General features: G+C 41.4%; 10 protein-coding genes, 4 long non-coding RNA genes, 1 other non-coding gene and 3 pseudogenes across 36 annotated transcripts; 7 read left to right on the top strand and 11 right to left on the bottom strand.

Moving 5' to 3' along the window:
- Positions 1-2,280: 2,280 nt before the first annotated feature.
- On the bottom strand, positions 2,281-189,932 carry igf2bp2a (insulin-like growth factor 2 mRNA binding protein 2a). Of its 13 annotated transcripts, none has more exons than XM_084689425.1 (24): positions 121,042-121,069; positions 118,579-119,397; positions 100,631-100,682; positions 94,476-94,539; positions 93,801-94,091; positions 93,371-93,505; positions 91,876-91,998; positions 91,461-91,596; positions 89,066-89,203; positions 88,376-88,444; positions 87,820-87,936; positions 87,332-87,406; positions 87,089-87,220; positions 86,894-87,007; positions 62,013-62,253; positions 48,714-48,815; positions 48,483-48,623; positions 48,210-48,379; positions 47,888-48,024; positions 47,379-47,472; positions 47,108-47,244; positions 5,477-5,538; positions 5,243-5,320; positions 2,281-5,128 (listed from the first exon to the last, which is right to left on the bottom strand). In XM_084689425.1, the coding sequence occupies exons 2-15, from the start codon at positions 119,365-119,367 to the stop codon at positions 62,158-62,160; spliced, it is 2,331 nt and encodes a 776-aa protein (XP_084545551.1). In that variant the 5' UTR covers positions 119,368-119,397; positions 121,042-121,069; the 3' UTR covers positions 2,281-5,128; positions 5,243-5,320; positions 5,477-5,538; positions 47,108-47,244; positions 47,379-47,472; positions 47,888-48,024; positions 48,210-48,379; positions 48,483-48,623; positions 48,714-48,815; positions 62,013-62,157. The 13 variants fall into 13 exon arrangements, with proteins under 13 accessions (XP_084545551.1, XP_084545549.1, XP_084545548.1 ...); XM_084689423.1 differs by having other exon boundaries at positions 48,483-48,576; positions 87,820-87,939; positions 121,042-121,068; XM_084689422.1 differs by having other exon boundaries at positions 48,483-48,599; positions 87,820-87,939; positions 121,042-121,068.
- LOC146234354 (uncharacterized) lies at positions 5,442-10,236 on the top strand. Of its 2 annotated transcripts, XM_084689435.1 has the most exons (8): positions 5,442-5,616; positions 6,187-6,342; positions 6,590-6,732; positions 8,961-9,120; positions 9,220-9,332; positions 9,516-9,726; positions 9,837-9,953; positions 10,163-10,236. In XM_084689435.1, exons 2-6 carry the CDS (start codon positions 6,192-6,194, stop codon positions 9,555-9,557), a joined length of 609 nt encoding a protein of 202 aa, XP_084545561.1. In that variant the 5' UTR covers positions 5,442-5,616; positions 6,187-6,191; the 3' UTR covers positions 9,558-9,726; positions 9,837-9,953; positions 10,163-10,236. The 2 variants fall into 2 exon arrangements, 1 of the variants encoding a protein (XP_084545561.1); XR_014741727.1 differs by lacking the exon at positions 6,590-6,732 and having other exon boundaries at positions 5,446-5,616.
- Positions 78,051-83,389, top strand: LOC146234355 (zinc finger BED domain-containing protein 4-like). 3 transcript variants are annotated; one of them, XM_084689434.1, is made up of 7 exons: positions 78,051-78,504; positions 80,318-80,427; positions 80,568-81,448; positions 81,525-81,917; positions 81,996-82,091; positions 83,002-83,193; positions 83,326-83,389. In XM_084689434.1, the coding sequence occupies exons 1-6, from the start codon at positions 78,413-78,415 to the stop codon at positions 83,026-83,028; spliced, it is 1,599 nt and encodes a 532-aa protein (XP_084545560.1). In that variant the 5' UTR covers positions 78,051-78,412; the 3' UTR covers positions 83,029-83,193; positions 83,326-83,389. The 3 variants fall into 3 exon arrangements, with proteins under 3 accessions (XP_084545560.1, XP_084545558.1, XP_084545559.1); XM_084689432.1 differs by lacking the exons at positions 83,002-83,193; positions 83,326-83,389 and having other exon boundaries at positions 81,996-82,324; XM_084689433.1 differs by lacking the exons at positions 78,051-78,504; positions 83,002-83,193; positions 83,326-83,389 and having other exon boundaries at positions 80,261-80,427; positions 81,996-82,324.
- A 28,011-nt stretch (positions 189,933-217,943) lies between the features above and the next one.
- hce2l1 (high choriolytic enzyme 2-like 1) lies at positions 217,944-219,359 on the bottom strand. Its single transcript, XM_084688511.1, has 6 exons — positions 219,323-219,359; positions 219,083-219,238; positions 218,806-218,923; positions 218,508-218,686; positions 218,217-218,298; positions 217,944-218,112 (listed from the first exon to the last, which is right to left on the bottom strand). The coding sequence occupies exons 1-6, from the start codon at positions 219,357-219,359 to the stop codon at positions 217,944-217,946; spliced, it is 741 nt and encodes a 246-aa protein (XP_084544637.1).
- A 1,034-nt stretch (positions 219,360-220,393) lies between these two features.
- hce2l2 (high choriolytic enzyme 2-like 2) lies at positions 220,394-222,205 on the bottom strand. The gene is given in 6 exon segments (XM_084688621.1): positions 220,394-220,742; positions 220,835-220,916; positions 221,034-221,212; positions 221,520-221,637; positions 221,790-221,945; positions 222,075-222,205. Coding segments are annotated over 6 exon segments (792 nt in total). The 5' UTR covers positions 222,118-222,205; the 3' UTR covers positions 220,394-220,528.
- A 565-nt stretch (positions 222,206-222,770) lies between these two features.
- trnak-uuu (transfer RNA lysine (anticodon UUU)) lies at positions 222,771-222,843 on the bottom strand. Its single transcript has one exon. It is a non-coding gene; the product is annotated as a tRNA-Lys (tRNA).
- Positions 222,844-222,970: 127 nt separating this feature from the next.
- On the top strand, positions 222,971-224,321 carry LOC146234359 (uncharacterized). Its single transcript, XM_084689590.1, has 5 exons — positions 222,971-223,066; positions 223,192-223,289; positions 223,527-223,661; positions 223,756-223,892; positions 224,002-224,321. The coding sequence occupies exons 1-5, from the start codon at positions 223,019-223,021 to the stop codon at positions 224,070-224,072; spliced, it is 489 nt and encodes a 162-aa protein (XP_084545716.1). The 5' UTR covers positions 222,971-223,018; the 3' UTR covers positions 224,073-224,321.
- A 153-nt stretch (positions 224,322-224,474) lies between these two features.
- ankzf1 (ankyrin repeat and zinc finger peptidyl tRNA hydrolase 1) lies at positions 224,475-251,390 on the top strand. 2 transcript variants are annotated; one of them, XM_084689586.1, is made up of 16 exons: positions 224,475-224,640; positions 235,263-235,404; positions 235,515-235,654; positions 235,768-235,870; positions 236,528-236,730; positions 237,510-237,619; positions 238,283-238,436; positions 238,729-238,951; positions 239,081-239,185; positions 239,288-239,458; positions 241,122-241,244; positions 241,445-241,784; positions 242,521-242,632; positions 250,046-250,213; positions 250,308-250,378; positions 250,551-251,390. In XM_084689586.1, exons 1-16 carry the CDS (start codon positions 224,476-224,478, stop codon positions 250,660-250,662), a joined length of 2,442 nt encoding a protein of 813 aa, XP_084545712.1. In that variant the 5' UTR covers position 224,475; the 3' UTR covers positions 250,663-251,390. The 2 variants fall into 2 exon arrangements, with proteins under 2 accessions (XP_084545712.1, XP_084545711.1); XM_084689585.1 differs by having other exon boundaries at positions 250,046-250,185.
- Positions 251,391-251,525: 135 nt separating this feature from the next.
- glb1l (galactosidase, beta 1-like) lies at positions 251,526-270,458 on the bottom strand. Of its 3 annotated transcripts, XM_084689587.1 has the most exons (17): positions 270,180-270,454; positions 269,671-269,840; positions 269,307-269,457; positions 268,819-268,879; positions 268,631-268,725; positions 268,216-268,396; positions 268,007-268,065; positions 264,670-264,791; positions 264,469-264,509; positions 263,173-263,291; positions 262,754-262,828; positions 262,555-262,644; positions 256,875-256,988; positions 256,429-256,560; positions 255,239-255,466; positions 254,516-254,708; positions 251,526-251,778 (listed from the first exon to the last, which is right to left on the bottom strand). In XM_084689587.1, exons 1-17 carry the CDS (start codon positions 270,243-270,245, stop codon positions 251,651-251,653), a joined length of 2,025 nt encoding a protein of 674 aa, XP_084545713.1. In that variant the 5' UTR covers positions 270,246-270,454; the 3' UTR covers positions 251,526-251,650. The 3 variants fall into 3 exon arrangements, with proteins under 3 accessions (XP_084545713.1, XP_084545715.1, XP_084545714.1); XM_084689588.1 differs by lacking the exon at positions 251,526-251,778 and having other exon boundaries at positions 253,140-254,708; positions 270,180-270,458; XM_084689589.1 differs by lacking the exons at positions 268,819-268,879; positions 269,671-269,840; positions 270,180-270,454 and having other exon boundaries at positions 269,307-269,446.
- Positions 270,459-274,852: 4,394 nt separating this feature from the next.
- On the bottom strand, positions 274,853-320,901 carry LOC146234362 (uncharacterized; annotated as a pseudogene).
- A 2,261-nt stretch (positions 320,902-323,162) lies between these two features.
- Positions 323,163-325,453, bottom strand: LOC146234363 (uncharacterized). Its single transcript, XR_014741737.1, has 4 exons — positions 324,643-325,453; positions 324,304-324,484; positions 324,044-324,202; positions 323,163-323,831 (listed from the first exon to the last, which is right to left on the bottom strand). It is a non-coding gene; the product is annotated as an uncharacterized LOC146234363 (long non-coding RNA).
- Positions 325,454-332,779: 7,326 nt separating this feature from the next.
- On the top strand, positions 332,780-346,423 carry LOC146234364 (uncharacterized). 2 transcript variants are annotated; one of them, XR_014741836.1, is made up of 6 exons: positions 332,780-335,692; positions 340,353-340,403; positions 341,019-341,054; positions 345,583-345,726; positions 345,993-346,067; positions 346,266-346,423. It is a non-coding gene; the product is annotated as an uncharacterized LOC146234364 (long non-coding RNA). The 2 variants fall into 2 exon arrangements; XR_014741835.1 differs by lacking the exon at positions 332,780-335,692 and adding an exon at positions 336,236-336,589.
- A 4,124-nt stretch (positions 346,424-350,547) lies between these two features.
- Positions 350,548-356,605, bottom strand: LOC146234365 (uncharacterized; annotated as a pseudogene).
- Positions 356,606-365,830: 9,225 nt separating this feature from the next.
- On the bottom strand, positions 365,831-368,973 carry LOC146234366 (uncharacterized). Of its 2 annotated transcripts, XR_014741547.1 has the most exons (4): positions 368,865-368,973; positions 366,677-366,738; positions 366,287-366,355; positions 365,831-366,195 (listed from the first exon to the last, which is right to left on the bottom strand). It is a non-coding gene; the product is annotated as an uncharacterized LOC146234366 (long non-coding RNA). The 2 variants fall into 2 exon arrangements; XR_014741546.1 differs by lacking the exons at positions 366,677-366,738; positions 368,865-368,973 and having other exon boundaries at positions 366,287-366,666.
- On the top strand, positions 367,488-450,556 carry LOC146234367 (uncharacterized). Of its 2 annotated transcripts, none has more exons than XM_084688132.1 (6): positions 367,488-368,231; positions 373,723-373,834; positions 377,242-377,393; positions 446,171-446,449; positions 447,188-447,288; positions 448,399-450,556. In XM_084688132.1, the coding sequence occupies exons 1-6, from the start codon at positions 368,165-368,167 to the stop codon at positions 448,558-448,560; spliced, it is 873 nt and encodes a 290-aa protein (XP_084544258.1). In that variant the 5' UTR covers positions 367,488-368,164; the 3' UTR covers positions 448,561-450,556. The 2 variants fall into 2 exon arrangements, with proteins under 2 accessions (XP_084544258.1, XP_084544257.1); XM_084688131.1 differs by having other exon boundaries at positions 367,492-368,231; positions 447,131-447,288.
- LOC146234368 (uncharacterized) lies at positions 374,878-391,697 on the bottom strand. Its single transcript, XR_014741548.1, has 2 exons — positions 391,562-391,697; positions 374,878-375,146 (listed from the first exon to the last, which is right to left on the bottom strand). It is a non-coding gene; the product is annotated as an uncharacterized LOC146234368 (long non-coding RNA).
- Positions 450,557-475,064: 24,508 nt separating the features above from the next.
- LOC146234369 (uncharacterized) lies at positions 475,065-475,742 on the bottom strand (annotated as a pseudogene).
- Positions 475,743-519,019: 43,277 nt separating this feature from the next.
- Positions 519,020-520,998, top strand: LOC146234370 (zinc finger MYM-type protein 1-like). Its single transcript, XM_084689440.1, has one exon. It carries the CDS (start codon positions 519,069-519,071, stop codon positions 520,404-520,406), a length of 1,338 nt encoding a protein of 445 aa, XP_084545566.1. The 5' UTR covers positions 519,020-519,068; the 3' UTR covers positions 520,407-520,998.
- Positions 520,999-544,297: the final 23,299 nt, after the last annotated feature.

A 544,297-nucleotide genomic window follows, 5' to 3' on the forward strand; every position in this document is an offset into this window, starting at 1 on the left:
ATGACAAGTTGACAACCAATAATGTGTATACATATAGCACAATCATATACCTACATAGCACACAAAACATCCCTGTTTTGCATCGATGTCTTCTCGATGACATTGGAAATAAGCCCCCATCGTCATAAAACTACAACCCAAAACAGCTGTCTCAAATACATAGTGCTATATTTTCAATCTCTACCTTTACCTCCAACATAAATGTGGAGCATGCGTAGGCTACATGATAAATTGCAGGGTATTGAGGGTACAAAGTGCAGTATTGAGTCTTTTCCACTAAGAGGCGCTATTGTTTTAATCAAAGATGTTTAACCATAAAGCAACAGGATGCGATGACAACCATGGGCCAGTTGTTCAAAAAAATTTATCTGGATCAGAATTATCTGGATTTTGAAATCCATGTTTTGCTATCCAGGATCAGGTAATCTATCTTACATTGTACTAGTTTTTCAAAGCAACATTGGATTGGATCAACCTGATCCAGATACAAACTTTTCAAAATGACCAAATTCGGATTTCCAGTGTGTAAATGGGATATAACAATGTAGGCCAATGTAGTATGCTAACCAAGTAAAGAACAGTTCAATAGCCTGCATGGCATCACTTGTAAGTGTTTTGAAGTCACAGAAAAAGTCTAAATAAAACAATCCAAACAGTCAGAGCCATCATATGACCCACAAACAATTGAAAACAAACAAACATTCTTCACAAATAAATTGAGAACATTTTGAACGTGTTTCAAAATCAGAAAAAAAGCTAAATGTCCAATAGTTAACCAAATTTAAGAACTTTCAAAGTAAGTCTTTGGTTGTGGAGAGACCAGCTTTTTGAAACTTTCCTTTTCGGACCAGGGGCCCGTTGTCCGTACGTCGCTTATTACATCCGAGATCAAATGACACATTCAAGATGACATCATTTTGCTAATCATGATCTGGCTAATTCGGTTCTTTTAACACCCATGTTGTTTATAATTAGTATAGCTGGAATGAGTTATGCGTGATCTAAAAGGGGGTATGTATCGATAGTAGAAACCTTGATCAGCAACACTGCTATTGGCTGCTCACATAAGTCTATGGCTGCTCACCATGGCCAAAATGACCGCCTTGTTTTTTCTGCAACAGAGCCAACAGCGCAACAGCTTGCTCGAAGGTTACTCCAAATTTAAAGATTTAATCAGAACGCCAGGGAACACCTCAAAGTCGGCAAAATCCAAGAAAGAAGGCTGGCAAAAAGTAGCACACCATATTAAATGTAGAGTAGTGACCACGCTTTTTATCGCTATTACAGTAGGCTGGGCCTATGTTTTTTTTTTTTTTTTTCATACTTTTATATTTTCATTTATCATCTTTAAATCATATGATGTGGTTTCAACAAATGTATTATGTAAATGACACCCACACAAAAAAACGATAGGCTATCCTCTCAAAAAGTATAGGCTAGCATATCGCGCTGTGCTTAAGGAGCCTATCTATCACGCAATGAGCAATGAATTCAGTTTCCTGTTAAATTCAGCTAATTATTCTTGCACCTTCTCCAACAGGTTCCTGTCGTAAAAACGGACAAGACACGTCTGTGACAGACTTCCTGTATGTATCACCTTTGCTTGTAAAGCCTCAATCTAATTGTGTTTACATAAAATAAACCTGGTTTAAGCTTGTGGACCTGTTGCTATGACAGCAAGTCCAGGATGAGCTTTGAAGAACCGAACAATCAAAGATAATGACAAATCGTCAACAATCAAATCCAGCTAACTGAGTTAGCGACGTACAGAGAACGGGCCCCAGGTCGTGTAGATTTGTGTAGATTCACCTTCTACAACATCCGGAAGATCAGGAGATACCTGTCAGAGCACTCCACCCAGTTGCTAGTCCAAGCACTTGTCCTCTCCAAGTTGGACTACTGCAACTCGCTGCTTGCCGGTCTCCCAGCATCTCTTCACCCTTGTCAAAAAGTCCATAGGACATAGCAATTTTTCAATAGAGTCCTATAGGATTCTAAAATTCCGATAAGAATTCCTTTCACCTCTATAAGAATCTAATAGAAGTCTTTTTGAAAAACTTGCTTTCACTTCTATAAGAATCCTTAAGGAATCTTACAGGATTGTTTTCTGTATTGGAAATCGAAAGTGATTATGTTGTTAGCTATGGAAATATAAGAATCATATAAAATATTGTTTAAATATATATATCAGAATTCTGTTATAGTTTTTGTTTCTCCCCACTGAACATTGAAACAAATTTGAGCTCATTACAACAACAAAAAATCACAACTATCCGCATGTTAGGCTTGAATAAACTAGTATTTATTTACCACTTGATAAATTATAGCCTAAATGTTTATTCAACTTACACAGTGAGAATGTAATCAAATAAGGCTTCATTACATGACATTTAAATAAATGTGCTTAAAAGTAGTACACACTTTTCAAACAAAGCTTGAATTGTTAGTTAACTTTTTTTTAACCACCATCCCATCTGCAAATTACAATATGACATATTACTCTTTGCAATTTTATAATACACCAATAAAGCAATACGAGTGAAGGCCTACCAAGTATTATTAAGATTGTGGTAATGTCCATACAAAAAAATAAATACTAAACACTCTACTATTTACATATTTTACAAATGTTTGAATGTTTAAGAACTGTATCAAAATCAGATAACATTGGCCTTCATCATGTTTCTCTTAGTCTAGCTCGATGCTATTTGGTTGCAATGACACATAGCACACCTTTTTGTTACATTGTCCTATGAAAACAACCTTACGTACAACATCACTGGGTTTTACAGCTATTCTTGTGGCAGTTGGCACTGCAATCTTCAGATGTGCAACTGATGCCTCAGCAGCTAAATTTGCAACCTCTGTGTGTAAGAGCTGAACTTGAACCAATGTATTGTTTGTGTCATCTTTTGTGATATTAACAATCGATTTTATCACTCCAATACAACCATTTCTCAGCTCCACTGTATAGCTGTTGTGCTTGTGCCCTTTCCCGTAGTTTTCAGTAGTGTACACTTTTCCTTTCACGATTGCTCTCTCATAGAACTCAGCAGTAACATTGTCATCTTCAGATACATTACAAAGAGGAAACAGGATATCTCTTTCATCTGGCTCGAGTGATTTCTGGTGAGGACATCCTATCAACACAATACCATCCACCTCTTTTGCCTTTGCTATCAGGGGGTAGCCACCAATCCAGTCATTAACTAGCCTGTCAACCCTATGTGAGATGTTACCTCTACATGTTGTTTGCGACAGCTTCAAAAACGTAGGTAGGAACTGAAGTGTGCTAAACTGGCGTGCAATTTGTGTCGGTATATAATCAGTCCCATGGCATAACCTTGTCTGTTTACTATTGTGTCCTTCAAAAGAAAATGCAGATGTACTCCAAAGAGGCCCATGCATCCTAACAGAGAAAGGCTAATGGGTCAGTTGGTGAATGTTGAAAGACATGTGGCATAAGCCATAAGTTGCAGGAATCTCATGTACAAACTGTGATCTTTGATGTTGCCTCTGCTAAGTCCCATTGAGAAATGGTCTCTTTCAGAAAAACAAAGATAGCTGCTACTAACAGCAACCAATGCTTTAAGAACTTGGTTGGTAAGATCTTATGCAGCACAGGCCCACTGTAAAAGAGCAACCAACTACGGCACTCTGCAGCTTTCTGCAGCTTTCTGCATCTGAGGGGGGTTTTATGGAGAGCAACCTCTGATCCACCTGATCTTTGGACGTACCTATATACCAATGACTCTTATGGTGCTTACTGTTAAACCACAGGTCCAAGAGCTGCTTTGTCACTCCTAATAGAACACAATGCATGTAGTCAACAGGAAAACTGTTCACCATGTCAAAACCGGTGGAGGGATTCAAAAGGATCAATGGCGACAGTTTTCACTCCAAAGACATGGGTAACCCCATCCTCGATGGCCCTCTCCCCACATTCTACAACATGGTTGTGGGTTCTTCTATCTGCCTCGTTAGGTGGATAGACTCTTGTGTACCCCTTTCCCTTAGCCACTACCTTTCCTTCATTTAGGCAGTGCCCACAGCCATATGCACCATTGAATTGCTGTATTCCTTGAACCATACATCGGGCCACTGCATTACATGTGCAAAGTATGGGGAAGACTTTTGAAACCTTTGTTGTTTTAGTTTTTGGATGCACCCATTTCACCCCATGTGTATTTATATTATCTATGTTGTCTAAAAACTGCTTGAGGTAGATGGACATTGCAGGTTTTCCCTGCCCAAACCAAACACCTGCCAGAAGCATATTTTTGAAACAAACATTGGCTGGCAGTTCATTAATCACAGCTCTGATTGGCCATAGTGAATAGGATGAAGAGGGACTGTGAAGGGACTCCATCACAGTTCCACAGTGGTGATATATCATCTTTTTCCATAGGGAGCGTTTGGTACATTTCTCCCGTGCACACATCACTGAGCTTATCTTCAGTTGGAAGAGCACAAGTTTCCTTTTGTAAAATGTCCCTAATCTGGTCTGCCAGTGAAAGACTTATGAAAAAATTGCCCGCCTTTAAATTTCCTTTTTTCCTCACACTCCTCATTACACTCAAGACAGTGTGTGACTCCTGTTGGAAGATATGCCTCGCACATTTTACAAAAAAAGTGTATGTTGACTGAGTCAGATGGATTTCTAAACATTTTCCGGAAAAGGTGGAGAGACTGTGGCAACAAGTTGTTAGCTGGCAAAATAGCACTCAAGAGTGTTAAATAGTCTTCCATAGCACATGCTGTTAAACTGTGCCTAAGGGAATGGGATAAGATTAGTACTATGCACTGTGCAACAGTTATCTCTGACCCAGGGTAGAGAGGTGCCCCAAAACACTCAAATTCTAAATTAGGAAAGCCATTTTCATCACATTCATTTACTACCATTTCACTGTTACTACGGCTTCCAGTGACCTTCTCACTTACAAACGATTCATGTCTAATGGCCATTCCCTCAATGTCATTTTCCTCATCAGAGTTCTGAAATTGCTCATCTATATTGTCCCTTGATGATTCTTGATTGTCTGGACGGTCACCAGGTAGAACATCTTCAGACTGTTTACGCCACCGACTTGTCTTTGGTAGGGGATATTTAGAATCAGGATCCAAAAACCTGTGGACAAAGGAAAATACATGGGGTTGTTTAGATTTATGTGTTATACATTTGAGAATATTATCAAGCTTATGTCAGGCAGAAGTGGACAAAACTCATGGAGGATTAATATACCTTTTGTAAGAGCCTTTAGGGCATGTACCCATCTTAGCGTCCATAATGTCTTCTCAATTCTGATTCTATTCATGTGCACTAAAAGATAGACAAAAAGCTTAAAATATACACCATGTAGTCTTTGTATGTATGTAAATAAAATATTACTGGAAGTAATTCTGTTATCCTAATAACATAATGTATATTATATCCCATTATCATTACATATTATCATCATTAGTATTAGCAGCCTACCTGTGAATGTGAACCTTCAAGCTGGAGACGGTATCCATTCATCTGTCAAATGCACGCGATTGCTACATAAAAACAAACAACTTTCAACGTCAGCGGTCGGCAGTTGGTAACATTGTGAATACGAAGAAACGGCATCGAAGGTAAGATAGTAGCCTATAATTAGGCTAGTTTCCTTTTACAATACATAAAAATAAATAGCCCTACATTCTTTTGGTACTTTTGCTTTTGGCAGTGTACAGTAGTAGTAGACTTGTTGAGTGTTTTGGACACTAGTTAGCCAAATTGTAACACATTGTCGTTAACGAAATGTAGCAGCCACCTAACCTAACTAGTTAGGCTAAGTTTTAGTTAGTCTAATATTTCTTACCAGCAGACCCGTTTTCACCAGTTGATTAAACATAATATTAACTTTCATCAGCTACGAGTAGACCGAGCACTAGTTAGCCTATTTGAGGAAAGTAACGACTTTAGAACAACCACCGCTTCGATGTCAATGGCACGAGTTGATGCGCGTGTAGGCCTACATAACATGATACTTTTACATCCAAAGGATGTACCAAAAGTTTAATTTAAATAGCCTTTTAAACATCTTTAAAAATCTCAATATAATTTGTTGTAATAGTTTCCTTGTTGTCCTGGGCTATCATATGTCACTATTCTCTTAGGCAATTTTCTTATTCTCTCGTTTGTCTGCGACGTTTCTCCCTAAGACAATATGAAGTACATGCTCATACAGTGGATAGAGGATCCCCCCACCTGGGATGTGCTCCCTGTGAACAAAATCACCAATGGGCACTGCACCATCGGAAACATCTGCGATGTGTCATATGAGCAAGAGAGTAGTCCAGCAAAGATTTTGAACATAGGTGAGTCTAGTTAATTCATATACAGCACACACATGTCCTGCTGTCAAACAGATGGCCCAACTCATACTTGTGTTATAAGATGGACAAAAATTGACATTACAATTATAACAATATGTTATACAAATGTTTTCGACTTAATCAGTTGAGTTAAAACTCATGGATTAGCCTGCAATTTCACTCTACAAGTAGTTGGATGTTGTTTCAAAAAGTGAAGTGATTTTCTTTGTGTGTGCCACTCATACTGCAGGTACTAGGTCAGTAATGATGCATAAATTAGAATTATTAGAGAGGTCTGCCAGAGCCACTAGGGAGGATGAGGATGAACCTGAGAATGAACTTGGCAGAGGAATAGGGATGGGCGTGGTTAATCGAATATCCGGATATCCTAAAGTAAGTTAGTATTCAAATACTTTTTTCGAATACTTATGAGCGTAGTTTGATTTAAAAAAATGTTTTATTGAAAAACCGTCGCGTCGTGAATTCTAATAGTTGTGACGTTAGAAAATGATGAAAACCATCAAAAAAGGTAGGCTACGCCTGTGTTCTGCTGCGAGTCTCCTTTCATTTCATTTGGCGCTACAAGAAGCATAGTGTGCTGGCTAAGTAGTACCTCGCAGCAACCTCAGTTCCTGCAGTCTTTTCTACGCCGGCCTGCTCGTAAATCGACTCCGTACTCGCCTCTCCCCTGAGCATGTTTACATGCTAATTCTCCTGAATAAAAATGCGTATGGCTAATGCAGTTGTGATTTATTTGTTTTCTTACCAGTAGCCATGTAGAGCTAGCGTAATCGGCTGTTTATGTTTGCATTGTGTGGTGGCGCACCGTATCCTAGGATTCCGGTTCCAAGTTAATATCCAAGTTAATATGCAATATTTCTCCGTGTGTCTTTTGTTTTTATGGAGGATAGCCTCCCCAATGTGTTTAATTTAGTCCAATGTAGCCTACTTTTTATTTCACATAGGGCCTAATAATAGGCTAATCGCTTTTCCGCCAAATTAAGAGCCTAAGTCTGAAGACGCAGCGTTTTTTTCAAGTTCATTGTCTTTTCGTCATGTTAATAAATTGATCTTTCATTTGTTTTCTTTATTCAACCCTTATTTAATCTAATAGTTTAACAGTCCCAATTATTGCCAGAATGTGTGGTAGTTCATGTGTTTACTGTATGCTTTGCGTCACGTCAGGCTAATTACATAACGGAACCACATAAACAAAATAGATTATCCGGATATTCGAAAATAATTTCGGATACTATTCGAATAGTGAAATCAGTTCAAATCTCCATCCCTACAGAGGAATGCGTGAGAAACATGCTAAAATGTACACGGACAGTGAAAGTGCTGAAGACAATGAGGTCTGTAATACCACTGTTGGTGGTGGCGGTATTGGTGGTGGCAGGGTAGGAAATTTACATATTTTTGCCCCCACTGACTGAAATCCAGGGGCATTTTTTTTTTTTATACGGGGCACTTTTTTAAACAACATTTGGTCATTTAGCAGACGCTTTTATCCAAAGGGAGTCAGGTGGCTGAGCGGTTTAGAGAATTGGGTTAGTAATCAGAAGGTTGCCAATTCAATTCCCGCCCGTGAAAAATGATGTTGTGTCCTTGGGCAAGGAGTTTCACCCTACTTGCCTCAGGGGCAATAATAAGACATTTTACCTTTGTTCAAGATTATAAATGTGCTTATTTAGGCTTACAGTATGAGCAATTTTCATCAAATGGCAATAATATTACTATTACTGTAAGCAGTATAAGTTACAAATCGGTTTTACAGAGCTCGCTCTCCTGGCACTAATTTCACGCCATAGTAGCCACTCAGAAGCAGAGTAGAGTTGGGTCTTACCCTCAATAGGGGCGGGGACCCGCCTTGATGGGGGAACTGACAGATTGCATTTTCATTTGAATTTTGGAACAAAAAGAGCGTGATGACAAGTAAATGCTAATGCAATAGACTGGGGGCGCTGTTTAGCTACCACATTGAAATCCATTTGAATAAAGAGTCGAAAAGACCGTGTCAATATGAAATGCAATGCAATAAGCGTTCATTCAAATTTTTCTTCAAAATAATACAAACTGAATTGCGGATTGCATTGTCATGTGCACATTGAATTGCCATTTGACAACTGCTTTGCCATTTGATTTGTGGATTGCATTGTCACTTTGCGCATTGAATTGCCATTTGACAAATGCATTTTCATTTGAATAAAGAGTCGAAAAAACCTTGTCAATATGAAATGCAATGCAATAAGCGTTCATTCACATTTTTATTCAAAATAATACAAACTGAATTGCGGATTGCATTGTCATTTGCACATTGAATTGCCATTTGACAACTTATTTTCCATTTGAATTGCGGATTGCATTGTCACTTTGCGCATTGAATTGCCATTTGACAAATGCATTCCCGTTTGAATAAAGTCTAATAAACTTCCATAAAGGACCAGCAATGTAAGAGCCAAATCCTTTCTTCAAAAATACAAAGTGAAGCTCAACCATATGTGTACATATATAAGTTGGATATAAGTTAGAGGGGTGTGTGTGGTGAGACAATGTGTGTGTGGTGAGACAATGTATTGTCAATGCAGATTGTAAAATGTTACTCAAGTGTCACTTTGTAGGATACCTACAGCCAAGATGTCAACAACCATGCAAAAGAGCAGGAAGGGTGGAAGAAAGATCCTGTAGTGAGAATTCAGTCAGAATTAGAAGAACTAAAACATCTTATTCTAGGCCTACAAGCCCAAGTGGCTTGTCTTCAAAAAAGTATTGAAAATAAAGGTAAGAGGTGTTGCTGCATAATGTAAAAGCCCATGTAATGTCATTATCGGTAACACTGTAATAAAGACAGTATTTTTGTTTTACTTTCCTCTCCTGTAGCAACATTTCCTGAGCCCTGCTTGAATGCTACAGTGACCTGTCCTGAAACGGATCATGAGCCTAGGTCAAGAACAGATGTGAGCAGTGATGACTCGCCAAGGGACATTCCAAAGGTAACGATTTTATGCCTCCCATTAGGTTAAACATTGAAATGTAAATCTTATGATGATGTTATCAATTAGCTTAAGTTCTCTAAGTACATAAACATTCATAATAATCTGAGATGGTGGGGGCCATAGCATGTTGATCTGACACCATTTTTTTATTGCTTGTTTTTATGTTTTCATAATTTGAAGGTAAAGATTGGCCCTAATACATTTATCAGTCCCTGCCAATAATCTTTGATTAAATGGGGGGATTCAAAAAAGGCCACCAAAGAACTGTGCATGGCAGTCTTTGGGAGGCAGGTGCTTGCAAGTCACAGTGTGACTGGCAGAAGGTCCAATGCCTTCAAAGAAAAAGAGGCCAAGCCACAACTTGACCCTGCAAAAATAACCGACATACTTGGTAAGCAAAACATTCTTAGAAATTAGCTTCATACAGTAATTTCATTCTCAAATGTTTTTGTAAAAAATATAAAGTATGTTTACCTGTTACTTTTGTGTTATTTTTTACAGAATTCATGAGTGCCAAATCTGGAATCTCCAAAGCAAAAGTGAGAAAACTTTTTGCTCAAAAATGCACAGATGAAGAAAAGTTAGCAAGGAGGAGAAAAGCATCAGCATGAGATGAAGGTATGTTTGAAGTTGTCTCAGTTTTGGCAAAGCCATATCAGCAGCTTGAAAATAGAGACATGCCTCAAATACACAAGTAGATTAATTTGGTCTTTCAGTACTACTGTGCTTGACTCACATGTCATCTAGTATGACAGTAGACTGATCTCTCTCTCTCTTTCTCCCTCTCCCCCTCCCCCTCCCCCTCCCCCTCTCCCTCTCTCTCGTAGGAGGAGGACAAGCCATTAAGGGGATCCACAGTTTATTACTGTTTGTATCAGTAATAAACTAAAGTGTACAATTATTAATGTCATGTTATTCTTCTATTATCCAAGTGATTTAACACAATTCAAGGTAACACTTTTATTTCATGTTTCATAGTGTGGCTAACTTAATTAAGTTACCCCTGTTTTTTCACAAGACAAACTTGCATAGCTGCCTAAATCTTACTGACACATTTTGTACTTCATAACATAGGTAAATATGTATGCAGTATATGATCTTATAAGAAAATGAAAGGATAATATCCCATTTAAAAGATTTTGGAACCAATCCTATTGGATTTAAAGGATTTTTTCTTATAGGATTTATATCCTATAGGAATATATCCAATTGGACTGGTTCCAAAATCTTATAGGATTTTTTAGGGGATTTTTCTATCGGAATCCTATAGGACTTTTTGACTAGGGCAGAGGATTCAGAACGCATCGGCCCGCCTGGTCTACAATCTACCCAGATGCTCCCACGTTACCCCGCTCCTCATCTCCTTCCACTGGCTACCCATCACGGCCCACATCAGATTCAAGACCCTGGTACTGACCTTCCGAGCAGTGAACGGGACTGCACCCAACTACATCAAGTCTCTCTTGCAGCCTTACACCCCCACCCGCCACCTACGGTCTTCTTCAGACAACCGCCTGGTGGTCCCACCGCTCAAGACCGCCCGGTCCCAACACAAGCTCTTCTCCTGTCTGGCGGAATCAACTCCCCACCTCCATCAGAGACACTGACTGTCTCCCCACCTTCAAGAAAAGGCTCAAGACACACTTGTTCCGGGAGTACAACAGTACTTAGGAATGGTTTGCTGGTCCCAATGTAAGTTTCCTCAAGGATAACAATGACTCTTGCTTAGAGACTTGTTGCTCTTGTTGGTTAGTGGTAACTGATTTAAATCGTTGTACTCGCTGTGAAATATTTTTTTTATTGTTGCTTGCTTTTTTACAGGTACACTTGCACTTATAGCGATTGTTAATTGTTTAACTACATGCTCTTTTGATTGGTTTTTAACAATATGTGCTTCATGTTTTGGCAACCCGCAATGTTTTGGGGGCTATCTTGTTGTTATTATCAGTGACTTATGCACTTTGTAAAGTTCTCTCTTGGAAGTCACTTTGGATAAAAGTGTCTGCTAAATGAATAAATGTAGGAGGCGGATCTCAAATCGGGCTTTGGTTTTCTGAAGTTGGGAAAGAGTGATTTGTTCCTCTGCCAGAAGAATCTGTACTTCTGTGCTTACATAGAAATCAATGTATATGAATTACGTGATACAAATACAGTTTTATTTGACCAATTTCAAGTTTTATAACATGTTCCTGAAATCCACCTCGAATCCACCCTTCAGGGGCCAGTTGTTCAGAAGTGATCTGATTACGGCTTTTGGATTGGATCAAATCTTGAAAATGGGTTGTTCAAAAACAAAAAAGGATTCTGAAATTGGTAGTGCTGTTATAAACGGCGTTACCGCAAACCCATTTTAACTGCGTCAATTTTTTTACCGCGCGATTAACGCTTTTTGGCCTCGTAATCGTTTTATTTTCACATGCTGTTGCAAAAACTACTGACGTTAGACAAACTACAACACCACACCGGATCTAGCTAGACTGGAAACAAAACAACAGGCACGCCGCACACACTTGTTTGGGCTTGCGAGCCGGTGTTACATTAGCCTGGTCCTAACCAGACTCTTGTACATTTCATTTGTACAGAGAGTCTGGCCTTGCTCCATTGACAAGCGTTGACTTCCTTGTAGGCGGGTACTCTGTTGAAGTTTAAAACTATTGGATCTGCCCAGAGCCACTCTGATCTGCCATAACCAATCGCTAGCATTCGCCTTAGCCAATTCCTTCACCACTACTGTAACAGAGCTAGCTGCCGTAGCTGGAAAATCAAACTTTTCCCGAACCCCATGGGGAGGAGGGCCACAACATCATGGCAACCAACAAAACTCTGCAAAACTTGTTCTTGCTCCGGCTTTAGCTGTTGGATATTCGGCAGCGTTGCCACAAAGGACTGAATGGCTTCGCTCGCATCTTTCTCCGCCGCCATTACGGAACTACAACACAAACTAGCGCATAACATCAACGTCATTGTTCTCAGCCACTCCCTCTGTTCGCTGATTGGCAGGTTAAAAATTATCCTGCAAAATCTGACTTACGTACTGAATGGCCAGACTGAGTACAGAAGCAAAATCAAAATTGAAAAATATGAAAGTAGGCCTATGGGCTACGTGCGCACCACATTAGACTACCATTCGCGACAAAATAAATGGAGACAATATAAAACATTTGCAGGCTCGCATGAAGTGGGATTTGATCGCACTAGAGCAAAAATATGTGCACACGAAAGTCCGTTGATTTACACCGCAACCTATGCCAGCTCTGAAAAGTTAGCTAAATGGTTACGTATTTGTTAACGACATTGGCCTTCAGGTAACATTTTTATTTGGCTTCTGCTGAATCAACTGGTTCCCATAGACACTACCCGAATGTAGGCTACTAATCACATATTTGGGGTTGTTTGGAGGCAATAGCAGTATTTACCACAATATCAAAGCTCCTTCTGACACCACATATTAAAAATTCATACTAAGAACGTCGCTGCTAAACCAGACAACACGATCAATATACGCGTAACACAACATGGAAACATTCGTTTTTTATTTATTTGTGTAGTATGGCTGAGTATTACTTCGCTATATCTTTTGAAATCAATTTATTTCATAATTGTATCCACAAGTTTCCACCGCCCCATAGTGCTTTGCGCGAATTGTGGGCTTCACTTCCTGTTGCTATGAGACCGACGTAAACAATCGCCTTCTGTCATTAATTAATTCGTTCTACAATGTGGGAACACAACCTCACAGAGTAAAAAAACGGCAATATAAATATACCTTTGCCCTCCGCAGTAACTGGATGGGAGGAAGAAAAAAAAAATGGCCTAGGATAACATACGGACACATTTTTGCGTACTTTGTTGAGTCTGTGTCTTGCGATGGTCAGTCAATGATGAACCTAAAAAGCTCTGAAGCTTACCAGTATTTGCACAGCGAGAAAGTCGGGCGAGTGTGGCTAAAAGAGATCACAGAATACCTAGTCTACTTGAAAGCTGAAATAGAGCCAAGTCAGAGTCATGTCATAAATGAACATTCTCTTTTCTTGCACTAGGGGTCCACTATTGGTTAAATACGTTTCTAATATCACATCAACATACCTTACTTAGCAAATTACTCTAGCTAGCTAGAGAACTGGAGAAGCAGGTGCTCTTGCGTTAGCAAGCTAAACTAGTTTACAGGCTGTACAGTAGCATAGGTAGTAGTTGGTGACGCTGAGGGGCCCCCAAATAAATTCTGCTTAAGGCCCCATAAAGGCTTGGGCCGGCCCTGGCTAGGACGCTCCTGTAGTCATGCAGCAGCTTTACTGTGGAAGGTTAGTAATGAAAGTGCTAACGAGAGTAACATTATAAGTTTAGGTGTTTCAGACAATTTCTTTTAGCCTCGTCGTCGTCACTAGGCAGTGGATGGAAGCTGTACCATTTCGGGCACAAACACTTTTTTTATTCTTTGGTTTGTGGTCAAAACACTCCGTTTTAAGTTTTGTCCGGTTGTAAGTACACCCGCGAACGGCACACGTTGTTCCCGAGATTTTTAAAGACATAATATTAACTAGCAACAAAGAGTATAGAAGAAATATAAGTTCTTTGTTAGCAACAGCAGCGATGGGATTAGCCTCCACCGGAAGTACTCCACCGGAAGTATCTCCCACAAACGTTTACCCAGCAACCACCCCAGGAAACTTGTGGATATTCCGATCAAATGTAGTGAGCACTACATTACAGCCATTCACACCATAATAAATGGAAGCTAAGAAAATAAAAGATTCGAGTGGTTACATCCCACGAGCAAAAACACATGCATTGTTGCAATCCCTTGCATTACACCGCGAGCTACTGAAGCACATAAATGAATCAGTCACGAATTTCTTAACTACTTTGGCATTCAGGCAACATGTTGTTTTGGTTCTTCTGAATCAACTTGTTACCGTAGTCACTACTTGTAAGCCCGATTGTAAGCTACTCATCTCGAAGTTGGAGTTGTCTCAAGGCAATAGCCATATTAACCACGATATCACAGATCCTGTAGTCAAACCTGGGGGGTATTCCTGGTAGCGCGTTTAACAAACTCTGAGATTAACCCTGAACTCTGAGTTGAGTTAGTCTAACATGGAAACCTTCGAAAATTTGGTTCCAGAAAAGCTGATATGAGTTTGTTAACTCAACTCGGAGTACGTCAACTCAGAGTTAAGCGCTGGCATGGGAACTATTAAAAGCCAACATCAATGGAGCTCCGATACTAGGATCCACCATGGCACACGGCGACAAAAAACGTTGCATACTCCAAACTTCAGATAGCCTACAAGTTTTATTTCGTTTTTATGGTCGAGCACATATTCCAGGAAAAAAGCAACACGGCTTTAGCAGCGTATACAAGTGGCGTGGGAGACAATTGCTGCCGAGTCAATGCATAATTTGAAGGCAATAGCCAGTCCATTTATTGAACATTTAACCCCACTGTCTGTTAATATTACAGGAGAAAAAGTGTTCAATGTTTTATTTAATGTAAAAACATACTACGAACAGGTAACGCATATTTTGCTTAGGCTATAGCCTACGCTTGTGATTGTAGCCCCGACGTCACCTTAGTTTTAATCATATTCGACATAATACTAAGTAAAGATCAATTGGTGCCTATTTCAATTTGTAGTAGCAGTTTCCCCCAACAGAATGCTTTTCTTGAAAAGATGATGATGGTGATGACGATGATTAAGATTACAAAGAGACATTGACTGCTGCCGCAGAAATGGATGCAGAGAATTATGAATGGTAGCTACTGGTAGTTCTCTCCCCATCTACTTTTATTTACAAGCTTGTGTGGAATTGTCAATTACACTGACATTGTGAGAATAATTAATATTTAAAAAACGATTTGCACATTCTGATCCTGTTGAACAGAGCATGGATGCTGTATACAGTGAGATTTTCATTTAATGGCAAGTGAATTTTGCATGTGGAACTGTGAAATGTAGCTAATGTAATCTCATGTATACCCAGTTACAAGTAAATGAGTTGTACAAATTGCACCTCGTGAAGAAAGTGCCAAAAACTGACCAAGAGGTGTAGGCCTACTTAAGGTAGAAGAATAAAGGCTAATCTCCAAAAAGATTTACTGGACAGGATGCATGGTCACAGGTGATGTTAATTGTAGGAACAATAACCTACATTAATATTAATTGTTGAATTTGCTGAATTTCTATTTTGACCAAGGGATCTTGTACATAGGGCAGAAGAATAAAGGCTATCCACCTGCCCCCACCTCTCTTATGGTAAAATATGGAATTACTGGATGGAGTCTCAACTGGATTTGCTCTCACATCTTTGTAACTTACTGTAGCATTGCTAGACATGTTGATAAGTAAGGGTCAAGATTCTGGTGTGATAGTAGTTGTTCTTGGGTATAAACGGAATTGTGAAGCATTGTTCTGTGCATTCTTGATCTCCTGAGACCTTCTCCTCAGCTCTGGCTTGTCCTAGGCCTACTCCTTCTTCCTCACCTCATAAGAGTTAAATTCATCGATTGCATTCATTTGCAGTATGATGAAATGATTATATTATTTAACCTTAATTTGACCATTCTTGCTCTGATTTAACCCAAAGAGTCAAATAACTGTAATTCCATTGGTATTGGCATTATTTGGTTAATGTTAATACATTGTTCAGTTTCCCATCTTTCTTCAAACCACAGGGGAATTAGTTTCGGTTGTTTGGGGGTATTGACCCCCAACAATGTTGAAAAAGATTTGCTGAAACAACAGTTACAGGACGGTAGCCTACATCATGTAAATTGTAGGAATCATGTAAATTGTAAGAACAATAGCCGATAGAAATAGGCTACTCATTGTTAGATTTCTATTTGTAGGCAATAAAAAAGACCAAATACAATTTCAATTACTTGTATTTATTTCAGTGCCAAAAGGCATTTGGTAAATTCTGAGTGCAAATCCACGGCGGGTAACACTATCGATGAAGACCCAAGGGCTGAGAATGTTGCTAAAATAAATTACAGATCGTGACAGGAAACGGTAACATTAACTTAGGTATTCATCAGGGAATTAAAGTACATCAAACTGCAATCTTAAAATCGTCTCCCGGCGTATAACTAACAGTGCGTTCACACTGCAGCGATGCGAGCGACAACATGTCACCACTTGCGTGGTGCATTGTGGGTAGCGAGGCGACGCGACAGAGTTGAGATTTTCTCAACTTTATGCAAATGAGAAGCGATTTTCGCTAGCGATGGCCAATCGGAGTGTTTTCTTGTTTCTCGTAACGTAGCAACCATGTCAAAAATTACTAGCTTTCTAGGTTTCAAGGTGGAGGATAAACTAATCGTTTGTGTGGCTGCTTACCCAGTCCTGTAGATACATGGCTGTATTTGTACAGAGATGTAAAAACAAAAAAAACAATGCATGGCGCAAGGTTGCCGAAGTTGTTGGTGATTGTACTTTCTAATTCAGTCTAGTGACATTACGTAACTTTGTTCTGTGGTAACTACTGTAGCTAGCTAGCTAGCCCGGCAGGAACTCCCTATCGTTTCGACAGATTAGCAGAGACTTTGAGTAATATAATAAAATGTTTTATAGGCTACACATGTCAACGTGTATGTCTATTTAACAGTTTTGTATTTTGTATACAAGTTGTATTTTTAACGATGCTGCGAATACGTAAACCCAGTCTGCACACTTGGCCATTACAACTACAACAGTGACTTTAGAGAACTACATTCTAAATGAATCTGTTTGAAACGCCCCCGAGCGTGGTGAACAGTGTGGGAAGGCAAGCAATGGCAAGCGATTCGCGTCGCTGCAGTGTGAACGCACCGTAAGCGAATTTAATTTTGTTCGAGATCGCTCGGCTGAACCAGGAAATGATATGCCGTGTCTGACAACGCTATCAGGCTAAGAAAGTGGGAGGGGATCGGTAGAAACCAAAGTTTGGCATGGAAAGCCTGCTAGCGAGTAGGTTAGTTTCAAGGAGTAAGTTACCATGGAAACTTACCAAAAGGTTTCGTTACCTCTCTTTCTGGAACGTGGAACTTGGAGTATGCCTCTTTTCAGGGTTAAACAACACTACTTGGAAAACCTTCCTGTAGTCTTTTCCACAGATCACATCCTTAGGATGTAAGCTTTCAGAAAATAAATGGTTTAGGTGGTTGAATCTGTTTCCCTAAATGGCACAGCACAAAAAAGTATCATCCATATACTCCATTTACCAATACCAAATGTATTATGCATGGGCAGCATACTATGGAGAGAAGGACGTCTCTCTTGTCTCATTAGATAACATCCTGAGGGTGTAAGCTTTCAGAGGATATATGGTTTTAACAGTGGCGAACCGTGAGTACTACAGCTGGGCCTTCAACTCGGCCATCACCACTGACAAAAAAATCATCGCGGAAAAAAGCAACAATATGATTAATTGAAAGGGTACAAGTGCAATCCTTTAATTAGCTAACGATGACATGGATGTACACAAATAGACCATAACGTCAATAACATCTGTTCAGGCACACCGAGTACAACGCTTGCCTTCTGCGTAGGAGTAACGCGTATCTATTAAGTGATAATACTTGTATCTGAAGTACACTAACTAAACTGGTAAATCAATTATAGAGATGGAGCAGCATATTTCTTTCACCTTCCATGTTCATCTTGACATTAACTATAGCTATAGAGCGCAAGCTAACCCCAGTGTCATGGCATTTGAACGTCATCGTATCTGAAAAGCTCCGTGGACCCCGTCCACACTCCTACGCGAACCCGGCGTTTTCAAAAGTCTCCGGCTAGGGGGAAATTGAAAAAACTCAATTTTCAGTGTCCGAATAAGCCGTATTAGTGTGGACGGGAGGTGCAAACGCAGACATATGTATGCGTTTCTAAATTTACCCGGGCTAGTGTGGACGGGGCCTCTGTCTCTCAACCGCTCTCACCACTCTGCAAGAGATTCGGACTTCATGAAGGCCTATGAACTTTTGTTTTGTTCCCGCTCCCTTGAAATCAAAGTGCGATTAGTCGATTTGCCCGTCACTCTTCACACCAAAACACATAGCTTGGCCTTCCCCAGGATTTGTGAAGTCCTAACCAATGAATGAGCCAACTAACTGGGCCTTAATAGAGACGGACGATTCTGATTGGATAACATGTTTTCAGGACATTAACTTGACAGTAAGCTTAACTGTAGAACATAGATAAGAGAAAATGTATTAAATGTATTGTATTAAATTAAATGAGATATCATTTTTTATATATATACTTTATTATTAGCATTAAATATATTATTATTTGTTATTTTTTAGGCCTTCTCTGAAGGCGTAGGAGGCCCTGACGGTTCCCCACTGGGTTTTAATGGTTGAATCAGTTTTGCCATCATGTTACAAACTAGCATGTAGCAATGAAATTCTGCGAATTGCCAAAATTACAAGTTGAGCAACCTTGTTTAATTTGGAAGACAATTCTGAAATAAAGGGTTTTCTTCTTTTTTTCAGTCGTTAGAAAAACTAGCATGTTAGCTAAGATTTACTCCAAATAAGCTCACGATTGTTATGGCAATAAAAAAAACATGGGTATTCTCCCTTAGCCTGGCTTTGCCCTCCTACGTACTTCCGCTCAATTTGGATTTTGCTTCTGTACTAGGTCTGGGAGTTTGACTCTGAAATCGGTTTTCAGCAACACATTTTTTGTAGGTCAATCAGCGAACAGAGGGAGTGGCTGAGAACGATGACGTTAATGTCGTGCATAGGGATGGGTATCGAGAACCGGTTCTGTAAGAACCCGGTTCCAAATTTCTCAAAACCCGAATATCAATAAGGTCCAAGCTTATTGATACCGCTATCGAGAGCAAGTAATATAATGTAACGTTGGCTTATGTCTCGAGAAATAAGTAATGTTATTTAAATCAAATCGCTGGTGCACAAACATACAACGTATAAAATGATTAAATTCAATTGAGTGGCCTGCCAACCGCCTTTAAACTAAACAAAGAAGAATGTTATTGCCTCAAGCGCTATCTAGGTAGCGAGCTCGCTTCATTTATCATTTTGTTGCTAGCTACAATGGCAGAACGCACGAAACGGTCAAAGGCTTGGCTACATTTTATTAAAGCTAAAGATAAAGACGAAGCAAAGTGTAATATATGTTCTAAAGTAATTTCTTGTAAAGGGGGGGAAACAACTGCAATGAAAAGGCACCTCAACGTTGTGCATCAGATAAAGATAAAAAGCAGTACTTCGACTGTCTCAGAGTCGCAACGGTGCAAACTCCAGCTGCCTTTGCAGGACAATCATCTGGTGAGCGCACCACAACTTCGTAGCGAGTCTCCGTCGTTGACAATAATAAGCCAATTCAGGGCTCAACAGTGCAACTATTTACTACGCGCATATGCCCCTAAAATTTGATGTGTGCGCGAACTGCAAAAATTATTTACGTGCACATTGTGTGAGTATAGACAAGCCTCCCCCCCTCACTATTTATTATTCAAAACATAGCCACCGCAAGCATGGCTCTGTGGGATGCTTAAACATTGTGTTAAACAAAAACAGAGACAGAAGAAAATAGGATAAGATAAGGAAGGTTTGTGTTTGGTTAGCTGGTCATTTAGCTATATCAGGTGCATTTTGTTGAAACGTGTTCAACTTTTCATAAAGTTGATGAGCTTGACAATGTCACTTCGTCAACCAACCAATCACAGTCTAGTTACTCATCCAGGTTGTGGATAGTACATCTGTAGTGGACAGATTTAGATTTAGCCAGATTCAGATCCATTGTGCCTATTTGCTCCTTTTAGCCAGCCTCCTCCTGAGAGCAACACGTTCCCCTTGTTCTATTTTACATCTGTTTTACTTAAGAAATAGAAAAGTATCGATAGTGGTATCGATAAAGACTCGAATAGTTAAGCAGTCTCAAAAATGGATATCGATAAAAATTAACGATACCCATCGCTAGTTGTGCACTAGTTTGAGTAGTTCAGTAATGGCGGCAGAGAAAGATGCGAGCGAAGCTATCTTGCGGTTGTGGCAACGCTGCCAAATATCCATAAGTTAAAGCCGGAGCAAGAACATTCCTTGCTGAGTTTTGTTGGTGGCCATGATGTTGTGGCCCTCCTCCCCACGGGGTTCGGGAAAAGTTAGATTTTCCAGCTACGGCAGCTAGCTCCGTTACAGTAGTGGTGAAGGAGTTGGCTAAGGCAAACGCTTGTGATTGGTAATGGCAGATCAGAGTGGCTCTGGGCAGATCCAATAGTTTTAAACTTCAACAGAGGACCCGCCTTCAAGGAAGTTAACGCTTGTCAATGGAGCGATCCCAGACCCTCTGTACAAATGAAATGTACGAGGGTCTGGTTAGGACTAGGCTAATTCTCCCTACTGATAAAGTGGAACGGATTTGATTTTGACTGGACTAGTAGACCAGTCATGCACTAATATTTTGATCGCAAATGTGGGGGGGTCCAAACAACTTTTTTTTTTAAGTGGGGGGGACTTGACCCCCCCAAGTTACATTGCGGCGACGCCCATGACGTTAATAAATGGAATTTTCAATTCTTGAATGGAACTAATTGTTGTGCACACATTTATATTCCAGTTATAAACAAACATCAAGACAAATTGTACATGGACAAAGTTGCTTCCTAATTGCATTCACTCTTATTTCATAGCTTTTGTGATGTCAAAGTAGAATAACTACATATGTGTCTTACATAAACATACATACTGAATTTTAAATCAATTGTAGTCAGTGTAGTTACATGTGGTAATATGTCCATGTCATTGTTGTGTTGGAAATGTATGTGAATGCTGGGTGGTTGACTATTTCTTATTCTATGATCTGTGTGAGATCTAAGCAAGGTAAATATTCTGTGAGGTGTTAAGATAGATAGCAGTTTTAAGTCAAGTCCTTAGTTTAGATGTGCCAAAGAAGATGATAACATGACCAAGCTGTGTTTGGTTGATTCAACTGTATAGTTCTGAAGAAGAAGACCTTCTGTTTCTTTTAACAGTAGAATTAGCTGTGGCCAAACTAACCACACAATGCCTACTAGTCTAAAATGGCTACTAGACTAAGGAGTGAAGGTGGGAGCTTGCTATTGTTATGATTTTTGAGTCAAACAACTTGCTAAATGATTAAATGTCTGTTAAATCTCAAATCCAACTTTAAATGTATTAAAGAGAGAATTCAACCTAGAGGTTTAAAAGGCTACGTTTGTTTAAACAAACTACAGACAGGATTTGGGGAAAAAGCTCTAGAAATTAGCCAACCATACATATTTTAAATATTCACAATTAATCTACTTTTCATCTTACATTGAACTATTTTTCAGATTTGTGGGGGTGCCGTTATAGGTTTGAGAGGCTTTTTTGCTCCTCATGAGAAATAAGGCATATGTAATGAATTTCAGAATTTTGGGACAAATGGGATGCAAATGGCATCACTTTGAAAATTGACAATTGGGGGGTGGCCGTAGCACCACCTATGGATAATGGTGGGTCATTTGTGGTGTGGTAGTTACTCATGGCCTATACTATCAATGTTTCAGGATTTTGAGAACTTTTTACCATTGCATACAAAATCGGAAATGCAATACCAACAAGATCCACATGGGCTTTTGTTAAAGTGTTTCTTGGCCTATACTGTCTATGTTTCAGGATTTTGAGACCTTTTTAGCATTGCATACAAAATCGGAAATGCAATACCATCAAGATCCACATGGGCCTTTATTTCAAGCCAAGAAGTGAAGGGAGGGGGCTTGGTGAGCCTATCCATTCCAGAAAGTCTTGTATCTTTGTGCTTTAGGGCGTGGCCTGTAGCGCCACCTATGGGTAATGTTGGGCCATTTGTGGTGTGGTAGTTACTTTTGGTCTATATACTATCAATGTTTCAGGATTTATATAACTTTTTACCATTGCATACAAAATCGGAAATGCAATACCAAGAAGATCCACATGGGCTTTTGTTAAAGTTTTTCTCGGCCTATACTATCAATCTTTCAGGATTTGAGACCTTTTTACCATTGCATACAAAATCGGAAATGCAATACCACATATAAGATCCACATGGGCCTTTGCTAAAGACCAAGGAATGAGTGGGGGCTTGGTCAGCCCACACTCTCCTGAAATGTTGCGTGTGCGTCTTGGCCGCGCGTGTGTCAAGGGAAGACTGAGTGTGTGTGAGAATTTGGAGCACGCGCGGGCAGGAGGAGGGGAGAGAGGGTTTTGCAGAATAGCTCTGAAATTAGCCAAGCATGCATGTTTCAAATATTCACCAAAAATATACTTTTCATCTCACATTCAACTTTTTTTCAGATTTGAATACTAAACATTCTCAAGAGTCTTCATATGAACTAGTGATAGTATCAGAGTATCCGTTTTAGACCGGTGGATGTGTAAAGCATTATTTTAGCGTTAGCGATAAATTTGATTTGATTTATGTCAGTCATTTTTTAAGATATTAAGTCAATTTTTCACATGGGAACATGTTGTATTGTCTTCTACCGATATACCAAGTTTGGTGTTGATATCTCAAAGATTTGCTGAGATTTGACCCAACTTCCTGTTTGGTTCCTTTGTTGATGATTTTGATTGGCTGTACTGGACAAACGGTTTTGAAAATCAAAAATCCTATTGATAACTTTTGTGAGGCTCAGTCTGGAGATCCTCTCTGGCAACTTTGAAGAAAATTTTAACCAAAAATGTAGGAGGAGTAGCGAAAAAACGTGTTTCCTCAATCTTTATTGTAAAGAAAAATCCAATATGGCGGCCGTTATAGGTTCTAGAGGCTTTTTTGTTCCTCATGAGAAATAAGGCATCTGTAATAAATTTCAGCATTTTGGGACTTATGGCCTGCAAATGGCATCACTTTAAAAATTGACATATTGGGGCGTGGCCTGTAGCGCCACCTGTTGTCTCACATGGCCCATGTTTGGTATGGTAGTTACTAATGGTCTGCAGTTTCAACATGCCAAATTTCACAACTTTTTACAATTGTGCTCTAGGGGCTGCCATTGACTCCCATGGGTAAAACATAATAATAATAAAACCACCAATAACAATAGGGTTCCCTCCTACCGGAGGAACCCTAAATATAACTGCAAGCAGTAATGGCGGATTCCTCCAAACACTGCGAACCATTGAAAAATGTTTATTCTTGACAAATTGTAACTGTATAGAAAAATGCATGCTGCAGAATTACCAATGGCATACCAAATCTGAAATGCAATACCATCAAGATCCACAAGGGCCTTAATTTCAAGCCAGTAAGTGAAGGAAGGGGGCTTGGTGAGCTTATCCATTCCAGAAAGCCTTGTATCTTTATGCATTAAGGCGTGGCCTGTAGCGCCACCTATGGGTAATGGTGGGCCATTTGTGGTGTGGTAGTTACTCTTGGCCTATACTATTAATGTTTCAGGATTTTAAAAACTTTTTACCATTGCATATAAAATCGGAAATGCAATACCAACAGGATCCACATGGGCTTTGGGTAAAGTGTGGTAGTTACTCTTGGCCTGTACTGTCAATGTGTCAGGATCTGGAGACCTTTTTACTATTTCATACAAAGTAGGAAATGCAATGACACCAAGGTCCTCAAGGGCCTATGCTGATATTCAAGGAATGAGTGGGGGCTTGGTCAGCCCACACAGTCCTGATATATTGCGTGTGTGTCTTGCCAAGCCCGCGCGTGTCAAGGGAAGAATGAGTGTGTGAGAATTTGGAGCATGCGCGGGGAGGAGCGGGGGACACATTTCATTGTAAATTTCCCTAGAAATTAGCCAAGCATGCATGTTTCAAAGATTCACCAAAAATCGACCTTTCATCTTAGAGTCAACTTTTTCTCAGATTTGTGTACTAAACATTCTCAAGAGTCTTCATATGAACTTGTTTGACTGGCTTACGTGTAAAGCATTGCGAACCATTGAAAAATGTATATTCTTGACAAATTGTAACTGTATAGAAAAATCGATGCTGCAGAATTTCTAATGGGATACCAAATCTGAAATGCAATAACATCAAGATCCACAAGGGCCTTTATTTCAAGCCAAGAAGTGAAGTGCTTTAATCTTCACAAGAAGTGAAGTGCTTTGTGCTTTAGGGCGTGGCCTGTAGCGACACCTATTGGTAATGGTGGGCCATTTGTGGTGTGGTAGTTACTCTTGGCCTATACTATCAATGTTTCAGGATGTTTTTAACTTTTTACCATTGCATACAAAATCGGAAATGCAATACCAACAAGATCCACATGGGCTTTTGTTAAAGTGTTGTTGTTACTGTTGGCCTTTACTATCAATGTTTCAGGATTTGGAGAACTTTTTACCATGGCAAACAAAATCTGAAATGCAATACCATCAAGATCCACAAGGCCTTTGCAAAAGACCAAGGAATGAGTGGGGGCTTGGTAAGCCCACACTCTCCTGAAATGTTGCGTGTGCGTCTTGCCAAGCACACTCTGATTCAATCACAAGTTCATATGAAGACTCTTGAGAATGTTCGCGTGTGTCAAGGGAAGACCTATGGGTAATAGTGGGCCATTTGTGGTGTGGTAGTTACTCTTGGTATATACTATCAATGTTTCAGGATTTTTATAACTTTTTACCATTGTATACAAAATCGGAAAAGCAATACCAACAAGATCCACATGGGCTTTTTGTTAAAGTTTTTATTTGCCTATACTATCTATGTTTCAGGATTTTGAGACCTTTTTACCATTGCATACAAAATCGGAAATGCAATACCATCAAGATCCACATGGGCCTTTTTTTCAAGCCAATAAGTGAAGGGAGGGGGCTTGGTGAGCCTATCCATTCCAGAAAGCCTTGTATCTTTGTGCTTTTGGGCGTGGCCTGTAGCGCCACCTATGGGTAATGGTGGGCCATTTGTGGTGTGGTAGTTACTCTTGGTCTATACTATCAATGTTTCAGGATTTTTATAACTTTTTACCATTGCATACAAAATCGGAAATGCAATACCAACAAGATCCACATGGGCTTTTGTTAAAGTGTTTCTCGGCCTACACTATCAATGTTTCAGGATTTGAGACCTTTTTACCATCGCATACAAAATCGTAAATGCAATACCATCAAGAGCCACATGGGCCTTTGCTAAAGACCAAGGAATGAGTGGGGGCTTGGTCAGCCCACACTCTCCTGAAATGTTGCGTGTGCGTCTTGGCCGCGCGTGTGTCAAGGGAAGGCTGAGTGTGTGTGAGATTTTGGAGCACGCGCGGGGAGGAGCAGGGGAGACATTCATTGGAAATTTGCCTAGAAATTAGCCAAGCAAGCATGTTTCAAATATTCACCAAAAATCGACCTTTCATCTTACAGTCAACTTTTTCACAGATTTGTGTTATGAACATTCTCAAGAGTCTTCATATGAACTTGTGATTGAATCAGAGTATCAGTTTTTGACTGGCTGATGTGTAAAGCATTATTTTAGCGTTAGCGATAAGTTCAATTTGCTTTATATCAATCATTTTTTGAGATATGAATTTGCTTTTGCACATGGTAACATGTTGTAGTGTCTTCCTCCGATCTACCAAGTTTAGTGTTGATATCTCAAAGATTTGCTGAGACATGACTTCACATCCTGTTTGGCGGCTTTTCTGATGAATTTGATTGGCTGTACCGGACAGACGGTTATGAGGATCAAAATTCCTTCGATAACTTTTGTGAGGCTTGGTCTGAAGATTATCTCTGGTGATTTTGAAGAAGATATGACAAAAATTGTAGGAGGAGTAGGCTTTCAAAGGTTTTTGATAAAACCGGAAATGGCGGGAAATCTATATAACCGGAAATTAACGCCATGGTGTGCGTTGAACTCGGCTTGATCCAGGGAATCCAATGGTACCTCATTTTTGAAAATGAGTCATACGGTTCAAAAGTTGCGTGTGTAAACACAAGTCCAACTTTGACCCATTGGTGGCGCTAGAGTGGTCTAATGGGAGACATGAAACTTGGTGTAGGTATAGAAGAAACTGTCCTTAATGAGTGTGCCAAATTTCACCAAAAGTTGTCGATGGGGTCTAGGGGCTGCCATTGACTCCCATGGTACAAGAATTACAAATAATAAAACCACCAATAACAATAGGTTTCCTCCTTACGGAGGAATCCTAATAAGAAAAGGTAGAATCACTTATGTGGCTTCGCCGCTTCGCGGCTTGGCCACCAATAAAAAAAGGTAGAATCAATTATGTGGCTTCGCCGCTTCGCGGCTTGGCCACCAAAAAATATTTGCTGGAGTTTCAAAAGGCCTGAAATGTATGTTAGAAAGGACCTGCAGCAAGATGAAGGCAGAAAAGTACAGAAAAGAGGGAAAAAATTCAAAAGTACTGGCAGTTGGAAGATACTGCTGTGAAATGTATTTTTGAAAGGACCTGGAGCAAGATGAAGGCAGAAAACGGAAGAAAAATATAACTGCAAGCAGTAATGGCGGATTCCTCCAAACACTGCGAACCATTGAAAAATGTTTATTTTTGACAAATTGTAACTGTATAGAAAAATGTATGCTGCAGAATTACCAATGGCATACCAAATCTGAAATGCAATACCATCAAGATCCACAAGGGCCTTTATTTCAAGCCAGTAAGTGAAGGAAGGGGGCTTGGTGAGTTTATCCATTCCAGAAAGCCTTGTATCTTTATGCATTAAGGCGTGGCCTGTAGCGCCACCTATGGGTAATGGTGGACCATTTGTGGTGTGGTAGTTACTCTTGGCCTATACTATTAATGTTTCAGGATTTTAAAAACTTTTTACCATTGCATATAAAATCGGAAATGCAATACCAACAGGATCCACATGGGCTTTGGGTAAAGTGTGGTAGTTACTCTTGGCCTGTACTGTCAATGTGTCAGGATTTGGAGACCTTTTTACTATTGCATACAAAGTAGGAAATGCAATGACACCAAGGTCCTCAAGGGCCTATGCTGATATTCAAGGAATGAGTGGGGGCTTGGTCAGCCCACACAGTCCTGATATGTTGCGTGTGTGTCTTGCCAAGCCCGCGCGTGTCAAGGGAAGAATGAGTGTCTGAGAATTTGGAGCATGCGCGGGGAGGAGCAGGGGACACATTTCATTGTAAATTTCCCTAGAAATTAGCCAAGCATGCATGTTTCAAAGATTCACTAAAAATCGACCTTTCATCTTAGAGTCAACTTTTTCTCAGATTTGTGTACTAAACATTCTCAAGAGTCTTCATATGAACTTGTTTGACTGGCTTACGTGTAAAGCATTGCGAACCATTGAAAAATGTATATTCTTGACAAATTGTAACTGTATAGAAAAATCAATGCTGCAGAATTTCCAATGGGATACCAAATCTGAAATGCAATAACATCAACATCCACAAGGACCTTTATTTCAAGCCAAGAAGTGAAGCGCTTTAATCTTCACAAGAAGTGAAGTGCTTTGTGCTTTAGGGCGTGGCCTGTAGCGACACCTATTGGTAATGGTGGGCCATTTGTGGTGTGGTAGTTACTCTTGGCCTATACTATCAATGTTTCAGGATGTTTTTAACTTTTTACCATTGCATACAAAATCGGAAATGCAATACCAACAAGATCCACATGGGCTTTTGTTAAAGTGTTGTTGTTACTCTTGGCCTTTACTATCAATGTTTCAGGATTTGGATAACTTTTTACCATGGCAAACAAAATCTGAAATGCAATACCATCAAGATCCACATGGCCTTTGCAAAAGACCAAGGAACACTCTCCTGAAATGTTGCGTGTGCGTCTTGCCAAGCCTGCGCGTGTGTCAAGGGAAGACCTATGGGTAATAGTGGGCCATTTGTGGTGTGGTAGTTACTCTTGGTCTATACTATCAATGTTTCAGGATTTTTATAACTTTTTACCATTGTATACAAAATTGGAAAAGCAATACCAACAAGATCCACATGGGCTTTTTGTTAAAGTGTTTCTTTGCCTATACTATCTATGTTTCAGGATTTTGAGACCTTTTTACCACTGCATACAAAATCGGAAATGCAATACCATCAAGAGCCACATGGGCCTTTTTTTCAAGCCAATAAGTGAAGGGAGGGGGCTTGGTGAGCCTATCCATTCCAGAAAGCCTTGTATATTTGTGCTTTTTGGCGTGGCCTGTAGCGCCACCTATGGGTAATGGTGGGCCATTTGTGGTGTGGTAGTTACTCTTGGTCTATACTATCAATGTTTCAGGATTTTTATAACTTTTTACCATTGCATACAAAATCGGAAATGCAATACCAACAAGATCCACATGGGCTTTTGTTAAAGTGTTTCTCGGCCTACACTATCAATGTTTCAGGATTTGAGACCTTTTTACCATTGCATACAAAATCGGAAATGCAATACCATCAAGAGCCACATGGGCCTTTGCTAAAGACCAAGGAATGAGTGGGGGCTTGGTCAGCCCACACTCTCCTGAAATGTTGCGTGTGCATCTTGGCCGCGCGTGTGTCAAGGGAAGGCTGAGTGTGTGTGAGATTTTGGAGCACGCGTGGGGAGGAGCAAGGGAGACATTCATTGGAAATTTGCCTAGAAATTAGCCAAGCAAGCATGTTTCAAATATTCACCAAAAATCGACCTTTCATCTTACAGTCAACTTTTTCACAGATTTGAGTTATGAACATTCTCAAGAGTTTTCATATGAACTTGTGATTGAATCAGAGTATCAGTTTTTGAATGGCTGATGTGTAAAGCATAATTTTAGCGTTAGCGATAAGTTCAATTTGCTTTATATCAATCATTTTTTGAGATATGAATTTGCCTTTGCACATGGTAACATGTTGTAGTGTCTTCCTCCGATCTACCAAGTTTAGTGTTGATATCTCAAAGATTTGCTGAGACATGACTTCACATCCTGTTTTGCGGCTTTTCTGATGAATTTGATTGGCTGTACCGGACAGACGGTTATGAGGATCAAAATTCCTTTGATAACTTTTGTGAGGCTTGGTCTGAAGATCATCTCTGGTGATTTTGAAGAAGATATGACAAAAATTGTAGGAGGAGTAGGCTTTCAAAGGTTTTTGATAAAACCGGAAATGGCGGGAAATCTATATAACCGGAAATTAACGCCATGGTGTGCGTTGAACTCGGCTTGATCCAGGGAATCCAATGGTACCTCATTTTTGAAAATGAGTCATACGGTTCAAAAGTTGCGTGTGTAAACACAAGTCCAACTTTGACCCATTGGTGGCGCTAGAGTGGTCTAATGGGAGACATGAAACTTGGTGTAGGTATAGAAGAAACTGTCCTTAATGAGTGTGCCAAATTTCACAAAAAGTTGTCGATGGGGTCTAGGGGCTGCCATTGACTCCCATGGTACAAGAATTACAAATAATAAAACCACCAATAACAATAGGTTTCCTCCTTACGGAGGAATCCTAATAAGAAGAAAAATGCAAAACAAAAAGGGGAACATTTCAGAAAGATGAGCTGCAGGAAACTGTGAAAATTGAGCAGAAAACCAGTTGCTGAAGTCTGGGTTGAACGAATTTGAAGGTAAGAGGACAACACTGGAATGACTGGAACTTGCTGGAAAAATGTAGCAACCGCTGGTCATTGGCAATAGACTGGCAACATTTCTAACCTAGAATCTCAAAACGGAGGAGAAACTAATCATGCGTGCCTGCACACCCAGTCCTGTTCAGACACTTAATTTAAGATTACATCAAAATAATAATTCATAGTACAGGGTCGCTGATGTTGTTTGTCCCTGGTGAGTTTTTTCTGGTAAATAACAAGATCATGCTACATCTAACCAGCGGATCATTTCTTGCAAGTGTGTCTAAGTGGTATCTATTAACACCGTAGGCTTGAATAATAACCGAAGGCGTGAAGCTAGAGAGAGAGGATTTCCAACGTAAGTATATCTACTACTTCAAATTGAAAACGGAGAAGATATTTAGAGTAAAGACAAGTTACTTAACATCTGTGTTCAATATCGTCAATTAAAAGTAAAAGCTTTCCAGTTACGAAGCGTTTGTTCGTAGGATTAACGCCAGCTGCAGCAAATACTTACCCCAGCCCTGGTTTCGCTGTTTGTGACGGTTAGCTATGACAGTTTTGAGCCTCGATTTTTGCAGATTTCTGTGAAACTTGCTCAAATAAAAACGATCTAGCTAGATTATGTACACTTTAAGCTCAATGTACATACCTTGTTTGGCCAATTTGGTCTATACTGTAGTTGAAGAAAAAGTCGAATGGAGAGCCATATCGCGCTAGCTCGATTATAAGAGAAAAACAAACATTTACCTAGCATCAACACCTCAAAACAAGTTAACCTAGACGCAAAACTGTACGTCCAATCCCAAAAATAAGGATCTATTCCGAGACCCAAGACTCTGCCGAAACCAGAGGATGTCCTTTACATGTCTCTGCGGTCAGAAATACGACTCTACCTGCAGTTTCCAAAACGTTACCCAATTCTGCTTTCATGGTGCTTTTTTGTTTGGTTGCCACGGTGATAGTGCAGCTATGTTTGCTAACACGCTGAGGGCAGAAAATAACCAACATTTACCTAGCATCCACACCTCAAACAAGTTAACCTAGAAATACGACTCTACCGGCAGTTTAAAAACACGTCTACTTTCGAAATTCTCTGACGAATTTTACCCACCTCTCCATTGAAGTTAGTGAGAGAATTTGAAAGGCTCTCGCTTCAAGGCTCAAAGCTGAAAATCTGTAAATGTCAGCTCTTTAGTAGTTACATTGGCTGAAAGAGGAGAAGTGTGTCACTCTGCTGGCTGCTCAACCATAAAAATTAAGAGACAAAAATACATCATGCACTAAAATAAAGGCCCCTAAATTTCGCTCGCGCGCATTGCGCGCTTGCATTAACTCCGTAACCAGCATCATATCAAACACAGAACGTGGATGCATTGACAGGGCAGCTGTGGTGGTGGGGGGGGAAGGGGGGGGGGTTACTTCACGTTATGTTCCAATTATTACGTCTATTTTACCGATTTTATTTGACCGAATTCTGCATTAGCAAAACACAAAATAAGTGGCTTCGTCCCAAGATCTCTACAGACCGTGCAGCTAATTTAATGCTAAACACTTAAACGGTGGACTATTACTTGAAAGAGGAATTATGTTCAGCATTCTCACAATTGTTTTTCGAACTTCTCAGTTCTTCCGCCGTTTTTTGGCCTTTAACTAGTCCTGCATACTTTCACCGATTCCTACAATTTTGGAATCAAAACGTTCAGCTCCTTCAGGAGATGATGGCTATGACTTGTGGTATTTCTCACTTGTACACTTTTAAAGAATTAAGGTTTTTGTGCAAATTATTCTCCCATTAAAAGTAATGGTAAATCCTTTCAAATCATTAAAAAGCTTCCTCCTCTTTCAAACTTAACTGCTTCAGCATACTTTCAGCTAGAGCAGGGGTAGGCAACCCTGGTCCTAGAGAGCCGCTGTCCTGCGTGTTTTAGATGTTTCCCTGCTCCAGCACACCTGATTCAAATGAATGGGTCGTTATCAAGCTCTGTGGAAGCAGGGTAATGACCATTCACTTGAATCAGGTGTGCTGGAGCAGGGAAACATCTAAAGCATTCAGGACAGCGGCTCTCTAGGACCAGGGTTGCCTACCCCTGAGCTAGAGACACCATTCAACTTTTAAAATGTTCACAAGACATTCAGCTATTCCCAAATGATTCAGCTTTTTCAAATATATTCAGCCAATTTTGAATTGTGACAGTTTGAAATACATGAAAATGTAGCTCCTTCTTGATTTTTATGATTTTTATGATATGATTTATGATTGCTCTTTTTCTGATATTCAACTAAATTGTCAAACAAATTCCTCTGAAGTTCATATAGTTTAACTTACAGAAACAAGTTATACCTTAAAATGTAGGAAAACGTGTCCTCTTTCAGCCAATATAACTACTAAAGAGCTCACATTTACAGATTTTCAGCTTTGAGCCTTGAAGCAAGAGCAGCCTTTCAAATTCTCTCACTAACTTCAATGGAGAGGTGGGTAAAATTCGTCAGAGAATTTCGAAAGTAGACGTGTTTTTAAACTGCCGGTAGAGTCGTATTTCTGACCGTACAGACATATAAAGGACATGTCTGGTTTTCGGGAGAGTCTTGGGTCTCGGAAAATATCCAATTTTTTTGGATTGGACGTATAGTTTTGCGTCTAGGTTAACTTGTTTGAGGTGTGGATTCCAGCTAAATTTGTGCTTCTCTCTGCCCAGCTCGTTAGCAATCACAGCTGCGCCATCACCGTGGCAACCAAATAGACACGCACCATGAAAGCAGAATTGGGTGACGTTTTGGAAACTTCCAAAAGAGTTGTATTTCTGACCGCACAGACACAAAGGATATCAATGGTTTCGGCAGAGTCTTGGGCCTCGGAAAATATCCTTATTTTTTTGGGATTGGAGGTACAGTTTTGCATCTAGGTTAACTTGTTTGAGGTGTGGATTCTAGCTTAAATTTCTCACAATCGTGCTAGCGCGATGGCTCTCCATAACTAAAAACGGTTCGACTTTTTCCCCACAATCGACCAAATTGGCCAAACAAGGTATGTAGTTACATTGAGCTTAAAGTGTACATAATCTAGCTAGATCGTTTTTATTTTAGCAAGTTTTAGAGAAATCTGCAAAAATCGAGGCGCGTCTGTCATAGCTGACCGTCACGAACAGCCAAACCAGGTCTGGGGTAAGTGTTTGCTGCAGCTGGCGTTAATCCTACGAACAAACGCTTCGTAACTGGAAAGCTTTTACTTTTAATTGACGATATTGAACACAGATGTTAAGTAACTTGTCTTTACAGTAAATATCTTGTCCGTTTTCAATTTGAAGTAGTAGATCTACATACCACTTTGACACACTTGCAAGAAATGATCCGCTGGTTAGATGTAGCATGATCTTGTCATTTACGTTTAAAAAACTCACAAGGGACAACGACAATATCGGCAACCCTGAATTACCCTAAATTAAGTGTCTGAACAGGACTGGGTGTGCAGGCACGCACGATTAGTTTCTCCTCTGTCTTGAGATTCTAAGTTAGAAATGTTGCTAGTCTGTTGCCAATCACCAACGGTTGCTACGTTTTTCCAGCAAGTTCAAATAATTCCAGTGTCGTCCTTTTACCTTCAAATTCGTTCAACCCAGACTTCAGCAACTGGTTTTCTACTCAATTTTCACATTTTCCTGCAGCTCATCTTTCTGAATGATTCCCCTTTTTGTTTTGCATTGTTCTTCTTTTTTCTTCTGCTTTCTGCCTTCATCTTGCACCAGGGGTCTCATTTATGAAACTGTGCGTAGGATTCTTACTAAAAGTGTACGTACGCCCAAAAGACTAAAATGGCGTACGCACACAAAAATTCAGATTTATAAAACCGTGCGTACGCACACCTGTACGCAATGTTCCCTTTATAAATCACAGATTACCCACAATTGTGAGTACGTGAATCAGCATGGTACCCCGCCCTGAACACGCCCATTTTTAACCATAAAAAGTCAATGCAAAGCACCTCATGAATGCTAATCTAGTATCTCATCATGACCCTGGCATACGATTGTTCTTTACGGTGAATCATAGCGCATGACAACTTCTCAGACACTGTTAGCCTATTGATGGAGCCCGAAAATTCCGAAAATGTGGTGGCCGTTAGATCACCAATTTAAAAAAAACTGTGCGAGTGGCGTCAACTGTGGCAGTGATACTGCGAGTCGAGATACAATTTGAAAACAAAAGCGTTTTGTTATGAACAGTAATCTATTAAAGGTGACATGACATGCTGTTTTTGGATGCTTTTATGTAGGCCTTAGTGGTCCCCTTATACTGTATCTGAAGTCTCTTTCCCGAAATTCAGCTATGGTACAGAATTATAGCCACTACAAGTAGTCCCACAATCAGCTTTCATCAGAACGCGCTGTTTCTGTGCCTGTAGCTTTAAATGCTAATGAGGAGGAGAGGGGCGGCAACATATGCTAATGTTTACAACGGATGTATCGATGGCTCGTAGCCCCCGTTGCTGTAAAATGCCTTGAATTTAGCCATTCTCCTCTGATCACCCTGGTTCGCAGAGGTGCACACTCAGTCATTTCAATGTAGAGAAAGGATATCGCGCACGCCATAACACTAACAGCATAACGGTTATCTAAATGACAAAGAAGTGTACAACACTGGCTTTACAGCGTTTGTATTCACAAACACACTTGATGCCATTTATCTTTACGTTAGCAACAGTAACTGAGCTGTTAGCTGCAGAGCTAATGTTACAGCCAAATTCTAAGGGTAGCAAGCTAGGTAACCATATACAGTAAAGCAACAAAATGATATAGCTTTAGTTAACTTACTTGTCCAAGGTTTGTAGCTTGACCACGGAGATTTAGTAATGATCCAGAATTTAATTGCATTAAGGCCAGCTTTGTGTTGGTTCAAGTTGAGGAAACAGTAGCCTAGTGGCTGAAATGTTTGGCGCAGACATGCACAACTTTGGGAAGTTGTGTCGGCGCATTTCCAGCGAAAATTGAGATATTGGTTGTGCAGAGGCTCGGATGAAGGAATTAAATAAAGACTTGTACTTGCATTTGTACATCCAAGCACTAAGCAACTGTTGTGCTTCGTTTGTTTGCTCGCCACGATGTCTCTCAAGGAAAAAACGATATTGCACTTGCCATTGCACGGTGGTAGCTCAGTTTCTCATGGGCGGGCCAGATGATCTGGGCGGGCAAAGCAGAGAGAGGGGAGGTAACCTTTCTCGTATCTACGTCACTTGGAGGAAATTTTCAAACAGAGCGTATGAGCCTTCAATTTGTCAAAGGCGGTGAAGAACACCCAGGGCTTTGTTTAGACTTATTGAAAATTCTAGCCACTGGGGGACCAAAGGCAGGCTAGGGGAACTCATATTAATGTTAAATAACCTCATAAAATTAAGTTTTCATGTCATGTCACCTGCGTCGCCAATTCCAACTGTTTTCAAAATGTGCGTAGGCCTACGGGAGGGTCAGAGTTTGCGTGGAGGACCGCACATTCTCCCGTCAAGTTTGTTTTTTATAAATCACAACCTTTGCTTGGAAAGTGGCGTACGCACATTTCAGCCCTGTTTTGTGCCTACGCAAGCTTTATAAATGAGACCCCAGGTCCTTTCAAAAATACCTTTCACAGCGGTACCTTCTAACTGCCAGTACTTTTGCATTTTTCTTCTCTTTTCTGTACTTTTCTGCCTTCATCTTGCTGCAGGTCCTTTCTAACATACATTTCAGCATTTTTGAAACACCAGCAAATAATTTTCTGCTAAATGTTCACATTGTTATGCATTGTTCCTATTCTTTCAGATTTTTTTCACTTTTTGTTTAGCATGTTTCTTCTCTTCTGTAGTTTTATGCCTTCGTCCAGCTCCAGCCCCTATTTAAAATACCTTTCGGTTGCTTTGAAGCTTCAGCTTATAACTTTCTGAAAATGTTCACAATGTTCAGCTTTTTAGCATGGTCAGCTATCCCCATTCAGGTTTTCAGCATTCTCTACTTCGGTAGGCTATCCTCAGTATTTGCAAGCTATCTAAACTTATACTGTATCTAAAATAGGAGAAATAGCCCCGAGACGAGCTTTCACGTGTCTTCGCGTCGGACCTGCACCTCGTCCATTACTGTTTACAACGTTAGCAGGTCTACTTGGTTGGCGGTGCCTTCTCTGCGTGAGAAGTACAAGGTTTGGTGTGAGAGCGTCTGACCAGGGGCGATTCAAGGATCAGACCTCTAGGGGTGCTTAGCCCCCAATTAGAATGTGACATGTGCCTTGCAAAAGTGCTAAACCCCCTTGCTAATATAAATCCTTAATTTCACTTGATAACAATTAATAGATTTATGTATTATTATGCAAAATATTGAATGAAAGAAAAAACTAAGGATGTCCCTTTCTTCATTAACTACCAGCATCAAATGATAATAAAGAATAATATAAAAAATGTTTAATTATTTTTTTAGGGGTGCTTGAGCACCCCTAAAAAGGGTCTAAAATCACCAATGGTGTATAGCCTACTTTACAGTTAAATATTAGCTGATATTCAACTACATACATTTAACCGATACAAATGCTGCTAAAGCTTGCTAGGTACACCACTGCTGACGCTAGCAAACAAGAAACACCATACACAAGTGACTTTTGTGTATGGACAAGTGAAACGTTAATGTACTTGTCCAAAGGACAAGTGCCTCAAAAAGTTAATGTCGAGCCCTGCCTGTGCCCAAAAAGCCAAGGCCAACAGGACTTAATGACTACAGACCCGTCGCCCTGACCTCTGTGGTAATGAAGTCTTTTGAGCGCCTGGTGCTGGCACACCTTAAATCCATCACAGACCCACTACTGGACCCCCTGCAGTTTGCCTACAGAGCCAACAGGTCTGTGGACGATGCAGTTAACATGGCCCTCCACTTCACCCTACAGCACCTGGACTCCCAAGCATCCTACGCCAGGATCCTGTTTGTGGACTTCAGCTCTGCCTTCAATACCATCATCCCCGCCCTGCTTCAGGACAAGCTCTCCCAGCTGAACGTGCCTGATTCCACCTGCGGAATTAGTGCGTTAAGCTGGGAACACAAGTCTCTGACTCCCAGTCCATCATCACCCGATCTCCTTAGGGCTGCGTCCTTTCTCCTCTGCTTTTCTCCCTGTACACCAACAGCTGCAACTCCAGTCATCCGTCCGTCAAACTCCTCAAGTTTGCGGACGACACCACCCTCATTGGGCTCATCTCTGGTGGAGATGAGTCTGATTATAGGTGGGAAGCGGACAACCTGGTGACCTGGTGCAGCCAGAACAACCTAGAGCTCAATGCTCTCAAGACAGTGGAGATGGTTGTGAACTTCAGGAAGAACACAGTCCCACTCACCCCCGTCACCATGTGTGACTCCCCAGTCAACACTGTGGAGTCCTTCCGCTTCCTGGGCACTATCCTCTCCCAGGACCTCAAGTGGGAACTGAACATCAGCTCACTCACCAAGAAAGCACAACAGAGGATGTACTTCCTGCAGCAGCTGAAGAAATTCAACCTGCCAAAGACAATGATGGTGCACTTCTACACAGCCATCATTGAGTCCATCCTCACCTCCTCCATCACCATCTGGTACGCTGCTGCCACTGCCAAGGACAAGAGCAGGCTGCAGCATATCATCCGCACTGCGGAGATGGTGATTGGCTGCAATCTGCCTTCCCTCGAGGACCTGCACACCTTGAGGACCCTGAGCCGACCGAAGAAGATTGTGGCCGACTCCTCCCACCCTGGACACTCCCTGTTTCAGTCACTCCCCTCCGACAGAAGGCTGCGGTCCATCAGGACCAAAACCTCACTCCACAAAAACAGTTTCTTCCCTTCTGCTGTTGGCCTCCTCAACAAGGCCAGGAGTTCACACTGACTTTAATGACTTAATGTCTGAAAACAATTTGTATTTTGCACAACATAACAATACCGTATCTGTACCATTTGTACCTCCTGCAACTTATATTTTATTTTATTGTATATATTTTTTTTATTCTATTTCACTTATTATTGCTAGTTTATGTACCTTTAGTGTAGTTAGACCACATTTAAATTTAAGATTCCTATATGTTCATTGTATGCACCTTCCTGCCAAAGCAAATTCCTTGTCTGTGCAAACTTTCATGGCGAATAAATCCCTTTCTGATTCTGATTAGGTTAGTATAGGTTTTTAAGTAAGTAAGACTTTATTTATATAGCACATTTCATACATGAATTGTAGCTCAAGATGCTTTACATGAAATCAATAAAAACAATAATACAAGTTATAAAAGTAATAATTAAAATAGCAACAATAATATAACTAATAAAAGTAGAAAAACCCTTCTGAGATAAAAATTACTTAAATGCTTCTTTAAAAAATGTCTAGCGTGTTCCTTACCCTAATATTTATGGGTAATTTGTTCCATAGTTTTGGGGCATAATTAGTAAAGGCCGAATCACCAATATTCTTATGACTGCTTCTGGTGACCTCTAATAGGCCTGCATTTGATGATCGCGGTGTTCTAGCTGGTGTGTAGTTTATGAGAGAGTTAGCAATGTAGCTAGGTCCTTGTCCGTGTAGCGCTTTTGTATGTGAGGAATAGTACTTTAAAGTCAATTCTGAAGGTAGCAGGGAGCCAGTGTAAAGTAGCTAGGACAGGACTAATGTGTTCTCTCCTTTTAGTTTTGGTTAATAATCTAGCTGCAGAATTTTGAATGAGCTGTAGTCTTTCAGTGGTTTTCTTGGGAAGACCAGTGAAAAGTGCGTTACAGTAGTCCAGCCAGCTGGATATAAAAGCATAAATTAACTTCTCTGCATAATTTTGGTTCATGAATGGTCGTACCTTTGCTATATTCCTCAGGTGAAAGAAAGCTGTTTTGGTCACTTTATTTATGTGAGTGTTGAAATTCAAATCTGAGTCCAGGATTACACCGAGACTCGTCACCACTGGTTTAAGACAGAGGGTTAAGCCTCCTAGATTCTTAGTAAGCATCTCTCTTTTGGATTTTGAGCCACATAGTAGGACTTCGGCTTTGTCTTCATTTAATTTAAGAAAATTATCATTCATCCATTTGTTTATTGCCAACAGGCAGTTGGTAATGGAATTGATGGCCGTTGCATCATTGGCTTCAGTGGATATATATAGTTGTGTGTCATCCGCATAGCTATGGAAATCTATGTTATGTTGTCTGATTATGTCGCCGAGTGGTAACATATAAAGAGAAAAAAGTAATGGACCTAAGCAACTTCCTTGAGCAACCCCATAGCAGTTCTCATGTTTCTTGGACCTATGGTCTCCTAAACCAACATAAAACTTCCTTCCTGTGATATATGATTTTATCCAGTTCAATACACTATCCGTGAACCCAATGAGCTTTTCCAGTCTTTCAGAGTTTAGTCTGAGGTCGCTAATTATTTTGGTGAGAGCAGTTTCAGTACTGTGATATTTTCTGAAACCTGACTGCGAGACTTCCAGGATGTTATTTTCTTCAAGAAAATAATTTAATTGGACTAAAACTATGTTTTCCAGTACTTTACTAATAAATGGAAGGTTTGATATTGGTCTGTAATTTGCAAGTAGACTGTTATCAAATTTGGGTTTCTTTAATAGGGGCTTTACAACAGCTGTTTTGAAGGCATCTGGGAAGACGCCAGTTCTAAGGGATGTGTTTATAATCTCTAGCACCGGACCTGAGACACTATCAAACACTCGCTTAAAGAATGTTGGTGGGTTGGTGGGAATGTGGGTTTAGGATCAATATCTGAGGTTGTGGAGTTAGATTCGCTGACAATTTTGGAAAGTTCACAAAGTGTGATACAGGTAAATCTGCTCATGGTTATGTTGCAGAATCTACTGATGTCAGTTTCGACCCCACTATTAATAATACTAGCTTGGATCAAAGTTATTTTGTTCTTGAAGAACAAAGCAAGCTCTTCACATTTAACTGCTGAGGTGGGGGTGGGACAGGGACAATGTTTAACAGCTGGTCAATGGTGGAGAAAAGAACTCTGGAATTTCGGGCATTTTCTGTAATAATGTTGGAGAAATATTCTCTCCTTGCTAGACGGATGGTTTGTTATAGGTGGTTAGTGTATCTCCATTTGCTGCACAGCATTTTCTTTTCATTTCACTAACATGTTTATTTCTCAGCCATGGGGAGGTTCTGCTTGTGCACTTCTTTTTGGTTTTCAGTGGTGCAACAGAGTCTAACACAGATAATAGTGCATCATTGAGGTTCTCTACCATTTCATTCAGAGAGCAATCATGATTAGTTGGCTAATATAGAGCGAATTGTTCAGAACATTTAATCATAGCTGTATCGTCTAAATTTCTTCTTTGGACTAAGAAATCTTTTGTGTTTTTTGTTAGGATAATTTCCACATTAAAAAGTATATAATGATGGTCTGAGAGGGGTAGATCAGTTATCGAAATATTATTGATATTTAGTCCAGTTGTTATCACTAGATCTAGTGTGTTTCCGTGCTGGTGTGTTGGGTCTGTTATGTGTTGAGTTAGATTGAAACTGTCGAGGAGATTTAAGAGCTCAATAGTTCTTGGGTCTGCTTTTTTATTTACTTGGATATTTAAGTCTCTGTTTAAAACTACTTTGTCATATCTAGTGACGCATAGTGATAATAGTTCAGAGAATTCTTGTATGAAAATTGGCGAGTGCTTGGGTGGCCGATATATCATAACAAAAAGTATTGATTCGGTTTTGAGCTCTATAGCAAGATATTCATATGATGTGAATTCACCTAGCTCAGTAATTTTAAACAACAGTTTAGAGGAGAAAATAGCTGCGACTCCTCCACCTTTTTTTGATTTCCTAGAAACTTGGTGAAAGCTGTAATCAGGCGGACACGCTTCTATCAGAGTTGCTGTTGCCGTGTCATTGTTTGGCCAGGTTTCTGTTAGACAGATGCAATCTAAGTTGTTTTCTTTGATCAGATCATTAACTAGAAAATGTTTTGTTATTTAGTGATCTAACATTTAGATTGGCCAGTTTCATCTGTGGGGTAATAATTTAAGGTTAGTATAGGTTATTATGTGTATTTAGAGGTTTAGTATAGTGTATAGAATATTGTATATTGTTTGTATAATAGGAGGTTTACTATATTTCATCTTATTATAGATGATTTAAGTTCTGTGTACTTGTGTATGTTATGTTATGCCAGGTTGCTTTGCGTTGTCTTGTCCTACGAATGTCAGTGCCCGGTGTGACCCTGTGTTATTCTGTGCCTCTGACAATAAAAGACTTGAACTTTCAGTGTGTGCACATCCAGGCAAAAATACACTGGACAGACAAATAATACTAAACTTCAGGGACTATTGCTATTTGACACCAATGAAATAGTTTGTTTCTCATTACAAAGCAATGTTTTGGTCTGCTTGAAGAAGACCTTGCTGATCGAGACTAATTATGTGTGGATTATTTTTGGAGACTTGACTCTTTGTAATTATTAAAGTATTCCCTAAAATAAATAAATATATAAATTAGTGCTGTCAGTTTAACGCGTTATTAACGGCGTTAACGCAAACCCAAATTAACGGCGTCAATTATTTTATCGCGCGATTAACGCTCTTTTTGGCCTAGCAAACTTTGTAGTTTTTTTTCACATGCTGTTGCAACAACTACCGACGTTAGAAAAACTACAACACCACACCGGATCTAGCTAGACCGGAAACAAAACAACAGGCACGCCAAACACTCGTTTGGCTTGCGAGCTGGCTAAAGAGTAGTAGCAGAGCCCGTTTACGGATATTAGACATTCTCTGGTAGTAGGCTAACGTTACGTTTTGAGTGGATGACGAGCGCGAGATGCCGAAATGGATGCCAATAAGATTCTGAATGGAAAGTTTGCTTTTAAAAAGTTGCCAAATGGTTCTATTGACAAGACCAATGATCTGTGTGTTTTGTCGTTGTAAACTGAGCTATCATCGCAGCACGTCCAGTCTGAAATACCACTTGATGGCCAAGCACACAGCTGATGCGAATTCTCTGCCCCCTCGTCAAAGCCAGGCGATTGCAATGTTGTTTTCAATAAAAAAAATATTTGCACAAAGCAATCCGAACCACTTTTCTATGTTGATAAGAGCATTAAAATTTGAAAAAAGATTGGGACAAAAAGAAATCAGGGACATTTAGAATAGATAAAAATGTGCGATTAATTGCGATTTATCGCGAGTTAACTATGACATTAATGCGATTAATCGCGATTACATATTTTAATCGTTTGACAGCACTAATATAAATAAATATTCCCTAAAATTATGCATATGCCTTTTTTGAATAGTAAGTGCTGCAGTACAACCAGCAGAAGACTAGTTATATTTGAGGAAAGTTTCGAGACACAACTCTATTTAATTATGAAACTTTTAAACGTTTTTGGCAAAAATATTGCCCAAATTTAGGATTATGCTTATTTTTAAAATGTAAGTACTGTAGCACAACCAACAGAAGAGTAGTTATGTGTGAGGAAAGTTTAAAGACACAACTGTATTTAATGATAAAACTATTAAACATTTTTGGCAAAAAATATTGCCCAAATTTAGGATTATGCTTATTTTTGAAATGTAAGTGCTGTAGTACAACCAACAGAAGAGTAGTTATGTGTAAGGAAAGTTTAAAGACACAACTGTATTTAATGATAAAACTATTAAACGTTTTTGGCAAAAGATATTCCCCAAAAATAGGATTATGCCTATTTTTGAAATGTAAATGGTGTAGCACAACCAGTAGAAGAGTAGTTATGTGTGAGGAAAGTTAAAAGACACAACTGTATTTAATGAGAAAACTATTAAACGTTTTTGGCAAAAAATATTCTCCAAAATTGGGATTATGCTTATTTTTGAAAAGTAAGTGCTGTAGTACAACCAGCAGGAGACAAGTTATAATTAAAGAACGTTTGGAAATACTACCTTCTTTAAACATTAAATTAATAAATAGTTTTGTTGTATCTCTTTTCGCTGTTGTCGTTTGTAGACGGTCCCTAAGCGCTCGTCTTACTGCCAGCTGCTCGTAGAGACCAATGTTATTTCTTGCGGGACGGCTCGTTTTGATGAAAATGACTTTGTAGCTCGTTATTTACCTTACTACAGTACGAAATAGGCGTTATTTGTGATTTTATAAAATGTTGCTATAGAGTAATTGATCCCGGAAGTTTGAATCTGTGAATGTCATGCCAACTTTACCGAACTTTGAAAGTGTTGCTGAGAAGAGGTGCGTTCCAACCATAGAGTTAATATATCCAGAGTAAGCTACTTTTGTCTTCCAAGATGGCGTCCCTATTCAAAAAGTGCTCAGTGGCGCAGTGAGGCAAGCGAGAGCGCGAGACCGGACGCGGCCATCTTTCCACTTCCGTGTTTTCCGGTCTAGCTTTAAACAGTAGGTGCGTTCGACTTCATGCAGCGCCGGCGTCGCCAGCAGCCGCCTGCAGCCCGGCTGACTTGAAGCAGCCAATGGCATTCTCAGCTTCAAGGCAGCCGACAGCAGACGGCTGTCGGCGCCACCGGTGCTGCATGAAGTCGAACTCACCTATTGCCTCTTTTTTTCCCTATCTCCGAGACCTCGTGCACGCTTGCAACTAGCTGTACACGTCATACTTTGCGACAACCAGTCGCAAGCATAGATTTATATGGTTACGAGCGTGTGGGAATTGCAGTTGCAGAATCTATGGGCAGAATTATGGAGGACCAAACCTGCCATATTTAAAAATGAATGAATGTCCACATCCATGCATTTAGACATAAATAAATGAATACATGTACTAATTAATGCACAATTGTCAATCAATATTACCTTATAATTTACATGTATTTATGTATTTATTTGTGTATTCATTTATTTATTCATTTATTTATTAATTCATGTATTCATTCATGTATTAATTCATGTGTTCATTCATTTATTCATTCATTCATTCCTGTATTTCTTCTTCTCAATATGTTAATGAGATGTGTCAATCAAAATAGGTAGGCGGTATTCGACACACCATTGGCTAATCGTTTTCCACGCTTTGTATTCGATTATGTAGCCTTAAGGCCGATTTATACTTCTGCGTTTTTACGCACACGCACACGAGGAACGCCCCCTCCGTCAAAAAATGGCCTCTGCGTGTCCACGCAGAGCCCTCGCAGAGCTCTGCGTGCGCCTTCTGATTTTCCTGACTGTCCGTCTGTCCGTGCGTCTTTTTACGGATACCCCTTGGCTATGATTGGTCCGTATTAAGAACCGTTTGCGTCAGGGGTGGGGGCGGGGTTGCCGTGACCAACAAGAGAACAGAATCCTTTGACAGCCATTGTTGTAAGTTTTTACAACTCTTATTTCAGCTAAACAGTACATGTAAATCAGCATCTGAATTAAAATGTGACGAGAAATGGGCAGTGTAGTTGCTGAAAATGTGCTTATTTTATTAATGAAATGGTTCATTTGTTCATCGACCTTTCGATAACCTAGCCAGCATCGCAGTGCAGCGTCATCTACTGTTCTGGCGGTGAATTGTTTTCAACACGCAGAGCCAACGGAGTAGTATAAATTCAACCAGTCCGTCCGACTCCGTGCGTGCATCTGTCCGTTAACGGAGACGCAGAAGTATAAATCGGCCTTTACATCCATCCTTGCTGTCATGGACAACATAGCCTACATGGACAGGCTGGCCGACCTTGTTGAAAACAAAGATTTAATTAACCAAATATGATATTTGGATAAAAAAAACATGTTATAAAGATTTTGCTACGTTAGTTGTGGGCTATCACTTAACACCCAACTTCACTACGCTGACCGGCCAACCATGTGTTTACCCCGATAAAAACGTAAACATTTTAAAATAAAAAATCCTGATTGTTGATTGTCAAACCAACATATTTGTCCTGTGTGTAAGAGCGAGATAGACAATCTGGCATATAGCCCCCAATCAAGCAGAAGAGAAATTTGTGAAGATTGACGACACAAAGTTAATCATCGAAGATGAAAAGTAGCTTAGTCCTAAATGGAGTTGTATGCCCCATAGCACATATTTTACAAAGACTACGGCAACAAAAGCCAAACGTTGCCACGCTATGTTGGGAATGGGATGCCGTTGCGACGGTTATTGTTGGAGCAACAAGTTGCCTAAATAGCCTGTAGCCTATGCCATGTTTATTAGGGATGTGCATCTCCATCACTGATGACGATGCGATACACATCTCGATGCACTGCCAACGATCCGATACATTAAAGATACATAAAAGCAACTACTAATGCGATACGATACGATTCACCCCTATTGCGATGCAGTGCGATTCGACACGATGCGATTCAATGAGATGCGATGGAAAGGGAATATGATGCCATGCAATTTAATATGGTACATATTGATTTACATTTATGCTATGATTTATTTCTTTGTCAGACTGCAAATCATCAATTAACTAAACAAGTGAAAGTTTTATTTCACATATTAAAAGTCTCTGACAAAAGATAAAATCACATCAGGCCTGGACCTTGCCTTAAACCAGTCCTTCTTTCCTGTTGTATGTGTTCTCTGAATGTAAAAAAACTATTACACGCAGTCACAAGCTGCTGTAAACACTGTCCTAATACAACACACTAAATTGAACTCATACGTCCTACTTTTTCCCTAAACATTTTCTCAATGACTCAGCTATCTCTCGTCTTACTTTGTCGTACACAACAGGGATTTGTTTTGTCGGAAAATAGCTTCCTATTCTTGCTTAGGGTACCGATGGAGCTAGCCACTGACTGTAGCCATAGCTGAATCCGAGGGGGAGGCAGACGTCTCCACACAAATACCATGTAGCCTCTTCAAGTGACAACCTAAATGAGCCGTGCTGCCTGTGTACTTTATAGCAGTCCGATATATCTTGCCAATTGCATGGGTCTTGTCAAATTGCCCAGCTTTCTTGTAAAATCCGAAGTGTTGCCAAACCTTGGATTTATTGCAATTTGTAGTAACATGTAACTCTTCCTCCGCCATGATATCACTCGCCCGAACACGCCTCCAACTCGCGCGAAACAAATCATTAGTCAAATTTCTAAATACTAAAGGTGTTCGCATACACATCATTCTATATAAATACATCGGATTATACCGATGCAAAGATGTTAGAAACGATGCATCGCGATTTCATCCCACATTGTATCCGGTGCACACTTTTTTGATCCGGGCCATCGCATCGTGAACTTTTAATGCCGATGCACCGATGCGAATCGGTGAATCTTCCCATCCCTAATGTTTATGTACATGTCAGCTTTACATGTAGAAAAGAAAATCTCAGAGAAGGTGAAAGGCTTGGTAACAGGTGTTGTATCACCCGATGCATGACTCTCTGGATTGGCACCCCCTCGCGGGAGCGCGCGCGATTCAAAGAGTGAAAGATTTCGTCTTGATATTGCATCCAAAAGAAGGGGAGACAGAAGTCTCACATTATACCGTCTTTGTTGTTGAATTCAAGAGAAGGATGTCTGTTATCTGTGTAAATATCAGATGCTATTTTCAACACAAAATCCTTAAAATTCGTCATTCAAACGGTATACGCGAACCAACATTCTTGCTCCACGACATCGCATTCTGAGGAAATATACCCCAGTATGATCATGATTATTGCTACACAAAATGTATTTTGTGTTGCAGGTTCAAAGTATTTCACATGGCATAGCTCTTCATACTAATGTATAGGTTCAAAGGCATGCGATTTTAATGCAGTTAGCCTGTGCGTAGGCTGGGTTACTCAGACAGGTCGAAAACAACAGCCTTCTGATGCAGAATCAGCTGTCCTGAAAATGGACCAAAGGTTCACATGCCTAGCCTACAAAAGACAAGTACTAAAAACAATGTATCAACCATGTATCAGCATCAAAAGAACCATCAAATCCTTTTTTAAGATAGGAAATATTATTCTTATTGTTTAAGTCAATGAAATAAATGAAAAAAAATAAAACATAATAATCCCTCATCTTCCATGGACTATTCTGTTTTCAGACCTGTCCACCCTATACATACACATGTATTGGTATTCAATTTATGCTATTAAATGTACATAATGCTGGCGTAGAAGGATAGAAACGTATGTGGGGGGAGAGCATTTCATTGCAGGTTTTCCATGGGATGTAAGTGCAATGCACCCCCTGTTAACCCTGACTAGGACAGTGTGACATGCTTGAAACTTACTGTGCTTACTCATACTAGTGCCCTCAGTGTACAGTAAGAATCATTTGATGCTGGGATATACAGAACAGACAATAGAGGGGGGGGTGCATCTCACGACAGGCTTGTTTCATTCCTTCTTGTCACGAAATGCACCCCCCGCTAACCCTGACTAGGAAAGTGTCACATGCCTGAAACTTACTGTGCTTACTCATACTAGTGCCCTTAGTGTACAGTAAGAATCATTTGATGCTGGGATAGTAGAGCAGAGTTGCGCTGCACAGTCTTCAGCCTCCATGCCAGGTAACCAGAACCACTCTGGTGATCATAGAAATGCTCCTGTAGATTACATAGCAAAAAAATAATCCATTACCTGGTTTAGAACAAGGAATGATCCTGAACAGAGCTGTCATGCGTGTAATTCAATGCACTGAAACACTGCAGCATGGATGTATATTTATATCAATACTTACATAACCATTCTTTGAATCCGGGTCCTTCAAATTTGGGAACAAGGTTGTAATGCCAAGTGCATACGTACTGCGGATATTTACTGGAGGGATCCTCCTGCAAAAAGATAGATGAATTACTAAAGTGATACTTCACCCATAAATCAAGTGACTGAAAAAAGGTTTAATTGCAGGCTGTGATAGATTTTTTTTTTGTTTAAAAAAAAAAAGGAGACTTTTCAGGTAATAGTTTATTTTGAAATATAAAAAAAACATTAAGGGAAAACAGTGTAAAACATGTAAGGGACATATTGAAACTATGGCTGCATATCTAAGACTTGGATTATGCAGCACAAAGGCTGAGAATTTGCTGTGTACATTTTACTTTTGTTGTGCTGTTGTCAATATTATTCATTATTACTGTAATCATGATAGAACAATATATATTTGAATTGAACACAGAAATAATTGTTAAATATTATATTATGAACATTGGTCAAATCAATATGTGTTTATAAGTGTGCAATACTTACCCATGGCTCTCTACCATGTCAGCCACAAGCATGTTGATCATCCTTCTTCTTGTACCATCCGACAGACTCTTTGTTTTCTCGTATTCTTTGATTATTTGGTCACCGTCCGGCTTTGAATGCAGGGCTGCATTGACAATCTGAAACAACAATTGCCTAGCATTCAGACATTTAAAGTAGACGGCAAAAACATATTTGAATGGGGTTAGACCAATACATTTCCTCTCTGGAGTGTTGCCCCTTTCGCATGTTTTTTTTCTTCTTTTTTTAAACCAATAATAATTTATTATCTGCAGCTTGAGACCTTAGTTTAAAGATTACTTACATCGCGAGCACTGCTGCTGTCAGGGGGTCCTTCAATCAGCCGTTTTCTTCGAGCTTTGGTGGATTCTAGTATAATTGTTGAGTCTGAGCTTGGAGACGACCCATGGGATGCACGTGATGGTGACCAATCAGTTAAGGATGAGCCCTCTGAAGAATCTCCAAAACTGTTGTCTACACACACACACAAAATCATATTTTTTGTATAGAACTAACTTTGGATATAAATTATTACATTTAAAATAGTTAAGAGAAATACTAAGTTGCATTTTCTTACCATTGCAATCTTCAGTGAAGGCCTTGAAGGACACCTGAGATGACTTCAGAAGCTCATCAAAGATGTCAGAATCCACTTCAACTCCTGCAGAATCCTTGAGCATCAAAGCAGTAAAACCTGACAAATTGAATTTTGCCAGCACTAAAACAAAAGACTATTTGGATTATAGCATAACTTCCAAGTAAGTTACACAAAACAGAAGACATGGATAAAGTTTGACACTTTAGTTACCTCCTTGTAAAAATTCAGAGAAATTGAAGACCTCCTCCACCTTTGGTACCCTGACCCATTTGCTCACCCCCTTATATTCGACAGGAACCAGCATGTCTTCACCTTCAAAGGAAAGAATGGCATTTATATATAAATAAATAAAACACATTTTAAAAGGTATAAAACAACATGCACATGATTAAACAAGACAACATAGTTGGTTTTAAAAGGGGGGACTGAGGTTAAGAATGAAGAACATGATTATTCCTCCTCTCCTCTTATCTGTCCTCCTGTGCTGCTGATGTGAGCCTGTCTGTGCTGCTGCTAAAGGGAGGGGGGCTGATATCAGATCAACAGCGCTATACAGGCAAACTAAGCTAAACAGAAGGGACATACAGACAGCTTTCTGTTAAGCTTGTTTGTAAGAGTTAGCTAACAAGCTGTTAGCTGCTGCTGAGATAGCGAGCTACAGAGCATATTAAAAAATATCTGTGCTCGCAAGGGTTTTATTCCGGCATTGAGATAACTACCGGAGTTTGTTGCGGCTATGACTAAACATAAATATATCTACATTTACTACTCCCTCAACAAGATATTTATACCTCTGTTCTACCTGAAAATCTAGCAATATCTATCTTGATGACTGCTAGCAGGCGGCAGTCTGTACCGAACCACTCGTGACGTCACAGACATGACGATTCAAAGATGGCCAACATTTTGCTCTTTTAGTTTCACAGTTTTGTGATTTTATTTTTATAATTATATGAGCCGTACTTCATAAACCAGTTCAGTTCCATAATCGTTTAAATTAAGTTTTTGTGGCGAACAGCATGGCCGCGGGAACTAGGGGTGCTGAGCGAGCTGCAACAGCCCTGACAGCATGAGAATTAAAAACGATATGACTTAAATATCCACCACCACGGCACAGTAGCGGACTGGCCATCGGGAGCACCGGGAGAAGAATAACGATGGAAAACCAGGCTAAGAAATGTAAGGGTGGGGCTGAAAAATCAAGAGACAAAAAGACATAACCTTCACTATACAAGGTTTTACCAATAAAAAACAGCTATGTTTATTTTTACATAAAGCTCAACTATTTTGCCCTCAAATAAAGGCCCAAAAATGTGGCTTGTGCGCTATATTCGCCTTGGCATTAAGTATCAAACTCCCAAACTAGCGTCACATCAAACACAGAATGTGCATGCATTAGCAGGGCAGCTGTGGTGGTGGTATATACGGGGGCCGGTTCGGGTGGGCCGGTCTGGATCAAAGTCCAGGGCCTATTTTTACTCCCAGTCGGTCCCTGCCGCGCCCCCCCCCCCCCCCCCCCCAAAACAAAATATGTTCCCTATGGCGAAAAGTGAACCTAACGGTGGCTAACTTGCTAGCCACTTTCACTAAGGTCATTAAGGTCACTAACGCGTGACTACCTGTACGTACAACATAGTACAGTACAGTTTAGCAACTCGTTAACTTCTGGGAGATGTGGATTGCAATGTGGATAGCCGGTCACATGAGAGCCGAGTCTTCAGACAAAGGATGTTGTAACTGTAAAGTATCGCTTCTAGTAAACTTTTTTCCCAAAATAAATTTCAAGCTTATTTACGTTTTTGGAGGCATATTTGCAGTTTGCAGGTGGTATTGTTTGGATTGCGATTCCATCTGAAATACTGCCGGTGACAACGTTGTTAGAATAAGTGTGTTTCAAAGGGGGTTCTTTATTAATGAATGAATGCAATATGAGCAGGCTAAATGCTTGAATATATCACTAGAAGGAAAAACGGATTGCCCAATTGCTTCGTTTTGATACAACTTTTCAACTATGAGGCTGCTGTAGCCTATCACCATTCCCACTTGCCAGGGAAATGACATGACAACCGTTTCATCCTACACTTCACTCTTACCCCCCTATTTTGACGATCTGAAACGCAAGTATCAAAACGCAAAGCGCAAGTAACTTTGTGGGCGTGACTTCAGCTTGGTTGTTATTTTGCCGGCGGGATAAATGACTTTGCGCCTGGCGCAAGTCTAAAAAGGGTTGGTCTGAAGTAGCTACATTACTAATGGGTGTGGTTTGGGCGTAACGTGCAATAAACCAATCAGAGCATCATCTCACATTCCCTTTAAGAGCAGCGTTTGTTCCAAGGCAAATTGCTATTATAACGGCAGATTTGCCAGGCGCACGCCAGGAGCGGTTCACAGGAGGAGACCGACGTTCTCGTCAGAGCCGTAAAAGATAGAGAAATGACATTGTATAGGAAAGGCAGAGCAGTTTTCTAATTGCACTAAATTGCCCGCTCATGCTGTTCATTGGTGGCCAAGCCGCGAAGCCACATAAGTGATTCTACCTTTTCTTATTATTATTGGTGGCCAAGCCGCGAAGCGGCGAAGCCACTTAAGTGTTTCTACCTTTTCTTATTAGGGGCCAAGCAGCGAAGCTGCGAGGCACCTATTGTAATTAGGATTCCTCCGTAAGGAGGAAACCTATTCTTATTGGTGGTTTTATTATTTGTAATTCTTGTACCATGGGAGTCAATGGCAGCCCCTAGACCCCATCGACAACTTTTTGTGAAATTTGGCACACTCATTAAGGACAGTTTCTTCTATACCTACACCAAGTTTCATGTCTCCCATTAACTCTAGCGCCACCAATGGGTCAAAGTTGGACACGCAACTTTTGAACCGTATGACTCATTTTCAAAAATGAGGTGCAATTGGATTCCCTGGATCAAGCCGAGTTCAACGCATACCATGGCGTTAATTTCCAGTTATATAGATTTCCCGCCATTTCCGGTTTTATCAAAAACCTTTGAAAGCCTACTCCTCCTACAATTTTTGTCATATCTTCTTCAAAATCACCAGAGATGATCTTCAGACCAAGCCTCACAAAAGTTATCAAAGGAATTTTGATCCTCATAACCGTCTTTCCGGTACAGCCAATCAAATTCATCAGAAAAGCCGCCAAACAGGATGTGAAGTCATGTCTCAGCAAATCTTTGAGATATCAACACTAAACTTGGTAGATCGGAGGAAGACACTACAACATGTTACCATGTGCAAAGGCAAATTCATATCTCTAAAAATGATTGATATAAAGCAAATTGAACTTATCGCTAACGCTAAAATAATGCTTTACACATCAGCCAGTCAAAAACTGATACTCTGATTCAATCACAAGTTCATGTGAAGACTCTTGAGAATGTTCATAACACAAATCTGTGAAAAAGTTGACTGCAAGATGAAAGGTCGATTTTTGGTGAATATTTGAAACATGCTTGCTTGGCTAATTTCTAGGCAAATTTCCAATGAATGTCTCCCCTGCTCCTCCCCGCGCGTGCTCCAAAATCTCACACACACTCAGCCTTCCCTTGACACACGCGCGGCCAAGACGCACACGCAACATTTCAGGAGAGTGTGGGCTGACCAAGCCCCCACTCATTCCTTGGTCTTTAGCAAAGGCCCATGTGGATCTTGATGGTATTGCATTTCCGATTTTGTATGCAATGGTAAAAAGGTCTCAAAATCCTGAAACATAGATAGTATAGGCAAAGAAACACTTTAACAAAAAGCCCATGTGGATCTTGTTGGTATTGCTTTTCCGATTTTGTATACAATGGTAAAAAGTTATAAAAATCCTGAAACATTGATAGTATAGACCAAGAGTAACTACCACACCACAAATGGCCCACTATTACCCATAGGTCTTCCCTTGACACACGCAAGACGCACACGCAACATTTCAGGAGAGTGTAGGCTTACCAAGCCCCCACTCATTCCTTGGTCTTTTGCAAAGGCTTGGTGGATCTTGATGGTATTGCATTTCAGATTTTGTTTGCCATGGTAAAAAGTTCTCCAAATCCTGAAACATTGATAGTAAAGGCCAACAGTAACAACAACACTTTAACAAAAGCCCATGTGGATCTTGTTGGTATTGCATTTCCGATTTTGTATGCAATGGTAAAAAGTTAAAAACATCCTGAAACATTGATAGTATAGGCCAAGAGGGTTACATATGTGCAGACTCCAGCCTGGATAGCCAAACCCTCTGTAATTTTACTATATTGTTTTAAGGTAAACTGCAGCATGTCACAGTACGAGACACCTTAAACTAATGACTGAACAGTGACCTCTTTTAAGACGCAAGCTTACACTTGATGGTTTTTAATTTTGAGGACCAGGACAACGACAAGTTGCTGGGCTGATGTTCCGTCCTCACAATTTGTGTGTGTGTATCTGTGTTTCTCTTAGGGCTGATCCCATACAACTTCATCTGTGTGCAGATGGGTGCCATGCTGTCGGAGGTGTCCTCCCTGGATGACCTGTTCTCCTGGGCCAGGCTTCTGCAGCTGCTGGCTATAGCCTGTGTGGTGCTGGTACCTGGGGCTCTGATCCAACACTACCACCATCACCGCCTTAATCTGGACGGGAGCCAGCACAATGGTACTGCCATGGACAAGCTGAAGACCCAGTGAGGGTGTGAGGGGTTCTTTCTGGTTTGTGGCCTGGTCTTTATGACTGCTGTTTATGTCAGAGTTCTTTATGGCTGGTGTGTCTGTCAGATGACTTTCTGACTGGTGTGTATGTAAGAGAGCTGTATGTCTTTGAGAACATGGTCAGCAATGGTTGTGGATTTAAGAGTGTTTCGGAATAATTGCAGAATCACTCATCAAAAGTATAAAATGCCTGTTGAATATGTATTCAACAGTACCAGTCGACTTTTGACTGGTACTGTATACATTTGCGAAGAGGATCAAAGTTTAACAAGGATTTCCTGATAATCAAGAGACATTCAAATGTCAGCTGTGATGAGGACAGAAAGTCGTGTTTTAAAGAGCTTTAATGGAACAATGAAGAGAAACCAGCACGTGCAGAATGATTACTGTAATTGAAGTTCTGCTGTAATTAGGTTTGTAAGTGCCTCACAAAGAACCATATGCAAATTGTTATTACTCTCAATTAACTACCTCTCAACATTCAAAATGAATGTACATTTCCTAAATACGATTTATTTTATCTAGTATTTTGGCAGGCCAGGCGAATAAGTGAGTTGAAATATTTGACAATTGAGGACTCAGTCTTGCATTACACCTAGTACACTTGTGGTTTAAAATAAAAACTTGTAGAACTATTTGTAGAATTTTCTTGGCAATACCTGTTTGAGTTCTTACATTTATCCAAATCCATTTGTTCTGACATGCGATTTTGTACTTGTCAACACAGTCATGCATTTTCTACATATATTCTTTAATCAGTTTTATATTGATTGCAATGAGCTTTTATAACATTTAAGTACTGCTGAGGACAGTATTCAAGACATTTACTTTAATACAGAATATTTGATGGTGTAATAGTGTTGAGGAATTGCATTGGAGAGATTTAGGGCCCTATCTTGCACCCAGCGCAATTGAGTTAATCAACGACGAAGTGTCATTCGTAGTTTGCACTCGACGCAAAGGCAACTTTTCCCTCCACAGACGCACATCAAAATGACTTTGCGCTCCCGTGGGCGGTTCAGCGAAAAAGGAGGCGTGTTCTGGCGCAAACGTTCCCTGGTGCTATCTTGCAGTTTCCAAAAACAATTCCGCTACTGACCAGGAAAAACGTGGTCTAAAGTCAATGGCGCATTATTCAGATGCTATTTTAAGGGCGCAAGCTTGGTCCGTGCGCACTACTGGCGAAGCCAGGGTTTCTGCGAAGCTACGTTACATTGTTTTGATTTATGGCGTGTTACATTTCTTCAATGATTATAAAAAGATTTTCATAAGAAATTTCTATGTATGTGAACTTTATTTGTAACAACTGTGGCAATTTCCTCCCATGACTGTTTAACCGAAGCTAATTTGGTTAGGTTTCTTCTCCCATCCCCATCAGAATCAGAATTCGGTTTATTCGCCATGAAGCTTATGTTACACAAATATGCGATTTACTGTGGCAGGAAGGTGCAAACAATAAACAGGTATAAATTAAGAACAAAAGTACATTCATTAAACTAATTCTAAGAACTAAACAATTCAAAAATATAACAATTAAAACAATAAAATATATGTAAAAATAAGAATAATAATTTGAATGAACAGCATGAGCAGGCAATTTAGTGCCATGAGAAAACTGCTCTGCCTTTCCCATACTATGTCATTTCTCTATCTTTTACGGCTCTGACGAGAACGTCGGTGATGATGCTCTGATTGGTTTATTGCACGCTACGCCCAAACCCCACCCATTAGTAATGTAGCTACTTCAGACCAACCCTTTTTAGATTTGCGCCAGGCGCAAAGTGCAAAATAACAACCAAGCTGAAGTCACGCCCACAAAGTTACTTGTGCTTTGCGTTTTGATACTTGCGTTTCAGATCGTCAAAATAGGGGGGTTAATCTCTTGGAATTAAGATGTATTGAGCTGGACATCATATTTTATTAGTACATTTTTAAAACCTCTTCCCGTTCCTTGGCTCGCCGGCGAGCCAGCAACGCTGCGCCCCCTCCCCCAGTGAAAACGCACTCAATTTGAAGATTTTTTTTTTTTTAGACGTCTAAACATATTATACCTCGTTGGAAAGCTACGATTCTTGGGCTTTCATTGAAATAAACCAATTCAAGCTCAATTCGCAACAGTAAGTACTGTCAACGTCTTTGTCCGGTGACCGTTCCTTCAACAATGCCAGAGAAAAAAGTTTGACTTACCTACGATTACTTCGGAATGTTCCAGGTATGCACACAACTCATCAAAACCTCATCTGCTCACACTCCCAAAGGTCCAAAGCATCAAACCATGTCGAGTAGTTGTCCAAACAATGAATTATATCCACACATAGCCACGATCTTGTTGCTTCATTCTGCCTTCGTCAAAAAATTGTTTTGATTTGCGTCTCAAACAATTGCTCATAGCAAGAGATCTGGGGTCTCATTTATAAAGCTTGCGTACGCACAAAACGGGACTGAAAATGTGCGTACGCCACTTTCCACGCAAAGGTTGTGATTTATAAAAAACAAACTTGACAGGAGAATGTGCGGTCCTCCACGCAAACTCTGACCCTCTCGTAGGCCTATGCACATTTTGAAAATAGTTGGAATTGGCGACGCAGATGACCGTACTGTAGTCAGACTGCAGAAATTGAATGTGGGAAGAACATTACTCGTAATTTATATATTTTGTTTTCCTCACACACGTTTTTTTCATTCAATTTCATGATTTTCATGAAGATTACATCCAGCAGTGTTATTTGCACTTGAACTGAGTGATTCTTGTTCCATAAACACCTTGTACAATCCAACTCAAATTTTTTTAAAAAATTCAGTGCTTCCTCACCATCAGATTGTCCAATACGGCAGTTCAGGAGGGGCAGATTCCCTGACTGCATGGAATACAGGATAACATCACATATCCTACCTTTAGATAACTGCAGAACACAGGGTTTAACTAAATATATTTATTTAATACTGTGCAAATGTCCTCATGTCAAAAACTGGAAATACAGTCGTTAAGCTCCCGCAATCGCTACACTCTACGTCCTTGTTATCAGTCCAGACTTTAATAGATTACTGTTCATAACAAAACGCTTTTGTTTTCAAATTGTATGTCGACTCGCAGTATCACTGGCACAGTTGACGCCACTCGCACAGTTTTTTTAAATTGGTGATCTACCGGCCACCACATTTTTTGAGTTTTCAGGCTCCACCAATAGGCTAACAGTGTCTGAGAAGTTGTCATGCGCTATGATTCACCGTAAAGAACAATCGTATGCCAGGGTCATGATGAGACACTAGATTAGCATTCATGAGGTGCTTTGCATTGACTATATATGGTTAAAAATGGGCGTGTTCAGGGCGGGGTACAATGCTGATTCACGTACGCACACTTGTGGGTAATCTGTGATTTATAAAGGGAACATTGCGTACAGGTGTGCGTACGCACGGTTTTATTAATCTGAATTTTTGTGTGCGTACGCCATTTTAGGCTTTTGGGCGTACGTACACTTTTAGTAAGAATCCTACGCACAGTTTCATAAATGAGACCCCTGAGCAGTAAACAAAGACGAGGATAATCTTAAAATGGCCGCTACACCCTAAGCTTTTGATTGACACCTCATTTGACCCAATAGGAGCTCCATGCCCCGGTGACAGCCCTCTAAAGCCAACTAGGTCTGTGTGTCCCGCCGCCCCCTGCCCCCCCACCCCCTCTACACGATTTTTTCTAACTGGCTTCGTCTGGCTATGAAATGAGCTAGCTATCCTTGTAGTTTAGAGCAAGCTGTAAATGGCGATACCCCATATGCTAGGTGTTTTGGAGTCTTCAAAATAAAAGTCGATATGCGCAATATGTCAGTGTTCTGAGTGCCAATCCCGGGAATCAGATAAAGCACTCTAATGTGTTCATGCTTCAGTTTTTGTGTTTCAGTAATACTAATGAGGGATTTATTAGTTTATTAGTGTTATATATGATAGTTCTAAGTACCACCTTTCATTATAGATAACAATTATACCTTTTTATACTAGGAATTTGACCTTGGTTACAAGGGTCATTCTGGAGTCTCCAAAAGAAAACGCCTGGATGTGCTTTTATAAAAACCTTTTGTCAAATCTGAAAATATTGTGGTATTATGTTTGACTTTTGATTTGAATTGGGTAAGGCTTCAACCTGTGGTCCAATGCTGTCTTCCAGCTAATACCTACCACCGCTAGGCCTCTTCAGGCCTCTGTTTTCAACACAAACTCTAGGCGGAAATAGAAACTTTCCCTTTCTTTGTGTTCAAGCTTCTATTAGTCAACACCAGTAGGACTGACAGGGGTCCTGACAACAAGAAACATAACTTCAGAGTGTCAGCTTTCAAAACAGTCAATTTACATGCATGTACTCCAATTGGTTCAAGAACAGCAGTCAATTTACTTTGGGTATGCTGTTTAGGCGTTTTTGGGAACATTTAACAGGATCCAGAAGGGGTTAAAAACTCAAGAGGACACCACATTTTTAAAAGGCTCTTTATTGCTCAGATCCAAGTTGTTCAGCAATACAGTTCACTCACAATTCAAAACAACACCATGGCTGTCACCGTGAAGTTATGGATACTGCACGTGGTTCACCTCGGTCCAGCATACCGTCCCCAGGCACTGTGAGGCTGCTAAGCCCAGCTGGCTTGTGGGTAATGTAGGACTGAGAGGTTTTGACCCACTAAAGATGTGGTGAAATGCTGTTTAGTAATAGCTTCACCTGAACCAGTGGGGCTGGAGGTAAAATGGGAGACTCAGGACAGCTGTCACACAGTGCTTTTGCATTTTCTCTTTCGAGGTAGACAAAAACACTGCAGCGGTTCAGAGTTTAACTGACATTTGAAAAGCTTGGTTCTATCAGCAGCGAACCCACACAAGAATGGCTGAGGTGGCGTTGAAAGTCCTGTGCTGTTTTTCCCTGCCAAGATGGAAACTTGCAAGGAGGCTGCATGTCTGCCTGAGATTTGAGACCCCACCCAGTTGCATTATTGTCATCAGCTACCTTCTCTGAATCTCGTGGCCATACTGTTGTAAGACCCTGTACAGTATGGACCATATCCTCCAGCACAACAAAACAACTAGGACCGATGGTCTAAAAGGAATGAATTAAAAAAGTTAAGAAACTCAGCTACTCCTCAACACTATTTCTCATCCGTGTAGATGACGAGGGCTCATCAGAAAAAAAACAACAAACTAACCATAACCACATATCAGTTTTGGGTATGTCAGGCATGGTTATCTGGTATTGATTACTAACAAAAAGTTCTGAATCGCAATGTAAAGTATCATCCCAAATAACTCACGGAACTATCATCCTCTTAATGTTGTAGTTTTGCTGCCAGACTGCAGACTGTCCCACTGCTCCATTCTGTAGGATTATCACACTGCAGTGCAACCAAACAACATGTTTCTGTGTAGAGTGAGCCCTATACAAACCTTAGATTAAGGAGGAAACCATTCACAAAGGAACTACATGTGTCAACCAAAGAGAGAGACATTGCAGGTTGAGATTTGAAGGAAGTGGTTAAGAGGTGGCTCTTACTGCCTGGGGAGTCAAAGATGGGAGACAATATAATCTACTGTATAAACAATTAATTTACTCTCCAAATGGTCAAGAGGCATGGGGGTGTGCCCGATGCAGTTGTTGTAACTATTTCAACACATGACTGCGAAGGTCAAATGGCCAATCAGAGTCTCATATGTTCTAAGGGTTGGTACACTACTGCCTATGACCAGTAGCCCAAGTGTTGAATAAAACAGATCTGGATATACTGAAGTCATTGCTTTACAGTCACAAAATAACAGTCTCCTTTACAAAACACATTTTTACAGTAAAAACTCCAAAGACAAACTTTCTCTAGCTTTCTTTTATTTAATTGTCATCTTTGCCCTACATTAGTTTTAGTAACTAAAGTCAGCCTTGGATTCTGAGAGGTAACTTCGTACAGCATGTACAGCACAACAGAAATATAATGGTAGGGGGATGAGAAAACCTTTTAGAGTTCATGTGGAGCAAAGCCAGACACTATGTACCTCACGTATCTCACCACAATGCAGGTGTGGACTGGTATTTGGTGATAGAAACAAATACAAACAAATGCATTTGTGTGTCTATTGAACATATTCACAGATATACAGCAATTTCCCCCTACACAGTGGCAGTTCAACAACTAGTCTAGAGGTGGTCTACATTCTACAGAAAAGACTAGATTGTTACACCTTTTTCAAGAGTCCTGTCAGAGTACAGAGATTCTGCAGCTTCTAACTTCAAATAATCCCCAGAGTAATTTATCTGAGCTGGTAAAATCTTGTTGAGTCATTATGAAATTATGTAAATTATTTTGGACAACAAACTTCATTTGCAGAACACCAGTGGAGGTACAATTGTTATCTGTGTGACTATAGTAATGGGATTTTTCAGAATTGGATCCTGGAATCTGTACAATGTACAGTTCCAGTCAAAAGTTTGGACAGATTTTCCCAATTGAATGGGAAAATGTGTCCAAACTTTTGACTGATACTGTATATCCTCATTAAAACACTTTAGTCATGGATCCAATCCAATACTTAATTAATTTAATTTCTAATAAGTGTATCAATAAGAGGTTGAGTAGTATCCAGTCAATTACAGTCTAAAAGACTTGACTACAGTTTCTAGTTTACAGACTCTTTTTCCCTTCAATAATCGGCTGGACCTGAAGAGTTTTGAAACTTTTTTCTTTCCCCATGATCTTTTTCTATAAAAAAGAAAAATTCTCAAAATAACCAGTTAGAAAGGCATATAAACAAATGAAAGATTAGACTGAGGAACCCTGAGCCTGAGGTAGATGACAATACTGACACACAAACTGGTCACTTCCTGCTGTCCTGAAGTTCTGCAGTGGTTCACTCTTTTCTACTATTGTTTCAGATTTGTGTATTATATTATTATTCATAGTCTGGTTTTCAAGAAAATAAAACACTTCACTTAAAAGTAATATGGCAGTGTCCCACAGAGGAAGAAAAAGAAAAGAGAATTGTGTTTATTTTGTTTCTTATTAATAGCTCTCATCACAAAATAGGAAAAAAGAGTCATAAATATCTGTTATCTATACACACGCACATGCTCACACACTGATTAAGCTGTGCGTATTGGCAATAACCTTGTGTCTGGAAGATGAAGCTGATTGGCTCACAGGGTGAAGGGGTCGATGTATGAATGGTGACAAATAAGGCCACAAGCTTCCATGGTCTCCAAAATAAAGCACAAAGGGATATCAAATCCTGCATGTCCAGCAGACTGGTAAAACATTCCATCAGCTTGTTCAAACAACACACAAAAAAACAAAACAATATATATATATTAAAAAATAACAGCCTAAGAGACCATGTGTGTGTGAGCGGCTGGTTTGCTGGACACGGCAGGGGTGGTATTTCTAAAAGGCTGCATATCATACATTCACAGCTGTCATGCCAGTTGATCAATCTCCCTGATAGAGAGCGTTAAAGCCAAACGCGGGCGTTGTGGTATGCATACTACAGGTCATAGTGCCTCCCCACAAAACCTCACCCCTCACATACACCTCACACTCGTCACACTACAGGATTGCACCTGAACATAATTAGGGCCGCCTGCAATGTTGTTGCCCCCATGCCTCCTCATCTCATCCTGGAAGGCAGAAGGTGTGGTGGTACACATCCCAATCCAACCTGACAAGCACAGGTGCACCATTTTAAGACATCAATAGTTTGCTCAGATAACCTCCAAGAACAGTGGGTTGGTTAAAGACATCCACGTGTGTTTCCTTCCCCCTCCCTCCCTCATTCTCTCTCTCCCTCCTTTCCCCACCCACGGGACAACAAGCATGCATGTAGTACAGAGTATACAGGAGTAACCCCCATTATACTCTCAGAGGTGAACTCTACTGAGCTAAGCGGGGGGAACCGCTGTCAGTTAACTGTTTTCAAAAGGCTACAGAAACTGAAGATTTCTTATTGAAAAACAAAAACTATCATGTAGAAAATCAGAACACCAGATGTGAGAAATTAGGGAATTAAATTAGAGAAAGAAAAATGAAGTAGTAGAGCCAATATTAAATTAAACGAAAGGGAAGAAAAAATGGAGCATCAGGTATGAAGGGTAGGAACGTTTTCAAAGGGACACTATCCCTTGTGTTGGCACACACACAGACTAGTCACCAAGACTCAGAACAATCCTCAAGGTTCCCTCAGGGTCTTATCTTTATCCTTTTTTTTTACCTGAAATGCAAAATAATGAAAGGATACGAGTATATAAGGCTCTCTGTGTCAAGGCTAAAAAACATGACACCCCTTTTTGGAGAAAGCCCATCTCAGAAACATCTACTGTTTGATACAAAGCTGTCCTGTAATGTGATGGACCACCATGTGTGCTTCCATGTGTAAGTGTATCTTCTCTACTCATGTTAATACTGCTAAGAATTCTTACTCTTGCAATCAGAAAATCACAACCCGTTGTGAGAGAAAGTGTAATTTATCTGCCACCCCCATCCTACCAAATATCACAATGCCTCAAATGTGCACATTTGCTAATACAGATGTCTGAACTGTATGTTAGGCCTATGTTAGTCCAACTAAAAGGATAACGTTTGCAGGGCGACATCATATTTCCTGTTTTCTTAAAACTGTGAAAGACAACAGATGCCCAATTCTCAGACATTTTCCATCCCCCTGATTTGCATTTGTTGTCCTTTTGTGTGTGTGTGTGTGTGTGTAGGTATATGTGTATATAAATTTCAGTTGAGATATCTCCTTCCTTTCTCCTCCTCTGGCGCAGGGCTGGCAGTGAATAGAAAGCCCTCAAGCCTTTGGCTCTCACATGTCCTCCAATGAAGTTCTTTGGTTTGTTCCCGTTGCTGCTGGTTTGCCTAGCCTGTCCCGTTGGCCTCGTCTGGTTAGGTCTTCTTCCAGTTGGGAGGACTACATTCATTGGCTGGTGCCCGCCTAAGCCGCCCCCGCGGTGGTCATTTGGAGTGGTGCAGTACAGGGGTCCCCTGCTGGTGCCTCTGCTCCTGCTGTTTGACCTGCAGGATGATCTCCCTGATCTTCCTTTGTGCAGTCTGGGACAACACACAAACACCAGTCACTCACACAGCAAGGACCTCACACCGTGGTCACATGTCAAAAATATAATTTTCTAATAATTAAAACTAGAGAGGGTACAATTTCTGTGTAAATTGTGCGGCGTGCTTGCGTCGTTTGCAGATGGGTCTGTTTTTTAACAAAAAAAAACTGTTTTTTTGGGGTCTTCATATTTTACATAAAAATGCATACTTATTATTTATGAAGATTGCATAGATTTAAAAGCATACATTGGTTGTTGCTCATTTTCAACTAAAAATACTATGGGCCCTATCTTGCTCCCAGCGGAATTGACTTAGTCAACGACGCAAGTGTCATTCCTAGTTTGCACTCGACGCAAAGCCGACTTTTCCCTCCACAGACGCACATCGAAATGACTTTGCGCTCCCGTGAGGGGTTCAGCGAAAAAGGAGGCGTGTTCGGGCGCAAACGTTCCCTATCTTACTATCTTGCAGTTTCCAAAAAACAATTCCGCTACTGACCAGGAAAAACGTGGTTTAAAGTCAATGGCGCATTATTCAGATGCTATTTTAAGGGCGCCAACTTGGTCCGTGCGAACTGCTCGCGACGCCAGGGTCTTCTTTCTGCGAAGCTACATTACATTGTTTTGATTTATGGCGTGTTACATTTCTTCAATGATTATAAAAAGATTTTCATAAGAAATTTCTATGTATGTGAACTTTATTTGTAACAACTGTGGCAATTTCCTCCCATGACTGTTTAACCGAAGCTAATTTGGTTAGGTTTCTTCTCCCATGCCCATCAGAATCAGAATTCAGTTTAGTCGCCTTGAAGCTTATGTTACACAAATACGCGATTTACTGTGGCAAGAAGGTGCAAACAATAAATCCTAAATCGTAAAGAAAAAACGTTTTTCAATTAATTCAAAATGGCGGCCGGATCAATTCGGCTATTATCAAAAGTTATCATGTATCACATAGTGGATGTCCCAACATATCATGAGACAAAGGAATCACTTAATAAAAGCAAACAAATCAACAGTTATTGGCCAAAACACATTTTTGCTTCCTGCGGCCACGCCCAGTGATCACATGACACCAAATGAATTGGACAGCCTCAGAAGAGGGTTCCGAGTCATCATATTAAGTTTGGTGTTGATTTCTCAAAGATTTGCTGAGATATGACCCAACTTCCTGTTTGGTTGCTTTGTTGCCGATTTTGATTGGCTGTACCGGACAAACGGTTTTGAAAATCGAATATCCTTTGATAACTTCTGTGAGGGTTGGTCTGATGATAATGTGTGCCAATTCTGGGGAAGATTTGAAAAAAATAAAAGTAGTTGAAGCGAAAAAACGTGTTTCCTTAAAATTCAAAATGGTGGAAAATCTATATAACCGGAAATTGACGTCATAGGGTGTGTTGAACTCATCTTGATCCAGGGAATCCAATGGTACCTCATTTTTGAAAATCGGTTCATACGGTTCAAAAGTTACGTGTGTAAACACAAGTCCAACTTTGACCAGTTGGTGGCGCTAGAGTGCTCCAATGAGAGACATGAAACTTGGTGAATATAAAGAGGGGACTGTGCTTAATAAGTGTGCCAAATTTCACAACTTTTTACCATACGGTTCTAGGGGCTGCCATAGACTCCAATGACAGAAGAAGTGTAATAATAATAATAATAAGAAGAAAAGGTAGAATCACTTATGTGGCTTCGCCGCTTCGCGGCTTGGCCACCAATAATAAGAAAAGGTAGAATCACTTATGTGGCTTCGCCGCTTCGCGGCTTGGCCACCAATAATAATAAATATAGCTGCAAGCAGCAATGGAGGGGCCAAGCAGTCCAGAGCAGGACAAGGCCTCCATAGCACATGCGCAACAATGAAGTCACAGCAACCTGTTGCACTCATGCAACACACCAAGTTTGGTTGAAATATCTGTTTGCGTTCAAGAGTACTGAGTGTTCAAATTTTAATTTTTTTCTGGTATAACACCACAGGCCTCCTCTGCTCCTCATGGGAACGAAGGAACCGAAGTTTGGTGATGATCAGACACATTTTTGCTGAGTTATGCTCTCACGTGTCTTTTGCAGCTTCGCTGCCGCCTTTGATCAGCTCTAACGAACACCTTTGTGAAGCTTGGTCTGAAGATCATCTGTGCCAAATTTAGTCAACATTGGACAACATTTGGGGCGTGCAAAAGGTTTTTACACTTTCCATGAAATCCAAAATGACGGCCGCGTCAATTCGGTTATTATGAAATATTATCAATGGCCAGGCTTGATATCTCACAAGACATCAAGAGACAAAGAAATTACTTTATTAAGGTAAACACTTCCATAGTTATAAGCCAAAACACGTTTATGCTTCCGGCCACGCCCCATTTTAGTCACATGACACCATTTTTGGAGGACATCCTTAGAATAAAGTTCCGAGTAGGCCTACCAACTTTGGTGTCACTGCTTCAAAGAACTGCTGAGATATGGCTTCACTTCCTGTTTGGCGGCTTTTCTGCAGAATTTGATTGGCTGTACTGGACAAACGGTTTGGTAAATCAAATATCCTTCGATAACTTTTGTGAGGCTTGGTCTGAAGATCATCTGTGGCAATTTTGAAGAAGATTCGACAGGAATTGTAGGAGAAGTAGGCTTTCAAAGGTTTTTGATAAAACCGGAAATAGCGGAAAATCTGTATACCGGAAATTGACGCCATGGTGTGCATTGAACTCGGCGTGATCCAGGGAATCCAGTGGTACCTCCTTTTTGAAAATGGGTCATACAGTTCAAGAGTTGCGTGTGTAAACACAACTCAAACTTTGACCCGTTGGTGGCGCTAGAGTGCCAAAGCATGGGACATGAAACTTTGTGAATTGGACCAGGGGACTGTCCCCAATGAGTGTGCCAAATTTCAAAACTTTCGACCAAGCGCTTATGGGCGTAGCCATAGACACCCATGGCGGAAGAATAATAATAAATATAACTGCAAGCAGTAATGGCGGATTCCTCCAAACACTGCGAACCATTGAAAAATGTTTATTTTTGACAAATTGTAACTGTATAGAAAAATGTATGCTGCAGAATTACCAATGGCATACCAAATCTGAAATGCAATACCATCAAGATCCACAAGGGCCTTTATTTCAAGCCAGTAAGTGAAGGAAGGGGGCTTGGTGAGCTTATCCATTCCAGAAAGCCTTGTATCTTTATGCATTAAGGCGTGGCCTGTAGCGCCACCTATGGGTAATGGTGGGCCATTTGTGGTGTGGTAGTTACTCTTGGCCTATACTATTAATGTTTCAGGATTTTAAAAACTTTTTACCATTGCATATAAAATCGGAAATGCAATACCAACAGGATCCACATGGGCTTTGGGTAAAGTGTGGTAGTTACTCTTGGCCTGTACTGTCAATGTGTCAGCGACCTGACCTTTTTACTATTGCATACAAAGTAGGAAATGCAATGACACCAAGGTCCTCAAGGGCCTATGCTGATATTCAAGGAATGAGTGGGGGCTTGGTCAGCCCACACAGTCCTGATATGTTGCGTGTGTGTCTTGCCAAGCCCGCGCGTGTCAAGGGAAGAATGAGTGTCTGAGAATTTGGAGCATGCGCGGGGAGGAGCAGGGGACACATTTCATTGTAAATTTCCCTAGAAATTAGCCAAGCATGCATGTTTCAAAGATTCACCAAAAATCGACCTTTCATCTTAGAGTCAACTTTTTCTCAGATTTGTGTACTAAACATTCTCAAGAGTCTTCATATGAACTTGTTTGACTGGCTTACGTGTAAAGCATTGCGAACCATTGAAAAATGTATATTCTTGACAAATTGTAACTGTATAGAAAAATCAATGCTGCAGAATTTCCAATGGGATACCAAATCTGAAATGCAATAACATCAAGATCCACAAGGGCCTTTATTTCAAGCCAAGAAGTGAAGCGCTTTAATCTTCACAAGAAGTGAAGTGCTTTGTGCTTTAGGGCGTGGCCTGTAGCGACACCTATTGGTAATGGTGGGCCATTTGTGGTGTGGTAGTTACTCTTGGCCTATACTATCAATGTTTCAGGATGTTTTTAACTTTTTACCATTGCATACAAAATCGGAAATGCAATACCAACAAGATCCACATGGGCTTTTGTTAAAGTGTTGTTGTTACTCTTGGCCTTTACTATCAATGTTTCAGGATTTGGAGAACTTTTTACCATGGCAAACAAAATCTGAAATGCAATACCATCAAGATCCACATGGCCTTTGCAAAAGACCAAGGAACACTCTCCTGAAATGTTGCGTGTGCGTCTTGCCAAGCCCGCGCGTGTGTCAAGGGAAGACCTATGGGTAATAGTGGGCCATTTGTGGTGTGGTAGTTACTCTTGGTCTATACTATCAATGTTTCAGGATTTTTATAACTTTTTACCATTGTATACAAAATCGGAAAAGCAATACCAACAAGATCCACATGGGCTTTTTGTTAAAGTGTTTCTTTGCCTATACTATCTATGTTTCAGGATTTTGAGACCTTTTTACCATTGCATACAAAATCGGAAATGCAATACCATCAAGAGCCACATGGGCCTTTTTTTCAAGCCAATAAGTGAAGGGAGGGGGCTTGGTGAGCCTATCCATTCCAGAAAGCCTTGTATATTTGTGCTTTTTGGCGTGGCCTGTAGCGCCACCTATGGGTAATGGTGGGCCATTTGTGGTGTGGTAGTTACTCTTGGTCTATACTATCAATGTTTCAGGATTTTTATAACTTTTTACCATTGCATACAAAATCGGAAATGCAATACGAACAAGATCCACATGGGCTTTTGTTAAAGTGTTTCTCGGCCTACACTATCAATGTTTCAGGATTTGAGACCTTTTTACCATTGCATACAAAATCGGAAATGCAATACCATCAAGAGCCACATGGGCCTTTGCTAAAGACCAAGGAATGAGTGGGGGCTTGGTCAGCCCACACTCTCCTGAAATGTTGCGTGTGCGTCTTGGCCGCGCGTGTGTCAAGGGAAGGCTGAGTGTGTGTGAGATTTTGGAGCACGCGCGGGGAGGAGCAGGGGAGACATTCATTGGAAATTTGCCTAGAAATTAGCCAAGCAAGCATGTTTCAAATATTCACCAAAAATCGACCTTTCATCTTACAGTCAACTTTTTCACAGATTTGTGTTATGAACATTCTCAAGAGTTTTCATATGAACTTGTGATTGAATCAGAGTATCAGTTTTTGAATGGCTGATGTGTAAAGCATAATTTTAGCGTTAGCGATAAGTTCAATTTGCTTTATATCAATCATTTTTTGAGATATGAATTTGCCTTTGCACATGGTAACATGTTGTAGTGTCTTCCTCCAATCTACCAAGTTTAGTGTTGATATCTCAAAGATTTGCTGAGACATGACTTCACATCCTGTTTGGCGGCTTTTCTGATGAATTTGATTGGCTGTACCGGACAGACGGTTATGAGGATCAAAATTCCTTTGATAACTTTTGTGAGGCTTGGTCTGAAGATCATCTCTGGTGATTTTGAAGAAGATATGACAAAAATTGTAGGAGGAGTAGGCTTTCAAAGGTTTTTGATAAAACCGGAAATGGCGGGAAATCTATATAACCGGAAATTAACGCCATGGTGTGCGTTGAACTCGGCTTGATCCAGGGAATCCAATGGTACCTCATTTTTGAAAATGAGTCATACGGTTCAAAAGTTGCGTGTGTAAACACAAGTCCAACTTTGACCCATTGGTGGCGCTAGAGTGGTCTAATGGGAGACATGAAACTTGGTGTAGGTATAGAAGAAACTGTCCTTAATGAGTGTGCCAAATTTCACAAAAAGTTGTCGATGGGGTCTAGGGGCTGCCATTGACTCCCATGGTACAAGAATTACAAATAATAAAACCACCAATAACAATAGGTTTCCTCCTTACGGAGGAATCCTAATAATACTACCAATTACAATAGGTGCCTCGCAGCTTCGCTGCTTGGCCCCTAATAAATATAGCTGCAAGCAGCAATGAAGGGGCCAAGCAGCATTCGATATGGAAATTCAGTAGCTAAAGAAACAAATCATAAAACACAGTCATGTCATTTTGAGACAAAATTCACTGGCTAGATGTAGCTGCCTTGTATCTACAAAGAACAATAAATCCACTTTTTCTTGACTATAAATCCCATGACAATGAAACGTTATTGTTACTATTACGATTATGCTGCTGGACAGCTACTGTGGCGTCGCTAAACAGATTATCCAGTGTCACGACATGCTCGATGACTGTGGCTGGATTCGATCTTAAGACCTCGCAATTCAAAATAGCACGTCTTATCCCAATGAGCTATTCAGGCTGCTGGGAAATGCTGTGTTTGGTTACTTTATAAAAAAAGGGAAGCTGTTTCTCCCGTGGCGAGCTTTGTCAGATTTGACCTAAGAATAAACAGCTGTAATTCAGTCATATTTTGACATATCAAGGTGATTGTGGTAGGAAGACGATTACATGACATGCTTGTGATGACATTTTCAAAGTTTCGTCTCCATACGGTAAACCGTCGCAGAGTCAAGGCCTCACGTCCGCTTTGGCGTCCTCTTTGTCAAAATCGTTGGCGCGTTACTCGTGAACGGTTTGACTTATCGATAAACTTTTGATAACTTTTTGTCGGCATGGTCTGAATATGATCTGTTGCAATTTTCATGAAAATCGGAGCAACGGCCTAGGACGAGTTCGAAAAAGTAGCAATTTCTTAAAATACAAATGACGTAAAAACCATCATGACGACAATGACGTCACAGGGTTCAATCGAATCGTCTGCATCCAAGGAATCCAATGATACCTCAATTAAGAAAAACGGTCTCACAGTTCAAAAGTTGTGGGCGTAAACGCAACTCCAACTTTCACGCCTTGGTGGCGCTATAGTGCTTCAGGGATCGACATGAAACTTGGTGACGATAATCAGGAGACCGTTCCAAATCAGTGTGCCAAATTTCAAAACTTCGCACCAATCGGTTCTATGGGCTGCCATAGACTCCTAGTCCTACGTATAATAATAATAATAATAATAATAAAACTAACAGTTACAATAGGTGCCACAGCAGCTTCGCTGCTGCTTGGCCCCTAATAATAAAACTAACAATAACAATAGGTGCCTCGCAGCTTCGCTGCTTGGCCCCTAAATATAACTGCAAGCAGTAATGGCGGATTCCTCCAAACACTGCGAACCATTGAAAAATGTTTACTATTGCATCTAAAGTAGGAAATGCAATGACACCAAGGTCCTCAAGGGCCTATGCTGATATTCAAGGAATGAGTGGAGGCTTGGTCAGCCCACACAGTCCTGATATGTTGCGTGTGTGTCTTGCCAAGCCCGCGCGTGTCAAGGGAAGAATGAGTGTGTGAGAATTTGGAGCATGCGCGGGGAGGAGCAGGGGACACATTTCATTGTAAATTTCCCTAGAAATTAGCCAAGCATGCATGTTTCAAAGATTCACCAAAAATCGACCTTTCATCTTAGAGTCAACTTTTTCTCAGATTTGTGTACTAAACATTCTCAAGAGTCTTCATATGAACTTGTTTGACTGGCTTACGTGTAAAGCATTGCGAACCATTGAAAAATGTATATTCTTGAGAAATTGTAACTGTATAGAAAAATCAATGCTGCAGAATTTCCAATGGGATACCAAATCTGAAATGCAATAACATCAAGATCCACAAGGGCCTTAATTTCAAGCCAAGAAGTGAAGTGCTTTAATCTTCACAAGAAGTGAAGTGCTTTAATCTTCACAAGAAGTGAAGTGCTTTAATCTTCACAAGAAGTGAAGTGCTTTAATCTTCACAAGAAGTGAAGTGCTTTGTGCTTTAGGGCGTGGCCTGTAGCGACACCTATTGGTAATGGTGGGCCATTTGTGGTGTGGTAGTTACTCTTGGCCTATACTATCAATGTTTCAGGATGTTTTTAACTTTTTACCATTGCATACAAAATCGGAAATGCAATACCAACAAGATCCACATGGGCGTTTGTTAAAGTGTTGTTGTTACTGTTGGCCTTTACTATCAATGTTTCAGGATTTGGAGAACTTTTTACCATGGCAAACAAAATCTGAAATGCAATACCATCAAGATCCACCAAGCCTTTGCAAAAGACCAAGGAATGAGTGGGGGCTTGGTAAGCCTACACTCTCCTGAAATGTTGCGTGTGCATCTTGCGTGTGTCAAGGGAAGACCTATGGGTAATAGTGGGCCATTTGTGGTGTGGTAGTTACTCTTGGTCTATACTATCAATGTTTCAGGATTTTTATAACTTTTTACCATTGTATACAAAATCGGAAAAGCAATACCAACAAGATCCACATGGGCTTTTTGTTAAAGTGTTTCTTTGCCTATACTATCTATGTTTCAGGATTTTGAGACCTTTTTACCATTGCATACAAAATCGGAAATGCAATACCATCAAGATCCACATGGGCCTTTTTTTCAAGCCAATAAGTGAAGGGAGGGGGCTTGGTGAGCCTATCCATTCCAGAAAGCCTCGTATCTTTGTGCTTTTGGGCGTGGCCTGTAGCGCCACCTATGGGTAATGGTGGGCCATTTGTGGTGTGGTAGTTACTCTTGGTCTATACTATCAATGTTTCAGGATTTTTATAACTTTTTACCATTGCATACAAAATCGGAAATGCAATACCAACAAGATCCACATGGGCTTTTTGTTAAAGTGTTTCTTTGCCTATACTATCTATGTTTCAGGATTTTGAGACCTTTTTACCATTGCATACAAAATCGGAAATGCAATACCATCAAGATCCACATGGGCCTTTTTTTCAAGCCAATAAGTGAAGGGAGGGGGCTTGGTGAGCCTATCCATTCCAGAAAGCCTCGTATCTTTGTGCTTTTGGGCGTGGCCTGTAGCGCCACCTATGGGTAATGGTGGGCCATTTGTGGTGTGGTAGTTACTCTTGGTCTATACTATCAATGTTTCAGGATTTTTATAACTTTTTACCATTGCATACAAAATCGGAAATGCAATACCAACAAGATCCACATGGGCTTTTGTTAAAGTGTTTCTCGGCCTACACTATCAATGTTTCAGGATTTGAGACCTTTTTACCATTGCATACAAAATCGGAAATGCAATACCATCAAGAGCCACATGGGCCTTTGCTAAAGACCAAGGAATGAGTGGGGGCTTGGTCAGCCCACACTCTCCTGAAATGTTGCGTGTGCGTCTTGGCCGCGCGTGTGTCAAGGGAAGGCTGAGTGTGTGTGAGATTTTGGAGCACGCGCGGGGAGGAGCAGGGGAGACATTCATTGGAAATTTGCCTAGAAATTAGCCAAGCAAGCATGTTTCAAATATTCACCAAAAATCGACCTTTCATCTTGCAGTCAACTTTTTCACAGATTTGTGTTATGAACATTCTCAAGAGTCTTCACATGAACTTGTGATTGAATCAGAGTATCAGTTTTTGACTGGCTGATGTGTAAAGCATAATTTTAGCGTTAGCGATAAGTTCAATTTGCTTTATATCAATCATTTTTAGAGATATGAATTTGCCTTTGCACATGGTAACATGTTGTAGTGTCTTCCTCCGATCTACCAAGTTTAGTGTTGATATCTCAAAGATTTGCTGAGACATGACTTCACATCCTGTTTGGCGGCTTTTCTGATGAATTTGATTGGCGGTACCGGAAAGACGGTTATGAGGATCAAAATTCCTTTGATAACTTTTGTGAGGCTTGGTCTGAAGATCATCTCTGGTGATTTTGAAGAAGATATGACAAAAATTGTAGGAGGAGTAGGCTTTCAAAGGTTTTTGATAAAACCGGAAATGGCGGGAAATCTATATAACTGGAAATTAACGCCATGGTATGCGTTGAACTCGGCTTGATCCAGGGAATCCAATTGCACCTCATTTTTGAAAATGAGTCATACGGTTCAAAAGTTGCGTGTGTAAACACAAGTCCAACTTTGACCCATTGGTGGCGCTAGAGTTAATGGGAGACATGAAACTTGGTGTAGGTATAGAAGAAACTGTCCTTAATGAGTGTGCCAAATTTCACAAAAAGTTGTCGATGGGGTCTAGGGGCTGCCATTGACTCCCATGGTACAAGAATTACAAATAATAAAACCACCAATAAGAATAGGTTTCCTCCTTACGGAGGAATCCTAATTACCTTGCAGCTTCGCTGCTTGGCCCCTAATAAGAAAAGGTAGAATCACTTATGTGGCTTCGCCGCTTCGCGGCTTGGCCACCAATAAGAAAAGGTAGAAACACTTAAGTGGCTTCGCCGCTTCGCGGCTTGGCCACCAATAATAATAAGAAAAGGTAGAATCACTTATGTGGCTTCGCGGCTTGGCCACCAATGAACAGCATGAGCGGGCAATTTAGTGCAATTAGAAAACTGCTCTGCCTTTCCTATACAATGTCATTTCTCTATCTTTTACGGCTCTGACGAGAACGTCGGTCTCCTCCTGTGAACCGCTCCTGGCGTGCGCCTGGCAAATCTGCCGTTATAATAGCAATTTGCCTTGGAACAAACGCTGCTCTTAAAGGGAATGTGAGATGATGCTCTGATTGGTTTATTGCACGTTACGCCCAAACCACACCCATTAGTAATGTAGCTACTTCAGACCAACCCTTTTTAGACTTGCGCCAGGCGCAAAGTCATTTATCCCGCCGGCAAAATAACAACCAAGCTGAAGTCACGCCCACAAAGTTACTTGCGCTTTGCGTTTTGATACTTGCGTTTCAGATCGTCAAAATAGGGGGGTAAGAGTGAAGTGTAGGATGAAACGGTTGTCATGTCATTTCCCTTGCAAGTGGGAATGGTGATAGGCTACAGCAGCCTCATAGTTGAAAAGTTGCATCAAAACGAAGCAATTGGGCAATCCGTTGTAAAAATTATCCTAACCTCTATGACTTAAATGTCCCTTAAGTTTTTCCTTCTAGTGATATATTCAAGCATTTAGCCTGCTCATATTGCATTCATTCATTAATAAAGAACCCCCTTTGAAACACACTTATTCTAACAACGTTGTCACCGGCAGTATTTCAGATGGAATCGCAATCCAAACAATACCACCTGCAAACTGCAAATATGCCTCCAAAAACGTAAATAAGCTTGAAATTTATTTTTTGAAAAAAGTTTACTAGAAGCGATACTTTACAGTTACAACATCCTTTGTCTGAAGACTCGGCTCTCATGTGACCGGCTATCCACATTGCAATCCACATCTCCCAGAAGTTAACGAGTTGCTAAACTGTACTGTACTATGTTGTACGTACAGGTAGTCACGCGTTAGTGACCTTAATGACCTTAGTGAAATTGGCTAGCAAGTTAGCCACCGTTAGGTTCACTTTTCGCCATAGGGAACATATTTTGTTTTGGGGGGGGGGGGGGGGGGCACGGCAGGGACCGACTGGGAGTAAAAATAGGCCCTGGACTTTGATCCAGACCGGCCCACCCGAACCGGCCCCCGTATATACCACCACCACAGCTGCCCTGCTAATGCATGCACATTCTGTGTTTGATGTGACGCTAGTTTGGGAGTTTGATACTTAATGCCAAGGCGAATATAGCGCACAAGCCACATTTTTGGGCCTTTATTTGAGGGCAAAATAGTTGAGCTTTATGTAAAAATAAACATAGCTGTTTTTTATTGGTAAAACCTTGTATAGTGAAGGTTATGTCTTTTTGTCTCTTGATTTTTCAGCCCCACCCTTACATTTCTTAGCCTGGTTTTCCATTGTTATTCTTCTCCCGGTGCTCCCGATGGCCAGTCCGCTACTGTGCCGTGGTGGTGGATATTTAAGTCATATCGTTTTTAATTCTCATGCTGTCAGGGCTGTTGCAGCTCGCTCAGCACCCCTAGTTCCCGCGGCCATGCTGTTCGCCACAAAAACTTAATTTAAACGATTATGGAACTGAACTGGTTTATGAAGTACGGCTCATATAATTATAAAAATAAAATCACAAAACTGTGAAACTAAAAGAGCAAAATGTTGGCCATCTTTGAATCGTCATGTCTGTGACGTCACGAGTGGTTCGGTACAGACTGCCGGCTGCTAGCAGTCATCAAGATAGATATTGCTAGATTTTCAGGTAGAACAGAGGTATAAATGTAGGGAGGACAGACCAAAAATTTCCAATCAGTTTTGCTCCGTTTTTCTTTCAATTCCGTATGTAACCTAACGTAACTTAAACTAATCCGAAGTCAGATTTCAGTTACCTCTATTAGTTTTCTCATAAATCCAGTTTTTAGGCGTGATTTTAGGTAATTTTTTGAAACGTTCCACCGCTTTAAGCCTTGAGTTTTGTGGCACCGAGAAGCTGTCAAGCTCCCTTTAAGAACGCCATTGTTCTACGTCACAGAGCTCTGCTTCCAGCCAAGGCGGGAAATATGACTTACATTTGTCATTTAGCAGATGCTCTTATCAGATTCTCTGCTCTTATCCAGACTTACATTCTTTGTACATTGCGAGCTAATGCGGTGTCCAGTACTTCGCTATAAATAATTATGTTAAATCGAGACCACAAATATGCAAATGTTTGTCACGTTTAGCACTACTGCTGTAATGTAAAATTTTGGCCACTTGGGGGTGTATTTAACGTTGAACAGGGTGTTTGTGTGTGCTTGTTGTGACATTGCCCATTATTTTCAAATACTTTGATTTGAACACGTCTGTTTATGATGGACAAAAAGTATACACTAATCGTATTATAAATAATATACTTTATTTATAGGGATATGAAACCTATGGTCCAAAATGTAGTAATTGCCTGTGAAAAAAACCTACAGGTTGATAGCTCTCAGAGGACAATTGGGCACCTCTGCATCAATGGTGAAGGTTCAGGGGAGCAACTTTTATCTATTACTTCTATACTAACTATGACAGTTTGTCTTAACAGGGAGTCACCCCATTACAGGGCCCCCTGTCTCATATCACCAAACTGTACTTCTTCTAATCCTACCTGTATCTACTTTTATAGACATTGTCTGTTTTAATATTGCAAAGCCAAGTCTGTCCGTGCCGCACAGGCCCACTTGATCAGACAACCCAATGCTAAAACCAAACAAATACTACTACTACTTACCCAATGCAGCTATCAGATATTATGGCAGACCATTTGGCTTAACAGGGAGTCACCCCCTTCTGTCTCATATCTCAAAATGGTCCATTATGAATATCCTCAAGCTACCACAAAGCCTGAATATTACATACCGATAGCTAAATGACACACTGCAAAGCTAAGTCTGTCAGTGCCGCACAGGCCCACTTGATCAGACAACCCAATGCTAAAACCAAACAAATGACTACTAACCCAATACAGTCTGAATATTACATACCCATTGCAAGACTACAAACCTAAATAGGTTCCTTTCACAGATGTCCGAGCTGAGGCGAGAACTTCAGCTCTTCTATCTGGATCTAACCCTGACAACCATTTCCAGGACCTATTCTGCTTAAACATGACCATACCCTCTAATGCTATTTTACTTGCCCTGAACTTTGATCTAATCAAATAATCAAATATCCCAAAATCCCTCTCGCATGAAACATTTGTTTTGGGCACTGATCTGAGGACATGATACTGATCTTCAGACACATCATCATACCGTCCATGTTCCAAGTGGTCCGCTACCAACCTACAGCAAACTTTCACTAAACCAGCAAATACAAGTTTTAGAACTTGTTGAGTCATAGCATCAAACTCCAACGACGTCGACTCCAACAACTTATCTAAGATGGGTCCTCTGTGGATGTCTACATCCTCAAACAGAGTGACCTCACCCTTCATAAACTGCCTGCTGTCTGCCTGCCACTCTCTAAGCTTTATAACAGGCGTTCTATACCTATCATTCATTGCTAATACATGTTCAGTAGGCAGGGCCTCCCATATATGGGAACACTTTCTGGGGCCCTGCCGTGGTGAGGCCCAGCCGCGATGCCAGCAATAATCATGTTCGTCCTAAATATTTTAAGAAATTATAACCAATTTTATTTTGAACTGAAATACTCACGATTAGGGCCTACTTAAAAAAAGCAAACATAAACATTGTATTGTTGGCTTAACCGGTGAAGACCTCACCCTTTGTAACGAGTGGTGCGAACGCAGGGTTGACCAAGTGTTGATTATTAAACAGAGTCAGGGTACAGGACAGACTACACAACATAACGCTAGACCAAGTTAGCCGGTGACAATGCTAGACAATGGTTGTTGTTGCTTGCTTTCCAGTCAACTTCGAAAGATGCTCCCAGCCAGGCTGCAGAGACCATCGATATATCTATGGCAGAGACGAGCAGCAGTAGCCACGATGCTAGCCAAGAGGAAGCTAGTTAGAGCAAAGCTGACACTGAGAAAGTGCATGTTCTGCATTGCTCATTGCTCTGAGGATATTCTGCACTTTACCATAACCACTTAACTGTGGCAGGAGGAGAAAGGTCCTTAAGTAAACTCAAAATCATAAAAATTACTTGTGCTCCACAATGAGCCAGGAGAGGCTGAATCACAATACTTGCCATTGCGTGTGAAATGGCTAAACAAGTTGACTTCAAATACATTATAAAAGACTGCATCCAGAAAGACAAGGAAGATAGCTGTATAATAGGCAAAGATGAAGACAGGTAAATTGCATTTTATACTAGAAAATGTGGTGTGAGTGTAGCAGATCTCGGTGTGTCAAATTGTTATTTTTATGTGTGTGTGTGTCTGGCCCGGCGCCACACAAGTTGTTAAGGCCTCTCAGTTATATTTATTAAACTTTATGTTTAAGTTTTATGTATAAAGATGTATTTGTTTTTCTATAATGTAGCTCCCATCACTGAGTAAGTCTCTCTCAGTTAACATATGTTTTATGTAGAGAGAGAGAGAGCACACATGTACATGCGTTAATAAGTAGCCTAAAGACCTATTAGGGGGGCCCATTCACTGAACCTTTTCAGGGGCCCAGCCATTTCCATGGGCGGCCCTGCCAGTAGGCCTACAGTGTTTGGTCATTTAAATTCTCTCTCTGTTTTGAGCTCTGCATTTACCTGCTCGAACACTTGCAAATTCCCTTTACATCCAACTTCAAGGTGATCTATGTGCAGTAGCTCAAACACCACACCGAGACACGATTCTTTATCACTAACTTTGACTAAATGATTGAATCGTTTCATCAGTTTACTTACAGCAGTATGTACTCTGTTCCATATTTTATCATCAAAGTAATGTTCGTGGAGTTTAAAGTTATTTGTAATTATATTAAACGTTACAAGGTGCACTGGCATTTGAAAAACTAGGTTACGCTACGCGTGATAATGTCGATCATGATCCCATTTGTTAAGGTTTCTAATGGTAATTTACCACAATATGATACCTAAACTTTTGCAAGTGGCTATGTGTTGCTCCCCCTCACCTATGAATGCAATTTCAGTAGTTCTTGTTTTTTTATCTGCCATAGAATTTCTTTTCCATTGATTGCCAGAAAGAAAGAATATTCGCGCTTTTTAAAAAATAGTTTTGCATTTCCTGACAGACAAAAAAGGTAATGATTGGTTCCGATTTGTGCTATGTGACAACAGCATTTGCATATCACAACCATGAATCATTTCGGTAGAAACATGTATTTAAAAAGTCACCAAGAGTGGGTTTTATATTACCAACGTTTGTTTTTTGATCTGCATACTGTAAATATACATGTAAAGTGTCTAAAATATATATGTTTTAAACCAGTAACCATGACCGATACTTGCATCCACATACGGGTATATATAATAAGGCTAGTAGCACATTCTATGATGTGAATCAGTTGATTGAGCATTGGAAGCAGGCTAGCATGAATCAAGCGCGGGAGTTACAGGGGCTCAAAACGTCTGACGTCACAGGTTTCTGAAAGACTCATTCAGGGAGCCAAAACATAAAATGTATGTCTTTCGATTTTCTTTAAAATTTGACTGATGACGTCTTTATACGTAACCTTGCTTTCCAGGAAGTGTCAGGGTGGTGCCGACATGCGGGAAAAAGTTACAAGGGAAAAACCAACATTTTTCTCAATAGAACGTTCAGATTTCAATGCATTCCTATGGGATTTTCATCAACATGTCTTCAACTTGATTTTTCTCAAAATGTATATGTTTTAAAATTGACTAAATATACCTTATTTTGAAGAAAACAACCTACTCTTTCATTTAAGATATGTCTCCCGGTGGTGCCGACCTTCTATGAAAGGTAGCCAAAGCAGCAAAAACTATAAACATTATTTTCATATACTTTCTCAATGTGCATTGCAACCAACATTTGATAGCATTAAGGGGTAAGTGTCTACATGTTAACTGGCATGTTTGTTTTTAATATCTCGCTAGTAGTCGCTAGTTATAGAGCTAAGAAAAGGACGTGGACCTTAAAATTCCGGTGCCAGATTTCTCAGTGGCGTTCTTAGCTACATTCAGGCTAACTTAGCATTCGATTCAATGCGTCTTCTACCGGCGTTCCACAGTATTTGACAGTTGGTTAGCTTTGGCCAAAAATGACGCGTTCTATTGTCCTCCCTAGACAAACAGCGTTTTATTCAAACGCTTAAAAGACATCAGAAATCACTAATATTATTAGGTTATAGAGAGGAGACATAGGCCTATTTACGGACGCTATAGAGTACATTCATTGACAGAGCCAGAGATACAGATAGATTGCCAGAGCTAGATAGACAGATAGCCTAGATACAGATATGAGATCGTACACAAGCACATAGCCTACATATTTCTCTAGTTTTACCATCCTTCAAATGTGGCCACCCCTTTCCCGGTTGCAAAAGCATGTTAAAACCTTAACCGCTAGCTTACATAATAATGTAGGCTATTAATTTAGCATTTACTTCCACTAAAACGCGGTGAGCGGATGCGATCCCACTTTGTCGGAGGGAGGGGCTGCACTCTTACCACGAAAGCCATACTCAGTTGAGCGCGTTGCACAACAACTGTTATAAGAACCTAAAAATAAATGTTATAAACGTAAAGTATCAAAGACGTTACGTTGTTTATAACACAACAAGATATGATAACATATTTTTGACACTTGCAAATCGAAACATTTGTCACATAACCTTTATTTATCAAGTTGCCAACCATGATTGTGAGACTGACGTCTCGAGGACTTGACGTCCCTTGATTCCTTCCTTCGCTCCATACAGTCGCCATACCATAAACTGACCAGCAGATGTCCCTATGGAGAAGATGTATCGAACGAGACAATTGTGTCAAAACAATTGTGTCAAAAAGCTTGTTGCTTCGGAAAGCTTTGTTTCCCCCATTACTAGTGTTAACTAGTGATGGGCTGCTTGGTACTACGGTGTCGATACTGTCCCGACACTTTCAACACACACTGCTTCGGAACAACGTTTCGAGACAGGTTTTAAAAACACTTCCGGTCACGTGGCAAAGTGTTTCAAAACGTTTTGTGACGTGATCTTCAACGAAACCTGTGTCGCACTTGCCAAAAGACTGATGTGTCGGGGTATAAAATGAGGCGGCAAAGCCAAAGGTTTTGAATGCGTGAGACCTTGGTTGAGAGATTTGTGAGAGTTTGAGAGAATTTGAGAGAGATAAAGAGTTTGAGACAGTTTGAGAGAGATTGAGAAAGTTTGAGACAGTTTGAGAGAGTTTGAGACAGTTTGAGAGAGATTGAGAGAGATTGAGTTTGAGACAGTTAGAGAACGTTAGAGATAGTTACTTGTGTGCCATTAGCGAAATCCTGTTTGTTCATTTGTCTGTTTGTGTGCTGTTGTGTGTATAAACAAAATATATATATATTTAAACATATATATATAGATATTATCAGTATTAGCTTCAGTGTAGTTATTCATAGTTTAGTGCTGCCTTAGTTCGTTCATTGTGTGTTATCATAGTTTGTTCATATTCAGTATTAGTTGATAGTTTGATAGATAGTTTAGATAAATAGTTTAGATAGTTTGTAGTAGGCCTAGTGTTAGCTTGAGAAATGGAGAATAGAGCCAACAAGAGACAAAGGTCCCATGTGTGGGAGCACTTTGATCTGGTCTCCCCTAACAAGGTGCAGTGTTTGCAATGCCCTATGAATTTGTCATACTGTAACAACACATCTTCAATGTTAAGGTATCTGCGTGCTAAGCACCCAGCGCTAGCAAACCCACCTGCACCCAATGTAGAGGATGCTGTTGCAGGTGCTGCTGTTGCTGCTGGGAGGCCTGCAGTCCTACCACACGGTATGATTGCTTTCACAATATCATGTAATGGTCAGCGGTTGTAGGCTACATAAGTTATACAGTATATGTATGAAAGTTACAATACAATTAATTAAAATGAAAATTATAATACATATTCAAACGATTTGTTGTCTTGACAGCAAGGAAACAAGCACTTGATGATGCACTGGTGGAGATGGTGGTGAAGGACCTACAGCCGTTTTTTGTGGTGGAGGATGAGGGCTTCAGAGAATTTGTGGGGAAGCTGGATCCAGCCTACACTCTTCCAACAAGAAGAGCTTTAAAGATCATGGTGTGTGATAAATACCACACAACCAAGGAGAAGGTGAAGGCCGAGTTGAGGGATGCACCAGTTTGTGTCAGGCTGACGTCTGACATGTGGACCTCCAATAACATGGATACATACCTGGGCGTGACATGCCACTTCACCAAAGAAGATACATTTTGTTCAAGACTGCTGGGTGTTGCTAAGTTCACTGGAACACACACAGCAGGGCATATTAAGGATGCAAAGGATTTGCTCATAGCAGACTGGGGTCTACAAGGCAGCGTCAGGTGTTTTGTTACTGACAATGCAGCAAATATGGTTCTCTGTGCCTCACTGATGAAAATCAGTCATGTTTCATGTTTTGCCCATACACTGAACTTAGTGGTGAAGAAGGGCCTTGATGATACTGCTAATCTGACAGCGATCCGCTCAAAAGCAAGGAGGATTGTGACATTATTTAGAAGTAGTTGTACAGCCAAGGACAGGTTAACAGATGTCCAGAGACAAATTGGAAGGCCACAACTGAAGCTGATCCAGGAAGTGGAAACACGATGGAACAGCACCTTCTCCATGTTCGAGCGTCTGCACGACCAGAGGGAGCCAGTAGGAGCTGCTCTCTCTAGTCTGAGGACGGAAGTGACAGCAATGTCAAGTGCAGAAAATGACACCATCTGCCAGTCACTTTCCATCCTTGCCCCCTTCAACCACGCAACTGTGGAATTGTCAGCTGAGAGCAATGTGTCAGCCTCCAAGGTCAGCTTAGTATCTATCAGTCCAACAGCACTTACAATGCAACACGTAACATTTAAATATCTGTCTTATATTCCAGGTTATTCCAATGGTGAGGATGATACAGCACAGCATTGCATTGAAGCTGACTGTGACAAGCGACCCCACAGCAGCAGATTTGGGCAACAAGCTGCTGCGATGTTTGAGTGCCAGGCAATGTCCAGAGATGGTTCATTGCCTGCAGGCTGCAACCATTTTAGATCCAAGATTCAAAACGATTGCATTTGGCAACCCGGATAAAGCAAAGGATGCACTCAGATATGTCACAGCAGAGTGCGCAAAACTCATCAAGGCAACAGCTCCAGCTCCCACGCCACCTCCCACTCCACCTCCACCAGCTCCCACGCCACCTACACCAGCTCCCACGCCACCTCCACCAGCTTCCACGCCTGGCACCAGCCATCAGAGACAATCTGGACCAACAACATCACAGGTGTTATTATTGGATATGTACTTGTATCTTTAACATTCCTTAGAAATGATTTATACTAATGATTTATTTCCTTGAAAGGGGAGTGTCAACGACATCAACCTGTGGTCACTCCTTGATGACCGAGTGAGTGCCACCAGGAGAGTGCAGAGCACCACTGCCAGTGCTACAATTGAGGTAAAGAGGTACCTGGCAGATGCCTACCTGGACAGAGTGGAAGACCCCTTGGTTTACTGGGCCAGAAATGCAGGGGTATTCCCTCACCTTTTTAAATTGGCAATAGTCCATCTGGCCATCCCTGCAACCTCGGTGCCATGTGAGCGCATTTTCGCGAAGGCTGGCCAGGTGGTTGATAAAAAACGTAACCACTGAGCCCAGGCAATGTTGATAAGATCCTATTTCTGAATAAAAACCTGTAAATGTACCTTTTCCCTTACAAGTCTTATTGCACAAGCACTACTTCATGACACACATCCACCCAAAATCCATGTACTCGACTAACACTGAGAAAATACATTTTTGGCCTTCAGTTTGGTTTGGAAACAATGCAAAAGATGTATAAATATATGAAAAGGTAAACATTTTAAACTGAGTTTATCTTCTCAAAACGTTCGTAAATGAAGTTTTGGCTTAATCATATTTGTTGATGAAAGACATGGCTCCCATATTGGATATCACGCTATCTGCGTTGCAGAACGGCAGTAATTCCACTCAACCTGTTGGTTATGGCATACTCGTAGCTGCCAGCAGATGTCGCTGCTGAGTAAAGGTTTCAAGCGTTTCAAAGGCCCAGACTCAAATGTTTCAATTGTCTCTGTGTTTCGAAAAGCCTCGATTTGCCCATCACTAGTGTTAACTATATTTATATCTTCCGACAAAAACACATATTCTGTATCATATGGTATCAACCTATTCATAATTAGATTATATTCTACCTAGAACTTATTCATAGCTAGCATGTGTTTCCTTAGTATTCCTGTTCATTACACTACCCGTAGACGTAGATATGTCACAAAGTATATTCGGTCAACTTCTAACCTTCACTACCTATCCAGTTCTTCTCCACCTGACCTTTCTCTTTCTTTAGGGCTCTGGAACTGCCAGTCTGCTGTGAACAAGGCAGACTTCATCCCGGCGTTTGCATCCCAGGCGTTTTTTCATGCCGTTGCGCTGACAGAGACGTGGATCCGCCCAGAGAACACTGCAACTCCAGCTGCTCTCTCCGTCAACCACTCCTTCTCTCACTCTTCCCGCTCAACCGGGCGGGGTGGTGGGACAGGTTTGCTTCTTTCCTCACATATTAAATACACATCCACACCACTCTCTGTTACTGCCAAATCATTTGAACATCATTATGTTATGCTAACTGATCCTATCAAAGCATGCTTAATTGTTCTTTATCGCCCACCAGGACCGCTAGCTGACTTTGTGGAGGAGCTGGACATGCTCCTCAGCGTCCTCCCAGATAATGGAACCCCCTTGATAGTCCTTGGGGACTTCAACATCCACCTCCAAGGAACGCAGGCTGTCAACTTCTTGTCTCTCCTGACCTCCTTCGACCTGACGCTGCTGAGCACACCGGCGACCCACAAGGCAGGCAAACAGCTAGACCTCGTCCTGACACGTAACTGTATCACTGACGTAACCTCTGTAACCCCACTGCAAATTTCTGATCACTACTTTATCCAATACTCTGTCTCTCTCTCTCCAACCCCTCCCACCTCCCCTCCCCTCGTAACTTTCCGGCGCAACCTCCGCTCCCTATCCCCCTCCCATTTCTCCTCTATTGTAACATCTTCCCTCCCTTCCATTGACGAGTTCTCGTCCCACCCCACTAACACTGCCACTGACACCTTGTTAACCACTTTAACTGCATCACTTGACTCTCTCTGTCCCCTGTCAACCAGGCCTGCACAATCTTCTCCCTCCTGCCCGTGGCTTACGGATGTTATTCGTGAAGAACGGTCCACCTTTCGAGCAGCTGAGAGTAGATGGCGCAAGTCCAAAGACGGTCTGGACCTTGATAAGTATCACTCCCTCCTTAAAACCTTCTCTTCTCACATAACTAGTGCTAAAACCCTCTACTTTCTTAACAAAATTAATTCTGCTTCTAACCCCCACAAACTTTTCTCTACCTTCTCCACCCTTCTCAACCCACCTCCCCCACCACCCCTCCACCCTGACAGCAGACGACTTCTCCTCCTTCTTTGAGAAAAAAGTCGCCGACATTAGCAGTCGGTTCCCTAAACCCACCTTTCCTACCCCCCTCACCCTCCATGACTGACCCAACTAAATGTCTAAACTCTTTCTCTCCCCTGTCCGAGGCAGAGCTCTCTGACCTAATTTTCTCTCATCGCCCCACCTCCTGTCCCCTTGATCCTGTCCCCTCCCCTCTCTTTCAAACCATCTCCCCCTCTATCATAACTTTTCTGCTCCATGTTCTAAACTCCTCTCTTACCTCTGGCACCTTCCCCTCTGCCTTCAAACAGGCCAGAGTTACCCCTCTACTCATAAACCCTCCCTTAACCCTGCCATCCTCCAGAACTACAGACCGGTATCACTGTTACCCTTCTTCTCTAAAACAATTGAAAATGCTGTATCTAACCAACTGTCTAACTTTCTTTCTCAGAACAACCTGCTTGACCCCAACCAATCGGGCTTCAAGACCGGCCTATCCACAGAGACTGCCCTCTTTTGAGTCACCACTGCCCTCCAGTCTGCCAGAGCGGCTTCGAGGTCATCCGTCGTCATTCTCCTGGACCTTTCTGCAGCGTTTGATACGGTTAACCACCAGATCCTGCTCTTCAGACTTTCTGAGATGGGCATCACTGGCACTGCACTCCAGTGGATCTCATCCTACCTGTCGGGAAGATCCTACCAGGTCTCCTGGGGAGGCAAACTGTCTGACCCTCACCAGCTCTCCACTGGTGTCCCACAGGGCTCCGTCCCTGGACCCCTCCTCTTACACCACCTCACTTGGACCAATCATCACCTCCCATGGCTTCTCCTACCACTGCTACGCTGACGACACGCAGCTGTACCTGTCGTTCCCCCGACCGATCCAGGGATCTCAGCTAGGATTGAGGCCAGCCTCGCAGACATCTCCACCTGGATGACCGAGCACCATCTCCTGCTAAACCTCGCCAAAACAGAACTTATCATCCCGGCCAAACCCTCCATCTCCCACGACCTCTCAATCACCCTGGGATCTACGACGGTGACCCCCTCATCCTCTGCCAGGAACCTTGGGGTTACCATGGATGACGAGCTCTCCCTCACGGCCCACATTGCTGCGGTCTCCCGGTCGTGTAGGTTCACCCTCTACAACATCCGGAAGATCAGGAGATACCTGTGTGAGCACTCCACCCAGCTGCTTGTCCAAGCACTTGTCCCCTCCAAGTTGGACTACTGCAACTCGCTGCTCGTCGGTCTCCCAGCATGCGCAACCCGCCCTCTTCAGAGGATTCAGAACGCGGCGGCCCGCCTGGTCTACAATCTACCCAGACGCTCCCACGTTACCCCGCTCCTCATCTCCCTCCACTGGCTACCCATAACGGCCCGCATCAGATTCAAGACCCTGGTACTGACCTTCCGAGCAGTGAACGGGACTGCGCCGACTACATCAAGTCTCTCCTGCAGCCTTACACCCCCACCCGCCACCTACAGTCTTCTTCAGACAACCGCCTGGTGGTCCCACCGCTCAAGACCGCCCGATCCCAACACAAGCTCTTCTCCTGCCTGGCCCCCCAGTGGTGGAATCAACTCCCCACCTCCATCAGAGACACAGACTGTCTCTCCACCTTCAAGAGAAGGCTCAAGAAGCACTTGTTCCGGGAGTACAACGGTACTTAGGAATGGTTTGCTGAACCCAACGCTGGTTTCCTCAAGGATCACAATGACTCTTGCTTAGACTGTTGCTCTTGTTTGTTAGTGGTAGCTGATTTAAACTGTTTTCTATTTTAGTTAATCCTATTTTTTTATGTTTTTATTTTTATTGCTTTCCTACAGGTACACTTGCACTTAGAGTTTCACGTTGTTTAATTGTAACTTGTTTAACTACATGCTCTTATGGTTTCCTCCCTTTAGCACTTATTTTTTGGTTGTTCACAATGTGTACTTCTTGTTTTGGCTACCCGCAATGCTTTGGGGTTATCTTGTTGTTATTATCAGTGACCTATGCACTTTGTAAAGCTCTCTCTTGGAAGTCGCTTTGAATAAAAGCGTCTGCTAAATGAATAAATGTAAATATGGGACAACTGCGGTCCTGCGGGTACATAATTACGTATTGGTTCGAAAGCATACGCCATAGGATTAACAGGGATAGGTATGATGGGTCGATTTTCTTCAATTTTTAATGCAGTTTGACAGGTTGAAATTGAGAGCAACCATTTTCGCGACGTCAGATGTGTACGTCATTTAAACATGGCGGCGCCCAGTTCTATTTTAAGTACATAATTTACACACTAGAGATTTCGATTATTTATAGAATATGGCATACAGTTGTATGTTATATATTTTTAAAGTCATTAAATGTATATACTATTATAATATCACTGTGTCTAATCGCAGTTCAGTTCCACTTTAAGCCTAAACCGTGCAATGGAACATAAATCCCAATATAAGCAACGCAATTGTGACCAAGACGAACATTTTGACACTAACGTTGTCTATGTAATCCAAATATTGAGGGACCCTTAGGGGTGGGAAAATAATAATAATAATATATGTGAGCGAACAAAGGTTGTTCCTTGCCGAAGGCAAACACACCCAATAAGTTTCCTTATTGCTGATTGTTTTACCAATATTGAATTTTGTACTATACGTAATCAACTACATGTGTTTTTATGTGTGTGTTTGTTAGCAGTGTAAAGTACTTTGAAATTCAGTTTAACATACAAGTGACATTCATATTATTATTATTATATCAACACTTTTATAACCCAATTCATAAGACATCATGACCTCAGGATGCCACACACCTGGCTGGCAAAGAAGTGCCCACTTATTTTAACAAAGACCTCGTCGTTCTCATCTGGAGTTTGGTCACGTGGCACAATGACCTCAGCACTAGTGAGGTTCTGCAGCTCATTCACCTGCATAGGTCAAACACAAACAGAGGTCATGACCTTTTGACCGTAGAACCATTGTATCCCTTCCCTCGGTTGACTGCTTACCGTTTTTCCGCCTTTGCCGATGACTCGGCCAGCTGCGGTTGAGGGAACTTTGATATGCGTCTCCAACTTGACCTCTTCCTTCGCAGTGAAGAAATTCTCCTCTTTCAGCTTTCCAAATATCCTGCCCTGGGCCTAGGACAGAATAGAGGGGACAGTGTTAGGATCCTGCCCTGGGCCTGGGCTGAGCATGGGACAGTGTTAGGCAGAAGCCTCCCTGAGCAGCCCAGTGTGGAGCTCCTGTACCTTGAACTGAGCCTCCGGAGGACCAGTAATGATCACCATCCTCTCTGTCACATCGGGGTTCTCTGCTGGAGCAATCTGGAGGAAGTAGAGGGAGGAGAGAGAAAGATAGAAAGTGAGAGAGAGGGGAAAGAAAGAGACAGAGACGAGAGACAGAGAGAAGGGAGAAAGATAACTTTTAGAGGTGCAATCTTCACAAATGACAGCTTAATTGCATCAAGCTGAGAACTTGAAAACAGTTAACAGGCTCCTTTAGTTAAGGAGACAAATGGAAATGTATGCCTAGACTATGAGTCAATTGTCAACAGATACAGATGAACATCTCAGCTGTGGTCTGGAAAGTACCCATGACTCAACAAGCACAGACTGGAAACAGTCCAGTAAACTTGATTCAAGGTAATTAAACAGACTCAGTTCAAACGCTGAGAGGGTCATAGGGTTAGGAGGTGGGGGAAGGCCTGGGAGTCAGAGTTAGACAGGGTGGTACCCACCTTGATTGAGGCCCCGGCAAAGCGGGCAAGCTGTTTGATATGTTGGCCCTTCTTGCCAATCAGGGCCCCAACTGCCTGAGTCGGAATAAAGAGGTAGACCACTTCCTGTTCAGGAGCCTGCTGGGGGACAAATACACATAAAAGAACAGTTTATTCTCTGTATGGACATCTTCATTTTCTATTTAGTTTTAAGTGGATTGGAAAACAGAAAAATACATCTGCTACCATAGACACACAAGTTTGTATTGCTATTCTTGAGAGAACTGGCAATTCAGTCCCATCTCTTTTTCTCTCCATCTCTCTCCATTTCCCCCTTTCCCTCTCAGCTGGTAGGCCATTCAGCCCTACAAAGACAGCCCTCTCTCTGACATGGTGATTCCACACACATCATCTCAACCATTTTCTCTGCTGAGGGCAGAGAACACACAGGAGAGCCTCTTTTGCTAGAGTTCGGACTCTGGAGAACGTCCTGCAGTGATGTGCAATCACAGACAAACTCGAGCTGGAGTGAGGCTGTGTGTCACAGGCCAGGGACGGAGGTCGGGAGGGAACTTACTGAGTGCTGGTGGGGGATGGCACTGGCTGGAGGAACACCGTACAGACCACCCACATGCGAAGAGTGACTCTAGAAAAAAAAGAGATTACTCACACATACAAGCACACATAAATAGCCAAGAGTACATTTTTGCACATAAATACCCACACATATTCATGCATAAAAATACGCACACATGCTCATACACACATTCATGCATTAACACACACACACAAATTGTTCTTCAGGGGAATTACCCTAGTATGAATCATTAACTCTCTAGTTCTCAGACACAGACACATTCTCTCTCAGTCACTCACTGTAACATAGACCACCTAATCTGGATGGGAGAAACACTTTGTGATTACTAGTCACACTGACTCATCCCTGGAGAAGAATGGGGAAGTCTGCTGTTAAAAACTGTGGGCTCCAGCACGGCTTGTATTTCAAAACAATTCAAATCACTGAGTCAAACCAATACTTATTCTGTCTTAAATATGCAAGGTGCATTTGAATTGGCAAGACTGCCAACCCAGGTGAAATTAGGAGTTTACTCAATTGATATCAATACAACAGGTAAGTTAACTCCAAAATGCATACATCATCTATATTACAATAAAAATACAACAGCTTAAAAATAAAAGATTTACCATGTATACACTTTCGTTAAACCTCCTATGAACTGAGAGCAGTGTCAAATGCTGTACTCACTAAGAACGGGTTGTACCCTGCTGGTGCCACTGGGGGCACTCCTCCTCGATGGCTTGCTGCAGGAGGCAGCACAGACAGACCAGTGGAGAAGATGCCCAGGGCATTCAGGTTCAGACCTGGGATAAGGTTGGTTTGTTGCTGTGGGAGGAGAAGGGGGGGGGGGGGGTGGCATTCTCAAACTCATAGAACTCTGTCATAGAAGTCTTGGTTGTTGTCTAGTCTATTATCTGTCCTGTTGGAGTAACAAAATTCCCACCAAGAAAGGGGAAACTTTCTCATCCACCCAAACTCTCTCCTCATTCTCTACATCCATGTATCCTCTCCTCTCTCTAACCCTGAGCTGTAATACCCCTGCTGTCAAGGTAGATGGCGCTAGCTGCTCTCTTCAGCGGCTCAGCACAGGGCAAGCTTCTGTGACCATCCGCTTGCCCAGAAACACGGTATGGAACTCACACTCACCAAACACCCAGAACCTTTATTACACTCAAAATACTATAAGCTGTTCAGTGAAGACCATTGAGCTGTTGAGTGACCCATATCTGAAAAACACCTCACTCACTGACAATACCGTAGACTGGACAATGGAAGCATGCATTGAACGCTATTATCCTAAAATAGCCAATTTGACCATAGTGTAGACAACACTGTTTCTAAAGATGACTACAGTAGAATCATATGTCTCCCAGCCGTCACGCTCTCTCTCTCCCTCACTCTCTATCCACTCCCTCAACCCTGATCTAATTTTCTCTCTCCCTCCCTTTCTAGCCCTCCCAGCCCTCCCAGCCCTCCCTCCCTCCCTCCCTCCCTCCCTCCCTCCCTCCCTCCCTCCCTCCCTCCCTCCCTCCCTCCCTCCCTCCCTCCCTCCCTCCCTCCCTCCCTCCCTCCCTCCCTCCCTCCCATACTATCACTTTATCTCTCTATCTCCTTTCCTATCTCTCTCTCCCTTTCCCTAGGTTCCCTTCTCTTTCCCCCTTCTTCTCTTCCTTAGCCTGCAGCCTGACCCCCTGGCCAGCCTACTGTGGGTGATGTCATAGAGGCTGTGTTGAAAGCAGAGCCGGGTGAGAGCAGCCTGCAGATATCAGATGGATGCTGGGAAGCGCAGTGTACATGCACAGCGGGGAGAAGGGTGAGTCACTGGCTAACAGGCAGACAGACAGACAGGCATACAGACACCAGCCCTGGATCCTATACCAGGCACCGGTAATGTGTCAGAGGATCTGTTACCCCTACATCCATTTCCCTGCAGACAGGGCCGTTTCTAGGAATCCCGGGCCCCATGACAAAATATATGCCCCCGCACCTATTATCAGTGTGTAGATTTTTACAGTTCATAGAAGTCAGACATATTAATGTTCTGACAAATGCCTTGGCCAACATTGTCGGGCAATGTCAGATAACTAGCTGAGTTTCAGGAAATGTGAGAAGTGCTAACTAACGTGCATGCCCGGCTGCCACTAGGCCTACCGTAATTTTCTGACTATAAGGCGCACCGTTATATAAGCCGCAGCAGCTAAATTGAATGATGTGTACATATATAAGATGGACTATAAACCGCAGGTGTTTTAATGTTTAATTACCAGCCGAGATTATCATGTAATTAGTTGTTGGGAAAGAGATGGCTGCTTGAGAAAGCTCCCATGTATTAACTGTTAGCTGTAAAAATCCATAGATTAGCTGCACCATTATATAAGCCGCAGGGTCGAAAAATGCGTCAAAAGGCGTGGTTTATAGTCCGAAAATTAAGGTACATCATGATAACTAGCTACTAATGTACTGCTGCGGCTCAACTCTCAAATATTTTGCTGTTTCGGTGACAACATTTGTTAAGAGCAATTTCAAAGTATCAACTCTGTTGCAATGACATTTTCCTGTCACCCATTGCTGAAGCAATCCAACTGTCACATTGAGTTGCACAGTACAATACTTGGTAATTGGGAACATACAGCTGGAGCAGAATATTTATTAGAGCGGGGAAGTTTCTAACTATTTAGAGATTTCTAACTATTTAATTTTGAAAATGTGAATTCTATATTTTTCCATGTTTATTATTTTGGCTTGAAATATTGATTTGATTAACAAATAATTACTGCAAACATGAAAACCCACAACAACAAAAAAAAACACAAGCCATGGGCCCCGTGAATCATATCCACCTTTCCAAGCGTAGCGACGGCAGGAGTGACACCATTGTTGCTTGTAGGGAGAGGGAATCATGCTATGTTACAAACGTACAGACAGACTTCTCTTTCACTATTGACTTCTTTGTGTTGGCTTCTCTCTGGTTCACTCTCTATCTCTGTCTCACTCTCTCTCTCTCTCTCTCTGACCAGATCACATTTGAGCCAGACTCTATGAGTCAGGGTGGAGTTCAAGAGCGCTACAGTGATCAGCTTACATTTATAGCAGCAGTGTCGTTCTCATAGGCTTCCCTCAGCTTCCTCATCACCTCCCCCTCAGCCTTACAGCACGCCTCCATGCTGCCCTTCACCATGATGGTCCGCTCTGGGTTGTAAATGGTCAAGTCCTGTAAACTGCAGGGATATGGGCCACACACACAAGCACACACACAGGCAAGCACACGCACACACACACAAACACACACATACTGGTTAGGTGGTACGGGTTGACTGGTTAGGTAGTGCTGGCTAACTGGTTAGGTAGAACTAGTTGGCTGGTTAAGAGGTGCTGGCTGACTGGTAATGTGGTGCTGGCTGACTGGTTGGGTGGTGCTGGCTGAATGGTTAGGTGCTGCTGTTGGACAGGAAGCAGGCGACTAGAGAGGCTATAGAAAGGGGGTAGGGGACACTCACGAGGAGATGGTTATCTTGGTCCCTGTCTCCTCTTCAATCTTCTTCAGGTTGCGGCCCTCCTTCCCAATCAACCTGCCAACCAGACTGTTGTGGGCGAGGATCTTCAAAGGGATCTCCTCCGTCCTGCAGGACACACACACACACCCACCACACACATAAACACATAGATTTAAATACACACACACATACCCGCAACACATATACACACATGCACATCCACCATACACACAGACACAGGTTGAATCTGTCTTGACATTTGGCATTGTGGTGTGGTACAGTGGTCTTCCAATGATCAGCAAGCATAAGCTTACAAAGCTGGTTAATGTAGCATCTAAGGTGGTTGGGGTACAGTTAGCCCAGTTGCAAGAAATATACGATAAACAAGTTATGGGTAAGGCTAAACACATTTTGAACTGCCCTGACCACCCACTTTTCGGAGAGTTTGATTTGCTCCCTCCTGGTTGTCGCTTTAGGCTACCTAGGTTAAGAACTGGTCGTGCCAGAGATTCTTTCATTTCTGTGGCTATTAGGAACCTAAATTCACTTGGCCGACATCATTAGTTTTAAAAAAAATGTAATTAATTATTTATTTCCTGCCAATGGCCATTACTGTCCCAATTGGACCCTGTCATGGGGTTTGGGGGAAGGTGTGTCTCTATTGTGTGTTCTGTGTTTGTGTATGTGTTTCTGACCCCTGCTGCACACTAATTTCCTTTTGAAGGATAAATAAAGTTGAAAGTTGAGACACACACACCCACACCCAGATAAACCCCCCCCCACACAGATACATACACAGACATACGCATCATCAACATATTGTCATGGAAAGGGATGAGGGAGGTGTAGTCAGTATGGTCTGCAGGAAGTCTACTGATGTGGCATGAGGAACGTTGTGGTGGGGTGGGAAGAGCTGGATCACACTGACCACTCAGAGGGTAGTGTAGGAGGACCCTTCTGTGGTGGGCTGAGAAGAGAGATTTCATAATGTGTGTGTGTTTGATTGTGTGTGGTGTGTGTGTGGTTACACGGGGCCTGTCAGTAACTGCTAGGGGGGGGGGTGCATTGTGGGATAGGCTTTGTGATGTGAAGGGGTAGCATTGGTTTCAAATGGAGTATGAGATGAGAACAAAGGTTTGTTGTGAGCTTAGAGCTGGTAAGAGGTGTGTGGTGATCTTTGATGGTGCAGAGATTAAGGACCGAAGTAAAGTGAGTAAGGGACTTGGTGTGGCTTAGGGGGTGGATTTGGAGTGGATTTCGTTACAGTATGCTGTGGGGTTAGTGATAGTACAGGTAGGGGTTGGTAATAGTACACATGTGGGGTTTGTGATATTATAGGTGTGGGGTTAGTGATTGTACAAGTGTGGGGTTAGTGATAGAACAAGTGTGGGGTTAATGATAGTACAGGCAGGTACAGGTGTGGGGTTAGTGATAGTACAGGCAGGTACAGGTGTGGGGTTAGTGACTGTACAGATATGGAGTTAGTGAGTAAACTCACATCTTAGTCTCGCAGGCTTCCTTCTGCATAATGTCCAGGATCATCCTGCAGGCGGAGGAGCATCCCTCAGGGGTGGAGTGGATGGTGATGGGCTTCTCTGCCGCACCGGCATTCTCCTTACGATGGATGTCCACCCTGTGAGAGGGAAAGAGAGGGAGGGAGAGAAGGAGAGAGGAGAAGAGAGAGCGGAAGGGAGGAAGGGAGGAAGAGAGGGGGGGAGATGTGGAGAGAAATAGAGAGGGTAGAAGACGGGGAGAGAGGAAGGTAGGGAGAGAGAGACACAGATGGAGAGAGAAGGAGAAAAGAGGGGAAAGGATAGATAAAGAGGGAGCGAGAGAGAGCAGGGGAAAGGAAATAGAGAAATAACAGTCAGAGTGGTGAAAATAGATCTTAAAAGACACAGACAGCTGTCTCCCGCCTCCATCCTTACTTGGACTGTGTCTGTTTGGTAACATTCTTGATAGTGAGGCCCTCCTTGCCAATGATGGCACCCACAAACTGAGTTGGCACCAGCATGCGCAGGGGGAAGTCGTGTTGTTTGTGGCGAGGTCCTCCGAGGCCTCCTGAGGCCCCCGGGTTGGGTGTGTCCTGCTCCCGAGACGCCCGGCCCCCGCGGCGCATGCGGAGCGCCTGGGGAGGCGAAGCAGCATCCATGTCCAGGATATATGAGACTTGGAGGGAGTAATCCTCAAACTGGTGCCCTGTCAACTGTTCAATAGCTCTGATTGGATAGGGGAGATATATAGGGGAGTGAGGAGGAGAGGAGACAGGGAGGGTTAGACTATCTCAGGACTGGGGGACACAAAATAAAGGTGACATTTCAATCTGGCACAGGTGCCTGTGTGAAGGCAGGCTTATTTACAGGGGTGCAACTCAGTTGGAAAGCTTACTAACAATGCTACAGAAGGCATTCTAGACTGCTGGAACACGAAATCCTCTAAGAGGAGCAAATAAACACTGAGACGAAGGAGATACAGGAGAAATTGAAGGTAGATAATGAGATGCAATGGAGATACAGGAGACACAAGAAGATACAGGAGAGATAAGAAAAAACTGTAGAGATAAGGAGATACAGGAGAGATAAGGAGATGCAGGTGCTTCTTACAGTTTTGCTTCCTCCCTGTTAGAGTATGTGACATTCACCACAGCTGTTTCTGTATCAGTGTTAACTGAAGACCAGGAGAGAAAGAGGGGGGCAGAGAGAGAATGAGTGGATAGGGGGAAAGAAAGAGAGAGGGCATAGGGAGGGGAAGGGAAAGCAACAGGTTATAAAATGGTAACAAGAGGTAAAACATAAACAGATGCAGTCATTTCCATAAACACATTGGACATCTTTGTAGTTGAGTCACACACCCAGCCCTGTTTCTATGGTGACCTGGAGGACCACTTCCCAGCGTGCATCTATTATGACCATCATCACAACCTGCTCCGCCCCCAGAAGGGACTCACAGGAAGTACAATAGCCTTTGTCAGACATCAAAGTCCTGCACCCTCTAGGAAGGCATACATAACCTACAATCAAGGATGGACACTCACTCGGTAGGGGGGAAGGTCAGAGTACTAGTTATGTTCAAGTGTATACATTGTGTAAAAGTGTGACTGGAACAGAGAGGAAGAGTGTTTGAGTGACAGATGGAGAGAGAATGGAGAAAGAGAGTCAGAAAAATAGAGAAAAAGAGAGATAAAGAGAGTGAGATAGAGGGAGAGAGACAGGTGAAGGAAGAAGGAAGAGAAAGTAAATGAGTGAGAGGGAAAATTATCTAGTTGCTTGAAACTGAGTGGGTCATGAATGTGCCTACTAGTGAGTGACCTTAGGGAAGGGTTTAGTACACCGGGATACTACAGCTGGCCAGTGTTGGGGGAAGTTACTCAAAAAAGTAATATATTAAAATCAGGCTTCTGAAGTTGGGAAAGAGTGATTTGTTCCTCTGCCAGAAGAATCTGTACTTCTGCGCTTACATATAAATCAATTAATATGAATTACGTGATACAAATACAGTTTTATTTGACCAATTTCAAGTTCATGTTCCTGAAATCGAATCGATGTTCCCTCGAATCCACCCTTCAGGGGCCAGTTCAGAAGTGATCTGATTGGATTACGGCTTTTGGATTGGATCAAATCTTGAAAAAGGGGTTGTTCAAAAACAAAAAAAGATTCTGAAATTGGTAGTGCTGTCAGTTTAATGCGTTATTAACGGCGTTAACGCAAACCCAAATTAACGGCGTCAAATTTTTCATTGCGCGATTAACATTCTTTTTGGCCTAGAAAACTGTAGTTTTTTTCACATGCTGTTGCAACAACAACTGACGTTAGAAAAACTACAATACCACACCAGATCTAGCTAGACCGGAACAAAAACAACAGGCACGCCACACACACTTGTTTGGGCTTGCAACCGGCTAAATAGTAGTAGGCTTACTTTATGTTTTGAGTGGATGGCGAACGCAAGATGCCGAAATGGATGCCAATAAGATTCTGAATGGAAGGATTTACTTTAAAAAAGTTGATCTCCTCTCCGACCCTGAGATGGCACTCCACCCTTTTCCGGTCGATAACCATGGCCTCAGATTTGGAGGTACTGATTCGCATCCCAGCCGCTTAACATTCAGTTGCGAAACACTCCAATGAGAGCTGAAGATCGCGGCCCGATGAAGCCAGCAGGACCACATCATCTGCAAAAAGCAGCAATCCGATCCTGAGGTCACCAAACCGGACCCCCTCAACGCCCTGGCTGCGCCTAGAAATTCTGTCCATATAAGTAATGAACAGAATCGGTGACAAAGGGCAGCCCTGGCAGAGTCCAACCCTCACCGGAAACAAGTTTGACTTACTACCGGCAATGCGGACCAAACTCTGGCACCGGTGGTACAGGGACCAGCCTCAGTTTGATATTATTATATTACTTTACTATTATATTATATTACTTTTACTATTATTTTAAATAGTAGCGAGTTGTGGAAACTGGTCACCATCTCTCTTAAGGTTTAAAGTGGAATTTTCGCTAGCTTCCAGCTTCGTTTCTCTGTGGACACTTTCGAGAAGTTTGAAGTGCTGTTTTCGGCAGTAGATAGTATTTTGTTGGGGCACAGTTTGCAGTTCACTTTAATGTTTTTCCTATCTCTTCAATGAAAGCGAAATAGTGTGAATATATCCATCCCGAAAACATTAGCCTAGTCTACACGTTCTGATGCCAAAAACGTTACACATTCTGCTGCTAACTGTCTCTGCTGTTGTGTTTGTCTGCAGTGTGAATCAAACACTGCGCCCAGGAAGTGTCGTTTAGGCAACTTTTTGACAAGCAATGTCAAAAAGTAACACGTTATATTACTTAGTTACTCACTTAAGTAATAATATTAGGTAACGTGTTACACTGCAGCTGGCATAGAGGGTGAGTGGGCATAGTCAGGCACTGTTCCCGACAATCTCAAAAAACAGCCAAGCCTAACCCCTGTCCCAGACCAGACTAGCCCCAGCCAAGCCCGGCTTCGCTGGCCAGGTCCTCCTGGAGAACAGCTTCACCACCAGGTGGACTTTTAGCACCTGTCATTATCAATCAATCAGTAAAAATGTATTTGTACGGCGCATTTCATACACAGAGGTAACACAATGTGCCTCACAGTAAGAAGGACAAAAAAGGGGAAGGGGGGGTTGAAAACACAAATAAATAAATGTTCCATACATGTTAAACAAATACATTTTACAGTGAGTGACAAGCAAGATCGAAGAGGTATGTCTTAAGTGTATGTTTAAAAGTTTCAATCGTTTCAGCAATTCTAAGGTATTCTGGCAGAGTGTTCCAAAGGCTGGGAGCATAGAAACTAAAAGCTGCTTCCCCATGTCTCTTTGTCCTGGCTTTTGGAACTGTTAGGAGTTCAGTACCGGAGGACCTCAGACATCTACTGGGTGTGTACCTTCAGAGCATGTCTGTAATATATTCAGGTGCATGATTATGGAGTGATTTATAGACTAGAAAGATAATCTTGTACTCTATTCTAGAGCTAACAGGTAACCAGTGCAACTTTTTTGAACTGTGGTCTCCGAGGTCGACAAAGTATTCTCGGCCAGTTACATAAGTACTAAACCAGTTTAGGACCGGGCCAGCGAGGCCAACCCAATTTTCAAGTCTATCCATAAGGATATCGTGAGCAACAGTATCAAAGGCTGTGCTCAGATTCAGAAGGGCCAGGACAGATAGTTTTTTGGAATCAGCATTAATCCGGAGATCATTTACAACCTTGACTAATGCTGTTTCAGTGCTATGATTGGAACGAAAGCCAGATTGGAGTGTCAAATGCACAGTTAACATCTAGGAAACCATTTAACTGTTTAAAGACAACTTTTTCCAGGATTTTGCTTAGGAAGGGAAGGTTGGAGATGGGTCAAAAATGGTTTAGAACTGAAGAGTTTAAATGTATTTTCTTCAGGAGGGGTCTCACCAGGGCCATTTTAAGATCAGATGGGAAAATACCTGTGAGCAGGGAACAGTTCATAATGGCTAGAATGTCCTTAGACACAGAGTCAAAGATGGTCTTAAAAAATGTGGTTGGTATGGGATCAAGAGGGTATGTAGATGGCTTCAGTTGTGACACTACCCTGCTCAGCATTTCTATATCAGCCATTGCAAAAAAGCTCATACTGTTACAGCATGGTGGAAGGGGATCAGAGAACAAGACATTTAGAATTTCTCAAGCAATATTCATCCTAATGTTTGTTATCTTATCTCTGAAGAATGCTGCAAATTCCTCACTTTCGGAGGTGGAAAAGAGACAATCATCTACTTTAGGTGCAGGATTTATTAGGCTGTCTATAGTTGAAAAAAGGACCCTGGAATTGTTAGAATTTGTAGATATTAAATTAGAGAAATGATTGTTCCTAGCATTTCTTATTGCTTTATTAAAGACTGAAACTTGATCCTTAAAGATAACAAGGTGGACCAGTAGCTTGGTCTTTCTCCATGTATGCTCAGACCTTCTGCAGGATCTCTTAAGTTTAATAATTTCCTAATTTCTCCATGGAGATTTTTGTTTGACTAAAACCTTTTTTTGTTTAAATGGTGCTACAGAGTCAAGTGCTGTCCTTAATTTTGTATTTAGAGTAGTTACTAAATCATTAACACATGATGGCCAGTGCTGTAAAGAAAATACAAAAGTGGTCAGAAAGAGCAAGGTCACAGATAGAAGATATAACAGTTGTAAGACCCTTTGTAATTACTAGATCAAGGGTGTGGCCACGATTGTGAGTGGGTTCAGTGATGTGTTGTGTAAAGTCCATAGAATTTAAGAGATAGATTTAAGAGACAAAATCCCTGGCTCTTGAGTCGTTCCCATTATCCACATGTATGTTAAAATCACCAGTGATAATAATCTTATTGTAGTTTGTGTGGATAATGGAGAGTAGTTCTGAAAAGTCTGTGAGAAAAGTGGGACATTTATTGGGTGGCCTATACACAGTTACAGTCAGAACAGGAGGCTGGCACTTTAGAACAATGGCATGATATTCAAATGAGGCAAAATCATCGAAGGAGATACTCCTGCAGCACAGGGCATCTGTGGATATAGTGGCTGTCCCGCCCCCTTTTTTTTACCAGTTCTAAGGACTGAAAAAAGCTATATTTGGGAGGGGACGCTTCAATAAGAGTAGTAGACCCATTTTTGTTTAGCCAGATTTCTGTTAAAAACATACAGTCTAATTTACGTTCACATATAAGATCGTTAATGAGAAATGTTTTGCCTGAGAGTGACCTAATATTTAGTATTGCCATTGAAATATTTTCTGGATATAGTGGCTCACAGGAAGGAGGAATATGCCAAGGTATAGATAGAATATTTGCTGGGCTTCTATTGTTACTATTGTATCTATGGCCTTTGTTTTTAAAAATGCGTTGGGTAGAGATTAAAACTGGAATAAGATTATAGGCGCATGCCATAATATTATCTGAGGCAGCCTGTTCTGAGGTAGTGGTGTCATGTATTGCTATGTAGAAAACATTGACAGATTCAGATTATGCTCCTGTAGGTATATGGTCTTGGTCTTGGCTGGACTGAAGAGAAGTATGTGTGTGTGGACTTTAGCAAACGTTCCTAATCAAGCTCAGGGAGCTTTGGCTCTGGGCAACCTCCCATACCACACATACACAAACACACATGCTGTGAGAGAAAAGACTCACCCCAGGCATCTACATTGACCTCTCTACTACCACTCTGCACCTCCCAGAGAAAGACTCTCTATCTCTCTCTCAGGACACACACACACGCTTTCACACACACCCACACCCTCTCATACGCACAAACACTCACACACGCAAACGCAAAAACAAACATTTACTCGACACCAAGTTGAAGGGTGAGGATCAAGATGTGATGTATATGCACGCAATGAGTGTATTCTGAGATAATGAGGATGTTGGATGGGTTCAATCAGAAAGTCACACTCACATGGGGAAACCTGCCTAACTGGGAGGTCTAGGGTAGTGCTGTCAAACGATTAAAATATTTAATCGCGATTAATCGCATTAATGTCATAGTTAACTCGCGATTAATCACAATTAATCGCACATTTTTATCTATTCTAAATGTCCCTGATTTCTTTTTGTCCCAATCTTTTTTCAAATTTTAATGCTCTTATCAACATAGAAAAGTGGTTCGGATTGCTTTGTGCAAATATTTTTTTTATTGAAAACAACATTGCAATCGCCTGGCTTTGACGAGGGGGCAGAGAATTCGCATCAGCTGTGTGCTTGGCCATCAAGTGGTATTTCAGACTGGACGTGCTTCGATGATAGCTCAGTTTACAACGACAAAACACACAGATCACTGGTCTTGTCAATAAAACCATTTGGCAACTTTTTAAAAGCAAACTTTCCATTCAGAATCTTATTGGCATCCATTTCGGCATCTCGCGCTCGTCATCCACTCAAAACGTAACGTTAGCCTACTACCAGAGAATGTCTAATATCCGTAAACGGGCTCTGCTACTACTCTTTAGCCAGCTCGCCAGCCAAACGAGTGTTTGGCGTGCCTGTTGTTTTGTTTCCGGTCTAGCCAGATCCGGTGTGGTGTTGTAGTTTTCCTAACGTCGGTAGTTGTTGCAACAGCATGTGAAAAAAAACTACAAAGTTTGCTAGGCCAAAAAGAGCGTTAATCGCGCGATAAAATAATTGACGCCGTTAATTTGGGTTTGCGTTAACACCGTTAATAACGCGTTAAACTGACAGCACTAGTCCAGGGCTTTAGTAAGAGGGTGTTTGCAGCACGTCTTACCCTGTTCCACATTTTCTACAGTACCATACTGGGCTAATAGGCTGTCCAAAACCTGAGGGAGAAAGGAAACAGGGAGTTAGACACATGTACACACACACACACGCAAACATATACACACATGCTGTGACACCCCCAGTGAGGGAGGAAGAAGAGAGATCAAGGGAGGCAGAGGATGAACCTGGGGAAGGTCATCAATGGTACCTACTTCCACCTGCTAACCCTTGCCCCGTGGCCGGCACCCACCTGCAGCCAAATGGTGACCTAATTGGACGGCCGACCAAAAAAGCCACAGATTGTTTCACAGGAGATAGAGGCTATAGGGCAGTAGGACTGAGCACCCTGCAGCACTGACCGGTGATTTAAGATCTAACCCTTTTTTTCAATCTGTGTTTGTACTTAGTTTTGTGTTGTAGGAGTCACGGCAGTAAGGAGGTAGAGTGGTCCTCTTCTTCCAGGACTCCCCCAAACCAGGAAGCAAAGTTTTGGGGGGGTTTCTTTTCCCCTGCAAGTTCAATTTCACGTCTTTTATTGTCAAATGCACAGAACAACACAGGGTCAGACTGGGCACTGAAATTCTTAGGACAAGACAACGCAAAGCAACCTGGCATAACAACATATAAGTATATAGAACATAGATGACAACTATGATAAGCTAAAATATAGTAAACCTCATAATATACAAATAATATACAATATTCAATACAGTATACTAAACCTCTAAATACACATAATAACCTATACTAACCTTATAAACCTATGTTAACCTAAGAAAAGTGAAGTACAATAGTGCAATAATGCTGATAGTGCAACCAGTAGTTGAGAGTGACAGTGTGTAAAGTGACTAGTGAGAATGTATCAGTGTCCATATCAATGTCCATTCAGAAGCTCTTAGAAAGAATCTGTTGTCCAGTCTGCGTGTGCGAGACCGAATGCTTCAGTATTGCCTGCCAGAAGGCAACGGGGTAAAAAGACTGAAGGATGGGTGGTAACAGTCTCTTAGAATCCTGACAGATGTCTTAAGGCATCGTGTGTGGTAGGTGTCCTGTGGGGCTGGGAGCTTCCTGCCGATGATGAACTCAGCAGACCGAACCACAATACGTAGGGCCTTGCGGTCCCTGTCTGTGCAGCTACCATACCACACTGTGATGGTAGGGGTGCATGCACCTCCTCCTGCCGCCTCCTATAATCCACAATCATCTCCTTAGTCTTGCTGACATTGAGAGAGAGGTTATTGTCCTGACACCATGATGTCAGGGTATCAACCTCCTCTCGGTAGGCCAGGGGTCACTAATTGGCGGACCGCGGTCCGGGGCCAGACCCAAGCGGTTCCCTATCCGGACCTATAACTGATATATTATTATGAAATGAATTCATTGGTGGCCAAGCCGCGAAGCGGCGAAGCCACATAAGTGATTCTACCTTTTCTTATTGGTGGCCAAGCAGCGAAGCGGCGAAGCCACATAAGTGATTCTACCTTTTCTTATTATTGGTGGCCAAGCGGCGAAGACACATAAGTGATTCTACCTTTTCTTATTGGTTGCCAAGCCGCGAAGCGGCGAAGACACATAAGTGATTCTACCTTTTCTTCTTCTTATTAGGATTCCTCCGTAAGGAGGAAACCTATTGTTATTGGTGGTTTTATTATTTGTAATTCTTGTACCATGGGAGTCAATGGCAGCCCCTAGACCCCATCGACAACTTTTGGTGAAATTTGGCACACTCATTAAGGACAGTTTCTTCTATACCTACACCAAGTTTCATGTCTCCCATTAGACCACTCTAGCGCCACCAATGGGTCAAAGTTGGACTTGTGTTTACACACGCAACTTTTGAACCGTATGACTCATTTTCAAAAATGAGGTACCATTGGATTCCCTGGATCAAGCCGAGTTCAACGCACACCATGGCGTTAATTTCCGGTTATATAGATTTCCCGCCATTTCCGGTTTTATCAAAAACCTTTGAAAGCCTACTCCTCCTACAATTTTTGTCATATCTTCTTCAAAATCACCAGAGATGATCTTCAGACCAAGCCTCACAAAAGTTATCAAAGGAATTTTGATCCTCATAACCGTCTGTCCGGTACAGCCAATCAAATTCATCAGAAAAGCCGCAAAACAGGATGTGAAGTCATGTCTCAGCAAATCTTTGAGATATCAACACTAAACTTGGTAGATCGGAGGAAGACACTACAACATGTTACCATGTGCAAAGGCAAATTCATATCTCAAAAAATGATTGATATAAAGCAAATTGAACTTATCGCTAACGCTAAAATTATGCTTTACACATCAGCCATTCAAAAACTGATACTCTGATTCAATCACAAGTTCATATGAAAACTCTTGAGAATGTTCATAACACAAATCTGTGAAAAAGTTGACTGTAAGATGAAAGGTCGATTTTTGGTGAATATTTGAAACATGCTTGCTTGGCTAATTTCTAGGCAAATTTCCAATGAATGTCTCCCTTGCTCCTCCCCGCGCGTGCTCCAAAATCTCACACACACTCAGCCTTCCCTTGACACACGCGCGGCCAAGACGCACACGCAACATTTCAGGAGAGTGTGGGCTGACCAAGCCCCCACTCATTCCTTGGTCTTTAGCAAAGGCCCATGTGGCTCTTGATGGTATTGCATTTCCGATTTTGTATGCAATGGTAAAAAGGTCTCAAATCCTGAAACATTGATAGTGTAGGCCGAGAAACACTTTAACAAAAGCCCATGTGGATCTTGTTGGTATTGCATTTCCGATTTTGTATGCAATGGTAAAAAGTTATAAAAATCCTGAAACATTGATAGTATAGACCAAGAGTAACTACCACACCACAAATGGCCCACCATTACCCATAGGTGGCGCTACAGGCCACGCCAAAAAGCACAAATATACAAGGCTTTCTGGAATGGATAGGCTCACCAAGCCCCCTCCCTTCACTTATTGGCTTGAAAAAAAGGCCCATGTGGCTCTTGATGGTATTGCATTTCCGATTTTGTATGCAATGGTAAAAAGGTCTCAAAATCCTGAAACATAGATAGTATAGGCAAAGAAACACTTTAACAAAAAGCCCATGTGGATCTTGTTGGTATTGCTTTTCCGATTTTGTATACAATGGTAAAAAGTTATAAAAATCCTGAAACATTGATAGTATAGACCAAGAGTAACTACCACACCACAAATGGCCCACTATTACCCATAGGTCTTCCCTTGACACACGCGCGGGCTTGGCAAGACGCACACGCAACATTTCAGGAGAGTGTTCCTTGGTCTTTTGCAAAGGCCATGTGGATCTTGATGGTATTGCATTTCAGATTTTGTTTGCCATGGTAAAAAGTTATCCAAATCCTGAAACATTGATAGTAAAGGCCAACAGTAACAACAACACTTTAACAAAAGCCCATGTGGATCTTGTTGGTATTGCATTTCCGATTTTGTATGCAATGGTAAAAAGTTAAAAACATCCTGAAACATTGATAGTATAGGCCAAGAGTAACTACCACACCACAAATGGCCCACCATTACCAATAGGTGTCGCTACAGGCCACGCCCTAAAGCACAAAGCACTTCACTTCTTGTGAAGATTAAAGCGCTTCACTTCTTGGCTTGAAATAAAGGCCCTTGTGGATGTTGATGTTATTGCATTTCAGATTTGGTATCCCATTGGAAATTCTGCAGCATTGATTTTTCTATACAGTTACAATTTGTCAAGAATATACATTTTTCAATGGTTCGCAATGCTTTACACGTAAGCCAGTCAAACAAGTTCATATGAAGACTCTTGAGAATGTTTAGTACACAAATCTGAGAAAAAGTTGACTCTAAGATGAAAGGTCGATTTTTGGTGAATCTTTGAAACATGCATGCTTGGCTAATTTCTAGGGAAATTTACAATGAAATGTGTCCCCCGCTCCTCCCCGCGCATGCTCCAAATTCTCACACACTCACTCTTCCCTTGACACGCGCGGGCTTGGCAAGACACACACGCAATATATCAGGACTGTGTGGGCTGACCAAGCCCCCACTCATTCCTTGAATATCAGCATAGGCCCTTGAGGACCTTGGTGTCATTGCATTTCCTACTTTGTATGAAATAGTAAAAAGGTCTCCAGATCCTGACACATTGACAGTACAGGCCAAGAGTAACTACCACACTTTACCCAAAGCCCATGTGGATCCTGTTGGTATTGCATTTCCGATTTTATATGCAATGGTAAAAAGTTTTTAAAATCCTGAAACATTAATAGTATAGGCCAACAGTAACTACCACACCACAAATGGCCCACCATTACCCATAGGTGGCGCTACAGGCCACGCCTTAATGCATAAAGATACAAGGCTTTCTGGAATGGATAAGCTCACCAAGCCCCCTTCCTTCACTTACTGGCTTGAAATTAAGGCCCTTGTGGATCTTGATGGTATTGCATTTCAGATTTGGTATGCCATTGGTAATTCTGCAGCATACATTTTTCTATACAGTTACAATTTGTCAAGAATAAACATTTTTCAATGGTTCGCAGTGTTTGGAGGAATCCGCCATTACTGCTTGCAGTTATATTTAGGATTCCTCCGTAAGGAGGAAACCTATTGTTATTGGTGGTTTTATTATTTGTAATTCTTGTACCATGGGAGTCAATGGCAGCCCCTAGACCCCATCGACAACTTTTTGTGAAATTTGGCACACTCATTAAGGACAGTTTCTTCTATACCTACACCAAGTTTCATGTCTCCCATTAGACCACTCTAGCGCCACCAATGGGTCAAAGTTGGACTTGTGTTTACACACGCAACTTTTGAACCGTATGACTCATTTTCAAAAATGAGGTACCATTGGATTCCCTGGATCAAGCCGAGTTCAACGCACACCATGGCGTTAATTTCCGGTTATATAGATTTCCCGCCATTTCCGGTTTTATCAAAAACCTTTGAAAGCCTACTCCTCCTACAATTTTTGTCATATCTTCTTCAAAATCACCAGAGATGATCTTCAGACCAAGCCTCACAAAAGTTATCAAAGGAATTTTGATCCTCATAACCGTCTGTCCGGTACAGCCAATCAAATTCATCAGAAAAGCCGCAAAACAGGATGTGAAGTCATGTCTCAGCAAATCTTTGAGATATCAACACTAAACTTGGTAGATCGGAGGAAGACACTACAACATGTTACCATGTGCAAAGGCAAATTCATATCTCAAAAAATGATTGATATAAAGCAAATTGAACTTATCGCTAACGCTAAAATTATGCTTTACACATCAGCCATTCAAAAACTGATACTCTGATTCAATCACAAGTTCATATGAAAACTCTTGAGAATGTTCATAACACAAATCTGTGAAAAAGTTGACTGTAAGATGAAAGGTCGATTTTTGGTGAATATTTGAAACATGCTTGCTTGGCTAATTTCTAGGCAAATTTCCAATGAATGTCTCCCTTGCTCCTCCCCGCGCGTGCTCCAAAATCTCACACACACTCAGCCTTCCCTTGACACACGCGCGGCCAAGACGCACACGCAACATTTCAGGAGAGTGTGGGCTGACCAAGCCCCCACTCATTCCTTGGTCTTTAGCAAAGGCCCATGTGGCTCTTGATGGTATTGCATTTCCGATTTTGTATGCAATGGTAAAAAGGTCTCAAATCCTGAAACATTGATAGTGTAGGCCGAGAAACACTTTAACAAAAGCCCATGTGGATCTTGTTGGTATTGCATTTCCGATTTTGTATGCAATGGTAAAAAGTTATAAAAATCCTGAAACATTGATAGTATAGACCAAGAGTAACTACCACACCACAAATGGCCCACCATTACCCATAGGTGGCGCTACAGGCCACGCCAAAAAGCACAAATATACAAGGCTTTCTGGAATGGATAGGCTCACCAAGCCCCCTCCCTTCACTTATTGGCTTGAAAAAAAGGCCCATGTGGCTCTTGATGGTATTGCATTTCCGATTTTGTATGCAATGGTAAAAAGGTCTCAAAATCCTGAAACATAGATAGTATAGGCAAAGAAACACTTTAACAAAAAGCCCATGTGGATCTTGTTGGTATTGCTTTTCCGATTTTGTATACAATGGTAAAAAGTTATAAAAATCCTGAAACATTGATAGTATAGACCAAGAGTAACTACCACACCACAAATGGCCCACTATTACCCATAGGTCTTCCCTTGACACACGCGCGGGCTTGGCAAGACGCACACGCAACATTTCAGGAGAGTGTTCCTTGGTCTTTTGCAAAGGCCATGTGGATCTTGATGGTATTGCATTTCAGATTTTGTTTGCCATGGTAAAAAGTTATCCAAATCCTGAAACATTGATAGTAAAGGCCAACAGTAACAACAACACTTTAACAAAAGCCCATGTGGATCTTGTTGGTATTGCATTTCCGATTTTGTATGCAATGGTAAAAAGTTAAAAACATCCTGAAACATTGATAGTATAGGCCAAGAGTAACTACCACACCACAAATGGCCCACCATTACCAATAGGTGTCGCTACAGGCCACGCCCTAAAGCACAAAGCACTTCACTTCTTGTGAAGATTAAAGCGCTTCACTTCTTGGCTTGAAATAAAGGCCCTTGTGGATGTTGATGTTATTGCATTTCAGATTTGGTATCCCATTGGAAATTCTGCAGCATTGATTTTTCTATACAGTTACAATTTGTCAAGAATATACATTTTTCAATGGTTCGCAATGCTTTACACGTAAGCCAGTCAAACAAGTTCATATGAAGACTCTTGAGAATGTTTAGTACACAAATCTGAGAAAAAGTTGACTCTAAGATGAAAGGTCGATTTTTGGTGAATCTTTGAAACATGCATGCTTGGCTAATTTCTAGGGAAATTTACAATGAAATGTGTCCCCCGCTCCTCCCCGCGCATGCTCCAAATTCTCACACACTCACTCTTCCCTTGACACGCGCGGGCTTGGCAAGACACACACGCAATATATCAGGACTGTGTGGGCTGACCAAGCCCCCACTCATTCCTTGAATATCAGCATAGGCCCTTGAGGACCTTGGTGTCATTGCATTTCCTACTTTGTATGAAATAGTAAAAAGGTCTCCAGATCCTGACACATTGACAGTACAGGCCAAGAGTAACTACCACACTTTACCCAAAGCCCATGTGGATCCTGTTGGTATTGCATTTCCGATTTTATATGCAATGGTAAAAAGTTTTTAAAATCCTGAAACATTAATAGTATAGGCCAACAGTAACTACCACACCACAAATGGCCCACCATTACCCATAGGTGGCGCTACAGGCCACGCCTTAATGCATAAAGATACAAGGCTTTCTGGAATGGATAAGCTCACCAAGCCCCCTTCCTTCACTTACTGGCTTGAAATTAAGGCCCTTGTGGATCTTGATGGTATTGCATTTCAGATTTGGTATGCCATTGGTAATTCTGCAGCATACATTTTTCTATACAGTTACAATTTGTCAAGAATAAACATTTTTCAATGGTTCGCAGTGTTTGGAGGAATCCGCCATTACTGCTTGCAGTTATATTTAGGATTCCTCCGTAAGGAGGAAACCTATTGTTATTGGTGGTTTTATTATTTGTAATTCTTGTACCATGGGAGTCAATGGCAGCCCCTAGACCCCATCGACAACTTTTTGTGAAATTTGGCACACTCATTAAGGACAGTTTCTTCTATACCTACACCAAGTTTCATGTCTCCCATTAGACCACTCTAGCGCCACCAATGGGTCAAAGTTGGACTTGTGTTTACACACGCAACTTTTGAACCGTATGACTCATTTTCAAAAATGAGGTACCATTGGATTCCCTGGATCAAGCCGAGTTCAACGCACACCATGGCGTTAATTTCCGGTTATATAGATTTCCCGCCATTTCCGGTTTTATCAAAAACCTTTGAAAGCCTACTCCTCCTACAATTTTTGTCATATCTTCTTCAAAATCACCAGAGATGATCTTCAGACCAAGCCTCACAAAAGTTATCAAAGGAATTTTGATCCTCATAACCGTCTGTCCGGTACAGCCAATCAAATTCATCAGAAAAGCCGCAAAACAGGATGTGAAGTCATGTCTCAGCAAATCTTTGAGATATCAACACTAAACTTGGTAGATCGGAGGAAGACACTACAACATGTTACCATGTGCAAAGGCAAATTCATATCTCAAAAAATGATTGATATAAAGCAAATTGAACTTATCGCTAACGCTAAAATTATGCTTTACACATCAGCCATTCAAAAACTGATACTCTGATTCAATCACAAGTTCATATGAAAACTCTTGAGAATGTTCATAACACAAATCTGTGAAAAAGTTGACTGTAAGATGAAAGGTCGATTTTTGGTGAATATTTGAAACATGCTTGCTTGGCTAATTTCTAGGCAAATTTCCAATGAATGTCTCCCTTGCTCCTCCCCGCGCGTGCTCCAAAATCTCACACACACTCAGCCTTCCCTTGACACACGCGCGGCCAAGACGCACACGCAACATTTCAGGAGAGTGTGGGCTGACCAAGCCCCCACTCATTCCTTGGTCTTTAGCAAAGGCCCATGTGGCTCTTGATGGTATTGCATTTCCGATTTTGTATGCAATGGTAAAAAGGTCTCAAATCCTGAAACATTGATAGTGTAGGCCGAGAAACACTTTAACAAAAGCCCATGTGGATCTTGTTGGTATTGCATTTCCGATTTTGTATGCAATGGTAAAAAGTTATAAAAATCCTGAAACATTGATAGTATAGACCAAGAGTAACTACCACACCACAAATGGCCCACCATTACCCATAGGTGGCGCTACAGGCCACGCCAAAAAGCACAAATATACAAGGCTTTCTGGAATGGATAGGCTCACCAAGCCCCCTCCCTTCACTTATTGGCTTGAAAAAAAGGCCCATGTGGCTCTTGATGGTATTGCATTTCCGATTTTGTATGCAATGGTAAAAAGGTCTCAAAATCCTGAAACATAGATAGTATAGGCAAAGAAACACTTTAACAAAAAGCCCATGTGGATCTTGTTGGTATTGCTTTTCCGATTTTGTATACAATGGTAAAAAGTTATAAAAATCCTGAAACATTGATAGTATAGACCAAGAGTAACTACCACACCACAAATGGCCCACTATTACCCATAGGTCTTCCCTTGACACACGCGCGGGCTTGGCAAGACGCACACGCAACATTTCAGGAGAGTGTTCCTTGGTCTTTTGCAAAGGCCATGTGGATCTTGATGGTATTGCATTTCAGATTTTGTTTGCCATGGTAAAAAGTTATCCAAATCCTGAAACATTGATAGTATAGGCCAAGAGTAACTACCACACCACAAATGGCCCACCATTACCAATAGGTGTCGCTACAGGCCACGCCCTAAAGCACAAAGCACTTCACTTCTTGTGAAGATTAAAGCGCTTCACTTCTTGGCTTGAAATAAAGGCCCTTGTGGATGTTGATGTTATTGCATTTCAGATTTGGTATCCCATTGGAAATTCTGCAGCATTGATTTTTCTATACAGTTACAATTTGTCAAGAATATACATTTTTCAATGGTTCGCAATGCTTTACACGTAAGCCAGTCAAACAAGTTCATATGAAGACTCTTGAGAATGTTTAGTACACAAATCTGAGAAAAAGTTGACTCTAAGATGAAAGGTCGATTTTTGGTGAATCTTTGAAACATGCATGCTTGGCTAATTTCTAGGGAAATTTACAATGAAATGTGTCCCCTGCTCCTCCCCGCGCATGCTCCAAATTCTCAGACACTCATTCTTCCCTTGACACGCGCGGGCTTGGCAAGACACACACGCAACATATCAGGACTGTGTGGGCTGACCAAGCCCCCACTCATTCCTTGAATATCAGCATAGGCCCTTGAGGACCTTGGTGTCATTGCATTTCCTACTTTGTATGCAATAGTAAAAAGGTCTCCAAATCCTGACACATTGACAGTACAGGCCAAGAGTAACTACCACACTTTACCCAAAGCCCATGTGGATCCTGTTGGTATTGCATTTCCGATTTTATATGCAATGGTAAAAAGTTTTTAAAATCCTGAAACATTAATAGTATAGGCCAAGAGTAACTACCACACCACAAATGGTCCACCATTACCCATAGGTGGCGCTACAAGCCACGCCTTAATGCATAAAGATACAAGGCTTTCTGGAATGGATAAGCTCACCAAGCCCCCTTCCTTCACTTACTGGCTTGAAATAAAGGCCCTTGTGGATCTTGATGGTATTGCATTTCAGATTTGGTATGCCATTGGTAATTCTGCAGCATACATTTTTCTATACAGTTACAATTTGTCAAAAATAAACATTTTTCAATGGTTCGCAGTGTTTGGAGGAATCCGCCATTACTGCTTGCAGTTATATTTAGGATTCCTCCGTAAGGAGGAAACCTATTGTTATTGGTGGTTTTATTATTTGTAATTCTTGTACCATGGGAGTCAATGGCAGCCCCTAGACCCCATCGACAACTTTTTGTGAAATTTGGCACACTCATTAAGGACAGTTTCTTCTATACCTACACCAAGTTTCATGTCTCCCATTAGACCACTCTAGCGCCACCAATGGGTCAAAGTTGGACTTGTGTTTACACACGCAACTTTTGAACCGTATGACTCATTTTCAAAAATGAGGTACCATTGGATTCCGTGGATCAAGCCGAGTTCAACGCACACCATGGCGTTAATTTCCGGTTATATAGATTTCCCGCCATTTCCGGTTTTATCAAAAACCTTTGAAAGCCTACTCCTCCTACAATTTTTGTCATATCTTCTTCAAAATCACCAGAGATGATCTTCAGACCAAGCCTCACAAAAGTTATCGAAGGAATTTTGATCCTCATAACCGTCTGTCCGGTACAGCCAATCAAATTCATCAGAAAAGCCGCCAAACAGGACGTGAAGTCATGTCTCAGCAAATCTTTGAGATATCAACACTAAACTTGGTAGATCGGAGGAAGACACTACAACATGTTACCATGTGCAAAAGCAAATTCATATCTCAAAAAATGATTGATATAAAGCAAATTGAACTTATCGCTAACGCTAAAATAATGCTTTACACATCAGCCAGTCAAAAACTGATACTCTGATTCAATCACAAGTTCATATGAATACTCTTGAGAATGTTCATAACACAAATCTGTGAAAAAGTTGACTGTAAGATGAAAGGTCGATTTTTGGTGAATATTTGAAACATGCTTGCTTGGCTAATTTCTAGGCAAATTTCCAATGAATGTCTCCCCTGCTCCTCCCCGCGCGTGCTCCAAAATCTCACACACACTCAGCCTTCCCTTGACACACGCGCGGCCAAGACGCACACGCAACATTTCAGGAGAGTGTGGGCTGACCAAGCCCCCACTCATTCCTTGGTCTTTAGCAAAGGCCCATGTGGCTCTTGATGGTATTGCATTTCCGATTTTGTATGCAATGGTAAAAAGGTCTCAAATCCTGAAACATTGATAGTGTAGGCCGAGAAACACTTTAACAAAAGCCCATGTGGATCTTGTTGGTATTGCATTTCCGATTTTGTATGCAATGGTAAAAAGTTATAAAAATCCTGAAACATTGATAGTATAGACCAAGAGTAACTACCACACCACAAATGGCCCACCATTACCCATAGGTGGCGCTACAGGCCACGCCAAAAAGCACAAATATACAAGGCTTTCTGGAATGGATAGGCTCACCAAGCCCCCTCCCTTCACTTATTGGCTTGAAAAAAAGGCCCATGTGGCTCTTGATGGTATTGCATTTCCGATTTTGTATGCAATGGTAAAAAGGTCTCAAAATCCTGAAACATAGATAGTATAGGCAAAGAAACACTTTAACAAAAAGCCCATGTGGATCTTGTTGGTATTGCTTTTCCGATTTTGTATACAATGGTAAAAAGTTATAAAAATCCTGAAACATTGATAGTATAGACCAAGAGTAACTACCACACCACAAATGGCCCACTATTACCCATAGGTCTTCCCTTGACACACGCGCGGGCTTGGCAAGACGCACACGCAACATTTCAGGAGAGTGTTCCTTGGTCTTTTGCAAAGGCCATGTGGATCTTGATGGTATTGCATTTCAGATTTTGTTTGCCATGGTAAAAAGTTCTCCAAATCCTGAAACATTGATAGTAAAGGCCAAGAGTAACAACAACACTTTAACAAAAGCCCATGTGGATCTTGTTGGTATTGCATTTCCGATTTTGTATGCAATGGTAAAAAGTTAAAAACATCCTGAAACATTGATAGTATAGGCCAAGAGTAACTACCACACCACAAATGGCCCACCATTACCAATAGGTGTCGCTACAGGCCACGCCCTAAAGCACCAAGCACTTCACTTCTTGTGAAGATTAAAGCGCTTCACTTCTTGGCTTGAAATAAAGGCCCTTGTGGATCTTGATGTTATTGCATTTCAGATTTGGTATCCCATTGGAAATTCTGCAGCATTGATTTTTCTATACAGTTACAATTTGTCAAGAATATACATTTTTCAATGGTTCGCAATGCTTTACACGTAAGCCAGTCAAACAAGTTCATATGAAGACTCTTGAGAATGTTTAGTACACAAATCTGAGAAAAAGTTGACTCTAAGATGAAAGGTCAATTTTTGGTGAATCTTTGAAACATGCATGCTTGGCTAATTTCTAGGGAAATTTAAAATGAAATGTGTCCCCTGCTCCTCCCCGCGCATGCTCCAAATTCTCAGACACTCATTCTTCCCTTGACACGCGCGGGCTTGGCAAGACACACACGCAACATATCAGGACTGTGTGGGCTGACCAAGCCCCCACTCATTCCTTGAATATCAGCATAGGCCCTTGAGGACCTTGGTGTCATTGCATTTCCTACTTTGTATGCAATAGTAAAAAGGTCTCCAAATCCTGACACATTGACAGTACAGGCCAAGAGTAACTACCACACTTTACCCAAAGCCCATGTGGATCCTGTTGGTATTGCATTTTCGATTTTATATGCAGTGGTAAAAAGTTTTTAAAATCCTGAAACATTAATAGTATAGGCCAAGAGTAACTACCACACCACAAATGGCCCACCATTACCCATAGGTGGCGCTACAGGCCACGCCTTAATGCATAAAGATACAAGGCTTTCTGGAATGGATAAGCTCACCAAGCCCCCTTCCTTCACTTACTGGCTTGAAATAAAGGCCCTTGTGGATCTTGATGGTATTGCATTTCAGATTTGGTATGCCATTGGTAATTCTGCAGCATACATTCTTCTATACAGTTACAATTTGTCAAGAATAAACATTGTTCAATGGTTTGCAGTGTTTGGAGGAATCCGCCATTACTGCTTGCAGTTATATTTTTTTTTATTCTAGCGCCATGGGAGTCAATGGCAGGCCCTTGACCCCTTCGACAACTTTTTGTAAAATTTGGCACACTCATTAAGGACAGTTCATTCTATACCTACACCAAGTTTCAGGTCTCCCATTAGACCACTCTAGCGCCACCAACGGGTCAAAGTTGGACTAGTGTTTACACACGCAACTTTTGAACCGTATGACCAATTTTCAAAAATGAGGTACCATTGGATTCCCTGGATCAAGCCGAGTTCAACGCACACCATGGCGTCAATTTCCGGTTATATAGATTTTCCGCTATTTCCGGTTTTATCAAAAACCTTTGAAAGCCTACTCCTCCTACAATTCTTGTCAAATCTTCTTCAAAGTTACCAGAGATGACCTTCAGACCGAGCCTCACAAAAGTTATCGAAAATAATTTTGATCCTCACAACCGTTTGTCCGGTACAGCCAATCAAATTCATCAGAAAAGCCGCCAAACAGGATGTGAAGTCATGTCTCAGCAAATCTTTGAGATATCAACACTAAACTTGGTAGATCGGAGGAAGACACTACAACATATTACCATGTGCAAAGGCAAATTCATATCTCTAAAAATGATTGATATAAATCAAATTGAACTTATCGCTAACGCTAAAATAATGCTTTGCACATCAGCCAGTCAAAAACTGATACTCTGATTCAATCACAAGTTCATATGAAGACTCTTGAGAATGTTCATAACACAAATCTGTGAAAAAGTTGACTGTAAGATGAAAGGTCGATTTTTGGTGAATATTTGAAACATGCTTGCTTGGCTAATTTCTAGGCAAATTTCCAATGAATGTCTCCCCTGCTCCTCCCCGCGCGTGCTCCAAAATCTCACACACACTCAGCCTTCCCTTGACACACGCGCGGCCAAGACGCACACGCAACATTTCAGGAGAGTGTGGGCTGACCAAGCCCCCACTCATTCCTTGGTCTTTAGCAAAGGCCCATGTGGCTCTTGATGGTATTGCATTTCCGATTTTGTATGCAATGGTAAAAAGGTCTCAAATCCTGAAACATTGATAGTATAGACCAAGAGTAAATACCACACCTCAAATGGCCCACCATTACCCATAGGTGGCGCTATAGGCCACGCCCAAAAGCACAAAGATACAAGGCTTTCTGGAATGGATAGGTTCACCAAGCCCCCTCCCTTCACGTATTGGCTTGAAAAAAGGCCCATGTGGATCTTGATGGTATTGCATTTCCGATTTTGTATGCAATGGTAAAAAGGTCTCAAAATCCTGAAACATAGATAGTATAGGCAAAGAAACAGTTTAACAAAAAGCCCATGTGGATCTTGTTGGTATTGCTTTTCCGATTTTGTATACAATGGTAAAAAGTTATAAAAATCCTGAAACATTGATAGTATAGACCAAGAGTAACTACCACACCACAAATGGCCCACTATTACCCATAGGTCTTCCCTTGACACACGCGCGGGCTTGGCAAGACGCACACGCAACATTTCAGGAGAGTGTGGGCTTACCAAGCCCCCACTCATTCCTTGGTCTTTTGCAAAGGCCTTGTGGATCTTGATGGTATTGCATTTCAGATTTTGTTTGCCATGGTAAAAAGTTCTCCAAATCCTGAAACATTGATAGTAAAGGCCAACAGTAACAACAACACTTTAACAAAAGCCCATGTGGATATTGTTGGTATATTTTTCCGATTTTGTATGCAATGGTAAAAAGTTAAAAACATCCTGAAACATTGATAGTATAGGCCAAGAGTAACTACCACACCACAAATGGCCCACCATTACCAATAGGTGTCGCTACAGGCCACGCCTTAAAGCACAAAGCACTTCACTTCTTGTGAAGATTAAAGCACTTCACTTCTTGGCTTGAAATAAAGGCCCTTGTGGATCTTGATGTTATTGCATTTCAGATTTGGTATCCCATTGGAAATTCTGCAGCATTGATTTTTCTATACAGTTACAATTTGTCAAGAATATACATTTTTCAATGGTTCGCAATGCTTTACATGTAAGCCAGTCAAACAAGTTCATATGAAGACTCTTGAGAATGTTTAGTACACAAATCTGAGAAAAAGTTGACTCTAAGATAAAAGGTCGATTTTTGGTGAATCTTTGAAACATGCATGCTTGGCTAATTTCTAGGGAAATTTACAATGAAATGTGTCCCCTGCTCCTCCCCGCGCATGCTCCAAATTCTCACACACTCATTCTTCCCTTGACAGCGCGGCAAGACATACACGCAACATATCAGGACTGTGTGGGCTGACCAAGCCCCCACTCATTCCTTGAATATCAGCATAGGCCCTTGAGGACCTTGGTGTCATTGCATTTCCTACTTTGTATGCAATAGTAAAAAGGTCTCCAAATCCTGACACATTGACAGTACAGGCCAAGAGTAACTACACACTTTACCCAAAGCCCATGTGGATCCTGTTGGTATTGCATTTTCGATTTTATATGCAGTGGTAAAAAGTTTTTAAAATCCTGAAACATTAATAGTATAGGCCAAGAGTAACTACCACACCACAAATGGCCCACCATTACCCATAGGTGGCGCTACAGGCCACGCCTTAATGCATAAAGATACAAGGCTTTCTGGAATGGATAAGCTCACCAAGCCCCCTTCCTTCACTTACTGGCTTGAAATAAAGGCCCTTGTGGATCTTGATGGTATTGCATTTCAGATTTGGTATGCCATTGGTAATTCTGCAGCATACATTCTTCTATACAGTTACAATTTGTCAAGAATTAACATTGTTCAATGGTTTGCAGTGTTTGGAGGAATCCGCCATTACTGCTTGCAGTTATATTTATTATTATTATTACACTTCTTCTGTCATTGGAGTCTATGGCAGCCCCTAGAACCGTATGGTAAAAAGTTGTGAAATTTGGCACACTCATTAAGCACAGTCCCCTCTTTATATTCACCAAGTTTCATGTCTCTCATTGGAGCACTCTAGCGCCACCAACTGGTCAAAATTGGACTTGTGTTTACACATGTAACTTTTGAACCGTATGACCGATTTTCATAAATGAGGTACTGTTGGATTCCCTGGATCAAGACGAGTTCAACACACCCTATGACGTCAATTTCCGGTTATAAAGATTTTCCACCATTTTGAATTTTAAGGAAACACGTTTTTTCGCTTCAACTACTTCTATTTTTGTCAAATCTTCCCCAGAATTGGCACACATTATCATCAGACCAATCCTCACAGAAGTTATCAAAGGATCTTTGATTTTCAAAACCGTTTGTCCGGTACAGCCAATCAAAATCGGCAACAAAGCAACCAAACAGGAAATTGGGTCATATCTCAGCTAATCTTTGAGAAATCAACACAAAACTTAATATGATGACTCGGAACCCTCTTCTGAGGCTGTCCAATTAATTTGGTGTCATGTGATTACTGGGCGTGGCCGCAGGAAGTAAAAATGTGTTTTGGCCAATAACTGTTGATTTGTTTGCTTTTATGAAGGGATTCCTTTGTCTCATGATATGTTGGGACATCCCGTGTGTGATACATGATAACTTGTGATAATAGCCGAATTGATCCGGCCGCCATTTTGAATCAATTGAAAAACGTTTTTTCTTCACTCCTCTTACACATGTTGTCCAATCTTCACCAAATTTGGCAGAGAGTATCTTCAGACCAAGCCTCACAAAGAGCTTCACATGATTTTTTGATTTTCAGGACCGTTTGCCCGGTACAGGCAGTCAAAATGTGCAATTAAGCCAGCAAACAGGAAGTTGGGTCGTATCTCAGAAAATCTTTGATGGATTCACACCAAACTTGCTGCATGCCCTCGGAACCCTGTTCTGAGGATTTCTTAAGTGTTTTATGGGTCATTTGACTGCTTGGCCACCACATTGCTGCTTGCAGCTATATTTTTGATGTAACGTTTCCATTTTAACCGGCACTTCTTTTTGTTCCTACTAGATTTGTGGTTTTTATCAGAGCCTGTCTAAAGGATATTAGACATTCTCTGTTTCTATCTTCCGTGACCAGTCCAAAGGTCCAATCAGGAGCTGTAATACTGTAATCACCATGACAACTCAATGTTGGGCGCAGCCTGTGGGTCACAAAGGTTGTGTGTGTCATTTGCAACAACGCAGGCTAATCGATTTGCTAACGGTACCTGTTTCTTCCTCAGCAAAAGACATGGAGTGCTTTTAACCTGACAAAAAGCGAAATGTTGATAAAAAAAATCGCTAATTTCAGACAAGTATGCATTTGTGCTGCCGGTGGGGAGCACAAAACCGATGTGTTTAATCTGCAATGAGACGGTTGCCCGCCTTGTCAATAGTGATAATGTGAAACGTCACTATGACACAAAGCATGGACACTACAAAATTACCCCCAGAACTCCAGAAAAATAAACCATCACTGTTGTGGACCCTGGACTGAAAGGACATTTGGTGAGTGGACCTTTTGGGTTTCTAATTGAGTATTGACACGTCACTGTCAGAGATGAGGCCCACGATGGTTGTGTCGTCAGCATACTTAACAAGGAGGTTGGAGCTGTGCATTGCTGCACTTTTGTGAGTGAACAAGGAGAACAGGAGAGGGCTGAGCACGCAGCCCTGGGGGGTGCCTGTGTTGGTGATCAGTGTGGATGAGGTGCGGTCATCGATTCTCACCTGTGGCCTTCCCGTCAGGAAGTGGAAGATCCACCTGCATAGGGAGGTTCTTAGTCCCAGGTCCACAAGCTTGGAGACCAGTCTGGAGGGGATGATGGTGTTGAATGCTGAGCTGTAGTCAATGAACAGCATCCTCGCATACATATTCCCTTTGTCCAGGTGGGAGAGAGCGGTGTGCATGGTCAGGGCGATGGCATTGTCTGTAGACCTGTTGGACCAGTATGCAAACTGCATAGGGTCCAGGGTGGGAGGCAGCGAGGAGCAGATGAATGATTTGACTAGCCACTCGAAGTACTTCAGGATGACAGATGTCAGTGCTATCGGGCGATAGTCGTTCATGCAGGTGACCTTGGAGTTCTTGGGCACAGGGACAATGGTGGTCCTCTTGAGGCAGGTGGGGAGTACAGACATGCTGAGGGAGAGGTTGAAGATTTCACTGAAGACCCCTGCTAGCTGGTCAGCGCAGCCCCTGAGGGCCCTACCTGATATGTCGTCTGGGCCAGGTGCCTTGCGAGGGTTGATCTTTTTGAAGCAATGCTTCACCTCAGATACAGTTAGTGTAGGCACACCACTGGCTAGGCCTTCAGGTAGCTCCACTGCAGGGGGGTCACTGTCCCTCTCAAAGCGAGTGTAGAAGGCATTCAATTCGTCTGGCAATAGGATAGAGGACTGGGTCTCACTGTAGTCTCTCCCTTTGTAGCTGTCCCTTTTTAGCCTGTCCCTTTGTCCCTGGTAGCTTCCTGGGTTTTTTGTGTTGTAATACAGTTTTTCACAATTGCTAAAACACATTTCTTGAAACAGTCGACCATTTTCTCAAAACTGTAAACACAAAACCAAATATTCAAACTCAATTTCTAAAACCTCTGACTCTTCTGGCAAAATCAAACACTCGCCCCTAAACCATGTAACCTGTGCTAAAAAATCAAACAATGCTGTCAGATCATAAACACAGCAAATCAATATATAAACACCATGGAGCAATCATTAGACAAAACACATAAAAATGGAGAACACAACATCCAGGCCATGTAGTTCCATGTAAAGACAAATTTGTTTATGTGTACACAGTAAATGCATTTACGTAGCAATAAAGAAAATTGTTTTGGGATTTTGAAACACTGGATTTTGATGTTTCAACACCCATTGACACTTTCCTGATGTATGACTATGTTTAGCTTGTGTTCTGCACCTCTGTTTTGCCAACCGTCACTGGAGGAGGGGATCCCTAACTGAATTGCTCCTCCCAAGGTTTCTTCAATTTTTTCTCCTCTAGTTAGTTTTTCTGGGAGTTTTTCCCTGTCTTCCTTGAGGGTTGAGGTCGGCTGGGTGGCAGTTCTATCAGTGTATGTGAAGCCCTCTGTGACACTGCTTGTACTGTAAAAAGGGCTATACAAATACTGTGCATTGGATTTGGTTTGAAAATATTACAGTAACCATCACAACTTACAGTAGTACTGTCAATAAAGAACAAAGAATAACGGTGTGCTGGAACCAGCCTTGAAAACACTCCACACCTATGTCACCAAATGCCAATTCCATTGCCTGTAGGATGATTTACCCTGGTATATGGGTTTCGGTCATAGACCTTTCACCGCCACACAGAGAAAAAATCTTCAATTGGGTTGAGAAAAGGGCTGTATGGTGGAAGGTAAACATTTACGTAAAGTAAAAAATGCTATTCTTGTATATAGACACCACGGTGAAAGCTGACATTGTCCCAAACCAGCAATAGAAACAAGTGTGAACAATTTTGAGTCATTGTGTTTTACAGATGACAACTGTGTTGTAGTTGTGTTTACTGTTCGCCCCCTTTGTTTACCATTTTGCAGCACAAGTGCATCACAGTGCAAAATGTGTTTAGTGAATGAGAATGTGTTTAGAGTTTTGCCAAAAGAGTGTCTGATTTGACAAATTGGTTTAGTTCACTGACCATTTGATTCAGGGAATGGGGTTTAGTGTTTTAGCAATCGTGAAAAACTGTAAAATGATTTTTGTTGTATTTGCAAATTTCTAATGCGCCTCCTACCTTGGGCGTGCCACAATGCAGACACAAAGACACACACACACACGTATTCAGACACACAGACACTTCAGGGGAGCATGCAGACAAACAGAGCTGCAGCTGAATTAAGTTGTGTTCACACACATCCCCCTAACCTTAAGAGTCTGGCTAACTGACAAACTGACTGACTGGCTGGCGAACTGGATAACTGACTGACTGGACAATTGGATGACTGAGTGACGGACTGACTGACCAGAAGATTTGTAAGCCTCTAGGAGTGGTGGTAACACCTCACCTGCCAACAGTATCAAGTATCTCTCTCTCACTCACAGAGACAGAGTAAGACATTGTGAGCTCAAGTGGTTCAAGGCAGGGTTAGCGGCTGTGACCTCACTTCCTGGTGCTGGTCTAACGCTCATGCCATGACATCACACCTAGAGGGCAAAGCAGACAGAACTCACCTCCCACTGTAGATGAGGGGGAATGTTCCGGACCTGAATCTTCCTGTTCCTGGAGAGAGAGAGAGCGAGAGCGAGAGAGAGATTAACAGAGCTGAACCGATTCTTTCACAGAAGTTACTGTTGTCTGACAGTCCAGGAGTCACTGACACAGGCTAGTCACCACCACCATTACAACACCCTCCAACACACACACACACAAAGTCTCACAGATCACAACACAGTTCATGTATTAAGTCTCATTTGCTAACACAAGGTTCACTGTTAGACATAAAACATAACCCAGACTGAAATGGTGTTTCTGATTCTGAGTGGCTCAGAGGTTTGAGGTATCAGAGGTGTGGAGGGGAAAGAAAGCGTTGACAGAAGAAGGAAAGTAGAGAAGAGCCGCATCAGGTGTGTTTCTGTTTGGCCAATAATAATGGTTCTTTCTGTAAGTACTTAAGCAGGGCAGTGGTCTAATAGCACGTGCCCGATAGAAGTGTGTTTGTCTGTGTATGTATGTGTGTGTGTGACTGAAGGTATTGTGTGTTACAGAGCCCTGGGCCGGACTGACAAGAAGTACACAGTGGACCTTCTCAGGTCAGGGCCATGAAAAAGCAATTTCCCTCTATTGAGCGCACTTGGAGAGTGCAGCCACACAAACCACTGAGTGACCGCAAGCTGTTAACAACTACATTAATGGGAGAGAGACAGGATCCACCAGCTAGGACAGACTGTGGGACTCTAGACCAACTCATTAGAGAAGCAAGTGCTCCCAAGGAAAACAATGTGAGAGAATGAAGAGGGGATCCACTCAGACAAAAGATGAGAAAGGAACAGGGGGATGGAGAGGAGGCAGGGAGGGGAGGAGTAGAAGCACCATTGAGTACCATTGAGGTTGGTACTCACACAGAGATGCATAGTTTGCAAGCACATACACACAGACACACTCACACATACAAACAAGGAATTCACATACACATGCAGCACATTGCACACCCTCACACACAATCTCTTATTCTCTCTTTCAGGAATGCTGTATTTCTCTGTCTCCTTCTCTCTTTTTGGCCTTTCCCTCCATCCTCCTCTCCTCCTCCAGAATGGGCAGCAGCCTGGCTGTTGGGATCACAGGTCAGTTTCCTGTTCGTGGGGCAGGGACTTGCAGTGGGACTTGAATGAAAGAGTCTTTCTAATTGTGCTGGACTCAGGATGGAGAGGAGAAAAACAGTGTGGCACACATCTAGGACACCCACTCCCTTCCCTCCTTCCACACTCCCAGGCCTTGTAGCTCTACAACGAGAACACAGGCTTCACCACAGACACAAAATGTTCCTCTCCATCAACAACCTTTAGCGTTTCAGCAATGTTTAATTGTCTCCGACATGATAAGGAAAGATATATAAAGACATATAACAGTTATTGCACCAATTACCACTGAAGAACAAGGAATGCAATATTTTGAGCTATTCAAAGATACATCAAATAATATTGTATTTCGGTGTATTTTGCACAAACATCCTTGATAATGGAAGGATTCCTGAAAAGCCAAGTATGGCGAGTAATGCCTCTACTGACTCTAGATAATCTATCTGACTAGACAGCTCACAGAAAACAGATTTCAGCCAGGGCCATGTTCTCTATTGTGCACCTGCTAATCAATTTAGCTCTCGAGTGTTAATTAAAGAAGAAAGGTGAGGAGAGAGGTTGGAGGAGAGTAAAATAGAGGAGAGAAGACATAACTTCATCCTCTGAAAACTGAACAAATCTGCAGAAAAGTATAGAATCTGTTTGATTGGTTGCCACATCCCTATCTCTCTCATCTCCCAAGGAACAAGGAATAAAAAGTAGGGATGGTGAAAATGAAAGAGTATCCGACCTCCACCACTCCATCTTCCCCTTTATTTATTTACCTCACGTCCCTGTCTTTGTATCTCCTACACCTACTACCTATCTCTGTCCCCTCCTCTCTTCCTGGATGAAATTGACAGCTGTCCTCCCCACATGTATCTCTCACAATAGTGTGCTTGAAATAAATTGGGTACAACCCCCTGCTTTAGCAGAGTACACCAGTGCAAATATCTTGTAAATATGAAGTCGGGGTAAACCTAATGCCCTTAGTCAGCAGCCCCCTTCTCCTACAATCACCACCACCTACTTGCCAAAAGCCCAAAATGTACTCCAGTTGAAGATGCAGAATAAACCCGCTGGTTGGCTAATGTTTGTTGAAAGAAAACCATGCTTTCTGCTTCTGGTTTGGGGCGGGGTGCAAAAAAGAAGAAAAAAAAGAAAGCCTCTCAATTTTGTCCTTTTAATATCCAAAAGTGTCCGTGTTCATTTGAAAAGCTAATATTTACTGCTCCCTGTTGCACTGCATAGGGTAGAAAACACACGTGTGTAAGCACACACGCGTGCATACTAATATGCACATGTTAGTGCTGCCAGAGGAATGTGAACCTCTAGGAGGGTGGAGCTGAGAAGGGGGGAGAAAGGAGATATTCACCCGTCGCCAACACCTTGCCATCCTCCTAATGCACATCATCTGATCTTCGCTGTCAAAACTCACAAATTAAATTCACCATTCATAAATCACAGCACTATATGGGGACGGCCTAATTGAATAAGGAGTATTTGCCTGCCAATAGGTATGGGGGGAGGCAGAGAAAAACACGTCTCTCCTGGGGGGATATAGGGGAGAGTTGGAGGAGAGGTAGATGAAAGATGGGGGAGAGATGGGGACAGAGGGAGGAGAGAAGGATAAGAAATGGGGAAGAGATGTAGGGGAGATAGAGTAGACAGAGGAGAGGTAAGGATGGAGGAGCGATAGAGGAGAGATGGAGGAGACAGAGTAGAGATGAAGGAGAGATAGAGGAGAGATGGGAGACTGAGGAGAGATTGGTGGGTTTCAAGCCTAGCCAAGTTTCATTTCTAAAAGGAAATACCAGAGACAACTGGACCTGCTGTTTATTAAAGATTCTTTATAGGATCTGTGGTTTGAAAAGCTCTAGAGACCACAAGTCTTTAACAACGATAGAGATTTTTCTTTTATGGATATTTGCAATCATACTTTCTTTAATCCCTTCTACCATTAAATGAATGTGTGCTGATATGCCTTGCTTGCCTTGTCCATATAAATCCAGGGCAAAAACATATTTTAGAGAAACTGTGTTTTATGAAACATTGTTTACCTTTTCCTCTTTCCTGTTCCCTCTTTCACTCTCTGAACCTAAACTTTCTCTACTGTTTCCTCCTCACCCTCTCTCATTGCCTCTCTCACTCTACATATATTTTCAGTCTTGTGACTCTCATCCTTTCTGTCACTTTCTGTTTTCTTTCTTTCACTCTCTCTCTCTCACTCTCTCCCAACAGGGTTTCCAGCACCCCTCATCCTCTCACTCAGACTCCATAGAGCACAACACACAATAATCTGTCAAATCACATTGAAAAGAGAATACATACGTGCTTCAGGTAGCAACAAATTAAATCAGGTCTGTGGACATTGGCCATGTCTGAGGACTGGGTGTATTGAGTGCAGAGCGGGTCTAGTGACAGACTTCATCCGCTCAGAAGTCTAATGTTCGCTCCTCGTCCACGGAGGTATCTCACCCTGACCCTCTCCCAGCAAGCAGAACACAGTTTACTTCTAGAACCCATTGTGGAGATAAGATGAATACCCTGACCGTGCCCTTTAGTAAAGGCCTTGAAGCGCTGCAGCTCAGTAGATGCTCACCAAAGAAAAACATAGGCTGCCCTTTAGATAGAATGATTACATTGTATGTGTGTGCTATTACATAAACAAGATAGATCGCAGATAACACCATCTTCCTAGTTTTGAGACAGAAAAAAACACATTCAGAACCTTGATGTCCTTTTTCTCTGGATACAAAACTCGAAAGTCATTACTTGTAACACTTGTAAGACTTATTCAAAGCAAGGAATTGTATGTTCATATCTTTAGACACTGCGCATGCAGAATCATTAGTTCAAATAAATAATATCATGAAATACCATAGGAACTTTCACTTAGATCATCCACACACAAGATACCCTTAGTTTCACCATTGTTTGTACAATCATTACATATTGTACTACAAAATATGTGATACGTTTCATAAGATAGTACATCACCATAAATGGACTGAGAGAATACTATAGACAATGGAATCATTGAGCAAAATCTGAAATGTATTGATGAAATACAATCAAATTACATTTCTTTTGTCAAAGCAAACATAATTATCTACAAAAGAAAACTATTCTACAGTACGTAAAACATGTACTGCTGTGTTCACCTGGCTAAAAAAACAAACAAAGCTAAATAAAGGATTGATTACTCTCCTACCTTTCCCTCAACCCTATCTTGTGGATTTGTCTTTTCATCCACATAGCAATAGATGTTGTCAATACTTCAATACAAGTGCACTGATTTTCTGTTGTCTTTGATGAGACATGTTTGGTGAAAAGATAAATAAGAAAATAAGACAGTACCATTCCCCAAACTATTTCAATTGTAATAGAAACTAGAGAGGGTACAATTTCTGGGGAAATTGTAGGGTGTGCTTGTTTGCGTCGGTTGCAGGTGGGTCCGTTTTCCCTTCTAGTGATATTTTCAAGCATTTAGCCTACTCATATTGCATGATTCATACAACGTTGTCACTGGCAGAATTTCAGATTGATTGCAATTCAAACAGTACCGTCTGCTAACTGAAAATAAGCCCCCAAAAACGTAAATAAGTTTGATATTAATTTAGGGGGACATGGCTAATTCAAAAGCAGTTTGCTAAAGCCAAGCTAGCTGCTGTTGCTAGCCACACTTCACTGATTGTTTGAAAGCGCCGGAAATGAGAACGTTTCTTTTTACATAATAATAGCTGTGGCATTGAAGACAGTACTGTAGCCTACTACTACACACTGCAGGGGGCGAGCCGAGTCTGTGACTCTGAGGCTAACGTCAAAACAAGATGCGGTCTCACTCAAATTCCAAGTTTTACACAAATCACAAAAATATGCTGACCCGCTGGCTGTCTTTGCAATCGCCATATCTTTAAAACACTGCTCTCCATTTTGATGTAGAATTGACCCTGGTACGAAATTAAGAAAATACTCATCAGACGCAGATCGACAACAGCTGCCGCAATCGTCCATGGAGGCTGACGGGGCTCTCACGTAGAAAACAACTCAAAGTTTTTACAGCAACCTACATTAAAATCTCACCACCTGCCTGTCTTCACAATAGTCATATCGTCATAACATTTCCCTCTTTCTGGTTTTTCGTGTAAAATTGAACTATAAAATTACGAAAATACTACTATGACGCTTTCTAGCATGGCTGCCTCCTAAAAGACTAGGCGGTCTCACGGGCAACACGCACTTGTTCAATTTACAAAGACTTTCACAACCTAAATAAAAAATCCAAGATTGCAGTTCCACTCGAAATCGCTTTCTCAACAAAGTCCAATGGTTGGGAATTTTTGGGGGTGGTATTTTTCATTCATAATCCAAGCTCCAACTTGCCTGCTAAAACGTCTCTATCACCTTGTATCCATACCTCGTTGCTAACGTGTGCTGAAGTAGTGACGTAGGTTAATGAGTACCCTTCGTTGACAGAATGCACTTTTTTGCCACAAAAACGTTGTAACCTCCTAAACTGTGCAACAGAACGTAAATCCGAATAGAAGCAACGCAATCGTGACCACGACTAACCTTTTGACGTTGTCTATGTAGTCCAAATATTGACTGAGCCTTAGGGGCGCAAAAATAAACAATAATAATAAATATATATGTGAGATAACAAGGGTTTGTGCTCGCCGAAGGCAAGCACACCCCAACTAGAGAGGGTGTAGGGTGTGCTTACTTGCATCGGTTGCACAGGGGTCCGTTTTTTAATGAAATTTTTACAACTGATATTTCTGTAGGCTATATTTTATATCAAAAATGCATAGCCTACTTATTATTTATTAAGATTACATACATTTAAAAGCATAATTTTTTTCTGCTTACAACTCAAAATACTAAGAGTGAAGAGAAGAATGAAATAGCTGTCTTCTCATTTCCCCTGCAAGAGGGAACAGCCTCATAGTTGAATCAAAACGAATACATTTGGCAGACCAGTGTAAAACTGGACCTAATCTCTATGACTTAAACGTAATTTTAAGTTTTCCCTTCTCGTGATATTTTCAGGCATTTAGCCTACTCATATTGCATTCATTTATTCATAAAGAACCCCCTTTGAAGCTTATTCTAACAACGACGTTACCGGGCATATAGCTATCTCAAATTGGATCGCGATTCAAATTGTACCATCTGCTAACTGAAAAATATGCCCCCATAAACGTAAATAAGCTTGACATTTATTTAGGGGAAAATCCCTCATTCATAAAAAGCTCAGTGGTAGCAATCATTGTCAGTAACAACGCAAAATAGCCCTGTGTGGAGAAGCTTCCCCGGTAAATTGTACTACTACAGTATAGTACTAGACTGTGTTCGTCTTGGTAGCGATTGCGTTGGTTGAATTCGATTTAACGTTCCGTTGTACTGTTTAGGCTGAAATGAATTATTTTCATGAACAGATTGGCAAATTTAGACTCTGGCAATGGAGTTTAGGTTAGAAGACACTAGTCAGATAGTTTCACCTATTGAAAGACTTATTTAAGTAAGGGTAGTGCCAATTATGTGCCGCCGTTTGACTTCCTGTAAACAGCTGTGCCTGTACTGTAGAGATGTTTTTGTTAGCTACTAGACTAGGCTACAGCGTTGCAGTGAGATACACTGGTTTGAAACCACAGGTAATGATAATTTCACCCACAAATCTTTTACTTGTAATCTAATGTCATAATAAATCCAACAACGAAAATGTATTTGTGAGTAATGTTTATTTTAACGATTGAAAACAGATGCATCATAGACGGTTGTAGTATGTGTTTCCCGGGCAACAGAGGCTAATTTCATGATGCTAATGCTTCAGTGAAATAGTAGACTACTGTTTCCGCAAGTACATGTACTTCCTTAATAATATTAGCTTATATTGTACATTACACATTACAATTGTGTGTCATATCACAAAGTAAAGTGAGCAAACAGTTATCACCCTTTCACTCTTTGCTTGTGGCGTTTCTGCAGCTGCCTTGCAGTAAATTAGCCTAACCATCTCTCAAAAGTTAATGAGCTGCTAAACCAGAGCCTGTTCAACCCGTTAATTAGTAGCGTCACGTATATGTGATCGTTCGAAAGCGGGCCCCACAGAGTACCGTCACATATATGTGATTCTGAACATTCCAACCGACTATTTTCCGATAGACAAAAACTATATGACAAACACTATAGTATGGTTTCAAAATTTACAATTAGGAGGCTAACAAGTAACACTAGCAGGTAGTTGCATTGCTACGAGTATTACGCTAGGTTGCTAGGTAACGGAAGCTAACTAATGCTAGCTAGCTTTCGTTTTGAAAAAATAACTCCCTCTGGTGGCAGCGTCGGTAATATTTAGAACTCACTCACTCCCTATTAATCCCCATTGTACCAAATTTTGTTGCAGTTCCACCAGAGTTCCACTGGGAGTGATCGCGGTTGAGTGCAAAATGAATGGGAGTCTATGGAGCTAAACGGCTAAATTTGTCTCTTTCGCCTGATTGTTGTTGAGAAATCTCAGATTTGATTGTAGTTTTTGCATGCTCAACATGGATTACAGGTCAAAAGTTGAATGAACGAATACTTATGTCCTTTCGATTTCTTACAGGGTAAGTCGTTGTTGCCCATAACACGCTAGCATTCTGCTAACAAATGCTGATTGGTTAGTGAAAGACTACGACCAGAGATCCCGCTTGATGGCATCCAAAGCAGAACCAGAATGTCAGAGCATTAGCAACATTAGCAACAACATAAGCAAGCCAAAACTCTTTCTAGCATGTGTATTGACAGGGAGAGCCTAACCTGTCAGCTGTGTTGTCGATGCCTCGAGAGAAAAGTGTAAGTAACCAAAGCTTGCCGACAAGCAGTAGCTCTGGTCGTACGATGTGTATGACGTCAATGACATTTTCAAAGGCTTTTTAGAACAGAAAGGCGACTTTAAAAAAAGCGAACATTAGACTTCTGAGCGGATGAAGTCTGTCACTAGACCCACTCTGCACTCAATACACCCATTTCTCAGACATGGCCAATGTCCACAGACCTGATTTAATTTGTTGCTACCTGAGGCACGTATGTATTCTCTTTTAAATGTGATTTGACAGATTGTGTGTTGTGAGTTTTGTGTATTGACTGAGTTTTAGGGGTGGGAAAATAAATAAATAAATAATAAATATATATGTGAGAGAACAAAGGTTGTGCCTTTACCGAAGGCAAAGCACACCCAATTAGAATATATTATTTGGTCAGCTCAGCAGTGGTTGTTTTATCATCAGCTGTTGTTTTCAGAACAAAAAAATGATGTTAAGGAAGAGTGGCTGGCAGAACTAGTATTATCCTTGTGCTGTTGTGTAGTGCAGGCTTTGTTTGGCTGTCAATCATATATCCATGCCCCTCTGAGTTGTAGCCATGCCCCCTTTGCAAAATCAGGGCCAAAAATCAAAAAAAAAAAAAAACTAATCTGAAACTGAAAAAAGATCGGAAACTGAAAAAAAAAGATTTGAAGCGGTAAAAAAAAGGTTTTGAATCTGAAAACATAAAATGTGAAACTGAAAACAAATAATAAAGTGAAAAATGAAAAATGTATTCTAAATCATTCCAGAATCTAATAACATTTGTATTCAAACTGAAAGCTTAGCTTGAATACATGGTTTTATTTTTTCATGTGACATCATACAGTGGTTGTGTCGCCATCTTAAGGACTGAATTGCAACGCCGTCTATCTGCTGTGCTCTGGGCTGTGATAATAGCAAATCTCAAATACATAAATGTACCTTTTACAATGTCCCAAAAAAACCCCTAGCGTCGTTAGAAATGGATTGCTGCTATCGAGACGGATCACTGGACTCCTACAGAACAGAATAAACAATTTGAGCATGTATGATGTTATTCTGACCAGCTAGCTAGCATTATGCTAGCATTAGCTATATCTAATGCTAGCTGTCCAATATAACGTTAATTTTAATGTACTAGTAACGTTAGTTATGTGAGGTATTTTATTATAAGCTTTCATTGTGACAAGGGGAGTCATTGGGCCTCAGTCACCAAATGTTTTTACGAACAAATTTGTTCTCAAACCCCACTTATGCAGTTTTCACGAAGATTCTGGCATTCACCAATGTTTTCTTATTTGGGATTTGTTCTTAGGTAAGAACAGAATTTACGCACACCCAAGAGCACTCTTACGCACAATTGAGAGCTGACATGTTTGCGCAAAATAAGTAGTTATACTTTTTTTAAATTGAATATTTCTCTCCTTTATAATTTTCCAACTAATAATTTTCAGAATCTTACACATATTTGTTTGCTTTGTTTTAATAAATACTAGTGGCGGGCATAGATTTTTTTTTCATCCACATTACATTTACATTTAGTCATTTAGCAGACGAGAGCGACTTACAGTAAGTACAGGGACATTCCCCCCGAGGCAAGTAGGGTGAAGTTCCACACCGTCATTTGGCATGGCTGGGAATGGATCCGGCAACCTTCTGATTCCTTCTGATACTATCCCGACTCCCTCACCGCTCAGCCACCTGACTCATTAATCTGAGATTAATCTAGATTAATCTCACTGTAATATTGGCGTTAATCTAGATTAATCTAGATTAAAATGGCTCATTTGAATTCCGCCCAAGGCATTCAGAACATGTGTGCTACCCAAATAATGACTAAAAGTAAGTCTTTGAGAACGGGTTTCTCAAGCAAGGTGGCGCATTAGACCAGGGGCTCATCTCCTGTTTCCAAAATGCATCACAAACTGCTTGAGAAAGCTGTTCGACAATTATAATTGGTGATGAAAATAAATTATGTTCAATAAGATGTACTTGTGTTTATTAATTGTTTATTAGATTAGTTAGCTTGGCTGATAGAGCTGTGCTGACGGGCAGTGCCGCCGCTCCCATAACGCGCACTACGCGCTGTGCGTAGGGCACCAAGACCTGAGGGGGCACCAAAAATTTGCCAACTGAAAAATCATCATGGTTGTTATAATGACGATATTATTTCAGTAGACCTATATAAATATTACGCACCTTTCAGGCAAAAAACTTTACGATGGTGCCCCCCCCCCCCCCCCCCCCACCCCACAAAAAACAAATACACACTCAACTTTCCAAGCTCGCCATGGGTGCCCTTTCCTATCTCAGTGGCCTGACGAACTTTGACAGTAGGCTAGGTAAACTTTTCGAAAATGGCCTCAAAAAGACAACAGGAGACAGGGGCAGAAAAAGAAATAAACTGCAAGATGATGCCCGTGCATCACTTTCAGGTAAGTACATGTTTAATTATTGTTAAATACGGGAAATATGCTGCTAACTTATAGTTAGCCTATGCATACACCTCGAACTAGCTGACGTTATTGCTAATTTTAGCACACTCAAATATGTTAGGTGCAAACTAAATTTAGATTTTACTGTTAAATATTATCTATGCATTTGAAATAACTGATGCCAGCTAGATGTTACTTTACTGTACATTCTATTATGCTTTTATATTCGATTGATCAAATAGTTTTTAAATTAGTAATAAAGGTGGAGAGCTCCTTGGCTGCATGCTTTCAGTTTTAAATGTTTATAATTTATTTGGAAAAACATGCTGAGAAACGTAAGAGTGGGGCTGATAAATTAAGAGACAAAAATACATCATGCACTCAAATAAAGCCCCCAAATTTTTTTGCCCCCAAAATGTTTTGCGCGCTCGCATTAACTCCGTAACCAGCATCATATCAAACACAGAATGTGGATGCATTGACAGGGCAGCTGTGGTGGTGGTGGCGGGGGCATCATAAAGGAATTATGCGTAGGGCACCCAAATGGCTAGCGGCGGCACTGCTGACGGGCTTGCCTCGGTTGAACTCAAACATCGTAGTTTGACAACGACTCTTCCCCTGCGCTACATCAGTGCTTGGCCCGGCATCTTCCGCATTAGCTAAGGGATGCTTTGCGTTTAGGTGGTATTTGAGACTGGAAGAACTCCTACAGTAAACTAATTCCGCATAATTGCCGAAGTATTGTGAGTATGGAGCTCACTTAGATGAAGTTTTAAGAGATCGTCTGGTGAGTGGATTGGCCTCCGAGTCGATTCAAAGAAAATTACTAGCAGAGAAAGAGCTAACATTTGCACGTGCATGTGAGATAGCGTTGGCAATGGAAATGGCATCCAAGAATTCCCTTGAAATATTGGGAAAGTCGGAGAATGCAGCTGTAAATGAAATTTCTAAATCAAAGTTTGGAAGCAAAGAAAAATGGCAGTTTAGACATGGACAAGGAAGTCCAGATTGGAAATGTGACCAGAAACTGGACGATGAGCAGAGATGCTACCGTTGTGGGGGAGGGAGACACTCACCCCAGGAGTGCCGATTCAAAAATGAGAAATGTCATGCTTGTTCCAAGACACGGCATATTTCCAGAGTACATCGGAATAAAAGACGGACCACCAGGCCCCAGTATGTGTACACTGAGGATCTGAGTATGGATGGAGAAGGTGACCCTTTTGGAGTCTTTACAGTCTACATGGCATCCAGTGGGGATGGAGGCATTAAAGTGAATGTGAAAGTGGGTGTTGAGGTCATTAGCATGCAGTTTGATACAGATGTCCATCGCATCAAAATAAATTCCCACATTTACCCATTAAAAAGTCCAACATCAGATTAAAAGCGTACTTGGGAGAAACAATTCCCCTTCTTGGCTATGATTAGGCACCAGTGCAGTATGGTGACCAGAAAGCAACGCTGCCTCTCATCATAGTGAAAGGCAATGGCCTGCTCTTTTTGTCCGAAATTGGCTGGAGAAGCTGAAGCTAGACTGGAAAAATATATTTGCACTAGGACAAGATACCAAGCATGGCGACCCAGAATTACAAGCAGTGCTTCAGCGCCACTCAGGGGTGTTTTCTGAGGAGGTCAGTGCCATAGAAGATTTCATGGCAACCATAATAATGCAACCTGGGACACAGCCAGTCTATTGCAAAGCCCGCCCTGTAACAAATTCACTGAAGGAGGCTGTGGAAAAGAGCTGGATAGGCTGGAAAAAGAGGGAATTGTTTCCAAAGTGGATCGAAGTCAATAGGGGGCCCCGATCGTGGTGGTACCAAAGGCCGATAAATCTATCCGCATCTGTGGGGATTACAAGGTGACAATAAATAGCCAACTGGATGTAAAGACTTACCCGCGGCCCAACACTGAGGATTTATTTGCGACCCTAGCGGGGGACAAATGGTTTTCAAAGTTAGATCTCTCTCATGCTTACCAGCAATTGAGATTAGACAAGGACTCTGAACAGAACTTAACCATTAATACCCACAGTGGACTGTACCGATACCATAGCCTCAGCTACATGGTTGCCACCGCACCGTCAATTTTTCAATCAGTGATGGATCAGATTCTACAGGGACAAGAAGGAGTGACTTGTGTTTTGGATTACATTTGAATCACAGCCAACACGAAGGCCCTGCACTTGAAAAGACTGGATGCAGTGTTAGGCTGTCTGGCACGTTATGGCTTGAGAGCAAAGTTGGCCAAATACATATTTTTGCTCTATAAGTGTAGAGTACTTGGGGCATTGGATAGACCATGAAGGCCTGCACCCCACACAGGTGGAGGCAATTGTGAATGCCCCAAAGCCCACAAATGTCTCAGAGTTGCGGTTTATTGCTTATTTATTGCTTATTTGGGTTTGTGGCCGTTTTGAGGGCGATTTGTCTGAGAATGACAGCGTTTGGTTTGAGAGCGTTTCGTCTGAGAATTACAGTTTTTTTCTGACTCTGAAGCCGTTTCGCCTGAGTTTGATGACTTTTGGTCTGAGACTTGACGCCTTTTCGTCTTAAGTCTGACACTTGAGTCTGAGATCTGAGGATGTCCTAAAATGAACGCCCTACGCAAGCCATTGCTAATAAACAAGCCAGTCTAGAAGAAATGTCCAGTTGTCCACTTGCCAGATGGCGAGACAAGCTGAATGAAGAACAGCGGCAAGCTCTGTTCAATATTTTTCTCCTCGCCTTCCATTAAGCTAAACACGCACGTCCCATGTCTTCCTATTCTGAAGATATTGAAGTGGCCAGGAGTAAATATTGGAGTGTGTACCAAACAAAAATGTGAGTACCAAACACCATCTCCTGGTACTCACCTGACTAACTCTCTGAGAAAGTTACGTGCACCCCTGCGCATATCTACAGGTGCTGCTGGTTTTCAAATCTGAAAACATGATGGTTAGTCCAATTTGTTCATGTTTCATCGTAATTGGTGCCAATGGGGATGTTCATACATCTCAACTAGGGCGCCGAATATGCTAGGACTGGCACTGGTCAATGGATATCGTTATACTGAAACTTTCATGTTCTAAACTTGGAATATTGTGTGTCAGTTTCTATTAATCTATGCATTAAGAGTAATGCAACAGTTTTCTTGCTTTTCATTTTGAGCAGTAGTATCAATTGACAGTTAGATCATTGTAATGTAAGGAAATAGATCCCGACCGATTTATTGGCGGGCATTTTCCTAACTATCAGTATATGCATTTATAATAGCATATACATTTTTTTATGTATGATTTTTTAAATGTATTTTTTATTGCAAGAACAAAAGTGAACAAACATTCAAGTACAGTGTTTCCTCTATGTTGATTTCTGCTGCCACGGTATCAGAAGTAGGTCTGTACAAAAGGCCGTCTAGTAGTGATTGTTATAATGCATGTCGGAGAATAGCACAGACACACGCTTCACACCGCAATTGAGTTGCGTGTGTGCGTCCTTGAGAACTGTAAGTTGTATAACTTATATTGTCAGTTCATTTAACAGTTCTTGCTAATTTAAATTAAGTTAACTTGTGATTTTCATTGTTTGTATTCTTCACCTGCTTCCTAAATTGCGCATGTCTGTTGATTTGATAGCGATTGCTGCCCTTGCTCACGTTTGTATTTTAGGTGCATTATTATGCTGAAGTAGTTTTAATTGATAAATAGTGGGTTTATTGTCATTATTTGCTACAGAATGCTTAGCCTATCAATATTAAATGAAGCAGACAGTGTACATGCTTTTGAGTGGCCTTCCTATAGTTGTTCGGACCGACCTGCCCCCACTGCTAAAAAAAATCCTAAAGGAAACACTGAAGTGTGAACATAAGATATTGTATGTGTATTGTATCCAAGCAATTAAATATCATGTTGCGTTTTCAAAAATGTGCATTTTGATAATCCGTTGTGAGTTTTGTGTCTACAGTATTGAAAAAGGACATCAAGGTTCTGAAATGAGTGTCGAAGTGATTGTAAAAAAAACTAGATACTGCATGTGTGTGCAGTTGCATGTGTTACTGTAGATGTGTGTCTGTGTGTTTTGACACCGTGGTGGTACCATACTCAGGGCTGCAGACTAACGTTTTTCACTAGGAGCACTGTAGCCACTAACTGAAAATGTTAGGGGCACAGGCAGAACATTTTGTGGGCGCACACTTTAAGTTGACCTGCAACAGAATTTTCCCAATTTACTGATAATGTGCTGTTTTATTTTAGTACACAGTAGGGCTGTGCGATATGACCAAAATCTCAGATCCTGATATAGATCCTTTCATATCCCAATAACAATATACATCACGATGTGGCACATTTTCATTAAATTCAATGAATAAATAGTTTATATAAAATGACCACATGGAGAGGCAAATTTCGTATAAAATATTGTATTATGTACTTACCAAATAAAAAGTAAGTACTCACATTAGATTTTTCTAATTTTTTAAAGCTCACAATTGTGGCCATTTTGGTTGCATATGCTCCTGAAATGTTATCTGTACAACCTCAAAACATATTATTTGGAGTGTAGCCGACTACTTGTACACTGGACAGGTTCTAGTGGCTACTGAACTTTTAAGAGGGCAGTGAAGTCTGGGCTTGCTGCTTGTAGTTTTCCATCGAGGCCAATGATGACGTCCACCTCTGTATTTCATTGGTGAGTTTTCTGGTGGCTGTATAGTCCTATCCTGAATCCACAGGTCTTGTTACAGGTGGTACATGTGTATGTAATAGTGGTGGTACTGGCAACCTTGGTTGTGTTTCTTTAATGCCTTCTTTCTTGCCTTTCCTGTCTCCTAATAATAATAATAATAAATTGTATTTATATTTTACTTACTGTATTTAAGCAATCGCCGAGTGCTACAAAGCATAATACAAATTAAAAAGAAACTAAGTTTAATAATTACAATTTAAAAAAGATCAAGGTTAATAAATAATTAAAAGCAAAACCTGGTCCTGAAATGAATGCAATTTTTTTTTTGCCATGCGCACTTGCATTACTGTGAAGTTCTGATTTCAAATAACATCAACTGCACCTAGGTCCTAGGTTCGGGTTAAGCCCCGAATGTTCAACATATGGCTCGGCCCCTGGGGGGGTGGGCTGGTTTGGGCCATTACACTCCTGTGCTGAAAATTGGTCTTGTTTTTGTTTTGTTAAAGCCATTCACATATAGGGATTCCCACGTACCGTTCACCCATGCCACCTTGCCAAGACCTCTTGCCCCCCCATTGCCACCCCATGTTAATGGGGTAAAGTTTTAGATCCGCCACTGCTGGGGGGTGAGGAGTTCCTGTAGGTAAATGGGGGCATGTCTGTGAAGGTACTGGTGGGTGAGGAGGGAGACCTTATATTGGACTCTGAATGGAACAGGGAGCCAGTGAAGAGTTTTGCAGATGAGGGTGATATGATCATATTTGCGCACCCTCATCAGGATCCTGGCAGCGCTGCTTTGAATGTATTGCAGTCTCTGGATGCTCTTGCCAGAGATCCCGATGAGGAGTGCATTACAATAGTCCAGCCTGGAGGAGACAAAGGTGTGGACAAGCTTCTCTGCATCTGCCAGGGTGAGTGTTGGACGGAGTTGGCGATGTTCTTGAGGTGGTAGAATGATGTCTTACAGGGATGTCTGATGTTGGTGTCAAAGGTGAGCTAAGGGCCCATTTTAACACCCAGATTGGTGAAAGAAGCAGAAAGGGGGATGTTTTGGCCGGAGAAGGCTGGCTGTCCTATCCTCCAGTGCTTTGGTCCCATCTTGGCACATCTGATGCCAGGTGTTACGGTCAGCAGCCAAGCCTTCCAGGTCCCCAGGTCTGATTTTACACTTCTTTAGCGCTGTTTTTATTTGGTCTGTAGCGCTTCTCCTGCCCTCCAGCAGAGGAGAGGATACTCCCCAGGTATTTGAATGATGGTACTACGGACAGATGTTTATCAGCGAGGCTGAAGATGGGTGGAGTGGATGGGATGTTGATACTCCACTGACAGACTACCTCTGTCTTGGTGATGTTGATGGTCAGCCCCATCTTGCTGTAAGCCTTCACAGCTGCATCCAGGACAGCCTGGAGGTCTTGTGGAGTGTGAGCCACAAGAGCGCAGTCATCTGCATACTGCAGCTCAAGGACCCTCACTCGGTGCAGCTTGGTGGTTGGTTGCAGCCTCCCGATGTTCAAGAGATTGCCATCTAGCCTACTGTCACCCCGCTGTTGTCCTAAATTTCCTTATGGAAAAGCTGGGTGACGCATAGGAGGAAGATGTTACAGAGCACTGGTGCTAGTACACACCCGCGCCTGACCCTTGTGCACACAGGGATGGAGGCAGACTCTTGTCATCCTATTGACACCCTAGCATTCATACCATCATGAAACTGTCGGAGGATGTAGTCAAACTTGCTAGGGCATCCAAACCGGGACATCCAAACCTACTTGTATATAACACACTGGACAGGTTCAAGTGGCCACTGCACTTTTAAAGGGCAGTGAAGTCTGGGCTACATTGTGGATAGCTAACTACGTTTTCTGTTCAAAAAGTATTGTCTTTGAAGGCCTACTTAAATAAATGATGCGCAAACCTGTGTGTGCCAAAAGAGAGAAGTTTGCCGACCTCAAGGCTAGGTCACTATGACGTGTGCCATCAAAGTACTGTGAGATCAATGCAAGAACTGCCGGCTGTGTAGCCGAGCGCATTTTCTCGAGAAGAACTACAACGGGTTCTAATGACAACACTATTTCATGATTGGACACTCACACACGACAACTTTTAATTTTTTTACACACGACAACTTTGATGTGTGTTTTTGTATTTATTCAGACACCTTCAATTTAGCCAATGCTCAAATCAAGCAGAAACAATACAATGGAATTCAATATTTGCCTTTATTGACAGACTGCTATAGCCTACTTTTGTTGAAGAAAGTGTTTTAGTCCAACTCTTCACTAACGGAAAGACTAAGTTTAGTTGAGTTCAATCTGTATTATCTTATACAACTTGTCCTTATTATAAGGACAAGTTGTATTATCAATCTGCAGATTGGAGAGAGAGTTTAACTTAGCCCAATACAGAAAGTGACAAATTTCAGTGCACTGGTTCGAGCAAGTTCTAATGCGAAAACAATAAAATCTGCGACCATGCAGTTTGTCAGCAATAGAGTAGCAAACATCGCTTGATCAGCCACGAATGACGTCAACGCAGCCAGAGCCATAGACAAACAGATTTGCAACACTTCCATTGTAATCGAAGAATGCGGAATTAAAGTGTGTCATGTGCGACCTGTAGTTTCAAACCAGACCCCCACCCCTCGCCCCTCGGCTTGAAGCAACGGCCCCGGTGGATGTAGGTGGTATTGCATTTACGGTTAGGTTCCTGACTCTTCCGGTCGTTTTTATTCTATTAACTCCAGTCAACATTTACAAAACTATCTCCCCCAATAATTTGTTTTTGATTCTCGAACCTGGCTCATACTACTAGCTGATTCATTGAATATTTTTTTTTCCTTTTATTTGCCAACGTCAATAAAAGTTGCCTGCAAATGTGCTCGCGGATACTAACAGGGCACAAGCACAAAAGTTCACATTGGCCAATAGCCGATTTACATTGAGCTGAATGAGCCATAGACTTATATTGAATGAGCACAGGGAGAAATGGCTTGAGTTGCCTGCCTTGTTGTAGCAAGTTTAGCAAATGGTTGTCACACATACATGAAATGTTGTTAATATAGTTTATTCCCGTTATTTTAAAACAGATTTGATTTTTTGTAAAAACGTTCATGACATGATGGCAAATATATTATGTTAAGCGCGAGCATAGATTGTTGCCATGTCTATCTGGAGCAAAGACGAAGATTAATACTTTAACTGTTAACCACAATAGGAAATATATATATTTAAATAATAGTAAATTATAAAAAATAAATAAAGTCTTGCCTTCAGAAGCTTTTGTTAAACACACCCATTATTCTTTTTTTGATCGTGTCATCAAGCCAGACTGCTTTAGTGGGACAATGAAGGTCCTCGGTGACAATGTTTCACCCCCACTTACATCTGATGGAAACGTCTTGTAGCCTCTATGGTTCTGTGAATATGCCCCTTTCTAAGGCAAATGTTCAATAAAGTATATTTTAGACACAGTTCTCAAGCTTTTATTTATTACATTATTTCCAAGTCTTGTTAGATCACGTAATATCTATCAATAGGCATTTGGTTTTGTAGGATGAACATATAAAACACAGGCCACATTTCTACACTGATGATAAATTGAAGGCAGTGTGAATTTCGTGGCATTTCGTTTGAATATAAAGTTGACAGTAAGCTATGGTAAGTCTGCATTATGGAAGATTTTGGTTACCAAAATAACTATTAAGCTTTCTTTGCCTGGCGAGAACAACGACGGAGCTGTTCATGTCTACAGTTTATTTCATCTGATACAATGCGTTGGAAATCATACTCATATCACGAAGAAAAAAAGCAACATATGTGATAAGTTCCATCTAGAATAGCCCTATATTTAGCCCTATAGCCTATGTCTAAAAAATAAGTGAAAGGAATACTATACAGTGACAGAATACATTTCCGTTAAGTTTGCATCATGTCTCTGATTCTTCTCGGACTTGTACCCCATTCTGCCCATAGATTCTGCCACTGCAATGCCTTAGCTCACACGCTTGTAACCATATAAATCTATGCTCGCGACTGGTTGTCGCAAAGTATGACGTGTACAGCTAGTTGCAAGCGAGCACAAGGTCTCGGAGCTAGGGAAAAAAAGAGCCACTGTTTAAAGCTAGACCCGAAGAGTCGGAAGTGGAAAGATGGCCGCGTCCAGTCTTGCGCTCTCGCTTGCCTAACTGCGCCACTGAGCACTTATCAAATGAATGGGGACGCCATCTTGGAAGACAAAAGTAGCTTACTCTAGTTCTATTAACTCTGTTTCAAACGTTGGAAATATACAACAGATGGACAAGCAGATTTTAACCCCATTCATTTTCAGTGTTTTCCAAAGCAAGTTAGCTGGTAAATTGATCAAATTACTGCATGTATTCATATTTCAACACATAAGTGGACCTCTTATCAATTGTTATTAGTAGTATTTTATATAGCCAGCTTTAGTTCAAGTTTATATGTAAGATAATAGCTTGTTAGATTCTAAATGCAGTTAGAGCTAGACTGTAGGTCTAGTATCTAACGTAAGTAACACTTTTACCGTAGCTAGCTAGAGAGCACGTGTATCATAATCAGAAGTCAGTTTGTTAAATTAGTTCTAGTTATTGGTGTTTGTTGGCATACAAAGTATTCTCTTATCAGCCTAGTCCATGTGATTAGAGCTAGCAACAATAAATTGCAGATTAAGGGGTCCCCTTTCGTCCAGCTAGCTCTCAACACTCGTCAGGAATTTCAGGTCCACTCACTATAGCTAGCTCCGTTAGATAACATGGCTAGTTTGCATCTAGCAAAGTTGTTCCTTACAAACAAACTTGACCCTCTCACTGGACATATTGTATAATAAAATGTTTTATTGAATGAAATTGGTTGCCTTGTACATTCTGTTCTATTTACCAAACTCCTTTCTTGTCTTAAATTGAGAAGTTGCTGGTGTAATTGCTATCTAAAATGTCAGTAAATCGAGATGGTGCTGCTGTCTGTCCCAACGAAAACCATTCCTACAGGTTAACAGCAGTGGGTTTATTGGAACTACAGCGAGCTACTTGAATCACGTGTCAGCGAGATCAAAGAGTGTCGTATCTCTCTTTTTCTATGACTCTGAACGCAGCAAACCATGAGAAGCAGGAATGTCCGACTTTACAGAGCCATTTTTAACTCCTCCCCAACCGCAAGCGGCAACTCTCGCTGGTCGTTTCATGCAGCCGCAGCCAATGTCGCACACACCAAATGACAGTATTCAAGTGCCTGACGGGGGAAGCACAGGAACCTTGTACGTTTCTAAATAATTCAAAGATTTCCTTCCTTTTTCTTTAAGTGCAACAGACTACAGAACTAGAATTTCTTTAAAAACTGGTCCTGAAGCAGCGTTGAATCCGACTCTGAGGTGCTCTGTTACAAAGCTACTGTCCATTATTGAGTGTGAGGCTCTGCAGGAAACCTTTAAGAACTCTGCACCTCTCCAACTCTGGTCACTAACTATGCCTCCAGTAAACTGGGCTGTGGCTGAAAAGAGCAGAGTGACAAATGAGTAGAGTGAACAAACAGTGTTATTCCCAACACTATCTGAAGTGGGTAAAAATATATTGCAACATTCGTCAGGTTTTTGTAGACAGTGCCAAAAGTCTTCAGCCTTAACATAGATTGTATTCATAACAATTCAGGCCCTATTGTGAACTAAGACAGAATCCCTTCTGTTACAAGACTGTGTGTTTTACACAGGAATCACACTAATAGCAAATACAAATATATAGCTTTCTTCTCTCCGAGGTAAACACCAGGCCTGGACTGGTAAACTGCCACAGACAGCTTAAAGAACAAGTATCACAGTGAAAGGTAAGACCAGTTTCAACTTCACATAGATATCAATGAAAGGAAATGAAGTCAATTATTAATATTGTTCTTGACCAAATAAGCTTACAGAGAAAAGTTTCAGAACTACAATCCGCAGTCACATCCTCCACATAGCAAATATAGGAAGCACAAGCAGGCTAGCTAGCGCCTTAAACTATCATTAAAGGAGGCGTGTATTATATTATAAATGGATCAGTTTTGTAGAGGACATCTTCCTATAGCTCCCAGCTAGCTTGCCGAGCACCAGAAAGCTGCTACAGGTTGGTCCAGGTTAACATCTCATCCGCAGGTAGGTGTGTTAACATATGAGGTGTGTATTTCCATGACATTGTGTAAATTGATGTCTGGGGGGGGGGGGGTTATAGCAGTGAGCTAGAATGGATTTGTCCAAGGACTGGGGTGGTCTCACTCAACATCTACAGACTAGTCTAATCTGAATTAACCCCATTTCCAGCTTGGTCCCTTAAGCTCTTAAGCGTATAAGTGTCCTGAAATCTCGAGAGGAGAAGCCCGGTCCTCAATATTGAGAAGACCCTTTTATGTGTGTCAGAAGGGATCTTGCTCACTCCCACAGGTGGCTTGCTTTCTGCAGCCTGTTGCTGTACTGTAACATATGAACAGGCCTATTGGCCAGCACATGCTGTACAAACCGCTAAGACCAAACAACAGTGTAATTAACTCTTGTACACTCAAAGAAATTAAATGTTGGGTTTACTTAAAAACAGCAGTTAAGTAATTCAAAAATACTTGTTTATGGTACTTTATATGGTATGGTAAATAACTTGTGTATTTTAACTTAACACTGCTGCTTGGAATCACTTGATTTCATGTTTTTCGTGATATATTTTTAAATTTCTCTTTACAAACAATGTCCAACCACATTTGTAGCACTCTGTCACAATGCAAACTTGTGAGTCAATGCGTTGAGATGGCCAAGTGAAAGCTGATTGTCTGTGAGCTCAATCTTAGCATAGCCCTGTTCGCAGCCTTACAGCATTAGAATAAGCCTTCTAGAAGGTGAGCTCAAAACTAAGATCATTATCGATAGACTGTGTCCATTTTAGAGATAAACTCTAATTAACCTGTTAGGCTTTCATTCACCACAGGACATCTTTCTACAGAAGATAAAAATGTGCTATTGAACTGTTCATTATGAGTGACTGTGGCGTAAAGCGCCATGGTGGATCTCTCTCCACAATCTGACCAAAAGGGTGGTAGTTCAGATAATGAACTCTCACAGTGTCCAAATAAATACATTCTAGATGCTCTGATGGTCTTATGATTGACGTACGGTGATTGTGATACGAATGTAAAACACAGTTCTCTTCCTACCTGGTTCATGTGAGCAACTCTCAAAGATTTTTATGCCATGAAAGGGTCCGTCGCCCACAGCCATGTAAACCACAGAGGGAGAGCACCCTCCTGACATTTAACTTGATTTCCCATCCGAGAGGAATTACATGGGCTATTTGCATACATTTATACCCACGTAAATTAATTAATTAAAATTGTTACATCTAATAAGTCTATGTTTCTGGCGTGTCTATGTTTATGGTGTGTCATTGGACCAAACAATGACACACTCAATACAAACACACCCTTCAGCCTATATAACGACATCTGTATTTAATAAGAAAAGATTGTGTGTATGTATGTGGCTATGATTATGGCACAGCAATAGAGCTGGATTTAAATAACAGCTGTTGTGTGGCCAAGAATCCAGAAAGGAGTTCCAAGTGAATCACTCCAAACAAATCCATGAAGGAGTAAAACCTGAGATGAATCAATCCACAGAAATCTCAGAAGAACAAATCAACAAATACAACAAATCCTTGTAGAAGTGAAACCTTCTTGAATGAAAGAATTACAAGGCACCAAACTTCCCTCGGGAATGCAGGTAACTTTTAAGACAGCTCAGGTTATGACTTTGCATGTCAGCCAATCAATTATTTGTATGGGCTTTAGTAACAGGTGATAATTTCTCTTTGAAACAGTTGCTCGCTTGCTGGAGAAGAGAACATGAATATTCATGATAAGAACCCTCAGTCAGTACATCTCCATGATGGTATCAATTTGAATCTAGCTTTATTTAGATAATGCGAATTTTTGGGGCAACTGCTATTATCCTAATATATGGCAGTGAATAAACCGAATCATTGGCCGAAAGCATGTCATATCCCAGTACGATACGTGGCGCTGTTTTCATTACAACTAGTGGTGATACAGCCCTTTCCGCTTGACCTCTTCACCACTACCAACAACAACAACATCAACATTTGGAGAAAGACAGCGAACGGAGAGCAAGGTGAAGCTACGTCCCTCTACATTTCGTGCATGATGACAATAGGAGTACTGCAAATACAAACGGCGCTGTTGGCAATTTTGGCTCGTGTTGTTTGTTTCTGCCGGGCCGGCTCCAGGCAGCGACAACTTATTGTCTTTTTCGACTTCCACGTCACAACCTGGGAGGGAGGGCGGCGGGATCTCAAGTATGCGCAAAAACGCAGAGTCCAGTTCATGGTCCAATTCACCGTTTACATGCATGCGAATTATCAACCGACTCGGATCGAGATATCTCAGGGTGTCTCTGGGGTGTCGATTGGATCGTAGTTGGACCGCAATTATTCGAACAAATGTGTTTACAAGAAAGGGATCATTCTATTTCAGCCCAAATAAGCCAGTAATTTGAATCCATGTAACCACGGTGTATGTTCCCTTACAAAAAATACGTATATTAAAGTAAACTATAAGTATACTAAAATATGGATAGTACACTTTTAGTTCACTTTTGATAAACTTTTAAGAAGTATGCTTAAAAAATAGTTCACTTTTGATATACTTTAAAGAAGTATACATAGAAAAAAGTTAACTTTTGATGTACTTTTAAGTGTGCTTTGAAAATAGTTCACTTTTGATATACTTTGAAGACGTATGCTTAGAAACTTGTATACATTTCTTCTGGATTAGGATGTACGTTTTCTATTATTAAACAGTCAAAATAATACAATAACATTGTATTATCAATAACATTACGAGTTACATTTTTTAGATCCATCTCATTCTAATTATGCATGTCTATGAAAATATATTATGCATTGCACATTGCATCTTTTTTGTTACTGAAGCTGTAACCTTAATTACTGCCAAAACATTCTGAAGCCCTATACTCTTATACTAATAATTATCAATTGGAGTATTACTGGAAAAAAATGAAAAAGCTACTTGAGAATTTGAAGGTTATACTGTCAAACTGACTGAAGAACGAAATAACGACGTGAAAAAATGAAGATAGCGTGGCTCATTGGCTGGTCAACTCCCATGATGCAAGGCGGTAAATAGTGTTCAAATATGCTGATAAGTTTGCCGTTTGTTTGAAATACAAATGTAACTTCATGAATTTCAGTTTTTTAAATGTGTCTGCTTAGAATGTAGAGTTTTGTTGCGTGGTAATTGTCATTGTTGTGCTGGTTTACCATTGTAACCATGAGTTAAATGACGTTTCATGAGAAGAGCTGGATTTGTTAAAAAACGTTAAAGCTTATGCAGTTAGTAGCTTCTTTCAGAATCTGCAGTGTAACTCTGTGAGGGCCCCCGTTCTCGCCATGTGACGCGAGTTCTGAGGCGTCTGAGGGGCCCCTAAACATTTTAATTTATTAGTAAGTCATAGTAAAGTTATATTTATTAAGTTTACTTCTTGAGGTACTTACATTAATTGAAAGTGAACTTGAAAGTATTGCAAAGTATATTTTGAGGCTCTTTCGGAAGTATACTTCATGAACTGAAAGTGCACTACGCAGGTTACTTTAGAGCAGGGGTTTTCAATCCTGGTCCTCGAGAAAGGCCCCTGTCCTGCATGTTTTAGATGTTTCCCTGCTCCAGCACACCTGATTCAAATGAATGGGTTGTTATCAAGCTCTGTGGAAGCCGGGTAATGACCATTCATTTGAATCAGGTGTGCTGGAGCAGGGAAACATCTAAGGGTGCTTTCACACCTGACATGTTTGGTCCGTTTCAATCGGACCATGGTCCGTTTTCTCTGAAAGTACTGTTCGTTTGGAGAGGTGAGAACACGCATTCGAACTCTAGTGCGGATCAAACAACCAAACCATGGTCCCCCTAAAAAGATGGGACTCGGTCCGCTTCCAAGTGAACCATGGTTCGGTTCGCTTCAGGTCTGAACGTAATTGGACTTAATATTGACCTATTCCAGGAAGCAAACCAAAATGTAGTGCATTGTGGGTTGAAAAATACATTTACACTTGGCGGAGACAGCCGTGCCACTCATTAGCAGCGAAATTAGTTGAGGGAAAGCGTGGGGGAATGATGCAGTGAAGGAACGGCAAATATGGGCTGATGATCATATTGTAGTGATGGGGGAAACAAAGCTTTTAGAAGCAACAAGCTATTTGACACAATTGTCTTGAAAAACTATCGCTTTTTCGAAGCGTTCGATACATCTTCTCCATAGGGACATCTGCTGGTCAGTTTATGGTATGGCGACTGTATCGAGCGATGGAAGGAATCAAGTGACGTCAAGTCCTCGAGACGTCAGTCTCATAATCGTCATTGACAACTTGATAAATAAAGGTTATGTGACAAATGTTTTGATTTGCAAGTGTCAAAAATATGTTATCATACATCTTGTTGTATTATAAACAACGTAACGTATTTGCTCCTTTACGTTTATGATATTTATTTTTAGGTTCTTATAACATTAATTACACATTAAGTTCAACCGGGTATGGCGTCGTGATAAGAGCGCAACCCCTCACTCAGACGTAGTGAGATCGCATCCCCTCACCATATGCTAAAAGAATATATTACTATATGATAATGTAAGCTAGAGGTTAAGATTTTGGAACATGCTTTTGCAACCGGGAAAGGGATGGCCACATTTGAAGGCTGGTAAAACTAGAGAAAGATGTAGGCTGTGCTTGTGTACACCTACTATCTCATATCTGTATCTATCTCTGTCTATCTAGCTCTGGCAATCCATCTGTATCTCTGGTTCTGTCAATGAATGTAGTGTCCGTAAATAGGCCTATGTCTCCTCTTTATAACCTACGAATATTAGTGATGTCTGATGTTTGTAAGCGTTTGAATAAAACGCTGTTTGTCTCAACCGCTCGTGTGACGTCCAATGCTTCGGACGTCACTTCGACACTTCGACTGATCACGTGGTTTTTGCCCATTTGAAGCCACGCTCGACACATTTGTATCGGTACAAATTGTTTCGAAAGGTCGATAACGCTTCGTGAGAACGGTATCGAGTGTAACATCACTATCATATTGCAGAGATACTTGTGGAGACACATTAGAGTAACGAGGTATTTAAATTATTTAGTGATACTGACATTATTTAGTGATACTGAAATAAAGCGTCATTATTGCACAGTGGATGTTGGTTGAAAGTTAAAAACTTAGACAACTGAAAGTGCGTGATGTTCTATGGAAAAGCGGTAGCTCGTCAGACGAAAACATATAATTACCATGGTTTGATAACCTGGATATAATCCTGAGTAAAAGACCAACGAGCAACCCAAAAAACGTGGTCATGCAACACCAAATCATAACAATTAAAGATAGTATTGCGATCGCAATACGCTGCTGTTGCTCCATTGTTGTTCGTGACAAGGAAGTGATTTTCCCTCACACATTTTCTGTCCAATAGATTAACAACCTGTATGACCGCGTGTCATAGTTTTTAAAAATTTCATTGTTTTTTTCAAAAGTTGGTTCGCTTAAAACGGGACCGTGTGAACACTAACCGGACAGAATGAAAAATGAAACAAAGTCGCAACTCATCCACTGATTCGGACCAAGCAAACGGACTAATAGGTGTGAAAACACCCTAAAACATGCAGGACAGAGGCTCTCGAGGACCAGGATTGAACACCCCTGATTTAGAGTATTCCAAGGTATACTTTTAAGTACTTTAGGAAGTATACTTTGTGAACTGAAAGTGCACTACACAGGCTACTTTACAGTATTCAAAAGTAAACCTTGAAATACACTATAAGTGTACTTTTAAGTGTACTAAATGACCTAAAAAGTGGGCCAATTCAGTTTATTTAGTACAAAAATGGTATATAAATAAGTACACTGCTAGTATACTTTAAGTAACATGATAATGGTATACCTTTTATACTAAGTATACTTACAAAATAAACTCGAAGTATACTTCTTTTTTGTAAGGGTTCCACTGGTGTGCTGCAGGAGCTCCCTTGCGGACCAAGCCAGGAGGCTCATGACAGACACTGGCTGGTATTAAGGGTGGCAGGAGAATTCAATGCAGAGTAAATATCTATTATTCATTTTCTCTTTTCCTCATAATTCTTTACACAGGCAGAGCAGTCAGCACCAGGGGAAGGGACCACAGGGTTTCCCGCAGCACTTTACAGTTAAGGCGGCCGCCTAAGCAACACACGCCTGCCGCCTTAACTACGTTGTAAATATATATATATTTTTTTTAATAGCAATATCCGCCGTGTTACTCTGTCCTGTTTTCTCCCTTCCATTCCAAAACGCCAGTCTCCCTTCAGTAGGCTATTGCACCCGGTTTGACGGCGGCACCCCACCTTACCACCTTAACTAACACATTTTCGGCGGGAAACCCTGAGGGACCACATCATTGTCCAGCCTTGTAGATCCACAACGTTGTATTTTCCAGCCAATAAGAGTGAGAAGCAGAGCGATACAAAAAGTGTAAATGGAGAAATCTTCAACACTGTGATGCACCATGATTCATGACGAGGATCCAAAACTCCAAAACAGGTCAACTGATGAATCTACCTCTCAGACAAAGAGCCAACACAACAGAAAGGGACACGGGCAATGCTCCAACCCACATATGGCATTGGGCAAGTGTAAGCACAGACTGAAAAAAAGAAGAATGTATAAAACAAGAAGAAGTGTAGGAAAAGAGAAAGTATTCTCCAAAGCCTGGTGCTGGCCTCTTGGCTGCCAGTCCAGTCCAGTGCCCACCCGAGGCTTGTTTCCTGCTCAAGCCAGCTCCAGAAGCTCTCTGTCACAAAGCCCACAGTCAGCACTCTGCTCTCTCAATGGCAAACACTCAGCTAAGAGTCACACTGAGCTGGATGCAAACACTGTCACACACACTGTCAAACGCACACACGCCAACACTAACAAAAACATGCACGTAAAGACATAAGCAAAGAGTATGCGGCACATAGACAGGTTGTAGGAATGCTGGGAACGTACACACACACACACACAGACATACACACACAAACACCCCAAAATATAAACCACAATACTAAGACTAGCTCTGGGCTACAGCCAAGTACCAGCTCATCGTGCAGAGGGGTCCAGTGTTAGGAGCTTCTCATGGTGCCTCTGCAGTCGGTGTGGCTGTGTGTGTGGAGTGGTACATGCTGTTCCTCTCATCCCTTAATCTGCCAGCCATGCGTATTATGTCCTGGAGGCTGAGCCTGCTAGGTACAGAGGTCTTCGAGGGTTAACCTGGATCAATACCACACGTTCACTGCCATACGTTACGCAATATATGCCTCTGTCTTTCCCCTCTCTGACTCCCTTCTCACCTCCCTCTCATCCTATCCTTATTGCTCATTCTATATATTTATCCCCTGCTTCCTCTCATACTCTTTTCTTCTCTCTTTCTTCCTGCTTTTATCTCTCTCCCTTGCTGTCCATGAACGTGTGCACACACATACACACACTCACAGTGCCAGTGAGCTCAAATTGTATAACCAGCAGGGGGTTAGAGAAGGGCTCTCCCCTGAAAACATTCACTGGCAAGTCTAGAAGCGGCATGAGCTGCTCAATCCCAGCTTGTCACTGAGGCTTTCCACCAATCACAGCTACTGTTGCTAAGGTTCTCCTCCAATCACATTTACTGTGGCTAAATCCATCTAACATTCAGTACTGTAGACAGCATAGCCGTGCTTACACAGTACATACTACAGCTGGCTGTATGCATGAAGTACAGCCTGTTTGGGACATGATTACCACTTCATCATGTTATTTCAGACAGGTTTGTAACAGTCCCCTGAGCCGAGGGCTTTGGGTCCGATTAACCAGACTGGATTGCATACTGCACTAGTGGTTTGTAGTATGTAATAGTATGTAGTATGTAGCAGTAGTAGAAGTATGTAGTGGTGTGTAGTAGTATGTATTTAGCATGACATCCTGTCCTTTCTGTTATACTATAGCAGATACTGTGTCTGAAAACAAACAATAGTATCCCAGCTGACACAGGGAAGGCTTTCTCCAAATACATCCTCCACAGTGACTCTTCTGCAACAGAAGCAGCAGAACAGTCCGACTCAGAAGCCCTGAAGCCTAACTTTTCCTGTTGACATTGCAGGTGTAGCGGCTAGACAGATCGGAAACAGATCATGTGACATAAGACGCCGTGATTGGACAGAACATTAGCTGCGTTCGACATGGACTGACTTCATGCAGCGCTGCAGCCAAAAAGTCTAACCAGAATTCACTGTTTCAAGCAGACGGCTGACTTGAAACAGTGAATTCTGGTTAGACTTTTTGTCCGACTTGAGATGGCGCCGAGGATAGGTCACCGTGACGTCACCATCAAATAAGGGGGGATGGAGTGGGGGGGCTGGGGAGGTGGAGGGTGTGGGCAACAAGGGATTTGGAAGGGTTAGGGATAGGGGGGGGGCAGATTTTTCGATTATGAAGAAGAGAATCATGGTAGTTATCTCGCCAACCATCCAACCATCCAGTCAGCGAAGAAGCCTGCAAACCTCAGACAGATCGCAAGTGGCTGCTGGGTAAATGTGGAGTGGGTGGAGCCTGAGCAAGAAGCTTATACAGTAAATGCATTATGCTGCTCCTCCTAAAACCTTAGATCATCTCATGTCACGTGACACTCAAGTGGCTGAAGTGGCATTACCCCAATCAGGTTTTAATCCCTGATCTTAACTAGACTAAATTCCTGAATGAGACTTCTTTAATATGCACAATTCCAAATCATTCCTTGATTGATACTTTTTTGTTCAAACATCATCCACGTTGGATTCCTGCTCTGATGGTCAGGATTCAGGAAGAGAGAGATCCAGTATAGGAAGGCATAGAGAGCTGTGGACGAGAACATATCGCGTCGCACTGGGCTTCCCACACCAGATGCAAGAAGAGGAATGAAAATACCATTATTTTCTGTCCATCTGCTCAATAGTCACTCTGAAAGGGCCATATCTGATCTAAAAGAGTCCATACAGGAGAGTTACAAGGGATAAATAAAGGAGCAATCCACTACTTAAATGGCTTTTCTCTCTTTTAAAAATAGGCCATTAGCAAGGAGCATTCTCCCGAGATAACGCATGCTCTGGGACATCTGTGATAAACAGGCGCTTTCAACACCAACTGAGCCAATTTCCTGAAGACACCAAAATCTATCGAGGACTTCTTGAACACACTCAAGCAATACAAACCGGATCTCTACCCTCGAAGCTGGCTTGTAAACAAATACTACTATGAGCTGCAGAGCGCTGGAAATTACAGCCAATAACGAAGAGTTCAACCAGGAAGTCATGTGCGTCCTGAACAACCAACATCCTGAACAACTTATGCCATTGTCATAAGAAGTCACCACTCCCAAGGCTTGTCTTGTGTCTCGCTGTGAGGGACCTGGATCCTGTCCAGTCAAAACCAGACTGGTTGGAAGAGTCATGCAGGCAGAACTACAATAGCTGTAGAACTGAGGAACTGTGTGTGTGGTGGGGGGGGGGGGTGGAGATAAATCTGCATCCTCCAGGAATGCCTGTGAAGTGAGCAACACCAGCACACATCATACCATCCAACATAGAGGAAACAATTGCTCTGGGTGTGGGTGCGAGGGGGGAAGAGGATGCCACACGCCAGGCCCAGTGAATCAGAGACCGTTCTTGAAATGTTGCACGTTCGATGCTGGCGGCTGCGTGAAGCCGTTTCTCAGATCCACAACCACAGCCCATAATATCAAATCCAGCTTTGATGCCTCTCTACTGCAGGTCTCCGCCTGTCATTTATTCCCATCCAACCCGAATCTCGGCTCACTGGAGACACTTCTGATGGCCAATAAACCAAATCAGGCCACCAACTGACCCCACGCTTGTTCACGCAAGGCCTGACAGGAACTTTGCTAACCAATTAGACAGCTTATTAACATGGAGTCTGGAGTAAGCTGTCAAAATGTTCCAAGAGTGCCGGGCAGAGTAGTTGGTGTATTCTGAAGTGGAGGACTTGAACAATGGGGTGCCTCACAATAATGGTATATTTGTTTTCATTTCACATCCAAACACCCATAATTCCATTCTTGCTTTGCATTTTTATCGTTCTGAAGGCTCACTCAACATTGTTGGTGTTGGTGATGCTACTGTAAGTAATAGGGGTGCAAAACCGAACCGAAAATAAAAATCACCGTTCAACACACTACCCACGGTTCGGTTTTACATGTAACCGCGGTTATTCGGATTTACGAGAAAACCTTTTATTGGTGGCCAAGCCGCGAAGCCACATAAGTGATTCTACCTTTTCTTATTATTGGTGGCCAAGCCGCGAAGCCACATAAGTGATTCTACCTTTTCTTATTATTATTGGTGGCCAAGCCGCGAAGCGGCGAAGCCACATAAGTGATTCTACCTTTTCTTATTATTATTATTACACTTCTTCTGTCATTGGAGTCTATGGCAGCCCCTAGAACCGTATGGTAAAAAGTTGTGAAATTTGGCACACTTATTAAGCACAGTCCCCTCTTTATATTCACCAAGTTTCATGTCTCTCATTGGAGCACTCTAGCGCCACCAACTGGTCAAAGTTGGACTTGTGTTTACACACGTAACTTTTGAACCGTATGGCCGATTTTCAAAAATGAGCCATTGGATTCCCTGGATCAAGACGAGTTCAACACACCCTATGACGTCAATTTCCGGCTATATAGATTTTCCACCATTTTGAATTTTAAGGAAACACGTTTTTTCGCTTCAACTACTTCAATTTTTTTCAAATCTTCCCCAGAATTGGCACACATTATCATCAGACCAACCCTCACAGAATTTATCAAAGGATATTTGATTTTCAAAACCGTTTGTCCGGTACAGCCAATCAAAATCGTCAACAAAGCAACCAAACAGGAAGTTGGGTCATATCTCAGCTAATCTTTGAGAAATCAACACCAAACTTACTATGATGACTCTGAACCCTCTTCTGAGGCTGTCCAATTAATTTGGTGTCATGTGATCACTGGGCGTGGCCGCAGGAAGCAAAAATGTGTTTTGGCCAATAACTGTTGATTTGTTTGCTTTTATTAAGTGATTCCTTTGTCTCATGATATGTTGGGACATCCCGTATGTGATACATGATAACTTGTGATAATAGCCGAATTGATCCGTCGCCATTTTGAATTCATTGAAAAACGTTTTTTCTTTACTTCTCCTACACATGTTGTCCAATCTTCACCAAATTTGGCAGACAGTATTTTCAGACCAAGCCTCACAAAGGGCTTCACACGATTTTTTGATTTTCAGAACCGTTTGCCTGGTACAGGCAGTCAAAATGTGCCATTAATCCAGCCAACAGGAAATTGGGTCGTATCTCGGCAAATCTTTGATGGATTCACACCAAACTTGCTGCATGCACTCGGAACCCTGTTCTGAGGATTTCTAAAGTGTTTTACGGGTCATTTGACTGCTTGGCCACCACGTTGCTGCTTGCAGCTATATTTAGGATTCCTCCGTAAGGAGGAAACCTATTGTTATTGGTGGTTTTATTATTTGTAATTCTTGTACCATGGGAGTCAATGGCAGCCCCTAGACCCCATCGACAACTTTTTGTGAAATTTGGCACACTCATTAAGGACAGTTTCTTCTATACCTACACCAAGTTTCATGTCTCTCATTAGACCACTCTAGCGCCACCAATGGGTCAAAGTTGGACTTGTGTTTACACACGCAACTTTTGAACTGTATGACTCATTTTCAAAAATGAGGTACCATTGGATTCCCTGGATCAAGCCGAGTTCAACGCACACCATGGCGTTAATTTCCGGTTATATAGACTTCCCGCCATTTCCGTTTTTATCAAAAACCTTTGAAAGCCTACTCCTCCTACAATTTTTGTCATATCTTCTTCAAAATCACCAGAGATGATCTTCAGACCAAGCCTCACAAAAGTTATCAAAGGAATTTTGATCCTCATAACCGTCTGTCCGGTACAGCCAATCAAATTAATCAGAAAAGCCGCCAAACAGGATGTGAAGTCATGTCTCAGCAAATCTTTGAGATATCAACACTAAACTTGGTAGATCGGAGGAAGACACTACAACATGTTACCATGTGCAAAGGCAAATTCATATCTCTAAAAATGATTGATATAAAGCAAATTGAACTTATCGCTACCGCTAAAATAATGCTATACACATCAGCCTGTCAAAAACTGATACTCTGATTCAATCACAAGTTCATATGAAGACTCTTGAGAATGTTCATAACACAAATCTGCGAAAAAGTTGACTGTAAGATGAAAGGTCGATTTTTGGTGAATATTTGAAGCATGCTTGCTTGGCTAATTTCTAGGCAAATTTCCAATGAATGTCTCCCCTGCTCCTCCCCGCGCGTGCTCCAAAATCTCACACACACTCAGCCTTCCCTTGACACACGCGCGGCCAAGACGCACACGCAACATTTCAGGAGAGTGTGGGCTGACCAAGCCCCCACTCATTCCTTGGTCTTTAGCAAAGGCCCATGTGGCTCTTGATGGTATTGCATTTCCGATTTTGTATGCAATGGTAAAAAGGTCTCAAATCCTGAAACATTGATAGTGTAGGCCAAGAAACACTTTAACAAAAGCCCATGTGGATCTTGTTGGTATTGCATTTCCGATTTTGTATGCAATGGTAAAAAGTTATAAAAATCCTGAAACATTGATAGTATACACCAAGAGTAACTACCACACCACAAATGGCCCACCAATACCCATACGTGGCGCTACAGGCCACGCCCAAAAGCACAAAGATACAAGGCTTTCTGGAATGGATAGGCTCACCAAGCCCCCTCCCTTCACTTATTGGCTTGAAAAAAAGGCCCATGTGGATCTTGATGGTATTGCATTTCCGATTTTGTATGCAATGGTAAAGAGGTCTCAAAATCCTGAAACATAGATAGTATAGGCAAAGAAACACTTTAACAAAAAGCCCATGTGGATCTTGTTGGTATTGCTTTTCCGATTTTGTATACAATGGTAAAAAGTTATAAAAATCCTGAAACATTGATAGTATAGACCAAGAGTAACTACCACACCACAAATGGCCCACTATTACCCATAGGTCTTCCCTTGACACACGCGCGGACTTGGCAAGACGCACACGCAACATTTCAGGAGAGTGTGGGCTTACCAAGCCCCCACTCATTCCTTGGTCTTTTGCAAAGGCCTTGTGGATCTTGATGGTATTGCATTTCAGATTTTGTTTGCCATGGTAAAAAGTTCTCCAAATCCTGAAACATTGATAGTAAAGGCCAACAGTAACAACAACACTTTAACAAAAGCCCATGTGGATCTTGTTGGTATTGCATTTCCGATTTTGTATGCAATGGTAAAAAGTTAAAAACATCCTGAAACATTGATAGTATAGGCCAAGAGTAACTACCACACCACAAATGGCCCACCATTACCCATAGGTGGCGCTACAGGCCACGCCCTAAAACACAAAGCACTTCACTTCTTGTGAAGATTAAAGCACTTAACTTCTTGGCTTGAAATAAAGGCCCTTGTGGATCTTGATGTTATTGCATTTCAGATTTGGTATCCCATTGGAAATTCTGCAGCATTTATTTTTTTATACAGTTACAATTTGTCAAGAATATACATTTTTGAATGGTTCGCAATGCTTTACACGTAAGCCAGTCAAACAAGTTCATATGAAGACTCTTGAGAATGTTTAGTACACAAATCTGAGAAAAAGTTGACTCTAAGATAAAAGGTAGATTTTTGGTGAATCTTTGAAACATGCATGCTTGGCTAATTTCTAAGGAAATTTACAATGAAATGTGTCCCCTGCTCCTCCCCGCGCATGCTCCAAATTCTCACACACTCATTCTTCCCTTGACACGCGCGGGCTTGGCAAGACACACACGTAACATATCAGGACTGTGTGGGCTTACCAAGCCCACACTCATTCCTTGAATATCAGCATAGGCCCTTGAGGACCTTGGTGTCATTGCATTTCCTACTTTGTATGCAATAGTAAAAAGGTCTCTAAATCCTGACACATTGACAGTACAGGCCAAGAGTAACTACCACACTTTACCCAAAGCCCATGTGGATTCTGTTGGTATTGCATTTCCGATTTTATATGCAATGGTAAAAAGTTTTTAAAATCCTGAAATATTAATAGTATAGGCCAAGAGTAACTACCACACCACAAATGGCCCACCATTACCCATAGGTGGCGCTACAGGCCATGCCTTAATGCATAAAGATATAAGGCTTTCTGGAATGGATAAGCTCACCAAGCCCCCTTCCTACACTTACTGGCTTGAAATAAAGGCCCTTGTGGATCTTGATGGTATTGCATTTCAGATTTGGTATGCAATTCTGCAGCATACATTTTTCTATACAGTTAAAATTAGTCAAGAATAAACATTTTTCAATGATTCGCAGTGTTTGGAGGAATCCGCCATTACTGCTTGCAGTTATATTTATTATTATTACACTTCTTCTGTCATTGGAGTCTATGGCAGCCCCTAGAACCGTATGGTAAAAAGTTGTGAAATTTGGCACACTTATTAAGCACAGTCCCCTCTTTATATTCACCAAGTTTCATGTCTCTCATTGGAGCACTCTAGCGCCACCAACTGGTCAAAGTTGGACTTGTGTTTACACACGTAACTTTTGAACCGTATGACCGATTTTCAAAAATGAGGTACCATTGGATTCCCTGGATCAAGACGAGTTCAACACACCCTATGACGTCAATTTCCGGTTATATAGATTTTCCACCATTTTGAATTTTAAGGAAACACGTTTTTTCGCTTCAACTACTTTTAATTTTTTCAAATCTTCCCCAGAATTGGCACACATTATCATCAGACCAACCCTCACAGAAGTTATCAAAGGATATTCGATTTTCAAAACCGTTTGTCCGGTACAGCCAATCAAAATTGGCAACAAAGCAACCAAACAGGAAGTTGGGTCATATCTCAGCTAATCTTTGAGAAATCAACACCAAACTTAATATGATGACTCGGAACCCTCTTCTGAGGCTGTCCAATTAATTTGGTGTCATGTGATCACTGGGCGTGGCCGCAGGAAGCAAAAATGTGTTTTGGCCAATAACTGTTGATTTGTTTGCTTTTATGAAGGGATTCCTTTGTCTCATGATATGTTGGGACATCCCGTGTGTGATACATGATAACTTGTGATAATAGCCGAATTGATCCGGCCGCCATTTTGAATTAATTGAAAAACGTTTTTTCTTTACTCCTCCTACACATGTTGTCCAATCTTCACCAAATTTCGCAGACAGTATCTTCAGACCAAGCCTCACAAAGGGCTTCACACGATTTCTTGATTTTCAGAACCGTTTGCCCGGTACAGGCAGTCAAAATTTGCCATTAAGCCAGCCAACAGGAAGTTGGGTCGTATCTCGGCAAATCTTTGATGGATTCACACCAAACTTGCTGCATGCACTCGGAACCCTGTTCTGAGGATTTCTAAAGTGTTTTATAGGTCATTTGACTGCTTGGCCACCACATTGCTGCTTGCAGCTATATTTGGTGGCCAAGCCGCGAAGCGGCGAAGCCACATAAGTGATTCTACCTTTTCTTATTATTATTATTGGTGGCCAAGCCGCGAAGCCGCGAAGCCACATAAGTGATTCTACCTTTTCTTATTATTATTATTACACTTCTTCTGTCATTGGAGTCTATGGCAGCCCCTAGAACCGTATGGTAAAAAGTTGTGAAATTTGGCACACTCATTAAGCACAGTCCCCTCTTTATATTCACCAAGTTTCATGTCTCTCATTGGAGCACTCTAGCGCCACCAACTGGTCAAAGTTGGACTTGTGTTTACACACGTAACTTTTGAACCGTATGACCGATTTTCAAAAATGAGGTACCATAGGATTCCCTGGATCAAGACGAGTTCAACACACCCTATGACGTCAATTTCCGGTTATATAGATTTTCCACCATTTTGAATTTTAAGGAAACACTTTTTTTCGCTTCAACTACTTCTATTTTTTTCAAATCTTCCCCAGAATTGGCACACATCATCATCAGACCAACCCTCACAGAAGTTATCAAAGGATATTCGATTTTTTAGAACCGTTTGCCCGGTACAGGCAGTCAAAATGTGCCATTAAGCCAGCCAACAGGAAGTTGGGTCGTATCTCAGCAAATCTTTGATGGATTCACACCAAACTTGCTGCATGCACTCGGAACCCTGTTCTGAGGATTTCTAAAGTGTTTCATGGGTCATTTGACTGCTTGGCCACCACATTGCTGCTTGCAGCTATATTTTATATATTTTTTAACACAACCGAACACACACAGAGCAGTGTGGCCAACTTAGCGACTTTCTTGCTACATCTGGCGATCTTTCCAAAACCCTCCTGGTGACTTTTATGTTGTTAGAGACTTGCTGGTGTTTTAGAAACTCTGACATGAAAACACGGATCGCCTCGTTTTGAGGTGAATTTTCAGGTAAAAACAGAGGGGGAGGCACTTCAAGTAACACTTGCGCTTGTGCTGGTTGAGGAGGTCTTGTTTCCTTTGGGGGGAAAAATGTCAAAAAGACTAAATGTGCTTACCTTTTTCAATTAAGTCCCACAAGTAGCCTGTGCTGTTTACATGGTCATGGTCACATGATGGACTGTTTGTCTCATCCAGTGCGTTTTTTGGTTAATTTAATCCGATAGATAATTGCTGCTTGTAAAAACGATTGTTGCAGTGTTTATTTTTAACGTTTCACACCCATGCAGTGCATGATCTGAAATTAAAATATACATTGCCCTGATGTACAAGCAGGTTTTTTTAGTCTGAGAAGCTATGTAGGCAGTGTATTTTTTTGTGTTAGGTTATTTGGTTTCCTCCAACCCCCTTTTTGAGTCACCGGATCCACCCCCCTTCTGCGCTTCGGGACCTCCCACTTTGCCGGATATCTAGAAAATACACAGAAAATACAGAGAGAACACTGAAATGGTAATGTTTTTTTCTTCCCGCTAATTTGCTAAACAAACCAATCCAAAACCGAATCTGTGACCCGAAAAAACGAACCGAACCGTGGGCTCGTTGAATTGTTGCACCTCTAGTAAGTAACCAAGGCTGACCCTGTGGAGAAATCAGCTGAAGTAAGGGTTGAGATAGAACCCCTCTGATTTCTCCATTATGCTTCCTACAAGCATGTAGAAATAAAAGCACATTCTCAGAGGTTGCGCCCATTGTTACGGCTCTCCATTTGTCCTGCCTGGCTGTATCAGGGGGAGAGGAGACACAGAGAACTGGTAGAGAGAACACACGCAATCCACGCTCATCCATACATAAGGGGGTTGGGGGGGAAGGAGAGAGGAGAGGAGGGGGGGGGCACAAAATAGTCTCAGAACGCGAGTCAGGACCTCCCTGGGGAGTCTTACCATCTCACACACTTCAGCCTTGCACTACCTCAGCTGAAATCTACACCCCACCTTCGAAATCTCCAAACAGCCATCCTTCCTCCCCCTCTTCCTTTGACTGGAGAAAACTCACTGAGCTAATGGGGTGATGATGAAAGGATTGTTCTTCTGGTTTAGATATGATGTTATACGGGGCTTTATGTGAGATAGGGGAAGGAAGAAAAAGGTTTGAAGGGTTGGTCTATACTGTATGTGGGGCAAAAGCTATACCACCTGAAAACACTGTAACACCTCCCCCCAGGCACACCCACATAGCTGCCAAAACAACAAGTATTTCCAAAGCAGGAGAGAGACCGTTCAAGTTGTTTAAATGCTGCAATGTTTTTATTCTCACAGAAGCCAAACTGTTGTAAGGCAGGGTTTCCCGCAGTACTTTGCAGTTAAAGCGGCCGCCTTAACAACACACGCCTGCCCCCTTGACTACGTTGTCAGTTTTCTCCACCAGTTTTCTCCCTTTCATTCAGATGGCTGTCTCCCTTCCCTAGAGAACTTCGTTTTTGGAGGAGAACCCCCCCCCCCCTCCCCCCGGCCCATCAGCAAATCTCACCCCACCACCTTGACAAACACATTTTCTTCGGGAAACCCTGTAAGGTATAGAATATTTCCTTGGGGAAATCAATAAAAAGGTAGCTAGATTACAATGGAATGTATACAACCTGCTCCTTTAAATGTACACAATGATCACTAGCTTTTGGAGCCATTTGGTCTCCTAGCGACTTACAAAATCTCATATCCTGATATACATCCTTTCACATCCCGATAACTATACATACATCACACTATACTAGGGATGTCCCCACTCAGTCAACAAGCTGATTTCTGGTCGATATGCTCTTGGTCGACTAAGATTTTTTTAGACGAGCTGCCGTATGGCAGTGTGAGATCTGATTCCCGCCTGTGTCATCATTGCTGAATTATGCTGAATAATGTTCTACAGAAATTGTAGATTATATTTTTTAAGACAAATAAAGCAACTCTAAAAATAAATAATAATAAAAGAAAGGTGTTACTATTTTCCTTTTCGTTAATCTGCGCTTTGTTTTGGTATTTTGCACACGTCACGAGCACAATTGGCTGCAGAACTACAAACTCTGCCATAGCCTTTGTTGGTGTTATTAGTCTAAATGGCAAATAAATCTGTGGTATGGCAGCATTTCATTAAAGTACATTTACATTTACAAAGTACCGGGTGACTGGAAAAACGTTGCATGCAAACTCTGCCAACAACGGTTTATTTTTCATAGTTCGATGTCGAATAATATGTAGCCTACCACCTGAAAAACATAAGTTGGCCTAGCCCTACTTCGCTCATGCTAACGCGCTGGGTTGAAAAATGAACATGCCTATTATAAGAATCACATCCAAATCAAATGACATTATCTTCTCCGGCAAACACAACAAAATCTTTATCTGTTGCACCGTTCCCCACTCAGCTTCTACGTAAGTTTGCATGCTGCAAGTTCAGGCAGTGATAAGCGCTCTGATGATTCTGAATATTTTTTATTTGTAGTACATTGTAAGAAATACTAAATACCATCGGCATTCGGTTACAACAAGACTGGTGGTACGAGTCTTATTATTAGTAGGCTATTAGCGGCTGAATCTTCAATGTCCTGCAGCCATTGAGTCAGATCGCGAAATCTTTTACGTTTTTTGAAGAAAAAAAAAAGAAAAAAAAAAAGACAATTAAACGTGCTGTATCTAACCAACTGTCAAACTTTCTCTCTCAGAACAACCTGCTTAACCCCAACCAATCGGGCTTCAAGACTGCCCACTCCACAGAGACTGCCCTCCTTTCAGTCACCACTGCCCTCCAGTCTGCCAGAGCGGCTTCCAGGGCATCCGTCATCATTCTGCTGGACCTTTCTGCAGCGTTTGATACGGTTAACCACCAGACCCTGCTCTCCAGACTTTCTGAGATGGGCATCACTGGCACTGCACTCCAGTGGATCTCATCCTACCAGTGCACAAGGGACTGCACCCAACTACATCAAGTCTCTCCTGCAGCCTTACACCCCCACCCGTCACCTACGGTCTTCTTCAGACAACCGCCTGGTGGTCCCACCGCTCAAGACCGCCCGGTCCCAACACAAGCTCTTCTCCTCCCGAGCCCCGCAATGGTGGAACCAGCTCCCCACCTCCATCAGCGACACTGACTATTTCCCCACCTTCAAGAAAAGGCTCAAGACACACTTGTTCCGGGAGTATAACATTGTATGTATGCAAGTATGCAACCATTTTCCTAATTTAAACGTTTCTAGTTTGGTACGCTAATGTTACAGTGCTGAATTGCACAACAGTCCCACATTTCTTTTACTAGCATGTCTACAGTTTTAAGTAAACTCCATTAGCAGCGCATTTCGTTTAATATCAGTGCATAACACTAATTGCTTTGAAGATACCTATATGTGCTAGATGTCGTACCGGTAACCAAGTGGCGTCCCATTTCTTAGGGATATGTAGCCCTTACCCCTCAGTTTCAAGGGCTAAGGGCTCGGGGGAAGGGGTAAGGGGGAGTATTGGGATTCGACCTTAGTTTCCTCCAGGATCACAATGACTCTTATTGAGAGACTTGTTGCTCTTGTAGGTTAGTTATAACGACGTTAACTCTTGAACTCTTGAACTTGCTGTGAAATATTTTACTGTTGATTGTTCTTCTACAGGAACAGTCTTGCACTTTTTGGGGCTCATGTTGTTTTAATTTGTAACTTGTATAACTGCATGCTCTTATGGGTCTTCCCTTTGACACTTGTTTAGTTTTTCACAATGTATGCTTCATGTTTTGGCTGCTTGCAATGTTTGGGACTACCTTGTTGTTATGATCAGTGACCTATGCTCTTTTCTAAAGCTCTCTCTTGGAAGTTGCTTTGGATGAAAGCGTCTGCTAAATGCATAAATGTAAATGTTTCAAATTTCGATTTGTCGATTTTCAGACGTTTTAGTCGAGTCTTGGTCGACCAAAGAAAATCTTAGTCGGGGACAGCCTTACACTATACATCACAATATGGCACATTTTCTTTACATTTAATGAATAAATAGTTTATATAAAATGACCACATGGAGAGGCCAATTTTGTGTGAAAATTATTATGGACTCGACAAAAAAAAGTACTTATATAAACTATTTTTGTATAGGACTCCCCGTGTTTCCCACGGTCGGTGCGGTGGCGGTGCACCACAGAATCAACACCGGACGCAACATATTGCGTTTCGTTATTCTTTTTCACATCTTGTTGATGCTATTTCAAACACGCAATGTATTCGTTCCATAGAGTTAATATTACTAGACGAAGCAACTTTTGTCTTCCAAGATGGCGTCCCCATTCATTCTTATGAAAAGTGTTCAGTGGTGCAGTGAGGCAAGCGAGAGCACGAAACCGGACTGCGCCATCTTTCCACTTCCAACTCTTCGGTCTAGGGTTAAACGGTGGCTCACTTTTTCCCTAGCTCCGAGACTCGTCATGCACGCTTGCAACTAGCTGTACACGTCATACTTTGCGACAACCAGTCGCGAGCATAGATTTATATGCTCGCCAGCCTGTGAGCTAAGGCATTGCAGTGGCAGAATGGGGTACAAGTCCGATAAGAATCAGAGACATGATGCAAACTTTACGGAAATGTATGCTGTTACTGTATAGTATTCCTTTCACCTGGTTTTTAGAAATAGGCTATAGGGCTAAATATAGGGCAATTCTAGATGGAACTCATCATGTTGCTTTTTTTCTTTGTGATATGAGTATGTATTGGATAATGCATAGTATTGGATTAAATAAACTGTTAACATGAACAGCTCCTTCGTTGTTCTCGCCAGGCAAAGAAAGCTTAATAGTTATTTTGGTATACTATTTGGCTTCCATAATGCAGACCTACCATAGCTTACTGTCACTCAAATGAAATGCCACAAAATTCACACTGCCTTCAATTTAACATCTGTGTAGAAATGTGGCCTGTGTTTTATATGTTCATCCTTCAAAACCAAACACCTATTAATGGATATAACGTGATCTAACAAGACTTGGTAATAATGTAATAAATAAAAGCCTGAGAAGAGTGTATTTATTGAACATTTGCCTTTGAAAGGGGCATATTAACAGAACTATATAGGCTACAAGACGTTTCCATCAGATATAAGTAGGGGTGAAACAGAGTCACTGAGGACCTTCATTGTCCCACAAAAGCAGTCTGGCTTGATGACACAATCAAAAAAAGAATAATGGGTGTGTTTAACAAAAGCTTCTGAAGGCAATACTAATAGGCTATTATTAAAATATATATAATTTCCTATTGTGGTTATCAGTTAAAGTATTAATCTTCGTCTTTGCTCCAGATAGACATGTCAACAATCTATGCTCGAGCTTAACAGAATATATTTGCCACCATGTCATGAACATTTGAACACCCCCCCCACACACACACACCACCACCACCACATTTTGCTTTCTAATCTGTGGGAAACATTGAGGACCTATAGCGGGACAAGTTATCCCTTACTTCTCAGCATAAGAAATTGTTGGAATGAGAAGCGTGAGACTTGAGAACCCTGAAGTTGGGGAATAACCCCCCTCAAACACGTTGGCCAACTCTTTCAGACTCGCTCCATCCTCGTTTTTCAACAAGAAAAAAAAAAGTACATTGAGGTTAATATTAACTACTCCACTCGAGGTGCGCAGTGTATTTTAGTGGGCGTATACCATTTCTCCGCAACTTCCTGCTGCATCACAAAAATGTAATGGATTGCTGTTCCTAATTATTCTCAATCGACATTATTGGAAAATGAATTAATGTTACGATATCTTTATTGAGGGAAGTTATTACTTCAATAATATTTTTTATCGATTTACCGCTCATCCACACACAGGAGGCATGTTTCTTAATTTTGAGTTTTACATCGGACCATTTTTTCCTAATTTCTGCCACGGTCCTGTTGTTACAACTTCAATCTCACAGTCTGTGAAATTCTTATTTTTTGTGTGTTTAGCCGTTTTAATTCAGACAAAGAAATTACCTCAGGGGCGCATTTATAGGCCATCTGCATATTCATTTATGAGGGTCAGTGGCTCATTCACGGGCGGGCAATCTCATGTTGATTGTGATTCTTAAAGGAAAGGTGCCCAGGACCTGGTGTATGACCGGTTTTATACATGTGAATATTTCTGTGCGTAGGTACTTTTCAAGTTTTGGCCGTACGCCATCTTCTGGTATGTAAGCTGCGCAATCTTTTATACATGAGGCCCCTGACCTTTATGTTGGCTGCAGATTGCTGCGGAAGTGTGTGTAAAGTAGAAGAGCGTGTCTGCAGGGAAGACAAACACACATCTAATTTGTTTTGAACTTTACTCGGTTCTACTGTACTGTATTTGTGTGAATAGAAGCATAATCCCATGTTGTTATACTGTATAACAGTAGGGCATTACGTTGGACTCATTTTTCATCACCGACACATTTTTTCAAATAGCCGTTAACATCCCACCAGGAGAGCACGTTGGTCTCGTCACTCACAAGGAGCCAACAGGATGGATGCTCCAAGATGACGCAGATGAAGGCTGCCTCGGTTGCTAGATGCTCTCTTTTTTGTCTGTTAATTCAGTGTTCTGCCAAGATTTCCGTGGTTTTCTAACAAGAGAAGTACTTCTAAACATCAGGACTACAACTCCAGTGGATTTATTTCCCACTTTTCTGCTTCCAGCGGCAGAATTAATGGGAATTATAGTCAAAGCCACCCTCGGCTTTGTCCTAGCAGCGAAGCGCCGTAGGAGAGGCAAACGAGCCGTTGCACTGGTGCGACTCCGTCGGCGTGGGGCACGCACAGTGTTACCGGGGATATTTCTCTTCAACGTGCGTTCACTGAGCGACAAACTGGATGAACTTCAGCTACTGGTAAAACAGAGACTTTCATTCATCTTCCGTTTTGTGCTTTACGGAGACATGGCTGAGTGAACTGATCCCAGACTCAGCTACAGCTAGCAGGTTTCAAACTGCTGAGAGCGGATTGTGACCCTGTGCTCTCTGGCAAAACAAAATCTGGTGGTATTTGTTTTTACATTAACAGTGCAGCACTGTTCTCCTGATCTGGAATCATTTTTTTTAACTGCAGGGCTCTAGAGTGCGACCAATTTAGTCGCATATGCGACCAAAATTTGTACGGGTGCGACAAAAATTTTTCCAAGGTTGCACCGGTGCACCTAACCTCGCATCCGCTGCCTCTCCAGGAACAAAGCGTTTGTTTCTTCTTTGACGGAACTCACACTCATGGTTGGATCATATCATGGTCTAAAACTAATCAGAGACAGAGATGAGGCGGGTCTTTGCCTCTGATTGGCTGTGGTCCAGATATTCCAGAAGGCCTACACTGCTCCGTGCTGTGTGATTGAAATTACGACCTGAGCACAAGAGAATCAGTTATGGCAGACCTGGACATTTTACGCCCTGCGGGCCACAACCGGCCCACAGGCTGTCCCAATCCGGCCCGCATGAGGTAAATCAAAAATTAAAAATAAATAAATGTGTTAAGCGCAGTGGCGGCTGGTGAAAATTATTCTAGGTGGGCCTGTAAAATCTTCAGTCAATTCGGTAACCATACTAATACAATTGAACACAAACTGCATGATAAGAGTTCTCTGTGAAATAGTCATTTTTTAATTAATGCACACATATAGGCAAATGTCCACATTTGTGGACTATAAATATCATTACACTCAGTTCAAACCACGGACATCTGGGCAATTGAGCCACTCTCCCTGGTAATATTAGGAAATACAAAACAACTATTACTGTAAAACTAAATATTAAGGATTTATAAATGAATTTAACACAATCAATTATCTTTGATAGAGCGTGCCTGTTCTTATCCACTTCTACTAAAATATACTAAAATACTACTAATTTACTACAAAAATATGGATAGTACACTTTTAATTCACTTTTGATATACTTATAAGAAGTATACTTAGAAAATAGTTCACTTTGGATGTACTTTTAAGAAGTATACTTAGAAAATAGTTCACTTTGGATGTACTTTTAAGTATGCTTTGAAAATAGTTCACTTTTAATATACTTTTAAGAAGTATACTTAGAAAATAGTTCACTTTTAATATACTTTTAAGTATGCTTGGAAAATAGTTAACTTTTGTAAGAAGTATACTTACAAAAAAGTTCACTTTTGATATACTTTTAAGAAGTATGCTAAGAAACAGAAAATGGTATACATTTCTTCTGGAGTAGGATGTACGTTTTCTATTATTATACAGCAAAAACAGTCCAAATAATTTAAAAGTACATTACAGGTTACATTTTTTAGACCCATCTCCTTCTAATTATTCATGTCTATGAAAATCTATTATGCATTGCACATTGAATCTTTTTTTGGTACTGAAGCTGTAACCTTAATTACTGCCAAAACATTCTGAAGCCCTATACTCTTATACTAATAATGATCAATTGGAGTATTAATGGAAAAAAAACTACTTGAGAATTTGAAGGTTATACTGTCAAACTGACTGAAGAACGAAATAACAACGTAAAAAAATGAAGATAGCGTGGCTCATTGGCTGGTCAATTCCCATGATACAAGGCAGTAAATATTGTTAAAATTTGCTGATAAGTTTGCCGTTTGTTCGAAATACAAATGTAACTTCATGAATTTCAGTTTTTTAAATGTGTCTGCTTAGAATGTAGTGTTTTGTTGCGTGGTAATTGTCATTGTTGTGCTGGTTTACCATTGTAACCATGAGTTAAATGACTGTTACGTTTCATCAGAAGAGCTGGATTCGTCAGATGGAATTGGTTTCACAGCAAGGAGCGTCTATCAGCATCTGCAGTGTAACTTTGTGAGGGCCCCCGTTCTCGCCATGTGATGCAAAATCTGAGGCGTTTGAGGGGCTCCTAAACATTTTAATTTACTAGTAAGTCATAGTAAAATTACATGTATTAAGTTTACTTCTTGAGGTACTTACATTAATTGAAAGTGTACTTGAAAGTATTGCAAAGTATACTTTGAGGCTCTTTAGGAAGTATACTTCATAAACTGAAAGTGAACTACACAGGTTACTTTAGAGTATTCCAAGGTATACTTTCAAGTACTTTAGGAAGTTTACTTTACGAACTGAAAGTGCACTTCACAGGTTACTTTAGAGTATTCCAAAATATACTTTGAAGTACTTTAGGAAGCATACTTGATGAACTGAAAGTGCACTACACAGGTTACTTTACAGTATTCAAAAGTAAACCTTAAAATACACTATAAGTGTACTTTAAAGTGTACTAAATGACCTAAATAGTGGGCCAATTCAGTTTACTTAGTACAAAAATAGTATATAAATAAGTACACTGATAGTATACTTTAAGTAACATGATCATAGTATACTTTTTTATACTAAGTATACTTACAAAATAAACTTGAAGTATACTTCTTTTTGTAAGGGTAGCTTGATTGTATTCTCCATGTGTGCCTTTGTGCACTTGTTTTGTTTTCTCAGATAAATGGTTAATGTCCTTAACTCCTGTAACAGTCCATGCTGTATCTGTTCCGAATGTTATAAAAAGCAAGCACGGGAAGCAAAATAAGGCATTGACATGACTGCATCCAGCTCGCCAGGCTTTTCTGTTGTTGCTTACCAATCGTGGGAGAAACCTCTGTGTATGATTTACCTCTACCCTTTTCGCTCACCTGTAATGTAATTTTGATGTCAGGTTGGGCCAAACTCTTTTATTTGTATTTTCTCCACTAAAGTCCTCCTCTCAAAAGATTTTAGGAGTTTTTAACAAGACATGGACTTCCAAGTATATGTTTACTGAGGTCAAAGTCAAAGCTGTGTTATTAGTTTTGGAGAACAGGTCGCGGTGTTGAAGGATTACAATTTGACTCGGCACTAAAGAAAAAAACGAATGCGGACATAATAAGAACTTGACTGATTCAGTGGGCGCGGGCTGATGGTTTGCTAGTTAAACTGCAGACCCGGATCGTCAGCTGTCCTTCGCATATCCACCTCAGACATTCAGCCAGATTTTGATGCACTTGTTCAAGCCCTCTCACAGAACAAAATGAACTGAAAAAAACGTATTGCTTTTTGTATAGAGTTGATCAATTGCATATATTTAACATACTGCAAAACAACTTTTCAGTGTTTGTGAAGGTTAACTAGTTACAAATAAAATGAAAACCTGATGTAATGATTATTTTAGTTTTTACAGTTACTTCGATAGTCTTTTCCTAGTTGACCAACATGTAAAATATTTTTATAAATATTTACAGAATATTCGTATTCTTCTGATAACCAGTAGCAGCTAATCAAAATATATACTTTGCTGCTTTTTACAATGGGGGAAAATGAATAGTGAGCAGAATTAAGTTCAAGTTATTGTTGATGCGGCCCTCCAACACATTTCAGGTTTCTCATGTGGCAAAATGAATTGCCCACCACTGAGTTACGGAACTGGGCCATGGAGCTAGGATTTTGATGCTAGGGAGAGTGTGGCAAGCTGGTTTAGCCAAGGCTAAAGGGCAAGAATGCCAAATTACAGGTGTTGGCCATCTGAAGGGCATGCGACAGCAAGGGGGGACCTGCTATAAGACTTTGAGCGAAGAAATGGTAGGTCTCAGTTCAGGGAAGCACTTTTAAACAGAAGCACTTTCTATTTTTAAATGTTTTATTTTGCCTGCAATGTTTTAGTTTGGCAGCTCTGTGAAGCACTTAAAAGATTTTTATATACACTTTAATTGGGGTGTGCTTGCCTTCGGCGAGCACAAACCATTGTTATCGCACATATATATTATTATTATTCTTTTTGCCCCCCTAAAACTTTGTCAATATTTGGACTATATAGACAAACTAGGTGTCAAACGTTTCGTCTTGGTAGCGATTGAGTTGCTTGTATTTGGATTTACGTTCTGTTGCACAGTTTAGGAGGTTACAACGTTTTTGTGGCGACAAAGTGGCTTTTGTCGACGAAGGGTAATCTGTGCAAGCTACGTCACCACGTCAACACACGTTAGCAACGACGCATGGATACAACGTGATAGAGACTTTCTAGCTCGCAAATTGGAGCTTGGATTACGAGTGAAAAATACCACCCACAAAAAATCACAACCATTTGGCTTTGTAGAGAAAGCGATTTCGAGTGGAACTGCGATCTCGCATTTTTGATTTAGGTTGTGACAGTCTGTGAAATTTGAGCGAGTGCAGGTGGCCCGTGAGACTGCCTCGTCTTTTACGGTGGGTTCACACTGCAGCGACGCGAATCGCTTGCCATCGCTCGCCTTCCCACAGTGCACCACGCTCGGGGGCGTTTCAAACAGATTCATGTAGAATGTAGCTCTCTTAAGTCACTGTTGTAGTTGTCATGGCCAAGTGTGCAGACTTGGGTTTACGTACTCGCAACATCGATCAAAATACCAAACTGTTTAATAGACATAAACGTTGACATGTGTAAAAAACGTTTTATTATATTACTCAGTCTCTGCTAATCTGTCGATATGATAGGGAGTTCCAGCCGGGCTAGCTAGCTAGCTAGTTACTACAGAACAAAGTTACGTAATGTCACTAAACTGAATTAGAAAGTACAAGCACCAACAACTTCAGCAACCTTGCGCCATGCTTCGGTTTTTTTAAATTAACATCTCTGTACGAATACAGCCATATATCTACAGGACTGGGTAAGCAGCCACACAAACGATCAGTTTCTCCTCCACCTTGAAACCTAGAAAGCTAGAAATGTTTGCATGGTTGCTACGTTACGAGAAAAGAGAAAACACTCCGATTGGCCATCGCTAGCGAAAATCGCTCCTCATTTGCATAAAGTTGAGAAAATCTCAACCAGAGCCTGTTTAAGGAGAGCTTTGCCACTCCCTATTATGCCCCATTGTACCGAATGTGGCTGCAGTTCCACCAGAGCTAAATTTGTCTCTTTCGCCTGATTGTTGTTGAAAAATCTCAGATTTGATTGTAGTTTGTGCATGTTCAACATGGATTATAGGTCGAAAGTTGAATGAACGAGTACTTGTGTCCTTTTGATTTCTTACATGGTGAGTCGTTGTTGCCCATAACACGCTAGCATTCTGCTAATGAATGCCGATTGGTTAGTGAAGGACTGATACGACCAGAGCTCCAGCTTAATGGCATCCAAAGAAGAATCAGAATGTCGGAGCATTAGCAACATTAGCAACAACATTTGCAAGCCAAAACTCTTTCTAGCATGTGTATTGACAGGGAGAGCCTAACCTGTCAGCTGTTTTGTCGATGCCCTGAGAGAAAAAAGTAAGTGACCAGAGCTTGCCGTCAAGCAGTAGCTCTGGTCGTACGATGTGTATGACATTTTCAAAAGCTTTTTAGAACAGAAAGGTGACTTTAAAACAATCTAACAGCCAGCAGTGTGTATTTTTTTTTGCCTCCCCTTTCGAATTCAGAATTCTAATTTCTAGACAAAAATTATATCCTGAGAAAAGTGGATTTTGAGGGGTACCGCTCCATAGACCTCCATTCATTCTGCACTCGCTCGTTAGCGCCCTCACATGGAACTTCAACCAGTTCAGAACCCGGAAGTTTTCCGAGAGTGGCAGTTCTCTCTATATTAGACCAGAGAATGTCTAATATCAGAGAATGTCTAATATAGAGAGAACTGCCACTCTCGGGAAACTTCCGGGGACTCTGCTTCTGTCTGGAGAGGGCTCAGGCAGATCACCAACTACAAGCCCAGAGCCCCCCACTCCACTAATGACTCGTCTGGCCAAAGACCTGAACGAGTTCTACTGTCGTTTTGAAAGACAATTGGATTGCCCTGAACTATCCTTTCCCTTCTCCCCAGCTTCCCACCAACTCAGTGACGACACTCTCCATTCAGGAGAGTGAAGTTAACAGATTTTAAGAGGCAGAACCCACGCAAAGCAGCTGGGCCAGACGCTGTCTCCCCTGCCACCCTCAAGAACTGTGCTGACCAGCTGTCTCCGGTGTTCACCTACATCTTTAACACCTCTCTGGAGACATGCCATGTGCCAGCCTGTCTCAAGTCCTCCACTATCATCCCTGTGCCCAAAAAGCCCAGGCCAACTGGACATAATGACTACAGACCCGTCGCCCTGACTTCTGTAGTAATGAAGTCTTTTGAGCGCCTGGTGCTTGCACACCTTAAATCCATCACAGACCCTCTACTGGACCCCCTGCAGTTTGCCTACAGAGCCAACAGGTCTGTGGACGATTCACTTAATATGGACCTCCACTTCACTCTACAGCACCTGGACTCCCCAGCATCCTATGCCAGGATCCTGTTTGTGGACTCCAGCTCTGCCTTCAATACCATCATCCCAGCCCTGCTTCAGGACAAGCTCTCCCAGCTGAACATGCCTGATTCCACCTGCAGGTGGATCACAGACTTTCTGTCTGACAGGAAGCAGTGCGTTAAGCTGGGAACACAAGTTTCTGACTCCCGGTCCATCAGCACTGGATCACCTCAGGGCTGCGTTCTTTCTCCTCTGCTCTTCTCCCTGTACACCAACAGCTCCACCTCCAGTCATCTGTCCATCAAACTCCTGAAGTTTGCGGACGACACCACCCTTATTGGGCTCATCTCTGGTGGAGACAAGTCTAATTATAGGTGGGAAGCGGCCAACCTGGTGACCTGATGCAGCCAGAACAACCTAGAGCTCAATGCTCTTAAGACAGTGGAGATGGTTGTGGACTTCAGGAAGAGCACAGCCCCACTCACCCCCATCACCCTGAGTGACTCCCCAGTCAACACTGTGGAGTCCTTCCGCTTCCTGGGCACTATCCTCTCCCAGGACCTCAAGTGGGAAACGAACATCGGCTCCCTCATCAAGAAAGCACAACAGAGGATGTACTTCCTTTGGCAGCTGAAGAAATTCAATCTGCCAAAGACAATGATGGTGCACTTCTATTCAGCCATCATTGAGTCCATCCTCACCTCCTCCATCACCAATCCCAACTGTTACGCTGCTGCCACTGCCAAGGACAAGAGCAGGCTGCAGCGTATTATCCGCACTGCTGACAAGGTGATTGGCTGCAATCTGCCTTCCCTCGAGGACCTGCACACCTCAAGGACCCTGAGGCGAGCGAGGAAGAATGTGACCAACTCCTCCCACCCTGGACACTCCCTGTTTCAGTCACTCCCCTCCACACGTACTCTAATAACTACTTAAAACGCATTACATTTACACAATTGTATCTTGTACATTTGTATTTTTTATAATATTTGCATTTTTTGTATTTTTATATTGAAAGTGGTAAATTATATTTTATGACAACTTATACTTTAACATACTTTATTTTATTGTATTATTGTATTTTATTTAATTCTAATTCTACTTAGTACTGCTAGTTTATGTAGCCTATGAACCCTTAGTATAGATAGTCCACATATTAAAATTTTAGGTTCCTATAAGTTTATTGTATGCACCTTTCTGCCAAAGTAAATTCCTTGTCTGTGCAAACTTTCATGGCGAATAAATCCCATTCTGATTCAGGAAGTTGCCAGTACAGTATCTCCAGGGTTTCTGGCCAGCGGCCGGGAGTCTGGTTGGACCACAGATTGATTGCTTTGTCAAGTAGGGATCAATAGAGAACCCCTCTCCCAGGCACAGGGGAGCAGTGGTTTAACATTCTGTTCACATCTGCCCAGATGGTCTCAAAATCTCTCTCTCTGTGTGTCTCTCACCCTATTTCTCTCTTCCAGGGAACACTGGCACACCAGCTTGTCCTACACTGTGGGTGGAGTTAGAGGGTGGGAGGGTTAGCTAACCATATTATGGGTGTGTAATTTGGGTCTGTGGGTGAGAATGAGTGAGATAGAGAATGTGTGTGTGTTGTGGAGTCACTGTGTGGATAGACTCTTTCTAATGCAGAGAGTTTCTGTTTGAAAATAGAACAAAATATTTCCTTGTCACTGAGACAACTGTACTAGATACTTAGCCATTCCAGGCCAAGCCTCACAAACAACACTATATACACTTTCAGTTTCTGTTTTCGAAGGTGCGTCAAATTGCCATAATTTCAGAAATAATACCACTGTGATTACACAGATGTATACAAGATGCAGTGACAAATCCATAGCGTGCAGACAAAATGACGGGTTTACTGTAGTTCATTTCTGTCTCTGTATTGTGGTTCATTTTTTGGTAGTTTCTCTTTCACACTCATAGCTAAAGCTAGATCTACAGCTTTGTCTACCTGTGATATTATTATTGAATGTCCTCATTTTACCTATAGCCAAAAAGAGACACAGAGGGCCTCATGTACGTACATTTGCAAATGTAGCATTATTAGCGCCATGGCCAACCCGCAGATTGCGCACGCTGTGATACTTCAGTTTACGTCGTATTTACGAAACATGCAAGTCATCGGGTGATCAGCGCCTTTCTCCGCCCACTATACCGTACATTGCAAGCATTTACACGCGCAATTGAATGGGCCTCCTTCTCTCTTTCTATCATGGATCAGCCACCAAAGTCGAAACAGCGATCACTGTTTGAAATGATCCTGATGCCAATATTTGTAATGTAGCGAGGAGTTTAACAACTGCTGGAATGGAATGTGAATGCTGAGTCGGAGATTCGATGTAATCTCAGAATCAGAATCAGAAATTGATTTATTTGCCATGAAAGTTTGCACAGACAAGGAATTTGCTTTGGCAGGAATGGTGTATACATTAAGAATATAGGAATCTTAAATTTAAATATGTGGTCTAACTACACTAAGGATACATAAACTAGCAATACTAAGTGGAATAAAATTTATATAAAATACAACATAAAATACAAATATTACAGGACTTGAAAGTAGTGCAAAATGCAAATAGTTTTAAGACATGAAGTCATTAAAGTCAGTGTGAACTCTTGGCCTTTTGTGTTCACTCAATTCAGTGTGATCCTTGTGGCAAAAATCCTTTGGCCTTTGTCTTCGTCTTGCTCGGCTGCCATTTCACCAGGAAGCATATGCGCATCCTGGTTTACGCCTGCTTTTAAAAAGCGTAGAATTTTCTACGCAAAATAGAGGTGCGCTTTCACAGGCGTTTTTTGTACATACCGCGGAATACATAATTAGGTGCACTTAACGCATCCCCTCCCATCTTTTTATGGGAAACTCCCACTTTCCCCCTTGACCCTCCCGTGAATGCATATGCATGACAAAAAAAGCGCAATTTGTCATTTTCTGTTCCCGCGACAGGCAGTCTGCGCTTTTACCTCAGTGCGCCATGTTTGTACATACCTCGCCATGCTTTTACCTGCAAATTGCAAAACAAATATGCCTGAAGTGGGCGCAAAAGCGTTAGTACATGAGGCCCAGAGAGAGAGACAGATATAGAGAGATCAAAAGAAAGACAAAGCTCAGGTTAAAGTCAGTGAACTAAAATGATTCTGTGTGTGTGTAAGTGTGTATCTGTGCACAGTGAAATTATAACTTGACTAGCATGTACATCAGGGCTAACATTACGTTTTTTTCAAATGAAAGCTGTTATTTGTGTTACTAAACACACCATGCTTTTAGCACACTGCATTTAAGTTCTCAAACCACTCACATCCAGGTTTCCCTAGAAACATGAAGAATCCTTGCCCCAATGTGTGTGATGGGATGAATACTTGGACATATGTGGGTGCATGAATGCACAAACACACATATACAGGTACTGGCAAGTTTGAATGGTGCCATGTTGACAGTACATTTTGAAATTCATACTACTGCAGAGGATAGTGTGTGACAAGATCCCAAAAGAGTGCTAACTGCATTGGAGAACAATCTCACACTTTCTATTTCATAGAGAGACTGAGAGAGTCGTTTGGGTTTACGGCAGGGTCGGACTGGCCGTCGAGAGAGTCGGGAGATTTCCCGAACGGCAAAATGCAAAAAATAATTCCCCCCCCCCCCCGAAAATCAAAGTGAAAAAATGTTGTGGCAGGCTAGTCCATGTTGCCAAAATTCAATTCCTGCAACTCAAAATACTTTTCAATATCTCGTGTAGCCCCCACATGCTTTTGTGCATGCTTGACAACATTGTGGCATGCTCCTAATGAGACGATGGATGGTGTCTTGTGGGATGTCCTCCCAGATCTGTCAAAAGGCGTCAGTGAGCTCCTGTAAAGTCTGAGGAGCAATCTGGTGGCATCTGATGAACCGAAACATAATGTCCCAGAGGTGTTCTATCGGGTTTAGGTCAGGTGGTCGTGAGGTACTGCCTGCATACTCTTGCCACATGAGGCCGGGCATTGTCGTGCATAAGGAGGAACCCAGGACCTACTGCACCAGCATAGGGTCTGACCATGGGTCCAAGGATTTCATCCGGATACCTAATGGCAGTAATACTGCCGTTCTCTAGCCTGTAGAGATCTGTGCGTCCCTCCATGGATATGCCTCCCCAGACCATCATTGACCCACCACCAAACCCGTCATGCCCAACGATGTTGCAGGCAGATGTTGCAAGTGCTCAGGGTGAACCTGCTCTCATCTGTGAAAAGCACAGGACGACGAGGGGCTGACAAGCCGTTCTGGTGTTCCATAGCAAATGCCAAACGAACGTCACGGTGCTGGGCAGTGAGCACAGGGCACACTACAGGACGTTGCGCCCTGAGGCCACCCTCATGAAGTCTGTTTCTGATTGTTTGGGCAGAGACATTCACACCAGTGGCCTGCTGGAGGTCATTCTGTAGGGCTTGGGCAGTGCTCAACCTGTTTGTGTTGCACAAAGCAGCAGATATTGGTCCTGCTGATGGGTTGAGGACCTTATCCAGCTAGAGTAACTGCCTGTTTCCTGGAATCTCCTCCATGTTCTGGTGATTGTGCTGGGAGACACATCAAAACTCAAATGTTTACGTCAGGGTTAGTTGCTCCTTTCATGCATGCTTGTTTGTTTACCTTCTTTATTGTCTTATGAGGCGGGTTTGCCCATTTTTGCTACATTTGAAACCAATCTAAAATGGGTAAACTAGCACTCCATTTATTTGCTTACGTCAAGAAAAGTTGCCTGGAACTGTGCTCGCGGGTACTAACTATGGAGGACCAAACTGGCCATATTTAGAAATAAATGAATGAATAAATAAATGTCTACATCCATGCATTTAGACAGAAATAAATGAATTAATGTATTAATGAATGCACAATAGTCAATCAATAGTGACTTATAATTTACATGTATTTATTTATCTGTGTATTAATCAATTAATGTATTCATTTATGTATTCATTGATGTATTCATTGATGTATTCATTTATGTATTCATTCATTCATTGTTCCCAATATGATAGTGAGAGGAGGCCAGTAGATGTGGAAACTGACATTGAATTGCAATCAATCCAGAGCAATTGCCGCGAACGCCTGGGACACACTGACGCCCTGAAGCGCCGCGAAGTGCCACAATGTTGTAATGCTGTTCACACTAGATGCGCATTTCTCCATGCCGGTCACCAAGCCTTTTTACCTTCTCTGAGCTTTCTTTTTTCACATGTAAAGCTGACATGGTACATAAACCTGGCATAGGCTATATATACGCAACTTGTTGCTCCAACAACCTTTGCAACAGCATCCTAACATAACGTGACAACATTTGGCTTTTTGTTGAAGTAGTCTTTGTAAAATATGTGCTTTGGGGCATACAACTTCATGTAGGCTAGGCCTACTTCTCAACTTCTAGGATTAACTGTGTCGTCAATCTTCCCAAATTTCTCAGTTGGTTTGTGATGTAGCCTATGTGTTTCAATGTCTCTTCTGCTTTATTGGGGGCTATGAAAGATCGTCTATCTCTTTAACACACTGTTTAGAAACAACAGACAAATATGTTGGCTTGACAATCAACAATCAGGATTTTAATTTTAAATGTTTAAATTGTGAGAATTTATTGGATATCGTTTTTATCAGGGTTAACACACGGTTGGCCGTTTGTTACCAGCGTACCGCTTGCCTTCCCACAGTTCACCACGCTCGGGGGTGTGTCCGACAGGTTAATACAGAGTTGTAGTTCTCTCAGGTCACTGTTGTAGTGTAATGGCAATTTTTGACATAGTTACAATATCTATGTTTCTTTAAGCAGTAAAAAGTAAGTTCCTTTGTCATAGACAGAAACTGAGGTTCTGTGATGTGGTTTTCTCCATAAAGGGGACACTCAGATTGTCTTTAGGTATTTATGGTGTTGTTTTAAGATGCCTAACTAAGATCCAGAGGGTCTTAGTTGGGTCCGGGGAAGGGTGCTTTAGATAGAAGGTCTGTGTCCTGATTTATTACGTTAATGGAATTCTTGTTTGTAGATGGTCACACAAAGGACAGTTGACCATCTGACTGGTCAACTCCCGTGGTTTTATTATCTATTGGTTTGGGGAGATATGCTACATCAAAGAACTTTGCGACACTTGGTATGGAGATGTATTGTTTCAAACTGTCACTAAGTTGAGTTAGCCAATCACAGAGTTTGCTACATTGATTGATTGATTGACCTTATAGAATGCCATTTGATCTAAAGTTTAGATAAGGCAGTGCATGTGTGATAGTTCGCTATCACTCTTGCGAACGATTTGTGACTAGCGCACCCTTCATAATGACTGATCAGCAAAGCTTTGTTTAATCATATGTAATTGTATAGTCTAAATAAATTGTATTGAAACCACATCCCTTGACTATTCGGATCTACACAGTGCCACTCAAATTATTCCATAACAGTAGTCATGGCCAAGCGTGCAGACTGGGGTTCATGTACTCACAATATCAATCAAAACACCACTTTTACAAAACATTTGTGTAAAAATACACAATATTTTACTAGTGCAAGATTACAGTACGTTACGCGACCACTCACTCAACCAGTTGTGTGTCGGCTGGACTAACGAGCTAGCAGTGGCACAGAACAGAGACGTAGCTAAGCTAATGTGACGAGACTGAATAAAACACAAGTATAAAAACACACCAGGGACACTAACAACATCAGCAACCCTGCACCATGCATTATTATTTTAATGTAATCTTTAAATTCAGGCTTGTCTCATACTTAACTTTGTTCTAAACAGGACCGGGTGTGCAGCCACACACGATAAGTTTCTCCTCCATCTTGAAACTGTGAAACCTAGAAATGTTTACCATGACCAACGGTTGCTACGTTACAATAAACCAATCAGATTGGCCAATGCTAGCGTTTAATGCTACTCATTTACACAAAGTTGAGAAATTTCTACTCGCAACGGTCCGCTGCCCTCTGCTTGCCTTCCCACAATGCCCTACACAAGCGTCAACGCCGGGTTTCATTGAAAATGAATTGGAAGGTGACGCCGACGTGCCAGCTAATCGCGGCGCTTCACAACCAGTGTGTCCCAGGCATCACTCTGTTTCAATTTCAGCAGCTACAAGTCCTATATTTGCCATTATAGCCTCTACATGGAACAGTAGGAAGTCGGGACATAAATCTTTGTTTTCAACGAGGTTGGCCAGCCTGGCCAAGTCTCTGGCAATTGCTCTATTTATGTTGTCCATGACAGCAAGGATGGATGCAAGGCTAGCATAATCAGCAGCAGTGCACTGAAATTGCTCATTTTGTGTATTGGGCTCTCTCCACTGCAGATTGATAATACAACCAGAACGCAACTAAATGTAATTTTTCTGTTAGTGAAGAGGCGGACTAAAACACTTCAACAATGGTAGGCTATAGCAGTCTGTTGATAAAGGCTAATATTTAATTCAATTGCATGGTTTGGTCCGGATTTTACCATTAGCGGAACTGATGGTGTCAGAATAAACACACTACACACTTGATGGTTGTGTGAGTCTGGCCAATCATGAAATCGCTGTGTCGTCATTAGAACCCGTGCAGTTGCTCTCGAGAAAATGCGCTCGGCTACACAGCCGTAACTCAAATCGATCTCACGGTACTTTGATGGCATACGTCACAGTGACCTAGCCTCGTGCCCCAGTATAAATCTGCTGTGACCCAGTAAAATGTAAAGTTTGAGGTTTAACAATTGACTTTATTAGTCAGTGCATTCAGTTTGATTGAAAAATCCCATAAATAAATCAACGCAGTATCCCAATCAACGCTTGTACAATCAAAGCAGTTTAACCGAAAACACAAACCAATGCCCGCAGAATTCCATGTCAGCGCGCTCTTCTGAGCTTGCCAAAGAGCCACTGCAGAGCGTACACAGAAGTCCAGGTGTCAGACTCGGCACACGAGTCAGAATTGAGGTAGTCATTACAAAACTAAAGAAAGTTCCTAAATGATAGGCCTACAGATTATCTTATTTTGACTAATAAGATCTTATTTTGACTAAAACATAAAAACAATATTACATGAAGCTCAAAAAAATGTATTTGCACTCAAATGAATGCAAACATTTTTTGCACGCTCGCATTAACTATTGATGTCCTTGCCGAAGCTGATATCAAACTTGCATCCCTGAACTGTTGTATAGTGGGTTAAGCAAGGGTAGTTGCTATCGCCGAGTGCATTGTGCGCAGGAAGCTTGAAAGAAAAAAAAGGGATATGAATAAGGGCCTGTTTCGGCACATAAAAGTACCGGGTTTTCTTAATGCCAGTATTGTACTGTTCCTAAAAAGCCAGTACCTCAGTACGTTACCAGTACTGGTATACTGTGCAACACTACTACCCAGTAGCACAGACTTATGAGGTGGAGAGAGTACTAGCCAGGGTCTGACAGTCCTTGTGAGGGACAGCACCCTCTGGGTCTACCCAGCAGACTAGCCCTCCTCCCCCCAGACACACGCTGCTGCACCAACGGTGCCATGTATGGTTTTGAGTAGGGATGCACCGATCCGACTTTTTCAGTCCCGATACCGATACCGATGCCTGGGCTTTGTGTATCTGTCGATACCCGATACCGATCCGATACCGTTGTTGAATTAATAATAAACTGTATACCTCCCACCTTATACCTTCCTTCTACCATGTGGAAAATACTAAAGGCACCAGACTTTCCTATAAGACAAAATAACAGATGTAATCTACTGCATTTGTATTGATTTGTTATTTAAAAAACAATTGTGCATTCAAAATGTGAAAATAGAATGTAATCAAACATAGGGCCTATTTAAATAAATAAAATGTAGCAGTAGAAACAAAATAGTGTATTGGTCAAACATACAATAGTAATCAGACAGCTTCCAAACATTGTAAACATGTAAAAAATATTTGAATTTTTATTTATTTGTTGTCGCTGGTGTGTGAACCATGGAAGTTTTTAGCTTGAAGCATTGCACCATGCGGTTTACAGCTTGTGTCCAACCAGTAGACAGAAACTTAAAAGCAACATGGAGCGAGCCAAAGAGTTGGCTGTGTGGAGATATTTCACGCTTGCAACGCCAACTAGTTCGTCGGCTGTTTGCAATGTCTGCAAAGTAAATGTTTTGAGGAATGGTGGTAGTACTACAAAGTACAATAGTACCAATTTGATCAAGCACAATGCTAGGAGCACGCCAAATTCCTGCAGCTCAACGACTCTACTATACTGTAGAATCTACAGTGTAGAACGAGTAGCGTTGCACATATGTGATCGTTCGAATGCAGGTCTCACAGCTTGCATATGCGATTTAGAAAATTCCAGGCTAGGAAGGCTAACAGGTAACACTAGTATGCAAGTAGCATTGCTTCGAGTATTATGCTTGCTGTGGGCACCGTTGGAAATATTTAAAACTCAAGCATCTAAAGGTTTGGTTAACTCATGCTGCTGAAAAATGACATAGAATATACTGTGAAAAAAAGGATGGATTGGCCAGTGGATCGGCTAAATTTTCCGATCCCCGATCCAGCTATTTTGTCAATATCGGGGCCGATATCCGATCTTAGTATCGAATCGGTGCAGCCCTAGTTTTGAGGGGGGTCAGACACCAGACCCCACATCAGGACTTGCCTGCATCTTCAGCTATGCCTCTGACAATGCCACTCCCTCCCTGTGGACTCCGTCAGATGACTGAAACACATACCACACACGCAGACGTATGCACAGACGCACACATGCACAAAAACATACATTGATGCACAGACACACATAATAAGAATGCAATGTATTCATTTATAATATTATAATAATGTATTCATTTAGCAGTTGCTTTTATCCAAAGTGACAGAGCACAAGGAAATTTGAACCTGCTTTTTTTCCCTCTGCAGTCAAATGCTCTATCACACATACATGCACAAGTGCACACACACAGAGACAACTTGCTACATTTCTCAGCATTGCAAAAAAAGCTTTAACACTCACTTTCCACATTATAAAAATAACACTGATAATAATAATAACACAAACAAAATAGCTCTCCAACCAACCATGAACAACAAGCCTCACACCTTCAGCACAGAAAAACACTCCTATTAAATTTCAGCTGGTAGCTGGTGAACAGTGAGCACAAAATAATCGAGGCTCCTCATCTGAAGGGGGCGCTCCTGACGAGTATGCATGCGTTAAACACGGGGTTCAAAGAAAATATCAACCGCAGACTAAAGAAATTAATAAAAAAGAGATGGAAGATGCTTGCAACAGAGAACTAAAAGTATGAAGGGCATGCTTTGGAATGGAAGTTTTTTTCAAATGGCAATTCAATGTGCAAAGTGGAAATGCAATCTGCATTTCACTTTGAATTATTTTGAATACGATTTAAAATGAAAGCTTATTACATATCCTCATAGGTTTTTTCGACTGTTTACTTAAATGTAATGCATTTTTCAAATGACACTTCAATGTGCAAAGTGGCAACGCAATCAGCAATTCAAATGGGAAAGTAAAAAATAACTATTCAATGTCAAAATGACAATGTAATCCTCGATTAATTCAATGTGGCAGCGAGAAAGTGCCCCCATTCTATTGCCTTAACATTTACTTGTCACCACAAACTTTTAGCAATAAAATTCAAATGGCAATGCAATCTGTCAGTGACTCGTCAAGGCGGGTCTTCAGTTAGGACGTCACTTCCTCGTTTCGACATTGGCTGTGGCTGGCTGCGGCTGGATCATTACCTCTATGGGCTGGATGCACCGATCTGCAAGAGTTTCCACTTGCAGTTGGGGGAGGAGTTGAAAACGGGCCGTCAATCGGAGGTGTTCTGCTTCCCGTGGTTTGCTGCTTTAACATCAGGCATATGAGTTTAGATAAAATGTCCTACTTATATAATGTCTTTAAATGATTTAGTGTGCTTGGAATCAATCAATCACATTGTAGGCTACCTTTTTGAAATTAGGCTAACTAATGTGCTTTTGTATTAATATAAGATGTATTGTTTTTTAGGGTGACTTTTTGAAATTATGTCAAGGGTCTACATATGAAAAATTGCAATATTGGCTAATTATGGCACATCTACAGTCATGTTCATTGATGTGCACTGCCCATGTAAATAAATTAAATTTGATTAAATAAATACAATAATACGATTTCAGTGCACTGAAATTGGTCATTTTATATCTTGGGCTGTGTTAAACTCTCTCTCCAATCTGCAGATTGATAATACAACCAAAATTCAACTCAACATAGTCTTTCCGTTCGTGAACTGACGGACTTAAACACTCTCTTCCACAATGGTATTGCAGTCGATAAAGGCAAAATTAAATTCAATTGTAGGCCTACTGTTTGGTCCGAATTTGAGCTTTAGCAAAACTGAAGGTGTCAGAATAAAACACGCAATACACGTGATGGTTGGTTGACTCCGGACAATCATGAATACGCTGTGTCATCATGCAGTTGCTCTGGAGAAGATGCGCTGGCTGACCCAGCCGGCTGCTCTCGAATAGCTCTCGCTGTACTTTGATGACACACGTCACAGTGACATGACGTTGGCGCCGTCTCAAGTTGGACAAAAATTTGAACCGGCATGCAAGTCACCCGCTTATCGGCGCCACCGGCGCTTCATGAAGTTGAGCACACCTATTAACAAAATCGTTGTGGCCAAAGTGGTGTCGACTGTTCAATGTTATCAAAGTCACTAAGTGAGGAAGTGACTTAAATGAATTTAGGATTGCATTGTTATTTGCCACATTGTCACATTTAATTCTTATTTGCACATTTAATTGCCATTTGAAAAATGCATTTTAATTTGAATAGAGTCAAAAAAACTATATGATACGTGTATAAATTCACACTGCATTACCATAGGGATGCAACTGGTTTTAGCCTGTTTTCCCTGCCAAACCGACATTCCATAAACCCTTATAAAACTGTAATGTATGAGGCAGAAGAAAAACACCTTCATTATATTGAGTATGAGGCAGAATACTCTGCATCTGCAATTCTCTCACATCTAATGTTCCCCTTCACAAGGCTGTGGAAACATGTGTGCTGGTAAATGTGATGTATTACTGCTTGAAGAAAGAAACACAAACCAACAAGCTCTCTGTGTTCATTTTCTTTTAGGAGAATGGGGGGGGCGCAAACCCTTACATGCGCAGTATTTAAGACAAACACAGTTTGGACATAAGCTCCTGGATATCTTCAGTCTGCCACAGTCAAGTAAATATAGCTAGCAAGCAAGATCATTAACACCTCAGAGAATGTGTCAACGTTGAACACCTCAGTGATTCTTTTTACCATAGCTCTGTGGAACGGTTTTGATTCATCTCTTCGCTGGAAAGAGATGTGCCGGCATGCAGACTGATTCTGAACGGCAGAGCTTATGCTCTCCTCGTCCGTTTCATGCTGTGTTTGGCCAGCATCACCAGGCCACTCCCCCTCCCACTCATTCTAGTCTGAGCCATACTGGACCAGGTGCTGGGACAGGAGGGGAAGAGGAGAGGGAAACAGGAGGAGGAGAGGAGAAGGAGAGGATGGGAGGAGTTTATTAGTAGGTGAACAGGAAGAGTTGACGGTGGCACAGGAGGAGGTGAGTGGGAGAAAAAGGAGTAGAATGGAAGGAGTGGAGGAGGAGCAGAGGAGAAGCTGGTTGGACAAGGGGGGGACTGGAGGAGGGGAGGAAAAGGCAGGCAGAGAGGATGGTAGGGCAGGAGGAGGAGAGGAAGATGAGAGGATGGTAGGACAAAAGGAGGGGAATAGGATAGGAAGAGGTGAGGAGAAAGGGAGTAGAGGATGCTGTCAAGACAGGAGGAGGATAGACAGAGGGGAGGAGAAGGGGAGGAGAAGAAGAGGAAAAGAGGATGGTAGGACAGGAGGATAGGAGGAGGGGAGAAGGTATGCCTGAGAGGATTGTGTCCTGGTTCTGTCGAGCAGAGGCTGCAGTACAGACAACTCCCTTGCCACCATCACGGGACCATTAATGGATTCAGAATGGATCAACTGATGATCAGATTTCGCTCTACCAACTCACACCAACAAACATCTGCAAGCATGCAGCAGTTCCACAGAGGTTTACATACACACTGCTGATACATCCTACCAGGAGTAAAGCTTATGTAGTCAGAATTACAGTCCTGTTTTCACACTCGGCATCAGACCATAGATAGCGGAGATCATTTCAATGATGATGAGAGCTCTTAAGACAGGTGCTGTATATCTGTAGCCTTTGTGCTTAGGTTTCTCTTTGTTCATGTCTTCGAAAATACATTATTACAAATGGGTCATAACTAATCATATGTCTGCTATCGATTGTTTACATACCTGATAAGCACTTCTTTCAGGAACACGTAGACATTTACCGCATATCAAGTGTTTGAAACTGACCTCTACAATCCTTAAACAATCCTTTAGAATAAAACATCCCCTTCTGTAACTGCCTATTTAATGTACTCCAAAGTCACTCCACAGCCAAAAGACTTAATATACAAAAACATCAATCACACAGCATGGACTCTGTCCTGAAGTCTTGCAGGTGGTCTGGACAACCCCTCAGCCACACACAGTGCTAACCCTCCAGCTGCACAGTACAGTACACATGCATGCCTCCAAAGCTTCAACTTGCATGTCAACATCGTTGACCTTGCTCCCACCTTCAGCCTTTTTATACATCGCTGCACATGCAGTTGTCACATACAGTACTGCATCAATAAAAGCTTTCAGAAACCCTGAATTCTTTTTAAAACTCTCTTTTGGGGGGGCGTTTTTGTGAGATTTGATTTATATTGAAAAACATAAAAAAAGACTTTGGATTGTTGATCAAAAAAGTATATATAATATTACCCATCTAATATAGATGTTTTTTTTTTTTACAGTATACATATATATATATATACTCGAGAACATAAACTAATACTTCTTTAGTTTATGAGTGTAAGAACATGAAACCCATTCATCCGGTCAAACCTTCAGAGACTAACCAAAAATTATAATTCTAGTAACAGAGCAGTTTTTCAGTAGCATTGTTCTTTAAAGTAAACACTTCATAAAAATGTAATTATTTAAACAATTTATTTCTATCAAAATGGACTGTAATGGTTATGTATCTCATATTTAGTTTAAATGATTATTATACAACAAACTGTTAACATTAAAAACAAACACATAATTAGTCCCTTTATCATAAAGTTGTGGAGATGCACTAACAGTACGAATCTATTTAAATCCGATTTTAATAAATAAAATCGTTACTATAATCCCTCAATGGAAAATCTTGCGTTTCAATCTTGCCTTGAATTAGTATAAACTAAAAACAAATTAGAGAAACGATCTAGGCCTTAGTGAATTGAAATGTGTTTAATAAACATGCACATTTACATCTTCACTGTACTATGAATAATTAACTGAAACTCTACTTCAGAATTGCATTTCAGAATTTTAAATACTTGTTTTATAAGTGTGATAAGGTGATAAAATAATTATCCTTAACCGTGTTAATAATCAAGCATATATAAAGGAAAGCACCACACATTTAAGGTAATCGTTCAAAAACTATTTAATCTCCAATGCAAATGATTCAAAAAACTTTTGGAATGTTTTAGAAACCAATGATGATTCAAAACATATTAATCTTTTTGAGACTGGAACAATGTTAAAAACAATAATTTAATTCAATAAAATATTAGAAACAATTAGAATTTAAATAACTCTTAATGAGCTGACACTTAAAATAAAATCTATATCAATAAGGGGATCAAATGACTTGTTGAATGAACATGTTCTAATAAATGTAATAATGTTTTATTACAATGCTTTGACTAAGACGGAAGTCCATTAGCAACATTTATCAAATTACTTTAAATGCAGTCAATTGTGCAGTGCACGCTATGAACATTTTAATCTAAGAGACAGATCTGATTTGGGGTGGTGTATTGATTAATAAAAGACAAGTATTTAACAATAAATTACACTGAAAACAAGTTAGACAAAACTGCCCAATAGTCACAAAACTTGCCAATTACAATGCTGGAACGCAGCTTTATTGCAGTTGGCAATATAGAATATCAATGTGCTATGCGTAAATCCATAAATGTAGGTTTACAATCTATTATATTTCAATTAAATAAGTATCCCAGCAAACAGTTCCAAACATCCTGCATATTGACAGGGTGCAACTCACCACTAACACACATATCTAAATTAGCCAACCATTTGACGTAGTATGTTGATGTTATAAACTGATATTGTGACTTCTATCTATCCATATGTCATGTATGTGCGAGTTACGTAAATTTAAACCCCGAGAGGCCTCTCAACTGCGTTTTCTCTTTGCTATATAATGATAATATTTTCTCCTTTCAACTTAAGGCATGTGTCACGATGCCGGTTTTTCCTTACACGCTATGAAAGCGCTAGTGCTGCAGGTCGCAACCATGTGTGTCAGGCCCTGCATCATGGCAGCCTCTCCAATCAGAACTGTGACCACTTCCATGTCACGCACATGCCGAGCTTTCATGGAGAGCAGCGTGGGGCCTTTGTTATACACGTACATACTGTAAGTATTAATCTGATCTATTATATTTCAAGATATCAATTTAAATGTCAAACATTTTATTCTCTCAAGTTCACCCACGGACAAGGTCACAAAAGAAGGTAAATTCCACACTAATTAAATTCTCATAGACCTATTATTAAGGACATTCTACCCAAAGTTTACACGAGGGGGAAAGTTGGCGAGTAAATACGTTAAGCCTGGGTCATGTGTTAACCTTCCATAAGGGTCTTGTTTGTTTACCTTTATGTTACGCCAAAGGCTATTTGGTACTGCACTAAATCTCTGAGCATTGAACGGCATAGTTATTTTGTGTGCCATACTAATTATTTAATGGTTCATCTGTGTATGTCTTATTTTTCATTCTGATAAAAGTACAGGCAGTAAGACTATGTTTGATATAGCATTTAGGCTGCTTTCACGTGGATGGATAAACGAAGGAGGCTAGTCTTGTGTAACACACTGCTATTGGGCACTTAAAGGAACAATCACTTACAGTTTACACACACACGTGCACGCACACACAGATCTCTATCACACACACGTGGTCTTTTGTGATCGGTATGCAACACATAATACATTGCAGTGTTTCTACCAATTACTGAATAAATCGAAGGCCTATATCACCATGACACTTTATAAAAACACAACTTACTGCGCTGTCGTCCAGTGGATTAAGACTATAAAATAGATGTAAGATGTGACTAACTAATCAATACATATATATGTTTGCTAGGTTAAGTAGTGGCAAGCAACTTGTAAAGACTTCCTTCACAAAATAGTAATATGAAGAGGACTTACACAATGCACCAAAACAGGAAGTGTTTAGCTTCAAATTGCTCACCCATTTTTTAAACGCAGGCCAACATGACATAATTGTAGAGAAATGTTTCAGTGCAGTTAGGCTAACTTTAACTTACACTTTTAATATATTTGTTTAACAAAATACTGTCATAAAGTCTGTATATCAATAAACACAACGTGCCCAATGCAACAACAAAAGCATGTTCCCTTTCTCCATCGCATGTATCAACTTTTAACGACAATATTTGTAAAGATGGGTTCAAAAACAGATGGACAGCATCATTACCTTAGTTTTTTGGGAACAGAGTAGTCTACCTCAATCACCTTTCCATGTAATTCAACTTTACCTGTAAGGGAGGAATGCACAGATCAGCGTTATAGTAAAAGTAATGTTGGAATTGTGAGATTTTTGTTTTTTAACTCATTGACTGAAGTGTTACAGTAACCATTTAACTAGTTAACTAACGGTTCATCATTCTTAATGCATTTAATTTGGGTCAAACTGACCCTTTGCATGATCGTTGTACACTTCTTGGTTACTATCAAATAAAAATATTATTTATGTGCAACTTAATCTATTACATTTCAGAAAATCGGCGCCAAAAGCTTCACGAGCTAACATATAAAAAGCTTACGATGGCGAATGGGCAGCCATGCTTTCCACTCCCATCACAAGCCTCATTGCAATGAGAATTAGTTTTTCATTTAAGAATGCCAGATGAAAGAGGTGAGCGTTCAAAAGAGGAATTACTTTGTCTCCTATAGGTAGGCGTACGTCTTATGGATAAAGTTGTTATGATTTGTTGTACTGCGAGGTTTCACCGACAGCGTGTGTTCCTTTTTCGTTACGATGATAAGTAGCCTGGCGCAGCTCGGAATTGAAGTCTTACCTCGTCCCCCCAGCTACCTGTTTATGATCTCGTTCCTCCGGACCCTCATCACCTACCCTCAAGACACCTCGTAAAAACATACACAGACATCATAGGAACATGGCTTTGACACGTTTTCTCCGGTTACTTTGGTTGGTTCTTTTCAATAAAATCAAGATAAAAAATAACTGAAAAATAATTATGCCTACCCGAACATCAGACCATCCCATACATTCCAATGGGTGACTGCAAAGTAGCGCCCCTTAACTATATCCGAGTCTACCAATACAGGCATTAAGAGTTAATTAGCCTACATTGCAATTAGCCTGTTTTCCTTTGTCATGTAAAGAGTACTTATTCGTCTATGATTTTTATATGACCATGACTGAGTGATAATCTAAACTCTGGCACTGATCTGAGAGCGCAATAGCCAACCGAATCCCGAGCGAAATGCTGGTAAGGTGATGATAATGAGCCTATTTCATTTTTTTTTTTTGCCTATTAGCCTAATAGTTTTGAACTCGGACCGCCTTGTGTCTGTCTTAAGTGCATCATTCCTTTTGTGTAGTAAGTGTGCACTTACCGGAGAGAGTCTCAATTGCTTTTATAGCCCAGTTCTGGTCGGGGAAGTCCACAAAAGCATAACCGGATTTAAGCAGAACCTGCTCGGCCACTGGTAGCTTCCTCTCGCCAAAGAGCTGCTTCAAGTCCTCGACAGTGACCGACGGACTCAAATTCCCGACATATAGTTTGTTCATGATCTAAAGGAAGATCTCGATATGGACTCAAGTCTAGGAGAAACGAAACCAAGTAGCCTATAGTAGAAAAAAATACAAGAAAATAAAAAAATAAAAATCTGCTGAAAAACAGCAATCACCCCCCAAATGTAGACGACCCCCAGCTCCAACTCCGCTCCTGGTCAAACTCTGTTAACTGGGATTGAAAAAAAGTGTCGTTACGACGTTACTCTGGAGCCAACAAGCACCGCCTCTAAATAAAATCTCCCTTAAAATATATACTTTTTGTGTGTGTGTGTGGGGGGGTTATTGTGGACTCACACGAGGGGATAGAAGTGACATCAAGATCATTGGAGAATTTAATCATCAAGGGTTTGGCCAGAGACCTGCTAAGGGTTGTACTAATTAATCTTTCTACTGCACAAATCAGAAAGGGTGCCAATTGATCGGTGTAGGCCTATAGGATTCAAATTAAACGTGGCTGGTAGGCTACTGTAAAATCGTTGATAAGAACGTGTTGTCACAGTTCAATATTTACTGATCATTGCTTTGAGACTATGTGGCACTTTCGCATGGTCGCCTGAAAGTGACAAGAAAGCGTGGGCTAAATTATAGTAGGCCTACTCATAAACATTCTGTCCACAACATTACAGTGGTATTACATGTTCATTCTTTCACCTGTCATATTAGCTGCAAGACGGGCCGTTGCAATCTGTCAACTGTCAAGTGGTGATGATGACTGAACCCCTCGCTCATCCACTCCGGTTCTTGAACCAGCTCCGAACTGGCTCTAGCACCAGCTCCGAACTAGCTCCCAGTTCACTTTGGTGGAAAGGGGGTATCAAAGACCATCCTCCATCTGGGTTCAAAACTATAAAATCAGGGTAGAAATAATTAACGTCAAGGACCGGTTCAGTTGTCAAGGGACCATGATGTAAAACGTAATTTATTTTGAGGGGTGTAATGTTAACACATTATGAATTTTATAAAATTCTAGACAGACAAACTAATTAACTACCTTTACGAGAGTCATTTGCTTATTTCTTTGAAACATTTAACAACGCTTAATTGATCAAATTGGACACTGTTTCAGTCTTCAGCTAGTATCCACGAGGCAGACGAAGTTTATTGTAAATATTTTAGTTCTGCCACTTTAATTTAATTATAGGCTCGAGTCACTTAATGGTGCAAAATCTATGATTTTTTAGGAGAGAAACATTTGTAGTGGCCTTTCCTAACCATGCCTTTAGGGAAGATTGCAACCATGTCAGAATAACATATTTACAACTTTTAATCGGTATCTACGGTAAAGTCGATCACAACCCGTGGTGGGCATAGCATAGTTAACGTAGGGGTTGTTTGTGTTGTGTTAGGGTGACACTTTTGAACAAGAACGTGGGTAGTGTGTCATTGAGGGTTGTACCATGTGGGAGGAGCGTTTGTGACTGTTTCTTCATATGGCTTGTGGCTGGCTGGCTGGCTGCCTCGGAACGTCACTGCCACCCAACCGTTGTGGAGGGAACGACGATAGCAGTTCTCAGTGCCACTGACTCTTTCCACATAGTTCTTCCAGAGGCTTCTGACCTGGTTTGCTTTATTTATATGTAATTAATTGCGGTGCACTGACACATTTAGGTCATGTTTTACATAGTACAATCACTACCACACAACACAAAGATACAAAGATACTGCCCATATTGTCAAAAATGTTTATTTCAATTATTTTGATGAAAAACGCATTATGCATTTTTATAACCAACTAATTCTTACAGCTGTTTCAAAATCAGTGGAAGAGTTTCATTTATTAAATTAATTATGCATTTCTTCATGAAGAAGGTAGAAGATACAGTAACAACTCCCCTCATTTGAGGGTCTGACATTGGAGGTTAGGATCAGTTAGATTGGAGAGGGTTATATGACCAGTGGGGGGAGATGTTTTCCTTCCATTGGTACCATACCCAAATGCTACAAGCAATTACTTTTTTCAAAGCTTAATGACAACATTTTCACAAACAAGTTTGGTGTTCTCTCACTAGCACAAAAGCAAGACACAGCAAATGATATCTGAAATCAGAGTTTATTGCGCGGACTAAAATGTAAGCACAAGAGGGAAAATAGTAGTAGAATCTATTCTACACAACACACTTGAACCTTCTGTACAAAACAGTAAATGCACCACACGTCTGTGTATACAAATTAAATTGCAATTGAGAAAATAAAGGACACCTGGTCAAATGTTACAAAACCATTTTCATCACCCAAAGGGGGGGGGGGGGGTGACACTTCAATATTCAGTACCAACCTGCAAAAAGAAAAGACTGTTAGCAACAATGAAAGAGCCATGAAGGCTGCTGTTCAATAACCTCGCTTCTCCATTGAGAGAGAATATTAGATTATTAAAAAAAGATTTTAGATATCAAAAGAAAATTCCTAAACATGTTTTGGGATGGGCAGTAGAGACAGTTCCTAAAGATATTGTGTTGTATGGAAATGTTATAATGATGATATAATAATGATGTTATAATGAAGAGAAACACTTTTTTGTCTTCTGCTAGTTTTCTACACAGGGTGACCAGTGGCTAAGAAGTTGTGAATGACGAGTCATGTTCCGCAATAAATGTGCACAAATGTATTTTTAAGTCACAGACATGGTCAGTCATAGACAACGGTGTGTCAACAGTTGCTCCCGGCAACGTAGTGGTAAGTTTGAGTGCACGGGCAGCGGCTCTATGACATGGCGAGCAAGCACTTTCTTACTGCTGATGGCATTGGTAGCTTCCTCGAGCAAAACGCCAGGCTCTCTTAGTTTCTTGCACCAACTGCCAAAAGGCTCACCGTCTCTACCTTCTTCTATCCACGCCCAGCGCCATTTATTTTTTAGTAATTTATTTACATTACATTGACATTTAGTCATTTAGCAGACGCTCTTATCCAGAGCGACTTACAGTAATTACAGGGACATTCCCCCGAGACAAATTGGCAGTGCCCCCCCCCCCCCCCCCCCCCCCCCCTCACAAAAAAACAAATATACACACAACTTTCCGAAGCTCGCCGTGGGTGCCCTTTCCTATCTCAGTGGCCAGACGAACTTTTAACAGTAGGCTAGGTAAACTTTTCGAAAATGGCCTCAAAAAGACAACAGGAGTCAGGGGCAGAAAAAGAAATAAACTGCGAGATGCCCGTGCATCACTTTCAGGTAAGTCCATGTTTAATTATTGTTAAATACGGGAAATGTGCTGCTGACTTAGCCTATGCATACACCTCGAACTAGCTGAAGTTATTGCTAATTTTAGCACACTCAAATTTAGGTGCAAACTAAATTTTGATTTTACTGTTAAACATTATCTATGCATTTGAAATAACTGACGCCAGCTAGATGTTACTTTACTGTACATTCTATGATGCTTTTATATTCGATTGATCAAATAGTTTTTAAATGAGTAATAAAGGTGGAGAGCTCCTTGGCTGCATGCTTTCAGTTTTAAATGTTTATAATTAATTTGGAAAACCATGCTAAGAAACGTAACGGTGGGGCTGAAAATTTAAGAGACAAAAATACATCACCTTCACTAGACAAGGTTTTACCAATTGAAAAACGGCTGTTTATTTTACATATTTTGTTTATGCTCCAAAAACTATTATGCACGCAAATAAAGGCCCCAAAATTTCGCTCGCGCGCATTGAGCGCTCGCATTAACCCCTGTAACTAGCATCATATCAAACACAGAATGTGGATGCATTGACAGGGCAGCTGTGGTGGTGGTGGTGGTGGTGGTGGGGGGGGGGGGGGGGAGCATCATAAAGGAATTATGCGTAGGGCATCAAAATGGCTAGCACAATAGATTTATTTGTACGTTTTTATTTCAAGTCGCCACCTTCGATGTTTCAGTGAGTAATGTTGGCCATGTTGCATTTTGCTCAGCAACTTCACTCGTTGTAAACCAAACAATCAGCGTGCAGCTCAAATATATATTCATGAGCATACCATAGAAAGAAGAAACCCTCTTGTTTTATTCCAGGGCCATTTCACAGGGTGCATTAGGGCGCATAGAACAGCAACATTTTCAGCCCAACCAATGTTACATAACCTATTCAGAGACCTTAAGGAACAGCGTGAAATACCCCCCCAAAAATAATTCTATGACCACGTTAAAATGGGGGAGGCCCCGGTGACTTGATGTTCTCTCAAGGGAGGCTCACTGTCTTACACTTTGAAAACCCCTGCTATAGACAAATGTCTGGGCCGTCACAAATCAGAGCCCAAAATCGACATGGACCTGTGTCCACTGCAGTGGTGGTCAACAAGAGAAGGAGCACATTTTCTGATGGCACGCCTTGCACGCAAGAACTTGTCAACACCTGCAACCACAGTGTCTTGTGAGACACGGTTCTCAGTCTCAGGCAACATTATCCAGAAAAATAGCTTCTTTGTCTCCTAATAATGTAAACAGACTGGTCTGTCTCAGTTGCTGACTTAATGTAAAGGAGGAGTAGGCAAAAGTTAAATTTCTTTCTTCAACATGTTCTTTTTGTTATTGGGGTGTGCTTGCCTTTGGCTAGCACAAACCATTGTTATCTCACATATATATTATTGTAAGCATCAGACGATATATTTGTCGCATCAGACATTTGATTTGGGTCACGAAAGTCTTGAAATTTGAGTGATAATGTCGCCGGTACAGACGCATAGTCGAGCGGAAACCATGTCTTTACGTCGTGTCACAAAGTTCATAATTTTACAGTTTTACATTCAATCAACAAGAACTCCACATTTGCAGTTTCTCGTATTACCAGATTTGGTAACCACCTGTTTGTTTACTACACCAATTTGCACCAAACATTGCCTGCTCTTTGTTGGATTTCAAAAAGCCAAACAACTTTCAAATTACTGAACAAGACTAACCCTTTTTATCAACAATTTCTTCATTGGAAGTTGCTCCCTCGCCATGGCTATCGCTGCCACTGTTTTCGGCAATAAGACGAATTTTCCGCGGTTTGCATTAGCTACTCCACTCGCTACTTCCTCCTATCGAGGGAAGTCATTACTTCGATAGTTATTTTTATCGATTTATCGCCCAGCCCTACAGGCACGCATGATTAGTTTCTCCGAATTGAACCTGAAACCTAGATTGTAGGTTAGAAATGTTGCCAATGACCAACGGTTGCTACATTTTTCCAGCAAGTTCAAGTCTTTCCAGTGTTGTCCTTTTACCTTCAAATTCGTTCAACCCAGACTTCAGAAACTGGTTTTATGCTAAATTTTCAAATTTTACTGCAGCTCATCTTTCTGAAATGTTCCCCTTTTTGTTTAGCATTTTTCTTTTCTGTACTTTTCTGCCTTCATCTTGCTGCAGGTCCTTTCTAACATACATTTCAGGCTTTTTAAAACTCCAGCAAATAATTTTCTGCTAAATCTTCACATTTGTATGCATCGTTTCTCTTCTTTCTGATTTTTTTCACTTTTTCTTCTCTTTTCTGTAGTTGTATGTCTTCGTCCAGCTCGAGCCCCTATTTAAAATACCTTTCGGGAGCTTTGAAGCTTCAGCTTATAACTTTCTAAATATTTTCACAATTTTCAGCTTTTTTAGCATGGTCAGCTATCCCCATTCAGGTTTTCAACATTCTCACTGCTGTTTCGCAGGAACAGCCTTTTCTAGTTATTATTCTTTTTGCCCCCCTAAAACTTTGTCAATATTTGGACTACATAGACAACATTTACATTTAGTCATTTAGCAGACGCTCTTATCCAGAGCGACTTACAGTAAGTACAGGGACATTCCCCCCGAGGCAAGTAGGGTGAAGTGCCTTGCCCAAGGACACAACGTCATTTGGCACGGCGGGGAATCGATCTGGCAACCTTCTGATTACTAGCCCGACTCCCTCACCGCTCAGCCATCTGAACATAGGTGTCAAATGTTTGTCTTGGTAGCAATTGAGTTGCTTGTATTTGGATTTACGTTCCGTTGCTCAGTTTAGGAGGTTACAACGTTTTTGTGGGGACAAAGTGCCTTTCGTCGACGAAGGGTAACCTGTACTAGCTACGTCACCACGTCAACACACGTTTGCAACGACGCACGGATACAACGTGATAAAGACTTTCTAGCTCGCAAATTGGAGCTTGGATTACGAGTGAAAAATACCACCCCCAAAAAATCAAAACCATTTGGCTTTGTAGAGGAAGCGATTTTGAGTGGAACTGCAATCTCGTATTTTTGATTTAGGTCGTAGATTTTAATATAGGTTGCTGTAAAAACGTTGATTTGTTTGCTACATGAGAGCCTGTCAGCCTCCATTGATGATTGCGGCAGCAACAAGTCAACAGTGTTGACATTCAGTCAACTGTCGATCTGCGTCTGGTGAGTATATTCTTAATTTCGTACCAGGGTCAATTCTACATCTAAATGGACAGCAGTGTTTTAAAGATATGGCGATTGCGAAGACAGCCAGCGAGTCTGCATAATTTGTTATTTGTGTAAAACTTCGAATTTGAGTGGGACTGCGTCTTGTTTTGACGTCAGCCACAGAGTCACAGACTCTGCTCGCCCACTGGCAGTGTAGTAGGCTACAGTAATGTCTTCAATGCCACAGCTATGGCTAAACTTTATTATGTCTTATTACACGGCTGTTCTTAATGCCGTAGAATGCTCCATTCACTTGAATGGGGCTTCCCAACGTTCTGCGGTGAACATTTTTCTCATATTTGACCGTTGCTATGCATATTTGACCGCTGTCAAGAGAAGCGAACTATTTCTCTGCTGATCAACAATACGAATGGTAACGAATACATTGTAAAAAGTAAATTTATTTTTGTTGGCAAGTAGCCGTGTAAGAAGCGGGATAATGTATAGAACGCCGGTCATTATCGGGGAAATAAGCCCCTTCATGGCGAAACAAAACTGGCAAAAACTCTGCTTCGCGTCGTGCGTAACAACTCCCATTACCTGTTCTAAAATCAGCGCAAACCACGGCCTCTTGGGGCTTATTGCTTAATTATCCCTTACAAAAGAAACGTTCTAATTTCCTGCGCTTTCAAACAATCAGTGGAGTGTGGATACCAACGGCAGCTAGCTTGCCTCTAGCAAACTGCCTTTGAATTAGCCATGTCCCCCTAAATTAAAATTAAACTTATTTACGTTTTGGGGGACTTTTTTTCAGTTAGCAGACGGTACTATTTGAATCGCAATTCCATCTGAAATACTGCCAGTGACTCGTGTCCACTACAGCGTTTTTTAACGCTCTGCACTGCTTGCCTTCCCACAGTGCTCCACTTTCGGGGGCGTGTTAGATACAGAGAAGTGATACAGAGTTGTACTTCTCTAAGGTCACTGTTGTAGTTTATGTAAAACGGTGTCATGGACAAGTGTGCAGACTTGGGTTCATGTACTTACAATATCGATCATTATTGATATAAATATAGGTGCTCCTGTCTCGATCAAAATACAGCTTTTACACTGCATGATGCAAGGAATCAGATACGCTGACTAGATGTTGCATGATCTTGTCAACTAGGCTATGGGTACAGTACTGAACAGCACTTCAGTAACATTCGCTCGGTTATGGCCACTACACATTTACTGTATTGCTAGCGAGTAACTGCCAAGCAGCATTTCAACGTTGAATGTCAATCGTGTGCCGGGTAAACTAGACTACTGTAGCTAGACGAGTACAGTATGCAGCTAGCACAGAAGAACGTTAGAGCTAGGTTGCGTACTGTAGCTAGCTAAAGTGACAAGACTGAATTTAACACCAGGGACACCGACAACCACGGCAACCCTGCGCCAGGTATACATTTTTTGTTAACGTCTATAACGTTAACGTTCTATAATATACTTAATTGTGTTAATTGATTTAATTAATTAATTTAATGTAAAAAAAATTATAGATTCCCAGCTCTACTTGTTACATATACTGCTGTAACACTGGTGTTTGTTTTGCAAAAAGGAGGACAAAGGGTCAAAAAGGAGGACATTCCCCAAAACGTTGTGGGGGACACGACTATTTCAATTGTAATAGAAATTAAAATATATAATTTGTTCAGCTCAGCAGCAATTGTTTTATCATCCACTGTTGTTGTGTTCGGAAAACAAAATTATGTTAAGGAAGAGTGCCTGGCAGAACTAGCATTATCCTTGTGCTGTTACCTAGCGCAAGCATGCCGCTCTAAAGCCCCTTTCCCCTACTCTATATCAATATCCCCTACTCTATATCAATGCGACAGAGCTTACAGAAGGCACAATATTGATCTTTGCTGCTCTTAGCGGCAAAGTGGACTCCACGTAGGTTTGAAGGAGGTCTTTCTTTTTGGCATCTGAAAGCCTACACGAGTGGTAAATTGTGACGGTGGGCAGGAAGGGTCAAGAAGGAGGACAAAAGGGCGAAAAGGAGGACATGCAACAGCGGTCCGGACAAAGGGCTGGAAAACCGGACTGTCCGGACGTCTAACCATAGCTTTTCTCTTTCTATTTTCAATTTCCCAAACATTATCAAATGCAGATGAATCCATGTTCCTTCATTTTCCCATTTCAAAACCAAATTGGAAAAACGAAAACTGTTTTCTGTTTCAAAACCAAAAGGGGAAAGGGAAAACAGAAAATCAAGGAATATAAATTCACTTCAAGTTTGGTTTTCCCCATAAATGCAATGCGTGGAACTTTTTCCGCCAAATCACCTAAGTCCTATACTATTCACGACTACATGCTGCTGAAAACGACATGTAAGCAGCCTAACTTTGGCAAATAAATGTTCATTTTTTGTTATTAAAATTGTGTCATTACATAGGCCAATGCATGCACTGAAGGACTGACAAATCAGCGTTAAGCATATTCCTCTTCTATTTAAAAAGGGTGTCGTAATCTAAATCCCATCCCCTACCATGTTGTATACATGGGCCATATGAAACACATGGACCAAAAGGAAAAAATGTGCATGTTTGGGGCCACCCATGTGGCCAGAATTGTGGCTAAAAAAATATATTTTAAAAATATAGCTGCAAGCAGCGATGCGGGTTCCTCCTCAAAATTGCAAAATATTAAAAAAATGTACAATGTAGAAGCAAAACGACTTCATGTTTGGCCAACAACAATAGGCTAAATGGGGATTTGAACTCATGAGCGTAAGGTTACAAGTCAGTCTCTTTATCCTCTCTGCTACACACCAACTGTTGAGATTTTATGAATAAAAAGGGCAGAGTATTACCTTTGGTCAGCTTTCGGACAAAGGTTAAGCAGCTGTCTACATTTCAATGTCAAATGGCATGAAATTGCACATGGTACTACTTCAGAATGATGTCATATCAAAGCCAATAAGGTTTGAAAAACCATCAGTCAAAATTATATTAGGTTTATTGACACAAAGATATTGAGGCAATGTGTACATTTACATAAATACAACCCTTTCAGCCATTTTGTATTGCATTTCTTATTCCATTTCACCCTATATAAAGACACATCTGCCCACACAACCTCCATCCATGCTGTTTCCCTTCTCCCAGCACAGGTCATGCCAAAGGAGAAATGCTGCGGCGGCCACATGAGGTTTAGGGGTGGTCCAAAAACATGCCTCCCACAATTGACACATTTTCCCCAAGATGGCTGAAAAACAGCAGATATTGTAACTCTTTATGAGTTGATCTCTTTCCAGAATCTCAGTCAATGCACAATAGTCATGTGGGCAACCAGGCTTCGGCAGAGCTCATGCTCAGCTCCTTGTGAGAATAGCCTGTCTGTACAGCAGCTGACTCTTTGGTCCTTTTAAAATACACAACATGCACATCAAGTGCACATCAGGGTGACCAACAAGATTATATTAACTGATAAACAATAATATTACAAACATCTAACTGAACAAACACAACAACTGAAATCCCTCGCACGGCTGTTGTAACCGCACTATTTTCCACAAGTCTTTGCCTATTTGACATACCGCACTGCATGCTGGGTACCCAAGGGGCACTGATGCTGATTATCTAGCTGTGCTCCAACTGTGATTTGATTATTAGCTTTGGTCAGCTTTGGGACAAAAGTTAAGAAACAGTTGACATTTCAAGGTGAAATTGAACATGGTATATCAGAATTATGTCATCCTGTTTAACTAAACAGATTATCAAAATTATGACTGGCCAAAAGACTGCAGCTGGATTTGAACCTGTGACCTTGCTCCTTGCAGTAGACTGTCTTAGCCTACTGAGCTATTCTCAGTGTAGAGAACCATTGTGGTCAGTTACTGTACAGAAAAGTAAGCCATTTGTTCTGTGGCAAGCTTAATACGATTCGGCTGAAGTTTAAACAGCTGTAATTCTGTTATCTTCTGAGATATCAAGGCAGGGGCAGGCAAGCAGGGCAGGCCAGCTGGATGAAGCTATCTTGGGGGCAGGGCAGAAGAGAAGCTATCCAGCAAGGGGTCTGTGTTGCCCTCAGCATTCTCTATTGCGTCCTCTGTTACACTCAGCATCCTCTCGTTGCTCTCATTATTCTTTGTTGCACTCTGTTGAGCAGGCCTCTGGATGACCTGTAAAAGTGAAAAAAGGGTCCATGTCAGTGGTGAAAATGAAAGCTTTTCCCATGTACACATGACACAGACTTCAGTTTTGACTGTGAAATGCAGTGGCAATACTTGAACTTGAATCCAAATATGTTGGAAACCCATGCAAAGTCACTCAAAACACAGGCTCTAGCAAGAGTATTTATCTCTAAACTGGTTAATATATACACATCTGACCAAAGACCAGCTCGACCTTTGCCTGTAAACAGTGATTCTGACTGTCAGAGACCTTTAAATAGGCTGACCGAGTGAAACTAGCCTGGCTAATGTAGGTCGCTTTCTCAGGAAAATGACAAATGATATAGGCTTGTTTTCAAGGATACTATATACTGGCTATCTTCAGTAGACTCTTGTCTTCAAAAAAGCAGCCCTCCCTGACGTTTTAGGACTAGAATTTAGTGAATTACGATATTGTTTACACACTGCCAGTGAGTGAGCGAGCCGAGTCTGTCACTGAGGCTAAGTCAAAACAATGTATCCCCGGGACGCAGTCTCACTCCACTTGCAAGTTTTCCACAAATCACAAAAATAATCGGAGCATCTGGCTAAAAGCACAATTCCCACATCTCCTAAAGGCTGAAGTGGTGAACTTATGAACATGACGCAACCAAAACATGGCTGCCGTCTAAGCCTATGCAATCTCCCTGGCGCATAGGCTAATTACAAAGACTTTCTCGAACCAAATGAAAATTCTGAGCCAACAGGTCTGTGGGGAATTGCTTGTTCTCCTAAAAGCTGCCCTCCTCTACCTTTTTGATGAATTCGCCGAGATGCTAACCTACATGATTCAGTAATTACAAAAAGGGAAAAAGCTAGCTACTTTTCGAGTTCGGTTTTCCGTCACTTCAAACGCACGATTTAAAGGTCTCAAAGTGCTCAAACCTTCACCATCATTCAAGAGTAGTGTACTTTCACGAACCCAATCATTGATTCTAGCGTAAAATGTGTAAAAATAGGACTTACCAAACGTGGCTGCCTCCAACACGGCTTTTAGGTGATTCCAGTTGAAAACTAGCCTGATGTTGTCATACTCATAATTCTAGTCAGAATATGAGTCTGAAAACTCTCCGTTGGGCTGTAACCACGTGGCGTGTTTCAACCGAACTCGTAAAACAAATGCCTCTTGCTCAATTGGATAGACCTACAACCAATCAGAGCAACGTAATATGTTGTTTGTTGAAAACAAATTCAACCCAAGGGCTCTTTCGTGACGTTGTTGATTACGTCACTTTTGATCATCTGTCCATCATCGTATAAAGCCCGCCCTGGCAATTTCATTGGTCCGTCCAGATCCTGGTTTAATGTAGTTGTTCCCAATACGAGACCTTCCAGACCCAACTTCCCAACCACATTTTTTAGTGGGCGGGGAGAAGTTGGGCTGGCAGCCAGGCTAGTTGAAAAGAACAATGGCCGCCAAAAAATAATTTATATTCGTAACGGCGAGCTGCGATTGGAAGCGAAAAGAGGGTGAGGGCGGGGCTGGGCTTGGTCAGCACACCATTTCCAGGAAGGATGTGTGTGCGTCTCGCCAAGCTTGCGCGTGTCAGTAGGGTAACCACCTGTTCCTCTATGCGCTGTAAAGCACAGCATTTTCAATATGCGACGTGCGGAACAAGGGTTGAAAATGCTGTGCGACACAACGCAAAGCGGGACAGGTGGTCACCCTAGTGTCAAGGGGCAGGATAAGTCTGTGAGAATTTGGAGCGCGCGCACTGTGGAGCAATTCAATTGAATTCAATCATATATTGACATACCAAGGTGAAATTGTTTATGGTACTTCAGAGTAATGTCGTCTTGAACCCTATTAGGTTTGAAAAACAATCAGTCAAAATTATATTTGATTTATTAACACAAAGATATTGAGGCAATGTGGACATTTACATAAATACACTTCTTTCAGCCATTTTGTATTGCATTTCTTATTCCATGTCACCCTATGTAAAGACATGCATTCTACACATCTGTAACTAATTTCAAGTCGATTGGGTCTATGGTTTATGAGTAGAAGGGTTTTGAAGGTTGTACCAAATTTGGACAGTACAGCAAAATCTATCATGACGGACCTTATGGGTCCTTGAGGCTTTTTTGTTCCCCATGAAAAATAAGGCATTTATACCAATTTTCAGGCATTTTGGAGTAATGGGGCGCTGGGGAAATCACGTAGACTTTGGGCGTGTTTTATAGCGCCACCTATGGGCGTACATGGCCCACTAGCCGTCTGGGAGTAATGAGTGACCTGTTGAATAATTGGGCCAAATTGGAAAAAATCGGGTCCAGGACTTTTTGAGCTATTGGGCCATTTAGCGGAGAAATATAATAATAAGAATACTAACAAAAACAATAGGTTTCCTCCTACCGGAGGAATGTACCTTACTTAGTAAGGTCGACGAGCTACAACTTTTCCATGGAACATCACGCACTTTTAGCTGTCTAAGTTTTTAACTTTCAACCAACATTGGTCCACTGTGCAATAATGACGCTTTATTTCAGTTTATCACTAAAACAATTAAATACCTCGCTACTCTAATGTGTCTCCACAAGTATCTCTGCAATATGATCATCAGCCCATATTTGCCGTTCCTTCACTTCATCATTCCCCCACGTTTTCCCTCAACTAATTTCGCTGCTAATGAGTGGCACGGCTGTCTCCCCAAAGTGTAAATTCCTTTTTCAACCCACAATGCACTACATTTTGGTTTGCTTCCTGGAATAGGTCAATAGTAAGTCCAATTACGTTCAGACCTAAAGCGAACCGAACCATGGTTCACTTGGAACCGGACCGAGTCCCATCTTTTTAGGGGGACCATGGTTCGGTTGTTTGATCCGCACTAGAGTTCGAATGCGTGTTCTCACCTCTCCACACGAACCGTACTTTCAGAGAAAACGGACCATGGTCCAATTGAAACGGACCAAACATGTCTGGTGTGAAAGCACCCTAAATGTTCTGGCTCTTCTGAGCGCACCTCTCACTATCCGCGCACCAAACTGCACAGGATCTACTATGAACAGTGACGACATTATCATCAAGAATGAGTTAATGGGCGGGGTTTTTATACCAGTTGATCTCTGATCTCCAACTTAACCTGCTCCTGACCAGGTTAGCCGTTCAGCATGTGTTACCATGGCAACTACCCCGGTAACAAGTGATCCACCTGGGTTGAACCTGAAGTTACCTCGCTTACGCCAAATCTTGATTCGTAGTACAGGCCCCTGGTGCAACAGGCTGCTGTTTGTTTACTAGTACTACACCAATTTGCACCAAACATTGCTCTGCTCTTTGTCGGATTTCAAAAAGCCAAACAACTTCCAAATAACTGAAGAAGACCAACCCTTTTTATCAATAATTTCTTCATTGGAAGTTGCTCCCTCTCCATGGTTATCGCTGCCACTGTTTTCGGCAATAAGACTAATTTTCTGCGGTTAAGATTAACTACTCCGCTAGAGGTGCTCAATGTATTTAAGTGAGCGTAGGCCACCATTTCTCCGCAACTTCCTGCTGCATCACAGAAATCACCCCCTGAGCTGACTGAAGAAAAAAAAAAATGTTGTTTTTTTTTACACGTTTTTCTTCATCCAGTAGTCATCATAAACCGAGGAAGGAACATTACAGCCTTTTTTGCCCTAGTAAACAAAGAAGTTAGAGAAACATATCAAGGTATTGAGAGAGTTGAGGAGCTGGAAGAGGGAGAGCCAGAGCATTTTGTATGATTTTAATGTAAAGCAAATTTAAGTTTTTAATGTTTAAATATCATTTGTTTTCGTTTTTTATGTGACCCTCTGATTAAAAACTGGCCCCCCCTTGGCCCTCCCAGTAAAATTAGTCTAGAACCGCCACTGATTGGTAATGAGGGACGCAAAACGTGATGGAAGAAAAGCACTGAATATTCTTCGCGAGCACTATGCGGGAAAGGACAAACCCCGCGTTGTGAGTTTGTATTGTGAACTTTCCTCGCTCCATAAGGCTAGCAATGAAACGGTCACTGACTATATTATTCGAGCAGAGACTATATTCACGTCTTTGAGAAGAGCAGACGAGCATATGAGTGATGGGCTAGGGATAGCTATGGTAGTAAAAGGATAACCTGATTCATACAAGCCATTCGTCGTGTACATCACTCAGACAAGTGATGCTGTAACGTTCGGCGAGTTTAAAACAAAACTGCGAAGTTACAAGAGTACTGAAAAATATGGCAAAAGTGACGTGAATGTTGAAGAAGACAACGTGATGAAGACTAGCGGGGCAACAAGGTCACGAGGAAGAGGAAAGAAAATGGACCTGGCTGATATCGAGTGTTACACGTGCGGTAAAAAGGGGCACATGGCCAGGGCATGTCCTGACGGATACCAGGTGAGAAGAGAGGAACGAAAATGGGACACATCACAGCGAGAATAGGGTTTTAGCCGATGACGAGGCCATGACCATGTGAAGAAAGCTGATGGAGAGACGGAGGCAGAGCCTACATCTTTCTGTTTCAGGATGAGTGACTGTCCTACACAAAGAGGAAACAAGAAGGGTCTCATGGTCGACTGTGGTGCTACAACACACATGATCAACGACACCACAAAGTTCAAAACGGATGACAAGAGCTTCAGACCCGAGGACAACATGATCGAGCTTGCTGATGGATCCAAGGTGAGCGGGATGGCAAAGATGAGGGGAGACGCCGATGTTTACTTGCTGGACAGCGAGGGACAACAGGTGAAAACGAGGCTGAAGCAAGCACTATACATCCCATCGTTCCACAAAACATCTTTTCAGTCAAAGCAGCAACAGCCAGCGGAGCTGAGGTCCGCTTCAAGGACGGTAATGACTGGCTGGTCCACAAGGATGGGACCATGTTCAAAATGGACGTGTATGGTAAGCTGTATTACCTTAGCACTGTAGAGGATGAAAATGTTGATGAAGTGTATGGTTGTCATGACATTCAAACGTGGCATAGGATACTTGGTCATTGCAATTTTGATGATGTTGCAAAGTTAGAAAAGGTGGTTGAAGGGATGTCTATAAAATGGAAACATGACAAGTCCAATCAAGACTGTGAAATATGCACACGGAAAGTTTACACAAAGCAGAAACAGACAGGCAGACGCTAAAGCTACAACTGTATTAGAGCTAATTCACACAGACGTATGCGGTCCTATTGAACTGGCAGATAAAGATGGACAGAGATATGCAATGGCATTTACTGACGATTACAGTGGGATGATTTTTCCATACTTTATTAAAGCAAAGAGTGACACAACAAAAGCAACTGAAAAATGTATAGCAGATGTAGCTCCATATGGAAAGATTAAGTGTATACGGTCTGATAACGGCACAGAGTTTACCGGGCAGAAGTTCCAGTCTTAACTTGGGAGTAACTTGATAAGGTATGAGAAGAGTGCACCCTACTCACCTCATCAGAATGGAACTGCCGAAAGAGGTTGGAGAACCTTATTTGAGATGTCTCGATGCATGCTATTGGAGAGTAACCTCCCAAAGCAATTATGGACATATGCTACAGACAGCAGCTCAAATCCGCAACAGGGGCTACAGTAAGCGGCTAGAGCAGACACCTTACCGTGTTTTCACAGGAAAAACACCTAACCTATCTAACATGAAGATATTTGGCTCTGAATGCTACATATATCAGCAGGATAAGAAAAGGCTGGATGCAAAAAGGGGATCCTTGTAGGCTATGATAAATATAGTCCAGCTTATAACGTATATTATACCGAGACAGGAAAAGTCCTAAAACATAGGCTGGTGAAATTAATCACCAAAGGTAGCACAGATAGCCAGACTCAGACAGATTGTGACATGGGGGAAGACATTCAGAGTTATGGAGATACACCACTGAAGAGAGTAAACCAGGGACAGCCTAAGGAGAATAAAGAGTCCGATGTTGAGGAAACTGCTGAGGCAGGTCCGAGCCTGACAGATAGTACTCAGAGAGAAGAGGGAGAAAAGAGATACCCTACGAGACAGAGAAAGGTCCCAGAATACTTGCCAGAGTAAGGCTGAGTGTAATGACCAATGAAAATGTAGATTCTTTCTACAGAGTGACTTATGATGTACCTAGAACACTTAAAGAGGCAATGGACTCTAAGAGGTCAAAAATGTGGGCTGACGCGATGAAAGAGGAGATGAACTCTTTGACAGAGAATGAGACTTTCACTCTGACCCCACTGCCAAGAGGCAAACAAGCAGTGGGAGGTCGCTGGGTATATGCAGTGAAAGAGAGCCCAGATGGATCTGAGACTTATAAAGCCAGATACGTCGCTAAGGGGTATAGTCAAGTGGAAGGGATCGATTATAAAGAGACCTTTTCACTGAGAGCCAACATGACCTCTGTACGAGCATTAATGCAGGTGGCTGTACAGGAGGATCTTACCCTAAACCAAATGGATGTGAAGACTGATTACCTCCATGCTCCAACAGACTGTGAGATATATATGGAGCAACCAGAAGGTTTTGAGACCAAGTCAAAAACAGGGGAACACTAAGTGTGTAAACTCAACAAGTCATTGGATGGTTTGTAACAGTCCGGGCGTAACTGGAACATGTTACTGCATGATCACCTTACAGAGAATGGTTTTGTGCAAAATGATGCTGATCATTGTGTCTACAGCAAAGAATCTGAGAACGAGAAAGTGATTCTGTTAGTATGGGTAGATGACTTAATCATAGCAGGGAGTAACAACACCTTACTCAGAGATGTAAAAGAAATGTTGAAGAGAAGGTTTAAGATGAAAGATCTGGGTCCACTTAAACACTTCCTGGGTATCGATTTCAGACAGAGTGGGGGAGAGATCTAAATGACTCAAAAGAGGCACGTAGAGAAGATATTAGCTAAATTTGGAATGTCCGAATACAAACTGAGATCCACCCCATGTGAGCAAAAGTTAAACTTTGACAGTGAGGGTGAAGTTATTGATTCAACAGGATACAGAGAGATAGTAGGTGGCTTAATATACATTATGACATGTACCAGACCTGACCTGAGCTGGGTTGTTAGTAAACTATCTCAATATCTAGCAGAACCAAAGCAGCAGCATTGGGCTACAGCAAAACACATACTGAGGTACTTAAAGGGTAACATTGATCAAAAACTACACTACCAGAAATGTGAGGAAAGTCTACTACAGCTAGAGGGGTATAGTGATGCTGACTGGGCAGCCGACAGGGATGATAGAGGGAGCACAAGTGGATACTGTTTCAGTTTAACTAAGAATGGTCTAGTTATATCGTAGAAGAGTAGGAAACATCCAACGGTGGCATTATCCACCTGTGAAGCTGAGTATATGGCACTAGCAACCACTACTCAAGAGAGTATGTACCTTGTACAACTACTTAGAGGAATTGATAGTAGTAACCAGCATGTACCAGTCAAGATATGAGGACAACCAAGGGGCGATAGCTTTATCAAAGAACCCAGTATGCAGGCAGAGAAGCAAACACATAGATATAAAGTATCACTTTGTACGGTCTGCACACGCGGATGTGAAAATCTCTATAGAATATTGTCCTTGGCCGCGTTTCCCAGATTCGATTGTTCTTAAGGATTTAAGAAGGCTCTTAAGAAGGGTTCGGCTAACAAGGAGTGCTAAGATAGGGGTTTTTCCCAGACACGTTCTTAACTGCCTTCTCAAGATCCCGCCAAAGAAGCCTCTTAAGAAGCTCTTAGTGGGAGCTGTCCACCGCCGTGGTGTTGAAACTAAATCAATCGATGCCAGGAAAATCGATCACCCACCACTTTATCAGCGCACGAATCACACACAACACCGTGTAAGGCCGTAATCATAATACATATTGGGGGGACACATCCCCCCAGTATTCAAATCTGGTCAAAAGTCACCCCCAATATATTGATATAAAAATATAAATGTGCTACGCTACGACAGGCAACCACGCACGCTGTCCGAAATTGTCATAAAAAATGTAATTCGTACCCCCCAATGTTGACTCCATGGCTACGGCCTTGAGCACTATACATGATAGTTGATGTGTGATGGTAGTGGTAGTGGGTTTATTGTTGGGAGTAGTGGATTGGGGTCAGTGTGCCATCCACGACACCGACTACCCGGGGGATCCCAGCCATGGCATGAAATCCACTGTGGACCTGACGGACCTCGTCCCGTGTGGTGGGCATTTGCCTGGGCATCCGGGCATGGTGCAGGATGTCACGGCTGCCACACCCCGTGAAACCGATGCCTTGCTGAGGATGGTGCCGTCCCCCACCACATCCAGGAAGCTCCCCACTGCGTAAAAACGCAACAAGGCCAGGAGCTGCACCTCCAGGTTGAGGGCAACATTGCAGCGGGTTGCCCTCCGGATGTGTGGTGACACTAACGTGACGAGGCGTTGGATCTCCATACGGGGAAGCCGGTACTTGGACTGGACAGCCCGGTCCGACAGCACATTCAGTGGGGAGAAGTGCTAACGCACACAGCAATGGTGTCTCACTCGTGTGGACTTCAGCAACGCCTTTATATATAGACTGAGGTGGAGCCTCGATCTCTTGATGAGGTTCCAGCCGAGTTCAATTACACCAGTCAGTTTCCCTGATTTCTGTGAAATACCACAGGGTTGTTGATGTTTTTATATCTAATGTCAACTCATGCAGATGCCGAATGTTTGTGAAAACGTAATGAGTGATAGTAATGATGATTCATTTATGTAGCTACAGGAACACGAGCAATTTTTTTTTATATATCGTTATTTTTCTTATTATGCAATTATTTTTCTTGCGTCAGTGTTCTGCAGCTGTGGGCGCACATTTATCATCACGCATGGTTTTAGTATTCCTTTGAGTGTCAGATATAACTTTCCCTGACGCGGCTGCAGTGAGCGTTTGGTCGCTAAGAAGGCTGTTAAGAGTGGGTCAGGCTGATCTAACATTCCCTTCTTAGTGAAAAATCTTCTTAAGCTAAGAACGACTGAGAAACACGTCCTTCTTTCTCAGCGCTCTTAAGAGCACTCCTAAGAAGGTTTCAGCGCTTCTTAAGGAATCTGGGAAACGCGGCCCTTGTCAGGATGTGAGGTGGGGTTGGACCCAAATGCACAAGAGTACCGAGGCATACGGAAAAGAAAGGGTTTTATTCTCGAAAATGGGGGGACACAGAAAGGTACTCACACGACAGGTAGTAGTAACCACAACAAGGACAAGACAAAGACTGTACACAAAACAGGAACCTAAATACACAGAACCAAACGACACAAAGGTGGACACAATGAAGCTAACGAGACGGTGAAGACAATGACAGGGAACACTAGGACAGGGCAAAACCAAAAAACAATGGGGGCACGGCTGTGGCCGTGATAGTCCTACTGCAAACATGGTCGCTGATGCACTTACCAAGCCAGTGACAAAGGCTATGTTTGAGAGTTTCAAGGGATATTTGTTCGGAGAGTAATGTGAACTGTCAGATGTTAAAGGTGACATGACATGAAAACTTCATTTTATGAGGTTATTTAACATTAATATGAGTTCCCCTAGCCTGCCTTTGGTCCCCCAGTGGCTAGAATTTTCGATAAGTGTAAACCAAGCCCTGCGTGTTCTTCTCCGCCTTTGACAAAATGAAGGCTCAATTGCGCTGTTTGAAAATCTCCCCCTAGTGACGTAGATAGGGGGAAGGTTACCTCCCCTCTCTCTGCTTTGCCCGACCAGATCATCTGGCCCGCCCATGAGAAACTGAGCTACCACCGTGCAAGGGCGAGTGCGATATCGGTTTTTCCTGGAGAGACATCATGGCGAGCAAACAAACGAAGCATAACAGTTGCTCAGTGCTTGGATATACAAATGCAAGCACACATCTTTTTTTTTTGTTCCTTCATCCGAGCCTCAGCACAACCCGTATCTTAATTGTATTTTCGCTGGAAATGCGCCTACACAACTTCCCAAAGTGTTGTATGTCTGCGCCAAACATTTCCTCAACTTGAGCCAACTCAAAGCTGGCCTTGCTGAAATTAAATTCTGGATCATTACTAAATCTCCTTGGTCAAGCTACAAACCTTGGACAAGTAAGTAACTAACGCGACCATTTCGTTGCTTTACTGTATATGGTTACCTAGCTTGCTACCCTTAGAATGTGGCTGTAACATTAGCTCTGCAGCTAACAGCTGAGTTACTGTTCCTAACGTAAAGATAAATGGCATCAAGTGTGTGTGTGAATACAAACGCTGTAACGCGAGTGTTGTACACTTCTTTGTTATTTGGATAACCGTTCTACTGTTGGTGTTATGGCGCGCGATATCCGCTTTGCTCCACATTGAAATGACTGAGTGTGCACCTCTGCAAACCAGAGTGATCAGATGAGAAGAGATAAATTCGAGGCATCTTACGGCAACGGGGGCAACGAGCCATTGCGATACATCCTGTAAACATTAGCGCATGTTGCCGCCACTCTCCTCCTTATTAGCATTTAAAGCTACAGACACAGAAACAGCGCATTCTGAGGAAAGCTGATTGTGGGACTACTTGTAGTGGCTATAATTCTGCACCATGGCTGAATTTCGGGAAAGAGACTTCAGATACAGTATTAGGGGACAACTAAGGCCTATATTAAAGCATCCAAAAAACAGCATGTCATGTCACCTTTAATGTTTTGTAGTCTTTAGAAAATTGCCAGTACGCCTAATGTTTTATTTTGGAGATATGTATTTTTGGTTGTTATGTACCACTATAGAAAGCTATACACATGTCTTTGAGTGGGAGTGTTGAGCATATTTGATAATATAGCAAAGCCATGTTAAAGTGTCTACGCAGTGATGTCATAATTGGAACATGTGTACCTGCGTGATTGAGGATGTTGTTGATAGCATGCACAAAATAAACGGTCAGTGTGTGAGTTCCCAGACCAAAGAGAGATGGTAGTCTGTACTCTTTTCTCCCGTGAATATTAAATACTGGTAGATATAGCTAACCACATTGGTGACTGAAATGATAGACTGCTGCAGAATGTCTAACGCTACAAAACCATTCAAACAGGTTGCCAACAGTGTTTTTTTTTGCCAACTACTTGAACCAAGTGATCACGTGTTGGCGAGATCAAAGAGTGTCGTAACTCTCTTTTTATATGGCTCTGGCCCATTGGTTGCGAATCGTTGCTCGCCAGGGGCGGTTCTACACGGGGGCCAACAGGGGCCAGTGCCCCTGTAAAAATGTCCCTGGCCCCCCCTGTGGTCCCCCTGAGCTGACTGTTTTTTGGTATGTTTTTTTCACGTTGTTTTTCTTGTTAGTCATCATGAAACGAGGAATGGACATTGCAGCCTTTTTTGCCCCAGTAAATAAAAGTTAGAGAAACATATCAAGGTATTGAGAGAGCTGAGGAGCTGGAAGAGGGAGAGCCAGAGCAGTTTGTATGATTTTTATGTAAAGCAAAATGAAAGTATTTAATGTTTAAATATAATTTGTTCGCGTTTTTTAATGTGGCCCTCTGATTAAACACTGGCACCCTTTTGGCCCCCCCAGTAAAATTTGTCTAGAACCGCCACTGGGAAAAAAGCAACAAGGCTGTAGCCGCTTATACAAGTGGCGTGGGAGACAGTTGCTGACGAGTCATTTGAAGGCAATAGCCAGTCCATACATTGAACATTTAACCCCAATGTCCATTAATATTAAAACAGTTGGTGGACTTAATAAAATAGCATGTTCAATGTTTTATTAAATTTAAAAACATACTTCGAACATGTACTATTGCATATTTTGCTTAGGATATACGCTTGTGATTGTAGCCTCGATGTCACCATGGTTTTAATCATATTTGACATGATGCAAAGTCTGAATATTAATTGGTGCCTATTTCAACTTGAAGTAGCAGTTTCCCCCAACAGAATGTTTTTCATCAAAAGGATGATGATGATGATGATTAAGATGACGAAGGGACATTAATGACTGCTGCTGCAGAAATGGATGCAGAGAATTATGTATGGTAGCTACTGGTAGTTCTTTCTCCATGTACTTTTATTTACAGACTTGTGTGGAACTGTCAGTTACACTGACATTATGAGAATAATGAATATAAAAACGATTGGCACATTCTGACAACAGAGCATGGATGCTGTATATAGTGAGATGTTCATTTACAATCTATTTACTGGGAGTCAGGTGGCTGAGCGGTTATGGAATCGGGCTAGTAATCAGAAAGTTGCTGGTTTGATTCCTGGCTGTGACGTTGTGTCCTTAGGCAAGGCACTTCACCCTACTTGCCTCGGGGGGAATGTCCCTGTACTTACTGTAAGTCGCTCTGGATAAGAGCGTCTGCTAAATGACTAAAATGTAAATGTAGGGGGTTTTCGGTACACTCCGCTTCGCGTCATGCCTAACAACTCCCCTTACCTGTTCTAAAATCAGCGCAAAACACGGCCTCTTGGGGCTTATTGCTTAATTGTCATATAGCCTGCAATTGCTTTGTTTGTGGTTGCATCAGAGACACTAATCTACTTTAAGCCTATTAAAAAGGAGCAAGAGCGGGATGCAGTGAGTGGAGCAGTGCGATTGGATTACTACCTGTATGTATGCTAGTTAGACCAGTTCAAATTCACAGGTTGCAAAAAAGGAGTTTCTTTGTCAATAGAGCAGATTTTCATGCATGTATGATGATGAAAATTGTCAAGATGGATGACAATGCAAGCATGCCTCTCTCATGAGAAAAAGGACTTCTTTACAATGTTTCTGAGGGAATCCATTTACCCATTTAACGGATACACTACAGAACCCTCAAAATCTCAGTGATTTACCTTTGAAGATGCGTCACCCTTTGTTTGTGGATGCCTTGTGGACATGTGCAGTGTCTGTCATGTGTACATTGTTTGAGGATTTACTACTACCTTATAATTGATTTTGTCTCGCCATAATGGTCATACTGTTGTCCTGCTACATTTTCCTCACCTATTTGTCCCTTTACCTGTCCTTCAACTTCCTTCGCAGCTTACTCACCTTAGACAGTGAGAAACAGAAAGTTACAGCAAGGATCCGCAGGAAGAGGCGACGCAGAGGAAGGGCGCGGCTGTCCACTCGAATGACCTTCCAGCGCAAAAGTACACACTAACAGCTGCCCATACAGGACTGGGAACGGTCAAGAGAAGGCCACAGATCAAGAGACTTGTCAGAATTGGTCAATGAAAGCCTAGAGAGTTGGATAACCAGTTATTGTTTCTTTGACATGCTGCTATTTAAAGTTCTCATTCTTTCCAGGAGAATCATAATATAACTAATTATATGTTTGAAAAGACATATTTGACATTAAGAAATACGAGTGTCGGAGTATAGGTATGTTATGGACTTTAAATTAAGACAACTGTGACAAAAATTAGAGACAAATGCATTTTATTCTGATGTGTGCCTTCATTTTCAACAAGGCAGATAGGTGAATAGGATAAGTTATCTGTGCTTAACCTTCCCAGTCTAGCACAGGGGAGCTGTCAGGGATGATAAGATTGTCCTAGATGGAGAGGATCACTCTGCCTGCACAGAGTAGATCCAGTGTACTGATCCTTTCAGTATAGTTCTACTGCTGTCGTTAAGTTATGGTTGAAGTATCCTGTCAGGACGCACGTCTTTTGTTTGGCCTATGAATCTGAATGTGATGCAGCATTACAACAGTCAGTCCCGCCGCTAGCCATTTTGGTGCCCTACGCATAATTCCTTTATGATGACCCCCCCACCACCACCACCACAGCTGCCCTGTCAATGCATCCACATTCTGTGTTTGATATGATGCTAGTTACAGAGTTAATGCGAGCGCGCAATGATTTCTTAGCATGGTTTTCCAAATTAATTATAAACATTTAAAACTGAAAGCATGCAGCCAAGGAGCTCTCCACCTTTATTACTCATTTAAAAACTATTTGATCAATTGAATATAAAAGCATCATAGAATGTACAGTAAAGTAACATCTAGCTGGCGTCAGTTATTTCAAATGCATAGATAATGTTTAACAGTAAAATCTAAATTTAGTTTGCACCTAACATATTTGAGTGCGCTAAAATTAGCAATAATGTCAGCTAGTCCCGTTTCCCGTATTTAACAATAATTAAACATGGACTTACCTGAAAGTGATGCACGGGCATCTCGCAGTTTATTTCTTTTTCTGGCCCTGACTCCTGTTGTCTTTTTGAGGCCATTTTCGAAAAGTTTACCTAGCCTACTGTCAAAGTTCGTCAGGCCACTGAGATAGGAAAGGGCACCCACGGCGAGCTTCGGAAAGTTGTGTGTATATTTGTTTTTTTGTGGGGGGGGGGCACCATCGTAACGTTTTTTGAGCAATTAAATATATCTCTTGTTTTGCCTGTTTTGTGATATACATGCCTAAAAGGTGCGTAATATTTATATAGACCTACTGAAATAATATCGGTATTATAATAACTATGATGATTTTTCAGTTGACAATTTTTTGGTGCCCCCTCAGGACTTGGTGCCCTACGCACAGCACGTAGTGCGCGTTATGGGAGCGGCGGCACTGACAACAGTCATGTCTTGTGTGGAGAGATTCATGTTTAAAGTATGTATTTTTGTTGTTGCTCATAGACTAATTTTGTTCTTTGGGTACAGCATTTTGGTTAACACTGGTATTTGTAACCGTGCTTTTTTGTATAAAGGTGATTTTACCAACAGAATATATTCCCCAACAGCCTAGCACCGCAAGTACAGACTTTCACACCGTCTGCTCATCTCATCACTTTAACTGACCATGCTTCCTATCAATACACACCTTTAATTTCCATAATCACATGATCTCATCTTTCAGTGCACATTAGATAAACCTGGATCCTTCATTACTTTAAACATGGATTGTTGAGCTTGTGTTGATCTTCATCAGACTTGGCCACCTAGTGGACAATAAAAAATAATGAACATACTTAAAGGTGACATGACATAAAAACTTCATTTTATGAGGTTATTTAACATTAATATTCCCCTAGCCTGCCTCTGGTCCTCCAGTGGCTAAAATTTTCAATAAGTAACAAACGAAGCATAACAGTTACTCAGTGCTTGGATGTACAAATGCAAGCACAAATCTTTTTTTAGTTCCTTCATCCGAGCCTCTGCACAACCCGTATCTTAATTGTATTTTCGCTGGAAATGCGCCGACACAACTTCCCAAAGTGTTGTATGTCTGCGCCAAACATTTCAGCCACTACTGTTTCCAGTAGGAGCTAAATCTCTGAGAGCGTCATGGACGGCGTCATAGCCGTCCATATGGACGTCCATAGACTGACGGCGATGGCTGCTGATCTTTGCATGGATGGACGGACGGCGATGCTGTTCATAATCAGCAGTATAATCTCATGACAATATAGACTTGAAAAACAATATGTTATGGTTTGGGTTTGCCTAGATATAGGCTACATATATTTTAATTATTTCGAGAATTAAAAAAAAGACTAATTTAAGATTTTAACATTGTGTTATGACCCTATGAAATACATCGCCCTTTAGGTCTTTTAAACCGTCAGTTTAAAGTGTTTTATGGGTGGATTTGGAGCCACCAGTCAGTAGCTCCAATGTTGCGCACGAACCACTTTGAGCGGAGACAAAGGCAATAGGCCTACCATGCTTTGCGACTATGGAAGCAAATTGTGACCAAAATTCTAATGAAAATGCATTTCCAGAAACGCATTTTGATTTTAAGAATGTGGCTGCATTATTGGACTCAAATTTGAAAATGAAAATTCATTTCCATAAATGCATTTTCATTTTAAGAATGTGGCTGCATTATTTGACTCATAAATGAAATTAGTAATCAATCATCCTATTTGCATTTGCATTTTCTTCTTCAGACTGCACATTTTATGCCATAATCTAAAAGAAAACAGAGCGGACATTGCATTTTCATTGTCATGTTCTGCCTGCAAAGAACTGCCCACAATTTGAAAATGAAAATGCAGTCTGAGCGGCGCAGCAGAGTGACGTCAGTAGCCGCTCTTCTTCAGCTACCTGCTGACCGAGCTACCCATCTTGTTCGGTAGGGGGCGGTGTGCACATCGGCATTGCATTACATCAGAATCAAAAAGGGTTTTATTCGCCATGAAAGTTTGCTCAGACAAGGAATTTACTCAAGTCAAATAATGCAGCCACATTCTTAAAATCAAAATGAATTTCTGGAAATGCATTTTCATTTGAATTTTGGTCACGATTTGCTTCCATAGTCGCAAAGCATGGTAGGCCTATTGCCTTTGTCTCCGCTCAAAGTGGTTTGTGCGCAACATTGGAGCTACTGACTGGTGGCTCCAAATCCACCCATAAAACACTTTAAACTGACGGCTTAAAAGACCTAAAGGGCGATGTATTTCATAGGGTCATAACACAATGTTAAAATCTTAAATGAGTCTTTATTAACAATTCTCGAAATTATTAAAATATATGTAGCCTATATCTAGGCAAACCCAAACCATAACATATTGTTTTTCAAGTCTATATTGTCATGAGATTATACTGCTGATTATGTAAAAAAATAAAAAATAAGGCGTAAATATATGGCCTACACTAACATGCAATTCATACAAATTAACTTGACAAAAGATTGAGTCATCCGAAGTTAATGTAGCTAGCTACATGCTATGGTAGCCTTCGGCAGTTCTGTTAGCTCAACAGCCTGCTAAACATGGCCGTCGTTAAATCCATCGCCGTCCCTGTTAATCCATCGCCGTCCAAAATATATGCTCCCTCTATCGACGGACATCCCTGCTAATCAGGGACGGCACTCTGAACAGCATCGCCGTCCGTCCATCCATTCAAAGATCAGCAGCCATCGCCGTCAGTCTATGGACGTCCATATGGACGGCTATGACGCCGTCCATGATCTATGCTCCCCCTAGCGACGGACGTCCCTGCTAATCCATCGCCGTCCAAAATATATGCTCTCTCTATGGATGGCACTCTGAACAGCATCACCGTCCATCCATGCAAAGATCAGCAGCCATCGCCGTCAGTCTGGACGTCCATATGGACGTCCATGACGCAAAAAAAGATTTAGCTGCCTCTCACTGTTTCCTCAACTTTAGCCAACACAAAGCTGGCCTTGCTGAAACTAAATTCTGGATCATTACTAAACCTCCTTGGTCAAGCTACAAACCTTGGACAAGTAAGTAACTAAAACGACCATTTCGTTGCTTTACTGTATATGGTTACCTAGCTTGCTACCCTTAGAATGTGGCTGTAACATTAGCTCTGCAGCTAACAGCTGAGTTACTGTTGCTAACGTAAAGATAAATGGCATCAAGTGTGTGTGTGAATACAAACGCTGTAACGCGAGTGTTGTACACTTCTTTGTTATTTGGATAACCGTTCTACTGTTGGTGTTATGGCGCGCGATATCCGCCTTGCTCCACATTGAAATGACTGAGTGTGCACCTCTGCAAACCAGGGTGATCAGATGAGAATGGCTAAATTCGAGGCATCTTACAGCAACGGGGGCTACGAGCCATTGCGATACATCCGTTGTAAACATTAGCGCATGTTGCCGCCCCTCTCCTCCTCATTAGCATTTAAAGCTACAGACACAGAAACAGCGCGTTCTGAGGAAAGCTGATTGTGGGACTACTTGTAATGGCTATAATTCTGCACCATGGCTGAATTTCGGGAAAGAGACTTCAGATACAGTATAAGGGGACCACTAAGGCCTATATAAAAGCATCCAAAAACAGCATGTCATGTCACCTTTAAAAAGGTTTTTGTAAATAATTACTGGAGCTGCAGACACAATGAGACGTTGAGAGTTAACCTACCGCAGTCATACAAGATGTTTATTTTGTGTATGTCCAAGGGGCTGGGTCCATCTCTCTGGCCAATAGGAGTCTGAGAGTCAGGTTTCGGTATAATTGTTGGCTCACCGTTCTCTGAGAATGCGTACCTGCCCCACAAAACACATACAGCTTGGGTACTCCACCCACGTTCACACAAGTCAAAACCAATGCCAACCAGTAAACTTGTTTAATTGAAGGTAGAATCTCTTACCTTCCATAATGCATGACGGAGCCATAGTCATATGCTGTATTGAGGTTGTTTGTGTCATACTTCTTAAAGTTGTGGGCCTGACCTGAGAAAACACCACAGGACCAAGCTTAGCATTTCCTCCAAATGTGATGTCCTTTTAGCCAAACGGGAGACATCTACATACTGTATGTGAATTTGATCCATATATTATATATTTACAAATATATATAAAACATTTAACAATGATAATTAAACAATTAATATAGTAGATGTGTGTGTAGTATAAATATATCAGATGCACAGGACCCTGACCTTGCAGGATGTTTTCCCACAGGATGGTGACATGACGATCACGGTCAGAGCGGGACTGCTCATGCACGAAGCCCAGGGCGTGCATGAGTTCGTGGGAGGCCACGCCGGACCACATGCAGAATGGAGACTGCAGGGAGAGGACCTGGCAGCCCCCGGTCTGCCCCAAGTATGACCAGCAACTTAACGGAACATGTGGGGGAGACTCCTTGATTAGAAACACACTAGTTCTTAATCGGTCTGCCTAAACACCTGAAAATGAAGGAGGCTTTGGGTTTATGTGACACCAACACTCACTCACCCAAATCTGGACTGAATATCAAGATAACTCTGCTGGTGGGTACGTGGAACGAACTTCACACATGTTTTAGAGGAGATATCCTGCATCCCTGTCTCTATGGTTATTCTATCCATATCATCTGTAACATGAAAACATGTTAGTTTGAGCAATGCCTTGAGCAATGCTTGAGTTCAGTGTTATGATTGACCATCAAGGCTAGTCAGCCTTACTAAGCTTGAAGCTTCAAACAAAGATAATGTGTGTGTTCATCAAATTTTGACAAAAGTGAGATACTTGCCGTATTGGTGAGAGATGATGTAGGGAATATAGACAAATCCGTCAACTGATTTTGGCCACAAGCAGGTGTTTTCACGGCATGATAGGGCACTGCGTAATGTGAAAGTTTTTGCAATATCTCCTTCCTTGAAAAACATCCCTCTGGGGTGGCCCAGTCCTGGCCGGATGAAACATTCAGGGGTTTTTAAACATGAATTCCAAACATAGAAGCTACCTCAAGCCAACACTAGAAAGTTCTTACTTCTATTGGTTGCCAAGATCTTGTCCATTGCATTCATGTCCTCGTGACCTATCTCCTCTGATCCAGACAAAAGGAAACACCATTAGTGATCAAGTCTCTGAGATGGGTAAAAAATACAGTGTTTCTCCAAAAGAATTACCAGAATGTCTTCTCAGAAACCACATTTTCCCTCTGATAGTAAGAAAGGAATCTGCATGGCTCAGCAACCCAACAAGGATGCCCAGCAATATCACCGTGGAGATCATCTCTCTGGTTCACAACAGGAATCAATCAAGGATGAGATTCTGACCTGTGACCTGACACGGCACCCAAACACCCATCTCATCCTCCTCTCTGTCCTTCAGCTATATACCTCCCTCCACTAATGTGCCTTACCCGGATTGGATGCGTTTACGAAGGTGAATCACTGAACAGAACCTTGTCTCTGATAGTTCTGTAGCTGCTTCTTTAAACACCTGTAATGTTCAGCACTTTGAGGGATGACACATCCATCCTGAGGTGTTAGTCAGTCTAGGTTGCAGCCAAACTCAGCAGATACTATTTTGAGATCTGCTGATCATCAGGCAAGACACTGTTTTGGATGATGAAGGGTAACCAATCATTTTGTCAGAAAAGTATTGAAGTCAGAATCAGCATCTTCAGCAGTCTATACCATGGATTATTACAGGATTCCAAACACAAACTGGTTTTTATCTTTTAATATTTTTAATTGGATAGCATTATAATGTCACATAATCATGCACTCATGATCAGTGTTGGAGATAAGGATATAAGACAGGATGACAACACTTTTCCATAGTGGCCCCCTCTCTCCAACCCTCTTTCATTATTAGCAAAGCAAATACAAATATTCACCAGGAAAGTGCAGTGTTAAAATCTTTTTATTGACAGTTTTCAAATACTAATACAGTACTCAAAGACAGTTTTTTTCATAATTTAGGATCCTTACATATAATTTACTTAATTGTGGAATGTGTGTGTGTGGGTGGGGGGGGGGGGCTGAAAGGTTTGCCTGGTGGATGTTTCCTCCTTTACTTAGTAGGCCTTTTAGACATCTGAGAGAGTGGGAGAGAGTGGGAGAGAATGAGAGAGAGAGAAATTCAGAGAAAGATCGATGGAGACAGAGAGAATGAGAGCACACAGTAATGACACCCTTGAGATTTAATACCAGCCTTCAATACAATGCTGGGTGTAGAACTGTTAAAACTACTGTAGTAAAACTACTGATACAGCAAATAGTAAATTACAGTGTGTCCTGACAGTAATCATAAAGGACAGATATGTTTGACACCAACCACAATTGTAGAGCTTGTTAATTTTTAACTTGTCTAGGTGACTGGGACTAGTTCTCTGTCCCAGCTGAACATTCCTGCTCCTCTTGGGAATTATGGTTGGATCTCTATCCTCAGAATAAGCATACCTTCAGGAAAGTAAAACAGATGACAAAGTTTGATTAGATTGGCGATGGCAACAGTGTCTCACATTGATTCCACCCATGGAAGTTCCACTCACATTCCAAAGTGCATGATAGATGTGTAGTCATAGGGAAGGTCCGAATTGTTCGTTTTAAATTTCTCAAAGTTCCTCACACTATCTGTGAGAAAGCAACAGAAACGTAGACCTTAACAGAAGGGTGAGTCCCACAACAACAGCTGCACCTAACATCCCAGTATGTGCTTAGTTGACACTGTCCCCAGCCTCTCAGCCCTACCCCTCAAGATGTTGGACCACATGATGGTGACATAGTAGTCTCTGTCCGCACGGGACTGCTCATGCACGAAGCCCAGAGCATGCATGAACTCATGGGAAGCGACCCCAGAAAACATGCAATCTGGGTCCTGCAGAGATATGGTTTGTCTTCCACCTCTCTGGCCCAGGTATGACCAACACCTGTATAACAACACACATACAGCACCTGTTCATTTTCTATGGAATACAATTGTGAGGTTAGCAAATGTGCAACATGATGTCGCTTTATAGACAGAGACCAGCAGGACACTGATTATAAGAACCAATGTCCTAAATAGATCAATTTGTGGGTTTCAAACTGCACATTTACACGCTTCTGTACAGCGCAATCCATTTCCAACCAAGATGAAGGGAATAGATATGTATACATTTGTATAGTACCTGAGCATCCTTGGCACAAATGGTCCAACTCAGCATGTTTTGTTTCTGAAAGTGTAAATTATCTCACCCTGACTTGGGCTGAATGTCAAGGTAGTCCTACTGGTGTGTCCAGGGAACAAATCGAATGCAGGTACCGTCCTCCAAGTTCTCCATCCCTCTTTTGATCACAAGTTGGTCCATTTCATCTGGGAGGAACCATGCACAAGTTTGACAGAGAACAAAAGTAAACTGACAAACTGAGTTCACATCAGGAGCCCAACTGTATTTAACTCATTTGAAGGCTAAGTTTTTACAGCTTTTGCTTGAAGGGTATTGGGATTGAATGACAGTCTCTCACGGTAGTCAGAGGAGAGCCTGTATGGTACGTAAACGTGTCCGTCCACCGACTTGTTCCACAAGCAGCTCCTAGCGAAGCAAGCCCTAGAACGCCTCCCGGTGGAGACGGCGATATCCCCATCCCGAAGACTGATGCTGTCATCTATGACCTGAACAGCTTGGAAAAGAATAGTATAAATTAAAAGGAAAAATAGATTAAAGTCAAGATATAGTCAAGATAATAATATAGAATTATAAGAAATTGAATAGAATTGTCTTTAAAAGAGAAGAGCAAATGCCACGTTACCTTGGTACTCGTTTGCCCGAATGATTTCATCCATTGCTGTCATCTTGCTCCACTTGCGGTGATCATCTTAGGAACAGACATCATCAGTTAGAAGACTAGTTCACTCAAACAATGACTGCATGACTGATGTGTATGCAGTGTGTGCATTGCTCATACCAGAATAACTTCTGGGGAGCCTGTTTGCGTTTACTACAGCACTCTACAAAAGCAAAGAAAGTGTTTATGAGATTTAATAACATATTGTTGATGGAACAGCTAATTAACAGCGTATGGTTGCTCCAACATTTACCTGAGAGAGTCCGGCCCATGTGCTGGTTTAAACCACCATGAACAACAGAAACGCCAGGTTCTTCATTGTAGTTGGGAATTTCCTATTCTCTGCCATCTGGCTGGCACCCAGTTTATATACTGTTCATACAGCAAGCATATCATTATTCTTGGCAAAATACAGGTTATTAACCTGTCTGTTGTTTACATCCTGTTAACAGCATAGTTAGAGTGGCAGGCCGCATAAACAAAAGACCTGTTCAAAACAGGAGCCGGTTTCTCCTCCAGCTAACAGGTAATACTTGGGTCAGGGTTAATTCTAATGTGCTTTTGTTGTTTTATGGTTCATTCATCACCTAAACCTACAGCTTTTGCTTGTTGTTTTATAATGTGGGGTTCATGAAGTTCGCTTCACTTCAAAATGAAAGACGCCCGAACAGGGACTTGAACCCTGGACCCTCAGATTAAAAGTCTGATGCTCTACCGACTGAGCTATCCGGGCTCTGATATGGTTGATCATAAAATGTATTTATTTTTAGATAAAAAAAGACTTGCTGACCAATTTCGTGACGACGGTTAAGTTCACATTTAAAACAACGCATTCGTTGCGACAAGCACTAAAAGAAGGCTCTCAGTCTTAGTAGGATAGCCCCCCCCCCCAAAAAAAAATAAATGTAATGGCCGACCAGACGCACGTTCTTAGAGATATCGAAGATGGTCTTGAGGTGGACTATTAATTCAATTGACTTTCCATAGACAAACTTAATTAAGTTTTCTCGTGTATGTGTTTCCATTTACATTGAAATTCCTGTTTTGTATAATTTAAAAACATTTACACATGTGCATGAAGGAGTCAACCAAACTTCAGCACAGAATTCTTAATGCCAATGATCATTTGGAGAAGGCAAAATCGGAGAGAGAACTTGCGGACAAAGACGTCAGTAAATGGTAGGCTATTTTCTCGTGCTCTCTTTTTGAATAGGCTACCATTCATGTATATTTTTTTAAACGTTTATAGGCGAAATTTGTTTACATTTGACAAAACGAGCATACCCTACTTTGTGTCCGGTTCAAAACTTCAATAACGTGTAGGCAGCAAAAATGCCCCTTCTCCTGGGTTTCCCAGTTATCTTGTATATCAGATGGTGTTGATCATGTTTGACAAATTTGACTTAAAAAATGTAGCACTGAAGAGTTGGGCCGCAGATTGCTCTTCTTGATGCAGACCGGTATAGTTGGTGAGGCCCTGGTTGAACTGGATCAGATGCGCAAATGCAAAACTCAGGTTTCTCATCGACTGGAACTTGTAGCATTGAATAAGTAAGTTAATTGTTTAATTACGATATTTTGTCTGATCTTTATTTGTAGGGTGTCTGTCTGTCAGTGCACATGGCTAAATCAACTGTCGTTACAGACACCAGGAGATGAGAAAAAGGTCTCGGTATTTGCTTGAAATGGATGTGTCGTATACAGAGAAGGAGAAAAGTTTGACCATTCAGTATCTGAACATGAAAAAAACATTGAAAGAGGCCCAGACTTGTTGTGAGACAGGTAGAATGGATAGTTTAATATTAAAGACGGATGGTGTAATTGTAAAGCGGGACTGTTAAGCTGTCAACTTTGAATAAGCCGGACTGATTTCTCTTTACTTGACCTCTAGCTAGAACAGAACTGCAGGCGTTGAAGCAGCAGGCCTCCATGGAGAAGCCAAAACCACGACAGTGCTACTAAGCAAGCGACGTCGATGGACAAAAGAACAAGGAATCGGAAAAAATAAGTAAATTGTACCTGATTATTTGGTTACTAAAGACGTTGTGATCAAGATTTTTGATGGTTGACCCGTGTCCGTTTTGCTGGAGTTATGTGGGCCTAACTCAGAGAATGAATCCTCTATTTGACTTTTTTGTTTGTGAATGCACATTGTCAAAATGTTTGTGTGTAGTTGCCAAAATAATTAAAAGCATTAACTTAAAGCTTGAATTTGACGGCATTCTGGCCCGAGAGTTGTTCAATCTTTGAAAGAACCCCTTTTGACTTTGACACTTCTCGGTGTCCGTAGAGAAAGTATTATTAGGTGTGTTCGACTTCATGCGGCGCCGACAGTCGGCTGCAGCCGGCTGCCTTGAAGCTGAGAATGCCATTGGGTGCTTCAATCAGCCTGGCTGCAGGCGGCTGCAGACGACGCCGGCGCTGCATGAAGTCGAACCACCTATTGCCTCAGCATAGCAGTCTTTGGACTGGACTCGAGGGCAGTCGAGGCTGTTCGGTGTTTAGAAAATTAGAATATTTCAGATTACTGGTGAGTTTAATATATCAGAGATATAACATTCCTTTTGTTTTTGAGTGAAATTGTAGGCTATTGATTACTGTATCCGTAGGCTAGGCTATAACGTAGCTAAACCGTGCGACGTTAGCTTTATCTCGCTATATAGCCACCATTTTACACAACAAAGTACAGCTGTTCACCAGAAATCATTAAACATCTTTATTGAGACACGTAGACGAGTTCATGTCACAATCTGCTTTAGCTATGATGGTGTTGTACTAGGCTATTTAACATACTACAACTACGTAACAAATAAACTGCTTGTAATAATGCTAACTCAGCACTGGTGACTACTAAAATATATGCTGCATAGATAGAACTTCATTGTCTTCTCTACTAGGTAGGAGGTATAGGCTTTGTTAACCGCTACTTCGTCATCTTTTTCGTTATGGAGCAGCAGCAGCAAAACTAGAGAGGGTAGAATTTGGGGGAAAATTGTAGGGTGTGCTTGCTTGCATCGGGTTCAGATGGGTCCGTTTATTAACTGATATTTTTACAACTGACATTTCTGTATATTTTATATAAAAATACCTACTTATTATTTATGAAGATTGCATAGATTTAAAATCATACATTAGTTGCTGCTCATGTAGGCTACAATTCAAAATACAAAAAGTGAGGTGTAGCTTAGCCTACTGTAAGTGAAAGTCGCTCTGGATACGGGCGTCTGCTAAATGACTAAATGTAAATGCAGAATTAACCTAACCTATATGACCTAAATGTCACCTTATTTTTTCCCTTCTACAGTAGTGATATTTTCAAGCATTTAGCCCACTCTTAGTGCATTCATTCATTAAGAACCACCTTTGAAATAAGCTGAACCCCCTTGACACGATAATACTGCCCGTGACAGAAGCTATTCTAAGCAACGTTGTTACTTAAAATAGCTTCTGTCAAAGGCAGCATTATTAGCTAGTTGGAATCGCGAAACAGTTCCATCTGCTAACTGAAAATATGCCCCCCCAAAACTGTCAGTAACAATGCCAAATACTACCATTTGATGTTAGACTAGAGTAGACCCCGAAGCCGCTGCCAAGCGGCGTCATTTGAGTTTCATCCAAAGCCAGCTAATAATTTTGTCAGCCAAATTGAGCTGCCATCTGATATTTTTTGGCTGATGCAGCTGAAATAATTTGCATCCAACAATAATTCTATCTATCACAGAGACATACACACGCAAAAAATAAATGATTAACTAAATCAATTTTGCACACTGGATTGCCACCGTATTGTGCTCGTTGCTATAATACACAGGACTCACAGCGAATTGATGACCAATTGCACGTTTTCCAATAGTGATGATCATAGACCTTGACAGTAAAAGAAGGAATGCATTTTTCTGTCCCGCTGAGCTGAAATGGCGGAAACAACTAGAAAAAGTAATTGTGTTGTAGGCTACTCACATCTTTCCTAATTTCTACGTTGGATAGGGATACTCAGACTTAAGTTAGATATTCGGTTTATTAAAGTAAGAATGCCGTTTTGTCAGGACTACAATGCCGTTTGTCGTTGTCAGGACTACTAGTAGTGTTTTATCGATATTTTTTTACTCTTTCCTCTATGTTGATTTTGCCGTGGCGGCCCGCCACTGCAAAATTTCTGCCACGGTATCAGAAATAGGGCTGTACAAAATGTTAGGCCCTCTATCAGCAGTGATTGTTCAGTGCATGTCGGAGAATAGCACGGACACGCGCTTCACACCGCAGTTGAGATCGCGTGTGTGCGTCCTTGAGAACTGTAAAGCGTATAACCCATGTTGTTAGTTCATTTAAGCCTGTTATTGTATTAGTCTATAGTTCTTGTTAATTTAAATTAAGTTAACTGGTGATTTTCGATGTTTGTATTCTTCCCTGCTAGCTACAGTAAATTGCATGTCTCAGGGCCGGCCCGAAGCCTTTATGGAGCCTTAAGCAAAATGTATTTGGGGGCCCCTCAGCGTCGCCAATTTTTCTCTTTCTCAATTATCGGAATTCTTCAATTAAATTTATTACACTTCATTTTTCCATCGTTTTTGGTGCGGCGCTTAATCGAAGAAATACGATATTCTAGGCTAACTGAGCGTGTTTGTTCGCTACATGAAATGTTCTCTGATAGTTTAAACAGTACGGTCTTCTAAATCACCCATCAAGCAATGAGCAAATGTCATTGTTAGTTAGACTAGCTAGCTCTCTCATCTGCTTTTTATTAATGCTGATTTGCAAGGAATGCAAGAACAGCTAGATAACGAAAACACCTAGACTACCTAAGCTACTGTACAGCCTGTAAACTAGTTTAGTTTGCTAACGCAAGAGCACCTGTTCTTTCAATAAATAATCGAGACAGGCATTAGCAATAGTCTAGACTGCTATTTGTTTTCTGGCCATTTTTCGTAAGCTTCCCTTCTAATGCAGCCTAACAGCTAGCCTCTAGCTAGCTAGAGTAATTTGTAAGGTATGTTGATGTGATATTAGAAACGCATTTAGCCAACAGTGGACCCGTAGTGCAAGAAAAGAGAATGTTCATTAATGACATGCTTGCACTGGGTATTTCAGGACATGCTACTCCTACCGTGTTTTTGGGGCGGCATTTATTAAACAATGTTCATTTTTGGTGTGGCATTTAATCGAGAGCATCGTTTAATTGCAGAAACACGGTACATTAAACTTTAATTTCATGTATATTGGGGGCCCTCTGGCAGCTACGGGGCCCTAAGCAGCAGCTTAGTTCGCTTATGCCTTGGGCCAGCCCTGGCACGTCTGTTGATAAGATAGCGATTGCTGACTTTGCTCACGTTTGTATTTTAGGTACAATAAGCAGAGTTCCCATATCTCTCGAAAGCTTAACTGCACAACTTTTTTTGGTGTAGATTTGACTGTAAAACTGTAAAATTATGAACTTTGTGACATGACATGCTGCCGCCTAATACCATGCGGTCTACCGGGTGACATTCTCACTCAAATGTCAAGACTTTCGTGCCTCAAAATAAAAATTCGGATGTGACAAATCAATGGGGAATTGCTTTCTCTCTTAAAGTCTGTCCTCCTCGACCTTTTTGGTCTTAAAGTCGAACTATTTGTATAATCCGTGTAATTCTCGAGCCGTTGTAAAGGCTATATTTTACCGGTTTTCTGCCACCATGCTGCGCGCGCATCTCGAATGTTTACAAACAAATAATTGGTCCTTTTACATAAATTTGTTACGTTGATTATTAATTGGCAGCATTTAGAACAGGGGTAGGCAACCCTGGTCCTAGAGAGCCGCTGTCCTGCATGTTTTAGATGTTTCCCTGCTCCAGCACACCTGATTCAAATGAATGGGTGGTTATCAAGCTCTGTGGAAGCCGGGTAATGACCATTTATTTGAATCAGGTGTGCTGGAGCAGGGAAACACCTAAAACATGCAGGACAGCGGCTCTCTAGGACCAGGGTTGCCTACCCCTGATTTAGAACATACTTTGAGTATCTTAGTACGAGTAGCTTAGCTAATAGCTATTAACATTTTGGCGGCTGCAGCAGCCATTTAGGTTTTGGCTGAGCTGGCTAGCCAGCCAATAACTTCCTCAGCTAGCCATTATTCTCAAAAAAATGGCTTCAGGGTCTAGACGAGAGCTCTGCACAGTGGAGAAGCTGACCTCCGTAAATTGTGCTACGAGCAATTAGCCTAGCTGCTGTTGCTAGCCAAACGGGGATTGTTTGAATGCGCCGGAAATTGAAAACTTTTCTTTTGACATCAAGTTTAGGCTGTGGCATTGAAGACAGCGATACGCCACACAAGTTTGCGTTTTTAATACATTATTTAATGTGCAATTACTTACTGTACATGCAAGTCTTGAATTACTTAAATGTATGATGCTGCCAGTACAATATTGTGCGCAACAGTCTTACTACATCTATGCACGTCGTATTTCAGAATCAGAAAGGGATTTATTTGCCATGAAAGTTTGCACAGACAAGGAATTTGCTTTGGCAGGAAGGTGCATACAATAAACATATAGGAATCTTAAATTTAAATATGTGGTCTAACTATACTAAGGATACATAAACTAGCAATACTAAGTGGAATACAATTAAAATAAAATATACAATAAAATAAAATATAAGTTGCCAGTTTACAATATAAAATACAAATATTACAGGAATTGTAATGTAGTGCAAAATGCAAATTGTTTTAAGACATGAAGTCATTAAAGTCAGTGTGAACTCTTGGCCTTGTTGAGGAGGCCAACAGCGGAAGAGAAGAAACTGTTTGTGTGGCGTGAGGTTTTGGACCTGATGGACCGCAGCCTTCTGCCGGATGGTAGTGACTGAAACAGGGAGTGTCCAGGGTGGGAGGAGTCGGCCACAATCTTCTTCGCTCGCCTCAGGGTCCTCGAGGTGTGCAGGTCCTCGAGGGAAGGCAGATTGCCGCCAATCACCTTCTCTGCTGTGCGGATGATGCGTTGCAGCCTGCTCTTGTCCTTGGCAGTGGCAGCAGCAGCAGCGTACCAGATGGTGATGGAGGAGGTGAGGATGGACTCAATGATGGCTGTGTAGAAGTGCACCATCATTGTCTTTGGCAGGTTGAATTTCTTCAGTTGCCGCAGGAAACATCCTGTGTTGTGCTTTCTTGCTAAGGGAGCTGATGTTCAGTTCCCACTTGGAGGTCTTGGGAGAGGATAGTGCCCAGGAAGCGGAAGGACTCCACAGTGTTGACTGGGGAGTCACACAGGGTGATGGGGGTGAGTGGGGCTGTGTTCTTCCTGAAGTCCACAACCATTTCCACTGTCTAGAGAGCATTGAGCTCTAGGTTGTTCTGGCTGCACCAGGTCACCAGGTTGTCCGCTTCCCACCTATAATCAGACTCATCTCCACCAGAGATGAGCCCAATGAGGTTGGTGTCGTCCGCAAACTTCAGGAGTTTGACGGAGGGATGACTGGAGGTGCAGCCGTTGGTGTACAGGGAGCAGAGCAGAGGAGAAAGGACGCAGCCCTGGGGAGATCCGGTGCTGATGGTCCGGGAATCAGAGACTTGTGTTCCCAGCATAACGCACTGCTTCCTGTCAGACAGGAAGTCTGTGATCCACCTGCAGGTGGAATCAGGCACGTTCAGCTGGGAGAGCTTGTCCTGAAGCAGAGCGGGGATGATGGTATTAAAGGCAGAGCTGAAGTCCACAAACAGGATCCTAGCATAGGATGCTGGGGAGTCCAGGTGCTGTAGGGTGAAGTGGAGGCCCATGTTAACTGCATCGTCCACAGACCTGTTGGCTCTGTCGGCAAACTGCAGGGGGTCCAGTAGAGGGTCTGTGATGGATTTAAGGTGTGCCAGCACCAGGCGCTCAAAAGACTTCATTACCACAGAGGTCAGGGCGACGGGTTTCAAATCAAATTTATTTGTATAGCCCTTTTTACACGCAAGCATGTCACAGAGGGCTTCACATACGCCCATAGAACTGCCCCTCAACCAACCTAAACCCTCAAGGAAGACAAGGAAAAACTCCCAGAAAAACTCCCAACGGGAGAAAAAATGGAAGAAACCTTGGGAGGAGCAATTCAGAGAGGGATCCCCTCCTCCAGAGACGGTTGGCAAGAGAGAAGAGCAGAACACAAGCTAAACATAGTCATACAGCGTCAATGGGTTTTGAAACACCAAAAATCCATTGTTCGGCTTTATAGACGTTGGATGGGACCTGGAAACTCGCTGTTGGCCGTCATCTGGGTCTGTAGTCATTATGTCCAGTTGGCCTGGGCTTTTGGGCACAGGGATGATGGTGGAGGACTTGAGACAGGCTGGCACATGGCATGTCTCCAGGGAGGTGTTGAAGATATAGGTAAACATCGGAGACAGCTGGTCAGCGCAGTTCTTGAGGGTGGCTGGATAGACAGAGTCCGGCCCAGCTGCTTTGCGGGGGTTCTGTCTCCTGAACAGTTTTCTCACTTCTCTTTCCTGAATGGAGAGGGTCGTCACTGTGTAGAGGGGGTAGGCCCCATGGATGGAAAGGGGTTGTTTAAGACTGTCCAATTGTCTTTCAAATCTAAAGTAGGACTCATTCAGGTCGTTGGCCAGGTGAGAGTCGTTAGTGGAGTGGGCTTGAAGTTGGTGATCTGCCTAAGCCCTCTCCAGACAGAAGCAGAGTCATTAGCAGAGAATTGATGTTCTAGTCTCTCCGAGTACAGTTGTTTAGCCTCTCTCACCACCTTTCTAAACCTGTTATTCGACTCCTTGAATCTGTCCCTGTCCCCACTCCTAAACGCGGCCTCTTTGTCCAGCCTCGGCCTTCTGAGTTTAGCTGTAAACCAGGGTTTGTCATTGTTGTAGCTCACCCTGGTGCGTGTTGGTTGGTATACAGCAGTCCTCACATTTATCGGCTAACGTTGCTAACGTGTGCTGACGTTGTGACATTAGGCTTGCACTGATTCCCTTTGGCGACAAAAGGCATTTTTTGCCACAAAAACTAGGGATGCATGATAATATCTGCACGTCATTGGTATCGGCAGATAAAGCTTCAAAACCTAATTATCGGCATCTGCAGATATGAAACTTTCTGCCGATGTACCTGGCCGATAAGGTGACGTGCAAATTATGCACACGCAAAGCAAATGTTTAATTAAGCAATAAGCCCGTCGCGTTGTGCCTAACAACTCCCCTTACCTGTTTTCTAAAATCAGCGCAAAACACGGACTTGCGGGCCTTATTGCTTTTCTAAAACTGTTACTACAAATATTTGATATGGTTTAAAATATCATAAATAAAGACAATCAAATTTAAGAAACAAAATAGTTTAATAATAAACCGTAATTCTTCCGCCACTACAAAGTATAGTTCCTATATCGTTGCAACGCAACAGATTGAAAACAGTGGACGGCCCATATCGTCTTTATAGTGCCGGCTTCATTCCTTGCCTTTGCTAACGCTTTCAGCCTCTGTCTTCTCTGCATGCCTAGTCTTTTTAAACTCTTTCTCCTCCATTCTGTTAATAGTCTCCCACGACTCGTCAAACATCAGCCCACCCAGCAAATTAAAATTCACAACAAATGTTGCCATTCTCTTACGACTAGGTTGCTTGCTACCGTGTAACTTTGTAACGTCTTTTTTAAATTTGAAATATTTGATGCGCAGTTATATGGAATGTTATGTTATGAGGACAACTTGAAAGGTTATGCTGGATTTTACAACGGCATGGAACGCGATATAGCCAATCAGAATCAAGGATTGGAACAACAAGTTTTAGAAGTTACTATGAGCGCCAACAACATGATTCAACATGTCGGCTGTGTGGCAGGACTTCACAGTATCAAAGGATGATGACAAAATGGCTATTTGCGGAGTTTGTAAAGTATCAGTGATGCGATACATTTTAAGTTTACAGAGTTACAGCTACATTTCTGTGCATGTGTCAAGAATGTGTCATTGTCAACAACACAGTTTTAAGGAAACTGTAATTGTTCAAGTTCTAGGAGGTACTGTTCAAGTATAAAAATTGTGATGTGAAAATATAAATAAATCTGCCATATTTGTAATAATTTAAATAGTTTTCATGAGTGAATGTCTATTTCTAAAATGATACAAATCAAGTTTTTTATGTCCCGTTCCTACAGCAAGTACCCCATCATAATAACAGATTAATTCTAGTATAGGAGAGACTTTTCAATAAATAAAAAGCAGAGGTGTATATATCGGTATCGGCATTGGCAATCAGCCAAAATGAGCTTGTAAATATCGGCATATCGAATATCGGCTAAATTTCAATATCGTGCATCCCTAACAAAAACGTAATTTCAACATAAACCGTGCAACGGAACGTAAATAAAAATAGCAGCAACTCAATCTCTACCAAGACGCAACTTTTGACACCGACGTTGTCTATGTAGTCCAAATATTGACGGATCCTTAGGGGGGTGTAGTGACAATTTCGGGTTTACATTTTAGTTGTTAATTTTGACACTTATTCATGTGTGCTGGATGAAAGGTTGTTCTGACTTATATCTGTGGCTAGCTTGCAATTTCTATAGTGGCTCTTGATCCACAGTTCCTACTCACAAGACCCAGATGACTGACTTTTGATTGTCTTTTATTGTCTTCTTCTTCATCATAGAACAGAATCACAATGTCAAACTAAAATAATAATTGCAAACTTCAATATTCGTTGACGGATGATGGTCAAAAGCTGTATGTTTCCACAGCTACACACGTCTCTGTAGTCATATATTCTCAATTCACTTGCGTCACATGTGCAGCACAGGATCTACATTATCCAATAGCAATTTACCATCAACATTTACCATTAATTACAGACTTTACATCACTAACTGTCTGATATTCAGAATAAATTCTTAACCAAAATATAGCTGCAAGCAGCAATGTGGTGGCCAAGCAGTCAAATGACCCATAAAACACTTAAGAAATCCTCAGAACAGGGTTCCGAGTGCATGCAGCAAGTTTGGTGTGAATCCATCAAAGATTTGCTGAGATATGACCCAACTTCCTGTTGGCTGGCTTAATGGCACATTTTGACTGCCTGTACCGGGCAAATGGTTCTGAAAATCAAAAAATCATGTGAAACCCTATGTGAGGCTTGGTCTGAAGATACTCTCTGCCAAATTTGGTGAAGATTGGACAACATGTGTAGGAGGAGTAAAGAAAAAACGTTTTTCAATTAATTCAAAATGGCGGCCGGATCAATTCGGCTATTATCACAAGTTATCATGTATCACATACGGGATGTCCCAACATATCATGAGACAAAGGAATCACTTAATAAAAGCAAACAAATCAACAGTTATTGGCCAAAACAAATTTTTGCTTCCTGCGGCCACGCCCAGGGATCACATGACACCAAATTAATTGGACAGCCTCAGAAGAAGGTTCCGAGTCATCATATTAAGTTTGGTGTTGATTTCTCAAAGATTAGCTGAGATATGACCCAACTTCCTGTTTGGTTGCTTTGTTGCCGATTTTGATTGGCTGTACCGGACAAACGGTTTTGAAAATCGAATATCCTTTGATAACTTCTGTGAAGGTTGGTCTGATGATAATGTGTGCCAATTCTGGGGAAGATTTAAAATAAAATAGAAGTAGTTGAAGCGAAAAAACGTGTTTCCTTAAAATTCAAAATGGTGGAAAATCTATATAACCGGAAATTGACGTCATAGGGTGTGTTGAACTCGTCTTGATCCAGGGAATCCAATGGTACGTCATTTTAGAAAATCGGTCATACGGTTCAAAAGTTACGTGTGTAAACACAAGTCCAACTTTGACCAGTTGGTGGCGCTAGAGTGCTCCCATGAGAGACATGAAACTTGGTGAATATAAAGAGGGGACTGTGTTTAATAAGTGTGCCAAATTTCACAACTTTTTACCATACGGTTCTAGGGGCTGCCATAGACTCCAATGACAGAAGAAGTGTAATAATAATAATAAGAAAAGGTAGAATCACTTATGTGGCTTGGCCGCTTCGCGGCTTGGCCACCAATAAGAAAAGGTAGAATCACTTATGTGGCTTCGCCGCTTCGCGGCTTGGCCACCAATAATAAGAAAAGGTAGAATCACTTATGTGGCTTCGCCGCTTCGCGGCTTGGCCACCAATTAAACATTGTAAATTAAATATTCAAATGCAAAATATTAACAAAGCATTTTCCTGTAATTTGGCTCCTACAGGGGAAAAAAAATAAATACAAATAATAATAATATATATATGTGTGAGAGAACAATGGTTGTGTAATACAGTTATTGTGTTGTCATAGCCGACATCATGTAAATTCGCACTCGGAATGTGTATGAGGGGGCACAATTTGGTTTGGATGTACGTCATACAGCTGTATACGTCATACAGCCTAGATTTATCAATAGTTGCTAAATACATTTTTTTGGCCCCCAGGGACAAAGTCGCCAAACTGGCAACACAGTATTATAGACGTTACCACTGACTAGTGATGGGAAGTTTGGATCATTTTACTGATTCGGTTCTTTGAATCTCGTTCAGTAAAATGGGGGGGGGGGGGGCTATCCGTCCACTTCAATCACGTATCATATTCTCATGTAGGTTAGTGCATGACGTGCACCAGCAGATACTATTTTTAAAGAAATTCCTGCATTAAAATAATGTATAATGACAGTTTGTATGATTTGGTCATTTATTATCACACTAGCATTTAATTATCTCGGCAAACAATTACACTGCACTAAACTGTAAGTGTAAATGTAAAGTGAAAATAAAAAAAACTGTCAGTAGGATGACTTGAGCGAATATCATTCACATCCTACTAAAACAGCGGCCACGCGAAAGGGAATGAGGAAACTGTTTCCTCTACTAAAAAATACAATGCGGGTCACGTGAAAAATGATCCAAAGACTCGTATAAAGACCGAGTTGGGAAATGAATGAATAGTTTGTTTCCTCTAGCTACCAGTACAGAGCCTGTGCAGGTCATGTGAAAAAAGATCCAAAGACTCGTAGAAAGACCAAGTCGGGAAATGAACAAATAATTTCTGTTTACTTGAACGAGCCTATGCAACAGTCCCGATGCGCGGCCTTGAGAAAAGGAACAAATCACTCTTTGAGAGGACTCGTTACTCCCGAGTCCTTGTAAGGATTCGTTCAAAATGAACAAATCGTTAACGACACATCACTACCACTGACAGGTCATGATGTCAGCCGGGGTGGAGTACAGCTCGATTTTTGATTACTGCCAAGTGGACGGGGTACTAAACGGGCTACGAGATGTGACCGACGTCAAGGAACAACCTTCTCTCTCCAACAGCGTTTTATCTTCAGTTAGTCAAGGTGGGTACTAGACTAGCTAATTAACAAGTAAACGTTGTAAGAAGCTTAATGTCTTAGCTCTAACCCCACATTCGTTGTTTCACCAATAAACTCCTTCCGACTGATTTCAGTGACAGTCAAAGCTTCCCTCCCGCCCTGCTGCTTCCGAGGAGCAGAACTGTGCCCAAATGAGGGTAGTCTTGCAAGGGAGGGGGCAGACAGGATGGCCTGCTCAGCTTGCCAGTGTCACTTTGACTGCCGCGATGAGCAGGTAAAACAAATAAGGAACTACCAATCCAATAAACAAGAAATGATTGCAAAACAAGATTGATCCTATCATTAGGATCAGAAGGATAGTTTAAAAATGTGTAATTCCACTTTCAGATGGAGCATTACAAACTTGACTGGCACAGATTCAACCTGAGGCAAAGGATTGTGGGGCTTCCACCTGTCACAGTGGAGGAGTTTGAGAGGAAGATGGGTACTGGTGAGTTGTAAGAATTAAAATCTAGCCTAAACTGAATCAATAAAGGGGAACAATTTGTAGGCTAGAGTAGGTGTCAGAAAAATTGAAGATGTAACACTTTTATCCTGTATAAAATGACACTGTGTTTAGTTTTGTGTGCAAAGAGAGGCCTACCCCCAAATCTGAACTCTGGGTAAACATACAAGACCCTTATCTTGGGGCTAAGGACTAAGAAGAGGGGGGGGTTGTTTCTTTATTTAAAGGAGATACTGTTTGACAGAGCTAAAAAGAAGACTTGAGGTCTGGTGACCATTAGCTTGTCACCTAGTGGCGGTAGGGTTGATGTAGTAAATGTCCATTGCAAGGGACGCACACACGTAAACATGCACGCACACGCGCGCCAGGTCTATGCAAGGGAGCCACTGAAAGAAGAGCCATGGGACATTTGCATGCCTTCGTTTTAGCCAATGTTTGTGAAGAGCGGTTTCTGTTTAAATAGGTTGCTAGCACAACATGCTAGCGGACAAACTTTGTGGCACAATGGCGTGTGTTTTGTCTCCTTGTGGGATGGCCGCAAGCAATAAAGCTTTCTTAACTTTTTTACCGTCTGATTGTGCAATGTTAGATTAATATTTCTGACAGTAGGCTAATGTCTTTTCCTGGTTTTCCACCTGTCAGAGGACATGTCCAGTATCTCAGGTACAGACTCTGACTCTGAGGACTCATCCAGTGACTGGGCTGTGGATGACCCTGAGGTTATCCCAACTGAGAGTGATGGCTATCTGGCGGCAGAGTCTTCCAGCCGGCTGTCAAACAAGGCAGTGTTCCAGAACACCCAGGGACAGTATCTGGCTGTGTTCCGCTGCATGCTCCAGGCAAAGGTGTGCTGAGGCTCTCATTCCTTATGGACTGATTTTGTGTCTAATGAACCTGGAACAATGTTTGAGTTTGAATAGGGGTTAGAGTTCCACTTCATTCATTTAGTCCAGGGGTTTTCCACTGGTTTTGTCCCAGGGACCACCATTCTTACTAGAAAGTAGTCCGCGGCCCACTGATGTGCCTGCGCGCGTGCCTACGTGTCTGTGTGCGTGTGTGCATATGGATAGAAGGAAGTTTTAACATTTGGTTTTCCATGTTGCTTTCATTTAAAAACCTCAAACAAATCTATATATATCTACTTAACCTCAAACAACATAGAATCAGAAAAAATTAAATATGTGTGAGATTCTGAACACTAATAAAATATAAATAAATGAAAAAATTCAATGGTGGACTGATCAACATAGGCTCGTGTCGCGGACCCCCTGCAATGCAGCTGCGGACCACCAGGGGGCCTCAGACCCCCGGTTGAAAACCCCTGATTTAGTCATTCATTTAGCTTGGGCAGTAGATTGCTCATACAAAGCTGTTTTCATCAAAAAGTTGTTAGGTTGTTGTTTCTTAACATAAACATGCTTCCTTCACTTCAACCAAATTGCGTATAAACCCTAGGATGAAGTCAGGGTTTCCCACAGTCCTTTTCAATTGAGGCAGCTAAGCAACACACGCCTGCCGCCTTAACTACACCCCCCCCCCCCCCTTAAAAAAAAAAAACTGTGAAACCCTGGAAGTATATATGTATTCATTTCATTCTGTTGTCTCTCTCCTCTCTGTGTTCCAGTCCAATGTAGAGGTGGACTTGGTGCCTACTCTCCAGAGTGTCGGCAGCAAGGCTGTGTGGATCATTCTCATGACAGGTGGAGGCCACTTTGCTGGGGCTGTCTTTCAAGGGTTGGTCTTTCTGTATCCTTCCACTCCACACCATAGGCGCCGATTTATCTTGTCCTCCGTGGATGCTCATGGGCGCCTGCCCTTAAAAAAAAAATGAATGTAGCCTACTGGCAGTCTGGCACACGTTGGGTGCATTGTAATTTCCATGGGTGTTCGAGCCCCGGAGCACCCACGGTATCGGCGCCTATGTTTCAAAAGTAGATTTCAGTCAATTGCTGTCAACATATTCTTCAATTTTTTGTAAAACTTCGACACTGTAAATTTGTGTCTGAATTTGATGAGGATAGGCAAGTTTTGCAAACCTAATAATTTTTGCTTGAGTTTGAAAGGATTCAAACCAAAATATCCCCCCTTCCCCCTTAAAGACACTCCTCCAAAACACATGAATGCACTTGCCTGACTACTGCCGGGAGGCATTGAGACAAGTAGTTTCAATCATTGCATTCGGCGCAAATGCCGTCTAATCATCAGTGCTGGTCCGACCTTAAGGATTGGTTGTGTTTATTACAGCCCTGTGACACCAACATATATTGGACTGTCAAACCATTTTACATTACATTTATTTGTTGCTATTAGGATGTCAAGTGTATTTCAGCAAATTCGCAAAAAGTACTGGTCAACATTGCCTACCCTGCCTTTAACTCTATTTAATCTCGTTTAAAGGAGAGATGTTTTGCAACATAAGACGTTCCACCGCTACACGGTGCGCGCCAAGCGTGGAACCGCCCAGGGTCTCCGCGACGCCAAGGACCGTAGCCACACCCCCAAATCAGCCGGCGCCGCCTTAAGGCGCTACAACGAGGCTGCACTCGTTAAGGTGAAGAGACAGACTTCCTGGAAGAGACCAACTTCCCGGGCTTGTACTCAGAAATACGACACTTTTCAATACGTTTCTGCACGCGCAAATATATTTGAAAAGTATAGTAAGTTTGTCCAATTGGTTTGATAAAACCGGGACAACATCCCTGGCTTGAAACGACACAAGACCTCTGGTCGCACGCACAGATTGATTAACAGTTTAGTTTTGTGCTCATCCATAGATGTGAGTATTTGACTTGTCTTACGTCTCAGCTGATGTTCCATCTGTCTATTTTCCGTCTGGGTTGCAGGAGATCAAGGACCTGCTGGAGGGCTGGGCTGAGCACCTGACAGAAGCCAGCCTGATATTCCTCCGAGCTCCCAGTTACAACAAAAACATCTTCTTTGGTGGGCGTACAGCTCCTTTGGACAAGAAAGACGTCCGCATCCGCACACTGCCCTTCGCCACACGCAGACCCACCTTCCGAGAGATCAAGAGAGTACACGAGATGCTGTCCACTATTCATGTTTACGGTGTGACTTACCTACTTCCTTACTAACTTACTCTGAGGCTGTTAGGACCAAGTGTGCGTGTGTGTCTGTAAATAAGATTAAGATAAGGTAATGACAAAGAATGTGTTTGTGTAAAAATTCAAATCACAGGTAAAGAAACAGACATCTATGACATCCTCAATCCTTCTAAGAAGGTTTGGAGGAAGAAGGCAGCCAAGCCGAGACCTCGTCCAGACCCGGATCAAGACCACACCGGTGAGTCATTAAGACCTTCATACACAGGTAATTCAACAGCCAACCATTTGACAGTAGTCAGTGTTTGACCTGCATGTCTGCTTGTGTTGCGGTGTGTCTCAGCCCTCCTTGCAGAAAGGGAGGGAAACAACAAGGAGGGAGAGGTTGTGGAGCTGGAGGTGGTGGAGGTGACACTGAGCATGCTGGATCTGCGGGAGGACGAGCTCCAGCCCTCCAGACCTAGGAAGAGCAGGAGGAGGAGGAGGATGAAGGGGTGCAGGGGAGAGGCAGAAGGTGAGTGTGGGTAACCTATAGAGATCCGGATCGGATGCCGATCCTAACGTCATTCACTCGTCAGATTGAATGACGGCGACAATTCAACATCTGATCCAACAGGTCCTTGCGAAAACGGGAACTGTTGAATGTTGGATTGGATGTTAGACAGCCTACAACTGAATGAGCTACCGTTACCAACATTGGAAATTGGCTAACAGGGCTCTCAAGTCTTTGGCCAAATCCCAATACTCCCCCTTACCCCTAGTTTTGCGCGTTCCCGTGAGAGCTAGTGGTGTCACAATACTCTTTTGGAGCTAGGGGTCGGGCTAAGACGAAGGGGTATACACCCCTTAAAACCAAGTAAGATCGGGAGCTTACTTAAAACCTAGGGCTATGTGAATATTGCGCGACCGGCAACAATGGTGGCCAGATCATCCAGAGAGTCCGATAAAATATTTTCGTCTTAATTAATTGATAAAAAAGATTATGACAGTCTTGTTTTGTGGTATACACAGTCCTGTACATATATATTTGCAACCATTTTCCTAATTGAAACTTTTAAAAAAAATCACTAGTTTGGTACGCTAATGTTACAGTGCTGATTTGCACAACAGTCCCGCATTTCTCTGACTAGCATGTCTACAGTTTTAAGTTAAATCCATTAGCAGCGAATTTGGTTTGATATCAGTGCATAACACTACTTGCTTTGGAGATATCAACATGTGCTAGATGACATACCTGTAACCAAGTGGCGTCCCATTTCTTAGGGATATGTAGCCCTTACCCCTCAGTTTCGAGGGCCAAGGGCTAGGGGTAAACTAAGGACTTGGGTAAGGGGGAGTATTGGGATTGGGCCTTACTTATTCGCCGTTAGACTCACGCATTTCAACCATTTCTCACGCTCTCATGCAACACCTTGTATTTCTCACACTGAGCAGTAAGGGATAACTTTTCCTGCTATGTACAATTAATGGACGAGGTTTTTAGTACCCAAACTTTGACGGTATAGTAGTCTCACGCCAAACATTTGATAAAACTTGAGCCAACATGTCCTTAGTTTTGAGATATTTAAGTCTCGAAACAGGTAAGCAAGACGGCAACTTGCAATGTGTGTAAAGCCAGCGTTCCGAGGGGTGGAATTACGTTAGCGTCGTACAATACCACCATTTAATCAAGCACCTGCAAAGCTTAGCCAAAAACCAAAGCAAGCCTAACTCCAGCCAGCAGCAGACGCTCAATGAGGTATTCAAAAGACGCAATAAACTTTCAGGAGAAAATATGAATCTTTTAGATTCACGTTTAGTGTAGATTTAGTGTAGATATATTTATCTGCGGTTTTACACTTTGATTTTAATATTACATTTGAAATGTTGGAGTTGTTGCTGCTACCTGTTTGTATGTGAAGCCAAACATACAGTTCAAATAAATAACTTTGGAATACATTTAAATGGAATGTATTTTGGTGTATTTTTTACTCTTTAATAAGTGCTGTGTGGTTGATATAAAAAAAGAGCTCTATCGGAATCGGAATCTAATTAGCCTCTGTATATGCAGGTGTGAATTGGATCAGAATAACAAAAATATGGATTGATGCATCTCTAGTAACCTATCATATTATATGTAGATATGATGTAGAACGGCGAACTCTGAGCATTGGTGGTGTGCTCCCTTGTCACCACAGGCAGCAGGGCAGAAGAGGAGAAGGAAGAGGAGTCGGAGACGGTAGGGGTGGAGGAAAACCAGGAGAAACCATGGAAGAACAGAGACAGGTGGAAACCAAACGAAAAGACACAACTTGAGGAAGGTGAGATGCTAACACATATTGGGAAAATTAGTGAAGTTGTGGGTTGGTGGGTAGGTAGTCAGGTGGGTGGATAATTAAGTGGGTAGGCAGATGGGTAGGACGAAACTGATCACTGAGCCACCCTGTGGTCTGATATTTTCTACCAAGCGTTGACCTCCAGGGTATGAGTAGCTAAAGGCTTGTTTTGTGTCTTTTAACAGAGGAGATGAATGAGTCCTGGGAGTATGGCCTCAGGGATGCCCTCTACACAGCCTGTAAGGTCGGGAATGTTGACGCCCTGCTCTGCCTTCTGCAGCTGCATCCAGAAACAGGCGACCATGGAGAAGAGAGGAAGGAGGCCCAGGGGGGACAGAGGACAGAGAACCAGGATCCTCAGAATGATGGCTCCCCCTCAGAGAGTCCTGGCGTCCGGAGCCCCCTCACCCTCCTCAACAGGCCCATCGACTCGTCGGGCTTCACCTTGCTGCACGTGGCTTCGTCTGCAGCCCAGAGAGCTGTGGTCAGGCTGCTGATGGAGGCTGGAGGAGATCCTGCCTGCAGGTAGGGGAGAATGAAGATGGCCGTCTCCAACAACTGTGTCCTCCCAACCATCTGGTTTTGATTGTTTGATTGATACCCAATCTACTGCCACACAGTTATAGACCAAAGCCGAATCCCAATTTTCTGTCTTACCCCTACCCCTAAATTTACCCCTAGCCCTCGTCCCTCGAAACTGAGGGGTAAGGGCTAGGGCTGAAAACATACCCCTATGAAATGAGACACCACTTGATTACGGTTACGTACATCGATGTCTCCAAAGCAAGTAGTGTTATGCAAGACTATTGTGCAAATCAGCAATGTAACATTAGCGTAGCAAACTCACAATTTTTTTAAAACGTTTCAATTAAGAACATGGTTGCAAATATATATGTACAGGACTGTGTAGAGCACAAAACAAGACAGTCGTAACTTTAATGAATTATTTAAGCCAAAGTATTACATTTATTGGATTCTGGATGATCTGGCCACCATTGTTGCTGTTTGCGCAGTATTCACATACCCCTTGGTTTCAAGTAAGATTCCGAAAAAAAGTGGTTTTAAGGGATATGTACCCCTACCCCTTAGCCAAGTAGTCAGATAAGACAGAGAATTGGCATTCGGCCTAAGTTATGGTCAGTGTGTGGTCTAGTATAAATTCTTATTTCTTTCTCTATACTACAGACAATTTTACACAAGTTATAATCTAAAGGAGGATCATTTAAAGGGCTGTATTTATTGTATCTTTGTTTTGGTGCAGGGATAACAAGGGCCAGACTCCATATTTGGTAGCACCTGGGAAGGACACCAGGAATGTGTTTCGCAAATACATGGCCGAGAACCCTGACAAGTATGATTACAGGCGAGCACAGGTGAGAGGTCCCTTAGCAACACCTGGTCAGGTACACACTGAACCAGTTATTCACCTGCTAAGTCCCCATGAGCCTAAGTGATTCATTTTCTACACCAGCATTAGTTTAAGGGATTCAACTCCTACACAATTTGTTCAAGTGATTCATTTTTCTACACCAGCTTTAGGCAGAATCACAATACTCTGTCTTACCCCTACCCCTTAGTTTACCCCTAAACCTTGTCCCTCGAAACTGAAGGGTAAGAGCTACATAACCCTATGAAATGAGACACCACTTGGTTACAGTTACGTATATATCGATGTCTCCAAAGCAAGTAGTGTTATGCACTGATATCAAACGAAATTCGCTGCTAATGGAGTTTAGTTAAAACTGTAGACATGCATGGAGTAATGCATTTAAAATGGGGAAAATGCATTTTTTTTTGTTGGTCGATTTTAAGGTGTGCGCCCCTAACTTTTCTGCCTATGCCCCTAACATTTTCAGTTTGGGGCTACTAGTAAAAATAGTTAGTCTGGAGCCCTGATTTAAGACAACCGGCTCAACCATTGTGCATGTAATGACTTCTATTCATGAACTAAATGTCGAGATGTTTGTGGTCGTAAGAATGTTTAACAGAGAACCAATATTATACATTTTGATCAACATAACATAAGCAATTGATAACGTAGGAAACAGCAGACAAATGAAGGCTACATAATCATTTGCATGAATGTACTAGAGCATTTGTTAAAAATTGTTAGAATTTGCTTTCATGATGTGCATAAGTGACTAGAATAGATGTGGAGGTTGAACAACTTCAGAGATGACAAAGAATTTCAATTGTGATCTGAGAAATATAGGTACCAAAACTGAGAAGAACCGTCATCACTATCTATCTCTACTTCCAGAAATGTGTGTGTGTGTGTCACCGACATCATCACAGGCACTGTGCCCCATCAATAGTTCAAGTAATCTGTATTTGTGTTTTACTGACATCTTAACCACCGACTGCATCACGGGAACTGTGCACAAGTTCATGTTAATGATTATTTAGCCTATAGTCTGCTGTTTTCGACTTTATCAATTGGTAATGTCATGCTGATCAAAATATATTATATTGGTTCTCAGTTAAATTGTCTTACCCCCACAAACATCTACCCGTTTATTACAGTCATATATAACATACACAATGGTTGAGCCAGTCGTCATAATTGTAGACCTAATTCACCTATGTTTACCTTAACATTTGTATTTTTTTCCTTTGTTCTGTGCAATGCTGTAAAACAGTCTTGTATGTTCTGTATCGTGTTCATATAAATAAGACACGATGAGTTGCTACTTTGTTGCATTTTTCATTAGGTCCGGTTACTGTTCACACGGTCCTGTGTTAAGCGAACCAACGTTTGTAAAATTAAAAAGAACATTGACTCGCGGTCGTACAGGTCGTTTATCTATTGGAAAGAAAATCTGTGAGGAAATATCACTTCCTGTCAATCACATTGTCATGAACGACAATCAAAAATCTTATATTGACAAGAAGTGAAAGCTAATAGAACGCTCCATTGCAACACCAGTAGCAGTGCTACGTTTCCGCCATTTTGGAGTGAAAGCAACCTGGCAGTCCACTAGCTTGCTGTCGCTTTTGGCAATATCAGCATGCTTTGTTAATGGGGTCATATACGGGGTCAAGATGTTGTCGCTAACAGTTGTTAGCAATGCTAACGTATCCTGCCTGTATCTTGTAGGCCTATCAGTAGAATGTGTGATTATTTCGTTTATTGGCGATGGGGCTAACGTTATTTTATGTTCCTGACTGTGTTTCATTCAAATAAATAACCCACGCTGTCATCTCAATCTACAATTCAAGATGCATGTTTGTCCAGATCTATTTTTCAGCAAGATAGCTAGAGCTAACTGAAGCTGAGTTGAATCATGATAGTTTGTTTGCTAAGCTGCAGTGCTAATGTTACCCACCTAAGTCGATCCTGTTTGCTTCAACAACTGAAGTGGAAACAACTAACGTTATAATTTCAAATTGTCTAGTCATCTGTTGAAAACAGTGTTGTGTTTTTATTTAATGTCTCCACCTTCGTTGTTTCAGTTAGTGCTGTTGGCCGTGTTGCGTCTTTGCTCCGCAGCTTCAGTCATTGTAAACCAACCAATCAGCGCGCAGCTCATCTATATATTCATGAGTATACCATAAAAGGAGAAAACCTAGTGTTTATTCCCGGGACAAATTCAGAGGACGCATAAAACAGCACCCGGGCCATTTTCAGCCCAACCAATATTACATACCCTATTCGGAGACCTTAAGGGACAGTGTGAAATAATCAAAAAACCCAGTCAATCCCCCCTTTAAAGAAAACTGAATGATGACAACACAGAATAACGTAATCACTAGTAGGGTGACCAGAAGCATGACCCTGAAAAGGAGGACACTGGACACTTCAATAAAAATGCACTGTTTATCTGTTGTCTTAGGTGAGACAAGTTTAGTCAAAACATAAATAAATGTTTTGTCATCCGCTGTTGTGTTCAGAGCAAAAAAATGATGTTAAGGAAGAGTGCCCGGCAGAACTAGCATTATCTTTGTGCAGTTGCGTAGCGCAGGCATGCCGCTCTAAAGCCCCATTCCCCCTACTACTCACGTCTATATCAATGCGACAGAGTTTACAGAAGGTTTGATATTGATCTTTGCTGCTCTTATGGCAAAGTGGAGTTCTGAACTCCACGTAGGTTTGAAGGAGGTCTTTCTTTTTGGCATCTGAAAGCCCACCCGAGTGGTAAATTGCGACGGTGGGCAGGAAAGGTCAAAAAGGAGGACAAATGGGCGAAAAGGAGGACATGCAACAGCGGTCTGGACAAAGGGCTGGAAAACCGAACTGTCCGGACGGTAATCTGGACGTCTGGTCACCCTAATCACTGGACTAGTGATCATCAAGTCCCTTTTAACATTTTATTTCAGACTTACAGACATTTTCTATTGCGCTGAATTTAGGGTTGCCACCTTCAATACTGAAAAATAAGGGGCACCTGCCGCAGCGGGGGCCACACCCCTCGGGGCCACAATGACGTGCCAGTGGTGGTACATCACAACTTTAAAAAAATTGTTTATAAAAATGGATTGATACATGGACATTATAAAACATAGCATTCAGCTATGACGATAATAAACATATGCCAACGAAGTTTGACAGTGAGACCACAAAAAATAGGCTTTTGGAAGAACTTGTGAGAACTATATTTTAATAACTTATTAAATTAACAGATCCATAACTTATTCACTTTAAATTAAACAAATGCTTTGATACTCAAAAAAGTATATTGGGAAAAAAAAATGATATAGTAGCTATATAGGACACTTTCAAATGATCTTCCATGAACATGATAACATCAGTGGACCAGAAGTAGTAGTGTGCAGTATTGGGACATTAAAGCCTACTTCCTTTATAAGTATACTTCTTATTACGTGGGGGGTATCTGGACCTGCCTCCGCCATTCTTTCAAATCGACTCGACGCCAAGAGAACCGCCTTCCTCTGCCTCTGGTCGTGAACCTGATCAAACCAACAATGGCAGCGAGTACATTTACATTGTCATTTTAGCAGACGCGAGTATTACCCGATCAGGGACAGAATAGGACGAGTCTTCACAGAATGCGGGTGGGATGATTTGCATGCTGCATTGAAGACGACTCTGAAAATACGGGACAAACCCCGTCCCGTATTGATTCAAAACGAGACACGCTATTTTATTCTCAAATACGGGATGATTCCGGGACGGGTGGCAACCCTAGCTGAATTGGCTGTTAGATACACTGATTTTGGGTGTCCAAGATATGATGGATTCTGATCTGTATCAAGAGTCTAGCCATGTACTGGGCTCGACATTAGCTTGTCCGGGACAAGTGGATTTTTTTGTAGGGCAAGTATGGAAGAGAAATGTACTTGACCCACTGGACAAGTTAAAACTCAAACAAAACTAGAGAGGGTACATTTTTCTGGGGAAATTGTAGGGTGTGCTTGCTTGCGTTGGTTGCAGGGGTCCCTATCTAAATTACAGTGCGTTCACACTGCAGCGACGCGATGCAAGCGATAACATGTTTTCCATTAATTTTCTATGGAGCCAGGCGAATCGCTTGCGTGGTGCATTGTGGGTAGCGACGCGACAGAGTTGAGATTTTCTCAACGTTATGCAAATGAGGAGCGATTTTCGCTAGCGATGGCCAGTCGCAGTGTTTTCTTGTTTCTCGTAACGTAGCAACCATGGTAAACATTTCTAGCTTTCAGTTTTTAACATGGAGAAGCTAATCGCCTGTGTGGCTACATATCCAGTCCTGTATGATACGTCCCTGTATTTGTACAAAGACATTAATAAAAAGAATGAGGCCTGGCGCAGGTTTGCCGACGTTGTTGGTGCTCCTGGTGGGTTTTCTGTACTTTCAAATTCAGTCTCTCGTCACAGTACGTAACTTGTTCTAGCTAGTTACTGTACAGTAGTAGCCCGGCTGGAACTCCCTGGTCGTATCGACAGATTAGCAGAGACTTTGAGTAATATAATAAAACGTTTTTACACATGTCAACGTGTATGTTTATGAAACAGTTTTGTATTTTGAGAATAAGTTGTACTTTGATCGATGTTGCGAGTACGTAAACCCAAGTCTGCACAATTGGCCATGACAACTACAACAGTGTGATGAACTGTGGGAAGGCGAGCGATGGCAAGCGATTCGCGTCGCTGCAGTGTGAACGCGGGGTTTACAACTGATATTTCTGTATATTTAATATAAAAATGCATAGCCTACTTATTTATAAAGATTACATCTATTTAAAAGCATTTTTTTTTTCTGCTCATTTACATCTCAAAATACGAAGAGTGAAGAGTAGAATGAAGTAGTTGTCTTTTCATTTCCCCTGCAAAAGGGAATGGTGATCAGCAACCTCATAGTTGAATCAAAACTAATACATTTGGCAGACCGGTGAGAAAATTGACCTAATCTCTATGACTTAAACGTCATTGTAAGTTTTTCCCTTCTCGTGATATTTTCAGGCATTTAGCCTACTCATATTGCATTCATTCATGAATAAAAAAAAAAACCTTTTGAAGCTTATTTTAACAAACACGTTACCAGCAGTAGCTATCTTAGATTGAATCGCGATTCTAATAGTACTAGGCTAACTGAAAAAAATGCCCCCAAAAAACGTAAATTGGCCTAAGCTTGACATTTATTTAGGGGAAAACCACTCATTCATAAACATGTCAGTGGTAACAATCATTGTCAGTAACAAGGCAAAATGCGATATAGCCCTGCTGTATGGAGACGGTGCCCCGGTAAATTGTAGGCTACTACTACTACTAGACTGTCTCGGTAGCAATTGCGTTGGTTGAATTCAATTTAACGTTACTTCCGTTGTACGGTCTAGGCTGAAATGAATTATTTTCATGAACAGATTGACAAAGTTTAGGCTGTGGCAATGGAGTTCAGGTTAGTAGTCACTCGTACTGTAAACCGCTGTGGAGATGTTTTTGTTAGCTACTAGACTAGGCTACAGCGTTGCAGTGAGCTACACTGGTTTGAAACCACAGGTAATGATAATTTCACCCACAAATCGTTTACTTGTAATCTAATGTCATAATAAATCCTACAACGAAAATTTTGTTTGTGAGGAATATTAATTTTAACGATTGAAAACAGATGCATCATAGACCACTGTAGTATGTGTTGCCCGGGCAACAGAGGCTAATGTCATGATGCTATTGCTTCAGTGAAATTGTAGACTACTGTTTCCGAAAGTAGATGTACTTCCTTAATAATATTAGCTTATATTGTACATTACACATTACAATTGTGTGGCGTTTCTGAAGCCGCCTTGTAGTAAAGCAGTTATCTCCCAGAAGTTAACGAGCTGCAAAACTAATGTTCTGCTAGAGATAGTCACGCGAGTTTTCGTGACGTTAGTGGCGTCAGTGACTGTGGCTAGCAAGTTAGCCACCGTTAGCTTCACTTTTCGCCACAAAAACTTAATTTCTACTTAAACCGCGCAACGGAACGTAAATCCCAATACAAGCAACTCAATCGCTACCAAGACGAAACGTTTGACACCTAGATTGTCTATGTTGTCCAAATATTAACAAAGTTTTAGGGGGGCAAAAAGAATAATAATAATAATAATAATATATATGTGAGATAACAATGGTTGTGCCCTTGCCAAAGGCAAAGCACACCCAATAAAATGCCATGATACTTCACGTTATGTGCCACTCATTAAGTATATTTTACCGATTTTATTTGACCGAATTCTGCATTAGCAAAACACAAAAGTGGCTTTGTCCCAAGACGCTTAAGCTCAACACTTAAACGGGGGCTAATTACTTGAAATTATTTACTGTGTTGTCTCACTTACACTATCAGGGCTTGGAAATACAGTGACTTGCTAAAGTAGGCAAATGGCTAGTAGAACATAACATTTCATAATAATTCCAGTAAATCAAACAGCTGCAAGACCCAGTGAAATGTTATATACAGCTAGCAAACTAAGCTAGCATCACTAACGACATTGGCTTATTCAACTTTGGTAGGCTATCCTCAGGATTTGAAAGCTAGCTAAACTTATATCTAAAATAATTTTGAAGACAACAATGGATTTTGCCACTAAATGAGTGACTTTGCTTTATTTCTGGACATACTATCCACAACCGAAGTGTGTTAAACAATGCTGTAAGATCGCCTATACTCGTTTATTGCTTGGTATCATTGTTAGGCATATTCCAGTGCGGCTCCCATTCTGGTGGGGTGCGGTTTATAGAAAATGCGGCTTATTTTTCGAAAAATACGGTATACCCAGGTCATCAAACCATGGGAATTTTTTTTCTTCAGCCCCCGAGCAACCACTTTTCCGTAGAACATAACGCACTTTTATGTATTGCTGCCTACATTTTTTTTAACTTTCAATCGACATTGGTCCACTTTTCGCTCAACTACCCTTTTTTCAGTTTATCACTCAGGAATTTGAATACCTCGCTATTCTTGTGTGTTTCCACAAGCATCTCTGCAATATAATCATCAGCCCATATTTGAATAAGAGCTTTCATTTCATCATTCCCCCATGTATTTCCTCGACTAATTTTTCTGCTAATGAGCAGCGCGGCTGTCTACCAAGTGTCAACATCCTTCCTCAACCCACAATGCACTCCATTTTGGTTTGCTTCCTATAATAGGTCATATATTAAATCCGATTACGCTCACACCTTAAGCGAAGCGACCATGGTTCACTTGCAACCGGACCGAGTCCCGTCTTTTTAGGAGGACCATGCTTCGGTTGTTTGGTCCTCACCAGAGGTCGAATATGTGTTCTGCCACATCCTTAGTTAAACAACTGTCCTTTATTAGCAGAGTAAGTTATCCAGCGTTGGGGGAACTTTTGTTGTGTTCTAGGTTCCAGGGCCGCTCACAGTAGAACTGGAGTCAAAACAGACGGAGAAGAAAAAGGCACAGAAAGCTGCAAAGAAACAGAGAGAGAAAGAGCAGAAGGAGGAGAGAAGGAAACAGGAGTTGGAGGTGGAGGAGAAGAAAAGGTTTGCAGCTCTCAGCGATCGAGAAAAGGTATCAAAAACATGAGATCATGTCTGGAAGTTGTCTGTCATACAATGTTTTTTTTATTTTCTTCTTCTAATGTCTCTTCTCCTTGGGGGTGTAGAGAGCCTTGGCAGCAGAGAAAAGGCTGGCAGAACAGAGCGCTTCAACAGGGGCCAACTGCTCCAACACCAGGTCAGACTACCAGATGATTCTTGAATTCACCTTACATGTGTGTTTAACTCCCATTTTAGTAATTTGTTTGGTGATTTGTCTTGTTTATAGTTTTTGATGCAGTTTATAGTTTTTGATGAAGTGTAGAAGACATCTCGTTCATTCTGTGTGTGTGTCCGTGTCCGTTCACTAGACGGTGTTGGCAGTGTGGAGAATCTCTCCTGGACAAGGTCCCATTCCAGTATCTGGACTTCACCTTCTGCACGCCTCACTGTGTCCAGATTCACCGCAAGGCCAAGACCTGACATGTCACTCGGCCCTAGCCTCAGGCCCTCAGACTGCTCAACCAGCAGTGGGTGCCAACGGCAAAGCACTGTCCACTTCAGCAGATCTGTTTCACAGTGCTTTCATGGTCTGAGTAGTCTAATATACCAGAATGCATGTTGGAGTTGTCAGTTGGTAACTAAACAATATAATACTGTGTCAGGAATGAATTGACAGTGAAGACATTGTAATAAGTGCAAAAACATATTTTATTTACGGTAATAAGTCAAAGGCATTCAAGGCACAGCAACTTTAATAAAATCAAGGCAATGAAAATGAACTCGACACTCTCGTAGTTCTTCATACATCTTGACTTCCAGCTGAAAACCATACCGTGTTCATGTTTGGGTTTTAGGTTTGACTAAAAGCTACTGTGTTGCAAGAGATTCAGAAACCTGAGTCTGGGTGCTACGTTAAATAGACAGAATGCACAGACTGATTTAATTGATAGTTTGTGATGAACAGATTGGATTGATCACCTGGCTCATCTGTCTGTCAAAGGCAAAACTCCCTGGACTAAGGAGCAGGTCTCCAAGTGACAAGTATACCAGCAGCGTCTCCAGACTTTTTTGACAGGGCTGCAGCCCCCGAACATTTTGAGCTTAGCCCCGAATATAATTTTTATACCTCAACAACAAAAAAGTGTGATGTGAGTTTTTGTAACATGCTGTAACAGTCTGTCAAAATAAATAGTGTCTCTTTCATGTCAGTGATTGTCTCGAGCTTCGAGTGACACTCGTAAGTGACAGTGGAAAGAGGCCAGGGGAGAAATAGCAGAACGTAGGCAAAAACAACTGGGTATTTTTGGATTCCAGTAAAGATAAGAATCGAGCTTATAAAGACATTTTTGAAATTGCTTGTTGAGTTATGATATTGAATTTACATTACAAACATTTACATTTAGTCATTTAGCAGACACTCTTATCCAGAGCAACTTACAGTGAGTACAGGGACATTCCCCCCCCCTAGTTAAGTAGGGTGAAGTGCCTTGCCCAAGGACACAACGTCATTTGGCACGGCGGGGAATCGATCCAGCTGATTCCTGATTACTAGCCCGACTCCCTCACCGTTCAGCCATCTGACTCCCAATTTGGCACCTACAGTCATGATAATGAGTCTAATATAATGTTAATATTACATAACTCAAACTGTACTGCCGTGCAAAGGCAAAAGATCGTAACTTCGATTTTGTCAAATGATTTTTTTAAATTTTTGGAACAGTTACAGTGCCTTGCGAAAGTATTTGCCCCCCTTGAACTTTTTGACCTTTTGCCACATTTCAGGCTTCAAACATAAAGATATAAAACAATTTTTTTTGTTGAAAAAATCAACAAGTGTGACACAATCATGAAGTGGAACGAAATGTATTGGATATTTCAAACTTTTTTAACAAATCAAAAACTGAAAAATTGGGCGTGCAAAAGTATTTGGCCCCCTTAACTTAATACTTTGTAGCGCCACCTTTTGCTGCGATTACAGCTGTAAGTCGCTTGGGGTATGTCTCCATCTGTTGTGCACATCGAGAGACTGACATTTTTGCCCATTCCTCCTTGCAAAACAGCTCAAGCTCAGTGAGGTTGGATGGAGAGCGTTTGTGAACAGCAGTTTACAGTTCTTTCCACAGATTCTTGATTGGATTCAGGTCTGGACTTTGACTTGGCCATTCTAACACCTGAATATGTTTATTTGTGAACCATTCCATGGTAGATTTTGCTTTATGTTTTGGATCATTGTCTTGTTGGAAGACAAATCTCCGTCCCGGTCTCAGGTCTTTTGCAGACTCGATCAGGTTTTCTTCCAGAATGGTCCTGTATTTGGCTCCATCCATCTTCCCATCAATTTTAACCATCTTCCCTGTCCCTGCTTAAGAAAAGCAGGCCCAAACCATGATGCTGCCACCACCATGTTTGACAATGGGGATGGTGTGTTCAGGGTGATGAGCTGTGTTGCTTTTACGCCAAACATAACGTTTTGCATTGTTGCCAAAAAGTTCGATTTTGGATTCATCTGACCAGAGCACCTTCTTCCATATGTTTGGTGTCTCCCAGGTGGCTTGTTTACTTTAAACGACACTTTTTACGGATATCTTTAAGAAATGTCTTTTCTTGCCACTCTTCCATAAAGGCCATATTTGTGCAGTATACGACTGATTGTTGTCCTATGGATAGAGTCTCCTACCTCAGCTGTAGATCTCTGCAGTTCATCCAGAGTGATCATGGGCCTCTTGGCTGCATCTCTGATCAGTTTTTTCCTTGTATGAGCTGAAAGTTTAGAGGGACGGCCAGGTTTTCGTAGATTTGCAGTGGTCTGATACTCCTTGCATTTCAATATTATCACTTGCACAGTGCTCCTTGGGATGTTTGAAGCTTGGGAAATCTTTTTGTATCCAAATCCGGCTTTAAACTTCTCCACAACAGTATCTCGGACCTGCCTGGTGTGTTCCTTGTTCTTCATGATGCTCTCTGCGCTTTAAACGGACCTCTGAGACTATCACAGAGCAGGTGCATTTATACGGAGACTTGATTACACAGAGGTGGATTCTATTTATCATCATTAGTCATTTAGGTCAACATTGGATCATTCAGAGATTCTCACTGAACTTCTGGAGAGTGTTTGCTGCACTGAAAGTAAAAGGGCCAAATACTTTTGCACGCCCAATTTTTCAGTTTTTGATTTGTTAAAGTTTGAAATATCCAATAAATTTCGTTCCACTTCATGATTGTGTCACACTTTATTTATGTTTGAAGCCTGAAATGTGGCAAATAGTCAAAAAGTTCAAGGGGGGCCAATACTTTCGCAAGGCACTGTAAGGTCTGCTTTATCATGTGGCCAAATATCTTAAATTAACTCGACTGTTTTTCAGAGAAAATAGGTTTTTGTCTTAACCGTAACTTCCAAAAGCCTGCTTTGGCATTAGAAAGCCAATGCAGAATGCCGTAACATCAGTTAAGGTTCTTTGCCTTTGTTTTGCGGCACTCAAAAACGTTCAAATGGAGTTACGGTTTCACTTTAACTAATACGTAACCTAGCAACAACAAACACATCTAGCATTAGCCTAGCCTACTCGCTGGCATTCAACACAAAACATCACAAACATGAGTCGTTTGTAAGTATCCTACCCTGGCAGTTCAATCAAAAACACTCTTGTCTTGTGAGTCTTGTGACAGGTATCCACGTGTATGTTACATTGGCTTATAATATACAGAGTTTATATCGTGATAAGCAACTAAGTGAGTGAAGAAACGGAAGTTACTGTATTTTGCCTTCGCATGACCACTTACTATAGACTATAGTATACTACTGTAACTTCAAAATAGGGGTCAAAAGTGCAGTTTAAGATCAAACATTTTTACAATTTCTAATTTAGATAATGTGTAATCATGAAAACATCAAACTGCTAGATTTCCAGTGTCCTACCTAAAATACATTTGGCAGGACAACTACTTTGAAAGTGCAAAAACTCTGAAGTCGTTTTTCTCAGTTCTACACTTTTTCTCAGTTCTACACAAGTTACGGTCCTTTGCCTTTGTAGGGCAGTGTACACATCATTTTGGCGTGCGCTCACATTATCTGTTGATGTCCCTAGCTGAGGTCAAATAAAGCCTAGTCCGGGTCCTATGTTAGGTTAAGGCTAAGCCCTGAATGTTAATGTCTGTCTACGCCCCTGGTGTAAATATCACAGGTAGAATCTGGACCTGTGTGCTACTGAAAAATAATCTGCAAAGTGTTCTTTACAATCTGTCTAGCCAGCCAGAGGCAATATCATCCTGAATGCAGACACCCATGTATTCTGAGGCACAGTGGTGTATTTGTGTGTATTCTTTCATGACTTGCCCACAGTGCTGTTGAGCAGAGGATGGTCCATGAAGAGAACCTGTGTGTGTGCAGGGGCCTGCTCCAGCTCCAGGACTGTGATGTTGTTGGGCTGGCTGGGGCTGAGGAGGGGCCCGGGGACGTACAGGGTCTGCTGGGGGCCTCTGGCGGGCCAGTACCGGCCCAGATTCACCCCGTTGATCCATACCTGGCCCTAGGAAGAAGCACACACACGTTAAGTCATTACGGGTGACACTACCTGGATATATTTATGACTAAATATGGGAATAGGACAGGATGAAAACTCATCTGGTCAGGTTAGCTGTACAAATGTAACTAGTCCTAGATAACATGCTCTGCAAACCTAATAAAAAAATACCTCACCCCAGAAGAAGACTTCTGTCTCACCTGTCATGACTCTGAGAAACATCTAAGTTTCTCTGTCTACGTGTGCCCGGTTTAAACAAGGTCCACAATCACCAGGTGGTCTATAGCCATAGATTTAGGGGTGGACGGTAGGGTCATGTCCCTTCCAGTGTCAAGAAGTCATTGAAACCTCCACCAATAATTAGCGGTAGAGTTTGAATTATAGTAGTTAGAGCATTTGAATGCAGATCAAGAGGTTGCAGGTTCAATGCTTTGGATAAAACAATGTGCTAAATTAATAAAAACATTACATACAGGGAAATTCCTGTTTTGCCCTCACCCAAACCTATGCCCTCAGGTCTGTGAGCATGCTCTCACCTTGGTCCATTCATTCAGCTTGAGGAAGGTGTCCCAGGATAGGCCGTTGGGCTGCAGGGTGCCGGAGTAGAAAACCGGCCCCACCAAGGACTCTGTCTTGGGGCCTGTGTGGGGGCGTTGCTGGCCCACAGGAGGCCAGCCTCCAACTATGACTTCATCGATGTTGAGAGGATAGATTTCCCAGTCCGCCAGCACATCCCTGCCAAGAATCAGGTTGCTCAACAGCCCCTATAAAAAAAGATATTCACGTTTGGCAATGTATTGATTTTGCAAACACTTATCCAAAGTGATATACAAATAGTGCATAATAGAAAGTACATCAGATTGATGTGAAAATTGACACCATACTGTTGAATTGATTAAGATTGATTATTATTGATTAATAATATCAATAATTTATCACTCCTTTTAGTATTATTTTCATGGAAAACATATATTAAACTGTTGACTGATTATTAATAGCACTGAAGGATACAAGATATTGAGCCTGTGTGTGTGATCTGTGTGACAGTGGTTGAGGAGCGAGGGAGGGGGGCTACCCGGACACAGCTATCTTCCTACGTAGGCAGAGGCATTAGCTAGAAGTCAAGATTTACAGTTTTATTTGGCCCTACGCCCAGGATCTTATCTTAAGTCACGCGTTGGAAGGCCAGCATTAATTGGAATGATTGACAGCTGAGCACCATCTCTTTGTAGGTTGCATCAAGTGTCTTGATCAAGACGCCAGCCACTGTCGCCCAGCATCACAACACATGAATCAAAAGGTGAGCAAGGTAACAGGCATCATATCTAACATGCGAATGAAACCTGAAACTTCCAGGAATTTGACCAATTGAGTCATATGTAATGAACTCATGAGAATGGTGACATTAAACAGTATATAATTGGATGCCCAGGGGGGTAAAGATCAGTTGGTCCCGGGACCTGTATACGTTTATTGGAATTTTTGTTTTTCTTGAAGACCAATAAACATTTTGCATAATTCTCCGGATTCTAGTGACATTTTTTGAACTTTGAAGATTGATTGAAGAATGATTACACAACAATATCGTTGAGGAAGTGGATAACTCGAACAGTGCATTGCAGAGATCTGCTGTGTAAAACTATTTATGTAATACCTGCACAAAAAGAAAACCTGTATACTGTGACTATTATTAGCTGAACCTTCTGAGCTGGACCCAGCACCTGACCTTGTAGTCATTGATCTTGCTGCCGAAGTTGACCCTGCCCATGTTCTCCACCAGGACGTCCATGGTGTCCCTCTCACGGCCCGTCACATTCATCACCAGAGTGGTGTCTCTCTCCAGCAGGCCCTGGAACACCTGTGCACACATCCAAGGACATACAGAGATATCCCATCTTTTAAACATAGCCATTTGATTACAGTCTTATATAATAATGTAATTTAAATTAAATAATATTATACTGATTTAGCAGTCAAAGCCATAACGAATAGGTATACAGTAAATATATTGAAAATATTGGATAGTAAGCCACAGTCAGCGACAATAAACCACTGGCTTGTTTGACCAGTGGTCAGTGTTTAGCTCCTAAACTCTGTGTCAGTGTTGGGAGAGGCAGCCGTGCAGCAGGCTGGACGGGAACAAAGCCCTGAAGGCGACTGCTGTGCACCCACCCCAGCGACGGACACATAGGCCCGGTCATGCACCCCATTCAGAGGAGAGATGAGAGGTGTGCTCTCTGGGAGATCCCGAGGCAGCTTGGTCCGGTACAGCATGTAGCCATAGTACTGAAACACAGTGGAGGCATGGAATGAGTCCTGGAGTTTACAATGGAACCCTGGGCCAGGATGTCATCTCTTCCAGACCCCAGCTGCAACTCTGGAGTCTGCAATCATATGTTTACTTATTGTTTTTGTGTGTCTCAAGTGGCCTACCTTCCATACATTCAGCATTCGATCCTTTCAGTAATTTAGCAGACGCTCTTAACCAGAGTGACTTACAGTAAGTACAGGGACATTTAGCCCAAGGCAAGTAGGGTGAAGTGCCCAAGGACGTAGGATGTAATTTTTCTTGGCCGGGAATCGAACCGGCAACCTTCCGATTGTAGCAGAGTCAGACCGCCAACACAACCATTTCTGATCCACTCAGTAAGACACATTATTAAATGGCAACAACGGTACAAGCTTTCTGATTGGCTTATGGGTAGTCATGCCAGACGCGTATTGCCCTCCTCAGCGGTCAATACGGCTCCGTATTGCCCTCTGACTTCATCTTCAAAATGAGCGACGAGTCAGCTGCTGAGTTTTACTATACAGATGATGCTGAAAAGATTTGTCGTCGAAAGTGAGGATTAAGACTAGACTCTTTTAATCACTTGTGTCGTTATTTTGAGTTGAAATTAAAGCCATTTTAGCAGAACCATGTTGTCCGCTTTCTATCAAAAGTAATGAGTTGCTAGGCAACACATAAAACACAGCGTGAGAAGACTTGAGAGCTAGCTACAATGAGCCTAGAGGTACCATTTATTTTCGTTTACAAAATGAAAAGAAGCTAAAAATGCCATATAATAAACTACTTACTAACCTCGACCATTCGGTCATGCGGGGAAATATCAAACCTCGGCTTTGCCGTTCCAGCCTCAGTTTGATATTTCCCGGCATGACCTCACTCTCGGTTAGTAAGTAGTTAGTACTGATCACCAGGACGACTGATTGCATTATATGACGTCTCCCACCTTTCTCAACCTCCGTTACTCCAGAACAGGGGCGGATCTACCGGGGTGACTAACCCTAACCCCAGCTGCCACCCCAGTCGGCAGCTTTGAAAACAAAGAAAAGTTGTGGCTCATCTGACATTTGCGAGAGCGAATTTCTAATATCCGACTGCAAGCGAACGCAGCATGAGACGACTCCACCCCCGCTCCCCACTCCGCCAAGTTGGACATTTGCCACAGCAAATTTCTAATATCCCACTGCAAGTGAATGCAGCACTACACGACTCAAACCCCCCTACCCACTCGTACATTTGCGAGAGCGAATTTCTATACAAGCCCCAAAAAATCTGCAGATTTTTTTTACATGTTCTGCATGTTACATGTTATTCAGATTAAAAAACTGCGGAATTACGACAGCCTTCCTGTTCTTTTGTCGGAGCAACCGAAGATGTTCCACAACAGTTTGACGCGGAATAAGATATGGTCAATTGAATGTTGACAGACTTTGCAGAAAAGTATTGATCCATTCGCATAAAGATCGCCTGAACACTCACTGTCCCTGTCTATTCCTGTAATTTTGGTTGATAAGTGTTTCCGTGTCAATTATTCAGGGCTGAATCTGAGCATTTTTTATATTATATTTTTTATAACGTTTTAATATTGGCTATAGTCTAACGTAAACGTTAGCTACTGTATCAGTTTTAGGGTTGACAGACTTCCTTTTATTGTTATCACAGACCTAGGCTACTACCTACACTGGTGGAAATGGTCTCTGTTTACAGGTTAAACATTTCGAAAAGAAAACAGACATAAGGAGTTGACAAGCTTATTTAAATGTTGCCTCAGACCAATGCATACTATTTGAAATTCCACGGGTTTTCGTAAAACGTAATTCGCTCGCGAATTTTGGGCCTGCTAATATTCCACTGTAAGTGAATGCAGGACTAGACGACTCCAACCACCCTCCCCACTGCACCGAGGTGAAATCAGTTTTGTATTCGAGATTCAACAGACATTCATAGCCTATTTGTTCCTCTGTTCAGGCTCCGTGTCATATTTAGGCCAAGCCTTTATGGGGCCTTAAGCAGAATTTATTTGGGGGCCCCTCAGCGTCACCAATTTTTTTCTTTCTTAATTATCGTAATTCTTCAATTACAATTTACTACACATTCTTCGATTAAACGTTTAAACGATTAAACGTTTGCGTCGTTTAATCGAAGAAATACGATATTCTAGGCGAACTGAGCGTGTTTGTTCGCTACATTATATGTTTTTTGATAGTTTAAACAGTACATGTACTGACTGCAGTCTTCTAAATCACCCATCAAGCAACGAGCAAATGTCATTGTTAGTTAGACTAGCTAGCTCTATCTCATCTGCTTTTTATTAATGCTGATTTGTAAGGAATGCAAGAACAGCTAGATAATGAAAACACCTAGACTACCTAAGCTACTGTACCGCCTGTAAACTAGTTTAGCTTGCTAACGCAAGAGCACCTGTTCTTTCAATAAATAATCGAGACAGGCATTAGCAATAGTCTAGACTGCTATTTGTTTTCTGGCCATTTTTCGTAAGCTTCCCTTCTAAAGCAGCCTAACAGCTAGCCTCTAGCTAGCTAGAGTAATTTGTAAGGTATGTTGATGTGATATTAGAAACATATTTAGCCAACAGAGGACCCGTAGTGCAAGAAAAGATAATGTTCATCAATGACATGCTGCTACTGGGTATTTCATGACATGCTACTCCTACCGTATTTTTGGGGCAGCGTTTATTAAACAATGTTCACTTTTGGTGCGGCGTTTAATCAAGAGCATCGTTTAATTGCAGAAACACGGTACATTAAACTGTAATTTCATTTCTAAAACTGGTTGTTGCCATCCTTGATTGTGATTGGCTATATCGCGTTCCATGCCGTTGTAAAATCCAGCATAACCTCACAGGTTGTCCTCATAACATTCTTTAACATTCCATATTACTGTGCATCGAATATTTCAAATTGAAAAAGACGGCAAAGAAAACATCTGGCTGTTGCGTGGCAACGACTTATGTAGGAACTATACTTCGTAGTAGCGGAAGAATGAATACTTGTGGACACTAGAAGAACTATTGGAGTCTGTGTGACAATTTATGCTTTACCTTTAAATGCTGTGTTGATGTAATTTGATTACATCAACGCGTTAATAGCGCGTTCACGCAATCTCACTTTAACGCAACATAAAAAAAAATTGTCGCCTGTCGTCACATGACTTTGACTGCTGACGGTAGCTGAATGATGGAGAAAGGGCTTTTAGATGGGAAGTTCCATTTCAGGAAGTTGCAAGACGGCTCGGTTGACAAAACTTAGACTGTGTGTACTGATTGTCAGGCTGAGTTTAGTTATCACCGGAGTACTTCCAGCCTAAACTATCGCATGCAAGCAAAGCACACAGCTAGCAGCAGCAGCGTTAGCACTGTAGCAGTAGCAGTAGCAGCAGCAGCGTTCGCTCCTGTAACGAATGGCAGACAACACTCACAAAAGAGTTCAACAAAATAGAAACTGTCTTGTTCAATATTAATGTCAATCTGTGGTTGCTTCAGTATCTGAAATATGTTTGAGTGAGATTTGAATATTATGGAGCAGGATATCGTAGTAGGCTATGAGACAACATGTCTTAAATATATTTTATTTTCCACATTAAGTTAAATGTTGTGGATGTTTATTATACAGCAGTATAGTTTGTGAGTGAATAAAAATCCCTCACAATTTAAGTTGTGTTCCATTTGAACTTGTTATATGGAAATTATCATCCAGTTAGGCCTGTCTGAAGTTAAGTACACCCTTTTAATGTTATTACCACAAAAAAATCACATTCGATTCCTGGCCGTGCCAAATGACATTGTGTCCTTGGGCAAGGCACTTCACCCTACTTGCCTCAGGGAGAATGTCCCTACACTTACTGTAAGTCGCTCTGGATAAGAGCGTCTGCTAAATGACTAAATGTAATGTAAAATGTAAATTATCCAGACTTTGGACAAAAGTGTGTGAAACCACTCATTCCTAAATTATGGACATTAATACAGAGCTGAAGTGAAAAAAACATTACTGGCCTGCACAGAGCCCCAACCTCAACATCACAACCTTTGGGATGAATACTAGCTGATAGGTCTCATCAGTGCACGACTACACTAATGCTGTTCTGGCTGAATGAAAGCAAATCCCATATAAATGTCCCAAGATCTTTTGGAAAGCCTTACCAGTGCAGTAGAGGGAGTAAAGGCTGATTTATACTTCTGCGTTTTTACGCACACGGGGAACGCCTTCTCCGTCAAGAAACGCCCTCTTCGTGTCCTCTCCGACCCTCTCGTAGAGCTCTGCGTGTACCTCCTGATTTTCCTGACTATTACTTATATTTTATATTTTATTTTATTCCCCTTAGTATTAACTAGACCCCCCTTAGTATTAGCTAGACTTTGCTAATTTTGTATAGTTAGTCCACATATTTAAGTCTCAATATTCCTATATGTTTAATGTATGCACCTCCCTGCCAAAGTAAATTCCTTGTTTGTGCAAACATTCATGGCGAATAAAATCCCTTCTGATTCTGATGATTCTGATTCTGAAAAGTTCACCCGCAAAAAGGGATACCCTGCATTTCATGGATTATAATAACCCAAGATGAACAATCACTCCCTGCTTGTTTGTAGGAATTAAACGGAAGTGAACGCGTCATTTCTAAACATGTCATTTTTGCCCTAAGTACCCTATTTGTATCTTTGTATTTATAGTGTACATTATAGCTATTTTATACTTTATATTTAGTTTATTTTACATACCTGTCGCCTTAGTATTAGTTAATTAGACTCTGCACTTTGTATAGTATAGTTAGAATTGTTTATTCACTCCTGTCAGCTAAGAACAGGAAACTGAGGCTACAATTCGCACAGGCTCACCAAAATTGTACATTAGAAGATTGGAAAAACGTTCCCTAGTCTGATGAATGTCGATTTCAGCTACGACATTCAGATGGTAGGGTCAGAATTTGGTGTAAACAACATGAAAGCATGGATCCATCCTGCCTTGTATCAACGTTTCAGGCTGGTGGTGTAATGGTGTGGGGGATATTTTCTTGGCACACTTTGGGCCCCTTAGTACCAATTGAGCATCGTTTAATTGCAACAGCCTACCTGAGTATTGTTGCTGACCATGTCCATCCCCTTTTGACCACATCTTCTGATAGCTACTTCCAGCAGGATAATGCACCATGTTACAAAGCTCAAATTATCTCAAACTGGTTTCTTGAACATGACAATAAGTTCACTATACTCCCATGGCCTCCACAGTCACCAGATCTTAATCAAATAGAGCACCTTTGGGGTGTGGTGGAACGGGAGATTCGCATCATGGATGTGCAGTCGACAAATCTTCAGCAACTGCATGATGCTATCATGTCAATATGGACCAATATCTCTGAGAAATGTTTCCAACACCTTATTGAAAGTATGCCACAGTATGCCAAGAATTAAGGCAGTTCTGGAGGCAAAAGGGGGTCCAACCCGGTACTAGCGAAGTGTACCTCATAAAGTGGCCGGAGAGTGTATGTTGCCTTACTGAGGATGTTCATTTTCCTAAGGCGGAAGGTTATGGCAGAAGCCTCTCTTACCTGTTTCGTCTCTTCAAAGGTCAAAGGGTGCTTTGATTTGATTGGTCCCTGGGGTGACAGGATGCTAAGGAGACTGCTGATGTTGCCCACCTGTGACCACGGGTTGTCACATGAATCACATCACAGTGACATTTCTATGTTGTGTTGTCTGCATTCTGTACAGTACAGTATCTGTGGAAGTGTGTTTTTTTTTACCTACCTTTGTCAGAGTCACAAAGCCATAGGCAAATTTAGGAGATGCTGGGGGCATGGGGCCGACCGGGATATCTCTAAACTGTACACAGCAAAGGAGATGCAAAAATCGTCAATATAAAACCCAATCTGGGGTTCATACCCTGGACCCAGACCTGTGTGTGGTCTGACAGGGGAGCTACATTTAGTAGACGCTCTTATCCAGAGCGACTTACAATAAGTACAGGAACATTCCCCTGAGGCAAGTAGGGTGAAGTGCCTTGCCCAAGGATACGACAACGACAACATTTATCCCGCCCGGGAATCAAACCGGTAACCTTCTGATTAATAGCCCAATTCCCTAACCGCTCAGCCATCTGACCCCCGAGCTGGGTTAATCCCATGCTAGTTTGGGACCTGTCTTTACTCTGGGTAGAGCTGTGCTACCTTCCTGATGACGTCTCTGATGGCCAGTAGCTTCTCTGTGGGGTCCCCAGCTTCGGTCAGAGGGCCGTTGTAGTCATAACTGGTCACAACCGACCGGAATCGGTTATCATGGTCAGCTCCTGCAGAAAAGACAGGATTAACAACATGTTACACCAGGTCCAGCCAAGCCACAGGACAACACACCACCAGTGTTAACCATTCATTGATTTATTTATGGCGCCCGCCACAATTATTATTATAATAGTTTTTTACTGTTTAACATGGCAAAAAAATTATCATGTAGAACTGCGCGCAGCGCATTGATTCGCTTAGCCCCTTTTTGCCCCGCTTGCATTCTCTCTCTCACTACAACAGACCCGTCAGTGAATATCCCCCTCTGCGCGCACGCTCTGAATCAATGGGGAGAACAGATTTTTCCCCTTAGAGAAGACGGCAAGAGAATCAATACGGAGTTTACAAACGGTTAAGCCCGATCCCAATGTCCAACCTCACAGACTCGCAGACTTTGAGGCGCGTTCTCGCCAAATCTCTGAGAGTTTAGGGCTGTCAAATTGTCAAGTCCCGGCAACCCCTCCCCCCTTCATAAAAGGAAGAACGGTAAACAAACAAGTATGGAAGGAGTAACCAACCCTGACGTAAACCTAGTTAAAAATAAAAGTTTACATGTAAGTCTAAACACAAAATTATATGGTTAATATAGCCAGAACTGTGTGTAGTTTGTCCTTTTATGATAAATTCCAAATATGCTTTCAACAGATTTGATCCAACAACATTACTATTTTGCCGATAATGCAGCAAAGTGCGGTCCCATTCCATTTTATTGCACTTACTTGGCGACATCAAGTAAGTCTGTGATGGTTCAGGGCTTAGGGTTTAGGGGGGGGATTTGGCCATAGTATCATAATTCTCTGGACAAATGTGTCCAAAACTGATACATTCAAGTTCATATAATAATATTCACAGTTAAATACATTGTTTAGATTACATAAAGCTCAAAAAACTATTCTGCCCTCAAATTAATGCAAACGCTCACACAGTCTGCATGCTTGCATTACTTGTTGAAGTCTCTATGTATACTCAAATCAAACCGATTTTAGGACCTATGTTTGGGCTAAGCCCATAATGTTTACGACGTCTGGCTCCGCCCCTGCCTACCACCACAAATTTGATCTAATTCTGTGCGAAACACTGCACCACGCAACTCAAGACAGAGTAAAACAACCCAACATTTTGTAATGAGGAGTTGAATCATTCTGTGCTAAATTACCCTTTGTGATGATACATATAGTTCCATACCATTCCAGTAGCCAAAGTTGGTTCCTCCTTCAAACATGTACCTGTGATATAAATTTATAGAAATGTAACTGCTCTCAATACTTTACACCTCCATCAATACACCTTTGGTGTGTGTGCAGAACCGTGAACAGGGTTAAGGTATGTTATGGATAATGCATGTAGGTGTAAGGGATCATACATGTGGGGGTTAGGGGTACATACATGTTGACGCTGGCGCCCATAGACAGCATCTCCCCCAGCATTTTGCTGACCTTCTGGCTGTCTACTTGGGCGTGCTGATCGCCCCAGTGATCCAGCCAACCTGTGTAGAACTCAGAGTTCACCTGCAACGACAACCTCATGTGATGTAACAATTGCTAACAACAACCTCGGGTGATGCAACAATTGCTAAAGACAACCTCAGTTGATGTAACAATGGCCTGATATGAAACCCACAACTAGAGAGATCCAGAAAAAAACATTAAGTTAAATGTCGGTGTGTGTGTAATATTTTAAAGTGCCCACGATGATGTCAGTGACACACAGATTTCTGGAATTATAGATAGTGCAGTGCCATGATGCAGCTGGTGATGACATTTATTCTCAATGGTTTTTGTACCTATATTTCTCAGATCACAATTGAAATGCTCTGTCATCTCTGAAGTACTTGTTCAACCTCCACATCAATTCTCGTCAAATTGCCAATGCTGTGGTAGCCTACATTCATGCAAATGAATATCAGAATCAGAAGGGATTTTATTCGCCATGAATGTTTGCACAAACAAGGAATTTACTTTGGCAGGAAGGTGCATACATTAAACATATAGGAATCTTGAAACTTAAATATGTGGTCTAACCATTCAAAATGAGCAAAGTCTAGCTAATACTAAAGGAGTCTGCTCTTGTCCTTGGCAGTGGCAGCAGCATACCAGATGGTGATAGAAGAGGTAAGGATAGACTCAATGATAGCTGTGTAGAAGTGCACCATCATTGTCTTTGGCAGGTTGAATTTCTTCAGCTGCCGTAGGAAGTACATCCTCTGTTGTGCTTTTTTGGTGAGGGAGCTGATGTTCAGTTCCTACTTGAGGTCCTGGGAGGATGGTGCCCAGGAAGCGGAAGGACTCCACAGTATTGACTGGACAGTCACACAGGGTGATGGGGGTGAGAGGGGCTGTGTTCTTCCTGAAGTCCACAACCATCTCCACTGTCTTAAGAGCATTGAGCTCTAAGTTTCTCTGGCTACACCAGGTCACCAGGTTGTCAGCCTCCCACCTGTAGTCAGACTCATCCCCGTCAGAGATGAGCCCAATGAGGGTGGTGTTGTCCGCAAACTTCAAGAGTTTGACAGACGGATGGCTCGAGGTGCAGCTGTTGGTGTGCAGGTAGAAGAGCAGAAGAGAAAGGACGCAGCCCTGAGGAGATCCGGTGCTGATATGTAGCCTTAATTTGTCTGCTGTTTCCTACTTTATACATTGCTTATGTTATGTTAAGCAAAATGTATTATATTGGTTCTGTTATATTTAGTGCTGTCAAACGATTAAAATATTTAATCGCGATTAATCGCATTAATGTCATAGTTGTGTCCCTGATTTCTTTTTGTCCCAATCTTTTTTCAAATTTTAATGCTCTTATCAACATAGAAAAGTGGTTCGGATTGCTTTGTGCAAATATTTTTTTTATTGAAAACAACATTGCAATCGCCTGGCTTTGACGAGGGGGCAGAGAATTCGCATCAGCTGTGTGCTTGGCCATCAAGTGGTATTTCAGACTGGATGTGCGTTTGTGAGTTTACAACGACAAAACACACAGATCACTGGTCTTGTCAATAGAATCATTTGGCAACTTTTTAAAAGCAAACTTTCCATTCAGAATCTTATTGGCATCCATTTCGGCATCTCGCGCTCGTCATCCACTCAAAACTTAACGTTAGCCTACTACCAGAGAATGTCTAATATCCGTAAACGGGCTCTGCTACTACTCTTTAGCCAGCTCGCAAGCCAAACGAGTGTTTGGCGTGCCTGTTGTTTTGTTTCCGGTCTAGCTAGATCCGGTGTGGTGTTGTAGTTTTTCTAACGTCGGTAGTTGTTGCAACAGCATGTGAAAAAAACTACAAAGTTTGCTAGGCCAAAAAGAGCGTTAATCGCGCGATAAAATAATTGACGCCGTTAATTTGGGTTTGCGTTAACGCCGTTAATAACGCGTTAAACTGACAGCACTAGTTATATTGTCTTACCAGCACAAACATCTACACCCCCCCCCCCCCCCCCCCGATTTCTCATGCTGAAGTGTCAACCCAGTCGGTCAAATGCCTGAAAGATGAGTTTGTCTATGGATTTACCTGTTGAGCCACTCGTGATCGACTAGTTATGCTTTCAGTAATGGGGAGTGGTTCAAGAAGGGGATTCTGTCTGGAATTTTCTAAATGTTCTCACATTTGCGATGCTACTTCACAAGCCATCCCAGGTGCATTTCCCCCCGCATTTCCCTGGTGGTTGTCATTCTTTCGAATTTCAGTGGTCCTAGTAGATCCCTTTGGTAGACCAATGTTAATTGGGTGTGCTCACGCCTTTGGCTTGAATGAGGTTTTTGTGGCAACAAGTGCCTTTTGTGGCTAGCCTAACGTCACAACGTCATCAGACGTAAGCAACAACGCATAGATACGATGTTCTAGTAAGACACACAGTGATGTCAGCGAGCCCTCAGCATTAGTACTGTAGTTAAAAGTCTAGGAAAGTTGAGGCTACTTGGTTCCCCTTCGTTCTTTTTGTGAGCAGTCTCACAAGCTATACATACCCGGCGTCATGGAGCCGACAGCTAAATACTTATTTAGCACTAGCGTTGCTACCAGCATATACAGCTGGCAGTTGTGCTCTGTTTTGCTCCTCGATTCAGACCTAGCCCCGTTAAATTGTACAGCTAGCTAACTACTACCCTTCTGCTGTGTGGGAATTGCAGGAGCTAACCAGTCAAGGGGCATATAAAAATACAGGAGCACACCTCACAACTTTTTGCTGTAAGGTAATGATGCTGAATGAGCCAAAAACAAATAGCTTTGTATGTGGCAACATTTTGGAGTGAGATTTAGTCCAAGGTTTTTTGTTGGCAGCCCTGCAGTTGTCATTATTGTAGGCCTAATTCACCATACAGCACTTGTACATTTGCAATGTGCTGGCCATTAGGCCAATTTATGTAACAATTAACTGATCTATATATCTGAAAGTATATCCACTTTATTATTCATATAGTCATTCTGTTCGCTAGCCAGCCCTTTTGAAAGCAGCAGAATATCGGTTGTAAAGGCGAATTCGCTCCTAAATAACTAAACAGAATTGCCATCTTTTCCTTACTATGTTTAGTTTAATTTCATTTTGAGTGCCTTTGTTAATCGCATTAGTTCAAATGCGGTAACCTACTGCACTCCGTTGGATGATAAAAAGGACACCAGTTTTCTAGCGTGGGAAACTAAACCCATTCTAATTTGTAGGCTACACACACACACAGCTTTCTGTCATTATTAGAGAGATAACACATAAATAACTAGTTAATAGCTAAGACTCACCAGAGGGCCCCTGGGCTCGAATCTCCTTTGTCGTTTGAAGGCAGCGAGTATGTTAGTGTCTGAGTGGAGTGGGAAAGGTAGATTTAGTTTCATACAGCACATAAACACATAAATCACCAGACATGATAAGAGGTTCCTAGCATTTACATTCTTATGAATATTCGTATCACATTCATAATGGTTCCAACAGGGTTGGTTTGATATCCCACCCGTGCCGAAGTCTATGGTGGCATACAGTCCCTCCAGTGTCCCACACGTCATCTCTCGGTCAGTGTTCCCGTCGGTCGTGAAGAAAACCGTGTTTTCTCCCAGGAAGAGCCGGAACAATGTTAGCAGGTGGCGCATGTAGTTGTAGTCACATGCATAGTAGCTACCGTACTCATTCTCTACCTGGGTCACCGTCAAGATCCAAATGAAAGTTTGTTTAAAACCATTTTTAAATTTATTTTTTATTACATATTTAAAACATTTGATAACATAAATGATAAATAAAACCTAAATGAAAAAGTTCCTATATGTGTGTTGTGAATGGCTGACAAAGGATTAAGAAGCCATGTCTTCACATTCTGATTATATCACTGTCTTCGCAAACCAGCGTGGCCTCCTCAGTGACCCATACAGTACCTGCACACTGATGACATTCCCTCCGTTGCTGTAGAGCCACGGCTTCATCTTGGGAAGCAGCACGGACAGCCACATGCTCACAGCCTGCAGGTAGTCTGCAACAATAAGAGGGCAGCAGGATCAGACGGTGATCTGGAACGTACAGCAGCTGGTGGCCAGGTTGTCTTGTCCATAAACGGGAGTGGAACCTTTATCTGCTGAGCGAAGGATGATATTGGGCTTTCGGAGCAGCCACGCAGGTAGTCCACCCTTGAAGGTGAGGAGAACACAATTAACAGGTGCTGCTTGATGGGTTCATCAGTGGACACTTCCACTTCCTGTCGAGCAGTGTTCAAACTGTGTCAAAAGGTCCCTTTTATGTGTGTGTGTGTGGAGGGGGTCCCTGAACTCTTATGGGAGGTCTGGACCCCATCCTCTACTTAACCACATCAATAGCAAAGTTTCCCATTGTTCAGGTAACACCATGTGAACTGACACCTCTGTGACAGTTAGATGTAGCGATCTCGCAGAGATCTCACAGCTGAGAGACGGACAAAGTCTGTCTCTCAGCCTTTCTCTCCACTGCTGTGAGAAAACAGACCTTCCAGTGTTTAGGTTACACCATGTGACTGTTCAGTCATGTTACTGGCTTCAGCCAGGCTGCTGACTGTAGAGAGGTCAGTGGAGATGTGCTCACCATCTCCCACTCTGCACAGATGTATGGCCCGGGGCGCAGAATCACCAGGAGGCCCGTCTGATTGGCTACATCCAGGAAATGCTCCAGATCTCTATCTCCTGCAAAGTTGTACACCCCCTCCATGGACTCGTGGAAATTCCACGGAACATATCTGTAAACAAAAACAGAATGTATTCATTATTTATTTACAGATAACTTAGTTGGGTCACTGCATATGCTACCGACTTTGGGGCTGTGGGGAGGGATTGGCAAATTGCCAGTGTGCCCTGTACTTCATACTAGACTATATAACATTGCGAGATTGCAACCTTACAACACAATACAGTGTTTCTATTTGTAAAATACTTTTCTGCTCTGTACACACATCTGTACTGCATTGAGTCCTGCCATGTACATCTTGAGGAGCCTGTCCTTCCAGTAGTAGCGAGGGATTCTGGAGTAGTGAATACTTCCTGAAACATACTGGAACGGCCTTCCGTCTTTCAGGAAGCAGTTCCTGTTGTAGTCTATGGAGAAGCTAGGTGCTCCGGTAGCCTGTAACAAAGTTGTCTTCGTGACTCTTTATGAACGGCTCGTGCGTGACTACTCCGAAAAAGAGGCAAATGATATCGTAAATTTTAATGTATGAATACCAGATCTTAACTTAGCATTTATATACCAGACATTGATCTCTACATTTCAAACTTTTAATAAGTTATTTAACGATGAAAAAGTATAGTAAAGTTCAATCATGAAACGAATCTTTCTACGCATGAATAAGATACACTACAATTGAGATACATACTATACATCCGATCAAAATATAAGGTGTTGTAGAGGACATACAGTCCTTAATTCACGCAATTTGGTTACAGTTTAAGCTAGCCTACTTACCAAGTTTCCATTTGCTGCTAGAAAAGTAAACCCCAATATAACGGTGAGAACAATATACGCCATCATGTCTGCTCGCTACGTGTGTTGATTCCCAAGTGATTCAACTTGCCATTACACTGATTTAGTTAAATAAATGTTTCCATTTTTGGTTTTATGCCTTCACGTCGATGTCTATTGCCCATTTATTTTGTATATGTGTATGACAGAAACGGCGTGGAACGTCCCCACTCAAACAATAAGGCATGTGATAGGCCTTCCCATTTCCCGTCTTCTTCGGGGTCCTAAACATCAGCCCGCTGTGTGAGTGGATTCTCATCAAATACCCAGAACTAGAGAATCATAGAACAAACCAACAAAACAAATACATATTATATACACATTAATAATGTATTATTATATAATCCTTAATTACGTTGTAATTAGTGACATTACAATTATTAGGCTAAAATACAAATTACAACACTTCCCTACTCCCATGACGATCCTCACTTGTCTCATTGCCAACAGACGTTTGTCACTGACAATGCGTTGCAAATGAACAATCATTATTTGCGGTTGGCGTGGTCCGTAAACAAAGCAGCCAGTTCAGGAATAGTTTGCTTTATTGCTGGATGGGCCTGTGCACCAGACGGTATGTTACGCTCCAGTGTTCTATGTGTACAAGTAAGAATGATGGAGGGCTTTGGAAGCTAACGAGGAGGCTCTCTGATAACCAGCCAGTCAATGATCAGGGATGCAAACACATCAAAAAGAGAGAGGTAATTGAATCCCTCGATCCGTGGCAAATATCCATATACATTGCCACCAACCCCCTGACATCCCTGGCACACCCCTATATGCACATAGAGTAAAATTACATTCTGAAGATCAAAATACACCGACACTAATTTTGTAATATTCCATTTTATTTTTTATTCTGAGACATGAACTCTTATTAAACTATCTAGCACTTTTTCTGGTTTTACTCCTTCTTCCTCTTCTTTCTGGCCACCTCTAAGGGCACTAAATGTTGATGATCCTAGCCAACTCCTTCAGCTGAGTAACAGCCAGGGAATGGGCACACACCTCAAGATCAATGGAGGACAAGGCCTATGTTGTTACTTTTGAGAGGTAGTTTGTTCTACTTGTCACAAGCTGTGTATGCGGCTTGGTCACCTACCTTATAAAATCCATGACACTAGGAGATTTCTTTAAGACTTGCAAGGGAAGCTCGGCTTCCCCTAAAACAGGGGTACTCAATTAGAAACTCAAAAGGTCCACTCACCAAATTTCCATTCAGTCCAGGGTCCGGAACGGACCATGGTTTATTTTTCTGGCCCTTACCTCTCCCCTTGACTCCCATTCAAAATTGATTTCGGTTTAGGAGAGCACAGTGCCCGTACCCCTGGGCATCTTTCTCCCATAGTCCAGAGTTCTGGGGGTAATTTTGTTCAAAGTGTCTATGCTTTGTGTCATAGTGACATTTCACGTTAGCTCTAGCGTAAAAAAAAAGAAATGGTTTTCTCTTATCTATCACAGAGCCACAGAAAAAGAGAGTTGCGACACTTCCATAGACTCCCATTGTTATCGAAGAATGCAGAAGTAAAGCGTGTCTCATGCGACCTATAGTTCCAAACATTGTATTTTCCACCGTTGAACCCCATTCATTTTGAGTGTCTCCAAAGCAAGTTAGCTGGTAAACAGGCGCGTTTCTACACTGGGGCCTACAGGGGCCAGTGCCCCTGTAAAAATGTCCCTGGCCCCCCCTGTGGCCCCCCTGAGCTGACTGAAAAAAAAAAGAACGTTTTTTGTTGTTGTTTTTAACACGTTTTTCTTCTTCCAGTAGTCATAATAAACCGAGGAAGGGACATTGCAGCCTTTTTTGCCCCAGTAAACAAAGAAGTTAGAGAAACATATCAAGGTATTGAGAGAGTTGAGGAGCTGGAAGAGGGAGAGCCAGAGCATTTTGTATGATTTTAATGTGAAGCAAATTTAAGTATTTAATGTTTAAATATCATTTGTTTCCGTTTTTTATGTGACCCTCTGATTAAACACCGGCCCCCCCTTGGCCCCCCCAGTAAAATTAGTCTAGAACCGCCACTGCTGGTAAATTCATATTAATATACATTCATATTTTAACCACCACATATCAATTGTTATTAGTAGTATTTCATGTAGCAAACTTTAGTAACTTTCGTAAGATTGGCTTGTTAGATTCTAAATGCAGTTAGAGCTAGACTGTAAGTCTAGTGTCTAACGTACAGCTAAGCAACACTTTTACTGTAGCTAGTTAGAGAGCACGTGTATCATAACCAAAAGTCCGTTGGTTTATAGTATGTTGAATTTGTTCTAATTATTGGTGTTCGTTTGAGCTAGCAACAGTGAATTGCAGATTAGCATTGGGTCCCCTATCGTCCAGCAACGCTCAGCAGGAATATCAAGTCCACTCATTAGCTAGTTTGCTTAACTAGATGCATCTACTAGTAGTACTACTGCGGTCTAAGGTTTGTGAAAAGCAGACATTTAGATCACCTGCTCACTACAACAAAAGGAGTGGAAGATTGGTTGGTTGCAGTTGGTTGTCTTGTATATTCTGTTCTATTTTTTTCTATTGAACAGTTGCTGGTGATAATGGTTCGATACAACTTGCATCAAGTAGCCTACTACTAATATAAGTATTGTTAATGTGGTAAATTGTAAGTGGGCAGGTGAATAAAAACACGTTTAACAAGTCCCATTTACTTCAACAGTCGATGGTTAAACGTTAAGTGTAACAATATAGTCCTCATTAGGCTACTGTTTGTTATGTACAGTTGGTACAGTATGGTAGCTAGCATAGCCATTTCTAGCTCTGCTTCACAATATTGCGTTATGTATTACATTTACATAAAAAAATTGTCATTTAGCAGATGCTCTTATCCAGAGCAACTTACAGTAAGTACAGGGACATTCCCCCCGAGGCAAGTAGGGTGAAGTGCCTTGCCTAAGGACACAGCGTCATTTGGCTCGGCCAGGAATCGATCTGGCAACCTTCAGATTACAATCCCAATTCCCACATCGCTCAGCCAATTGACTCCCGTATTACAAGTTAACGTAATACATAAATGTTAATAAAGTATCAGACATGATACAACACACCAGTAACCTAGTAAGTAGACAAGGGGCCCTATCTTGCACCCAGCGCAATTGACTTAGTCAACGACGCAGGTGTCATTCCTAGTTTGCACTCGACGCAAAGCCGACTTTTCCCTCCACAGACGCACGTCGAAATGACTTTGCGCTCCCGTGGGCGGTTCAGCGAAAAAGGAGGCGTGTTCCGGCACAAACGTTCCCTGGTGCTATTTAGAAGTTTCCTAAAAACAATTCCGCCACTGACCGGGAAAAACGTGGTTTAAAATGAATGACGTAATATTCAGATGCTATTTTAAGGGCGCAAGCTTGGTCCGTGCGCACTGCTGGCGAGGCCAGGGTCTTCTTTCTGCGAAGCTAAGTTACATTGTTTTGATTTATGGCGTGTTACATTTCTTCAATGATTATAAAAAGATTTTCATAAGAAATTTCTATGCATGTGAACTTCATTTGTAACAACTGTGGCAATTTCCTCCCATGACTGTTTAACCGAAGCTAATTTGGTTTGTTCTTCCATGCCCATCAGAATTCAGAATTTGGTTTATTCGCCATGAAGCTTATGTTACACAAATACGCAATTTACTGTGGCAGGAAGGTGCAAACAATAAATGGGTATACATTAAGTACAAAAGTACATTAGTTAAACTAATTCTAAGAACTAAAAAATAAAATATATGTGAAAATAAGAATAAGAATCTGAATAAACAGCATGAGCGGGCAATTTAGTGCAATGAGAAAACTGCTCTGCCTTTCCCTTACAAATGTCTCTATCTTTTACGGCTCTGACGAGAACGTCGGTCTCCTCCTGTGAACCGCTACTGGCGTGCGCCTGGCAAATCCGCCGTTATAATAGCAATTCGCCATGGAACAAGCGCTGCTCTTAAAGGGAATGTGAGATGATGCTCTGATTGGTTTATTGCACGTTACGCCCAAACCACACCCATAAGTAATGTAGCTACTTCAGACCAACCCTTTTTAGATTTGCGCCAGGCGTAAAGTCATTTATCCCGCCGGCAAAATAACAACCAAGCTGAAGTCACGCCCACAAAGTTACTTGCGCTTTGCGTTTTGATACTTGCGTTTCAGATCGTCAAAATAGGGGGGATTTTTGTGTTGATATACCGAAAGTATATCCGTGAATCGAGATGGTGCTGCTGTCTGTCCAGCTGAAAACCATTCAAACAGGCTGACAGCAGTGGAGTTTTTTTACTAGAGCGAGCTACCGGAACCACGTGATAAAAAGCTCTAGCTTTTTCCCTGTGTTTCACTGGCAGTGAGTTTTCACAATGTTGTATTTCACTCCATTCTACACCAAACACGTCAGGGAGGACTGCCTTTTGTAGATACGAGTCAGCTGAAGATAGCCAGAATATAGGATTGCTTTAACCAAGCCTGTTTCATTCGTCATTTGCCTGAGAAAGCGATTTCCGTTAGCCAGCTTCATTGAAAACCATTCAAACCGGTTGACAGTAGTGGGGTTTTTGGAACTACAGCGAGCTACAATAACCACGTGATCAAGTGTTGGCGAGATCAAAGCGTGTCACAACTCTCTTTTTCTCTGGCTCTTATCTATCATTGCAGTTTGTGGTAAATTGGCATATTGGCGCCCCCTTCAAACAGCTGCAGGCACCACCTGCTTGCTGAGACGGTGCAGTGCAGCATTTTCCTTCGTTTGTCGCCGCCAGGTGGTAGCGGTGCTCGTTCCGTGGGTTGTCGGGGGGCGGCCGACGGGGTAGGGGGCGGCACAAGATTTCTTCCTCCGGTGGGGTGGGGGTACCTATGATACGGCAAAAGTATACGTATGATACACGGTATGATACGTGTCCACTGCAGACACGTATTATATTCTCATGTAGGTAAGTACATGACATGTGCACCAGTAGATACTATTTCAAAAGAAATTCCTGCATTAAAATAATGTATCATGACAGTTTGTATGATTTGGTCATTTAATATCACACTAGCATCACGGAAAACAATTACACTGCACTAAACTGTAAGTGTAAATGTAAAGTGAAAATAACAAAACCAGTCAGTATGATGACTTGAGCGAATATCATTCACGTCCTACTAAAACAGCGGCCACGCGAAAGGGAATGAGGAAACTGTTTCCTCTACTAAAAAATAAAATTTGGGTCCAGTGAAAAAAGGATCCAAAGACTCGTAGAAAGACCGAGTTGGGAAATGAACAAATTGTTCGTTTCCTCTAACTACAGAGCCTATGCAGGTCACGTGAAAAATTATCCAAACACTCGTAGAAAGACCGAGTTGGGAAATGAACAAATCGTTTGTTTCTTCTAGCTACAGAGCCTGTGCAGGTCACGTGAAAAATTATCCAAAGACTCGTAGAAAGACCGAGTTGGGAAATGAACTAATCGTTCGTTTCCTCTAGCTACCAGTACAGAGCCTATGCAATTCAAGTGAAAAATGATCCAAAGACTCGTAGAAAGACCGAGTCGGGAAAGGAACAAATCATTTCTGTTTACTTGGACAAGCCTATGCAACAGTCCCGATGCGCGGCCATGAGAAAATGAACAAATCACTCTTTGAGAGGACTCGTTACTCCCGAGTCCTTGGAAGGATTTGTTCAAAATGAACGAATCGTTCACGAACGACACATCACTGACACACATAACTTGCGTTACTCACAGAGGTTGCGGCCAACGTGAAGTGAGTGAGTTGTCCTGGTGATTACAGTTATTACAACTCCCGATTGGAGCTTTAGATTGGACACGGAAGATATAAAGCACATCTAGTAGGAAAAAAATATAGGCTATAGCACAAACTCATGCACCAATGAATTGCGTCTAGGTATTGCAGTCCGGATCTGGACCAGAGTCCGTTTATTGAGTACCCACCGCAGACAGTAAAAGATACGCAGCAAGAAAAAACACTAGTAGTTCACGCTTGCGCGCATAGGCTACTGCTGATTTGCTTATTTCCTATTTATTTGTTTGGTGGAGGCAATCCAGAATTACCGTTGGTGCAATTATAATCAGCCACCCCCCCCCTTGAAAAAAATTATTCGGATCTGCACGATTCACGCAAGTCACCCAAACTGACGTGAAAAAAGCGGGAGGCGCCGAAAAAGGCGCTGTTTGCATCCCTGGGGGTTAACATGGATGACGAGCTCTCCCTCACGGCCCACATTGCTACAGTCTCCCGGTCGTGTAGATTCACCCTCTACAACATCCGGAAGATCAGGAGATACCTGTTTAACCACTCCACCCAGCTGCTAGTCCAAGCACTGGTCCTCTCCAAGTTGAACTACTGCAACTCGCTGCTCACTGGTCTCCCAGCATGTGCAACCCGCTCGCTTCAGAGGATTCAGAACGCAACGGCCCGCCTGGTCTACAATCTACACAGACGCTCCCATGTTTCCCGGCTCCTCATCTCTCTCCACTGGCTTCCCATTAACGCCCGTATCAGATTCAAGACCCTGGTACTGACCTTCCGAGCAGTGAACGGGACTGCACCCGACTACATCAAGTCTCTCCTGCAGCCTTACACCCCCACCAGTCACCTACAGTCTTCTTCAGACAACCGCCTGGTGGTCCCACCGCTCAAGACCGCCTGGTCCCAACACAAGCTCTTCTCCTGCATCCATCCCAATGGTGGAACTAGCTCCCCACCTCCATCAAGGACACTGACTGTCTCCCCACCTTCAAGAAAAGGCTCAAGACGCACTTGTTCCGGGAGTACAACGGCACTTAGGAATGCTTGATTGGACCTGACTTGTTGCTCTTGTAGGTTAGTTATAACGAAGTTAACTCTTGAACTCTAGTACTCGCTGTGAAATATTTTACTGTTGATTGTTCCTCTACAGGTACAGTCTTGCACTTTTTGGGGTTCATGTTGTTTTAATTTGTAACTTGTATAACTGCATGCTCTTCTGGGTCTTCCCGTTGGCACTTGTTTGGTTTTTCACAATGTATGCTTCATGTTTTGGCTGCTTGCAATGTTTGGGACTACCTCATTGTTATGATCAGTGACCTATGCTCTTTTGTAAAGTTCTCTCTTGGAAGTCGCTTTGGATAAAGTGTCTGCTAAATGCATAAATGTAAAATAGGCACATAATTGGACAATGCCATGGATACCCCCACGCTCTACTTAAACTGGTGATTGAACCAAGATTAGTTTGAGGCAATGGTATTGTTGTTGTGATTAATTGTGTAGTATTGGGTACTGGTAGTAAGGAGGATGGCAAACACCTTATGTCTTTTCTAGGAGACAGACTGTGAGTCAGTGAGGGTGGTGAAAGGGAAAGAGCCAGGGAGAGACTTCAGATGATTGTGTCACAGCCATGGCAGGACCGGGGGTCAACCTTTTTGCCAGCAGCACCAGTATAGGAGACAGTGGCACAGCACTGTCTAGTCACCTCAGTGGTGGCACAGAACCATATCAGCCACACCTACAATTTATAGAACTGCATACTCTTGCCAACAAAGTGTTGACACTTCAAGAGAAATGATTTTGCGATTTTCCCAGACTTTATGATGGTTCAATTGAGATTATTTTAGATGAGACTGCACCATGCCCATTGTAATTACATAAACTGCACCCATACAGTGTACAGTACATACTGGCCTTTCTTGGTATTGCTGGTTGTAAATACTGTACACCTGCATTCATACTTGACTGATAAGAAACACTACTATAACTAAATTTGAACAAGTTGAGACAACCCTTCAGTTACTAACTATAAATTATCCAGGAGTATTAAAGGGGCGATTGATTGCAAAACTGATTTTACCTTGTCATAGTTGAATAACGACAGTTCGGTGGGTAAAATGAACATACAGTGAATATCAAAGTCCATTGACACCTCTTTCCTATGCAAATCTCAAAAAGAAAACATTTGGCTGTAAAACGCTAGCTTTTCAACAAAGCCACCGGTGTGACGTAGGACGGGGGACCGCTCTTTTTGGCTCTGGTCTGTATCTTTGTCACGCCCCAAAATTTACATCCAGACCAGCCCGAGGTAGCGTCTATCTCCAATACTAGTTTAACTGCGCGCTGCTCTGTGTAGGCTACTTATAAGGAATTACAAAGAAGAACGTTTTGAATTATAACAAGGATATTGAAAATGGACCACGGTCGTAAATGCTGTGTTCCAGGCTGTACAGGAAACACTCACAGTCTTCCCAAGGAGCCAAACATTCGACAGGCATGGCTGCTGTTGTCTATGAGAAGATCCCGGCGAAGTTCGACACTCAATCATTCATTTGCTCTGAACATTTCACCCAAGACAGTTTTGACAACCCTGGACATTTTTTTTTTCCTAGCAGGATTTGCTAGGAAGCTGAACCTGGAAAGAGGTGCTGTTCCGACCGTATGCTGTAAGGACAGTATGATGTTGTGCTAACAGATATTAGCAATGCTAACGTGTCCTTTATATAGCATAGGTAGAATGCTAAATATGTTTCTACACACATCAAATGACTCTAGCTAGACTAGCTGTAGTCGGCATTCGAAGGGAAGCTTCCAAAAAAATAGCCAGAAAACGAACAGCAGTCTGGCTTATTGCTAACACCTGTCTAGATAATCTATTTGAAAGAACTGGAGAAAGACAGGTGCAAGATACAGGATAAGTTAGCATTGCTAGTAACTGTTACTAGTAACACCTAGACTGTAGTAGGCATGTAAACTAGTTTCGCTTGCTAACGCAAGAGCATAGGTAGAATATGTGATAATTTAGCCTAGTTTATTGGCAATGGGGCTGATATGCAGATTTTCTGTGTACAGAGAAGCTTGAGTCACTTGCTGTGGTCAAGAGGTCACGCAGCAGGTCTTGGACAATACACATATATAGATAGAGAATGTGCTAATTTCACCTTTGGAAAGAGCAACATGCAGAAAATAGTACAAACGATGAGTGATGAACAAACCACCTGTGTGTTGTTCTCCCTGTGCATTAAGTTGTGGAATGTGTACCGTTTAAGGACATGTTTTGGTGGTTACCATATTTGTATGGTCCAGCTCATGTATATAATGTCTACCTGAGAGACATGTTTCTCACTCATGCCTATTACTCTGTTGTGGACTGATGGTATGATCCGAGCTTGATAGCTAATAAACAAAGTCAACTCTTTTTCATTGTGGTGCGTTCCTTAGCCCATCCTCCGACAGAATATCATCTAACAGGGGCTAATGTTGTTTCATGTTCCTGACTGTGTTTCATTCAAATAAATAACCCACAAATAAATAACCCACAAACCATGTTTGTCCAGATCTTTGTCAGGTTATTTTTCAGCAAGATATCTAGAGCTAGCTAACTGAAGCCGAGTTGAATCACAATATGGTTTGGTTGCTAAGCCTAACGTTCTACCCACCCAAGTCAATCCAGTTTGCTTCAACAACAGAAGTGGAAACAAGTAATGTTATCATTTCAAATGATATGTAGTCAATCTGTTGACAACAGTGTTGTGTAGATTTATTTGCGTGTTTTTATTTCAAGTCTCCACCTTCGGTGTTTCAGTGAGTGCTGCTTTTGGCTGTGTTGCGTTTTTGCTCCCCAGCTTCACTCGTTGAAAACCAACCAATCAGTGTGCAGCTTATCTAAATATTAACGAGCATACCATAAAAGGAGAAAAGCTAGTGTTTTTTCCTGGGAACATTTCAGAAGATCTATCAGGGGGCATAGAAGAGCACCCGGGCCATTTTCAACCCAACCAATGTTACATACCCCCCCAAAAAACATGTTGGTGTCCCCCTCAGAAATTGACCTTGAGAAAAGATAATTGTCCCCCCAAAGTTGATAGCAGATTTTCGCCACTGATGCTACTGTCTGTCCCATTGAAAACCTGTTGAGCATATTTGATAATATAGCAAAGCCATGTTAAAGTGTCTATGCAGTGACGTCATAATTGGGGTGTGCTTGCCTTCGGTGAGCACAAACCATTGTTATCTCACATATATATTATTTATTATTTATTGTTTCTTTTCGCCCCCCTAAGGATGCCTCAATATTTGGACTACATAGACAACGGCGATGTCAAAAGGTTCGTCTCGGTAGCGATTGCGTTGGTTGTATTGGGATTTATGTTCCATTGCACGGTTTAAGTAGAAATTACGTTTTTGTGGCAAAAAGTGAAGCTAACGGTGGCTAACTTGCTAGCCACAGTCACTGACGCCACTAACGTCACCAACGTCACGAAAACTCGCGTGACTATCTCTAGCAGAACATTAGTTTCCCATCTGTTAACTTGGGGGATACTAATCTGCAAGGCAGCTGCAGAAACGCCACAAGCAAAGAGGCCAGGGTGATATTTAATCATTTTACTTTGTGGTGTGAAACATAATTGTGAAATGTAATGTACAATATTAGCTGATATTATTAAGTAAGTAGGCCCACATCTACTTTCGGAAACGGTAGTCTACTATTTCACTGAAGCATTAGCATCATGACATTAGCCTCTGTTGCTTGGGCAACACATACTACAGTGGTCATGATGCATCTGTTTTCAATCGTTAAAATAAACATTCCTCACAAATACGTTTTTGTTGTAGGATTTATTTTGACATTAATAAACGATTTGTTGGTGAAATGACCATTACCTGTGGTTTCAAATCAGTGTGGCGGCTCACTGCAACGCTGTAGCCTACCCGAGACACTAATGAGTAGCTAACAAAAACATCTCTTTAGAGATGTTTAGAAAGTCAAACGGCGACGGAACATGTTTGGCTTTCCCCTTACTCAAAAGTTTTTCAATAGGTGAAAGTATCTGACTACTAACCTGAACTTCATTGCCACAGCCTAAACTTTGTCAATGTCAAAACTTTGTCTGTTCATGAAAATAATTAATGTCAGCCTGCTTCAGCCTTGCTTAGCTGTAGGATATACATTTTACTGGGTCTTGCTGCGCTGCTTGATTTATTGAAATTATTATGAAATGTTATGTTTTACTAGCCATTTGCCTTCTTAAGCAAATCACAGTATTTCCCACCCCTCATGGTGTAACTGAGACGACCGTAAATAGCCTAATTCATCTTTCAAGTAATAAGCCCCCGTTGAAGTGTTGAGCAGGAAATTAGCTGGTCTGTAGAGATCTTGGGTTGGTGGTTTTACTGATGCAGAATTCGCTCAAATAAAATCGATAGACGTAACGAGTGGCACATAACGTGAAGTAGGCCTAACATTGCATTTGATTTTGTTTGAGTTTTAATAACTTGTCCAGTGCATCGGGGCAAGTAGCACTAGCCTAAATTGATCTTCCAGACTTGCCGTTAAAAAAAAAAGTACTCTTCCCGGACAAGCCTTAGCTACATGGCTAGACTGTTGATCCAGATCAGAATCCATCATATCTTGGACACTCAAAATCAGCGAATCTTGCAGCCAAATCAAGTAGCCTATATTTATAGGCCTTTATATGGCTACAAACTTCTGCTCGGTTTCTAGCTGGCTACTTGTTACCAAGTTACAACTTTGTTGCAGGGGCATTCTTTGTCTACATTGCGAGCTAACAGTGTCCGGTAATTATGTTGCTATAAATAATGATGTTAAACCGAGACCACTAAGCCCTCAAAGAAAATGTAAGGTCAAAGAAACAAAAGAAAGGTTTGAGGTTACTCTGAAAATTATTAATAAAATAGGCTTCTAATATTAAACTGCTAAATCCTTCTCTAACTAGGCTCCTCTATGATGCATAATGAAACTTAACGTTTTTTAAGTAATCAATAAGCCTACGCTTGCCCTCATTACTCAAATGATGCCGTTCAGGGCGTTCAAATTACATAATAGGGCGATGATAGGAGGATAATAGGACATAATAGGGCAACCAACAAGTTGTTTATATCTGATTACAATTTAATAAGTTATCTAGCGCTGCATCTTCATGAGCTACATTTGGCCTCCTTCTCTTCCAACCAACCAGTATCACCTCTCCTCCATCTGAGTGATGCATGTCATTTTTACAAACTTATTATCAAGGGAACACAATGGTCAGAACTGTAGTCATACACTTAAATGCTTTTTGAAATATGTAAACACCAGGAGTGTATGGAAAGCGGGGGCAGCCACAAGCACACCCTCACAATTTCCCCAGAAATTGTATGCTCTCTAGTTGGAACGTGTACCTGCGTGATCAAGGATGTTGTTGAGAGCATGCACAAAATAAACGGTCAGTGTGTGAGTTCCTAGACCAAAGAGAGATGGTAGTCTGTACTCTTTTCTCCCGTGAATATTTAATACTAGTAGATAGCTAACCACACTGGTGACTGTGAAACGATAGACTGCTGCAGAATGTCTAACGCAACAGATTATGGGCCCAGCCATGCAGGCCAAAGGTGGTTCAGACTTTTATTCGACGGTGAAGAGAAAAGTTATGAGCTCTGGGAGACAAGGTTCCTCGCGCACATGGAGTTATGTCGGCTCAGAGAAGTTATCTTGGAAGACCAGGAGATACATGAGGACGACGAAGAAGCTCTTGCGGAAGACGAGGCAAAGAACAGTGAGGCATATGCAGAGCAAGTGCAATGTCTAGACAACAAGAGCTTGTCATTGGTAACAGGGGCGTTTTGTACATGGGGGCCTACAGGGGCCAGTGCCCTTGTAAAAATGTCCCTGGCCCACCCTGTGGCCCCCCTGAGCTGACTGAAAAGAAAAAAAAAAGTTGTTTTTTTTAACACGTTTTTCTTCTTCCAGTAGTCATCATAAACCGAGGAAGGGACATTGCAGCCTTTTTTGCCGAAGTAAACAAAGAAGTTAGAGAAACATATCAAGGTATTGAGAGAGTTGAGGAGCTGGAAGAGGGAGAGCCAGAACATTTTGTATGATTTTAATGTAAAGCTAATTTAAGTATTTAATGTTTAAATATCATTTGTTTCCGTTTTTAATGTGACCCTCTGATTAAACACTGCCCCCCCTGGCCCCCCCCAGTAAAATTAGTCTAGAACCGCCACTGGGTGGGTCACAATGACTGATGGGTCAGAATGACCCGAAGAGAACACAAGGGTTAACGTAGATTGGTAAATTGGTATAGGTTTAGAAGCCTAATAATGATGTAGGCTACATACAAAATTAGCATCTCCCTAAAGCATGACTGGACAGTTCAGAAATGGTCAAATGTGTGTTCAAACCTCTAGTCTTTTCCACAGATCACATCCTTAGGATGTAAGCTTTCAGAAAATAAATGGTTTAGGTGGTTGAATCAGTTTCCCTAAATGGCACAGCCCAAAAAAGTATCAGCCATATACTCCATTTACCAATACCAAATTTATTATGCATGGGCAGCATACTAATATGGAGAGAAGGAAATCTCTCTTGTCTCATTAGATAACATCCTGAGGGTATAAGCTTTCAGAGGATATATGGTTTTAATGGTTGAATCAGTTTTGCCTTCATGTTACAGACTAACATGTAGCAATTGCGAATTGCCAAAATTATAAGTTGAGCAACCTTGGGTATTTTGGAAGACAATTCTGAAATAAAGGGTTTTTCTTCTTTTTTTCAGTCGTTAGAAAAACTAGCATGTTAGCTAATAGTCAGAGAGCTGTGCATGCTTGTCGGCTAAGTTATTACCTTTGGCAATTTCAGAATCTGCCTTTGAATGACCTGCACATTTTATTATAGCAATGTTAGTTGGTAACATTATAGCATCCAATAATCCTCTTACTAAATCCGCATGTTGTATAGGCCTACATGCAGTGGTTACAAAACCTAAATTTTCCCAAATCTTACTGAAATCATGTACCACTGAAAATGCATATTTGGAGTCTGTATATAGGGTAACTGATTTATCTTTGGCGTATATACAAGCTCTGGTCAACGCTACTAATTTGGCAGCTTGAGCAGAAGACACAGGTAATCTATGTGCTTTGATACAGTTCCCTAAATTATCCACTATGGAATATCCCAAAAGAATAGTTCTATCATCTGGGTGCATTGCTGAACCATCACAAAATAGAGTAAAATCACTATGTTCCAAAGCTGTTTGTTGTAAGTCTGTCCTAGTAGTCTAGTATGTTTGATTAAATCTTGTATCTAGTTAGGTGCATGTGGACATAAATATTAACCTGGCAACAAAGAGGTGAGTCCATCACCCTGGTCTGGTCTGGAGAGTGTGGCTGCTGGTTTACTCTTTTCTATTACAGAAAACACAATGTTATTCTCAACATCTAACATTGTAGCTCACGCAAAACACAACATATTCTTTGTAGTATGTTTTTAAATTGCAAGAGATTCAGATGTAGTCCTAGGAACATGATCATTTTACCTTGAGCAGTGCTGGGGTCCAGTCTGTCACCAGACGGTTTAGACTGAGCAGCAGATGGCTTCTTACATCCTGAAAGACAAGACAAAAAGTTAGTCACTGTGTAAAAGTTATATTTCAGACTGACAGAGGCAAATTGCATGTGTGCTTTGTTTGCATGTAAGAACGTCTCTCAACTGGATCTGTCAGCAACAATCAAACAGCTTTGATTTTAAATAAATCATTTTGTTCAAAAACCTGTTAAGCAAACAATGCAAACAGTGGCATGCACATTCATGCAGTCATCATGCAGAGTATAAGACAAATAACACTTACCATCAATGATGGAGAGGATGTAAATTCATGATCAGAGTTTTGAACAGCAGAACACCATAAACATTGAACAAGGCCAGGAACGTGGCATGAACATGGAATAAGGCCAGGAACGTGGCATGAACATTTACCAAGAGTCATGTCTTGGTCCCAAAAACTGATATGCAAAGAGACCTCGGCCTGCTGGTCTCTTATTCCTGGGAGACGAAGATGCACTGAAGACAGGGCAGCAGCTAGTGACAAAGCAGAGATGAAGAGATGTACAACATGCTGTCAAGTAGCAGTTCAAAAGCATATTGCTTTAAATGTGTCCTCAGTCACACACAACTAGGCCCACAAAAGAACATTCACTTACAGCCCTGTTTGATCTTCCATCTTGGAGGGGGAGATGTTCAGCATGGCTTGCTCCAGGTCTTCATCTTCATCCATGACTGTGGTGCAAACAGGAAAGAAACAGAATGTATTCCTTTCACTGTACAATAGTTACATTTATATCCTATCTGTTACATGCTTCAAATGAATGTTAACCATGATCACTAGCATTAAATGACTTAGTATATTTAATTAATACTGATGACCTACCCATGGCTTGGCTGGAGGCGAGCAGAGGAGAGGACATGGATTCGTCCTGGGTCTTCTTGGTTAGGTACAGCTTCAGTTTGTCCATGCTAGTCCCTGGAGTGGTGGTCCGGGACAAATGCTGCAAAGCCATCTGCCCGACACTCCCAGATGTCACCCCAGGTCCTTGTTGGCATGCGGCCAAAGCCAACCTGTCGGTCCTCCTCCACTCAGCTGACAGCCACCGTCCTCCTGGCCTCGTACTCCAGCACTTTCCTTGAAGGAATTGGCATACCCAACAAAGGACCGCAGGCTGTCTTTGCTGGGCCCATCCAAAGGCACGCCAGCTGTTTGCTCCTTTTCAAATTGTTTAATGAGGTACAGAGTGTACCCCACACCATTCTCAAGGATCCATCTGAACAATTTCCCCTTAAACTTTCCAAACTGTAAAGTATACTCCCCCAACACCTCAGTTTGGTCAGACACATCCCCCCCTCTGTCACGGACTACCCTTGCCCTCATCTGTTCCTTCTTTATGGGTGCTGACTTGTCCTTCAGAGAGACAGAGGGGTCCTTCCAACGCTTGGCTTCCTCATCTTGCATCCCTGCATCTTGGAGAAGGTAGCCATGTGACCCCTCCCGAAAGACCACCACCACTCTCCCGGGATAAAAACTAAAAACTTGCTTGGACATCTGTATTTAAAAGAAATAACACATTCAATAATTACAGCAGATTACATTTCAAGAGGGGGTGGTAGTCAGAGTATTTTCAAACAACACTGCCCCTAGATCTGTATCTATTCGGTGAGTGTGCTTACATGGTGAGTGTGCCTCATCTCAACTCCCCCATCCCCCACCCATCCCCCTCAATGTCCTTTGTCTTGGAATGTGTCTTAGCTGGTAACAGCTCTCTTATAACATGACTTTTATTCATGATTCACTGTTAATTTTACATAACATGCTGGCAAACCATTGTCGGTATATTGTTAGTAACTAACGTAACTTTGGGAAGTTATAGTAGTACCAACGTAATATTGTATTAGTGGCTACTGTACTAGTACATACAGTTAAATTCATTCATACTGTTAAGGTGCCAGTATGGTACTCCGACTCCGTTACGGATGGGCGGGGCGCCGGATAGGACGGATAAAGGTGCTTGTATGGTACTCCGACTCCGTTACGGATGGGCGGGCTGCCGGATAGGACGGATTAATTAGCATTTCTGTTGCCTTTATGGTTCTCCGAAGGCTGGGGGTGCTGAAAACAATTCACCGCCAGAACAGTAGGTGGAGAAGCGTTTTTTTGTCGAAAACACGTTGCTTTGTTGCGTCTTTGTAAGTTAGAAATCGTCGTTGTTTATCTCCCACCTCTCATCACATGTGTGACACTCTTAGCTGTCACTAGTCAGACGATGAGTGCAGCAGGTGCAGTCACATAATATTATATTAAAGACAAACTCAAGGCCCGCCGCGTCATTTTATGTGGCCCACGGAAGATTAATGGGCTATTGAAATAAGTCTACGCTGCTTTAGAGCGTGCATTGACCATAAACGACATCTCTCACCATGCATTTCAATTGTGTTACGGCAAAGTGACGACATCCCGCCTCTAGAAAGCAGTGTATGCACATCAGTGTTAAACGCAAAGTTTAACTGGGTGAAGGCGAGCATGGTTTGAATGACAGCACTCCAATGCAGCCGGTTCTGCGTATGGAGGACCAAACCTGCCATATTTAAAAATGAATGAATGAATGAATAAATAAATGTCCACATCCATGCATTTAGACATAAATAAATGAATACATGTACTAATTAATGCACAATTGTCAATCAATATTACCTTATAATTTACATGTATTTATGTATTTATTTGTGTATTCATTTATCTATTCATTTATTTATTCATTCATTTATTCATTCATTTATTCATTCATTTATTCATTCATTCATTCCTGTATTTCTTCTTCTCAATATGTTAATGAGATGTGTCAATCAAAATAGGTAGGCGGTATTTGACACACCATTGGCTAATCGTTTTCCACGCTTTGTATTCGATTATGTAGCCTTACATCCATCCTTGCTGTCATGGACAACATAGCCTACATGGACAGGCTGGCCGACCTTGTTGAAAACAAAGATTTAATTCACCATATATGATATTTGGATAAACAAACATGTTATAAAGATTTTAATACGTTAGTTGTGGGCTATCACTTAACACCCAACTTCACTACGCTGACCGGCCAACCATGTGTTTACCCCGATAAAAACGTAAACATTTTAAAATAAAAAATCCTGATTGTTGATTGTCAAACCAACATATTTGTCCTGTGTGTAAGAGCGAGATAGACAATCTGGCATATAGCCCCCAATCAAGCAGAAGAGAAATTTGTGAAGATTGACGACACAAAGTTAATCATCGAAGATGAAAAGTAGCTTAGTCCTAAATGGAGTTGTATGCCCCATAGCACATATTTTACAAAGACTACGGCAACAAAAGCCAAACGTTGCCACGTTATATTGGGAATGGGATGCCGTTGCGACGGTTATTGTTGGAGCAACAAGTTGCCTTGGGCGCTTCGCAGCCAGTGTGTCCCAGGCGTTAGCTAGATTGAATCTATGGCTCTGGATTGATTGCAATGTCTGAACATCAGTTTCCACGCCTACTGGCCTCCTCTCATTATCATATTGGGAACAATGAATGAATGAATGAACGAATGAATGAATGAATAAATGAATAAATAAATGAATATATAAATGAATGAATAAATCAATCAATCAATAAATCAATACATAAATGAATACAAAATAAATAAATAAATAAATGTAAAATATATGTAACTATTGATTGACAAATGTGCATTAATTAATATATATATTCGTTTATTTCTGTCTAAATGCATGGATGTGGACATTTATTTATTCATTCATTCATTTGTAAATATGGCAGGTTTGGTCCTCCATATCTGCGAACGTACCCCATGTGCATTTTCAGCCAAGGTCCTCGGGCATTCAACCCAAGTTGGTATCGCTCTCGAACTTGGTTAGAGTACTCAGCCAAGCTAGCATGTTTCTGCTTCCCTTATCGACAATTTAGAGCCAGCAATGATGAAGACATCACCTTCATTAGACAAGGTTTTACCTAGGCTATTGGAAAACGGCATTGTTTATTTTACATAAAGCTCAAAAAGCTATTCTGCGTTCAGATGAAGGGCAAAACAAGTTTTGCTCTTGCGCTATGCGCGCTTGCATTTTGTCACCAAACACTGAGAAAAATTTGCAAATGTATCCTCCAAGAAAAAAAGCAGATTGTCCAAGAATTAAAAGGCGGACTTAAATTGCAGCATAATATGCCCTATGTTCAAAAAAAGCTACAACAAAAACACCATGTTTTTACATCGTTACTGACGTTACATCGTAGTTACAACTGGCCCTTTGACGGCAACCATGCTGATGTGGCCCTCGGTGAAAATGGGTTTGACACCCCTGCGATATAGACAAGGCTCTGGTTTTGTGAATTAATTTCTCCACCAAGTGTATAATCCACTGTGAAAAATGATAAACAAAAAGACTGATATAATTGGAAACAAAAAGATCCATACAAACTGTATGTAGGCTACAGTCAAAACTACAATGTACTACTCTAGGTCACTAAACTGTGGCAGTCAGTGCACAGACAACAAACTCACGTTTCTGAATTCGCTAGAGTAGAGCATAAACTAGCTCACAATAAAATTTCTCTCCAAGAAGTTCTCATCACAGACGTCTTTCAAAAAGACGACCTTAGAGAAAACGGCTTCCTGTCGAAGTCGGAAATGATGTAGTTTGGAAATGATGTCGTAGCGGACCAATCACGGCCAAGGGGTATCCGTCGCGTACAGCACGGCACGACAGGAATTTAAACGGTGCACGGGAAAGGTCTCCCTCGGCCCCGCAGACGACGGAGAGGGCGTTTCAGGGCGTTCCAACTATGCGTAGGCCCTTCCCATTTGTCCGTAATCGTATAGTACGGAGTAGCATATAACGGCCTTTAGAAAACCGCAAAACAGCGCCCCCTAAACCCCCCATAATGGCCACAAATGGTAGTATTCGACATGGTTAAGGATAGCCATAGAGAATGAATGGGAAAAGTTAAGGAAGTTAAGAATATTCATAGCAGCCTGCCGCGCGGTCGGGCTCCTTTGAAATGCAAGGTGGTAGGATCGAATCCAGCCACGGTCGTCAAGCATGTCGTGACACTGGATTATCTGATTAGCAAGGTATGCCAAAGTACCTGTCTAGCAGTATAATCATAATGGTAATGATAACATTTCATTGTCAGGGGATTTATAGTCAAGAAAAAGCGGATTTATTGTGCTTTGTAGATATAACGCTGCTACATCTAGCCAGCGCATTTTGTCTCAAAATGACATATTTACCAAACACATCGGCTCATCGTTACAAAAGTCGGTATACGTCTTTTGCGCAACGCTGTGAGGGTAATCGAAAGATTCGGGGTAGCCCCACTGCGTTGCCGAAAAGTATAATGCAATTTTTAAAAAGAGAAGGTTTTTTATTAAAAGTTTTGCTTTGCTTCTTTAGCGACTGAATTTCCATATCAAATGCTGCTTGGCCCCTTCATTGCTGCTTGCAGCTATATTTAGGGTTCCTCTGGTAGGAGGAAACCTATTGTTATAAGGATTCCTCCGTCAGGAGGAAACCTATTGTTAGGGTTCCTCCGGTAGGAGGGAACCCTATTGTTATTGGTGGTATTATTAGGATTCCTCCGTAAGGAGGAAACCTATTGTTATTGGTGGTTTTATTGTTATTGGTGGTTTTATTAGGGGCCAAGCAGCGAAGCTGCGAGGCACCTATTGTTATTGTTAGTTTTATTATTATTAGGGGCCAAGCAGCGAAGCTGCTTAGTTTTATTATAATTAGGGGCCAAGCAGCGAAGCTGCGAGGCACCTATTGTAATTGGTAGTATTATTATTATTAGGGGCCAAGCAGCGAAGCTGCGAGGCACCTATTGTAATTGGTAGTATTATTATTATTATTATTCTTAAGACTGGGTGTCTATGGCAGGCCCTAGAAGCGCTTGGTCGAAAGTTGTGAAATTTGGCACACTCATTAGGGACAGTCCCCTGGTCCAAGTCACAAAGTTTCATGTCCCATACTTTGGCACTCTAGCGCCACCAACGGGTCAAAGTTGGAGTTGTGTTTACACACGCAACTTTTGAACCGTATGTCCCATTTTCAAAAATGAGGTACCATTGGATTCCCTGGATCAAGCCGAGTGCAATGCACACCATGGCGTCAATTTCCGGTTATATAGATTTTCCGCTATTTCCGGTTTTATCAAAAACCTTTAAAAGCCTACTCCTCCTACCAATTTTGTCAAATCTTCTTCAAAATTACCAGATATGATCTTCAGACCAAGCTTCACAAAAGTTATCGAAGGATATTTGATTTTCAAAACCGTTTGTCCGGTATAGCCAATCAAATTCTGCAGAAAAGCCGCCAAACAGGAAGTGAAGCCATATCTCAGAAGTTCTTTGAAGCAGTGACACCAAAGTTGGTACGCCTACTCGGAACTTTATTCTAAGGATGTTCTCCAAAAATGGTGTCATGTGACTAAAAGGGGGCGTGGCCGGAAGCATAAACGTGTTTTGGCTAATAACTGTTGAAGTGTTTACCTTAATAAAGTAATTTTTTGTCTCTTGATGTCTTGTGAGATATCAAGCCTGGCCATTGATAACTTTTCATAATAACCGAATTGACGCGGCCGCCATTTTGGATTTCATGGAAAATATCAATATTCATCATATTTTTAACATGGTTTTTTTTTCTCAAATCCTCTCAATCCTCTTAAACTTCTTCAACGTTCTTCTTCCTCAATCTTTCAGCTACAGCCACCATTTAAACTTTAAAATGTTGACAAAACCCTAAACAATTTTTTCTGTAATTCAGCCTTTTGATATATTTTCAACTTTTTTTAATATCACTGATTATGTTTCATTAGTTTTTCAAACCGTTTCTGAGATTTACATGGGTGTCTATGTGAGAGTCTAGACTGCTGACTGAAACGCTTAGAGTGGAGGGGAGCTTCGAAATCAGTTTCAAAAAGTATTTCTAGTTTGCCAGCATTGCCACAATTTTCACTCTTCATGCTTCATTTTTGGATCAATAGATAGCTAATTATGTGTTGGTCGTAGACAGTTGTCTGTGGAATCCAACAGACTTACACATTTTTTCAGAGCCCCACAAAAGCGAGACAAAGTCCAACTCTCGCCCCATAGAGCCCAATGCAAATCTAGTGACACATTTCTCAGACAAAGCACAAGGACGACGATTTCTAAACTGCCAGTAGAGTCGTATTTCTTTCCGCACAGACATATAAAGGACATCTCTGGTTTCGGCAGAGTCTTGGGTCTCGGAAAATATCCTCATTTTTTTTATCGGACTTATAGTTTTGCGTCTAGGTTCACTTGTTTGAGGTGTGGATGCTAGGTAAATGTATATTATTCTCTCTGCCAAGCTTGTTAGCAATCATAGCTGCACCATCACCGTGGCAACCAAACAAACACGTTTGAGACCAATGTAAAATCTAGGGACACATTTCTCAGAAAAAGCACAAGGAAGACGATTTCTAAACTGCCAGTAGAGTCGTATTTCTGACCGCACAGACATATAAAGGACATCTCTGGTTTCGGCAGAGTCTTGGGTCTCGGAAAATATCCTAATTTTTTTGATTGGACTTATAGTTTTGCGTCTAGGTTAACTTGTTTGAGGTGTGGATGCTAGGTAAATGTATATTATTCTGTCTGCCCAGCTTGTTAGCAATCCTAGCTGCACAATCACCGTGGCAACCAAACAAACACGTTTTTGAAACTGCTGGTAGAGTCCTATTTCTGACCGTACAGACATATAAAGGATATCTATGGTATGGTATAAGATCACCGCAAGAGTTGGATTTACTGCTTCATTTTGAAAACTGAGTCGATCATACGAGGTAAGACAAGTTTCTTTACATGTGTTATCAATATTGTCAACATTGTTCAAATTAAAAGTCAAATGTTTTAGTTACGAAGCATTTATTTGTAGAACTAGGACTGGAGTGACGTGAGCAAAAAGAAGAACGATTTAGCTAATTTTGGGAAACCTGGATAATAAACATTAGCTAGGACCACCATGTACACTTTAAGCTAAATATTTATAACTTTTTGGGCAATTTAGCCGATTGTGGAATATAGTAAAACCTTGATAGTTACGCGGAGGAGTAACTACGCTGCTAGTTAGTTTTTCGACTTCACCCAATCGGTGCTTGTTGACAGGCAAGCAGCAAATCTCTTCTTATATCAACTTTTTGTGTGTGTGTGTGAAGTAAATAGTTACTAGCAATACTATGTCATATTTTAGCTAAAGATCAATAACTTTTTGGGCCAATGTTGTTGCTTCCGTACATTTGCCTGAGGTTGGGATAGGTAGGTTCAGAACTGCCTGGAAACTGGTTTGCTACTGCAGTTGGATAAGTTTAGCTTGTTAATTTTCTCATGTCATGAAACATCCTTCTATATTTTTGCAGATAGCTATACCCATCCATCATACAGACGTGATTTTAGGATGTTTGTATCTTACTATTCGCAAGGAAGGTGTGAAAGGGCTGTCCACAGTTCAACGTTATGGTTTATCGGATTTGGGAAGAACACACTGCAGGCTACTAATTTGATTTTTTTTCTGTTGTAGAGGTGAAGGAAGACTATCCCTGCAAGAGGAGGAGGCAGCTGACTGTTGATTACCACACAGGAGGAGGACCTCCTGAACCAGGAACTGCTGGAGGAAGACCAGGACGAGTAGGAGATGGAAAAATGAGATTGAACCTGATACCCAGCCAGGAACATCATCTGGGTATGTATCAATGTATATTATTTGTTTCTGTTTCCCATAAGACTAATACTCATAATAATCAGATTATTATGCTAAAACCTGTAGTCCCTCCTTTGTCGTCACTTCACACAACCCATATTCCCTAGAATGGAAAAAAATCCTGTAACACAGTGGTTCTCAAATCGGTCCTCAGGTACCACCTGTCCTGCATATGAGATGTTTTCCTGCTCCAACACACCTGATTGAAATAAATGGGTCGTTATCTAGCTCTGTAGAAGCCTGGTAACAAACATGCATTTGAATCAGGTGTGTTGGAGCAGGGAAACATCTAAAACATGCAGAACAGGTGGTATTTGAGGACAGATTTGAGAACCACTGCCTGGCTATGCTATGGCTATGATCGTAAAAATAGGACTGAAAATAAAACAAATGTAGTTTCTTGCGCGCCGAAATGTAATGGCAAACGACTTTGCTTGCTTTGCAATAGGAACTGTTTTCAGTTTTGGCAGTCATCTGAGTGTGACCAGTATCGCGACAAGGCGTAGATGAAAAAGGATGTGTTTATTGGTGTTGTCTTCCCCCTGCCTTTTTATCTCCCTGTCTTCTCCCTCTCTTCTCTCAACAGGGATTGCAGTTGAGTTTATGCATTTAAATATATATTCTGCTTCGCAGTTATTTATAAAAAAAATGATTTACAGTAGATAGTTAGAAAGTTTGCTGTTGTATGTTTTGCTGAGATATCATTCCCCTCACAGTTTAATGTTCAAAACAAATAAAGTGTGTGTTTTATTGAACACATAAAATGCATATTTCAGTGGTGGTGTCCGTTATTTTCAGGTGCAATTTATTGTATGCAAAGGTATTTGAGAAGTGGTCATGTGAAATGAATCTTGACATTCTAAATGCTTTAGCCTGTTTTCTCATTTATCACTAGAATGGTCATAACTTTTAAACAATACATTTATATCTGTCTGCTATTCTATATTGCCCACACAATTATGTAAGTGTCATACACTCAGGCAGCGGGGAAGCCGCCAAACGAGACGCAAGAGCCTATCTCAGCAACCATTTGTGCGATTGTCACCAAACTTGGGTTCCATCGTTCCCACGAGGAGCAGAGGAGGCCTGCAGTGTTATACCAGAAAAATAACTTTGAACTCTCAGTACTCTTGAACGCAAACATATATTTCAACCAAACTTGGTGTGTTGCATGAGTGCAACAGGAATTGTGACTTAATTGTTGCGCAAGTGCTATGGAGGCCTTGTCCTGCTCTGGACTGCTTGGCCCCTCCATTGCTGCTTGCAGCTATATTTATTAGGGGCCAAGCAGTGAAGCTGCGAGGCACCTATTGTAATTGGTAGTATTATTATTATTATTATTCTTAAGACTGGGTGTCTATGGCAGGCCCTAGAAGCGCTTGGTCGAAAGTTGTGAAATTTGGCACACTCATTAGGGACAGTCCCCTGGTCCAAGTCACAAAGTTTCATGTCCCATACTTTGGCACTCTAGCGCCACCAACGGGTCAAAGTTGGAGTTGTGTTTACACACGCAACTTTTGAACCGTATGTCCCATTTTCAAAAATGAGGTACCATTGGATTCCCTGGATCAAGCCGAGTGCAATGCACACCATGGCGTCAATTTCCGGTTATATAGATTTTCCGCTATTTCCGGTTTTATCAAAAACCTTTAAAAGCCTACTCCTCCTACAAATTTTGTCAAATCTTCTTCAAAATTACCAGATATGATCTTCAGACCAAGCCTCACAAAAGTTATCGAAGGATATTTGATTTTCAAAACCGTTTGTCCGGTACAGCCAATCAAATTCTGCAGAAAAGCCGCCAAACAGGAAGTGAAGCCATATCTCAGCAGTTCTTTGAAGCAGTGACACCAAAGTTGGTACGCCTACTCGGAACTTTATTCTAAGGATGTTCTCCAAAAATGGTGTCATGTGACTAAAAGGGGGCGTGGCCGGAAGCATAAACGTGTTTTGGCTAATAACTGTTGAAGTGTTTACCTTAATAAAGTAATTTTTTGTCTCTTGATGTCTTGTGAGGTATCAAGCCTGGCCATTGATAACTTTTCATAATAACCGAATTGACGCGGCCGCCATTTTGGATTTCATGGAAAATATCAATATTCATCATATTTTTAACATGGTTTTTTTTTCTCAAATCCTCTCAATCCTCTTAAACTTCTTCAACGTTCTTCTTCCTCAATCTTTCAGCTACAGCCACCATTTAAACTTTAAAATGATGAGAAAACACTAAACTATTGTTTCTGTAATTCAGCCTTTTGATATCTTTTCAACTTTTTTTAATATCACTGATTATGTTTCATTAGTTTTTCAAACCGTTTCTGAGATTTACATGGGTGTCTATGTGAGAGTCTAGAGTGCTGACTGAAACGCTTAGAGTGGAGGGGAGCTTCGAAATCAGTTTCAAAAAGTATTTCTAGTTTGCCAGCATTGCCACAATTTTCACTCTTCATGCTTCATTTTTGGATCAATAGATAGCTAATTATGTGTTGGTCGTAGACAGTTGTCTGTGGAATCCAACAAACTTACACATTTTTTCAGAGCCCCACGAAAGCGAGACAAAGTCCAACTCTCGCCCCATAGAGCCCAATGCAAATCTAGTGACACATTTCTCAGACAAAGCACAAGGACGACGATTTCTAAACTGCCAGTAGAGTCGTATTTCTTTCCGCAAAGACATATAAAGGACATCTCTGGTTTCGGCAGAGTCTTGGGTCTCGGAAAATATCCTCATTTTTTTTATCGGACTTATAGTTTTGCGTCTAGGTTCACTTGTTTGAGGTGTGGATGCTAGGTAAATGTATATTATTCTCTCTGCCAAGCTTGTTAGCAATCATAGCTGCACCATCACCGTGGCAACCAAACAAACACGTTTGAGACCAATGTAAAATCTAGGGACACATTTCTCAGAAAAAGCACAAGGAAGACGATTTCTAAACTGCCAGTAGAGTCGTATTTCTGACCGCACAGACATATAAAGGACATCTCTGGTTTCGGCAGAGTCTTGGGTCTCGGAAAATATCCTCATTTTTTTTATACGACTTATAGTTTTGCGTCTAGGTTAACTTGTTTGAGGTGTGGATGCTAGGTAAATGTATATTATTCTGTCTGCCCAGCTTGTTAGCAATCCTAGCTGCACCATCACCGTGGCAACAAAACAAACACGTTTTTGAAACTGCTGGTAGAGTCCTATTTCTGACCGCACAGACATATAAAGGATATCTATGGTATGGTGTAAGATCACCGCAAGAGTTGGATTTACTGCTTCATTTTGAAAACTGAGTCGATCATACGAGGTAAGACAAGTTTCTTTACATGTGTTATCAATATTGTCAACATTGTTCAAATTAAAAGTCAAATGTTTTAGTTACGAAGCATTTATTTGTAGAACTAGGACTGGAGTGACGTGAGCAAAAAGAAGAACGATTTAGCTAATTTTGGGAAACCTGGATAACAAACATTAGCTAGGACCACCATGTACACTTTAAGCTAAATATTTATAACTTTTTGGGCAATTTAGCCGATTGTGGAATATAGTAAAACCTTGATAGTTACGCGGAGGAGTAACTATGCTGCTAGTTAGTTTTTCGACTTCACCCAATCGGTGCTTGTTGACAGGCAAGCAGCAAATCTCTTCTTATATCAACTTTTTTGTGTGTGTGAAGTAAATAGTTACTAGCAATACTATGTCATATTTTAGCTAAAGATCAATAACTTTTTGGGCCAATGTTGTTGCTTCCGTACATTTGCCTGAGGTTGGGATAGGTAGGTTCAGAACTGCCTGGAAACTGGTGTGCTACTGCAGTTGGATAAGTTTAGCTTGTTGATTTTCTCATGTCATGAAACATCCTTCTATATTTTTGCAGATAGCTATACCCATCCATCATACAGACGTGATTTTAGGATGTTTGTATCTTACTATTCGCAAGGAAGGTGTGAAAGGGCTGTCCACAGTTCAACGTTATGGTTTATCGGATTTGGGAAGAACACACTGCAGGCTACTAATTTTTTTTTTCTGTTGTAGAGGTGAAGGAAGACTATCCCTGCAAGAGGAGGAGGCAGCTGACTGTTGATTACCACACAGGAGGAGGACCTACTGAACCAGGAACTGCTGGAGGAAGACCAGGACGAGGAGGAGATGGAAAAATGAGATTGAACCTGATACCCAGCCAGGAACATCATCTGGGTATGTATCAATGTATATTATTTGTTTCTGTTTCCCATAAGACTAATACTCATAATAATCGGATTATTATGCTAAAACCTGTAGTCCCTCCTTTGTCGTCACTTCACACAACCCATATTCCCTAGAATGGAAAAAATCCTGTAACACAGTGGTTCTCAAATCGGTCCTCAGGTACCACCTGTCCTGCATATGAGATGTTTTCCTGCTCCAACACACCTGATGAAATAAATGGGTCGTTATCTAGCTCTGTAGAAGCCTGGTAACAAACATGCATTTGAATCAGGTGTGTTGGAGCAGGGAAACATCTAAAACATGCAGAACAGGTGGTATTTGAGGACAGATTTGAGAACCACTGCCTGGCTATGCTATGGCTATGATCGTAAAAATAGGACTGAAAATAAAACAAATGTAGTTTCTTGCGCGCCGAAATGTAATGGCAAACGACTTTGCTTGCTTTGCAATAGGAACTGTTTTCCGTTTTGGCAGTCATCTGAGTGTGACCAGTATCGCGACAAGGCGTAGATGGAAAAGGATGTGTTTATTGGTGTTGTCTTCCCCCTGCCTCTTTATCTCCCTGTCTTCTCCCTCTCCTTTCTCAACAGGGATTGCAGTTGAGTTTATGCATTTATATATCTTCTGCTTTGCAGTTATTTATTAAAAAAAATATTTACAGTAGAAAGTTTGTTGTTTTGCTGAGATATCATTCCCCTCACAGTTTAATGTTCAAAACAAATAAAGTGTGTGTTTTATTGAACACATAAAATGCATATTTCAGTGGTGGTGTCCGTTATTTTCAGATGCAATTTATTGAATGCAAAGGTATTTGAGAAGTGGTGATGTGAAATGAATCTTGACATTCTAAATGCTTTAGCCTGTTTTCTCATTCATCACTAGAATGGTCATAACTTTTAAACAATACATTTATATCTGTCTGCTATTCTATATTAACCACACAATTATGTAAGTGTCATACACTCAGGCAGCGGCGAAGCCGCCAAACGAGACGCAAGAGCCTATCTCAGCAACCATTTGTGCGATTGTCACCAAACTTGGGTTCCATCGTTCCCACGAGGAGCAGAGGAGGCCTGTGGTGTTATACCAGAAAAAAACACTTTGAACACTCAGTACTTTGGAACGCAAACAGATATTTCAACCAAACTAGGTGTGTTGCATGAGTGCAACAGGTTATTGTGACTTAATTGTTGTGCAAGTGCTATGGAGGCCATGTCCTGCTCTGGACTGCTTGGCCCCTCCATTGCTGCTTGCAGCTATATTTATTATTATTATTATTCTTAAGACTGGGTGTCTATGGCAGGCCCTAGAAGCGCTTGGTCGAAAGTTGTGAAATTTGGCACACTCATTAGGGACAGTCCCCCGGTCCAAGTCACAAAGTTTCATGTCCCATACTTTGGCACTCTAGCGCCACCAACGGGTCAAAGTTGGAGTTGTGTTTACACACGCAACTTTTGAACCGTATGTCCCATTTTCAAAAATGAGGTACCATTGGATTCCCTGGATCAAGCCGAGTGCAATGCACACCATGGCGTCAATTTCCGGTTATATAGATTTTCCGCTATTTCCGGTTTTATCAAAAACCTTTAAAAGCCTACTCCTCCTACAAATTTTGTCAAATCTTCTTCAAAATTACCAGATATGATCTTCAGACCAAGCCTCACAAAAGTTATCGAAGGATATTTGATTTTCAAAACCGTTTGTCCGGTACAGCCAATCAAATTCTGCAGAAAAGCCGCCAAACAGGAAGTGAAGCCATATCTCAGCAGTTCTTTGAAGCAGTGACACCAAAGTTGGTACGCCTACTCGGAACTTTATTCTAAGGATGTTCTCCAAAAATGGTGTCATGTGACTAAAAGGGGGCGTGGCCGGAAGCATAAACGTGTTTTGGCTAATAACTGTTGAAGTGTTTACCTTAATAAAGTAATTTTTTGTCTCTTGATGTCTTGTGAGATATCAAGCCTGGCCATTGATAACTTTTCATAATAACCGAATTGACGCGGCCGCCATTTTGGATTTCATGGAAAATATCAATATTCATCATATTTTTAACATGGTTTTTTTTTCTCAAATCCTCTCAATCCTCTTAAACTTCTTCAACGTTCTTCTTCCTCAATCTTTCAGCTACAGCCACCATTTAAACTTTAAAATGATGAGAAAACACTAAACTATTGTTTCTGTAATTCAGCCTTTTGATATCTTTTCAACTTTTTTTAATATCACTGATTATGTTTCATTAGTTTTTCAAACCGTTTCTGAGATTTACATGGGTGTCTATGTGAGAGTCTAGAGTGCTGACTGAAACGCTTAGAGTGGAGGGGAGCTTCGAAATCAGTTTCAAAAAGTATTTCTAGTTTGCCAGCATTGCCACAATTTTCACTCTTCATGCTTCATTTTTGGATCAATAGATAGCTAATTATGTGTTGGTCGTAGACAGTTGTCTGTGGAATCCAACAAACTTACACATTTTTTCAGAGCCCCACGAAAGCGAGACAAAGTCCAACTCTCGCCCCATAGAGCCCAATGCAAATCTAGTGACACATTTCTCAGACAAAGCACAAGGACGACGATTTCTAAACTGCCAGTAGAGTCGTATTTCTTTCCGCACAGACATATAAAGGACATCTCTGGTTTCGGCAGAGTCTTGGGTCTCGGAAAATATCCTCATTTTTTTTATCGGACTTATAGTTTTGCGTCTAGGTTCACTTGTTTGAGGTGTGGATGCTAGGTAAATGTATATTATTCTCTCTGCCAAGCTTGTTAGCAATCATAGCTGCACCATCACCGTGGCAACCAAACAAACACGTTTGAGACCAATGTAAAATCTAGGGACACATTTCTCAGAAAAAGCACAAGGAAGACGATTTCTAAACTGCCAGTAGAGTCGTATTTCTGACCGCACAGACATATAAAGGACATCTCTGGTTTCGGCAGAGTCTTGGGTCTCGGAAAATATCCTAATTTTTTTGATTGGACTTATAGTTTTGCGTCTAGGTTAACTTGTTTGAGGTGTGGATGCTAGGTAAATGTATATTATTCTGTCTGCCCAGCTTGTTAGCAATCCTAGCTGCACAATCACCGTGGCAACCAAACAAACACGTTTTTGAAACTGCTGGTAGAGTCCTATTTCTGACCGTACAGACATATAAAGGATATCTATGGTATGGTATAAGATCACCGCAAGAGTTGGATTTACTGCTTCATTTTGAAAACTGAGTCGATCATACGAGGTAAGACAAGTTTCTTTACATGTGTTATCAATATTGTCAACATTGTTCAAATTAAAAGTCAAATGTTTTAGTTACGAAGCATTTATTTGTAGAACTAGGACTGGAGTGACGTGAGCAAAAAGAAGAACGATTTAGCTAATTTTGGGAAACCTGGATAATAAACATTAGCTAGGACCACCATGTACACTTTAAGCTAAATATTTATAACTTTTTGGGCAATTTAGCCGATTGTGGAATATAGTAAAACCTTGATAGTTACGCGGAGGAGTAACTACGCTGCTAGTTAGTTTTTCGACTTCACCCAATCGGTGCTTGTTGACAGGCAAGCAGCAAATCTCTTCTTATATCAACTTTTTGTGTGTGTGTGTGAAGTAAATAGTTACTAGCAATACTATGTCATATTTTAGCTAAAGATCAATAACTTTTTGGGCCAATGTTGTTGCTTCCGTACATTTGCCTGAGGTTGGGATAGGTAGGTTCAGAACTGCCTGGAAACTGGTTTGCTACTGCAGTTGGATAAGTTTAGCTTGTTAATTTTCTCATGTCATGAAACATCCTTCTATATTTTTGCAGATAGCTATACCCATCCATCATACAGACGTGATTTTAGGATGTTTGTATCTTACTATTCGCAAGGAAGGTGTGAAAGGGCTGTCCACAGTTCAACGTTATGGTTTATCGGATTTGGGAAGAACACACTGCAGGCTACTAATTTGATTTTTTTTCTGTTGTAGAGGTGAAGGAAGACTATCCCTGCAAGAGGAGGAGGCAGCTGACTGTTGATTACCACACAGGAGGAGGACCTCCTGAACCAGGAACTGCTGGAGGAAGACCAGGACGAGTAGGAGATGGAAAAATGAGATTGAACCTGATACCCAGCCAGGAACATCATCTGGGTATGTATCAATGTATATTATTTGTTTCTGTTTCCCATAAGACTAATACTCATAATAATCAGATTATTATGCTAAAACCTGTAGTCCCTCCTTTGTCGTCACTTCACACAACCCATATTCCCTAGAATGGAAAAAAATCCTGTAACACAGTGGTTCTCAAATCGGTCCTCAGGTACCACCTGTCCTGCATATGAGATGTTTTCCTGCTCCAACACACCTGATTGAAATAAATGGGTCGTTATCTAGCTCTGTAGAAGCCTGGTAACAAACATGCATTTGAATCAGGTGTGTTGGAGCAGGGAAACATCTAAAACATGCAGAACAGGTGGTATTTGAGGACAGATTTGAGAACCACTGCCTGGCTATGCTATGGCTATGATCGTAAAAATAGGACTGAAAATAAAACAAATGTAGTTTCTTGCGCGCCGAAATGTAATGGCAAACGACTTTGCTTGCTTTGCAATAGGAACTGTTTTCAGTTTTGGCAGTCATCTGAGTGTGACCAGTATCGCGACAAGGCGTAGATGAAAAAGGATGTGTTTATTGGTGTTGTCTTCCCCCTGCCTTTTTATCTCCCTGTCTTCTCCCTCTCTTCTCTCAACAGGGATTGCAGTTGAGTTTATGCATTTAAATATATATTCTGCTTCGCAGTTATTTATAAAAAAAATGATTTACAGTAGATAGTTAGAAAGTTTGCTGTTGTATGTTTTGCTGAGATATCATTCCCCTCACAGTTTAATGTTCAAAACAAATAAAGTGTGTGTTTTATTGAACACATAAAATGCATATTTCAGTGGTGGTGTCCGTTATTTTCAGGTGCAATTTATTGTATGCAAAGGTATTTGAGAAGTGGTCATGTGAAATGAATCTTGACATTCTAAATGCTTTAGCCTGTTTTCTCATTTATCACTAGAATGGTCATAACTTTTAAACAATACATTTATATCTGTCTGCTATTCTATATTGCCCACACAATTATGTAAGTGTCATACACTCAGGCAGCGGGGAAGCCGCCAAACGAGACGCAAGAGCCTATCTCAGCAACCATTTGTGCGATTGTCACCAAACTTGGGTTCCATCGTTCCCACGAGGAGCAGAGGAGGCCTGCAGTGTTATACCAGAAAAATAACTTTGAACTCTCAGTACTCTTGAACGCAAACATATATTTCAACCAAACTTGGTGTGTTGCATGAGTGCAACAGGAATTGTGACTTAATTGTTGCGCAAGTGCTATGGAGGCCTTGTCCTGCTCTGGACTGCTTGGCCCCTCCATTGCTGCTTGCAGCTATATTTATTATTATTATTATTATTCTTAAGACTGGGTGTCTATGGCAGGCCCTAGAAGCGCTTGGTCGAAAGTTGTGAAATTTGGCACACTCATTAGGGACAGTCCCCCGGTCCAAGTCACAAAGTTTCATGTCCCATACTTTGGCACTCTAGCGCCACCAACGGGTCAAAGTTGGAGTTGTGTTTACACACGCAACTTTTGAACCGTATGTCCCATTTTCAAAAATGAGGTACCATTGGATTCCCTGGATCAAGCCGAGTGCAATGCACACCATGGCGTCAATTTCCGGTTATATAGATTTTCCGCTATTTCCGGTTTTATCAAAAACCTTTAAAAGCCTACTCCTCCTACAAATTTTGTCAAATCTTCTTCAAAATTACCAGATATGATCTTCAGACCAAGCCTCACAAAAGTTATCGAAGGATATTTGATTTTCAAAACCGTTTGTCCGGTACAGCCAATCAAATTCTGCAGAAAAGCCGCCAAACAGGAAGTGAAGCCATATCTCAGCAGTTCTTTGAAGCAGTGACACCAAAGTTGGTACGCCTACTCGGAACTTTATTCTAAGGATGTTCTCCAAAAATGGTGTCATGTGACTAAAAGGGGGCGTGGCCGGAAGCATAAACGTGTTTTGGCTAATAACTGTTGAAGTGTTTACCTTAATAAAGTAATTTTTTGTCTCTTGATGTCTTGTGAGATATCAAGCCTGGCCATTGATAACTTTTCATAATAACCGAATTGACGCGGCCGCCATTTTGGATTTCATGGAAAATATCAATATTCATCATATTTTTAACATGGTTTTTTTTTCTCAAATCCTCTCAATCCTCTTAAACTTCTTCAACGTTCTTCTTCCTCAATCTTTCAGCTACAGCCACCATTTAAACTTTAAAATGATGAGAAAACACTAAACTATTGTTTCTGTAATTCAGCCTTTTGATATCTTTTCAACTTTTTTTAATATCACTGATTATGTTTCATTAGTTTTTCAAACCGTTTCTGAGATTTACATGGGTGTCTATGTGAGAGTCTAGAGTGCTGACTGAAACGCTTAGAGTGGAGGGGAGCTTCGAAATCAGTTTCAAAAAGTATTTCTAGTTTGCCAGCATTGCCACAATTTTCACTCTTCATGCTTCATTTTTGGATCAATAGATAGCTAATTATGTGTTGGTCGTAGACAGTTGTCTGTGGAATCCAACAAACTTACACATTTTTTCAGAGCCCCACGAAAGCGAGACAAAGTCCAACTCTCGCCCCATAGAGCCCAATGCAAATCTAGTGACACATTTCTCAGACAAAGCACAAGGACGACGATTTCTAAACTGCCAGTAGAGTCGTATTTCTTTCCGCACAGACATATAAAGGACATCTCTGGTTTCGGCAGAGTCTTGGGTCTCGGAAAATATCCTCATTTTTTTTATCGGACTTATAGTTTTGCGTCTAGGTTCACTTGTTTGAGGTGTGGATGCTAGGTAAATGTATATTATTCTCTCTGCCAAGCTTGTTAGCAATCATAGCTGCACCATCACCGTGGCAACCAAACAAACACGTTTGAGACCAATGTAAAATCTAGGGACACATTTCTCAGAAAAAGCACAAGGAAGACGATTTCTAAACTGCCAGTAGAGTCGTATTTCTGACCGCACAGACATATAAAGGACATCTCTGGTTTCGGCAGAGTCTTGGGTCTCGGAAAATATCCTCATTTTTTTTATACGACTTATAGTTTTGCGTCTAGGTTAACTTGTTTGAGGTGTGGATGCTAGGTAAATGTATATTATTCTGTCTGCCCAGCTTGTTAGCAATCCTAGCTGCACAATCACCGTGGCAACCAAACAAACACGTTTTTGAAACTGCTGGTAGAGTCCTATTTCTGACCGTACAGACATATAAAGGATATCTATGGTATGGTATAAGATCACCGCAAGAGTTGGATTTACTGCTTCATTTTGAAAACTGAGTCGATCATACGAGGTAAGACAAGTTTCTTTACATGTGTTATCAATATTGTCAACATTGTTCAAATTAAAAGTCAAATGTTTTAGTTACGAAGCATTTATTTGTAGAACTAGGACTGGAGTGACGTGAGCAAAAAGAAGAACGATTTAGCTAATTTTGGGAAACCTGGATAATAAACATTAGCTAGGACCACCATGTACACTTTAAGCTAAATATTTATAACTTTTTGGGCAATTTAGCCGATTGTGGAATATAGTAAAACCTTGATAGTTACGCGGAGGAGTAACTACGCTGCTAGTTAGTTTTTCGACTTCACCCAATCGGTGCTTGTTGACAGGCAAGCAGCAAATCTCTTCTTATATCAACTTTTTTGTGTGTGTGAAGTAAATAGTTACTAGCAATACTATGTCATATTTTAGCTAAAGATCAATAACTTTTTGGGCCAATGTTGTTGCTTCCGTACATTTGCCTGAGGTTGGGATAGGTAGGTTCAGAACTGCCTGGAAACTGGTTTGCTACTGCAGTTGGATAAGTTTAGCTTGTTAATTTTCTCATGTCATGAAACATCCTTCTATATTTTTGCAGATAGCTATACCCATCCATCATACAGACGTGATTTTAGGATGTTTGTATCTTACTATTCGCAAGGAAGGTGTGAAAGGGCTGTCCACAGTTCAACGTTATGGTTTATCGGATTTGGGAAGAACACACTGCAGGCTACTAATTTGATTTTTTTTCTGTTGTAGAGGTGAAGGAAGACTATCCCTGCAAGAGGAGGAGGCAGCTGACTGTTGATTACCACACAGGAGGAGGACCTCCTGAACCAGGAACTGCTGGAGGAAGACCAGGACGAGTAGGAGATGGAAAAATTAGATTGAACCTGATACCCAGCCAGGAACATCATCTGGGTATGTATCAATGTATATTATTTGTTTCTGTTTCCCATAAGACTAATACTCATAATAATCAGATTATTATGCTAAAACCTGTAGTCCCTCCTTTGTCGTCACTTCACACAACCCATATTCCCTAGAATGGAAAAAAATCCTGTAACACAGTGGTTCTCAAATCGGTCCTCAGGTACCACCTGTCCTGCATATGAGATGTTTTCCTGCTCCAACACACCTGATTGAAATAAATGGGTCGTTATCTAGCTCTGTAGAAGCCTGGTAACAAACATGCATTTGAATCAGGTGTGTTGGAGCAGGGAAACATCTAAAACATGCAGAACAGGTGGTATTTGAGGACAGATTTGAGAACCACTGCCTGGCTATGCTATGGCTATGATCGTAAAAATAGGACTGAAAATAAAACAAATGTAGTTTCTTGCGCGCCGAAATGTAATGGCAAACGACTTTGCTTGCTTTGCAATAGGAACTGTTTTCCGTTTTGGCAGTCATCTGAGTGTGACCAGTATCGCGACAAGGCGTAGATGGAAAAGGATGTGTTTATTGGTGTTGTCTTCCCCCTGCCTCTTTATCTCCCTGTCTTCTCCCTCTCCTTTCTCAACAGGGATTGCAGTTGAGTTTATGCATTTATATATCTTCTGCTTTGCAGTTATTTATAAAAAAAAATATTTACAGTAGAAAGTTTGTTGTTTTGCTGAGATATCATTCCCCTCACAGTTTAATGTTCAAAACAAATAAAGTGTGTGTTTTATTGAACACATAAAATGCATATTTCAGTGGTGGTGTCCGTTATTTTCAGATGCAATTTATTGAATGCAAAGGTATTTGAGAAGTGGTGATGTGAAATTAATCTTGACATTCTAAATGCTTTAGCCTGTTTTCTCATTCATCACTAGAATGGTCTTAACTTTTAAACAATACATTTATATCTGTCTGCTATTCTATATTAACCACACAATTATGTAAGTGTCATACACTCAGGCAGCGGCGAAGCCGCCAAACGAGACGCAAGAGCCTATCTCAGCAACCATTTGTGCGATTGTCACCAAACTTGGGTTCCATCGTTCCCACGAGGAGCAGAGGAGGCCTGTGGTGTTATACCAGAAAAAAACACTTTGAACACACAGTACTTTGGAACGCAAACAGATATTTCAACCAAACTATGTGTGTTGCATGAGTGCAACAGGTTATTGTGACTTAATTGTTGCGCAAGTGCTATGGAGGCCATGTCCTGCTCTGGACTGCTTGGCCCCTCCATTGCTGCTTGCAGCTATATTTATTATTATTATTATTATTCCGCCATGGGTGTCTATGGCAGCCCCCATTAGCGCTTGGTTGAAAGTTTTGAAATTTGGCACACTCATTGGGGACAGTCCCCTGGTCCAATTCACAAAGTTTCATGTCCCATGCTTTGGCACTCTAGCGCCACCAACGGGTCAAAGTTTGAGTTGTGTTTACACACGCAACTCTTGAACCGTATGACTCATTTTCAAAAATGAGGTACCATTGGATTCCCTGGATCAAGCCGAGTTCAACGCACACCATGGCGTTAATTTCCGGTTATATAGATTTCCCGCCATTTCCGGTTTTATCAAAAACCTTTGAAAGCCTACTCCTCCTACAATTTTTGTCATATCTTCTTCAAAATCACCAGAGATGATCTTCAGACCAAGCCTCACAAAAGTATCAAAGGAATTTTGATCCTCATAACCGTCTGTCCGGTACAGCCAATCAAATTCATCAGAAAAGCCGCCAAACAGGATGTGAAGTCATGTCTCAGCAAATCTTTGAGATATCAACACTAAACTTGGTAGATCGGAGGAAGACACTACAACATGTTACCATGTGCAAAGGCAAATTCATATCTCAAAAAATGATTGATATAAAGCAAATTGAACTTATTGCTAACGCTAAAATAATGCTTTACACATCAGCCAGTCAAAAACTGATACTCTGATTCAATCACAAGTTCATATGAAGACTCTTGAGAATGTTCATAACACAAATCTGTGAAAAAGTTGACTGCAAGATGAAAGGTCGATTTTTGGTGAATATTTGAAACATGCTTGCTTGGCTAATTTCTAGGCAAATTTCCAATGAATGTCTCCCCTGCTCCTCCCCGCGCGTGCTCCAAAATCTCACACACACTCAGCCTTCCCTTGACACACGCGTGGCCAAGACGCACACGCAACATTTCAGGAGAGTGTGGGCTGACCAAGCCCCCACTCATTCCTTGGTCTTTAGCAAAGGCCCATGTGGCTCTTGATGGTATTGCATTTCCGATTTTGTATGCAATGGTAAAAAGGTCTCAAATCCTGAAACATTGATAGTGTAGGCCGAGAAACACTTTAACAAAAGCCCATGTGGATCTTGTTGGTATTGCATTTCCGATTTTGTATGCAATGGTAAAAAGTTATAAAAATCCTGAAACATTGATAGTATAGACCAAGAGTAACCACCACACCACAAATGGCCCACCATTACCCATAGGTGGCGCTACAGGCCACGCCCAAAAGCACAAAGATACAAGGCTTTCTGGAATGGATAGGCTCACCAAGCCCCCTCCCTTCACTTATTGGCTTGAAAAAAAGGCACATGTGGATCTTGATGGTATTGCATTTCCGATTTTGTATGCAATGGTAAAAAGGTCTCAAAATCCTGAAACATAGATAGTGTAGGCAAAGAAACACTTTAACAAAAAGCCCATGTGGATCTTGTTGGTATTGCTTTTCCGATTTTGTATACAATGGTAAAAAGTTATAAAAATCCTGAAACATTGATAGTATAGACCAAGAGTAACTACCACACCACAAATGGCCCACTATTACCCATAGGTCTTCCCTTGACACACGCGCGGGCTTGGCAAGACGCACATGCAACATTTCAGGAGAGTGTGGGCTTACCAAGCCCCCACTCATTCCTTGGTCTTTTGCAAAGGCCTCGTGGATCTTGATGGTATTGCATTTCAGATTTTGTTTGCCATGGTAAAAAGTTAAAAACATCCTGAAACATTGATAGTATAGGCCAAGAGTAACTACCACACCACAAATGGCCCACCATTACCAATAGGTGTCGCTACAGGCCACGCCCTAAAGCACAAAGCACTTCACTTCTTGTGAAGATTAAAGCACTTCACTTCTTGGCTTGACATAAAGGCCCTTGTGGATCTTGATGTTATTGCATTTCAGATTTGGTATCCCATTGGAAATTCTGCAGCATAGATTTTTCTATACAGTTACAATTTGTCAAGAATATACATTTTTCAATGGTTCGCAATGCTTTACACGTAAGCCAGTCAAACAAGTTCATATGAAGACTCTTGAGAATGTTTAGTACACAAATCTGAGAAAAAGTTGACTCTAAGATGAAAGGTCGATTTTTGGTGAATCTTTGAAACATGCATGCTTGGCTAATTTCTAGGGAAATTTACAATGAAATGTGTCCCCTGCTCCTCCCCGCGCATGCTCCAAATTCTCACACACTCATTCTTCCCTTGACACGCGCGGGCTTGGCAAGACACACACGCAACATATCAGGACTGTGTGGGCTGACCAAGCCCCCACTCATTCCTTGAATATCAGCATAGGCCCTTGAGGACCTTGGTGTCATTGCATTTCCTACTTTGTATGCAATAGTAAAAAGGTCTCCAAATCCTGACACATTGACAGTACAGGCCAAGAGTAACTACCACACTTTACCCAAAGCCCATGTGGATCCTGTTGGTATTGCATTTCCGATTTTATATGCAATGGTAAAAAGTTTTTAAAATCCTGAAACATTAATAGTATAGGCCAAGAGTAACTACCACACCACAAATGGCCCACTATTACCCATAGGTGGCGCTACAGGCCACGCCTTAATGCATAAAGATACAAGGCTTTCTGGAATGGATAAGCTCACCAAGCCCCCTTCCTACACTTACTGGCTTGAAATAAAGGCCCTTGTGGATCTTGATGGTATTGCATTTCAGATTTGGTATGCCATTGGTAATTCTGCAGCATACATTTTTCTATACAGTTACAATTTGTCAAGAATAAACATTTTTCAATGGTTCGCAGTGTTTGGAGGAATCCGCCATTACTGCTTGCAGTTATATTTGGTGGTATTATTATTATATTTTACCCATGGGAGTCAATGGCAGCCCCTAGAGCACAATGGTAAAAAGTTGTGAAATTTGGCATGTTGAAACTGCAGACCATTAGTAACTACCATACCAAACATCGGCCATGTGAGACAATAGGTGGCGCTACAGGCCACGCTCCAATATGTCAACTTTCAAAGTGATGCCATTTGCAGGCCATAAGACCCGACATTTTGAAATGTATTACATATCCCTTATTTCTCATGAGGAACAAAAAAACCTCTAGAACCTATTACGGCCGCCATATTGGATTTTTCTGTACAATAAATATTGAGGAAACATGTTTTTTCGCTACTCCTCCTACATTTTTGGTCGAATTTTTTTCAAAGTTGCCACAGAGGATCTCCCGACTGAGCCTCACAAAAGTTATCAATAGGATTTTTATTTTCAAAACCGTTTGTCCGGTACAGCCAATCAAAATCATCAACAAAGGAACCAAACAGGAAGTTGGGTCAAATCTCAGCAAATCTTTGAGACATCAACACCAAACTTGGTATATCGGTGGAAGACACTACAACATGTTCCCATGTGAAAAATTGACTTAATATCTAAAAAAATGACTGATATTAAGGAAATCGAATTTATCGCTAACGCTAAAATAATGCTTTACACATCCACCGGTCTGAAACGGCAACTCTGATACTATCACTAGTTCATATGAAGACTCTTGAGAATGTTTAGTATTCAAATCTGAGTTGAAAAAGTTGAATGTAAGATGAAAAGCAGATTTTTAGTGAATATTTTAAATATACATGCTAGGCTAATTTCAGAGCTTTTTTGCTAAATCCTCTCTCCCCTCCTCCTGCCCGCGTGCTCCAAATCCTCACACACTCAGCCTTCCCTTGACACACGCGCGGGCTTGACAAGATGCACACGCAACCTTTCAGGACAGTGTGGGCTGACCAAGCCCCCATTCATTCCTTACGGTGCGTTCACACTGCAGACTTTTTTACCGCTCAGCACCACCGGCCTTCCCACAGTGCACCAAGCTCGGTGGCGTGCCAGACAGATTCATTCAGAGCTGTAGTTCTCTTAAATCACTGTTGTAGTTCTATAATGTCATGGCAAATGTGCAGACAAAATACAACTTTTACACACATTAAGCAAGAATCCGACACGCTTTCTAGATCTGACATGATCTTATCTTCAGCACACAATAGGTTATCTTTTTCCACACTTTTTTTAGGCCGAGTGAAAGATTAAATGCCACCCGCACTCTATGTAACGGGTCTTTTTCCGTCTGGAAAAAAAGATGCATCAGACATAAACGTTGACATGTCTAACCTTTTATTATATTACTCGAAATCTGTGCAAATCATTCGCTAGATTATGACTTGCCTCGACACATTCACTGTATGGATAGTGAGTGGCTGCCAGCCAGCATTTCAGCGTTGTATGTTAATCGTGTGCCGGGTGAGCTAGCTAGACTATGCAGCTAGCACAGAAGAAAGTTACGTAATGTGAAGAAACTGAACTAAAGTACAAAATACAACACACCAAGGACGCCGACAACCTCAGCAACCCTGCGCCAGGCATAATTTTTTTTGTTTACGTCTCTGTAATCGAACATAGACGTATCATACAATACTGGGTATGAAGACACACATACGATGAGTTGCTCTTCCATCTTGAAAATTGTCAAACCTAGAAATGTTTACCATTACCAACAGCTGCTACGTTACAAGAAACAAGAAACCAACCCGATTGGCCATCGCTGGCGTTTTCACGCTCCTCATTTACATAAAATTCTGAAAATCCAACTTTCGCCGCCCCGCTCGCCTTCCCACAATGCCCTACGCGAGCGTCGCCGCCCCGCTCACCTTCCCACAATGCCCTACACGGGCGTCAACGCCTGGTTTCATTGAAAATGAATGGGAAGCCGACGCCCCGCTCTGCCCGCCCCGCTGCAGTGTGAACGGACCGTTAGTCTCTAGCAAAGGCCTTGTGGATCTTGATGGTATTGCATTTCCGATTTTGTATGCAATGGTAAAAAGTTCTCAAAATCCTGAAACATTGATAGTATAGGCCATGAGTAACTACCACACCACAAATGACCCACCATTATCCATAGGTGGCGCTACGGCCACCCACCAATTGTCAATTTTCAAAGTGATGCCATTTGCATCCCATTTGTCCCAAAATTCTGAAATGTATTACATATGCCTTATTTCTCATGAGGAACAAAAAAGCCTCCGAACCTATAACGAGCACCCCCACAAATCTGAAAAATAGTTCAATGTAAGATGAAAAGTAGATTCATTTTAATTCATATTTAAAATATGTATGCTTGGCTAATTTCTAGAGCTTTTTCCCCAAATCCTGTCTGTAATTTGTTTAGCCTTTTAAACCTCTAGATTTAATTCTCTCTTTTCACCATTTAAAGTTGGATTTGACATTTAACAAACATTTAATCATTTAGCAAGTTGTTTGACTCAAAAAACATAACAGTACATGCCCCCAACAGTACTAAGCTCCCACCTTCACTCCTTAGTCTAGCAGCCATTTTAGACTAGTAGGCATTCTGTGGTTAGTTTGGCCACATCTAATTCTACTGTTAAAAGAAACAGAAGGTCTTCTTCTTCAGAACTATACAGTTGAATCAACCAAACACAGCTTGGTCATGTTATCATCTTCTTTGGCAAATCTAGACTAAGGACTAGACTTTTAAGAAAGCATGACCAAAGCAATTTGTTGAGGGATGGTTCCTCCATAAACAGTTGCTGACAAAGAATTTCAGACAATAACTTAAACATAGTCTTGCATTAAGAGTAGAGTCAACAAATTGAATAACTGTGCTAATGGTTGTTGAAACTCATTGCTCTGAGTTGGTGCATGTCAATTTAGGCAGAAGTCCATGTCTGGTGATATTTGACAACCTCAAACAGCATGAGTCTGCTCGACATACGTTCTCTTACTTATCTTCATTTTACTTATTCATTTCCCTTTAACTTGTATATTTTGTTAATTGCTAATAAAGTATTTGTTTATCATAAAACTGCTATCTATCTTAACACCTCACAGAATATTTACCTTCCTTACATCTCACACATGATCATACAATAAGAAATAGTCAACCATCCAGCATTCACATACATTTCCAACACAACAATGACATGGACATATTACCACATGTAACTACACTGACTACAATTGATTTAAAATTCAGTATGTATGTTTATGTAAGACACATATGTATTTATTCTACTTTGACATCACAAAAACTATGAAATAAGAGTGAATGCAATTTAGGAAGCAACTTTGTCCATGTACAATATGGTTGATGTTTGTTTATAACTGGAATATAAACGTGTGCACAATTAGTTCCATTCAAGTAAGTCTATTTTATTGGACAAGAAGCATTCCATGAGTGGTGACATTTGACAACCCCAGACAGTCTGCCACTGGGCCAAATGAAAAGCTCTATTTTTGATTTGCAATGCAGCTAGGGGAAGTCCTAGACCATTAGGGGCAAAGCTGCGGCCACTTGTGATGTTAGAACGGCCAGTTACATTAAAAAAAAATATTGCTCTCATATACCATATTTCTTTGAATAAACGCTGCAGACAAACAACTAGACAAGGAGGTCAAACAAAAGCTGAGTGTAAAATTGAAGCTGCGCATGTCTCTACTTTGTGTAGAAATCTGAAGTAGCATGCCAAAACATTCTTATACTTTAGCTTTCAAACAGAAAGCTGTGCAGAAAGCACTCACAAGCAGCAACAGACCTGTAGCACGCAAACTTGGGGTTGATGAAAGGCAAATTCAGGAGTGGTGAAGTCAGCTACCTCGCTATATTGTATAAAATATATATAAATATATATATATAAATAACTATTCCTATAGGCCTTAATGTAATTGTCGTCCTTACATTATATACACGTCCTTTACTTAAGTGTATCTTCCCATTCATAAAGTTATTGTTGCAATCAAAGCTTTGAAAGAATGGATCTCTGCATAATGGGCCTGCCCAGAGCACAGGTGGCCTGACAGAACACGCTTCAAAGTTGTCACTTTCAAAAAGGTGGCATTTTAACCCTGGAGGGTACATGGGAGTTCGTCCAACCAGTCTACACATGTTTTGTGGATTCGGAAAAGCCGTTCCACCATGTCCCTCGGGGGCTCATGTGGGGGTCTTCCGAGAGTACGGGGTACCAGATTCCCTGATCGGGGCTGTCCGGTCCCTGTACGACCGGTGCCAGAGTTTGGTCCGCATTGCCGGTAGCAAGTCGAACTTGTTTCCGGTGAGGGTTGGACTCCGCCAGGGCTGCCCTTTGTCACCGATTCTGTTCATTACTTATATGGACAGAATTTCTAGGCGGAGCCAGTGCATTGAGGGGGTCCGGTTTGGTGGCCTCAGGATTGGGTCACTGCTTTTTGCAGATGATGTGGTCCTGTTGGCTTCATCGGGCCGTGACCTTCAGCTCTCACTGGAGCGGTTTGCAACCGAATGTGAAGCGGCTGGGATGCAAATCAGCACCCCCAAATCTGAGGCCATGGTTATTGACCGGAAAAGGGTGGAGTGCCATCTCCGGGTCGGGAAGAAGATCTTGAGCCAAGCGGAGGAGTTCAAGTATCTCGGGGTCTTGTTCACGAGTGAGGGAAAAAGTGTGCGGCGTTCGCAGTGATGCAGGCTCTGCATCGGTCCGTCGTGGTGAAGGGGCTGAGTCGAAAGGCGAAGCTCTCTATTTACCAGTCGATCTACGTTCCTACCCTCACCTATGGTCTTGAACTATGGGTGGTGACCGAAAGAACGAGATCGCAAATACAAGAGGCCGAAATGAGCTTTGTGTCCGGGCTCTCCCTTAGAGATACGGTGAGAAGCTCAGTCTTCCGGGAGGGGCTCAGAGTAGAACCGCTGCTCCTCCGCATCGAGAGGAGCCAGCTGAGATGGCATCCTTATCAGATGCCTCCTGGACGCCTCCCTGGTGAGGTGTTTTGGGCACATCCCACTGAGAAGAGGCCCCGGGGAAGACCCAGGACACGCTGTAGCGACTGAGTCTCTTGGCTGGCCTGAGAACGCCTCGGGGTCCCCCAGGAAGAGCTGGTGGAATAGCTGGGGAGAGGGAAGTCTGGGCCTCCTTGCTTAGGTTGCTGCCCCCGCGACCCGACCCACGGACAAGCGGTAGATGACGACGACGGCATTTTAACCCTGTTTGTCCAAAATTTCTAAAAGTTGGTACGCATGCCTTATATTGCTCATGGGGAACAAAAGTGTATCAAGAACCCATAATGTCGGCAGCATGGATATTTCTCTACATTGACAATTTGTGAAGAATTTTAGAAAATTACTTAAAATCAGCCATTGATCCAATTGTCTTGAAATGTTGTGTACATGTGTGAAATACATGTCTGTGTCATGTCAATTTGGTAATGGTTTGCAATGTTAAGGAGGAACCCGCCATTGCTGCCTGCAGCTATATTTAGGGGCCAAGCAGCGAAGCACAAACCATTGTTATCTCACATATATATTATTGGGTGTGCTTTGCCTTCGGCAAGGGCACAACCATTGTTATCTCACATATATATTATTGTGAGAATGCTGTTAAGCATTCTCACTATTGTTTTTCTGTTTCTCTTTATTATTATTATTGTGAGAATGCTGTTAAGCATTCTCACTATTGTTTTTCTGTTTCTCTTTATTGTGAGAATGCTGTTAAGCATTCTCACTATTGTTTTTCTGTTTCTCTTTATTATTATTATTATTATTATTATTATTCCAACTTCTTAGTTCTTCCGTAGGTTTTTTGGCCTTTAACTAGTCCTGCATACTTTCACCGATTCCTAATTTCCGATTTTGGTATCAAAACGTTCAGCTCCTTCAGGAGATGATGGCTATGACTTTTGGTATTTCTCACTTTTATACTTTTTAGACAATTGAGGTTTTTGTGCAAATTATTCTCCCATTAAAAGTAATGGTAAGCTCCTTCTTGGTTGAGCAGCCAGCAGAGTGGCACACTCTGCTGGCTGCTCTTTTTCTGGTATTCAACTAAATTGTCAAACAAATTCCTCTGACGTTCATATAGTTTAACTTACAGAAACAAGTTATACCTTAAAATGTAGGAAAACTTGTCCTCTTTCAGCCAATGTAACTACTAAAGAGCTCACATTTACAGATTTTCAGCTTTGAGTCTTTAAGCGAGAGCAGCCTTTCAAATTCTCTCACTAACTTCAATGGAGAGGTGGGTAAAATTCGTCAGAGAATTTCGAAAGTAGACATGTTTTTAAACTGCCGGTAGAGTCGTATTTCTGACCGCACAGAAATCTAAAGGACATGTCTGGTTTCGGGAGAGTCTTGGGTCTCGGAAAATATCCTCATTTTTTGGATTGGACGTATAGTTTTGCATCTAGGTTAACTTGTTTGAGGTGTGGATGCTAGGTAAATGTTGGTTATTCTCTGCCCTCAGCTCGTTAGCGAGCACAGCTGCGCCATCACCGTCCAACCAAACAGACACGCACCATAAAGGAGAATTGGGTGACGTTTTGGAAACTGCCTAAAGAGTTGTATTTCTGACCGCACAGACACATAAAGGATATCAATGGTTTCGGCAGAGTCTTGGGTCTCGGAAAATATCCGTATTTTTGGGATTGGACGTACAGTTTTGCGTCTAGGTTAACTTGTTTGAGGTGTGGATTCTAGCTACATTTCTCATAATCGAGCTAGCGTGATGCCTCTCCATAACTAGGCTAATAACGGTTCGACTTTTTTTCCACAATCGACCAAATTGGCCAAACAAGCTATGTACATTCAGCTTAAAGTGTACATAATCTAGCTAGATCGTTTTCATTTTAGCAAGTTTCACAGAAATCTGCAAAAATCGAGGCTCAAGACAGTCATAGCTGACCGTCACGAACAGCCAAACCAGGGCTGGGGTAAGTGTTTGCTGCAGCTGGCGTTAATCCTACCAACAAATGCTTCGTAACTGAAGTATTTACTTTTTATTGGCAATATTGACAACAGAGGTTAAGGAACTTGTCCTTAATCCAAAGATGGTCTCCGTTTTCAATTTGAAGCAGTAGATGTAGCTTATGTAGGAAATCTTCCATTGCATCCTCTCTCTACCGGTTATGCCTACAGTACGGTGTTAATAAAAACCACTTTGACACACTTGCAAGAAATGATCCGCTGGTTAGATGTAGCATGATCTTGTTATTTACCAGAAAAAAACTCACCAGGGACAGACAACATCAGCGACCCTGTACTATGAATTATTATTTTGATGTAATCTTAAATTAAGTGTCTGAACAGGACTGGTGTGCAGGCACGCATGATTAGTTTCTCCTCCGTTTTGTGATTCTAGGTTAGAAATGTTGCCAGTCTATTGCCAATGACCAGCGGTTGATACATTTTTCCAGCAAATTCCAGTCATTCCAGTGTTGTCCTCTTACCTTCAAATTCGTTCAACCCAGACTTCAGCAACTGGTTTTCTGCTCAATTTTCACAGTTTCCTGCAGCTCATCTTTCTGAAATGTTCCCCTTTTTGTTTTGCATTTTTCTTCTTATTTTCTTCCGTTTTATGCCTTCATCTTGCTCCAGGTCCTTTCAAAAATACATTTCACAGCAGTATCTTCCAACTGCCAGAACTTTTGCATTTTTTCCCTCTTTTCTGTACTTTTCTGCCTTCATCTTGCTGCAGGTCCTTCTTAACATACATTTTAGGCCTTTTGAAACTCCAGCAATTTTTTTTTGCTAAATGTTCACATTTCTATGCGTTGTTTCTCTTCTTTCTGATTTGTTTCACTTTGTTTAGCATTTTTCTTCTCTTTTCTATAGTTTTATGCCTTCGTCCAGCTCCAGCCTCTGTTTAAAATACCTTTCGGTCGCTTTGAAGCTTCAGCTTTTAACTTTCAGAAAACTTTCAACATTTTCAGCTTTTTTAGCATGGTCAGCTATCCCCATTCAGGTTTTCAGCATTCTCACTGCTGTTTCGCAGGAACAGCCTTTTCTAGTTATTATTATTATTCCAACTTCTTAGTTCTTCCGTAGGTTTTTTGGCCTTTAAATAGTCCTGCATACTTTCACCGATTCCTACAATTTTGGTATCAAAACGTTCAGCTCCTTCAGGAGATGATGGCTATGACTTTTGGTATTTCTCACTTTTATACTTTTTAGACAATTGAGGTTTTTGTGCAAATTATTCTCCCATTAAAAGTAATGGTAAGCTCCTTCTTGGTTGAGCAGCCAGCAGAGTGGCACACTCTGCTGGCTGCTCTTTTTCTGGTATTCAACTAAATTGTCAAACAAATTCCTCTGACGTTCATATAGTTTAACTTACAGAAACAAGTTATACCTTAAAATGTAGGAAAACTTGTCCTCTTTCAGCCAATGTAACTACTAAAGAGCTCACATTTACAGATTTTCAGCTTTGAGGCTTGAAGCGAGAGCAGCCTTTCAAATTCTCTCACTAACTTCAATGGAGAGGTGGGTAAAATTCGTCAGATAATTTCGAAAGTAGACGTATTTTTAAACTGCCGGTAGAGTCGTATTTCTGACCGCACAGACAAAGGACATGTCTGGTTTCGGGAGAGTCTTGGGTCTCGGAAAATATCCTCATTTTTTGGATTGGACGTATAGTTTTGCGTCTAGGTTAACTTGTTTGAGGTGTGGAATCCAGCTAAATTCGTGTTTCTCTGCCCAGCTCGTTAGCGAGCACAGCTGCTCCATTGCCGTGGCAACCAAACAAACACACACCAGGAAACCAAAAGGAACACGTTTTCAAGACTGCAGGTAGAGTCTATTTCTGACTGTACAGACATATAAAGAATATCTCTGGTTTCGGCAGAGTCTTGGCTCTCGGAAAATATCAGAATTTTTTGGGATTGGACGTACAGTTTTGCGTCTAGGTTAACTTGTTTGAGGTGTGGATTCTAGCTAAATGTGTCGTTCTCTCTGCTCAGCTCGTTAGCGAGTACAGCTGCTCCATTGCAGTGGCAACCAAACAGACACGCACCATGAAAGCAGAATTGGGTAACGTTTTGGAAACTGCAAAAAGAGTTGTATTTCTTACCGCACAGACACATAAAGGATATCAATGGTTTCGGCAGAGTCTTGGGTCTCGGAAAATATTAGTTTTTTAGGGGATTGGACGTGTAGTTTTGCGTGTAGTTTAACTTGTTTGAGGTATGGATGCAAGGCAAATTTCTGTTATTCTCGACGAACCAATAAAGTTCATCATTCATCAAACCCGATTATTAGCAATTGTCGGTTCATGCCAATAATACAATTACTCCGTTTACATGTGTAATTAGTTATGCGATTACTCAATAAACACGTCTACATGATTCTTTTTTTATTAATCGTTGTATGCTTTACGGACGAAACTTGCACCATCATCCTTCTGCAACAAAGTGTCGCCATGTCTTCTTGTATCGGCCCTACTGCTGTATGTTTGAATCCTACTAAGAAAGCCGAGTAAATGCACTCAATGTTAGGCTACATCTGCTACTTACTATCTCAACTATATTTTCAGCTGTTAAAACGATAATATTCTTGTTGTGACTAGCTAGCCTACTTCTTCTCTGTTTAACAGTTGAGCTTTCAGCTTCTCCCTCATTGTAGGCTATTTTAGCTCTTAGCTTTGTTAGATCATGCAGTTCAGCTTCCACACTGCCTCTTTTGTGTGACTCAAACATTTTTGAAATTCATTTCAGCTTTCTGGTATTTTCTCATTTCAGTATTTTCAGCAATAAAAAAAAAATATGTATAATAAAACAAACGTTCAGCTCCTTCAGGAGATGTGTGCTGTGTTTTGGTATTTCTCCCTTTTATACTTAAAAAAGTGTTAAGGTTATTGTGCAAATTATTCTCCCTTTAAAAGTAATGGTAAATCCTTTCAAATCATTAAAAAAGCTTCCTCTTTCAAACTTAACTTCTTCAGCATACTTTCAGTCCTCCTCTTTCAAACTTAACTACTTCAGCATACTTTCAGATAGAGACACCATTCAACCTTTAAAATGTTCACAAGACATTCAGCTTATAACTTTCTACTAAATGTTCACTGTTTTCAGCTTTTTTAGCATGGTCAGCTATCCCCATTCAGGTTTTCAGCATTCTCACTGCTGTTTCGCAGGAACAGCCTTTTCTAGTTATTATTTATTTTCCCACCCCTAAAACTTTGTCAATATTTGGACTACATAGGCAACCTCGGTGTCAAAAGTTTCGTCTTGGTAGCGATTGAGTTGCTTGTATCGGGATTTACGTTCCGTTGCACGGTGTAAGTAGAAATTACGTTTTTGTGACGAAAAGTGAAGCTAACGGTGGCTAACTTGCTAGCCACAGTCACTGACGTTGCTAACGTCACGAAAACAAGCGTGACTACCTGTTGCAGAACATTAGTTTAGCAGCTTGTTAACTTCTGGGAGATGATAGGCTAACTAGAAACGCTAGTACAAGCAAAGAGACCAGGGTGAACTATTTACTCATTTAACATTGTCATAAAACAAAATGATGAAATGTAGTGTATAATATGATGTACGCATTGTTATTAAGCTAGTACATCTATTTTCGGAAATAGTGGTCTGCGGCTGATGCATTAGCATCATGAGTCATCATGACATAGCCTCTGTTGCCCCGGCGACACAGGGCATACATACAACATAATGCTACATCTGTTTTCAATCGTTAATTAAACATTCCTCACCAATACATTTTCGTTTTTGGATTTATTATTTTATTAGATTACAAGTAAACGATTTGACTAGCCATGGTGATAACCATTTACTAATTTAAAATTGTGATACGAAACACTTGTGAAATATGTATGCTGATGATTATAGCTACTGTAGAGCTAGCTAGCTAGTCTAGCTCTAGGACAGACCAAAAATTTCCAATCAGTTTTGCTCCGTTTTTCTTTCAATTCCGTATGTAACCTAACGTAACTTAAACTAATCCGAAGTCAGATTTCAGTTACCTCTATTAGTTTTCTCATAAATCCAGTTTTTAGGCGTGATTTTAGGTAATTTTTTGAAACGTTCCACCGCTTTAAGCCTTGAGTTTTGTGGCACCGAGAAGCTGTGAAGCTCCCTTTAAGAACGCCATTGTTCTACGTCACAGAGCTCTGCTTCCAGCCAGGGCGGGAAATATGACTTACATTTGTCATTTAGCAGATGCTCTTATCAGATTTTCTGCTCTTATCCAGACTTACATTCTTTGTACATTGCGAGCTAATGCGGTGTCCAGTACTTCGCTATAAATAATTATGTTAAATCGAGACCACAAATATGCAAATGTTTGTCACGTTTAGCACTACTGCTGTAATGTAAAATTTTGGCCACTTGGGGGTGTATTTAACGTTGAACAGGGTGTTTGTGTGTGCTTGTTGTGACATTGCCCATTATTTTCAAATACTTTGATTTGAACACGTCTGTTTGTTTATGATGGACAAAAAGTATACACTAATCGTATTATAAATAATATACTTTATTTATAGGGATATGAAACCTATGGTCCAAAATCAGATGAGTCAGATGGCTGAACGGTGAGGGAGTCGGGCTAGTAATCAGAAGGTTGCTGGATCGATTCCCCACCGTGCCAAATGACGTTGTGTCCTTGGGCAAGGCACTTCACCCTACTTGCCTTGGGGGGGAATGTCCCTGTACTTACTGTAAGTCGCTCTGGATGGTGAAGGTTCAGGGGAGCAACTTTTATCTATTACTTCTATACTAACTATGACAGTTTGTCTTAACAGGGAGTCACCCCATTACAGGGCCCCCTGTCTCATATCACCAAACTGTACTTCTTCTAATCCTACCTGTATCTACTTTTATAGACATTGTCTGTTTTAATATTGCAAAGCCAAGTCTGTCCGTGCCGCACAGGCCCACTTGATCAGACAACCCAATGCTAAAACCAAACAAATACTACTACTACTTACCCAATGCAGCTATCAGATATTATGGCAGACCATTTGGCTTAACAGGGAGTCACCCCCTTCTGTCTCATATCTCAAAATGGTCCATTATGAATATCCTCAAGCTACCACAAATATTACATACCCATTGCAAGACTACAAACCTAAATAGGTTCCTTTCACAGATGTCCGAGCTGAGGCGAGAACTTCAGCTCTTCTATCTGGATCTAACCCTGACAACCATTCCCAGGACCTATTCTGCTTAAACATGACCATACCCTCTAATGCTATTTTACTTGCCCTGAACTTTGATCTAATCAAATAATCAAATATCCCAAAATCCCTCTCGCATGAAACATTTGTTTTGGGCACTGATCTGAGGACATGATACTGATCTTCAGACACATCATCATACCGTCCATGTTCCAAGTGGTCCGCTACCAACCTACAGCAAACTTTCACTAAACCAGCAAATACAAGTTTTAGAACTTGTTGAGTCATAGCATCAAACTCTTCTGACGTCGACTCCAACAACTTATCTAAGATGGGTCCTCTGTGGATGTCTACATCCTCAAACAGAGTGACCTCACCCTTCATAAACTGCCTGCTGTCTGCCTGCCACTCTCTAAGCTTTATAACAGGCGTTCTATACCTATCATTCATTGCTAATACATGTTCAGTAGGCAGGGCCTCCCATATATGGGAACACTTTCTGGGGCCCTGCCGTGGTGAGGCCCAGCCGCGATGCCAGCAATAATCATGTTCGTCCTAAATATTTTAAGAAATTATAACCAATTTTATTTTGAACTGAAATACTCACGATTAGGGCCTACTTAAAAAAAGCAAACATAAACATTGTATTGTTGGCTTAACCGGTGAAGACCTCACCCTTTGTAACGAGTGGTGCGAACGCAGGGTTGGACCAAGTGTTGATTATTAAACAGAGTCAGGGTACAGGACAGACTACACAACATAACGCTAGACCAAGTTAGCCGGTGACAATGCTACACTGTCAGAAATAATGTGCAAAATTTGTACCTTAAGGGGTCCAACAGCTTGTCACTGGGGCAGTACCCTCGAAGGTACACCAATTGTACCCCTTTACAAGGGTACATACTTGTTCTCTTACAGTTTGTACCTTTTGGGAACAAATGTGTACCCCTGGGGACAATAACGGACCTAAATGCTCTAGGACTAAAATGTATCCTTGGAAATGGTACACATTAGGCCTTTAGAGGGTACTGCCCCAGTGACAAGCACTTTGTACCTTGTGATGGCAAATTTGTACTCAGTACAACATGAGAAACAGTCAAAAATAATTTTTTTAAAACTTTATTAATCTTTTTTTTTTTTACATTCATCAATTACTTTTGTTACAGTTTTAACATTAACTCATACAATTGTAAATTACTATACAATTGTGTCAGTATCACATTACAATTTATATGAAAATATCACAGCAAAAACACATTTTGTATCAGAATGTCAAAATTACATTTTTTTTAATGTAAAATACATAAATGCAACACAATACATTTACCAATATATATTTTAACTTGGTAACCTTTCAAGTCACACATTAAATGTATAACAATGGATTCCTAATAATGTAAAATAGATCAATGCAAAAGAACATTCCACTGAACAACAGCTTTTTACCCTTTTCCCGTTTTAAGACAATCATTTTAAGACTTTCAAATGTTTCTAAGGCTAACATACAACTTATCATCACTATTGTACATGTCCAAGGACTGAAAGTCAATTTCTTGTCCCGGTCTTATTACACTCCATTGAGGATCAACTTTGACTGTATATGCATGCAGGTGTGAATCATAACACATTGGGACAAGAAGCTTACCACAAAGAAGCCACAGTGTGTCAATATTGAAAATGTATTTGATTAAGAAAAAAAGAGGAATATTCTCTGCATGCACATAATCAACAATGAATACATCTTTACATGCATATTTTACACTGTTAATAATGACCCCTGAAACACGCTGCATGCTATGAAATGTGCCTTCACTTCCATATACACTAACAATACATCTCTGTAGCGCTAATGGTAGTGATGAAAATGGGATGTTGTTGGGATACCTGTAAGAAAGACTAAATTAATGAAATAAAGCCATTTATACTCTATCAACACACTGCCATTTGAAGCACACATTTGGCCCGCATCTTAACTGATTTACATTTTCTCACCTCATAATACCTATCTAGTTGATATTACTTTTATGCAATGATAGTGACGACAACAAACATGGGTTTTCTAACATGTTACATAAATAAAAGACATACTGACTTACATTGTGTGTTCTATAACTGCTTCATACAGAACACGAATGATTGTATGTCGATCTTTGCTGGACTTCTGACATGCTTCCCTTTTGTCAAGTCTGGTCTGAAGATCTCTCGGGAAAGGAGGAATAAGAAAACCAAGAGGCAGTCTTCCACTTGCCTCATTTCTTATAAGGGATGGGGAAGGGAGGGATGAAAAACACAATTCTAATTAGCAACCAAGGCAATAATACATTCATTGTCATACTTTAAAGTATAAAAAACCTACCTGTCTGTTGTCAAAGGTTGCTCAGTGTTAACATCTGGCACTGGTACTAAAGTAAGTGTTACATGCTGTAGCTCCTGTACAAATGTGTTGAATTTAAGTTGCTTTTTAAATGACCCAGAAAAAAGAAATGCCACCATATGTTCGGTCAAGCAGCAGACTGTCTCTCCATCCACTTCATTGTCTGAAAAGAATAACCAAAATAGGCATGCACAGAATCATTTTTCAGAAGAAATTAAGGTTAGAAATTAAAGAAAATAAATATACACATCCTGTAGAAAAAGCAAGGTTACTTTAACATGCAACATATAACGCACTATATCAACTTAACATCAACGTTACCTTTGAATCTTTGTGTTTCTTCTTCAGTCAGAATAAAACCGGCATCCTTCAACTTCTGGAGCAGCTCCTCCGTTGAAAACTCCATTGTTCTCTACTTTTCGCGCCAGAGACCGTTGGGAGAGGCAAAGTGCTACAACCACTGCGCATGTGTGAACTCCCTCATTCAAAAGTCAACATTCAATGTTGCCTCGGAGATAAATATTTTTTACTGTCCAATTCTTATATCGCTATTCATTGTTGATTTCACAGAGTGATTTTAATTCAATGTATTGTTTTCTAATAGCCTAGGTAATGAATTTGATAACTGCGTTATTTCCTTGACAGCCCTGAGGCACAAGCCATCCCATCCCCCAACATAATTTTGGTCACACCATGGGTCACACTCTGACATCTTTCTTATTGTACCCTAAATGTTCGAAAAACGTTACAGGCATGAACCCTTTCTCACGTTTGTACCCTTTCAACCTAGAAAAAGTACAAATGTGTACCTTATGGATCAACTATGACCCTTTAGGGGTACAACACCAGCAGTTGTACCACACAGAACATAAATGGACCTCAACCGTACCTTTATTTCTGACAGTGTAGACAATGGTTGTTGTTGCTTGCTTTCCAGTCAACTTCGAAAGATGCTCCCAACCAGGCTGCAGAGACCATCGATATATCTATGGCAGAGACGAGCAGCAGTAGCCACGATGCTAGCCAAGAGGAAGCTAGTTAGAGCAAAGCTGACACTGAGAAAGTGCATGTTCTGCATTGCTCATTGCTCTGAGGATATTCTGCACTTTACCATAACCACTTAACTGTGGCAGGAGGAGAAAGGTCCTTAAGTAAACTCAAAATCATAAAAATTACTTGTGCTCCACAATGAGCCAGGAGAGGCTCAATCATAATATTTGCCATTGCGTGTGAAATGGCTAAACAAGTTGACTTCAAATACATTATAAAAGACTGCATCCAGAAAGACAAGGAAGATAGCTGTATAATAGGCAAAGATGAAGACAGGTAAATTGCATTTTATACTAGAAAATGTGGTGTGAGTGTGGCTGATCTCGGTGTGTCAAATTGTTATTTTTATGTGTGTGTGTGTCTGGCCCGGCGCCACACAAGTTGTTAAGGCCTCTCAGTTATATTTATTAAACTTTATGTTTAAGTTTTATGTATAAAGATGTATTTGTTTTTCTATAATGTAGCTCCCATCACTGAGTAAGTCTCTCTCAGTTAACATATGTTTTATGTAGAGAGAGAGAGAGCACACACGTACATGCGTTAATAAGTAGCCTAAAGACCTATTAGTGGGGCCCATTCACTGAACCTTTTCAGGGGCCCAGCCATTTCCATGGGCGGCCCTGCCAGTAGGCCTACAGTGTTTGGTCATTTAAATTCTCTCTCTGTTTTGAGCTCTGCATTTAGCTGCTCGAACACTTGCAAATTCCCTTTACATCCAACTTCAAGGTGATCTATGTGCAGTAGCTCAAACACCACACCGAGACACGATTATTTATCACTAACTCTGACTAAATGATTGAATCGTTTCATCAGTTTACTTACAGCAGTATGTACTCTGTTCCATATTTTATCATCAAAGTAATGTTCGTGGAGTTTAAAGTTATTTGTAATTATATTAAACGTTACAAGGTGCACTGGCATTTGAAATACTAGGTTACGCTACGCGTGATAATGTCGATCATGATCCCATTTGTTAAGGTTTCTAATGGTAATTTACCACAAAATGATACCTAAACTTTTGCAAGTGGCTATGTGTTGCTCCCCCTCACCTATGAATGCAATTTCAGTAGTTCTTGTTTTTTTTTATCTGCCATAGAATTTCTTTTCCATTGATTGCCAGAAAGAAAGAATATTCGCGCTTTAAAAAAAATAGTTTTTCATTTCCTGACAGACAAAAAAGGTAATGATTGGTTCCGATTTGTGCTACGTGACAACAACATTTGCATATCACAACCATGAATCATTTCGGTAGAAACATGTATTTAAAAAGTCACCAAGAGAGTGGGTTTTATATTACCAACGTTTGTTTTTTGATCTGCACACTGTAAATATACATGTAAAGTGTCTAAAATATATATGTTTTAAACCAGTAACCATGACCGATACTTGCATCCACATACGGGTATATATAGTACGGCTAAAAGCACCACGTATAATGTGAATCAGTTGATTGAGCATTGAAAGCAGGCTAGCATGAATCAAGCGCGGGAGTTACAGAGGCTCATAACGTCTGACGTCACAGGTTTCTGAAAGACTCATTCAGGGAGCCAAAACATAAAATGTATGTCTTTCGATTTTCTTTAAAATTTGACTGAAGACGTCTTTATACGTAACCTAGCATGTCAGGAAGTGTCAATGTTGTGCCGACATGCTGAAAAAAGTTACATGGGAAAAACCAACCTTTTTCTCAATAGAACGTTCAGATTTCAATGCATTCCTATGGGATTTTCATCAACATGACTTCAACTTGATTTTTCTCAAAATGTAGCGTTATATGTTTTAATATTGACTAAACATACCTTATTTTGAAGAAAACAACCTAAACTTTCGTTTAAGATATGTCTCCCGGTTGTGCCGACCTTCTATGAAAGGTAGCCAAAGCAACAAAAACTATAAACATTATTTTCATATACTTTCTCAATGTGCATTGCAACCAACATTTAATAGCATTAAGGGGTAAGTGTCTACATGTTAACTGGCATGTTTGTTTTTAATATCTCGCTAGTAGTCGCTAGTTATAGAGCTAAGAAAAGGACGTGGACCTTAAAATTCCGGTGCCAGATTTCTCAGTGGCGTTCTTAGCTACATTCAGGCTAACTTAGCATTCGATTCAATGCGTTTGCTACCGGCATTCCACAGTATTTGACAGTTGGTTAGCCTTGGCCAAAAATGAAGCGTTCTATTGTCCTCCCTACTCATGGTCAAGTGAACGCACTCAGTGGTGTAGTAGAACAAAACAGTAGCATTAGCATAGTAGTTAGCAAGAGATATTAGATATTATTATTATTATTTCTACTAGCCGCTGCATAACCCCAAACACAGCTATGGAACTGGCTAATATTCTACCTGCTGCACTAGAAGCACTGGACGTCCCAAATAAATCATTAAATGTAGGGAGGACAATAGAACGCGTCATTTTTGGCCAAAGCTAACCAACTGTCAAATACTGTGGAACGCCGGTAGAAGACGCATTGAATCGAATGCTAAGTTAGCCTGAATGTAGCTAAGAACGCCACTGAGAAATCTGGCACCGGAATTTTAAGGTCCACGTCCTTTTCTTAGCTCTATAACTAGCGACTACTAGCGAGATATTAAAAACAAACATGCCAGTTAACATGTAGACACTTACCCCTTAATGCTATCAAATGTTGGTTGCAATGCACATTGAGAAAGTATATGAAAATAATGTTTATAGTTTTTGCTGCTTTGGCTACCTTTCATAGAAGGTCGGCACCACCGGGAGACATATCTTAAATGAAAGAGTAGGTTGTTTTCTTCAAAATAAGGTATATTTAGTCAATTTTAAAACATATACATTTTGAGAAAAATCAAGTTGAAGACATGTTGATGAAAATCCCATAGGAATGCATTGAAATCTGAACGTTCTATTGAGAAAAATGTTGGTTTTTCCCTTGTAACTTTTTCCCGCATGTCGGCACCACCCTGACACTTCCTGGAAAGCAAGGTTACGTATAAAGACGTCATCAGTCAAATTTTAAAGAAAATCGAAAGACATACATGTTATGTTTTGGCTCCCTGAATGAGTCTTTCAGAAACCTGTGACGTCAGACGTTTTGAGCCCCTGTAACTCCCGCGCTTGATTCATGCTAGCCTGCTTCCAATGCTCAATCAACTGATTCACATCATAGAATGTGCTACTAGCCTTATTATATATACCCGTATGTGGATGCAAGTATCGGTCATGGTTACTGGTTTAAAACATATATATTTTAGACACTTTACATGTATATTTACAGTATGCAGATCAAAAAACAAACGTTGGTAATATAAAACCCACTCTTGGTGACTTTTTAAATACATGTTTCTACCGAAATGATTCATGGTTGTGATATGCAAATGCTGTTGTCACGTAGCACAAATCGGAACCAATCATTACCTTTTTTGTCTGTCAGGAAATGCAAAACTATTTTTAAAAAAGCGCGAATATTCTTTCTTTCTGGCAATCAATGGAAAAGAAATTCTATGGCAGATAAAAAAACAAGAACTACTGAAATTGCATTCATAGGTGAGGGGGAGCAACACATAGCCACTTGCAAAAGTTTAGGTATCATTTTGTGGTAAATTACCATTAGAAACCTTAACAAATGGGATCATGATCGACATTATCACGCGTAGCGTAACCTAGTATTTCAAATGCCAGTGCACCTTGTAACGTTTAATATAATTACAAATAACTTTAAACTCCACGAACATTACTTTGATGATAAAATATGGAACAGAGTACATACTGCTGTAAGTAAACTGATGAAACGATTCAATCATTTAGTCAGAGTTAGTGATAAAGAATCGTGTCTCGGTGGGGTGTTTGAGCTACTGCACATAGATCACCTTGAAGTTGGATGTAAAGGGAATTTGCAAGTGTTCGAGCAGGTAAATGCAGAGCTCAAAACAGAGAGAGAATTTAAATGACCAAACACTGTAGGCCTACTGGCAGGGCCGCCCATGGAAATGGCTGGGCCCCTGAAAAGGTTCAGTGAATGGGCCCCCCTAATAGGTCTTTAGGCTACTTATTAACGCATGTACGTGTGCTCTCTCTCTCTCTACATAAAACATATGTTAACTGAGAGAGACTTACTCAGTGATGGGAGCTACATTATAGAAAAACAAATACATCTTTATACATAAAACTTAAACATAAAGTTTAATAAATATAACTGAGAGGCCTTAACAACTTGTGTGGCGCCGGGCCAGACACACACACACATAAAAATAACAATTTGACACACCGAGATCTGCTACACTCACACCACATTTTCTAGTATAAAATGCAATTTACCTGTCTTCATCTTTGCCTATTATACAGCTATCTTCCTTGTCTTTCTGGATGCAGTCTTTTATAATGTATTTGAAGTCAACTTGTTTAGCCATTTCACACGCAATGGCAAGTATTGTGATTCAGCCTCTCCTGGCTCATTGTGGAGCACAAGTAATTTTTATGATTTTGAGTTTACTTAAGGACCTTTCTCCTCCTGCCACAGTTAAGTGGTTATGGTAAAGTGCAGAATATCCTCAGAGCAATGAGCAATGCAGAACATGCACTTTCTCAGTGTCAGCTTTGCTCTAACTAGCTTCCTCTTGGCTAGCATCGTGGCTACTGCTGCTCGTCTCTGCCATAGATATATTGATGGTCTCTGCAGCCTGGCTGGGAGCATCTTTCGAAGTTGACTGGAAAGCAAGCAACAACAACCATTGTCTAGCATTGTCACCGGCTAACTTGGTCTAGCGTTATGTTGTGTAGTCTGTCCTGTACCCTGACTCTGTTTAATAATCAACACTTGGTCCAACCCTGCGTTCGCACCACTCGTTACAAAGGGTGAGGTCTTCACCGGTTAAGCCAACAATACAATGTTTATGTTTGCTTTTTTTAAGTAGGCCCTAATCGTGAGTATTTCAGTTCAAAATAAAATTGGTTATAATTTCTTAAAATATTTAGGACGAACATGATTATTGCTGGCATCGCGGCTGGGCCTCACCACGGCAGGGCCCCAGAAAGTGTTCCCATATATGGGAGGCCCTGCCTACTGAACATGTATTAGCAATGAATGATAGGTATAGAACGCCTGTTATAAAGCTTAGAGAGTGGCAGGCAGACAGCAGGCAGTTTATGAAGGGTGAGGTCACTCTGTTTGAGGATGTAGACATCCACAGAGGACCCATCTTAGATAAGTTGTTGGAGTCGACGTCAGAAGAGTTTGATGCTATGACTCAACAAGTTCTAAAACTTGTATTTGCTGGTTTAGTGAAAGTTTGCTGTAGGTTGGTAGCGGACCACTTGGAACATGGACGGTATGATGATGTGTCTGAAGATCAGTATCATGTCCTCAGATCAGTGCCCAAAACAAATGTTTCATGCGAGAGGGATTTTGGGATATTTGATTATTTGATTAGATCAAAGTTCAGGGCAAGTAAAATAGCATTAGAGGGTATGGTCATGTTTAAGCAGAATAGGTCCTGGAAATGGTTGTCAGGGTTAGATCCAGATAGAAGAGCTGAAGTTCTCGCCTCAGCTCGGACATCTGTGAAAGGAACCTATTTAGGTTTGTAGTCTTGCAATGGGTATGTAATATTCAGACTGTATTGGGTTAGTAGTCATTTGTTTGGTTTTAGCATTGGGTTGTCTGATCAAGTGGGCCTGTGCGGCACTGACAGACTTAGCTTTGCAGTGTGTCATTTAGCTATCGGTATGTAATATTCAGGCTTTGTGGTAGCTTGAGGATATTCATAATGGACCATTTTGAGATATGAGACAGAAGGGGGTGACTCCCTGTTAAGCCAAATGGTCTGCCATAATATCTGATAGCTGCATTGGGTAAGTAGTACTAGTATTTGTTTGGTTTTAGCATTGGGTTGTCTGATCAAGTGGGCCTGTGCGGCAAGGACAGACTTGGCTTTGCAATATTAAAACAGACAATGTCTATAAAAGTAGATACAGGTAGGATTAGAAGAAGTACAGTTTGGTGATATGAGACAGGGGGCCCTGTAATGGGGTGACTCCCTGTTAAGACAAACTGTCATAGTTAGTATAGAAGTAATAGATAAAAGTTGCTCCCCTGAACCTTCACCATTGATGCAGAGGTGCCCAATTGTCCTCTGAGAGCTATCAACCTGTAGGTTTTTTTCACAGGCAATGACTACATTTTGGACCATAGGTTTCATATCCCTATAAATAAAGTATATTATTTATAATACGATTAGTGTATACTTTTTGTCCATCATACACAAACAGACGTGTTCAAATCAAGGTATTTGAAAATAATGGGCAATGTCACAACAAGCACACACAAACACCCTGTTCAACGTTAAATACACCCTCAAGTGGCCAAAAAATTACATTACAGCAGTAATGCTAAACGTGACAAACATTCGCATATTTGTGGTCTCGATTTAACATAATTATTTATAGCGAAGTACTGGACACCGCATTAGCTCGCAATGTACAAAGAATGTAAGTCTGGATAAGAGCAGAGAATCTAATAAGAGCATCTGCTAAATGACAAATGTAAGTCATATTTCCCGCCCTGGCTAGAAGCAGAGCTCTATGACGTAGAACAATGGCGTTCTTAAAGGGAGCTTGACAGCTTCTCGGTGCCACAAAACTCAAGGTTTAAAGCGGTGGAACGTTTCAAAAAATGACCTAAAATCACGCCTAAAAACTGGATTTGTGAGAAAACTAAAAGAGGTAACTGAAATCTGACTTCGGATTAGTTTAAGTTACGTTAGGTTACATACGGAATTGAAAGAAAAACGGAGCAAAACTGATAGGAAATTTTTGGTCTGTCCTCCCTATTAAATGCTAAAACAAGGGATCTGAATTTGGTTCTTCAGTTATCCCTAGATTCTGTTGCCCCACTCAAACCAAGGAAAAGAAAAGACAAGAAAATGGCTCCATGGTATTCAGAGGAAAGCCGCACTCTCAAGAGGTCCACTCGAAAATTAGAGCATAAGTGGCGTACCACTAAATTGGAGGTTTTCCGCCTGGCCTGGAAGGACAGCCAAATTGAGTAAAAGCAAGTCCTCATCAGGTCCAGATCAGAATATTTCTCGAAATTGATTAGTAAGAACAAACACAACACAAAGTTCCTATTTGATACTGTTGCAAAACTCACTAAGAAAAGTACACTCTGTGTTAGTTCAGATCTCTCTCCCAATGATTTCTTAGGGTGCTTTCACACCTGACATGTTTGGTCCGTTTCAATCGGACCATGGTCCGTTTTCTCTGAAAGTACGGTTCGTTTGGAGAGGTGAGAACACGCATTCGAACTCTAGTGCGGACCAAACAACCGAACCATGGTCCCCTTAAAAAGATGGGACTCGGTCCGGTTCCAAGTGAACCATGGTTCGGTTCGCTTTAGGTGTGAACGTAATTGGACTCAATATTGACCTATTCCAGGAAGCAAACCAAAATGTAGTGCATTGTGGGTTGAAAAAGGAATTTACACTTGGCGGAGACAGCCGTTCATTAGCAGCGAAATTATTGAGGGAAAGCGTGGGGCAATGATGAAGTGAAGGAACGGCAAATATGGTCTGATGATCATATTGCAGAGATACTTGTGGAGACAGAGTAGCGAGGTATTTAAATGATTTAGTGATATAGGCCTAGGTACTGAAATAAAGCGTCAATATTGCACAGTGGACCAATGTTGGTTGAAAGTTACAAACTTAGACAGCTAAAAGTGCGTGATGTTCTATGGAAAAGTGGTAGCTCGTCAGACGAAAACATATCATTCCCATGGTTTGATAACCTGGATATAATCCTGAGTAAAAGACCAACGAGCAACCCAAAAAACGTGGTCGTGCAACACCAAATAACAATTAAAGATAGTATTGCGATCGCAATACGCTGCTGTTGCTCCATTGTTGTTTGTGACAAGGAAGTGATTTTCCCTCACACATTTTCTGGCCAATAGATTAACAACCTGTATGACCGCGTGTCATAGTTTTTTTTTATGTCAGTTTTTTTTCAAACGTTGGTTCGCTTAAAACAGGACCGTGTGAACACTAACCGGACCTAATGAAAAATGCAACAAAGTAGCAACTCATCCACTGATTCGGACCAAGCAAACGGACTAATAGGTGTGAAAGATTTCTTTGACCAAAAAATCTATGCAATAAGGGACAAACTACAGACTAGGCCTGGAGGAGTGGCCATCAACACAGAATTTGACTCTATACCCAGCATGCTGCATGTTGAGGCTCTTACCCACTTTAACCCTATTTCTATGGAAGCGTTCATCGAGCTGGTAGATTCCTCGAAACCCATCAGCTGCCTTCTTGATCCCCTCCCTGCCAAACTTTGTAGGGAACTTCTCCCTATTATTGGACCTTCCATGCTTAGTATTATTAATGAATCTATTGTAACTGGACAAGTCCCTGACAATTTCAAACAAGCTATTATTAAGCCCCTTCTTAAAAAACCAAACCTGGATCCAGGTTGTATTAGCAACTATAGGCCAATTTCAAATTTGCCATTTCTCTCCAAAATTTTAGAAAAAGCTGTGGCACAACAGCTAACTGAGCACCTCTCCTCAAATCAGCTTTATGAACCTCTCCAGTCTGGATTTCGTCTTCACCACAGCACTGAAACTGCATTAGCTAAGGTAGTCAATGATCTATTATTAGCCTCTGACGCGGGCTCTATCTCTGTTCTGGTTCTTCTAGACCTTAGTGCAGCATTTGACACTGTGGATCATGAGATTCTCCTGGAGCGTATGGAGAACTATGTTGGGATCTCTGGTACTTCACTTCAGTGGTTTAGATCGTATCTATCTGATAGATCACAATATGTCCACTATGATGGTTGCTCATCCAGGAGCACTACTGTAAAATACGGAGTACCACAGGGTTCAGTTCTAGGCCCTCTGTTATTTTCACTCTATATGTTGCCTTTAGGAAACATAATTAGAAGCTCTGGGGTAAATTTTCACTGTTATGCAGATGATACTCAACTATACATGTCCATAAAGCCTGGAGAATTTCCACATGCTATGGAAAAATGTGTTTCCGGGTTGAGAACTTGGATGACAGCAAATTTCCTTCTTCTTAATTCGGATAAAACCGAGGTTCAAATTTTTGGCCCTAAAAAATACAGAAATAATTTATCCAATCTGACCTTCAACTTAGATGGTGTCAAAGTATCTCAAAGCCAGTTGGTAAAAAATTTAGGAGTCACATTGGACCCAGACCTTTCGTTTGAGTACCATATTAAACAAATCACCAGAACTGCATTTTTCCATCTACGCAATATTGCCAAAATACGAAAATTCCTCTCAAAGGATGATGCTGAAAAACTAATACATGCTTTTGTTACGTCCCGATTGGACTACTGCAGTGTGTTGTTCTCTGGCCTCCCAATTACCTACTTGAAAAATTTACAGCGGGTACAAAATGCTGCTGCTAGACTATTGACAAAAACAAGAAAGTTTGATCATATAACATCTACTCTTATCTCTTTACACTGGCTCCCTATCCAAGCCAGAGCTGATTTCAAAGTTTTACTACTAACTTACAAATCTCTACATGGATTGGCATCACTGTACCTCTCCGGTCTCCTTGCACCCTATTGCCCCGCAAGGACTCTAAGATCTCAAGATGCCGGCTATCTGGTAATACCCAAAATTAAGAAAAAAACTGCTGGAGGTAGGGCGTTCTCATATAGAGCACCTCTTCTCTGGAACAAATTACCTGTCTCAATTAGGGAGGCTGATACTGTTTCGACATTTAAAACTAGATTAAAAACGTTCCTGTTTAGTCAATCCTATGATTGTTAAATGTGTGTACTTTCTATGTAAACCTGGGGTGTGCGTTTGCCTATGTGTGTATCACATGTAACTTTTAAATTTTAATTTTAGCTTGTGTTCACACTGCCCATTTAAATGTTACAAATAAAGTAAACCTGTTATTGTATATTGTTACTGTAATAGTTCCGTTGCTGTATATTTTAATTGTTATAGTTTACTTGTTGGAGTTTACTAGTTGTTTCCCCTGGAACAGATTTCATGTTCCAACCAAGGGGGGCTGTCGCTGTCTTGGTGTGTGGGGCTGCATCAAATACCCTCTTAGCTTTGTTAAATTGCTGCACAAGTCCACACTTGACCGGTGGGGATCTCATTCTATTACGACTGAAACTGTTAGCTGCTCCTGGTATTCTCTAATCCCTGTTCTCCTCTCTGTCCCCCCCACACATCCCTTGTGGTGTGGGGGGTCTGAGCTGTCAGGACCTGCCTGGTCGTCGGTCTACCAACGCTGGACCAGGTCGTCAACCGGAAACCAGCCTCCATGACGGCCAACAGCGAGTTTCCAGGTCCCATCCAACGTCTATAAAGCCGAACAATGGATTTTTGGTGTTTCAAAACCCAGTGACACTGTATGACTATGTTTAGCTTGTGTTCTGCTCCTCTCTCTTGCCAACCGTCTCTGGAGGAGGGGATCCCTCTCTGAATTGCTCCTCCCAAGGTTTCTTCAATTTTTTCTCCCGTTGGGAGTTTTTCTGGGAGTTTTTCCTTGTCTTCCTTGAGGGTTTAGGTTGGTTGAGGGGCAGTTCTATGGGCGTATGTGAAGCCCTCTGTGACATGCTTGCGTGTAAAAAGGGCTATACAAATACATTTGATTTGATTTGATTAGCAGCAACTTCAGAATTAGTAGTTCGTAGTGTGGCATAAGATATAGCAGTATCAGTAGTGGTAGTAGTTGTGTTGTGGTGCTCTTAGTCTTTTAATGAGACGAGTTGACTGAATCGCTTGTCTTGTCTCCACTAATCAGCTAATACCAATCACCTGTGTAAGAGACTGGCGCTTGTTTGTGTGGTTGCCACGGTGATGGTGCAGCTATGGCTGCTAATGCGCTGAGGGCAGAGAATACCAGAAATTTAGCAAGAATCCACACCTCAAACAAGTTAACCTACACGCAAAACTATACGTCCAATCCAAAAAATGAGGATATTTTCCGAGACCCAAGACTCTCCCGAAACCAGACATGTCCTTTTTAAATTCTGTGCGGTCAGAAATACGACTCTACCGGCAGTTTAAAAACACGTCTACTTTCGAAATTCTCTGACGAATTTTATCCACCTCTCCATTGAAGTTAGTGAGAGAATTTGAAAGGCTGCTCTCGCTTCAAGGCTCAAAGCTGAAAATCTGTCAATGTGAGCTGTTTAGTAGTTACATTGGCTGAATGAGGACAAGTTTTCCTACATTTTAAGGTATAACTTGTTTCTGTAAGTTAAACTATGTGAACGTCTGAGGAATTTGTTTGACAATTTAGTTGAATATCAGAAAAAGAGCAGCTGGCTGCTCAATCATAAAAATCAAGAAGGAGCTACATTTTTTATTTGCACAAAAACCTTAATTCTTTAAAAAGTATAAAAGTGAGAAATACCAGAAGTCATAGCCATCATCTCCTGAAGGAGCTGAACGTTTTGATACAAAAATTGTAGGAATCGGTGAAAGTGTGCAGGACTAGTTAAAGGCCAAAAAACGGCGGAAGAACTGAGAAGTTGAAAAGCAATAGTGAGAATGCTTAACAGCATTCTCACAATAATAATAATAATATATATGTGATATGTGCTGCTCTGTCAACACTGTATACGGTGGGGACGGTGCGCTGCTGACTTCGACGGGGGACGTCCTGGATCGGTGGAAGGAATACTTTGAAGACCTCCTTAATTCCACCAACACGTTTTCCGACGTGGAGGCAGAGTCTGGGGACATCGGGGGGGGCCCTCCTATCTCTGGGGCCGAGGTCGCCGAGGTGGTTGAAAAGCTCCGCGGTGGCAGGGCCCCTGGGGTGGACGAGGTCCGCCCGGAGTTCCTTAAGGCTCTGGATGTTGTAGGGCTGTCTTGGTTGACACGACTCTGCAACATCGCGTGGACATCGGGGACAGTGCCTCTGGACTGGCAGACCGGGGTGGTGGTTCCCCTCTTTAAAAAGGGGGACCGGAGGGTGTGCTCCAACTTTAGGGGGATCACACTCCTCAGCCTCCCTGGGAAAGTCTATTCGGGGGTCCTGGAGAGGAGGGTCCGCCGGATTGTCGAACCTCGGATTCAGGAGGAGCAATGTGGTTTTCGTCCTGGCCGTGGAACAGTGGACCAGCTCTATACCCTCCGCGGAGTCCTGGAGGGTACATGGGAGTTCGCCCAACCAGTCTACACATGTTTTGTGGATTTGGAAAAGGCGTTCGACCGTGTCCCTCGGGGGCTCATGTGGGGGGTGCTCCAAGAGTACGGGGTACCGGATTCCCTGATCGGGGCTGTCCGGTCTCTGTACGACCGGTGCCAGAGTTTGGTCCGCATTGCCGGTAGTAAGTCGAACTTGTTTCCGGTGAGGGTTGGACTCCGCCAGGGCTGCCCTATGTCACCGATTCTGTTCATTACCTATATGGACAGGATTTCTAGGCGCAGCCAGGGTGTTGAGGGGGTCCGGTTTGGTGACCTCAGGATCGGGTCGCTGCTTTTTGCAGATGATGTGGTCCTGTTGGCTTCATCGGGCCGTGACCTTCAGCTCTCACTGGAGCGGTTCGCAACCGAATGTGAAGCGGCTGGGATGCGAATCAGCACCTCCAAATCTGAGGCCATGGTTATCGACCGGAAAAGGGTGGAGTGCCATCTCCGGGTCGGGGAGGAGATCCTGAACCAAGTGGAGGAGTTCAAGTATCTCGGGGTCTTGTTCACGAGTGAGGGAAGAATGGAGCGCGAGGTCGACAGGCGGATCGGTGCGGCGTCCGCAGTGATGCGGGCTCTGCATCGGTCCGTCGTGGTGAAGAAGGAGCTGAGTCGAAAGGCGAAGCTCTCTATTTACCAGTCGATCTACGGTCTCTATGGTCACGAACTATGGGTAGTGACCGAAAGAACGAGATCGCGAATACAAGCGGCCGAAATGAGCTTTCTCCGCAGGGTGTCCGGGCTCTCCCTTAGAGATAGGGTGAGAAGCTCGGTCATCCGGGAGGGGCTCAGAGTAGAACCGCTGCTCCTCCGCGTCGAGAGGAGCCAGCTGAGGTGGCTCGGGCATCTGATTAGGATGCCTCCTGGACGCCTCCCTGGTGAGGTGTTCCGGGCACGTCCCACTGGGAAGAGGCCCCGGGGAAGACCCAGGACACGCTGGAGGGACTATGTCACTCGGCTGGCCTGGGAACGCCTCGGGGTCCCCCAGGAAGAGGTGGTGGAAGTGGCCGGGGAGAGGGAAGCCTGGGCCTCCCTGCTTAGGTCGTTGCCCCCGCGACCCGATCCCCGGACAAGCGGAAGATGACGAGACGAGAGACGAGATATATGTGAGATAACAATGGTTGTGCCCTTGCCGAAGGCAAAGCACACCCAATTAGTGAAGAGTTAACATGTTTGTCACTTTAAAATAATGGTCCACATCACAAGTAATTCCTACAGGATGACAATGTAACACTTGAGTAATTAGTGAGGAGTTAACATGTTTGTCACTTTAAAATAATGGTCCTCATCACAAGTAGTTCCTGCAGGATGACAATGTAACACTTGAGTAATTAGTGAGGAGTTAACATGTTTGTCACTTTAAAATAATGGTCCACATCACAAGTATTTCCTGCAGGATGACAATGTAACACTTGAGTACTTATTGAGGAGTTAACATGTTTGTCACTTTAAAATAATGGTCCACATCACAAGTAGTTCCTGCAGGATAACAAGGTAACGCTCGAGTAACTAGAGAGGAGTTAACATGTTTTTCACTTTAAAATAATGGTCCACATCACAAGTAGTTCCTGCAGGATGACAAGGTAATGCTTGAGTAATTAGTGAGGAGTTATACTGGTTTTCACAAGTAATAGGCCTATAATAAGTTTAATTTTATATTTGACACATACCGTACAGGCATACATTTCTGTGAGGCACTAGTGATATTCTAACACACATTGTAATCTGAAAGATTTGGTTTTGCGCTTATCGCAACATAAATGCAGGATGCAAATTGTTTTTGACAAGAGAATATCAATGTTTATATTCATATCCTTAAGAGAAGTCCTCCTCAGGCGGCTACTGTAACATGAATGTAGGTCTTTGGAGTCTGAGACATTTAACTGACACTCAAGCTCATACTTGTAAACTAATTCAATCATGAGAGTGTCAGCATAATTTCCTAATTATAAAAAATGTTAAACAAATTATCATTATTTGTATTACACTTTGTTAGTAAGTTTGAAATAAACAGAGAACATCCGTCCATCCTTTGGTAAGAGTAATGGGGGGATATAATATTCATAAACTGGTTTCCACAAAGAACCCATTTGAGGCACAAGCTTCTGAAAAGTTATGACCATGTTGAGAGTAAAACAACAAAATTTTTCACTTTTTAGACATGTTACTTTTGTGATCAGTAATTAATTGGTTATTCTTTCTTAATTGGTGATAGTTCACAAGTAGTTCTCAGGAGGATACATTTATTTAGTAATAACCAAATACCTACCAAGGAACTACCTTTGTTGTAAATTAGCTATTACTTACTGCTTAGTTAATCTTGGTTCAATATTAGTTAATAGTATTAAATTTGGTGTTAATGTAGAACTACCTATTACTTCCTGCATAGCTACTTGTTAACAATGGACCATTATTCTAAAGTGTTACCAATAAAAACGTTGATAACACTTTAGATGAGCTCACCAAATTCATAATTTATTAACCAATTTGCTATTAGTTAAGGGTTTGTTCACTATTAGTTATTTATTGTTCATACAAAATGTATCATTAGTAAAGCATTAGTAAAGCATTAGTAAAGCATAACCCTAAACCTTAACCCTAAACCTGAACCCTAACCCTAACTGTGTGAACAAATGCTTTACTAATGATACATTTTGTATGAACAATAAATAACTAATGGTGAACAATCCGTTAACTAATAGGTAACGAATTGGTTGATAAATTATGAATTTGGTGAGCTCATCTAAAGTGTTACCAAAACGTTGTGTATTCGTGTGTAGTTTAATAGTTACATTTTAAATTTAGACACCTGGGCAACAAGAAAACACAGCAGCAGGCATCTCAGTGGCAGCTATGGTAGGTGGTCAATTTCTTTGTTTTTGATGGATTATTCTTTTGAAACTAATCTGAGCTGTGTTTCCCGACAACGATGGATCGTAGCAACGATCGAGCAAAAAACTAAACCATCGATATTTGTTACGTGCGTTTCCCAAATATGCTCGTAAGGAGTAGGGTAACCTATGCGCTTTAAAGAATTACAAATTTTCAAGAGACACTTTAGCTACGATGTCTTTGGGAACGGCCCGTAAAACTAAAATTCGTCCTACAATGGATTCTACGATCAATTTAGGCTTACAACGCTTTCGGGAAACGCAGCCCTGGACTACTTTTCAATCCCAAAAAGATGTACATTTATGCAGATTTTTGCAGGCACAGGACATACCTATGTCAGACAAGGCAGCCAAGTCAGCAACGTGTTTTTAGATTCATGTTATTTAATGGTTCTTTTACGATTCATTTTGGATTAATTGATGCCCATACATCTCAAGTAAATTCTTAAGATAGTGTTAACCACAACTCCTTGATGCCTTAGTATTTTAATGTTGATACTGAAATTAAGGGATAGTCCTGCATTTCTTCTATGCCCACAGAGGAAATTAATATATACCTAATTTTTTAATCACTTTTCAGATACCTGAACAGAGCCAGCCTTCTGAGCCAGCGCAAGTAAGTTGTAGCTTGTAGAATTCCACAACTTCACTCATTGGGCACTTTATGTACACTTAGTGAAAACTAATTGTAGTACACCACTCCTGTATAAACCTTAGCTTCAGGAATGTTAGAATATTCAGTATTTGTTAAAAACTAGTTTAAAAAGATGTTGATTCAACTGTGTGGTAATTTTGGATGCTCCAGTTTGTGGTGCTGTTGGATTAACACGTTTATATTACTTTGACCACCCCGTTTCAGTCAATGAAAGGGACATATTGCTGGACTGGTGTATTACACTGCATTCATTTTTGCTAGTACCTTATAAAGTGGCCGGTGAGTGTACATACACAAAACAGTATGCCCATAATAATAATTCAGCAAAAAATCACTGTCTCAGATGGCGTACTTCTGTCAGTACACTTTCATGCAGTGCACTGTGTGCTTGCTTGTAAGGTGTGTACATTTCAACCAGGGATGGAAATGAGCACCCGCCACCAGCCAAATGCGGTTGATTTTGTGTTGTGGCGGGTAAACTCGCTTCACTTACCGGCCACCGTGGCGGGTAAATAAAATGATTACACGGCTGTTCTTAATGCTGTAGAATAGGGATGGAGATTTGAACTGATTTCACTATTCGAATAGTATCCGAAATTATTTTCGAATATCCGTATAATCTATTTTATTAATGTGGTTCCATTATGTAATTAGCCTGATGTGACGCAAAGCATACAGTAAACACATGAACCCCCACACATTCTGGCAATAATTGGGAATGTTAAACTATTAGATTAAATAAGGGTTGAATAAAGAAAACAAATGAAAGATCAATTTATTAACATGACGAAAAGACAATGAACTTGAAAAAACGCTGCGTCTTCAGACCTATAGGCTCTTAATTTGGCGGATAAGCGATTAGCCTATTATTATGTGAAATAAAAAGTAGGCTACATTGGACTAAATTAAACACATTGGGTAGGCTATCCTCCATAAAAACGAAAGACACACGGAGAAATATTGCATATTAACTTGGATATTAACTTGGAACCGGAATCCTATAGGATACGGTGCGCCACCACACATTGCGAACATAAACAGCCGATTACGCTAGCTCTACATGGCTACTGGTAAGAAAATAAATAAGCCACAACTGCATTAGCCATACGCATTTTTATTTAGGAGAATTAGCATGTAAACATGCTCAGGGGAGAGGGTAGTACGGAGTCGATTTACGAGCAGGCCGGCGTAGAAAAGACTGCAGGAACTGAGGTTGTTGCGTGGTACTGCTTAGCCAGGACACTATGCTTCTTGTAGCGCCAAATGACATGAAAGGAGACTCGCAGCAGAACGCAGGCGTAGCCTACCTTTTTTGATGGTTTTCATCATTTTCTAACGTCACAACTATTAGAATTCACAACATGATGCAACAGTTTTTCAATAAAAACAATTTTTTAAATCAAACTACGCTCATAAGTATTCGAAAAAAGTATTCGAATACTAACTTACTTTAGGATATCCGGATATTCGATTAACCCCGCCCATCCCTACTGTAGAATGCCCCTTCACTTGAATGGGGCTTCCCAACGTTCTGCGGTCAATTATTTTTCGATAACTGACCGTTGCTATGTATAACTGACCGCTGTCAAGAGAAGTGGCCTTTTTGCCTCGGATTCACGTCTTTCGTAGCACTCCGCAATTAGTCCAGTAACTTTTCAACCCCAGCGTACTCCGTTGCTTAGCGACGTCAGCTGATTTCAAGCCTAAAGAATGTTCAACGTCTATAAAGTTCAACGTCTTTGGCGAACTATTTCCCTGCTGATCAACACAACGAATGGTAACATATAAATTGTAATAAGACACACTGTGTTAAGTTATTTTTTGGGCAAGTAGCCGTGTAATAAGCAAGATAATGTACAGAACGCCGTTGTCATTATCGGGAAAATAAGCCCCTTCAGAGCGAAGCTACTACGCTCAGGAAAGCACCTCTGAAACTTCAGAATCTGATTCTGATGAGCAAGAGTAAATTATACTGGGAGTGGGGAGGATGGGTGGAGGAATGTTAGTTTGTTGTTTAATCTGCCCTACTCATTTAATTAAATGTATATCAGTTTGTGGTTTGTGTATGTATAACAGAGAAAGAGAAAGTGTCAGTGTTTCATTGAGACCTGAGATTAAATAAACTACTCTTGTAGTATTAATTTTCACATGCAGTTACACATTGTCGGTTAAAAACAAGAAAGTGGCTGGTAAAAACATTGAGTGGCTTGGAGATTTTGAAATTACATTTTTGTCCACCGGCCACTGTGGCTGGTGGACCAAAAATGTAATTTCTATCCCTGATTTCGACATAATAGTGTCGTCTCATATCGAACATCAAATCAGTGCACTTAACGGAAATGACGATTGGAACATTTAAATGTAACTTTTAGTGCTGTCAGTTTAACGCGTTATTAACGGTGTTAACGCAAACCCAAATTAACGGCATTGTAGCAGAGAGTCCACAGACAAAGCATGGTACCATCCACACCTTTCCCCTACCCCCCGACGAGGAAAGGGTCTTTCCCCCTTTGTCCTTATCTCCCAGAGCAGGAGCTTCAAAGCCCTGACCCAGCATGGGATCAGGAACAGAGACCACATGGTCTCACAGTATCAGACAAAGGATTATAAGGAGGAACTTTCTTGTGTGGATTTACAAACATATTCTCAAGGACTACATGGCTCATGGACACTTATTCAATGACAATAGTCGATGTGTTGTAATGTGTGTTTTTCTCATTTACCTAGAACGTTGTTTAATTGATGTTTGATTATAACTCCCCTTCTGGTATAGTTAAATCAGTCAATCTTGGTATCAAAATAATTGTATCATACTAACAAAACCAGTTATGAACGTTGTTTTGTTATATTCTGAAGTTTTAAGCATTCCATGGACATTTGAGATAACGGAACTCAAAGCTTTCAGCCTCTTCACACCTCTGGGCAAGTCCCAGGACGACGCCCAGGTGGAAGTAACTGACCAATGAGAGAGGTCACCTTCACATGGATAAGCCCCGTTCTTTGGAGTATAAAACCCCCAAAAGTACAATCACCCCCGCTTGTTCGTAGGATTAACCTGAGGTGAACGCGTCACTCTCTAAACTATTCCTCTTAACTTGCACATTCACTGAGCGCCCGGAACTTTGACGAGAGATTCCGTTTTCTATTCGTTGGACATAACGAACCATTGACTCCGTTCTTCAAACCGACAAAAGTAACTGCGATTTGCAATATTTCTTACTTGTGACATATTGGCATGTTGTGATTGAATTGTTGATGTTTGATTGTATTTCACAAATGATTTAACTTAATCATCGTTAGGTCAGTTTCCATTGATCGTCCATTGTTACTCTAGAAGCCTCTTCCTCTCTACCTCTTCCTCAACTTCTCCCCCTCCCCCTCCACACGCGCGCTACGCAACCATTTTGTAGTGCGTTCTCATTAGAATTTAGGCCTACTGTACTGCTTTAGCCCAACTTACCCATAAGTCATCTGGTATGTGTTCACTATAATTACATTCTCTTAAATAAATCATTGTGTATAATACTCGCTTATCTCTCACGTAATATGATCTGCTCTACTTTCATAGAATTCCCTACTTAAGATTAGACTTACTATTACGAGTGCTATTATTCAATATTATTAAATAAGGTTCCTCTGCTCCTTTCACAAATCAGAGGTGGTGCCCCCAAGAACTACTATACTTTAGTATAAACTAAGTATTGCTAGTCTTAAATGTGCAAACCAAGCTACATCGTTAATTTTTTTATTGCGCGATTAACGCTCTTTTTGGCCTAGCAAACTTTGTAGTTTTTTTCACATGCTGTTGCAACAACTACCGATGTTAGAAAAACTACAACACCACACTGGATCTAGCTAGACCGGAAACAAAACAACAGGCACACCACACACACTTGTTTGGCTTGCGAGCCGGTTAAAGAGTAGTAGCAAAGCCGGTTACGGATATTAGACATTCTCTGGTAGTAGGCTAACGTTACGTTTTGAGTGGATGGCGAGCGTGAGACGCCGAAATGGATGCCAAAAAGATTCTGAATGGAAAGTTTACTTTTAAAAAGTTGCCAAATGGTTCCATTGAAAAGACCAAAGTGATCTGTGTGTTTTGTTGTTGTAAACTGAGCTATCATGGCAGCATGTCCAGTCTGAAATACCACTTGATGGCCAAGCACACAGCTGATGCGAATTCTCCACCCCCTCGTCAAAGCCAGGCGATTGCAGTGTTGTTTAAAAATATATATATATTTGCACGACGCAATCCGAACCACTTTTCCAAAAAGAAAAAAAGAAATTGAAGGACAAAAAGAAATCAAGGGACATTTAGAATAGATAAAAATGTGCGATTAATTGTGATTAATCGCGAGTTAACTGACATTAATGCGATTAATCGCGATTAAATATTTTAATCGTTTGACAGCACTAGTAACTTTGTTACTGTCCCTATTCAACAGACATGGTCGATTTATGACTGAGTTAGTGTTTATTTCCACTTTAGTTGAAATTGGGAAGAACACGCATATACTATGCAACAAAAATGCCTGGAAGGCAGCAGTCCATGCATCAACTGCAACAGCTATGGTCCGGACTCTGCTGCTAGGGGTGTTTCCAGTGGACGTCCTCCTTCAAAGTAACCTCAAAGGTATTGTTTCCTTTGTTCATATAGGCTTCATATAGGCTGCATTAATAAAATAAAATGTATTTATGTCAAAAGATGAAGGGTGGGGGAGGGGTTGGGCTTAGACCTTCACCGAGGCCATATGCTGTTTAGTGCAGTATTGAGGTCCTTGAAAATTGGCCTGTAGTTGTTACGTATTCCTGCACACAGACAGACAAACAAATAACTACACCAAAAACAACCCTAATGAAATCTCAGAAATATTCTGTACTATTTATACTTTGTCTTAGGTGGAAAATCCAGAAGGGATGAGACTGATCTGCAGCAGGAAGCACTGGACTCCAACACCCTCAATGTTATTTTTGGTGAGATGGCAATTGATTTAATTAACATTCAGTCAGGTGGTGATAATGTTACAATGTGAAATGTGATGTTAACACAGTTACACACTCAGTTGCCAGTTTCTTAAATATACTGAAACAAATGCAGTTGCTAACTATGCTGAAACACTGATCTCATCTAATAGCTAAACCTAAACAAAGTGTTTATCCTTCTACCCCCAGACGCATTGTTGAAGAAATTTCCACAGGCCACCAAGGGACAACTGGGTCAACTCAAAAATAGCTGAGCTCAGATAAAAAAAGAAATAAATTAAAATAAAAATGTTTTAAAAATTTAAAATGTGTTTAAATAAATGTAAAATTTTTAAAACTTATATGAACATGTTGTTAGTAGTAAATATATTGACATATAAATTCACATTTTTTATTAAAATATATTTTCAAAAATATATATTTTGATATATTTAATTAAAATATATTTATTGGGGCAATTTCGAATATTTGCATGTATTCCAAAAAACATATATATATATAAAAAAATATGTATTTACATATATTTAACTAAAATATATTTATTGGGCCAATTTCGAATATTTCCATATATTCCAAAAATATATTTCGAAATATAATTCAAAAATGTATTCTGAAAATATGTTTCAAATATATTTATTTTGTGTATGGGCTATCCCCGGTAAAGCGGAAGTGCAAATACAATGGAAGTGCAAAAAGATGAAAAAAGTGGGCTGGGCGGAATAAGCTGAAGGGAGAACCAGAGAATGTCTTAGTGGAACTGAACTGCGATTAGACACAGTGATATTATAATAGTATATACGTTTAATGACATAAAAAAATATATAACATACAACTATATGCCATATTCTATTAATAATCGAAATCTCTAGTGTGTAAAGTATATACTTAAAAAGAACTGGGCGCCGCCATGTTTAAATGACGTATACATCTGACGTCACAAGAATGGTTGGGCTCAATTTCAACCCACGAAACTGCATTGAAAATTGAAAAAAACGTCCCATCATACCAATTCCTATTCATCCTGTGGCGTATGCTTTCTAACCAATACGTAATTATGTACCCGCAGGACTGCAGTTGTTCCATATGATGCAGAATATGTGGTTTTGTCGGAAGATATAAATATAGTTAACACTGACAGACTGTTGAACAACACCGAGTGGTGTCTTGTAGCTAGCTACTTCGATCTGATTAAAGAGGCAGACCTGCATGACCTGGATGTTGGTGGTCCACCAAAATGATCGTTCATCATTGAGCACATGCTCTTTCCCAAGCTGTGTGAGGAGAAAGACCTTTTATGTTAGCTTATCATAGGTATAACCTATGAATTATAGTATGATCTGAGGATACCCTTACAAAAAAGAAGTATACTTCAAGTTTATTTTGTAAGTATACTTAGTATAAAAAGTATACTATTATCATGTTACTTAAAGTATACTAGCAGTGTACTTATTTATATACTTTTTTTGTACTAAGTAAACTGAATTGGCCCACTTTTTAGGTCATTTAGTACACTTTAAAGTACACTTGTAGTGTATTTCAAGGTTTACTTTTGAATACTGCAAAGTAGCCTGTGTAGTGCACTTTCAGTTCATCAAGTATAATAAAGAACCTCAAAGTATACTTTGCAATACTTTCAACTGCACTTTCATTTAATGTAAGTACGTCATCAAGTAAACTTCTAAATGTAATTTTACTATTATTTACTAATGTATTAAAATGTTTATGGGCCCCTCAAACGCCTCAGATCTTGAGTCACTTGGCAAGAACGGGACCCTCATAATAGTTTACTGCAGAATCGTAGCTTTTCACTGCGTACTCAATAATGTTCCAAGAATCCAGCTGTTCTTATCAAATGTAACTCATTTAACTTATGGTTACAATGGTAAACCAGCACAACAATGACAATTACCACGCAACAAAACTCTACATTCTAAGCAGACACATTTAAAAAACGAAATTCATGAAGTTACATTTGTATTTCGAAAAAACTGCAAACTTATCAGCAAATGTTAACACTATTTACCGCCTTGCATCATGGGAATTGACTAGCCAATGAGCCACACTATCTTCATTATTTCACGTCGTTATTTCGTTCTTCAGTCAGTTTGACAGTATAACCTTCAAATTCTCAAGTAGCATTTTCGTTTTTTTCCATTAATACTCCAATTGATAATTATTAGTATAAGAGTATAGGGTTTCAGAATGTTTTAGCAGTAATTAAGGTTACAGCTTCAGTAACAAAAAAAGATTCAATGTGCAATGCATTAGATTTTCATAGACATGAATAATTAGAATGAGATGGATCTAAAAAATGTAACCTGTAATGTACTTTAAAAAAAATGTGACTGTTTTTGCTGTATAATAATAGAAAACATACATCCTACTCCAGAAAAATGTATACCATTTTCTGTTTCTAAGCATACTTCCTAAAAGTACGTTATTGACTACGTAGTGAAGAGCTACGAATCTGCAGTAAACTATTATGAGGGCCCCGTTCTCACCAAGTGACTCAAGATCTAAGGCGTTTGAGGGGCCCATAAACATTTTAATACATTAGTAAATAATAGTAAAATTACATTTAGAAGTTTACTTGTTGACGTACCTACATTAAATGAAAGTGCACTTGAAAGTATTGCAAAGTATACTTTGAGGTTCTCTAGGAAGTATAATTCATGAACTCAAAGTGCACAACACAGGCTACTTTAGAGTATTCCAAAGTATACTTTGAAGTAGTTGAGGAAGTATACTTGATGAACTGAAAGTACACTACACAGGCTACTTTGCAGTATTCAAAAGTGAACTAGTTTCAAAGCATACTTAAAAGTATATTAAAAGTAAACTATGTTCTAAGTATACTTCTTAAAAGTATATTAAAAGTGAACTATTTTCTAAACATACTTCTTAAAAGTATATCAAAAGTGAACTAAAAGTGTACTATCCATATTTTAGTATACTTATAGTATACTTTAGTATACTTCTTTTTTGTAGGGGTACTTATATGTCATGCTATGCCAGGTTGCCTTGCGTTTTCCTGTCTGTCCTAAGAATATCAGTGCTCGGTCTGACCCTGTGTTGTTCTGTGCATCTGACAATAAAAGACTTGAACTTGAAAGTTTGGAGCGCCCTATACATAGGTGGTAAGTTTCAGTTACTAGTAGCCCCTTCAAGTTGTGTGAAACATGCTCACTGGTCGAGTTTGCTCCTACTTTGTACCTTGTTTTAGCTGGTTCATTTAAAGCTATTTCTACCTCTTATCTCCCTGACAATCTATCAATAGGTGCGTTCGACTTCAAAGAAGTCAAACCCGCCTAATGTCAATCTTGATGACTGCTAGCAGGCGGCAGTCACAGTACCTAACCATTCTCGTGACGTCACAGACATGAAAATTCAAAGATGGCCGCGCCCAGTAGTTAAATATTACATTTTAAAACGTTTTTATTAACAAATGGAACATTTTGCCCTTTTAGTTGTCAGATAAAGTTTTGTGATCTCATTGAGCCATACTTCATAAATCAATTCAGTTCCACAGGCTCACGGGAGAACAAGCCTGGTCCTAACCAGATCCTCGTACATTACATTTGTGCAGAGGGTCTGGGATCTCTCCATTTACAAACGTTAACTTCCTAGAAGGCGGGTCCTCTGTTTAAAACTATTGGATCCGCCCAGAGCCACTCTGATTTGCCATAACCAATCGCAAGCTTTCGCCTTAGCCAACTCCTTCACCACTACGGTAACGGAGCTAGCTGCCGTAGCTGGAAAATCAAACTTTTCCCGAACCCCGTGGGGAGGAGGGCCACAACATCATGGCCACCAACAAAACTCAGCAAGGAATGTTCTTGCTCTGGCTTTAACCTATGGATATTCGGCAGCGTTGCTGCCACAACCGCAGAATAGTTTCGCTCGCATCTTTCTCCACCGCCATTACTGAACTACTCAAACTAGTGCACGACATTAACGTCATCGTTCTCAGCCACTCCCTCTGTTCGCTGATTGGACCTACAATTTTTTTTTCTTCTAGAAACCGACTTCAGAGCCTAGCTCCCAGACCTACTACTGAAGCGAAATCCAAATTGGAAGTACGTAGGAGGGCAGAGCCAGGCTATGTGAGAACTGCCACAGAGCCTGAAGAGCCACTGCACTCGCCCGTTAGCGCCCTCATATGGATATAGAGTGGAACTGCAACTAGTTCAGAACCCGGAAGTTTCCCGAAAGTGGCAGTTCTCTGGGAGAGTGCTAACAGAGAATGGCCATTTATCAATCCACGTTTTTTTCCGTTCTTGTGTTCTTGCGAACTCGTTTGACGTCATCTTTTATTGCCCAAGTACGGTGATGAAGAAAGTGTTTTGTCCGTCTCTTCATAAACGGAGTGACTAAGTTCAGTTGAGTTCTGGATTTTAATAAGTATTTATCAATCTGCAGATTGGGAGAGAAAACCAGACCTCTGACAATAAATGACAACACAACACCAGGCTTAGGTCTCAATCAAGTCTCTCCTCGCTCTGAAGGCTGGAGGACCATCTTTTATAGGGCACAAGAATGTAAACATAGATAGTGACAGTCAGGCAGTAATGACGTTACAACAGTCTCAGAGAAAGAGATTAACAGCTCCCAACACATGACCACTCAAACTACAGAGTTCATAGTTGGAGCTCTCCTTGTAGTCATGACAAGGACCATTTAGCCAGTACTTTCTCCTGATCTCAAACATCTATTAACCCTGACACATAGACACAATCTACTCTTATTAATAGCAAGCTTACATGAGAACATACTAACTAGTATCCAATGACTAGTTCTCTTGATTAGTGAATAATGTAAGCACACAGGAAATCTAAATTTCTTCCACAGTCCCCCCTTTTGACGTTTAACGTCAACACAAAAATCATTCATCAACTGTTTACCTGGGGCCTGCTGTAGTGCCTTACATTTCACAAGTTCTTAACATTTCAATACCTTAACAATCAAACAATACAGTATCTGTTACTACTCAGTACAGCATACATGATTATAGGATTTGAAGAAGTATTAGGTAGTACCCAATCAGGTGAAAAAGTACAAAGTCAATGAAGTGAATAGCTTTTGTTTAGTTCTCTAGATAGGGCTCCCAGAAATGACCTTAACCCTCCTTCTATTTTCCTTGTTCAAAGTTGCATGGCATAATACACTTTGGTGATATTGTAACCTCTGATTCATCCTAGTAACACAGGCATTCCCTAGGACCTTACAAAAGAACCAGCTTACAGCTATTCACTTCATAAGCAAACAGCATAATGACAGTTTATCAACGATTCTAGAAACATAGGCATATTTCTCTCCTGGACATAACCAAGGGTTGTGCTCTCGTGAGCTCAACACAGCAGGGTATAGACCAAACATTGTTCATTACATGTAAATTCAGAGCATTTCAAACAGTATACAAGCAATAAAGTAACCATTATCTTTAATTATTGTTAACTGATCTATGGTTAAAGACAGATCTCTTCAGATTGCATACAATATTGTATATCAATTGGAAAATAGAAGGAGGCAAATGGCCATCTTTATTACATTGGCAAAGTAGTCACGTGGTACTTGAGATTACATATCAGACAAGTCCATCATACTCAGGGCAATAAAGTAATCATCAGTTTTGCTTGCTTTTGTCTGTGGCTTGATTTGGGCTACCATAATTTTACTGGCATGCCTCCGATAGCCTACTGCACAGCACTGTACACAGCAGAAAGTACACATCTTCCAAGCACAAACCACAATCAGCACAACAACGATTAACTCGCCCAATCCAGTGATTCCCATTTGAAATATAGTCGAAAAAGAAACCCCACCCGAGGAGGTCAGTCCGCACAATTCCAAGCTTCAAGTTCCCCCAAAGCTGAAATTATCTCTTTAATGTGAGCATATTTGTGATATTAGCAGATTCATCTGGGATAAAAGTACATCAGTCATGACCTATCACAGAGCTGACAACAGATAATCCAATGCCATAGGGTTCTGTAGCACTACCTGCCTCATGGCCTTCATCTCAGAAGCAACCGCAGTTAAGGCGTTGGCTGTCTCATTACCAATAGCCTCCAACCCTAGTGCTATGCTCCTAATATCTGTAAAGGCAGCGATAACACCATACACAGGGAAAATAGCAGCTGAAAACATGACAAGTGACTGAGGTACTATTGAATCCACGTGATGTGATCCCAGATTCTTAGCATCTGCTTTAATAATACTTCTTTTGTGGCGGTGCCACCAATGTTTGAGCAAGGGGTGCAGGGGCAACCCATCTATAGGTCTGAGGGCTCCTACAATAAACCCAAGGTAACCCGTTCCCGACCAGTTGGCCGGCAGGAAATAATAAGCACTCTTACCACATCCCCACATGGTGCCCTTGTTAGCTACATGAGGAAGCCAACATGGTGATGTCCTTATACAGTACTTACAGGTCCATCTGCAACAGGCAATCATGCAACAGGCTGTTAGCATACCTAAACACAGTGTGGTTAAATGTATTTTTTTCAACTAACTTCCCATAATTATTTGAACATTCAATCAACCATATACTACATCTTCTGTAGTATGCTAAAGGTGTATGAATAGCATAGTCAGCAACATCAGGAATTAATGTCACCCATCCAAATGGTATACAAGACAAGTAACATTGAACTCAGATACAATGGAACTTTCAAATCATCCAGTAGAGGGTGAGCATACACAGAAACCGTATCCTTACATGTATTATTCCCCAACACTCTCACTGTACCACTCTGCCATACACCATAACCATGCAGATGGGGAATATTCAAGAGATGACTGATTCGTTCCAAAGAACAGTCACATTTGTTACATCCAACCTTACACAAAACCACTTCTTAACCTTACACATATCAGCCATTGACAGAGGGACAGATATCCCTGGATAACTTCCAGGGTGCTTGGGACTCTAACCACAAACTCTGCAAGGTCTGTCCCCTCTAATGCTGGTCCAGTCATTTTTTTCGTCCACGGTAAGGTGTTGTTATACAGATTGTTCTTCATGTGTGCTTTATGATGAATCTCAATGTCACATCAGTATAATTGGGAGCGTGCAATAGTGACTCTCGGTGTGGCTCATGTATGCGATGTCTGTGGACTCGTGCGTCCAGTATCAGTAAAAGTCTGTCAGGTGTGTGCGTCAGTATGTCTGGATCTCATCTTGCATCGTAGCTCAGGCAGCGGCCTCGGTTTCCTTGAAACAACCGAGGGCCTCTCATCCCCGTTCTGGGTTCTGTCATCTGCTTCATGTAGAGGCCGGAGGAAGACTGAAAGTGTCTTCCCCTCTCCAGGCTCCTCTCTCTGGTTTCCCGTCTGGGTGCTGTCATCTGCTTAATGAATCACATATGGGGGAGAGAGGCATGGTAGCAACAGCAGCCCCTCTCTGGCTTTCTCCACATGTGACTCACCTTTCGACGTCTTCAACACCTCCGGGTGGGTGCTCTTTGGGACCTCCTTCTCAGCACCCCTGGATTGGAGAGCTGATTGGCGAGGTCCTGGTTCTGGCTCAAATCGGTCCGCTGGACTGGAACTTGCTCCCGGATCAGCTGCTGCAAACGGGTCTCCACCCTCCTTGGTGTACTCCTGGAAGAGTAACCCGGTGGGGATGAGACAAATGACAAGTTGGAGCAGGCACCATTTGGAGGTGCACCAGCTCCTCCACCGGCCCCTGACTCTCCGTTTGAACCCTCCACCGTGTTGTTCGGTGGCGGGGCTGTTTTGCAGTGTGTCGCATGGCTCCATGTTGGACGACCCTCCACTTTCACAGCTGTGTGAGTCACCAAGATAAACAGCTATGGACAGCTCCATCTCGGTGAGAGGCAGTCTTCCATTTGTGCACTTTCACGTGCACGTAGTCTCCCGGTTGATAGGGATGACATGGCTCCCCAGGCAGGGCAGCTTTCACCTGTGAATGCACAACCCTGGCTGCTCTAGTTAGGGCGTAACAAAAGTTTAACATTGTATCATCCATTTGGTGGATATCCATCTGTGTCAATGATAATGGGAGAGACAGGCAATCTCATTGGTCTCCCTACAACTATCTTGTGTGGGGAAAGTACATTTCTCCTCTGGGGAGTGGACCTCATGGCTATAAGAGCTAGTGGAAGTGCATCAGGCCACTTCAGGCCTGTCTCCACATATCTTGGCTAGTTTTTTTTTTTCAAAGTTCCATGTTGCCTTTCCACTGTCCCCGCAGACCTTGGGTGGTAGGGACAGTGGAAATGATGGTTGATCTGGAGCGCTTATCAAAGTTCCTGAACAATTTTTACCTGTGAAATGTGAACCTCTATCACTGGACAGTCTTGTGAGGATCCCATATCTACAGATCACACCTCTTATAATAAAATCTTGGCTACCGTGGTAGCATCAACTTTCCGACATGGGTAGGCTTCTACCCATTTAGAGAACATGACAACAATTACAAGTACACACTCAAAATTACAACACTTGTTCATCTGCATAAAATCAATTTGTAAATTAATAAAAGGACCACTTGGTGGTGGGTGGGCTGGGTCTCTGGCTCTTTGGTCCCTTTCCGGGATTATGCTGCTGGTAAATATGACACTGAGCACAATGTTGCTCAGCCTTTGTGGAAAAACCAGGTGCAAAACCAATCTGTATTTACTATTGAGACCATACCCCCCTTGCTCGTATGGGCACATCCGTGCGCCATGCGAGCCAACCAAGGGAACAATGCACGTGGAATCTTTCACACAGCCAACAGATAACCAACCATCCCTCTCAGTGTTATCAGCAGCGACTTGAAGGTCCACAACAACATGAAGAGAGGGAATGCGCGTTTCTGGTTGCAGAGACAAAAAAAAAACAAATACAGACCTGGGACACATCAAAGGGCCGCAGCCTTTGCTGCAACATCAGCTCTAGTATTTCCTCTTGAAACATGTTTTCTGCTATTGTTAGTATGAGCTTCACACTTAACAATAGTTGGCTTTCTCGGTAATAGCATTAAATTATGAAATCATCTTTCCATTCTTAATTGCTCCACCTAAGGAGTTAATGAAACCTCTTTCTGGCCATATGGCACCAAAATTGTGAGTAACTCCAAATCCATACCTCGAGTCAGTGTGAATATTTACGACCTTGCCTTCTCTGACAAACAACATGCCCTTGTCAAAGCAAAACTCTTCCTGCTGTGCAGACACTTTACCAGATTCGAATGTCTCACTGTCCGTGCAGACCGCTTATCCGGAGTTTAGAGAGCCATCCCATGCTCAGGACGAAGATCCATCTACGTTCAACACAAGTTCAGCATTATCCCTAAGTTTGTCACAACATAAGAGGTCTGGGTGTTAGCACTTTATCGACAACCATCTCACAGTCATGTGGTTCACCATCATCAGGGGTGGGCAACAATGAAACTGGATTCAATGTGGGGCATCTATGGAATGTAATGTTACTTTGAGTCAAGAATTACAGTTCATACTTTGTAGCTCTAGTGGCTGACAGGTGTTGAGTTTTGGTGCGTAACAGAAAAACACTTACTGCATGAGGAACCATCACTGCCAAGGGCGACCCCAGCACTATATCTGAAGTTGCTTCCACACATGTTGCCGCAGCACAGACTGCTCGTAAGCACAGGGGGAAACCTGCTGCCACAGTATTTAAAGAAGAAACTCACATAGGCGATAGGCCTCTTAAGATTACCATGCTGCAGGGTCAGTACACCCTGGTGTATTCTGGCAGACCGAGAGCTGGCGCTTTGGCCAAGGCCTGCTTAAGAGATACAAATGATTTATCAGCTTCAGCTTTCCACAACAAATGAGTATCAGTCTCCTTCCTTTTATCAAGGACAGGTCTAGCCAACACAGCATAATCAGGGATCTACTAACGACAATACCCGACTGAACCTAGAGTTGTTTTGGTGTTCTAGGCTTCGGTATCCATCGGATGGCCTCCACTCTATCAGGCGTCAATAGACGCTCTGTACCTTTGAGTGTATGGCCCAGATACTTGACCTCCTAAGACCATAACTGCAGTTTTGCCTTTTAGGCCTTGTGGCCCTTCTCAACCAGTGCCTGTAGCACAACAATAGTGTCCTGTTGGCAGGAGGCAAGATTCTTAGAACATATCAAAAAGGTCATAAATATACTGCACCAGAGTAGAGCCGGCTACTAAGGTGACATCCTGGAGCTCCTCTCGTAATGCTTGACTAAACAACGTAGGTGATTCAGTGTACTCCTGCGGTACAACTGAAATGTATAGTAGACCTGGCGAAACGTGAATGCCAACAGTTACTGGCTCTCTTCTGCAATGGGAACAAAGAAGAAAAGCAACCAATAGTCATTTACAGAGCTAGAAAGTAACAGGGTTACTTGCTAAGTATCGTAACAGAGTTAGGCACAACAGGATGTATAACACAGGCATCACCAGCTTATAAACCCATAATAAACTTCCAAGTATTTGATTAGCCTTAAGGGATCAAATTGACCTAAGTCTACCTATGACTCCTTGTTTCAACAAAGCATCAATAACTGGGACAATACCTTTACCTACTTCTCTATCACTAGCATACTGAGTTCCGGTTCTCAAGAATCGTACTACAAACAATGATAACAATATGATTAGCTTGTGTGGACCACAGGAGCTCAGGCCCAGCTTCTAGCAAGGCCACATCTGCGGTCGCTAAAATCTCTGCTTTCCACTGCTGGGGGATGTGTATGGAATTGCTAGGCCAAGTGTTCTTTATCCTAAGGAATAGACAAGAAACATCAGTAGTGCATATCATTTCGGTTTAGTTTGCACAACAAATTCCTTTCGAACAGATTTATTTGACACCCCATAGTTGAAAGAAATAGAACTCTAACCTCAAGGATTTCAACCAATTTTTTTCTTTACTTTAGAGGATTCTAACCTCAGGGCCTCTAACCCTATTTTTTAGAGGACTCTAACCTCAGGGACTCCAACCCTATTTTTTAGAGGACGCTAACCTCAGGGATTCCAACCCTATTTTTAATTTTTTTTTACATATTATTTTCTTTCCGTAAGAAACTCATTTGCAATGTCATTAATTTCTCAACTTTCTTTCCTGCATTCTCCTGCATCAATGTACAATTATGTTTGACATAATCCATAACCATATCAACAGTTTTTGTTCTCCCAATGTAGAACCTGTTTCTTAACTTCTACCTGGAGTTCAGGAAACAATCCACATATGAACACTTGACAAAGTAGCACGGGGATGCAGCTGCTGTAATATCAGAAAGTTTTTTTTTCTTTCTTTTTTTTTTACATTCTAGTAAGTCTTTCCAGATAATCTTTAGGATCCTCATATTTTCTCTGTTTGCGATCATACACTTTGCTCCAGTCAAGCAACACTTCTCCAGTATTACTACCATTAAACACCAACAGAAATGTATGCTTTGTTTTCTCAACATACCAGGCTGGAGTTCACCCTATAACCCCTGATTCAAATCAATAAAAGTAGGTATGTTAGCATTGATAGCTATTTGCAAATCTCTTAGAAAATGTTGCTGAGTCCTCTCATGTCAGGAAATCCCTTTCCTAGCTCCCTCAGCTCAGTCACTGACCATGGGTGATAAAGGTACAGAAGCTGTCATACATCAGGGCCTGGATGAACCATAGGGTTCATTGATACCTGGGGGTTCAATTGATAGTTACAGGCCTTCCTGAATAACCTCACCAATCATATTTGTTATGATATGAACCTCGACCTTCTCTTGTAAGTACTGTTCTGGCTGTACCTGACCCGCTGCTTCCCCTAATAATGCATTTTCCCTGTCTCTGGCTCTCCTCTGTATAGCCACAGCTATAGCAACAGCATCATCTTCATTGTCGGTAAATAGGCTACAAATCTTAGGCAGACTCTTGTTTCACTTGAGAATTAAGCTACCTTCAGCCTGTTTCACAACTACTGACTTCTCACAATTAGTTTTGGCCCTGTTCGTCTGTTCAAGCAACTTCATGCTAACATGTTCAAGCAATGTCTTGAATTCCCTCACTCTATGACTTTGTTCAGTCTGATCACCTTTTAATAATGACTTTTCTGTTCATCTCGTCTCTGTCTGAATAGACTAGCATTCTATCAGAATCAGTTTTAGCTTGATCTTACCTTACTTTCTCAAGAAAATGCCACATTGTCTCTTAGATTCAGTTAACCATATCAACATTTGCCAGCTTTAATATTGTTTACACGTCCGACTTGTTTCCTTGTCTTTCAGAATGGCCTTTTAAACTCCAATATCTTTACATCAAACGTTTCCTCCAGCGGAAAACAATGTCTCGAGTCATGATTAATCCACGCATGCAATCTCTCAATACTTAAAACAGCTTGAATTCCATGTAAATCACACATATATCGGGCTGGACTAACAACGTCTCTATCGCTCCCATACTGGAAGCTAGATTACCCATACTGAATTACAATGTATCTGAATACAAAGTATCTGTAACAAATCTCATAACTGTAGGCTATGTCACCAACTTTTATGATTTACTGCAACAAGAATCACACAGCACTTTAGAATAGTCGCACAATCTGGTAGCACTGTAAAACGGTCACAATATTAAAGAATAAGAGAACTACAACATCATGTGGTTGTGAACTACAAATATGGCCCTTTTCAAGCCAAGCTATCCTCGCCCTCTGGGCGCTCCATCATGGGATGCGCCTACAAAGACCCAACTCTTTGGGAACGCGCATACAATAATTTCCACAACTCCGTTACCTCATAAGTAACAAAAAAAACACAATTCGTGCTTAAAAGAGATGAGTTAATTCATAAACTGCCAGTCTGTCTTTCCCTTAGTATTTGATTGTGTCCCTCGCTGATCATTAAATGCCAAGCTTGTCAGTTAAAAGCCTAACTGTCCCTTTACATTGTCAAAGTATCCCTAACTTGTATAAAACCACTTTACCCTTAAAGTTGGTCTCTTGCATAAAGCCTTTGACCCTAATACATTATGACCGCCCACCTACTGTGCTTGGTCTTAAGAATAGCCCAAAACAAAACTTAATACAGTTACAATATAAACAAAAATAAAAGTCCCAATAAGATCTCTGTTCAAAAGAGAAAAGCCCAACACAAAAAGTTATACAATCCAGTTCAACTTAATACAATTCAAACAAACATAATATCTCTGTTCAACTAAAATGTTCAGCTGTAAACATGCATAAAAACATAACACATACCTTTCCTTGTTTGGTTCACCCCTGGTCTGTATCTGTAAAACCATAACTCTCTGTTAACAGATCCTTTACCTCAGATCAAGAGTATATGGTCCGTATTCTCTGTTAACAGATCCTTTACCTCAGATCAAGAATACAGATTCTGTTACATACTTTTTCAATACTTCCCGCGACCAGGGTTCTTGTACGCTATCAGAGTTTGTCAACTCTGACCTAGACAAAGTAAAAATAGTAAGTCAACATAATGACCCAAATTTACTAAACCAAAACTCTACCTAAACTAAACCTAATATTATCTTCCTCCTGTTGAGGCCTAGCAGACTCTGGTCTGCTAAGACCAGGCTCCCAACTGAACGTCACAATAAAAGGTTCTTAAATTGTTTACGTTACCAGCATCGCAGAGGGACAGCAGGCGCACCAAGCATAAAGCAGTCCATGAATGGGGTTTTGGAAAATAATCCCCTTACCATTTTGTTTTGTGCACCACGGGTTCTGCTTTATACTGGTGCCGCCGTGGGTCTCTCCTGGATCTGGTTCTGCAATCCTGCTGCTCGACAACGCCAATTGATGAAGAAAGTGTTTTGTCCGTCTCTTCATAAACGGAGTGACTAAGTTCAGTTGAGTTCTGGATTTTAATAAGTATTTATCAATCTGCAGATTGGGAGAGAAAACCAGACCTCTGACAATAAATGACAACACAACACCAGGCTTAGGTCTCAATCAAGTCTCTCCTCGCTCTGAAGGCTGGAGGACCATCTTTTATAGGGCACAAGAATGTAAACATAGATAGTGACAGTCAGGCAGTAATGACGTTACAACAGTCTCAGAGAAAGAGATTAACAGCTCCCAACACATGACCACTCAAACTACAGAGTTCATAGTTGGAGCTCTCCTTGTAGTCATGACAAGGACCATTTAGCCAGTACTTTCTCCTGATCTCAAACATCTATTAACCCTGACACATAGACACAATCTACTCTTATTAATAGCAAGCTTACATGAGAACATACTAACTAGTATCCAATGACTAGTTCTCTTGATTAGTGAATAATGTAAGCACACAGGAAATCTAAATTTCTTCCACAACGGTTCCAATCCAAAGAACACAAGTCACCAAGAACGCCTAAAATACCTGGAAATGTTCCTGATCCGCCACCATAATCTAGGATGCATCGGATGGTGACTTGACCAGCGAGAACGCTTCTGATTTCCCATAAGTCCTTGCGGACTTGCAAGACCATTCTCGCAAGGACGCTTGCAAGAACGTTCTTCAAAAGAATGTACTTGCGTTCTCAGCGTTCTTCGGATTGATAAACAGCCAATGTCTAATATAGGGAGAACTGCCACTCTCGAGAAACTTCCGGGTTCTGAACTGGTTGCAGTTCCACTCAAGTTCCATATGAGGGTGCTAACGGTCGAGTACAGAATGAATGGAGGTGTATGGAGCTATACCACTCAAAATCCACTTTTCTCAGGATATAATTTGTGTAATGTTCCAAAACCTTAACTGCTACATTATATTATAATAATGTATTCATTTAGCATATACTTCCACTAAAACGGGGTGAGCGGATACGATCTCACTTTGTCTGAGTGAGGGGCTGCGCTCTTACCACGCAGCCGTACTCAGTTGGGCACTTGTGTAATTAATGTTATAAGAACCTAAAAATAAATGTTATAAACGTAAAGTAGCAAAGTCGTTACGTTGTTTATAATACAAAAAGATATGTGATAACACATTTTTGACACTTGCAAATGGAAAAACATTTGTCACACAACCTTTATTTATCAAATTGTCAATGACGATTGTGAGACTGACGTCTCGAGGACTTGACGTCACTTGATTCCTTCCTTCGCTCGATACAGTCGCCATACCATAAACAGACCAGCAGATGATACAGCAGATGTATCGAACGCTTCGAAAAGCGATACTTTTTCGAGACAATTGTGTCAAATAGCTCGTTGCTTCGGAAAGCTTTGTTTCCCCCATCACTACTGTCAATACACATGCAAGAAAGAGTTTTGGCTTGCTAATGTTGTTGCTAATGTTGCTAATGCTCTGATATTCTGGTTCTGCTTCGGATGCCATCAAGCGGGATCTCTGGTCGTAGTCAGTCCTTCACTAACCAATCAGCATTCGTTAGCAGAATGCTAGCGTGTTATGGGCAACAACGACTTACCCTGTAAGAAATTGAAAGGACATAAGTACTCTTTCATTCAACTTTTGATCTGTAATCCATGTTGAGCATGCAAAAACTACAATCAAATCTGAGATTTCTCAGCGACAATCAGGCAAAAGAGACAAATGTAGCCGTTTAGCTCCATAGACTCCCATTCATTTTGCACTCGACCGCGATCACTCCCAGTGGAACTCTGGTGGAACTGCAACAGCATTCGGTACAATGGGGCTTAATAGGGAATGGCAAGGCTATCCTTAAAGTCCATATGGCAGATTAACCACCACTGTTGATTAATGGGTACATAAAGCACTCAAGATATGTATTTTATTCAAGAAATCTCAAAATGGTGTCTCAAAATGGTGTTTAAGACCCATTTTTGACGTTTTTTGTGTTAGCATTAGCATATTAGCGCAATTCGGCGATGACGTCACGTTGGGGAGTCGTGGAGGAGAGTAGCCTCAGTCTAGTACTAGAACTATGGCGATCTACTGGGATGAAGAAGAGGTGGCAAGAACGACTAATGTATATGATGGCCCGCAGCCGTATAATTTTGAACCAAGTCGACCTTATGGCCGTCAAAGCCAATTAAATGGATTGTTCATTGTACCGAGGAGAATGAGTGGAGAGTTGATAAAGTGTCCTGGTGAGTTGCTATCATTTAGCAACGCAGCATCGACACCTGGAGCTCGTCTATGAACAGCAGTGCACATATACTATTTATTTTGACTGTCAGTGAATAGCACCGAGTGGAAGTCAACGTTTTCTTTATATCTAGTGATCATTCAGGGCCTGACATTAACTTTTTGAGGCACTACACTAAGTAGCCTACATAAGTTCCACTTTTTCATGCACAGGTCACGTCCGGGTAAAGATTGTGCCTTTGACCAACGAAGATGAGCTGTAATAATATACAAATGATAACAATTGAGGTGTTATAAAAATCGTATTTGTTACATTAAACATTTACACAATTTCTGCAGAATAAACACGTTCTGTTACGTACTGTATTGCATCTTCGTCCCAATATCTCTAGCTACAGACCGTGCAGCTAATTTGATGCCTAACACTTGAACAGGGACTTATTACTTGAAAGAGGAATTATTTACTGCGTCTTCTCAGTTACATTATATGTGCTTTGAAATAATGTGACTTGCTAAAGTAGGCAAATGGCTAGAACATAACATTTTATAATAATTTCAGTCAATCAAACAGACCCAGTGAAATGTTAGAATCAATGTCTATAGCATCGCTAAAGAGGAGAGAGGGTATAATTTCTGGGGAAATTGTAGTGTGTGCTTGCTTGCGTCGGTTGCAAATGGGTCAGTTTATTATGAAACAAGCCGAACCCCCTTTGATACATACAAGCTATTCTAACAACGTTGTTACCGGCAGTATTTTTCAGATGGAATCGCGTATAGTGTACCAACTACTAACTGAAAATATGCCCGCAAACACGTAAATAAGATGGACATTTATTTAGGGGGAAATGGCAAATTCAAAACAAGTTTGCTGGAAGCGATCATTATCAGTAAATAAGCCAAAAGTGACCATTTCTGTCGGTCTCAGTCGAGCAAGCTAGCCTAGCTGCTTTTGCTAGCCAAACTTCACTGAATGTGCTGGAAATGAAAACGTTTCTTTTGACAGAAAAGCTTGTGGCATTGAACAGTGACACACCACACTAGCTTGAGTTTAAATACATTATTTAATGTGACATTACTTACTGTACATGCAAGTCTTGAATTTCTTAAATGTATGATGCTGCCACTACAAGGCAAGATACGATACTACCATTGTAGAACTACTTACTGTGCAACAGTCTATCCAGCCTAGCACATCCAAGAAAGTCGTATCTACTACGTTGTCTCAGTTACACTATCAGGGCTTGTAAACACTGTGACTTGCTAAACAAACAGCTGCAAGAACCAGTGAAATGTTATATATTGCCACTGCTAGCAAACTAACGTTAGCCAGCATCGCTAACGACATTGGCTAACTTAACTTCGGTAGGCTATCCTCAGTCTTTGCAAGTTGGCCAGTGCAAGTAACATAGCTTTTTTTTTTTTTTTTTTTACTTGTCCAGTGGGGCAAGTACATTTCTCTTCCACTTGCCCTACAAAAAAATCCACTTAGTTACCTCAAGTAGTACTAGTAGTACAGCAGAAAACATCATGCTAGCTATGGGCTAGCTATTTTTTTTACTTGCCAGTCCCACCTGTAAAATCCCCCCAAGATCATCGCTAATTAAATATTTTCCCCGACGTTGTTAAACACATTTCCGATATGTCCCAAGTTTTGATGGTACTAGCAGAGCCCATATTAGACATTCTCTGGTACTAGCCTAGTAGTGTTTATTTCCAATGGATTTCAATGGTCTTAAAGCAGACATTTGTCTGTTGTCTCCCCAACGTGACGTCATGCAAAGCATTGTGGGGGAAAGCAGAATGATTGCAAAAAGTTGCAACTTTTTTGTATTATATTACATTTTATGACACCCAACAACATGAAATACAATGGATAACAGTTTAAATGTTTATTACCAACAACCAAATTGCGCAAATTCGTTGGAAAAATCAACCTGCCATATGGCCTTTAAACAGGCTCTGGTGCTAACATTAAGCCTCCTATCACAGGCAGTCTTGCATTAAGTCAGTTTGTTATTACATCGTGCTAGAGTTCCAAGAAGAATATTGGTTGTCAGTGTGGACCAAAGTTGTTACATTTTGGGATTAGGTATTGACCTTATTCCGGAAGTCACAATGGGCACGGCCATCGGCGTATTATCAATTTCCGGTTTAGATACTTTCCACTTTACAACGGTGCTAAAAGACAGTGTCTTAAACAGGCTCTGGTACTCATTTATGGCTAATAGAGATGTCCAGCGTCAACTGCAGTTTGTGGCTGCCATAACAGGTGGAGAAGACGGAATCAGACCCTGTATGATCATTGTTTTGACCATGGAAAAAAGAGGTCCGAGTGTTGTGGGCCGACATAATTTGCATCGACCTCCAACCAAAGTTGAGGATCTGCGTCCCTGGCTGAAGGCGCTGAATTAAAAAAAACACCGAAGTTTCCTTTTGTCTGCTCGTATCAATAAAGGGTGTAAAGTAACTATATTTTAGTATGTTTTAGTGTTCTCAATTCATGAAATAGATACATGATTATAACCAAATGTATGGGCATGGCTGTGAGCAAAACAATTGCTGCAGTGCATCTAAGTTTAATATAAAGCTTTTGAAACAACGCAGCAATCTAATTATTTCATGCGTCTTTACAATTGCCAGTAGATAGGAGGGAAGATACATATTTTGTAAGTTTTAACACGTTGCATATCGCTTGTACCAAAGCCCCTCGATGAAAAAGTTGTTACTATTTATTATTACAGCACAATTTGTCACTCATAAATTTGCAGTTTATGGCTAATAGCAGAGACCTGGGGCCTGTACTACGAATCAAGATTTGGCGTTAGCTAGGTAACTTCAGGTTCAACCCAGGGTTTTCTGTACTACGACGGTGGATTACTTGTTACCGGGGTAGATCGCCATGGTAACATATGCTGAACGGCTAACCTGGTCGGGAGCAGGATAAGTTGGAGATCAGAGATCAACCGGTATGAAAACCCCGCCCATTAACTAATTCTTGACGATAATGTCGTCACCGTTCATAGTAGATCCTGTGCAGCTTGGTGCGCTGATACTGTAGTGAGAGGTGCGTTCAGAAGAGCCAGAACATTTAGAGACCGACAAAACCCTTTTGCATTCCCTCATGAGTATCTTTCTGAAATATATAGATTCTTAGCAGAGGGAATTACGTATATTGCCAGTTTCTTGAGCCCTATGTTGCCAATGCGACGCATTGAAGCTGTGCACTCAGTCCCACAGACTGAATGCATAGCGTTTCGTTATTTCGCTATGGGTAGCTAGTTTTATAGTGTGGGTGATGCGGAGAACCTGAGCATGAACACGGGCTGCCGCGCAATTTTGAACGGATTTTATGATGAAAAATATATATCCAAAGTGCCCTTTGTAAAAACTTTGGACTCCTAATATGTTGACAAAATGAAAGGAGGTTTTTCACTCAATGTTCTGATTTCTGTTCTGGAAATGTACGCAAAGAATATCATATTTTACAACGTCATCATTTGCTCATTTAAACATAGTCCTACATTTACAGGAAACTAGTAATGAAAACATTATTTGACCTACTATTAGTTATCAACTTGGGAGGTTTCATGTTGATATGTTATCCCTATTCACTGTGTATCCCCTTAACCCCTTTGTCCTTGGGTTGCTTTGACCCATTTTCAAATCATTTCCACTTCAAACCAAAAAGAACAATGGGTATCTGTACAAAGCTCTTCACAAGTGATACATAAATGATCATTTCACTACTTTCATTGATTTTTGATGTTTCATTCACTTTTATAGCATTTTTCAAAAATAATAAATAGGACATTGAAAGAGAGAAGTGGTGAAAACCCCCACAAAAGATTCAAAAGGCACAACAAAAAAGCCACAAAAAGGTATAAAAATATCAAAACGTAGACAAAAGTTTAACAAATACATCCTCATGTGTTCTCCCTCCCCTAGGAACAGGAAAAATATGTCAGTGTAACTAAGTTTAGTGTCGTTCAGTCATGTACGATCTCTTCTCATATTCCAGTTTTTCTGTCTCCAGCCTTGTTTTTTTAATTAAAAACCTTATAATAGAGCTCCAGGGTTCTTTTATACAGGGCCCTCACACTGTCTGCTCCAACCTGAAACAAATGAAGAACATTGTCCCTTTGCAAGGCACACTTGGAGAAAGTTGAAGGTGTCCATTTGACTACTGTGGTTTTTTGCTTATACCTTGTGTCTTTGTCTTGGCCTTGAAGTGGAGGCCCTAGGCTCAGGGGGAGGAAGAAGTTCCTCTTCCTGCTGAGTTCAACACCATAGAAATGTAATCAATTGAGTCATATTTGAAATGAGCACTTTAAGGACTTGTGTCTTATGTTGAGACCACCACAATTAGTAAGTCATTACAGACACTTCAATCACAGTCACAGTTTCACACACTCTCACCATCTGTGTTGCAAGTGGTAAATAAAACTCAAAGGTGTACCCCCAAAATGAGCAGGCAGACACAGTTTCCTGATCATCTAGGACCTCCACTTGAGAAAGTAAATGGTATATTTGATCCATATTCAGCAACCACATATGGCATACATACTGGCGTATGACTATTAGTTTCACTGTTACCTCTGTATGCCACAGTGGGACGACAGTGGGTGGTGGCAGCAACACCACTGTATTTCCTGTCACTGCAGAGAACAGTAATACATTTCACTCCTACAATATTCATAAATAATTGTTGAATGAACATGGTCACATAGATTACTTGAAACATACATATGCCTGGGCTTCCAACCTGCTGCCACCAGTTGCCTAATTTTTCTTCCTGTTGGCTGCAGGCAATTTCATTGTTCTATAGGCCTTTTGTAGCTATACAATATCCTACAAAAGGGACTGATTCAGGCAATTCAGCCTTGTACTTGTTGGCCTTAAAATATGTGCAAGTATTGCCTACTGCTACTTACCGTTTTGAATTATGGTTTTATATTTATTTAGCATTTGCTCCCACGATCGTTTGGCACTGCAGGGTTGCAACTAAAATAATACAGCAACAAAAGTTTAACGTTGTGGAATGCACCCGTGTAATTATGGTCACATCTTCAATAAGTCATGTAACTTACGCATTTACAGCGTATGCTATTTTTTTTCCAGCTTGGCAGCAGCGACTTTGTTGAAATTTGCCTGTATTATGTCTGTATTCCTGATATGCTTGTATTACGATATTTCACGCAGGAGGAGTAGACAAAGTTGGTAAGATTGTCTGCTCCTCCTCCGTGAAATATGCGGCTCATGTTTGCGATTGGACATACGGTTCAAACACCGCCCCTTTATGTGAACGCGCACGTTTCTAGATTGGAAAGATCTGGGTTGAGTTAGAGGATTGATAACCGCCGTCGTAGTACCGTTTATCGTGACAGCGATTGTTAGACTTCGCGTAGCCGGGTAATTGAAAGTAATCCAGAGCATGTTGATCTTGATTCGTAGTACAGGCCCCTGATGTAAAAACAAGAGCCTCAAGTAGATAAACAAGAAGCTAGCTAACGTTCTACTGCTCGCAGTGCTAGCTGGTCGGTTTTGAGGGGAAGTCTCAAATACATGTACTGACTGTAAAATGTATCACACGAGTGAATCCTAGAGGACCTAAGCTTTCAAACAAAGTATAGCAAATGCATATGCCCTGCAGTGAAATCGTTAGAATATCTTATGTTTGTGGCTAATGTGATGCCTGCATATCGCAGCAGAGTGCAGGGCAGCGATCTGACCGGCAAATGAATTATATCAACAAAAAGTCGTTTTCAAGCCATCCAGTGAAAGGGTGTACGTGTTGACTTGTTGTAGCACACGAACATAGCACATCTTGCACAAATCCACCAAATAATTTAATATTTTAGCAGTGGGACTTCTCAACAGTTCTCCATTGAATTGAATGATGTCCCCGGTAAAGCGGAAGTGCAAATACAACGGAAGTGCAAAAAGATGAAAAACGTGGGCGGGGCGGAATAAGGTGAATAGGAAGGTAGTGGGACGACGGAGTTTGTTAGTGCTTTCGAGTTTATGAAGTTTGCTGGGAGAAATTTGGCTAGTTAACTGATGACGTTTGACTGATCTACAGGAATGAAATTAAGGTTGCTTTATCCAAGTGGCCTTTCACTGACGATGATTGTCATGTCCATCAGCCAAGGTAACGTTACAGATCTTACAGTTTTAGCTGGCTACTTCTGGACATCTAGTACTGTACGGCTAGAGCTACTACACTGAGCACAAAATGTTGCTAGCTCGTAGCTGTGGCTGACGTCCTGTCACACAGCTACTGATTTAGGATGGCTAAAGTTATCCTTGCGGTTTTTGACGCATTTTTCTCCGACTTTAGCTAGTAAATTAACAAACTGGTAAATGTTATCGCTAAACATCTAGTCAGCTATTAGAATCTTGTAGTCTATGAGTCTGAAGTTGGTTCCATAGTAAGAGAATTTTCCACCGTGGCTTTAATTTCAACACTGCCACTGGAACTAGTTCGAACCTGACCCAAGATGATTTAGCAGATTTTTGTTAAAATACATGTTAGGGTAGCTAGCTAACTCAATCTTGTCTATTTCTGCCGTAGCTAGACTTAATATTAATATTCAGCAGAACTGAGTTTTGCTTTGGGAGTTGCAGGTGCAGTTTGAAGGGTGGACACCATTACAATACCTATGAATTGTGTTGCCTTTTCGGTCATATGACCGAATATAAGTCTAATATTAATTCAATCGTTAATTTAACAATTTAGCTACTATTCTGAAGTCAGAATTTCTTTGTCTCGCCAGTTACTCACAAAGCTTGACTTTTGGGGAGATCCATTTTCACCAAGTTCCACTGTTTTAATGTCACCTTGTAAACAAGACTTCTAGATTAGGCAATGTGGGGGTACACATCAATGTTTTGTGGAATCTGACGTAATGTGTGTCAATGAAGTGTGTCCTCAACCTCAGACATGCAATAATTCCACTATTTCTTCATATCTCACAGGTTCAGTTCATTCTTTTTGGAATTACACATTATAGTTTGAGCTATTCAAATGACACCTGATGTAAGATGTATGGGACATGTACAACTAGGGGTGGGAAACTTTTGGTACCTCACGATTTGATAAAGAATTGATTAAAAAAAATTCCAGATTTTTTGTAAAAAAATCCACAAAAAATAATATATAAAAAAATAACATCAAAATAACAAATTGATTCACATAAATTTGTGAATCTATCTGAATCACTAGCAGACAATCCCGATTCAAATGTTAATCGAAATTCCCCCCATCCCTATGTATAACGCAGTCTTTTTGCCCCAAAGGTGGTGTTTCCACCTCTAACATGCTATAACATTTACTTAATGCATTTAAAAGTTTAAAAACATTACATGACACCTAGTACACAAGGGGGGACTAGAAATATGAATAACGTCAGGCCGTAAATGCACCTATAGTCAACACTGACTCTCTTCAACTGTGGCTCACTTGGGGTTTTTTTTTGCATTTTTTTTACACCCATTGGGCTTGACTAAAACACATTGACATGGAATAGATCTATAATTTACATGTATTCATTTAGCAGACGCTTTTATCCAAAGCGACTTCCAAGAGAGAGCTTTACAAAGTGCATAGGTCACTGATAATAACAACAACATAGCCCCAAAACATTGCGCGTAGCCAAAACATGAAGCACATATTGTGAACAACCTAAAATAAGTGCCAAAGGGAAGAACCATAAGAGCATGTAGTTAAGCAAGTTACAATTAAACAACATGAATCACTATAAGTGCAAGTGTACCTGTAGAAAAGCAAGCAAGAGTAAAAAAATAAGATAAAATAAAATATTTTGCAGCGAGTACAACAGTTTAAATCAGTTACCACTTACCAACAAGAGCAACAAGTCTCTAAGCAAGAGTCATTGTGATCCTTGAGGAAACTAGCATTGGGTCCAGCTAACCACTCCTAAGTACCGTTGTACTTAGGAATGGTCACCCAGTGACAGCAGATCAAGAAGTCTGTTGCTTATGCTGGGGACACACCACAGGATAATCGGGCCGATTTCGTCTCTTCCGACAATCCTGGGTAATGTCCCTATTATCTTGATGGTTCCGCAGATTATTTTATCAGATGTTCCCTAAGGTGTGAGGTGTGTTAAGAGTGACCACACACTGTCGGAGCAAAACGGCTAAATCTAGGATTTTTTGTCCTTATGTTTGTGGTCTCTCACAGTTTGAAAATCTTATAAGATTAAAAAAATCGTATAGTGTGTCCCCAGCATGAGATTACAGTGTCACATATCAGGTGTCATTTGAGTGGTGTGATTTAACCGATTAACTGATATTGCCTAGGGCAGTGTTTCTCAACCCTGGTCCTCAAGTACCCCCTTTCCTGCATGGTTTATATGTTTTCTACCATTTATTTGAATCTGGTGTATTGGATCAGGAAACATCTAAAACATGCAGGACAGGGGGTACTTGAGACTGTTCCATAAAGGACGCTCAAAAAAGTTAGACTTAAAGTCCCAAACGGACCTAAAGCGGTTTCATAAAGGCCAATTTCAGCTCACGCAGCCTTACTAATTCAAGTCAGATTTGAGTAGTCAAGCTAATTGTGCTGCACCCTATTCTTAAGCAGCCCGAGAAGTAAAACATGGATCATACAATCCACCACGGCAAAAGCAATGCACACAGCCACGTGACTTCTTTCAGAAAGAAAGTTCCTTTAAATCGTGTACAATCACAGCTCCCTCATCCACCGCTTGATCAAAATGAAACGACACGCCATGATTGACGTGAACAATAGGCTACGTAGGCCAAGGACCTTTTTAGACCTTTACTTTGTTGATTAAAAAACAGACACCCTCTAAACACAACTAACTTGACTTTTTTGACATCGGTTAAAATAAATTGCCTACTATTAATCAATACATTATCCAGTAGCCTAACTTTTTGACATGGTTTTTGTGTCGGGGAAATGGAGGGTATGGATTTAGATTTGTTTTGCAATTGTAGGCTACTGTTAACAATTATATAGCTATTATAATTATACTCGGATAATTTAGATTGAGATATAGGCCTATGCCTGATGCCTAAATATTTGAAATCACAAACTACCATAGTCATACATTTAATGGCTATGTTGTGTTGCCTATATCAAAGCATTGTTCATCATTGTTTAATGCATTAGGCTAAATGTTGTAGCCTATGTCTGGTATTTAAGTTGATTTTCTATAAATTTAGCCTACATATTGAACTGATGAGAATAAGAAAATGAGAATGTCCATGGTAAATCATCGTTTTCCTGTTGGCTCAGTGTTACAGGATTGTCTGGTTAAGCAAGAACACAGTCTAAGCCTGACAATCAGGGCTCAAAATTAACTTTTTGGTTTACCAGCCAGAATGGCTGGTAGATGAAAAGAATTACCAGCCAATAATATTTTTTACCGGCCAAAATTAAACCTGGCATTTCAGACGTACTCTGAAATTGTTTGACACAAACAACCTTTAACTATGATTTTAATATAATTGTAAATCACTCTCAGAATGCAGGGTTTTTCCTGGGTCAAAATGGGTCTTTGGTAGCCTGGCTGCCAGCCCAACTTCTCCCCGCCCACAAAATAATTTGGTCGGGAAGTTGGGTCTGGAGGGTCTCGTATTGGGAACAACTACATAAAACCAGGATCGGGACGGACCAATGAAATTGTCAGGGCGGGCTTTATACGATGATGGACAGATGATCAACAGTAACGTAATCAACAACGTCACGAAAGAGCCCTTGGGTTGAATTTGTTTTCAACAAACAACATATTACGTTGCTCTGATTGGTTGTAGGTCTATCCAATTGAGCGAAGAGGCATTTGTTTTACGAGTTTGGTTGAAACACCCCGTAGTCACAGCCCAACGGAGAGTTTTCAGACTCATATTCTGACTAGAATTATGAGTATGACAACGTCAGGCTAGGTCTTTGGTGCTCAAAAAATAATAATATATATATTTAAATCAATGTATTTATTCCCAGGTCTTATATTTACTTCGTGCCTGCTCTATCATTCCAGGTTAAGAATATCAATGGAGGCTGTGTTGGAAACATTAATCAAATTTTTGTCAGCATTTTGACTGGAAATGTATTTGCATTTGTACAGGTGTATTTGTGCACGTCCGGCTGGCACTTGCAGCGGAACAACAGTTTATTGGCCGCTCTGTCCATTTGCGCACCTCACAGTTGCGTATTGATCAGACAAGAAGACACGCTTATCAACTTGATTACTATTGATTCAAACAGAACAAGGGTTTGGCTGCAGCCTACTTGAAACATACTATTGAGAACATATTCGCTGACATTTTTCATAGGCGCCATTTTTCATTCGCTCAAGATTTTTCATTAGCCTGGTCCTAACCAGACCGTCGTACATTTCATTTGTACAGAGGGTCTGGGATCGCTCCATTGACAAGCGTTAATTTCCTTGAAGGTGGGTCTTCTGCCCAGAGCCACTCTGATCTGCCATAACCAATTGCAAGCGTTCGTCTTAGCCAACTCCTTCACCACTACTGTAACAGAACTAGCTGCCGTAGCTGGAAAATCAAACTTTTTCTGAACCCCGTGGGGAGGAGGGCTACAACATCATGGCCACCTACAAAACTCAGCAAGGAATGTTCTTGCTCCGGCTTTAACTTATGGATATTTGGCAGCATTGCCACAACCACAGAATAACTTGGCTTGCATCTTTCTCCGCCGCCATTACTGAACTACTCAAACTAGTGCACGACATTAACGTCATCGTTCTCAGCCACTCCCTCTGTTCGCTGATTAGACCTAAAAAAAATTGTTTCTGAAAACCGACTTCAAAGTCAAACTCCTAGACCTAGTACAGAAGCAAAAGCCAAATTGAGCGGAAGTACGTAAGAGGGCAAAGCCAGGCAAATATTTCATAGGCGCCCGGGAAAATGGCTTAGGCACGCTCAAATATTCTCAATTCAAGAAAAACCCTGCTTTCGTGACCCAAATCTGATGTGACAGATCAATGGGGAATTGCTTTCTCTCTTAAATGCTGTCATCCTCAACCTTTTTTGTATTTTTAAATCTAACTATTTGTATTGTCCGTGTCATTCTCTATCTGTTATAAAAGCGATTTTCCCGGTTTTCTGCCACCTAGATGCGCGCACAACTTTTCTTGTTGGCAACGTTGCACGCTTTGTTTTTAACCATAACGGGCGCGGTAGTCGGGAGCTGTACTCCACAATTTCAATCGCCAAATGGTGGAGCACCGGACACAATTTAGTCGCCAGCCCAATTATCTACACGCCATTGGCGCTTGGCGGGTGCCAATTTTGAGCCCTGCTGACAATTAGCCTGACCTGGACCAGGCTAGTTTCTAAGCATAAGTTACCATCGTAACCAAGTTCAAACTATGTTGAGCTAGCTTTATGGAACGAAGGAACAAGAAATGAGTCAGACTAACTGACATAAGTCTGGCTTATTCGGTAAACTCGCTTTATAGAACAGGCCTCAGGGTTGAGAACCACTGGCCTAGGTCTGTAGGGCCCACTTACCCAAATGTAACTGCCGTCTTAGATATAGATCAACGCCGCATTATGTAGAGTCAGACTGGGCATGTGATGAGCTTTTAAAAACTTTCCAAAGTATTAATTTCTTTCTTTGTCCTCAGTAATGTCAGATGAACTTGCACCACCACAAGATGTTCATGTGGATTCAGCGCTACGTTGGAGACGAGGCAATGAGCACCTACATCATGTCAAGTACACAGCTATGTACCTTATGTGAGTTGTCTTCTACTATGTAGCTGTCTGCTACAGTATCATACCTGGGCTAATTGAGTCTGTTGAGTTCAGTGGAATTGCAGTGAAATAATGACCCTCACTGAAAAATTATTTTTGTTTGTAGAAACAAATTTCAAATGTCGAAGGCTTGACTACAATATAGTTTTTTCTGTAATTTTTCAAGATGTAAACTTTTGGGGAAATAACTGACATTTCCTGAAATTATGATATTGTTTTTTTAAGATACATTTCAGGAATTAATTCTGTCTTTTTTCAAACATAAATATTTATTATAGTTTGATAAAACAAGGTTTTTCCATTATGAACACCTCCTCAAAGAGCATTCTAAACCAAGCTAAAACCTTTATTCTAGTACTACACGAAAAAACTAGCTGAGTAGGCTGAGTTTGGCACTAGCTCGCTAGCAAGACATAAACTAGAGCATTTATCTTTTTAGTAATTGCTAATTTTACTCTACTTAATGTGGTCAATTATTAACCTCTGTCAAAATAATCAAAATTTAACACATCCTCGAGCTAAAGGCTGTATTGTTTGGGCTTGAAAATAAAAGCAGTGTTGGGATATAGTTCCACCTACTATACTATATCTACTATACCCCGGCCAAAAATCTATTGAACTCCTGCTTCAGATGTAGTACTTAAAAAAAAAATACAGGTATCTTTGGGGTGGGGCTTACAACGCTGAACATCTCTGACACATTAAACTTGGAGAACAGTTGAGCTGTACAGACAATGAAGTTCAGGTCTTGGTGACAAGAAATCTAATCTAGCTAGAAAATCTAGCGACTTTTAGTGACTTTTCAGAGAGCCACTAGCGACTTCTGGTGAGACTTTTTGGACAACTCTGTGCTTGTTTGCAACCTGGTACTTCAGGAATTCTGGTATTGTACTGTTTATTTTGTATTACTGACTTGGTACTGTGGTATGAAGGATGTAGATTGTCTGTGTCTATTCCAATATGTAATGATGGTATTCAATGACACAAATATGTGTTCTAGAAAGAGTGGTCTGGAGTCGCAGAGGTCCGATAATATCAGCTTTAATGCAGCAGTTGGAAATCAACAAGTACAGAGCTCTGGGGCTGTCTACGTTTCCCTACCCGCAACAGAGTTTGGGCTGGTTCACGAAGTCCAACTGGCTATCTGTCCCTGCCCCAGCATATATTATACAGTGCAATTGAAACAGTAATATCAAAAAAGGGTTGTGCTTGGTCTTTTGTGTATCAGGGAGTTGTTCTTCCCTACGCATCCCACCTGCTCGGGTGCTCTCTCAGCCCGGTTTCAAGGTTGCTTCTGAAATGGAGAGATAACAACACAAAATACAGCCTGTTTCCCACACCCTGTGTGAGACACAATGTTTTAAGCCTGAGCACAGTTCTAAGTTCATAAGACATACATTTAATAAGCACAATACATAACTTTAATACATGCATCCTTTATAAAGAGTCTTGTTCCTGTTGCTATATAGTGCACAGTGCCCATGATGCATTTGGTGATTAAGTTGCCACAAATATTAATAGCTGGAATTATAGATAATGCCATGCCCGTGATACAGCTAATGATTATAGTTCTAGAATTGTATTGTAATGTATTATAAATTCTTTAGGTACCAGTTTTGTGACTGTGTGATACTAACATACATACGTATTTGTATTAATAAGCAACATAAAAACAACATGAAATTCAGCTCAAGAAGCTATATTTAGCTTCTTGAGTTAATCAGGGTTAGTACAAGGTGTACAAAGTGCTTGAAGTACTTGAATTTGACTTTTTGAAATTTAAGTCCTGGAAAACCTTTAAAGTCATATTATTGACGAGGTACTTGAAAAGTGATCAAATTATCTTATTTTTTCATGTGACTAATCGCAAAATTATTCAATCTTTTTAATCTGTTAATCTTAAAAACTTCACAAGCCCAACTGGATGATAATGTCCATAAAACAAGTTCAGATGGAAAACAACTTAAATTGTGAGGGAGTTTTATTCACTCAAACTGTACTGCTGTATAAAAAACATTGACAAAATTAGACTTCTGGAATATAAAATATATTTAAGACATGTTGTCTCATAGCCTACTACTATATCCTGCTCCATAATATTCAAATCTCACTCAAACATACTTCAGATACTTAAGCAACCACAGATTGACCTTAATATCGAACAAAACAGTTTCTATTTTGTTGAACCCAGTCAGCTGCTCGCTTCTTTTGCGAGTGTTGTCTGCCATATATTACCGGATCGAACGCTGCTACCACTAACGCTGGCGCTGCTAGCTTTGTGCTTTGCTTGCATATGATAGTTTAGGCTGGAAGTACTCCGGTGATACCTAAACTCAGCCTGACAATCTGTATACACAGCCTTAGTTTTGTCAACCGAGCCATCTCACAACTTTTTGAAATGGAACTTCCCATGTAAAAGCCCTTTCTCCATCATTATCATCCATCATCTTTCTCCATAATTAAATTAGCAGGAGGGGGGAATATATAGAAGGGGGGAATATATATATATATATATATATATATATATATATATATATATATATATATATATACATACACACATACATATATATATATATATATATATATATCTTGAAGAAGCGCTGTCTGAAGCGGCATTCTTTGCACACACACGACTCACACACACCGAGAGAAAAGCCGCTTCTTCTCAGACAGTGCGCACCAGTACCGTATGGATTAGGCCTACTTGAGGACGAAACAGAAAATTGACAAAATGACTATTTTTGTCCAGTATCCTCGTTTGTCTTAAATGAGTTTCAAAGTCTTAAATAAAGGTGAAGAGCTGGAAGAAAACTGGATTTGTGTCAGATCCGCGACATGTGCGTCAGGTCAGGACAACCGTCTAATAAACCCACTGCTGTCCGTCTCATTAATGTTAATCAAAGAACAAAAGAAAAGAGAAAATCACTGCTGCTCTTGATTGAATAACATTTGTAGATTTGATAAGGATTAATTTAAAGTATATGTTTGATAAATCAGATCTCTGAATGTAGTCCTTGAAAACCCCCAAAATATTGCTCAAAGTCCTTAAGTTCTGGAATTTCATTATACAGTATCTGTACGAACCCTGGTTAATGTACAATATCATAATTAAATAAAAACTAAAGTTTTTGAAGGAACATTTTGCAAATGAAAATTCCCATGGACATTTTTCAAAGAATTCTCATTGAAACTGTCCTGAAAATTCCCCTTTAACCCCTTTGCAACTTTAACAATACCCCTTTTACTACACCTACTGCTATGAGTGTGTATTGAATGAAATAAAGAAAAGAGAGTTTTGCAATTGAAACTTTTCCAGCCATTTGTAACCCTACTGTTGACACATTTATCCCTCCCCCCCTCCCACATGTACTCTACCCCACACATAGCGAGGACTGGCAAGAAGTACCAGGCTGTGTGCAGACAGAGCTCACGTTCTGCAATATCACCTCAGTTTTGAAGTTGAGTGACTGTGTGATGCTGCGTGTCTATGCATTGGATGGATGGAGAAAGTCTGCTGCAGTCCAGGCCTACAGCTATGGTAATGTAACTAAAATATCTACTGAAAGTAATGTTAACCCTTTTACGCATAGTGGTCACTACACTGGACTATTCAAAACTCACTTTCTTGTATATGCATGGGTTTTGGTTGTCTAGTTGCACATAAGCTACTCCAGTGGACACTTTTGCTTCATCCCATACATTTCCAGCCATTGGTCAAACAACATTTTGAAAATCCAAGATGGCCTATGGGATGTCAAAAATGCCGGCTAAGTAATACCATTGTAATAAAAAAATTAATACAAATTGTATTGCTTTTATTTAGTGAGGAAATGACCATCTGTCCACTTATGTCAACTACAATTCATTCTATTACAGCTACTTTGTTGTTCTTAAAAATACTTAATCTGCAGTAACCTTTTGGGCTGTTATCAATTGTTCTATGTTTTTAGAATGTGAGTACAGTTTGTGAAAAAAAGATTGGGGGGAGATTAGTTCCATTATGTGAGTAACAGTATCTTTATATTTTGTAGATCTCAAGGGCAGTTCAAGATAAAAAATGAGAAGGAATGAGGAGGAAGAAGTAGAATCAGGGTGGGAGGGAGGAAAAAGGAGTGAGGAATAGAATTAGGGTGGGAGGGAGGATAAAGGAGTGAGGAGTAGTGAGTAAGTAAGTACACTTTATTTATAACGCACACTCACAACACAGCAAGGCTGACCCTGGCGCAGAACAAAAGCACCAAAACAGTAATCCAAATACATATTTAAAAAACACTATAAAATACACAGTAAAAACAAAATACAAAACGTAAAGAAAACGGAAGGAAAGAGAGAGAAAAGAGAGTAGAAGCAAGGACCAGAGAGGAAAGGATACAAAGATAAAACAAGGATGGAAAGGAAGGCCAAACAATTACAATCTGTGGAAAGAGGAGAGGATGAAGGGGGCCTTAGATGAATACATGGAGGGAGAGAAGAAAGGAATTACAGTGAGTGTGCACCTCTTATCAAGAGCATGGGGTGTGCCGCATGGGGTGTGCCGCAATCAACACTGCAAAGACGCATCAGTGGAAAGGTGACTGGCAGTGAACATGTGTCAGGGCAGAAGCCGTCGACGAACCGATATTTGCGGTTCTCAGTTAGCTCGATAATGTTAACGGGCTAAAGGGACAGTGGATTAGTTTAGCTTCAACCCTTACGACGAACGAGCCCCTGAACTGCGATTAGACACAGTGATATTAAAATAGTTAGGGGTGGGCGATATGGCCAAAATCTTCTAGTAATTTTATAGTAATCTTTGAGTGATTTTATATCACAGTTACGATATATATCACGGTATAGTAATTGTTCTGTTAATTCAATTAATAAATGGTACAAAATAACCATACCGTACTTCATCATCGCACTCGATTATTTATTACAAACAAAAACAACTGCCTCACATGAGACAACACTTGAGTTAAAAACAAAAGACTCAGAGTTACGAGTACGAGCGCTACGATTGGCTGATGCGCAGTCATGCCATCCGCGTGGTGACCTACTCATAGCTCAATGCGGATCCGTTAATGCCCTCCGACGAAAATTTCAAAATGAGCAAAAGCGATCAGTATGAGTTTTACTCTCCATATAACTTGGATTTTGGCGTATTCACCTCGTTAAAGCTCGGTCGATACGTTAAAGCCTCAGTTTGATATTTCCCGGCATGACTTCACTCTCAGTTAGTAAGTAGTTAGCCTTCACTAGTCATCCTAGATCAAGAATGCTAGCAACGCCACCAGTATAATTTTACAACAATAATTTTACAGCACGAGACTTGAACAACAAATCGAATTGGTTACCTGCAGAATGGCTCCTCAAATATATAATTAATTAGCATCGGCATGAATGTGGTCCGCTGAGACAAAACACACTCCACATCGAAAATTCCGTCAGACCAACGCAAATGTGCTTCAAGGTCAAACGAAAATAGAAAATCCAATAAAAGTTCAACTACAATTCTAAATATTGCAAGAATGCGATTTATATGATGGCTTATATACAATACAACAACCAGACATTTAATTGACACGTGTAATACAAAAATATAGTATGAGAGTACACCGCGGTTGAAACGGTATAGCCAAATCTCTCCCGGTAGACACATTTCTACCGTTGCACGGTATATACCGTCATACCGCCCAGCCCTAATAATAGTATATACATTTAATGGCATAAAAAAATATATAACATACAACTGTATGCCATATTCTATTAATAATCAAAATCTCCAGTGTGTAATTGATGTACTTAACTGGGCGCCGCCATGTTTAAATTACGTATACATCTGACGTCACAAGAATGGTTGGGCTCAATTTCAACCTGCCAAACTGCATTAAAAACTAGAACATGCATTTCCTGCTGAAAATGCGTTGGAATGCTGAAATCTGATTATTTATTTTTTTAATGGCTGAAAATACAGAAATGAGAAAATACCCTCAAGCTGAAATTAATTTAACAAATGTATGACTTACACAAAAGAGGCAGTGTGGAAGCTGAACTGCATCATCTAACGAAGCTCAGTGCTTAAAACTATGCGGGAGAATACGTTTGAACATTGTGAAGCAATTGAAGAAATAGTTGAATTTCAAGAGGCAGTGTGAAAGCTGAACTGCATCAACAAAGCTGAGCTTAAATTGCCTACAATGCGGGAGAAGCTGAAAGTTGAACTGTTAAACAGGCTTAAAGAAGTAGGCTATAGTTGTAACAAGAATATTATAGTTTTAACAGCTGAAATTATAGTTGGGATAGTAATATCAGATGCAGATGTAGCCTATCATTGAGTGCGTTTACTCGTCTTTCTTAGTAGGATTCAATGTTTTGATTGAATGAAACATACAGCAGTAGTACTAGGGCTGATACAGGTAGACACGGCGACACTTTGTTGCAGAAGGATGGTGCACGTTTTGTCCGTGGACCATACAGGGATTAATAAAAAGAATCATGTAGACGTGTTTGAGTAATCACATTACTAATTATACATGTAAACGGAGTAATTGTATTATTGGCATAAACTGACAATTGCTATCGGGTTTCTCATGGTCAAGTGAACGCACTCAGTGGCGTAGTAGAACAAAACAGTAGCATTAGCATAGTAGTTAGCAAAAAAGATATTAGCAACATCTTCAGAATTAGTAGTTGTAGTGTGGCATAAGATATAGCAGTATCAGTAGTGGTAGTAGTTGTGTTGTGGTGCTCTTAGTCTTTTAATGAGACGAGTTGACTGAATCGCTTGACTTCTGTCTCCACTAATCAGCTAATACCAATCACCTGTGTAAGAGACTGGCGCTTGTTTGTGTGGTTGCCACGGTGATGGTGCAGCTATGGCTGCTAACGCGCTGAGGGCAGAGAATACCAGAAATTTAGCAAGAATCCACACCTCAAACAAGTTAACGTAGACGCAAAACTATACGTCCAATCCAAAAAATAAAGATATTTTCCGAGACCCAAGACTCTGCCGAAACTAGAGATGTCATTTTTATATCTGTGCGTTCAGGAATATGACTATAACAGCAGTTTATAAATCTTGTTATTTTTTGTTTTCTGTGACAAATTTATCACATTTGCATTGGACTCTATGGGGCGAGAGTTGGACTTTGTCTCGCTTTCGTGGGGCTCTGATCAAATGTGTAGGTCTTTTAGATTCCACAGACAACTGTCTACAACCAGCACAAAATTAGCTATCTATTGATCCAAAAACGAAGCATGAAGAGCGAAAATTGTGGCAATGGTGGCAAACTAGAAATATGTTTTCAACGACATCCGAAGCTCCCCTCCGCTCTAAGTGATTCAGTCTGCACTCTGGGCTTTCTCGTAAACACCCATGTAAATCTCAGAAACGGTTTGAAAAAGCCATGAAACATAATCAGTGATATAAAAAAAAGTTGGATATCAAAAAGCTGAATTATTTAAAAATAGTTTAGGGTTTTGTCAACGTTTTAAAGTTTAAATGGTGGCTCTAGCTGAAAGATTGAGGAAGGAATTGAGGAGGATTTGAGGATTTAGAAGTTGAAGAAGTTTTAAGAAGTTTGAAAGGATTTGAAAGAAAACTCCATTGGAAACCCATGTTAAAAATATTATGAATATTGATTTATATTAATTCAACCATAAGAGGTACAAAGCTGAAAAGTCATAGCGCCCATGGCCTGAAACTGCTGAATTTTTAAATAGCTGAACGGTTTTAATAGCTGAAGATTTGAAGGCGCTGAAAGGTTGCGCGGAAGAAATAGAAGAAGTTGAATAAAGATTCAAAGAACAATAGTTGGAATGCTTGAAGCAGCATTCCAACAATGAAAGAAAATCGACCCATCATACCTATCCCTGTTCATCCTATGGCATATGCTTTCGAACTAATACGTAATTATGTACCCGCAGGACAGCATTTGTTCCATATGATGCAGAATATGTGGTTTTGTCGGAAGATTTAAATATAGTTAACACTGACAGGTTGAACAACACCGAGTGGTGTGCTTGTAGCTAGCTACTTGCCAACAGACATAATCGATCTGATCAACGAGGCAGACCTGCATGACCTGGGTGTTGGTGGTCCACCAAAATGATCGTTCATCATTGAGCACAGGCTCTTTCCCATGCTGTGTGAGGAGAAATACCTTTTATGTTAGCTTATCATAGGTATAACCTATGAATCATAGTATGATCTGAGTAGGCTACTTATATGTCATGCTATGCCAGGTTGCGTTGTCTTGTCTGTCCTAAGAATATCAGTGCTCGGTCTGACCCTGTGTTGTTCTGTGCATCTGACAATAAAAGACTTGAACTTGAAAGTTTGGAGTGCCCCAGCTGGTAAGTTTCAGTTACTAGAAGCCCCTTCAAGTTGTGTGAAAAATGCTCACTGGTTGAGTTGATAACTTGTTCGCTGCTAAGTTAAACAAACTACAGTGTAGGAAACGTTACGTAACGGAGCTAGCTTTGGCTACAATCAGATGTGAATTTAGGAGCTAGAGCTAGCTAGCGTAGCTATGTCAAAAACGCCAGTGTGTGTATGTAACGTTAACATATTTAAAAGGTTTATAAATATGATCCCTGCATACTCTGAATCCGGGGGCAACTGGCGGACTTGTATAGATACAAGCCATTTTCGTAAAACCGGTTGCCGCTTGGGTAGGACATGATAGTGAATGCCTTCTGTTTTGTAAAATGTGTTTGTACAACCTGCCAATAAGATCCTACTTTGCACCTTGTTTTAGCTGGTTTGTTTAAAGCCATTTCTACCTCTTATCTCCCTGACAATCTATCCATGTCAATCTTGATGACTGCTAGCAGGCGGCATTCACAGTACCTAACCCTTCTCGTGACGTCACAGACATGACGATTCAAACATGGTAGTTAAGTAGTAAAGTTTAAAACGTTTATATTAACAAATGGAACATTTTGCTCTTTTAGTTGTCAGATTGTGATCTTATTTTAATAATTATATGAGCCGTACTTCATAAATCAGTTCAGTTGCACTTTAAGGTAGCCAATATTTTTAAAAAATCACAGATGTTTTATTGCTCAATTGTTAGTCAGATGAATGCTAATTCTAGCTTTTGCCGTTTCAGTATCTGTAACACAGCTAATGCAGGGCTGTGAAGTCTCACGCATTCGCTATGAGTCTCACGCATTTCAACCAGTTCACATGCTCTCCTGCAAAACCTTGCATTTCTCAAGTAAGGGATAACTTGTCCCGCTATATTCTATTAATGGACGAGGCGCAGGCATACAGAGGTAAGTTTTCTCCCCCGATATTATGTATAACAAGTTAAATTTGGTTTGGTGTTTCAAAACCCATTGACATTGTATGACTGTGTTTAGCTTGTGTTCTGCTCCTCTCTCTTACCAACCGTCTCTGGAGGAGGGGATCCCTCTCTGAATTGCTCCTCCCAAGGTTTCTTCCATTTTTTCTCCCGTTGGGAGTTTTTCTGGGAGTTTTTCCTTGTCTTCCTTGAGGGTTTAGGTTGGTTGAGGGGCAGTTCTATGGACGTATGTGAAGCCCTCTGTGACATGCTTGCGTGTAAAAAGGGCTATACAAATACATTTGATTTGATTTAAATCTTTACCACAGTTTCTAACAGAGCACAGAGGGAACAGGGGTCCTATCATCTGGGGAACCATTTTATTTATACTTACATTTCTATAGCCATTGTAATTGTTCCATTGAAAACAAAAGACCAAACAATTGTCAAATTACTCCATTTCGATTCAATCATTAGGAACGTTTCAGTATTGAGAACCGCAATACTACACTTGGTATCAGTATCAAAGTCCAAATTTAGGTATTGTGACACAGCGGGACAAGTTATCCCTTACTTCTCAGTGTTGGAAATACAAGGTGTTGTGTGCGTGAGAAATGGTTGAAATGCGTTTGCCTCATGGTGAATGCATGAGACTTGAGAGCCCTGTGTTTAGTTAGCCAACTGCTAACATTAGTAATGGTAGGGTAGCTCACTCAGTTGCATACTGTCCAACATCTGATCCAACATCCAACGGGTCGTGTTTTTGCTGGGACCTGTTGGATTGGTACAGTCAGTCCGATCTCTGACGAGTGAAGGATGTTAAAATTGGCATCCGATCAGTTATTGGATCTGCTTGGTCCCATCTCTACATGGAAACTCCAATGTTAACACAATGTCTTTTAAAGGGGTCATTGACTGCAGAACCAAATTTACCTTGTCACTGTTGAATAACGACAGTTCAGTGGGTAAAATGGACATACAGTGAACCCCAAATTCCATTGACACCTCTTTCCTATGCAAATCTATCAGACCGCGGACCGGCGATGTACCAGCCATGTATTGACCTCATTGCCGGTCCGCGGTCTGATATGGATTATAATTGCCCTCCTCTGACGTCATCTTCATAATGAGCAATATCGAGGAGTCAGCTGAGTTTTACTATCCAGACAAAACTGAAGACATCAAACAGCGACAAAGAAATTGTTAACTTTCTAAAAGTTGTTATTTCTGTTGGAATTTAAGCCATTTTAGCAGAACTGTGTTGCCCACTTTCTATCAAAAGTAATTGGTTGCTAGGCAACACCTGAAACAGCTTGCTACAATTAGCCTACCATATGATATATTTGTTTTTCTTAAAACGTAATGACAATGCAATCCGCACCACTGCGACTAATCTTGCACCTTCTGCAGGATTTGGATGGGGTATGGCAGGTGTGTGTCGCATGATTTGAATGTGTCCAGATTTTGTAGTGCTTTGGCGGGAAAGAAGAGATAATATATGTAGTTTTCAACAGTACGTTTATGGGATCACAAGAAAACGTAGGTAAATATCTAGCTATAGGAAATTATTACATGGCTGAATACTCGATTTTGTGGGCCTACAATAAACATTTCACAATTCTAACCACTGACATCAATGCTTGCATGAGTAGTCTTCAATGCTGCATTTTTGATGTTTAACACTAGAAGCGCTCATTTGACCCCAGTGAAGAGAAAATAAATTGTATCTTTCGCACTCTATCAAATTCCAGGACCCTGATTTCTTGACGTTTCTTAGATATGTGTGCTTTATCACCCTTATTTTAAAGTTTTCAAGATAACACCGGGGAAAGCTAATTTAAGGCTCAGGGCTCTACAGTGCATGTATTTCACTCGCATTTGCTCCTAAAAATTGTTATTTACAAACTGGAAAAATGATTTACAAGCACAGTGTGCGACTAAAGATTTCAAACTACCGTAATCTATTCACCCCCCGTTTAAAAACAAAGTCCCCAGGATTTTTCCTGTCTCAAAAATAGGCTTACGTGGTTAGTCCCCCTTTGTCGGTTGACCTAACTACGCACAGTTCTTTTAGGGGGCACTCACAAACACCATGCTTATGATAATCAGATACATATCAGGGCTGTTTTCCTCTTCAGACCAGGTACGACAGGCAAAAACCCAGATTTTTCTTCAGTTTGTCAATTTAGATATTTTTTTATATTTTGGTTCTATAACTAGTAAACTTTCATAACATGCCACAAATATTGCCCAAAAATGTAAAATAAATAAATGATTTTATACCGCCTTCGCCGAGTAAACAAAACCTTAAATCATGGTCTGTTACCATCTTTTATTGAAATTTGTCTCAGCAAGTTAAGAAATAGCATAAACTAGAGAGGGTACAATTTCTGGGGAAATTTAAGGGTGTGCTTGCTTGCTTCAGATGCAGGTGGGTCCGTTTTCCCTTCTAGTAATATTTTCAAGCATTTAGCCTACTCATTGCATAATTCATTAAGAACACCCTTTGAAACAAGGAACCCCCTTTGAAACAAGCTACTGTAACAACGTTGTCCTGGCAGTATTTCAGATGGAATTGCGGAGGTGGGAGTCAGGTGGCTGAACGGTGAGGGAGTCGGGCTAGTAATCAGAAGGTCGCCAGTTCGATTCCCGGCTGTGCCACATGACGTTGTGTCCTTGGGCAAGGCACTTCACCCTACTTGCCTCAGGGGGACTGTCCCTGTACTTACTGTAAGTCGCTCTGGATAAGAGCGTCTGCTAAATGACTAAATGTAAATGTAAATGTAAATTGCGATTCAAATAGTACCGTCTGCTAACTGAAAAAAAGCCCCCCAAAACGTAAATAAGTTCGATATAGGACATTTCAGCCTGACGTCACAACAACAAATATCTTACTTCAGGGTGGATAACGTCGATCTTGGCTAGAGATAGTTAACCTTAACAAGCCATTGAAGCCAACAGGATTTTCCATGTCATTTAACCACAAACACGTTTTATGATTATTATGATTATAACACGTTTCATGATTATGCTTGTGAACTGAAGAACGAGACGTTACCGATGTCGTTGCTGTTGATATTGTTAGCGAATAACGGTATATTGTAACGGTGTATCGAGATCGCTAGCTACTGCTGTAGCTACAATATCCAACTTAACGATTAAAGATTTTCTGGACTGCGTGAGCTTTCTAGCTATCTGTCTGGACACAATAATTTTCCTTAGGGGGTTAATTGAGTACCTATCTATCTTATTGGCTATGGAAACTTTATCATTGTAATTATGAGCAGTTTTGAGGATTTGTGGATCAATGAGCAAGCAGAGTTGACAGTAGAAAGGTAAATGTTGGATAAAGCAAACATTAAGATTTCTTATCAGTTAAATACTGAGTGTTTCATATAGTAGATATATGTCTGTATATAGCATATATATATTGTTTTCATATAGTTATAAGTATAAGTCTTTTATTGTCCGATGCACATTCTTAAGACAACGCAAGCACCTGGCATTTACATAGGCCTAACATAAGTACACAGAACATAAATTACATCTATACTAAGCTTAAATAAGTAAACCTCCTAAATATACATATATCTATAAATAATACAATACAAATTACTGTAAATAATGTGTTTACTGTAAATACTGTGTGTACTGTACTTACTGTAAATACTGTGTGTGTGTGTACTGTACAAATTACTGTAAATAATGAAATATTTGTATTTTGCTTTCATGGCCATTTTATAATAGTGTTTGGCCTAGCTAAATTTTAGCTGCTTTCTCCCCTTGAGGAATGAAGGCATGACCAGTGTGGCACCACATTTAGCCAGTTCTTCAACAATCAAAAAAAACATGTCTGCCATAACCTGATCTCCTGAATTGATGTAAGTCAGACTGTGCACTGATCTCCTTGTCTGATATTCTTCCTCCCCACATCTTGGAAACAAATGGTATTGAGCCATAGGGCTTGATACCATTAGAGCCTTGAGTGTGTTATGATGTTTGTAGTTTGACCTGAGGTCTAGGCTCTAGGCCTGAAATTGAATGGCCTGTAAATGAAAAACTCCAGCCAGATCACGCCACTGTGTGTGGTTTGTTTATTTACATCAACTGGACTAGTAACTCTCACGCTAGCAAGCTTGCACAATATGCTACCCAACGTTATGCTACCCAACAGCAACCCAACAAAAACGTTTTATAAATGATCTGTGAGGAAATGTCTTCCTTAAATCCGTTCATGAGTGGTTGGTTGCCAGCCTGTCCATTGGTACCGTTAGATGCAGCGAGACCGCCCGGTAAACATATAGACTAGGCTATTATAGCTGGATCTGTGCTAACGTTATCCACAGGTTCCGTTGGGTCGATTGCGATTTAACCGTGGCAAAACGGAAAAAGCCTTATCCTTTACATGCCTCTGTACATTTGACATTACAACCCCAAACACAACAAGATTTCGGGATGACGTTTATCTTTTCGATCTAATCTTTTAAATGAACTACAATGAACTACTATGCTATGCCACCATACTAACTGCTGTTGACAGGATGACAGTTATCCACCCGGGGGGTATTCGTTGTAGCTCGCTAAGCAGTTTAGCGAGCTAATTTTCAGGCTAAGATAAAACACGCCCCTATTTTTGGTTCGTGGAAGCAAGTTTAGATAAATCACCATAGTAACATATCAATTAGCACTAACCTGCTCGAGAGCAGGCTAACGTAAGTGTAGCTGGATAAGCTTGCCACACCCCCGGAAAATAATTGGCAGCTCCCTTTTTGAGAGACCCAGCTGACCAAGGAGATATAGTTCGATTAACTTTCCATACCAATAGAGTTCTTCACGATCGCCAAGATCCTTTATTTCACACGGATGAGTTCTTGTTTGAGCGATATCGATTCAGCTGACAAGGACTCATTTATTTGCAAGACCTTCTCGGGCCGTACATTGCAAATATCACACGCCGCAGCAAGCTATGCTTTATGAGCTTATGCTGCTGTATGTGAATATGTAACGCTATGTTCTAAGAAATGTCTTATCTGTTGTGCCTGTGCTTTTTATGTTTCACTGTGGTAGAGTGGGAAACGTCATATAGATTCCTTTTTATGTCTTGACGTGAAGAAATGGACAATAAAGCTACTTGAAACTTTTACTGTGCTTCAGACTCTCTGCATAGCCTTCAGGTTTTTCGCGTCAGGTAGGCTACATTTTCATACAGTATAGGCGATGCAGAAAACATTGGCAAAGCCACAGCATGCGTTGGTGTAAGAAAAGTGTACTTGGCGCTTAACCAGCTGATCAATCAATTGATCATATTCCTGGCCATGCCCCAGTCAATGAAATCAAAGAGGGATTTACACATAGGCCTACATGCATATACACATATATAGGGTGATATCAGGTAAAATGGGCCATTTAAGGTTTGGGGATCCCAGCCCTGACAAGTAACAGGGGATTTGATTGCTTTATGGTTGCTATGGTGGGCGGGCCAATAATTCAAACAATACTGCACCAGAAAGCTGCATGGTAAGTAGCCTGGCATACCAAATCTAATTAAACTATTATAAGGATGATAAATCTTTTTTTTTTTTTACATGCACATAAAAAACTGCATATCTGTCTTGATGGCATCAATCACAAATAATGTTGTTAGTTTGGTATATGAACATATTTTTTGAAAAAGTTATGTTTTTATTGGTGGTCCAATTTACCTTAACCCACTGAGGTAAAATGGGCAACATGGTTTCAGATAAAATGGGCCATCATCTGTGTCACTCACAAACACACATACACGTGTTGGAGTGTGTGTGTGTGTGTCACACCATGACCCCCCCAACAGTAATAATGGTAGTAGATATTTTATGTACAGTGAGTATGGCGAAGGAGAAGGAAGCGAGAGGAGAGGAGAAAGGGAGAAGGAAAGAGAGAGAAAAGAGAGTAGGAGCAAGGACCAGAGAGGAAAGGATACAATGATAAAACAGGGATGGAAAGGAAGGCCAAACAATTACAATCTGTGGAAAGAGGAGAGGATGAAGGGGGCCTTAGATTAATACATGGAGGGAGAGAAGAAAGGAATTACAGTGAGTGTGCACCTCTTATCAAGAGCATGGGGTGTGCCGCAATCAACACTGCAAAGACGCATCAGTGGAAAGGTGACTGGCAGTGATCATGTGTCAGGGCAGAAGCCCTACTTTCCACAGGAGGCGGAAAGGGAGCTTGCTGCCACCCTCAACACATTGTCGCAGAGGGGGTTTCCCTTCACAAAACGTGATGTCCGGCAAGTGGCCTTTGATTTTGCAGCCAAGAACAACATATCTGGTTTCTTCAAGACAGCAGGGAGAGCCGGATATTACTGGTTTAAGAACTTTCTAAAGCACAACCCAGAGCTTGGGATGCGCAAGCCAGAGGTCCTGTCTGCAGCACGGGCTGCTGGACTCAACAAAGCGGTGGTTAGCCAGTGGTTTAACCAGTATGAGAGCCTTTTGGTTGAGCTGGGTATTGAGGGCACACCGTCACATGTATATGGAACTGTGACGAGTCTGGGCTTCAGGATAATTTTTTTTAATTATGGCAAATATGGATATGTTTGTTTAATGCAGTTTAAATGTTTTGTGGCTGTATAAGCAACTGTGTTTTAAAAGTAAATTTGATGATAAATTACTATTTCCCTTTGCAGTTTCACTGGCCCATTTTACCTGAACAGCTGGTCCATTTTACCTGAAAATGCTTGTGCCAAAAAAGTTGGCACAGCTGATGTTTCAAGAACTGTAGGGCCTAAATAATTATATTTTATTACATCATTAAAAAAAAGAGATCAAAAACAGTCATTAGTAATCATAAAAATACATGCAAAAGGCATATATGGTATTGTATTATTGTCCCAAACGATTTACCAGAAAGTGGCCCATTTTACCTGATATCACCCTAGTACATGCGCTTTCAGTAGGCCTACATATATCCTCATAAGTGTCTATGAATTCGTATCAATTATACTCTTTGGCCTTCTTTTTATACTTATTTTGAAAAAGTTGATATCATAATTTTCGCTAGCAAGATCTCATTCGATGATTAATTTCCATTAAGCCTACTGCCAGCAGGCACATTTAAAGAAATGTGATCTGATTGATCGGGTTAATAAGGTACTCATTTGAGCCATTTTACCAAAATACGCATTTAGTTTATCGGCAATTTTTTTGCCAAGATGCCTGTCTTGCTCTGGCAGCGGTGGCGGTGTTTGACTTAGCCATGATAATATGCTTATTGTCTTCGTAGAGACTCATTATAATAGTTTTCTCAGATGGCGAGAATATCACCATTCTCTCTTCCGTCTTTTCCGCCATCATACCGTTAGAAAATCACGGTTTTGGTGATCGACCTTTCCTGCCTTTTGAAGTAGGACGTGCTCGTGCACTTGCCCTGTTAAGTTTAGCCTGATTGAAATTAACCACATGATTTGAATGCGGATCAGCCGTCGACGAACCGATATTTGCGGTTCTCAGTTAGCTCGATAATGTTAACGGGCTAAAGGGACAATGGATTAGCTTAGCTTCAACTCTTACGACGAACGGGCCCCAGGAAGTGTCTTGGCAACCTTTGTTTACAAACATTCTGATTAGGTCTATTAATTTAGGGGGACATGGCTAATTCAAAAGCAGTTTGCTAGAGGCAAGCTAGATGCCGTTGCTATCCACACCACTGATTGTTTGAAAGCACAGGAAATTAGAACGTTTCTTTTGTAAGGGATAATGAGACGCGAAGCTGAAGGGGCTTATTTAACCAATAATGACCGGCGTTGTATACATATCCCGCTTATTACACGGCTACTTGCCAACAAAAATAACTTAACACAGTGTGTCTTTTTACAATGTATTTGTTACCATTCGTATTGCTGATCAGCAGATAAATAGTTCGCCAAAGACGTTGAACTTCTTCATAGACTGAGCATTATTTAGGCTTTAAATCAGCTGACGTCGCTAAGCAACAGAGTACGCTGGGGTTGAAAAGTTACCGGACTACTTGCGGAGTGCTACGAAAGACGTGAATCCGAGGCAAAAAGGCCACTTCCCTTGACAGCGGTCAAATATGCATAGCAACGGTCAAATATGAGAAAATTGTTCATCGCAGAACGTTGGGAAGCCCCATTCAAGTGAATGGAGCATTCTACAGCATTAAGAACAGCCGTGTAATAAGACATAATAAAGTTTAGCTAGCTGTGGCATTGAACTTGAAGACAGTACTGTAGCCTACTACACTGCCAGTGTAGCGAGCCGAGTCTGTGACTCTGTGGCTAACGTCAAAACAAAACGCAGTCTCACTCAAATTCCAAGTTTTACACAAATAACAAACTATACTGACCCGCTGGCTGTCTTCGCAATCGCCATATCTTTAAAACACTGCTGTCCATTTAGATGTAGAATTGACCCCAGTACGAAATTAAGAAAATACTCACCAGACGCAGATCGACAGTTGACTGAGTATCAACACTGTTGACAACATTCCACAATCGTCAATGGAGGCTGACAGGCTCTCACGTAGCAAACAAATCAACGTTTTTACAGCAACCTATATTAAAATCTCACCACCCTGCTGTTTTCACAATAGTCATATCGTCATAACATTTCCCTCTTTCAGTTTTTTTCGTGTAAAATTTAACTATAAAATTAGCTACTACTAGGACGAGTTCTAGCATGGCTGCCGCCTAAAAGACTAGGCGGTCTCACGGGCGACCTACACTCGCTCAAATTTCAAAGACTATCACGACCTAAATAAAAAATCCGAGATCGCTGTTCCACTCAAAATCGCTTTCTCTACAAAGCCAAATGGTTTTGATTTTTTGTGGGTGGTATTTTTCACTCGTAATCCAATCTCCAATTTGCGAGCTAGAAAGTATCACGTTGTATCCATGCGTCGTTGCTAGAGGCGGTCTCACGGGCGACCTGCACTTGCTCAAATTTCAAAGACTGTCACGACCTAAATCAAAAATGCGAGATTGCAGTTCCACTCGAAATCGATTTCTCTACAAAGCCAAATGGTTGTGATTTTTTGGGGGTGGTATTTTTCGCTCGTTATCCAAGCTCCAATTTGCGAGCTAGAAAGTCTATCACGTTGTATCCATGCGTCGTTGCTAACGTGTGTTGACGTGGTGACGTGCTAGCACAGATTACCCTTCGTCGACAAAAGGCACTTTGTCCCCACAAAAACGTTGTAACCTCCTAAACGGTGCAACGGAACGTAAATCCAAATACAAGCAACTCAATCTATATCAAGACGAAACTTTTGACACCTAGGTTGTCTATGTAGTCCAAATATTGACAACGTTTTAGGGGGGCAAAAAGAACTAGAAAAGGCTGTTCCTGCGAAACAGCAGTGAGAATGCTGAACCTGAATGGGGATAGCTGACCATGCTAAAAAAGCTGAAAATAGTGAAAATTTAGTAGAAAGTTATAAGCTGAATGTCTTGTGAACATTTTAAAGGTTGAATGGTGTCTCTATCTGAAAGTATGCTGAAGTAGTTAAGTTTGAAAGAGGAGGACTGAAAATATGCTGAAGAAGTTAAGTTTGAAAGAGGAAGCTTTTTTAATGATTTGAAAGGATTTACCATGACTATTAAAGGGAAAATAATTTGCACAAAAACCTTAACATTTTTTTTAGTATAAAAGGGAGAAATACCAAAACACAGCACATCTCCTGAAGGAGCTGAACGTTTAAAAAAAATATATATATACATATTTTTGTTGTTGCTGAAAATACAGAAATGAGAAAATACCCGAAAGCTGAAATGAATTTCAAAAATGTGTGAGTCACACAAAAGAGGCAGTGTGGAAGCTGAACTGCATGATCTAACAAAGCTAAGAGCTAAAATAGCCTACAATGCGGGAGAAGCTAGTCATAACAAGAATATTATCGTTTCAACAGCTGAAATTATAGTTGGGATAGTAATAGCAGTAGCAGATGTAGCCTACCATTGAGTGCATTTACTCGGCTTTCTTAGTAGGATTCAAACATACAGTAGGGCCGATACAAGAAGACACGGCGCCACTTTGTTGCAGAAGGATGATGGTGCAAGTTTCGTCCGTGAAGCATACAACGATTAATAAAAAAGAATAATGTAGACGTGTTTATTGAGTAATCGCATAACTAATTACACATGTAAACGGAGTAATTGTATTATTGGCATAAACCGACAATTGCTAGTAATCGGGTTTGATGAATGATGAACTTTATTGGTTCGTCGAGAATAACACAAATTTGCCTAGCATCCATACCTCAAACAAGTTAACCCAGACGCAAAACTACACGTCCAATCCCAAAAATACAGATATTTTCCGAGACCCAAGACTCTGCCAAAACCATTGATCTCCTTTATATGTCTCTGCGGTCAGAAATACGACTCTACATGCAGTTTCCAAAACGTGACCCAATTCTGCTTTCATGGTGCTTGTTTGTTTGGTTGCCACGGTGATGGTGCAGCTATGATTGCTAACACGCTGAGGGCAGAGAATAACCAACATTTACCTACCATCCACACCTCAAACAAGTTAACCTAGACGCAAAACTATACGTCCAATCCAAAAAATTAGGACATTTTCCGAGACCCAAGACTCTCCCGAAACCAGACATGTCCGTTATATGTCTGTGCGGCCAGAAATACGACTCTACCGGCAGTTTAAAAACACGTCTACTTTCGAAATTCTCTGACAAAATTTTCCCACCTCTCCATTGAAGTTAGTGAGAGAATTTGAAAGGCTGCTCTCGCTTCAAGGCTCAAAGCTGAAAATCTGTAAATGTGAGCTTTTTAATAGTTACATTGCCTGAAAGAGGACAAGTTTTCCTACATTTTAAGGTATAACTTGTTTCTGTAAGTTAAACTATATGAACGTCAGAGAAATTTGTTTGACAATTTAGTTGAATATCAGAAAAAGAGCAGCCAGCAGTGTGCCACTCTGCTGGCTGCTCAACCAAGAAGGAGCTAAATGTTTCATGTATTTAAAACTGTCACGATTGAAAATTGGCTGAATATTTGAAAAAGCTGAATCATTTGGGGATAGCTGAATGTCTTGTGAACATTTTAAAGTTTGAATGGTGTCTCTAGCTGAAAGTATGCTGAACTGGTTAAGTTTGAAAGAGGAGGAATCTTTTTAATGATTTGAAAGGATTTACCATTACTTTTAATGGGAGAATAATTTGCACAAAAACCTTAATTGTCTAAAAAGTATAAAAGTGAGAAATACCAAAAGTCATAGCCATCATCTCCTGAAGGAGCTGAACGTTTTGATACCAAAGTTGTAGGAATCGGTGAAAGTATGCAGGACTAGTTAAAGGCTAAAAAACGGCGGAAGAACTAAGAAGTTGATATAATAATAACTAGAAAAGGCTGTTCCTGCGAAACAGCAGTGAGAATGCTGAAAACCTGAATGGGGATAGCTGACCATGCTAAAAAAGCTGAAAATAGTGAAAATTTAGTAGAAAGTTATAAGCTGAATGTCTTGTGAACATTTTAAAGGTTGAATGGTGTCTCTATCTGAAAGTATGCTGAAGTAGTTAAGTTTGAAAGAGGAGGACTGAAAGTATGCTGAAGAAGTTAAGTTTGAAAGAGGAAGCTTTTTTAATGATTTGAAAAGATTTACCATTACTTTTAAAGGGAGAATAATTTGCACAATAACCTTAACATTTTTTTAAGTATAAAAGGGAGAAATACCAAAACACAGCACACATCTCCTGAAGGAGCTGAACGTTTGTTTTATTATACATATTTTTTTTTTATTGCTGAAAATACTGAAATGAGAAAATACCAGCAAGCTGAAAGCTGAAATGAATTTCAAAAATGTTTGAGTCACACAAAAGAGGCAGTGTGGAAGCTGAACTGCATGATCTAACAAAGCTAAGAGCTAAAATAGCCTACAATGAGGGAGAAGCTGAAAGCTCAACTGTTAAACAGAGAAGAAGTAGGCTAGCTAGTCACAACAAGAATATTATCGTTTTAACAGCTGAAAATATAGTTGAGATAGTAAGTAGCAGATGTAGCCTAACATTGAGTGCATTTACTCGGCTTTCTTAGTAGGATTCAAACATACAGCAGTAGGGCCGATACAAGAAGACATGGCGACACTTTGTTACAGAAGGATGATGGTGCAAGTTTCGTCCGTGAAGCATACAACGATTAATAAAAAAAGAATCATGTAGACGTGTTTATTGAGTAATCGCATAACTAATTACACATGTAAACGGAGTAATTGTATTATTGGCATGAACCGACAATTGCTAATAATCGGGTTTGATGAATGATTAACTTTATTGGTTCGTCGAGAATAACAGAAATTTGCCTTGCATCCATACCTCAAACAAGTTAAACTAGACGCAAAACTACACGTCCAATCCCCTAAAAAACGAATATTTTCCGAGACCCAAGACTCTGCCGAAACCATTGATATCCTTTATGTGTCTGTGCGGTAAGAAATACAACTCTTTTTGCAGTTTCCAAAACGTTACCCAATTCTGCTTTCATGGTGCGTGTCTGTTTGGTTGCCACTGCAATGGAGCAGCTGTACTCGCTAACGAGCTGAGCAGAGAGAACGACACATTTAGCTAGAATCCACACCTCAAACAAGTTAACCTAGACGCAAAACTGTACGTCCAATCCCAAAAAATTAGGATATTTTCCGAGACCCAAGACTCTGCCGAAACCAGAGATATTCTTTATATGTCTGTACAGTCAGAAATAGACTCTACCTGCAGTCTTGAAAACGTGTTCCTTTTGGTTTCCTGGTGTGTGTTTGTTTGGTTGCCACGGCAATGGAGCAGCTGTGCTCGCTAACGAGCTGGGCAGAGAAACACGAATTTAGCTGGATTCCACACCTCAAACAAGTTAACCTAGACGCAAAACTATACGTCCAATCCAAAAAATGAGGATATTTTCCGAGACCCAAGACTCTCCCGAAACCAGACATGTCCTTTATATGTCTGTGCGGTCAGAAATACGACTCTACCGGCAGTTTAAAAATACGTCTACTTTCGAAATTATCTGACGAATTTTACCCACCTCTCCATTGAAGTTAGTGAGAGAATTTGAAAGGCTGCTCTGGCTTCAAGCCTCAAAGCTGAAAATCTGTAAATGTGAGCTCTTTAGTAGTTACATTGGCTGAAAGAGGACAAATTTTCCTACATTTTAAGGTATAACTTGTTTCTGTAAGTTAAACTATATGAACGTCAGAGGAATTTGTTTGACAATTTAGTTGAATACCAGAAAAAGAGCAGCCAGCAGAGTGTGCCACTCTGCTGGCTGCTCAACCAAGAAGGAGCTTACCATTACTTTTAATGGGAGAATAATTTGCACAAAAACCTCAATTGTCTAAAAAGTATAAAAGTGAGAAATACCAAAAGTCATAGCCATCATCTCCTGAAGGAGCTGAACGTTTTGATACCAAAATTGTAGGAATCGGTGAAAGTATGCAGGACTAGTTAAAGGCCAAAAAACGGCGGAAGAACTGAGAAGTTGAAAAGCAATAGTGAGAATGCTGAACAGCATTCTCACAATAAAGAGAAACAGAAAAACAATAGTGAGAATGCTTAACAGCATTCTCACAATAATAATATATATGTGAGATTACAATGGTTTGTGCTAGCCGAAGGCAAGCACACCCCAATGAATTATATATTGTTGGAAAGCCCTATTCTCTCAAGCATATGGCTAGTCAAATCATATATTGCTATTAACTATTTTTTCATGGCAGTAAGGGGGGGAACACAGAGCGATAGAGAGAACCCGTTCTAACACTTCTAAATGTTTAACAGCAATTTTCTCAAAATGGCATCTAGCACACATGTCAAGCTAGACAACTCTTGGCTCATAATAGGTAAAGCTACACAATTTTACATACTGCTTTGTAATTGCAATATCTAGACATCTTCAGAGGGATTTTCAATTTGTTTATGTCAATCGCATTTTATGTGGTATTATATACCGAAAAAGAGTCGAAAACGTTGTTTTTTAGCACTTGTCAAGTGCATTTCAACATAATTAACTGAGAAAACATTTTGACAAAAGCCTCTGAACAATTCTAACCAATTAGTTATTGATCCCATTAAAATAAACCACAAATTTCTGATAATTAGGGATGGGTATCGTTAATTTTTATCGATATCGATACCATTTTTGAGACTGCTTAACGATTCGAGTCTTTATCGATACCACTATCGATACTTTTCTATTTCTTAAGACTAATACCAGTCATAATAAACCTAATCCGTTTTTTCTTAGACGTCTCTTTGTCCTCTCGCTTTCTCGTGAGTGAGCAGAATCACCCGTTTTTCTCCGTTTCATTTTTGGACAAAAAACGATGAAAATATTCAAATAAACGCAACGAGCGCATAAAAGAGCGCTTTTTTTAACGCACTTTTTTCATGGAATTGAAAAAATCGTAAGTTAAGTTTTACTTGGCCTATTTACACAACTCAAACACTCAAATGTAGCTTCAGGTCTGCACTATCGCATGAAATCGACGGCAGCCCTCTTAGTGTCTTTGTTTACATGCTTCGTGGTCCGAAAGCTGACCAGCGCTCTGATCACGCCGGCGTGATCGTCGACTCGGAAGAGTTAAGTAAAACAGATTTAAAATAGAACAAGGGGAACGTGTTGCTCTCAGGAAGAGACTGGCTAAAAGGAACAAATAGGCACAATGGATCCTGACTCTGGCTATATCTAAATCTGTCCACAACTTGGATGAGTAACTAGACTATGAGTAATTGGTTGGTTGACGAAGTGACATTGTCAAGCTCATCGACTTTATGAAAAGTTGAACACGTTTCAACAAAATGCACCTGATATAGCTAAATGACCAGCTAGCCACACCCAAACCTTCCTTATCTTATCCCTATTTTTTTCTGTCTCTGTTTTTGTTTAACACGATGTTTAAGCATCCCACAGAGCCATGCTTGCGTTGGCTATGTTTTGAATGATCAACAGTGAGGGGGGGCTTGTCTATACTCACACACTGTGCTCGTAAATAATTTTTGCAGTTCGCGCACACATCAAATTTTAGGGGCATATGCTAAATAGTTGCACTGTTGAGCCCTGAATTGGCTTATTATTGTCAACGACGGAGACTCGCTACGAAGTTGTGGTGCGCTCAGCAGAGGATTGTCCTGCAAAGGCAGCTGGAGTTTGCACCGTTGCGACTCGTAGACAGTCGAAGTACTGCTTTTTATCTTTATCTCTGATGCACAACGTTGAGGTGCTTTTTCATCGCAGTTGTTTCCCCCCTTTACAAGAAATTAATTTAGAACATATATTGCACTTTGCTTCGTCTTTATCTTTGGCTTGAATAAAATGTAGCCAAGCCTTTGACCGTTTCCTGCGTTCTGCTATCGTAGCTAGCAACAAAATGATAAATGAAGCCAGCTCGCTACTAAGTAGGTAGCGCTTGAGGCAATAACATTCTTCTTTGTTTAGTTTAAAGGCGGTTGGCAGGCTATTCAATTGTATTTAGTCATTTTATTAGTTTATACGTTGTTTGTGCAGCAGCGATTTGATTTAAATAACATTACTTATTTCTCGAGACATAAGTCAATGTTACATTATATTACTTGGTCTCGATAGCGGTATCGATAAGCTTGGACCTTATTGATATTCGGGTTTTGAGAAATTTGGAACCGGGTCCTTACAGAACCGGTTCTCGATACCCATCCCTACTGATAATATCTATGAGGTAGTTGCCGTGTTCTACATTGTATGCAAATTAGCGCATATTTAATGAGAAAACACCTTATTTGTAGGGCTGTTCCCGACTAAGATTTTCTTTGGTCGAACAAGACTCGACTAAATCGACTAATCGAACTTTGAAACACTTTTTGAAACACATTTTCACACACAAAAAAAACGTACAAACATTTTCGCGATCTGACTCAATGGCTGCTGGACATTGCAGATTCAGCCGCTAATAGCCTACTACTAATAAGACTCGTACCACCAGTCCTGTTGTAACCGAATTTAACAAAATATTGTTTGTTTAACATGCAAATCATCAGAGCGCTATAAAAATTGCAGCATGCGAACTTACGTAGAAGCTGAGTGGGGAACGGTGCAACAGAGAAAGATTTTGTTGTCTTGGCCGGAGAAGAGGATGTCATTCAATTTGGATGTGATTCTTATAATAGGCATATTCATTTTTCAACCCAGCGCGTTAGCATGAGCGAAGTAGGGCTAGGCCAACTTACGTTTTTCAGGTGGTAGGCTACGTCATATTCAAAGTTGAACTATGAAAAATAAACCGTTGTTGGCAGAGTTTGAATTCAAGGTTTTTTGAGTCACCCGGTACTTTGTAAATGTACTTTAATGCTGCCATACCACAGGTTTCTTTGCCATTTTGACTAATAACACCGACAAAGTAGGCTATGGCAAAGTTTGTAGTTCTGCAGCCAATTGTGCTCGTGCCTTTTGCAAAATACCAAAACAAAACAAAGCACAGATTAACGAAAGGGAAAACGGTAACACCTTTTCTTTTAAATTCAATATTTTTAGAGTTGCTTTATTTGTCTTAAATAATATAATCTACAATTTTGGTTGAACAGTTCGTTAATTCAGCAATGATGACACAAGCTGGAATCAGATCTCAAACTGCCCATATGGAAGCTCGACTAAAAAAATCTTAATCGACCAAGAGCTTATCGACCACAAAATTGACTAGTCGACTGAGTGGGGACAGCCCTAGTCATTTGCATAATTTATTGGGGGGAAACTAAAAGTCACAATACAAATATATCTTATATTTTGGGGTATATTCATGTGGTAAAGTTTCATTCTGATAGAACAGGATTTTTTTTTCCTATTCACCTGTAATACCTCCCCTTAAACAAACAACTTTTTTAATGCAATTTACTGTTGTGAAAATGTATATTTGAATGACGTTTCACTCGCACTGTCGTAAAGTGTTCACCTTGTTACTTTGTGTCAGGCTCGTTTTGTGAAGAAGTAATTTTCATGAACTGTGAACAACAAGAACAATGAATCACCTCAAACAATCTTTTGGTGGCTAAAAGTTTAATTATTATTTTATTATTATTATTATCAAGGGCGTAACCACGCATTCTTTGGGGGGGTCGTGTCCCCCCCAATATTGAGCAAATACCAATCTGTCCCCCCCAATATACAACAGAAAATATGTAAAATATATGTTCTGTTTTAATGAACCCAGTCAATGGATTGATCTTATGTCTTATTTATTTTCAATGTATTTCCGTTTGTTAAGAAAAACATAAGTATGTGAATCCCCCCTCCTAATTGTACACTTCTGTGATCCAAAAAACATTTTCATCAGTCAGTTGAGCGCAAAGAAAGTAACGTTAGCTAACTTGTTGGAGAGGAGTAGGCTAATGGAGGATTTGAGGTTACCTAAAAAGCAAGAACTTGACCAGCAGCCAAGCATATGCGTTTTTTTCCAGACAGTAAGTAACTTGATACCTAGCTAAATGCGTAAACAAGTAAAACCAGTAGCCTCATAAAAGCATGAGTCGCTGTTTTTCTGATAAAATGACGTGGTAACAATGCAGGCACTGCAATGCACTGTCTCTGAGAAATGTCACTATTCCTTTAGACGTGAATTCAAATGGTCAATGTAGTCCTTAAAACTATGTTCTAAATGTGCATATTTTCATAGGCCTATATAAATTGTAGGCAATGCACGTAACAACAAAACGTGTGCACTGCAAACTCGTCGCCTTTCGGCGAAATTCGAAGTTTTTGTTTTTTTCATCATTTGTGTGATTCGTGTAGATCTGCAATAAAAAAAGGGGGTTCCTCCAAGTAGCCTAGTCTGCGAACGCAAACTTTCATGAATATTTTTTTCAAGCTTGTTGTTTGGCCAACCAATCAGGGGTGCAACTACCCAGTGTCAAAGGGGTATTCAGCAACAATTTTGGCGCCCCCCCCCCACCCCCCCAAAAAAATAAATGTGTGCCGGACATCATCATGTATAGGCTTTAAATAATAAAGGTTTATTTTAAAGTATATCAGCCACTGTAGGCCTACCATAATTATAAATAATTATATATGTATATATAGCATAGGTATATTCAGGGCTCGACAAATTGTGGCAACCATATTGTGACAAGTGGTAACCCAATCATCACCCCTGGCAACCACATTATTGTAGCCTATTTTTTTCATGTACTTTATTTTCATTACAAATAAATCATCATTGTTGGCATTCGAGCATATGCTTTGCGGATGTTTAAATTTGCGTTCTGATTTGTTTACTACGTCCCCACTGTCAGACATAGGCTAATTGTTATATTTCCCACATGCAGGGTTTTGATACAGAAATGCATTTTTCATTTGCAATGGCAAGATTAGCTTAGTCTATAACAAAACATGTTAAATTATTTCGATTTGGCATTAGAACTAATCAGACTTCATCTGTAAGCAACCCCACTTTAGCTCACTTTAGCAAACACTAGCTAGTCTGAAAACAGTCTGTTAACATGAATATTTGCAAGTCTCCAAGTTTGGTAGAAAATCTATGCATGATTGCACACTGTGCATGATTGATGTAAACCAGAGTTATTGCATTATGTTTTCCAGATTCTTGTAATTTATTGTACATGCCACCTTATATTTTCCGGTTTTCAGCTCAGCAACCTCGGTTTAGCATATTCTAAACTAGCCTTAAACCCAAATTTGGCTGCTACATTCCCAGTGTTAGCAAACGCTAGCTAGTCTGTTAATATGAATATTTGCAAGCCTCCAAGCACAAACGTCACACTTTAAATCCTACCTGTTGCCTTTAACCATCCACTTATTTACTACTACTGTTGCATCCCTTGACATGTCATCTCCTTTTCCCTCTTTCTTTTTCAATGTTTAGCCCTAGACAACTGTTTTGATTTGTCCATCATTTTCCATAGACAACAACTCAATACTCGTAACTGCTCGCTCAGCGCTCACGGCGCCCCCGCTCCCTCAGCGCTCACGGCGCCCCCGCTCCCTCAGCGCTCACGGCGCCCCCGCTCCCTCTAGATGTCAAAATTCTATCTTATGAGATAGGGCGCCTACCCGAGCAGTTCTAAAATGTTTTATAACATTGAGGAAATGCAGAAAGCACAACAGCAGCTATAAATAGAAAATACCCCAAAAGATTTAATATTTTTAAATTTATTAATTTTTACCATTGCTTTGGCGCCCCCATGGTGCGGCGCCCCTATGCGCCGCATAAAGCGCATACCCACTTTTTGCACCCCTGCAACCAATGTCAACGTGACACGCACGCTTTTCATTTAGAGTCTTCGGGTCTGTAACTCCCTGAGCCCCAGACATGACTTCCAAAATTTGTGGTCACAAATTATAATTCGTGGCCACAAAATGCTATTTTGGGAATAACGACATAGCCTAACTATATTTCGGGCAGTTCTGCTATACCTGTGTGGGGCTACCCATAGCAAGCTACAGGTGCAGTCATGGACAGAGATGATTGTATTGTATTTTAGGCTGGTGAATGACCGTGGTAAAGTTGGTTTGAAGTTGGATTTCAACAGATATTTGGACGCCCAGTATTTTGTTATTTTAACCAGTGTTAGCACCGCTACCACCAGCCGCTAAGCCAATGCCTAAACAACGCGTATGTTTAGAGACCATCAACAAATTACACGTTTCAAAAGTCAATAGCTTCTCAACAACATGAACTAGGAGCGTCAAAATAATGTTAAACTGTTGAAGATGTATGCATTCATGCTGCAAAGCCTTTATTTTTTTCATTTTCATCTCAAGTTATTAAAAATTAATTCTTTATTCAAAATAAACCTTCAAACTTCAATAGCTTTTTGGTCATGTGACCTATAATCCTCAAATTCATTTGTGTTCACTGACTATGCATATATATATATATTATGTATATATTTTTTTATATATTCCCCGAGGAGTATGCCCCGGACCCCCGAGGGGGTTTGGATCCTTGTCACCTTTTTCACCCCTGATGAGTTTGCACCCCTGAAAAAATATGGGGAAGGATATTCATTTGGACCCCCCCAATGTCTAAACCATGGTTACGCCCTTGATTATTATAATTCAATCATTATTATTGTTTAGGGGTGGGAATCGTTTGGTACCTCACAATTCGATTCTTGGGGTCACAATCGATTATGAATCGATTCACGATTTATTTATTTTTTTATCAAATAAATGAATAAATTACATTACAGGAAAAAAAAAAGTTGACATTTGTCAATTGGTGTGAATCGCTAGAAGACAGAATCGCGATTCAAATGTGAATCGATTGTTTTCCCCCACCTCTATTATTGTTGTGGCGGTAAACGGCTTACTGAATTCCCTTGATTGACGGGTCCTTTTTCTCCGTCTCTCCAGACTAGACTATAGTTCAGGCAGGTGTGCAGTCTCTGAAAGAGTACCTTGGTTGGTCTTATTCATCTTACAAGGATACTGAATATAACCTAACTAGCGCCTCAGGCTTGTGGAGTTGGCAGTGTAAGAAAAGCCTTAGGCAGGCTGCCTTACGGTGCGTGTCCACTACAGCGGAGCGGGCGGTGCGTTGGCGTCGGATTCCAATTCATTGTCAATGAAACCGGGCGTTCAAGCTCGCGTACGCACCCACAATGCCCTACACGAGCGTCAACGCCTGGTTTCATTGAAAATGAATTGGAATCCGACGCCCACTCGCCGCCCGCTCCGCTGTAGTGGACACGCACCGTTAGGCAGGCTGCCTTAGCCTTTTCAGTGCAGGAAAAAAACCTGGTCTCATATTTTACAAGTGCCATGCCCCAACACAGAATAGTTTTCTGTGATGATTCACTCCAGTCAGAGAGAGAAACGTGAACAACACTGGAAAAAAAGTAACAGTATCGGCCATGGGCGGGGGTGGCTTCTGGGGCTTGAGCCCTGAATGTTTTTTCAAAAGCCCCGAATTTGTTAGGTTAAACTTTGGGTTGTCATTTTCGGCTAACTTTTTAATTATTTTTCTCAACATTGCAAAACAATTCACAATTTATGAAACAGAGTGGGCTATCGCAACAGCAGTGACGTGTGCAGTCAGAATCGACACAGGAAAGCAACAGGAACGCAAGTTATGTCCAAGCAAAAAGCAACCGGTGCACAGGTGTGCAACATCATACCAGTAAAATGAGCAGTGGAATTGTTCTCCACTGGATCTAACAGTGTGCACACTAAGCAAGGTTAATTATTATAATTATTTAAATCCGATGATGTCTTATGGCAAGCCGTTTTATCATTTAACCAATGAATTCTTGATATCAAAAATTCAAATTCTTGATATCAAAAATACAATTCTAAGCTTTTTTAGTAAGTATGACAAGCCATTTTATCATTTAACCAATGAATTCTTGATATCCAAAATTTGAATTCTTGATATCAAGAATTGCATTTTGGATATCAAGGTTAAATGATAAAACGGCTTGCCATAGTCTGTAGAGTTGAACGCAATCACCAATGATTTCTAATAACTTCATTAACACTTCAAACACAGAAAAACACAATTTTTTTAAGGAATCGCATTTGAAATAACTCTGAACTATTTACGACTGCTATTTCGAGTTCAGAAAGTCTTCTGAAGTTCAGAACAAATCCCAGATGAGAACTTTCATCAATGCGAAATATTGTCCTGAATCCAATTCAGAAGAAATTCCTTCTTAAATTCTTCTTAACTGCGTTCGAGAATGAGGCCCAATGAGTCCAATGTAATGTTAATGTTACATAAAGCTCAAAAAACAGTATTGCCCTAAAATTATTGCAAACAAAAATTCCAAAGTAGGCATGGGTCAATGGGATTTTGGTGGTGTATTATGTGCTGTTCCACTATGGAAAGCCATATGTGCCAAAACCACTAATTTTGCATTTAAATTACACCTTTGGCCATCAGGGGAGTCAGATGGCTGAGCGGTGAGGGAGTCAGGCTAGTGTTCAGAAGGTTGCCGGATCGATTCCCCGCCGTGCCAAATAACGTTGTGTCCTTGGGCAAGGCACTTCACCCTACTTGCCTCGGGGGGAATGTCCCTGTACTTACTGTAAGTCGCTCTGGATAAGAGCGTCTGCTAAATGTAAATGTGTTGCAACTATCTTAAGATTACATAAATTGCCGTCTAAAACCTGGCCATTTCAAACCTCTTAAGATGATAACAATCATTGCAAGAGAGAACAATTCCCCACTTAACCCATCTTGTTTTAATTAAGAAATAATATTAATTGGCAGTGACATTATCAATAACTGTATTTTTAAAGCTAGTGGTAAATTATCGAGAAAACAATTAAGCTTGAATACAATATCATATTCACATTCAATAAAGATTTAAATGTAAGATTGTTATGGATTAATGTGCATGTGTATGTAAGAAACATAAGTAAGTAAGAGCCCAGAGGATGACATCAGCGTGAAAATAAGTACTTAATTACTTAATACTTCATAATCTTTGGAAAAAAGTATTTTGACGTAGATTTTTGGGTTCGTTTCATGTCCCATCCTCTAAAATGGAGGGGGTGGGACTTATTACCGATACTGCAGCCAGCCACCAGTGGACGATCGAGATTTTTTTAGTTCACTTTTGGGGAGCTGTGATGCCGTCCATCTTTATACAGTCTATGGTTTAATTACTGCCAGCTGTGCATTTGGCAATTTTTTTCCCCTGTCTTTCAAAGCTGCGATTTACTTTTTTACCCCTTTTCTATGTCACAAGGGTTCCCATTCACAAGTCTGTCATTCAGACAGGTTATACAGCCTAAATAAGATTTATGTCTAGCAAAATATGTATAGTTTATGTATATGTAGCCCATAATTATGTGCAAAATTATGAGAGCAATGTAACTGAATTCTATGAAGGACATTAGCTTCACTATATGGGCGTTAGCATGTAGACTGGTAAGCGCAATTCTTATGTCATAACATAGCGGAAACAAATATTTTAATGGTAAAATACAAATATGTTTTGTAAAGTAGATAAACAACTAATAAATGCATTTAGCATATATTCAGACATGGGCGCAGTGCCGCCGCTCCCATAACGCACACTACGCGCTGTGCGTAGGGCACCAAGTCCTGAGGGGGCACCAAAAAATTGCCAACTGAAAAATCATAAGTTATTATAATTATAATGCCGATATTATTTCAGTAGGTCTATATAAATATTACGCACCTTTTAGGCATGTATATCACAAAACAGGCAAAAAAAGAGATATATTTAATTGCTCAACAAACGTTACGATGGTGCCCCCCCCCCCCCCACAAAAAAACCCCCAAATATACACACAACTTTCCGAAGCTCGCCGTGGGTGCCCTTTCCTATCTCAGTGGCCTGACGAACTGTGTCAATGATGCCCGTGCATCACTTTCAGGTAAGTCCATGTTTAATTAGGCTATTGTTAAATACGGGAAATGTGCTGCTAACTTAGCTATGCATACACCTTGAACTAGCTGACGTTATTGCTAATTTTAGCACACTCAAATATGTTAGGTGCAAACTAAATTTAGATTTTACTGTTAAACATTATCTATGCATTTGAAATAACTGGGGGGGGGGGGTCATCATAAAGGAATTATGCGTAGGGCACCAAAATGGCTAGCGGCGGGACTGCATGGGCGAAATGTATCATATTACTTTTTGATAGTTTGCAACAATTTTGCAAATGGTAGGCTAAACCATCCATCCATCGTCAACCGCTTATCCGGAGTCTGGCAGGAGGCCAACCCCCACACGGAACAAACTCGACTTTGTGCCGAGGACCTGAACACAGCTCTCGCTTTGGGTGTACAGGGATTGGATCGCTCTCAGAAGGGACCCCCTCACCCCGTGCTCCTGCAGCATAGCACCACAGCACCTCCCACAGTGTCTCCCGGGGGACCCGGTCATACAGACCGTGCAGCTAATTTAATTTAATGCTCAACACTTGAACGGGGGCTTATTACTTGAAAGTGTAACTGAAACAGTAGAAATAATTCCTCTATCAGGGCTTAGAAATACAGTGATTTGCAAATGGCTGGTAGAACAAAACATTTCGTAATTATTTCAGGAAATCAAACCGCTGCAAGTCCCAGTGAAATGTTATATACAGCTAGCAAACTAACGCTAACAGTGCTAATTCAACTGCGGTAGTGTAACCAAGCTCTTTGTAGGCTCGTTTTAGATATAATTGTATATGGTCGTGTGGACAATAAGACACTGACGCTGTCTCTTTTCACAACTTTTATTTTCCCACTGCTCTTCTTGACATCGCCATTCGAACCACCCTCACTAACTTCACGTAATGCTTACGTCAGCATCATGCCTACGGCAACTCCCGAGGGACAAAACACCCTTGTCCGTTGAACATACAAAGGTCTGCTACAGAAGGCTATCCTCAGAATTTGCAAGCTAGCTAACTTTATACTATATCTAAAACATTTTTTTTGACATAATGGATTTTGCCACTAAATGAGTGACGTGGCATTATTTCTGGACATACTATCCACAACCAAAGTGTGTTACACAAAGCTGTAAGATCGCCTATACTTGCTTATACATAGCTTGGTATTGTAGCAACAATAGGTGCGTTCGACATGGACTGCGGCTGCATGAAATGACCGGCGAGAGTTGCCGCTTGCAGTCGGGGAGGAGTTAAAAATGCATCCTTAAACTCGGACATTCCAGCTTCTCGTGGCTTGCTGCGTTGACGACAGTCGTGGGTGATCAACACAAGACCCCATCTATATGTAAAGATAACATCCAAGCTAACAATTTCGCTAAATCTGACTGCAGCTTTGTATACTATATGTACTGTGTTATGGTTGTTTGAGTTAAACAATTTGCTAAATTAATTTAACAACTTGCTAAATGAATTAAATATCTTTTAAATGTCAAATCCAACTATAAATGTATATAAGAGTTCCAATCCAATCAGACTTTTTTCTTCTTTTTTTTACCAAGAGGTTTAAAAGGCTACCTTTGTCTAAACCAGGGGTGGGGAATGTCTGGCCCGCGGGCCGCATATCGCCATGGCACTGCAGGAACCATATGGTGCATCATTTGTTGGAAGCAGCACTATTTTCATATGTGGAAGAGGACCGTGGAGGCGCGCAGCGTTGCGTACCAATGTACCAAAAAATGTTGCTCGCTCGTGTGCTCGCTCAAGTCTGGAATTCCTTTCTAGCAAATCAAACCCAGAATACGTTGTTGGTTTGGTCTAAGCCCTGAATGTTTACAACGTCTGGCTCCGCGCCTGACTAACACTCGGATCGATAAGCAGTCTCAAAAATGGTAGCAATATAAAAAATAATACGATCCCTTTCCGTAATCATGATACCCCCCCCAGAAATGTTCACTGCACCCCCAGTCAAAGAAGGCTGCATCCGTGCCAGCTAACATCACAAAGAGAAGCAGTTCCAGCCATCACATTAGGGGTGAGTTAATTAAATGTTTGACCAAATATAGCAAATTTTTTAGTTGATAGTTCTGTACGGCCCCGAATGATTTTATAAATATCCAAATGGCCCTTTGCAGAAAAAAGGTTCCCCACTCCTGGTCTAAACTGACATGCACCAACTCAGAGCACTGAGTTTCAAAATCCATTTACACATTAAGTCTCTAATTTCTACTCTACTCTTAACACATGACTATGTTTAACTAAATGTCTGCACCTCTCTGTCACCAACTGTCTTTGGAGTGAGGGGTGGGGGCTTTATATCCAACAAATTACACCCCTGAACTTTTAAAACAAATCTAATGGCCTACTACAATTGTAAATATCCTATGGCTTTTTCAATTGGGCCTAGATACAGTGCCATCTAATAGTTTCTGCCCATTCTATATGTATTTATATATTTATTTTTATATATATATATATATATATATATATATATATATATATATATATATATATATATATATATATATATATATATATATATAAATAAATAAACATAGAATGGGCATATATATATATACATATATTAGGGTGGTGAAATGATGAAAAAAAAAAAAACACAGGTTTCTCTGGATTAATCATGATTAATCATGATTAATTACTAGTGCTGTCAGTTTAACGCGTTATTAACGGCGTTAACGCAAACCCAAATGAACGGCGTCAATTATTTTATCGCGCGATTAACGCTCTTTTTGGCCTAGCAAACTTTGTAGTTTTTTTCACATGCTGTTGCAACAACTACCGACGTTAGAAAAACTACAACACCACACCGGATCTAGCTAGACCGGAAACAAAACAACAGGCACGCCAAACACTCGTTTGGCTTGCGAGCTGGCTAAAGAGTAGTAGCAGAGCTCGTTTACGGATATTAGACATTCTCTGGTAGTAGGCTAACGTTACGTTTTGAGTGGATGACGAGCGCGAGATGCCGAAATGGATGCCAATAAGATTCTGAATGGAAAGTTTGCTTTTAAAAAGTTGCCAAATGGTTCTGTTGACAAGACCAGTGATCTGTGTGTTTTGTCGTTGTAAACTGAGCTATCATCGCAGCACGTCCAGTCTGAAATACCACTTGATGGCCAAGCACACAGCTGATGCGAATTCTCTGCCCCCTCGTCAAAGCCAGGCGATTGCAATGTTGTTTTCAATAAAAAAAATATTTGCACAAAGCAATCTATGTTGATAAGAGCATTAAAATTTGAAAAAAGATTGGGACAAAAAGAAATCAGGGACATTTAGAATAGATAAAAATGTGCGATTAATTGTGATTAATCGTGAGTTAACTATGACATTAATGCGATTAATCGCGATTAAATATTTTAATCGTTTGACAGCACTATTAATTACATATTACCGATTTTCCGAATTTTTGTCATTAGTGTGCATCTTTGATTTTGCGGTACCTTGATGTTCGAGTCACCCGTTGCCACTCGCAAAACTTTGGTGAACCCCTCGTCCTCAACAATATCAATCAGTCTACAGCTTTTTGCAATACATTTGGCAACTGTGCTAGTCACCTTGTCACAGGCAGACTTAGTGAGGGTGGTTTGGCGCATTCTACTTGAACGCCCCTCGCCGACCAACGCATGCTTCACGGTGAGGTGGTATAGGTTACTTTAGGCTGGTATTGCTTCGGTGAAACGATAACATTCAGTCATTTAGCATTCAGTCATTTAGCAGACGCTCTTATCCAGAGCGATAACGTCTTCCCGCAGAGCAGGGCTCCAGACTAACTTTTTTTACTAGGAGCACAGTAGCCCCTGACTGAACATTTTAGGAGCGCAAGCAGAAAATTAAGGGGCACACCTTATATTGACCTGCAACGCATTTATTATGGTAACTGGAGAGGGTACAATTCAGTGGCAATTTTAGATCCTTTTTAGGAGTGCTCAAGCACTCCTAATATTTTTAATAATAATTTAATATTTTCTTAAATATATTGTTTATCATTTGATGCTGGTAGTTCATGAAGAAATGGACATCCTGAGTTTTTTCAATCAATATTTTGCATAATAATATATAAATGTATTAATTGTTATCCAGTGAAATTAGGGATTTATATTAGCAAGGGGGTTTACGTTTAGCACTTTTGCAAGGCACTGTATTCATGTCACATTCTCATTGGGGGCTGAGCACCCCTAAAGGTCTGATCCTAGAATCGCCCTTGCAACGCACCATATAAGCTTGAGTTTAAATACATTATTTAATGTGACATTACGTACTGTACATGCAAGTCTTAGCTAAATGACTTAAATGTATGATGCACTTTTCGATCAGTCCTCCGACACCACAACACGATTCTTGCCGAGTATAACAGCGCAACAGCTCAAACACAGGCAGGGATACAGTAGTAACGCTAGTGCTAAATAAGTATTTAGCTGCTAGGCTCCATGACGCCGAGTATGAAGGGCTCGTGAAACTGCTCACCAAAAGAAGGAAGGGGCACCCACTTGTCTGGCAGATTAAGACATGTTCGTAGGAACCTAGCAAAAAATAGCCTAAACTTTCCGAGACTTTAAGGTACGGTACTAATGCAGAAGGAAAGCTGATATCGCTGTCTTACTAGAACGTCGCATCTATGCGTTGTTGCTAACGTGTGCTGACATTGTGCACACCCAATGAATTCAAAATATGTAGGTCGCACGTGCGCGAGTGCTTGTAAAAAATGCTCGCACTGTCTCAAAAACTGTTTGCAAAATGCGACCATTTGGTCGCAGTCTGGAGCCCTGCCGCAGAGTGTGCATATCATTTTGGTTTTATTGGATGTTCCATCTTAGTTTTTTTGGAACAGAAGTTGCAGATTGGGTGGAATTGTGGTTATATTACGTTAAATGCGTTAAACAAAAATAACGAATTAATCCTGTAATTTAATCATAACACGTTAACGCGTTATTTTTCACAGCCCTAATAAATATATATATATATATATATATATATATATAATACATAAATACTATTAAGATTACTAGAAGCAGTACTTCTCTTGAGTGGTTTTTATTCAGATGAATAATTAGATTCGGTTCGATTCCAGGCTCTGGCAAGCTGGCACTAGCTCTAAACTGGTCAATATATACACATCTGACCAAAGACCAGCTCGACCTTTGCCTGTAATCAGTGATTGTGACTGTCAGAGACCTTTAAATAGGCTGACCCAGTGAAACTAGCCTGGCTAACGTTGGTCGCTTTCTCAAGCAAATGACGAAGGAAACAGGCTTGCTTTGAAAAATCCTACATACCGACTATCTTCAGCAGGCTCTTGTCTACAAAAAGCAGTCCTCCATGACGTTTTTGGAGTATGAGTGAAATACAAATTGTTCACACACTGCCATGGCTAAGCCTATGTGGTCTCCCTTGCATCCAAACTCACTCCAATTACAAAGAGTTTCACCACCCAAATCAAATTCTGAGCCAACAGGTCTGTGGGGAATTGCTTTTTCTCCAAAAGGCTGCCCCCCTCCACCTTCTTGGTAATGAATTCACCGAGATGCAAAATGATTCACAAATTATAAACACAGAGGGGGAAAGCTAGCTTCTTTTCGAGTTTGGTTTTATGTCACTTCAGACTCACCATCTAAATGTCTAAAAGTGCTCAAACCTTCACCATAATTTAAGAGCAGTGTACTTTAACAAACCCAATCATTGATTCTATCTTAAAGTGTGTAAAAGTAGGTGACATGACTTACCGAATGTGGCTGCCTCCAACACGGCAATTAGGTGATGATTCCAGTTGAAAACAACAATGGCCGCCGAAAAATTATTCATTTTGGTAACGGCGAGCTGTGATTGGAAGCAAAATGAAACAGGAGCTCAAAATTGAGGGTGGGGGCTTGGTCAGCACACAATTTCCAGAAAGTATATGTGTGCGTTTTGCCACGCTTGCGTGTGTCAAGTAGGGTGACCACATGTCCCTTTTTGCGCTGTATCGCACAGCATTTTCAATATGCGACGTGCAGTACAAGGGGTGAAATTGCTGTGTGACACAACGCAAAGTGGGACAGGTAGTCACCCTAGTGTCAAGGGGCAGGATGAGTCTGTGAGAATTTGGAGCACGCGTGCTGTGGATCAACAATTGAATTCAATTATATTTTGACATACCGAGGTGAAATTGTTCATGGTTCTTCAGAGTGATGTCATCTTGAACTCAATTAGGTTTGAAAAACCATCAGTCAAAATTATATTCACATTAGAAACTGCAAGTGGCAGCTCGGATCTAAGATGGATTTGAGAGACCGCAGATAGTGCAGCTAGTTGATCAACACTTGTATTATTGTTTTTGTTGATTTTATGTAAAGCACTTTGAGCTGCAATTCTTGTATGAAAAGTGCTATATAAATAAAGTCTTACTTACTTACTTTACATTTATTCATTCAGGTCATTGATAATAACAACAAGATAGCCCCAAATCATTGCAGGCAGCCAAAACATGAAGTACAGATTGTGAACAACCAAAAAATAAGTGCCAAAGGGAAGAACTATAAGAGCATGTAGTTAAACAAGTTACAATTAAACAACATGAATCACTAAGTGCAAGTGTACCTTTAGAAAAGCAAGTACCAGTAACTAAAATAGAATATTTCGCAGCAATACAACAGTTTATATCAGTTACCACTAACCAACAAGAGCAACAAGTCTCTAAGCAAGCGTCATTGTGATCCTTGAGGAAACTAGCATTGGGTTCAACAAACCATTCCTAAGTACCATTGTACTCCCGGAACAAGTGCGTCTTGAGCCTTCTCTTGAAGGTGGAGAGGCAGCCGTTGTCTCTGATGGAGGTGGGGAGTTGATTCCACCACTGGGGGACCAGGCAGGAGAAGAGCTTGTGTTGGGATATTTGATTTATTGACACAAAGATATTGAGGCATGTGGACATTTACATAAACACACCCCTATCAGAATCACAAGGGATTTTATTCGCCATGAATGTTTGCACAAACAAGGAATTTACTTTGGCAGGGAGGTGCATACATTAAACATATAGGAATATTGAAACTTAAATATGTGGACTAACTATACAAAAGGAGCAAAGTCTAGCTAATACTAAGGGGGGGTCTAGCTAATACTAAGGGGAATAAAATAAAGTATAAGTAGCCATAATTTACAATCTAACCTAAAAAAAAACAGATAGTGCAAGAGAACGATACAATAGTGCAAATTGCAATGTGCAGGGTGTCATTGTGCAGCTTGTGATTTAAAGTCAGTGAGAGTCCTTGGCCTTGTTAAAGTGGCCAACAGCGGATTGGAAGAAACTGTTCTTGTGGCGTGAGGTTTTGGTCTTGATGGACTGCATCCTTCTGCCGGAGGGGAGTAGTTGGAACAGGGAGTGTCCAGGGTGGGAGGGGTCGGCCACAATCTTCCTCGCTCGCCTCAGAGACCTCGAGGTGTGCAGATCCTCGAGGGAAGACAGATTGCAGCCGATCACCTTCTCAGCAGTGCGGATGATACGCTGCAGTCTGCTCTTGTCCTTGGCAGTGGCAGCAGCGTACCAGATGGGGATAGAAGAAGTGAGGATGGACTCAATGATGGCTGTGTAGAAGTGCACCATCATTGTCTTTGGCAGGTTGAATTTCTTAAGCTGCTGTAGGAAGTACATCCTCTGTTGTGCTTTTTTGGTGAGGGAGCTGATGTTTAGTTCCCACTTGAGGTCCTGGGAGAGGATGGTGCCCAGGAAGCGGAAGGACTCCACAGTGCTGACTGGGGAGTCACTCAGGGTGATGGGGGTGAGTGTGGCTGTGTACTTCCTGAAGTCCACAACCATCTCCACTGTCTTAAAAGCATTGAGCTCTAGGTTGTTCTGGCTGCACCAGGTCACCAGGTTGTCAGCTTCCCACCTGTAGTCAGACTCGTCCCCGTCAGAGATGAGCCCAATGAGGGTGGTGTCGTCCGCAAATTTCAAGAGTTTGACAGACGGATAACTCGAAGTGCAGCTGTTGGTGTACAGGGAGAAGAGCAGAGGAGAAAGGACGCAGCCCTGAGGAGATCCGGTGCTGATGGACGTCAGAGACTTGTGTTCCCAGCTTAACGCACTGCTTCCTGTCAGACAGGAAGTCTTTGATCCACCTGCAGGTGGAGTCGGGCCCGTTCAGCTGGGAGAGCTTGTCCTGTAGCAGGACGGGGATGATGGTGTTGAAGGCAGAGCTGAAGTCCACAAACAGGATCCTGGCGTAGGATGCTGGGGAGTCCAGATGCTGTAGGGTGAAGTGGAGGGCCATGTTAACGGCATCATCCACAGACCTGTTGGCTCTGTAGGCAAACTGCAGTGGGTCCAGGAAGGGGTCTGTGATGGATTTGAGGTGTGCCAGCACAAGGTGCTCAAAAGACTTCATTACCACAGAGGTCAGGGCGACGGGTCTGTAGTCATTAAGTCCTGTTGGCCTTGGCTTTTCGGGCACAGGGATGATGGTGGAGGACTTGAGACAGGCTGGCACATGGCATGTCTCCAGGGAGGTGTTAAAGATGTTTGTAAACACAGGAGACAGCTGGTCAGCGCAGTGCTTGAGGGTGGCAGGAGAGACAGAGTCCGGCCCAGCTGCTTTGCGGGAGTTCTGCCTCTTGAAAAGTCTGCCATTTTGTATTGCATTTCTTATTCCATGTCACCCTATATAAAGACATGTATTCTACAAATATGTAACAAATTTGAAGTCGATAGGATCTATGGTTCATGAGGAGAAGGGTTTTGAAGGTTGTACCAAATTTGGACAGTACAACTAAATTGATCATGGTGGACTTTATGGGTTCTTGAGGCTTTTTTGTTCCCCATGAGAAATAAGGCATGTATATCAATTTTTTCAGGCATTTTGGAGTATTGGGGCGCTGGGGAAATCACGTAGACTTTGGGCATGGCTTATAGCGCCACCTATGGGTGCACATGGGCCACTAGTTGTCTGGGAGTAGTGAGTCAGCTGGGGTCAAGGACTTTTTTAGCTATTGAGCCATTTCACAGAGAAGAAGAGGTGGCCAAGCCAGTAAAGCAGGTAAAATTAACGAAAAACATTTTAGACATCCTCAGAACAAGGTTCTGAATAAATGCAACTTTGACTCCATAAAACCCAACTTCCTATTTGGCGGCTTTGCTGCAGATTTGTATTGGCTATACCAATCAAACCCTTTCGAAAATCTAAAATAGTTTTGATAGTTTGTGTGAGGATTGCCATGACTATATACAGCTAGACCACAGGTAGTTAGTGACTGCGTTGTACCTGGCTTCCTTTGCAGTGGCTTACAGTCTCGCTAAACAGAACCAGTGACATGGCAGGCTCGTTGGCTTTAAACCTCTTACGTTGCCCTTGCCAGGATACCAATTTATCCTTGTGAGTTACTATTACTTTGTTCAGTTACTGTATAAAAAATATTTTTTTGAAGTTTTTCAACTGGCAAGCGGTTGTCTGATTTGGTCCAGGTTTAAACAGCTGTAATTCAGTCCTATTTTGACATGTCAAGGTGATTGTGGTCTGAAGATAAACTCACGAACACCCACATTTGGTGAATATTGGATACATTTTGTTGGAGGAATAGGGAAAAAACATTTTAGAAAACGTGAAATGGCGGCGGCATCAATTCATCTGGTATCATAAGTTAACATGTGTCAGACAAGGGATCGCCCCACACCTTTTGTGGTCCTCTTTGGAACAGGGTCCCGAGCACCTGTACCAAGTTTGATGTCAATTCAGCAAATATTTCCTGAGATATGATTTAACTTCCGGTTTTGGAGGCTTCATCGCCGACTTTGATCAGCTTTACGGGAAAAACATTTTGAAAATCAAAAACCATGTGAAAACGTGAGGCTTGTACTGAAGATAATTGGCGCCACATTTTTGCTTATTGCAGCGCCACCTAGAGGTGAAATGGTATGACCCATTGGACCTCTTTAGAACAGTGTCCCAAGTCCTTATACCAAATTTGGTGTCAATGCAGTAAAGAGGTGCTGAGATATTACCGAATTTATTTTATGTTGGCTTGGTTGATGACTTTGATTGGCTGTTCCAGTCAAAAGGTTTAGAAAATCAAATAAATATGTGATTGGTCTGAAGATGATCTGTGCCAAATTTGGTGAAGTTTGGACAACTTTATAGGGGAGTTAGCGAAAAAACGTTATATTCATTCAATCAAAATGGCGGCCACATCAATTCGGCCACATCAATTTGATTGGCTGTAACTAACAAACGATTTTGAAAATCAAAAATCGATATGATAACTGTTGTGAGGCTTGGTCTAAAGATCATCTGTGGCAATTTTGAAGAAGATTCGACAAAAATTGTAGGAGGAGTGGTGAAAAAACGCTTTTCCTTTACATTCAAAGTGGCGGAAAATCTCTATAACTGGGTATGACGTCATAGAGTGTGTTGGACTCTTCTTGATCCAGGGAATACAACAATACCTCATTTTTGAAAATGAGGCTTGTGGTTCAAAAGTAACGTGTGTAAACACACCTTCAAATTTTACCCATTGGTGGCGCTAGAGGGTTTGAAATGGAGACATGAAACTTGACGAGGGGACTGGCCCCAAAGAGTGTGCCAAATTTTACAACTTCTGGCAATACGGTTCTAGGGGCTGCCATAGACTCCCATGGCAGAAGATGATGTATAATATTATAAAACAATTGTTTTTTTTTTCGACTTTTCCGAATAGCTGTTTCTGATTGGACGAGAGTTGAATTATCCCACAACAACCCACTCTGACTTTTCACTCCAATAATAAATCACTCCGCGATGAAACATTCGCGTTGATACAAATAAGTAACCATAACAACGGGGACAAGTCAAGGCCTCCATTTACAATTTTGAAAGACTTTAACAAGCTAACTTGAATTTACAACAATAAGTGACTTCAATATTTATTATAACGTATTTAAAAAATGTTTCTTTTCAGAATGTACTGTGTCAGTGTCACGTAACCGCTCATCTCGCATCCCATTCTCTATTCACCTCGCTAGTCTAGTCAGTCTACTATAGATGGGCTGCGGCCAACACGACAGCAGTACAGTAGCAGCAACTCTACACATGGCCAATAATTTTCTTCTTAAAAATCTTGATTTTATTTAGGGACAATGACATGGCTCAATAGCTGGCTAGTCTTGTCGTTAAACATACTGTCAAATTATAATCACAGTTTGGAGAAAATGTCAATGCGGTCATCTTTGATGCGGTCATCTCACATCCATTTGCTATTCAACTCGCCCCACAGGCTGCGGCCGTACTGTAGCCTAGTACTTGACTAGCCTGTACTAGTACTTGACTTGGTAGCCTATGGCCGATACTTTGTTTGTGAAAATCTTGATATTGATTTTTGGATAGTGACATGGCTGGTTAGCTAGCAAATATTCTTGTCAAACATACTGTAAAATTATATTTACTGTTTGTCAACCGTAAAAAATGTTATTGCCTTTGAATCTTGCTAGCAAAACGTTAGCTTTCGGGCTAATAGCTCAGCTGACGTTGACACCGTAACTATTTTTTTCGTTGGGGAGTAACAATGGAAAAATAAATCAATTTTTTTAATCGATAGTTCTATTGAAATTTTAATTGGTGGACTATAAAATTGTTTTATAAAAGCAATGTTTTTGCCTACGCTAATCGGCCTACGGCCTCGTGGCTAGGGCCGAACACCACCCGTGGTATATTCTTCAACAACCCCACTCGCACTCGTACTATATTGCTTTAATAACTAGAGCGGGTACAGTTTCTGGGGAAATTGTACGGTGTGCTTGCTTGCGTTGGTTGCAGGGGTCCGTATTTAAATTTTACAACTGATATTTCTGTATATTTTATAAAAACTTATTTATAAAGATTACATATATTTAAAAGCATATTTTTTCTGCTCATTTACAACTCAAAATACTAAGAGCGAAGAGTAGAATGAAATAGTTGTCTTCTCATATCCCCTGCAAGAGGGAATGGTGATCAGCAACCTCATAGTTGAATCAAAACTAATACATTTGGCAGACCGGTGTAAAAATGTACCTAATCTCTATGACTTAAACGTCATTGTTAATTTTTCCCTTCTTTTGATATTATCAGGCATTTAGCCCACTCCTATTGCATTCATTAATTAATAAAGAACCAAATAGTACCATATGCTAATTCAAATAGTACCATATGCTAACTGAAAATATGCCCCCAAAAACGTAAATAAGCTTGACATTTATTTAGGGGAAAATCACTCCTTCATAAACATGTCAGTGGTAGCGATCATTGTCAGTAACAAGGCAAAATGCGATATAGCCCTGCTGTGTGGAGAAGCTGCCCCGGTAAATTGTAGGCTACTATTACTACTAGACTGTCTTGGTAGCGATTGGGTTGGTTGAATTCAATTTAACGTTACTTCCGTTGTACGGTCTAGGCTGAAATGAATTACTTTCATGAACAGATTGACAAAGTTTAGGCTGTGGCAATGGAGTTCAGGTTAGTAGTCACTAGTCAGATAGTTTCACCTATTGAAAGACTTTTGATTTAAGTAAGGGTAGTGCCGAACATGTGCCGCCATTTGACTTCCTCCTAGTACTGTAAACAGCTGTGGAGATGTTTTTGTAGCTACTAGACTAGGCTACAGCGTTGCAGTGAGCTACACTGGTTTGAAACCACAGGGAATGATAATTTCACCCACAAATCGTTTATATGTAATCTAAAGTCAAAATGAATCCTACAATGAAAATATTTGTGAGGAATGTTAATTTTAATGATTGAAAACAGATGCATCATAGACCACTGTAGTATGTGTTGCCCGGGCAACAGAGGCTAATGTCATGATGCTAATGCTTAAGTTAAATAGTAGACTACTGTTTCCGAAGTAGATGTACTTCCTTAATAATATTAGCTTATATTGTACATTACACATTACAATTGTTTGTCATATCACTAAGTAAAATGAGCAAATAGTTATCACCCAGGCTTCTTTACTTGTGGCGTTTCTGCAGCTGCCTTGCAGTAAAGTAGTTAGCCTAGCCATCTCCCAGAAGTTAACAAGCTGCTAAACTAATTCTAATTCTAAACTAGTTCTGCTAGAGATAGTTTCGCGAGTTTTCATGACGTTAGTGACGTTAGTGACGTTAGTGACGTTAGTGACGTTAGTGGCGTTAGTGGCGTCAGTGACTGTGGCTAGCAAGTTAGCCACCGTTAGCTTCACTTTTTGCCACAAAAACTTAATTTCTACTTAAACCGTGCCAAGGAACGTAAATCCCAATATAAGCAACTCAATGGCTACCAAGACGAAACGTTTGACACCTAGGTTGTCTATGTAATCCAAATATTAACAAAGTTTTAGGGGGGCAAAAAGAAATAATAATAATAATATATATGTGAGATAACAATGGTTGTGCCCTTGCCGAAGGCAAAGCACACCCAATGAGAAGAATAGGTAGAAATATGTATTTTCGGCATGTACACTGAAAATACATATATTTAGAATATATTCTACCATATATGAAGCATACATGTGACACTATATCTTTACATATATTACCCATACACTTTCCCATATAAAGCGGCATACATTATGGTGGTTATTTATGAATACATAATTGCATTTATTCACACGTAGTTGGCACCTTTTCAGCACAAGCTTTTTCGTCTCGTCTCGTCATCTTCCGCTTGTCCGGGGATCGGGTCGCGGGGGCAACGACCTAAGCAGGGAGGCCCAGGCTTCCCTCTCCCCGGCCACTTCCACCACCTCTTCCTGGGGGACCCCGAGGCGTTCCCAGGCCAGCCGAGTGACATAGTCCCTCCAGCGTGTCCTGGGTCTTCCCCGGGGCCTCTTCCCAGTGGGACGTGCCCGGAACACCTCACCAGGGAGGCGTCCAGGAGGCATCCTAATCAGATGCCCGAGCCACCTCAGCTGGCTCCTCTCGACGCGGAGGAGCAGCGGTTCTACTCTGAGCCCCTCCCGGATGACCGAGCTTCTCACCCTATCTCTAAGGGAGAGCCCGGACACCCTGCGGAGAAAGCTCATTTCGGCCGCTTGTATTCGCGATCTCGTTCTTTCGGTCACTACCCATAGTTCGTGACCATAGGTGAGGGAAGGGAACGTAGATCGACTGGTAAATAGAGAGCTTCGCCTTTCGACTCAGCTCCTTCTTCACCACGACGGACCGATGCAGAGCCCGCATCACTGCGGACGCCGCACCGATCCGCCTGTCGACCTCGCGCTCCATTCTTCCCTCACTCTTGAACAAGACCCCGAGATACTTGAACTCCTCCACTTGGTTCAGGATCTCCTCCCCGACCCGGAGATGGCACTCCACCCTTTTCCGGTCGATAACCATGGCCTCAGATTTGGAGGTGCTGATTCGCATCCCAGCCGCTTCACATTCGGTTGCGAACCGCTCCAGTGAGAGCTGAAGGTCACGGCCCGATGAAGCCAACAGGACCACATCATCTGCAAAAAGCAGCGACCCGATCCTGAGGTCACCAAACCGGACCCCCTCAACACCCTGGCTGCGCCTAGAAATCCTGTCCATATAGGTAATGAACAGAATCGGTGACATAGGGCAGCCCTGGCGGAGTCCAACCCTCACCGGAAACAAGTTTGACTTACTACCGGCAATGCGGACCAAACTCTGGCACCGGTCGTACAGGGACCGGACAGCCCCGATCAGGGAATCCGGTACCCCGTACTCTTGGAGCACCCCCCACATGAGCCCCCGAGGGACACGGTCGAACGCCTTTTCCAAATCCACAAAACATGTGTAGACTGGTTGGGCGAACTCCCATGTACCCTCCAGGACTCCGCGGAGGGTATAGAGCTGGTCCACTGTTCCACGGCCAGGACGAAAACCACATTGCTCCTCCTGAATCCGAGGTTCGACAATCCGGCGGACCCTCCTCTCCAGGACCCCCGAATAGACTTTCCCAGTGAGGCTGAGGAGTGTGATCCCCCTAAAGTTGGAGCACACCCTCCGGTCCCCCTTTTTAAAGAGGGGAACCACCACCCCGGTCTGCCAGTCCAGAGGCACTGTCCCCGATGTCCACGCGATGTTGCAGAGTCGTGTCAACCAAGACAGCCCTACAACATCCAGAGCCTTAAGGAACTCCGGGCGGACCTCGTCCACCCCAGGGGCCCTGCCACCGCAGAGCTTTTCAACCACCTCGGCGACCTCGGCCCCAGAGATAGGAGGGCCCCCCCCGATGTCCCCAGACTCTGCCTCCACGTCGGAAAACGTGTTGGTGGAATTAAGGAGGTCTTCAAAGTATTCCTTCCACCGATCCAGGACGTCCCCCGTCGAAGTCAGCAGCGCACCGTCCCCACCGTATACAGTGTTGACAGAGCACTGCTTCCCCCTCCTGAGTCGCCGGATGGTGGTCCAGAACCTTTTGAAGCCGTTCGGAAGTCATTCTCCATGGCCTCGCCGAACTCCTCCCATGCCCGGGTTTTTGCCTCCGCGACCGCCAGAGCCGCGTTCCGCTTGGCCTGCTGGTACACATCAGCTGCCTCAGGAGTCCTACCAGCCAATAAAGCCCGATAGGCCTCCTTCTTCAGCTTGACGGCATCCCTCACCTCCGGAGTCCACCACCGGGTCCGAGGGTTACCGCCGCGACATGCACCGACCGCCTTGCGGCCGCAGCTCCGGTCAGCCGCTTCAACAATGGAGGCCCGGAACATGGCCCATTCGGACTCAATGTCCCCGGCCCCCCCCGAGACATGATCGAAGCTCTCCCGGAGGTGGGAGTTGAAGCTCCTTCTGACAGAGGGTTCCACCAGCTGTTCCCAGCAGACCCTCACATTACGTTTGGGCCTGCCAGGCCTGACCGGCGTCCTCCCCCACCATCGGAGCCAACTCACCACCAGGTGGTGATCAGTTGACAGCTCCGCCCCTCTCCTCACCCGAGTGTCCAAGACATGCGGCCTCAAGTCCGACGACACGACTACGAAGTCGATCATCGAACTGAGACCTCGGGTGTCCTGGTGCCAGGTGCACATATGGACACCCTTATGCTTGAACATGGTGTTCGTTATGGACAAGCCGTGTTTAGCACAGAAGTCCAACAACAGAACACCACTCGGGTTCAGATCGGGGGGGCCGTTCCTCCCAATCACGCCCCTCCAGGTCTCACTGTCATTGCCCACATGAGCATTGAAGTCCCCCAGGAGGACGAGGGAATCCCCGGGAGGAGCGCTTTCCAGCACCCCCTCCAGAGACTCCAAAAAGGGTGGGTACTCTGAGCTGCCGTTTGGTGCATAAGCACAAACGACAGTGAGGACCCGTCCCCCCACCCGAAGGCGGAGGGAGGCTACCCTCTCATCCACCGGGGTGAACCCCAATGTACAGGCACCGAACCGAGGGGAAACAAGTATTTCCACCCCAGCTCGACGCCTCTCACCAAGGGCAACTCCAGAGTGGAAGAGAGTCCAGCCCCTCTCAAGGAGACTGGTTCCGGAGCCCGTGCTGTGCGTCGAGGCGAGGCCGACTATATCTAGCCGGAAACTCTCTACCTCGCGCACCAGCTCAGGCTCCTTTCCCGCCAGCGAGGTGACGTTCCACGTCCCTAAAGCTAGCTTCTGCAGCCGAGGATCAGACCGCCAAGGCCCCCGCCCTGGTCCGCCGCCCGTCTCACACTGCACCCGACCCCCATGACCCCTCCTGCGGATGGTGAGCCCACTGGAAGAGGGTCCCACGTTGTCTCTTCGGGCTGTGCCTGACCGGGCCCCATGGGAAAAGGCCCGGCCACCAGGCGCTCGCCATCGAGCCCCACCCCCGGGCCTGGCTCCAGGGGGGGGCCCCGGTGACCCGCTTCCGGGCAGGGGCAACTGGGAACCATTGTTGTGTTTCTTCATGGTTGGTTTTTTGAGCCACGCTTTGTCTGGTCTTTCACCTGGAACCTGTTTGCCTTTGGAGACCCTACCAGGGGCATAAAGCCCCCGACAACATAGCTTCCAGGATCACTAGGACACGCAAACCCCTCCACCGCGGTAAGGTGGTGACTCACGGAGGGGCACAAGCTTTTTATTAACATTAAATGTGTAGTTAACTTAAGATTGTGAAAGTCACACCAGAAACCCATGTCTTTTTCTAAAATGGATCTCAGATCTACAGATTAGTGCCGAGAGGGGTCATTTTATAGCCTGGCTGCAAGCCCAATTTAGAAGTTGGGTCTGGGGAACCTCAATTCGGCAAGAACTATGTCCGAACAGGAGGTGTTCAAACCAATCAAATTGTCAGGGCGGGCTTTATACGAGGATGGACAGATGATCAACAGTAACGTAATCAACCATGTCACCAAAGAGCGCTTAGATTGAATTTGTTTTCAACAAACAACATATTACGTTGCTCTGATTGGTTGTACGTCTATCCAATTGAGCGAAGAGGTATTTGTTTTACGAGTTCGGTTGAAACACGCCCCATACTCACAGCCAAACGGAGAGTTCTCAGACTCATATTCTGACTAGAATTATGAGTATGACACCGTCAGGCTAGGCTATCGGTATAAATAGTCACAACTTTTCCTTTTGCAAGTTTGCATGCTTCTGTGAGGGCGATCAATTCTGCAGCTTTTGCTGAATAGTTCCTAGGAAGTGGTTTAGCTTGCAAAACTTTCGTTTTAGTGTCTACAGCATACCCAGTAGCATTTGTTCCATCAGGATTCTTTCTACTTGACCCATCAGCATACATTGTGATTTCACTATCAATATAGGGCATGTCTTTCAAGTCAGCTCTTGGCAGCAGCATCTCAGAAATATCTGCGAGGCAATCATGCGAATCTCCATCTGTGGCCATGGGCATTAAAGTGGAGGGATTAAGTGTGTTACACCTCTCAATTGTCAAATGTGGTTAAGACAATAATACCGTCATACAAGATGAATGTCTAAATGGCGATAGATAGGAAATCTTATTTTGTAATAGGATCACTGAAACAGCATTAGGTACTCTTAGAGTGAGTGGATGAAATATTACTATGGTCGCACTACTTTGAACCACCATAGAGGCCGCCACAACTGCTTGTACCACGGGGGCAGTGCTCTTGCTACAGAATAACATTTTACCAAAAAGTAATCTACATAAAGTAAAATCTGACTATCCCTTTGTGGTGTAAATTTGGCCAAAGCAGACATGGCTTGAGAGAAAATAGTAGGAGATTCACAATAACCCTTCGGAATTCTTGTAGAGGTTCAGCGTTTCTGTATATATGTGAACGCAAACCAAAATTGACTATTAGGATGTACAGGTGTTGAAAAGAATGCATTACCGATGTCAACCACAGAGAATATTATACTAGTTAGTCTCAAATCATTCAATAAAGTGTGTGGGTCTGGCACTGTGGGGGCCCTCGGTATCACTGCTTTGTTGACAGCCTGTAAATCCTGTGCCATCCTCCACCCGGAAGAGGGAGTTGAGTTTTTAAAGGAAAAGGAAAGAGCGTGGTATTGCGTGGTGAATTTAAACACGGAATCATAACACCCGCCAGTGTTACCTCTAGGATTTTTTTTTTGCAGTTGGGGCAGGTAAGCCCCCCCCCCCCCCCGGCCGAAACAAAGTGCTAACCCTATATTTTTGAGCAGGTTAATTTAATAGTCTAATAGCTAATGTAATATTGCACATAGTTTGGTCCTATTTCCCCTAAAGAAATAAAGTTAGGCTACTTAATGACACCTTACAGTCATAAAGTATGTTCTAAATGGCATAAATTCTGCCAATTAATAATTGACGTAACAACTTATTGTAAATGGTCAGTAGCCTAGTGTGACGGGGTATGTAACAGCTGTAGCAACGCTCCATCACGACAAGGCTCGCTCGCCACTTACTGGGCTCGAACGCACAACCTCCGACTTGCCAAACGTGACCATTACCAGCTACGCTAAAGAAAAGCTAGCTCTTCGTTGACGCTGGTGCCCTGTTACATACCTGAGGAGCGAGTTTCACGGTTCTAACTCCGTTACACTTGCCTATCAATTAAGGGGCCACTCGGAAGCATGTACAATGACTGCTTCATTTGATCTTGATAGGCTAAGCATTCTGTAGCTAATAATAACAATATAACCACAGTTTATTAATTAAAACTACTTCAGCATAATAATGCACTTAAAATACAAACGTGAGCAAAGGCAGCAATCGCTATCGAATCGACATGTGCAATTTCGCCAGCAGGGGAAGAATAGCCTACAAACAACGAAAATTACCAGTTAACTTAATTTAAATGAGCAAGAACTATAGACTAATACAATAACAGTCTTAAATTAACTGACAACACAAGTTATACAACTTAGCTCTACAATTCTCAAGGACGCACACGCAATCTCAACTGCGCTGTGAAGCTATCCTATGATATGCTTTCTAACAATCACTGCTGATAGACGGCCTAAAATTTTGTACAGCCCTATTTCTGATACCGTGGCGGCAGAAATGTAGCCATGGCGGGACGCCACGTAAAAATCAACATAGCGGAAACACTGCCCGCTTTTAAAGATCGTTAATGATTGGATCTATGCCTTCCTCTGCTTCTGGTTTTAATGGGTATTGTCTGATGTGGTCTAAAAGTTGGATTTTGCTGTTATATCGATTGTTTGAAAACAAATTACATGGGCAACACAAATTGGCATTGCACACTTTTTCCTGTCTCCAGGTCCTCTACAGACATGAAAATCCCTCACCTTTCAGCGTTTCCCCTAGGATTTTTTTTAGCAGTGGGGGCAGGTCTGTCCGACCCCCCCTCGGCCGAAATAAAGTTCTAACCCTATATTTTGGAGTAGGGTAATGTAATAGTCTAATAACAAATGTAATATTGCATATATTTTTGTCCTATTTTCCGTAAAGCAATACAGTACATACTACTTAAAGTATGTTCTAAATGGCAGAAACATGCTGCCAACTAATAATTGACGTAACAACATGTAAATGGTCAGTAGCCTAGCCTATCGAGGTACTCGAAAGCATGTACACTGAAAATACATATATTTAGAATATATTCTACCATATATGAAGCATACATGTGACACTATATCTTTACATATATTACCCATACATTTTCCCATATAAAGCGGCATACATTATGGTGGTTATTTATGAATACATAATTGCATATATTTTGGGATATATAACCACATATATTATATATTCATGTTCCATATATTGCAATATATGGAAAACGGCAATCATTGCTGTATTCTGCAATATATTGCAATAAATTACATGAATATATATTATAGTTTATAATATATTAGTAACATATTTATCATCAATATATTATCCCATGTATTTCCATATAAAATATATTGGTCAATGTAATGGAAATTAATAATTACAATATCTTAAAATGTATTTCAAATCATATATTGGTAAATATATTTTCTTTGCGTAAGGGCTTTTTGTATCAGCCCGCTAGCTGATCGCACATAAACACAGGAATTAGTTTTCAAAACTCCAGGGACGTCACTTGGGTGAATTAAACTTCTAGCCGCTCCAGAATCACACAAAAACTTTAATTCTGTTCCTTTCACCATTTTACCACAATGCCAGCATTCCACTTCTCTTTTGTCCATATTTCATCTCCCCCTGCCTCTTCCTCTAGCTCTTCCTCAGCCTATATTACTGTCAAACACAAATATGCCTGTCCTGTTTTCATCTAGTGAAAACACTGCTGTTCTGTTTTTTTCCTTTTTCTTTTCTTGAAAAAAGTTTTTCAGCATGACGGGCATATTCCTGGGTAGTATTTAAACGAGAAATACAATGATCTACCATATGTTTAGTAACAAAGCTTGAGATTTGAGCCAGACATCCTTTTAGGAACGCAGTTTTTAACTGCTGTTCATAAGGCGAGTCATTTTTCATATCTTGAGGGGGTGGTACACCACTATGATTGTCAAAGACATATTTTAATCAATGATAGTATTGATCTACATCCTCGTCGTCTTTCTGAACACACCTATTAACTTCCGTCCAATCGGGTCTAGCCCAATAACGTCCTTGTATACGGTCTAAAAGCGGTCGCGTTCAGGCGGTAAATCTGCATTCCCTGGGGCGAGAGCATGTCCATCAGCATCAGTCCCCCTCCAATCTCCACATATCATACACCAGTCTGGGCCGAGCATCTGTCTAACTGCTCTCTCTACTTCCAGTCCATTAAGTCGATAGCTTTCAATTAAGCCATTGACCCCGGCAACAAATTCAGGTGCTTTGACTTTTGGATGGGGAATTCCTTCTACGGTTCTCCGTACATCATCGGCTGGCTATGGTCAAAAAAACATACATAGTTGCATCGCCGTCATCCCTAGGGTTTGGATTTGGGACTTGGATCATAGGGAAGGTGTCTAAATTCTCCCCTGCTTCTTCTCTGTCTAATAGCAACAGTTTTGGCGCTACCCCATACCTGTGTTTTGAACCACTTCTAGTAGTAATGGTACCTGTCACAAGACATAGTGGCAAGGCTTGCATTAACATTCGCCACCAGGCTCCTGTATGGTCATTGACATAGTCACTGATCTGCAATTTTGCACTATTGTACTGTACTCCACTTAGGTTAGTATAGGTTATAGGGTTGAAATAGGTTTTATGTGTATTTAGGGTTAGTATAGTGTATTATTTATTGTTATCTGTCATTTAGGAAGTTTTAGTATTAGGGTTAGTATAGTCAATATTTATTGCTATCTGTATATTTAGGAAGTTTCACTTATTTAAGCTCAGCATAGATGTAAATTATGTTCTGTGTACTTATATGCAGTGTTGGGGTAGTTACTCAGAAAAAGTAACTAGTTACTAGTTACTTCTGAAAATTGTAACTAGATTACTTTACTAGTTACTGCATTTGAAAAGTAACTTCACTACTAGTTACTTTTAAATGTTTTAAGCAAATGTCCAAATTTACCGCAAAGATACATGGACAAACATCATGGCCCTTTCCTCACTTTATTTTTAAATTTTCAATAAAGGGCATCTCTTAGCCTTTCCACATAGTGTATTGTAATTGTAAATTTGTAAAACAAAATGGCATATAAAACTCAGCCATTCACTTGAACGAATATTAAGCCTGTCCACACTATATGACCAAAGAAATATGCCTCACTTTAAAATCTCATTGAGTTGACAGCAGTTGAAAGACACCTCTAGCCTGGACATAAAGTGCATTTTACTGTAATATTTTTGTCCTTTCTAACAACAAAGTTAAAATAATGAGAATATTACCACTGGCTGAACCCTCCTGTCTCCGTCTCATCCATTTTCCCGCTTCCCTCCTTCTACGCCAACCTAGCATCATGTGATACTGGGTTGTCAATAGGTGCGTTCGACTTCATGCAGCGCCGGCGTCGTCTGCAGCCCGGCTGACTTGAAGCAGCCAATCGTATTCTCAGATTCAAGGCAGCCGCCTGCAGCCGGCTGCGGCGCTGCATGAAGTCAGCCCATGTCGAACGCGCCTAATGTCTACGCACCAGCAGCTACGTCACTCAAATCAATCAAATCGGTCTCTGTGGCAACGGTGCCCAGACAAGCAAGCACACAAGCAAGCATGCAAGCACCACTAAAAGAGAACTTTTCGGACCGGCAAAAATGGCTTGGGTAGCGCAGGAAAGCGCGTTCCTGAGGTCTAGTAAAGTAGTGTAGTTACCAATATTTTGAGTGTAATGCGTTACTTGACTTTGTTACCTATAATAGTAATATCGTTACTGTAATCCGTTACTTTGTAAATCGTTACCCCCAACACTGCTTATATGTTATGTTATGACAGGTGCTTGCGTTGTCTTGTCTTAAGAATTTCAGTGCCCAGTCTGACCTTGTGTTGTTCTGTGTACCTGACAAATAAAAGACTTGAACTTGAACATATGACCGAAAGGACTAGTATGTTGCAAGTCTGGGTATACCACGTTGGGTGCTGGGGTAGTCGGGACGTTATCAACCCCCTGGTTATAAGCTGGGGGTTGAAATGGGCACTGCTGCGGAGGCACAAGTTCTGCTCCGAGATTCCTATCTTGTCTAGAGGTTACTGCATTTATATTCTCGGAATCCTCTAAAGCCAATGTGTTTCTTTCTTTCTCTGGCTTTCTGTTATGTGCTTCCTGTAACGTCTTGCCTGTTCTAAGCCATGTTTTTTATCAGTTTTCTGATTTCCTCTTCTTTTCGCTCGGATATCTCTAACTAATGCGGAACAGCTATCCACAGTCAGTTTACCATTAAATCCGAATTTGGTTCTCCATTCTTTCAGATATTTCAAATTTGTTGTCCTCGAAATTGCATAAATTCATTTAAATAAGTAAATATGAATACCACAAACCCAACACATTTCAACAAATCATTTCAGCAGCAACAAACACACATATGCAGCGCCTTTGCCCTTAAAGGGGCAATTGACTGGGTTTTTGGGGTATTTCACACTGTTCCTTAAGGTCTTCGAATAGGGTATGTACATTGGTTGGGTTGAAAATGGCCCGGGTGCTGTTCTATGCCCACTGACAGATCCTCTGAAATGTTCCCGGGAAAAAACACAAGCTTTTCTCCTTTTATGGTATGCTCATTATTATTTAGATAAGCTGTGGGCTGATTGGTTGGTTTTCAACGAGTGAAGCTGGGGAGCAAAAACGCAACACGGCTAACAGCAGCACTCGCTGAAACACCGAAGTTGGAGACTTGAAATGAAAACGCGCAAATAAATCTATTGTGTCGACACAACACTGTTTTCAACAGATTGACTATATATCATTTGAAATGATAACATTACTTGTTTCCACTTCTGTTGTTGAAGCAAACTGGATTGACTTGGGTGGGTAGAACGTTAGGCTACAGCTTAGCAACCACACTATTATCCTGATTCTACTCGGCTTCAGTTAGCTAGCTAGCTCTAAATAACTTGCTGAAAAATAACCTGACCAAGATCTGGACAAACATGCATCGTGAATTGTAGATTTACATTACACAGGTTATGTATTTGAATGAAACACAGTCAGGAACATGAATCAATGTTAGCTCCATTGCCAATAAACTAGGCTAAATTATCACACATTCTACCTATGCTCTTGCGTTAGCAAGCTAAACTTGGTTACATGCCTACAGTCTAGGTGTTACTAGTAACAGTTACTAGCAATGCTAACATATCCTGTATCAAGAACCTGCCTTTCTCCAGTTCTTTCAAATAGATTATCTAGACAGGCGTTAGCAATAAGCCAGACTGCTGTTCGTTTTCTGGCTATTTTTCGGAAGCTTCCCTTCTAATGCCGACTACAGCTAGTCTAGCTAGAGTCATTTGATGTGTGTAGAAACTTATTTAGCATTCTACCTGGTATGCAATATTATACAGGAAACGTTAGCATTGCTAATAACTGCTAGCACAACATCATACTGTCCTTATAGCTTACGGTTGCAATGAGCATACGGTCGGAACAGCACCTCTTTCCAGGTTCAGCTTCCTAGCAAATCCTGCTTGCAATTGTCCAAGGTTGTCAAAACTGTCTTGGGTGAAATGTTCAGAGCAAATTAATGATTGAGTGTCGAACTTCACCGGGATCTTCTCATAAGACAACAGCAGCCATGCCTGTTGAATGTTTGGCTCCTTGGGAAGACTGTGAGTGTTAGCCTTCCCTGTACAGCCTGGAACACAGCATTTACGACCGTGGTCCATTTTCAATATCCTTGTTATAATTCAAAACATTCTTCTTTGTAATTCCTCGTAAGTAGCTTACACAGAGCAGCGCGCAGCTAAACTAGTATCAGAGATAGACGCTATTTCGGGCTGGTCTGGATGTAAATTCGGGGGTGTGACAAAGATACAGACCAGAGCCAAAAAGGGCAAAAAGTAGCTTTGTTGAAAAGATAGCGTTTTACAGCCACATTTTTTCTTTTTGAAATTTGAATAGGCAAGGGGTGTCAATGGACTTTGTTATTCACGGTATGTTCATTTTACCCACCAAACTGTCATTATTCAACTATGACAAGGTAAAATCGGTTTTGCAGTCAATTGCCCCTTTAAGAACAATCACACTTCAGTCTGTCAGACTGGTTCAAGTAATTGTAGTTCAGTCTCTCGGACTGGTTCATCGTTTTACGTGCTGCACGGAGTATATTCTTTACCGTAGCCTTCCTCAATATTGGCTATGAGCTTTTACAGGTTATATTTACTTCAATGGCATTCTCACAGATATTAGTAAAACCATGATTATAACTAACACTTTTTAAGCAGATCTCCCGTCACGACATGCTTAGTAACTATAACCCCGCCTATTTACGTCACCAGTATTTCTCCTGCATCAGTTTTCAAAACATTTCGCTTCACCAATATTATGCACATACACTTTCTCTTCAAATATTAGTTTTTAGCTAAATTACTTAGTTCACTGATACGCCACCAATACCGATCTCAGTAAAATATGACGCCCTATACTAGCTGCACTGGATTCTCATCAGATTTGAGCAGATATAGGACCAGAGTGCATCTTTACCGACTACATTGTAAGTAAGTAAGTAAGTAATACTTTATTTATATAGCACATTTCATACAAGAATTGTAGCTCAAAGTGCTTTACATAAAATCAATAAAAACAATAATACAAGTGATAAAAGTCATAATTAAAATAGCAACAATAATATAACTAATAAAAGTAGTAAAACCCTTTTGAGATAAAATTACTTTAATGCTTCGATAAAAAGGTAGGTTTTAAGCTGTCTTTTAAAAATGTCTAGCGTGTTTGCTTCCCTAATATTTATGGATAATTTGTTCCATAGTTTTGGGGCGTAATTAGCAAAGGCCGAATGACCACAGTGTTTCCCCTAGGATTTTTTTTTGCAGTGGGGGCAGGTCAGGTGTACCCCCCCCCCCCCCCCCCCCTATTTCTGAGCAGCTTAATGTAATAGTCTAATAGCTAATGTAATATTGCACGTATGTTCGTATAATTTCCCTTAAATAAATAAAATGAGCATACTTAAAGACACCTTACAGTATGTTCTAAATGGCATAAATGCTGCCAATTAATAATTGATGTAACAACTTATTGTAAATGCAGTGGCCTAGCCTACAGATTAAGGCCGAATCCCAATACTCCCCCTTACCCCTTCCCCTTACCCCTTCCCCTTCGTTTTGCGCGTTCCCGTGAGAGCTAGTGGTGTCCCAATACTCTTTTTGAGCTAGGGGAAGGGCTAAGACTACACCCCTTAAAACCAAGTGAGGTCGGGAGCTTACTTGAAACCGAGGGCTATGTGAAAACTGCGCGACCGGCAACAATGGCGGCCAGATCATCCAGAGAGTCCGCTAAATATAATATTTTCGGCTTAATTAATTGATAAAAAAATTATAACAGTCTTGTTTTGTGTTATATGCGGTCATGAACATATATATTTGCAACCATTTTCCTAATTGAAACGTTTCTAAAAATCGCTAGTTTGGTACGCTAATATTACAGTGCTGAATTGCACAACAGTCCCGCATTTCTTTGACTAGCATGTCTACAGTTTAAAGTAAACTCCATTAGCAGCGAATTTCGTTTAAATCAGTGCATAACACTACTTGCTTTGGAGATATCGATACGTGCTAGATGACGTACCTGTAACCAAGTGGTGTCCCATTTCTTAGGGCTATGTAGCCCTTACCCCTTAGTTTCGAGGGCCAAGGGCTAGGGGTAAATTAAGGGGAAGGGGTTAGGGGAAGGGGTAAGGGGGAGTATTGGGATTCGGCCTAAGGTAGGCCACTCGGAAGCATGTAGGGTGGATTGCCCTAATGTGGCACAATTTTTGCTTTTCGGACTTCTGTAGTATATTACGATGTGAAGGCAACACGTTAAATCCACACCCAATACCATTTTGAAACCCTCAGGGAGTGTCATGCTCAAATAAAAAGAGAACATTTAGATAACATATTCATAAAAGACATTATACAGATAATGTACTTCTTGTTTGATGGTTACCCCGCCCTAATCTATGACTGGACAGGTCAAATGTCATGTGATTTTGATCACATGACATTACAGCTTTACTTTCCCTTTTCACTAACATTCATTAGTTTGGGGGAGAGCCACACTCACTGGAGCTTAGGTGTCCCACATTAGGCAGTGTCCCACATTAGGGCATTCCACCCTACACTGTCTGCTTCATCTGATCTTGATAGGCTAAGCATTCTGTAGAAAATAATAACAATATACCCATTTATTCATTAAAACTAGGCTACTTAAGCATAATAATGCACCTAAAATACAAACGTGAGCAAGGGCAGCAATCGCTATAGAATCAACAGACATGCAATTTCGCTAGCAGGGGGAGAATACAAACAACGAAAATGACCAGTTAACTTAATTTAAATTTGCAAGAACTATAGACTAATACAATAACAGGCTTAAATGAACTGACAACATAAGTTATACGACTTTCAGTTCTCAAGGACGCACACGCGCAATCTCAACTGTGCTGTGAAGCGCGTCTGTGCTATTCTCCGACATGCGCTCTAACAATCACGGCTGATAGACGGCCTAACAAATTGTACAGCTCTAATTCTGATACGGTGGCGGCAGAAATGTAACCTTGGCGGGCCGCATGGTAAAATCAACATAGGGGAAACACTGGACCAATCTTCTTATGACTGCTTCTGGTGACCTCTAATAGGCCTGCATTTGATGATCACAGTGTTCGAGCTGGTGTGTAGTTTATCAGTGTTGTAGGCTATTGTACTTAAGAAGTTTGTTTTTATATCTGTACTTTAGTTTAGTACTTATATTTCTGTTTACTTTTACTTCGCTACATTTTGCAAGGGAAATTGATACTTTTACTCCGATACATTTCCCCTGAAACCTTCGTTACTCGTTACAAAATCAAATCATGTTTAGAAAAATGTGTTATCATGAGAGTGATAAGACCAAACGTCGAGGACTGTGGTAGAACACAGACTGCAAGCAGGTTTGGCGAATCAGTGGTCCAAGCGCGCTATGACCGTTTGCAAAAGCCCCACGCCCTTAGTTACTGTTGCTATGTCTTATGAACTCGTTCATGCACAACACTGTCGGTCAGTGTCAGTGATTCTTTTTGGAGTAATATCTTTGCGATATCCGCCAGATCAAGGCAAAATGGACTGCAATATGCAGTGGAAGGACATATCCAAAACATTAAGACCAACAACGAAGGGGAGACAACAATCAAAGCAAAAGCATACGTCTCAATCAAAAAATAAGAAACCCCACGATATCTTGATTTAATGCCACCAGCACAACCTTGTAGACTGTAGTCATTTTCTTTCACCGCTGGGTAAGATCTGTATATAATATTTCAAGCTAGCTAATAACTTACAAAGATTATTATTATTCTTTATTCCATCTCTGGCGAGGTATCTAGCTAGCTAGCACTAGTTGGAATGGTGACAATCTAAAGTAGAGTTACGTAGCAGTGTCGAGTAAGATAGCTGCTAGTAACCATATTGTTCATGGGATGCGTGTGCATGTTGCTGAAAGTATTTCACTGTACTGATAACTTGCTTGTTAAACTGAGGATCCTGATGTAATGCTATGGCTTTGAATCAGATTGCCAGGTTATTGCTCTCAGGTTGTGCCTTATACTTATACATACCTTCTTTAGAAGATGAACAAAACATTTTTCAGTTCTAATGACTGGGTTGTTACCTTCGGTGCTGCTTTAGTATTGCCTATTGTGTTAAAATTGTGTTCAAATAAGGCCCAGTTTATAGGTATGCTCATTCTCGTCGGAATAAATTTCATAATTCTCAAAATTCTGAACCTTTGCTTTTTTATTAACAGCATTTACTTGTACTTTTACTTTCAATACTTAAGTACATTTAATATCAGAAAGTTACTTTCGATACTTAAGTACAGTAAAGATCAGATTCTTTAAGACTTTCACTCAAGTAGTACTCTAAAATGTTACTTTTACTTTTACTTGAGTCATTTTCAAGTATGGATTTTGGGTACTTTATACACCACTGTAGTTTATAAGGGAGTTAGCAATGTAGCTGGGTCTAGCTCTGTGTAGAGCTTTGTATGTGAGGAAAAGGACCTTAAAGTCAATTCTGAAAGTGACAGGTAGCCAGTGTAAAGTAGCTGGGACAGGACTAATGTGTTCTCGCCTTTAAGTTTTGGTTAATAATCTAGCTGCAGAATTTTGAATGAGCTGTAGCCTTTCAGTGGTTTTCTTGGGAAGACCAGTGAAAAGTGCATTACAGTAGTCCAGCCGGCTGGATATAAAAGCATGAATTAACTTCTCTGCATCATTTTGGTTTATGAATGGTCATACCTTTGCTATATTCCTCAGGTAAAAGAAAGCTGTTTTGGTCACTTTATTTATGTGAGAGTTGAAATTCAAATCTGAGTCCAGGATTACACCAAGACTCGTCATTGTGGAGTTTTTCTCAATTTAAAACATATTCGTAAAAAAATATAACACAAATCTTGTTCTTACCTTGAAATCCAACGAAACTGTTCCTCAGGCTATTATTTTAATCTCATCACTTATTTACCAACTTCCAGTAGGACCGGCCTTTGAGAAACAGCAATTAGCTGCATGGTCTTTTATATCAGGAGTTACCTCTGCCGTGTACGGATTCGGTCCCGACCCTGGACGGCGGAAAAAAGCTGTTGAGATCTGGCTCGGAAGGACCAATATGTTAGGATAATTTCTCTATCAAGTTATGCACAGAGTCGTCGGATTCAAAAAAAGTACAATAGTTTAATGCTTGCCAGCAAGGAGACAAAGTCTGATCACAATACAAAGTTTGTCTGGTTCACAAATTGTTCACTTTATTGCTGTGGAGGTAGCTACTGATAAGACTCAGAGCTTTTCAGGTTATTCATCGCTTCACCGTCCGTAGCAACAGAGTTAATAAAGTAGCTAAATATGCTAGTATACGTTATTTGAGGCCACTTTTTCAGGTCGGCCTCCCATCCCTCGATAGTAGAAGGCAGAGGTATGATCAATTTGTCCCGTTTCAGGTGTAACAGGCTGTGCATTCCCACATGTTTTATTTCACATCAGAATTAGCTTACCGCAATGACAATGTTTCAGGTCGGGCCGGCCCATAAAGAACTGACAGCGGCCCGTTGGTTAATTTTCTTTATTGGCACTGGCCTGACACAATCAAATCCAGGAACCCCCTTCCCCACTCCCGGACCCAAATTTAGCATGGCCATAGTGGGATTCATAATATCGCCTCCCGCCGGCCATGAGACACAAGCTGTAGTAGGTTAATGCTGGAAGTTTAGCATCGTTAAAATGGAATAACGATCACCGAAGCACACGGGATGTGCGGAAAAATTACGGGAGAAAAATATTAAAAATCTACCTGGGTAGAGGAACAAGGAGAGGTGGCTGGCTCAGAGAAAAGGAAACAACATACTGATCAGGGAAGGGAAGAAGCCGAGAAGGAGAAGAGTAAGCATGACAGGGCCATGGGAGCCAGTGAGGAAAAAATGGAAGAGATAGTAGTTGACGACGTGGTAAGGAGTAGGCAAAATTAACAGGGACTCTCAGAAAGGTAGGGAGGCTGTGTGTGCACGCGTGTGTGTATGTTATGTGTGCCTAACGTCAAAACTGCAAATATTTTAAAAGTTGCTAAGCCAATATTAAGCAAAATAGTAATAATAACAATAATGGCAATACAATATCAAATAGGCCTATCAATAATAACAAATAAAATACCATAAATATACAAATCATAATTCTAAGAATTAATTAATTATTGAAGTGTAAGATCAACAGATAAGTCTTGAAACCCCTCTTGAAGGATCAAAAACTATCACATGAACGTGGAACACTTCTCATATAATGCACGCATATTTTAAGAGGACTCTGACCAATCACGCGGGGTGTGGTCCGCCTGGCCCAAAAATGCCAGGGCAGATTTTTGGACCCAGTCCAGCCCTGCTAGGCAGCAATATTGTAAAGCAAAGCTAGAAATGGCAATGTTAGCTACCATATACTGTAGCTCACACCAGCTCAATTTAAGACAAGAAAGGAGTTTGGTAAATAGAACAGAATATACAAGGCAACCAATTGCATTCCATAAAACATTTTATATACAATATGTCCAGACTGATTTTTTAGTGAGGCGACTGTTTTTTAGTGTGTGGACCTGAAATTCCTGCCGAGCGTCAACAGCTAGCTGGACGATAGGGGACCCCATCTGCAATTCATTGTTGTTAGCTCAAATCAGATAACTAGAACTAATTTGACAGACTATAAACCAACAAACTTATGATACACGTGATCTAGTTACCTACAGTAAAAGTGTTGCTTACGTTAGATACTAGACCTACAGTCTAGTTCTAACTGCATTTAGAATCTAACAAGCTATATCTTACAATAAACTTTAGTTAAAGCTGTCTATATAAAAATTGGGTGACCTGACGTCCTCTTTTAACCAGACATGTCCTCTATTCAAGACCTAAAAAATGCGTCCGGCAGGGATCCAAAATTGTCAGGGATTTTGCCTTGTCGGATAGTTGTGTTTCTCTGGGTCTAATCAGAAGGTTGTAATCAGATGGTTGCCGGATCGATTCCCTGCTGTGTCAAATGTTGTTGTGTCCTTGGGCAAGGCACTTCACCCTACTTGCCTCGGGGGCATGTCCCTGTACTTACTGTAAGTCGCTCTGGATAAGAGCGTCTGCTAAATGACTAAATGTAAAATGTAAATGTATTACGCCCTTACAAGTTTTGAAAATAGTTTTAAAATAATGCAGTAATTTCATCAATTTACCAGCTAACTTGCTTCGGAACACTGAACTTGAATGGGTTTGAACTTTTGAAAATACAATGTTTTGGACTATAGGTCGCAAATGACACGCTTTACTTCCACCTTCTTTGATTACAATGGAAGTCTATGGAAGTGTCCCAACTCTCTTTTTATATGTCTCTGGGTCTACCTAGCTTTGACTACCAAGCATTTAATCCATGGCGTGCTTACAGAGTTTTTAATGTCCCAGTATTTTAAGAACATATTATGAGCTATATACATGTTTCTTAAAGTATTTGTTCTTGTTCTATCAGAGTGAAAGTCGCTAGTTGTCTAACAGCATTAACTGTTAAGTCAGTGGCTTTGTTACACAGAGCCTATTCATATCCCTTCTTCCAAGCGTGTTGCCCACAATGCACTATTAGGCTATAGACCAATTATTTATTTGTAAACATTCAGGATGCGTGCGTAAGGTGGTTGCAGAAAACCGGGAAAGGATAGCATTTTAAATGGCAAAAGGACGACACGGATAATACAAATAGTTAGATTTAAAAAGACCAAAAAGGTCGAGGAGGACAGCCTATAAGAGAGAAAGCGATTACTCATTGATCTGTCGCATCAGAATTTCGATTGGGGTCACGAAAGTCTTGAAATTTGAGTGAGAATGTCGCCCAGTACACACCGCATAGTCGAGCAGCAACCATGTCTTCATGTCATGTCACAAAGTTCATAATTTTACAGTTTTACAGTCAATTCTACATGTAAAAAGTTGAGCAGGGCAGCTTTCAAGAGATATGGGAATTCTGCTTTTAGCCAGCTGGTCCAATTATTTTTCTGATTTGTTTAAACTGGCAATCTGAGTGAGACTGCTTCCCGTTACACTGTTTTGACGTTAGCCTCAGTCAGACTCGCTCACTGGCAGTGCGCACAATGTTGTATTTCACTCCATTCTACACCAGAAACGTCAGGGAGGACTCCCTAATGTAGATACGAGCCTAATGAAGATAGCCAGCATCTCGGATTTCTTTCACCGAGCCTGTTTCATTCGTCAATTGCCTGAGAAAGCGACCTCTGTTAGCCTGGCTAGTTTTGGCCGATCACTTTGTCAGGCTATTTAAGGGTATCGGGGTCAAGTGACTTTTGTGCATAGACAAGTGAAATGTAAATGTATTTGTCCAAAGGCCAAGAGCCTCAACAGGTTAATATCAAGTTCTGCAATCCAGTGGCCAGAGATATATGATGACCTGATTGACACTCCAAGTGTAATAGACCGGGGAGAAGTTGGTCTTTTGCAACCGACATGCGCAGTTGAGCCTGCTTGACAGTTGTGTGACGTAGGGTGATAATTGGTCTATAGAAACTCCCCTTGCTTAACCCACCATATAACAGTTCAGGGACGCAAGTTTGATATCAGCTTTGGCAGGGACATCTATAGTTAATGCAAGCTACATTTTTTTTTTGCTTCATTGGTGGCCAAACGGCGAAGCCACCTTAAGTGTTTCTACGTATTCTTCTTCTTATTATTATTATACATCTTCTTCTGCCATGGGAGTCTATGGCAACCCCTAGAACCAATTGGTCAGAAGTTGTGAATTTGGGACCAGTACCCTCATCAATTTCACAAAGTTTCATGTCTCCCATTCCAACCATCTAGCGCCACCAATGGGTCAAAGTTGAAGGTGTGTTTACACATGTTACTTCTGAACCATATGCCCCATTGTCCAAAATGAGGTATCGTTGGATTCCCTGGATCAAGACGAGTTCAACGCACTCTATGACTTCATACCCAGTTCTATAGATTCTCCGCCATTTTGAATGTTAAGGAAAAGCGTTTTTTTTTTTTACTCCTCCTACAATTCTTGGCGAATCTTCTTCAAAATTGCCACAGATGATCTTCAGACCAAGCCTCACAAAAAATATTTCCTGGGGCTTTGATTTTCGCAACCGTTTGTTATTTACAGCCACATCAAATTTATGTGGCTGAATTGATGTGCCCGCCATTTTGAATATAACGTTTTTTTGCTACCTCTCCTATAAGGTTTGTCCAATCTTCACCAAATTTGGCACAGATTATCTTCAGACCAAGCCACACAAAAGACATCACATGTTTTTTTGATTATCTAAACCTTTTGACTGGAACAGCCAAACAAAGTCGTCAACCAAGCCACCATAAAAGTAGTGAGGTCATATCTCAGCACCTCTTTACTGTATTGACACCAAATTTGGTATAGGGACTAGGGACACTGTTCTAAAGAGGTCCAAAATAGGTCATGCCATTTCACCTCTAGGTGACGCTGCAATCAGCAAATTTGGCACCATTTATCTTCAGATCAAGCCTCACAAAAGACATCACGTTTTTTGATTTTCTACACTTTTCGACTGGAACAGTCAATCAAAGTCATCAGCCAATCAAAGTCGTCAACCAAGCCACCATAAAAGTGAGGTCATATCTCAGCACCTCTTTACTGCATTGACAACACATTTTGTATAGGGACTAGGGACCCTGTTCTAAAGAAGTCCAAAATAGGTCATGCCATTTCAGCTCTAGATAATTGGTGCCAAATTTTTGCTTTTTGCAGCGCTGCAAAAAGCAAAAATTTGGCACCAATTACCTTCAGATCAAGCCTCACAAACGTTTTCACATGGTTTTTGATTTTCAAAACTGTTTTACCGGTAAAGCTGATCAAAGTCGGCGATGAAGCCGACATCGCAACAAGCCGCGATGAAGCCAAATATTTGCTGAATTGACATCGAACTTGGTACAGGTGTTCGGGACCCTGATCCAAAGAGGTCCACAAAAGGTTGTGTCATCTAACCGCTAGGGGACGATCCTGTGTCTGACATGTTAAATAGTGATACCAGCTGAATTGATGTGGCCACCATTCTGAACGAATGAATAAAATGTTTTTTTTGTGAATATCAGAAATGCACCTAATTTGGCACAGATTATCTTCAGACCACAATCACTGTGACATGTCAAAATATAACTGAATTACAGCTGTTTAAACTTGGGCCAAATCTGACCATGCTTGCCACAGGAAAAACTGCTAATATTTTTACCCAGTAACTGAAATCTGTGATTTCCTGCACTGAGAATAGCTCACTAGGATAAATTGGTGTCCTGGAAACGTCAACGTCAGAGGTTCGAATCCAGCCAAAGCTGACAAGCTTGTCATGTCTCTGATTCTCTGTTTAACGAGACTGTAAGCCACTGCAATGGAAGCCAGGTACACCGCAGTCACTAGATGTCGAAAGTTTCTTCTGGGTCATCTGACCTGCTTGGCCACCATATTGCTGCTTGCAGCTATATTGTAATATTGTTTTTATGTTTTAGTAAAAAATAAGATGATCGGTAGGCCTATCATTTTGAGTGTTTTCTAAGCCTACCTCAATTCTAACTTCTGGACTTCTGTGTGCATGCTGCAGTGGCTATTTCGCAAGCTGCTTTCCCTGCTGCACACTTATTTCCTTTTGAAGGATAAATAAAGTTGAAAGTTGAAGTTGAAGCTCAGAAGAGCGCGCTGACATGCATCGGTTTGTGTTTTCAGTTAAACTGCTTTGTTGTCCTTTGACGGAACTCACACTCATGGTTGTATTGTATTGTAGTCTAAACCAATCAGAGACAGAAATTAGGAAGGTCTTTGCCTCTGATTGACTGTGGTCCAGATATTCTTGTAGGCCTACAATGCTCCGTGCTGTGTGATTGAAATTACGACCTGAGCACCAGAGAATCAGTTATGGCAGACAGCGGGCCACAACTGGCCCACGGGCTGTCCCAATCCTGCCAGCGTGAGGTAAATCAAAAATGTAAAATAAATAAATGTGTTGAGTCGTAGTAAATATGAAAGACTACAGTGATCAGGTGATTTACATATGTGCGCAACCTCACCGACAGGAGAGTTAACTTTTGGTTAGCCCTCGAAAATGAAAAACGGAAGGTTGATACAGAATGTAGAGTTTTTTTTGACAAGACATGGACTTCTAAGTATCTGTACCGAGGTGAAAGTCAAAGCTGTGTTCTTAGATTGTGGAGAAGAGGTCGCTGTGTTGAAGGATTACAATTTGAATCGGCACTAAGGGACTAAAGAAAAAAAATAACGCGGACATAATAAGAACTTCACTGATTCAGTGGGCGCGGGGCGCTGATGGTGCTCGTCTGCAGACCCTGATCATCACCTGTCAGCTGTCCTTCGCATATCCACCTCAGGCATTCAGCCAGATTTCGATGCACTTGTTCAAGCCCACTGGATTTCTCTCACAGAACAAAATGAACTGAAAAAAAGTATTGCTTTTTGTATAAAGTTGACCAATTGCAATTAATCAATCTTTAACATACTGCAAAACAACTTTTCAGTCTTTGTGAAGATTAAATAGTTACAAATAAAATGAAACACTGATGTAATGATTGTTTTTGTTTTTACTGTTCATTACTTCTATAGTCTTTTCCTATTTGACCTACACCAACATTTTACATAAATATTTATATACAGAATATCTTTATTATTCTGATAACCAGTACTAGATAATCAAAATATATACAATACTGCTTTTTACAATGGGAGAAAATGAATAGTGAGCAGAATTAAGTTCAACTTATTGTTGATGCGGCCTTCCAACACATTTCAGGTTTCTCATGTGGCCCCTTGTAAAAATTAATTGCCCACCCCTGAGTTACAGAGCTGGGCTATGGAGCTTACCCATTGAGCTAGGATTTTGATGCTAGGGAGAGTGTGGCAAGCTGGTTTAGCCAAGGCCAAAGGGCAAGAAGGCCAAATCACAGGTGTTGGCCATCTGAAGGACATGTGACAGCAAGGGGGGACCCGCTATAAGACTTTGAGCCATGAAATGTTAGGTCTCAGTTCAGAGAAGCACTTTTAAACGGAAGCATTTCTAGTTGGAAATGTTTTATTTTTATTAAAATGTTTTCGTTTGGCAGCTCAGTGAATCTCAGTGATATTTGTAAAAACTAATATTTTTACACACAGTATAATTGTGCTTCAAATAAAAAAACATTTTACCTACACCTTATTCTTGTTTAAGATCATTTACATAATATATATATATGAATGTATATTGAGTGTGATAAAAAGGTGACCTTAAAATTGTGGCAACACAAGGAGAAATGTGGGTGCACCTACATTTTGTAAAAAAGTTACGCGCACCAGTGCAACCAAGGCAAAAAGTTAGTCTGGAGCCCTGTTAAAACTCAAACTTTAGATTTTACTGGGGAACAGCAGATTTATACTGGGAGCGTGCCCCTGTAAAAAGGGTCAAAGGACGCCCCTGTGTTAAGTTATGTTTAATAAACAAATACAATAAAAAAAAAACACTGTGCTCCTAAATTTCTTTGTGTGCTCCTAAATGTTTTGTTTTAGGAGAGCATGTACTCCTTGGTGAAAACATTAGCGTAGAGCCCTGCTACTCTACCATGATAATTGTAAACCAGAGAGAAAGGAAGAGGTGAGGTAGGAGAAGGACAAGCCAGAGCTGAGGAGAAGGTCTCAGGAGATCAAGAATACACAGAACAATGCATCACAATTCCTTTTACACCCAAGAACAACCAATCACAGCACATCTTAACCCTTACTTATCAACATATGATTAGCAATGCTACAGTAAGTTACACAATGAGGTGTGAGAGCCATCAAGTAGAGAGTCCGTCCAGCAATAACAGATTTTAGCATATGAGAGTTGGGGGCAGGTTGACACCCAGCCTTACAGTATGATATTATTTTGGACATATTATCCACTGCGTTGTCATTACAAAAGTTGTCAACATTTAATAGACTAAGCATCAACAGAATACCTTAAAGTCCATAGCCTAGAATTTCCAATTTGTTCTAATTTTTGCAATAGACCTTTTTTGATGAACATTCTAGAATTTTCATTCGTCAAGTTTGGCCCTTGAAAGCTTCCGGTTTCAGACGCGCGAAAGATTGTTTTGTTGGAAGTCAGCTAGTTTAGAAGCATAAAGCCTAGTTTATACTTATGTCGCCGACACTTTTGAAATGGTCGCAGACGAAGAAAAAAAGTGTCGCTGAAGCTGCTGCATTTATACTTCGGCAAACACATAGCTATGGTTACATTGTTTACGCTTTGTAGCCTAGGTGATCGATCGGAGAAAAATGGCTGTAGCTAATTTTGACAGGCATTATAAAGGTGTGGATATGTTCTAACTTGCTCTGCCAATCTCTCCTCTTTTCCTTCCATCTTAAACAGCTGTTGAGCGTTCACTGAAAATTCAAAACAATGCAGTCAACGACGCGTGCCGTCTATCTAGCCAATCGTACTTGCGTGACACTGTGACGACATCAGCGCCAGTAGAAATTTCTCCTGGTAGGCAACACTTTCAAGCGACGGTTAAAAGTGTCGACCGTGACGCCATTTGTCGGCAAACTTTTCAAAAGTGTCTGCGACCTAAGTATAAATTGGGCTTAAGTGAGCACGTTACAGTGCCAAAAAATGGGACAACGATATAACTTGGTTGCTGCTGTAAATAATAGTTGATCTTTCAACGTTTCAATAGTAGCTAATATTGGTGGAAATACCGTTAGAATAGCGTTGATTTGGGTTGTTTTTTCAACGTTGTTTCAATATTAAATAAGGGTGCAAAATGATGATGGGTCAACATAGTCTGGCGTTGGTTCAATTAAATTAGCGTTGAAAGCGTAGTTTTAATGAAGTTTGCTATCTGGGTTAGTAGGCTACTTGGAAAAGGTGGTTTGGGGTACCATAACTTGTCATGGAAGGGAATTTCCAATTATGCCTAGCATCAGTGGCGATCGTGTCCTGGCAATTAGGTTACTAAAATGTATATGCGCAACAGGCAAGGATCCACCTGAACAATAAATATACTTCAGTAGAGATAAAACGGTTGTGGATCTGACACTGCATGTCCACGCTTTGGCTAACTCTCATATCCACCTGTTTTTAACCCTCGACCATACACTGGGTTCAGAAATGACAGGTGGGTGATGCAAAAACAGCAGATCATATTGAACATTTATCGGTGCATTTATTAATGACTAAAATTTCACAGCAGTTATTCAACAAGTAACCACAGATAGCCTACAGCCTACCCGCTGCACACCTTCCCGACCGTTGCATTTAGTATGCATCATAGCTGGTCTAACCGTCTCTATCTTAATATGTACATTGTTTGTTGACTCCCATTTAAAAAGAAATAGTTGTAGGCATCAAACTTTTATAAGCTCCAACCTCTTTACTGACAGTAAACGCACTCTACCAAATAGTATTTGGTAGGCTTATGTAGCTACTATTTGAAATAGTGGTAGACATCGGGATAGATTAGCTCTAGCTCAATGCTACTGTACCTTAGGTAGGCTATCAATTTCAGATCAGCCTAAAATAAATTATAGTGGGTCGGTTAGGGGACACTAATGATGTATCGCTGCTATTCACAGCCAGTTAATTGATGGTAATATGCGTTAGTCATGTCAACTCGATGGTAAAGTGGCTAGCGACTAATGTATAAGATGCGCTAACCGGATGTAGTTCATGGCCTTGCGTTCTAAGCTGGTCTGTTATTGTTTACGTTTCAAAAAAGGTCTATGCTTGGACTGTGTTAGGTCAATAAATGAAGACCATTACATTTTTTTGCCAGTATAACTGGATCTTATTAGACCATTGAATGTTTATGATGTCCCTGTTTGTTTGTTTACACTGGGGACAACAACGATCTTGTCAGCCGACTATAAAATTCTGATATGTCGGGCTACTAGACCAACTGCAGTCTAGCTGAACCCGCAACTTGTTTGGCATTCTTTAGCCAATAAATTACATTTTGCTGAATGATTGAAGGGCAAGACAATAAACGCTCCAATGAAATAATCACAGACTAACAACACTCAAATATATGACAGATGGCCGAAGACAAGTTCATTTTAAGAAATGCTTTTGCTCCGTGCAACAAGCGCCGTGTAGTGATCATTACATGTCAGTAGCAACGTCCCTGTCTGTAGACTCATGGGTCAATTTGACGCTTCTAGTAGGGCTCGGCTTCTAGTAAATGGCTCGGCGCTTCTAGTGTTTAACCCCAGCCCAGTCAATCTTTCTCTGTTCTCTCCAGACAACCCCTGCAGCCCAGTGTTTACACTAGCCCCCCGTCCAGGTTCCCTAACAGTCTACATGTGGAACAACAGCTTGTTCTACAAATATGCTGACAATGCCGGGTATTTGATCAGCTACAGCAGAGATGGCCATGCACCACAGGAAACAGTCACACAGTCATCCTTGATAATAGAGGATCTGGATGTAGAGGAGCGCTACTGTGTGGAGGTCCAGTACACTTTATACCTACAGCCATATGGATACCCAAGCCAGCCACAGTGTGTGGTGATCCCATCAGGTGAGAAATGTGCATTCAGACATACATTGGGGGGCAGGTGATGTATTCAACTGATACACAAAGTATAGTCAGGACATTACTGATGTAGTGTAAACAGCACCATCACTATTCAGTGTTTCCCATACATTGATTTATTTGTGGCGGCCTGCCACAATAAAAAATAGGCCGCTACAAATTGATCCAAGTTTTTACTGTTTAACGTGATTTTTTTTTTGGTAGATTTGCGCACAGCGCATTGATTCTAAGCACCTTCTTGCCCCGCAAGATGCCCCGCGTTCCATCTCTTTTTCACTACAACCAACCTGACTGTGAATAGCCCCCTCTCTCCATGCACGCTCTGAATCAATCGTTTAGGCCCCAATCCCAATGTCCACGCTCACAGATTTTGAACACCCTGGAAGTTGTTCAAAAAGTCCTAAACATTTCTTTCCAATTGTAACAGTACTTTCCAATTGTATAGTACAATAACGTTATTTATGTTCTGACTATACATTGTGATCAGTTGAATGCAACTTTGGTGAATAAAAAGGCCCATTTTAGGCCAATAACAAAATCTGTACATTATTCCATCCCTTTTCCATCCACCCAGTCTAATACACTAAGACACGATTCAAGGTTAAAAAAAAAATTGACGGTAAACTACAACTGTATGTATGTATATGCTTCTCTGTTTATGAGCAGAAAAAGACAGAAGAAACATGGTTGTTGGTCTCTCTGTACCATTTGTATTCCTATCAGCTGGTGTAATAGTAGGAATTGCATTTGGTGTCGTCAAGAATTATGAGAAGATGAAACGGTGTCTTCAGCCCCCTGTAAGGATGCCACTGCACTTAAAAGAGGTTGGTACCAATATTTTGGTTGCATACACCATTGCTCTATGCAGTACATCGCCTTGCTAAACGATGTACACCCTTAACACAATTTCACCCTTTTCAAACCTAACACAACAAAAAAATTTAACACAACAAAAAAATCCCCTGCCCATACACAATATCCCATATTGACAATCACCCCATAAGAAAATATTTCTCATAGGCATCGACTTGTCTATGACCCATACGCATCCTCCAACTCTTGATATTACATCAAATTGTATGTGTGTTGTCTGACACAATTGCTATCCCTTCTGCACATTAATACACTGCCGACTTGAATGGGTAGTCTGCAGTCTCCTGGTTATGATCCATCTTGAGCCAATTAAAATAGCCTAACTTTTACCACAGGCTGGGTCACTCGATCATGATTGGACCAAACTAACCACGGTGGTTAGTAGACTAATAAAGTGTAAAATGTGTAATATTTATAGACTATATAGTAGGGATTGAGATTTGAACTTATTTCACTATTCGAATAGTATCCGAAATTATTTTCGAATATCCGGATAATCTATTTTATTAATGTGGTTCCGTTATGTAATTAGCCTGACGTGACGCAAAGCATACACTAAACACATGAACCACCACACATTCTGGCAATAATTGGGACTGTTAAACTATTAGATTAAATAAGGGTTGAATAAAGAAAACAAATGAAAGATCAATTTATTAACATGACGAAAAGACAATGAACTTGAAAAAGCGCTGCGTCTTCAGACGTAGGCTCTTAATTTGGCGGAAAAGCGATAGCCTATTATTATGTGAAATAAAAAGTTTGGACTCAGAGGTGTGACATAAGCGCCGTGTTTATTGTGTGTGTGTGTGTGTGTGTGTGGTCCCGCAGTGCCAGCTGTCCCTTTTTACACAGACGTTGATTCAGCTCTGTGACAACCTCCTCTGTCGGCTAATTGCCAGTACAACAATGACCCCCACATTCCGTGTTGGCACCTTTTATACTTAACTGTGAGGTGGCATAAAGCTGCAACTTTCCAGCCTGTGTGTGAAACCAGAAAACATCTGTAATATACTACATTTATCCATTTCTTCATCCAATAATATTTGTTTCTTCTCTAGTTCCTAAAGGGGCCATGTTCCCTTCCCTCCCAGACTGTTGGTCACAGAGAGGACTTCTTTGATCATATCTCTATCATCTCCCCTCAAGATGATGAGTTAGAGGAGTCAAGCCTGCCTTCAAAGGTCCTGCTCTCAAGTGAAAATCTGGGAAAAGATGCATAGGCAGAGAACTCAGACCGATACCAAGCAGTCTTATCGGAAATCCTAACCCTATCCTATGCTACACATAAAAAACCTTCAAATCATCTTAGAAAATGACTGAAATGGCTTTCGATTATACTTGTTCTATGCATTAGGCTAAATGTAGAAAATATACTTTATTGGACCGAAACCATTATGCTACATTATCTTAAAGAAGTGCTGCACTCTCCACCAGTCTTAGCTTTTTCAGAAATTCTGGTAGAGACATGATGCAATGTTGCAAAGTGACAGAATTTCCTGTCTAACATTGAATACCAGTCAACATATAAGCAATGGAGATCGCACCCATTTCTTGATATTTAGAATCAAATTTAGCATGTTGGTGATATCATTAGTGCAAATACAAAAATCTCTCACCAGTCACACACCAGTGTGTGTACAAAACATAATAATAAATAACATAAGTTCTAAATCCCTCTCTTGGTAGGGTTATAATCAATCTAGCTTACTTTGAAACACAATGCCAGGAAAGAGTTTAAGTGTTGCACATCTGGAGTGCTAATGAAGTTCTGCAATGTTATTTTTGTGTAAATTCAACTGCAAATGTCACATGAAATCTTATGTGCTGTGGATATGTTAATTGATCTTGCTCCACTGTACTTCTATGGAGTAAGAAAGTTAATTATATTTGCATATATAGAACTGTATTGCATGTTGCTGACTTGTGGAATTTAAACTTTCATGGTACAGTTGATGCAAATGCAAACTTGTTTTCTAACTAACTATAATTATTATATTTTTTGTCATAGAAATAGCTTTTTAATCTTTAATCCAAATTTCTTTCTTTTTAATATGTAATGACATGTAATGATAAATTATTTTTAACAGTGATTTGCTATAGTAATTATTAGTATGTCGTTCTTACTATTATGCATCTCCCTAAAGTGACTAACTCAATATCTCCTGAGTAAAAATGTTACTTACTACTTACTAACCGAGAGTGAGGTCATGCCGGGATTCAAACTGAGGCTGGAACGTATATGTAACGTAACGATACGGCAAAGCCGAGGTTTGATATTAAGTAAGTAAGTAGTTAGTAAGTAGTTTATTATATGGCATTTTTAGCTTCTTTTCATTTTGTAAACGAAAATAAATGGTACCTCTAGGCTAATTGTAGCTAGTTCTCAAGTCTTCTCACGCTGTGTTTCATGTGTTGCCTAGCAACTCATTACTTTTGATAGAAAGCGGACAACATGGTTCTGCTAAAATGGCTTTAATTGCAACACAAAATAACGACACAAGTGATTAAAAGAGTCTAGTCTTCTTCCTCACTTTCGATGACAAATCTTTTCAGCATCATCTGGATAGTAAAACTCAGCAGCTGACTCGTCGCTTATTTTTAAGATGACGTCAGAGGGCAATACGGAGCCGTATTGACCACTGAGGAGGGCAATACGCGTCTGGCATGACTACCTATTAGCCAGAAAGCTCAGAAAGCTTGTACCGTCGTTGCCATATAATAAACATTGATACTACAGGCCACGAGTAACTGTCACACCCTAAATGGCCCACACCTGCCTTATTTCTCATGGGGAACAAAAAAAGTAAAAAAATTACAATAGAAAAAGGCTCCACAAGTTTTTTGTGAATATGTGTAGGATACATGTCTCCTATTTGTTATTTAGCAATAAGGAATATAATACTAAATGGATGATTTAAGGCCTTTTTTATGTAAATGTACACCTTGTCTCAATGTCTGTGCCCATAAATCAAATGCCATTTTAACCAGTGGTTTTCAAATCTAACAGGCCTTTAAGATTACATGACTGCAGTACTGTGCAAAGTGTCACCATGATATGTGAGAAGATGACTGAATTAGACCTGTGTAAATTTCACTGAAGGTAATGATCTAGTCTTAGTTTATTTTTATATACCAAAAACCTATACAGAATTCAGCATTGGCTCAGTTGCTAAAGTGGCGTACTTGAAACCAATAAATTGATATTTCAATACCCTATCCTTCCAGATTTTTTTTATTGTTTACTATGCATGAGTCCTTTATGTGTGAGGTCTAATAATGCACAATGTTCTTGAATTCAATTGTAAAATATTGTTGGAATATCTATAAAATATTTAGCTTTCCTCTGTTCATTTTCTACATTGATCTCTATTGCACTCCTTATCAATGACACGGCATATCCCATTTAGATATTTTTGGGAACTTAAAGGTGACATGACATGAAAACTTCATTTTATGAGGTTATTTAACATTAATATGAGTTCCCCTAGCCTGCCTTTTGTCCCCCAGTGGCTAGAATTTTTGATAAGTGTAAACCAAGCCCTGCGTGTTCTTCTCCGCCTTTGACAAAATGAAGGCTCAATTGCGCTGTTTGAAAATCTCCCCCTAGTGACGTAGATAGGGGGAAGGTTACCTCCCCTCTCTCTGCTTTGCCCGACCAGATCATCTAGCCCGCCCATGAGAAACTGAGCTACCACCGTGCAAGGGCGAGTGCGATATCGGTTTTTCCTGGAGAGAGACATCATGGCGAGCAAACAAACGAAGCATAACAGTTGCTCAGTGCTTGGATATACAAATGCAAGCACACATCTTTTTTTCTGTTCCTTCATCCGAGCCTCTGCACAACCCTTATCTTAATTGTATTTTCGCTGGAAATTCGCAGACACAACTTCCCAAAGTGTTGTATGTCTGCTCCAAACATTTCCTCAACTTGAGCCAACTCAAAGCTGGCCTTGGTGAAACTAAATTCTGGATCATTACTAAATCTCCTTGGTCAAGCTACAAACCTTGGACAAGTAAGTTAACTAACACTATATCATTTGGTTTCTTTACTGTATATGGTTACCTAGCTTGCTACCCTTAGAATGTGGCTAAAACATTAGCTCTGCAGCTAACAGCTGAGTTACTGTTGCTAACGTAAAGATAAATGGCATCAAGTGTGTGTGTGAATACAAACGCTGTAACGCGAGTGTTGTACACTTCTTTGTTATTTGAATAACCGTTCTGCTGTTGGTGTTATGGCTCGCGATATCCGCCTTTCTCCACATTGAAATGACTGAGTGTGCACCTCTGCAAACCAGAGTGATCAGATGAGAATGGCTAAATTCGAGGCATTTTACAGCAACGAGGGCAACGAGTCATTGCGATACATCCTGTAAACATTAGCGCATGTTGCCGCCCCTCTCCTCCTCATTAGCATTTAAAGCTACAGACACAGAAACAGCGCGTTCTGAGGAAAGCTGATTGTGGAACTACTTGTAGTGGCTATAATTCTGCACCATGGCTGAATTTCGGGAAAGAGACTTCAGATACAGTATTAGGGGACAACTAAGGCCTATATAAAAGCATCCAAAAACAGCATGTCATGTCACCCTTAAACAATAACAGATCAGTTTGGAACGTAAGGCCCTTAACTACATCCGGCTTGTGCATTCCATAGATAAGTGCGCTAGCTAGCTGCATCAGAATTGAGTCAATACTAATGCACAGTGTCTGTGATGCTGTCTGTGATTTAGACGTCGGTGAGACATACAGATTCCTGGAACAATAGTTAGATTGTGCACTGTGCCCATGATGAAGTAGATGACGCACACACAGATTCCTGGAATTATTGATTTATTATTGTTTTTGAGCAATCAAAGAAGACAAATTGTCTATCAGTGCCACAGTAAACACACATTGTAAAGAGAGTTAACCTGTGTAACTACAACCATTCTTATAGTTCAATATAACAAAGTTAAATGGTAAACTGCTATATTAAAGTGGGCATACACAACTCAAGTTAATACGGAAATGTCAGTTGGGCTACCGTCAATTATTGGCGTTTCGGTCATGATGACTTATAGGCGAAATGTAATTTAAAAACCTGAAAATCTGAATTGTATTAATCATTTACCAACAGTACGGAAATATTGAGATATGTATTCATTTTTCATGTTTTAGTTTTCATTGGTTTGGTGGCCTACCTGCATTACCCACAGGTTGGGAATCACTGATCTAGACATTTAGTTCATTACATACTGTAAGTTATTACATGGACAATTGTAGGCCTAATTCACCATACAGCAAAACAAAAAAAAACACGACAAAATTAATGAAAGCAGGGTTCGTACAAGGTGCTTGAAAAGTGCTTGAATTTAACTTTTTGAAATTTAAGTCCTGCAAAACCCTTGAAAACAGTCATATTAATGACGAGGTACTTAAAGTGCTTGAATTATTGAAGTTGTTTTTGAAATGTTCATTTAATTTTTTTTAGTTTTTTCACTCAAAATTAACGCCTCAGCCCATCCCCTCCTGCTAATTTCATGAAAGCCCCAATACGTTTTTTTCTGGCATTGTTTGGTGTGCGTTATTGCATATGATCATGTTCTCAATAAATGTAAGTGTTTTTTAAGCACAATAAGGCCAAAGTAAAATAGTAACCGTCTAATAAACCCACTGCTGTCCGTCTCATTAATGTTTATCAAAGAACAAAAAATAAAGAGAAAATAATTCGCTGCTCTTGATTTAATAACATATGTAGCTTTAATGAAGATTAATTTAAAGTAAATAAAGTATATGTTTGATAAATGAGGTCTCTGATTGTAGTCCTTGAAAAACACCCAAAGTACTGGAATTTCATTATACAGTATCTGTACAAACCCTGTGAAAGTTAATAGGCCTACATGTTATTTTGACTCAAACATTATTGGCTCCCGCTGATGGAAATTCCCAGTACTTGTTGCAGTGCTATCTGTTGTGAAAGTAGGTCTAGTTAACAGCTGCATCAAATCAAAATGAGCTAACTATCCGCAATATCCAATTAACACCCTTGACTCTCCTCTCCCTCTAGTGATGGGCGTTTTGATTCCGTTCACCGATTTGCAAACGAAGTCCTGTGATTCTCTCATTGGCAAACAATTTGTTCTACATTTGATTCATTCAGTGAGTCCTCCCTGCAGTCTAAGTCTGACAATTTTGTTTATTTTTAAATCATATTCTGATGAAGAATTGAGTTACAACACTGACACGTGCCTTGGAAAAGCTAGTGTGAACATTTTTCTTTGAGCAGATAACTTAAGGGTTCCCTTGCACCAATACGTCATTCAGGCAAAGATTGTATAGCCTTAATAAGATTCATATGGATGGCAAAATATGACTAGTTTATAAATAGGCCTAGCCTTTAATTATGTGCAAAATCAATTATTCCATTAAGTCCGTAGATGTAAAGGGAACAAAACTTAGGCCCGTTCTAAATTATCGGTCAGGCTAGTTTGTTTCCAGTAATGGATAGGTCGCCTACCTGATTTATCAAGTCCCAATGGTACAGTTTACTGTATGATGAGAAAAAAGTTAAACCTAATTTCAACCCAAAATATCCCACCTCCCATCAAAGTCACTCCTCTAAAACACATAAATGCGCTACCTGAATACTGCCGGGAGGTAGACAAACAGACGGACAGACAAGTAGCCCATCCGATCATTGCATTCAAACCTTTAGATTTATTTTGCTATCAGGATGTGAAGTTTATTTCAGAAATTATGTCAAATAGTGCTTTTCAACTAAATTAACTACAATTTAACCACAATCCGTCTGTCATAGGTTAGTATGATACATTGCTGAAATTACTCCATAAGCACACTCACCGGCATTTCAACAGGAACCTCTGCCGGGAACACAAACGGTAAGTGTGATGGTGTGGACCTTGGATCTTAAAGAAAAAAAGGTGGCATACAGATAGACATCCCAGTCATTCTGTCGGACATTAGATTTCTTGAGGGCTCTAAAATGGAACATGAAGGAAAAGTTTTTTTACATTTAGTCATTTAGCAGACGCTCTTATCCAGAGAGACTTACAGTTAGTATGGGGACATTCCCCCTGAGGCAAGTAGGGTGAAGTGCCTTGCCCAAGGACAGAACGTCATGTTGGCACAGCCGAGAATTGAACTGGTAACCTTCAGAGTACTAGCCCAATTCCCTAACCGCTCAGCCACCTGACTTAATGTCGTTATTAGTCTTTATCTAGGCCATTCATTTGACGATGATACGGAGCTGTCATGCTCCTTTTGATGCACATTTAGCAAATCTGTGGTTAAGCTTTAAAAAGAAAGAAACAGTTAATTGAGCATATGGATGAAAAGCTCATTAAAGCATACCATTTTTGCATATTGAATACCAGGGCTGCCAACTTTTTCAAAAACCTTGGCGTGAGATTTGGTGCGAGGGGCGAGCTTTTTGCGAGCTTCACCAGCTTGTGTCAAAAAAGTATCGCTTTTTCTAAGCGTTCAATACATCTTCTCCATAGGGACATCTGCTGGTCAGTTTATGGTATGGCAACTATATTGAGCAATGGATGGAATCAAGTGACGTCAAGTCCTCACAATTGTCGTTAGGTGCGTTCGACTTCATGCAGCGCCGGCGGTGCCGACAGTCGGCTGCAGTCGGCTGCCTTGAAGCTGAGAATGCCATTGGTTGCTTCAAGTCAGCCGGGCTGCAGGCGGCTGCAGGCGACACCGGCGCCGCATGAAGTCGAACGCAACTATTGACAACTTGATAAATGACGGTTATGTGACAAATGTTTCGATTTGCAAGTGTCAAAAATATGTTATCATATATCTTGTTATATTATTAACAACGTAACATCTTTGCTACTTTATGTTCATAACATTTATTTTTAGGTTCTAATAATATTAATTACACAAACAGCCCAACTGAGTATGGCCTCGTAGTAAGAGCGCTGCCCCTCACTCAAACATAAGGTGCGTTCAACATGGACTGTGGCTGCATGAAACGACCGGCGAGTAGCCGATGCAGTCGGGGAGGAGTAGAAAACGACCCTGTGGAGTCGGACATTCCAGCTTTTCATGATTTGCTGCGTTGACGTCAGTTACGGGCGATTAAGCGCTGTTTGCTTACTTTACTTTATTTAAAATTAAACTTAGTATTTCCGTTAGTGAGGAGGCAGACTAAAACCCTTTCTTTTACACATTTTTAATTAAATTAAACAGTTTGGTACGGATTTGAGCATTGGCGAAACTGTCAGAATAATTACAAAACACGCGTCAAAATTGTCGTGTGATGGCTACGTCACAGTGACCTAGCCTCGGCGCCATCTCAAGTCGGACAAAAAGTCTAACCAGAATTCACTGTTTCAAGTCAGCCTCCTGCAGTCGGCTGCAGCGCTGCATTAAGTCAGTCCATGTCGAATGCACCTATGGTGAGATCGCATCCGCGCACCCCTTTTTAGTGGAAGTATATGCTAAATGAATACATTATTACATGATAATGTAGGTGATAAAGAAAGTGTTTTGTCCGTCTCTTCATTAACGGAGTGACTAAGTTCAGTTGAGTTCTGGAATTTAAGTATTTATCAATCTGCAGATTGGGAGAGAAAACCAGACCTCTGACAATATAATGACAACACAACACCAGGCTTAGGTCTCAATCATGTCTCTCTCGGCTCTGAAGGCTGGAGGACCATCTTTTTAAAGGGCACAAGAATGTAAGCATAGATAGTGACAGTCAGGCAGTAATGACGTTACAACAGTCTCAGAGAAAGAGATTCACAGCTCCCAACACATGACCACTCAGACTAGAAAGTTCATAGTTGGAGCTCTCCTTGAAGTCATGACAAGGAACGTTTAGCCAGTACTTTCTCCTGATCCCGAACATCTATTAACCCTGACACATAGACACAATCTACTCTTATTACTAGCAAGCTTATATGAGAACATACTAACTAGTATCCAATGACAAGCTCTATCGATTAGTGAATAATGTAAGCACACATGAAATCGCAAATTCTTCCACAGTCCCCCCCTTTTGACGTTTAACGTCAACACAACACCCATTCATCATCTGTTTATCTGGGGCCTGCTGTAGTGCCTTACATTTCACAAGTTTCATAATATTTCAAAACCTTAACAATCAAACAATACAGTATCTGTCACATGGTGCCCTTGTTAGCTGCATGCACCCAAAATGGTGATGCCCATATATAGTACTTACAGGTCCATCTGCAACAGGCAAATCATGCAACAGGCTGTTAGCATACATAAACACAGTGTGGTTAAATGTATTTTGTATTTCGAAATACCTTCCCATAATTATTTGAACATTTATTCAACCATATACTACATCTTCTGTTGTATGCCAAAGGTGTATGAATAGCATAGTCAGCAACATCAGGAATTAATGTCACATCTAACGTTAATGTCACATTAATGTAACATTGAACTCAGATACAATTGAACTTTCAAATCATCGAGTGTGAGCATACATAGAAACCGTATCCTTACATGTATTATTCCCCAACACTCTCACTGTACCACTGTGCCATACCCATAACCATGCAGGTGGGGTATATTCAAGAGATGACTCGTTCCACAGAACAGTCACATTTGTTTCATCCAACCCTACCCAAAACCACTTCTTAACCTTACACATATCAGCCATTGACAGAGGGACGGATAGCCCTGGATAACCTCCAGGGTGCTTGGGACTCTAACCACAAACTCTGCAAGGTCTGTCCCCTCTAATGCTGGTCCAGTATTTTTTTTTCGTCCACGGTAAGGTGTTGTTGTACAGATTGTTCTTCATGTGTGCTTTATGATGAATCTCAATGTTCACATCAGTATAATTGGGAGCGTGTGTCATGCCTCCGTACTCTGCGCAGCCTGCAAGGAGGCTGCACTCTGCTTCCCCTGAGTTTTGAGATTATTGATTTCACCTGTTGCTTGTTTGACCCATTATAGTTTCCTATTTAAACCCCAGTGTTAAGTAGCTTCTTTGCGAAGGCTTACTCGTTTCTTGCCTAGTCAGTCTGAGCCTTGTTATTATGTTTTTGTCCGTTTCTCCGATCGACCACTTGCCTGTCTTTGACCACTAATTAGAATTACCTATATTGCCCTGTTTGCCTGTGTACCAATTTTTGCCTGTTCCTGGACTACCCCATTAAAATAAAAGCCTCTGCCCTTGGATCCGAGTTGGTCTTGGTCACAGCGTGCAATAGTGACTCTCGGTGTGGCTCATGTATGCAATGTCTGTGGACTTGTGCGTCCAGTATCAGTAAATATCTGTCAGGTGTGTGCGTCAGTATGTCTGGATCTCATCTTTCATCGTAGCTCAGACAGCGGCCTCGGTTTCCTTGAAACAACCGAGGGCCTCCGCCACAGTATCATCTCGTCCCCTTTCTGGGTGCTGTCATCTGCTTCATGTTCAGGCCATTTTAGGCCAATCTCTTCACAAATCTTGGCTAGTTTCATTCTGCCTCTCCACTGCACAACAATCAAAGCAAAAGCATATGTCTCAATCAAAAAATGAGAAACCCCACAACATCTTAATTTAATGCCACCAGCACAACCTTGTAAACTGTAGTCATGTTCTTTCACCGCTGGGTAAGATCTGTATATAATATTTCAAGCTAGCTAATAACCTACAAAGATTATTATTATTCTTTATTCCATCTCTGGTGAGGTATCTAGCTAGCTAGCTAGCACTAGCTAGGATGGTGACAATCTAAAGTAGAGTTACGTAGCAGTGTCGAGCAAGATAGCTGCTCGTATCGATATTGTTCATGGGGTGCGTGTGCATGTTGCTGAAAGTATTTCACTGTACTGATAACTTGCTTGTTAAACTGAGGATCCTGATGTAATGCTATGGCTTTGAATCAGATTGCCAGGTTATTGCTCTCAGGTTGTGCCTTATACTTATACATACCTTCTTTAGAAGATGAACAAAACATTTTTCAGTTATAATGACTAGGTTGTTACCTTCGGTGCTGCTTTAGTATTGCCTATTGTGTTAAAATTGTCTTCAAATAAGGCCCAGTTTATAGGTATGCTCATTCTCATCGGAATAAACTTAAATAAACGCATTTACTTGTACTTTTACTTTCTTAAGTACATTTAATATCAGAAAATTACTTTCGATACTTAAGTACAGTAAAGATCAGATACTTTATGACTTTTACTCGAGTAGTATTCTAAAATGTTACTTTTACTTTAGTCATTTTCTAGTAAGGTATCTTTACTTTTACTCAAGTATGGATTTTGGGTACTTTATACACCACTGGACAATATAATGACAACACAACACCAGGCTTAGGTCTCAATCATGTCTCTCTCGGCTCTGAAGGCTGGAGGACCATCTTTTTAAAGGGCACAAGAATGTAAGCATAGATAGTGACAGTCAGGCAGTAATGACGTTACAACAGTCTCAGAGAAAGAGATTCACAGCTCCCAACACATGACCACTCAGACTAGAAAGTTCATAGTTGGAGCTCTCCTTGAAGTCATGACAAGGAACGTTTAGCCAGTACTTTCTCCTGATCCCGAACATCTATTAACCCTGACACATAGACACAATCTACTCTTATTACTAGCAAGCTTATATGAGAACATACTAACTAGTATCCAATGACAAGCTCTATCGATTAGTGAATAATGTAAGGACACATGAAATCGCAAATTCTTCCACAGTCCCCCCTTTTGACGTTTAACGTCAACACAACACCCATTCATCAACAGTTTATCTGGGGCCTGCTGTAGTGCCTTACATTTCACAAGTTTCATAATATTTCAAAACCTTAACAATCAAACAATACAGTATCTGTTACTACTCAGCACAGCAGTTCTCTGATTAGTGAATAATGTAACCAGACATGAAATCGCATTTTCTTCCATATAGGTTAGCAGTTAAGGTTTTGGAACATGCTTTTGCAACCGCTAAAGGGTTGGCCACATTTGAAGGCTGGTAAAACTAGAGAAAGATGTAGGCTATGTGCTTGTGTACACCTACTATCTCACATCTGTATCTATCTCTGTCTATCGAGCTCTGGCAATCTATCTGTATCTCTGGCTCTGTCAATTAATGTATTCTATAGCGTCCGTAAATAGGCCTATGTCTCCTCTCTATAACCTAAGAATATTTCTGATGTCTTTTTAAGCGTTTGAATGAAACGCCGTTTGTCTCAGCTGCTCATGTGACGTCCGAAGCGTCGGACGTCACTTCGACACTTTGACAGGTGATCACGTGGTCGCCATTTGAAGCCACGCTCGACACGTTTGTGTCGGTACTAATTGTTCCGAAAGGCCGATACCGCTTCGTGAGCACGGTATCGAGCGTAACATCACTACTATATAGGCTTGCCTACTGTTAGCGATGCTATTTGTTAATACCTAATTTCTGTGTAGTTTAACCCCTTCTGGATCCTGTTTAATTTTCCCAAAAACGCCTAAACAGCATACCCAAAGTAAATTGACTGCTGTTCTTGAACCATTTGGAGTACATGCATGTAAATGGACTTTTGAAAGCTGACACTCTGAAGTTATATTTCTTGTTGTCAGGACCCCTGTCAGTCCTACTGGTGTTGACTAATAGAAGCTTGAACACAAGGAAAGTTTCTATTTCCGCCTAGAGTCAACTGTGTTGAAAACAGAGGCCTGAAGAGGCCTAGAAGTGGTAGGTATTAGCTGGAAGACAGCATAAGACCACAGGTTGAAGCCTTACCCAATTCATATCAAAAGTCAAACATAATACCACAATATATTCAGATTTGACAAAGGTTTTTATAAGAGGTCATCCAGGCGTTTTCTTTTGGAGACTCCAGAATGACCCTTGTAACCAAGGTCCAATTCTTAGTATAAAAAGGTATAATTGTTATCTATAATGAAAGTTGGTACTTAGAACTATCATATATAACACTAATAAACTAATAAATCCCTCATTAGTATTACTGAAACACACTGGCGGGACGCACAGACCTAGTTGGCTTTAGAGGGCTGTCACTGGGGCATGGAAGCTCCTATTGGCTAAAATGAGGTGTCAATCTAAAGCTTAGGGTGTAGCGGCCATTTTAAGATTATCCTCGTCTTTTTTTACTGCTCAGATCTCTTGCTATGAGCAATTGTTTGTGACGCAAATCAAAACAATTTGTTGACGAAAGCAGACTAAAGCAACAAGATCGTGGCTATGTGTGGATATAATTCATTGTTTGGACAACTACTCAACATGGTTTGATACTTTGGACCTTTGGGAATGTAAGCAGATGAGGTTTTGATGAGTTGTGTGCATACCTGGAACATTCCAAAGTAATCGTAGGTAAGTCAAACTTTTTTCTCTGGCATTGTTGAAGGAACGGTCACCGGACAAAGACGTTGACAGTACTTGCTGTTGCGAATTGAGCTTGAATTGGTTTATTTCATTGAAAGCACAAGAATCGTAGCTTTCCAACTAGGTATAATATGTTTAGACATCTAAAAAAAAAAAAAAAAAAAAAAAAAAAATTGAGTGCGTTCTCACTGAGGGAGGGGGCACAGCGTTGCTGGCTCGCCGGCGAGCCAAGGTTTGGGAAGCGGTTAAGGAACTTGTCTTTAATCAAAAGATTGTCTCCATTTTCTATTTGAAGCTGTAGATATAGCTTACTGTAGGAAATCTCCCATTGCATCTTCTCTCTAGCTTCGCTTCAGCTTAAGATGAATGACTTTATTCACGCCTACGGTGTTAATACAGTCTGTAAAAATACCACTTTGACACACTTGCAAGAAATGATCAGCTGGTTAGATGTAGCATGATCTTATTTACTACCCACAATAGTTAAGCTTTTTTTGCAGCTGCATTTTAATCTGAGTTAAAGTAGGTTTTGCAGTTGCACAACAAAGTCACGTAATGTGACGAGATTGACTTTAAAAGTATAAAACACTCACCAGGGACAACGACGACATCGGCAACCCTGCACTATGGATTATTATTTTGATGTCATCTTTAAATTAAGTGTCTGAACAGGACTGAGTGTGCAGGTGCACACATGATTAGTTTCTCCTCCATCTTGAACCTGAAACCTAGATTCTAGGTTAGAAATGTTGCCAATGACCAAGGAACCAATCCGTTTGGCCAACGCTCTTCACTGATCCACTGTTCAAACTTTTTTCTGTTTCTACATCTTTCAAATATATATATATATTTTTTTTTACTTTAGTTTTTATTGAGTTTTTTGCACATCTCATCTACACATGGTAAGATCGACTTGCAAATGTTAATTCAGTGCAGATAAAACAAACATACAGTAATGAACAAACAATTATAACAAAAACAAACAAAAACGGAGCCTGCGGGAAAACTTGGTGTAGATAAAAAAATGAAATACATTCCCATGTAAAGATTCAGCTCAGCTCAAGTAGCTGCCTTACATTTGAATGCAACCAGACTGTGAGCCAGTGCCCTTATAGGTCGTCGAAGTAAAGTATCCATTTCTGCCATCTCTTAGCATACAAATCTAACCTCAAACGTATCACACAAGTCAGTCGTTCCATTGTCCTTATTTCCTGAATGACATCAAACCATTGTTGCTGTTTAGGTGAATCAGGTTTATACCAGCTTCTAGTTATGGTTTTCCTTGCTGCTGTAAGGAGTACTTTTACCAAGTATCTGTCCCCCTGTAGAGTAACCAGTGAAATGTGACAGTACAAGTACAAGACAGTGCATGACAAAGGAATCTTATATCCAAGCACATTAATTAAGATTAAATGTACCTCTTTCCAAAATGACTTCAGTTTTTCACAACTCCAAAAAATATGCGTGTGGTGTGCTTCTAAGCAGCCACACTGCCTCCAACATGGATGGGGTGTTGAAGATGCTTTACTGCTGATTTTAGGTGTAATAAAAAAACGCACCACATTTTTCCAGTTGAAAACCCTCAGTTGTTGTGAATTTGTGGAAGTATGTTGAGTTTCACACATCGTACCATTCCTCTGATGAAATGTCCGCATTTAATTCTTTTTCCCACCTTAATTTTAGATGTTGAGTTGTCCTTACATTCCATAATACTGTCATAAAACATGGAGATTACTTTTACACTTTTACAATTTGGTTAATATGCATTGATCATATTCTTTATAACTGGGTTTATTTCGTGAGAAATTTCCATCTTCAATTCTTTATTATAATAATCTCTAAATTGTATATACCTAAATAAGTCACGATTATGAAGAGAAAATGTCTCTTTTAGTTTTTGGAAAGTCTGTAATTCTTCGTTTTTTTCCATCAGTGTACACACTGCCTTAATACCTTTGACTCCCCATTGCTTAAATGTAGCATCATTTTCTCCTGGTCTAAATTGAGTGTCAAAGGCTAACCATCTAAGTACTTTCTGGTCTTTCCTTAGTTTGAATTGCCTTACAAAATCAAACCAAAACTCCAGTGAGCCGGAGGTTATTGAATCTATTTGACTTTTGACTAATAGGGGGATTTCTTTTTCTCCTAAAACCGACTGGATCCGATAACCCTCAACATATGTCTCAATTTCCTTCCATCTAGCAAAATAGTTATCATTACACCACAGAAAAAGGGGACGGAACTGAGCTGCATAAAAGTAATCTTTGAGATTTGGGAGTGCCATTCCTCCTTTATGCTTGGCCAACTGCAGTGTTGCGTATCTTATTCTAGGCTTCTTTCCCTCCCAGATAAACCTAGAAATAAGTCTATCCCAGGTAAAGAACTGGTGTTTAGGAACCTCTACTGGTAAAGCTTGAAACAGGTATAGCAGTCTAGGCAACATGTTCATTTTAATTACATTTATCTTACTGCCAAAATCCAGCGGATAGGTGGACCATCGTTCAATATCCTTTTTAATATTCTGATTAATCAAATTATAGTTTGCCTCGTATAATCTGTTCAGATTTTTTGTAATGATTACGCCTAAATGTTTTATTTCTTCCATATCCCATTTTAAATCATACCTGTTTTATTTCTTCTGAAGGCTTGTAATTAAATGACAAAAGTTGTGTCTTTGTAATATTTAGTTTGTAACCAGCATAGTAATTAAATTCTTCGAGGATGTCCATCAATATAGGGAACGACTTCTCAGGATCCACTAAATGGACCAAAACATCGTCCGCGAATAAACTAATTAAATGATCTCTATGTCCAATTGTGATGCCTTGTAGTTGTTCATGTTGACGGATTGTCTGGGCTAGGGGTTCAATATAAAAATCAAATAATGTGGGGCTGAGACAACAACCTTGTCTAGTTCCTCTTTGTAATACAAATGATGAAGATAATGACCCATTAATTTTTATTTTTGCTGTTGGCTGTTGATAAAGTGTTCTTATTAGATCTACAGATTGCCCATTGAAGCCAAATCTATCTAAAGTTTGATACAGGAATTGCCAATTGACCCGATCAAAAGCCTTTTCGGCGTCGAGGCTTAGCACTACTGCCGTTTTATCTTCCCTTTCTATTCTATCCATCAAATGTAGAGTCCTTCTAATATTGTCATGCGTTTGTCGGCTTTTTACAAATCCTGTTTGGTCCTCGTCTATTAATTGCGGTAAAATATTCTCAAGTCTTTTTGCGATAATGGCTGTGTACATTTTATAATCTACATTGAGAATTGAAATAGGCCTATAATTACTACTATATTCCCTATCTTTGCCCTCCTTTGGGAGTACTGTAATGACTGCCTCATTCCATGATGGTGGAAGTTTACATTCTCTTTTAATCCAATTAAATGTTTTTAGCAGGAGTGGAGCTAGTTCTTCTTTAAAGGTTTTATACCACTCCGCAGGGAAGCCATCACTACCTGGAGTCTTACTTGATTTTAAGTTGCCAATTGCATTATTTATTTCTTCTAGTGTAAAATCTGCTATAATGAAATCATTTTGTACTTTGCCAATACAGGGCAAATCAAGTTCATTAAGAAACCTTTGCATGGCTTCCACTTTGGTATCAGAGGTCTCTGTATACAATTGTTTATAATAATTTAGAAAAATTGCCTCTATTTCCTGTGGTTGATATTTCAAATGATTTGTTTCTGGGTCCCGTATCTTATGGATGGTACTATCCACTTGTTGTTTACGCAAGCGTCGGGCAAGTAATTTGGCTGCTTTTGGGCCTGATTCATAATAGGTCTGCTTATAGAATCGTGCCGTCTTCTCAACTTCTTGTTCTAATAGATCATTCATCTGTTTCCTTAATTGTTTTATATGCACCAGTAGTTCTGGGTCTCTGTTTTTTTTATGTTGTTGCTCCACATTTGATAAATCGAATACCAGGTAATTATATTCCGTGGTTTTCTTTTTTTGTTTAATGCTGTTAAAGCAATCAAATTCCCACGCATCACCGCCTTCAACGAGTCCCACAGTATAGATGGGTCCACCTCTCCGTTGTCATTTATCTTCAAATAATCTTTAATTTCCAGTTTTATCTGTTCTACAGCTACCTTGTTATTTAACATACCTACATTTAACCTCCAACCCGTCTTCCTCTTCCTTCCTTGTATTTGAACTGTCAAGTACACAGCACTGTGGTCAGAGACATCAGCTACCCCAATTCTACATTCTTTTACCCTATAACAGTCACTTTTTGGCATAAAAAAATAATCTATCCTGGAGTAAGTACAATGTGGAGCCGAGTAGTGAGTGTAATTTGTGTCAAATGGAATAATATGTCTCCAGACATCACAAAACCCGATATCATCCCAGGCTGTGTTAATCAAGTTTGATAATTTATTTCTATTCCTCGTTAAGCTAGTTGTGTCTAAATGTTGATTTAATACTACATTAAAATCTCCACCACATATACAGACACCCTCAGCTTCCAGTGCAATCACATCCATTAATGATTTGAAAAACAGTTTGTCAGTGTCAGGTGGTGCATATACATTTACTAAGGTTACTATATCCTGTTCAATCCTACCCTTAACAATGAGATATCTGCCCTCCTTTTCTCTTATTTCTTCAAAAGATTCAAATTTGAATTTATTAGCGACCAGAATAGCAATCCCTCTTCTATGACTTTGCACATATGAATTATAGAAGGTATTTTTAAAACCAAATCGTTTCAATTTCTCATGCTCTTGTTGGGAGAGATGGGTTTCTTGCATAAAAATAATATCTGCCTTCTCTTTTTTCAGTTTTGCCATTACCTTAGACCTTTTGATCGGGTTTCCCAAACCGTTCACATTTAAGGACATCAGCTTTACTTCATCAGGCTGCATCGTAACTTAACTGAGTCAATCTTACATTATTATGTTTCCACAGGCTTAACATAGTAACCAATGATAACTGGAACACAATAACAATCCCAGAACGGCTTAGAACAAGCATTATAATAATAAAGTGAAAGGACTTCCAAAGTCTGAAGAGCATTCTTCAGTTTTCAGCTGAGGGGGAAATAAACCTCTCACAAGGAAAGGGCCCCCTCCCCAATTAGTCCGCTACAAACTGTCACTTGAACTTACGTGTGGGTCCGTTGGTAGGGCCGAACTCTCGAACTCTCGCCAGCCAGCGCATGAATACAATGTTTATCTTTATGTTAAGGGTCGCTTGTATATCATCAGTTTTTTTAAACACTACCGTTCGTCCTGGCGTCAGTGCCGAAATTTCCGTAGGCGCTCTTTAGCTCGTCTGGCAGTGCCTACATCTGCATTTGATCCCACTCGCTGCCACGGTGTAGCCCGCTGGAGAAGCTCCAACAGGTGACTCCTACCGGGTGGTCTCTCCGGCACCTCCACGCTGAATCCCCGCTGCCGGAGCTCCTGCGCTGCCTCCCAGGCACTGCCGTACACCTGCACACCGCTCTCCCAATGAATGCGCATCCGCGTGAAGGGCGTCTGGAAGCGAATGCCCTTTTCCTTGAGAGCCTTTTTGATATTGGTGAACGCCTTGCGCTGTTGTAGAACGGTAGCTGTATAGTCATGATCAAAATACAGCGGTTTTCCTCCCATTGTGATTTTCTGTCGCCATGCTTTTTGGATAACCATCTCCTTGGTGCTGTACTGCTGAAAGTTAATGATAATAGACCTCGGAGGCGAGTTTGGGCCCGGTTTGGGCGCAAGGGCTCTGTGTGCACGTTGTATTTGTAAATCCACATCGTCGTTCAGCTTGAGTTCGGACCGGAACATTTTTTCGACAAACTCCATTACCGAGCCTCGTTCCGCGTCCTCCGGCACGCCGTGGATCCTCAGGTTGTTTCGTCTTGCCCTCGACTCCATGTCATTCAGCTTATCTTCTAGCTTCTGCTGAGCCTGTATGGTTTGCTGAAGGGCTGCGTTGGCCTCCGCGCTCCACGTTTCGATGTCGTCGATCCGCGTGGCCATCTCGTTGATTTTCTCGTTGTGCTCCTGCATGGCTAGCATGTTTGCAGCTAGCTGCCGGTTAACATCTTGTTTGAACTCGATGAGTTCTTCTCTCATGTCACGTTTAATTTCGTCTTTAAACATTTTTAAGTCTTCCTTTAGTTCAGACTTGAGATCGCTGATCTGCTTACTTATAGTTTCAAGCCCTGTGCGCATCGCTCCCGGTGTTGAGTCGCCGCCATGTTGGCCCTCATCTCCCCGCATGTCGTCCTCGGCTTGTTCTGCACGTTGAGAATCCTTTTCCGCTGTATCTTGCGCCCCTTTACCTCTGCCTTTCTTTCCCGCCATCATAATTTTAAAAGAGACCACTTAGTTATATTTTAATTAAGTTAGCGGGGGTTAATAATACGCTGACTCGCGGGAGCAAATTGCTCAACCCGCCATCCTGTTCTGTAGCCAACCGGAAGTCCCATCTTTCAAATATTAATACTTTTCAGAATGAGTTTTATTCGCCAAGAAACATTACACAGACAAGGAATTTGTGTATTCTCTGTTGTGCTTTCTTGGTGAGGGAGCTGATGTTCAGTTCCCACTTGAGGTCAGGGAAGAGGATAGTGCCCAGGAAGCGGGGACTCCACAGTGTTGACTGGGGTGTCGCACAGGGTGATGGGGGTGACTGTCTTAAGAGCATTGAGCTCTAACATAACGCTTTAACATTCATGAAAATAAATAAGATACCCTTTTCATCACTAATTTTTCTCCTTTTTTAACCGTAAGAACATATTGCAATGCATAACAATGACAGATATACTTTTTCAACAAAAATCTTTGATGGATTCACCCAACAGCTGCGTGTATTCGTTACCCTCTTCTGAGGATGTCAAAAACATTTTCTGGGCCTTTGACTGCGAAGCCACCTTAAGTGTTTCTACGTATTCTTATTCTTTTTCTTATTATTGGTTGCCAAGCCGCAAAGCGGCGAAGCCACCTTAAGTGTTTCTACGTATTCTTATTCTTGGGGTGTGCTTGCTCCTTCTTGATTTTTATGAATGAGCAGCCAGGCAGAGTGGCACACTCTGCTGGCTGCTCTTTTTCTGATATTCAACTAAATTGTCAAACAAATTCCTCTGACGTTCATATAGTTTAACTTACAGAAACAAGTTATACCATAAAATGTAGGAAAATTGTTCCTCTTTCAGCCAACGTAACGACTAAAGAGCTCACATTTACAGATTTTCAGCAATGAGCCTTGAAGCGAGAGCAGCTTTTCAAATTCTCTCATTAACTTCAATGGAGAGGTGGGTAAAATTCGTCAGAGAAAGCACAAGAAAGACAATTTTAAAACTGCCGGTAGAGTCGTATTTCTGGCCGCACAGATATATAAAGGACATCTCTGGTTTCGGCAGTCTTGGGTCTTGGGAAAATATCCTTGGTTTGGTGCCAACCAAACAGACACGTACCATGAAAGTAGTATTGGGTAAACGTTTTGGAAACTGCCAAAAGAGTTGTATTTCTGACCGCAGGACATCTATTGTTTCGGCAGAGTCTTGGGTCTCTGAAAATATCCTTATGTTTTGGATTGGACGTACAGTATTGCATCTAGGTTAACTTGTTTGAGATGCGGATTCTACCTAGCTACATTTCTGTTATTCTCATACAGTAATCAAGCTAGCGCGATGGCTCTCCATAACTAAAAACGGTTCGACTTTTTTCCCACAATCGACCAAATTGGCCAAACAAGGTATGTACATTGAGCTTAAAGTGTGCATAATCTAGCTAGATCGTTTTTATTTTAGCAAGTTTCAAAATCTGCAGAAAACGAGGCTCAAGACTGTCATAGCTGACGTCACGAACAGCCAAACCGGGGCTGGGGTAGCCAATGACCCACGGTTGCTACGTTACAAGAAACAAGGAACCAATCCGATTGGCCAACGCTCTTCACTGTTCCACTGTCCTTCCACAAGTACTTTCCAGCTCTGAAAAGACTAACTTTTTCCCTTGGTTGCACTGGTGCGCTTAACTCTTTTATTTAGGTGCACCCAAATTTTTCCTTGCGTCGCCACAATTTCATGGTCACCTTTTTATTTTATCTCCATATACATTCATATATCTTATGTAAATTATCTTAAACAAGAATAAGGTGTAGGTAAATATTGGTTTCATTTGAAGCACTATTAAACTGTATATATTGCAAGCAAAATAAAACATTTCAAAATAGAAAGTGCTAGTGCTAGTGAACATTTCATGGCTCAAAGTCTTATAGCGGGTCCCCCCTTGCTGTCGCATGGCCTTCAGATGGCCAACACCTGTAATTTGGCTTTCTTGCCCTTTGGCCTTGGCTAAACCAGCTTGCCTCACTCTCCCTAGCATCAAAATCCCAGCTCCATGGGTTAGCTCCATGGCCCAGCTCCGTAACTCTTTTAAACTCAATTAATTTTGACAAGGTGCCACGTGAGAAACTGTGGAAATGGAAATGTGTTGGAGGGCCATGTCAACAATAACTTGAACTTAATTCTGCTCAATACTCATTTACCCCCATTGTAAAAAGCAGTAAAGTATATATTTTGATTAGCTGCTACTGGTTATTAGAAGAATAAGGATATTTTGTAAATGTTTATATAAATATTTTAATATGTTAGTCAACTAGGAAAAGACGTAACGTCAAAGTAACAGTAAAAACTTAAATAATCATGACATCAGTGTTTTATTTTATTTGTAACTAGTTAATCTTCACAAACCATGAAAAGTTGTTTAGCAGTATGTTAAAGATGCAATTGATCAACTTTACAAAAAGCAATACTTATTTCCAGTTAATTTTGTTCTGTGACAGCTCAACACATTTATTTATTTTTAATTTTTGATTTACCTCACGCGGGCCGGATTGGGACAACCAGTGGGCCGGTTGTGGCCCGCGGGCCGTACAATACCCAGGTCTGCCATAACTTATACTCTGGTGATCAGGTCATAATTTCAATCACGCAGCACAGAGCAGTGTAGGCCCAGAGACATAGAAAAAGAGAGTTGCGACACACTTTGATCTCGCCGACACGTGATCACATGGTTCATGTAGCTCGCTGTAGTTCCAAAAAAAACACTGCTGTCAAACGGTTTGAATGGTTTTCAATTAAGCTGGCCAACGGAAGTCACTTTCTCAGGCAAATGATGAATGAAACAGGCTCGGTTAAAGAAATCCAATCTTCAGCTGACTCGTATCTACAAAAGGCAGTCCTCCCTGACATATTTGGTGTAGAATGGAGTGAAATACAACATTGTGAACACCCACTGCCAGTGAAACACAGGAAAAAAGCCAGAGCTTTTTTGTCACGTGGTTCCGCTAGCTTGCTGTAGTAAAAAAAAAAACACTGCTGTCAACCTGTTTGAATGGTTTTCGGCGGGACAGACAGCAGTACCATCTCGATTCACGGATATTTTCGGTATAATAACACTTAATGTCAATTGGTTACTGGTGTGTTGTATCATGTCTGATACTCTTAAGACAGTGGAGATGGTTGTGGACTTCAGGATGAACATAGCCCCACTCACCCCCATCACCCTGAGTGACTCCCCAGTCAGCACTGTGGAGTCCTTCCGCTTCCTGGGCACCATCCTCTCCCAGGACCTCAAGTGGGAACTGAACATAAGCTCCCTCACCAAAAAAGCACAACAGAGGATGTACTTCCTACGGCAGCTGAAGAAATTCACCCTGCCAAAGACAATGATGGTGCACTTCTACACAGCCATCATTGAGTCCATCCTCACCTCTTCTATCACCATCTGGTACGCTGCTGCCACTGCCAAGGACAAGAGCAGACTGCAGCGTATCATCCGCACTGCTGAGAAGATGATCGGCTGCGATCTGCCTTCCCTCGAGGACCTGCACACCTCGAGGTCCCTGAGGCGAGCGAGGAAGATTGTGGCCGACCCCTCCCTCCCTGGATACTCCCTGTTTCAGCTATTCCCCTCCGGCAGAAGGCTGCAGTCCATCAAGACCAAAACCTCACGCCACAAGAACAGTTTCTTCCCATCCGCTGCTGGCCACTTTAACAAGGCCAAGGACTCACACTGACTTTAAATCACAAGCTGCATGTTTGTGATTGCATGCATGCTCACAGTGCTGTCAAACGATTAAAATATTTAATCGCGACTAATCGCATTAATGTCATAGTTAACTCGCGATTAATCACAATTACCTATTCTAAATGTCCCTTGATTTCTTTTTGTCCCATTCTTTAATCAAATTTTAATGCTCTTATCAACATGAAAAAGTGGTTCGGATTACTTCGTGCAAATATTTTTTTTATTGAAAACAACATTGCAATCGCCTGGCTTTGACGAGGGGGTGGAGAATTTGCATCATCTGTGTGCTTGGCCATCAAGTGGTATGGACGTGCTGCGATGATAGCTCAGTTTACAACGACAAAACACACAGATCACTTTGGTCTTGTCAATGGAACCATTTGGCAACTTTTTAAAAGTAAACTTTCCATTCAGAATCATATTGGCATCCATTTCGGCGTCTCGCACTCGCCGTCGTCTCGCGCTCTCAAAACGTAACATTAGCCTACTACCAGAGAATGTCTAATATCCGTAAACGGGCTGTGCTACTACTCTTTAGCCGGATCGCAAGCCAAACAAGTGTGTGTGGCGTGCCTGTTGTTTTGTTTCCGGTTTAGCTAGATCCGGTGTGGTGTTGAAGTTTTTCTAACTTGAATTTGAATTTATGAATTTATTTCAGACAATTTACCACAAAAGTGAACAACATACTTATTCCGCCTAGCCTCGCATTACATATTCATACATAAATTTTGAACATAAATAGAAACTAATAATATACACAAGATTTGTAATTGAATAAACTTGTAAGTATACATACATTCAGATATGAATTAATACATTTTGTCTGAAAAGGGGTATGAAGAAGCAAAACTTATTTGTTCATTACCCTTCTCCTTCTAATTTTCCTTATAGTAACCTTCCTGTTTGATTTCTATACTTTTATCCCAAATTCACAAGACAAACCCCCCCCCCCCCAAAAAAAAATATATATACACACACATATACATACATCCATGTAAATACATATCCACGTACCAACTGTGTTCCACCTATATAACAACAACCCTACAGCAGGCTCCTGTGAGACGATCATACCTAAGTACACATTCACACCCTTGTACATCAGCACACAGAGTACAGAGACCTTCCCCAACCCCCAGCGAGAGAAGCCAGGCACCAACAACTGCAGTCTCAGGATGCAACAACAGAGGGCCAGGAGAAGTGAGGTGGACCAAACACCCCCAAATGCACCACATACAGACACATGGCACACACTCACCTCCCCTATTCATCACAGTACTTGTTGAAAATCAACAGTTTGAGCCTTTTTTTAAACACCCTCATGCTTGGACTTTGCTTCAGCTCTTTTTGAAGTTTATTCCAAATCTTCACGCCACTGACTGAAATGCACATTCTCTTCAAGGTAGTTCGCACCCTTAAGGTTCTGAAGTTAAGGTTTTCCCTATAGTCATAGCCTCCCACTCTCTCAGTGAACAATTTTTGAATGAGATCTGGTTGTTGTTTATTTCTAGCTTTATACATCAACTGTGCTGTTAAAAATTCTACCAGATCTGGGAGTTTGAGGAGGCAGGACTCTATAAATAATAAGTTGGTATGGTCGTGGAATCCTGCCTTATGAACCACTCTTAGGGCTCTTTTTTGTAATGTGCATAACGGTCTCAACAAGGTCTTATAGGTGTTGCCCCATACTTCCACACAGTAACTCAAGTAAGGCAAGATAAGTGAGCAACATAGAGTATGTAGTGCAGCATAATTTAGAAAATGTTTAGCATTGCTGAGAACAGCTACACTTCTGGATATTTTAGACTGAATGTATTTAATGTGCGGTTTCCAGCAAATCTTATGGTCTATCATCACTCCCAAAAACTTAATCACATTAACTCTCTCCACTGATACATCATCTATTAGGATTTGCATATCAGTTTTGCTTTTGCAGTGCCCAAACAACATAAACTTAGTCTTATCCAAGTTTAATGATAATTTATTAATATCAAACCATATCTTAAGTTTACATAACTCTAAGTTGATTTCAGCCAAAAGCTGCTGCAAATTATCACCTGTACAAAAAATATTGGTATCATCTGCAAACAAAACTAAATTAAGTATCTTAGAAACTTTACATATGTCATTAATATACAGAATAAACAGTTTTGGTCCCAATACTGACCCCTGGGGAACACCACAGACGATGTCCAAATAAGATGATTGGCAGTCTTCCATTTGCACAAATTGTTGCCTGTTGCTTAGATAATTGTTCATCCATTGCAAGACTACGCCCCTGATACCATAACGCTCCAGTTTCTTGATTAAGATTTCATGATTTATTGTATCAAATGCTTTTCTGAGATCAATAAATACACCAACTGCAGATTTCCTTTTGTCTAAGGAGCTAGAGACTTCTTCTATTAGATCAAGGACTGCCATTGCTGTGGATCTTTGCGATCTAAATCCATATTGACTATCAGAAAGGAGTTTGTGTTTATTAATGAATGTATCCAATCTACACACAAATAATTTTTCCAAAATTTTTGAAAATTGTGGAAGTAGAGAAACAGGCCTATAATTTGTGAAATGGTGTCTGTCCCCAGATTTATAAAGTGGAATGACTTTTGCTATTTTCATTTTTTCTGGAAATTGACCCACTTGAAATGACAGATTACAGATGTGAGTCAGAGGCTGAATAATGTCCTCATAACTTTCTTGATTATTGTCATATCAATGCCATCACAGTCAGTTGACCTTTTATTTTTACATTTACTGACAATATCCAAAATTTCACTTTCTCCCACTGCAGTGAGAAACATTGAATACGGATTTCTGCTGATTAATGTTTCATTCAGAGCTCCAGCTGTTGTAGGATCAGGGATTTTTTCTGCCAGTTTAGGTCCCACATTTACAAAATATTTATTGAAATTATGGACCACATCTTTACTGTCCTCAAAATGTTCATCATTATTTGTAAAAAACTGTGTAAAATTAATTTGTCCAGAGTTTTTCTTGATAATATTATTTAATACTTTCCAAATCCCTTTCATATTTTTCTTATTTCTATCTAATAATTTACTGTAGTAATCATGCTTAGCTATTTGTAAAATAGCAGTTAATTTATTCTTATATTTTTTATATTTACTCTCTACCTCCAACGATCTATGCTTTATGAAATCTCTATATAGTTTGTTCTTTTTTTTACAGGCATTTTGCAATCCCATCGTGATCCATGGAGCTTCTGAATATTTGTTTTTTCCAGAGAACATTTTTAATGGACAGTTTTTGTCATATAATAATTTAAAGATATTCAGAACATTTTCATACGCTTTGTCAATATCCTCTTCCTACACTACTGACTCCCAATTATGTTTCAATAGTTCATCTTTGAACGATTTGATTGTTTCTTCTGTTCTTACTCTTTTAACCGCTGCTCAATTTTCTCCTTTTTTCATATACAAATTGTCACAAACTACAAAGACTAATATGCTGAGTTATTAATCCACTTATTGTATTGTTATCTAATATATTTGTAAATATATTATCTATTAAAGTGGCACTGTTAAGTGTGATCCTGCTGGGTCTAGTGATTCTGGGAAAAAGGCTCAAACTGTACATGGTACTAATGAACTCTTCAGTTGGTTTATGATTATTTGAGTTAAGTAGATCTATATTAAAGTCACCACAAATGAAAAAGACCTTCTGAGATGAAACTGTATATGTTTGCCCAAACCATTCTCTAAATATGTCCATATTAGAACCCGGAGCTCTGTATATACAACTAACAATAATGTTTTTAGTTTTTCCCATATATATTTCCACTGATATACACTCAAATACATCGTTAGTCACTCCGGTCATGTTTTCTACTATTTTATACTTAGGTTTCTGTCCACATACACAGCTACTCCTCCACCAGTTTTCCCCTCTCTGTTGATATAATTGAACTCATAACCCTCCAGGTCAAAGTCAGCCCCCTTCTCAGAGCTGATCCAGGTTTCAGAGATGGCAATAATGCTAAAAGTTTGTTTAAACTGACTCAGACAGTCTTTGATACTATTAAAGTTTGCATATAAACTTCTGCTGTTGAAGTGTATGATTGAGAGCTTATCGTCTACTTTAACTGTCCTGTTGTATTGATCCGTTGTATAATAGCAGCAGTTATCAACAATGTCATTGAAGAAGTTATTTTCTGGGTCTATATCCTCTTCCATGTCCTGACATTTATAGTCTGTATAGCTAAATGTTTCCAGTTCCCGTTTCTCGGCACCAACAATCGTAGGAGTTAGTGTTGTGTCCATGAATGATGAAGACATATTACCTGTAACTTGTGACATGGTGACAATGAGTCGTGCGTGATATCACTGTGATCCAGATGTTCGTCAAGGAATTCAATCGTATTTGTCCAACTCCGTGATGTCCCGAACGACTAGAACCTTCGCCTCCTCCGGTGTTCCATTCAGCTTAATGAAGACCTTACAATTCGTGGTCCACGTAGACTGGATCTTCTTCTGCTTCCTCAGGAATCGGGCCTTCCTCGCAATGTCAGCGTTCTTCTTGGTCAGGTGCTCGTTAATGACGACATCTGACCCTTTTAGCAACCTTCCCTGTTTTAGGAGAGCAGATTTGTGTCGCCGGTTACTAAATCGCATAATAATGACTGGTTTGTCATTATTACTTCTTCTCGGGAGCGGGTGGCATGCTTCCACAGTGTCACAGTCCAGCCGTATCCCCTTGGACAAGAGGAAAGAGGCCACCTGTTCCTCCGTGGAGTCAGTCACGCCAGGCGATGGCTCACCAGTCGGACCGGGCCCTGCCACCGCGCTGGCAAAAGAACGGGGCTTGACTCACAATCCGGTGATGATTACATCGTTCATCCTGGTATATTGTTCCAGATCTGCCACTCGGTTCTCCAGAACATCGATCCGTTTATCCTTTTCCTCGTTAAGAATCCGCAAAGCCTTCACCTCTTCTACCAAGTCCAAAATGGACTTCTGCTGGAGTCGGATAGCCGAGGTTTCCCCAGAAAGAAAATCCAACGATTTCTTGATTTCTTCAAGATCTTCCATGGCTGGATTCTTTTTTGGTCCCATACTGACAACAGGAAGTCGAACTTCGGTAGCATGTAAAAAAAAAACGAAAAAAAAGAATAAAATCCCTTCTGATTCTGATTAACATCTATGTATTACATTAACTTATATTACAAATGCAATATTGTGAAGCAGAGCTAGAAATGGCTATGCTAGCTACCATACTGTATCAAACAGTGTATCAAACTATATTGTTCCACTTAACGTTTAACCTTTGTCTGTTGAAGTAACTAAATGGGACTTAAATGGGAAAACGTTTTTTTATTCATCAGCCCACTCACAATTTACCACATTAACAACACTTATATTTGTAGTACTTGATGCAAGTTGAATCTAACCATTGTCACCAGCAACTGTTCAATAGAAAAAAATAAAACAGAATATACAAGACAACCAACTGCATTCAATAAAACATTTTATTGTACAATATGTCCAGTGTTCTTCCACTCCTTTTGTTTGTAGTCATCCGGTGATCTAAATGTCTGCAGTTCACAAACCTCAGACCGCAGTAGTAGATGCATCTAGTTGAGCTAACTAGATAGTGAGTGGACCTGAAATTCCTGCCGAGCGTTGCTGGACGATAGGGGACCCAAGGCTTAATCTGCTAGCTCTAATCAGATGTACTATAGTATAGGCTAATAAGAGCAGACTCTGTAAACTTTGTATGCCAATGAACACCAATAACTAGAACTAATTTGACAGACGAACTTCTGGTTATGTTACACGTGCTCTCTAGCTACTGTAGCTACAGTGAAAGTGTTGCTTAGCTCTATGTTAGATACTAGACCAACAGTCTAGCTCTAACTGCATTTAGAATCTAACAAGCTATAATCTTACGATACATTTTATCTACAGTTGGCTATATGAAATACTACTAATAAAAATTTATATGTGGTGGTTGAAATGCTGGATTCTCATCAATTTACCAGCTAACTTGCTTCGGACCCCCTAATTTGCCATTCATTGTTGCTAACTCTACTAACTAGGCTAATAAGAGAAGACTAACTTTGTATGCCAACGAACACCAATAACTAGAACAAATTTGACAGACTATACTAGTAAACCAACGGACTTCTGGTTATGATACACTTGCTCTCTAGCTAGCTACAGTAAATGTGTTGCTTAGCTCTACGTATACAGTACTAGACCTACAGTCTAGCTCTAACTGCATTTAGAATCTAACAAGCTATAATCTTACGATAAAATATAGCTGCAAGCAGCAATGAGGTGGCCAAGCAGTCAAATGACCCATAAAACACTTTAGAAATCCTCAGAACAGGGTTCTGAGTGTATGCAGCAAGTTTGGTGTGAATCCATCAAAGATTTGCTGAGCTACAACCCAACCTCCTGTTTGCTGGCTTAATGGCACATTTTGATTGCTTGTACCGGGCAAACGGTTTTGAAAATCAAAAAACCATGTGATCGTTTTTGTAATGATTGCTCTGAAGATAATCACTGCCAAATTTGGTGAAGATTGCACAACATGTGTAGGAGGAGTAGGGAAAAAAACGTTTTTCAATTAATTCAAAGGCGGCCGCATCAATTCGTCAATTATCACAAATTATGAGTCACACACGGGATGTCCCAAGATATCATGAGACAAAAGAATCACTTAATAAAGGCAAATAAGTCAATAGTGATTGGCCAAAACACATTTTTGCTTCCTGCGGCCACGCCCAGTGATCACATGACAAATTGTGTAAATATCCTCAGAAGAGGAGTTCGAGTCATCCAACCAAGTTTGGTGTTGATATCTCAAAGATTTGCTGAGCAAATCACTTCCTGTTTGACTGCTTTTCTGCTGAATTTGATGTACCGGACAAAGGTTGTGAGGATAAATTATTTTTGATAACTTTTGTGAGGCATGGTCTGAAGTTAATCTCTGGTCATTTTGAAGAAGATTTGACAAAAATTGGAGGAGGAGTAGGCTTTCAAAGGTTTTTGATAAAACCGGAAATTGCAGAAAATCTATATAACCGGAAATTGACGCCATAGGGTGTGTTGAACCATAGAGTTAATATAACTAGAGACAGCTACTTCTGTCTTCCAAGATGGCGTCCCCATTCATTTTTATGAAAAGTGCTCAGTGGTGCAGTGAGGCAAGCGAGAGCTCCTAACGGACCGCGCCATCTTTCCAGACCGACTCGTCCGGTCTTGCGCAGAAGCTTGTTCCTAGCTCCAAAACTCATGCATGCTTGCAACTAGCTGTATACGTCATACTTTGCGACAACCAGTCGCGAGCTTGTGAGCTGGAGCTAAGGCATTGCAGAAAACTGTCAGAATGTGGTAGAAGTCCGATCAAGAAGCAGATAGCCTACATGTGAACTTTACGAAAATCAATACTATTAGTACTGTAGTATTATACGTGCAGGGCCTATACGTTGTTCTTTTTGCTTTGTGTTTATAGTTTAACTGCTTATGTATTGTGTCGGATAAATAAACTTTAAACCTGAATATCTGGCTCCGTTGTTATTCTAGCTTTGCAAAGCAAATTAAGCCTATACATTTACTATTATAATGATGATGAGTGTTGTTTACAATTACTAGCTTATTGTTAATGCCATCGTTGTGGTGTTAACTGACTTAAAGTTCGAACAATATAACGACAATAACAATATTGACGTTATCAGACATGATTTATTCATCTTTGTCTTTGCCTCAGAATAACATGTCAACAATATATAATGAAGCCGTAACATGCCACGATATTATAACTAATTAGATTAGGCTATAATTACGTTTGTCATGAAATGTGCATAATAGCGTTCATTACAAAATGGTTAAATCTGCTTTAAAATAACTTAAATTAACTCTACAAACAACCGTCATGTATGTGCAACCATTTGTAAAACTACAATAAAGGCAGGCAGCTGTAGATTATCAAATCCTTTCTCTTTGTTCTCATTCAGCTCAGGTAAATCAGCGATTTGCTGATGCTCCCTTTTGTGCTCGTTCATTGTTCGTATCCGCGAGCACGTTTCCAGGCAACCTTTCTTGACGTAAGCAAATAAATGGGCTGCTAGTTTACCCATTTCGGATTGGTTTCAATCTTTGCAAAAATCAGGAAAAATTCTTCTATGAAAAAGCTAGTAGTATGAGCCAGGTTCGAGAATCTAACAAAAATTATTGGGGGAGATAGTTTTCAATATGTTGACTGGAGTTAATAGAATAAAAACGACCGGACGAGTCGGGTAGAAAATCGGAAATGCAATACATCCACCGGGGCTGTTGCCTCAAGCCGAGAGTCGAGGGGTGGGGGCTTGTGTTGAACTCGTCTTGATCCAGGGAATCCAATGTTACCTCATTTTTGAAAATCGGTCATACGGTTCAAAAGTTGTGTGTATAAACACAAGTCCAACTTTGACCCGTTGGTGGCGCTAGAGTGGTCTAATGGGAGACATGAAACTTGGTCTATGTAAATAAGGAACTGTCCTTAACGAGTGTGCCAAGTGGGCAAGGGTTGTAGGGGCTGCCATTGACTCCCATGGAACTAGAATAAAAACTGAGAGGATACAATTTCTGGGGAAATTGCTTACTTGCTTCAGATGCAGGTGGGTCCATTTTCCCTTCTAGTGATATTTTCAAGCATTTAGCCTACTCATATTGCATAATTCATTAAGAACACCCTTTGAAACAAGGAACCCCCTTTGAAACAAGCTACTGTAACAACGTTGTCACTGGCAGTATTTCAGATGGAATTGCGATTCAAATAGTACCGTCTGCTAACTGAAAATAAGCCCCCCAAAACATAAATAAGTTCGATATTAATTTAGGGGGACATGGCTAATTCAAAAACAGTTTGCTAGGGGCAAGCTAGCTGCTATTGCTATCCACACACGACTGATTGTTTGAAAGCGCAGGAAATTAGAACTTTTCTTTTGTAAGGGATGATGTATAGTAGACCCGACAGGGCGAACAGCACCTGTTCAACAGTTTTGTTTCGCCCTGAAGGGGCTTATTTCCCCGATAATGACAGGCATTCTATACATAATCCCGCTTATTACCCGGCTACTTGCCAACAAAAATAACTTAACACAGTGTGTCTTTTTACAACGTATTTGTTACCATTCGTATTGTTGATCAGAAGAGAAATAGTTTGCCAAAGACGTTGACCTTCATATACTTTGAACATTATTTAGGCTTCAAATCAGCTGACGTTGCTAAGCAACAGAGTACGCTGGGGTTGAAATGTTACCAGACTACTTGCGTGCTACAAAAGATGTGAATCCGAAGCAAAAAGGCCACTTCCCTTGACAGCGGTCAAATATGCATAGCTACAGTCAAATATGAGAAAATTGTTCACCGCAGAACGTTGGGAAGCCCCATTCAAGTGAATGGACCATTCTACAGCATTAAGAACAGCCGTGTAATAAGACATAACTAGAGAGGGTACAATTTCTGGGGAAATTGTAGGGTGTGCTTGCTTGCTTCAGTTGCAGGTGTTTCAGTTTTCCCTTCTAGTGATATTACAAGCATTTAGCCTACTCATATTGCATAATTCACTAAGAACACCCTTTGAAACAAGGAACCCCCTTTGAAACATGCTACTGTTACGGTGCGTTTCCACTATAGCGGAGCGGCGGCTTCCAATCCATTTTCAGTGAAACCGGGCGTTGACGCTTGTGTAGGGCATTGTGGGAAGGCGAGCGGGGCGTCGACGTTCGCGTAGGGTATTGTGGGAAGGCGAGCGGGGTGTCGAAAGTTGGATTTTCTCAACTTTATGTAAATGAGGAGCGTGAAAACGCTAGCGTTGGCCAATCGGGTTGGTTTCTTGTTTCTTGTAACATAGCACAGGACTCCAGACTAACTTTTTTTACTCGGAGCACCGTAGCCCCTGAATGAAAATTTTTGGAGCGCAAACAGTACATTTAGGGGCACACCTTATATTGACCTGCAATGCATTTATTAATGTAACTAGAGAGGGTACAATTCCGTGGCAATTTTAAACCTGATGCTGGTAGTTCATGAAGAAAGGGACATTCTTAGTTTTTTCATTAATTCAATATTTTGCACAATAATACATAAAAGGTATTAATTGTTATCCAGTGAAATTAGGGATTTATATTAGCAAGGGGGTTTAGAACTTTTGCAAAGCAATTTCTGGGGAAATTGTGGGGTGTGCCTGTGTCGGTTGCAGATGGGGCAGTTTTTACTGAAATTTTTACAACTGATGTACAGCGACGCTAGCCTGACGTTGTCATACTCATAATTCTAGTCAGAATATGAGTCTGAGAACTCTCCGTTGGGCTTTGACTACGGGGCGTGTTTCAAACGAGCCTGGAAAACAAATGCCTCTTCGCTCAATTGGATAGACCTACAACCAATCAGAGCAACGTAATATGTTGTTTGTTCAAAACAAATTCAACTTAAGCGCTCTTTTGTGACGTGGGTGATTACGTTACTGTTGATCATCTGTCCATCATCGTATAAAGCCCGCCCTGGCAATTTTATTGGTACGCCCAGATTCTGGTTTTCTGTAGTTGTTTCCCAATACGAGACCCTCCAGACCCAACTTCCCGACCAAATTTTTTTGTGGGCGGGGAGAAGTTGGGCTAGCAGCCAGGCTACAGCGAGGCACCACATAAGCTAGAGTTTAAATACATTATTTAATGTGACATTACGTACTGTACATGCAAGTTTAAGCTAAATGACTTAAATGTACGATGCGCTTTTCGATCAGTCCTCCGACACCACGACACGATACATGCCGAGTATAACAGCGCAAACAGAGGCAGAGATACAGTAGCAACACTAGTGCTAAATGAGTATTTAGTTGCTCGGCTCCATGACGCAAGGTAAGAAGGGCTCGTGAAACCCTACCAAAAGAACGAAGGGAAACCCACTTGTCTGGCAGATTAAGACATGTTCGTAGGAACCTAGCAAAAAATAGCCTAGACTTTCAAAGACTTTCAGCTAGGTTTATAGGTACCTAGCGAAAAATAGCCTCGACTTTCCTAGAGTTTTAGCTACGGTACTAATGCTGAGAGCTCGCTGATATCGCTGTCTTACGAGAACGTATCTATGCGTCGTTGCGAACATGTGCTGACATTGTGCACACAGAATAAATTCAAAATTTTTAGGTCGCACATGCGCGAGTGCTTGTAAAAAATGCTTGCACTGTCTCAAAAACTAGTTGCAAAATTTGACTATTTGGTCGCAGTCTGGAGCCCTGTAGCAACCGTTTGTCATGGTAAACATTTCGAGGTTTGACAATTTGAAGATGGAAGAGCAACTCATTGTATGTGTGTCTACACACTCAGTCTTGTTTTATACTCCTCTGTACGATTAAAGAGACATTAACAAAAAATGTATACCTGGCGCAGGGTTGCCGAGGTTGTCGGTGTCCCTGGTGTGTTAAATTCAGTCTTGTCACTTTAGCTAGCTACAGTACGCAACCTAGCTCTAACTTTCTTCTGTGCTAGCTGCATACTGTACTAGTCTAGCTGCATACTTTACTAATCTAGCTACAGTAGTCTAGTTTACCCGGCACACAATTGACATTCAACGTTGAAATGCTGCTTGTCAGTCACTTGCTAGCAATACAGTAAATGTGTAGTGGCCATAACCGAGCGAATGTTACTGAAGTGCTGTACAGTACTGTACCCATAGCCTAGTTGACATGATCATGCAACATCTAGTCAGCGTATCTGATTCTGATGAAGAAAATTACGTCACCCTGCTGAAAATGATGGAAATGGGTTACATTTATGGAACTATCTAATTGAAAAGTGAATGTCTCAGTTATTCTTTATATTATACTCTAAGTTGTACTATGTGAAATTTAATGCTAAGCTGTGACTGAGTAAAACCAATAGAAGTGTGAAACGTTGGTTTTAGCAAAGGAGGATAGGGAAGTACCACTCAAAGGAATGCAGAGGCCTAGCCGTAAATTAGAACGTACTTATGGCCGAGCTGCAGGAAAACTCCTGCAAACCAAGTCTGAAGCTGTCACCCAGGTCAGGCCTAGGTCTGTGTCTAGGGGTTTCCTATGTTTATAAAGCACAAGCATCCCATACCAACTAGAAGACAGCCTAAGATATGTGTGCACCCAACACGAGCCTGGACATGGTCAGATTTATGTAAGAACAGAGATGCCAACGTGACACAGCTTCTGTAATCAGAAACCCTAGTATAGGGGCCAATTGGGTGACAAAGCGTAGAAATGGTCATCAACAGAAAGTATGCCGTATACAGTGTTGACAGAGCACTGCTTCCCCTCCTGAGTCGCCGGATGGTGGTCCAGAACCTTTTTGAAGCCGTTCGGAAGTCATTCTCCATGGCCTCGCCGAACTCCTTCCATGCCCGGGTTTTTGCCTCCGCGACCGCCAGAGCCGCGTTCCGCTTGGCCTGCCGGTACACATCAGCTGCCTCAGGAGTCCTACCAGCCAGTAAAGCCCGATAGGCCTCCTTCTTCAGCTTGACGGCATCCCTCACCTCCGGAGTCCACCACCGGGTCCGAGGGTTACCGCCGCGACATGCACCGACCGCCTTGCGGCCGCAGCTCCGGTCAGCCGCTTCAACAATGGAGGCCCGGAACATGGCCCATTCGGACTCAATGTCCCCGGCCCCCCCCGAGACATGATCGAAGCTCTCCCGGAGGTGGGAGTTGAAGCTCCTTCTGACAGAGGGTTCCGCCAGCCGTTCCCAGCAGACCCTCACATTACGTTTGGGCCTGCCAGGCCTGACCGGCGTCCTCCCCCACCATCGGAGCCAACTCACCACCAGGTGGTGATCAGTTGACAGCTCCGCCCCTCTCCTCACCCGAGTGTCCAAGACATGCGGCCTCAAGTCCGACGACACGACTACGAAGTCGATCATCGAACTGAGACCTCGGGTGTCCTGGTGCCAGGTGCACATATGGACACCCTTATGCCTGAACATGGTGTTCGTTATGGACAAGCCGTGTTTAGCACAGAAGTCCAACAACAGAACACCACTCGGGTTCAGATCGGGGGGGCCGTTCCTCCCAATCACGCCCCTCCAGGTCTCACTGTCATTGCCCACATGAGCATTGAAGTCCCCCAGGAGGACGAGGGAATCCCCGGGAGGAGCGCTTTCCAGCACCCCCTCCAGAGACTCCAAAAAGGGTGGGTACTCTGAGCTGCCGTTTGGTGTATAAGCACAAACGACAGTGAGGACCCGTCCCCCCACCCGAAGGCGGAGGGAGGCTACCCTCTCATCCACCGGGGTGAACCCCAATGTACAGGCACCGAACCGAGGGGAAACAAGTATTCCCACCCCAGCTCGACGCCTCTCACCAAGGGCAACTCCAGAGTGGAAGAGAGTCCAGCCCCTCTCAAGGAGACTGGTTCCGGAGCCCGTGCTGTGCGTCGAGGCGAGGCCGACTATATCTAGCCGGAAACTCTCTACCTCGCGCACCAGCTCAGGCTCCTTTCCCGCCAGCGAGGTGACGTTCCACGTCCCTAAAGCTAGCTTCTGCAGCCGAGGATCGGACCGCCAAGGCCCCCGCCCGTCTCACACTGCACCCGACCCCCATGACCCCTCCTGCGGATGGTGAGCCCACTGGAAGAGGGTCCCACGTTGTCTCTTCGGGCTGTGCCTGACCGGGCCCCATGGGAAAAGGCCCGGCCACCAGGCGCTCGCCATCGAGCCCCACCCCCGGGCCTGGCTCCAGGGGGGGGCCCCGGTGACCCGCTTCCGGGCAGGGGCAACTGGGAACCATTGTTGTGTTTCTTCATGGTTGGTTTTTTGAGCCACGCTTTGTCTGGTCTTTCACCTGGAACCTGTTTGCCTTGGGAGACCCTACCAGGGGCATAAAGCCCCCGACAACATAGCTTCCAGGATCACTAGGACACGCAAACCCCTCCACCGCGGTAAGGTGGTGACTCACGGAGGGGTCAAAAGAACCTAGTTTTTTTAATTTGATTTATCAAGTTGGTGAACTGCAACCAGAGTTTGATGCAAAAGTGCATGTATTTTTATATATTTTAATAATTTGTGATTTTATAATTGTAATAATTGTTGCAGTAATTTTTTGCTATGAGGCGGAAAGAATGAATGACTTACATGGAACATACGTCTATCATTTGCTGGCTGATTGCATGCTCAGTATTTGCGGGATGTTTGCTTTGGCTTGCTTTAACGGCGAGACGTTGGCATTAATCGCTATCTGTGAGTTATTGTTTGAGACTCTGTAGAGAGCGAACCTTGTGTCGCCCTTGTGTCGCCCTATATAAATAGTATTTTCTGTTTTAGAGTGTTCAAAATAATAAGTAGTAAAACTGTAGTACGAGTGAAGTCCTCCGCGCTAGTAAGCGAGGCGCTTATCCTTGGGGATAAGTAAATAACGGCTGAGTGAAGTCCTCCGCGCTAGTAAGCGAGGCACTTATCCTTGGGGATAAGTAGGCCTAAATAACGGATGTGTGAAGTCCTCCTCGCTAGTAAGCGAGGCAGTTATCCTTGGGGATAAATAAATACAAGTGGCTCCCGGCTGGTCTAAGACGAGAGAGCGGCTCCTGGCTGGTCTAAGTCGAGAGAGCGACTCCCTTCAGCTGGTCTAAGTTGAGGGAGAGAATCCCAACTGGTCTAAGTTGGGAGTGAGCCGGCGGTTTCCCTTGGGGGGAACGAAAGTACTTTGTAAAAAGACTGCGTGGGTTGCTGGAGGGGCAACAGATAATTAAACTGGCCAGAATCAATGCTTGTACATTTGCTTGTATATACTGCATGAGTAGATTTTAGAAAAGTAATATAACGTGTTGTATAGCAGGTTGTTGGAATAGAGAGCAAAGACAAAGTGACCTGCGCTTTGCACAGCATTATAATATAGGTAGACCGCTGTCAGGAAAGGGGCAGCGGGTGTTGGTAGAGGCTTGATTTAAATTGATTGGAACTGACGAGAGGCAACTCAGAGTACCGCTCGGTGACTCCCCGGGGGAGACACGACGGGTAGACAGACGCTGTCCGTTTTCTCGGACGGGGCAGCGGGTGAACAGACTAAATTACAGATTTATGTAAATTGAGTTGAATATTGTTTTATAGGCTATTTGACGTTATTCCTTAAGGATTTAGTAAAGGTAGTTTATTAAATTAAAGTAACAGCAAACCATAGAGCATTTGGTGAATTTTCAGAAAGCTAAAATAAGTGTTATTTGTACTAAAAAGATAGAACCGCAAATTTATAGTCTACGTTATTCTGTAAGGATTTAGTAATTGTAATTTATTTATTTAAAGTAACGGCAAACCATAGAGCATTTGGTGAATTTTCAGAAATCTAAAATAAAAGTGTTATTTGTACTAAAAAGGCGGAACATCTTATTTCTGATATACGACAGATACCCTTTGTTGCTAGAACGTAAGTATAATAATACGTGAAACGAAAATAGACTGATATATTGTTCCAAGTGTTTGTGTCCAACCCAAAGTATAAATAATTAGTTAAAAAAACCGCAAGCTACCCCGCGGGTTAAAGTATGTTTCCCCTTTAACCCGAAGAAGTGTCATTAGAGAGAAAAAGCCTGTAAATCTCTGTGTATCTGCGGAGTCCGTTCGGCTCGAAAGAAAGCAGACTGCAAATCACCTGGGCACTCCAAACAGGAGACAGAATGGGGTTTACAGAGAGAAGTCTGAAAGAATCGGTTAAAAAGCCACTCCATCTCTGCCCCAGACTGAACATCAAGAAGTTATAGATAAAGACAGGGAATGGGATTGTGAGAGCCGACGAAGAGCTCTGTTTCAGTGTTTCATGAGTTTGAGAGTTCTAAGTTGTGGGACATATAAGTGGTGGTTCTCTGGAACAGTTGAAAACAGATATAGTTGTGTGCGAAGGTTGTCTGAACTTTGACGGACAACTCCCGTCTGCGTAAGTTTCGCTCTTTGCGAAGGGACCCCTCCGCTCTCTCTCTCCCTCTCCCACTCGCTCTTGCAACCAAGCAAGTGGCCACGTCCATTTTGCTCTCCCCAGCTCGAGTTGAGCCTCTCCCTCTTTCCTCTCTCCTCCCTCCTCTCTCACATCTCCTCTCTCCTCTTTCCCCTCTCCTCACTCCTCTCCCACATCTCCTTTTTCCTCTTTCCTCTCTCCTCTTTCCTCTCTCACATCTCCTGCATACACTCACACACACCCCTCACACAACATACCCTCTCACACATCCACACACATTCAAACACTCTCACACCCACTCATGCACACACACACACATCTCTAGAAACAAATTAAAATGACCAATTTAGGCCCAGAAGACAGTTTTTCTCAGACGTGTCTTGAGCAACCAGCATTGCATTGTCTGTGTAACTGTAACGGTCTGGTCCAGCTCTTGGAGCAGACCACAGTGGCAATTATACTGGTGATAACGGCTGTACAGAGTCGGGAGGGTAAATAACGGGACAAGTAGCCCCAGATCCATCACTCAGTGTCACCGTTATTCCCAGTAGGTTGAACAGGGATCATATTACCAGACCTCCAAGATAAGATAGATTTGAGGAGCTGATGCAGGACTCCATCTGAGCCGCAGAACACCAATTCGGACAGCCAATGAGCTATTTGATAGAGATAAATAAAATCAGGGAAACGGACGACCAACCGGAGCCTCCCGGGTCCTTGGCCAACAGAGCACAACAAATCTACATGGGGATCACTCACGGTAAAAGTAGAGGGAGGGCCAGAGACAGCCAGTCGAAGGTCCCAATGGAGATAATAATAAAGCGCCACCTAGAGGACAACAAATTAATTCAAACACTAATGAAAAAATGGCATGTTCGCAACCCACTTTGGCCGAAAGGTGGATCCTTTGATTGGGCGTGTTGTGAGGAAATGGAGGTCAACATCAAACACCATAAATCTGAATACCACGGTGACAAGAGATTAGGCAGGAGAACGAGGGAAAGAATGGTGTTAAGATGGTTAAAATGCATATACAAAAGCGCCAGCAGCTGGCCAGAACAATGTGGAAAATACGAAGTGATGAAAAAGAAATAACAGACGACTTGGCTACAGCAATGGAGACAGGGATAAAGAGAGTAAATGGTCAGGACCCCACCGCACCAGCATGGCCTTCGGAGCCACCCCCATATCCTGACAACATGAATCCATTCAGAATGGGACAGTATCCACTCCTGAACATGGGCCCTGAGGAAGGAAAAGTAACAGGGCAACTATAGGGAGATTTCACTTTCAGTTTGAACAAAGCACCTGAAATCCAGAAAGTGCCTGAACTACCAGTCAAGTCAGGACAGCTGGTCGGAACTGACATGGGACAAGAGGACGGGAAAACTACATGTGATAGTGAACGGTCCCAGGACAGTCGAGACAGACGGGAGTACCAAAAGAAAGCGGCAGCCAAAGCAGAAGTGGCGCACCTAGCTGATAAACTGAATTACCTGGAAGAGGCAATAAAATAATCCGATCAAGAGGAACAGAGATAGAGCCAACTTAAGGGAGCTGAATCAATGAGACAACATGACCATCGAGACATCCGACAGGAGGAGGGCGAGGACATTTATCAAACACCTCCAAAACCAGAATCACTATATCTCTCATTGGGGGCACGGCCTAAACAAAAAAGCAGAGGGCAACCATCGGAGGAGTGGGCCCACCTCACACGGACATGTGAAGACTGGGAGCAGGCATTACGTAGGATGGATGACGAAATAACCAACCTGACGACAAAATTACGAGTCCACAGAGAAAAAACACCCACGCCCAGGCCAACGCCTTATAACAGACCAAACAAGGATCCCCGCAGCGCATGGCAACAGAATAACGACCGAGGGGCAATGCACTTAAGTCTGGAAGGGACAATAACTCCACAAGACAGGAGAGCTGCGGAAATGGAGAAGGCTTCAGTCGACAGTCCACTGCCCAGACGACACCCACAGGAAGAGCAACAGCGGCGCTGGGTGAGAGATGGAGGAAGACTGGGGAGAAGATCCAGCCAAATGGACCACCCAGCCGAAGGGGGAATAGAAGATCTAAACGCACCAACCTCACTGTGCCCCCTGGTGGTGAAAGGAGCTGGACAAAATCCCATGTACGTGCCATGGTCATTCATGGACATGATTGGCCTAATAGGGAGACTGCCCACACTCACGGATGGAGCAAACAAATGGATAACAGCACTGGAAGAGAGTACAGCAGGGGTGACTCTGGCTCTGGGAGATATAAAGGCTCTACTGATGCATACGGCCGGAAAACAAATAACAGAAGAAGTCTTCCAGAGTGCACAACTGCCAATAGTGGTGTCCGGAAACCAAGTGGACGGCGTAGGGTTCGGAGGTCATCGCAACCAAGTATGGGCAGAGCTAAGGAAGCACTGCCCAGAGAAGATGGATCCCTCCAAACTGGATGGCGAAATGCTGAAAGACGACGAGTGTCCATCCAAGTTTCTGCATGTTTTCCAACGCAGATGGAGAGATGAGACAGGGAGTGCCTGGAACACAAACAACACCACACAGAGACTGTTTATTCTAATGGTGAAGAAGGCAATGCCACTGGAAGTACAGAAGTGTCTGGACGGTGTAGTGGGTCTGATGAAAATGGACTGGCCACTGTTCTCAGAACACATTGTCCATCACGTTGATAATTGCAGGAAAGATAAGCGGGAGGCGGAAGAACTAAACAAGCAACTTGTCAACAAGCTAACACAACTGCAGTTGGGAGAACTGTGTAAGCTAAAAAAAGACAAAGCCAAGACACAAGCCCCAGTTATAACAACACCACCCCAGGCTCCAGAGAACCCGACACTCCAGGCCCCAGTGATGTTCCTGCCACCACCCAAGCCACCTGCTCCAACAGGACCAGTACAGGCAGCAACAGTTAACTCCACAGCTCTGCCACCAATCCATGTGCACATCGGACCCCCAGATGGCAACTATCGATCGTGGAAGGGAAAAGGTGGACCTATGCAGCGGGGTGGGAACTTCCAGGGGGGAGCAGGACAAGGCCCACCCCCACAGCAGTATGGACAAGGCCTACCCCCACAGCAGTACGGACAAGCTCAGTCCAACCCCAATCAGTATGGACATGCTCAGTCCAACCCCAATCAGTATGGACAAGCTCAGTCCAACCCCAATCAGTATGGACAAGCTCAGTCCAACCCCAATCAGAACGGACAAGCGCAGTCCTACCCCAATCGTACTGACAATCAACAAGCTAATGTGTGCTGGGGATGTAAACAACCAGGACATATAAAAAGAGACTGTCCGTCACAGTCTTGGGGGCCAGCAGCAGACTGGCAATAGAGGTGCCCGGAGAAGCCTGAGGGGGAAACAATAATGTTGCCAGTTATCTCACTACAACCACGACAAGAACCCACCATACCAGTTACAGTGCAGGGACGTGAACATGCCTTCATGGTAGACACAGGAGCGACGTATTCATGCATTGGAAAAATCTCCTTCAATCTCCCCCTCTCCAGTTCATCCATCTGAACTGTAGGCTTTTCTGGGAGTACACACTTACACACACGGAGCCACTCACAATGCTAATTGAAGGAAAAACTATTGTAGCGCCTCTACTGTACTCCGCACACACTCCCATCAATCTATTAGGAAGAGACATTCTCTGCATACTAAAAGCCAACATTGTGTGTACTCAATGCGGTCTGCAAATAGAGTTCCATAAAGGTCCCACAGCAAACGAGGTGATGCCAGTGATGGTTGGAAAGGAACTCCAAAATGGCTTAAGTCCATTAATGAATGTAACAGCACAAGATCACCACAGCCGGACACCACCACTAGCGTACTGGCTACAATTGGCCCCACAAGAATCTTCACTAATCCAATTATGGGAAGAATGGGAACCGTGGGTCCGAGCATCAGTAGGGAAACCAAGACCACAACAGATGCCGTTCCACTGCACTCTTCTATATGACGGACATCAAAACTACACAGACTATGCCGACTGCTGGATGGAGCTGATCAATAAAAAACAATACTCCATCATCAGCCAGGATATCTTTGTAGGCCCTGAAGGAGCAGCCGCAGCCATAACACTCCCACCAGAATTACGAGAATGGTATAATGTACAGAACTCTGCCCCCCATGTCCCATTGATGACAATCGAAGGACATCGATCTATTGAGTTAGGACCAATGATAAAAGCAGCTTTACAAGTGTTAGACTGGAGGCTCACCAATAATAAGTGCTTACACATATCTCCTGATGCCTGGTTTCATAGAATTTCAGCGAGAAATTACAACGTAGGGACAGTGGAGATAGTGGTTGTGAATGTAAAGACACCATCACATCAATGCCCATTGTCGGAACATGAAGATGTGTTAGGACAGGTGCCCCCATCCCTATAGTCAAAACATAAGACGGATGTGGGTTTTGTAAGGGCAGCAGACCCCATACACATAAAAGTGAAGAAGGGAGCAAGATTACCATACCAGAGACAGTATCCACTCCGACAACACACCATAGACGGGATTAGACCCACGATTAGGGGTTTAGTGGATGCGGGAGTTTTAATAGAGACAAAAGTTCCTGTAATACACCCATCTTTCCAATAAAGAAGCCACATTCTAATGATTATCGGTTAGTACATGATCTGCGGGCTATTAACTCCATTGTGGACGTTCCAAAGGCAATTGTTCCCGATCCACATACAGTACTTTCTAACATACCCCCAGGTACCAAATGGTACACTGTCATCGATCTGTGCTCTGCCTTTTTCTCAGTGCCCCTACACGCTGATTCACAGTACCTGTTCGCTTTCACCTTTGAAGGCAAACAAATGACTTATACTCGGTTACCCCAGGGATTCCTGGACAGCCCAGCTGTGTTTAATCGAGTGTTGGCCCAGGACCTGCAGAGCCTGCACGTCACTAGTACCGTCTTTCAATATGTAGACGATATCCTTATTTGCAGTAGTTCAAAGGAACAGTGTGAGAGAGACTCTGTCACCGTGTTAGAACAGCTGGCAGAAGGAGGTCATAAGGTCAGTAGAGATAAGTTGCAGTTCTGTCAGACGACAGTTGATTATCTGGAGAGACGGCTTAGTGGGGATAAGAGACAGATAGCTCTGTCACAGATAGAAGCCATAGCCAAAGCCTCAGACGGTAGGGCAAATGCTCACCTTGTTGGGAATGGCAGGATACAGTAGACCATGGATTTGTGAATATGCCCTCAAATCAGCGCCTCTGAGGGCCCTTATTAGGGCTGTGGGGCAGACCAGTAATGCTGCTGCTCTGCTGTAGACCGAGGAGGCGGAGGGCGCGTTCTTGGCCCTAAAAAGTGACATGCAATCCGCCCCCGCCCTTGGCAATCCGGATTACTCGAAACCATTTCACCTATATGTTGCAGAACGGTCTGGATATGCTACTGCTGTGTTGTTGCAGGACACGCCCATTGGGAAACAACCGTTAGCCTATTATAGTACAAAACTGGATAATGTAGAGGCAGGACTTCCACCCTGCTATCAGGGATTGGCAGCTGCAGTCTTTGCTTTCAAGAAGGCATCATCACTAACCATGGGACACCCAGTCACGATATATACGTCCCATCAACTGTATGCCTTACTCACAAGTCCCCGGTTTGTGTTAACACAGGCCAGACGGACTGGCTACGAGGTGATACTGTCTGCCCCAGAGCTTACCATTCAAAGGTGCGGTATAGTAAACCCAGCAACTAAGATGGTATTACCTGTAAATGGGACACCACACGAGTGTGTTCATGTCACTGATGTATTCATGCGTGCACGCAACAACTTGCACAATGAGCCCATCATAGCAGACCTCACATTGTTTGTGGATGGATCTTGCTTTAGGGATGCTGTAGGTAACCATGCAGGTTACAGCGTGGTGCAGCTTAAGGATGACGCCACATTTGAGATACTCCAATCTGTAAAGGTGGACCAACCATGTTCAGCCCAATTGGCTGAGATCAAGGCTCTTACAGCTGCATGCCAGTTGGCGGCGGGTAAGAGTCTTAACGTTTATACTGACTCTGCATATGCATATGGTGTGTGTCACGTGTATGGTAACATATGGAAACAGAGAGGTTTCCGCCGAGCGGATGGTACAACTATCAGCCACGGAAGCTCTATTTCGCACCTATTAGAAGCTATGCACGATCCAACAGCCTTGGCCATTATTAAGTGCCCGGCCCACCAAAAGACGGTATAGTAGTTTTCATCAGTTTTCAAACTACTGTAGCACAGAATGCAAGTTAGAACAGTATGTCTCATTTAGTATCTATTAACAGCACCGGCCAGGGCTGGCCTGATAGGTTTGCCAAACTGCCTCAGGGCGTTGCCTTATAAGAAGAAGTATGCTCTGATACCCTCATAGGTCAGAATGACATGGAGTGGCTGATGTGCGCAACAACATGTATTGTGAAACAGGGCCATCTGTGTATCAGGGGTCCAGGCCGATTGCCAATGAAATATTTGTATGACGTGCATGCCCTGTATAAATATCCCTTGTAACTGTGAAAGTTTAGGTTGGTCTCAGAGCTGAGGCAAGCCTCGTGAATGTATTCTGTTCCGGGCACAATAAAGTAAGACCTTTGTTATAATCGATTACGACTTGCAGAAATCCTTCTTGTCCACATCAACTGACCTTGGACCATAGAAAGAGCAAATTGAGTCCACAACATATTTGGTGACGCCGACGAGATTCCTGAACGATCTACAATACAAGGTAGGCAGTAAAAGAACCTACACATTGTAATGTTTAGATAAGGATTGAACTGGCAAAAGTAAAAGGTTAAGATTGATGGAAAGTTGATAAGCAAAGGCTTGTATTGTGCCGGAACATGTGTGTTTTACCTGTACGTTTCCCTGTATGAAAGAAGAAATGTAAAAAAGGCTTGTGTGCTTTTTTCCCCAAAAAAGCTTCTCCAGGGTACCCGATAGAATCAGCAAGGGCCTGGCCGGACAGGTCTATTATAACTGATTCTAGGTACAAAGATGGTGGCAGAAAAGTTAAGGGAAGAACTGTCGAATATACCATGACCTTGGTTAATGACTAGCGCACTACAGTCATGTACCTGGAAAAGCGAGATTTAATCACTAAAAGATTAAGGTCGTGTGTAGCTGTCTTAAGAGGAGGCTACGCTAGCAATTGTAAGAAGTTGAAAGGAAATTATGTTAAACCAGAGATGCTATGATCAGGACATCTAGGAATTAACCCTCAATAGATTTACGGCAAAATTCTTGTTACAGTATGTAAATATATATGACCTGTCAAAAGTTTTTAACTGAACAAACACCAGTAAGACAGCAAAAAATAGGGCGCCTATGTTTTAGTTTGTGTGAGTCATGACCCATAAAAATTCACAATAAACCCGCTGGATAAACGACAGTAAATTAATATTTAAATAAAGAAACGGAACAATGCATAAGACGTGGTTTGATAGCGAGAAAGACTGAATAGAGTTCCTTGGTAACTACACTTAGGAAAACAGCCAAGCGGCTGTCTACTTGAAGAGGTGCAGTAGGAATTTTGCCTCGCGGAAGGCTACAAACTATGAAAAAAGTCAGATGGATAACAACTAAGATTTTCTTAAGAAAATAACCACACGAGTTGTTTTGAAACGAAATAAAATAGGAAATAAAAAGTTAAGCAGCGAGGGAAAACTGAACTGCGACGCAAAGAAAAAAATCTGAAAATCCTTTTGGTGCGGGAGGTGGGCCTTAAAAGGGGCTAAAAGCTAAGTATAGCACCATAAGGAAAAAGTAGACATAAGAGATAAAAGAAGATAGAAAAATTAAAGTTCAGTGAATATGTACCAATGCCGGATAAGTTGTCTCACATGTTGTTTTCTGAACATTGCAGACGCTGATCCGGGCATGTGGACACTCCGTTCTGAATGAACTGTTAAAGAAGGTTTATCTAAGGATTGTATAAAAATTAAAAATAAAGAAAAAATGAGTGTGACTCCGTGGGTGTTGGTTGAAATGTGCCACGTTCAACAAATTGACCTTGCATGAACATGTAGACAAGTACATATAGGAAAATATGGAGAAAATGTGTAATAATTGGGTAGTAACGCTTATATCTTTAAGCCTAGGTCTGTTCTCGCCTCCGACTGCCTTGAGTGATAATGAGAATCCAGAGGGAGGGGCCAGAGCGAGCCAGAGTGCTGACCAGACACCACCAGAGAGACCTCCGCGCGTGACTGCAGAGGAGGTCCTCAGCCTTCGCTATCCCCTTCTCCGAGACCGCCTCCTCCTCATGAACAGGAAATGGGCCAAGCGCACTGCCAAGATGACGACCGTGTGGCCAGAACATGGAACTTTTGATCTAAGCCTGTGTGGCGACATGAAAGTGCTGATTGCTAATTATAAGCACTCTGGGAGTACAAAGGACAAACTTGAGAAACGCGCACAAGAATCTGAAATATTGAAACTGTATGAGACTCAGGGTCAGGACTATTGTGCCTCACTAAAAGCTTGTAGGCAGGCTGCCCAAGCTGATCACGAGACTTTGAAGGGAGTGTCACCTCCCCCTTATGATAAGCAAGAAAGGCGCTTCCCCCCATCCATCTATGGCTGGGGGGGAGAGTCCTAGAGCCTATCTACATGCCAAGGCTCCACCATATGAGAAGAAGTCGGAAAAAGACAATGCCCTGCTGAAAGGGGCATATAGCCACGTCAGAGAACTTCTGGAAGCTCCAGAAGGGATTGTGGGAAAGGGAAGCAAAAGAGTGGGGGCATATCACCATGTTAAGGAACTGCTCAGAGAGGCAACAAGAGGTGTGGGACAGGCTGAGAGTCCTTTTCCCGGATAAGGTCAGGCTGGACATGCTGACGGGAGAAACCATCAAGCCAACCGAACCACCTGTGGCGTTTATTCACCGAATCCTGGGAACATGGAGGGCGGAGCTTGGAAGAAATCCAGAAGATGAGGTCTTGTAGCAAGCTATGTTTCGAAAGGGTGTTATTCAAGGACTGTCTGAGGCTGTACAGGGAAAGCTGGGAGATGTAGTAAGTCTCCACCCAATGCCATTCACACAGTTTTGTGAACACATTACCCACGCGGTGTCAAAAGAGCGTAATAAAGAAGAGAAAAGGCTAAAGAAGACAGAGACGAGGTGAGAAAATTGAATAAGATCCAACTAAAAGCTGGTCTGCAAGCAGTGCTCGTTTCTCACCTTCCTGTCTCCAGCAAAAATAGACAGCTGGTAAACCAGAGGAAAAGATAAGAAGGAGGGCCGAAAACAAAGGACCAGGGTGTTGGGGCTGCGGCCTCCCAGGACATTTCAAGCAAAATTGAAGATTAACAACAAAAATTGCTGTAGCCTCTTGTGGTGTCTGACAAAACACCTCTCTCTGAAGAAATGCACTCTGGTAATTGAATTGCAGTCTCACCTGCACCACAAGACATGGGGTAGTACCAACCAGTGCCCCAAATGATGATGCAACAACCCAACAAGGAAGCCACTGTGTTCTGGCTGGGAGAAATAAAGATGATAGTTGAGTCCATATTAGACCTTTGGACTCTGGAACTACAGACTCCGTTGCCTAAAGCCCAACCCCCAGCCCTGAAGTATCACTGTACACTGCGGTATTTCCCCAACACAGTAAAAGAAAGAAATGACAAATGGCTGAAAGAACAACCACAGACTGTACCCATCACTCTCAGAAATGTCATCATTGGCCCTCAGGGGGCAGCAGTGATGGTGGATGAAACACCTTACCTAAAGAAGCAATTCTCGGTTGACAACTCCCTCCCCCATGTCACACTACTGGTTAGCCCTGGCTACAGGGCCCGTGACCTGGGTCCCATGGTAAAATCGGTAAAAACGCAATGGAAACCTACAGACAGGCCACAAGTGTGGACATCAGAGGAAGGAAAGTACACCAAACTCCAAATCATCAAGGAGGGACCATCAACCCCCCAGGCTATCAGGCTGCCAGAGAGAAGGGCTGGAAAAATGACTGCGGAAGAACGATGGGCGGAAATGATGGCAGTAGTCCCACCAGAGCTGTGGTCGGCCCATGAGACGGATGTGGGCCTGATAAAATATGCACAGGCCGTTCACGTCACACTAAGACCAGAATGCCGACCCCCTCGAGTACGTCAGTATCCCCTGAAGAAAAAGACTGAAGCTGGCATTGAACCAACTATCAAGGGACTGTTGAAAGCAGGAGTGCTTGTACACTCTCGGTCCTCTGCAAACACTCCAATCTGCCCCGTGCTAAAAGCGGACAGGACTAAATATAGATCGGTGCATGATATAAGAGCACTGAATGAAGTAGTGCTGCAGCACGAGGCTGTGGTCCCAAACCCACACACACAAGCTGACCAATGTGACAATGTGCCAGCTAACTCAAAGAAACTATACGGCGGTCGACTTGACCTCTGCATTCTTCTCAGTCCCGTTGGCTGAGGAATATAGGGACCTGTTCGCATTCACTTACAAAGGACAAAAGTTGACCTACACCAGGGTCCCACAAGGCTACACCCACTCCCCCCACCTGTTCAACCAAGCTCTCAAGAAAGATCTAGCGGACATTAGCGGACGAATAACATCCACGCTCCTTATGTACGTGGACGATTTGGCTATGCGCGGAATGCCTGGAAGAGTGCCATCGGGACTCGATTGTTTTGCTAACAAAACTTGCAAAGAGAGGGCATAAGGCCTCTCAAGAAAAGCTCCAGTATTGTCAGCCACGAGTGCAGTACCTGTCCAGAACGCTGGGAGCAGGAACCAAGGGAATCTCGCCAGCACATCTGCTGGGAATATCCCAAGCCCCGAAACCACAGACGGTGGGGGACTTGATGACGTTTCTTGGCATGACTGGCTACAGTGCTGAATGGGTGAGCGAGTACACAGCCGTGGTCGCTCCCCTCAGAGACATGATGAAGGAAGCAGGAGTCACTTCACTACAAGCCAAGCTGAGGTGGACAGAGGAGGGAGAGAAAGCATTTATAACCATCAAACAAAGTCTCTGGCCCTCCCGGATTATGACAAACCCTTCATTTTGTATGTATCAAACCGCGCACACCACGCCACTGCATTACTGACACAGTCCTCCAGTGGGGGACGGAAGCAACCTATTGCTTACATGCGGTTTGACACCGGTTGAAGCAGCATTACCACCATGCTATCAAGGTTTAGCCGCCATGCACCACATGTATGAGAAGGCATCAACACTTACAATGGGCTATCCAATCACCATATACACACATCACAAAATTGCAGGTCTTGTTGAACGGGGTAAATTTCTGTTAACGGAGTCACGAGTTAGGAGTTATGTAACATTGTTACGATACCCAGACATAAGTATTAAAAGCTGCACCACGGTAAATCCGGCTGACAACATTCCTCTGCCAGAGGAGGGCATACCACATGATTGTGAAGCTGAAACATCAGAGTATGTAAAACTAAGGGCTGATTTGGCATCTGAACCATTAGAAAGGCCTGATTTAACCCTGTTTGTGGACAGATCTTGTTTCAGAGAAGCAGATGGTTTGAAGGCCGGGTATGCGGTGGTGGAGCTTGCGGCAAATGGGGTGTTCGCTACACTAAAAGCTGAGGTATGTCAACAACCATGCTCGGCCCAGAAGGCCGAGCTGATCGCCCTCACAGAGGCCTGCCGGTTAGCGCAGGATAGGACGGTAAATATTTATAAAGACTCGTCCTATGCGCTGGGGGTATGTCATCTGTTTGGGTCATTATGGAGGTCTAGGGGATTCAGGAAAACTGATGGATCCCCCATTCAGCATCACGGCCAAGTAATGTCTTTAATTACCGCCATGATGCTGCCAGACAGGATAGCAATAATAAAGTGCAAGGCACACCAGAATGATTCTTCCACCTTCACTCTGGGAAACAACAGAGCAGACAAGGCTGCGAAACAGGCAGCGCAGGAGAAACAGGGTGCTGTATTAACGGTAATACAAATAACCCCGGAATTGATCGATAGAGACATGGCAGAGGTCCAGGTAAAGGCTTCAGAGTCAGAAAAGCAGTTGTGGGTGGACAGAGGGGCAGCACAGGGACAGGATGGGGTGTGGAGGAATCATGAGGGATTGATTGTGGCACCCATTGATGTCTTGTTTCCTGTAATAACAGAGGCCCATGACGTGGACCACTGTGCGCGAGGGGAGACAATGGTCCAGATTCGGAAAATGGGGCTATGGTCTCCAAATCTAAAAGCGCAAGTAGTGTCGGTTTTAAACAATTGTGACATCTGTTTAAAAAACAATTCTAAAAAAGGTTTAGAGACGGCCATTGGGTTTACGCCAATGGCTGGGGGACCATTCCAGCACATTTGTGTTGATTTCGTTGACATGATTGTTCCAGTTCATGGCAAGCGTTACATGTTGTTGTTGACGGATCGCTTTAGCAGATGGATAGAGGCCACAGCAGCTAGACACCAGAGTGCTGAGACGCTAATAAAGTTCCTGACTAGAGAAGTAATTCCCCGTTTTGGAATCCCCACGATAGTAAGCTCAGATAATGGAAAGGCCTTTGTTGATAAAACGGTTAAAGGCTTTTACCACAGGCTGGGAATTCAGCAGAGACTGGGGTGTGTGTATCACCCCCAGTCGCAAGGTATCGTGGAATGAGCAAACGGCACCCTAAAGGCAAAATTAAATAAGATTTGTGCAGAGACTAAATTAAATTGGGTTGACGCTCTTCCAATCGCTCTAATGAAATATCGTAGTCAGGAACATCGCGTAACCAAGCTGACCCCGCACCAAATAGTGACGGGCCGTGACATGCCAGTACCGGCGTACAGGCATCAAGTCAGACCAAGGTAGAAACGTCAAACTCAGACATGCCTTTGTGAGACAGGTCTCTAAGATCCAGGAGGCAATCCACGTGCAGGAGCGGTTGCTGGAGGGAAGGGCCCCGGACGTCATCAAAATCCAACCTGGTGACCGGGTCTTTGTCAAGACCTACCGGAGGAAGTGGAACACTCCCCGGAGAAACGGCCCTTACACTGTGACAAAAGCAACAGCCACAGCAGTACAGGTCGAGGGTTCGAACACGTGGTTTCATCTAAACCATTGCGTTAAGGACCCCCGCCCGAGTTTGCCAACACCCTCTGACACCAAATTCAGACCAAAGTAAAAACATTTCAGTCAATAATGAGAAATCTTCTCTTGTGTGTGGTCCTCCTGAAAGTAGGAGGAGAGACAGTAGAGCTGGGGAGTACCCTGCTGGGGAACCCCCCAGAGGAGGGGAGAGACAGTCTGGACCACAAACCAGATCCAGAGCCAGGGCTCGAGCCGGGGAAGGTCCTGCAACTGGAGCCAGTGCAGGAGGCAGCCGAACCTCCAGCAGCCCCGCCGGAGAACCTGGGGATGCCAGGTATCCCCCTCCGAGTAACAGGCTCGGTGAGGGAGAGGTAGGTGGGGAGGCACGCGACAATGTGGAAAGTGGGATGAGCAGTACTAACACCAAAACTGTGTGCGTAGCACAAGTAATTGCCCATGCAATGCCGCCAACAAGGACACTAGAAAGGTTTGAGGGCGAACTAAAGGTTGCACAGGATCACTTTTACAAAGAACTAAGAGAGGTTTGGATGATTGTGACACCAAAACTGTGTGGGTATGAGAATCTAGGAAGAGAGCGTGTACCAGTGGTGGCGAACTGTGTAGATGGAGCATGCTCAGTGGCAGGGTCTGCATGGCAGACAGGAACAGGTGAACCCAAGCAAACGCCCTCTCAGAACAGTTTGAAAAAGTAGGAAGGGGTCTCAGACCTCTTGGCCAACTAACCATGGAAAGTGACTACCCTCATAAGAAATACCAAGCGGTGTCAGAGGGCCAGGAAAAAATGTCTATAGCCTAATACTATGTGCGGTAAATGCACTAGCCACGGCCCTCCCATTACAACTGGAGATGCAGTTGTGCTCTTTAACACTGATTTGGTTACCTGCAATACAACAGCTAGAAATTGCAGCAGAGGAAGAGGAGTGGAAACTGGTGCTAGAGGATGTAACCGAGGAAAAATGTGTTATGAGGGGCCCCAGTCAAATAATCAACAGGAGAGTCAGTTGCTGGACCACGATCTGCCATGCCCAGTTAAGCCAACCAGGAGGGATACTGATTGAGCGACACTCAAAGAATAAAGCTAACACAGGGAATAAAGCTAACACAGGGAAATGGGGCCACTCAAATATGTAAGATAAAAACAGGATTGGAAATGGCCCCGAAAGACCGTCATGAGGAAACGGCGGGCCCCCAGAGTTACCCCTTGAGACAATACAAAACCCCAATAGAAGGTGAATTACTAACTAATTGGGCCCAGAGGGACATGGGGGACTGTGCTTTACAGATTTGAATGATGGCGGCTCCACGACATCTGCCAGCAATGATGCATTGGCGTCTGACGATCGCAGCCAAAATAGAGGTTCCAGGTACCAGGTAGATAGTCTTTTCGGAGTCAGTCCTACAGAATCTCCGTACGATCGAGCAAATCGTGTTTCCACCTTCCATCTAGAAAACTGTATTATGGGTGTCATAGCGTTGTTGGTGCCCTACCAGAGTGAAAACCAGATTTGCGAGGTAAGAGGGACCTTCTCGTAACACAATGGAGCAGCGTTCCTGTCCATTCAAACAATTTCAGGATTATAGAGGTGGGCCTCGGATGTTCAGACCGAGTATTGTATGACAGATAAGAGGGAGGGGCCCAGACATGTGACTGCCAGAATTGGGTGTTTTGAGAATGAATATATGGTTGACCGCATCCACTCACCATGGATGACTGAGGCTCAGGCAAGAATATACTGGCCACAGCCTATCATCAAGGGAAAGGGAAAGGTGGATGTGAATGATGGATGCTACTTAGAGTTCCCACCTAACCAAAGTGCCTTCAGGAGACGTAAGTGACAGGCAGACCCCGTAGCGCTGCCAGCACCACCGGTAGCACGAAATTTGATGTTGTCAACTAAAATACCTTTTGCCACCCCAGGAGAGTCACAATTCACCCATCCTGTGACAGTGAGGGCAGGGGAAAATAGCATCTGCAGGTTGGCCCACACGGGAACCCAGGAGCCCTTGCTGGCGTGGGGTGAGTCTGAATGCACATTCACGATCACCAGGGCAGTGAGGGGCTGGGATGTGGTGGTCCGATTCGCACCCCAGTGGACTCGCAGCCAGGGAGTTGAGTATGAAATACAGGTTCAGGCCCCCGTCCAGATCAGGCAAGCAGCCCCCGACCCAGCGCTGGTCCCCTTGGAGTGGGGAACAGAAACTGGACCAGTAAAAAGAATGCACTCTAGAGGGCTTCTAAAGGAGGCGCAGTACAACCAGTGGTATTTATGGACTGAATTCACCGCACAAGCTAATGGCCTAACCGATTGTTATGTTTGCTCTAAGCCTCGACCAGAGGAGTTGTATGTTACCTCCACTCACCTAGGTTGGGAGCAATGTGAGGAAAAGACCAACCAATGGCTGGCGGCTCCTGCAAACAGGCTGGAGAACAATATCCCCACCTGTGAAGCAGCATGCCTCGCCTACTTGGGGTCTTGTGAGTACACAGAGGGAGTGGATGGAGTGTTGGGAAAAACATCTAGGGATGACATCAAGGTTAGCTGTCGGTATTTGGATGGTATGTTGCCCCAGTTAAAGGAAGAAATAGCCATACCAACAGGGGTGTCTCTCATTCTGGAAAAATCATTTGAATGTTACAAAAAGCAAGGGACGGTTGAGGTGGGAATAGTTCCAGAAGGGGACAGTGGTTACATCTGGGAAGTGGGTGGAGTCTGCACTAAGCTGATAGATGGACAGGCCAGACAGATCAAGGGAAAAAAGCCAGGCGCCCAATTCCACCGTCTTGTCCCTACCACTACCAAAATCAAGTAGTTGCTGATGTTTTTTGGCTGTGTGACTACAAAGCGGGTTTAAGATCAACTCTGCCATTGGGGTGGGGAGGAAGGGGTGCTAGGGTGCATGCAGTAACTCATGTCTTCCACTTTAAGCTAGCTCAAGCAGTAGAAAAGATCCAGGAGGCCTCACGGGCACGCCGCGCCTTCACATCTGACGTAACTATTGATGCAATAGGCCAGCCAAGGGGGGTGCCCAATGACTTCAAGGCCAGAAATGAGGTGGCATCGGGATTTGAATCTATCCTTCCATGGATAACAGTAAAAAAGAACACTGAATGGATTAACTACCTGTATTATAACCAGCAGCGCTTCATCAATTATACCGATGACGCACTCCTCGCTCTGGGGCAGCAGTTGTCTTCTACCTCTGCCATGACTTGGCAGAATCGACAGGTATTGGACTGGCTGTTGGCAGAGCGTGGGGGGGTGTGTGCCCTGATCGGACAGGTATGTTGCACATTCATACCAGAACATACTGCTCCAGCGGGTAAATTCACCCAGGCCATGGCTGAGTTAAAAACACTAAGAAATGAGGTGAGAGCTAATGCAGGGCAGGGAACTGAGTGGTTTGAATTTTTGAACATACTGCTCCAGCGGGTAAATTCACCCAGGCCATGGCTGAGTTAAAAACACTAAGAAATGAGGTGAGAGCTAATGCAGGGCAGGCAACTGAGTGGTTTGAATTTTTGAAACTAGATCTGGAGGGATGGGGAGCAAGTCTTCAAAAAATAGGACTGGCAGTAGTATTAACCCTGATAATTTTGTCATTTATTATTTGCTGCTGCATACCCATATTCTGGTCTCGTTTCAGAACCCACTATGCCTGCCCTGTGGGGACTGTGGGATCCCTAAAAGAGACTGATGTCAATCCCGCTTATCTGCTCAAAACCAGGGCCTCCCTTCCTGACCTCTACCCGGTGCCCCGATGGAAAAAGGAGGGAGTAATCGTGGAAGGATAAGCGGGCTGGAGAGTATCCAGACCTAGCCACACCAGGCCTCGACAGCCGTTCGAGCCACAACAAGGCGTGGACAACTACTCAATGTGTATTCAAAAGATTATTAAGTTTGTTGATTTCTTTGGTTTTGATTTTAAGGGATTGTGGAGTGATCATGGGTCATAAACTCATTAATGTGTGTAAAATTGTAAAAGAGGTTTGTGGGGGACTGCCCTTCCAAACCTATGAGGTATTGTAATGATGGCAGTCCATGGTTTCTTCCCCCAAAAAATATGGCCTAACAGCAGCCAGGGGGAGTTTTACGCCAGGATTTCAAAAGCCACAGAATAACAAAGGCAATTCTGAACAACTGCTAGACACAGCACCAGTTATTGAAACTAGTGTGTGTGAACTAAATGTCTGATCAAATACCATCTTGTTTTTGTAAAACAGTGTTTGAAATCTGGGGTAATTGCACCATGAAAATAAATATATACTCACACGTGCTAAGCTTACAAACATACGAGTAGAAGACACCAAGGTATCCTCGGGAAAAAAGGGGAACCCTTGTTACATAACATTAATCTGGATCAATACACCAAGACAGACACCAGCTATTATTTCAACCATATAATCATTTATTCTAGTTTTAGTTAGTTAGTTAGTTTAGTTTAGTCTAAGTTTCATTTTAAGGTTTCTAAGTTTTCTGTTTTCTTAAAAAAGGTTTTGCTTTCCCCTTTGGAAAAAATGTTTAAATAAAGTGTCACTCATCATACAAGTTTTTAGTACATAAGAGCTCAAGGAAGTGGATCCTTGAGAGGAGGGATTTGTAGTAGTTTTCATACAAACTACTGTAGCACAGAATGCAAGTTAGAACAGTATGTCTCATTTAGTATCTATTAACAGCACCGGCAAGGGCTGGCCTGATAGGTTTGCCAAACTGCCTCAGGGTGTTGTCTTATAAGAAGAAGTATGCTCTGATACCCTCATAGGTCAGAATGACATGGAGTGGCTGATGTGCGCAACTACATGTATTGTGAAACAGGGCCATCTGTGTATCAGGGGTCCAGGCCGATTGCCACTGAAATATTTGTATGACGTGCATGCGCTGTATAAATATCCCTTGTAACTGTGAAAGTTTAGGTTGGTCTCAGAGCTGAGGCAAGCCTCGTGAATGTATTCTGTTCCGGGCACAATAAAGTAAGACCTTTGTTATAATCGACTACGACTTGCAGAAATCCTTCTTGTCCACATCAACTGACCTTGGACCATAGAAAGAGCAAATTGAGTTCACAACAACGGCTACTCTCATTGCCAAGGGTAACAATATTGCCGATGAGGCCAGACAGGCAGCGACAGGGACGGTGGCAGTAATGGGACCCGTACAGGTAGCTGAGGACCCTACCCCTCTAATCACGTTGTCTTCCCTAGTGTTAGCACAGGACAGAGTCAGTCCTCAGGAAAAGGACATGTGGATGAGACGGGGGGCAATACAAACCACTCAAGACGGACCGAACAAAGGTCTATGGACAGTGCCGCTGCTCGCCATTTGGGTGCCCTACGCATAATTCCTTTATGATGCCCCCACCACCACCACAGCTGCCCTGTCAATGCATCCACATTCTGTGTTTGATAAGATGCTGGTTACGGAGTTAATGCGAGCGCGCAAATTTTGGGGGCTTTATTTGAGTGCATGATGTATTTTTGTCTCTTGATTTATCAGCCCCACCCTTACGTTTCTTAGCATGTTTTTCCAAATAAATTATAAACATTTAAAACTGAAAGCATGCAGCCAAGGAGCTCTCCACCTTTATTACTCATTTTAAAACTATTTGATCAATCGAATATAAAAGCATCATAGAATGTACAGTAAAGTAACATCTAGCTGGCGTCAGTTATTTCAAATGCATAGATAATGTTTAACAGTCAAATCTAAATTTAGTTTGCACCTAACATATTTGAGTGTGCTAAAATTAGCAATAACGTCAGCTAGTTCGAGGTGTATGCATAGGCTAACTATAACTTAGCAGCATATTTCCCGTATTTAACAATAATTCAACATGGACTTACCTGAAAGTGATGCACGGGCATCATCTTGCAGTTTATTTATTTTTCTGCCCCTGACTCCTGTTGTCTTTTTGAGGCCATTTTCGAAAAGTTTACCTGCATATTGTCAAAGTTCGTCAGGCCACTGAGATGGAAAAGGGCACCCACGGCGAGCGTGGAAAGTTGAGTGTGTATTTGTTTTTTGTGGGGTGGGGGTGGGGGCACCATCGTAACGTTTTTTGAGCAATTAAATATATCTCTTGTTTTGTCTGTTTTGTGATAAACATGCCTAAAAGGTGCGTAATATTTATATAGGTCTACTGAAATAATATCGTCATTATAATTATAATAACTATGATGATTCAGTTGGCAAATTGTTGGTGCCCCCTCAGGCCTTGGTGCCCTACGCACAGCGCGTAGTGCGCGTTATGGGAGCGGCGGCACTGTCTATGGAGGAGCTGTCAGGGACATTTTGTCCTACCTAGTTCGTTGTTACGCTTTGCTATTAGGAATGCCCATGGCAGCGACCATGGCGCAAGGGGGGAGACTATACGTCGTCTTCAGGCCGTATGGTGGTCCCCATACTTGGCAGCCACAGTTGATAGTGTTACACGAATGTGAGGTATGTGCACATTATAATGTTAGGAAAACATTTCCTGCCCCCATATCACACATCCCAACACCTGACGGACCATTTCGACATTTGATGATCGATTATGTTGACATGACGCAACGCATAGGAAGGCTGAGATACATCTTGGTAGTAATATGTTGATTCAGCAGATGGGTTGAGGCGGTAACAACTGCAGGTCCAGACTCCCGATCAGTAGCAACATTTCTGTGTAGAGATGTTTTACCGAGATTCGGAATCCCGGATAGCATAAGCTCAGACAATGGACCGCACTTTGTGGCTGAAACATTTAAATTGGCATTGAAAATGCTAGGTACTAAACAAAGGTTTGACTGTGTTTACCATCCCCAGTCACAAGGGACAGTCGAGAGAGCCAACGGTATCTTGAAAGCTAAGTTAGCAAAGATCATGGCCGATGGTAAGTTAAACTGGGTACAGGCTTTACCGCTGGCACTAATGGCAATGCGCTCAAGTACTAACCGCATGACATTTCTAACACCGCATGAAATGGCAACTGGAAGACCGCTTCCAGTTCCTTATTTGAGAGGACCCATTGCGGGTCCTCCCCTAGAAAAATTGGAAAGGGAGCTGCAAAGCTACCTACTACATTTAACATAAATACATAAGGAAGTGTTCTCACAGGTAAAAGGTGCCACGGAGCAAAGGGAAGCAGAAATCCCAGAGAACCTGCAGAGAGTTGAGCCTGGAGACTGGGTCTACGTAAAGGTATTCAAACGAAAGTGGAACGAGCCCAGACGGGAAGGTCCCTTCAAAGTCCGTCTAATGACCCACACAGCTCTAAAAGTCGATGGTAAGAAGTTTTGGTACCACTTAAATCACTGCTGCAGAGCAGAAGATCCAGAACAGACTGAGGCGTTTAGGAGTGAAGCAGCTCTACCGGAGACAACAGGGGCAGGTGTCACCACCCCACAGGGACTCCAGGATGGGGATGGACACTCCTCCCCGCAGGGACTCAGACAATCTCACAGACTGGTCCAGCAGCGAGTCACAAACAACAGTAACATTGTCAGCAGCTGCTCGCCAGTTAAGGGAGTACCAAAGCGAGGGTCAACAGGCAGTTAGGAATGTACCAAGGCAGGAAATCACCTTGAGACATGAGGAAAGAAACCCAGATTGTGCAGCCATGATACAACTAGGGATAGGGATGATGCTAATAGGGACAGCCATAGTGTTGGCAGGCAGTTTGATGTGGATACTAGCACGCCCGAAACCCACCATGTACCCCCAACCTAACTCAACTCAACAGGTTTTACCCACCCCGTATCACCAATACGACCCAACGCCACAACAGGAAGTGCCCATCAATAAGTCAAAAATATCTATGGATGATACACAGATGGCAAAATGTGCATTAGCTGTAGGAGTTATGGCAGCTTACCTAGGGTATATACCATTAGCAGAGGAAGTTAACTTAACATACGCCAACCCACCCAACCGACACGTGATAACAATAACCATCCCCAGTAATATAATAATCTACAGCTATTCCTCGAACAAAAGGTGCGGGAACAAAGGAATGACAAAAATAACAATAAAATGCTTGAAAACTCAATGTATTGATGTAAACACCAAACGAACAATGAATAACCAAAGAGCCATTAATATGATCAAAATATACTCCTTCACCCGTCGAGTCAAACGCAGCCAGGACATTGTTAAGTCAATAAGAACGGAGCAACTCAAATCTAACATGTTCTATAAATGGCTGAAGTACTCAGCTCGGCAAGTGAGTCAGAAAACCTCTGTAGCATGTTACAATGCAAAAAAGCTTCCACAGATCAGGCCCATCCCAGGCAGCGCGCTAGGGTCCTGTACGGACCTAGACCAGTGCTTTGCATACTGTACTTTGTAAATGGCGCATTGGAAATACCACAGTATGAGTATGGATGAGACGATCTGTCCGCGCAAATTAGATGAAACACAAGAAGAGGGTGATTATAGTGCGCCACCCCTGGTTCAGATTCTGCCAACTCTCATTCTTCCATTTTGTATAGTAAGGGGTACGGAAATAGAGGATGTGATTAAACGCTACGCGTCAACTCACTCCAAAGGATTAGTGAGTTGTAAACAGGAAGTATTTGCCAGATGGTGCACCACGGCAAACACGGCTACAATAAAGTGCGAACAGCTGGTGTTAGACGGTGAATACATTACCCATAAAATAGAATCCACTGAAACTGAACAATATCGCATACCTAGTTACGCAGAAGGTACAGTACCATTGGGAGATATATTTTGGTTATGCGAGGGGGAAGAAAGTCTTAAAATTAAGTTAGAGCCGGTGTTGTATCACCCGATGCATGACTCTCTGGATTGGCACCCCCTCGCGGGAGCGCGCGCGATTCAAAGAGTGAAAGATTTCGTCTTGATATTGCATCCAAAAGAAGGGGAGACAGAAGTCTCACATTATACCGTCTTTGTTGTTGAATTCAAGAGAAGGATGTCTGTTATCTGTGTAAATATCAGATGCTATTTTCAACACAAAATCCTTAAAATTCGTCATTCAAACGGTATACGCGAACCAACATTCTTGCTCCACGACATCGCATTCTGAGGAAATATACCCCAGTATGATCATGATTATTGCTACACAAAATGTATTTTGTGTTGCAGGTTCAAAGTATTTCACATGGCATAGCTCTTCATACTAATGTATAGGTTCACAGGCATGCGATTTTAATGCAGTTAGCCTGTGCGTAGGCTGGGTTACTCAGACAGGTCGAAAACAACAGCCTTCTGATGCAGAATCAGCTGTCCTGAAAAGGGACCAAAGGTTCACATGCCTAGCCTACAAAAGACAAGTACTAAAAACAATGTATCAACCATGTATCAACATCAAAAGAACCATCGAATCCTTTTTTAAGATAGGAAATATTATTCTTATTGTTTAAATAAATGAAATAAATGAAAAAATAAAACATAATAATCCCTCACCTACCATGGACTATTCTGTTTTCAGACCTGTCCACCCTATACATACACATGTATTGGTATTCAATTTATGCTATTAAATGTACATAATGCTGGCGTAGAAGGATAGAAACGTATGTGGGGGGAGAGCATTTCATGGCAGGTTTTCCATGGGATGTAAGTGCAATGAACCCCCTGTTAACCCTGACTAGGACAGTGTGACATGCCTGAAACTTACTGTGCTTACTCATACTAGTGCCCTCAGTGTACAGTAAGAATCATTTGATGCTGGGATATACAGAACAGACAATAGAGGGGGGGTGCATCTCACGACAGGCTTGTTTAATTCCTTCTTGTCACGAAATGCACCCCCCGCTAACCCTGACTAGGAAAGTGTCACATGCCTGAAACTTACTGTGCTTACTGATACTAGTGCCCTCAGTGTACAGTAAGAATCAATTGATGCTAGGATATACAGAACAGACAATAGAGGGGGGGTGCATCTCACGACAGGCTTGTTGTATTCCTTCTTGTCACGAAATGCACCCCCCGCTAACCCTGACTAGCGAAGTGTCACATGCCTGAAACTTACTGTGCTTACTCATATTAGTGCCCTCAGTGTACAGTAAGAATCATTTGATGCTGGGATATACAGAACAGACAATAGAGGGGGGGTGCATCTCACGACAGGCTTGTTTCATTCCTTCTTGTCACGAAATGCACCCCTCGCTTACCCTGACTAGGAAAGTGTCACATGCCTGAAACTTACTGTGCTTACTGATACTAGTGCCCTCAGTGTACAGTAAGAATCAATTGATGCTAGGATATACAGAACAGACAATAGAGGGGGGGTGCATCTCACGACAGGCTTGTTTCATTCCTTCTTGTCACAAAATGCACCCCCCTCTAACCCTGACTAGGAAAGTGTCACATGCCTGAAACTTACTGTGCTTACTGATACTAGTGCCCTCAGTGTACAGTAAGAATCAATTGATGCTAGGATATACAGAACAGACAATAGAGGGGGGGTGCATCTCACGACAGGCTTGTTGAATTCCTTCTTGTCACAAAATGCACCCCCCGCTAACCCTGACTAGGAAAGTGTCATATGCCTGAAACTTACTGTGCTTACTCATACTAGTGCCCTCAGTGTACAGTAAGAATCAATTGATGCTGGGATATACAGAACTGCCTTGACATAAAGAAATACTTTGTAAAGATGTACCTCAATAAACATTAGTAACAAAGAAAATAACACAAAAGGAGTCACGTATTTATCATACACTAGATTGTATTGGTTATGCATACAACTACAACAGGACAGTGGTTGTCCTGTCAGCTCATTTGTACTGTTTCCCAAAATCAAAATACCTACCAGCAGGTAATATGGGACTGCAACTGCATTGCAAATATTAAAAGGTTTATATTATTTAATTGTATTCAATATCTTAAATGTTATAGTGTCTGTTATTCACAGAGTGTGTGCAGTGCACAATATGGGGCTAGTATGAGTAACCACAGCAAGTTTCAGGCATGTAACACTTTCCTAGTCAGGGTTAGCAGGGGGTGCATTAAGCCTGTCGTGAGATGCACCCCCCCTCTATTGTCTGTTCTGTATATCCCAGCATCAATTGATTCTTACTGTACACTGAGGGCACTAGTATGAGTAAGCACAGTAAGTTTCAGGCATATGACACTTTCCTAGTCAGGGTTAGCGGGGGGTGCATTTTGTGACAAGAAGGAATTCAACAAGCCTGTCGTGAGATGCACCCCCCCTCTATTGTCTGTTCTGTATATCCTAGCATCAATTGATTCTTACTGTACACTGAGGGCACTAGTATCAGTAAGCACAGTAAGTTTCAGGCATGTGACACTTTCCTAGTCAGGGTTAGAGGGGGTGCATTTTGTGACAAGAAGGAATGAAACAAGCCTGTCGTGAGATGCACCCCCCCTCTATTGTCTGTTCTGTATATCCTAGCATCAATTGATTCTTACTGTACACTGAGGGCACTAGTATCAGTAAGCACAGTAAGTTTCAGGCATGTGACACTTTCCTAGTCAGGGTAAGCGAGGGGTGCATTTCGTGACAAGAAGGAATGAAACAAGCCTGTCGTGAGATGCACCCCCCCTCTATTGTCTGTTCTGTATATCCCAGCATCAAATGATTCTTACTGTACACTGAGGGCACTAATATGAGTAAGCACAGTAAGTTTCAGGCATGTGACACTTCGCTAGTCAGGGTTAGCGGGGGGTGCATTTCGTGACAAGAAGGAATACAACAAGCCTGTCGTGAGATGCACCCCCCCTCTATTGTCTGTTCTGTATATCCTAGCATCAATTGATTCTTACTGTACACTGAGGGCACTAGTATCAGTAAGCACAGTAAGTTTCAGGCATGTGACACTTTCCTAGTCAGGGTTAGCGGGGGGTGCATTTCGTGACAAGAAGGAATTAAACAAGCCTGTCGTGAGATGCACCCCCCCTCTATTGTCTGTTCTGTATATCCCAGCATCAAATGATTCTTACTGTACACTGAGGGCACTAGTATGAGTAAGCACAGTAAGTTTCAGGCATGTCACACTGTCCTAGTCAGGGTTAACAGGGGGTTCATTGCACTTACATCCCATGGAAAACCTGCCATGAAATGCTCTCCCCCCACATACGTTTCTATCCTTCTACGCCAGCATTATGTACATTTAATAGCATAAATTGAATACCAATACATGTGTATGTATAGGGTGGACAGGTCTGAAAACAGAATAGTCCATGGTAGGTGAGGGATTATTATGTTTTATTTTTTCATTTATTTCATTTATTTAAACAATAAGAATAATATTTCCTATCTTAAAAAAGGATTCGATGGTTCTTTTGATGTTGATACATTGTTTTTAGTACTTGTCTTTTGTAGGCTAGGCATGTGAACCTTTGGTCCCTTTTCAGGACAGCTGATTCTGCATCAGAAGGCTGTTGTTTTCGACCTGTCTGAGTAACCCAGCCTACGCACAGGCTAACTGCATTAAAATCGCATGCCTGTGAACCTATACATTAGTATGAAGAGCTATGCCATGTGAAATACTTTGAACCTGCAACACAAAATACATTTTGTGTAGCAATAATCATGATCATACTGGGGTATATTTCCTCAGAATGCGATGTCGTGGAGCAAGAATGTTGGTTCGCGTATACCGTTTGAATGACGAATTTTAAGGATTTTGTGTTGAAAATAGCATCTGATATTTACACAGATAACAGACATCCTTCTCTTGAATTCAACAACAAAGACGGTATAATGTGAGACTTCTGTCTCCCCTTCTTTTGGATGCAATATCAAGACGAAATCTTTCACTCTTTGAATCGCGCGCGCTCCCGCGAGGGGGTGCCAATCCAGAGAGTCATGCATCGGGTGATACAACACCGGGATGGTATCTGCACCCCAGTTATGCTAACTGGAAAAGTAACAGTGTTAGTACCGCAAAGCCAAGTACAAAACAAACAAAAAAGAGACACAAAGTGGAAGACAGATGACACGGTATACATCTCTTACGACCAAATACCGGTCGGAACGCCCACTGAACATTTGGCCATAAGTAATGACTGGATAATCTCATGACGTATAGCAGGCTCAGTGCCCTTTTTCGGTCCGATAACAAATGCTCAATACATAGCACGTAACAGCAGATGGATAAATTACTTATGGTACAACCAACAGCGATTCATGAACTACACAATAGCTGCCCTAGAACGAGTAAAAGAACAACTACATGCCACCTCGCTGATGGCACTTCAAAATAGGTTTATCATTGAAACCATACTAGCAGAAGATCAGGGAGTTTGCGATCTCATTGGCGAAGAATGTTGTGCCGTAATTCCCATGCACACCGGGGAGGGGGGGAATCTTACTAAAGCTCTAATTAATCTAAAAGAACTAAGACAGGAGCATGTAATACATTCCAATTGGAAAACGGGAACAAATGCCTAAATTACTGAGGGGGATAGCGATGGCTATGGCAATGGTTGTGATAATAGTGGTAGTAGCTGCATGCTGTATATTGCCATTGGTAGCGCGACTGATAAAAAAGATGGCAGGAGTAATAACAGGACAGTTTCCCGTACAAGTATATCCGAAAGGAGAGGAAAGTGATGAATCACTGTATATGGTTCCCACTAACAACCAACCCGACTTGGAGATATACACAGAAATGAAGGATTTAGGGGAATCACCAAAATTCAAGTATAAATCCAACCTGTATGAGCTAAACCATGGGGAGCTTGGCAAATTCTAATCTTGTGTTATGTCACTAGGTGAACACGGCAGACGACCCCAACCAGAAGAATGACCAAGGCAACCCATCCCCCCAGCAGACGCCAACTTCATCCATGCCATCCCCAACAAGTCAGAAACCCCCAACTCCAGGTCTAGATTTACATCAGTTAGCATGCCCGGTTGCATCTACACAAGACACCCCAGAGAGTCCACCCCCATTAACCCCTAGAGATGTAGACATGCGTCCCCCAATCCCCATACCAGTGTGTAGAATTATCACTGTAGGTGAAGAAGGTCAGGTTCCCAGCGACCCCCGACAAAGGAAGTGGCAGATCAAGCCCATAGACCTGCCGCCCCGTCAGATAGACGAGTTACATCTGCTGCAGGATCTTCCACTCGTTGACCTTGGTCCTCTGCTCGAACTGGACCAAGGCGAGGGGTGGCCAATCGCTTTTAGTCTTGCAGCACCATCATCCAGTGACCAACCATCATCCAGCGGCCAACCACCACCTCCAGGAGACCAGACCAGACCAGGTGGAGTAGAGGGCCCAACGGCGAGGGAATCCACGGATGACGCGGATGAAGGTCCTGATGATGAGACGGATGATGAAGCAGACGACGAAATGATGATCATTGGTTCCTGGACCACTGAGGCCATACAACGGATGGGAGACATGTCACTGGCTGAGTTTAGGAGCCTCCAGCAACGTGTGTCTCGAAGGATTAGACAACGTCTCGCTACTGCTAGAAAGCGAGGGCAATCACTTCAGCGGTGGAGACTTCGCCGCCAGGAAGACACTCGTCAGAGGGACGAGTGTCTGGCAGTTCAGCACCAGAATCGGGGACTGATTCGCGAGAATGAGGAGCTCAGAGAGACGTTGGACAGATTGCAGCGGGTGTGGGGAACCTCTCAACGCGTTTACCCGCCAAACCCTCCACCACGCGGATAGTACGACAAAGGGTAATTGGACTCGTTCTCCAGAACAAGTCACAATTGATTCAGTGTTATGGACACCATACAACCCTACCTCACGATCTACCTCAGTGTTATGGACACCATACAACCTTAGCTCATAATCTACCTCACAGTCAACCTCACTGCATGTCTTCAAACTGATTTTTGTTTCAGTGTTGTGTTGTTGTCAATGTATTGTGTGTTTTTGTTTTGCTGACCCTGCAGCAGTGTTAATTTCGTTGACGAAAACTATGACGAAAAATGTTCGTTAACAACCTTTTTCCCATGACTAAAACAAGACTAACCCGTGACGAAAACGGATCTCTGAAGATAAAAACTATGACTAAATATAGCTGCAAGCAGCAATGAGGTGGCCAAGCAGATCAAGTGACCCAAAAAACAATATAGATATTGTCTGAACAGTGCCATAAATACACCTACCAAGTTTGTTGTCAATTCATGAAAGACTTTCTAAGATAAGGCAACCTCATTGTTTGGTTGATTTTGATATGAGGACCAATGTTTGGGCAAATTGGGTGGGCCTTGGGTTCATTCAGATTATATTTAAGTACTTTACCCTGATCATTAGGGTCAAAACACAGTACATTCTGTCATTTTTAGACGTAAGATGCAAGACTCTTTGTAAGGCTGCAAATACTCAGATTATTGTAGTCAGGATGGCACGCTCAATCCTTTCCTTTTGCTCCAGTGCCCCGTATTTATGAGATGTTTCCTTGTTCCAACACATTTTATTCAAATGAATGCTGTCATCAAAAGCCTGCTTACATGCCCATTCATTTTGAATCAGGTGTGTTGGAAGAGCTAAACTTATCAAACATGTGACAGGTTCCCCAGGACCAGGGTTGATAATGGATATTCATTCCAGGGGTGTTCAACCCTGGTCGTCAGTACCCACTGTTCTGTGTTTTTGGTGTTTCCCTTCTATAACACACATGATTGAAATGATTGGGTTGTTATCAAGCTCTGTGGAGGCCTGATAACGAGCATAAACTTAAATGAGGTGTGCTGAATTCACTCAAATTCACAAATGATAGGAAGGTTGCAAACACAGAGTGCCATAAGGCAAACCAATAACATGACAGATATTAACATTTAAAAAAATGTGGACCAAAAATGCCATCATGTCTGCAATAGATAATGATTGAAGCATGCAAATCAGAAGCACAGACAGAAAGCAGGTAGACATAAAACACACACAAACACATCAAAGTCAAAACCGATGGGTTCATATTCTGGAATGTGTCTGATCATACAATCAAGAGGTATTCTCGGAAAGAATTCTCACACTCACTCAAAATTAAACTGGACACTGTGTACTATGTTTGTACAGGTAATGAAGCACTATTGTCTCTGGCCTGTGCTCTTATTACATATATGTTTTATATCTGGGTGAAAATTACCAGAAACACTATTTATACAAAAAAGGTTTCATTATCAAAATGTCCATATTGGTCATTTTAAGCACTTTTTCATGAAGTATTGGGGATATCATTAAATTAATTGGAATTCACAAATGATAGGAAGGCTGCAACACAGAGGGCCATAATGCAAACCAATAACATGAGATATTAACATTTAAAAAAACATGGACCAAAAATGCCATAATGTCTGCAATAAACAATAATTGAAGCATGCAAATCAGAAGGACAGACAGAAAGGTAGACATCACACAAACACATCAAAGTCAAAACGGACGGGTTCCTATTCTGGAATGTGTCTGATCATACAATCAAGAGGTATTCTCAGGAAGGATTCTCACACTCACTAAAAATTAAACTGGACACTGTATATTATGTTTATACAGGTAATGAAGCACTATTGTCTCTGGCCTGTGCTCTTATTACAGATATTTTTAATATATGGGTGAAATTGTCCAGAAATGCTATTCATACAAAAAAGGTTTCATTATCAAAATGACAATTTTCGTCATTTTTACCACTTTCTTTAATTAAATATTGGGGATATCATTAAATTCACTCAAATTCGCAAATGATAGGAAGGTTGCAAACACAGAGGGCCATATTGCAAACCAATAACATGAGAGATATTAACATTTAAAAAAATATGGACCAAAATGCCATAATGTCTGCAATAGACAATAATAAAGCATGCAAATCAAAAGCACAGACAGAAAGCAGGTAGACATCAAACACACACAAACACATCAAAGTCAAAAAGTCTGGGCCAGGGATCACGTTTCAGACATGTCTGGCTTGAAATGAACAAAGTAACAAATGCTGTTATATTTGCAGCTTATAAATACTTCCACAGCAGCGCAGTTTTAAAGAGACGCGCCAAGGAGAGGTCACACCTGAGAGGCATCACTTAATTATTAGTAGGTCGTAATAGGATAATGGCTAGCCCCGTGAAACAACCTAGAAGGGATGACGATATCATAGTGGGATATTTGCACTGTGTGTCACCGGTGAAAACTTAGAGGCGGAATATCCGCTACTTTGAGGCGACCCTACAGACCGGCCGAGAGGAATACCACAGAGTGGTAGCATTTTTGGTAGACAAGAGAATCCCGTTTACGCAAGCTTCGCAAAACAACAGCCCAGTGAAGCTGGCGAACTTCAGGAGAGGCCTCAGTAAGTACCCATCTGTCAATATTCTAGGTTCTTTAGTGGTGAGAATAACAGTGAGTTTTGTAAACTAATGGTTTGTATTGTCCTCCATTCAGGTTACTCAGATCCCAGTGGCTTCGACGTTCTCTGTTCAAATAGCACCACTGTGGAGGTGGTGGAGGACGTGGCTTTCTTCCCGAGAGAGCCTCGAAGCATGGGACAGATGACCATCGAGGAGGTGCTGCGCCTTGGACCAAGACAGCGCGTAAGTTGAGCTGCCTGAAAGCGTATAGGCTACTTAATTGTGAAGCGTTGATAACATCTTTGTTACGTTTGTCTTGATTTAAATCATTATCCTGGAAGTTTAAATGTTGGCCTAGGCTATTAAGTGCAAATGAAATAACGTAATTCCATGTGTTTTGTGCTGTTTTTAATAGGTGGGTGTGGTGGATGCCAAGATCTTGCCAGAGGGGACTGTGAGCAGAGTGGTACCTGTTGACAGGGTCCAGTGCGAGTTGAAGGAGCTTCAGATCTGCGATCCCATTGGCCAGACAACTCACACTCTGGGAGAAACTGATTCTGACTGTCGAAGTAGGCACTGGCGTGTTCAGGGAGTGGCCTAGGGTGGCACGTGCCACCCCTGAAATCTGATTGGCCACCCCAAGTGCCACCCCAATATCTTAAAATATGATTGGCTATATACCAAGTCAGAGGCGGGCCACGGCACTGAATGTAAACTGCACTCTTGTTTAGAGTTGCAGTTCCTTCTCAAACCTGAGAGGCAGATATGCGCTAAAGTAGCCTGCAAAAAAAAGGCGCTAAGAAGAAGTTTGAACGGCAAACCTACAGGTGAAACAGTCTATGGAAGCAACACGTCTCTGGAGCGTCGTCGTGAAAGATGTGAGTAGCCTTCATTTTACTACACTTACTGTGCCTGTAGTTAAAAGCTGGAACGGTAATAAGATAAACATTTACCCTGTCTTGTTTTATTTTAATTGTAATTGGCACAAGGCTGTCGTCATCTCATCTCATTAGCAAACACTGTTTGACTGTCAACGATGCTAAAGCTAACATTTAGCTATTCTGTACTACATTGTTATGTTAGACCCGTGTAACATCAATTACATTCGTGTGTATGCACTTATCTATTGTACAACATATAAGAATGTTGTGCATTATGGGACTATTACAGTATGAAAAGAAATCAGAATATAAAGGATTTCTTCCAAAGAAAGAAATCCAAAATAGAGCCAGAGCAGAGCAGTCAGTCAGAGGACGAGAGCCAGTTTGTCCTGAAACAGGCTTCAGCTGTACACATGGGTATGTGAAATCCTGATCGTTCAAGTTTGTTGTCATGTTTGAATTTACTCATTTGGTTTGACTGTAACATACCACTTAGTTCACTTAGGAAAGGCTGGTTGTATTATCATTCTAATCACAGCTTATGTATTATTATAGAGTCACATGTGGATGCCGGTAAAGATGAAAGACCCTCAACATCACATACACATCAGGGTTTGTATGAATTTACCTTATTTAAAACATTATGTGCATTGATTCAAACTGGGATATTTCACTTATACTACAGTGGCATATACTGTCATTAATCCAGAGGTTCCTGCAGGCCATGCACAGGGGGATAATGGTGTGGCAGCCCCATTTGGCGGGCTCGGACCTATTGGTATGTCTTAACAATTCATTTTTCATATGAAGTATCATATGCTTAATATTTTAAGCACATTTTATTATCATTCTAATGACAACCTATGTGTTATTGCAGTCAAATGAAGATTCTTGTGATGAAGGCCCCTTACCGTCACATACACAGCACAGCATGTATGCCTTACCTTTTTTTTACTTTACAGTATCCACTTTTATTTGGATCATTATATTAATAACACTGGTGTTTAAAAGCTAAATGTGACAATTTGAAATATAATTAAACTGATAAAATCTCTGTATTGCTTCAGGTGTGTCCAGTGCTGACAATCAAGAGGTTCCTGCAGGCCATGCACAAGGGGATAGTGGTGTGGCAGCCCCTTTATACCGGCCCGGACCTATTGGTATGTCTTAACAATTCATTGGTATGACTTAACAATTCAAGTCAAATCAGTGACTTAAATGACACTTAAAGGTTCTGATTCCCATACATTTGTCACTTACAGATATTTCACAGTCAAGAGCAGCAGGACCCACTCAGCCCCAGCTAAAGATGTATCCAAAAACCATGCAAGGGGAGAAGAGGAAGTCGTTCAATCCATCTTGGTACAACACGTTTTCATGGCTTGAGTACTCACCAATGAAAGACTGCGCTTACTGCTATGCATGCATACAGTTCTCTTTGCCTAGCACGTCAGAATCAGTTTTCACCTCAGAATCCGGCTTTTTAAATTGGAAAAAAGCAATGTATAAAGATGCTGGCTTTAAGGTGCATGAAAAATCAGATTCTCACATTACTGCCATGTTAGCTTGGAGTGAACACAAGAGGGCTGCACTTACAGATGCTTCTGTATTAAACATGATCAACAAAGAGTACAAAAAGAAGGTTGAAGAGAATCGCAGTTACATTAAAACTGTTGCAGAAGTACTGCTTTTGACAGCCACACAAAATATGGCACAAAGAGGGCACTGTGAGTCTGAGCAATCTGACAACAAAGGGAATTTCTTAGAAGTTATTGAAATGATTGCCAAACACAATCCCATAGTAGACCAAAAAATGAAAGCAAAAGGCAATGCAAAATACACAAGCAATACCATACAAAATGAAATTCTGCAGTGCTTAGCTAGTATGGTGCAGGATTCCATCGTGAAAGAAGTGAAAGAGAGTGAGGTATTCTCCATGATTGCTGATGAAACCAAAGATCTACAAAAAAAGGAGCAGCTGTCATTAGTACTTCGATATTATTACAATGGGGCTGTTCATGAAAGCTTCCTTGAATTCCAGCATGCACAAAATCTAGATGCTAAGGGGCTTAGTGACATGATCATCAAGTGCTTAGAAAGCTATGGCCTTCAGTATAAATCAAACCTTGTTGGACAAGGTTATGACGGCGCCTCAGTAATGAGTGGGAAACATTCGGGTGTGGCAGCCAGAATTAAGACAGAGGCTAAAACTGCGTTTTATGTCCACTGTAATGCGCACTGTCTAAACTTGGTCTTGGTTGACACTGTAAAGTCAGTTCCAGAGGCAGATTGTTTCTTTTCACTGCTTGAAAAGATCTATGTATACATGTCAGGCTCTTATGTGCACCAGAAATGGCTTACTGTCCAGAAAGAGATGTATGGTGGCACACCTAGAGAGTTACAAAAATTAAGTGACACAAGATGGGCATGTAGAGCAGTATCTTGCAGGAATTTGATGGATAGATTACCAGCTGTGTTGTGTGTTCTTCAAAATATAAGTGAAGAAAATCACAGAGACAGGTCCATTGATGCTAGAGGTCTGCTTGCACAGATTGACCTCACATTCATAGGCATCCTTGCAACCTTCCGAAAAGTTTTCGGTGACACAAAGCTGCTTTCTGACCTGTTGCAGTCACCCTCTTCTTGATTCTTTTCAAGAGTATAGGACTGAGACATTTAGTGATAAACTGTGGCATGACATAGTAGAGACAGCCAAACAGTGCAACATAGCTGTTGGGAATGTTGAGAAGAAAAGAGCACATAAAGTCAGCACCAAACTTGGTGGGTCGTATGTGACATGTACTATAGGCCTGCGCAAGGGTAATGCAGACAAAGACACATTTAGGCAGGGACTACTCTACCCCATCCTTGACACCTTAGTTTCTGAAATGGAAAGAAGGTTCTCAAAAATTAACTTCAGTAATGAGAGGTATACAGGCCTTAAATCCTAAAAGCAGTACATTCCTCCAGGATAACCAGGTCTTTGACTTTGGAAATATATATGGGTGTGATAAGGAAAATCTTACTCATGAGCTTCACCAGGCTAGAAGAACTTTGCCAAGGAGAGCTGAGAGTGGGGCGGCACAGTTGGGAAACATCCTAGATTTAACAGTGTTTTTGGAACCATACCAAAAGGTATTTGTTGAGCTCTTCAGGCTATGCAAAATAGCTCTAGCCCTCCCAGTCACCAGTGCTGCATGTGAGCGGAGTTTTTCAGCTCTAAAGCTCATTAAAACTCATTTGAGTTTTAATGCTAGACAACAGACTAAGCCATTTAGGTGTGCTAAGTATTGAGTCAAGAAGAGCGAGGGCACTCAACAAGGATTATTTTATCAAAGTGTTTGCAAGCAAACACAAGAACAGGCGATTGCACTGTTTTAACCCTCCGGTTTACCTCAGCTTAATAGTCCATGAGCCAGGGGGTTGGTCGTGCCATTTTGGAGGGAACAAGTCTCAAGGTGATATATTTTTTTAAAGGTCTATGTGGGACATAGACCTATATACTGTTCAAATGTACCAAGTTTCATGTGGTTGTGAAAAAGTTAATATCATTCTCACATATCACCTGGATTATAACCCACTGCTACTGAAATGGAATTATCTTGACCTCAGTGTCACGACAATGTGACCGATGGACAGATTATAGTTTAAGCTTTACAATTGTAGGGCTGTTTTGGCAGCCCCTTTGTCACTGGTCACCCAGACACTCGTCTGGGACAGTTGTTGATTTGCAAAATGACAATCACACCTTGATGACACACCTCTGGAGAGGTGGTCTCAACAGTTGAAGAGGAAGGTGGACAGAGGAAGACTCTGAAATTATCATTAAAAGTTGTGTTCTTGAAAATAAGGTTCTAAACAGCTTTAAATGTCATGTTTGATATGCTTTTGTTTCTTATTTTGTGTGTTACATTCTAGTAATAATTTTAACACTGTAACATGTACATGTACAGGGTTTACAGAGTTTGTGCCTGCAGCAGACCAACATATGTTTAACATATTCCCTTGTCTTGCAAGGGCACCACTTGGTCTACTGCAGTCTTGATTAATGATCCAATTTGAATGCGTTCGACAACTTTTCTGTCACATGACCGGTGTCCCCATTTTAGTCAGGTTTGGGTGTATATAGGAAGAAGTTTTTACCTATCACTTCGAGTTCTGTTTACGATACAGCTCCGGTGCGTTAGGCGCCTAGTCCTCATTGTGAATACCTTTGTTAACCATTGCTCTGAAGGTATGTTTTGTACTTGATGATATTTCATTATCATTGTATTGATTATCTTGCTATTTAGATAATAAACTATTAATGTGTGCATTTTAAAGTTACTTGTTCTCCTTGAAACGTATCTATCAAGCTACGGCGGTGAAAACTTTGATCTAGTCTGGTTGATGCGGCTAACTGATTATAAACATAGACTTTTGGAGTAGGTTTTAACTTAAGGCCTCTGAGTCACTTACAGTGGATCTCCACGCTCCGAAGGAATTTACCGGAGCCTCTGAGTGATCGATTACATATCCTACTAGGTCTACTATGGTTAAAATCCATATTATAGTAGAGATAAACGACTGTTTAGTGAACACGCATACTTTAGGGTCGGTGCTCTGATCAAGCAGACAATTTTTACCTACGTCAGAGTTTCATGTCATTAACTGTTTAGCGCTCAAGGTTACAGGTAACGCACTTGTGCACATTGTCAAAAATTGGAGTCAGATATTAACGAGTCAATTATCTCCCTGAGAATCTAACTAAAGGTGACTTGTGGTTCCCAAGCCAGGGACAAACACCAAGCGCGTCTCTGGCCTTTCGATTCACAGCCTACACAATGATATATGACTTCATGGCATTGTGTGTTGGTTTCCCTCTTTTATACTGGATCTATGTGTAAAATGGCAAAAGATGTGAAAATTTGAATGATGTTCGCAGTTTTGTCAAGTATATATTTTGCCCAAAGAGTCTTATTTATTTTAATTTTGTTGGCACTTTATACAGAAAGTGCATTGTCTTTTTTGTATGTACTGTATATCATACCTTGGAAGTTTGTTTTGAAGCTATAATAAAGTATGGTAGTTTTCAATCACATTTGTATGTTGCCTTTTCGTGAATGTTGTGACTAGTAGGTCTGTTCTTGCTTGCAGTGTTAATAAGTAGATCTATCTATAAGTAGACATGGGCTGTGGTAACACCCTGTAATGTTTCTTATTTCAATGAAGAAACTGTAAGTAAACTTATCTTTTAATTCACTTTCAGGTTGCGAGCAGGAACAGCAACAACACATGTCATGGTCTAACTCTCTGTCTGTCTATATTTCCGGTAAGTATAATAATACTGACACCTAGTGGTTAGTTTCTATATATACAACTATCACTACATCCCTCTCCATTAGACATAAAGAACAAGTTATTACAACTAATGACTTTTAGATTATCTAACCACTAAGTAAGCACTGTACACATTATACAGGATGTATAATATCAAATAACAATCTCCAGAATTATTTGCTTTACCATCAAAGTAACAATAATCAACTGATTACATTTTCTTTTATCTTTTCATTTATGAACATTCTAATGCTTCTGATCTGTTTAAGCAATATTCAGAGGTTCAGTCTATCAGGAGGCTTTACTGTGCGATCGGATCTTCTCAGCACAGGTGAATGCATTTCTTTAGCTTGCTCATTGTGATGCAGTACTGGAAGTGTTTCAGATGTTGACTCTGCACAGTCAGTGTCACCTGTATGTGTATTCTCTGCTGTCTCTTTTGTTTTTAGCAGACTTCTCTGGTTTCTTCTCAGGATCTGACCATCTTCTGTCCTGACAGTGTAAGACCTTGGCTTCACCTCCTCCAGGACTGTGGCTTTTTTAGTCCAGGTATTGGAATCCTCAAGTCTTACCGTGTCATTATTGGAGAGTGGTTCTAGGCTTTTTGATGCCTTGTCATAGTTCGCTTTTTGTGTCAGTTTCAGGTGCTTTTGTTTTCTTTTCAGGTACTTTCTCTTGTTTTGTGTTGCCAAGCACGGAAGTGTGGTTTGTAATCTGAGCCCCATCAGTATTTCAGCAGGAGACACACCGTGTTCTAGTGGAGAAGCACGGTAATTCAGCAGAGCTAAATAAGGATCTGATTGACTGTCCACTGCTTTCTTGAGTAGTAGTTTCACAATGTGAACTCCTTTCTCTGCCTTTCCGTTCGACTGCGGATATAATGGGCTCGATGTCACGTGTTGAAACCCATATTCCTCAGCAAACTTCTGGAAGTCCCTTCCACTGTAGCATGGCCCATTATCACTGCAAACCACCTGCGGAATGCCTTGTCTCGCAAAGATGGATTTCATGTGTGTTATCACACAAGCAGAAGATGTATTGGATAGCAACGCAATCTCTGGGTAATTTGACAGATAGTCTATCACCAGCAAATAGTTTCTTCCGTCCAGAAAGAATAAGTCAGTCCCAACTTTCTGCCATGGTTCATCCGGTGGATCAGTGATGATCATTGGCTCCTTTTGTTGCTTAGCATGATGCTTCAAGCACGTATCACAGGTTGACACCATCTTGTCGATGTCTGCGTTTATTCCAGGCCAGTAGATCGCAGTTCTAGCCCTTCTTTTACATTTTTCGGCCCCAAGGTGTCCCTCGTGCAGTTTTTTTAACATCTCCTGTCGCAGTGACTGAGGGATAATGATCCTGTCCTGTCTCAGCAGAAATCCCTTAACAACACTCAACTCTGTTCTGATGTTGTAGTACTGAGCACACTTTCCTCTAGGCCAACCTTCATTCAGATGTTTGATGACCAATTGCAGACATTTATCTTTTCCAGTCTCCACTGCAATCTGTTTGAGTTTTGTGTCTGTGACTGGAAGAGCTTCAGCTACCATGTTCACATGTTGAGTCACATCAGCCTCTGTGGAACTTTCACAATTTCCACTCTGTTCCACAGCTCTGGACAGAGCGTCCGCCAGAACTAGATGCTTCCCTCGAGTGTACATTAGCTCCATGTCATACCTCTGCAGTCGCATCATCAGTCGCTGGATTCTTGGAGACATTTGGTTCAAGTTCTTTTTAATGATGGCAATTAAAGGTTTGTGATCTGTCTCTACCACAAATGTTGGTAAGCCGTACACATAGCCGTGAAATTTCTCCAATCCATACACTAAGCCCAGGCACTCTTTTTCAATCTGTGCATAGCGACGTTCCGTCGGAGTCATCGTTCTCGAGGCATATGCGACTGGCCTCCAATTCTCTCCATCCGCCTGCAGTAGAACTGCACCCATTCCATCTTTGGATGCATCCGTCGAGATCTTTGTCTTCTTTGTCAGGTCAAAGAACGTCAGAACAGGCTCTGTGGTGAGGAGAGTCTTCAGTCGTCCCCATTCTTGTTCATGATCAGCTGTCCATCTGAACTCGCCTTTATCGCACAACAGTTCTCTCAAATAAACGTTGTGGAATGTTTTTGAAGACAGATTAGGTATGAACTTCCCAACGAAATTGATCATCCCCATCACTCTCAATACAGCTTTTCTGTCTGTGGGTCTGGGCATTTTGAGTATTGCCTGTATCTTACTCTTGTCTGGTTCCACACCCCTTTCTGACAGCGTATCTCCAAGGAACGTGATTTCCTTCGCTCCAAACTGACACTTGTTCCTATTTAACTTGAGCCCATACTTCCTTACACGATGTAGGACGTCCATGAGCCTCTTGTTGTGCTGTTCTATTGTGGATCCCCACAATACAATGTCGTCCACATAAACACGCACACCCTCGATGCCTTCGATTACGTGTTCCATAGCCCTGTGGAATACTTCAGGAGCTGAGGAAATTCCAAACGGCATCCTCAAGAAGGAGTAGCGGCCAAAGGGCGTGTTGAATGTGCAGTACCTCGTGCTGTCCTCATGTAGCTTCAGCTGCCAAAAGCCCTGAGATGCATCCAGCTTCGTAAAAAACTTAGCACCTGCCATCTCACTTATAATTTCCTCCCGTGTTGGAATCTGATAATGTTCCCTCTGTATGTTTGCATTTAAGTCCTTTGGATTCATACAAATACGTAGATCACCATTGGCTTTCTTCACACACACCATTGAATTAACCCAATCCGTAGGCTCTTCCACTTTTTCTATGACTCCCATTGTTGTCCTTTTATCCAGCTCTTGCCTCAGCTTTTCACGAAGTGGTGCTGGAACCCGTCTGGGTGCGTAAACTACTGGCTGGGCATCTTTTTTCAACTGTATTTTGTAGGTGAATGGTAATACTCCAAACCCTTCAAAGATGTCTGGAAACTGTTTCACGATTTGTTCCACACTGTTCTGTGTTTCTCCATTATTTATGGTGTATATTCTTCTTACCAGACCCAGATCTTCACATGCCTTATCTCCCAACACAGAATCATGGCCATCAGGAACAACCACAAACATGAGGTAATGTTCTCTGTTTTTAACTTTTACTCTGAGAGTACATGTTCCTTTTGTTGGAATTTTCTGGCCATTATAGGCTTTGAGTTGCACAGGTTTCTGACTTATGCGCGGCTTGATTTTCATTGCTCTGACATCATACTCTGAGATCAGATTGACTTTTGCTCCTGTGTCTAGCTTGAGTGATACTGTTACTCCATTTATTTCCAGAGCAGTCATCCACTTGTCCCGTGCAACACTATTCACATCAGCCTGTTCTGTTCTTTCTTGACTGATATCGGCCTTCTGCACCATTCCAACGAAGAATGTGTCACTGAGGGATGTTTCTTCCATTGCATGCACACGCTCTCTTTGACTTTGTCCACCTTTTGAAAAGCATTGTTTGGCAAAATGAATCTGCCCTTTACATTTAGCACAGACTTTGCCATAAGCTGGGCACTGTTTTGGCAAGTGTCTTTTGCCACATCTCTTACAGTTAAACAGTTCTTTCTGCTGTTTCAGTTTACTCATTCCGCTTTTCTGCTTCTCTGTTACTGCAGCTACGGCTGAATTGTCACTCCCGCTCATCTTTGTGAGTTCACTAAAGGTTTTAGCATGCTGAATAGCTATCTCACTGGCCTGACATATCCGCACAGCTTCATTCAAGGTTAGCTCCGTCTCTCTCCCACTTTTTTATCATTGATGCCGAACACAATTTGGTCACGGACCATTGAATCTTGCAACAGTCCGAAATTGCATGTTTTAGCTTTCAACTTTAAATCAACTAAGAAACTGTCAAACGTCTCTCCTTGTTGTTGTAGACGAGAGCGAAAAACGAGTGTGTTAAACACTTCGATTGACTGAGGTCCCGCGACGGTGAGAAGCAATGCAATCTTGCGTGCATCCGACGCTCCATCCAAGCCCACTGCTTGCAAGTACAGCGTGAATCTCTGCTTGAACATACGCCATTCGTGATCAATGTTTCCATTCCAGTTTACAGCGTCAGGCGGTTTAACACTTTCCATGACGACTGTCGATGTTGGTGATTAACCCCAGTCCTGGGGCCTGTACTACGAATCAAGATTTGGCGTTAGCGAGGTAACTTCAGGTTCAACCCAGGGTTTTCTGTACTACGACGGTGGATTACTTGTTACCGGGGTAGATCGCCATGGTAACATATGCTGAACGGCTAACCTGGTTGGGAGCAGGATAAGTTGGAGATCAGAGATCAACCGGTATGAAAACCCCGCCCATTAACTAATTCTTGACGATAATGTCGTCACCGTTCATAGTAGATCCTGTGCAGCTTGGTGCGCTGATACTGTAGTGAGAGGTGCGTTCAGAAGAGCCAGAACATTTAGAGACCGACAAAACCCTTTTGCATTCCCTCATGAGTGTCTTTCTGAAAGATATAAATTCTTAGCAGAGGGAATTACGTATATTGCCAGCTTCTTGAGCCATATGTTGCCAATGCGACGCATTGAAGCTGTGCACTCAGTCCCACAGACTGAATGCATAGCGTTTCGTTATTTCGCTAAGGGTAGCTAGTTTTATAGTGTGGGTGATGCGGAGAACCTGAGCAAGAACACGGTCTGCCGCGCAATTTTGAACGGATTTTATGATGAAAAATATATATCCAATGTGCCCTTTGGACTCCTAATATGTTGACAAAATGAAAGGAGGTTTTTCACTCAATGTTCTGATTTCTGTTCTGGAAATGTATGCAAAGAATATCATATTTTACAACGTCATCATTTGCTCATTTAAACATAGGCCTACATTTACAGGAAACTAGTAATGAAAACATTATTTGACCTACTATTAGTTATCAACTTTGGAGGTTTCATGTTGATATGTTATCCCTATTCACTGTGTCTCCCCTTAACCCCTTTGTCCTTGGGTTGCTTTGACCCATTTTCTAATCATTTCCATATTAGAAATTGGGGTTTCTTTCAACCAAAACCTTTCAAACCAAAAAGAACAATGGGTATCTGTACAAAGCTCTTCACAAGTGATACATAAATGATCATTTCACTACTTTCATTGATTTTTGATGTTTCATTCACTTTTATAGCATTTTTCAAAAATAATAAATAGGACATTGAAAGAGAGAAGTGGTGAAAACCCCCACAAAAGATTCAAAAGGCACAACAAAAAGCCACAAAAAGGTATAAAATATCAAAAACGTAGACAAAAATTAACAAATACATGCTCATGTGTTCTCCCTCCCCTAGGAACAGGAAAAATATGTCAGTGTAACTAAGTTTAGTGTCGTTCAGTCATGTACGATCTCTTCTCATATTCCAGTTTTTCTGTCTCCAGCCTTGTTTTTTAAATCAAAAACCTTATAATCGAGCTCCAGGGTTCTTTTATACAGGGCCCTCACACTGTCTGCTCCAACCTGAAACAAATGAAGAACATTGTCCCTTTGCAAGGCACACTTGGAGAAAGTTGAAGGTGTCCATTTGACTACTGTGGTTTTTTGCTTATACCTTGTGTCTTTGTCTTGGCCTTGAAGTGGAGGCCCTAGGCTCAGGGGGAGGAAGAAGTTCCTCTTCCTGCCGAGTTCAACACCATAGAAATGTAATCAATTGAGTCATATTTGAAATGAGCACTTTAAGGACTTGTGTCTTATGTTGAGACCACCACAATTAGTAAGTCATTACAGACACTTCAATCACAGTCACACGTTCACACACTCTCACCATCTGTGTTGCAAGTGGTAAATAAAACTCCAAGGTGTACCCCCAAAATGAGCAGGCAGACACAGTTTCCTGATCATCTAGGACATTATATAAAAAACAACATATGGCATACATACTGGCGTATGACTATTAGTTTCACTGTTACCTCTGTATGGCACAGTGGGACGACAGTGGGTGGTGGCAGCAACACCACTGTATTTCCTGTCACTGCAGAGAACAGTAATACATTTCACTCCTACAATATTCATAAATAATTGTTGAATGAACATGGTCACATAGATTACTTGAAATATACATATGCCTGGGCTTCCAACCTGCTGCCACCATTTGCCTAATTTTTCTTCCTGTTGGCTGCAGGCAATTTCATTGTTCTATAGGCCTTTTGTAGCTATACAATATCCTACAAAAGGGACTAATTCAGGCAATTCAGCCTTGTACTTGTTGGCCTTAAAATATGTGCAAGTATTGCCTACTGCTACTTACCGTTTTGAATTATGGTTTTATATTTATTTAGCATTTGCTCCCACGATCGTTTGCCACTGCAGAGTTGCAACTAAAATAATACAGCAACAAAAGTTTAACGTTGTGGAATGCACCCGTGTAATTATGGTCACATCTTCAATAAGTCATGTAGCTTACGCATTTACAGCGTATGCGATTTTTTTCCAGCTTAGCAGCAGCGACTTTGTTGAAATTTGCCTGTATTATGTCTGTATTCCTGATATGCTTGTATTACAATATTTCACGCAGGAGGAGTAGACAAAGTTTGTAAGATTGTCTGCTCCTCCTCCGTGAAATATGCGGCTCTTGTTTCGTCCATGTTTGCGATTGGACATACGGTTCAAACACCGCCCCTTTAAGTGAACGCGCACGTCTCTAGATTGGAAAGATCTGGGTTGAGTTACAAAGTTGATAACCGCGGTTGTAGTACCGCTTATCGTGACTGCAATTGTTAGGCTTCGCGTAGCCGGGTAACTGAAAGTAATCCAGAGCATGTTGATCTTGCTTCGTAGTACAGGCCCCTGGTACCATGTAATGTTTCTTATTTCAATGAAGAAACTGTTTGTAAGTAAACTTATCTTTTAATTCACTTTCAGGTTGCGAGCAGGAACAGCAACAACACATGTCATGGTCTAACTCTCTGTCTGTCTATATTTCCGGTAAGTATAATAATACTGACACCTAGTGGTTAGTTTCTATATATACAACTATCACTACACACCCCATACAAAAATTGTAAATTAATGCTATGCCGACACGTGCGTGTGTGCGCGCATACGTGAGTGTATATGTCTGAACAGGCGCTCCTGCTCACACTTCATGCCACCCCTGCATACGTCAGTGCCCCACTGGTGCCACCCCTATCAAAAATGTCTGGACACGCCCCTGGAAGTAGGCAAGTCGTACAGGCTGGCCAACTTGTCCACCAGGAAACCCGGTGACCGTACGGTTCTAACTACCACTCAAACGACAACGGTTAGCGAAATTTCGGCCGTCGGAGAACCAGAGTCAGTTGAGGTCCATGGAGATGACCGCCAGAACACATCGATCGTCCGTGGAACTGTGACCGGGGTGCAGATAAGCGCCAAACACCGTTGTAGGAGATGCCACACCAGTCAAGAGCCGTTTGTGAGTCTCTCGTTAACGCACAGATGCCAGCGCTGCAAGCTCTTACAAAAAGCCAGCTACTTCGTGGCTTCCTACAGCGGAGTCTTGCTGCTGATGACCAGCGATGGCCAAGAGCAGTCACCGATGTTCACAAACTCTGCTCTTTCTGCCTACTTGAAAGAGAAGGACATTGGCGATTCCACGGGGGACTTGCAGACCATCGAAGAGCATTTCCTCAGTGTTGGTGACGTTGAGTTGTCTGTCAACGCAGAGGGGCTGATCGTTTCTGTAAAAGATATCGTAAGCCAAAAGGGTAGTCCAGAGTGGGAACTTAAGCAACGGGCTTTGCAGAGGGGATGGATGAGTTATTTCTAAAGGATGATAAGTTAAATGCCTGAACTTTTCGTTTTTTATGTTAGCCTGGGTATTGGGATTATTGGTCTACTATTTCTTTAATGTGTTGATAGCCTAGGTTACTGCCACCTGACCTCTTTTGTTTTGTTGGTTAGCCGATGTTTTCATCTCCTAATATTAGGCTGTTTACAACTGTAGGCTACATTAGCCATTGATAGGCTAATTGTTAATTTTCAATAGTTTGTATTAGTATTTTGCATCTTTTCACTTTGTAGGCAATTCTTGTTACGGTTCGTAAACGTTCTTGTTAAACAGATTTAATTTCTAATGTCTCCATATTGTTTTTGTTGTTTTCCTGTTTGAGCATTTTCGCTAATAAAGTCAAATAACTTTTATTGTACTATTTGATAAAGTTCACCAGTTGTGTCACTATTAATGTGAGGATGTTATGCCATTTTTTCTGGAAGGAAAATAAAGTTCGATTGTTGATAACCAATTGGTGTTTTGTTAGCCTACTATTTACCTAGGCCAGGGGTTTTCAAAGTGTGAGGCGCGCCTCCCCTGGGGGGCGCCAGAGAGTTTCAGGGGAGGCGCGCCAATGCGTTTCAGGGGAGGCGGCAAATATATATTTTTAAAATTATATAAAATAAAATAGCTTTCTGGAAAATAATCATTGTGGCTAGCTAGAGAGCACCTGTATCATAACCAGAAGTTCGTTGGTTTATAGTCTGTCAAATTAGTTCTAGTTATTGGTTTTCCTTGGCATACACAGTTTACAGAATCTGCTCTTATTAGCCTATAGTACAACTGATTAGAGCTAGCAACAATTAATTGCAGATTAAAGCCTTGGGTCCCCTATCGTCCAGCAATGCTCGGCAGGAATTTCAGGTCCACTCAATAGCTAGCTAGTTAGCTCAAATAGATGCATCTACTACTGCGGCCTAAGGTTTGTGAAAAGCAGACATTTAGATCACCTGCTCACTACAAACAAAAGGAGTGGAAGAACACTGGACATATTGTACAATACAATTTTTTATTGAATTGCAGTTGGTTGCCTTGAATATTCTGTTCTATTTTTTTTCTATTGAACAGTTGCTGGTGATCATGGTTAAATTCAACTTGCATCAAGTACTACAAACATAAATGTTGTTAGTGGTAAATTGTAAGATGGCTGATGAATAAAATAAAAAGTTGAACAAGTCCCATTTACTTCAACAGTCGAAGGTTAAACGTTAAGTGGAACAATATAGACTACTGCTAGCATAGCCATTTCTAGCTCTGCTTCACAATATTGCGTTATGTATTATAAGTTAATGTTATACATACATGTTAATAAAGTAGCAAACATACATGATACAATACACCAGTAACCAATTGATATTATATTAATATACCGAAAATATCCGAGAAATGAAATGGTGCTGCTGTCTGTCCCGCCGAAAACCATTCAAACAGGTTGACAGCAGTGGGGCTTTTTTTAATTACAGCGAGCTACCGGAACCACGTGACAAAAAAGCTCTAGCTTTTTTCCTGCATTTCACTGGCAGTGAGTGTTCACAATGTTGTAGTTCACTCCATTTTACACCAAAAAATGTCAGGGAGGACTGCCTTATGTAGATACGAGTCAGCTGAAGATAGCCATAATATCGTATTTCTTCAACTGAGCCTGTTTCATTCGTTATTTGCCTGAGAAAGCAACTTCCGTTGGCCAGCTCCATTGAAAACCACTCAAAAAAGTTGACAGCAGTGGGGTTTTTTGGAACTACAGCGAGCTACATGAACCACGTGATCACGTGTCGGCGAGATCAAAGCGTGTCGCAACTCTCTTTTTCTATTGTGAACACTCACTGCTAGTGAAACGCAGGAAAAAAGCTCGAGCTTTTTTGTCACGTGGTTCCGGTAGCTCGCTGTAATAAAAAAAAGCCCCACTGCTGTCAACCTGTTTGAATGGTTTTCGGCGGGACAGACAGCAGCACCATTTCATTTCATGGATATTTTCGGTATATTAACACAATATCAATTAGTTACTGGTGTGTTGTATCATGTATGTCTGCTACTTTATTAACATGTATGTATAACATTAACTTATAATACATAACGCAATATTGTGAATCAGAGCTAGAAATGGCTATGCTAGCAGTAGTCTATATTGTTCCACTTAACGTTTAACCTTCGACTGTTGAAGTAAATGGGACTTGTTCAACGTTTTATTTTATTCATCAGCCATCTTACAATTTACCACTAACAACATTTATGTTTGTAGTGCTTGATGCAAGTTGAATTTAACCATGATCACCAGCAACTGTTCAATAGAAAAAAATAGAACAGAATATTCAAGGCAACCAACTGCAATTCAATAAAACATTTTATCGTACAATATGTCCAGTGTTCTTCCACTCCTTTTGTTTGTAGTGAGCAGGTGATCTAAATGTCTGCTTTTCACAAACCTTACGGTGCGTTCACACTGCAGCGGGGCGGGCAGAGCGGGGCGTCGGCTTCCCATTCATTTTCAATGAAACCAGGCGTTGACGCCCGCGTAGGGCATTGTGGGAAGGTGAGCGGGGCGGCGAAGCTCGCATAGGGCATTGTGGGAAGGCGAGCGGGGCAGCGAAAGTTGGATTTTCTGAACTTTATGTAAATGAGGAGCGTGAAAACGCCAGCGATGGCCAATCGGGTTGGTTTCTTGTTTCTTATAACGTAGCAACTGTTGGTAATGGTAAACATTTCTAGGTTTGACAATTTTCAAGATGGAAGAGCAACTCATCGTATGTGTCTTCATACCCAGTATTGTATGATACGTCTATGTTAGATTACAGAGACGTAAACAAAAAAAAATATGCCTGGCGCAGGGTTGCTGAGGTTGTCGGCGTCCTTGGTTTGTTGTATTTTGTACTTTAATTCAGTTTCTTCACATTACGTAACTTTCTTCTGTGCTAGCTGCATAGTCTAGCTAGCTCACCCGGCACACGATTGACATTCAACGCTGAAATGCTGGCTGGCGGCCACTCTCTATCCATACAGTGAATGTGTAGAGGCAAGTCATAATCTAGCGAATGATTTGCACAGATTTCGAGTAATATAATAAAAGGTTACACATGTCAACGTTTATGTCTGATGCATCTTTTTTTCCAGCCGGTGTTACGTCCCAACTGGTTCCCAATTTAACTGGTTCCCCAGCTGTGCGTGCACCTATCAGTCTGCCTCTGTCACCAGATTCGTCTAAAATTCACAAACATATTACTGGCGATTTTCAAGTCGGATCTCATATTTGCTGCGGCAAATATGAAAGTAGGCCTATAGGCTACGTGCGCACTACATTAGGCTACCATTCGCGACAAAATAAATGGAGACAAAATAAAACATTTGCAACAACATATGGCAATAGCCATATTAACCACAACCACCATTTGTTCAGAATATACAATTATGAAATGAATTGATTTCAAAAGATATAGCGAAGAAACACTCAGCAATAGGCTACACGAAATCGCATAGGAAACGAATGTTTCCATGTTGTGTTACGCGTATTTTGATCGTATTGTCTGGGTTAGCAGCGACGTTCTTAGTATGAATTTGTAATATGTGGTGTCAGAGGGAGCTGTGATGTCGTGGAAAATACGGCTATTGCCTCGAAACAACCCCAAATACGTGCATAGTAAGCCTACATTCGGGTAGTGTCTATGGGAACTAGTTGAATCAGAAGACGCCAATTCAAAATGTTACCTGAAGGCCAATGTAGTTAAGAAATACCTAACGATTCTCTCACATTTTGTGAGCTGATATAGCTCATGGTGTTAGTCAACGGACTTTGTTGCGTTTATGTTTTTACTCTAGAGCGATCGAATCCCACTTCATGCGAGCCTGCAAATGTTTTATTTTGTCTCCATTTATTTTGTCGCGAATGGTAGCCTAATGTAGTGCGCACGTAGCCTATAGGCCTACTTTCATATTTGCCGCAGCAAATATGAGATCCGACTTGAAAATCGCCAGTAATATGTTTGTGAATTTGAGACGAATCTGGTGACAGAGGCAGACTGATAGGTGCACGCACAGCTGGGGAACCAGTTAAATTGGGAACCAGTTGGGACGTAACACCGGAAAAAGACCCGTTACATAGAGTGCGGGTGGCATTTAATCTTTCACTCGGCCTAAAAAAAGTGTGGAAAAAGATAACCTATTGTGTGCTTAAGATAAGATCATGTCAGATCTAGAAAGCGTGTCGGATTCTTGCTTAATGTGTGTAAAAGTTGTATTTTGTCTGCACATTTGCCATGACATTATAGAACTACAACAGTGATTTAAGAGAACTACAGCTCTGAATGAATCTGTCTGGCACGCCCCCGAGCGTGGTGCACCGTGGGAAGGCCGGCGGTGCTGAGCGGTAAAAAAAGTCTGCAGTGTGAACGCACCGTTAGACTGCAGTAGTAGATGCATCTATTTGAGCTAACTAGCTAGCTATTGAGTGGACCTGAAATTCCTGCCGAGCGTTGCTGGACGATAGGGGACCCAAGGCTTTAATCTGCAATTCATTATTGCTAGCTCTAATCAGTTGTACTATAGGCTAATGAGAGCAGATTCTGTAAACTGTGTATGCCAACGAACACCAATAACTAGAACTAATTTGACAGACTATAAACCAACGAACTTCTGGTTATGATACAGGTGCTCTCTAGCTAGCCACAGTAAGTGTTGCTTAGCTCTAGATACTAGACCCACAGTCTAGCGCTAACTGCATTTAGAATCTAACAAGCTATAATCTTACGAAAATGTTTATCTAAAGTTGGCTATATGAAATATACAGGTTGCACAGCCTTTAGGTTTTTCATTTCTATCATTAATTGACGCACATTTTTGAACATGTAAAACCACCACCTCAGAGGCTTTTTCCCCATAGGGCTTTTGCCTGCATATAATACAATAAAAACAAGGATTGTTCATTTCACCATGGAACTGATCTTTGGAGTCTTCATTCACATGCTCTATACTTTTGTGTTTAGCATGCGATATACTCAGATTGTTTTTTCATGTTTGATGAGATAACCATCCTCCATTGAAGTGAAAAGAACACACGCGTTGGAACACACGCCTACTCCTTCAGTCCTGTGTCTTGCATCCTTTTCCCAAATCCCTGTGAGAAAGCTTTTACAAATGTTGGCAGAGCAAAGGTGTAAAACTGAACTTATGAAGGTCACTGTGGATTTTCTGGATTTCTATGACAATATGGGCTCTATCAAGATAGGCAGATATAGTCTCCTGTTAAAGGACAGCAGCACATTATCTATCAGAGCCCAGCTGTAGTCTATCTCTACCTGTCGGACTCTGCACGATGTGCACCTGGAGACCTTTCTGACTGTTTCCATCAACCAATATGTTAATGTTGGTATAGGATGTTCATTGGTGATAAGCTCAGAGGGGACAGGTGGCTTATCTTTGCTTATAGCAGTACAAGGGCATAGTACAGAACCCTTTTGTTTTTATTTGGGATCTTTGACACAACACCACCAGTAGTGTCAAGATGGAGAGTAACTGGTGTGGGTTGTTTAAGATGCTCTACCAATCTATTTATTCCTACATCCATGTATATATGGACTCCAAATGGGTCCACCTGCAAGTGTTGAATGTGACCACCAAAAGAAACATTGCCACTGCACTCCTTCATAATTTTCTGTCTGAGCATCAGCTCCAGCAGGACATCATTATGGTGTCTCATACTTTTTTGCACTTCAGAGGAAATAATTTTCAGAACATCTTTTGTAAGACTCCTGATGGTATTACCACCATATAGTTCGTCTTTTGGAGTATTCCTGAGCTGCTGATAGTTGTAGTTGCTCACACCTTTGTGGATCGATCTGGCAATTTGACCTCTTCTCGGGAAGCTCGCATACCGACATTTTCTTTCCTTTTTAGCACGAGTGACTTCTCCTAATCTCAGCACTTTGATGGTTATGCTTTTTTGTTGTGATTATGGGCTATTGTTTTCTCCTGAACACATACACAGCTTTGCATGTCTTAAGTGTGCAAACTGCTGATACATGCAGGTTTAGTGACATTCTTTTACAGTAGTGTGTAGCTTTAGACTGGGACAAAATAGCCCTGGCATTTTTTCTCAGACCGGCCCACCGCAATCGGTCAGACTCTGAGCCACTGCATCTGACTCAGCCAGCCGGTTATTTGCCCGGTATGACAGATTACCAGTCCAGGCGTATTTGACTTTACAGTTGGCCTTTGGGTTTTACACCTGACTCGACTTCCCAGGAGTACAGGAGTTTGGATATGTCACTGTAATTAACACATATTGTGATTAGATAAGAGAAAGTCTCAGCCTCCAAATGGACATGTACTGTCTTAGCAGTTAAACAGGGCTTTGAAATATACAGGTCACATGACCAAATACCTATTGAAGATTCAAAAATTCATCTAAAACAGTGTGATGAACAAAATTAAAGCTGTGCAACATGTATGCATAGTCAGTGAACACTGAAATGAATTTGAGGATTATAGGTCACATGATCAAAAAGCTATTGACGTTTGAAGGTTTATTTTGAATAAAGAATACATTTTTAATAACTTGAGATGAAAATGAACAAAATAAAGGCTGTGCAGCATGAATGCGTACATCTTCAACAGTTTAACATTATTTTGACACTGCTAGTTTATGTTGTTGAGAAGCGATTGACTTTTGAAACGTGTAATTTGTTGACGGTCCCTAAACATACGCGTTGTTTAGGCAGCCAAAAGCATTGGCTAAGCGGTAGCGATGCTAACACCGGTTAAAATAACACAATACTGGGCGTCAGCATATCTGTTGAATATCGAACTTCAAACCAACTTTACTACGGTCATTCACCAGCCTAAAATACACTACAATCAAATCAGCTCTGTCCATGACCTTTAGTGTGCTCTGGGTAGCCTATATGTGCCCCACACCGCCCGCAACATAGTTAGGCTACATCGTTATCCCCAAAATAGTATTTCGTGGCCACTAATTAGTATTTTGTGGGAACAAATTAGCATTTCGTGGGAACGATTTAGTATTTTGTGGGAACTAATTAGTATTTCGTGGGAACGATTTAGTATTTAGTGGGAACATTTTTTTTTTTTTTTTCGGATGTCATGTCTGGGGCTCCGTAATACTATGATACGTGTGCATTTGATTCATTAGTCCATTATTTAATTACATATAGGAAACTCAGACATCTTGTGAAGATGTCATAGAGCAGGTTGAGGGAGCGGCAGATGGACCAGGGCTTCAGGTGAGGTCTTAACGGTGCGTTCACACTGCAGACTTTTTTACCCCTCTGCACCGCTGGCCTTCCCACAGTGCACCACGCTTGGGGGCGTGTCACACAGATTAAATCAGAGCTGTAGTTCTCTTAAATCACTGTTGTAGTTTGTATAATGTCAGCAAATGTGCAGACAAAATATAACTTTTACACACATTAAGCAAAAATCCGATATGCATTCTGGATCTGACATGATCTTATCTACAGCACACAATAGGTTATCTTTTTCCACACTTTTTTTAGGCCGAGTGAAAGATTAAATGCCACCCGCACTCTATGTAACGGTCTTGTGCCGGCTGGAATACAGAGATGGTCCATGTTGTATTTGCGCTCATTTTTATTATTTATGTATTGTAATAATTTCTACAAGCTAGCTAACAGTTTAGCAATTTTTCCAGTAACATTGAAAATAGTTGTATGCATAGGCTAGCTGGATTTATAACCCCACCCTGTATTCAGAACCAACAAATTAAATTCCCTCCCGCTCTTTATATATTATTGGAGGGAATACATTGGTATAAATATAGATGCTCTCCATCAATATTCTATCATTCATCATGAACAACCGTCAGAAGATTGCTGTCATTGCCCTGCTCTACTGTCGGAGAAGACACCGATGATGCTTTTGGGTTCATCCCATTCGCTGTTTGCGGGTAGACAACGGAGCTCATCACCGGCTGGTCCAGGAGCTGCGACTGGGCGACGGCTTGTTCCAGCGGTACTTCAGGCTGAACCGGGCTGAGTTCGATGACCTGCTGACCAGAGTGGGACCCCGGATAGCGAGGCTAAACTCCTCGTTCCATGAGGCGATCAGCCCAGCTGAACGCCTTGCTATTTGTCTACGGTAAGCTTTAATTAGGGTTCCTCCGTCAGGAGGACCCTATTGTAATTGTTGGTATTATTAGGTTCCTCCGGTAGGAGGGAACCTAGTGTTATTGTTGGTATTCTTATTATTATTTGTCTTCTCCTTGCGCCCCAATATCTCAAAAAGTCCCTGGTCATAAATTTTCTAATTTGGCACATTGATACTACATCCTAGTGGGTACCCCCACACCAAATATGGGCCACATCGGACCAGAGGGGCCGCCACAGGCCACGCCCAAAAGTCCGATTTTCAAAGTGATGGCATTTCCACCATATTGCTCCAATTCTTCTGAAACTTCGTGTGCATGCCTCATTTTTCATGAGGAACAAAAAAGCCTCAAAGACCCATAAAGTCCGCCATGATGGATTTTCCTGTACTGTGATAATTTGGGAAAACCTTCAAAATTCCTCTTCTCTTGAACCAAAGGTGAAATTGACTTGAAATTTGGTACAGATATGTATCATTGACGTATTTAAAAACGTTACTTAAGGCAATTGAATCAAGTACAAAATGGCTGAAATGGGTGTATTTATGTAAATGTCCACATTGCCTTAATATGTTTTTGTCACTAAATCAAATGTATTATTGAAGGATGGTTCAAACCTAATAAGCTTTAAGGTGACATGCCTCTGAAGTACCATGCAAAGTTTCACCTTGATATGTCAAAATATGACTGAATTACAGCTGTTTGAACTTGGACCAAATCTGACAATTTTCTCTCGGAGAAACATTGGAGAAACAGCTTTTTTTTGTACAGTAACTGAACATGCCAACATTCAACACTGAGAATAGCTCAACAAGCTGGAACGGTGACCTGCAAAGTATAAGGTCGTAGGTTCGAATCCAGCCACACTGAGTCTGTCTTAAATGTGAATAAATGTTTAGATAAACAGGATGACGATGATCGTTCTGAAGTACCATGTGCATTTTCACCTTGATATGTCAAAAGATCATTGAATTACAGCTGTTTAAACTTTGGCCGAATTGAACAAGCCATGCTGCAGGAGTTGTTTTTTTTTTGACACAAACTGACCAGAAGTTCTCAGCCTTCAGGGTAGCTCAATGGGTTGAAACCTTGTCCTGCAAAACTCAAGGTCACAGGCAGGGACAAATTAGAACATTTTGAGCCCTGGGGCTAATTACCAGAATGAGGCCCCTATATCACCCCGACGCACATCATGACACGCACACAAACCCACACCAGGTGCACTGACATTTCAGTGCTTTAAAGTCCACAGACCCACTCTATAAATATGATCAGTTTAAACATGTGACTCACCATCACCATCATCACATCAGTGATATTAAAAGGCCCGTTTTTGCTCATTCTCAATGCAAACTCATCAATTAGCTCTTCAAAGTCCAGTTGGCGCAGTATGTCATGCTCTATTGACTAGGGATTCACCGAATCCAGGATTTGGTTTCGGCCGAATATTGGGCTTTTTGACGGGAGTAGGTTTCGGCCAAAACTTTGATTTTCTTTCCACCGAACCCGAAGCTTGCACATTTACATTTACATTTAGTCATTTAGCAGACGCTCTTATCCAGAGCGACTTACAGTAAGTACAGGGACATTCCCCCCGAGGCAAGAAGGGTGAAGTGCCTTGCCTAAGGACACAACGTCATTTGGCACAGCCGGGAATCGATCTAGCAACCTTCAGATTACTAGCCCGGTTCCCTCACCGCTCAGCCATCTGACTCCCTTACTATCCTTACTATTGTGTTAACATTTTAAATGCGTTAAGAACATGTTCATCTCGAAGACAAGTTCGTTCGGAATCAGCTACGTAGCAGGTCGATTGACTGATTTCCTTCTCATACAGTCCAGTAGCGTCACAGTGCATTTCCCTGTTGAAGCCCAGCTTCAATGGTCTGCTTTGAACAGTTTTTTTCAGTACTTTGAAACTATACGGTCATTGGATAAATGCTGCGATTATGTCCCGCCCACGGACGCTCAGCGTCTCTGGGGGTGAATGGAGGAGTGGGCTTTTGCTTGATGACTGAAGGGTCTGTCGAAAGACTGCATCTCCTTTTAATTGACAGCCATTTAGTACTATAAAAAGTCGCCGGAAACTATTTGAGCTTAGTCCTATCGCGGATTTTGGCATCACTCTCGTGCTTTCTTTGACCGGACATTTTCGTACGTTATTTTAGTTTTCACTCTGAATGTTTCTAATGTTATGCGCGGTGCCGTTGACCCACTCGGCATCTGGCAACCTGAGCCCCCCCTGGTTGCAAGGCCCAGGGCTGCAGCCCCTAAAGCCCATTGCCTTAATCCGGCCCTGGTCACAGGTTAGAATCCAGGCACAGTCTTTTGGCCTGTCATAATTTTGAGTACTTGTTTAGTTAAACAGGCGGACATCATTCTGAAATACCATGCGCAATTTCATGCTATTTAACCTTGAAATGTCAACCGTTTCTTAACCTTTGTCCCAAAGCTGACAAAAAACGAATACTCATATCACGCAGTCAGAGCACAGCTAGATAATCAGCGTCAGCACCCTTGGGTACCCAGCATGCAGTGCGGCAAGTCCAAAAACGCAAAGACTTGTGGAAAATAGTTTGGTTACAACAGCCTTGCGAGGGATTTCAGTTGTTGTGTTCGTTCAGTTAGATGTTTGTAATGTTATTGTTGGTTCGTTAATATAATCTTGTTGGTCACCCTGATTGTGTATGTTGTGGAGTTTAATGGGACCAGAGAGTGGGCTGCTAAACCGTCACAGGCTATTCTTGCAAGGAGCTGAATATGAACCCTGCCCAAGCCCAGTTGCCCACATGACTTAGTTAGTTGTGCATTGACTGAGAGTCTGGAATTGTTTTTGGCCAAACATGAAGTCGTTTTGCTCTCTTGTTGTCCTTATCTCGATCTTTTGCAGTGTACATGTTTATAATATTTTGCCATTTTGAGGAGGAACCCGCATCGCTGCTTGCAGGTATATTTATTAATATTATTTCAGTATTCTCAGACTAAAATATAGTGTAGTTATTTTCTATGCACTATTTTAAATGTATGGTATTTCTTTGTAGATACCTTGCCACGGGGGATTCGTTCATGACGATCAGCTTCTGCTATCGTGTGGGCTCAAGCACTGTGGCAGGTATTGTTGGGGCTGTGTCCCAGGCCATTTGGGACTGCCTGGTGGAGGAGTACATGCCTGTGCCGACCAAGCAGGACTGGAGGGACATTTCTGAAGGCTTTCTTCAGAGGTGGAACTTCCCAAACTGCCTGGGTTCCATCGATAGCAAGCACGCTGTCATCCAGGCCCCTCACAGCTCAGGGTCACTGTACCACAACTATAAGGGGACATTCTCTATCGTTCTCCTTGCGGTTGTGGACGCCGACTGCATGTTCCGGGTCATCGATGTGGGGGGTTACGGTCGCAACAGTGACGGTGGGACCCTGGGCAACTCTGCTTTTGGTTTGGCCCTGAAGAATGGAACCCTGGACCTCCCAGAGAACTGCATCATTCCTGGAGCAGAGCCATGTGGACCACTGCCACATGTCTTTGTGGGTGATCAGGCGTTTCCTCTGCGGAGCAACCTCCTGCACCCCTTCCATGGGACGGTTCAACTACCGCCTCAGCCGTGCCAGGTTGACAGTCGAGTGTGCGTTTGGTATACTCTCCAGCCAGTGGAGAATGTATCGGCGTGTCGTTGGTGTCAACCCAGCAAAGGCGGAGGTTTGTGTGAAGGCCACCTGCATCCTCCACAATTACATCCGGAGGTCCATGAGAGGGACTGGGGATCTCTAGCAGCCAGTCCTGGCCAGGAGGGGTCTGCTGCTCTTCAGGAGGGTCCACGAGTGGGCAGCAACAATGCTGCGCGTGCAGCCATTCGTGTGAGAGATGCATTCACTGCATACTTCAATGCAGAGGGTGCGGTGCCCTGGCAGCAACATGTCATATAGCCTGTGGCATTGAAAACCAAAGGTTCTTTTAAGAGCCACACATACTAATCACAAAAAAGCAAACAGTTCCTTAATGTTATTTTCATAAAATCAGTGTATGGTTGTGTAGTTTCTTATTACCTAATTTGCACTTCTAAAGACAGTTACAAAAGCAGTAGCAAACATGTGCTCCTAAATAGTTAAATACTGAACAACAATACTGAACACCTTCCAGTCAAATCATTACAGATCCTTTGTGTATGTTTAAACTAAAATTATATCCACCATTCATAGTACCAATTACATAAAATGGACACAAGGTTCTGTCAGTGTCATTTTTTAAATTTAGTAGGCCTGTCACTCTGTGGCCCTCAGCTCAACCTCTGCCTCAAAAAACAAATGGTGGATGTTAAATTTAAGCTCAGAACGCTTGGCTGGTGGCATTCTCTTTAATGAAGGGAGGAGGCTTTAAAAAAAAACACATTAATAATATGGATAGCGAGTGGCTGCCAGCGTTGAATGTCAATCGTGTGCCAGGTGAACTAGCTAGACTATGCAGCTAGCACAGATTGAGAAGAAAGTTACGTAATGTGACAAAACTGAATTAAAGTACCAAATACACACCAGGGAGGCCAACAACCTCAGCAACCCTGCGCCAGGCATCATTTATTTTGTTGACGTCTCTAATCGCACATAGAAGTATCGTACAATACTGGGTATGAAGACACACATACAACTAGAGAGAGTACAATTTCTGGGGTGTGCTTGCTTGCGTTGGTTGCAGGTGTCCGTATTTAAGTTACGGGCTTGAGCCCCCACAAAAACTTTCATTAGCCTCCCCAAATGTTTTATATAAAAAATTAAAAACTTTATATATTTTTTGTTTTTCTTTCATATTTTAAAACTAAATGTGTTCATTTCTTCTCATTTCTTAAAACCCACTAGAGGACACTATTTAAAAGGATATTTTCAAAAATGTCTTCTGGGGGCCCTAGTTTTGCTGGGTCACAGGAAAAATAATAGGTTTTATCTAGAGGCTTCGCCCCCCCAAAAGTGGGAACGTAGATTCGCCCCTGCAACTCAAAATACAAAGAGTGAAGAGTGGAATTAAATAGTTATCTTCTCATTTCCCCTGCAAGAGGGAAAGGCAATCAGCAACCTCATAGTTTGATCAAAACGAAAACATTTGGCAGACCGGTGTAAAAATGGACCCTTCTCGTGATATTTTCAGGCATTTAGCCTACTCATATTGCATTCATTCATTAATAAAGAACCTCCTTTGAAGCTTATTTTAACAATGACGTTACCAGCAGTAGCTATGTCAGATGGAATCGCGATGCCCCCAAAAACATAAATAAGCTTGACATTTATTTAGTGGAAAAACACTCATTCATAAAAATGTCAGTGGTAGCGATCATTGTCAATAACAAGGCAAAATGCGATAAGGCCCTGCTGTGTG

The sequence above is a fragment of the Hypomesus nipponensis genome, chromosome 23 (assembly GCF_054491055.1).
Source record: "Hypomesus nipponensis isolate SF chromosome 23, ASM5449105v1, whole genome shotgun sequence".
Taxonomy (NCBI): Eukaryota; Metazoa; Chordata; class Actinopteri; order Osmeriformes; family Osmeridae; genus Hypomesus; species Hypomesus nipponensis.

Coding starts and splice junctions, on each gene's coding strand:
- LOC146234367 (XM_084688131.1), top strand. CDS start 368,165: ATGAAATTAAGGTTGCTTTATCCAAGTGGCCTTTCACTGACGATGATT. Junction 377,394..446,170: donor AGTCCAGGCCTACAGCTATG/GTAATGTAACTA, acceptor TGTTCTCTCCAG/ACAACCCCTGCAGCCCAGTG. Junction 447,289..448,398: donor TGCCACTGCACTTAAAAGAG/GTTGGTACCAAT, acceptor TTTCTTCTCTAG/TTCCTAAAGGGGCCATGTTC.
- LOC146234354 (XM_084689435.1), top strand. CDS start 6,192: ATGAAGTACATGCTCATACAGTGGATAGAGGATCCCCCCACCTGGGAT. Junction 9,121..9,219: donor AAAAAGTATTGAAAATAAAG/GTAAGAGGTGTT, acceptor CCTCTCCTGTAG/CAACATTTCCTGAGCCCTGC. Junction 9,333..9,515: donor CGCCAAGGGACATTCCAAAG/GTAACGATTTTA, acceptor CATAATTTGAAG/GTAAAGATTGGCCCTAATAC.
- igf2bp2a (XM_084689419.1), bottom strand. CDS start 119,367: ATGTGTTTTAGCAATTGTGAAAAACTGTATTACAACACAAAAAACCCA. Junction 93,506..93,800: donor ACCAAACAGACACAGTCCAA/GTAAGGATGGAG, acceptor TCCCTCTCACAG/GGTGGACATCCATCGTAAGG. Junction 88,445..89,065: donor CAGGGTACAACCCGTTCTTA/GTGAGTACAGCA, acceptor TTTTTTTTCTAG/AGTCACTCTTCGCATGTGGG.
- LOC146234370 (XM_084689440.1), top strand. CDS start 519,069: ATGTATCCAAAAACCATGCAAGGGGAGAAGAGGAAGTCGTTCAATCCA.
- LOC146234359 (XM_084689590.1), top strand. CDS start 223,019: ATGGCCGACCAGACGCACGTTCTTAGAGATATCGAAGATGGTCTTGAG. Junction 223,067..223,191: donor ATATCGAAGATGGTCTTGAG/GTGGACTATTAA, acceptor ATGTGCATGAAG/GAGTCAACCAAACTTCAGCA. Junction 223,662..223,755: donor GAACTTGTAGCATTGAATAA/GTAAGTTAATTG, acceptor CTGTCGTTACAG/ACACCAGGAGATGAGAAAAA.
- LOC146234355 (XM_084689432.1), top strand. CDS start 78,413: ATGAAAGGTAGCCAAAGCAGCAAAAACTATAAACATTATTTTCATATA. Junction 78,505..80,317: donor ACATTTGATAGCATTAAGGG/GTAAGTGTCTAC, acceptor TTCAATGTTAAG/GTATCTGCGTGCTAAGCACC. Junction 81,918..81,995: donor CTGGACCAACAACATCACAG/GTGTTATTATTG, acceptor TTTCCTTGAAAG/GGGAGTGTCAACGACATCAA.
- ankzf1 (XM_084689585.1), top strand. CDS start 224,476: ATGCCATTGGGTGCTTCAATCAGCCTGGCTGCAGGCGGCTGCAGACGA. Junction 239,186..239,287: donor CCCGGATCAAGACCACACCG/GTGAGTCATTAA, acceptor GGTGTGTCTCAG/CCCTCCTTGCAGAAAGGGAG. Junction 242,633..250,045: donor ATGATTACAGGCGAGCACAG/GTGAGAGGTCCC, acceptor GTTGTGTTCTAG/GTTCCAGGGCCGCTCACAGT.
- hce2l1 (XM_084688511.1), bottom strand. CDS start 219,359: ATGAATGCAATGGACAAGATCTTGGCAACCAATAGAA. Junction 218,299..218,507: donor GTGGGAAAACATCCTGCAAG/GTCAGGGTCCTG, acceptor GTGTTTTCTCAG/GTCAGGCCCACAACTTTAAG. Junction 218,113..218,216: donor TCCGTCATGCATTATGGAAG/GTAAGAGATTCT, acceptor TTTGTGGGGCAG/GTACGCATTCTCAGAGAACG.
- glb1l (XM_084689587.1), bottom strand. CDS start 270,245: ATGATGGCGTATATTGTTCTCACCGTTATATTGGGGTTTACTTTTCTA. Junction 268,397..268,630: donor GGAATGTCATCAGTGTGCAG/GTACTGTATGGG, acceptor ACGGTGACCCAG/GTAGAGAATGAGTACGGTAG. Junction 268,066..268,215: donor CACCATAGACTTCGGCACGG/GTGGGATATCAA, acceptor CACTCCACTCAG/ACACTAACATACTCGCTGCC.